At 42.6% G+C, this 576,716-nt stretch overlaps 11 protein-coding genes, 5 long non-coding RNA genes, 1 other non-coding gene and 3 pseudogenes across 40 annotated transcripts; 13 read left to right on the forward strand and 7 right to left on the reverse strand.

Annotated features, from left to right (window-relative positions):
• The first annotated feature begins 21,917 nt into the window (after window positions 1-21,917).
• Window positions 21,918-25,469, forward strand: LOC133505291 (uncharacterized). Its single transcript, XR_009796204.1, has 3 exons — window positions 21,918-23,601; window positions 23,696-23,892; window positions 25,237-25,469. It is a non-coding gene; the product is annotated as an uncharacterized LOC133505291 (long non-coding RNA).
• A 1,079-nt stretch (window positions 25,470-26,548) lies between these two features.
• On the forward strand, window positions 26,549-29,743 carry LOC133505290 (uncharacterized). The gene is made up of 2 exons (XR_009796203.1): window positions 26,549-27,480; window positions 27,662-29,743. It is a non-coding gene; the product is annotated as an uncharacterized LOC133505290 (long non-coding RNA).
• Window positions 29,744-34,069: 4,326 nt separating this feature from the next.
• Window positions 34,070-57,915, forward strand: tiparp (TCDD-inducible poly(ADP-ribose) polymerase). 2 transcript variants are annotated; one of them, XM_061827942.1, is made up of 7 exons: window positions 34,070-34,619; window positions 35,539-36,531; window positions 49,007-49,196; window positions 49,494-49,681; window positions 52,608-52,904; window positions 54,361-54,618; window positions 56,522-57,914. In XM_061827942.1, the coding sequence occupies exons 2-7, from the start codon at window positions 35,564-35,566 to the stop codon at window positions 56,709-56,711; spliced, it is 2,091 nt and encodes a 696-aa protein (XP_061683926.1). In that variant the 5' UTR covers window positions 34,070-34,619; window positions 35,539-35,563; the 3' UTR covers window positions 56,712-57,914. The 2 variants fall into 2 exon arrangements, with proteins under 2 accessions (XP_061683926.1, XP_061683928.1); XM_061827944.1 differs by lacking the exon at window positions 34,070-34,619 and adding an exon at window positions 34,726-35,223 and having other exon boundaries at window positions 56,522-57,915.
• On the forward strand, window positions 55,763-55,881 carry LOC133505448 (5S ribosomal RNA; annotated as a pseudogene).
• Window positions 57,916-62,287: 4,372 nt separating the features above from the next.
• LOC133505145 (uncharacterized) lies at window positions 62,288-168,296 on the forward strand. Its single transcript, XR_009796158.1, has 15 exons — window positions 62,288-62,766; window positions 84,271-84,350; window positions 94,904-95,007; window positions 114,979-115,465; window positions 141,676-141,752; window positions 151,629-151,731; window positions 152,742-152,808; window positions 153,051-153,236; window positions 154,695-154,892; window positions 156,005-156,195; window positions 158,744-158,819; window positions 159,134-159,243; window positions 165,044-165,186; window positions 166,737-166,951; window positions 167,340-168,296. It is a non-coding gene; the product is annotated as an uncharacterized LOC133505145 (long non-coding RNA).
• A 9,062-nt stretch (window positions 168,297-177,358) lies between these two features.
• Window positions 177,359-187,670, forward strand: ccnl1a (cyclin L1a). Of its 4 annotated transcripts, XM_061828111.1 has the most exons (10): window positions 177,371-177,725; window positions 177,928-178,002; window positions 178,306-178,415; window positions 181,031-181,151; window positions 181,260-181,324; window positions 184,180-184,279; window positions 184,360-184,464; window positions 184,580-184,833; window positions 186,337-186,435; window positions 186,523-187,670. In XM_061828111.1, exons 1-10 carry the CDS (start codon window positions 177,486-177,488, stop codon window positions 186,968-186,970), a joined length of 1,617 nt encoding a protein of 538 aa, XP_061684095.1. In that variant the 5' UTR covers window positions 177,371-177,485; the 3' UTR covers window positions 186,971-187,670. The 4 variants fall into 4 exon arrangements, 3 of the variants coding, with proteins under 3 accessions (XP_061684096.1, XP_061684097.1, XP_061684095.1); XR_009796157.1 differs by lacking the exons at window positions 184,580-184,833; window positions 186,337-186,435; window positions 186,523-187,670 and adding an exon at window positions 181,731-181,744 and having other exon boundaries at window positions 177,361-177,725; window positions 184,360-184,376; XM_061828113.1 differs by lacking the exons at window positions 184,180-184,279; window positions 184,360-184,464; window positions 184,580-184,833; window positions 186,337-186,435; window positions 186,523-187,670 and adding exons at window positions 181,731-181,744; window positions 182,840-184,109 and having other exon boundaries at window positions 177,360-177,725.
• Window positions 187,671-192,890: 5,220 nt separating this feature from the next.
• On the reverse strand, window positions 192,891-277,304 carry veph1 (ventricular zone expressed PH domain-containing 1). 4 transcript variants are annotated; one of them, XM_061828109.1, is made up of 16 exons: window positions 277,168-277,304; window positions 252,917-253,092; window positions 252,511-252,678; window positions 251,787-252,005; window positions 246,890-247,064; window positions 229,616-229,779; window positions 227,897-228,106; window positions 224,365-224,585; window positions 221,035-221,223; window positions 219,105-219,421; window positions 213,467-213,606; window positions 213,215-213,349; window positions 207,363-207,480; window positions 198,697-198,833; window positions 195,134-195,187; window positions 192,891-194,997 (listed from the first exon to the last, which is right to left on the reverse strand). In XM_061828109.1, the coding sequence occupies exons 3-16, from the start codon at window positions 252,646-252,648 to the stop codon at window positions 194,815-194,817; spliced, it is 2,400 nt and encodes a 799-aa protein (XP_061684093.1). In that variant the 5' UTR covers window positions 252,649-252,678; window positions 252,917-253,092; window positions 277,168-277,304; the 3' UTR covers window positions 192,891-194,814. The 4 variants fall into 4 exon arrangements, with proteins under 4 accessions (XP_061684093.1, XP_061684092.1, XP_061684094.1 ...); XM_061828108.1 differs by lacking the exon at window positions 277,168-277,304 and adding an exon at window positions 264,826-264,921; XM_061828110.1 differs by lacking the exon at window positions 277,168-277,304 and adding an exon at window positions 264,344-264,657.
• Window positions 237,246-245,902, forward strand: ptx3a (pentraxin 3, long a). The gene is made up of 4 exons (XM_061828114.1): window positions 237,246-237,527; window positions 240,733-240,892; window positions 241,099-241,511; window positions 243,890-245,902. Exons 1-4 carry the CDS (start codon window positions 237,389-237,391, stop codon window positions 244,555-244,557), a joined length of 1,380 nt encoding a protein of 459 aa, XP_061684098.1. The 5' UTR covers window positions 237,246-237,388; the 3' UTR covers window positions 244,558-245,902.
• On the forward strand, window positions 265,522-274,300 carry slc66a1 (solute carrier family 66 member 1). Of its 5 annotated transcripts, none has more exons than XM_061827318.1 (9): window positions 265,522-265,613; window positions 266,443-266,481; window positions 267,088-267,336; window positions 268,975-269,104; window positions 269,324-269,411; window positions 270,084-270,193; window positions 270,884-270,985; window positions 271,754-271,939; window positions 273,285-274,300. In XM_061827318.1, exons 3-9 carry the CDS (start codon window positions 267,143-267,145, stop codon window positions 273,402-273,404), a joined length of 930 nt encoding a protein of 309 aa, XP_061683302.1. In that variant the 5' UTR covers window positions 265,522-265,613; window positions 266,443-266,481; window positions 267,088-267,142; the 3' UTR covers window positions 273,405-274,300. The 5 variants fall into 5 exon arrangements, with proteins under 5 accessions (XP_061683302.1, XP_061683300.1, XP_061683299.1 ...); XM_061827316.1 differs by having other exon boundaries at window positions 265,529-265,613; window positions 266,443-266,523; window positions 273,285-274,299; XM_061827315.1 differs by having other exon boundaries at window positions 265,529-265,613; window positions 266,443-266,523; window positions 267,091-267,336; window positions 273,285-274,299.
• Window positions 277,305-277,470: 166 nt separating the features above from the next.
• golim4a (golgi integral membrane protein 4a) lies at window positions 277,471-292,942 on the forward strand. Of its 3 annotated transcripts, none has more exons than XM_061828006.1 (16): window positions 277,471-278,092; window positions 284,573-284,647; window positions 284,821-284,870; window positions 285,058-285,111; window positions 285,202-285,352; window positions 285,826-285,908; window positions 286,918-287,001; window positions 287,690-287,854; window positions 287,921-288,193; window positions 288,427-288,692; window positions 288,860-288,936; window positions 289,019-289,065; window positions 289,480-289,683; window positions 290,578-290,646; window positions 290,951-291,043; window positions 292,081-292,942. In XM_061828006.1, exons 1-16 carry the CDS (start codon window positions 277,906-277,908, stop codon window positions 292,198-292,200), a joined length of 1,998 nt encoding a protein of 665 aa, XP_061683990.1. In that variant the 5' UTR covers window positions 277,471-277,905; the 3' UTR covers window positions 292,201-292,942. The 3 variants fall into 3 exon arrangements, with proteins under 3 accessions (XP_061683990.1, XP_061683992.1, XP_061683991.1); XM_061828008.1 differs by having other exon boundaries at window positions 290,957-291,043; XM_061828007.1 differs by having other exon boundaries at window positions 288,430-288,692.
• A 532-nt stretch (window positions 292,943-293,474) lies between these two features.
• Window positions 293,475-330,472, forward strand: pdcd10a (programmed cell death 10a). Of its 4 annotated transcripts, none has more exons than XM_061827156.1 (10): window positions 293,475-294,201; window positions 300,200-300,327; window positions 321,911-322,032; window positions 323,492-323,647; window positions 325,641-325,694; window positions 325,792-325,909; window positions 326,328-326,454; window positions 329,061-329,139; window positions 329,246-329,328; window positions 329,720-330,472. In XM_061827156.1, exons 4-10 carry the CDS (start codon window positions 323,570-323,572, stop codon window positions 329,799-329,801), a joined length of 621 nt encoding a protein of 206 aa, XP_061683140.1. In that variant the 5' UTR covers window positions 293,475-294,201; window positions 300,200-300,327; window positions 321,911-322,032; window positions 323,492-323,569; the 3' UTR covers window positions 329,802-330,472. The 4 variants fall into 4 exon arrangements, with proteins under 4 accessions (XP_061683140.1, XP_061683138.1, XP_061683139.1 ...); XM_061827154.1 differs by having other exon boundaries at window positions 293,477-294,201; window positions 323,486-323,647; XM_061827155.1 differs by lacking the exons at window positions 293,475-294,201; window positions 300,200-300,327 and adding an exon at window positions 320,933-321,093 and having other exon boundaries at window positions 323,486-323,647.
• On the reverse strand, window positions 295,077-297,210 carry LOC133504986 (leucine-rich repeat-containing protein 9). The gene is made up of 4 exons (XM_061827762.1): window positions 296,704-297,210; window positions 296,484-296,626; window positions 296,221-296,418; window positions 295,077-296,090 (listed from the first exon to the last, which is right to left on the reverse strand). The coding sequence occupies exons 1-4, from the start codon at window positions 296,854-296,856 to the stop codon at window positions 295,973-295,975; spliced, it is 612 nt and encodes a 203-aa protein (XP_061683746.1). The 5' UTR covers window positions 296,857-297,210; the 3' UTR covers window positions 295,077-295,972.
• serpini1 (serpin peptidase inhibitor, clade I (neuroserpin), member 1) lies at window positions 301,551-319,748 on the reverse strand. Of its 2 annotated transcripts, none has more exons than XM_061827152.1 (9): window positions 319,552-319,748; window positions 308,573-308,778; window positions 307,622-307,852; window positions 307,355-307,549; window positions 304,563-304,767; window positions 303,943-304,040; window positions 303,490-303,576; window positions 302,366-302,455; window positions 301,551-302,262 (listed from the first exon to the last, which is right to left on the reverse strand). In XM_061827152.1, the coding sequence occupies exons 1-9, from the start codon at window positions 319,731-319,733 to the stop codon at window positions 302,186-302,188; spliced, it is 1,371 nt and encodes a 456-aa protein (XP_061683136.1). In that variant the 5' UTR covers window positions 319,734-319,748; the 3' UTR covers window positions 301,551-302,185. The 2 variants fall into 2 exon arrangements, with proteins under 2 accessions (XP_061683136.1, XP_061683137.1); XM_061827153.1 differs by having other exon boundaries at window positions 308,573-308,860; window positions 319,552-319,661.
• Window positions 316,438-316,556, reverse strand: LOC133505468 (5S ribosomal RNA; annotated as a pseudogene).
• A 2,880-nt stretch (window positions 330,473-333,352) lies between the features above and the next one.
• On the forward strand, window positions 333,353-381,320 carry LOC133505299 (WD repeat-containing protein on Y chromosome-like). The gene is made up of 19 exons (XM_061828406.1): window positions 333,353-333,429; window positions 334,391-334,526; window positions 336,194-336,502; window positions 338,030-338,203; window positions 338,318-338,401; window positions 339,498-339,590; window positions 339,705-339,873; window positions 345,862-346,029; window positions 347,426-347,574; window positions 348,214-348,447; window positions 350,516-350,680; window positions 351,045-351,160; window positions 352,486-352,616; window positions 358,378-358,467; window positions 358,736-358,813; window positions 359,643-359,833; window positions 363,443-363,640; window positions 365,611-365,758; window positions 380,889-381,320. Exons 2-19 carry the CDS (start codon window positions 334,446-334,448, stop codon window positions 381,272-381,274), a joined length of 2,964 nt encoding a protein of 987 aa, XP_061684390.1. The 5' UTR covers window positions 333,353-333,429; window positions 334,391-334,445; the 3' UTR covers window positions 381,275-381,320.
• Window positions 341,341-376,920, reverse strand: LOC133505300 (uncharacterized). The gene is made up of 5 exons (XR_009796207.1): window positions 376,829-376,920; window positions 363,533-363,607; window positions 347,662-347,833; window positions 347,392-347,532; window positions 341,341-343,220 (listed from the first exon to the last, which is right to left on the reverse strand). It is a non-coding gene; the product is annotated as an uncharacterized LOC133505300 (long non-coding RNA).
• LOC133505402 (5S ribosomal RNA) lies at window positions 377,958-378,076 on the forward strand. Its single transcript, XR_009796247.1, has one exon. It is a non-coding gene; the product is annotated as a 5S ribosomal RNA (ribosomal RNA).
• A 4,824-nt stretch (window positions 381,321-386,144) lies between the features above and the next one.
• Window positions 386,145-420,440, forward strand: zbbx (zinc finger, B-box domain containing). Of its 7 annotated transcripts, none has more exons than XM_061827339.1 (9): window positions 386,145-386,277; window positions 389,964-390,081; window positions 390,523-390,636; window positions 399,745-399,832; window positions 400,310-400,364; window positions 402,548-402,639; window positions 414,194-414,404; window positions 415,524-415,683; window positions 418,931-420,440. In XM_061827339.1, the coding sequence occupies exons 1-9, from the start codon at window positions 386,250-386,252 to the stop codon at window positions 419,100-419,102; spliced, it is 1,038 nt and encodes a 345-aa protein (XP_061683323.1). In that variant the 5' UTR covers window positions 386,145-386,249; the 3' UTR covers window positions 419,103-420,440. The 7 variants fall into 7 exon arrangements, with proteins under 7 accessions (XP_061683323.1, XP_061683322.1, XP_061683329.1 ...); XM_061827338.1 differs by having other exon boundaries at window positions 402,548-402,657; window positions 418,931-420,435; XM_061827345.1 differs by lacking the exon at window positions 418,931-420,440 and adding an exon at window positions 417,087-418,277 and having other exon boundaries at window positions 402,548-402,657.
• Window positions 420,441-562,201: 141,761 nt separating this feature from the next.
• Window positions 562,202-564,199, reverse strand: LOC133504776 (uncharacterized). The gene is made up of 3 exons (XR_009796076.1): window positions 564,058-564,199; window positions 563,744-563,976; window positions 562,202-562,253 (listed from the first exon to the last, which is right to left on the reverse strand). It is a non-coding gene; the product is annotated as an uncharacterized LOC133504776 (long non-coding RNA).
• A 10,422-nt stretch (window positions 564,200-574,621) lies between these two features.
• LOC133505444 (5S ribosomal RNA) lies at window positions 574,622-574,740 on the reverse strand (annotated as a pseudogene).
• Window positions 574,741-576,716: the final 1,976 nt, after the last annotated feature.

Below are 576,716 nucleotides of genomic sequence, written 5' to 3' on the forward strand. Positions count from 1 at the left end.
GTGACGCGTGCTTATTTTCCTGCTACATCAACTGGTATTACTGTAACATCAGCATTTTTGGAGAGGCACTGCCTCCCTTATGATTTTTCCTGACACAGAATACTTGCGTTTAGAGCGGAAAATAAACCTGATGCTTGCATGACACGGTTCATTTCGACAGCCACTCAGCTTCTTCTTCAATCTTCCCTACACACTGTACATTGTACTTCTCTTTTTTTTAAATATAGTCATTGAAGAAATGCGCCTGTTGACCTCTTGCTACTCACATTCCACCAACTTAAAGTTGTTGACAGCACAAAACAACATTGAAGGCAGCACGGTCAACAGCTGGTCAGAGCGTCTGTCTCACAGTTCTGAGGACCAGGGTTCCAAGGGCGGTTCCTCCAGATCTCGCCCTTCCAGATCGCACTGTCATTGCCCACGTGAGCATTGAAGTAACCCAGGAGGGAGTCCCCAGCAGGAGGGCTGTCAAGGACCCCCTCCAAGGACTCCAAAAAGGCTGAGTGCTCTGAACTGCTGTTTGGTCCACAGAAATAAACAAAAGTCGGGAACCGTAACCCCCACCCAAAGGAGAAGGGAAGCCTCATGTCCAACGAGGTGAACCCCAACGTATGGAGCCGAGGGGGCAATAAGTATACCCACATCTGCCTCTCACCGTGGGAAACTCCACAGTGGAAAAGTGTCCAACCCCTCTGAAGAGGATTGGAACCAGAGCCCGAGCCGTGTGTGAAGGCGTGCCTGACTATGTCTATCCGGGACTTCTTGACCTCATACACCAATTTGGGCTCCTTCCCTTACAGAGAGGTGACACTCCACGTCCCTAGAGTCAGCTTTCTGGAGCCGGTGATCAGATCGCCTTCGACCACCACCCTGCTCACAGAGCACCTGATCGCCATGGCCCCTCCCACAGGTGGTGAACCTGTGGAAAGTGGTACCCACGTTACACTTTCGGGCTGTGCCCGGCCGAGCCCGATGGGTGTAACCCCAGCCACCAGGTGCTCGCATTCGAGCCTCACCTCCAGAGGGTGGGCCCTGGTGACCCGTGTCCGACCGAGCAAGGGAAACCTAGATCCATTATTTCTACTAGTTATTTGAGTTTATGGAGTCATACTTTGTCTGGTCCTTCACGTAGGACCTTTTTACCTTGGGTAACCCTTCCAGGAGCATGAAATCTGAGACAATATAGCCTGCCGGTCCCTGGCCTGGCCGTACCTGTCCCTGATGCGGCACGCACCTGCCATAATCAGCGGAGGTGCACACCTGCGCCTCGTCTCTAGTAATCGCGTCCCAGTTACATAGAACCACACGTACGGTCTGGCCTTTGCCAGATCGTCGCTTCATGCCTCGTTCCCGCACTCTCGTAATCCCGTTCCTGCTGGTCCCGTCGACTGCCTGCCTCATCCCAGACACCGGACTGAATAAACACGTTTCCCGAACCGCCTCTACGTCTCCCGAGTCCTGCATTTGGGTCCAACCCCATGTTCGGAGAATCGATTGGGACAACAAACTCCTCCACCCATGATATGGTGACAGCTTATTGTGGCCGTCAGCCATTTTTCAAATGGGATATTTTAAGGACGAAATGGGATGTATTCTACTTTTCAAATCTCTTAAATATAAGCGTGCCTGATCCATTACAATGGAGTTACTCTGGGCTTCGTGCAGAAGAATATGAAAAGCAGATTAAATGCTCATATATGCATGACTTCTCCCGCGGTTGGAGCTAAAGTCGCATCTTGAGTGTAAAAATAACTCGACATTCCAGCTATGATTTGCACACGGCGATCATGCAGCTGCACGAGTCGTCCCTCTGACCCCCATCTCGTCATCCGGAGCTCGGCCGCAGACTTGTTGTTTGCCGCCGGAGACCAATCGAAATGAAGCAGACAGATAACTGACCTGCCGCTGCCCCCGCATCATGGCTTAGCCCCCCCGACCGCTGCGCCGCTCCCTTCCTTAACCGTGTTTTTGCGGCAAGCAGCAGGCAGCCCGGGTGCGTGTGAGCGAGCGTGATGCATCGAGGCAGGTTTGCGTGACGTCCCTGTCTTTAAACGGGGGAAGAGCTTAAGGATTAAATGTGCACTTCGGGGGTGCAAGGAGGAGGAAACGAGGAGGAGCAGGAAGAGATCCCAAATGGCCTGCCAACACAATGCCAGCTTCGTTCACTCTCCCTCATGTTGATTACTTTGGCTTCGGCGGTACGGCAGGCACGCCGACCGACACGAGCGTGCGCGGGGCGCACGAGACCTCCTCCGAGTCGGGATGGTGTGCCTGGCGGTGCTCCGACTGTAGCCCGCAGTGTGTGCATGACAAATCACCTCAAGTAGAGCCCTTGTCTTCCTTTTCAATGACTTTGTGACACTTGCCTAAAGCTAAGCTGAGGGAGGCCTACTTTACATCTGCATGCCACGACGCTGCGGACTGATTGCGTGTTTCCGTGTGGTGGCGTGACATGAGCTTTCTCGGGCAGTCGTGATGTCAAATTACAGTGGAACACGGAGGCTGGTCGACCTCTTGTTTTTTTTTTTTTTTTTTTGTTGGGCTTTGGATTTTTTGCTTCCCCGTATGGACAATAGGGGGAGAAAAAAAATCCTTTTCAGTTGTGGCAATTAGAAAATGTTCATTAACAAATATATAATCATGATAATAAGGACTGCATTTTTTTTTTTTTTTTACATTTTCTGGAGGAGCCATAATTTCAACAAAACTCCCAAAGTTAACAAATCGGCACACTCTGGATGTGCCCCCGCGAGTGCAAAGGATTGACACCTCATTTGTGACACAGATTGATTCTCTGATTGGTTGATTTCCCTTGGTTGCGGATTTTTCCTGATTCCTGATTTTTGTACAGATCATCCTAATGTAGGCCAACTATCATTTTATATACGTATATATACACGTTGGATCACCTGGTTAAGCGTTGGCCTTACAGTTCTGAGGACCCTGGTTCGATCCCAGCCCCGCCTGTATGGAGTTTGCATGTTCTCCCCGTGCCTGCGTGGGTTTTCTCCGGGCACTCCGGTTTCCTCCCACATCCCAAAAAACATGCAACATTAATTGGACACTCTAAATTGCCCCTAGGTGTGATTGTGAGTGTGGCTGTTTGTCTCCATGTGCCCTGCGACTGGCTGGCAACCAGTTCAGGGTGTACCCCGCCTCCTGCCCATTGACAGCTGGGATAGACTCAAGCACTCCCGCGACCCTGCTGAGGATAAGCGGCTAGGAAAATGGATGGGTGGATATATATCATCATACATCATCAGTTCATACTGATAGTGTTACTAAATGTAATTAAAAAGTAACCCTAATGTCAAATGTTTTGCTCACTAACGATGTACATTTGAACTCCCCTTCTCCTCTTTCGGAACAAGTGATGATTAAAAACGAATGCGTGATCGCTGAGCATGACATCACCGCCTCAACTGTTGTTTCCCCCTCTGGAACTCCAAATTGTATGATCTCATGTCACCACATATGACCACATAATATTTTGGCCCACTGCTCAGCAGCAACAAGTAGTAAATTGTTAACCTGCTATCACAATTGTCTCAAGAATCTTTAACTTCCTGTCACAATATCATACAAATACCAACTTACTCACCCAAAAATATAATTTCTTGTTAACTATTCTCAGTCATTTACGGAAGCGTATTGCTGTCACACCCAAAAAAAATAAAATAAAAGGTCACTATCACGTTATAACGTGATATGCTTCACGTTATAATGTGGATGTTTCATGTTATGTTTCACGCATAAAGTGGTTAATTACATGTTATAATATGAATCATTTCATGTTATAACGTGAAAAGTTTCATGTTATAATTTTAAAGTTTCACGTTATAGTGTGAAATTTTCATGTTATAATGTCGATTCCGTTCACATTATAACGTAGAAAATAATAAATAAATTTCACCCCTCTTCACCCCGCCACCCAAAAGGCAATTACTTCCGGTTCTACTACATTACTATATGTCCTTGTTCCATGTGTAAGGGCAATCTTCGGGTACACAAAGACTCCATAAAAAACTCACCAAATCCCCGTTTTGGAAGGATGTGAGTGACCACAAGTTGACGTCAACTTTTCAGGTTATAACGTAGAACTTATTAGGCTTTACCGTGTCATGTTTCATGTTATAATGTGATACATTACAAGTTCTAACGTGGTTCATTTCATGTTATAACATGAAACGTTTCACGTTATAATGGGAAATGATTCACGTTATAACATGTAATTAACATTATAACGTGAAACATGTCATAACGTGAAACATGTTATAACATGAAACATCCACAGTATAACATGAAACATATCACGTTATAACGTGATAGCGACCTGTTTTTTTTTTTTTTTTTTTTTTTTTTTTTTTTTTGGTGTGGGATCGGAAATCCACAAAAGTTGAATCGAGACAAGTAGACTCTCCTGTTGAATTTGTTTTTCTTGTTTTCCAAAAACATTCACAAACAACTTGGGTATTTATGCAATCAGGCTAACGAAATATGTTTCACGTTTTGAGAGTTAGGCACGGCTAAGCGGCTCAGAAAAGGGATGCACGGACGTTTTTGAGTGTTGTCCCCCGGGTGTGTGGAGTGGCCCAGAACGTGATCGCTCACAAGCAGAAGCAATGAACTTATGAGTGACATGCCAGCTCTCATTTAAAATGTCGTTTGTCTCAACTGCGAGCCAAACCTTTTTTGCACATTTGGTTTGAAGTCTGAGGGAGCAGTCGTGGGGTCACATGCGCGCTTTGATACTTTGAAGCAGAATGGCAGTTTATTAATGGTTTATCGCTAACATGTGGCCTGTGTTCCAAAGTGAAAGGGGTCAGCGAGAGGGAGCTTGTGGGCATGTCTCGTTTTTCTTCATTTCCTCTCCGAGCTGCGTCCGCAAGAATGAGAGCATTCCACGGCGCGCAGACGAGAACAGGACTAGATCAGAACAAGCGACATTTGTGTCTATGTCACGTCCCATCGGAACGAGAGTAGGACCCAAATGCAGGACTGGGAAGATGCCAGGTAGTTCAAGGAGAAACGTTTATTATTTGCAGAGCTAGGGGATCGAGCAGGCAGTCCGGTGCAGCAGCGGTAGTTGGGACGTCGGGCAAAGAGAGCAGGTGAGCGGGCAGGCAGGAGTCGGTACACAGGAGACGAGTCAAAGCAGGCAGAAGTAACGAAGGAGTCGTGCTTACAAGGTTGGTCGGAGAACGGACGAAGGTCGGTACACGCAGGTTCAATCAGGGATACCGGAGCACACGAACGGGACATGAAGATCATACGAACTGGCGCCGGCCAGTTGTCATCGCGGTCATATAAATCCACAGCATAATCAGGCTGCTTGAGGCGCAGGTGTGCACCTCCCAATCAGCGCACCCGCGCAGGCACCCGCACAGCTCGTGCTGGAGCTGCAGGATCATGACAGTCTCACCCAAACAGCAACAAAAAAATCACTTTATAGTGCACTATAACGTGACATTTGCAGAGCTTTGTTGAGTAGAACGGCGCATGGAGTGATTTCCACTAAATGTTTCACAGGGGTGGCCGCAGACAGAAAAGAAGGGAAAGGCGCGTCGTTCAAATACTTTATACTGTATTTTGCATGTTTGCGTGAAGAGTGGAATGCGTTGTTGAACTCGAACACAGCAATGTTACTGGCTCTTTGAAATCTCCTGCATGATTATTGGGGACTGGTGACTTAAAGAAAAGGCGACACGATCTGGGTCTCAAGTGTAAACATAACATAATTGACCTTAAAAAAAAATGGATGACCTTGTGGTGGGCGACATGGTGGCTCAGTTAGTAAAGTGTTGGCCTCACAGTTCTGAGGTCCTGGCCCTGCTTGTGTGGAGTTTGCATGATCTCCCTGTGCCTACATGGGTTTTCTCCAGGCACTCTGGTTTCCTCCCACACCCAAAAAACATGCAACATTAATTGGACGCTCTAAATTGCCCATAGATGTGATTGTGAGTGCGACTGTTTTTCTCTATGTGCCCTGCGATTGGCTGGCATGCAGTTCAGGGTGTACCCTGCCTCCTGCCCGTTGACAGCTGGGATAGGCTCCAGCACTCCCCGCGACCCTCGTGAGGATAAGTGGCAATGAAAATGGATGGATGGATGGATAGATGACCTTATGGTCAATTTTAGAGATTTCATTCTATCAAAATTTTGGTGCCGATTAAAGTGAGTGGTCGCACTGTGTCCTTGTACTTAGCATTTCTGCCTCACGCTTATGAGGATAAGGGATCAAATCTCAGCTACAGGACTCCTGTATCAAAGCTTGGATTTTTATTTTTCAAATCATTTTCTCTTTCGACAGCTGACGCTTATCAGTGGCTGTCTTTTGTCATGTGCCATTCAGCCCAAGTCTCAAACATGACGTATCTTTCCAAATATGACCTTGAACAATCACCTTCTGGTGCAATCTTAGTTTGTCTGAGATTTTGAAAAACGTAGACTCATAGTTATACCTTTGGACACATGGCATGTCATTATCCAAGCCGCTTATCCTCACAAGGGTTGCGGCCAGAAAGCTGAAGCTTATCCCAGCTAGCTACGGGCGAAAGGCGGACTACACCCTGAAGTGGTCGCCAGTCAGTCGCAGGGCAGATTTCGACACCATCACTGAGCGGGATCCCACGCTGCTCGCACCGGGCATGTGTACCACTCAGTGACTCCCCTTTGAATACATATACAAAAATGTCTTTCTCTTCTTTTTTTTAACATTGTTTCTTCCTGTGTACTGTATATTTTATATACATCCATCCATCCATCCATTTTCTTTTGCCGCTGATCCCCATGAGGGTCCCGGGAAGTGCTGGAGCCTATCCCAGCTGTCAATGGACAGGAGGCGGCGTGCATCCTGAACTGTTTACCAGCCAATCGCAGGGCACGTAGAGACAAACACCCACAATCACACCTAGGGGCAATTTAGAGTGTCCAATTAATGTTGCATGTTTTTGGAATGTGGGAGTAAACCGGAGTGCCCGGAGAAAACCCGAGCGGGCACGGGGAGAACATGCAAACTCCACACAGGCGGGGGCGGATTTGAACCAGAGTCCTCAGAACTGTGTGGCCAACACTTTCCAGCTGTGCACCGTGCCGCTTCGCTGTACACATATTATGGCAAAAAAACACATTTTGACATTATGTTTTAGTACATCTCATTATGTTTTGTGATCAGTTTATTTTGGCAGAGAAAAGATATGTGGTTAATTTTCCTCCAATGATCTGTGGTTTTAATCCCCCCCTTTTTTTTTGCCAAAACATGACTAAATGTAATGAAATGAGATTAATTATATTAATTTGAGAACACAATTGAAGTAGGTATTACATTTTCAACAGAGCATCTTGTAATTGTAACCAAAGCAACAGTGAAAACTAAAAGAAGAAAAGAAATGTTTGTCCTATCAAATGAAGATTCTTAAACAGTGCCGCTAATGTCCAACGTGCCAGATCATTTTAAAATGCTCCCAAGTATCCCCCCCGCCCAGTCCGGTTTGGCCTAAACGATCACATGTTGCAAATTCACAGTTGTACCGCGGCCCGTTTGTGTCCTGTGATTAACGACCTCCTCTCTTTTTGGCTCAAAGCGACGAGTACGTGATCTGCTGCAGTTTTCGGTGTCGGTGCCGGTGGGGGGGGTTCCATTTTGTGAACTCAAGGGGGAGGAAAAGGAGCGCAGTACGCGTCTTTTTAAAAGACACGTGTTTACACTTTGGGCCCGCTTTTTCGCCATAAAACGTTTCCTCGGCACCCGAGCTGTGCGGGTGTGCAACCGGCACGGCGCACACGCATGTGCTGCCGCACGTGCGACCGCAGAGAACAAAAGTCGACTTTTGTCTGCGGCCCTGCCTTTTCTCTCACACGCACACACGCAATATTGCTTATCAATCTTAAAACATTTGGGGAGCAGTCTTTGAAGATCCATTGTACTCCAGAGGGCATTTTGAACAAAGCAAAAACGGGTGTAATTTTTTTTTTTTTTTTTTTTATGACTTTGGTGCTGTGTTTCGGAGATGTGACTCATACTGTACGCGCGGAGGTGTAGAGATTATTTATTGGGTCAGCCAGACCTGGGCACTGAGATACATAACTACCCGGACTGCGATGACACAGACTCAGCTTTCCACAAAGTTATGGTGACCCTGCAGGCGGAGCTCGGTCCCAAAACAAACTCTCACATGGTTCCATTCCTTCGCTCCGATAAAGGCCGGATTTCGCTGTGTGCTCGCACAACTTGTAGATAAGGACGGGCTGCTCTGTTTTTGTTGACACGTACGGACGAGTGAATGCGGACCGGTCAGTTTTCACAGGCCTTTGCTCTTGAATTAAAGATGCGTGATGAAAAATAGCCTTGAACAAATCAGAGCGCGGGCGTCCGTCCCATTCTGTTTCACGTCATCTCCCTTTTAATATAATTTGTAATTTCTGCACATGATGGTTGTTTCACGTTCCTTTTGTGTGTAAATGGGTCAGTTGAAATGCACATGAAACAATTTTTAAAAATATATTCTCTATTACATTTGTTGAGTACACTTCAGCTATATTCAACATTTAAGTAGAGTACATTCTCATTTAATCTTTTAGAACAGTTTTATTTTTTCATTATTAATTTATGTACAATTTTATTAAACGTGAACTTCATACATTCGAATTGAATCGTTATTAAAGTACAGTTTCTATACTCTTATGTTTAAGCACAATGTGTTGGCAACAGTGATAATTAATATACTTGGGAATAAAGTTTGTGGCATGTTTATGATAAACACTTGGCCTATACGCGACTATATTTTAATGGTGGTCACTGTGTAGCGCTCGTGCACCTGCGTCACGTGACTGGCCGTATTGTCGGTCTAACAGAGCATTCTTCGATGCTAATCCGGTTGGAATATTGAAAATACGTTTTATAGCATGACGCTCAGAGTTTTGTCCAATACCGTTAAACATTTAGAAGGTGATAGTAAACGAAGGTACATGGAAAAATGAGACACTTGGCAGAGAGGACCCATATTTAATGCCGAAGTTGAATTTTTTGCCGATAAGAAATTGGACTGTTAACCCGCTTCCGCTCGTCTTGGACAACTGGATCTACACATGGATCTGGTGAGTAAGTCGTCGAGATTTACACGGAAGAGTTTGAAAGCGTAGAAAAGTCTGGAGGCGTACAAATACTTCGTTGCTGGATCTGTTCTCAAAAAGAATAAATCCCAAATAGTGATGGAGCCACCCGGATTTTTTCCAATACAAATACAAATATTTAAATAAATGAGCCCTGGTTTTACACAAACTCTCATTCATTAACTGTGATTGGAAAAAAAAAAAGGGCACCGAGTCAGCTCCTGGTACACGGAAGCGTATTGCGGCCACATGTTAAACTTCAGTAAACTTATCCATGACAGACTTTTTTTTTAAAATATGCATTGTTCTCAAATGAGTCCAATGCGTATTTAAAAAAAAGAAAATAAACCGCTGGGATAGGCTTCAGCCCCCGTACACGGAAGCGTGTTGGGACCACTACTGACGGTGTAGTTTGTTTTTTTAAATACGCATTGTGTCATGGTCCTACCGGTCCAGCGCTGGCTGCACTGATTAGGAGGTGCACACCTGTGCCTCATCGGTAGTAATTAACCCCTGTATATATCGGACCCAGTGGACAGTCTGGCTTTGCCAGATCGTCGCCACCCATGCCCCGTTCCTGCACTCCTGTATTCTTGATCGTGAACCCTGGTGTACCGACCCCTTTTTGCCCGCAGACCTGCTCTCTATGTCCGACGTCTTAACTACCACTGCTCCACTTGACTGTCTGCCTGATCCCCGACTCTGGAGCGAGTAAACACTTTTCCCAAACTGCCTCTGCGTCTCCGGAGTCCTTCATTTGGGTCCTCCTCTGTACCGATGGGTCGTGACACATTGGACTCATTTGAGAACAATGCATTATAGAAAAAAAAAAACTTTCGGGGAGAAGTTTACCAAAAATTAACATGTGGTCGCAACACGCTTCCGTGTACGTTGGTGACGACTCCCTGTCGTTTCGTTTTTTTTTTTTTTACGGATTGTTCTCAAATGAGCCAACTGGGTATTATAAATACTTATTGGGAGTTTCAGATTGAGAAGAATAATTCCTACCTGAAGTGAAGTGATCGCTACACGGTCGTGTGTATTTGGTTGGGCACCATCCATCACGTTTAATTGCCAAAATCCATCGATCTTTTCTGGTCTTGTCAGCTGGTATTCCGTAGAATGATCTCTTTGAATATCTGTCTCTCGTCTGTTGTGACAACCAACAGCTCAGCAGGTCTCGGGCAGCTCTGTATGACTGGCAATATGGCGCCGTGAAAATGGTGACGTCACATATTTGTAAATAGCAAGCTGAGTACTTTTTTGAGGTGGTTCCTGTTGTAAAATGTTTGAGAATCATTGAACTAAATAATACAAATTGTAGGCATTACATTGGAACTGTTGTTTTGGACTGTAATCCAGCCATAGATTAGAGGCCATGATTTGAGGAAATCCTTCCACTTTAATGCTTATCCTCACCAAAATACAAAATAATTTTACTCAATACATGTTCGACCTTTTCAAAACGTTTCACTGGTAACAAACGGCCATTAAAAGCAATTCCCGTGGTCCTAGCCCTCGCACGCTTGGAGATGCTGCGCGTGGAACGTGTTGTGTGTATGTAGACAATGAGTAGCGACATGAGGGCTAACCTGCTGCCAGCTCGGTTTGCACGAGAAGCCGAGCGGCAGCAAAAGATGTTGACATTTTGGCAGCGGAGCATTTGGCATCCGAAAGGTCACCGCAGTGGATTTAGGAGCATTGTGTAAAGTGTATTTGTCTGCGTTTGGAGCCGCTTGCCTGCCAAAAGCGCTTAAAATGTGAGTCTTTCTTATCAATAGTGTGTGAAAAGAGCAGCAGAGGGTCATAAACAAAGATGCAGGAAGTGCTGGACTCAGCCCAAACAAAATACTGTACAAGGGGGGGATCCCTGCCAAACACACGTGAACGCGCAAAGCCCACTCAGTGCACACTTAGCCGGGCCTGTAACATTCATAAACAGTTGTTCCACGTGTTTTGAGTGGAACATAGAATTTAAGACAAGCTGTGAGGAAGCAAGACGGTTGAGTGGTTACTTCATCTGTCTGACAGTTCTGAGGTTGGGCCTCCAAGCCTCCGGCTCCGGCGTTCCCTCGTGGAGTTCGCATGTTTTCCCACTCGCTTGCGTAGCTTTTTTCCAAGTATTGCGAGTTACCCCCCCCCCCCCCCCAACCCCCCCCCCCCCCAAAAAAAAAAGGATGTTTCCTAGGCTAAGTGAAGACTCAAAATAGTCTTTGTTGGAATCTTTTGTTTCAGGTTTTTCCATGCCTCTCACCCAGTCAGCTGGGGGGCAGGCTTCACTTCAACTCTGAACCTGATGAGGATGAGCAATAGCCGCCTTGACTTCCTGTGTGAAAATGCAAAAGTATTTTCAGCTACACGTTAATCATACAGATTTTTACACTTGTTTTAACGACTGTTACCATGAACGCCTCCAGTTAGAGACAAATTTAACGAGATTCTTTATGAGAGCGATATTTTAAAAAAAATGCCTCTACAACGATAATTATGCCTTCTTTTTAATTTTATTGTCAGAGAGGCAGTAATTGAACAACACTGCGGTGGTGGGCATTTAGCGTCATATAAAGGGACAACTGATAGAATTCACATTGTGGAGCCTTGAGGTTCCACACCGCTACAAAATCCAATTAAAACATATTGTTAAATGATTACAAAAAGAAAATTATCGCACACATCATTTCATCAAACATCACACTTTTAACAGCATGCACTGTTTCAGTGGTGTTATCTTTCAGTTGCAGCCCTTTTCTCTTCATTATCGCTGAGAAAAATAAAGAACAACCCATCTCATTCTGCAACGGGGAAAATTAGTGGACTTTTTCAAATTATTCACTCTGCTCGCGAATACGCAAAACACAACCGCAAGGGCAGTCATGAGAATTTTTCCTGGGGATATTCTGGATGTCATCAGTTGAGACATAATTCCACTTTTATGGGTGTTGAAATCACATGGCAGGTTGTAAGTATTTGCAAAAAAAAAACCCCAAAACAAATAAATGCTTTATTACAGAAATTTTCAGTTCTCTACTTGAGTACAGTAATGACATTTCTAATGACTCTGCTTTTTGTTAGCTTGATAACATATTATCCTAAATAACTTTAATATTTTTATCAAATGAGAGTAAAATAGCTCCAATAAAAGCAAAACTTGGAACTTTTGCAGATTACTCTCTACACTCTGTTCTTCTTCATCCCACAGATGTTTGTTGGGTTCTGGTCGGTGCTCTTAAGGTCCTTTTGCACCAAAATAATCCAACCACAAATTTATGCTCCATTTTGCCGGTTCAGAAAAGATCCACCTCGAATCGTAACAGGTTTGCCCGCCAGGCTTTTCTCCATTTTGTCAAATGCAAACAGATTATAGGCTGTTAACGGCGTGTGTTTGTTCGCAGCTGCGTTGTTGTCTATAATTTCTGGCGCATCTCCCGACATGCCTGTGATGTGTTGAGCTCTGATGTGTGCAGCTCGCCATATGGGAAGCTTCTTCGTTTCATGGCGCAGTTGCGGAACATGTGGGAGATAACAGAATTCTTCTTGAGTTATTACTACTTAAGAGCAGTCTGCATTTTTGTGTGCTATGCAAAGTACTTCAATGTGGATCGTTTGCTTTGCCAAGTGAGTCGAGCATCAGATGCGCAGCCACAAAAACATCAGACTCTAGAAAGGCCTCTCTTTGTACAAAAACATGATGCCAAATTTACCAAGGGGAGCAGCATTTTCAAAGTCATTCAGAATTGAATTAGCTGCAAACAAAACTTCACGCCTACAAGATATTTGAAGTATTCAATTAACTTAACACACTTGTTTTTACACGTGAGTACATAAGGATATGCAAATATGCAAATTGGTGGCACTGTGTCCCGGACTCGCCTGTGTGGAGTTTGCATGTTCTCCCCGTGCCTGCGTGGGTTTTCTCCGGGCACTCTGGTTTCCTCCCACATCCCAAAAACATGCAACATTAATTGACACTCTAAATTGCCCCTAGCTGTGATTGTGAGTGCGACTGTTGTCTGTCTCCATGTGCCCTGCGATTGGCTGGCAACCAGATCAGGGTGTACAACACCTCCTGCCCGTTGACAGCTGGTATAGGCTCCAGCACTCCCCGCGACCCTCGTGAGGATAAGCGGCAAAGGAAATGGATGGATGGATAATAATTTTGCACTAGGTGCAAATATCCACCTCATCTGAGTCTGAGTCAGAGGTTTGGGGGTGCTGAGGCACTGGCCAGCCAAAATAAATTCATCTCCTCTGTAATTTGTATAGCCATCCATCCATCCATCCATCCATTTTCTTAGCCGTTTATCCTCACAAGGGTCGTAAGGAGTGCTGGAGCCTATCCCAGCTGTCAATGGGCAGGAGGGGTTGTACACCCTGATCTGGTTGCCAGCCAATCGCAGGGCACATAGAGACTAACAGTCGCACTCACAATCACACCTAAGGGCAAGTTAGAGTGTCCAATTAATGTTGCGTGTTTTTGGGATTTGGGAGGAAACCGGCGTGCCCGGAGAAAACCCACGCAGGCACGGGGAGAACATGCAAACTCCAGACATGCGTGTCCGGGATTGAACCCGGGACCTCAGAACTGTGAGGCCAACGCTTTAACAGCGGCTCCACTGTGCTGCCCACTTTGTATATTTTATTGCAATTTAGATGCAGGAGAAGCATAACACTTTTTTATGAAAGTCTGCGACTAAACCATCAAATCGAATACAGGTTATTATTATTCAAAAACTGTTATTATCTAACTTTAGTGTGACAGAAAAAGAGAAAAGAATTGGATATATTAAACAAACATATTGTAAACACATGTATTTTTTCTGATGCAAATCAGTCCCTTAAATAATAAATAAATAAATTTGGGGGGGGAAGGGTGAGGGTGAGGTTCGGTGAAATAAAATGCACAACATTCAAAACAGATTAAAGAAAAGTGACTTTGTCTGATTACATAAACTCCTGTCCTGGCACCTCCTTCTTTCTGGTTCCCATGAGGAGTTCTACTGTTGTGTAATTTTGTTTTTGAAATATTACATTTCAACCATATGGTTAGGCACTTTTCTATCTTTCTTCTAAATGACATATAGTAAAAAATAATCATAATAAATTCTGAACTTTTAGGGTTCCATGTGTCTCATCATTGTGGCAAAATGTGTACCAATCATCCATCCATCCATCCATCATGTACCGCTTTTCCGGGTCGGGTCGCGGGGAAAGTAGCTTCAGCAGAGATACCCAGACTTCCCTTTCCCCAGCCACTTCTTCCAGCTCTTCCGGGGGGATCCCGAGGCGTTCCCAAGCCAGCCGAGAGAAATAGTCTCTCTAGCGTGTCCTGGGTCGTCCTCGTGGTCTCTTTCCTGTGGGACATCTTCTCACCCTATCTCTAAGTGAGAGCCCGGACACCCTGCGGGGGAAACTCCTTTCGACCGCTAGTATCCGGGATCTTGTTCTTTTGGTCACGACCGCGTCACTGTAACTTTAGGGAATACACAGCGACGAATGACAAAAATAAACTAGCTTACACTGATAGACTCTCGTAACTCCGGATGTTGTCGTATTATACTCCAGCCGGCACTTTGCTGCAGTGGCCTGTTTTCTTGCTGATCTCAGTCCCCTCTTGAATACAATTTGTCTCCTCACTGCAACGAGCAGCCACTTGCAGAGAACAGAAAAGCCTTCTTTCAAGAGGGAAAAACCACTGGCCCCAAAGTGGAGTCGTGCCAATTTTTTGTGGCATTATTTGACTTTTGACTAATAATCCCCGTAGAGTCCAGCTCGTAGGGTGTGCAACTATAGTTTTGCATGTCAAACAACACCTAGAGTTGATGTGTGCACATTAGAATAAGGGGGCACTGTAAAAAAAAAAAAAAAACCCACAAATCTCTTCGTGCACGTTCATCAAAGACCTTGAATCGACTTTATATGCTGCTGTGCATGCGTGCCACTCGGGCTGGATGATGTGTTCAAGGCGCATGCGAGACTCGAGAGTTCATGTCCAACTCTACCACGAGAGGTTGCCATGTTTGCACGAGAGAGTGGGAATATGTGTGCGTGCAGCCGTCTTCCTGATTGAGACTGAGTTTACGCTCTCACGAGAGGAGCAAGTTTGCATGTGACCGCGCGGGAGCGAATAGGCTGCAAAATGAGGAGTGGGTCGAGTGTGCAAGCGCTTGTGTGCATTTACATGTGTGAACGGTGGTCCTAATGAAATGTGAAAGCCCTCCAAGTCACCTCTGTCAGCCCCCTACCACCGCTAACGCTGTCTGCGGGTCTCTTATCTCACACACACAAAGGCACATGCACGCAGGGCTTTTGTTAGCGTGGAAGTGTTAGCGTGGAAAGAGGTGGGTCGCGGCCTCGCTCTGTCTGTCCCGTGAGGCGACGCGCTCCCCGGGCATGTTGCTCGTACAGCTGGCAGCCTCCAGACAGACACGAATACATGCATGCAGACAGAAGCACGCGAGGCAGTAGGTCATGAAGCTGCTGGCGCAAAGAACAGGCGGGTCTGACACCAGAATAGCGGACAGCGTTTCGGACATCCACGGCAGAGCGTTCAGACCAAGAAGAAGTTTCGTTGAGATTGTGTGTGTGTGCAGACAAGTTAACGTGGGAGAAAAACAACAAGTTTGAGGGAGGAAGACAGAACAGTAAACCATTTTATTTATTTAAAAAAGGGGATTTCCTTTATTGCTACTAGATGCATATACAGTACACACAGACAGACACGCACATGAAGTGCGCCCAAAAGTCAGCTAGGAGGGACTTCAGCACACCAGCAGGCCGTGACCCACATAAGGAAAAGTGATTAGGAGAGGCCAACAGTAAACGGCACATTGTCGAGCCAGTGATCCCAGCTGCAGTTCTCGTAATGCCAGCTGGTAGTGCCGAATAAACATTGTGTGTATTTCCCTAAAGTGTCAATCAATGTAGAACCAGAGACTGATGATCAGGACAAATGTGAGCTTTCTTTCCTCAAAGGTCCCATTTTCAAGTTACTCACCACAACCAAATATCAGAAAAAGACCACATAAGGGAGGAGTTCAAGTATCTCGGGCTCTTGTTCACGAGTGAGGGAAGAATGGAGCGGGAGCTCGACAGACGGATCGGTGCAAGATCTGAAGTGATGCGGACTTTGTATCGGTACGTTGTGGTAAAGAGGGAGCTAAGTTGAAAGGCGAAGCTCTCAATTTACCAGTCAATCTACGTTCCTACCCTCACCTACGGTCATGAGCTGTGGGTTGTGACCGAAAGAACAAGATCCCAGATACAAGGGGTCGAAATGAGTTTCCACGTCGCCCTTAGAGAACGGGTGAGAAGCTCGGTCATCCGCGAGGGGCTCAGTGTCGAGCCGCCGCTCCTCCGCATCGAGAGGAGCCAGATGAGGTGGCTGGGGTATCTGATTCGGATGCCTCCCGGACGCCTCCCTGCTGAGGTTTTCCGGGCTTGTGCCACCGGAAAGGGACTCCGAGGACGACCCAGGACACCCCGAAGAGACTATGTCGCTCGGCTAGCTTGGAAACGCCTCGGGATCCCTCTGCTGGAAGAAGTGGCTGGGGAAAGGGAAATCTGGGTATCCCTGCTGAAGCTACTTCTCCCACGACCCGACCCGGATAAGCGGTAGAAAATGGATACATAAACGAACATGTTACCTGTCACATGCCACTTCGGTAACACGACAGACATGCTGAGCTGGTCACCTTGCGGACACCACACGCAGGACTAAGAACAGTCATGTCTTTTTATTTCCTCATCTTGTGAGGGGTCCCTTACATTTAAAAATGTCCGTTGTTCAAAGCGCTTATCCTCACAAGGGTCACCTATCCCAGCTAACATTTGGCAAAAGGCAGACTACACCCTGAACTGGTCGCCAGTCAGTCACAGGGCACATATCGACACTATCACTGAGCGAAAATCAGTGACCCGTTAAGATGTTAAAAATCACTTCGGGTTAAGAAATTTGTGCTGTGCATTATAATTCAGACCAATGTAAAAGAGGTAATGACAGTTTCGTTGTTTTTAATCTTAATGTCCTGAGTAGTTATCATTAAGATGATAAGATGAGATAAGTTTCTTTTTCTTTGTCATTACTCATCTGACTTTGGAGAATATGATGCAAGAATATTATTTTGGGAGTTTTTTTATTTATTTATTTTTTAATAAAGACAGACAGACACAGCCTACACGAAAAAGCTGTAGAATTTGAAACGTGGCAAATCAGGTTCTGGTCTTTGTTCTTGCGAATTTGCATAGTTCCCCTGGAATGAAGATGTGGTGACTCTTGCGCTTTGAGTGAACACATGTCCTGATTCAAAAAGGATGTTGCGTACCGTAAGTGGTTATTGACGGCAAGACAATGCCACCAAAGTCTTTGACAAATCGGTGGACAAACTCGTTGGGACGCTTACATAAATGCCTTTGTTGTTGTCCAAGAATTATTAAATGACGTGATGATGTCGGGTTGTGGAGTCATCGCCAGACGCCGCTGAGATGAGCTGGACTTGCGAGTCTGCACACGGGAGCAAAGAACATACAGGTGTGTACTTTTGTGATGATTATTTTTAATTATCACAAAAGTACACACCTATATATATTTACAATCACCTGTATCATCACACATCCAAATACTCCAGTACAAATGCGAGCATAATTTTAGCACATCTTGGATCCGACTTCATCTTTTTCAGGCTTAGTGAGACATTTTTATGGGAGGCGGACATGATGAAAAAGGTCTTCTCTGGAATTAATTACGCAGAGAAACATTTTCGCTGAAACCTGCAGAAATATATACGGCAGTAGATTTTTCAAAGGGGTCACTGACTACCCCGCGAGTGAATCGTGAGGTTCTTTGACGGCACAAAGTCGGTAGCAGGCAAGACATTTTCCACATTACCACCTCCTTCCTCTCTATTGCTGCGTTTACTCCCACTCGTGTCTCTATTTTGGTATCCTCCTCTCACATTTACTGGTCTCTTTAGAGAGATAATTTCCACTCTCCGTCTATTATTTCAGGGCCCGTTGAGGTTTTTTATCTCACGTAATTTAACTCCTTCTTAGTTGTTTCATATGTAAAAATGACGGAATGAACACGTTCAATCAATCTTGAGTGTGTGGGGGGGGGGGGGGATGTTCGAAAATAATGATGCAGATACCCATGATATGATTTAACTCGGTCACTGCTGGATTTCTTTTGGGACATTATGGAAGAAACATCTGTTGAAATCCTGACAGGAAATTTCCCATTTGTTACAGTCGTTATTGAATTGTATTGAATAACAGTTGTTCTATTCCAGGATACAGTCCAGTGTTGACTGCAAAACCTTCTGTTGCCATGCGAGGACAGAGCGTTTGATGATTGCTTCCTCCCTCTGTCTCTTAGCAAGAGCCGCAGTGTACACACACACACACATACACAAGCATTGTTCTCCGCATTGTTCTGCGTGTGTCGGTGCTCGCATGACAACCGGTGTTAGATATTAACTGAGAGCGGTAGAGCAAAAGGTGAACGGGTCACCCGCGTTTGAACGTGTTTTTGTGGAGCGCGGGGATGACCGCGGGTGCATCCGCGCGCCGCCCGGGTCGGCGAACAGCTGAGCAGATAAATGCGGCGCACGTGATCTTCTGTATACGTTTGCGGAACATACTGCGTGCGAAAGACATTTACCTGTTGTGTCACAGCAGTCAATCACCCCTTTTTCCCAGCAGTAGAGTGCTTTGTTTGTACATGTGTGTTTACGAGGCGAGTACACACTTTTTCCAGTTACAAACTTCGAGTGGCGTCCCCCACTGCCTCACCAGGTCTTCTATTTTCGCATAATTTTACCCACTTTAATTCGATCAAATATGCATTTCAAACAAGATCAAGTGAATGTATTTTGAAATGGTGATTTAATTTATCTAGAGAGAACAAACAATCCAAAGCAAACTTGGCCCTGTCTGAAAAAAATAATGGCCCACCTTGTTAAAATCTGAAATCTGTTCCTACGGTAGCGACTTAACTCGAATTTTGACTTAAGTCGGATTCCACCATTAAAGTCAGAATTCACATCAAAATACGTTGCATAAAAAACGAATACATTGAAATAAACAAGATGATGGACTTAGCATGAGTGCTGAGAGGTGGATGGAGAAGAAGAAGGGGAGGCTGTGCTTAGCTATTGCCAACGAACCTGGTCCTCATTCCTCTCCATGTCGACAAGTATCAAAGAAACTTGTTTTGTGGTCATTGTGTCCGACGTAGGAACGGAACCCTTCACATGCGCTAAAATACGGGGTTTGTCTTTAATAATTGTCACCACGGTTGACTGACCGAAGCCTTGGTGGTGTTGGTGTCTCTCCTTTCTCCAATCTTTTTATGATCTTGAGCTTTGTTTCCATGGTAATGGATTTTCTTCTGGTTCCAGAAGCATTGCTAAAACACACGGCGTTCTTCTTTGGGGCCATAATGTCTAAAAAGGAGCGTGAAAAATGCGACGATATTCCCGGCGCACAAACATGGACAAGCATTAGCCAGACAAAATGGCGGACGGGGGACGGGCGTTGTAAAGTCGAAACGTCTTAGGTTGAGACCGTCCTAACTCGAGGACTCCCTGTATATGAAATAGGTCATTCTCGCCAAATGTATCAGTTTGTACCGATCGCTACGGAATTGTTTTGCTCATCCAAATTGGTTGTAACAAGTTTTGCTCTGACTGCACGATCGAAGGATAAAAAAACGCTATCATCCGGCACCAGCTCACTGGCACCGGGAGGATAAAAGATTAACTTCACAAAGGGGTTCTGTATTTTATTTGGTTGGTTTTCTTTTTCTGATTTCTGACCATTAAAAACCAGCAATGTGCGCAAAAAAGAAAAAAATGGATCTTATTTGTAATGTAGTGCAGGTGCGTCAATGAAAAGTGGTCCCATTGTCTCTACCCTGGCTACTCAGTACGAATAAGAAATTACAAAAGAAAAACAAGAACGGAACGTACTCACCTCCCAGGCACGAGCAGGCATCTCCTTCTTCACAATCACATGTCACATTAATGGCGAGAACATGAGGTCCTTGTTTTATGGCGGTCCCGACGTATGACGTTTCGTGCTTACAGACACCACGCAATCAACTACTGTACATTTCTTAACAGCGTAAGAATAAATCCTATCTGGCATTTGAAGGCGTACTCGGGTATTTGCTATTTTTCATTTGATTTACTGTCTATTTATTGCTAAGAAGATGTGTTCATTCAAATATTTACTGTAATTATGACTTTACCTAGAAGAGTCACTGTTGCCTGCCTTTGGTGCGGGCAGCGTGGGATCGATTCCTGCTCAGTAAAGGTGTCGATATCGACCCGGAGACTGAATGGCGACCAGTTCAGGGTGTATTCCGCCTTTTGCCCAAAGCTACCTGGGGTAGCCTCCGGCTCTCCCGTGACCCTTGTGAGGATAAGTGGCTTGGATAATGACATGACATGACTTTACTTAGCAGCATGATGAATGAGTGGTTAGCTCATCACAGTTCTGAGGTTGGGTGTTCGAATCCAGTTTGCATTTTCCACGAGTGCTTCCATGGGTTTCCTCCAGGTACTCTAGCATCCTCCCACACTCCAAAAACATGCATGAATGGTTGTTTGTCAATATGTTTCTTGCATTTGGGTGAGGCGAGCACCCCAAAGTGCAACCCTACCGTTTCCTTGAACTCAGCTGGGATAGGCTTTAGCACACCTGCAACCCAAATGTGGATAAGCAGTATAGAAAATGGATGCATGAATATCTTTACTGTTGCATTAGTGAGCTTAGTGATAGATAATGATGTGTTTGACTTAAAAAAAAAAAAAGAAGAAGACCCATACGAAAGTAATACATAGTCACCACAGGTATGGAATGCAAAATATCACATAAAAACCTGCCTGTAGACTTCATTCAAATTTTATTATTACAAAGGTTTGACTCTTTTTCTCATTCCATTATTTCCTATGGTCAACGGGTCTGTAAATAGTTTGCCGAGTATTGCAAACAAACAAACACAATCAAAGGTTTATAATAAGGTGAAATTCATCAGCACTCATTACATTCTCTTTTGGCTCATTGTTGTGTTTTAAACCTCAAATAAAAATGATGTATGAAATTAGTTTGAAAGGAAAAATGAGAGGCCAGTGATAATATCTTGTTATACTGTATATTCTTTTAGGAAAATCCTCGTTTTATACTTGGAATGGGGCACGGTGGAGCAGGTGGAAAGCGTTGGCCTCACAGTTTTGATGACCCGGGTTCAATCCCGGCCCTCCCTGTGTGGACTTTGCATGTTCTCCCCGTGCCTGCGTGGGTTTCCTCCGGGTACTCCGGTTTCCTCCCACATCCAAAAAAAACCATGCAACATTCAATGGACCCTCTAAATTGCCCCTAGGTGTGACTGTGAGTGTGACTGTTTGTCTCCATGTGCTCTGTGATTATCTGGCAAACAGTAACGGGTGTACCACGCCTCCTGCCCGTTGACAGCTGGGATAGGCTCCAGCACTCCCTGCGACTCTTGTGAGGATAAGCAACTAAGAAAAGGGATGGATGGATATACTTGGAATGACTCAGTAGTCCAGGTGAGCTAATACAATAAACTTCGGTTTCGGGGAGTGTAGTGCTAGACAACTTAGCACACAAACCCCTCGACTACAATAAAGTGAGACGAGAGGAATAATAATAATAATAATACATAATTAATTACTATTAGTATTATTATAGTGCAATACATAATTATTATTATTGTTATTACTATTACATAACAATCACTATGATACACACTACCGAACTCTAATGAGGCTATATGGGGTAGAAAATGGGTGGATCTAAAACACAGACTTCTGGATCCTGAGTTTCGAATTCCTTTAACTAAACAGACCGCTGTGCACCAGGATTCAGGAACGTTTAACCAAACTCACACACAAGCACTGCGGAGTCACATGACCCCAGGAACTTTGAACACGCTGCTAGCCAAATGACAAGAGTCAAAGTCAGTTGCTAGCAGAACGAAACTGAGCGAGTGAGGCTTGCCAAGGTCTGACTGGGAAAGGAAAGCAGCAGATCATAGTGCGTGACACACACACACTTGGAACAGAGTTAAGCTCGTGGAATCAGCTGATGTGGGAAAGGGAAAAACTAAACAGGAACCGTTGGCTGCAACAACAGAAACGTGATTATGAGGGTCTGCTAAGGCCATTAAAAACAAGGCGGTGGGCAATGACGTCACTGTCCTGTTAACGTGGCTTTCAAATGACACGTTTTCAGTCACCCAACAACAGGTGGAGTCCACGTAAAGTAGAAGATGTATAGAGGAGGAGAACTTACAAGGTATCTGAGGCATTCCAGTCATACAGACCTGCTGGGCTGGTTTGCGGGTCATTAAAATTCCTTTCCTTCTCTCAGTGCCTGGCTTATCGGAAGCCTCTGTTTGTTCCCCAAGCGACGTGTTGGCTCATGTCCACCCACCTGCCCAGCCTCGCCTTCCACCTTCGACGTGTTATCTCCCTGTGCCAGAGCACACTGCGTTCTGCGTCTCGGGAAGTTTATACGCCAGTTCCCCATGTTGTACTTAGCGACAAATACAAGAGTTCCCCTTTTGGATTCCACACCCAAAGTTGATCACCGACTACCATATTTTCAGCGTCTTTCATTCTGTCTTGTTTTTATTTTTTCTTTGCCACTTTGATTTGTGTTTTGTCTTGTCGCCACTGGAGCATGGAAGTGGTATCATCTTTTGTGTCACTTTCTGTGATAAGCAAGTGAGCAGGCAAAGTTTTGTGCCGGTGGTCCTCGTCACAAAACAACAACAACGGCATCAATGGGATGAAGAATAGAGCTGACAGTTGTTCTTGCCAATTTATTATCTAGCCATCCATTTTCTGAACCGCCTACCCACACCAGGGTTGCAGGCTAGCTCCCACGTATGTCACATCCCAGCGTTACGTAGGCGGACCCAAATGCAGGACTCCCAGGCAAAGGCATAATGTTCAGTGGGTTTTATGGTTTATTTTCACTGACGTCGCATTTTTTACTGCACCACTGCGCACCGCCATTTAACCTTTCTACCTAACGCGTACCCAGTGTGGAAGTCTACGGAATACTCTCGGTTACTGTTTGTGTTTTTGTGTTTCACGGGCATCTCGGGACTCAAGTACACAAGAGAGGACTTGCTAACCATCAGAAAGCCTTCTTCTGACTTTTCTTCTGACTTTTTGTTCAACAAGTCTCGCTAATTCGCTGAAGCTTTTTCCAGAGTTACTATTCAGTGCACTCTTCAAAGCCTCCAGTATGCAAGTCCAGCTGCGTAAGCGGGGACATCGTCTAACGCTTCCGATGAAAGTCTTTGGACATTCTGCGGCTCTGTGCTTCACGGAGACTTGGCTTTGTGGACGATTTCCCGACGCTATTATCCCGCTGCCCGGTCTCAACCTCCACCGTGCTGATGTGTCACCGAGCTAAGCTAACAAGCTTAATGGATACTCTTTTCAGAAGGCCAACATTACAGTTAAGATTGTTTTTTGTTAGTCATTTGAAAGATTCGAGAATTTTGTGAAATACTGGATTTGTTTATTCTTTTGTCTTTCTGCCATTGTCATAGGGTTAGGCTACCTGTCATTTGGAACCCACCAAGCTCTTGTCCTTTGCACCTGTGCAATCCATTTTTCACAACGAACCGGGTATTTTGGAAAAGTATGAAGAGCGAATCCATCCTCCCGAGTGTTCGAGCAATATCCAGCAATACAACGAGCCGGCATTGTGGCTAACACGAAGGAACAAAAAGCTACTTTCCAGGAGGTAAAGCTAGTACAAACAGACGAGACTGCTTGAGTGCGCTACTGCCCTGTACGTCACTTCCATTCCTCCTCGAAAACAAATCCCTCGAGAGGATTTTCATGGTGGGAGTTACCATAAGCCATATACGTCAAAATCATATTTTGTGCTGAAAAAACGGATGGGTCCATACCGGCTGCCGTTTTTTTCATTAATAACGTACTAAAAAATCATGCATTTCATGACAGTGGACCTTTAATCCCCACAGCTAAACAATCAAAAGATACATCATCTTCGCAATTCCCGGGGGACGGGACTGAACTTTATTATGGGAGGCAGCGGTATCGACCTCTGTGGGAGTGGGTAGGGGCAGGATTTATTTGAAACCCCTCTTCTGGGATTAGGAGAGGCATTGGATCACTCAATCTGGGAGTAGGAGGGGCGGGAATCAAAACCCTTTCCCGTGTCAGCCTCTGCGCTACCTAAGGTTGCAGAGGCCGAACCAATACATGTTAACTGCGATTTTGCAGAATAGTGTGGACATATTATTTATATGCGCATGTATAGGTATGTACCGATTTATGAACAACAGGCTTTGGTGAAATAAAATGGGTTGACCTACGCTGCACCACAGGCACACACACACAGGCGCACACACACACCATCCAGGGCTAATCTTTAACATCCCACCCCCACCTCGGCGGAAAAGTCAGACCATGCCTTTGATCAGCATTGTGAAGGCACACTGGGTGACCTGTGTGTGAGAGGGGCCCAAGAAGCGAGTGGTGGGAGGTCCCGACCTGAAGCGCCGGATATTGTTTTGCAACTTCCTACCCTCTAAGCTATGACCCGCAGAACCTCAGCCAAGGAGCCCTGTGTTTAGATGACCCCCCAACCTCTACTGTGCCCCTCCCTTTTTCCCTTTTACCTGGTTCTTTCTTTCTTTTTCTTTCACTCTTTCCACTCCCACTTGAAACCTTAACTATATCATATTATTATTCCTATTGGGGTTGATTATCTAAATACTACCAAAGTGAATGCACACACACACACACACATTCCTGCACCGTCTCCATAGCAGCAGGAATCCTTGAGAGTGTGCTTTGAACCTGAGTAGGGTAGGTGAGTCGCTGGGTTCCTCCATAAAGCGAGAACAAGATGGCCCCACTGTCCTGTTCAGTGCACATTTGGAGGTCTTGTGGTGGGCAATAAAGCTCATGTGCTCACTCAACATGAGACTCGGCAGAGATCAGTACTAAAAGTGACCCTTGCTTTTTGAACTGTAAATAACCTCCGTATGCGTGCTTTTCCATGTGACTTCTCCGTTGACACGCTCACAGACAATACCTTGAAAAATTGTTGTTGCAGGATTCCGCACACACCTCCTGGACTCGTGCATTGTTACTTTAAGTCATAGGAGAGCAGCGTTTCCAAGAAGACCAGCTGGTTTGATCCCAGTAAAGATTTTGTGACGTGTTAATCAACAGTGGAACCTCCAAACAACCAAACACTGGTGAAAGACAGATTTATTCCGATTTTCCTCATAGGTGTGACTACAAGTGCGAGTGGTTTGTTAGTTTATACAGAAAATAAGTACTTGAACACCCTGCTATATTGTAAGCAATCCCACTTACAAACCATTGAGGGGTCTGAAATTTTCTCGTAGGTGCATGTCCACTGTGAGAGAGATAATCTAAAAAGAACAATCCAGAATTTGGTCAATGACCTGAAAAGAACTGGGACCACCGTTTCCAAGGTGACTGTTGGTAATACACTAAGACGTCATGGTTTGAAATCATGCATGGCACGGAAGGTTCACCTGCTTAAACCTGCACATGTCAAGACCCAATGACAATTTGGATGGTACAGAGGAGTCATGGGAGAAAGTTTTTTGGTCAGATGAGACCAAAATTGAACTTTTTGGTCATAATTCCGCGAACCGTGTTTGGATGAAGACGAATGATGAGTTCCATCCCAAGACCACCATCCCTACTGTGAAGCATGGGGGTGGTAGCATCATGCTTTGGGGGTGTTTTTCTGCACATGGGACAGGACGACTGCACTGTATTAAGGAGAGGATGACCGCAGCCATGTATTGTGAGATTTTGGGGAACAACCTCTTTCCCTCAGTCAGAGCATTGAAGATAGGTTGTGGCTGGATCTTTCAACATGACCCGAAGCACACAGCCAGGAAAACCAAGACGTGGCTTTGTAAGAAGCAGATCAAGGTTCTGGCATGGCCGAGCCAGATATAAACCCAATAGAAAATCTTTGGAGGAAACTCTGTGTTTCTCAGAGGCAGCCCAGGAACCTGTCTGATCTAGAGAAGATCGGCGTAGAGGAGTGGGCCAAAATCCCTCCTGCAGTGTTTGCAAACCTGGTGAACAACTACAGGAAACGTTTGACCTCTGTAATTGCAAACAAAGGCTACTGTACCAAATATTAACATTGGTTTTCTCAGGTGGCGAAATACTTACTTGCAGCTGTATCACACAGATGAATCATTAAAAATCATATATTGTGATTTCTGGATTTTTCTCTCTCGATGATCTCTTTCATATTGGACATGCACCTACGATGAAAATTCCAGACCCCTCCATGATTTCTATGTGGGATTACTTGCAATATAGCAGGGTGTTCAAATACTTATTTTCGTCACTGGATGTGTCCTGTGATTGGTTTGAAACCAATTCAGGTTGCATCCCACCTCTCACCTAGACTCAGCTGGTATAGGCTCCAGACCACCCATAACCCTTTTGGGGATAAGCGGTACAGAACCTGAATGTATGACTAAAATATGACAGCAGATTTTGGACCTCTTCTGTTGCGTATTCATGCTTGAGAATATGTATACCTCTCCGAGTGTCAACCGTGATATTCAGTGCTGCTGAATATCTGCATTGGTGTCCACAAGCCTGCCTTCACACAACACATTTCGCTACAGTTCTCATCGGTTCTGGAGGTTTGCAGGCTGCAATCAAAATGATGCGAGGGAACATAGTTTGCGAGCGACCTTATGCTCCCTGTCTGCATCAGCGTGTTTGACAAAAGGACGTCAGTTGTGCCAGCGACAACCCCGTCCATGTCAGCATTGTTGTGAACAATACGAGTTTATGCGCTGCAATTAGGTTCAAAGCGGCAATACCCACGAATGTGACACGGTCTCGGTATGTGGGAAAAGTAAGCATTATTTTCACTTTGATGTCAACTTTAATACATTTCTTTAGATAATATGCATCCATAGCAATTATAGCATGCTGTAGAGTAGCCACTAGTTAAAATCCATTCATCCATTTTCTGGAGCACTTATCCTCACTTTGGTCATAGGCGTGATGGATCCTCTCCCAGCTGACTCTGGGTGAGAGACGGGTTACATGCTGTAAACCCTGAACTGGTCGCCAGCAAATCGCGTGATGGATATTAACAAATGAACCATTCACACTCACATTTACACCTACGGGTAGTTTAGAGACTTCAATTAGCCCAACATGCGTGTTTTAGTATGTTGTAGGAAACCGGAGCACCTGAAGAAAACCTGGACAGGCACGAGGAGAACATGCAAAGTACACACAGGCGACGCAAAACCAGATTTGAACACTAGTCCTCAAAACGGTGAGGGAGATGCACTAGTTGTCCACTGTGCCACCACAAGCTAACATCTTTTTAATTGACAACTTTTAGAAATGTATTCATTTGAAAAATGCTTTTTGTGTATCATACTGAGTGGCCTTTCTAGCGTTTGACCAGATAAGAGGGGCAAAATCCATCCATCCATTATCTACCGCTTTTCCAGGTTGGGTCATGGGGGAAGTAGCTTCGGGACGGATACCCAGACTTCCCTTTCCCCAGCCACTTCTTCCAGCTCTTCCGGAGGGATCCTGATGCGTTCCCTAGCCAACCGAGAGACAGTCTATCCAGCGTGTCCTGGGTCGTTCTCGGGGTCTCTTTCGGGTGGAACATGCCCGGAACACCTCATCAGGGAGGCGTCCGGGAGGCATCCGAATCAGATGCCCCAGCCACCTCATCTGTGTCCGCTCAATGCGGAGGACCAACGGCTTAACACCGAGCCCCTCCCGGATGACCGAGCTTCTCAACCTATCTCTAAGGGCGATGTGGAAACTCATTTCGGCCCCTTGTATCTGGAATCTTGTCCTTTCAGTCACGACCCACAGCTCGTGCCCCTAGGTGAAGATAGGAACATAATCGACTGGTAAATTGATATCTCTGCCTTTCGACTTAGCTCCTTCTTTACCACAACGAGCCGATACAAAGTCCGCATCACTGCAGACGCTGCACCGATCCGTCTGTCGATCTCCCGCTCCATTCTTCCATCACTCGTGAACAAGACCCCAAGATACTTGAACTCCTCCAACTTGAGACAGGATCTCATCCCCGACCTAGAGAGGGTACGCCACCCTTTTCCGACTGAGGACCATCGTCTCAGATTTGGAGGTTCTGATTCTCATCCTATCCGCTTCACACTTGGCGTAGAGGGTGTCCGGTTTGGTGGCCTCAGCGTCGCGTCTCTGCTATTTGCAGAGGATGTGGTTCTGTTGGCTTCATCAAGCCATTATCTCCAGCTCTTCCTGGAGCGATTCGCACCCTGCCGGCAAAATATTAAACACATACGATGTAGTGACGTATGTTCTGAGCCTTGAGGGTATTTCCTAGACACTGCGGCCTTTAAATTTGTTTCCATTTGGACTTAATTTTGATTAATGAATTAATTACAGAAAAATTGTAATTACATTGCAATATCAATGTCCTAATTCCTGGCATGCCAATAACATTGATACAAAAGATGCACCGAGTGACATGAGCGCACAAGAACGTACAATACAAAACATTGCAGCAAGCACTTAGCACCAGAGCTGACATTAGTGTCAAGAGTTCTAGCGCGGCCAAGGCTAATTTGTCCTGATGATTTAAAGAAAAAGATTTATTGTGAGCGTAATGGTTCCGTTATGAAATAAGAGTTTAGCAAACAGGTCTGGCCTTCATTACGGTTTTGGGCAATTAAAGGGATTTAGGACAGTAAAGGGTTTCTTTTCTTTATATATTTTTTTTACCTTTTTAGATTATAGAGGGAACAGTTTACTTTGGTCGAGGATTTTTTTTATGGTTTTATATCGCTGCGAAAACAAAATCAAATGTGTTTCCAAGAAAGTGTTTGGGTTTATGAGTCAGTTCAAAGTTTGAATAGCTAGCTCAAATTTATGAGTTACCGCCTTGTGAATATATTTCGATCAATCCACTTCCTGTATTTCACCGATAAAAAGCACGCACCAATCTATTTGTGTGAGCAATGTTCTACAGATAAATTCATATTTTTTTAAATTTATATGTCTACATATGCATCTATTTGCCGTTTGTATTGAAAAACATTGCCGGTGGCGTCAACATGTTTCTATTCAATCAAAATGGAAAGAAGTGTGATAAATAATTGCAATGCCTCATCGAGCCCATCACTATTTTCAATAGCACCGAACTGTGTCAAGCATAAAAGATGTGTCAAGGCTGAAGGCCCGTCACATCCATAATAATATTTACAGCCTATGAACAGATAAGATCCGAATAGCTAAAGATGTAGAACTTTAAAAAAAAAACATGTTTTTTATCATTTCTATTTGCAGAGTGGAACCAGTTGACTAGTCTTTTGTATTCTGGTGTGCAGCCACTGCGGGTTTGACATCTGACCTAATTTTCCTTCACTCTTTGACCCCCTTCAATGACAGTGATGCAGCAGATAAAAAAAAAAAGTCTGTGTATGTTGTTTTTTTATTTTTTTTGTTCGCCCAGCAGTGATCTTACTGTTCTATCACTACTATGACGCCAATACTGCACCTAAGTATTAAAGGATTATCGCGGTGTTTGATTTTGTTTTGATTTCATGTGCCCAAACTGCAAATTGCCATTAGGAGGTTACCCTACAAGTTGAGGCCTGAACGACGGCTTGTCTTTTAAGGCACGTCAGCCTAGGAGGACTCCTCCAGATTTGTCAGTACGCATCCAGACAATTACTTTTATACGTAAGCTGCTCCCTCTTTACAATGGACAAGGCTGTACTTTCCCAATGACCAAGTTTCATTTCCACTGTTTTGAAAATAGCTGTACGCCATTGGTCTTATTTCTGTCATCTCAGGCTGCGGTTTGTGCAGATACCTTCATGTTCACAGCAGGGAGGTTTGCTCTAAAAGCACTGCAACACAAGCAGAAAGTTTTCCCTTACCTTGAATCTTTCATCTCGAGATGTTAAAACACGTGTCTTATGATGTGTCACATCCATGCCATGGACACGGGATTACAGTAATACCTCATAACTAACTACAGTGAAGAAAATAAGTATTTGAACACCCTGCTATGTTGCAAGTTCTCCCACATAGAAAACATGGAGGGGTCTGAAATTTTCATCGTAGGTGCATGTCCACTGTGAGAGAGATCTAAAAAGAAAAATTCTGAAATCACAATGTATGATTTTTGTAATGATTTATTTGTGTGATACAGCTGCAAATAAGTATTTGAACACCTGTCCATCAGCGAGAATTCTGACCCTCAAAACGTCTTAGTCCGCCTTTAAAAGTCCACCTCCACTCCATGTATCAGATGCACCTGTGTGAGGTCGTAGCTGCATAAAGGCACCTGTCCACCCCATACAATCAGTAAGACTCAAACTTGTAACATGGCCAAAACCAGAGAGCTGTCCAAAGACACCAGAGACAAAATTGTACAACTCCACACGGCTGGAAAGGGCTACGGAGAAATTACCAAGCAGCTTGGTGAAAAAAGGTCCACTGTAGGAGCAATCAGTAGAAAATGGAAGAAGCTAAACGTGACGGTCTATCTCAATCGGAGTGGAGCCCCCTCCAAGATATCGCCTCGTGGGGTCTCAATGATACTTAGAGAGGTGAGGAATCAGCCCAGAACGACACGACAGGACTTGGTCAATGACCTGAAAAGAGCTGGGACCACCGTTCCCAAGGTGACTGTTGGTAATACACTCAGACGTCATGGTTTGAAATCATGCATGGCACATATGGTTCACCTGCTTAAACCAGCACATGTCAAGGCATGTCTTAAGTTTGCAATCACCATTTGGATGATACAGAGGAGTCGTGGGAGAAGGTTTTGTGGTCAGATGAGATCAAAACTGAACTTTTTGGTCATTATTCCACTAACCGTGTTTGGAGGAAGACGAATGATGAGTTCCATCCCAAGAACACCATTCCTACTGTGAAGCATGGGGGTGGTAGCATCATGCTTTGGGGGTGTTTTCCTGCACATGGGACAGGACGACTGCACTGTATCAAGGAGAGGATGACCGCGGCCATGTTTTGTGAGATTTTGGTGAACAGGCTCTTTCCCTCAGTCAGAGCATTGAAGGTGGGTCGTGGCTGGGTCTTTCAACATGACAATGACCCGAAGCACACAGTCAGGAAAACCAAGGAGTGGCTCCCTAAGAAGCATATCAAGGTTCTTGCATGGCCTAGCCAGTCTCCCGATATAAACCCAATAGAAAATCTTTGGAGGAAACTCTGTGTTTCTCAGCGGCAGACCAGAAACCTGTCTGATCTAGAGAAGATCGGTGTGGACGAGTGGGCCAAAATCCCTCCTGGAGTGTGTGCAAACCTGGTGAAAAACTACAGGAAACCTCTGTAATTGCAAACAAAGGCTACTGTGACAAATATTAACATGGGTTTTCTCGGGTGTTCAAATACTTATTTACAGCTGTATCACAAATCATTAAAAAAAAACATAGATTGATATTTCTGGATTTTTCTTTTTAGATTATCTCTCTCACAGTGAACATGCACCCACAATGAAAATTTCAGACCCCTTAGTGATATCTAAGTGGGAAAACTTGCATTATAGCAGGGTGTTCAAATACTTATTTTCTTCACTGTAACTAGGTAGCCATCATTGAACTCACTCTTAAAACTGGTTCACCTTTTTCCTCTTCAGAATATCATCATCAAATTAAGTTGTGTAATTGTTGGGACAGTGAGAAGTTCTACTGTATTTAGTGTGAAGTGGTATTTATATCTTGGAACATATTTGATCTTGCTCGAGAAATACACATCATTGCGGCGTTTGGCTTCCCAGAATCTTCTCTGTGCTTTCTGACTTACGGCGACACGGGAATTAGTTCAGCATTTACGTAGTACTCATCAAACACCCTCGTGAGAAATTTGCACGTAAGACGCCGCAACTGTTTGGTGGAGCTGGCTTGTCGGTAAACAAAGAAACTGCGGCGGCGAGGCCGTGCAGCACAGCAGGTTCCTGAAAAAGAAAAAACGACTTCTTGTTTAACATGGAGTAAATGGAAGCTGACTCGACACATAATTCGTAAACATTGCGACGCCGCTGAATGTTAAATACACCGTCGGTCTCTCACACAACAGTTTGAAGTGGTGAAACTTAACTGTACTGCGTTTTGGGTATGTGTGTTTTGGCAAAAGACGCTAACATTTTAAAAATACGTGAAAATATAATATTTGACTGTTTGATATTTGTTGTCCCAGAAATGGATCCAATATTTGAGAAAGAAAAGAACTGCAGGCACCTTTTTTTCAGTTGCTACACAAGAACAACATAGTTACACCATGCAACGCGTTTTCTATCTGAACCCGTTTTGATTTAGAAGCAGAACTTCCTCAAAATTACTGAGGTTTTCCTTCAGACTTGTTCGACTGGTGTTTCATGTACAACATAATAACCCAGTAAATGCTGCTGTTTTTATTATTATTTTTTTTTTAGATACTTAGGTCACATGGTTACATGACCTTTGTGTTAAGAATGTCCGCAACAGTCTCGGAGGGTCAACCACGTGTGCATCGCAGTTAGAAGGTTCACCGTTCGGACCTCAGTTGGTTATGGTTATGTTTTTCTGTGTGCTGATATGGAAGCATATTGCTGCCACACACACCCAAAAAAAATCATGTTTTTGGGCTATTTTTTTCCGTTTTTAGGTCTAATATTTTTCCCCCTGTTTTTCGGGCTATATTTCTGTTTTTCGGACTAAGTTTTCCCCCTGTTTTTCAGGCTATTTTTTTCTGTTTTTTGAGCTATTTTTTCCATTTTCAGGACTAATATTTTCCCCCCGTTTTTCTGACTATTTTTTCCGTTTTTTGGACTATTTTTTTCTGTTTTTCTGACTATTTTTTTCTCCTTGTTTTTCAGGGTATTTTTTTCTGTTTTTCGGGCTAATTTTTACCCCCTCTGTTTTTCAAGCTATTTTTTCCCCCTGAGATATTGGGACACATCAAACTCACACGAGAATCTGTGAACAACAAGTGACTCTTGGTGGACTTCCTAATAAGGAAAATGACCATCTTATTTATTTTGATCAAATTTAATTTTGATATGGATTAAGACACTCGGAGATACGCTTGTCTTTGAGTCACGTCAGTGGTATCGTTAACTCAGGAAAAAAATAGCTCGAAAAAAGAGGGGGGAAAAATTGAAAAACAGGGGGGGGGATTTGTCTGAAAAACAGAAAAAATAGCCCGTAGAACGGGGGGGGGGGTATTGGTCTGAAAAACTGAAAAAAATTGCCCGGAAAACAGAAAAAGTTAGCATACAGAAGTGTATTGCTGTCACAAACACCCCAAAAAAAATCCTGGTTTTTGGGCGTTTTTTTCCGTTTTTTTGGGCTATTTTTCAGTTTTTCAGACTATTTTTTTTTCAGTTTTTCGGACTAATTTTCTCTCCCTGTTTTTCAGGCAAATTTTTTCCCCCTCTGTTTTTCGAGCTATTTTTTTTCCTGAGTTAACGATACCATCTACGTGACTCAAAGACAAGCGTTTCTCCCAGTGTCTTAATCCCATATCAAAATAAAATTTGATCAAAGTAAATAAGATGGTCATTTTCCTTATTACAGAGTCCACCAAGAGTCACTTGTTGTTCACAGGTTCTCACGTGAGTTCGATGTGTCCCGATAACTCGGGGGAAATAGCTTGAAAAACAGAGGGGGGGGGGGATTAGCTTGAAAAACAGGGAGTAAAAAATTAGTCCTAAAAACGGGGGGAAATATTAGTCCTAAAAACGGGAAAAAAATGGCCCAAAAAACCAGAAAAAAAATAGCCCAAAAAACGGGATTTTTTTTTTGTGTGTGTGTGACAGCAATACGCTTCCATTTGCTGATTACTGCATTTATGGATTTAGAATTGTCAGATGACATATTCAGGTCATCAACACCATCCAAAAAAGTATTTTTACATATTTATTTTTACTCAAATTCAGCGTCAGCAGTATCAGACAGTTATTTGGCCGTTGTGAATGGAGGAACTGCAACAAAGGCACCCGCTGCTCCCCCCACTCACGTGCAACTTCTTCCGGCCACCGCTAGACGACTCTTGCCCCAGCTCCCGGTTCTCAAGTCCCACCCTCCAGCAGGTTCGGAGGCGGGACCTGTCCCGGCAGAGGAGAGGCACGGGCAGAGCAAAGCAGAGGAGAACAGAGCCGAGCGATTCCCCCTCTCGGCTCAACTCGGCTCGTCGCGCAACGCCGATCGCTTCGCCTTGCCAAAAAAAAAAACGGCTTAAGGATACAAAGAGACGGGCGGACATGCGGTAAGAAGGCAGAGCATGAGAGCGGCGGAGGGTCACGACGACGCTTCCCCGGACTACCGTCTTCTCTTAGCGGCGTGCGGATATCACTGTGGAGCTCTCTGACCGGTGGCTCCGCCGATGTGCTCGCCGGTTTTTACGTTCCAAAGACCGCTGAAACCTGATAAGGGGGACTCTATCGCACAGGTAGGGGGCTATTATTCTTTCTCTCTCCCTCTATTTCTTTCTTTCCGTCTTTTTTTTCTCATTCTTTTTCTCCCGGCCGACCCTCGACGTTGTCGGAACTCTCGTTGTTGTTGCGCTGTTATTGTTTTGCGTGGTGCGGACTAGCTGCGTTAGGCCGAAAACAAGCCCAAAGGAACGCATCTTCTAATTTGATGTGGGGAAAAGCTAAGCTAGCAAAGTGGGTAGAAGAGGAAAGGCATAGACGCCTGGTGTTCCTTTTTTTTTTTGTAGCTGTTCCGCCGCATTGGACGTGTGTGTGTGTGGACTGGTGGTAGGCTACGTGCAAAGTTGCGTGGGGGCAGCGACGTGTGCGCTGCACGTAGACGACCCCGGGGCTGCGTATCAGGCTCTCGTGATCAAAATACAACGTCCCGAGAGAGAGAGAGAGGGAAAGAAGGAAAGACGGGAGGGTAGTTCCGTGTGACAGCCTTGACTGTATCTCTCTTTCTTCATGCAGGCACAACACCGGTTATTATTTCAACGACACCCACAGCGTTCGTATGAAAGCGGCGGTACACAATTATCGCAAGATAAACGAAGCTCCGGATTGCGACCCTCGGATTGGGTAAAATAGTTTCCGCTTCGTTGCGATTTTGCTCATTTTACGGATTGTACGCACTCGATATTGACGTTATTATTCAAGTGGAATCCCCTTTGGTTGTTTCTCCGTCGTGCCCTCAGTACAGGTTTCGTTTCAGCACATAGACGGAGCCGCCTCTCTTTCCAGGAAAGGAGAGGCGAGTTTTGAGTTAACAGAAGCCGCCTATTAATTGTCGCATGATGCGCCAGGATGACTTCACCTTGGGAAACGATTAAGAGATTATAGGCATTAACCTATGATGACCACTACTTTATCTTATCTTTCACCCCCCCCCCCCAGGACCGCTGAGAGTTAGGTGTGCAACATGGATAAAACTTTGCACATTCTCCAGAAATCCGCAGACGGCGTACCGACCGGGATCTCGCTGGATCTGAGTTTGAACGTGGATGAAAGGGAGGACTTCGCGGAACAATCCATAGTGGGACTCTCGGACAAAATACCTCTGGTGAAACCTTATTTCAAAAAGAAACAGAGGAAATTGGACGCCAAATGCCTTCACCGCGCCTTGGAGGAGCCCATCCTGACCACGCTGCTCAGGGGCGACATGCCGGGGGACGGCGTCTTCGTGCCGCGGAGTCAGGCCGGACGCACGCCGGGGAACCTGTGCGCGGCGGTCGCCGCTAAACAGAACTGCATCGTGCCGGTGTGCGCCCTCAAAGACTCGCCGGCCGCTGACGCCGGCGCAGCGGGTGGCGGAGGCGGCGATGTGGAGATGGCTGATACTACTGCGGAGCTGGAGGAGACGGAGCGGCGAGGGGAGCGACCCAAGGCGGGCCTCAGGGCGGCGGGGAGCGCGGGCACGGTCACGTCAGCCAGCAGGGACGTACCTCCCGTAGTCGCACCCCAGGCTTCTCACCAGGAGGGAGCCATCAAAAGCAATGACCTCTCAACTCACCCCAACCCACCCCCTGCTCAAGACGGCACTTCCCTCCAGGACTCCCACCCCCTACTCCTGCAAGCCCCGCAGCCAGACAAAAGAGTGCTTTTTCAGAACAAAAGTGAAGAGGCCTCCCTGGACTTAGTGTTTGAGCTGCTCACCCAGCTTCAGTATCACACGCACCAGTCAGACTCCGTGGACATTTGTGTGGATTTCCTCCAAGGACAATGCGTGTATGGCAGCGACTGCGCCCACCACCACACGGTCCTGCCCTACCACTGGCAGATCCGCAGGAGCGACACGCAGACGTGGCAAAGCATCGCCGATGAGTCCCAGGAGCAGCTGGAGAGACTCTACTGCAATCCTGACAATGACCAAGTTCGGCTCAAGTATCAGTAAGTTTCAAATGTTTGCTTGTTATATGACTTTACATTACCCAGTGCAAACAGCTCGTGTTGTCACTGCCACCAGAAATTTAATATGGTTGATATTCACCCAAGAATTTGCCCCGTTAAGCTTTGTTTACAACCACAAAATTGCTAACAGAATTGTGAAGAACAGGAAAAAACTACTCTGAAATCTTATTTGATCTTCATTTTGTATGCAGGGTCAAAAGCTGTAATGTCAAAACGAGTTTCCACCAGATCTCATCGTCATCCACAATTTATGACAGTCTGGCTTTAGCATAAATGACAGTTTAAATGAACGGCGATATCATGTTTTCAGCCATGTCAAAGCTTGGCAGATCTGATAATGTATTATGTAGTATGCACGTGTGGAGTCTTGTGCTAAAGGGCGGTAATGTTTCTTCCATATCCCCAGTCTTCCAGACCTTAGGCAGTTTCCCAAACTTAGGTGGTTGTTGTTCAATCGTAAGAGTCAAAGTTTTATTGATCATCAAGCAGGGCACTAATAGATACCTTCTTCTGTTTGGATGAATTGACAACAATAGAGTTTGATAAATCCGATACATGTGCGGTTGGTTGGCTGCGTTTCGAGATACTGTACAGTCTTAAGTATATCTGAAGTATACTGTTGGGTAATTGGATAGGTGCCAATGTCATGACAACATAGGTACAGTAATCCGATATGGCGTTTGTACCCGATAAGATACTTCATTCATTCATTGTGTTTGAAATGTCACATGCTTACCTCTTAGGTTTCATCAGCCGGGGATTGGCATGTAACACATGGAGCGCAAGTGTCCGTTATGTATAAATATGGGGTTTATTTCATGCCTGAAAAGTGACTTGATCGCTTATTTATCCGTCGTCGTGTGCAAAGGTAATCTATCGGCTTCTCACCATATGACTTCCCATCGCCCCGCTCTGATATTTGTGATTCATTTCCTGTAAGTCAGCTCTCTGCTTGGCTGCGGCCTCCGTCCCTAAGCAGACTTTAGAGCACTCATGGCAGAGCGCGGTGAACTTCTGTGACCCCCCTGTGCGGTCACTGACACAGCCGCACTTGGCAGCTTCCATCCCTCCCTCTGTCATAGACGTGCACACAATAGAGCTCTCTCTCTTTCTCTCTCTCTCTCTCTCTCTCTCTCTCCTCTCTCTCTCTCTCTCTCTCTCTGGTCAGCACGCAGATGCTCACACGAATGAGAAGAGAGAAGCTCAGTGGCTCGCAGTGCTCACACGCACACAGTTTAGCAGACAGAGATAAACCTCTCTTTCACTCTCCTTTCACATGCCCACAGAGTTACACACACACATGCAAGAACTTGGCAAACCGTCCCGGGGTGACATAAAGGAGCATGCCGTTTCCTGCGGAACTGTACTGTATGCATGCATAGTCAAACACAATGAGAATGTGCACGGTGACCTTGTTCTAAATGGGAAAAGTACCTCTAAGAAGCTGTTTACACGTGTCGTGCCTTGTTGGTTAATATTACTTTGTGTGCCAGATGCATCAGGAACAGCACATCTTTGGTTAGTTATGCTACACCTCCGCAGTTTTGAGCACAAGAGGTACCAGAAGTCTCTACATGAGGGCACTGTAATTCTTCCCCACTATAACACATGAGACTGTCAAACAAAATTATTCGAATATTCTAATCTAAATTTATTTTGGAACATCACCATTAAGTTGTGGAGCTACATCTTACCCTTAGATTTGAGCATGGTTTTGATCAAAACCGCTGTCAATGGCTGTTTGCCTTTCCTTCTGGGTTCCATTCTCGGCACCTTGAGCAAGAAACTATCACCCTAGTAGCTCCTGGCACTGCGTCACCAGTGAGCGAATGAGCTGTAACTTTCCTGTTGTGATTAAAACTTCCAGGAATTGTTGTGTGGCTGCCTGAATGATATGATGTAAAAACACTTTTGAGTACCTCGATTGTATAAAAGCACTCCACAAGTGAAGCCCACTTGTAAATGTAAAACTTTAAGCCATTTCTTCAATGTAAAACCCACATTGCTAAGGCTTGTTGTCCTGTTACCATTCTACTCTCAGTTTGTCAAAGTCTTCCAGACCCCTAACCAACCTCACCTGGGACCAGTTTCACCAAGACAGATTTAAGGATTAGGGGAGGAACGAAAAGTTCAACCCGGCGTTTGCAGTATTAGGTTGAACACGCACTCAAGGCAACTTATAGACTTGTAAACAGGTAACTGTACCCTGTATTGTCAATTATACAGATAAATCAATCCCAATTTTTTGAAGACTATTTCCCTCAGCGACTTTTAAGAATCTCAGATCCTTGGGCTTCCTTAAAGCAACTGAACTGAACTGGACTGTGGCAAACCTTTGGCCCTTATGAGGCGACTGACACTCGCACGTATAAAGCAACTAGCTGCAACAGAAACAGTGGACAAATGTGTTCTCACCAGCAAACGGGATTTTGAGGTGCCACATATCATTTATTTTGCCATTCACCCTCAATTAAATAAATGGCCGACCGTCGACAAGTTGCCAAACTGGACACTGTGCGACTGTTCAGTTGGTTTTCGCCCCCTCGCTCAGTGGAGGAGCTTCTTTTATTCAAGAGGGTAGTGCTTCGTGATATGAACCCCAGGGCCAAATCGGTGAGCCACCGTGCGCCTTTATCTTAATAAACCTCGGGCAGTTTCAGCTTTGCGTGTATGCACAAAGATTTATGTCAGCGTTGTTGACTTCAACCGAAGCTCTATGCAAAGCGCTCTTCAAACAGGATACGCACCTGGTGATGTCAAACCGAATTCGGCTGTGAGTGTCTTCCACTCTTATACAAGCAGACAGGCTCATCTGGGTCCCGTGACAGAAAGTGCAGATGCTACAAAGATTAGAGCAACGCCATGAAAATACACGCATTTGTCATTCATTGCACATTTTATGAGCTGTACATTTGCCGTTTGATTTGGGTTTTTGTTCATACCGGAAGTTTAAAAAAAATACAAATGAATAGCCACAGTCCAAAAGCTAAGTTTTAACACTCGGTAGAGAGAAAATTTAACGCTCAGGTGAAGCACACTCATTCCACAAGCACATGACCTCCCAGGAAAAACATGACAAATACCACTCCCAAGCCTAACGACTTAGCAAGTTTGTCTTGTTTAGGGAGTCTTATGCAGATAATTAAGTTGTGATTTTAAAAATTAAGATGAGGGCAGGGCTGGGCAATGTGTACATATAATAAAGTCTGTTTAAAAAAAGGGGGGGGGGGAGTTGCCAAATATTGGGACAACACTGAGCGTGTCTTTGTAAACTAGCTCCACTCGTGTTTTTCATAGAAGCAGCGCACGTCAGCAGGGATGCTCTTTCAACTACACTAAAAATGTAGATGTTATTTTTCACCGTCAACTCACAAGTCGGCATCAAAACGTTGTGTAGCCTAGCAAGCTAGTGCTAGCGGTTGTGTGTAAACATGCTGTTGAACCATGTTCTAAAATTTTGATGTGGATGGTAAAAAAATGACAAAGTAATTTAAATTTTTATTATTACTACTTAGTTAATACCCATTATTTCAGTCATGTTGTAGTGTTGGTTTGACCTGACTGATTGGAATACATGATTAGATTAGAGCAGTGATTTCCAACCTTTTATGGAGGCAAGGCACATATTTTAAAATTTGGAAAAATCTCACAACACACCAACAAACAAAAATGTCACAAAAAAGTAGGTACATGATTTGCAGTATATTAATTGTGTATCATCATGTGTATTTGTATCACTATGCCTCACTGGCATAAATAGAAGAACAAAGATGCATTACTTATTTCAAATATCTATTTTTTTTAGCAATTTAGTAGACAAGTATATACACTAAATGAACAGGTCATTAAAATAGACTCGTTGTGCAACCTTGTGATCGGATCGGTGATCTTGTCCAGAACAACATTACCAAAGTACTGTCACTTTACACTCAATTCTGACATTTTGGATCCCTCTTTATACATGTATGTATCGCAGTGGTTTTTATTAGGGCTGTCACTATTAAATTTCTTTAGAATCGATTATCCTTTAGATCAGGGGCTTTTCTCACAGGCCACATTGTGGTTCTGGTTTCCCTCAGAGGGCAGTTACGACTGTGAAACAAAAATATTGAATCGTCTCATCATATTTACATCATCAATTTATGAACTAGTTTTGGAATCAGAAATTAAGGGTAATTTTATTTTTTCATATTTGGTAACACACAAATACTTGTAATATCTCGACTTTACCATTTATGATACGTGACAATTTGAGTTGCTGGTCCCAATTTTTACAAGAATCATGGAAATTGACACTGTAGATTTGGCTTCGCGGGCCACATAAAATCATGTGGCGGGCTGGATCTGGCCCCCGTGACACCTGTGCTATAGATATTTCCTCAGGCTCCCAAGTACAGTTTTTTTTAATTTTTTTTTTTACCACTAACATGCATTTTATCCTCGTTTACCTGACTAGGGCTGGACTTCTATCCTTAAACTGCTTATATTTGGTACTGACTGTATGGTATAAATTTTGGACAGAATTTGAGACAGCAAAATCAGCTTTTACTAAAGGTTTATCATTTTAGGTTTAAAAGAAATCGCAACTACCATTCAGATCACTCATGCTTCTTGTTATATGTACATTACAGATGTAATAGTGTCTTAAAAATGACTTACAGATGCGCCTCTGTAGCTTTTGCTATTGTTTTTCATTGGCCCAACACTGCACCCTTCTGCAATAAATGTCGATATGGTAAACTAAGACTGTTGTCAAATGGTTCCAGGCGGCATAAATTGGTTGCAGGTGGGGCAAGTATGCTTTCATTGATATTTTATTTTGCCTAGCTGCAGAAATGTTTGCGTCGACCTATTTTTTTCAGCAACTTAGCCGAGTTGCCATTTATTTATTGACTTACTTACCCACCCACAGACTCACTTGACACGTTCGTATTGTCCACTGACCTGGTGTCATAAAACCAGGAATTTTTTGTTCACTATAATGTAATGTGGTTGTAGTGAGAATGAACATTTATGTAAATACTCTATATGACCAAAAACTTATTATTCGTTCCTGGGGCTGACAGTGTGTTACGGTGGTGCGCTCATTGTGGCTTTGCGACTTCAAGAGTTGATCCTGAGAGTTCATCACAGTTCTGGTCCATTCAGCGCTTGGTTCTGTCAAAGCATTTTGCTGTGCTAGCCGGCCGCCGCATCTCTTTGATGAGGTTCTATTGAGACTCAATCCAGCCGGTCTATTCATGAGGGCGTGCGCACGCCGGGTGAACACTGGTTAGCTCGGTCAAATGATAAGATCGATAGCGAGCGCAAGAGCAGGAGATGACCGAAGAAGCCTTGACTGTCTTTGTCGTCCTGCCACGTCGATCTCTTTGTGATTCTCTTTATGTACGCCAAAGTTCAGTTTTAAGTGTGCGTTACGTGCTACAATATTCCCATGTGTGAATTATCCACAACATAGGTTAATCCCAACCATATGATAAACAGGAATGGAGGGTTTTCTTCATCCACTTGAGCAGTGAGTTGGGATGTTGCGTTCATGAACTCTAGTTAGACAAGTTACACTGTAATAATACTCGGGAGTCCAGTTATTGGTTAACAGCGCTACACTGTATGGTTTTTATATGCAAGTGAGGGTCTCTGTACTTTCCGTAATTCCTCCCATGAATAGAACACACCATGTGACGGCAGATTTAGAAAACAGAACGTCTCAAGCCTGTAATTCCTGTAATATGTGTGTGTAATCAGACCGTATTTTGGGACTTGAAAGACTGCTTGCTAATTTTTGCATGACCTCGTGACAAAGCATGTGTGTGTGTATCAGTGTGCATTTGCGGGCGAATGACAGCTCGAGATAGGGGTCTTTTGTTCGTCGAGTGATAGAAGGCTGGGTTGTCATTAACTGACATTAAGAGTCGCGGAAGACGAAGGGCAAAGTGACCTGACACCACACGTGTGTGTGTGTGTGTGTGTGTGTGTGTGTGTGTGTGTGTGTGTGTGTGTGTGTGTGTGTGTGTGTGTGGTGTGTGTGTGTGTCTGCGCGCATGAACTCAGATTGATATCTCGTCCGATTCTGTGTCATGAAGTAGATACAAAAATGAAGACGCTTTTGTCTTATGCGTGTATGCTGTTTGGTATGCTTGAGTTGTGTGCAAACATAAAATGTACATGTGTGTACTTGCATATACAGTTGAGAGAGTCAAGATAGTTAAGTTATCAGTCAAGAATAATGATCTTTTATTATGCTTTATTATTATCATCCGTCTATTCGCTGAACCGCTTATCTTCACTATGGTCTTGAGTATGCTGGATGCTATCCCAGGTGACTTTGGGCGAGAGGCGGGGTACTCGCAGGGCCGGAGAGAGAAACATTAACACTCACATTTAAACCTGCGGACAACTTGGAGTTTTCAATTAACCTCCCACGGATGTTTTGTTGTGTGGGAGGAAACGGGGGCACTTGAAGAAAACCTGGACAGGCACAAGGAGAACATGCAAAGTCCGCAAAGGCAAGACCAGATTTGAACACAAGTCCTCAGAAACTGATAACAGAAGTAATTGGTAGAAAAGTACTAACTCACCAAGCGCTTCATCGGTTTGTACATGTACGCTGTTTGATTGACATCTGATATCATATTTTTTTCCCTAAGATGCTCTTTTCAAACTTAGCTGTTTTTTTTTTCCCCTTTTTCACTGTAGCCAAATTTCAATGACGGCTTCTTTTGCTCAAGTCCTATTTTGCCCACTTCTCTTTACACCAAATCTTCTTCCTTTTTTCTCTTTTGCAACCAATAACGCAAGAGATTGGTTTGACACATTTTCTCCCACTGTTTTGTTTGAAAAGAGGGGGATGAGATTAAGATTATAAGATGATCAATTTATTTTGCTCCAGAGAAAATGATTGTCTGAAAGGAATCAAATTATATAAAGAGAACGTCAAAATCAATCAAATTGGACGTATTAACAAAATTGCTTGTGATCAAAACTCTGTAAATTGATTTTTACGGAGATCGCTATTCAGCAGTTTTCCTTGATCTTGGTGTTAAACTCCAGCCACACATCTTTCATGCCTCCTTCAACTGTGTTCTTGAAAGGGACGCCTGACATTTGAATCTGTTTTCATTATCAGCGTGCATTGAAGTTGTGGGTCGCCCTCATTTCTGTCAGTGACTGAAGCTGACTAATTTCTCTCTCTGCACCCCGCATCTCTCACATTGTGCACTTTGGGCAGGATTTTAGACTCTTAGAGCCCTGAGAACAGAGGGAGGGGACAGCCTGAACCATGAGCTTAATGTTATGGTGTAGAGCAGAACCGGGACACGCTCTCACAGGAACAATCCAACACAGGCCCAAGACGTGCAATGCTTTCCCTTTTCTCAGTGTGTTTTCTCAACCCGAAATGCTTGGAAATTAGAATGCAGTATGACCATGTAAGGTGCAGACACACCAAGGCCAAACAACACAATGCATCTGCCCTCTAATTGTGCTTTTACCAACTCACTTCATAAGCATATATCGGCACTGTCCAGCTAGGACCTGCCATGTCAGCTGAAAAACAACTCGCTTTCGTAGTTTTCAATTCACTTTTTACAGTGAAACAAACTGCGGCAACTGCGCTCTCACAAACAAGGCGTCGGTACCTCTTTGGAGACTTCTGGCTGCCAATGAAAATAGTCACTAAAGACATTGTATTAAGCATGCTTTTATTGGTGGTTCAGGTCAGCAGTGTGTGAAAATGTAAAATCTATTCAAGTGTGAACTATCATAAAGTGGACATTTCCATTTATAAGAAAATTGAGCTGTATGGTGGGATGGGATATACTGTATTACAATTGTCTACAGAACATGCAAATAAAACAGTTTTGTTGTTTAACTGCACGTCTTGAATAAACATTCACATTGTTAAAAGGTCAACATGGTCAAATAGCAACTATATTGATTTATAATTCAAAAGTGAGTATATTAGATTTTACCAAATTTACTGTGACATATCCATCCATCCATCCATTTTCTTAGCCGCTTATCCTCACAAGGGTTAAAGGGAGTGCCTGAGCCTACTTCAGCTGTCAATGGGCAGGAGGAAGGGGACACCCTGGACTGGTTGCCAGCCAATCGCAGTGCACATAGAGACAAACAGTCGCACTCACAATCACACCTAGGGGTAATTTTGAGTGTCCAATTAATCTTGCAATGTTTTTTGGGATGTGGGAGGAAACCAGAGTGCCCGGAGAAAACCCGCGCAGGCATGAGGAGAACATGTAAAACTCCACAAAGGCGGGGCTGGGATTCGAACACCAGTCCTCAGAACTGTGAGGCCAATGTTCTCCAGCTGCCCCACCGTGTCGCCTACTGTAAAATAGTGTTGATAAAAACACCCTCTGTACGTTAACATGTTCCATGTTATCGTTACCAACCCCTCTGGAAAGTTTTGTGGACATAGAGTTTTACAACCTGCTCCCAAAGAACCAATGATTAAAACAACCTCTTTGGCAAACACTATAAAAACGTGACCTTTTCAAAACCCATAGCTCGAATAACACAACATCAGTCTGTGTGTTTGTGTACGTATTTGTGTGTGAAAGAAGCATTCGTCATCAGATCTTATCGCCCGTTTTTATCCAGGCATGACTGGATGAAGCTAGCGTGTGTGTACATGAATCTCGTCTAAAGAATGTATGTGAGTGAGCGCTTCATTTTCTTTGTTTGTCTGTGACGTTCCCACTAGCATGACTGATGCTGGTATGCAGGTCCTTGTGTGTTTGTGATTGTGTAGCCATGAGAAAATTGCAAGGCATATGTGTACGTGTAGGAGCGGGGTGGGAAGAGAGACTAGCAGCCCTTTTGACAATGTTGTGAATTTGCTGAACTTTTTTTTTTTTTTTTTTTCCATGAGCGGGAAAGGTTTGTTCTTTTTCCAGCAGCAATCCTGCCTCGCCCTTCGCATGATGACCGTTCACCTGCTCGGTACAGAGCAGGTTTGGCAGTGTTTTTTTTTTTTCTTCATGGCCTGGCTTCGAGTCCACACCTTTAGAACACCTCTTTCGAGTCAGCAAATATTTTACTTTGTTGATTTTAAACACGTAACGCGTCAGGCTGACCTCGCCAAGGTGGATGCCAAACACGTCCCTTTCCAGCTTTTGATGAGCCTCCGTGTCCAAAGCACCCCGTTTGAGTGCACTTAATTTAACTGACGGAATTTTATTTTTAGAACATTACAAAGGAGTCGGGAGCGAGGGAGGGCAGAGCTCGGTGGAAAAACGCTATGAAAATCACAGAGTGTCCCGTCTGCTGTCCAAATATTTGTCTGTTAGGTGCCGCACTCTGGGGAATACAAAAGCGGACGGGGAGGCGAGGAGGCCGGCTTTACATGCCGCAAAGTGCGCTTCGCGTGCTCGTTAGAAAATGTGAAAAAGTGGTTATATGCCACATGAGTATACTGTATGTGTCAAATCAGTGGGTGTGTTGTATTTGTGTACAGGGGGGAGCATGCAGCTGCATCCGGTGGGCTTTCGTGTATAAAACAAAAGGAATGAAGCCGTCAGTCAAAACACATAAACATTCAAGAAAGTACTTTTATCTGAATCCACTTTTTTGCTATACATTTTTGCATATTTCTTTTCTTTTTCCCCACTGGATCCTTCCTCTCGCTCTCTTTCTCAGTGCGCAATTCATTTTCGATGCTGTCATCAAAAACTTTGAAATTACAGGAACGTCGCTAGAGGTTTTGCATGAACGCGGCAATTCATTCTTTGCCTTTGACTATTTTGACTCTGCACGTGTTTCGTGTGTTAATTCTAGTTTTACTTCCTCCTACGAACATTCAGTCGGACTATGACTAAGTAGAAACAGACTTGCAATTACATATGTACAGTTGATTTAGAATTGTGTGCAGGGATGACTCTGCACCTTGGTTTGTCTCGTGCAGTGTCCAGTAAACAGTGGGTGCATTTTAATAATTTGGAATTCTGGATTGAATCCTGGATTTGAGGGTTGAAGTGGATCCATGGCTTTGCCGGCTTTCGACCTAGTAACAGGGGCGAAACACCCGGATCTCCGGACACGGTGTGAAGTTTAATATCAGAAACTCCCTACATACGGTCCTTTTGTGTTGAAATTAATTTCACACATTTGATTATCCTTTTAGAACTTCAGACAGTATTGCAGTAGTTCAGTTTGTCTCAAATGGACAGTCAAATATATCCAAGTTGTTTTTGTTCCACCTCTGACGGACCAATTTGCCCGAAATGCAGTGTGAAAACAGCTTTTAAGTCCACCCCCCCTGGGCGGTGGTGATGCAGTAATTTTTCACATTCATTGAGAAGCTGTGCTGCGCCATTGTTCTCAAATGTTTGCAAAACCCCACTTTTTCTGTGTTTTTAGTTAGAAAGCGGCCTTGCACAAATGGCCCCCCGTTTTTTGGTTTTTTTTTTCCACTTTCTCAACTTTCCCACGATTCGATAGGATTTCAATCTTTTACATGCTTTCGGACAACACAATTTTTGCTTTTAACACACTTCCCGACAGACACACATCACATCACTTTTAATTGGGCTATGTTCGCACTGCAGGGAATGATGACTGTTTCAGATTTATTCATTCAAGCCGATGTTTCTGTGCAGTCATTCACATTACAAATACAAACGCGGCTTCTGGTGTGGATGGAACACGCCTGTGATGTCACGCACATGCGCACAACTGCGGGGCGGGATGTTTACAGAAGTAAACGCAGCCCCTTGCGGGTATCTCGGCTGCTTTGTCTGCCGTTGCTGTTTTTTTGAACAATTGGGATGTTTGTTGCCTTTTGGTGGCATATGTATTAGACGGGCGCCCCGTGAGCGTGCATTCCGCACTCGCATCGGATAGATATCAGATTTATATCCACATACTGTATGAAAGAGGCCACGGTCAGATATGAAGAAAATCGTAATAATGGTGTTCACATTTACATGAAGAAAATCCTAAAATCGGGTTTCACATTGTGCAAAAAAAATCTGAAATACCTTGAGTGCAACCATAGCCTCGGTTTCCCAGGAAACTAAATCAAGGGACCAATGATTTACCCTTTAGTGTGCGTGTTTGGTTTATTTGACCTGTTTGAGTATTTGGAAATGTTATGAGTCCATGTTTGTTCCACGTGTGTGTGCCTGCATGTATGCGTGTTTGTCTCACCACTGTCTGTGTTGTAGCGTGCCAATATATGATGCTTATATTTATGCAAGTGTTATGTCTGACCCAGAAACACTGTTTGCCACAGGCCATATGGAAGACCAATGTTGATAGACCGTCACCTCCCCCACAACACATGCACACACACATACGCACTATGAGGCGATGACCCATACTGTTTGAGAAAGAGCAGGCTTAAGAGAGGTCATGTACTAGCTACAGTATTTTCCTCACTAGGCGCTAAATGCTACTGCATATGTACTGTATTTTTGCAAAACAACCAAATTCAAATCACTTTAGGTGTTTTTTTTTTTTTTTTTTTGGATTTCACCTCAAAAACTGTTGGATCCAATTAATTATAACACCATTAACCTCCAAGGTCTTGTTCACATTTTCATTGTTGTTACTGTGCTTGCGAGCTTCTCAAAACAAAGTTGGACAGTTACCGTAATTTCTGGCCTCCAAGCTGCGACTTTTTTCACACGCTTTCAACCCTGCGGTTTATGCGGTGATGCGGCGCTAGCGTTAGCGCAGCACACTTGTTGGCGCACCTGATTATAAGCCTTGGTACACAGAAAGAGTTAAACTCTTAACTTAAACTTAACTTGAAATGTAGGCGTGTTAACTTCTTTCTGAGTTAAACTCTGTGTACCGAGGCTTATAACCAGGTGCGCTAACGCTAGCGCCGCACTAACGCTAGCCGCGCTAGCGTTAAACTCTTTCTGTGTACCTTGCCTTATAACCAGGTGCGCTCTGTAGGCCGGGAATTACGTGAGTCATTTTTACATTCCCTTGCAATATGAAGACCTCTTTCCCAAAACAAAGTGAAACTTCAATCTAAAATGATCAATGCCGTTGTACAAAAGGCACAGTTGTATGAATTTTTGTTCCACATAAGACAAAGCAAGTTAATCTTTTATGAGGATACAATCAGTGTTTGTAAAGGCTGTAGGTTTATCTGGTAGAATCCTCAGAATAATCTAAGAGGATCTATAGTGCTTTGGAAAAGAGATCATTAGCATCATTCCAGTACGTGTACGTTTGACTTTTCCATCAAGGCATTCATGGTTTTGTCACTTGTTTGCTCCCAAGTGATGTCTCAAGTCATGTTTGTCCAAACTGAGTCACTGACTTAGTAATTATAGGTCTGGTCATGTTGCTCGGGGACACCAGGGTTAATATGGCTGCTTCCTAAACCGTGACCAATTTACAACGGAGCCGCACATCCTGTGAACGCGCATTACTGAGATTTGTTTTCAATAACGTCTTTATTTTCCACTCTGCGTTTCAGGGGGTCAGTGTTTTCCCTGGACTTCGGGGCCATGCGGGTTTGTGACCTGAAGTTTGACCGCGTCCGCCGACTGACCACTCCCCCCAATCCCCTTGCCATGCCTGCGACGAACCCAAACCCCACCCCTAGCTGTCACACAGTGTGGAAGTACTACTGCAGAGACAACTTTGGCTGGAGGGAATACTCAGAGGTGAGGCCAGACACATTAACTCTGCCTCGATCAATCAGTTAGCCTGTAATTTGGTTCGGATCAATGCAGGCTCTTCTGAATACACTAAAATGTGACTTGTAAGACAGCTGTCATCATCCATTTGCATTTTTTCCAACCAAATTATCAACCCCCTCAACGTCTTGTGTGAGGTCATTATACATTCCCTCTTTCCTCTATTGATTGAAAAAAATAATACTAATTCAGCCACACAATGAATCTTAATGGTCTCCTTTTCCATGTCCATTTTGTCTCCTTCAACTCTTCCCTCTCCAATAGCCTGTGGTGAAACTTATAGAGAAGGCAACTCTCAGGGGTCTCAAGGAGGTGCGATTCATTACGCTCCAGAACCAGTACATCCTAAACATCAGGGAGGGCTTCCAGCAGAACGCCATGTTTGGGTTCAGACGTCAGATCAAGAAGCGGCCCATGTTCATGTCCTCAGTGATGCTTGCACCCCACCTCGAGTGAGTCAAAAGAAAAGACTTGATATGAACTATCTCTGTGCTGTTTATGATCCAAACTACACCTTGTCACAGGTCAGGAAGAACTGTGTTGATCCAGAAAATTTGCTTGACTTGTGCTTTTAAACCATCTCAATTCAGGGTTATATTTTTTTCTAATTAATTATTAAACATGGAATTGTAAAAGTGAAACTTGGAAGTGTGGACCTGGAACAGCGAACAGTCTTATGTGGCACATAACAGAGCTGCAGTCCAAGTAAAAGTACACGTGCATACATACGAACATGCGTTCTTGTATGTGCACCACAAGCATTCAGACGAGAGCAGTGGCATGTCAGCCTCTGTTGATGATTATTTTGCGCTGGAAAGGTTGGGATATGATGTGGTTGTGGACCACCGCGTATTTCTACTTCTAACAGCCTTTCTGCTTTACAACCATTTTGCTTTTAACCTTGATAAGTTTGAATGACACAAGTAGATAATAATTTTAATGTGTGTGTGTTCCCCGGGGATATTATATGTAAGTGACCGGACAGAATACTGTGTGAATATCAGCGGACAGCAAATATGATTGGATCTATAAACTCCATTACGACTCCATTCTTATCAGGGCATTTTAATGGTCTGGAGTAAAGTGTCCTGAGAGTGCACAGTTGGAAAATAGCGCAATGAGACTGAAACAGACAAGAACCGAAAACTACTTTCTATGTGGGGGAAAAAATCGGAAATGAAGAATGGAAATACTGGTGGCTTTCAGGAATCGCCCGTGTCTCTCTGCAGCCATTTTCTCAAGCAGTGGGATAATTCCCGCCCCTCGCCGTAGTGATACTCCGGAAGAATGTGATACCAGATTCAACACAAGTGTCATCTCACCTCATTTGCAGAGTTTTTCACGTCCTCGGCAGCGCGCCAGTCATCTGCTCTCGACCCACACTGAGAGAACGAGAACGAGCTGTTCGTACAGGACCTGGCAACTATGAAAAGGGAAAATGTAGGCGTGTCAGAGATGGAGGAAAGAAGATGAGATGGTGGTTACAGAGTACAGAGAGAAACAGTCAGTGAGAACGAGAGACGGAGGCGGACAGCCAAGAAAGTGAAAGATGCAGGGTGCTAAATAGTTTCCAGACCGTTGAATGGAGTGTGAAACGTGACTGTGAGTTGGAATATGGAACGAGGGAGTTTGTTCCCAGGAATTTCCAGTGACTGCAACATCCCAAGTTTTTAGTGTTCAAAACCAGTATTTGTTGTGTGTTAAGAACAGTGTGTGTGAGGCTTAAATGTTGAGGTCATTGGTTTGCTTGACACGCTCCCTTTTGTCCACTCTGCCAGTCTCTTGTTATTGTTTTATTTCTCAATTACTTAGTGGTCGATTCTTTAAAGTCCAATGGGGATCAAGACGTCGATCGCAAGATCAAGACCAGACAGACCGGACAAGGAAAACTGTCAGTGTGACGCAGAGTCAACACTGATCAAAATTTCCTGACAGCACACACCAGAACACGGAAGATGCCACGGGTTGCATTTACAGCTGTACAGCAAGAAATAGACCCACAACGAAAAACCAAATGTTTTTTTTCCTGACACTGACACTATGACCGCTCTGCAATCTGCTATTTATTTTTCTCTTTTGTCTGGCGCTTGGCTTGCTCGTCTCTGTTACACATTGGCGCCGTCGTTGACAGCTGGAGGGATATATTGTGGAAGGCGAGGCATGAGAGTTCATCGGAAGAACCCGATAACTATGGTTTTGGCAACAATGAACTTCAGATTGGGAAGATAACGAGCAGAGGGTAGACGAGCATCCTGGCGTCTTGGCGCTGATGAGATCTGTGACACAGCTCAGAAAATATGATCCCGTTCAATTTTGACTGTAAAAACACACATTTGATCCATTTCATGTTTATGTTGTTGTTAGCGTTTATATGCTAATAATCATTAACAGGCCCCATAGCTCAGTGGTTAGAGCATTGGTTTGGTAAACCAGGGGTTGTGAGTTTGTATCTCACTGAGGCCTCTACTCCCCAAAAGAGGGGTTGCGTCAGGAAGAGCATCCGGCGTAAAACCTGTGCCAAACAAATATGAGTGTTCATCTGAGATGTTAACGCTGTGGCAACCCCTAACAGAACAAACCAAAAGAAAGTTACTATTTGACAATTTCGTAACCGTGGGTTTGCACATCTGCTTCAAATTTCTATCCCTGCGTGGGTTTTCTCTTGTTTCCTCCCACATTGCAAAAACATTTATGCTAGGTTAATTGAAGACCCTGAAGTGTCCATAGTTGTGAATTTGAGACCTAGAGAACCGATGCATGTAAAGGGAGAACATGCAAACGCCATACTGGAAGGCCAGAGCTAAGATTCGTAGGTTTCAACCTCCGAATTGTTATGCGGGCGTGCTAACCACTAGTCTATTGCGCTGCTGTAAAATTAGCTACCGTATTTTCCGCACTATAAGGCGCACCGGATTATAAGGCGCACCTTTCAATGAATGGCCTATTTTAAAACTTTTTTCATATAGAAGGCACACCCCATTATAAGGCACGTAAAATAGACGCTACAGTAGAGGTTGGGGTTACGTTATGCTTCCATTAGATGGGTTGCGCTAAAGGCTCAATATTGATCCATATATTAGGCACACCTGATTAAAGGGCTCACTGTCGGCTTTATAGAAAATTAAAGGCTCTTAGGTGCGCCTTATAGTGCGTCAAATACGGTACACATAAAATACTTTATGGTGGATTTTGTATTCATTTGTGCAATATTTAAATCTCTGTCAATGCATATATATTAGGTCATGAAATATCCTTGGTTTTTAATCCATATGAAATCAATTTGAGCTTACATTAATTGACATGAGTGAGTTGAGTCTGAGCGGTAACGTAGTGTGGGATGGGACGTTAAAGCACTTTCCTCTCTTTTATTCTATTCAGGACTTTGGGTGGCATTTCTTCATCTCCACTGCCCAGTTCTTCTTCCTCTTCCTCCTCCATGGATCTCACATCATCGCATCCGCTCTCCCCGACGACCACCAACCCTCCGAGCCTTTTCCCCGAGACGTGGTTGCCCATGGCGGTGAACCAGGACTTCCTGCAGGTGCCCGTGTCCCGAGACGACCGCAGCTACAGGACCGTGTACAGTTTGTTCCACAAAACGGTGGCCGAGACCAAGTTCAGGATCATTAAAATACTCCGGGTACAAAACCCCTTCCTCTGGGAGAAGTACAAAAGGTGAGTCGTGCATATTTATATTAATGCTTTTTGCACAGGCTTTCCAGTCGTTATTAGCAAGAAATTATGTTGCAGAGTTAAGGACTTACTGTTGAACTCGACAAGGTATCTCAAAAGTTGGGCTTGGGATGGATTGGATAGCCAAAATACCGTTTTGTTGATCCTCAAGCGCTTTTTATGTTTAGTTACTGTACAGTTTCAGTTAGTTTTCTGTGCATGGTGCAAGATATTTTTATGTGAGCTTGGTTTTGAGGAGACTTAAGGAGAAAAGAGTTTCGGAAAAGCTGCAACAAGATACAAGTACAAAAAGGTTACTTGTCATTGGCATGTGTAACATGGTGAGGCCTGCAGTGTTTGAAGTAAGGCCACATTTTGCTTCAATGTGCTAACTCTCTTGTTCCCATTTTCACTGTTGTTACTGCACTTGCGAGCGTTTCACACTCAGCTCGATTTTCACATCGACGCGATTACATAGCGAGGGATGTGAAACGCTGCGAGGGGGAAGAGGAAGAAAGAGCAAACGAAACTAGCTCTGGCGGGGCTTCGTGAGAACGAGCCGGAGTTTGTGTGCGAACGGAGCGGATGGAGTGATGTTTGGGTGGCGGCGTTGTTCCCATTTTGAGCACAGTGGGCAAACCGCTGCGGTCGCAGCAGAGTGAGTCCCGTCAGCTGCGACACACGAACAAACACACGTACACACACAGGCCGGCACCACAAGGGTTTCACAATGACTGACAATGTGTCATTCTGAAAGCGATGCCCCTTTCTGAGTGTGTGTGTGTGTGTGTGGGGGGGGGTGCAAGCGTGCATGCGTGCACTTTGGCAGGCGTAAAGGCGCATGCTGGAATGCGTACTGTGCCATAAAATTTGATGGGAGCCAACTGAAGTGTCTGCATGTGTTTTGTTTGGGCGCGGTTGCCTGGATGCATTCTGTGGCCCTCTGTGTCAGGTCGCAAGCCGTGGCACCATGGGGGGGGTCACGCCCAGGTCACAGTCGAGCTGGCTTTCGCCTGCGCACGCCTGATTGATCCGCTCACATCAAACGAGTGTTGCGTGCTTGTTGCTCAAGAAACGGATAAGGTCAAATGTTCTTTCTAGTATTACCGCGGACAAGGTCGTGATCAGAACTTTTGGCTTCAAGCTTTTTACTAATTTATCACCTGCCTTTGTGCATCAGCAGAATTTTTTACATTTTTATTTTTCTTAACTTTTAGTGAGGTTGCATTTGTGTGTCACGTGGTTAGCATGTTTGCACTACAATCAAAGGATTAGATTGCTTCAGTTTCCTCCCAGGTTCCCAAATCATTTATCTTGAAGACTAAATTTTTCCCCTAAGTCCAAATATGAGTGTAAATGTTTGTCTCTGCCTCGCGACTGAGCTGCGACCATTCCGCCGCGTATTGTGAACATAGCTGATGCAAGCGTGTGACCGATCCTCGTTGTCCGCACCAAACAGGAAGAAGGAGTACATGTCCAGACGTATGACGGAGGTGGACCGGCTTCTGAGTGAGCGTCACCTCTTCCACGGCACCTCGGCGGAGGTGGTGGAGGGGATCTGCAAGCACAACTTTGACCCGCGGGTCTGCGGCAAACACGCCACCATGTTCGGCCAGGGCTCCTACTTTGCCCGGAAGGCCGTGTACTCGCACAACTTCTCCAAACGCTCGCCCAAAGGAGTCCACTGCATGTTCCTGGCCAAAGTTCTCACTGGCAGGTGTGTGTTTGATCATTCATCTCAAAATGTGTGATTCACCATGAAAACCTTTTTTCACACTGCACTTGGTTTTCCTCACGTTAGCAGTTGGGTAGTGCGCAAGGACAAGAATATTCTAGTGCAAGCTTGCCCATATTTGGAAGCGCATGAGTATAAACTAACCATGAAGTTGAAGGGATGTTTTTCTTGCTGATTAGTCTATTATTGTTAGCATTCTGAAATCACTCCACCAGTAACATAAATTGAACATTTTTCTGTTCAAGGGCATATCGCAACTCACACAAATGCCCACCTTGCAAAATGCGACACGGAATTCTGTCCTTGCGCCCTTGAAGCGGATAAAAAATGAATGAGTTCGTCAACACTGGGCTTTGTGTTGCTGAGTGCAGTTTGAAAAGGCCTCAGCACCTATAACATAATGCATATATGTATATGGGTGTTTTTTTTTTTTTCTTTGTGGGCCACATGGTAGTTTTAGTTACCTTCAGAGCGGTTATAACAGCAAGACCACAGGAATGTATAATTGCTAGTGGTGTAAAGGTAGGCTCCAAGTCTCATTTTGGTACATTCCTTGGTTTTAAGGTCATGGGCATTTGGCCCAGTAAAGGTAAAGATTCTGGCTCTGTTTGATAGAGGCTGTTAAAAAAAAAAAAAAAAAACATCATTATCAATTGTCATGTATGCTTGGCAGAACCTTAGTTGCATTGTCCTTTTAAATTGTTCTGGTTTGCGACCCGTAGTTAGGGAGTTCCACCTCTTTACTTCTGGTTCTGTGGGGAAACCCTTATAACAGGGGTCAGGAACATTTTCAACTGTATATATTGTTCATGATAGATTTGGCTACTTCTGAACAGAGATCCAGAAAGAATTTTGGCGAGCGTTTGCAGGCCACGTAAAATGACTTGGAAGATCCGTCCCACTGGCCTTGAGTTTAACATCTGTGATTCTCGGGTAGGAGCACAGGAGGGTAGATTCCAGACTGAGGTGGTTCCACAGACCATGTTGCACCCCGTTAGTCTTTGGGTGGAAACATGAAGCAGTTTTTCCCCACAGAGAAATTGTAAAGCGCGCACGCAGTCAAGAGGATCTGTGCCCTGTTGTAGCTCGAGAACCTTTTTTTGGTCTGTATAGTCTTGATACAGCGGCTTACGGCCATGCTACCCTGAGAATGCCCGATCTCATCAGATCTCGGAAGCTGAGCGGGTTTGGCCCCGGTTAGTACTTCGACGGGAGACCGCCTGGAAATACCAGGTGCTGTAAGGTTCTCTCCCCGGCTAAAATGAAGAGGGGATGCGTCAGGAAGGGTTAGTATAAACTGTGTCAAAACAAATGTGCGTGTCATCTGAGATGACACGCTGTGGCGACCCCTAACGGGACAAGCCGAAAGGAAAAGAAGAAGAAGTCTTGATACAGCAGTTAGCACATCAGGGCAATACGAAAAGCCTTCTGTTTCCTCATCAGCCGCCTTTCAAAGCAAGTAAACAGAACCACCACCAGAAAGTCACATGATCCAAGACAAGTCACCTGTACACTGAGGTTCACTCTAATTCCTTTAAAGTGAGTTATGGTAAATGTATTTTATTTATAACCCTGGAGAGTGGCACAAAGGTTTATGGTTTACAGCTCTTTAGGCTTGCACAAACAAAGTGGCACGGACTCATTTTATATACATTCACCACAGGAGTTTCATGTTCTTACATGAACCCACATGCTCTGCTGCGTGTATTATTCAAGCTTCCTTAAGCACACAAAAGAGCGGCAGCCTTGTCGTCATTAAATTTAGACGAGTCTTCTTCTCGATGCTGAATTATTCCGCAACCCTCCAGACAGAAGTTTGTCTGAAAAGCAAGTATTGCTCTCGATTGTCTACGCGGACTGAACATATGCCCTCGTCTCCGTGCAGGTTTACGGTAGGAAACCCTTCCATGCGGCGACCGCCACCCATCAACCCCCGCGATGCCTCCAGTGACCTGTATGACTCCTGCGTGGACAACTGGGTGGACCCTCAGATCTACGTCATCTTCAACGACGACCAGAGCTACCCGTACTTCATCATCCATTACGAGGAGGTGCCCAACACGGTAGCCCTCTGAGCACACTTTGTTTTAGGTTGCTCGGGCGGTTGGTCTCAGCTAACTCCTCCCAGCGGCTTAAAACGCGTCGTAAAAGACTCTCGCATACGAAGCTGTCAACTGGACTGGACTCTGCAGTCAAGAACCACAGTCCATGTCCAGAGAAGACTCAACTGGATACAACTGGACAAGAATCTCTGTCACTCCCTCAGTACGTTCACATGCGCTGGAGAATACCCAATGAGTGACAGTATGACTGGATAATTGGATTGAAATCCCGATTTGCTCCTTTGACACTTCAAATCTACCCAAAAACTGGATCACATTCAATTCACGAGAGACTGGGAGAAGGGTACATCCAGTACACGGAGAGTAGGAACTGCTACTTAATGAAAGTGTGCATGTAAACATACTGAGCATTTAGCGGTGGACGGCAGCTGGCAAGATTTGCGCTTGGCTGTAGTCTTAAATCATGTTTACTGAACTAAAACATTTTAGGAAATCAAACGTTATCACCCTTATCTTCTTGACTTAGTCGTTTGGCTGTAAATGAAACACGGCTCCGTTTGCGGGTCACACCGTAATAGGCGGTTGGCATGTTTAACTTTAGTATTTCAAGTAAGCAGCGATCAAACCAACGTAGGCTTCCAATAACTCAGACCGCGCCATTAATTAAAAACAATAATGAGATATAAACAACAACAACAACAAAAAAAGACAACCCCTTGTGTTTTCCCAGCTGCTGGCCTGTAATGTTTTTCAAGTTTCAAGTCGTGTTGCGTGCTTCTATATAGTGGAAATCAATACAATCTCGGGGCTTCTTCAACCAGTCAATGGATGGGAGTTTTGAGCGAGACTTTTTCCCAAACGGACATCTACGTACTGTAAGTCTTCGGGCGGAGGACTCTTACGAACTTGCGACTATTCCTGCTTGGCGTCGTGGCCTTGGCGCCCCACCGCTTTACTTCCCAAAAGGGGGAATCGAAGTGTGTAATTTTAATGCTGAGGCTGCACCATCTTTTGCTTTCTCTCTCTCTTTCTCTCGCTCTCTATCTTCTCTCTTATTTCCTCTCTCCTGACTGCTCATGTTCATTGACAGTAGAAAGGTATGATTGAGACATAACTGTACAAATGTTCTTTGTTTATATTTGAACTTGTGTGCCTTTTGTTCATAAAAAATGTTTATTTATGTTAGTTTAATGTTACATTGATTGAATAAAAAAAATTCAAAAATTCAAATTTGTCATGCGTTTTGTTCCAATATGTGACATTAACCGTTGAGAATTTCACCACTTATACAGTGTGTGTGTGTACATTTTTCCACTGCTATTTACAGTGCTTGAAACATTTGTTAGGCCTCCTCTCATAAGAACATCATCCAGCATGAAGTTGGAGTTAAAGTTCTTAAATTCAGCTGGTAAAATGCTGGCCTCACAGTTCTGCGGACCCGGGTTCAATCCAGGCCCCACCTGTGTGGAGTTTGCATCTTCTCCCCGGGCCTGCGTGGGTTTTCCCCAGGCACTCCGGTTTTCTCCCACATCCCAAAAACATGCAACATTAATCGGACACTGTAAATTGCCCCTAGGTGTGATTGGGAGTGTGGCTGTTTGTCTCTTTGTACTCCCCACGACCCCCGTTCAGGGTGTGCCCCGCCTCCTGCCCGTTGACAGCCGGGATAGGCTCCAGCACTCCCCCGTGACCCTCGTGAGAAGAAAATGGATGGATACCTATTACTGTCCCTAAATTTCAGGCTTTCTGAGGTGTGAGAAATCTTTCACACCTAGCCCCAAAATGAACAATTCTTTCTGTGAAGTAATGTAAGTGAACAACTATGATTTCAAAATGAAAAAAAAAAAAAAACCCCAAACAAAGCTACAGCACTGCACATGATTAATCACCAATGAATTCCCTTGTACTTATGCACGTCGGCTATTTGGATATTTTTGGGAGACAAACACACTATCTTGGCAACCCACTCCTCCTTCTACTCCTCCATTATTTATGGGAAGCGACGCAGCTGTCATGTTAACAATTTAATAACTTTTAAAATGTCCTCCCTGTGACACCGTACGCTTTCTGGGAGATTTCTTGGTCTGATGACTGTGTCGTTTCTGTCAGTGGAGAACTCTCCTCCACCCCAACGCACCCTTTTAGGCTCCACACTCACAGCTGAACCCAGCGGGGTATGACGTGAGTGCCGTGTCTAATGCGGTCCGGGGGTGGGGATCCCTCTGTCCCGGCACAACTGTACATGCTGTTGACGAACTACAACATTTTTCGGGTGGACGGAAAGAAATATACTCAAAACGCACATTCCTGTCTGTTTTATGACCGTGTCAAAATTGAACTTAATCACACTGAACTAGCATTAAACAACTATTTTACACCCCAAAATATAAAAGTTGACTTTTTAATATTTGAGTGTGACAATGGATTTTGTAGTTGGATATGGTTTGCAGCTGGTAAAGCGGTGGCATCACAGTTCTGAGGACCGGGGTTCGATCCTGTCCCCGCTTGTGTGTAGTTTGCATGTTCCCCCTGTGCCTGCGTGGGTTTTCTCCGGGCACTGTCGATGGTGGGGGGGGGGGGGTTGAGTTTCCTCCTGGATATTTTTTGCTCCTATCGGAACACAGAGTGCACAGCACTTTGCCGGGAATGTCCACTTTTTGTATGTGTTCGGTGAGACATGTTGATACCGTTTTCAGTCCTATCTTCACGGTTACACTTTTTTCAAGCCATGCCCGTCTGAAACCGTTTTTGATTCCAGAATCCTTGTCGATTGCCCTCGCTCGATCTTCATCCTTTTTTTTTTCTAACACTTTCGCCATCGTAAAACTTTGACGCACCGTCGCTCAGTTCGCGCTATCTAAGTCCCACGCGCCATTACTTGGCTAACTAACAAGTTACACTGCGATTTCTGAGAACCGAGAACACATGTACATGGCAATGCTGAAACTCGATTAACCACTAACCCGATTGGATCGTTATACTGTATAACTCTGTTGTCCAATCGAGTAATCTGCCGCAAACAAGTTTTAATGTTTATGTCGCAAAATGGAAATATTTACTGACCGAACAAGTTAGAACGGCATATGATAGTCGTGCTTGTGCTAGCGCTAAACTGAACTTGCAGCTCGGAGCCCACCACTGAGAGACAGGCGGACGATACCCCCCCCCCCGAAATTTTCTCAACGGATTTGCGCTTATCTCGAGAATGGTCATTTTGGTCTGAAAAAGTCGTAAATCCGCCAATGGGCGGAAAATTCTCATCTCTGCCTCCCACATCCCAAAAACATGCGACATTAATTGGACACTAAATTGCCCCTGGGTGTGATTGTGGCTGTTTGTCTCGATGTGCCCTGCGATTGGCTGGCAACCAGTTCAGGGTGTACCCCGCCTCCTGGCCGTCGACAGCTGGGATAGGCTTCAGCACTTACCCTCGTGAGGATAAGCGGCAAAGAAAATGGATGGGTGGATGGATATGGTTTGCTAAAATATAACGTGGGCTGTAACCATAACAATAAAGATTTTATTACCATATGTGTTATACATACATGACATATACCTGAAATAGCGCTCCTTTCAGACCTGTGGTGCTGTAATAAACAGTTAAAAAAAACAAGATATTATTTTACTGTTCTTAACTGAGAGAATGCAATTATGTGGAAACAATGGCAAAAAAAAAATAAAATAGTTGACAAAATTCAGTCAATTTCTGTCACAGTGCAGGTTTTTGTTAACACTTTGTTTTGTTCTTGTAATATGTTGTTTTGATGAATAATAATGATAATAGAGATTGCGGTTTGTTTTGATATCTCTGTGTGATTTGAGCTAAAACGACATCCCTTATCCTCGCGTGTCAGCACAACCTTCCATTTAATCTTACTTTGCGGCTGCGTGTTTTTTTTTTTTTTTTTTATCTTTTTTTTTGGTCCCTCAGCTTCCCTCGGCCGCTACTTGGCCTACGGTCACTGTCATGTGAGACTGTCGTGCTGAGCTGCACTTTTTTTTTTTTTTTTTTGTGATGGAGAGAAGGGAATGGAAGGGTGGGGGGCTTCGAGGGAGCGGGAGTTATTTTGCTCTCTTCGTGCCTCGTCGCTGGGCTGCGTGCCTGTCTGCTCCTCTCGTGTGCATGCAAGCCTGCGCAGGTTGCCCTCTGTTTGCCCCCATCTCTCCCTCCCCCCCCCTCTCCTCAGCCCTCCCTCCGTTAATCTCACACCCTGGCCTTTTCTCTTTCCTCTTTCCGCCACCCTCCAGTCTCAACCCAACCTGTCCAACTCTTATCAATTCTTAACTCCTTTTTTTTTTTTTTTGGGCCCTGTTATTTGAACTCCCCACCCCCACTTTCGTCTTTTCCTATCCCTTCGCTCCTCGTGGCCGCCCTTCTCCATGAGTCACGCAGCGGGCACTGGCTGGGTTTGTTTGCCTGAATGCCCTCCAGGAATTGCTGGCGGCACACAGAAAGCGCCGCAGTACTTTGTAGACCTGCTGGCCGAGGTTAGCGGAGCAGAGCAGGAAAAGATGTGCAAGGAGGGAAGGCGAGATAATGGATGGGGACTGAGTTCCATGCCTTCGCTTCGCCTTCTTGAAACCGAGTTGCATGTGAGGCACAGCTCATGCCCCAGCGCCCGACAAAAATGTCGCACATACTATTTCTCGTCGTTCCGCAATTTGAGGACATTTTCTCTCGGCCAATGACATTTCTCAAATTATATGCATCTGTCTTACTATTTTATTTTCATTTTATTTTTAGCCATCTATAGGGCTGGCTTCCCCAACCACCACGACCCGGAGCGGTACCGTAGATCAGTGGTACGCATTGTGCGTGTTTAGTTTCTGGTTTAGTTGAAGAACGTATTGGCTCATCCAGTTATTTATCTGTTTTAAACAGTCCCACAATACCTCATTTGAACTGGAGTCATCTGAAGACACTGCTAAATATAACTGTATCATTTGAACAGGAGGGGTCTAAGAACTGACCCTTGAGGGACCCCCATTAGTCATTGCCATTGGTTGAGATTGAGCACCGCCAATGGTTACAAACCAACCAGTGTGCCGGTGGCACATGAATGTGCCATGAGAGGTCAAATGGTGTGCTGTGGGAAATGATCGAATTTCCCTTAAATTGGTCAAAATATTATTTATTTACAATAACAATTTTTTTTTATCTTTCTTCATCTATCTATGGCAGCAGCATATAAAGATGGACAGAACAAATAAATGCTTTTCTATGAGATGGAAGAATGTGTACGATTAACTTTTGTATCTGCATTTTGTGATTATTTTTGTTTGTTGGTGTGCTGTGACATTTTTCAAAAGAAAGTTATGCGCCATAGCTCAATAAAGTTTGGGAATCACTGCCGGAGATTAGTGATTCCCAATCAGTGTGCCGTGGGAAGTTCTCCAATTTTATGTCATTGCTGAAAAAAAACCATTTGTTTTCAAGAAATAATGAATCTTTATTCATCTATTTATGCCAGTGAGGCACAATGACAGACAGAACAAAAAAAATCATCTTCTTTGAGATGGCAGGAAGTACATACAGGAATTAATCGATCCATTTTTCGTGACGTTTACTTTTGTTGGTGTCCGTAGGATTTTTCAATTGTAAAATTTGTGCTAACCTGAATGAATAATAAATAGTTTTTTTTTTTCTTCCGAGTGTCTTATTTTGAAAGACAACCTTTTCCGCCCAGGCCCAATATCCGCACTTGACTCGTCTTTTTTTTTTTTTTTTTTGCATTAGCAAATCTAAAATAGCCCTCGTAAAATGAACCACAAACAATTATGAACACATTCACTGATGAGTTTCTTTGGAATGGGTAAGCGAGACAACGATGTGGCAACAGAGGTGTCACAGGTTGCCTGCAAAAAGAAAGGCGAATTTAAAGGAAAGCACCAAAACTTCGCAACGAGTGATTGACAAGCACCAAACCCACTCTGTGTATGATGACAGACTTTCTAACGAAGCCATGGAAGCGTCAAAACTGAACAATTCAACTCACCATTGCGCATAAAGCCATGCGTAACTCGGCAGAAATGCCAGTGAATTCCTCTGACCGTAGGGAAACCTCATGTAAGTCCGCTCTTCTGTTTTTTTCCCCAGACTGTTTGGAATATTTTTAGCCTTAATGGAGTTGTGTCTCTCAAACCAATGTAACCCCGTTTAAAAAAAAACAAAAACACTGATCCAAATGGTTTCTTTTTTTGAAATCCTAACAATTTCTTGAACAGTTCGTATAGCAGCTAACACAGCTAACTTGTACCCATGAGCATTATCCATTCATCCATCCATTTTCTGAGCCGCTTATCCTCATAAGGGTCGCGGGAGTGCTGGAGGCTATTCCGACTATCACCAGGCAGGAGGCAGGGTACACCCCGAACTGGCCAATCGCTGGACACATGGAGACAGACAGCAGTCGCACTCACAACCACACCTAGGTGCAATTTAGAATGCCCAATTAATGTTGCATGTTTTTGGGATGTGGGAGGAAACCGGAGTGCCTGGAGAAAACCCACGCAGGCACGGGGAGAACGTGCAAGCTAGGCTCAAGCGGGGCCGGGATTTCAACCCAGGTCCTCAGAACTTTGAGGCCAACGCTCTACAGCTGCGTCACAGTGCTGCACTCGTGAGCATTAGCATTTGTTATTATGACCAACCCTGTTAGTCTTATTAGTGCTAATGCTAGGATTGAATTAATATTCAAATAAAATGTGGCTTTTTTGAAATTGTTTGAGTTCTTTATAACAGCAAATTTTTGGATGGACCACAAAGTTTTCATTCCGTTTTATCAATTGCAGCATGTGGATCCAGAGGCTAACTAGCAGAAGAAAATGATTATTTTCTACCCGTTACTATACGTGGTCGGCATAGATAGATATCTAGTTTTGGTTCTGATTTGAGCTTGCTTCAACTTGAAATTTCTGAGAAGTGTTGGTCCTGGTGCATAAAGTGAGGTAAAGGATGAGGTTATTGTAAAAGAAATGGAATTGAGCGGAGACCTCAACCCCATCCATAAACTTTGGGATACACTGGAACAGACATTGTACGCCAGGCACTCAGAAACATCAGTGAGCTCTAAATTGTTTTCCATGTTCAGTTGCTGCCGTCCAGATGTCTGAATATTTCTACCCAAAGTGTGATTCCGACATCTGCCGTTGTGTCATTCTCCTCTTAAGCGAGTGGACGCTCCTTATCCAAATAATTCCACGTGGATTCAGAATTCATTTTGATCTCACTCAGCGCCTCCACTTGTCACAGTCTCCAATCTACTAAATGATTCCATGATTCCTGTTTTCCTAGAAATGAGAATGAAAAACACTTCTAGTGATTACAGACTGGAGAAAAGACTCCCACCGACCCAATTGGAATACCGATGTTGGCAGTTACTACCTTGTGACTTCACAGATTGACCATCTGCTTCACACCTGAGAGGAAATTCACTGCTGTGTCATACAAACTATGCAACTGAGCAAAAGTGATATGCTCTGACCTATTTGTTCTGGTCAGAACCGGCTCTGCAGCATTCTCAATGAGCTGTTTAATACTCTTTTGGGGGAATCCAGTCAGAAGACCATTACAATAGTCAAGTCTTCTTGAGATAAAAACATGGATGAGCTTCTCCTGGTTTGCTCGACACATGCACCCTTCACTCTAGTTCTTCAGATAGTAAAAGGAAGGTTTAGTATTTGATTTAATATGACTCTGAAAATCAGGTCCATCAGAACGTGAAGGTTTTGGACTTAGTCTTTGTTTTTTTTAAAGCCCAGGTATTTCGTGACAGAAATCATCTTTTCTTTATTGCCAAAAACAATTATCTCAGTTTTGTTCTGGTTTAGTTGAAGAACGTTTTGGCTCATCCAGTTATTTTTTCTGCTTGAGACACTCTGCTACATATAACTGTCATTGGCATAGATAGTCAAAATTAAAGTTTTAGAAATTTTGACCCAAGGGTAACATACAGGCTGAACAGGAGGGGTCCAAGAACTGACCCTTGAGGGACCCCCATTAGTCATTGCCATTGGTTGAGATTGAGCACCTCCAATGGTTACAAAGTAACCCCTTTCCTCTAGGTAGGACTTGAACCGTTTAAAGACCGTTCCATTTAGTCCTACCCATGTTTCCAACCTGTTCAGCAATTTTTTAAGATCTACATTATCATAAGCCGCATTAGATGCAAAAAAATAAAAAATTGACACCTTTCCCGAGTCAGTATTCATACTTATATCATTTAGCAATTTTCTAAGAGCACATTCTGGACTGTGATGCGTTCTGAAACCTGTTTGAAATTTGTCAAAAAGTCCATTTAAATTCAAGACATTGTTGAGTTTATTAAAAATAACTTTCTCAACAAACTTGGCTATGAAAGGGGAAATTTGCGGTGGGGCTACAGTTTGCTAACATGGAAGCATCTAGCGCTCTGTAGTACTTTGTTCAGGGTTAGCCCAAAAGTGGAAAATTTGATCTTTTCATTAATTTTCTATTCCTTATTTTGTCATGGGTGGGTTGGTATCTAGCTAGCTGACCCAAGACTGAACTAGTTTTCAATTGCAGGGCACATGAATGCAAACAATGACTCACATTCACACCTCTGAAGAGTTTCGGGTCTTACTCTTTAATGAACTTAACATGCACGTTTTTGGAATGTGGGAGGAAACTCGAATACCCCGCGGAAAGTCGTGCGAGCGCAAAGAGAATATGCAAACTCAAAACAGGAGGGCCTTTGGTCCAATTCAAACCCAGAATCTCTGAACGGTCAGGTCCTGTAGAGGTTCCCGAGTTGCCCCTTTAGAGGTACTCGTTCCCTGAACTGGACTCTGTGCATGCAGTTACAAAATTAGGGACATTCCACCGTACAGTATTCCTAGAATATCAGTGACACAAGTGCCCACACATTATTAGGCTGTCCCAAATGCAATGAAATGGTCCCAATGTCTATTTCCTCTTTGCGCACACAAATCCATAATTCACACACACACACACACACACACACACCAGCCGAGCCCAGGTCCACATTGCTTCAACAATGCCCAGCTGCATCCAATGAACATTCCAGATGCTGTTTTTTTTCCCCTTTCTTTCTCTTCCCCCTTCCCTCTCTATAATTTCAATTTTCAGCTTCTAAGCCTTTAAGAGAAGCACCAGCCAAGTACGGTCAGGCTTGTGCCGTGAACTTTGAGGGACCTCCTCGAGCGACATAGAGATCGTGACCTTCGAGACCCACCCTGGGGCTCAGCTTTCGGCACCATTATGCACGAGCACGGAGAGGAGTCTCACGGGGCAAAGCGTGAGCCTCATTTTGCGCGAGTACAAGAGCCGGCCGGGAAGCTCTCCGCTCTGCCCATCGAACGCTTTTTACTGTTTGGACATCCTCAATTTAGAACGTCCCTAATTATCTCCAACACATCTTTTTTTTTTTTAATGTTCTCATTTTGCCCCGTGCTCTCTTAATACATCCTTTAAGTGCGATAAAGGAAACCATCGGAAATTGAGCACTTGGGCATCCAGTTGTTCCCTCCAGTCAGCTGTTTTTTAATTTCCAAACAGGTGCAACTTGACACCTTGCAACGAACAGACAAGCGCATTGCGGACAAAGTATCGGAACGTCGGGTTATTAAACAAAAGTACACAGAATCTCCAAGGCCGTATATACTCTGTTCAGGGTGGATTGGATTTGGAAACAATTCATCCCGCAGGAAATAATCTCAGTTAAATGAATCAGTTTCATCAAAAAACTAACACTGCAAGCTGGTACAATTTTTTTCAGAAGACATTGTGCCATTTTAGCACTAATGAAAACGGTTCCTAGGAGTCGCGTGTAAGGAGATTTACTGAAAACACCACAAGGACGAGAAGATCCCTGGAAAAAATTCTTCACTCTAACGGGTCCTCGGACCAAAAAAGTTTGAAAATCCTTGCCAAATTGTGTTCGTTTAAAAAAAAGCTTGTCTTCCTTTTGTCCCCAGCTACATCTAAATGGAAGCTAAGCTGAACCGGATTGACACTTCCTTCCGGTTCATCCACTGTGCCGCACTTGAGAACTCCAACCGGTCGCTAGTTCCGTCTCAGTCTTGTTTATCTGAGCAGATACAAGTGCGAGCCCGTCTAATTCGTCCGCAGTGTACATGCCTCCTCTCACCGTCACCTCTCTGCTCCACCGGGCCCTGCTGTCATCTCCTGTTTCGATAATTGGGGTTCACGGGACGTGGGTCTGGCAGGAGCCTTAGATGTGGAGGATGGGGTGGGGGGAGCAGCATGAGTGACAAAGAGACTTGAGGAGCAGACCTACTAGGAGCCCAACAGGCGGAAAGATTCTAATCAAATTGAAGTAATGTGTTTAGAGGACTGCTCTGCACTGCGGAGTTAGTCAAATAAACCCACGACGAGATTGTTTGTGGGATAATGTCCCGGTGATGTTATTCTGGAACGTAAGACCACTGGAACACTAAATATGGTGTAACATGTAGGATAGTCATTTAAAAACAAACAAGCTGAGAGTCGGGATCAGCTTTAATGTCTTTTAAGCTACAGTAGGTGGGTGGAGCATGATAATTATATAGTCAGCAGAGCACTAATAGATTTCTTGAAGTTATTCGGGAGGTTTGCACACAGCTCAGGAGGAATTTTGACCCAGTTGTATTTAAAGAAACTCTCTAAATCCTTTCTTGGGTGGGACTTGGAAACTTCAACTTCGGCTGCATCCACAGGTTTGCTCTTGGGTTGAGGTCTGGAGTTTGACTGAGCAACTCTAACTTATTGTGCTTCTTCACAGGCAGAGCCATGGCCCGGACGCAGTGCTTTTATGGAGGAAAGGTCGTCATCCAAGAGTTAACAGTACATACCCTGCCAGGGCATTTGGACCCTCAATGCAGTGAGGTCCTCCTGTACTTTGTTGCGGAAAACCAGCCCCAAAATATCATGCATCCGCTTCCATACTTAACTACGTGCGATGTTCTCTGGGTCATCCTCCAATCACGGGGAGACGAATTAATGCCAAATACCTCAACTTTGGTTTCATCTCATGACACCACTTTTCCCCAAACCTTCTCTTAGACATTTAGATGTTCACCGGCAAACTCAAGGTAGGCTTGAACGTGCCTTCCTAAACTTGGGGGGAGCTTGGGGGCACTATAATACTTCATTCAGTCCATTACAGCGAAATGCGTCACCAAGTGTTTTTCGTTTCTGATGACTGAGGTCCTAGTTGCTTTCAGACGATCATGAAGAAGTTCCTGCCATGTGGTTTGAGGCAGCTCCCTTACCTTTCTGGAATCATTGTCACTCCACAAGGCACGATATTGCATGGCCACACCCAGACTGTGAGGAATTGATGGTCATTTTCTGTATCTTGGAATCTACTCAGATCTGATTACCATAATTCCCGGCCTACAGAGCGCACCTGGTTATAAGCCTCACCCAGTACATTTGTGAAAGGAAATACCATTTGGTACATACATACGCCGCACAGCTGTGCAAAAGACACAAGTGCCCATATTGAAAGCCACATTGAAACACGAGATATTTACAAAGAAAAACAGTACACAGAGAGTTTAACGCTAGCGCTGCCACGCTAACGCTAACGCCGCCACACTAACAGTAACGCCGCACTAACACTAGCGCCGCGCTAACTCTAGTGCAATGCGTTAACAGGGAAGGTTAAAAAGAAAAAGATACTGGTAAAAATCACTGAAACACGGCAGTAACACGCTAGCGCAGCGCTAACAGGGCCGGGCCGGGAAAAGTCACTTCCTCGGCACATGCATTCCACCGGTCTCTTACCTTTTCTGCTAGAGTGCCCCCTTGCGGCCGTTAGAATAAAATAGCCGCATCACCGCATAATCCGCAGGGTGTCAAAAAATTTGCGGCTCATAGGCCGGAAATTACGGTATTTGTTTTTTCCAGATGGTTTTGTAAGCCATTTTGTTATTTTTGTAAGATAACCCTTTTGCAGGTCTACTATGTTGTCCCTGACACCTTTGGACGTGTGCATGGTAATTATACATTAGCGATGAGAAGATGAGAGATTGATTTTTAGAACAGTTGTGCCATGTTCACATGACCATTTGAGATCAGGAGTATTAGAAATCAGTTTGGTTGTGCACAGCTGTGTGGCACATGGGCACCAGCCAATGTGTGGGAGCCAGAATTTTGGCTGAGGTGTCGAGGATCAAAGGCTTTAATCACTCAGTAAAATCCACAAGATGGTTTTATCTGCATTTCTTCAATTACCATAATCAAATAACTGCCATAAAAATTGGACAAGATTTTAATGTCTTTGTCGTTCAGCTAATCTGCAACATAATGAGTTGGAGTCCCACTGTCTAATTTGACAACGTGTCCTCTTTGTTGATGATGAAATGCTATTCATCTTTGAAATATCCACCTCCAGAGGCAATTAATTTTTTTTTTATTTTTTTTTTATTTTTTGGCCCTCCCATGGTTGCAGCTGTTCTTTTTTTTTTTAAACGAGAATCCCATCGTTTCCGCTCTCACCCATCAAAGCGTGTGTGTCGTGGCGTTTTAAGGATGCTTTCAATCCAGGATTTATTTGGGAGTCTTTAGCGTAAGCGCACAGCGTTGCAGGTTTAAATCCAAGCATGTGCGTGTGTGTATGTTCATGTGTGCGCCCCTCAGACTGTGTGTCTGCGTGAAGTTCAAAAGGTTAATTGTGCCATATGGAGCGTGCGTGCACGCAAGCGCATGTATGCCAGTGTGCATGCAAACCCAGCTTGTCTGTGCCGAGTTGAAAAGGTCAGTCGTGCTGCAGCGCTGTGGATCCTGACTCAATAATTGAGGCTTAACAAGCACATGTTAAAACATCATGATCCTCTCCCTCGCTGCTCAACTCAGTCAGGAGAGCAGGAGAAACGGGTAAACTGACGCTTTTTTCTTGGCTATGTAGAAGATACCTTTATATTCAAGTCTAAATATACCCCCCAACCACAACATTAGGTTCACTTGCGCAATTTAATACAAAACCTGAAGCCAAACTATGCATTTACAAAGACAAAAACACTCTATTTTGATTGACAGTAAGAGGTATTTATTTAGCTTCTTTTCCTTTCGGCTTGTCCTGTGAGGGGTCGCCACGGCGTGTCATCTTTATCCATCTAAGTCTATCTCATGCATCTTCCTCTCTAACACCCACAGTCTTTATGTCCTCCCTCACCACATCCATCAACCTTTTCTTTGGTCTTCCTCTCGCTCTTTTGCCTGCCACCTCCACCCTCAGCACCCTTCTACCAATATACTCACTCTCTCGCCTCTGGACACGTCCAAACCATCAAAGTCTGCTTACTATAACCTTGTCTCTAAAGCATCCAACTTTGGCTGTGCCTCTAATGAGCTCGTTTCTAATCCTATCCAACCTGCTCACTCCGAGCGAGAACCTTAACATCTTCATTTCTGCCACCTCCAGTTCTGCTTCCTGTTGTCTCTTCATTGCCTCCGTCTCTAATCCGTACATCTTGGCCGGCCTCGCCACTGTTTTATAAACTTTGCCCTTCGTCCTAGCGGAGACTCTTCTGTCACATAGAACACCAGACACCTTCCGCCAGCTGTTCCGCCCCGCTTGGACCAGTTTCTTCCCTTCCTTACCACATTCACCATTGCTCTGGATTGTTGACCCCAAGTATTTGAAGTCGTCCACCCTCGCCATCTCTTCTCCCTGGACCTTCACTCTTCTTCCTCCGCCCCTCTCATTCACACACATATATTCTGTTTTACTTCGGCTAATCTTCATTCCTCTCCTTTCCAGTGCATGTCTCCATCTTTCCAATTGTTCCTCCGCCTGCTCCCTGCTTTCACTGCGGATCACAATATCATCTGCGAACATCATGGTCCAAGGGGATTCCAGTCTAACCTCATCTGTCAGCCTATCCATTACCACTGCAAACAGGAAGGGGCTCAGACCGGATCCCTGATGCAGTTCCGCCTCCACCTTAAATTCTTCTGACACACCTACTTTATTTCGCAATGTGTATTATTGCAGTTTTAGTATGTTTACTCCATCGTACAGAAATGTTTTTGTAATGTTTTTACACTACAAAAGTGCAAGTATTGATGAATAATAAGAGGTTGGACATTATTTCAGAATATTAATTTGAGGGATTTGAACCAAAGTTGAGTCCCTTCCCGTAAGATATGATGGCTGTTGTGATAAGGTCATTCTGTGGGAAGCAGAAGGAAAATATGTGGGCATTGGTGTATCACACTCACTTGTGGTTGTGTTTCACTCTCAAGAAATCTTTGTGTGCTGGATACTTCAATCTTCCCCTGTGTAGCCAGAACAGTTTCCACGCTTCTGGGAAGACATGGCTGGTAATATGTAATGTGTGAAAATTTTTTGACAGAATGTAGTAGGTTTTTGTCTGTCTTAGTGTGTTAAAATTTGCCATGAAATTGGACTTTAGAAGAAATCCTCTAACCTTCTTTCTACCTCACTGTCACTTCATTACTCAATTTCTCAACCTGTTTGCCACAGTCGGCCATGTGTGCCCTGGAAAGAATGCAGCTAACTCGGCAGAAAGCAGAAGCCATTACAGTTAAAAGTGATGCACAAGACTACAGTAGTTAAAAGCTACAGTGAAGTCCACGACTAGCTTCGTCGTTTGATATTGGAGGTTGCGAGTCGGTGGGGAGAAAGCTTCGAAGCCATCCTCAGAATTTTCAGATGGTGTGGATCTGTTGGCGTGATCATCAACTCTCACTGGAAAGTTTAATGGAGGAGTGTAAAGCGGTTGGGATGGAAAATCACCTACAAATCTGAGACCATGGTCCTCAGTTGGAAAAGGGCGGACTGCCCTAACCAGCTCGGGGATGAAATCCTGCCCCGAGTGGAGGAGTTCAAGTATCTTGGGATCTTGTTCAGGAGCGAGGGAAGAATGGAACAGGAGATCAACAGGCAGATCGGAGCAGGACTTGGAGTAATGTAGACTTTGTATCAGTCTGTTGTGGTGAAGAAGGAGCTAATCCGAAGGGTGAAGCTCTCAATTTACCCGTCAATCTATATCCTACCATATCGTACCCTAGAACAAGATCCTAGATACAAGCAGTTAAATGAGTTCCCTCTGCAGGGTGCACTCCCTTAGAAGTAGGGTGAGACGGTCGGTCACCCGAGAGGGTCTCAGAGTAGAGCTGGTACTCTTCGACATAGAGAGGACCCAAATGAGGTGGCTCAGGTATCTGATTAGGATCCCTCTTGGATGCTTCCCAGGTGAGGTGTCATCCACCGGGTGGACCAAGGATATACTAGAGAGACTGTCTCCCAGGTGGCCTGGAAACACCTCGGGATCCCCTTGGAAGAGCTCGATGAAGTGGCTAGGAAGTGGAAAGTCAGGGCTTCCCTGCTAAAGTTATTGCTACTGCCTCGGATAAGCGGAACAAATTGGATAGATGGAATGTGGGCTTCTTCTCGTAACAGTAGAACTTTATTCTGAAAACTACGACTCTAATCCCCGTGACCTTATTCTTAAAAAAAAATTACAAACTTTCTCCCTAATATTACCATATAATGATCGCGAAATTACGAGATTTTCACGTATTATGACTATTCTCAGAAATCCACATTTTTTTGCAATCGTTTTCAGAGAATTACAACTTTTGTTTTTCAAATGTGCTGATGTAGCTCATTGGAAAGAATGAGTTCAGCATGGCCAAAATGAAAAGCACCCTAGCACTGGACAGAGAGGAAAGGAGAAAAAAAGTCGGTCAAAGGAAGTATGCCAAAGGAAGATTGGGTACAGATTTGGGCGGAGGGTTTGATACGTGCGTACGTGCGGTGTGATGTGTAAGCCTTGGAGGTTGGAAGGGGTTGAGCGAACAGGATGTACAGCCCCTGAGGAATGTGTAGAGCTGTGTTTGCATGGATGCGAAACTCATCCCTCCCTCCCTCCCTCCCTCTTTCTTTCTTGCTTGCATTTCTTTCTTTCCCTTCAGTCGCCTCCTTCCCTGCTACCTCAAAGCCCCAAACCGCTCCTGTGGTACGAGACAGTGGTCACATAGGCAGGCACGAGGCTGATCTCTAAACCGAGATAGTGCGGGAAATAGAATGAAAGCGATTGGGGGGGGGGGGGGGGGGGGGAGGTAGCCTGTGGGATTTGGAGTATTATATAAAAAGGTCAGATTACCTTTGAAGGGAGAATAGGCGATCCCATTATCACCGAGTGCCATCAAAACCCTCTGTGACAACTCGAGCAGTGACTCCACACTCGAACGCAATACGTCATGTTACTGCTGCTGTAGCGTGATCTGTGCAGCGTCCACAGAGGCGTCTCAGGAGAACCGAATGACTAAAGCTTGCCCCTACAGATGCAGACCAGGATTTCTTTTTACACCTGCGTTTTCTACAATACGCCAGTGATGCAGCTCCCATGTAGCAAGCGTCCCCCCCCCCCCCCCCCTCTCTTTTGTACATGGCCTTGGGCATGTTCCTCGCCCATTAATTTCAACCACATTCTTTTCTAAAGTCGGCTTCGTACGCTTCACTCTACACCCCAAACAGCTGCTCCCCATTCATCCTTATTATCGCAGAGAACAGAGCCTCTCCGAGACCGGCCCAGTTAGTACTTAGCAGCGCGCAGCTTAGGCCAGCGCGGCTAACTAGCCACAGCAGGCCTGCATACCAGCCCTGTGCAGTCAGCCTGTAAAATTTGTAGCATACTTTGCAATTTGTGACTCAGCTTTCATGCACTCCATCTTTTGGGCAACAGGGCAAAGGGAATGATTTCCTTTCCATCTCCATGCATTCACCGCAAACGAATATTGTAAACTGAAATGAATGCCGTTATGAAGTATTAGATTGTTTCCAATAATGCAAACGTGTGAAAGGTAAAGGTAAACAATACTTGAAAAACATAGATCTGACCAAGATTAAATATCTCAAATCAAGGTCATATATGCTCGCTCTGATTCTGAAATATTGAATTTCTTCGTAACAGGCAGTTTTTGCATAAAAACTGTTCACTTGCTTGAAGCATATTTTTCACTGAATTCTCAACACTGTATCATAATTTATTGTTAAAATGTTATAAGCGGTTATAACATTAGCCCAAAATAAGAAATACCACAATGCTGTATGTAGGTAATATATGATACTAGTTTTTGAGGCTACTTATGTCTACTGATTATAATAACTGTGGCCGAGTCCAATTTTTCTGTTCTATTGAGAAATTATTTGACTTACCGTATTTTCCGCACTATAAGGCATTATCGGGAGCACCTTCAATGAATGGCCTATTTTAAAACTTTTTTTTAACATATATGGCGCAACACATTATAAGGTGCATAGAATAGACGCGACAGTAGAGGCTGGGGTTACGTTATGCATCGTAGCTGCACTAAAGGCTCAATATTGATCCATATATAAGGCGCACCAGATTATAAGGCGCACCAGAAAATGAAAGGCTTTTTAGGTGCGCCTTATAGTGCAGAAAATTCAATAAATTATATATAATATAGTCACAATACAGTTTTTACCGCAAAGTGCAGCTAAATTGATCCTCGCATCATAAGTTGATTACACGTGTACCAACGATCAGGCCAAATTTAATTTTTTTTTCCCCCGTGACGTGCGATTACATTCAGTGAAGACCTAATTGTTGAATATCGCTAATCATCCAGAGGTGTGACATTTTTCCTCCATGATCTGGAGCGACAGTCAGAGCCAATACAGCAATCATAAATCAAAAATAATTCTGAAAAAAGTTCAATATTTCAAATTGCTAATCCTTATAAGTCACAGACTGTGAAAAGGAACAACTTTTCTTAGTATTTCCTGGTCGTTTGGATGCCCTGTTGCACGGTGCTGCACGTCAGAGCTCGGTCTTGGCACTGCAGCATAAATTTGGTTTGGGGCGGAGACTCGTAATTGTTGGCGGAGAGAACATTGTGTGTCGTGTGTTGTGTATCTTGAGTACAGCAAACACTATAGCGCTAAGTATACAGTACGTACACGTATTCGTGAGGTCTCACATTTTGAAAAATCTGTTAAAATGAGTCATACTGTACTCTATGAATCAGAAAGTACGCTGTTAACAAAGACACACAAACAAAAACAGATATGACAATTGACAATTCACACAAAGTTGTGATGGGTTAATTTAGTGCCAAGATCCAAGACTGTTTTTGTGACTCCGTCAATTGCGAAACAAGAATGATGGCAGATACAACAATGGCACCTCTAACGTCGAAGTCAACCCATTCCAGAATGTTAGTAAACCTCAGTTTTGTTTGTATTGTACTCCCCGAGTACAAATAATAATAATAGAAAGATGCTGTTACTTTGTCCGATTGTTCTCTTTTCAGCAACCAATTGTTACATTTTGTTCCCTTTTCAGAAACCAATTGTTCCCTTTTAGTTTGTCATTTTAACCAGTCATACAAGAAAAAAATGTAATTATTACATATTTATAACTGGCATACTCTTCTTGAGAACATATTGAGCAAAGACGTCGTTTTTTTCTTGAATTGACCCATTGTCTAAAAGTGCAAAGGTTTATTTGTTCAATACTTTATCATCTCTGTTGGAGAGGAACATCCCATTTCATGCACTCATGCTGACTTTTGTCAGGTATATCATATTTGTTGCGACTCATTGGTTGACAACTTTTTTAGTCAAAGACAATACCAGCGTTACAAAACATTAGTCAGGGGCTGATTTGGAGGGGATTACTCTGAGGGTCGGGTGCAATGTATGTCACCTCTCCCTCTTCAATCCAGCGGCAGTTAACTCTAAAAAGTTCACTGTCATGAAATCCACGATTTTTACTGTTATTAATGAAAAAAGGCAGCCGGTATGGACCCGTCCGTTTTTTCACCACAAAATATGATTTTGACTAGCTTTTTTGTAACTCCCGCCATGAAAATCCTCTTGAGGGATTTGTTTTCGAGAAGAACCAGGAAGTGACGTACAGAGCAGTAGCGCACTCAAGCGGACTCGTTTTTTTACCATTAGTTTTACCTGCTGGAAGGTAGCTTGTTGTTCCTTCGTTTTAGCCAAAATGCTGGCTCGTTTTATTGCTTGATATTGCTCGAACATTTCGAATGATGGATTAATTCTTCATACTTTTCAAAAAGACCCGGTTCGTCATGAAAAATGGATTGCACAGGTGCAAAGGACGAGAGCTTCGTGGGTTCCAAATGACAGGTAGGTGTGTATACAGCTACGAGGAAAAAAAAAAAAACAATAGTTGGGGGGGGGGCGTAATCCGTAAATCAGGGGTGCTAAATGTGTCGATGTGCCATCCCGGCCGAAGCCGTGATCGGAAGACGCGGTGCCAGCGGGGTGGCTCATCGCGGCGCCGGGCACTGCGGCGGTGGATCGGACGGGGAGGCGGTTTGGCTGCGGTGTTGTCGTTGCTCGCGGGCAGCGTTGTTTTTATCACCGTCGCGCGGAGCTGGATCGGGCAGGGAGGTGGTTTGGCTGCATGCGGTTTGCCCGTGGTCCGCATATCATCTAAATAAGGCTCGAAACGATAGGGTAATATTGCCCCGGTCTCGGTTGTGAGATGTTCTCTTCTTTGAAAAGAGCTTCCGTGTCAGAAGGGGCGTGTTCATTCGTTCCCATAGTAGGGGCCGCAGCGTGTTTTCATTGGCGAATGTCCGGGTGACGTCATGGACAGGGGATGCAGCCGATATGGCGACCACTTGGATGTCGAATGTCAACTTTGCGCATGGATGACGCTCTCCGTTCATATTTATTTTTTCGTATAGACATTGAAGTGAATCATGTTACATGTATTTTTCATTATCTATTTTTTAATGTTTATAGGGATTACATTCTGGATCTTCTACTTGGCTGCAGTCAGTGTTTGTTGACGTTATTGTTTCTCTCATATCCTTGGCAACTGGCCTTGGCGGCACACTGCTCCGTAATCATCAGATATCGTTTTAGCAGTCAGCGTGTTCCGCCTGATTCATCCGAAGACAGCCACGCACAAGCTGTTGTTTGACACGATGAAAAAGGTGGTGGGAGTGAGAGGTGGATACAGAATAATGGTAGGCTCACCGCTGTGATGCCTGCTAAATATCCTACACACACCCTTAACATCGGGTGGGAGGAGGGGGTAAGAAAGAGAGAGAGAGAGAGAGAGTAGAGCTGAAGCAACAGATCCTCAAATTCAAGGGGGAGGGATTACCGGCTCAGCTTGAAGCTGTTTGTATTGCAAACTGCGGTGGAGGTCATTTTTCCTGACTCAGTTTTAAGATTTCTGTACTTATTCGCCAACTGATGTTTACTCCCAAACACAGCTGCTCACTAAGTCTTTGGGTTTTTTTCTTCTTCCTTTTTTTTTGTTCTTTGTTTGCCAGGTCAGGGCAGCTTTAAACCGCGATAAACCATTTTGTGTGTTTTTTATAAGCAGACCTCTTCCACTTTTTAGATTTTAAGATGAACATTTTTCGAGGCTTCGTCAATTAAATAAGCGGTTAAGCGAAGTGTGTACTGCGCTATCCGTGTGTTTCATTGACAGTTTCTCCAGTTTTTGGGAGGCAGACTGTTAGTTAGAAGGAACAAGCGATAAGGACTGACTCATTAGGTACAACCAAACAATCGGAGGAGCAAATGAATATCATACTGTGTTGTACTGTTTCTCTAGTATCTGGGATGTGATATTGTCTCTATGGTCCCTATGAATTAAAATCTCCCACGCATTTCTGAGTTCCAGAAGTTTTCCCGCCGAGGGGCCTGAAATTTCACGTAATTTGAATTTCCAAGGCTTATCTGCATCTCTAACAAAGTTCTCTTCCTTCCCTTTTCCGGTCCCAAGCCAGCACTGTCACCTTAACAAACACACGTGCTCTCACGAGTGACTCTTCTACATGGAAGCAACCAATTAGAGGAAAGAAGGCAGTCATAGCCAAATATGGAGAAAGCGGATACAAAATCGGGTCAAACAGAAGTAGCTTTCGGAAAGGCCTTTTCCGGACACTCGTATGACAAAACCAAGACGTCAAGGACACTTTTATACTAAATAACTCATTTAGAGAGTCATTACTTGGAGGTCTATATGTCCAAAATACAGGACCTTTTAATGAATCCTGATGGATGACAGATAAAGCAAAGACATGAGTGAGTGGCAAAGGACATAATACACTCCTGTGGTGCACTCGTTTTTCCTTCAGCAGGGGTGGTCCACTGGCGAGATAACCTTAGCCAGACAGCCGTGGGTGATAGACATCAGATTGAGATGACAGACTGAAGTGCTGCTTGCCTCCACATGCACTCACGCATACACACACACACACACACACACATGCACACACCTGGCTTGAAAATTCTATAATTGTGAAATTATTTTGTACCCTATATGGCTACATTTTAAAGGTTACTTTTTAAAGTCTTTATCTCACTGGCTTGCTTACAAGTTGGTCACCTGATGGCGAGGTGAGGTACATGTTTAAATTTGACAGCACACGTCTCAGTTTAAGGCAGTCCGTAACACGAGACAAGGTTCTTGGCTAGTATGGGACTGATATTGGTCAGTTTCACAAAGTTTTAAGTCGAGTTATGTATTTGCCATTAAATTAGCAGGGAGTGTGCCCTTAGAGTTGGCCTATTGTCTGCTTTTAATAGTGCTTTTTTTTTTTTACTTGAGGTTTTATGCAATCAGCTGAGCGAAATATGTGATGCACAAATATTAAATGCAATAGTCTTTTTGGGGAACTTTGGAATGCATGAAAACAGAGTGTCTAAAATCATTATATTGGACACATAAAGAGCGATGGAAACCGGCACCTTGCCAATTGCGGGCCTCCTTAAACCCATTTAATGAGGGAATGTAAAATCTGACGTGAGGTGAGGTGAAATGAGGCTGATGTAGCCTTGACAGAATCCACCTCCCACCAGAAATTAATCCGACTTACTGCCGACAATGCAGACCAAACTTTGAGGCCGGTCATATAGGAACCGAACAGGGCATATTAGGTGTTTTGGTACTCCATACTCCTCTCATTTTATCGTGGTGGAGGGGTTTGTGTCTACCAATGATCTTAGGAACTAAGTGGTCCGGGGATTCCTGCCCCTGGCAGGATCACCCATGGCAAACAGCTCCTAAGTGAAGGACTAGACAAATCATGCCTCCATAAACGCCTATAATGGTTAAAAAAAAACGTGGTTTTAGGTTTTCTTTTGCCTGGACAAGGGTCACCAGGGCCCCTCTCTGGAGGCAGGTCTAGAGTTGAGGCTTGAAGAGGAGCATCTGGTGGCGGAGCCTGGACCCAAGGTGCTCAGCTGGGCATAGCCCAAAAGGTCGAGGGTTTAGAGCTAGTCCACTATTCCAAAGCCAGGACGAAAACCACATTGCTATTCTTGAATCTGAGATTCGACTTCCCAACGGACACTTCTTTACAGCACCCCTGAATAGATCTTACCAGGGAGACTGAGGAAGGGGACCAGACCAGAGGGGTGTCAACCAGGACAGCCCCACAACATCCAGAGCCTTTGGGAACGTTGGGTAAATCTCATCCACCCCCGGGGCCTTGCTACCATGCAGCTTTCTGGTGACTGCAATCCTAGAGATAGGAAAGCCCGCCTTAGAGAACCCAGACTTTGTTTCCTCATAGGAAGGTGTGTCAGTGGAATTGAGAATGTCTTTGAAGTATTCTTCCCACTGACTCAGAATGTCCTGAGTCGATGTCAGCAGCCCCCATCCTCACAGAAAGAGTGTTGACTGTGCACATCTTCCCCCTCCTAAGAATTTGTGTGTGGACACGAGACTGACTATATGTCAACCTCACACACCAGCTCAGGATCCTCTCTGCCAGAGAGGTGACATTCCACATCCCCGGAGCCAGCTTCTCTAGCGGGGGATGGGATCGCTAAGGTTCCTTCCTTTGTTCGCCGCCCAGCTCACACTCTACCCAACCCCCTGGCCCCTCCCACAGGTGGTGAGACCATGGAAAGCGGGGACTCACGTTACCATTTCGGGCTGTGCCCTGCTGAGCCCCATAGGTGTAGGCCCGGCCACCAGGCGCTTGCCTTCCACCCCCCCTTCCAGGGCGGTCTCCAAACGGTTGCCCCGGTGATCCGCGTCCGAGCAAGGGAAAACCTAATCGAATTTTTGTAATTAGGGGTTTATGGAGCTGTGCTTTGTCTGGTCCCCCACTTAGGACCTTTTTGCCATGGGTTGACCCTACCTGGGGCTTCAAGCCCCAGAAAACTTAGCTCCGTGGATTATTGGGACACGCAAGCCCTGCCACCACAATAAGGTGACGGCACAAGGAAGTAACTGAGTTAAGTCAATATTTAATATATCGAGTGATGATACAAGATTTTCATTTGACAAACTTTGACAAACTTGATGTTTTTGTGTTTTCCCCTTTGTGAGTTGGAAGGCACCTTCATGGGGCATACTAATCAGGAACGTGGTGCTATATTGGGCAGGGTCATTGTTGCCATAGTGACAAATAAACACATGGAAATACAGTATAGTGTACAGTATATGACTGGTGACTTTCATGCAGATTCCTAGCAAAAAAAAAAAAAAGGTTTTTTTTTAGTCCTCCTACTGTAACCGAATCTGTCCTACAATTAATTTTTTAAAATGTCAAAATGTATGGTGTGAAAAAGCTAATTGAAACAGCTTGTATTTTAACAAGTAGATGGATGCATTTCTTTCAATAAATCTGGAGATCGTGGAAGTCACAGGTTTAGCATCATTTCAGAGGTGACAATTATTTGTGAATTATCTGCAACTGGGTGAAATTATTGCATTGGCATTCTTTAGTGAAACACATTGCGGATGTTGAGATTTGGTGACAGTTCGGCCGACTTGATGTTGAGTTGACGCAAAATGTCAGGCTGATTTTTGTTTTAAGATTCTCTCAGACAGCAGATTTACCCCCCATTCTTTGTGGTGGAATGTGACTGTCTCCGACAGGTGCCATTTTCCATGATTATCGCGGCGACACACACTGACAGACTGAAAACAGGCAGCTCAGATTGGAAATTACGAGCTAAGGGTAAACGCCTAGTCACCAGATATGTATTTTTTTTTCCCCACTTGACCGTTTGTATGCGCGTGTGCATGTGAGAGTGAGATCTCAGAGCTCATGTCTGCGGGTCCAGACGGCACTGACTCAGGTTTTCAGTGTGGCTTCACTAATCTGCTGTAATTATGGTCATATGGTCTCATTCTCTCTCTCTTTCTCGCTCAACCAAAGTTTGGCTACCTCTGCACAGCGAGCTTTGCGTGTCTGCCATTGTATCACCACTGAAGTTACCCTGCCAAAAGGATGCCCCCCCCCCCGCGCCTCCCCTACACCTAGAGCGTGGAAGAAAGACAGTTAAAGTTAAAAATACATTGCGTGAGTCAGTGTACAGTAAAACATGTCCAGTGTATGATTCATGCACGCGCCCATCGCGCGGCACTTCCCTTGTGCCGCCTCTGTGACACATAATTTTCTCCTTGTTTATCAGCTGTTGTGCCTTTGACTGCCTGGTGACTCACGAGGCAGCGTGGACTTCCCAATTCAGACTACCTGACCTGACCGAGTTCACAGGACCACCACTTATAGAGAACACAACAACATCAATGCTGCATTTTTTCAATAAAATAAAAATCTTCCAGTTGTGCTTTGTTTCAGTTACGGATTCAATTTCCAAAAGGGAATTTCCACCAGTGTGGGATCTTTTCATTATAAAGTTTTCTTTGTAGTATCGTCACCATAAGGTGGAGCTTATCATGCTGTCTGGCCAACACTCTTTTTCCATCTTCTTTAGTGTCCAACCTTGCATTATATTCATAATATGCCTCTTTTTTGGCATTTGCCTCCTGTACTTTTGCGCCGTGTCGCATCGCCATGCATTCCTTTCTCTCCTCGATCCTCTCAGTGTCCCACTTCTTGGTATCCAAATTCTTTCCTTGTATGATTTCCTGTACTGTGAGGTTCCACCATCAAGTAGACTTCTCCCATGTCCTACCGGAAGATACACCGTGTACTCTGCTCCCTGTCTCTGTCCCAATTTTTTTTAATCCAAATTTCTGTACCGCTTTTCATCACTCGGGTCCCAAGCGTGGTAGAACCTATCCCAGCTATCTTTGGGCAAGAGGTTGGGTACTCCCTGAAATGGGAACCAACTAAGGGGAAATTTAGAGTCTTCAATTATATTTTCAGCATAGCGTCTTTAATCTCGGCTTTTACATTACATGCGTTGCTGTTTTCTGAAATCCCCGATTGAGCAAATAAAACCCTCCAACAATCCCACAAATACAGAGGCACCTACGAACATATCTAGTAACGAAAAATTCAGGTTTCGAAACACCTTCTCGGAAAAATATCGTCTCTAGTTACTAAGGAAATACAGGATACGAAAGGGGGGGGGGGGGGGAAAGACGGTGGATTCCCCAAATTCCACCGAATATAAACATCCTGTATCTTGGTTTGTGATAGAGCTCCTCTCCCATTGGCTATTGTGGGAGTATCTTCCTGGCATCCCATTGGCTAAGAGGGATGTCAATCTTTATCCATCATGCATATCCTGTATCTTAGTTTGTGTGGAGCAATAGAGCTGCTCTCCCATTGCCTATTACCCTAGCATCTTCCTGGAATCCCATTGGCTAGAAAGGACGTCAGTCGTTACCCACAATGCATTTTGATTCCCTTGGACACTCGACTGTCACCGAATTATGCTAGCGTTGTCGCATGCTGTCACAAGATAATGCACACTGGAAAAGTACATCTTTTTCACATGTATTTTTTCCAAGTATATTCATCGTTCTTTTCCATGAGCCCCAAGAAACGTTAGTGGAATTATGTTGTCTCTGCTTACGTTTGTACGTATGTTTTAGTTTGCCTCCTCCTGCCTTCCGCCACGATACCTTTTGCTTGTCACTCACCCTTCTCTTCACATAGTCGCCGAACGCCGAAGGTAAATGAACATCATTTTTTAAAATAGTTTTTTTACATTATGCACTTTGGCTACCGTAATTCCCAGCCTACAGAGTGCTCCTAGTTATAAGCCTCACCCAGTACATTTGTAAAGGAAATACCATTTGGTACATACATAGGCCGCAGCCGTGTAAAAGCTGCAATTGCCCACGTTGAAATTGAAACACGAGATATTTACAAAAAAAGACGGTACACAGAGAGTTTAACGCTAGCGCCGCCGTGCTAATGCTAGTGCTGCCACGCTAATGCTGTGCTAACAGGGCTGATTTAAAAAAAACATACTGGTAAAAATCACTGAGACACGTCAGTAACACGCTCGCGCAGCGCTAACAGGGCCCGACCGGTAAAAGTCACTTCCTCGGCACATATATTCGGTCTCACTCTTACCATTTCTGGTCGAGTGCCCCCTTGCGGCTGTTAGAAAAAAGCGTGTGAAAAAAAGTCACGGCTTATAGGCCGAAAATTACGGTATTTTTGTGTTCCGGGGAGGGCTTGGAACGGATGACGCTATTTACATGTAAAATGTGCTCCTACTGGGGAAAAATTCACGTTACGAAACGACCTCCAAAACGGATTAATTTCCTAAGTAGCGCTACCACTGTACTTCCAATGCTACTTGTACTGTATTCGGTATGAACACATACCGGGTATATCCTATTTGGCAACATTTTTAGTTTTAGAGCCTTAAAATCCCAAACTCATTTAGATCCCCAGAAGCTAATTACCTATCTCCAAGTCCACCCCGATACGTGACTGAGAGACTTCCCAGGCAACATAACCAGGATGAAGTGTCGTACATTGTTGTGCTCTGTGCTCATTCATATTGCAGTGATGTGCAAGTGAACTCTGTTTAACCCCATGACAGCATTCATTTATTCAGGAGGCTGCTTGGTCGAACAGAGCAAACCTGTTCCTTCCACTCTTTGGATGGTTTAACTTGACTAATGGCGTGTGCGTTGCGTGTCTGTGCGTGTGGAGAAATGAGAGTGGAGGTGTGTGTGTGTGTGTGTGTGTGTGTGTGTGCGCGTGTGTCACTGCCATTGAGCTCATTAAACTGTTACTAGTGCTCTCTTCCTCTCTACCAAACCTCCAAAATATATTGCATGCTTACTGGTTGAACACACACACACACACACACACGGAGGCACACTCCCTCTCACACAAAGCCTCATAAAGCTTTTTTGACTAAGTGCGTGACTGGCTGCTTGCTTTATAGCACACACGGAAACACGCACACACACATGGCTGCAGCACGGCACTCTTATTTAAACTGATGTGAGTGCTGTCACGACATCCGACTAGTCCTATTTGTTCCTCAGAAGCCTTGGCGTGAGAGAGCAGGGTCACCCCACTGGCTCTCATGCAAATCCATTCAGTGCACACGCACACACACATTCGCACACACACACACTTAATAGTCCTGCAGATAAGCAAAAAGACAGGCAGGCAGGCAGGCAGGAGGGCAGCACTGTAAAGTGCTCCAAACCTGTCAGCAGTCAGGCAAATCAAACCAACGAGCAAAGTCAGACATGAAAATGCGTTTTCGTAAAGTGTGTAATAAAACAAATCAGCCCGCAAGTCCCGATCCCCCTCACGCGGCAGCATGAGCCAGCCAGAGCTATAATATCACCGCGATCATTACGCGCCTTTTCATGCACGCCATAACCATAATTGTCCTGTGCTTTTTGGCAGGGTGTGTAAATGTTCAGCCAGTGATAACGGGCCAAAGTCCGGCTTGCTCTAACAAGATGACCAGATCAGCATGTCGGAAGGTAAGTTACTTATTTGTATACTTTTTGTACTCTCCATTTGCACGTGTTTTAAAATAGTTTGGACCTCAAATGGCAGAGGCAACATTTGATTAATCCATTTGCGTTCCTCTGATTTGTCACTTTGGCTTCCATTTGCTTATATGGAAGTGCAGTTCTGATGCAGGATGATTTGTGATTTATTCATATTTGGAAGTCCTTTTCATAAAAAATTTGGCAGGCGTTTCATTTGAGTGAATTTTCCGCAGCGTCGCGGAATTCCGAGTTTTTTTCAGCTTAAAATGTCATTGTTGTGAAATTCCGCTAGAAAATGTTTGGGGGCGGGGGAGGGTACAGCTTGACGCAGGGCGAAGCTGTGATCGAGACCGGCCGCCGGCATCTATCGGCAACAGATGTGATGGCGGAAAACGGCATTGCTATCTGTTTGCATTGCATTTGGTGTTTATAATAACGACAACGTTCCGATTTCCGGCGGTATTTTGTCGGAATTTTCACTTTGATGTTAACATTTCATAGAGAAGCGTTCTGTTTACTACGGCATAGATATAACTTATAGACCAGTGATTCCCAAACATTGTGCCGGGGTACATTAGTGTGGCGTGAGCGCTCTTCAGGTGTGCCGTGGGAAGTTATCCAATTTTATGTAATCGCGAAAAAAAAAGAAACATTTATTCCAAGAAATAATGTATCTTTATTCATCTATTTATACCAGTGAGGCACAATGACAGAGAGAACAAAAAAAAAATCTTCTTCTATTAGATGGCAGGAAGTACATGCAGTCATTAATCGATCCATTTTTGGTGACATTTACTTTTGTTGGTGTGCTGTGGGATTTTTCAATTGTAAAATATGTACCTCTATAAAGGTTGGAGATCACTGTTATAGACATACGTACGCATATGTTATCGAGCGGTCTGCACGTTTTCCAGTGTGGCGAAAGGCTCGGAGCGAAAAGATGAAGATCGTGCCAGGGAAATTGATAAAAACCACGGGGTGAAAAAAAAAACTGTTTCAGATAGGCATGGCTTGAAAAAAGTGGAACTGTGCAGATAGGAACGAAAACTGTGTCAACATGTCTAACCAAACGCAAAGAAAAAGTGGACGTTCCCGGCAAAGTGCTGTAAGTTGGTTGTAAATTTCTCAAATATTATATCATTGACAACTGTTAATACAATTAGACCCGTCTGTAGCACTGGGCCTGTAGATCCCACATTTTCTCTCTCTCTCTCTCTTTCTCTCATGTACTTATTTCTCTTTGATATAAATTTCACTGCACATTTTTATGTCTGAACTTTGCCAAAATTATTTTGGTTATTTGGACTCATATTTTAAGTTTTCAAAATATTATGATTGCCCAGTATTTACACTGTTAGAAGTAACCAGAGGTCACCATTTAACAGTGTGTTTTATAAAAAAAAAAATTCATGCACCCCCCTTTGGAAACCCCCCCCCCCCATCCCAAGGCAGACATTTTCCAAATTGGTCATTCTCATCCCTGAAAAGGTCACAACAACCCATCCCCGCCATACGGGAAATGTGTTTATTTTAAGATCATTTTCGCTAGTTTCACAAACCCTTCCAAAAGCCAAATGTCTAAAATTAAAGCTGTCCAAAAATAAAAAAATATATAACTACTTGTATTAGAGAGTTGGATGATGTTATGTTGCCCCAAAATAGTTTTCATCCATGCATCTGTGCAGAGCCAGAGCTGCCAATTTCGGAACTGTTTATTTTCTGTGGGGGGAAAAAAATGCTTCAAGATTAACAAAAAAATTCCACCACAGCTCGTTGAAGTGGAAAACACAGAGATGGAGCTGCGAGCGGCTGGCAGAACAAAATCAAGTACTTAATCTTAATGTCATATGTATCAAAAAAAAAGAAAAAGAAAAGAAACAAGAATACATTTTCAGTTGAATTATAGCTCCTTAGGGGCATTCAAAATATGAATTTCCATTGTCTTCTGAGGTATCTTTTAATGAAATGCATGACAGGATTTGGGCTCCAGACCGTCATGTGACACAAGCTTGTTTGTTTGTGTGTGTGTTTGAATTGAAGTTGAATTGCGAGTTGTTTGACGTACGAGCCGGTCAACGTTTGAGTTTCTACCGTATATGGGAAGTACGTTTAATAAGTAGCGAACATCAATCACCACCGTTTTAATGAAATGCTGGGAATTTTTGTGGAGGAGAAAGGAACGAAATGTATTTGGGGATGTTTTTGTTGTTGTGACAAAACGCCATGAAGCTTACCCCTAAGAAGATTGCTGATTATGGTCATAGTGACATATTGGTTCACATTTAATACAAAACACATCTGTTGTTCAATAGAATATCACAGATGGGTTGAGCCATTTTCGGTGATGATGATTAAATGTTTTTGGATGACTTTTTTGGGAGATTACTTTGGCTTTTACTTCACTTATGACACGTTCTGTGTAATGCTTCACTATTTTGGGGTTTTACAGTGATGTGGAAAAAAAAAACACTGCACGTATGTGAGCGTTTTCTGTGTCACTTATCGTCTAACATCTGAGTTCATTCAGGGTGAAAGGCAGACGACACACTTGAAGGTTCTCGCCGCTCCCAGGTCAATATTAAACTTATATGATTGGCTACACGGAGTACCCAGGAAAAAATGAGTACAGTGCCCCCTAAAATGGCCTAATCTGGAATTTCCAGCAAAATTTGATGAAGTTTATTTTAGTTTGACATAGTCAGTCATGGTCAGCCATCCATTTTCTGTACTGCTTATTCTCACGAAGGTCGTGGGAATTTGCTGGAGCCCATCCAAGCTGTTTATCGGCGACAGGCAGGGCACACCTTGAAATAGTCTCCAGCATAAACAAACAATCGTTTGCACTCACATTCACACCGACGGGCAATTTAGAGTTTTCAGTCAACATACCGTGCATGTTTTTGGGATGTGGGAGCTAAATTAGAGGACCTGGAGAAAAGCCACAAACATACAAACGCCACATAGGCGGCGCTGGGATTTGAACCCTGGTCCTCAGAACTGTGAAGCAGATGAGCTAACCAGTCACCACACCGTGCTGCCCCATTCATTTGTGTGAGAGGAATAAAAATGGATGACAAACAAGCCCCAGAACAGCTTATGTTTATCCTCACCGGAGCAAAAACTAAACATGAAAGCAGAGTGGGAGAGATTCGCCGAGTGGCTGGCTTAACAATCGAGCACCTCGACAAAATGAGACAATATACCGTAATTCGTGGCCTACAGAGCGCACCTAGTTATAAACCTCAACGAGTTCATTTGTAAAGGTAATACCATTTGGTACATACATACGCCGCAGCTGTGTAAAAGCCGCAGGTGCCCACATTGAAACCCACATTGAAACACGAGATATTTACAAAAAAAGATGGTACACAGAAAGAGTTTAATGCTAGCGCCGCGCTAAAGCTAGTGCTAATGATAGCGCTAATGCTAACAGGGCCGGTTAAAATAAAACTAACTAGTAAATATCATTGAGCCACGCCAGTAACACAGCAGCACAGCGCTAATGCTAATGCAGCGCTAACAGGGCAGTAAAAGTCACTTCCTCGGCACATATATTCCACTGGTCTCATTCTTACCTTTTCCACTCAAGTGCCCCCTTCCGGCCGTTAGAAAAAAATGCACAAATTAGCCGCGTCACCGCATAAACCGCAGGGCTGAAAGCGTGTAAAAAGTCACGGCTTGTAGGCCGGAAATTATGGTAATATGAAAATCACACCGTGTCACAGACTGCGGGAAAGTTGCATTTGGATCTGAGACAATGAAGCAGTTTTCTTAACTAAATGTTTAGGAAAGTCAGTCAAAAAAACAAACAAACAAACAAAAGAAAAAAAAAACAAGTAGATTTGCAGTTGATTTTGAATTGTGGAGAAGCATTGTTAAGTTCAGTCTTTCAAGTTCCTGCCACGTATTCCAGTTTGTTGGGATCGACTGGCGTGGTTGGCCGTCTGATTTGTCCCACTTAGCCTCGCCCCAGTCCAAATATGTCAAGCGTGATAATATTAGTCATTTCATGCTGCGGCTCCCCAAAAAAAGAATTGTGGGTCATTTCCAAGCACCCCACCCCCTCATCAAAAATCCATGCATGCATACATAGACAGACACTTTTCCCCATTGCTCCCCCCCCCCCCCCCACCACAACCCACCCCACCCTCACCACTCCTCCTTTTAACCCCCAACCAAACACACACGCAAGCATGCTTCATTATACACTTGTCCACATAGCGTGCCGGAAACAGACTCAATAGATGCCAAGCTCCCATCCCTGCAGGCTCAGTGCCCCTAAAACACTGGATGCACCTTCCCAAATTAGGTTAATTTGTTTTAGAGACTGCAAAACACAATACAGTCAAATATTTATTGGCTTAACCTTTAAATAATCCAATCAAATTCGAGAATCGGGAAACAAAAATGAGCTACTTTGTAATAATAACAACAATGGAGGATATACTGTACGTCTGGGCATCTGAGACAACACACAACAAACTTACTACTACTTCATAACTGAAAGTTGTACTACAATATAGTTGTAAATTCAATGGGGTTTTTTTTTTTCATTTTTTAACTGCTTTTAAAGTGCCACTGTCTTGAAATGTATGATTTTTAGAATGTTATTAATGGAAAAAAAAATGGCAGCCGGCATGGACCCATCCGTTTTTTTTAACCACAAAACATGATTACGATGCATACGGCTTTTTGTAACTCCCGCCATGAAAATCCTCTCGAGGGATTTGTTTTCGACAAGAAGCAGGAAGTGACGTTGGAGACAGTAGCGCACTCAAGTGTTCTAGTATGTTTCTACTAGTTTTACCTGCTGGAAGGTAGCTCATTGTTCCTTCGTGTTAGCCAAAATGCCGGCTCGTCGCATTGCTGAATATTGCTCGAACACTTGGGAGGGTGGATTTACCCTTCATAGTTTCCAAGAGACCCGGTTTGTTGTGAAAAATGGTTTGCACGGGTGCAAAGGACGAGAGCTTCCAAATGTTCCAAATGACAGGTAGGTGTGTATACAGCGACTAAAAAAAATTATAGTTTGGGGGCGGGGAAGATGTAATCCTCTCAGAGTGTAACAAAAGATCCGTGCACATACGTCAAGGGTACTAAATGTGTCGATGTACCCGTTGGTGCCGAGCACGGCTTCGGACGAGGGGCAAGGCTTCAGCCGGGCTGGCTCATACATACTGTCTGGGAGTCTGTTGTTAGTTAGAAGCGATCCGCATATCATCTCGATATGGCTCGAAACGATAGGGTCGTATTGCCCCGGACGCTTCACTTGATTGTAAGATGTTCTCTTCTTTGAAAAGAGCTTCCGTGTCCCATAGTAGGCGGCACAGCGCGTTTTCAAATGCGAATGTCCGGGATGACGTCACGGACAGTCGATGCAGTCAATATGGCGACCACTCGGATGTCAAATGACACTTTTGCAACTTTGCGCATGGATGACGCGCTCTCTGCTCATATTTATTTTTTTGTATGGACACTGAAGTGAATAATGTTATGTGTATTTTTCATTTCAAGATCTATTTTCGAATGTTTATGACACTTGACCTTTACATTTCAATTATGAACCCTTTGTGTCCCCTTGCCACATTGATTTTAATGCAATTACACAGTTTCCAAAGGGCTAAGCGAGATAAAGAAGAGGAGAGTTCAAAATTGTTCACTTTATCCTCTTCGCCACGGCAGGGTGTGAGGTCTGATTGTTGTCTGCCTGACTGTTGCATTCCGCCCCCTCTGTCACGTTCGGCAGTCTCTACCTCCTGCGGGGAAAGATAAACAAGCACGGAAGGTAGGTTAGACTCGAGTGGGTGTGTGTGCAACGTGCATCCCAGTCTGCACGATTCATTGACGGCTCCGTAAATAGCACCACACGCAACCCAAATGAAATCATTTCAGATCTCTCGCTCCCTTCTCTTTCTGTTTTGTTACCAAAGGTGACATTAACCCAGATTTGGACACAGGTTGGGTTTGGTCAGCCACAAAGAATTGAGGCCATTGATATCACAGAAAAAGGCAAAAAATGAATCTGTCTCAGGATATTTGTACTTGGTCTAATACCAGATGATTGGTATGCTAAAAGCCCCTGCAGGAATGTCTGGCCGTAATTACACATTACTTCTGAGACAATACTTTAAATGCATGCGACCCAAACAAAGCACGCAGTGAGCGATACATAAGTTGGCAGCGCTCAAAAAATCATTTGGAGCTGTGTCTAAACAAAAATGTACATTACCTACGCCTAAAGGGGAAATCCACTGGTTTGCATTAACAATGTATCCAATAGGTCATGTAATGTGTACTCTATTTTTACAATACAATGTTAAATCCTTTCTCATTTAATAGTATTTTGAGAAGATTTTTATCGACAATTACAAATTTTCAGGGGCGTTGCCATTTTCGCGAGTCACATGACCTACGTGCGCGCATGTGACGTCTTACGTGCCGCAACAAAGGCTCGATTAAATGGGACGCCATTTAAGCCCAGCGCCGATTTCTCTGATTTATCTTCATCTGATGAAGAAATAGCAGTATTGGTTGATCAGGAAGACGGAGGAATACTTCCATACACAGCCGTGAGCGGCACAGCTCCTGGGCTCGGGGTAGCCGTGAGCTCCCTCCCCGAGCCGTGTGAGTCAGGTCCGGGGCTCGGGGAACGAGCTCACGGCTCGGTTGATTGTGAAGACGGAGGAATACTTCCATACACAGCCGTGAGTAGCTCAGGCGTTTGGTTGATCAGAAATATGGAGGAATACTTCCATACACAGCCGTGAGCGGCACAGCTCTGGGGCTCGGGGGAGCCGTGAGCTCGCTCCCCGAGCCGTGTGAGTCAGGTCCGGGGCTCGGGGAACGAGCTCACGGCTCGGTTGATTGTGAAGACGGAGGAATACTTCCCCACACAGCCGTGAGTGGCTCAGGCGTTTGGTTGATCAGAAATATGGAGGAATACTTCCATACACAGCCATGAGCGGCACAGCTCTGGGGCTCGGGGGAGCCGTGAACTCGCTCCCCGAGCTGTGCCAGCAAACTCCGGGCCTCGGGGAGCGAGCTCACGACTGTGTATGAAAGTATTCCTCCGTCTTCCCGATCAACCGAGCGGTCAAGCCGCTCACGGCTGTGTATGGAAGTATTGCTCCGACTTCCCGGTCAACCAATACTGCTATTTCTTCATCAGATGAGGATAAATCTGAGAAATCAGCGCTGGGCATAATTGGTGTCCCATGTAATCGAGCTTTTGTTCCGGCACGTAACACGTCACATCCGCGCACGTAGGTCATGTGACTCGCGAAAATGGCAGCGCCCCTGAAAATTTGTAATTGTTGATTTAAAAAAAAAAAAAAAAAAAAATCTTCTCAAAACACTGTTAAATGAGAAAGGGTTTAACATCACATTGTCAAAATAGGGTACATATTACATGACCTTTTGGATACATTGTTAATGCAAACCAGTGGATTTCCCCTTTAAGGTTGTTTGATAGTTACAAGGATTCTCCATAAATATGTAACCCATAAAGAGAAACTACAACATTTTGTCGAATGTCATCCAAATGTCGTTTGCCTCACACAGGTTTGACTTTGTTGTCAAACACTCAACGGTGGGCCTTTGTGTGCTTCCTCTCACGACTCTCGGCAAGCGCATGAATTCATAAACAGCTTGCCATCGCTCACATTAGACTGATTAATAGTTCAATCAGGGCTAAAACGGACAAAATGTCACGGAGGACAGTTGTCATGCAAAATCAGGCTTTTTATATCAGCGCTCATCTAAAGGGATAGGCCTGCTTAACGCTGTCACAGAGCGTTACTAATTTATCTGTGCTGTGTGAGCTCCTGATTGTGGATCTCTGCTCTACTGTATAAATGCAGAGCCTGGAGACGTGCTAGGGGGGGATTCGTGGTATTAGCGTGCGTGAGCTCCAAGCTTGCTCTTCGATTCGGCAGAAAAAGCACACGTAGCTCGCTTGACAAACACTTTAATAACAAGTAATTCCTTGCTGTCTGCAAGACTTCTTATTGTCGTTATTAACATTGTGTTTTTTTGTCTCCTGCGTGTCCTCTCACTCTATTTCCCTCCGATGGCCCGAGAGGTCATTTCATGTCTGGCATGCAGCCATCCACGGAGCACCATCTGATAGAAGGGACCGCTGGCACCAAGCTAGCTCGCCAGAGGTATTTCACGCGGGGGTCAAGTGTTGGCTTGACGTGATGCTTTCCTTTCCCTAATGGTGAGCTGAGAGAGAAATGCCCTGAAAGTGTCCACAGCCACATTCCAGAGAGGAACTGGGTTGGCCTCGTGTTACTGCTCTCCTCACACAACTTCCTGCGCCCACTTTCACGTTTTTAACCGATGGATTGTAATACCGCACCATCAGTTAATACATAGCAGGGTATGGACGGGCCACACCGACAAGCGTAAAACATTTGGTTATTACATGATGGCAGCTCCTCAATGAAAAAGCAAAAACAAAACAACAATTTTGTGGTCTATGGGCTTAACGTCCTAAGCTTGCCTGATTAATCTATTGAACTTTAATTTGGTGCACATCACGCTAAGGGTTTCGCCCTTCTCAGGCTAAGAGCTATTAATCAGTTGACCAACCTTAAATCTTGAAAAGTTAATATTTTGGGCTAATAGGGTGGAGGACGGGGTTTCAAAACACTCGTTTCCTAAAGTTTGCATGTGACGTAGAACCTCTGAGGTCAAACATATTCTCTTTTTTTTTTTTTTTTTCTTGTTTCACAAAAATGATCGCCCAATATGAAATGACGGAATGTCCAGTGTATTCCTACTCTTTTCCTTTGACACGAGTCTTCTCCTAACAAACATGACTGGGCTTTCTTTTTGAAAAGACACAAAATGTGAAAGTGAAACAAAACTTCCCGTGACTTCTGGCAGGTTGGGGAATTCTGGATTTGAAGGCAGTTTTAAGCGGCTTCCAACCTAAAAATTTCCACTGCACGTCATATTTCTTGTGCCGATTTTATACATGATTGAGAGGAAGTTTGAGACTATCAAAAGCAATGATCATCAAACTTTTTTCCCTCCACGGACTGGTTCATGCTCTTACATGTTTCCGCGGCAACTATTTAACTTTGGTTGAGGGGTGTCGACTGTTGGAAGCTAATCGTATATGAGGGGGGGCAGTGAAGGTTACACAGATTGTCCCCATCAAATGTAATTTCCAATCTATAAGCCTCGACTTTTTCCACATGCTTTCAACCCTGCGGTTTATGCGGTGATGCGGCTAATTTGTGCATTTTTTCCAAACAGCCGCAAGGGGTCACTCGAGCGGAAAAGGTAAGAGTGCGACCGAAAATATATGCCGAGGAAGTGACTTTTACCGGTACAGCCCTGTTAGCTCAGTGCTCGCGTGTTACAGCCATGTCCCAGTAATTTTTACCAGTATGTTTTTTTTTTTTTTTAACCGGCCCTGTTAGCGCGGCACTAGCGTTAGTGCACGTGACGGCGCTAGCGTTAAATGCGTTTAAGGCTGTGCTAGCATGTCGCTGCTGTGTTACTGGCGTGTCTCTGATATTTACCGGTAAGGTTTATTTTAACAGGGCCTGTTAGCATTAGCGCAGCGTTAGCATTAGTGTTAGCGCCGCACTGGCGCTGCGCTAGCTTTAAACCCCGGTATGTGTTCGTACTGAATATAGTACAAGTAGTTGTGGTTGAAATGGCATTTTATATTGTAAGCACAATGGTAGCTCTACTTGGGAAATTAATACGTTCCAGAAGTCATTTCGTAGCATGAATTTTTCCTAAATTGGAGCACAATTTACATGTAAATAGCGTAGTCCATTCCAAGCCCCCCCGTCACCAAAAATACCGTAATTTCCGGCCTATAAGCCGAGACTTTTTTTCACACGCTTTCAACCCTGCGGTTTACGCGGCTAATTTGTGCATTTTTTCTAACGGCCGCAGGGGGGCATTCGAGCGGAAAAGGTAAGACTGAATATATGTGCCGAGGAAGTGACTTTTACCGGTCCGCCCCTGTTAGCGCTGCGCTAGCCAGTTACTGCCATGTCTCAGTGATTTTTACCAGTATGTTTTTATTTTAACTGGCCTTGTTAGCACGGCGTTAGCGCGGTTGTGCTAGCATTAGCACAGCGGCGCCAGCGTTAAACTCTCTGTGTACCATCTTTCTTTGTAAATATCCCGTGTTTCAATGTCGGTTTCAATGTGGGCACTTGCGGCTTTTACACGGCTGCGGCCAATGTATGTACCAAATGGTATTTCCTTTACAAATGTACTGGGTGAGGCTTGTAAGCAGGAGCGCTCTGTAGGCCGGGAATTACGTTAATCGACGGGCTGGGCAAAAAAACCCCCAAGAGTTTAAAAAAAAAAAAAAAAAGGTTCCATATGGCCTGTCCCCCACTCCTGATCTGCGGGCCAATGACAATGGAGCACTCACTGATCGACAAACAGCTTGTAGGGATGGGATGAAGACTTGTTTGCCCTCGCCACGATCACACCTCCGTGTCAAGTCATCCCCCGTGTGGACCTGAATGCTTGTCATTGTATCTATTTCTGCTTCTTGTTTCCAGGAGACAACGAGAGCTGTGTGGAGGCGCAGCAGAGATGACGCTGACGCTTCCTCGCTGTTCTTCCGTCCACCCACTACTTGATGAGAGAAAAGAAAAAAAAAGAGGTAGGCAGTCATTCCAAAATCATGGTTGGAAATCTATTTTTGTTTGAGGTTTTCTATGTATGTATACATAAAGACAAAGTACTTTTGCACTGGAAGAAGTTACATTCCGTTCACCACATATGCATCGATCGCATCTACCTTCTCAAGCAACATGTTGATATGAAAAACATCTCAACGCACCATATGATACTTAACACATGCAGTATAATTACATATTGAATGTGTTACTCATGATTTCCTTCCTTATGCCACACGGACGCACGGGACAATAAGTCAAGGCTGCTAGGTTTAAGCGCCCATCTGTTTTAGGATGAAGCAGACGAAGTAAAATGGCAACGGTGGCGTGTTGCTTTATATCCTCGTCAATGTCAGGTGGCGCTCCCGTGCCCCCCCATATGATGCCCCATATGCTTTGAGCACGAATTAGTCCTGCTTTTTCTGTTACATATCTCTCGGAAGAACAAGAGCCATATTGTGTGTTCACTCCTATTGACAACTATTAAATGTACTCACATGCATAAATGTACTGAGCGCAGAGACCCAAGTAAAAAAAAAAAAAGCATAGAATTAGTAATTTTACATGCATTCAGAATGGCACAAAAAGGAGGATGTCACGAGGAGGAGAGGAAATGCTCTAGCAGCAGAGTTTGGTTTTCTCTCCTATTTTGATTAAATTCATTTGCCAAATGAATGAGCAATATTTGCATGTTATGAAATATCTCGAGGTGCACCGTAGCGGCGACAGTATCTCATGTCATCATGACTTTCGAATGTTCTTTTTAGGAATTATAATGAACATAATGACGTGAAAGTAAAAATTAATTCGGCACGTAGTGATTGTACTGCGATGTTCTCCCTAAAAAAAAAAAAAAAAAAAAAACCAGAAACCAAAGCAAGATTTAATGATCATATGACTCGAAGATGCGTGCTAGGGAAGAAGTGACGTGCACTTAAATTGGTGACATTGATTGGTGGGCTGGCTTGGATAGGTTGTGAAATTGTGATTAATGGATCTTGCTCATAGTTCATAAATGTGAGTTGCTTATAGCGCTCTGTACTTCTGCCTTTCCATCCAACTCCTGCTATTACTTTTATGCTTTGTAATTTCTGCGACTCTGCATTGTGTCCTCTTGATGGATGGCGAACAATGCACCCCGACGTTCTCCGTTCTGCGCCCGCACTCTTTTGACAACCTCTCCCTCCCCCACGCTACTTCTTAAGTCATCCTTTTGTACCTTTCGCTGTGTGCTTACTCAAATGGTACGAGATGTTATTTATTGATTTTTGAGATGGAAATGATCCTCTCTGCAGTGGTCTGTTTGTGGTGTGTCACAAGGGACACGCCATCATTGCATAAAGAGCAGAAGAGAAGTAAGTTTGCCCCCCCCCAAGTCTCCTTTGGCATTTCTCTTCTCCACTTGGATTCCTATAGGGCTGCAAAATAAAGGGTGTTCTGGGATTGACCCCCGTCTCCTGAGGATACTTCAGCGTCATTTATCGGTGGAGGGTGGGGGTTTAGGGTGACGTGGGGTGGGGGTTATGGACAAAGAACAAAAAAAAAAAAAACAACGGAGCCAGTGTACGATGGGAGTGTAACGCTGTGGGCAGCGCTGCATGCGCTCGTTTGCGTGGGAGGCAAAGAGGAGGCAGCATACTAACAGGCCCATTTAAGTGCTGTTAATCCCGGTGTGCTGGGAGAGCACTGGCACCGGGGTTTAATGGTCGGCTGCTGAGATGCATTCCCTCTCATATACAAACACACAAAGCCAGTCTCCTGTGTAGAGTTTACATGTTCTGCCCGTGCCCGGTCGGGTACAGTGAACAGTCGGTTCTCGAACGTCTCCGTTCTCGAACAAATTTCGAGATTTATTTATTTTTTTGCTTCTGTTTTCGGACAAAAATCGGTATTCAAACGCCTGCGACAAAACCCGGAAATAACGCAATGTCCGCGGTCTGACCAGCTGACCCATGACGCGTGTTGTTGTTGTGGATTCGAACGCACCGCGAAAAAACCCAGAAATAACAAAACGCGCGCGTGTGTATAACGCAGCCTCTGTACGCAGACGTGGGAAATATCGATACGGGTTTCAAACAAATCGCCTCTCGAACCATCTTCTGGAACGGATTGTGGTCGAGAACCGAGGTTGTACTGTACTTTGGGTTCCTCCCACATCCCCAAAACACATGTGTGTTACGTTGGCTGAAAGCTCAACATTTCTTGCAGGTGTGAATGTGAGTGCGAACGGTTGTTTGTTTATATGTACCCTTCGATTCACCGGCGACCAGTTCAGGTTGTACCCTACTTCTTGCCTGAAGATAGCTGGGATAGGCTCGCGACCCCTGTGAGGATAAGCATGAATGAATGTATACCCAACCCTCCATGCGCCTTCAAGTTGAGTATAGCTGTCCCCGGTATTTCCAAATTGGGGCAATACTACGCCGGTGTGGTAGTGTGGATTTGCCAGATGGCTGAATTAAATTTTTTTTGAAGCTGTCATGAGTAGAGATGTCCACGAATATCTTGATGATAATTGGTGACAATTTTGGGACATTAAGATGATTGCTTGGTTGATGCGTCCCATGTACTATTGGAATCGATACTGTACCCTCGAAATTGGTACTAAAGGTACTATAGGCGGCGGCACGGTGGAGCAGCTGGTAAAGCGTTGGCCTCACAGTTCTGAGGTCCCGGGTTCGATCCCGGCCCCGCCTGTGTGGAGTTTGCATGTTCTCCCCATGGCTATGTGGGTTTTTTCCAGGCACTCCGGTTTCCTCCCAGATCCCCAAAAATATGCAAGTAATTAACACTAAATTGTCCCTAGGTGTGATTGTGAGTGCAACTGTTGTCTTTCTCCATGTGCCCTGTGATTGGCTGGCAACCAGTTCAGGGTGTCCCCCGCCTCCTGCCCATTGACAGCTGGGATAGGCTCCAGCACTCGCGAGACCCTTGTGAGGATAAACAGCAAACAAAATGGATGGATGGGGCACTATAGGTGTGTAACTTTTTCCAAAAAAAGGAGATCTTTGAAAGCCCAATAATTATTTACCAATTGTTCCAAAATGGATTGTTATTAGTGGTAATGATAGCCATTTCCAATTTCTTGAGTAAAATAAAGAAAATGGAAAAAAATCACATCAACTTGTTTGTGAAATATTTTTAATGTAGCTTACAACAGAAATGGTATTCAATGATATTTTGTGATTCCTTTTCTAAGGGCTAATGTCAGCATGAAGCACTGCACCGTGTCACGTTGCTCTTCATTGAATTTATTGGCTGGGTCACGCTGCTGTGATGTCACGCTGACGCAATGATTGTCATTTCTTCTCACTGCGTTAATGAAGCCCAGATTACAGTTTAGCATTCCGAATCGTACTCTGGCGAACTAAATGCGGTGATGTATGTATGACGAATATACAGTAATCTTTCGGTCACGTGAGACCGTAAGCTGCTAAGTGCATCCTGTTTAAGTGTTCTCATTGGGTTGGTGAGTGAGCTGGAGCCATCTGATTTTGGGCAAGTGGTGGAGACACCCAGGGCTTGTTGCCACAAGACATAAATAATAAACAAAAGGCTATTGACAATTCATGTCTCGAATTAGCCCATAATGTATGTTGTTGGAAGTAGGAGGACAAAAACCAACAGAAACATATACTGGAAAAAGTTGATCGGGCAAAATATGTCTCCTTTAAAGGTCAAGTCTCATCCCTATAAACATATTAAAATAGATAGTGAAATGAAAAATACATATAACATTATTCGCTTCAATATCTACACGAAAAAATAAAGGTGAGCGGAGAGCGCGTCATCCATGCGCAAAGTTGAGGAAGTGTCGTTCGACGACATCCAAGTGGTCGCCATATTGGCTGCATCTACTGTCCGTGACGTCACCCTGGTCATTTGCCATTGAAAACACGCTGTGGCCTCTACTGTGGGACACAAACATGCCCCTCCCGACACGGAAATATTCCCCTATTGTTTCGAGCCATATTTAGATGATCACGGCCAAAGTGCCTCCCTGTCCGATCCACTTCCGCGACGGAGATGAGCCATCGCGGCCTGGTGCTGCGACAAGCCACCCCAGCCGACAAGGCCGGTGGGTGGGGTGACTCATTTTCGCCGCCAAGGTAGCTTATCACGGCGCCAAACCGGGCCGTTTCACGGCGTTGTCGTAGCACGCAGCAGCCTTCGCGGGCGAGCCGACGTGGAAGCCATCCGATGTGCACATCGACACGTTCCGCACCCCTGTCATACGTACGCGGATTTTTTGAGAGACGGATTACTGAACTATCATTTTTTTTTTTAATAGCTGTATACACACCTACCTGTCATTTGGAACCCACAGAGCTCTCGTCCTTTGCACCCGTGCAATCCATTTTTCACGACGAACCGGGTCTCTTGCAAACTTATGAAGGGTAAATCCATCCTCCCGAGTGTTCAAAAAATGTCTGGCAATGCAACGAGCCGGCATTTTGGCTAACACGAAGGAACAACGAGCTACCTTCCCGCAGGTAAAACTAATAGAAACAAACAAGTCCGCTTGAGGGGGGTCCCGCCGTGTACGCTCACTTCCTGCTTCTTCTTGGCAGGAGTTACAAAAAGCCGTATACATCAAAATCATGTTTTGTGGTGGGGAAAAAAACGCATGGGTCCATGTCGGCTGCCATTTTTTCATTAATGACATACTAAAAAAATCATGCATTTCATAACAGTGGCACTTTAAGATAATAATAGTATTGAGCAACACGTCCAAATGCCATACCATTTATGTGATTCGCCTACACAGCTTTGTACTAGATGAACTTAAGCAAAGTGTACACAAGTTGTTCATTTGCTCTCGCTATTGTCGCTCTCCTCACTTCTCCCTCCAGCCGCCTGCTTCAAAATGAAAAACAAAGCGAGCCTGTTCTTCTATTCCGAGTGAATATTCAACTTTGACATGTTCCCCGCTCGCCGGCACAGTGTTCCAGTCCAATTGTAGCTGGAGAATTAGTTGTTGTCGGCGCCACAGCCCCGACGCCTGAGCACCTCTTGTGGCGCGCCGGGCGCTGTTACTGCCCCATTCTCCCGTCGAGTGCCACAGCCGCGGAGGAGCTGAAACACAAAGTGTAACAGAACAAGACGTTCACCTCCAGCTGAGAGGGAAGCACGGGAGGGGTAGATGGGCGAGAAACAACAGAAAAGGAGAGACAAGAGGGGCATTACACTTGCCTGTATATTGTTGGTGAGTGCGTGCATGTGTGTGTGTGTGTGTGTTCAAGGAGACGCAATATAACAGGACAAGACGTTCACTTTAGGGGTGATTAGAGAGCATGTGGCGAGCCAAGAGAGCGAATAAAGCGCATCCTACTGTGCGCATAAATGGAGGGTTTTTGCACAGACATGCTTTGCCCCGGCGTTCCGCATAAACAGACACACGTGCACGGTCGCTGTATTATTGCACTTAGGTGGGTTTCCTTTTTCACAGTTGTTGCTCCTGTTTGCTCACATTGCGACACGGCAAATACAAGAGGACAATTGAGACGAGGCCTTCATATTGTCTGTGTTTGCGTGCGCCGTTGTGTACACGGTCACATACAGCACACGGCGGCATTCGCGTCCTTTACCTTCATTCATTGGTTTTGTTTGCCAGCGCATTTAGTACAACATATTCAAATACTCTCTATTTATACAGTAGAATTTTCAACCTATAAATACTGAATTTCCCACCTAAACAACAAATTGGACTTCAGAAACAACACAGACACTCGTTACGGGAAATGTCAGAATCGACTCGGGCTTTCGATGTTCAGGGGACACTCCTTAAAAACTTTCCTGACTCAGTGTGCTCGCATAGCTCATCTTCTAAAGAAGTATCTGCTAGGCAACTGAACTCACAACAAACCTCCAGGACACAATAACGGCAAATTAAAGCATTTTTAGTGACAGACTTTTCTTTACACCCCCGCTTCTTCCCCCCAGCAGCCGTTGCAGTATACAACCACACCATTGCATTGTTTACGGATGGATCATGGTTTGGTTTGTTTTTATTTTGCGCATTGTGCTTCACGTCTTGTCATTCTATTCTCTGTCTTCTGGAAATTCAATCCCAATCCCCACCTTTTTTTTTTTTAAATAAGTCAATACTGTGCAGTGAAGGGCACTCAGAGCCTTCTCTGGTGCCCTAAACAGTGTCAAAAACACTGAAGTACAACTTCATTTCATTATTATTTATTGTTAATATTTATCCCAATATATATGTATAATAAAAATATAAATAAATAAAAATAAAATAAAATTAATAATTTCTCATTTTACATATATATATATATATATATATATATATATATGTATATTCTTCCATCCATTACTACCGCAAACAGGAAGGGGTTCAGCACGGATCCCTGATGGAGTCCCATCTCCACCTTAAATTTTTCTGACACATATATACACACACACACATATATATATATATATATATATATATATATATATATATATATACATTTTCATTATTTTTTTCCACCTGCCATCTGTTTTGATTTTATACCGTTTGTCTTTCTTGCCCAGTTTCCATTCATGTGCGGATTAATTCTTTGAGCGGGACCAATCAGATTTTAGCTTGTGTGTGTTCTGCTCAGGGCCTTCAGTGTCATCAACGCCGGCCCGTGCCACACACAAATTGGCGAGGGCTATTAATTGTTTCATTAGACTTCCTTTTCAAGGGAGACCATGTCTCTCGCTCCTTCACTTCTCACCTCCTTCAATAATGGATGGTTTCAAGCCAGACGCTCTCCTCCCTTTTTTATGATCCTCATCCTCAATAAAACCTCAGCAGGCCACTTGATGGGGGCACCACATGTGTTGTCTCTTTTTACTCCAGGCAGTATGGATGGCCGTTGCTTCCTTCTTCCTTGTTTCACATTGATTTTAATTTTTTTTTTTTTTTTTTTTTGAATGAGGAGGAGAGGGCAGATTAAGTTAGGCGGACAGGGGCTGGGCTCGTCTCATCAGGTGAAAATTGATCTACAGGGATTATTGCTCAATATTGGCACACGCGTTGTCTAGGGACTCCTAAAGTGACAATATTACATGGTAATCCACAGGTCATCTCAAGGTCACCGGTGGCTTTGTGTAGCAGTTGCTTCACCACATGCTGCGATCTGAAGCGGTTTTTTCCCCCCCATGAGAGAAATACTGCAAAAAGATTACCAGACAGATCCCTAAAAATGTGGCGGACTCCACATTGTCGAAGCTCATCTTTTGCTTGTCTCTGATTTTGATTATCTGGATTTATTGCTTCATCACCAGTGGAGTACAAAGAGAAGTGCGGTTGAACGTTCGTCTGGGGACCTTTAAATCAGGACCTGATATAAAACTGAATAAGTGTTGAAGACAGAAAAGGCACCCTCCCAGCACATCATCATTTTGACCACTACATCTTCCATTCCTGGGTCTGTAAGGTTGATCCTGTGCAGGGTGACGGGAAAGCTGCAGCCTACCCCAGCATGGGGGGGTTGGTAGAGTTCACCCGGGCCAGTTCACCAAGAATGGCACATAAGCCTTGTTTGAACCAATCAGTATCGATGTCTTTGGTTCATGATCTAACCTTTACACCTTTCAGCTGCATTTATAATGCACTTTGATAAATACACACAGCTCGAGCCGATCCCGAGGGAGGAGGGATGCACCCTGAACTGGTCGACACTCAGTCATAGATGGTGTTTCTTCAGATTCTCTATCACTATCGAGTCTTCCTTTGTCCTAGTAGACATTTGTGGACTGTGGGAAGACGCTGTAGTACTCAGAGAGAACAAGAACAGGGACAGTTTGCCTTTACCACACAGAAAGAAAACAGTCTTACCCTTGAGAGACCTTTTAATAAGCTTTGTTTCCTTCCACTGTGATTGGCTCGTGATCAGTTCAGGGCGTACCCGACCTCATGTCCAGAGTCGGCTGGAAACTGCTCCAGCGCGGCCGTGACCCCGGTGAGGATGAGCGGTGTGGTAAATGTTTGGACGGATGGGTGTTTTCTCGCATAGCTGATCCATCCCGAAGTTGCAGACTGCTCGTGAGAGCGTTTGTTCCCCGCTCGTTCAAGAGCTCAAGTGGAGTGAGGGCTGCCGTCGGCTATGCTTCGCTGGCTGCCCTCTCGTCAGATGTAATGATGTCTAATTCCACCTGGATGCGGCTGCAAATGAAGGTCACCAATGCAGGATCACTTTTAAGGAGCGTATGAGTCCATGCACAAATTGGACAGCAGCAGAGAAGGAGAACGTGCGGAGGCAGGCAGGCACGCACAGTCGAAGCCAGCGTTACCTCCTCTGGCCTCTCTTGGCTAGCTGCGCCATGCCATGTCGTGCCGATCCGTGTGTTGTGATGCGTGCCCGAGTGGGGCTAACGGAAGCACATGTGTTGTCTGTTAACTCTGATTAATGTAACAGACGCCCCCACCCCCCACCCCCTTCGCTCTCTGCCTGTTCTTTTGGGGTTTTTTTTTTTTAAACGGGCTGTCATGGTGTCCTGCCCTCACCCCTCCTGTCTAAAGACAAGTTGTGGTGCAACGCTGAAGCCAAGCAGTGTCCTCATTATGTTTTTTTTTTTTTTTTATGGTATTGTTCGTGTGGTAGAGAATTTTATTCCATGAAATAACAGCCAAATCCAGTGTAAATCCCTAAGATTGGAGGATCCATCTACCTATTTTTCTACCGCTTTTCTGGGTTAGGTTGCGGGGGAAGTAGCTTCAGCAGGGATACCCAGACTTTCCTTTCCCCAGCCACTTCTTCCTGCTCTTCCTGGATGGATCCCGAGGTGTTCCCAAGCCAGCCAAGAGACATAGTCTCTCCAGCGTGTCTTCGGTCGTCCCCGGGGTCTCTTTCTGGTGGGACTTGCCCGTAACACCTCACCAGGGAGGCGTCCAGGAGGCCTTCGAATCAGATGCCCCAGCCACCTCATCTGGCTCCTCTCAATGCGGAGGAGCAGCGGCTCGACAATGAGCCCCTCCCGGTTGACCGAGATTCTCACCCTATCTCTAAGGGAGAGTCCGGACACCCTGCGGAGGAAACTTATTTCAGCCGTTTGTATCCGGGATCTTGTACTTTCCGTTACGACCCACAGCTCGTACCCATTGGTGAGGGTATTGAAGTATCTAGATATTTATTTTTTTCATTAATATTTGTCCATGTTTTCCAGAAGTGTGGGACCAAATGTCATTTCAGATGACATATAACATGAGTTGAAATGAGAATCGAAAATCGGTTTAATTCCTACGACTGGGTTGTTTGCGTGCTTGATGATTACGCTAATTGATTTCTCTAAGAAAAAAATAACAAGCAGCACTGTGACTAGATCTCGTACGCTGGGGAAACTGCTTAATCCGCCTCGTTCTCAGCCATAATTGGGCTTACGACATAGTGAGAATGATGAAAGAGCAAAGAGGAGAAAAAAAAATGTTCAAGTTTTGAACGTGCGTGTCTCTACTCACCAGTGGCAAAAGCAAGTACTATCAGGTACTATTTGTACTCAATTGAGGTTTCAGACTTGCGATGCAATACCCATGCATCCATCCATTTTCAATACTGCCGGTACCGATCTCAGCTGACTTCAGATCTGAGGCCGAGTACATCCTGGACTGCTCTCCAGTCATTTGCAGACCAGCTACCAGTTGGGTGACAATCAATGTTGATTTAGTTGATTTTAAAGTGTGTTTGGGTCTCATTGTAACCATTGCATTCAGTAAACTTTTGCTGATTCTTGGCTTACTTGTTGAAGTGGAAATGCAACTGCCCCAAAGTGGTGTGTGTTTGTGTGTATATATTAATCAATAGAAATAAGAAATAAAAATGGGCACGTAGTTTCACTCCAGTCTCATTTCAAACCAGCTAATAAATAACAGCTAATATAGCAGCACAGCCAGTCAGTCCGCTGGCTGCTCGACCGGATCCTTGTTTGTTGTTGTGTGTGCCGCGTTGTGCCACGCTGTGCCGTGCCCTTTGTTGGGATGTGATGTGACGCGCGGCCAAGTGCTGGTCGAGGAAGCAAAAGGTGATTCTTTGCCGGCCTCTGCAGAGTTGTTCACTCACTCCGTTAGAACGACTGCATGTTAATAACGTCTGCCACTGGCGCCGCATATAGACGTTACACAAGTGTACTGTCGACACCTGATACTTTTTCTCTCCTCTCTGTTACTTGCATGCCATTAGTTCCACTTCTGCACTTTTCACCCAATTATAGCAAGTACATCTTCTTTGCTGGTTGTCAAATAAAAAAATGTACCAGCATGGCCACATTGCTGGTAGCCTTATATTGTTCAGTGAATGTGTTTTTTTTGTCTTTGTTTCAAAAGAATTCTCCGTCAATTTACTGTTGTTGTGCTAAAACCGCTCCATTCATCCATCTATTTCTTTGCCGCTTATCCTCACGAGGGGAGTGCTGGAGCCTATCGCAGCTGTCAACGGGCAGGAGCAGGGGGGTGGGGAGCACAGCCTGAACTGGTTGCCAGCCAATTGCAAGGCACATACAGACAAACGGTCGCCCTCACAATCACACCCAGGGGCAATTTAGCATGTCCAATTTAATGTTGCAAACCGGAGTGCCCAGAGGAAGAACCCGCGCTGGAAGTCCACACAGGTGGGGCCTGGATCGAACCCGGGACCTCAGAACTGTGAGGCCAATGCTGAACCTCCGTGCCGCCCCGCTCGAACTACCCGAGACAAATTCCTTATGTGTTTTTGACATACTTGTCAAATAAAGATGATTCTGATTCTGTGCTGCAGTCAGGAATAATATATCATTATAATATACTGTATTATACTGTACTATACTGTACTATCGACTTCCATATAGAGACACTCACACTTATTGTGATGTGTTTTGTGATGTGGGGTCCAGATGAGTGGAATCTCAGCGGTGGCTCTCGCTACGCTGAGCACCGCAGGGGGTCTTTATCGTTGCAAAAAAATCAACAAAGCCGCTGTCACGAAGTGCCATCTCGATCACAAGCACGGCCACGCATACATGCGCATCCAAGACTGCACATGCGCCCGGGCATCCGAGCACACACCCGCCTCTGCACGCGGATAGGCGAAAAGGACAAAGAAAAGAAAAAAAAAAAAAAAAACCAAAAAAACTAAAGTGCTGCACTGGCGTGCACGCAAAGTGACAAAAATGTTCTGGTTTTGACACGCAAAGACGAGCGCACAGCTGGGCGGCAAAGAGGAGACACTTGATAAATTCGCTCACGCATCAACATTCCGAAAAGGAAAATTATTTAAGAATATTGGGGGAAGGGGGGGGGGGCAAGGATAAATCCCTTAACGACTTAATCCCATTTTAAATGCTTGCGTGATCTATCGTGTCTGTGATTTCGCCGACAGGGAGGAGAGGGATGAAGCGGATAGAGAGAATAAGCATTTGAGAGATTGAATGAGAGAGAGCGAGTTTAAAAGGATCCAGGTATAATTTGAGTCTGTTTCGCTTGCTCTTTGTTTTTGTTTTTTCTCTACCCCTTCCTCTCTAAATCCACCACCAGTCATTATATCACTTGATTAAACCTAATCCTAATGCCTCTAATTCCCCGGGCACATTAGGAAAAAAAAAAAAAAAAAAAAAAAAAGCACCTTGTTCTCTTCTGTCACATCTCCAAACAGATTTCATTGTGCACTCAGTTTTGCTTCACTGGCTCGGTGACTCACTGCTGCTGCCGTGCGCACGCCTCGCCTTTATTAAAAGCCTTGACCTTCTACTCGTCTGATGAGTGCAACAAATAGATAAACGCGAATGCCGTTTACTTATCGAACAGTTTATGGGAAACTGTGTGGTCCGTAACTTCCTCCTAGGAAAATAGATCGTAACGCTGTTTGTTAAAACTTAAATTTTAACTGATAACTTTGTGAGTTGAGTCTCTTCACGTTATAGTTACATTAATGTAGGAATATGTGTGCATTTTTATACGTATGTGACCCTTGATAAAAAAATTGTACTTGTCAGATTTGAGTGCGTGGGCTGTGCATGATTGTGTGCGAGCGGTCGCACGCACGTTTGGTCAGTTTTTGGTCAGACGTTTTGGTCACGGAATGCATGTTTGGGTGTTCTGGGGGGGGGGGTCGTGTGTATTCATGTGTGTGTCTGGTGTCTGAGCATATATGTGCTCATGACAGTGACCCACTTTTGGTGTTTTGATGAGCCAGATGGATCACGGCATCAGTAGACAAGGAGGCGGAGGTGGACAACGGAGAGGCGTAAAGAGCGAGAGGAAAAGGGGAATAGACAAATAAGCAAGGAGGGAGAAGAGGACAAAGGGGAGATGAACGATTATCTGTGGAGACCACGTGGCAGAGTTAAAAAAAAAAAAGAAAAGAAATAAAGAGATTTTCTTTCGTGTCTACCCTCTACCTTCAGTACATGAGACAATGAGTGCAGCCTTTACAGACACAAGCACACAGACTGTCACGGCGTTAAAAAAGGCGGCGTGTAAATTAATTATGTTTTTCCATCCTGGCAACGTACGAGCCACTGGCAGAAAGCCCCCATTTTCCGTGTCCCCCACCCACCTGCACCCCATGCGCACCACTCTAACCCAGCCTAAATGTCTCACATCAGGCGAGAGGTAATATCAGCATGTTTAATTGATGGAGCACGGAGGCATTGTGGTGATAACTTGGATTCTGGAGGGGGTCCAAGTGCATGAGCAGGCACGCTTACACACACACGCATGCATAAAATACACAAACATATATAAGTGCTGTACATGTACGTACGTACTTACATACATACTTTGTCCCTATATATATGCTTTGACTGGTAGACTGTTGATGATGAGCTTCTTTGTCGTTTGGCTCAGTTACAAAACAAAAAAGTGCCTTTCAGCGCACATTTAAGAAAACGTGATCAGCTCTCTTTGGTCAGTTAGAGAATTTTGTAAAACAGGGATCTTCAGTTTCTGAGTGCAGGACAACGTCGCTCATTCTCTGCGGGTCTCAGTTTTCCGAAGATCACTTGTGAAAGTGAGTTCAATCGCCTGTGACGGCGTGAGACGTCATCGCTCGTCATCAGTCATTTCACCGATATCCGGTCCTTTAGTCACCGGTACGCATTTGCTCGTGATTGTGAACTCGGGTTAACGAAGCTCATTTTGTCTTGTGAAGCTTGAACGATACGCACGTTCCTCTGTCACAGGGATGACAGTACTTGGGAAATAGTGTCTTCTTCTTTTCCTTTCGGCTTGTCCCGTTCGTGGTCGCCACAGCGTGTCATCTTTTTCCATCTAAGCCCGTCTCGTGTATCTTCCTCTCTAACACCCACAGTCCTCATGTCCTCCCTCACCGCATCCATAAACCTTTTCTTTGGCCTTCCTCTCGCTCTTTTGCCTGGCAGCTCCATCCTCCGCAGCCTTCTACCAATATACTCACTCTCTCGCCTCTCAACATGTCCAAACCATCGGACTCTGCCCTCTCTAACCTTGTCGCCAAAACATCCAACTTTGGCCGTCCCTCTAATGAGCTCATTTCTAATCCTATCCAACCTGCTCACTCCAAGAGAGAACCTCAACATCTTCATTTCTGCCACCTCCAGTTCAGCTTCCTGTTGTTTCTTCAGTGCCACCGTCTCTAATCCGTCCATCACGGCCGGCCTCACCACTGTTTAATAGACTTTTCCCTTCATCCTGATGGAGGCTCTTCTCTCACCTAACACACCAGACACCTTCCGCCAAATGTTCCACCCCGCTTGGACCCGTTTCTTCACTTCCTTACCACACTTACCATTTCTTCGTATTGTTGACCCCAAGTATTTGAAGTCGTGCACCCTTGCTATCTCTTCTCCCTTGCGCTTCACTCTTCACCTGGAAAATAGTGTATTCTGTATTATGTTTTTTTTTCATTTTCTGTTTGGCAGATTTTATCTTGACCAATAACAAGAAAAGTGTTTTGTGTCTGTAAAAGAACATTTTTCAGATAGAAAGTTTAGCATTTCCACCATCGAATATATACTGGACTGGACTGGTAAACCAAACGACATGAAAGCATGTCCATCACTCCAGGTGAAGCGGGCCATTATGCACATTTAAATAATGTGTGTGTGTGTGTGTGTTCTTCAACTTCAATGTTTTAGAGCGCTTTATGGCAACTCTCCAGTTGTCTAATGGAGTCTGTGAAAAGAGAGAATGACTGAGTCGGGTAAAGAACGCAGCGGGAGCCTCTGACGTGACACGTGCACCAGAGGACAAAGAGATATGGGCTGCAGACGTCAAGCATCAATCAGCTGCTGGCGTGAGTCAATGAACAACACGACCTTTTCCCTCACGTCTCCGGAATACTAATTTCATCTCCTCTCACTTCTTTGATTACCTCCGAGATGTCTCTGTGCGCGCACGTGCTTGCTGGAACCGCATGCGTGCGGAATGGTTAGGTGTGTAGCTTCAGTGCTAAGCGACCGTGTCAGTAGATCGGGCAGGGGGTCTTCTCGCGGGGCCAAAGTCAGTCACGGGAGCCACACGACCTCCTGGTGGCGCAGACATTTGGCCCTCGGGGTTGGTGCACGAGTGTGTCGGTGTCGCATGTGAGTGATTGTGTGGATCTCGGCTTTCGTCGGCAGATGCTAACGCGACAATGTAATCTTTAGTTTGCCCGTGTTTCTTGTTTGTGTCTTGTGCCTTTGGGTGTGTGTTTCTGTCTACTGTGTAAAATGTCCTTCTGGCGCATTGCCGGTTACATGAGTGTGTTAAAGCGTGTCTGCTTCATGCTTTTTTTTTTTGTGAGCGTGTTTGTGTGTATGTGTGTGTGTGTGTGTGTGTGTGTGTGTGTGTGTATGGAACGGGCACAAATCAGCCCTCAGGTCACTTGAATGTTGTGCGTTGTCCCCTTCTTGTCTGTCTTCATAACCACATCACTTGCATGAAGAAGCGTCCCACCACACAGATTTACATGCATAAGCATTTTTAGAGGGCTTCATTCGCCGCTAATAAACACTGTTACACTCACACAAATAGACACAGTTTTTTGCTGTATCTCTGCCTGCAGGAACCATGAGGACATCTGCACAATAAACACTAAAACCCCCCTGTGCCCAAAAATTTTGCTCACAATTGCATGCTTTTTTGCTGTTTTTTTCTCTCTCTCTCTCTCTCTCCCTCTCTCTCTCACTCCCTTTCTCTCTCTCTCTCTCTCTCTCTCGCTCTCTCTCGCTCTCTATAACATACAGTACTCACGCTCTCTTGAGCCTATCCCGACTGACTTGGGACAAGAGGCAGCACAGACCCTGGACCGGTATAATACATCACCACCGTCGGTCGTCCACATCAGTGTGCGCTTGTGCTATTTTTTTTTCAACATTTTAAAATGGTGAATAATCCAGGAAAATAACAGGACGCGGGGTCAGGCCGCTAGTGTAGCGCCTGCAAAAATCCATCGCTCTCAGTCAGCTGACATAGCTCAATGGAGCTTTGTTTTCGTAGACAATGTCTACTCTTGCCTCATCGCCATTTCAGCTAATCATGATTTCACCCAACATGGCGTCCATCCTTCATCGATTCAGTATTCTGTTCAATTTTTATCTCTCAAATGCAATAATAATCAGAGCACCATTTTTTTTTTTTTTTTTTTGGCTAGTGCTAGGCCAGGGCTCAGCAACCTTTTTGAGTCTGAGGGCGACTTCGTGATCACCGATCGTATGAAGGACTGACGCGACCGGTTTGCGGCAAATTTCAGACGCAGTTCATTACACGTACATGAAATATTTTTGGTTTTAATTTATTGTAGTAAGTGACATTTACAGGTATTTAAACATTTTAATTCACGTAAGCAAGTCACATTCAGAATTTAAAGCACAAATAACAGTAACAATTTTTGGCCGACGGTATTTTTAGAACATACCTGGCAGGGACCTATATGTTCCTCGCGAGCTACCATTTGCCCGCGGGGACCACGTCGGTGACCCCTGTGCTAGACGGACAACGTGTTCTCTATTTTGCATGTAGTTCCTCTTTTTTTCATTGAGACAATTATAAACTATAGAAACGATAAAACTCTGCGGGGGGCACGGTGGATCAGCTGGTAAAGTGTTGGCCTCACAGTTCTGAGGACACGGGTTTAATCCCGGCCTCGCCCGTGTGGAGTTTGCATGTTCTCCCCGTGCCTCTGTGGGTTTTCTCCAGGCACTCCGGTTTCCTCCCACATCCCAAAAACATGCAACATTAATTGGACACTCTAAATTGCCCCTAGGTGTGATTGTGAGTGTGGTTTGTCTCTATGTGCCCTGCGATTGGCTGGCAACCAGTTCAGGGTGTACCACGCATCCTACCCGTTGACAGCTGGGATAGGCTCCAGCATTTCCCGCCACCCTCGTGAGGATAAGCGGCAAAGAAAAAAATGACAAAGCAGTAATTGCTTTGCTATAAAACATTCTGCTCGACAAAAGTACTGGAACAGCACCGGAGCCTTTCTCTGATTGCAGTTACTAAATAATTACTGTATTTTACATCGCTGCTGGTTTCTTCTTCTCATATTGTTTCTTTCAATACTACTTGTTCAGGCTACATAAGCGCTGCAAGGGGTCAAAATCAAAACGCATGACATGTATCCTTTGATGCTGATTTACCGTAGTAACTGCATGCATTTTGTGAGATTGTGCATAGCATCAGTTGGAACTCCAAATTCGTGTGACTTGTCAGACCTCATGATCAGTCATCCTTTGCGATTCTACTGTATGCGGGTTGCAGCAAACCTTTACGACACCACCCCCTCACTCCAGTCCTACGTTTACACTATGTTTCTGGTGACTTTGGCTACCTTGTTTTTTTTTTCCCGAAACATAGTGTGCCTTGGGATTTCAGAGCATTTACTTTTTATAAATGTTCTCACCGTGTCATCACAGTATCTGTGAGAAGCCTTGGGCGTAACTGGCTGGTGATTCTCAGAGGCGCAGAGGCACACTCCGGTTTTGGCCGACTATCTAACGACGGATGCCACTACGTTCCTTTCCTGGCCCGTCTCATTCTGATGGGGTAACTCACAAATCCGGTATTTGATCAAGGTCTGACACGTTCTGTCAAGGCTTTCTGCGAACGGAACATGGGCACCGGGCATCTTGGGAGCCCGTTAGTGGCCACAACAGACTCGGATTAAGCTTCTTTGCCGGGCCCGGCTTTACACACAACCAGAATTGGCGTCGAAGCACGGCTAACCGGGGGCATTAGTTCAGCTCATATACTGTACCACTCAATACATGTTGAAATAATAACTTTTTTTCGTCAACAACAGATTCAGTAATCCTTCTCTTGTTCCAAAACAGCTTGTTTTTTTTTTACATGCACATTGCAGAGTGAGTTGACATTGACAGTAAATCTACTCTCACGCTTTCAGTGTTAAACACTATCGTCAGTTAGGTCACGGCGAGCATTCTACAATAAGGTCAGTTAAACGCATGTGGGGAAATTGAAGTTGCCCTTGTGGACAGTGAAGGGATTTCATTTTTTAAATGGAATTATTTAGCTGAAGCAGGTATGGGAATCACGGTGGAAACACCAGCCAGATAAGGGTTGGCCATTTCAAAACCGCCCAATCACCACCTCGCCAAAGGCTAAATGAAGCTGAATGTGTGCCTAAGGGAATGTTGCCCACATTTGCCATGCTGGCAAATCAAAATCCCTCGTCAAAAGCACTTCCTGATTAAAGTTAAGTTGAGCATTCTCACTCTGTTTGTTAAGCGTGTTAGCGGTGTAGTCCTCTCCGCATCATAAAATCTTTCAATTTGTCATTGAGTGTGAACTCGGGAGATCCGCCGTCACGTCGCTGCTCACTGAACTGACAAGCTCGCAAAGTTTCCTAGTTACTGGGAGCGCCACATCAGAGAAGATAAGACCTGATGCCACTTGGCGCGTAATTGAAGCATACTGTAGTGCCGCTATGTGCATTTGAAATGCTAATGGTCAGTGTGCCCTGCAATTCATTCACATTAGTTGTCACAGTTGTCATAGCTAGCAGTAGCCAATGTCCTGTTGGTCATATTGTCTTCTTCTTTTCCTTTTGGCTTGTCCCGTTAGGGGTCGCCGCAGCGTGTCATCTTCGATGAACACATAATGTTTGGCACACTTTTTAAGTCGTATGGCCTTCCTGATGCAACCCTTCAGCATTTAGCCGGGGAGACAATCTTACAGCACCTAGTATTCCCAAGCGGTCTCTCGTCCAAGTACGAACCAGGGCCAAACCTGCTTAGCTTCCGAGGTCTGGCGTTCTCGGGGTAGCCCTGTTGGTCATATTGTACTTTATAATAATTTATTTCTTGTTTAATGTATCATTCTGAAGACCAATACACCCACACCATTGAATGGTAAATCAAAATCACAGTATTTGTTTAAAAAAATTATGAAACCAACCTCGCAAAGAGGGCATTTTCCCAAATCGTTCAGCCTTAGTCTCATTGATGACTAGGCAGTTTTGATTGGACCCACTTCCTGACAAGCTTCCTATTGATGAGGACTGGCTAAGTGTGGCTAAAGGCTTAGCCACATTAACACACGTGATGCTGTGGCGAAGTACACACAAGACAATTTTTTTTTTTTTTTTTTTTACAATTTAGCCACATTGGCCCTGAGGTTTCATGACCCAGTGTCAACCTCAAAAACACATCACTCTAGTGCAAAATAGAACCACAAATGAAAAAGGATGCTCAATGGATGGAACTACTGCTATTGTCACAAAAATATATTTGCTGTTTCAGGTGCACAACATTGTCTCCTACTTTATATAGATTCATCTTTTTTTTTTTTTTTTCCACACAAGGCAGTCCCCCCACTGTCCCAAAATACATGAGGAAGATGTACTTTGCCACTCCACCTGACATGAGCGGACAAGATGCTAACACAGACTGAGAGATGCATCACCTGTCAATCATTTGTCTGGTTAACAGGATTTTCCAATGATCCTTGTGCGTTTCATCTGTCTTCACAGTTCATTCTCCTGTCATTCATTTCAATCTCTCCGCTTTTAACAATGAGTGATTTGAGCTGGGCAAATGGGCGGAAGTGAAGTGGGATAACAATAGAAAAATGATGGCTTTCTGTCTTTCGGGGAACGCGTCTCAAATTTGGTCAATGGCCAATTTGATCCAAGTCTTAAGATTAGGGATAGGCAGAAAAACTGCTTGTTCGAGATTCTGAACATTGAAAGGATGACCCCCATCCTTAAAGGGAATGGAAAGACCGCAATGCACCTTTTTGCGAATATTATACAGTTTTTACGCCGAGTACAAATCTTGAATCCGTTATGAAGGAAACATTTTTACTTCTCAATTATTTGCAACAAATGATCGCACATCGCCGGATTCACCGGAAAAAGACGGAAACGAAGCGGAAACAGACGATCAGGGGCCTGACATAGGACGTTGTGACGACACCGTGGATCCCGTAGGCATACACTGTAAGAACGCCGACGAATTTTCCGAAAATTCGAGCGATGAATATTATTCTGAAGGGCCCCACGAAGACGATGAAGAATACGAGCGTTATAAAGGCGTTAAAGGTTATCAATTTGAGCCAGTGAGACAGCACACGCGTTCGAATCTAGACGAGGTCGCTGGCCACGAAGAAGCCGACACAGCAGTCGGACCCATCGTGGAGGTTATGCCTCGTCTTGGAAATATCGTAATATAGTAAACATCGAACAGGAGATGCATTTTATGGAACAGTTGAACATATATTTTCTAGATAAGATAATTTGCGTTAGAAATTGCACATTCCATACACTTTAAAATATTTGAAAAAAAATGGATTCTTCTATTCCTCTTGATTTGTCCAATAAATACCTATGCCTAAAATCTTATTCTTGTGATGTCCTCCCTAACCTATCCCGTTGTCTGTTCTCCAGATATGCTGACATTTATTAACTAGACTTATCGTCCTTACTCCATGTCCTGGCACGGCAACACACGGTGACCTATTTCTGAGGGAATTATACTTTCTACTTTGCATTCCCAACAAATAGAGTGTCTTCCCTCCTCAGATGGCGCACGGCGAGACAGTCTGTCATTACCCTGGCGTGAGCTGCCTCATTTTTCCACGAGTTTCATCAGCTCCATAAAACAGTAGAAATGGCCTGGAGAGAAAAAAAGGTCCAGCGAGAGGCACCGAAAGTGGGCAGATTGGAGTGGGAGTGGGCCCGTGGAATTGAGGTCCAGAGACGGGCAGCCGGAGAAGAGAAACGCATCAAGGCGAACCCACAAGAAAAGACCGAAGCGAAGGAGAAAAGTCTCGTCGAGGACTTTGAACAGAAAACTGAGAGGGTGAAGAGGGAGATGGAAGTATGATATCAAGAAACGTGTCAAGGGAAAGGGAGACGACTGAGAATCGAGCTTGGAAACTTGCAGACTGAGAGTTTCAGGAAGCAGCGTGCTGAAGAAAAAAAAAAAAAAACTTCTACGTGACGCACTTCAAAAGGCCGACAGCAACTTAGACAAGCTGAGAAAATACCTCAGACAGCAGGAAGACAGGTGAGGTTTATGTGTTTGTCTGTATTTTCCGTTCCTGGTGCGAAATAATCTCCAACACCAGGCTGTTTTTTTTTTTTTTGTTTGTTTTTTGTTTTGTGGGCAATTATCTCGTGAGTCATGTTGTTATCATGAAAACACGCGAACACCATCTCAAGCAAATGACACCACTATCACGCAAAACAATTTCATCTTCGGGGTGAAGACTTTTACTCTCCTAATTTCTCCATGCAGGTGATTTAAAGAATATCAATAAACATTTTGCCACGGTGATTCCAAGTCGCTTATTTTGTAATGTGGAATGTTAGATCATGTGACGAGTCTTGATCATGTGATATGACAGAGAACAATATTAGAAAAACGAACTTGTTTATGATTAACCAATGGGTTGCATAAAGTAACTGCTGTGCACACGGTGACCTCTGAGGGGCAGTATCATACACGCTGCTTGATACACACTTGCAGAAACAAAAAGTAGAAGTCACGAGTTTAAATGTAACTAATTTTTTGGTGTATTTGAGCATCCAATAGGTTTAATTCTCGTGATATGTGAGTTTAGTTTTCGAGTAAACTTCAACTGGAGTGTCAGTAAACTAAACAAGTTACCGTAATTCCCGGCCTACACAGCGCACCTGGTTATAAGCCTCACCCATACATTTGTAAAGGAAATACCATTTGGTACATACATAGGCCGCAGCTGTGTAAAACTGCATATGCCCACATTGAAACCCACATTGAAACACGAGATATTTACAAAGAAGGTACACAGAGTTTAATACTAGCGCCGCTGTGCTAATGCTAATGCTAACGCTAGTGTCGCTGCACTAATGTTAACGCTAGCGCTAATGCTAGCACCGCGCTAATGCTAACGCTATCACCACGCTAAGAGAGCCGGTTAAAAAAAAAAACATACCGCTAAAAATCACTGAGACACGGCAGTCACACGTTAGCGCAGCGCTAACAGAGCCGGACCAGTAAAGTCACTTCTTCGGCACGTATATTCCACCGGTCTCACTCTTACCTTTTCCGCTCGAGTGCCCCCTTGCAGCCGTTAGGAAGAAAATGCAGAAGTTCGCCACATCACTGCATAAACCGCATTATAGGCCAGAAATTACGGCACTTTTACTCTTACTCCCTATGTTACCACCTTAGCAAGCTGTTGTTGTAATTATGCGATAGTGGTGATTGATGTGAATATCAATAATATCAATACCAAACCAGGATTAGTATCGATTGACAGCACCTCCTCCGCATTTTTGTGTTTGCATGTTATGCTGCCACAAGGCAGCACAAAATAAACAAGCAAGCTGGTGCTGAGGGTCCACCAGCCAACCAGCAATTAATTTTCAAACTGTTACTTTAGCCGATTAAAAACTTTAAATGACTTTACGACTTTGATATTATACATTCATCCCATTAAAAAGGTTATTTAAAAATAAAATAAAAATACTGGTAATGTTTCAGAGAAAAATCCAGCTATGATAATGAAGGGGGGGAAATTGCTTTGTTAAAAATAAATGAATAAATGCAGTAAACTTTGTCCTAATTCTGTCCTGGATTTCCACTATTTAATGACAATATAAGGGTAAACATCACAAAACAGAATAGTCATAAAAATGAATTTAGATTAAGCAATTTGATAATGAAGCCACCTTAATTATTCAAAGTAGTTCTAGTATCGGCCCTCCTATTCCTGTATTTAATTATTATCGGCTTGATAGCAAAACACGTAGAAGTTCTGTAGCGGAACTTGGAATGTACTGCTTTTATCAGAGGGATGACATCAGACATATCAGATTCGGTCTCATCTGATTTGATACTCGCTCCTTTGTTGACAAGAATTTATGAAACCTTCATTTATTTTTTTTTTAATGTTAATTACAAATGTAGTAGATCACGAGCTATGTGGTCAGCCAAAGATTTCGTGTGCTTTCTCTGGATTGCGCTTCTTGGCCTCAGTCGTTTGCTCTCTGAACTTTAGTACAAATCTTTCGAGCTCTTTTATAACGTCAACACAAAGTACAGAACGTAAGGTTACGACGGCTTTACAAATAGAATGTTTTCCGAGGGTTCAGGGTTCTTGAGCAGCTTTGTATACACCGCTTGCTTGATAACAGACTCCCTGAACTTTTAACTTCGCTGAAGGTCTTAGCTGGAGCTCTTTAGTGGCATCTGTGATGTTGGAATAGGCGGGGAAATCATGTATTTTTTTGACAGTGGAAAATGTTACAATTTCAGCGATTTAGAGATCATTTTTATTGGAAACGGCAGTCTTATTAGTCGAGAATGCATGCCGCTTGTTAGACGCTTCCTTCTGTTGTTTTTGGGAGCAAAACTGTCACCAATTTGCTTTTTTGCTCTCCACCTACACTTGAATCTTGCCTTACTGTAACAGATTGAGACACGTTTTCTGTGGGCTGCAGAAAGTTTTTAAATGTGTATCATCATTAATGTACTATTTGTTTTCACAGTACATGATAGTTACTTTGTCACGGGTGAATACTTCTAAAGATACACTATGTATATGTCACAGGTGTCAAACTCGAGGCCCGGGGCCAGATCCAGCCTGCCGCATGATTTTATGTGGCCCGCAAAGCCAAATCTACAGTGTCAATTTCCACGATTCTTGTAAAAATCGGGACCAAAATTTCAAATTGTCGTGTATCATGAATGGTAAAGTTGAGATATTGCACCATGTTTAATAGGATTGCAATGAATCATCATGGGAATTCGTGCTTTGGTAAAACCAGTGAAACAGCGGTCATGCTACAAAGTGCTCCTGTATAAACGTATGTGCAGCAAAATTACATTATGATACATTAACAAATACATTTAGGTGATCATATTGCCCGTGTTGTGTGGGAGTTGACCTTTGGTAATGCTGCTCATTATCAAGATAAACATGGACAGAAATGTTGGCAGTCTTCTGTCAAATAACGAAAAAACACAATGGTCACTGATATGGCCTGAAAGTGACAAGAGGGGAAATTGCAAAGGAAAAAAACAAAAACAAAATAAAGACATGACACAACTGGAGCTTTTTGGCAAGTCACGTCAGCTCTATGGTTACGGAACAAATATGAAGCACGGAAAAGAACATTGTATCTTCTGGGGAACGCGGAGGAGCTAAAACTATTTTCTGGGGCTGCCTTAATGACTTTGACACAGGGTGTTTGGAATTTTGCGCGGGGTGCAATGAGTTCTCGAGACGAACGGGGGAATCCGGAGCGGCACCGTCGCAAAGCTCGGGCTCAGCTGCGAGTCACGACTCCTCGAACAGGATAATGACCCGAAACATACAACTTAAAACGCAGCAGAATGGCAAAGAACTAAACATCGGGCTATTCTAAAGTGGCCTTCCATAAACGTGAATAGAAATCCTGTTCGCCGGCTGTGGGGGGAGCTGAAACTTCACGTTTCTTAAATCAAACGCGCCATCTGGAGAAGGCACCCGTCCAACTTCAGATAGGTGGAGCAGTTTATTTTCAAGGATTGGGTCAAAATACTTGCGGACAGGTTCAGTTGTCTCATTAAAAGCTACATAAAAGAAATGCAAGGTCATCTATAAATAAGCGCATCATCATGTCTACCCAAAACAGTTCCGTCAGTTTATTTGCTTTTCATAAACCGCAATTCACGGCCTACAGAGCGCACCTGGTTACAAGCATGTAAAGGAAATACCATTTGGTACGTAAGCACACCGCCGCTGTGTAAAAGTTCCAAGTGCCCACAATGAAACAGGAGATATTTACAAGGAAAGACGGTACACAGAAAGTTTAACGCTAGTGCTAACGCTAGCGCCGTGCTAAAGCTAGCACTAACGCTAGCCCCGCGCTAGCACTAATGCTAACAGGGTTTGTTAATGTTAACAGCGTAACAGTTTAAACTAAAACTTAGCGGTAAATATCACTGAGACACGGCAGTAACGCATCAGCAACACGCTAAAACAGCCGGTAAAATATATACATATATATTCCACCGGTCTCATTCTTACCTTTTCCAGTCGAGTGCCCCCTCGCGCCCGTTAGGAAAAAATGCACAAACTAGCTGCATCACTGCATAAATTGCAGGATTGAAAGCGTGTGGAAAAAAGTCACGGCTTGTATATTGGAAATTACGGTAATTATTTTCCACCAACATTCAAAACTATTGCCTGGTTTTCATTTATTTACTTTTGTAATAGTTTGCGCAGTATTTCTTTTGTCACTTTCAAGGTAAGCGACCTGTGCACGTTTTTTTCTTTTCTTTTACAGAATGGTACCGACTGTGCAAGAAAAATGTCAAGATATTTTTCATACATACATTCCCCATTTTTAGCACTGCATTGTACAGATTTTTCCCTTTACTCACTTTTTTAAAAGTTTGCTATTTTTCTGAACTCTACCGGTTATAAAGTGGATTTGGTGGGGAAAACAAATGGATACTTATGGCCCCCGTGCCTTCACGGTTGTTGTGTTGTTGTCCCTGTAGTTGGAAGGTTTGTGTGCATGTGTGTGTTAGGCTGTTGTCGTGTGTACGGTAGTCTTGCTGTGCCAATCCACTATTTGCGCCAATGTAAGCTGATTACTCCTCCTGTACGCTGCGTCTTCATTGAGCCTAATGCACATGCAAATGCGCAAACAAACACATGGTGTGCACAGTTGTGCCACGGGGCCAGGTAAAGGTCAGCATGTCAAAGTTCAGCCGGTGATAATGATGCACGTTACAGGGATGTGTGAAAGGGCAGCGAGGGCCGAGTAGTGGAATGTCTCTCGCATGCTTAATTTGTATTTTTTTTTCATGCTATTGACATAGAATATTGAACAAAGCACACTTTCATCCATACAATTTCACACTGCCACAGTGAGAGTCCGGAGAAAGTAAGAAGTGAGATAAATTTCTGATGTATCAATATCCAGGTAAATACTTTTATTATCCTACAGCAGAGATCTCAAATTCATTTTTGGTACGGGCCACGTTGTAGTTCCAGTTTCCCTCACGGGGGCCGTTATGACTGTGAAACCATAAAGATCTGTAATCGCCTCGAACTTACACACAAAATTTCTGAAATAGTTTTGGAATCAGAACACAATGCTTATGTGTTTTTCAACCGTTGTTCACGTTTGGTTACACAAAAATGTTCGTAACATCTAAATGTAATCATTTATGATACGGTGAATAAAATAAGTATTTGAACACCCTGCTATATTGCAAGTTCTCCAACTTGGAAATCATGGCGAGCGAGGTATGAAATTTTCATTATAGGTGCATGTCCACTGTGAGAGAGATCATCTGAAAAGAAAAATCCACAAATCACAATGTATGATTTTTTTTTAAATCATTTATTTGTGTGATACATCTGCAAATAAATATTTGAACAGGGGAACTTTCCATGCCATGCATGGTTTCAAACCATGACGTCTTCGTGTATTACCAACAGTCACCTGGAAACGGTGGTCCCAGCTCTTTTCAGGTCATTGACCAAGTCCTATCGTGAGGTCCTGAGCTGATTCCTCACCTTTCTAAAGATCATTGAGACCCCACGAGGTGATATCTTGCATGGGGCTCCACTCCGATTGACCGTCATGTTTAGCTTCTAGCAGGGTGTTCAAATACTTATTTTATTACTGTATATGACTAAGACATTTAAAACAGATTGTCACAAAAATCATGGAAGTCGATTTGCCACCACGGTCCACATAAAATCTTGTGGCGGGCCAGATCTGGCCCCCGGGCCTTGAGTTTGACACCAGTGTCCTACAGGAATAAATAATATAATCAATGTCACTAATATCAATTGAGCAACCGTATACGAACATTTTTACTGTCTTATGTTCAAGTATGTATCTGTTATATGAGGTCAAGTGTATCTCGCGCCCCCTCGCAGCCGAGATGGGCCGACAACCCAAATGAGGACAAACGATAAATTGAATGGTCTTATTGCTTGATATAGGAAATTTTACACCCCATAATGAAATATATCCCATTAAGGTTTTTGTTTTTTTTTTTATTAGATAAATGGCAATTTCTCATTTTATACAATGCTATGTTGTGAATCTGTTTTTGGTCACACCGAATAATCGTGAACTGGACTCTAGCTTTTATTAGACTATCTTTGTATGGTAATATCGTGACAGAAAAGTGTATTTTTGTAATGAGTTATGTCAGTTTTTTATGATTACTGCGCACAAGTTCTTTGGTTAGCAGTGTAATGACGCAACATAAACAGTTAATTGGTTCTCATTGTGTATGACTACTTTGCAGTGGCCACAGCAAGCGAAAAGATGCTGTCCGCTTTTGTGTCGGGTGACAGTGATTAATAGCGCCTCCTGGGGGGTAACAGCAGGAGTGCAGAGTGACAATGTGCTTGATGCTGGGCGCCTGACACACATGAGTGTCAGTTTATTGCTGTGATGGACACTGCATATGAATATGCCGCGGACTGACTGAGGGTGCACCTGCATCGGTCATGTCGGTCGAAATAGAGATTGAAGAAAGTGAATAAATAGCAGCCAGAAGGGGGAGGGAAGGAGGGATGGAGAACGCGGGCGAGTGTGTACGTCGGTGACAACGTGAGCATGACTCTTGTTGCGGGTGATGGGTTCATCATTAGTGGCAATCCATTTCCCCTTTGAGATTGCATTTTGAGAGAAAATGAAGCGACCAAGGGAAACCCGGAAACTATACATTGATTCATAGTCGACTGTCCGTCTTCTCTGCCACCATCTTGGATTTTGTGCATAGAACACAGGTCACACTTGTTGTTCTTTTGGGTCCATGTTCAATTTTGTCTTTAGTAACAACACTTGAATTGTCAACATGAGCCAAAATTATCTTATCATTGACCCTCTTTTCTACATGAGGGTCAACAAACGATGCAGTACAGTTCTTTAGCACATAAAAAAATCTATTCATATTTGTCATGTCATTATCCAAGCCGCTTATCCTCACAAGGGTTGCGGGAAAGCTGGAGCCTATCCCTGCGAGCTTTGGGCGAAAGGCGGACTACACCCTGAACTGGTCGCCAGTCAGTCGCAGGACAGATATCGACATCATCACTGAGTGGGAATTGATCCCACGCGTGGCTACCACTACACCATGAGTGACTCCTATTCATATTTATGTAGAAAATATAGACATTTTATGTTGTTAAAATGACTCAAAAAGACATCATAGACTTGTGACTTGACTCAGGACTTCAAAGCAGAGACTTAAGATTGTAGTTGTGGTTTGCAAAGCCATATGACTTGGTCCCACGTCTGGTATTTATGCAATAGATATTAACAGGGGATAGGCGTTTAAAAAAATTAATGAGAGAATACGGTCAAAATTATTGGTCACTTATTTGGTTATTGTGTCCATCCAAAATCAATAGCAAAATATGTCAACCAACCATATGGCAGTGAACACTTTCAGGTTCTGGTTATGGTCTCTGGTGCGAGGTGACACGTGACGAGATGCACGTACAACTGAATGAGAGAGTCAAAATTTGGAACTTCAAATACCGTAATTCCCAGTCTACAGAGCGCACCAGGTTATCAGCCTCACCCAGTACATTTGTAATGGAAATACCATTTGGTACGCTGCGGCTGTGTAAAAGCCACAAGTGGCCACATTGAAACACGAGATATTTACATAAACGGTACACTGAGAGTTTAATACTCGCGACGCGCTAACACTAATGCTAACACTGTGCTAACACTAATGCTAGCGCCGCACGAACAGGGCCGGTTAAATAAAAGAAAAAAAACATAGTGGTAAAAATCACTGAGACATGGCAGTAACATGCAAGCGCAGCGCTAACGGGGCCAGGCCGGTAAAAGTCACTTCCTTGGTACATATATTCCACCGGTGTCACTCTTACCTTTTCCGCTCGAGTGCCCCCTTGCGGCTGTTAGAGAAAAATGCACAAATTAGCTGAATCACCGCATACACCGCAGGGTTGAAAGCATGTGGAAAAAAGTCGCGGCTTATAGGCCGTAAGTTACGGTTTAAATAATGTCTGCTTTTGACTATTATCTCGATAAATCCATTAACAAATAGCCACACGGAGCTTAGCTAATAGGGGACGTGTTGAAACGTACGATGTAGTTTATGGACATAGTTGTCCTGCTGAGACTGTAATTCCCTCTTCTCGCCCCCCTTTTGACGGTTGGTTGCTGCCTTTATCCAAACTGTTTGTCAGAGTGTGTTTCTGTTTGGATTCGACTTCAATTGTCAGTGTGTTTGGCAAGGGTGTGTGTGTGTGTGTGTGTGTGTGTGTGTATCTGCGCACACACTCACACCTGCCACAGATAGATTAATCACTCTCACACACAACAAATATCAGACTTGGCAGTTATGAAGGATGAATCACAAAAAAAAATGTGTGCGAGCATGTACATACGCAAACACACACATGCACGCACAAACACGAGCGCACACCTTGGGGTGGATTGATGAGACGTTTGGAGGTGGGAGAGGGAGACTAAATCTACAACAAGTGATGGATGACAAATTGAAAAGTGCTCACCGGTAACCAGTAAGTACAGCAAGTAACAAACGCATTCACAGTTTGATTTAATTTTCTGGTTTCCAATAGCAACAGCAGAAACAGCTCACGACGGTCTGCGCCGTCTCCCCCTCTGCTCGAGTGCAGGGTTAGGTAGTGTGTGCGTCTTAGATCATCGACGTTCAAAAAGGAAAACGAAGTGCTTTAATGCGGTCGGATCTCCTATATTTTCCACGCAGGTGGCGGACAGCAGGGCAGCGGCTCGAGTACCCACTTTTTTTTTGGAGGGACGGTGTCGTTTTCAGGGCTCCTTTCCGCTGCCTTCGCGAATGGTTGCTCAACGTTGCCGCGGGTCTCATGACAACAAGATAAACACAACAGTTTAATCTGTGCGTGCTGCTGACATACACGCTATTGACAATATCACGTTGAAACGTAGCAACGGATCCATACAAACGCAACACAGAGACCGATCGGTGTCTTTGAATTTCAATCCGCGTTGACCTTCTGAAGGTTAAACAGGTTACAAAATAGCACGCGCCCAAAACATCTGACCTACTTTTCATCTTTCGTGGCGCGACTGGTTGGAGCGTTGGCCTCACAGTTCTGAAGACCTGGGTTGAAATCCTGGCCCCCGCCGGTGTGGAGTTAGCGTGTTCTCCCCGTGCCTGTGTGGGGTTTTTTCCGGGCACTCTGATTTCCTCCCACATCCCCAAAACATGCAACATTTATTGGACACTCTGAATTGCCCCTAGGTGTGATTGCGAGTAATATTGTTGTCTGTCTCCATGTGCCCCTGCGATTGGCTGGCAACCAGTTTAGGGTGCACCCTGCCTCCTACACGTTAATAGCTGAGGTAGGCTCCAGCATTCCCACGACCCTCATGAGGATAAGCGGTTCAGAAAATGAATGAATGAATGAATGAAAATGTTTGACTTAGTCATATGATCTTTTTAGGCGGCACGGTAGCTCAGCTGGTAAAGGGTTGGCCTCACAGTTCTGAGGACCAGGGGTTCGATCCCGGCCTCACCTGTGTGGAGTTAGGATGTTCTCCCCGTGCCTGCGTGGTTTTTCTCGGGGCACTCCGGATTCCTCCCACATCCCCAAAACATGGAACATTAATTGGACACTCTAAATTGCTCCAAGGTGTGATTGTGAGTGTGGCTGTTTGTCTCGATATGCCCTGCGATTGGCTGGCAATCAGTTCAGGGTGTGCCCCACCTCCTCCCCGTTGCCAGCTGGGACAGGCTCCAGCACTCCCCGCGACCCTTGCGAGGATATGCGGCAAAGAAAATGGCTGGATGGATGGATGTAATGTGCAAGTGTGGGTGTTAATCTGCCTGCGTTCGATTGGGGTTTGGCAAGTAGATAGTGCAGATCAAAACATAAAATTAAATAGCGCGCGCACACACACACACACACACTCACAAGACTGCAGCAGGAGACACTTTGATATGTGGAGGTGAGGAAGCTTTTATGTCTCTTTTTAACGGCGCTGCAAAATGCCAGCAGACGCACACTTTATCACCACTAAAGCAATTTCTGGGGGATTTATAAGAACCACAGTCACATTTTGCCAATCCCCAACCATGCCCTATACCTGGCCCTCAACTTCAAATCTGATCCCCAATGATTTCTCACTCCATAATGCGCCTCGACTGCTGTTCAGTAGCTTTTCCTTGAGTATTGCTGAAACTTCTTTGGGAGGATTTAAGGACTTTTGTCCAAACCTTTGGTACAATTGCCAGTTGTAAGACCAAGTGGTGTTCAAATTTATCCCATGTGATGTTGTAAAATGTTAAGCTCTTACAAAATTGTTTCCCAAACAAAGGAACTTTGAATAGACAAATGATGACGAAAACGTTTATGGCTCAACAAGATAAATTCGACAATTTCTTCTTCTTTTCCTTTCGGCTTGTCCCGATTAGGGGTCGCCACAGCGTGTCATCTTTTTCCATCCAAGCCTATCTCGTGCATCTTCCTCTCTAACACCCACAGTCTTCATGTCCCCCCTCACAACATCCATCAACTTTTTCTTTGGTCTTCCTCTCGCTCTTTTGCCTGGCATCTCCATCCTCAGCACCCTTCTACCAACATACTCACTCTCTCGCCTCTGAACATGTCCAAACCATCAAAGTCTGCTCTCTCTAACCTTGTCTCCAAAACCTCCAACGTTGGCTGTCCCTCTAACGCGCTCATTTCTAATCCAATCCAACCTGTTCACACCAAGCGAGAACCTCAACATCTTCATTTCTGCAACCGCCAGTTCTGCTTCCTGTTTCTTCTTCAGTGTCACCATCTCTAATCCATACATCATGGCCGGCCTCATCACTGTTTTATAGATTTTGCCCTTCATCCTACCGGGACTCTTCTGTCACATAGAACACCAGACACCTTCCGCCAACTGTTCCACCCCGCTTGGACCCGTTTCTTCTTGTTGACCCCAAATATTTGAAGTTGTCCACCCTCGCTATCTCTTCTCCCTGTAGCCTCACTCTTCCCCCTCCGCCCTTCTCAGTCACACACATATACCCCATTTTACTTCGGCTAATCTTCATTCCTCTTCTTTCCATTGCGTGCCTCCATCTTTCTAATTGTTCCTCCGCCTGCTCCCTACTTTCACTGCAGATCACAATATCATCTACGAACATCATGGTCCAAGGGGATTCCAGTCTGACCTCATCTGTCAGCCTATCCTTTACTACCTCAATCAGGAAGGGGCTCAGAGCAGATCCCTGATGCAGTCCCACCTCCACCTTAAATTCTTCTGACACACCTATATAAATTCTACAGATAAAACAAAACAAAACATATAATGTGAAACTCAACTGGCATTAATAGCTTTAAACTTTTCCTTTAGTTGTTGACGCATGAGGCTAATCGGACAAGCAGCAGATGGGTGTGCCAAAATTCCAGGGTCAACCGAATTTCAACGATGTTAAGGGTTATCGTAATTTAGCACAGCTGTAAAAGTATAATAACCAGATGTCCTGACACGCATTTTGTACTCAGCTTTGTGCTGAAGATAAGCCGTCCAAAGGAGTTAATCTTTCCAGTTCAACACGCGGTGCAAAACTTAAAACATGCACACGTACAAAACTTTTTTTTAAAAAAAAGTCTCCGGGAAGAGAAAACAATTTCACGCGATTGGCCTCCTTAACTGTGAGGCTTGTCATGCCAGCGTTGTTGACGTGTGAGCACGACTTGCCGCGTGCACAAAACAATTCTTGTGTGACTCCGTGCGTGTGTACAGTATGCTTGACATGTTCCGATGAGGCAGTTGATTTGGGCCGCTGGTAGGGGGTACTCTAATCCGGCACGCACTCACTGGCACTGCGCTACCTAGTTATTCCACGGACTGCCACTGCCTTGGGAACAGGAGCTCAAACTCACAAAGCAGACACAGATTTTCAGACAAATACACACACGTGCATTCATGCAAATACACACACACACACACGCACCCTTCTCGAGGCAGCGCTCTTTCTGATCTCGCGTTTGGACTGGTGGGGACAGATGGGTGAACAGTGGGAGTCTGGGCTGCCATCACTTGAAAAGCGAAGGCATGCATGCACAAATACACACATTTTATACTCTCTTTCTCTCTCACACACACACACACACACACATGATCACAGGCCAGACTCGGTCAGAAAGTGGCAAACATACAAACAGACAGGCCGCGATGCTCACGCAGGGTACAAACTTGCTCGGTCTCCCATCTTTTCCACGCCGACATTCACTCTCATAGGGTCGACAGCATCAGTTAAGCCTTTGTTGCGCGCATACTTATTTTTTTGCAAACATGCGCTCAAACTCCAACATGGCCTCTAATTCACACGGCTTCACACACGCACACCAACACGGGATTACTCGAAACATGCACAAATGCTCAAGCTGTTCTCACGCCTTACTGTACTCGGCCCGGCTCCATGGACTTCCCTCTATAATATGTAGTACATTTTTCCACAGAAGCTTCTCAAAATTTAGAACGATGGGTTTATTTGCAAAAAAAAAAAAAAAAAAAAAGAATACTTTACACGACTCTTTTGGAATCTATATTCTACTATACTGATTTTATGTATTGTATGACTATGATGTAGGTTTAGCATATTGATGTGTATTTTTTTTTTTTTTGGTTTGCTGATGATGATTATCCTTTTTTGGGGAGTCACTGATGGTGTAGCGCACAGGTGTCGAACTCAAGGCCCAGGGGGCCAGATCTGGCCCGCTACATGATTTTATGTGGCTCGCGAAGCCAAATCTAAAATGTCAATTTTCGTGATTTTTTGTAAAAATTGGGACGAAAAATTCAAATTGTCATCTATCATAAATTGTAAAGTTGAGATATTACAAGCATTTTTGTGTTGCCAATCATGAATAGTTGGAAAAAAAAACATTTACTCTTGATTTCTGATTCCAAAAGTAGTTCATAAATTGATGACGTAAATATGATGAGACTATTCAATATTTTTGTTGCACAGTCGTAACGGCCCTCTGAGGGGAAACCAGAACTACAGTGTAGCCCGCGAGAAAAATGAGTTTGACACCCCCTGGTGTGGTGGTACACACACCTAACTTTGGTGCGGGCAGCGCAGGATCGATTCCCGCTCAGCGATGGTGTTAATATCTGCCCTGCGACCGACTGGCGACCACTTCAAGGTGTAGTCCGCCTTTTGCCCGGATAATGACATGAGTATCCTTTTTTGTTTCAAGCCCAAGTAGAGACAGAGGTTGAGAATTAGCAAGTTATGAACCCTCAGTATAGCGCATCAGTTGCATATTTTGCTTAAAGACGACGATAAACTGAATCATCCCTATTCAAATAAAGACTCTTCATTCATTTATTCATTCATTCAAATATAAATGAATCACGATGTATTATGAGAAATACAAATCAACTCAAGAGGGAAGCACCCAATCACTTTACATAAATTGCTTTTGATCTTGCATGAACAATGCATATATTTACCATCGTCCTCTTTTAATAATTCACGTCAGCCATAATCACGGTTTACCTTATGGGAGTAAAGTGTCTTGACAAATAGATTGAAGTTGTTCTCATGACCAAATTTTACACATGCCGCATGTCGTCCGCATTTTTCCGCATTCTTCTTCCTCGACAGCCTGGCAATAATCAAGATTGCCAAGGAGGAGGTGCAAAGAGTACGCAGAAATATGAATCTCTCAGAATAGGATATCGTGAAAATAATAATACAATGGAGAAAATGGGATGCAGGAAGAGAAATCATGGGATGGACATATAGGATGTATGCTTAACCTATAAAGAGATCGGACCTTAAAGGGTTAAATGTTAAATAAAATAGCCTTACTAAATTTGATACATTAAAAAATCTTGCCAAAGAAAATGTACCGGGTTGTACTTTAAAAAAGCATAGTAAATTGCCATGAAATGTATTAGTATGCGTTAGAAAATACAAATACAGTATTTAAGGCAAATAAATACTCTCATGTGTAGAGTGTATTTGTTTTTTTGTATGCGTGCTGTGATTACGTTGAATATTTAAGTCTACAATATCTGCAATGTTATATTTGTGTAATGTTTACAAGTCGGCGGCTCGAAGTCCAGACAAATGGGAGGTTTGTGCCGAGAAGAACATTGGGTACAGAAATTGTGTAATAGTGCCACCCTAGGATCCAATATTTCCCAATATTGTTTTTTTTTTAACCCCAAATGCAACATCTATAAATGTCACCTCATAGATTTTGTTTGGTCTTTGAGGTTCCACGGTAATACCTGGAACGTCACTCAGCAGAACACAGAAGCAATCCAAGGCCAACCTGGATTTTTTTTTTCCAGTGTGTGACAACCTTAACAAAAATGAAGTCCAGGACTGCAAACGTCTTGAGTGTTCCTCGACCACGTCCATGATAGGAAGGTCATGAAGAAATGAGACGTCACTGTGCTCAATGACAATAAAAGATACGTTGGAATAAAAAAAAAAAAAAAAAAAAAACTGGGAGAAAAATAGAATTCTGTTGACTTGACAGTGATATGACGATGCCGACAAATGCAAAGTGGAAAGAAAGGACAGTCGAAGAGAGGTGGAGGCAATTTGTTAGCGTGGGGATCAGCTTGTCGGGACTGACAGCTTCTAAGTAGTTCTCAAACATCATTTTTTGGAAACACTTGACTCTTGAACATCTTGACAGATCCGGCCCATATTTGGTCCTGCATTCGGTGCTGTCAAGCCTCATGATTTATGTTGTCTGACACGGTAAAACTGGCTCTCCTGACGAGATGCGCCCGTGTTCTCCTCCGCTTCACACGCGTGCCCACAAACCCGCGCCCGCTTGCGTCTCGTCTCGACCGGCCTTCATTTTTGATCAGCTTAAACCGCAAACTCTGAATAAGGAAGAAGCACTCAACCTTTGCTGAGGTCTCCGAAACTGTCGCCTCACCTTGCACGCGAGACACAGCCATGTTCAGAATATTCCCGAGTACACAGCCCTCTGGATATTTGCGCAAGTGTGTACACCTCTACCAGTATGCGCTTCGACACATTAATTCCTGCGTGTACGTGCGCACATGCATGAAGGAAACTGCGCAATACGTTCTTGGCCGTGTGTTCCTTCAAATGAGGCCTCCGAAAAACAGAATGTTCTCTTCCAGTCCTGACTTTTGCAACCTCAATGTGTGTGCGCGTGTCCGTCTAAACTAACTGAGTGATCTTTCCTGTCTCACGGGAGCCATTTTATCACAAGCAAGACGTAAATAACACGAATGTCAACCCAAAGTATGTTAATTTTCCAAATACTGTCAAGACTATTACCCTTTTAAAAAATAAATATATATATACCGTAATTCCCGGCCTACAGACCGCACCTGGTTATAACCCAGTACACTTGTAAAGGAAATACCATTTGGTACAAACATAGTCCGCACCCGTGTAAAAGCCGCAAGTGCCCATGTTGAAACCGACATTGAAACATGAGATATTTAAAAAGAAAGACAGTTAACAGAGTGTTAAACGGTAGCGCCGCCGCGCTAATGCTAACTCTAGCGCTGCCGTGCTAACAAGGCCGGTTAAAAAAAAACATACTAGTAAAAATCACTGAGACACGGCAGTAACAGCCTAGCGCAGCGCTAACAGGGCTGGACCGGTAAAAGTCACTTCTTCGGCACATATATTCGGTCTCACTCTTACCTTTTCCGCTCAAGTGCCCCCTTGCGGCCGCGAGAAAAAAATGCACAAATTAGCCGCATCAATGCATAAACCGCAGGGTTGAAAGCGTGTGAAAAACGTCTTGGCTTATAGGTCGGAAATTACGGTAATAAGAATGTAAACCAAAAGTATGTTAATTTTCCAAATACAGTCCAGTACATTACCCTTTAAAAAAAACGTGTATATATATATATATATATATGTATATATATATATATATATATATATATATATATATATATATATATATATATCATGAGGCGAGTGAGACGGTGGTTCAGCTGGTAAAGCGTTGGCCTCACAGTTCTGAGGACCAGGGTTTGATCCTGGCCCCGCTGGTGTGGAATTAGCATGCTTCCCCCGTGCCTGCGCGGGTTTTCTTCGGGCATTCCGGTTTCCTCCCACATCACCCCCAAAATACATGCAACATTAATTGGATACTCTAAATTGCCCCTAGGTGTGATTGTGAGTGCGGCTGTTTTTCTCGATGTGCTTGTGATTGCCTGGCAACCAGTTCGGGTGTACCGCGGTGCCTGCCCGTTGACAGCTGGGACAGGCTCCAGCACTCCCCGTGACCCTCGTGAGGATAAGCCACAAAGAAAATGGATGGATGGATATATAATGATATACTGTATATAACTTATAATTGTCGGTCCAGACAGCTTGTGAATCAAAAATCGGGTCATGGTTTAACTCGTCCAGACATTTTTCAGCAAATCGCAAACGACAATCTGGATCATCTTCCATTAATCCATGAATTCAATGAGGGACGGGATGATATTCTTGCATATCATGGTACAAACATCTTAAGAAACTCCCGACTTGTTTAGAAACTGATAGACACGTAAACGTTGAGGACTGGGGAATTATCTACCTCAGTTTTTAAGTGTTCAAGTATTGAACAGATCTCAGTCGTCCTGATCTTTTGGGGCTTAGGCTTTTAAATTATAATTATATAATAATTTGAAGAAACGGGCATTCATTGCGGGTGTTGGTGGCCCAGACGTTACACCCATTACTCAGAAAACTTCAGTAACGTTGTCTGTTTTGACCAACATTCTCCCAAATAGAACATTTCTCCGAGGTTGAATGTGCAAGAGCTACAAGCTAAAAGCTAGTGACGTACCCTCTTAAGCATATTAAGACAAACAATAAAATGTGCCAAGCAACTGAGCCAGAAATTCTGGTCCACCCTGTATAATATATGAGCAATGTGTGAGTTTTAATTATTTACCTTCATTAAATGAGACTGTTGGCATGAACAACAGAAGTTCATATTGTCTGTTTTGTTGTTGACAGCTTGAAAAAAAAAAAAAAGAGCCAACCTCTAGCTGACCTCATGGGTGTGTTTCTTCTCGGCTGCATGTTCTGAACAGCTGCCAAGTGTGTGTGTGTGTGTGTGTGTGTGTGCGGGTTTGGCAGAAAGAAAGAAAAGTTTGGTAGGGCAGGATCATGTGTTTCTGTGGTGTATCCATTATGTAATTTAACATTCTTGCTGCAGCTTCCCACAGAGCCAGCATAATTATGGCCGGTAAAGGCAATGTCGGGCGAGTTTAGTGCGGAAGAATTCAACTACAAGGTACACAGACGCGACCTCACACCCGTCGAAGACATTTGGGATGAGCTCAAACACAGATTGCGAGCCAGGCCGCTCACCCAACACCAGCGAACTCACAAATATTTTTCTCGTCAATTACAAAATGTTGTGGGAATTTTTCCTCTGACGAGGGGAAGCCCTTAGGAATCCATAGTTGGCACTATCCACTTTTCTTGATTATTATTTTTTATTTCCTATGTGTGATGTCCAGATGTCCTAATAATTTTGGTGAACTTGTACTCATTTTTAGCTGTAACTCATTGCACTACTTGTGGATCTAACGTAAAGAAGTTGTGTAAATCTTTTATTTTTCTCCACTCAGAGGAATATCATATTATCACGATATAACTCTTTTCCGACTGAAGACCATGGTCTCAGATTTGGAGGTGCTGGGGATGAGATCCTGCCCCAAGTGGAGGAGTTCAAGTATCTCGGGGTCTTGTTCACGAGTGAGGGAAGAATGGAGCGGGAGATCGACAGACAGATGGGTGCAGCGTCTGCAGTGATGCGGACTTTGTATCGATCCGCTGTGGTGAAGAGGGAGCTAAGTCGAAAAGCGGAGTTCTCAATTTACCAGTTGATCTACGTTATTACCCTCACCTATGGGCATGAGCTGTGGTTCGTGACTGAAAGAACAAGATCCCAGATACAAGCGGACGAAATTAGTTTCCTCCACTTGGGGCAACATCTCATCCCCAACCCAAAGAGGGCCTGGCACACTTTTCCGACTGAGGCCCATGGTCTCAAATTTGGAGGTGCTGGGGATGACATCCTGCCCCAAGTGGAGGACTTCAAGTATCTTGGGGTCTTGTTCATGGAGCGGGAGATCGACAGACGGATCAGCGAAGCGTCTGCAGTGATACGGACTTTGTATCGATCCGTTGTGGTGAAGAGGGTGCTAAGTCGAAAGGCGGAGTTCTCAATTTACCAGTCGATCTACGTTCCTACCCTCACCTATGGCCACAAGCTGTTGGTCGTGACGGATAGAACAAGATCCGGGCTGAAATGAGTTCCCTCCGCAGGGTGTCCAGGTTCTCCCTGAGAGATGGGGTGAGAAGCTCGGTCATCCGGGAGGGGCTCAGTGTCGAGCCGCTGCTCCTCCGCATTGAGAGGAGCCAGATGAGGTGGCTGGGGCATCTGATTCGGATGCCTCCCGGACGCCTCCCTGGTGAGGTGTTCCGGGCACGTCCCACCGGAAAGAGACACCGGGGACGACCCAGGACACACTGGAGGGACTTTGTCTCTCGGTTGGCCTGGGAACGCCTTGGGATCCCTCTGGAAGAGCTGGAAGAAGTGGCCAGGAAAAGGGAAGTCTGGGTATCCCTGCTAAAGCTACTTCCCCGCGACCCGACCCGGATAAGCGGTAGAAAATGGATGGATGGATGGATGGATTGATAACTAGGTTGCTTGAAAAAAAAAAAAAAAACTATCACGCAGTGTGTTTTTCATGTGCGTCAACCGTTGGCTCACATGCCCTGATATTGATCAAGCACACGTACAGCGTATGAGCCTAAGCTGGTATGGGCGATATGGGTGTTGTCAAACGGTAATACCCGTAATATCAGTGTCGTGTGCCATCGGAAGAAAGCCGAGGACTCCAGCAAAAATGTTCTGGGAACTTGGCTTGTGTGAACAGACGCTGTTGTCCGTAATCAGGTGGAGTATAAGAGGGAAGATGCAGCTTGTAAAACAATGAAAAACCTATTGTAATTCTATTTTGCAAAATACAACAGCGGGCGACTCGCGCATCCCAAATTAAAAGTGATGAACAGCGTGTTAATACTGTTATTTTGGCAGATTTTTGGAGTGAGGACAGATGGATGACGTTGAAAGCCCATGGCAGTAGCGTGACTAACGCCGTATGAATCCACGGTGGTGTGTATGTGTGCGTGACCCATCCCTGAACCGCTGCCATCTGCCAACACTTTGGCCTATCCTTAAACTATACGGTATCTACGTCCTTAAAAGCAATTTTTTGTGTCTGTTTGTGTGCGTGTGTCTTTATAGTGGCAACAGTATCTCATAACTTTTTATGATGCCAGCAAACTTAAAGCAGCAAATCATTTACTTTGACCACAAGTCTATATCCGTCTGCTCATATTTTGCTGTCCATCTGGCCCCAAAATCAACCCTTGTGAGAGGAACATTATTTTCGACTGTCCAACAGTGGTCCGAGCTCCTCCAGGTGTGCAAAATCTGTTTCTGGCGGGACTTTCCGAAAGACTCTGCGGTTCAAGCACTTGCCGCACAGTTAAACAGTAGACGCCCAAAAGTGCTGACAGTTGCTGGGTACGGTTTGTTTGTCCTTTACAGTAACAGTGACGCTTAAGGTCATGCAAGCAGATTATATTGCTGCGGCAAAACTACACTTCTTTTAAACTATTAATTTAGTATGCGAATACAAATACTTGTGTCGCTTTCTTTATAGTGCTTACAGCAAATATTCCTCAGTTTTTAACTCCATTGTAAAATTTGTGCTATTTCTGGTACTTGGTTGGGTGGAGTTTCAAGCTTGACAAGCGAATACCTTAGCGTCGCTAAAGCAGATTTGTCATCATCATACCTTTCGTGTGTGCTAACCTTAGCTTACCCTATTGGAGTTCTCTGAATGATGCAATGTTGTACGTCCACTATGCTGTAGCAATCTGCAATCCTCTTGTCTGAATTTGATTAAAATTATTTTTCCCCCCCTATCCCTATGACAAAAACATGCCATGAAATATATAGGACACTCGTTTGTTAGTATCTTTGGTCCAAATGGGGAAAAAATAGAAATTACTGAGACTGAGGTAAATCAAGTGAATGTTTTACCCCTATTAATGTGACATTTAACCTCCACAATGCAAGTGAATTATTATTTTTTTTTTGTAGATGGAAGTAAAAATAATCAACTAAGGTCATGTGGTTTCATCCTCTTGTTGATTGTCTTGAAGATGTGGTTTTTGGTAGAATTTCACACATCACATTTAAACCCAAAACTGGCGCCATATACATTTGTTGTGATTAATCCCAGGTTAAGGTCATACTGATGGAGGGGTTTTTTTTTTTTAATAGGATTTAGCCCGATCCCTTCTTTTTATAACACAAAAACCTCACATTTGAACATTGCTGTGTCGGCTGTGTTTGTCCACTATGGAGCTCGTGCACGTGACGTCACCACTTTCACGGCGCCATATTGCCGGTCAAACAGAGCCGCTCGACATGGTGGGAGACATTGAACCGGAGGGGAATATTTACAATACCCGAGACCCGTTGTGCTGTTGGTTGTCAACAGGCGAGACAGTTATTCAAAGAGACCATTCTATGGAATATCAGCTGAAAAGGCCAAAAAAGATCGATGGATTTCGGAAATTAAACGTGATTGATGGTGCCCGACCAAATCACCCACACGCCTGTGTAGCGATCACTTCATTTCAGGTAGGAATTATTCTTCTCAATCTCAATTTAACAAAAAGTACTTGTAATGGCAAGTTGGCTCATTTGAGAACAATACGTGTTCACAAAAAACTGTGTCGCAGAGGTTTACGGAGGTTAAGTTTGCCCGCAATCGCTTCCCGTGTACCTTCCGTGGAGATGACTCCGTCCTCTTTTTGTTTTTTTCACTCATATTTAATGAATGAGAGTTTGTGTAAAACCTGGGGTCATTTATTTAAATATTGGTATTTGTATTGAATACTAGCTGACAAGATCGATGTTTTCGGTGGAATCCAATTTTCCGTTCACGAGCCGTCAAAACCGTCACTATGTGGGATTTATTCCAAATGAGAACAGATCCAGCAAAAAAGTATTCGTATGCATCTAGGCTTTTTTACGCTTTCAAACTTTTCCGTGTAAACTTCGACGACTTACTCACCAGATCTGTGTATATCCAGTTGTCCAAGACAAGCGCAAGCGAATTAACAGTCCAATTTCTTATCGGCGAAAACATCGACTTCGGCATTAAATAGGGTTCCTCTATGCCGAGTTTATATAATTTTTCCACGTACCATCGATTATTTTCACCTTCTAAATGTCTGATGGGATCGGACAAAACTCTGGGCGTCGTGCTACAAGACGTATTACCGTGTCGTCTCCAACCGACTTAGCATTGAGCAATGCTTAGCTTGACCGGCAGTATGGCAACGTAAACAAAAGTCACATGATTTTATGATGTAGGTGCACGAGCTCTACACATAGCATACTCTGACACATCAAAGAAACATTGATGAGGAAGCCAGACTGGCTATTATTGCACCGTCAAGTATTTAGAGACTGAATTGTGTGAGGACTTGTCTGTTTTTGTTGGTATTAATGAGTATTAGCGAGGGTGCATTGTCCCGCTTTTTGTGTCTGTGTGTGTATTTTGCTTCACCCCGAAGAAGCCTGTCATGTCATGGTGACCAGAAAGCAATTACCATCGCTGCTGTGAGGAGGGCCTTGTTGGCGCTCCCCCCCCCCCCCCCCTTGCCTGCGGGGAAGGTGAACAAGCCACATTGAAAGAAATGAGAGAGATTAAAGGGAAACAAAGCTATGGTTACGTGTTCGAGGCAAGAGGGAAATAAATGCAGACATGGTGAACTTAGGAACCATAGGGAGGAAAGTACCGAGAGATGGCGAATAAAGACATGGGAAGAGAGCATGTCAGTTTGACATTGAGGACTGTAAAAAGCCAGTGTGCCCTTACCCCGCTGAAGAACCCTCACACAAACAATCCTCACAGTAGACACACACACACCCACTCACACTGGCTCAGAAAAACAAATACTTAGCCGCAGTTCAACGCTTACCACCGGCTGTCTTTCATGAAAGAAATATAAATCAATAACCGAAACGACCGTCCGTTTGGATTTTTTTTGCTAAAACATTAAGTGCTTTGGACCAAGTCAGTTGAAAGTTTGACCGAGAGTAAAACATAACCGCAGTCCACTGGCAAGTCACATCTAAACTGCTCCCGTGTTGTTATGTTCCGACCTCACGAGGTAACAAAACACAAGTGAAAGCCAACTGCTAGGCTGTGGCTATCGCCCCGCAGCAAAGCTCACTCCGATCCGAGTGAGAAATAACAGGATGTCTTTGCAATGTGACCGGACCGTGGACTGAATGTTCTGGTCCGACTGGCTGATCACGCACTGCGTATGCAGAGAAGAGTTTTTCCATCATGTTGACAGTGTTTGGCAAGTTTCTCCCAAAAGTGTTGCTTTGACTGACTGGAGGTTTTGTGAGAAGCTTTTCTTACATGTTGCAATATTGCGATTCCTGGTGGGATTCTAGAGTTATTCATCACGTACCATGTCGGAAAATAGTTTTTTTTTTGTTGATACCGTAGACAGAGAGTTGCTTTCATATTTATCGAAATCAATGTTTTTCTTCATTCTAGTGCTGGTACGTCACACGAGGAAAATGGGAGCTCTTTTTACTTGCCAAAGTGAGGACAGTAATCACAAGGAAGCTCACCTCACACTGGTATATACAGTAAAGCCTCGGTTCTCGAATGTCTCCACAAATCGGTTTTGGATACATTTTTTGTGCTTCGGTTTTCAAGCAAACATGGGTATTGGAGCGTCCCCCAAAACCTGGAAATAACATATTGCGCGTGGCCAGACCAGATGACCCACGACGCGCTTTGTTGTGAATTCCCAAGCCGCCAAAAAAAAAAAACGGGAATTAACATAATGCGCATGGCCCAAGCATCTGACCCACCCACGACACACTTTGAACGCCCCACGAAAAAAACCCGGAGAAAACATAATGTGTGCGGCGCAAGCAGCTGACCCACCGACGACGCGTTTTGTTATTGTCAATTCGAACGCCCCCAGACCAAAAAAAAAAAAAAAATGGAAATGACATTACGGGCGCGGCGCAACCAGTGCACTTTTGTTATTCTTATTCTTCTATACGCAGCCTCTGTACACAGACATGTCCCGGAAGTGACTGTTGTTTTTCTTCTTCTCGAGGACAACCCTATTAAACCCCAATCATGGCTCCAAAGAAGGCAAGTTGCTTGTTTAAAGTTATTCTGCACTTTTGTTAATAAGAAAAGTTTACAAAGGCTGGGGGCTGAGTCGCTACAGATACGGCAATGCACTCCCAGCCTGGCGGACTCTATACATTTTCAGCAAAAATAAATATATTTCTTAAATTATTTTATCATATAAAGTATTTAAACTATACAAGTATTTCTACTATGTAATTTAATATCAGGAAAAGCTAAAAAGAAACTTTTGAAAAAGCCTCATTTTTTAGGCTTGGAACACATTATTTCTTTTTCCATTCATTGTAATGGGGAAACATCGATTCGGTTTTCGAACAAATCACTTCTCGAACCGTTTTCTGGAGCGGATTGTGAGAACCAAGGCGTCACGGTAATTCATTTACTAAGTCACCAGGTAATGCTTAGCTTAGGTTCACTCCACATGGCCGAACTAATGTCACTCCGTCACAGTTGGGGTTTCATGAAAACAAACGGCAACATTAATGAAACCCGAGTTAAATAAAACACACATTCAACAACCTACGAGTAAAACATAAGCACACGTTCAGCAGTTTAATAGTTCATGGTGCAATACATGCTGGGAGCCACACGGCCTGTGCCGCGAAGTCCAGTAATTCTCTGTGGGGTGTCGACCAAAATCCTTCAGCCCCCCCCGGCCAGCCATCAATATACACTACGTGTCCATTCATGAACGCAAATGTCTGTTAGTAATTTTCTCCCAGTAATGAAATCGATTACAATTACTGTGTACATACAATCAGAAATTACATTTCATCATCTTATTACATATTACACATACTAACCTGCCTAGACTGATTTGTTTGTATTATATTGCCCTATATGCACACAGCTAGGGAAAAAAAGCTGCAAAAAAATGTTTGATTCTTCACTATCTTTCTAATTATGCTTATGTTTTTTAAAATACAATACGATCGAGTGTAAAATATTTGCTTGATGCAAATATGTTTGTTTTGCCCTGAAAATATTGGCGTGACTGACTTACTGACTGTTCAGGCTTGGAACTTGAGTGCTTTTCGCTTGCGTGATGTGCACTTCTGCCTCGAGCTGCAGTAAATCCAGTGTAGGCTGACAAGTTGTTGGCCTCACACAAGGCCTGAATTTTGCCGTAAAGCATTTCTCCCGGGTCTGTTTTTTTTTTTTTTTTTTATCAATTTATTTAGTGGCCTGGAAACCAGTTGTGAAAAGTACAATGTCAAGGAGGATGAAAAGTATTTTACACCAGATTATGAATTAGCTTTTAAAGTGCCACTGTCATGAAATGCATGATTTTTTAGTATGTTATTAATGAAAAAATGGCAGCTGGTATGGACCCATCCGTTTTTTCACCACAAAATGATTTTGCCGTATATGGCTTTTTGTAACTCTCGCCATGAAAATCCTCTCGAGGGATTTTCTTTCGAGAAGAAGCAGGAAGTGACGTACATGGCAGGACCACCCTCAAGCGGACTCGTTTGTTTCTATTAGTTTTACATCCGGGAAGGTAGATCATTGTTCCTTCGTGTTAGCCAAAATGCCGGCTCGTTGCATTGCTGAACATTGCTTGAACACTCGGGAGGATGGATTTAACCTTCATATGTTTGAAAAAATAATAGTTTGGGGCGGACCACGTAATTGGTCTCTCATCATGTAACAAAAGATCCAGGTACGTATGACAGGGGTGCTAAATGTGTCGATGTGCGTGTTGGACTGCTTCCGCGTCGGGCTCGCTCACGAAGGCTGCCGTGTCAGCTCGCCCGCGAAGGCTGTTGCATCGTGCCTGGCGGACGAGCATGGGTTCGGCCAGGCTCTCTGGGAGTCTGTCGCCGCCACGCCAGTATGTATGAGCCAACCTGGCTGAAGCTGTGCTCGTCCGCGAGGCAAGATGCGGCAGCCTTTGCGGGGTTCGGCGCCGCCTCCGCCGGTCACAGCTTCGGCTGGGGTGGCTCATCTTTGGCGCTGTTGGTGTTGTCATTACTCACGGCTCAGTACCCTACATACTTTCATACTGCCGGGGAGTCTGTTAGTTATTTAGTTAGAAGTGATCCGCATATCATCTAAATATGTCTCGAAACGATAGGATAATATTGCCCCGGACACTTGACTCGATTGTGAGACGTTCTCTTCTTCGAAAAGAGCTTCCGTGTCTGAAGGGGCGTGTCCCACAGTAGATGCAGCCAATATGGCGACCGCTTGGATGTCGAATGAGACTCTCGCAACTATGTGCGTGGATGTCGTGCTCTCTGCTCATCATCCTTTTTTCTTGTAGACATTGAAGTGAATAATGTTATACGTATTTTTCATTTCACTGTCTATTTTAGAATGCTTATAGGGATGACCCTTGACGTTTAAAGTGCTACTCACGAGCCCTGTCCGAGTATACCGTTAATTTACTCGGCATCGTATTCCGACTGAATGTTTTTTTGCAATAGTTCTGCCCCTGAGTGACAAATTGGGAAGTCGGCATCGGGGAAAAACAGTAGCAGCACAGCAGCTACACAACAACAAAGGCTGCCAGACTGTGTTGTGTTTTGCGGTTTCCGCTCAGACTCCCCTCGTCCCCGCGCGCTCCTTCCTCCCCCCTACCAGCCTCTCTTCTTCCTTTCAGCGAGCTCTCGTCAGCCTCTTCCGCCCTGCTGCTCGTCTTCGCTCCCCTTCCTCACCTTTTGTTTGGTTTGCTTTCATGTTCCCATCTGAAACCTTCCGTCTATCTATTTTGTGCCTCCCCCCCCCCGTGCTCCGTGTTTGATTTCGTCCGCCTTGCGCCTCTCTCGCAAACAGCTTCTTTCGGCGTCGGCTTTCTCCCTTTCGCTCAAGTGTGAAGTAACAATGCCACTGAAAAGTCTGCTTGCTGTACCTGTCGCTTGTCTTTCTTCTCTGTCCCTTGTCACTCTGTAAATAATGTGGCATAACAATCTCTGCTGACAAGTTTGGCTCGGAGCCCGTGTAACTTATGCGTGTGGATCTGTGCTTGTGTGTGTTTGAAAGCAGTGCTGAGAGATGAGTCGAAGCATTCCGGCATGGAGTTTCAGAAGATAAGAGAAGGAGCATCTAACCTCGCCGCTGACGTAAGTGTGTGCAGAATGTGGCAACACGCACACTCTCATTTGCATGGGGAAAAAAAAAAAAAAAAAAAAAAACATGCACACGTCCACAGGTGGATCGCAGTATGTGGAATGTTCCGGGTGCAGACCAGGTCAGCCCTCTGCGTACTTTTCGTCAAACAAGCAAATGTTTCATCTTGCCTCAGTTGCCCCGCATGAACCGGGAAATACTCCTATTCCCAGAAGCGCACCTTGAAACCCTCATAACAAAAAAATCTAGCTGAGGGTTTTAAGTTTGATGGGGGAAATATACCCCAGTGGCTTTAGAAAATGTGATTTTTGCTGGTTTATTACTATGACCTGATACGCAGATTGAAATACGTAGACAAACTTAAAGTAGAAATTCTGGACTGCTTCATAATCAGAGCCATGTCTATGATTTTAGTTGCTGTGATTATTACTGAAACAACACATTGTTATCCCACCTCATATTCCTTATTAATGGTTAAACCATTTCACACTTTATGTATTCTGCTTCACAATTCCCGCAAGAGGTGAGGAATGATTTCTTGTAGCTTGACAATGTGGTGTGGCAGGATTAAGCACCACTAGATACTGCAACCACAATCCATCCATCCATCCATCCATTTTCTTCACCGCTTATCCTCACGAGGGTCGTGGGGAATGCTGGAGCCTATCCCAGCTGTCAACGGGCAGGAGGCGGGGTACACCCTGAACTGGTTGCAGTTGCAGCCAATCGCAGGGCACATTGAGACAAAGAGTTGCACTCACATTCACACCTAGGGGCAATTTAGAGTGTCCAGTTAATGGTGCATGTTTTTGGGATGTGGGAGGAAACCCGAGTGCCTGGAGAAAACCCACGCAGGCACGGGGAGAACATGCAAACTCCACACAGGCGGGTCCGGGATTGAACCCGGGACCTCAGAACTGTGAGGCCAACGCTTTACCAGCTGATCCACCGTGCTGCCCCACAATAAAGACAATATTTTTATGAATTCTTCTCTGACAGTGTCTCTACAAACCTAACATTACCATCTTTGTAAAGAAAGATTAGATTTTCCAGCTCTTGTATTGTTCCCCAAAAGTTAGGTGGCATAGTCTTTAGGACGCCTGTGACACTTGTAGGGTTAAGCATCTTGGAAAATGGATGAATAGGCTCCTGTATTGGATATATTTTTGTTGAGGTTGCTCTGTGTGGTTCATATTCACAAAATTCTCGATGGGCTTAATTGAGGAGCAATGGAGTCATAAATGTTCTCCTGGACCTTATCCTAAACTGGATAATAAAATTAATAGTATGCGGTATGCTCTCAACTGCTCTTTGAAATATTTTTTTCGTCCATGTTATTGTTTTCTTCAACACTTTTTTTTTGTGAATTTCCAGTAGAAAAGTATTTGACAACTCTCTGGAGATGTCCTGAACTATAACAAACAAACAAATCAATAAATAGATCAAGACGTTCATATGTATCCCGCATTACGACTCATCATATTTTAAGTTGCCCAAGACTGTTTTCAGTCTTGATTTTATCGCTCGCAATAAATTGAAATGTCAGTCCCTTCAAAAGTGCGCTCACTGACAGCTGGCGAAGAGCCACGGTGGGAGATGCTCACTCACTCACACAAACATCCTCCTACATGGTCGGGGAGGAGATGTAAAATGTTACCTCTATCTGGTTATCAAAGCATTAAAGGACTACTTGACCTGACCGACTACGGATGAAGCGCTCATTTGGTCACTAATGTTTCCTCCCTCTCCCACTTTAAGTTCACCATCACCTCCTTCTCTCCTGTGATTTGTGAACTATAAGAAAGGCTTTCTGTCTTTCTTATCATATTTGTTTTCATTCAGGAAGAGGATGTTATACAAGATTTATTTATAGTTCACATGCATGCCAACTTATCAGAATATTTTTTTCCCGTTTCTTTTGCCAACCACTTATTACCGTAATTCCCGGTCGACAGAGCACAACTGGTTGTAAAGCATTTCTCCTAGTACATTTTGGAAAGAAAATACCATTTGGTACATACATACGCTGCAGCTGTGTAAAAGCTGCAAAGTGCCCACATTGAAACCACATTTAGATATTTACAAAGACGGTACACAGAGAGTCACCGCGCGAAAGCTAACGCCATGCTAACAGGGCCGTTTAAAAAAAAAAAAAAACATACGGGTAAAAATCACTGAGACATGGCAGTAACATAACAGTAACCGGAAGTACCCACATTGAAACATGAGATATTTACAAAGAAAGATGGTACACAGAGAGTTTAATGCTAGTGCCGCCGTGCTAACACTAGCGCCATGCTAACACTAGCGCCGTGCTAACAGAGCCGTTAAAAAAAAAAACATACTGGTAAAAGTCACTGAGACACGGTAGTAACACGCTAGCGCAGCGTTAAGAGGGCCGGACCGGTAAAAGTCACTTCCTCGGCACATGTATTCCACCGGCCTCACAGTTACCTTTTCCACTCGAGTGCCCCCTTGCAGCCGTTAGAAAGAAATGCACAAATTAGCATAAACCACAGGGTTGAGAGTGTGTGAAAAAAGTCGCATCTTATAGGCCAGAAATTACGATATTTTGTAAAAATGATTTGGTTTGGGGCTTTTTTTCTGTCTTGGATTTGATCACGTCGGACAGTGTATCTTTGTTTCTTGAATGGAATACACACGTAATCAAAGTACTGTAGAACTGCCTGTGTGCGTGTCTGTTTGGGGAATGTGCACGCATGTAGTACATCCGAGGGAGGGATCAGAATCTCAAACTGAGAGGACGGTGGGGAGGTTTGCAGCCGCACGCGGCCCACCTAGACATGCGGACATATGTTATCGGGAGAATGAACCTTATGGCCATGTTAGATCTTGTGGCGTATGTAGAGGAGTATAACGAGTGGGTGTACTCAAGTCTGACACGTACATGGAATTGCATGATGAGTGTGTGGATAGCGCCTGGTCCAACTAAATCGCTACGTAACAGCACCGTGTACAATATTGAATTTGTGGATTTGTTGTAGTCCTACGGACCGAGTAGATTTCGAACGACAGTGCAGTATTCTGAGGCCGAACATGTTTTGGGACATTGTTCTGGCTTGTCCTCACGTCTCTAGAGTAGGTGTCGCATAAAATAAAGAAAATGTTGATGAATACTGGGTGAGGTTACGCATAAGCATCTGGAGCAAAAATGTATTTAATGGTTCTTTCTTGGGCCCAAGCAGTGCAGATACGACCTCCTTGAAGGAGATCATTATTCCTTGATCTGACCCACGTGTGGCAGCCAGTCATGCGAAGTCTAGACTGAAGTCCAGATGGGATGTCTGAGTTGATCGGCTCACCCCGTTTTCACTGTCAGGTTAATACTGATCGGATGCCTGCTAACCAGCCTTCGGTGTACGAGACTTACATCCAAACTATTCCTCATATCTATCCCGCACACTCCAAAAAAAAAAAAAAAAAACCTTTGAATCGCTGTCAAGATCCCAAAAACAAAAGGAGCCACATTGTTTGTGTGCAAGAGGTGTTGCCACGACAACTAACCCACCCTTTGACTTCCACCTATTCCCCCCCCCCCACCTGTTGCGTTTCTGCGGCGCCAGCCCATTGCCTTGGAAACGCATGCATACATATTTGAGGGGCAGTCTAAGGACGGGCGAGCAGCAGCTGTGGAATCTCTCTGATCCCGCATGCAATCTGATCAGCGTGCCAGCGAGCCACTCGAGGGCAATTTGTTTTGTCGTGACCAAATATACCGCGTTCGCTCCCCCTTCGCTCAAGACACGCAATCATCCTTTTCCTTAATTTGCTTTGTCCGCTCACCTGAATCTCGTGTTGCGTGAGCGTCGCGCATAATTTGATGTTTTGAACGTAACTAATGCTGCTCATCACACAACAGCTTTTCGGGGGTAGTACATGGCTGCAAATCTCACCGATAAAGAGGATTTTTGTCACGAGCGAACCTCTCCAAAGGCCCCGGGTGACATTTTTTTGCCAGGCGTATTTTCCTGGCGTATCCGCGCACCTGTATCTGATTGGTAGAAGACCGTAAGCTCATTGTTTCATCAGAAGATGAAGAAAGACGTTGGATCATTCACCGCAGGGGAAGACCAGATTGAACTGATGGATTAGTGGGGGAAGAGGGATGGATCCGCTCGGAATGAGACGAGATGAAAGAGGAGATGATGAATAAGTGAAGGTCAAAGGGAGCAAGAGCAAAAGGATTGAAGTGATTGATGCGATACAGCTTGTTTTCGTGAGGATGATGAACGGTGACTCTCGGCTCGGCCGTGTGCGCTCGCTCGTGTGCCTTTCAGTGTGCCGCGTCGCCCCCCCCCCCGGACGGACTGTTGCATGAAACACCCTACGTAAAATCTATTTGTGTGATCTACCGCACAAAGGCCCGAGCCACGATTCTTGGATCGAGCCGGACACGCTACCCGCATGCTACGGCGGATCACCCCTCACCTCACCCCAAAAAAAATATTTGTAGTGGAAACTCTGAGGTCAAACATAATCTGTTTTGGAAAGCTGGTTGATCAGAAACATTTTTTTTTCCCAAAGGAAATAAAGTAATGGAATTACAAATAATCCATTCCATGGCCAAACTGCCCCGATATAAAATGATGAAATCCTTTAGATTATTACTTATGTGATACAAATTAAAGTTAAAGGGGAAATCCACTGGTTTGCATCAACAATGTATCCAATAGGTCATGTAATACGTACTCTATTTTGACAAAGTGATGTTAAATCCTCTCTCATTTAATAGTGTTTTGAGACGATTTTTATTGACAATTACAAATTTTCAGGGGCGCTGCCATTTTCGTGAGTCACATGAGGTACGTACACGGATGTGACGCGTTACATGCCGCAACAAAGGCTCCATTACCGAACCAGTTCAATGAATCAGTTCATATTTTGTGTGGATGTGACTTGAACGTAGTTTACTACTGCCTGATTACACCATTTATGCCCAGCGCGGATTTCTCAGTTTTATCCTCATCTGATGACGAAATAGCAGTATCGGTTGACCGGGAAGACGGAGGAATACTCCCAAACAGAGTCGTGAGCGGGACAGCTGCGGGACTCGGGGGAGTCGTGAGCTCGATCCCCGGCGAGCGAGCTCCAGGGCTCAGGGAACAAGCTCACGACTCGGCCGCTCGGTCGATCGGGAAGACGGAGGAATACTTCCGTACACAACTGTGAGGGGCTCGGTTGATCGGGAAGACGGATGAATATTTCCATACACAGTTGTGAGTGGCACAGCCATGAGTGGCTCGGCCGCTCGGTTGATCGGGAAGACAGAGGAATACTTACATACACAACCATGAGCGGCACAGCTCCAGGGCTCGGGGGAGCCGTGAGCTCGCTCCCCGGCGAGCGAGCTCCAGGGCTCGGGGAGCGACCTCATGGCTCGGCTGCTCGGGCGATCGGGAAAACGGAGGAATAATTCCGTACACAGCCGTGAACGGCATAGCCGTGAGTGGCTCGGCTGCTTGGTTCATCGGGAAGACGGAGGAATACTTCCATACACATGAGGGGCGCAGCTCCGGGGCTCAGGGGAGCCGTCGAGCGAGCTCCAGGGCTCGGGGAGCGAACTCACGGCTGTGTATGGAAGTATTCCTCCGTCTTCACTATCAACCAAGTGGCGGGGCCGCTCACGGCTGTGCCTCTCACGGCTGTGTATGGACGTATTCCTCCGTCTTCCCGAGAAATTAGCGCTGGGCATAAATGGTGTCCCATGTAATTGAGCCTTTTTTGCGGCACATAACATGTCGCATCCGCGCACGTAGGTCATGTGACTCGCGAAAATGGCAACGCCCCTGAAGATTTGTAATTGTCAATAAAAATCTTCTCAAAACACAATTAAATGAAAGAGGATTTAACATCACATTATCAAGATAGAGTACATATTACATGACCTATTGGATGCATTGTTATTGCAAAGCAGTGGATTTCCCCTTTAACCACTGTTAATATTAAGCCTGAAACACAGAATTTTAAATCTTTGTAATATTGATCAACTTACCCAGAAGTCCATTCTGTTATATTAGCGCTAGCAGCATCTTATTGTTCAAATTTGTGTACAAACAAGCAAAATCCTTTGCTCCGTTTGCTTACGTCTTTGTCGCTTAACGCATGCTTCCTGCTCCTTTAAGCTTAACCATATCCATTCGTCAACAACAATCTGCACACCTGTGCGTCTCACGTTTACGAGAAATTCCTCAACTGGATCTAATTACACACATATTTTTCTCCCCCTTCTCTGATTACGACAGAGAAGGCGGTGCGAAGATGAATGCTTGATTCCCGTGTGCGTACGTCATCCACAACAGCTGATTAACCGTTTTTACAACAAGCTGACAGTTGCAGGTATGCATCCTTCTGCAAACTATAATTTAGGCAACGCTCGCTGTCACGCTGCGATCAGGCATGCTAGATTTATTGTGGCCCTAAATTAAATGTGGCACAACCATCAGGTGTCTTCACGGAGGCTGGCGCTCTGATTCATTTTTTGGCACATTCATACTATTTGTGCAAGTCATCATGTGTACTCGAGAATATAATATCCTTAGCAAAGCTGGGTAGTTGTAACAGGCTACATTTTGGGGACAAATAAATGATGCTCATCAGTGTAGCTTTTTTGCTTTTATGTGAGTATTTTGTTAATAAGAAATGCAACTTTTACTTACTTAAATAGAGCTACTCTACATTTTGCCTGCTACTTTTGTTATGATTTGGTTTTTCTTGCGCAATCTATCTATGTTAGTCTGAGAGACTCCGAACCAATCAAATTGAGCCAGGCAGAAAAACAACTGCAAACAAAACCACTGCCCAAATAAAAAGAATACATTTTGAATTGACTCTTTCACCTCAAGCACAGCAAGGCGGATCTACGATTATCGGTGTCATAACCGAACCAGTTCAACGGATCAGTTCATATTTTGAGTGGATGTGACTTGAACTTGGTTTGTTAATGCCTGATAAACGTTATTAAGAACTGGCTCTTTCTAGTGTCTGTGAACAGTTTTCGAACAACATCATTATTGTTTCGGGTGTTTGTCAGGAACTTCCAGGAGAAAACACACTATATCATACAGTATGTCAGGTGGGGAACGCCATATTTGGCAACCCTTTCAGCATGGCTTCAATTGACATTCATGTTTACAGCACAGATGGACAAGTGCGCGAGGTGTATTTATTGCTAGGGAAATCCATCCATCCTTCCATCCATCCTTGCATCCATCCAACCATCCATCCATCCATCCATTTTCTTAGCCGCTTATCCTCACAAGGGTCGCGGGAGTGCTGGAGCCTATCCCAGGTGTCTCCGGGCAGGAGGCAGGGTACACCCTGAACTGGTTGCCAGCCAATCGCAGGGCACATTGAGACAAACAGCCGCACTCACAATTTAGAATGTCCAATTAATGTTGCATGTTTTTGGAATGTGGGAGGAAACCGGAGTGCCCGGAGAAAAACCACAGATTCCACACAGGCGGGTCCGGGATTGAACCCGGGACCTCAGAACTGTGAGGCCAACACTTTTCCAGCTGATCCACGGTGCCGCCTACTAGGGAAATGCCTTTATTAAAATATTTTACCATAACATAATGGGATTTATGTTTTATATTATACAAGAAGATGGTAAATATTTGGGTTAATATCGTCAGGCCGAGCTGCTATAAATGCAGTTATTAATTTTCTTTCACCATCATTCCTCTCATACTGTTGTTGTTGTTTTGCACATAAAGGACAGAAGGCCTGTTGCTGTTTTTTTAATTTAGTTCCTCATTTATAAAAAAAAAAAAAACACAAAAAACAATACCATTTCCCCATGATTTTGAGATTATAGGGTGAAAGTTGCAGCTGGCTACTACAGTGGACTTGAATGGATCGCATTGTCTCATAGCATCAAATGCATTGTCTCATAATTGGATCTTCCCTTTTCGAGGATCTCTCGGGACATTTGCTTTTTCCTCATCAAAACTAAAAAAGCCGAGCGTTGGGAAGGGGCCCGGACGTATCTTGTAGTTTTTAAGTCACTACCAGCGCGTGTCCTGCTTGCTGAGGGTGAGACCATGGAACAGGAAACTCGTGTTTGTTCTCCTTTGTTACTGCGGCAACCAAGCCTTTTTCCCCTTTCCTCAATCAAAATGCATAAGGAGCCGTGACGTACGGTATTGATCACATGGGATACACATTAGCTCCAGGTATGCACTCAGTTGGTAAAGCGTTGGCCTCACATTTCTGAGGTCCCTGGTTCAATCCTGGACCCGCCTGTGTGGAGTTTGCATGTTCTCCCCGTGCCTGCGTGGGTTCCCTCCGGGCACTGCGGTTTCCCTCCACATTCCAGAAACATGCAACATTAATTGGACACTCTAAATTGCCTCTCAGTGTGATTGTAAGTGCGGCTGTTTGCCTGCGATTGGCTGCCAACCAGTTCAGGGTGTACCCCGCCTCCTGCCCGTTGACAGCCGGGGTAGGCTCCGGCACTCCCCGCGACCCTCGTGAGGATAAGCTGTGAAGAAAATGGATGGATTTACTCATTTGCAGTTGTGCCGGCTTCACTCCTAGATAAGCAGAACATTTGGCTTATCTATAGCAACAGTAGCTGTGATATGACAGGTGGGAAAATAAAATAAAAAAGAGATGCAAATCGATTCGAGATGACACACGAGGAACAAAGCAGGGAAGAGGAAGGCCGATGACTGGTGCCAGGCAGCTGCGAGTGTATCTCCGTGATTGCCGATTGTCAGACAATACAACACGGGGACCGCAACCGAAACTTCCACCATCATCCGCAATACGGAAAGAACAACGTGACGCATTTGGTCCAGCTCAGCGGAGTCAAATGTACAAATAGCGCGTGTCTGGAGAGGACGGGCTGCGAAAACACGCCGCGCGTTTGTGACCTCAGACATGCAAGCGCGTCTCATTGCGTGTGGATGCGAGGTCATAGGGCACACACACACACACACATTAACTGATCATGTCGCCCGAGAGGAGATTAGAGCGGGGGAAGCCAACATTGTTCGAGGGTAAGGGTGAAGTCTCTCGAGTCCACATATTGTCATGGCACGCAGAGTTTGGAGTTAAAACTCATTTCCAATTTACTTTCTCGAGAGCGAGGCAGCAGCTGCACATGAAAGAGAAACACGGGCGCGCACGTGCATGCGCCGCATTCACTTTGCGTTTTTCACTGCTAAGAGGATCTTAAAAATCGCTCACGGAAATTGCTTTGCACGGAACTCATCCATCATAGATGCTCGTCGCGAAAAAAAACAGAACCTCTATTGTCATGTACAGAATGCTTTATTGAACTTTTTTTGTTGTTCCCGGTGGGGAAATTCAAAACGAAGTTTGATGTATCCCACATTGAGATGTAGTTGTTGGGGGGGGGGGATCGCTGAAGTTCTGGCTCAAGTCTTTTTCAACGACCCTTATAAATTCTGAACGTGGTTCGCATGCCAAAGAGAGTCTGCAAGTCAGATCCTCGCTTCCTCGGGCCGAGTTCCGACATCATTCAGAGGAGCTCGAGCACGCTGCTAAACTTTTGTTTTTGCCTTTAAACGTGACACAAAAAAATGGAAATAAAACCTAATTTTTATATCATATGTATTATTTACCTGCAAAGGTTCTAACGTTCTTAACTGTTGTGCAATTGCCACTTTTAATATTTCAACTTAAACAATAAAACGGACGCTCTTGAATGACAAATGACGAAGGTGTAACTCTTCCTCAATTATGATAATAATACACGATGCGGATGTTGATGTGGGAGTTTTATTGCTGTTTTGAATGCAAGCATGCTTGCTTAGTTGTGTGACTTGCGGCGTGTATTCTCTTCACACTTTATGTTAAGCGGGTTTCTTCTTTTAGAGCAGGGGTGCCCAGACTTTTTTACCCCAAGATCTACTTTTCAAGCAGCCAGCCTCTCGCCAGCTACCGAAGGGGGGGATGATAATGATGCTCCCAAACCGTTTTAAGGTAAATGTTATGTTGCCCCCTATATTCAAAATACACAATTAGCTTTTTGTGAACTGTACTGTCTGCGCTTTCACCCTGGATCAGGCTGTGCCAAGGTGGAATTTTAAAATGACACACCATCTCATCCTGCACTTTCTACTTTGGCTTCAGACCAGACCTTTCCCACTCGGAAAAAGAGAAAATCTCGTCCACTTTAACAGTATTTCATTTTGAACTTTCTCCATTCATATCAAAAGTAAACATAAGCAGCACGTCTAGCTCGTCTTTGTTCTATGTTGCCCAGACTGTGTTGCTAACTAAAGCAGCAGTGGTGGACGCTGTCATTATAAAACACATTGATGGGCTGCGTAAGTACTGTAACATTTGTAATTATGAGTGTACGTTTTTAAGAGCAGGGATGGGAGGCGTGTGTAAGGTAGACTAGGAAAAAGGGTGTGGCGGAGCACCGGTCGTTGTTAGAGAAAGTTCCGAGTGCTGCCTAAAAGAAACCAGTGGCTTCCTCTTTTCATTTTTTGCAGTACGTATGTGAATTGTGCCGTTGGATATAACAACCAGTCATCCCTCACTCATTGAATCAGATTGCAAAATGCCACGAACTCGAATAGCTGTATGTTATACTTTCAATTTGCAATGGATTATTGTTTTTTTTTTTGCACACAACGCAGAATATCTACAAAGAGACTGCTTCAGCGGTGCACAATAGCGCACGCGTTTGCGATCGATGCATTGAGCACCCCTGTTTTAGAGTAAATGGGGAAAACTGCCAACCATAACCAGAATAATTCTTTGATGCTTTATTAAATGAACACTCACAAGATATACTGACCATTTCTTTGGGCGTTTTGTGAGACTTAGGAGGCCTGACTGTAGGAAATATTGAAATTCTCGTTTGACTTTGGGAGTATTTATGTTGATGCATATGTTGACTTTACCGAGCAAACGGAGGGATCGAGTGAAAACTGAGAGGCGCCAGCTGAGCGATACTCACGTTATTCACTTTCTTTCTCCAGGGACAAGAAAAAAGCGCTGCTGCAGAAAAAAAGAGTCCGAGAGGGAGTACGGAGAAGAGCTGATCAGGTATATAGCTGCCCTCTCTCGTGTCACGTGTCAAACGACTTTATTTCCCTTGGTCTCTTTTCTCCTAATTTCCTACAAACTAATTAGATCGCTGTCATTTCCCCTACAAATCATCTGCTTCCTCTACTTCATCTCGTCTCTTCCTTTTCATTCACACGGAGGGTGGAAAAGGAGGTGCGCTGGGGGTGGGGTGGGGGGGGGTCCTTTAAAGTCAGCTGAGATCAACTCTTGGATGACTGCAGGAGATCGTGGCCTCTACGAAGTGCCAGTGAGAAGCGAGTCCGCTATGAGGAGCGCGCAACAGATGGAAGCACTTCTTTCGTTGGCGTGGAGTCACGTTTCTCACACTCGGCTGTGCACAGATGCGCGGACGTCGATAAGCGGAGAGCGACGCGCCGCGATGCAGGGAGACACACTTCGACCCGCATGTGCGCACCCATGCGGAGGCTCTCGTATTTCCGCAGGGGTTGAACGGACGCCGTATTTGTTCACATTGTATCTGCAGCTATTCTTTTTTTTTTTTTTTTTCTAAGCCACTAGGAGCCTGGTGTGTTCAATTAAGCTGATTTATTTCTCCACTCAGCCGTCCATGATGGCTCCACAGCCTCATCTGGCATCCTATACCGAGTAACATGTGATGATACTCCACACGGAAGGCGCAAAGGCTTAGGAACAGAGGACGAAGTCCCCCTATATTGCGCCAGTTTTAAGTCGTACAGCACCATTCGTCAAAATCCAAGATTTCTGTTTTCAAACCTGGTAGCGACAAATGCAAGTCAATGAAAGCAGATTAATTGCATCGTAAATGTCAAAATAAAACTCAGCACTCCATTTTTCACACAAACAACAATGCTGAGCAACTGAATTGGATACTTTATGTATGGATGACAGAGTTTCTATTTTGTGCAATGCACATCTTGTAGGTGTCTCTTGCATGCTATATTATGTATTTAAATAAAATTGCTGCTGAAATGATGCAAATTTCCCCACAATGGGACTAATGAACGCTATCCTATCTTATGTTTGCAAATATTTATTACAAATATGATTTTTTTTAACCTTCCCACATTCTGAAGGGACGTGGCATGCTGTGTGGGTGTGCGTTTTATCTATGTTTACATATCTTTATCATATTGATAGACATTCATACAATCATCCATTTTCTTTGCCGCTTATCCCCACAAGGGTCATGGAGAGTGCTGTCTATTTTTGAGCACGTATCAGTTACACAGTTACACAGTTCCAGTTTTCGATTTTTGAATATTTGACGTTCATACTGTGATTTACAAAAAACATCTAAAGAGACTCACCAGTTACTCAGTATTTGACAATTTTTTTTTTAAATGTCGTATTTATCCATCCATCAATCCATTTTCATTGCCGCTTATCCGCACAAGGGTCACGGGGAGTGCTGGAGCCTATCCCAGCTGTCTATGCATATTATGTATTTAAATTTCTTTTAACCACAATTGCTGCTGAAACGATGTAAATTTCCCCATTGTGGGACTAATCAATGTTATCCTATCTATTATTCGAAATACGAATATTTTTTTTGAACTTTCCCACATTCTGAAGGGACGTGTGCATTGAAGAACTAATTTCTTGTTCAAACCTGGCATCCTGCGTGGGTGTGCATTTTATTTATGTTTCCATATCGATGGACATTCGGATATTTATTTTTTATTTATGATATATTGGCTTTGTGATGCTGATGTTCAAAGTTGGTTAGTCTCTGCGAAAATGGCCATCCCGTCGTAACAAGTATAATGATCCACCAAATCACTTCTTTCAATGTTTAGCGTCTGTTCGTAATGATATCTTAGCAATTTGCATGCCTTTGAGCTTCGCCTATCCACTCCTCATCCTCTCTTTTGTTTGCCACGAAGGTGCTCATCAGTGACTTAGAACGTGTTGACGTCGGATGCAAAAAGAACTTCCGCCTTTGCAGCTGGGCAGTCGGATGCTGTAATAAAATAGCGTGCACCAAGCACCTGTTCAATGCGGATGCCTTCGCAATGCCGGATGCTGGATTTGTTTTTCGGAACATCCAGAGAAATCCCTTTTACGGCCGCAACGAGTCAACGGTCAGTGATTTCCGTGGTAAAATATGGAATTTCGCTGCGCGTGTGTGCGCGCATCATTCATTGATACAGTGCAAGTGGAACAAAGTCGAAAACACACTTTGACAAATAGAAGACATATAAGGAGTATTTTAAGATAAAACGATAAACATGCGTGAATAAATGGTCAGGAGCCCTTTTCCGTCTCTGCTGCTGCATGTGACGTTAAATGATGGATAATATAATAATCAATTGTAGATTGCCATTCAAGTCGTATGTTTATGGAGTCGTGCAGCTTCTTCAGATTTTTATTTTATTTATTTGCTTCTCTTGTCAGAAGAAGAACTCTCGATTTTGAATGGAAATGATGAATGTTTGGGATTTGGGGTCAGATTAGTAGGTGCATGTTTTTGTTCTTGGGCAAGCTGTTTTATTTTTTTATTGATTTCTTTTTGCTTGCTGCCAAAACAAGCATCTATTCATTTGAAATACTATCTGGCGAAAGAAATGTGTTGTAAATCACATAATAACATAAAAATTCCTGCTCCGAATGGCTGGCAGACAGTGAGAGAATTTTTGCACTGCAGTTTTAATTACCTTCCTCGTCCGCATCGTTTCTCAATTACACGCTTGTGAAATGAGTCACAGAGTGTGAGATGATGTCACTGGCGATTTCTTTTTAATTGGTGATTCATAACAAATTAAGACGGCGCAGCGCTGCCCTTTCGAGTTTCGCGGTTGAAACGTGGACATCGTTTGCGGTGCGGTCATCCCTCTTTGTCTGGGGCTCACACAAAGATTGAATCATCATAAAGCGGGAAAAATAGAATGTTGCACTTGATGAGGTGGCAGCCCCCACCACCATCGCAACACACACACACACACACACACACACTTGCCTGCCCTTAAAAGCAGCCTGCCGTGTGAGCAAATGAGAGAGTGCTCCCAGATTTTCCCATCATTCCTCCCTATAATCCCCCCAGACCTCCTTCTGAGGGCTGAATTTGCACGATTGCACTCCTCGGAGGGTCAAACACACGCACAGAAACACATGCGAGCGCAAACGCATGCAGGCTTGACAGTTTTGTATATTGCTCTTCCTGACATCTGCTTTTTTTTTCTTTCTCTCTCAACAGAATGATGTGTTGTAACGGTTCATGTTATGGAGCGAGCAAACGCACACAAACACAGTCTTGCAGCAGTTTGCTTCATGAACAAAAGCAGTCCAATCCTCAGTCGCGAGGATTTTTTTGAACTGCAAAACCCCTCCGGTCTCAGGATTCATCACACGGAAACAAGAGTGTGATTATCTCAGTTATGACCAGAGGTGGGTAGTAACACGCTACATTTACTCCATTATTGAAGTAACAATTGTATTAAATTATGCAAGTCTGAGTAGTTTTCATGCGACACACTTTAATTTTTCTATCAAATTGGCCAAGGGTGAGTCTTGTGGTGACACAAAAATCTGCATTCGCTGGCATTTTCCGCTGCCGCTGATGCTTTTACTACGAAGATAGAGCCCAAAGTCTCTGCGTCCCCCCCAGAGATGCAAAGTTTTCAAAGTGACAATTTTACAGTACAGGAACAACAGCGTGAGACTCGCTGGTTGTACACAGCTAGGCTCACATTACATCAATGTTTATCTTTCATACAAAGTAAATGAATGGGTATCTCGTGCATCTGTTTCTGCCTAAAAATGTCCACATTTCAGCCTACAAGTACTCCACCTCAAACTTGAGAAAATGCGTTATGGTTTTCTATTTTAGCTCTGGTTGGTAAGCCTTGTGCTGTTTCTCAAGTGTAAATAAACAGATTTAATGTAAGACCACTTCTCTAGGTTGAAGGTTCCTTAGTTTGTGTTACTTTGTCCATTTTCTTAGCCGCTTATCCTCATAAGGGTCGCAGTAGTGCTGGAGCCTATCCCAACTGTCACTGGACATGTGGCAGGATAGATGCTGAACTAGTTGCCAAGCCAATCGCAGGGGAGATAGGGACACACAACAGTCTCTGATTTTATTTATTTTTGTTTTTGTTAATGATTCTTTTTTTGAGCATGTATCACAAGTTGCACAGTTCTAATTTTAGATTTCTCAATATTTGACGTTCATACTGTGATTTACAAAAAACATCTAAATACACTCACCAATTACTCAGTATTTGACTTTTTTCTTTTTTAAATGTATTTATCCATCCATTTTCTTTGCCGCTTATCCTCATGAGGATCGCGGGGAGTGCTGGGGCCTATCCCACCTGTCAACAGGGCAGGAGGCGGGGTACACCCTGAACTGGTTACCGGCCAATCGCAGGGCACATAGAGACAAACAGCTGCACTGACAATCACACCTAGGGGCAATTTCGAGTGTCCATTTAATGTCGCATGTTTTTGGGATGCGCGAGGAAACCAAAGTGCCTGGAGAAAACCCACGCAGGCACGGGGAGAACATGTAAACTCCACACAGGTGGGTTTGGGATTGAACCCGGGACCTCAGAACAGTGAGGCCAACGCTTTACGAGCTGCTCCACTGTGCCGCCCAGTTACTCAGTATTTGAGTGTATTTAAATGTCATATTGGCCCAATTAATATTTGGAGGACTAAGTTTTAGTCGGGTCATATTCTAAATCAAACGTATTATTGCTTGATTTCTTTGATTTATCTTGGGCTGCTCTCTCTAACGCTGGTCTGCACGGCAAATCGTTAGCATTCTGACACATCTACAACACAATTTGGCGCATCTTCTGTTTCGCTTCATAGGCTGGCATCTTTTGATGGAATCTTTTAATGGCTCTTTTTCAGCCAATCTCCCCATCCCTCAAAAAGTCTGTAACATATTTAAATGAGCTTTAGGACTCACAACTGCAACTCTCGTGAGTGCATATTGTATATATAATATATAAGTATGCCTCGTTGTGTGCGGGGTGAGTCGGCTGATGTGATTAACTGGAGCCAGTGGCGTGGATAACATTTCTGCCTCGACTTCGATGCAATGGAATGTAGATGCTGCTCTTTGTCATAGTTAAGGTTTTGCCGTCCCCCGAGAGAGCCACGCTTGTGCACACAAACACAAATAGGAAGACACTAACCCTTTCCTGTGCGTGCGCTCATAGTCTCAAGTGCGTATCAAGCTGTTGATTCACACTGGAGTAGAATTGGAACATCCAGTTCCAAATTGAACCTCATCCAAGATGTGATGCTGACATGCATTTGCAGCATTTTCTGCTTTTACTCATCTCAAATGAACTCATTTGCTTCCATGAAAGCTTTTTCTTAATTGATAAGATTTAACATCTCTTCTCCATCTTTCACTTGATTTCATTTTTTATTTTTATTGTTTTATTATTTCTTTATTTGTTTATTATATTTAATGTATTTATTATTATTATTATTATTATTTATTATTACATATGTATTTATTATTTATTTGTTTATTTTTTATTCCGTGTTTTATTTTAAGCTGCCACCTCTCCATTGTTCCCCAAACCGGATTTGGCTTTTGGATCATCAAAAATAGGAGCGTGCATGAATGTTATCGAGCACATGAAGTGACTTACGAAGAAGGATGTACATGTGGTTTGGTCTCATGTGGGTATCTTAAGGCATTTCGTGCAGATCAGTAATGGTTTTTAAAAACAGATGGAAGTGGTATCAAGCGAGGGAATTGGTTATTTACTCCTGCGGCAGTTGCTATTTGAGGCGGGTTTCAAATGTTGCCATTGACCTGATGGCACATTCTTTCTCCGCCACAGCACATTTAAGCGATTCTTATTTGATCTCCCAAGTGTATTTTGTTCACTTGTTATCTATGGTACCATGTAAGTAATTTGCACTGCATAATCGTTTAAGCATAAGAATGAGTAAATGTATTTATTTTCAGGGACGTGTTGACAGAGTCTTGTGGAAGAGCCGAGACCAGGCCTGAGCAGGACCACAGACAGCAGCTGTCATATTGGGTACAGTAGTGCGAACACACAGTAGCAAAATTGGGAAAGAAAGGGCAGCTCCCAGGCTTCAACATAATGGACTGTTCCGACCTGTCAATCATTCGTACAATAATAGCCAATCAGATAGCCCCATTGTCTTAACCCCTGGCATGACACGCCGTTGCCGCCGTGTTGTCCCACAAGCAATGCTGGTTGTCAGTAGCGTCCGCTTGGAAAAGTTAATGTTACGAAGAAAACGGTCCTCAAATGCGCTTGGGGAACGTGCAATTCTGATGAAAGCTATCCTGTTAGGTTACAAGGGGCCCGCTTGATTCATTTTCCAGAGCCTAGAACACAGTTGACGAAGTGTCTACGATGGATTAAGGCTTGCGGAAGAGCGCACGTACAACTAAGTGTGGACAAGATCAACAAACACAAGGCTGTATGTTCGAAGGTAAGTGAGGGAGAAGTATCTTCTCTGAGTTTGATTGAATTATTATCAGTGCAGGAGAACAACTTTCACTTTGTTAGCATATCACTGACCTGCTGAATGAAGTGTGTCATGTTTTATGCGAGAGAGAGAGAGAGAGAGAGTCGAGTTAGGGATATGTAAATGCGCCACGTCATGCGAGAGAAATGTCTATTTGCCCGTTTGTGTCACATCAGACTTTTCTGGGTTCAATTACGAGCCAAGTCAAATGAATACACACACTCACTTATAAAGACTACAATGATATTACTCATGATCTTTCCAAGTAAAAAGCTTTACATACGCAGTATGATTCCACAATTTTATCCTGTTGGATTTCAATATGAAGTTTGTGAGGCGTCAAACTTTTTTGCATCGATCGCCAACGTTTCGCCGTAACTCTGACGTTGCGTCCTGCTCCGTCCAAACTCTTAATCCCGTGTACATATTCTCGCGTGAAATAGTTGAGACCTCTCTGTAGAACTCTCTTGGACAAGTCCGACGCATTTGGCAAAAAACATACCCCAATATTATCTGGATTACGCAATAGAGAATCCAGTTCAAACCTGTTCTGTTCAGTCGCCATTTTAGAAGCTTGTGGGACATGGCAACTGTAGCTCAGGGGGCGGAGCTTAAGATTGCCAGTTGAAAATTTCCATTCACCGGAGTGCTTGTTAAAAAAAAGTAGATAGATAGATAGATGATTAGATAGATAGATAGAGATAGATAGATAGATAGATAGATAGATAGATAGATAGATAGATAGATAGATAGATAGATAGATAGATAGATAGATAGATAGATAGATAGACACATTTAAAACTGATCTGCCTTGCATTCATCAAACAGTGTAGATGCCTTTTCTTTCTCTGCCAAGAATGATTGATGTGGTTTCATATCCCAATTAAGAGTTGAAATTGAACTTACAAATGTTAGAAAGGGGCGGCACAGTGGGTCAACTGGTAAAGCGTTGGCCTCACAGTTCTGAGGAGCCAGGTTCGATTCCGGCCCCGCACGTGTGGCGTTTGCATGTTCTCCCCGTGCCTGCGTGGGTTTCTTCCGGGCACTCCGTTTTCCTCCCACATCCCAAAAACATGCAACATTAATTGGACACTCTAAATTGCCCCTAGGTGTGATTGCGAGTGCGACTGTTTGTCTCTACGTGGCCAGCGATTGGCTGGCGACCACTTCAGGCTGTACTCCACCTCCTGCCCGTTGACAGCTGGGATAGGCTCCGGCACTCCCTTTGACCCTCGTGAGGATAAGCGGCAAAGAAAATGGATGGATGGATGGATGGATGGATGTTAGAAAGGGAGACACTGCGAGTTGGTACCATTTGTTTTGATGTGGAACCATAATTACGGTGCTTTTGCATTAAAAAAAAAAAAACAAAGTGTGTATAATTCAGCGCTCCCTTGGCTTCCCAATGACCTTGATTCAGCTGCGCAAACACGTTTCGTCCCACAGACAAACCCGCTTTGTCTTGAAATATGTGCCGGGGGATCAAAGGGAAACTGAACAATTGTCAGATTGGTTAAAAAAAGAAGGAAAGAAAAAAAAAAACATTGGCAGACCTATTTCATCATCATCCCTGACACAAATAACATAAAGTTTATGCCGGGGGCCATTTATTGTGTCACGTTATTGTTCAATCTGGGTTTCCTGGCCTACACCCATGGAAAAGGAAGTGGTCACTTGGGTACCGTTTTTAAACACACCCAGCAGCTGTATACACACATACACGCACACACCTATTATACATACACGCACACACAAGAGAGAAAGAGAGAGTTAGGATATAAGAACGCACAAACCAATTATGCCCCTCACACGCAAATTCTCCCCATAAAGAGGAAGTGTTGTTTTCTCTTTTGATGCGACTCACGCAACCAAACCCTTTTTAAACGGTGTCACAAAACCTCAAGCGTAACACTCTCGCTTGGGCGTGCAAAAACGCACGCGTACTTATTAGTCTTTGCCATTTTGCCTTGACACCCACTCCCGCTGTTCTTTTTTGTCACACTCGCACGAACGTACAGTAAATTTGCAATCGGAGATGAGGGACCGCTACAAAGCCTCCCAGGCCAATTTGACAGCTCGACTGATTTTGACTTATTTTTAAGATGAGAGCTGTATCTTAACAATTGCCATTGCCAATATTATATTTTGGTTCAGTTTTGATTAATACCATCAAATGTTATGTCAAACTAATGATTGTTCCGAAGCATTTTAACAAGTTCAGTCACACGTTATTTATATAATAGGCTATAGAAATAAGGCCACCCGTCTGCCTTGTTTGTTTGTTGTTTTTGCTTTTGTGACATCCTGTTAGAACTTCCTGTTGATGTGTCCACAAAGGCGAGAGCCACAGTAATAACTGTGTGAAAGCTGGAAGTTGCGAAACTCAACAAAAACACGTGCGACGTGAATGACTACAATCAATTACCGTACATGCGGCCGGCCTGCCGTTCGTCTGCGTGGACACGGTCGTGTTGGGGAACAAAGCCAGACCCGACAATATCTGAGACCGGGATGTTTCCAGAATGTTATCTCGGGGGCCGATGTCAGCCAAGGCTTGCGTATGAAAGCTTGACAACCAAAGAGAAGAAGAATACTTGCCAGTACCAGTGATCTAAAAAAAAATTGGCCACCAAAACGGAAGTCGCCAGCCGCCATCTTGATACTCCCAAAACAACCGTGCCGACCTGTGCGTTAATCGCCAGTTTCGTGGCTGTGAGAAAACATTCCAGAGGTAAGTTAGAAAGATTTACTTTGACACTGTTAAACTTTGTTTGTAAAGGTTTTTATTATTTTCTGATGAGTTAATTCACTTGAACAAAGTTTTGTTTACGGTTGTTGTTGTTCACGGTTCACTCTTTGCTTCACCTTTACAGGCCGACAGTTTTTCGTGAAAAATTTCATCAGTGGATAAGCAAGAAAATACATATCCTCTGAATTTTTTGATGAATTTCATAAAACAGACCCCTGCAAATTGAATTTGATTTTCAAATGCGAGGAAACAAGTTTAAATTTTCTGTCTGAAGTAGGACGTCGCAGAGACAACAAATGAACAATGCGTTTCCAATGTATTTTCCCATTGCAATTCCTTTTTTCCAAAAATATATCTCACTGATTGACTTAAAATTGAATGTTTTTATGACAAAAGATGCTTAGATTTTTGCTGTGTTATGATGATAGTGCTTTTTGGGAAACGTTAACATGTCACGGAAATCGGGCCTTAGGTGATATGCAAGGTTTCTTCGTAGTCACGGTGTTCTATGTCTTTCCTTTGCACTTGGCCTTTTTTGGCTTACCAAGTCGAATTAAAAATCTTTCATGTTACCAGAACTGAAAAAATGTCAAGCTCACGCGACCATTTTTAATCCTACATGCCAAATTTTGAGAAAAACCCTGCCATAATCCAATCTGTAAACTGTGTCTTCCACACGTTTTGGGACTACCAAGATGGCGGCCACCTGGCTCCAACCAATCGACACACCTCTTTTTTTTTTTTTTTTTTAGGTCAGTGGTTAGTACTTGTGTTAAAAGTGGAAACTTGACCGATTGAAAAGCTGTGATTTGCATTAATAAATTGCTCAATGTGGAAATCAAAGCCTTTCTATCAGTCACACACACAAGGACACACTTTCTTTTACTACAAACACACAACTATAAAAAAAATATACATCAGGAATAGTTTTTGTCTTTTAATGGCTATAAATAAAGTAGTAAATGACTATAGATGATGTATTGAAATAACTAAATATTAGCGGTGATTGATTACTCTTTAATGGCTACACATTAAAGATTTTATCTGTAAATAGCCATATAACTATGTATATATACTTAGTGTGCTCGTTCTTACTATTTTGTACACATAAATTAGTAGTATGTGCATACGAAGTAGTAGTTTGTGTATGCATATTAGTAGGTCGTGCGCACAACCCACTTCTTTGTGTGCACAAACTAATAATAGGAAGGTGAAAATAAACAACTGCACCAAATTTGAATATGATTGACTTGGACTTGACATTTAACGTGCTGCCTGCCTTTTCAGCCGGGTCACCGTTGGAAAAGAGATGTTATGTTTTAAGTATTATTTTAGTTGGTAACAGATCATATTCAAACTCATGTTAAATTGGACTCTGCACACACTTCTTTCATTGGGAAAGAAAAAACAACAACAACAAATGCATCGGGCCTTACAGGAATATTATTTGCTCTACCCACTACAATGACTGAATGAAGAAGCTGTTTCCTGACCAGACTTATTGATAGTGTGTGTACGTGTGCGTGTGTGTGGGTGTGTGTGAGAGAGAGAGAACTGAACATACCCAAAAAGATTCATGTGACCATAAAATAGTGTTAATGTTGCCATATGCACAGCCACAACAACAACAAAAACATCTGCAACTTAGTGCAGTACTTTTAACTTTTTCAAATTAGACGTGGGCTGAAATATCCATAATTTTGCAGTGGCAAAATGATGCTGAATTTTAAAGCTGTAGTTTTCGGTATTATGTACTCTATTGTAAACATGAGTCACAAAGCGGCTGTCACGACTCACTTTGATCGACCTGTGAAGCTCGATAGATGCTTTTCATTGACGTCACGCCGACCGACCACGTCTTTTTGTTTACGACGCCATTTTGGACGGCGAGATTGTGTCTCCATATCATGGCTAGGAGGCGATAAGTGTATACTGTAATGTTTTAGCTACGGTTATCATTTGAGCTTTTATCGTGAAAGTCCTTTGACAAACGAAAACTGTAACCAGAAGCGATTGAGGCGCTCGTGCTGGAGTGAGGACTAAAGAAAGAAGCCACATGGGAAACTTGAGAGCAAGTATCGTCTCGTTATTAGATTCCGCTGTAGTATTTCTCGTATATAGCAAGTGTGGTAATTGCGATTGCGTACGTACGTACGTACTGACCGGAGACGACGATAAGTTGCTGAAAACTTATTTGAAATAAATTCTCTTGATCACCTCACTCCCAAACCAAACTCTGTATTTGCTAGATATTAAGTTTCACGAGAAGGCACAAGGTACCTGTGAGTCATGTGAGTACTTTGGGACAGAACTCAAGCTGTTGCTTAAAGACTGTAACTACACAAACGGCGATGAGCTGGTCAGAGACCGCATACTTTTCGCTGCCAACTCACCGAGTGTGCGTGAAAAGCTACTCAGCCAGGGGCCGGTGCTCACGCCGGCATAGCCTGCTCCCACGAGTTAGCAAAAGCGCAGCTAAAGGCTATGGCTAGCGACAGCCACGAGGTTCAAGTTATCCACCGTAAACCTGGAAAGCAAAGTTTCACTGCTTGTGCTAGTAGGCATATTGACAGCCCAAAGACCTCCATAAAGATATGTAACAAGTTGGGAGAATACCACGGTAAATTAGCTGAATGCCCAGAAAAAGATAAACAATGCTTGAAGTGTCAGACCTATTTTTCTGACTGTTCTTACAACCATAAGTCACGCCGTAAAACGCTTATTAGCAAGAAAATATTTACAAAAAGATCACTAAAAGACACGAGTTGTATTGTATTTTTGCCGTCCAGTAGGCGTCGTAAATAAAAGTCATGTGACTCATGACGTTACGTGAAAAGTATCTATAGAAGACTTTGTGTGTTCTTGCGTCGTCCGATTGGTGAACTTGAGTCAAACATCGCTGCGCTGATCCCGGTAGATTGGAGAAGCAGCGCCCTGACACAGAAGTCGACAACAAAAGTAGCACGTTTTTACACAACTGCGGTTATTGCGGTTGAACTTTTTGTCATTGTACAGTTAACTGTGGCCCTGGAAAAGGAGAAAGCCCGGAATGCGCTGCAGGAGGGGAGAGAGTCGCTTCACAAAGAGTCAGAACTCGAGGTGACGATCCACAGGAAGAAGAGCCAGCTGCTGCTGACAACAAACCACCTCAGCACAAGGTGTAAAATCCATTATCTTGTTCTTGTAAATTGAATTACCACAATCTATTATTGTGCTCACTTACATCTTTATTTTGAGAAAGACGCCTGTTTTTTTTTCCTCCCCCACAGCATATTTTGTAATTTAATTACTTTAGATCAGATACTTCCCACGTTGTGTTTCTGCTCTATGCCTGGCCGATCACGAATGTCCTTGCGCGATGCGTATTTGTGCAATAAATGTTCCGCCGTGTCAATGAAACGCCCTTCGTAAAGGCACGCCGCCATTGTGTTTGTACCGAGGGAATAATACGGGTGGTAGAAAAAAAAAAGATGCAGGAAAAGCGAGAAGGTTGAGCCACAAAAGACCCTGGACGCAAAACAAAATAAAACCTTGAAAAGTGCAATAGAGAACAATGAAGCACAACGCGTACACAAGACATATGCTTGGAAATGTGTTGTTTAAGACACTCTTCTGGCATTTATTTGAAGTGCATGGGAAATAAATATAGTAAAATGTATCTTTTTTTTCCGTCAAACTTCACACACACGCCAAAACTTTAGGGCATGAGCCAACAGAATGTCAGCATGTCTACTTACAGCCATTAGTGCTAGCGCTAAGATACAGAAGATTTTGTTGCCTGTAGCATCTTAAAAGTATGTGAACATAGTTAAAGCAATCCTTGAATGTATCTCCTTTCCCGAGCACCAGTTACAACCACCACACGCTTTTACCCACTTTATTGTCACAATGTACATAGGGTGATCCATTGTCGTTGGCGTTGCCATGGTAATGAGTGTATCTGGTAGCATTTGAGTTGATAGCATAATCCGGCGTAAAACTGTGCCAAACAAATATGCGTTCATCTGAGATGACACGCTGTGGCGACCCCTAACGGGACAAGCCGAAAGGAAAAGAAGAAGAAGAAGAAACTATTGAGAATGACATTACAAAGCCACACATATAGATACATAATACAAGCCAAGGGCGGCACGGTGGATCAGCTGGTAAAGCGTTGGCCTCACAGTTCTGAGGTCCCGGGTTCAATCCTGGATCCGCCTGTGTGGAGTTTGCATGTTCTCCCCGTGCCTGCGTGGGTTCCCTCTGGGCACTGCGGTTTCCCTCCACATTCCAAAAACATGCAACATTAATTGGACACTAAATTGCCTCTAGGTGCGATTGTGAGTGCGGCTGTTTGTCTCCATGTGCCCTGCGATTGGCCGGCAACCAGTTCAGAGTGTACCCCGCCTCCTGCCTGTTGACAGGTGGTATAGGCTCTAGCACTCCCCGCGATCCTCGTGAGGATAAGCGGCAAAGAAAATGGATGGATAAATACAACATTTAAAAAAGAAAAAAGTCAAATACTGAGTAATTGGTGAGTGTATTTAGATGTTTTTTGTAAATCACAGTATGAACGTGTACCCCACCTGCTGCCCATTGACAGCTAGGCACCAGCACTCACTCCCCGCAACCCTCGTGAGGATAAGCTGAAAAGAAAATGGATGGATGATTGGAATACGAGGCAAGGCTGTCAAATGTAAAATAATCTAAACATTATTTTTACGCTCAGCTCGACGGGAAAGAAAGGGAGCTGCCAGAACTGCGGGAGGAGAAAAAGACAAGTGAGGAAAAAGAGAAGGACAACCGGCGGAGGACAGGAGGAGGCTGGAGGAGGCGACTCCTCAAGAGCTGCAGATTTCCAAACAGCAGGTGGCACTGCAGCTGAGTCGGGCTCATAAAGACTTGCAGCAGATGGCGGGGAGAAATACTGAACTACTTAAAGAGGTCTGTGTTTAAAAAAAAAAAAAAAAAAAAAGTCAAAACGGAAACCTTGACGCCGGTTGTGAAAAGTGGAATGTGAGCGTATGTGAATTGTCAACAACTCCCCCCCTATTGCCATCTTTCTCAGTCTGGCTGCCCCGAAAGGTCAGTCTGTCTGGGGATTAGATCCCTGACCTTTAACCTCACTCTACAGTCACATGACATGCGAGACGAGGCAAACATCAGAACTCGTCTCCGGCTGCGCGTTTCGTGCATGTGAGCTGATGAGTCTGTGCGTCCGGTGCTTGCCACGTATTTATGTGTTGCCACCGGAATGCGTTTTACGCTGTCGGATAAAAAGCAGCCTGCGTGTGACTTGGATCTAATAGCCCTGTAATCCCGCTCTCGCTAGGAGCCCTTAATGATGGCTGTCTCTCCGTGCACAAGATCACACACACACAAAACACACGGCCGGATGTTTCGGCACACGGGGCAGGAAGGAACTTCGCGCCCCGGAGCCAAATGCAAGTGCGCGACACGACGCAAGTGCATCGGTGCAAAAGCTCCACACGATGGCGGTAAGCGTGACGGGTTGCGCGCGGCTTTTTTAGCGCACGAAGTGCACACGGTGACGCGTGCACATATGCGGAGAATTACTGGCCGATTAAATAAAACCACGCGGAAAGAGTGCACGCTCATGCGCTGTGTAGTGTTGCACTGCATCATTGGGATCCCCCTCAAAGCGAGGAGCAGATGTTGACTTATGGACAAGGTTGTATGCTCTCTGCAGACTAACACACACAAACGAGTACGCCGTTGCCACACTGTATCATGTGTGATCTGTGAATTCTCATGATGACAAATTTTGCACAAACACGGCATACAAATGATCTAAAATGGTAATCCGCAGTTCACGGGGAACTCAAAATCAATCAATAAAGTTCATACAGCGCTGCATGCAACAAAGTACATTACTCAAGCACCAAAGCAAAGCAAATTTATTTGTATAGCTCATTTCATACACGAGGTAACTCAATGTGTTTTACCAGATTAAAGGCACCTGAAATCAAAGAGACAAAACCTTTAAAATGGCATAAAAACAATAAAATTGACCAACAAAATATTTCAAAAAAGACAATTAAAACCGCATACAGTGCAAGTAATATGATCAAAAAGTGGATATATACTAAAAAGCATGAGAGAAAAGAAGAGTTTTCAACCTGGATTTAAAAACATTCACATACCTCTGTTGGCAACTTATCCCATTTGTGTGCTGCATGAACCGACGATATTGACTAAATCAGGGGTGTCTGGACTTTTTTTTACCCCAAGATCTACTTCTCAGGCGTCCAGCCTCTCGGGATTGACAGGTGATGTTTTTTTTTTTTTTTTTTTTTTTTAGAATGACCAATGATGAAATAGAATGACCAAGTCACAACGATCTACCCACTACAAAAATCCATCCATTTTTTTTTACGCTTATCCTCACGAGGGTCGCGGGGAGTGCTGGAGCCTATCCTCACAAGGGTCCCAGCTGTCAACGGGCAGTAGGCGAGTACACCCTGAACTGGTTGCCGGCCAATTGCAGGGCAAATGGAGACAGACAGCAGTCGCACTCACAACCACACCTAGGTGCAATTTAGAATGTCCAATTAATGTTGCATGTTTTTGGAATGTGGGAGGAAACCCGAGTGCCCGGAGAAAACCCACTCAGGCACGGGGAGAACATGCAAATGAAACACAAGGGGGGCTGGCATCAAACCCGGAACGATGCTTCGGTGGCGGCTTTCGCTGTTGATCTATATTGTGTGAAAAGTGACTGCTGTGCGGCCAGTTGGGATTTTAGCCCGTTCACGTTTCTCATTCTCAGCTCGCTTTTCGGCAGAATGTCGGCGTCGTATTTTCCATAAACAGTTCGAAAATGCCGCTCCATATTTCACTCCACTGGCAGATGAGCCAAACGCGCTTCGAAAAGGACATTGTTAAAAAGTTGTCCGCCTCCCATTCCGTATGAAAGTGATTTTGTCTTCTTTACTGCCGCATCCATACTTGTGTTTGTTATGATTTCCTAAGCGAGGGCTTAAAATACGGGGGAACTCACTGACGGCGTGTTTTGCTGTACTGTCGTTCTTTGCACATGGTCGGTGAGCTACAGTTAAAAAAAAAAAAAAATACGGCTGATGTCTTTTTTTTTTTTTTTCTCGGCACTCCGTCGACTGGTCGATCGCGATCATGTCACTGCTGTGTTTCATTGATTTTTATCGGTATGTTTTTTTTTTTAACCGGCCCTGTTAGTGCGGCGCTAGCTTTAGCACGGCGGTGCTAGCATTAGCGTGGCAGCGCTAGGGTTAAACTATGTGTACCATCTTTCGTTTTAAATATCTCGTGTTTCAATGTGGGTTACAGTGTGGGAAGTTGGGGCTTTTACACGGCTGCGGCGTATGTATGTACCAAATGGTATTTCCTTAACAAATGTATGTATGTGAGGCTTATAACCAGGTGCGCTCTGCAGGCCGGGAATTATGGTTTACCTTTTGGCCCCTTCCACCCAAAAGGAATTTGGGATATGAGTGAAATTGATGGAATGACACAATCAAACTTTTCACTCTTGCAAGTGACAAAAGTTGTTTCTTTTATTCTGCCACCACCCAAAATGTGACGCTGCTCTCAGGAAAAGCAAAACGCGAATGTCGGGCGAGAGAGAGGAGCTAACTGCTTCCTCGTTTCATCCTTGGCTGGATTTTGCTCAGCTTGATGAGCAGACATTTGCATCTCAACCCCAAACCCCACCTGGGAACGAGCATTTCTCTCTTTTTTTATTTAACGTTTCTCACGCCTCAACCTATCTGAACAAACTGCGGCCGCCTCCCATTCGCGTAGCCAAAAAAAAAAAAATTAGGTGACGCACATCAACATGGGAGCGTGGCTGAAACCGGACAGCGCAGCATCGAGCACGCGATGCGTTTGGCGGAGGGCAGGTCGCGGTGGAGTTAGTCACAGTGGACATTTGCAGCGTGTGACACATCCACAGAAAGCATCATGAGGCCTGGAGTGGAGGAGCAGGATGGCGCTCATTGTTATTAATATCATTCCCGCTAAATGGTGACTAATGATATTCCTCTCTTCTTCCACTACATTTGGGAGGCATTGGAAGACGGGTGTAAAGGAAGTGTGTGTGCATGTGTGTCTCAAGGAACTCATTTCCCTTCTCGCTGGCACACATGGAAGCCTTTTGGTTTTCACTCCCTGCGATCTCACTTTTCCCACTCCAGCTGGAGGACGGCGCGTGGACGTCCTGTCCCCGAAGAGAGGGGAGACGGGAACAACTTTGTCCACTCGCTCCCTCCTCTTCGGTGCGGCAGAGGGGTCGATCAGCCCGGACCGCATCGATTACAGGATAGGGGGGGGGAGATTTTGTTCCATTAAAAGAGGTTCAATAAAAGAGGCAACACGCTGGTTGGTAAGATAATGAATCTGGGGTGATCTTTACTGGTGGTTGGACCACCCTGTAAGTTGCTTTTAAAGTAATTTCAAACACATTTTACTTCCTCACAGTTTTGAGGTTGCGGGTTCTGATCCACGCTTTCCTGTGTGGAATTTAGGACTTTTTTTTTTCTTCTTCTGGGTATTCCAGATTTCTTCTACAACCCCAAAATATGCACGTCATCTTATACATATGTATTAAAAAAAACTCCACAAAGTAACATGTACACTCGTGTGAGTGAGTCCGAACGGTTTTGTTTATATGTGCTCAACGATGATTTATTGGCATTTGTGCCATGTCATCAAAATCAAAAGTGCAAAACATATTATTGATTGTCATGCACAAAATGCCGATTAAGGCCCATCAAGGTTACAAAGTTGCCTAACCTGATGCAAACGTGAAAGCAAAGCAAATTGCTGACAAAGTTGTACTCAAGGCCCACACAATTACTTCATTCATTTTTTTCTTTTTTCCAAAATGGGATTTACGTACTGTAATTCCCGGCCTGTAGAGCACATCTGGTTAAAAGCCTCATGCAGTACATTTGTAAAGGAAATACCATTTGGTACATACGTAGTGCCACAGCCGTGTAACAGCCGCAAGTGCCCACATTGAAACAAGAGTTAGGACACAGACAGTTTAACGCTTGCGCCGCCGTGCTCACGCTAACGCCGCCACACTACCCAGCTAAAAAAATTCTATAGAAATTCGATAGAAATCTATAGAATTTGCACAGAATTACAGAACTTTGGCTGTATTTTCTATAGAATTTCAACAGAACAAAATGTTTCTCTAGAAATTCTATAGGACTTGGGTCCTAAAGTTCTGTAATTCTTTAGAAATTCTTGAAAACTACCATAGAAAATTTTTAGCAGGGTAACGCTAGCACCGCCATGCTAACGCTAGCACCGCTGCGCTAACACTAGAGCAGTGATTCTCAAACAGTGTGGCGGGCTACATTAGGGTGCCATGAGCGCTCTTCGGTGTGCAGTGGGAAGTTAACCAATTTTATTTAATTGCTAAAAAAAAAAACCACATTATTTCCAAGAAATAATGTATCTTTATTCATCTATTTATGCCAGTAAGGCACAATGACAGACAGAACAAAAACATCCTCTTCTATTAGATGGCAGGAAGTACACAGTAATTAATTGATCCATTTTTGTGTAATCAAACATGATTTGTTGGGAAAAAAAAACCTACCTTTGATTACCTTTGATTTCTGATTCCGAAATTAGTTCATAAAATGATGATGTAGATATGATGAGACAATTCAAGACAATATTTTTGTTTCACAGTCGTAACGGCCCCCTGAGGGAAAATGGAACTACTATGTGCCCCGTGAAAAAAAGAGTTTGACACCCTTGCACTAGAGCCACCATGCTAACAGAGCCGGTTAAAAAACAAAAAAAACATACTGGTAAAAAAATCAGTGAGACACGGCAGTAACACGCGAGCGCAGCGCTAACACAGCCAAACCGGTAAAAGTCACTTCCTCAACACATATATTCAGTCTCACTCTTAACTTTTCAGCTCGAGTGCCCCCTTGCAGTCGTTAGAAAAAAAAAATGCACAAATGAGCCGCATCACCGCATAAACTGCATTGTTGAAAGCGTGTGAAAAAAAGTTTCAGCTTATAGGCCGGAAATTACGGTACATTAGTAGTATATTTACTTTGTCCGTGGGGAAGTTGTAAATGAGCAACTTTCAGTAATGTTTGAACGTGATTCTGCTCAGGCAACAGAAATGTACCCCTCCGAAACGGCAACAGGAGAGAACGGAGGCTTCCATTAACACAGCACTTTAGTCTCGCCAAGCGCACGGACACTCACTGGAAATGTGTCAATATGCTTTTCATCTATTTGGTTCACCATCCCTCCGGTGGTGCTGTTAAAAGCCAGTTGTTTCAGTTTCACCTCAAACGCGTGTACTTTTGAGCCAATCTCTCTTAGCACTGACTGACTGATTTTAAGTTACATTAATTATTTCTCCTAGTAGAAATGTTTCTTGACACTAAACCAGGGAAACTATTCAACCAACCTTCAACCTTTCACAAATTGTTGCTCTTATGTGTCATGTCTATAAACATTCGAAAATAGACATTGTAATGAAAAATACATATAACATTATTCGCTTCAATGTCCACACGAAAATAATAAATATGAGCGGAGAGCAGGTCATTCATGCGCAAAGTTGCGGAAGTCTCATTCGAGATTCAAGTGGTAGCCATATTGGCTGCATCTTCTGTCTGTGACGTCACACCGGGACATTCGCCATTGAAAAGACGCTGTGTCACCTGTTATTGGAGACGAACAATATTCAGATTTTTCCGACGCCCCTTCTGACACAGAAGCTCTTTTCGAAGAAGAGAACATCTCACAACTGAGTGAAGTGACCGGGGCAAATAATACCCTATCGTTTCGAGCCATATTTAGATGATATGCGGATCACTGCCAAACCACCTTCCCGCCCGAGCCACCTCCGCGGCAGAGATGAGCCACCCCGGCGGTGCCACTTCCCCCGATCACGGCTTCGGCCGGGGTGGCACATCGACACATTTAGCACCCCTGATTTACGGATTACGGCCCCCCCCCCAACTATTGTTTTTTTTTTTTTTCCTCGTAGCTGTATACACACCTACCTGTTATTTGGAACCCACGAAGCTCTCGTCCTTTTTCGCCTGTGCAACCCATTTTTCATGATGAACCGGGTCTCTTGGAAACTTATGAAGGGTAAATCCATCCTTCCAAGTGTTCGAACAATATCCAGCAATACAACGAGCCGGCATTTTGGCTAACATGAAGGAACAAAGAGCTACCTTCCAGCAGGTAAAACTAGTAGAAACATACGAGACCACTTGACTGAGCGTCTGCTACTAACGTCACTTCCTGCTTCTTCTCGAAAACAAATCGCTCGAGAGGATTTTCATGGTGCGAGTTACATAAAGCCATATACGTGAAAATCATGTTTTGTGGTGAAAAGACGGATGGGTCTATACCGGCTGCCATTTTTTCCATTAATAACATACTAAAAATCCTGCATTTCATGACGTTGGACCTTTAATCTTTTACGGCCTTTTCCTTTTGGCACGGCTCATTTGTGTAGCCCTTGAACTGGTGTCCTTCCTGATGTGTGCGTGTGTGTTTGAGCCCCATGGCGGGTTTGTGACCGATGCATTATGAGCTCCTCAGAACACATTTTTTTTTTCTATGTGAACACGCCACATGCAATATGTCTGAATCGCCCCTTAGCAAGAATCTTTTTCGACTTGAAGAAATCACACGTTGAAAATGTGATCTGCTTGGGGTAATTACCATAGCAGGCCAAGCACACGCGCGTGTCCCGAGAGAATTTGTGCAAGTTGCTCGTAAACACACACACGACAGGGAGTGGCGCGCATGTGCGTGTACGTATAACTAAGCCCTTGTTCGTCAGCGGGTGTCCCCGAACGCTTTCCTCCTGCGTCGTTATGGTCATACCGGAATTCTGCCATCCCTTAAGCCCTCCCACACCCTATAATTAAAGTCACCCGGGCAGCGGGGGAAAGAATGCTCAGTATTCTTGTTGTCGTGGCAACTGCGTGAGTGCGGGAGCGGGAGGTGCCGGTCGTAGGTGTTGGTCAATGATGGGGACAATGAGGCCTTGGTCTGTCACCTCATGTGGCGTCCTAATGAAACAGATCAAACGTGCGTGGGTGCGTGCGTGTCTTATTCCATGTACGCCCTTTTTGGAGTGATTAGGACGAGCACGAAAATACCCTCAAACATACACAATAAAGGCCCATCAAGGTAACTATCACAGAAAAAAATGTATATATCGAAGTAACCACAATGTGGTCTTCATGATCATACGCACTTTAAAAACAAAAAATAAAAAGCTGCTGAGAAACATTTAAAAACAAAGAGAACAAATACAATTGGAAACAATGCAGAGAGCGGGATTAACTGTTAAAAAGTAAGGTTGGAGTTGATCGATACAGCAAGGTTGCAAACGTGGTCTGTGGTCTTTCAAGAAAGTAATTCCAGGTATTTGCTCAAAGCAATTCTGTTTTCTTTACTGCTTAAAACTATTATCACCTTTTTTTTTTAAATTTATATATTACAGTTGACATGCAGAGTAGGCAAGTGAGGGAGAGTCGCACTGCCCCCTAGTGGTCTTTTCTTTTTACTGCTTGTAACTAGTAAAAACAACCTTATGATTCCATTAAATTTTTCCATTATAGTTCTATGCTTCGTGCTTTACATTGATTTTCTGTTTCGATCCAATAATTTCATCATTAAAATAGCTGAATTTTCACAATTCCTGTTCAAATGCATTGGATGCAAATGCGGCTACGAGTCATGTGGAGTCATTGCTCCCATGATGCTTCAGGAAAGCACGTTAACATTGAGCTGTCACGTGACTGATCCCCATCCATTTGACCAAAAGACATTGGTGAAAAAAACCTAGGAATTTGATATATATACATACATATATATGGTTTTTCTTCGGGCACTCCAATTTCCTCCCACATCCCAAAAACATGCAACATTAATTGGACACTCTAAATTGCCCCTAGGTGCGATTGTGACTAGTGCGGCTGTTTGTCTCGATGTGGCCTGCGATTGGCTGGCAACCAGTTCAGGGTGTACCCCGCCTCCTGCCCATTGACAGCTTGGATAGGCTCCAGCACTCTTTGCGACCCTCGTGAGGATAAGCAGCAAAAGAAAATGGATGGATGGATCCCAAAAACATGCATTCATTGGACACTCTAAATTGCCCCTGCGACTGGCTGGCAACCAGTTGTTTACCCTGCCTACTGCCCAATGACAGGTCGGATTGCCTCCGGCACTCATGCGATCCTTGTGAGGATAAGCAGCGAAGAAAATGGATGGATGTGTGTGTATTTATATATATCAAATCATAATCTAAAAACAATGAATTATTTTCTATTAAAGTTAAAATTGAAATGGAAACTTATTTTCTATTTTGGGTTCATGCTTTTTTTTTTTTTTTCAAACATCTGATTTCCTCTGCAGTCAATGCCTTACTATTCATCAACCTCACTGCACATCATTGTGTATTTGGTTTTATTGAAGAAAGCTTTGGCTCATCCAGTTATTTATCTCTTGACAAGACACCGCAACTGAACTGAACCAAATGTTGAGAGCTGAAATGTATCCAGTGGAAGTTCCTCAGATTCCCCCCCCCCCCCATGGTATTGTCAACATGAATGTTAGTCTCCTGTTATGACAAAATAGTTGAAGTCAATGCTGAATACAAAACAGAATATATGTGCATGAATGCGAGGGGCTGAGGGGGAAGAGTGAAGCTCCAGGGAGAAGTGATACTTGCGAGGGTGGACGACTTCAAATACTTGGGGTCAACAATACAGAGCATTGGAGAGTGTGGTAAGGAAGCGAAGAAACGGGTCCATGCAGGGTGGAACATTTGGAGGAAGATGTCTGGTGTTCTATGTGAGTCTCTACGAGGATGGAGGGAAAAGTTTATAAAACAATGGTGAGGCTGGACGTGATGTACAGATTAGAAACTGTGGCACTGAAGTGACAAAGAGGAAGCAGAACTGGAGTAAGAGAGAGCAGACTTGGATGGTTTGGACATGTTCAGAGGCGAGAGAGTGCGTATGTTGGTAGAAGGGTGCTGAGGATGAACCTTCCAGAGAAAAGAGCGAGAGGAGGTTGATGGATGTTGTGAGGGAGGACATGAGGACAGTGGGTGTTAAGAGTGGAGGATGCACGAGATAGGCTTAGATGGAAAAAGATGGCACGCTGTGGCGATCCCTAATCGGGACAAGCCGAAAGGAAAATAAGAAGTTGAAGTCAATACTGACAGAAGATCTGAAAATTCCTCTATACATTTTCCATTGTACCTCGGAAGTCTACAAATGATTAAAACACTCACCTTTAGCTCATTCAAAAGAGCTAAAATCACCCAGTATAATTTCTTTTATGGAACCTTCAACCATCCTAATGTATCGGATTACCCGGAAGATCACAGACTGAACCAGTACAGTATTGTGGCATACTGAAGCGAGAATAGTGTGAAGATCCAACGAGTCACGAGTGCCCTCTCTTGTCCGTCCAGGACTGCAACGCCTTGGGAGAAACAACGTACACAAGATCGTATCGAATACAGTATTGATCAATCTCAGCAGCTACAGTGAACGAACGTTTCATAACATAATTTGTAGACAAGATCGTAGTGGTAATCGACCCGAATGAAAAATAAACAGTGAAAATGTTACAAAATTCCCAAGTAGAAAATTATAAAAGGATTGCTCACGTGTGCATGAGTGTGTCAGCGAGAGAGAGAGAGAGAGAGAGAGAGAGAGAGAAAACGCGTCGGCGGCGGATGGATATGTTCCAGAAATAAAGAGTGAAAAGTCGGGAACTTCCCGTAATTTACGTCACTTGAGCGGTTTGAAACTTTTGCCTTCCGCAGGTTAAACTTTGGACAGTGCAAAGTCTAAATTCATTTCCGTCCCACAGGGTCCAATGTCCTGAAGACAAAACGATGGTTTGGCTTATTCCGTAATATCCTGTGATGCTGTTTGGATATCAAGTTTCAGACAAGACGCATCATAAATGGCGGACTGAGAGAGAAACAGGACGTACGTATCACCTGTTGGCAATTCAAAAATATTAATGAAAGAAAATGATCCAACCCAATAAAAAGACAAAAAAAAAATACATTTTACACACACTGCGAATCTCTCCCACCCATCCCCAAAAATCACACAAAACCCAACAACTTTCGCAGAAGAGTGTTAAGTTATTGTCTCAACAAAAATAATAAAACATGTAACAAAACACACCGGGAAATGTAAGAGTTAAATTGTATTTTTTAGCCTTTCCTGCATATGAAGTTATTCCGAATAGTTTCGCGAAACACCTTTAACTGTACCTGAGGTGACGGAACTACTTTTTGCCTCGGATTTGCACCAACGTCTGCACCCCCCCCAAGCTTTGTGACGTCACATTCCAGTTGGACCGGCGCTGTGTTCCGTTGTCGAGCTTGCCGGACTGTCGTAGCCGCGGTCGGGTATATTTTTTTTTTCTGTTCCCCCGAAGGAAGATGGCCGCAGGTCCCCTTTCGGTGTCTTCAACCGCGTCAACAAACAACGATGGCATCCTCATCGGTGACAAACTTTACTCCGAAGTGTACCTTACGATCGACAACTCTCTCATCCCAGAGGAAAGGCTCTCTCCGACGCCGTCGATGCTCGACGGCCTCGACCTCCACACGGAGACCGACCTACGCATACTGGGGTGTGAGCTCATTCAGTCGGCGGGGATTCTTCTCCGTTTACCACAGGTTAGCAGCCTTACATTTTGTTCTCGAGTCCAAATGGCGAAAGTTTGTTATGTTGTCAAGAAAACACGGCACGGCCTACTAGCTTTTACCTCGCGTGTTCCGTCGCTGGCGTGGGTGACTCAAAATGGCGACCGTCCATTGTGCTCTTTCGCAGCAAAACCCGTTTGAAACAATAATAATAACGGGTTTTTGTTTTCAACAGGTGGCGATGGCGACCGGGCAGGTGCTTTTTCAGCGTTTCTTTTACTCCAAGTCCTTCGTCAAGCATAGTTTTGAGGTAAGTTGTGGTCCGTCTGATAAAGGCCTTCCGTGCCGTATCATGCTAGCGGAACGTTGGCCTGACGTTAGCGGGCGCCATGTTAGGAACCTGATAACGTAGTCTCCCCTTTTTGAATTGTGGATAATTAAAAATGACATTAACTTTATGTTTACGTGTATTAAAAAATACTGTTATCGTGTGCATTTGTTTAAAATTGATTTTATCGTGTCGTTTTCAAATGTGACCAATTTTCAGGTCTTGTGTCGTCTTATTTTTCTACGACCCCTTTCTTGCAAACGTTTGCTTCATTTTTGTATTTAGATTGTTGCAATGGCTTGTATTACCTTGGCCTCCAAGATTGAAGAAGCACCCAGGCGATTACGAGATGTCATCAACGTTTTCCATCACCTGAAGCAGATAAGAGTCAAAAAGTAAGTATTTTAACTGGACGCAGTCCTCTTGTACTTTTAATTTCATGTTTTGTTTCATATAAGCACTTGTTTCCTGTTGACGTTTGTTCATTTTCATAAGCAATTATCGGTGAATGTTTTTTTTTTCCCACCTGTCAAAGTGCTCTTCTGTTTAACAATGTACCCGTACACTACTTTTAAACTTTTCAGTTTCCCTTTTGCTGGCATTTCACTAGTACATAGAAGAAACCTCACGACTCGTAGCAACGTGACAAATAACGATCATCTATGTGTAATTTATAAACATGGCATCGTTTTAATTAATCTTAAAGTCCTCAATAGCAAATACATTCTTGAATTTTAAGCGCATGACCTATTCTACTGCCCACACTGCTCATCTGACCAATAATGTTCCATTTGTGCTATTTAAATCCAGTTTTAGGGCAAGTGATCCTCTTTTGTAATAAGAGTCCAGGGCTACTACCCAAGTAGTCAAGGAGACGGATAATCGACATTTGCAGTAAATAATCATTTTGCCGTATAAAGGATAATGTTTTCTGGTTTTGAAACGATACTAAATTTAGCTTTTGCGCGAAATGACTTCATGCTTGAGTTTAGTCAACAGCTTTTCATCTTTGCAACATGTTTGGATTTTATATAAAAATTTGGGACTTGCGTATTTGTTTTAATATTCTGACAGAATATCCATGGGGCTCCCAGTTTTTGCACCATGTCTGCAACAAGTTAAATGAAAGCTTAAGTGGCACCCTAACATCATTTGGAGTTTAAAAAAAATGTCCAAAATGTAATTATTTGAATCTTAAGTATTTCATTAGTGTAAACAAAGTTGTGGCACTCACACAGTTAGCTTTCATATATTATGAGGTGATAAGAAAATCTGAACAGTTGCTTCAATTCTACCACCTGTGTGTTTATATACAGTATAGAATTTATTTTAGCGCTAATTCGCTGGTCCTTTGCTTAGATTTTTTTCTTTTCTTTTGGGTCATTCTGACTGTCTTGGAATTTCGGCTCATACGAGCACATTGGTCTATATTTCCAAATGAATGAAATAATACGAGACACGAGTAGCAGACAAAGTGAAGGGTTGAGAAAATTAGTTGAGAAATGGTTTACTGCTACATGGATTTTTTTTTTTTTTTTTGGGGGTGGGGGTTTGCCTGGCGATATCACACCAAGATGTTTCCCAAATAGGCCATAATTAAAAAAGAAAAAATCTTGTCACGTTGTTATTTTTAGTTCTGGCTACCAACCTGAATGTGTTTTAGTTTTTTTTTTTTTTTTTTTTTTTTTAAATTGGAGAACTGCTTTGGCAGTGTGAGCATTTTAAATTTGAATAGAAGTCTGTTCATGGCGACACTATAAGACCTTGGCATTAACTTGGCTTCTTTTTTCCCTTGCAACCAACTAACAGCGACCAGCTACATTTACCGCAGCCTGGGTGATGTGGAATGGTACGTAAGATGAAGCAGTCGGCATGACAACCATGATCCGAGGGGGCCTATCTCCTCGCCCAGGCCCCTTCCTGTGGGAGACGCCCGTGGTCTGCGCCACCTCGGGGCACTGGGATCGGGGATGACAGGTTGGCCGGAGGTCCTTGGCCCCCTGGGCACCTTGAAGACTTCTGTGGTTCACTCTTAAGCTTTGGGTATCTGTCCATCAATCTGCCGACAGTTGGGTAATGTAGTTCTCTTTTGACTACTGCTCACCATAACGTTTTGATTGTGCGTTTAGCGCAAAAGCTTGTTCACCAGCTGTCTATAGCTCATTTTGAAATATCACCGTGTTCGTTGCAAAACTGAGCCAAATTCTTGTGGTTTAGGTTCTAACATAGCTCTGATTACGTTGTTGCTTTTTTTTTTCATGTTTTTTTTTTTTTTATGGCTGCATCCTGATGTTCTTGGTCAATTTTTTAAAAAAAAAATCCAGTATTGTATTGAGCTTTAGTCTGAAAGAGTCCTTTGTGTGAGTTATTTGCAGTATAGCTCCTTCTGTGCTAAATTAGCTATATTTTAGGGAGCATACGTATTTTTCACTTACTATATATGAGCGTTCATCTGAGATGACACGCTGTGGCGACCCCTAATGGGACAAACCGAAAAAAAAAATAACGTATGCTATTATGGTTAGCACACTGTAGGAATACAATTAGAAACAAGCATATAGACTAACACCTTACCGATGTATTCTTCTCACTGTCTGCTTTTGAACTAACCATTTGAGATTTTCAATGACACTATTGTCATATCGTGTCTGTTATGTTAGCATTACCCATTTGAAATTGGCGCTATCTTACTTGTGAGAAATGATTAAGATTATTACTATATCCAAAGGAATGTGTGTTTTGGGGTGTGTGCAACGACCATGGATGATATTTCAATTCTATGACGTGCTGTGAATGAAGTTGAAAGCTAAAGATCCTGTAAGCTTTTATAGAACCACAGGAGTCCTCAAGCCCCAGCAGTCTGTCAGGCATGCAGTTAAGAAATCTGCTGAGTTGGTTGGAATTGGAAAAAAGAATATAGTACATTGAAACAGAAGGGCTCTTTTTTTGGGTGGCTTTGAGGTTCTCTTGGGAAGGGAGCCAGTCTTATTTTGATCCCATTTTAAACCAGGACTCCAAGTTCATTGATTCTTGATCAGAACTACTTAAACACCAAAAATCAAGTCATCAAAGCTGAGCGCCGTGTTCTGAAGGAACTGGGCTTCTGTGTGCATGTCAAGCATCCGCACAAGGTAAGTTTAAACCCTACACACATTCACCACTTAACACAATTTACCAGTGTAGATTTACAGCAATTCCTTCATGGTGACCATTTTCAAACCTTTATTTTTTCTGTCTAGATAATTGTCATGTACTTGCAAGTATTGGAGTGTGAAAAGAACCAAACGCTGGTCCAGACTGCCTGGTAAGTTTTATTTTTATTTTTTCCCTCCCCACATCACCTTCTGCTATTCCCTTTCTCGTATCAGTGACACTTTTTCAGCAGACATACAGACTTGGGCTAAAGATGAAAGTTTGAAACCCTTAAACGCCGGCATAACTTCATAGGACATCATTAAGGCTTATTTTGGTGGAAAGTTCAATCCTTCACATCAATGCTTTTTAAGCACCCTTGTTTTCTTAAACGTGTTATAAAACAGTTTGTCCAGGTTTACTCGCATTTGATGCAGTCGATTTATTGCAGCAATTTGTGTCGTTGCACCCCTGTGATGTCTCACACGTGTGCACTTAATGTGGCGTTGCTGTAAATTGTTGCTGGTGTCAGAGAGTGTGATTTGACTTTGTCCTTTCTCTCTACTCTTTGATTAAAGGGTAGTCCGTGCTGGTAAGTCACATAAAGAACCTCTGAACTCTGCCTCCTCCAACCACATGACCTCAGGAAGCCAGCCTCTCCCCTTTGGCTGGCAGCCCCTCTCCACACAGCCAGTCGTTGAAGGGGGCGCTCGCTCGGGCCTTTCCAATCAGCCTACATCATCTTATTTTCTCTTGGCTCACCACAAGGATTTGTATTTTTCTTTGTGCCAAGGATTTTAAGATCACTGTTACATTTTTTTTCCTAGTTTACTTTTAATTACCATTAACTAGAATGACTTTTGGATCAGATAAAAAGTTAGTAGTATAGTGTGTCATGTCCCCAACTGACGTGTTGTCCAGACATGTCTGTTTTGCAGGCGGATCCAGTTCTCAGGTTTTGCCTTCCAGGAGCTCGTCTTGCTCTGCAGCAGTCACAATTCAACAGAGTTGGCATGTTGTCTTGTTGGCATAGTTTTGAATGCTAAGACAGAACCGTATCTTGTGGCTCATGAAATGATGGCTGCTTAGCCTGGACGTAATCCCAGAGCCTGCTGAATAACAGCATCGTTCTTTAAATGAGTCAAAACACAAGTTGTATGTATGTTGGAGAAAGATTGCAAAGAGATTTTTGAATTTTCCCCTGGCCCAGCATTCTAATTTTGTGGGGTGGGTAAAAATCGTTTGTTCAGTTAATTTTACCATCTTGCTCCTATTAGACAACCTCTTTTCCTTTTTTTTTTTTTTTTTTGTGTTAATCCTTTTTGTCTGTCTCCAAGTGACATTGATACTCATGTTCTTGCCCAATATACGTCCCCATTTTTGAATGTCTTCACATTTTGTTTATCCTTGGAAAGATTAAATGTGCAATTTAGCACACTAATTTCACTCAACCAAGGTAGCAATCCTCGGACCATAGTCTTGTGGCTAAGTGTCTTTGCCGTAAAGCGAGTTAAGGTGACAGTTTGGTCTCGCAAGCTTGTGCACCGCTGACTTTCCCAATACTAGCTTCTGTGCATGTCAACCTCAAAACGCTTTTGCTTCCTTGTCCCTTCAGATCTAACAATCTGAATGTGGCAACTGGTGTAGATACATTTTCCTACATCTACGTGTGTGCATGTTCCCAAAGGCATGTCATCATCAACCTCGCCTGCTCACAGCGGGCCTTCAGAGGGAAGTTAAAGTGACAAACAGTACTGCCATGGATAAAAGTGGAGAGAAATGGGCAAAGTTAAATGTTACACTGCTGATGTTTCACTTCAGCCCCATCTAATGGGGAATCCTAAGCAGCTCAACATGCAATTCAACAACTGCTATACAGTGGTGCCTCAAATTTGACTTACGGAACTAGTGGTTCTCAAATGTTTTACTTGAAAGTGTCTAAAAAAAAATCTAAAATACACTAAAGCAGCTAGCCCGAGTGTTCATCAAGAAACAAGGCAGGGGCTTTCTTCCCATTAGTGTAAGCAATTGTTACACACAAAATTCAAACATTGCTCAAATTTAAAAAAAACTAGAATGGTAGATTTCTAATGTCTTGCGTCTAAAGGCTAAAAAAACCCCCAAACTATATTGCGCTTGGATGTGCAAAGTAAAAAATGAACTGTTGATTTTCTTGTTTTCATTGAACATTTTATTTTATTCAATGGTTCTTTTTACGTTCTGGTAAAGGGGGCCTGTGTGTCACTGATGGTACTCAAATCACATTGAGAAGCCATTCATTTTAATTTACACACTGCTTATCCTCACTAAAGTTGCGGACATACTGAAGCCTATCCCAGTTGTCTGCAAGAGAGTTTCTAAACTATTTTGGTCACCAACATAAAACTTGGGATTCTTTGTAAAATTTTAACCATAATTTGTGATGCAAGTAAAAACAAAGTGTGCCCAGTTGGCATTATTTGGCGCAGCAATAAATGGCAAGTAAAAAATGTCATTACTTTTACTGACAAGTATATATTTGTAGTATAATTCAAGATGCAGCATTTTACAAGCATGTGGCAGCTGGCGTGAGAAACTACTTTTAAGTCTCATCATTAGCCTCAATATTCAGTCCTCTTTTGAGGGTGAAAAGTAGAATTTTTGAGGCATTGGGAACAAAAGTATGTAAAACTCAACCAAACAATTCACAAAATACTGAAATACATGCTGTTAACAATGTGAGATTACTTAATTCACACTGTCGAGTATTTCAGTGTTGTCCTTTGAAGAAACTAGGGACAAATCAGGAGTTGATCCTTGTTTTGCTGACCAAATCAAATGCCCAGAATTGACATTTTAAGATGATTTTTATTTTAAAAATAGAAATACTGTCTACATTCATAGCACTGGCCCTTTGAGGTACCACTGTATTCTGCAATCGTTGTTTGGTCAATGTTGAGTCAATGTCCATCTTTGAAGAAGGGTTGAAACAATGGGTTTGTCTAGAAAAGATGCTATGTTTTTGTTTGCTCTTCTTTGTCTTTGTAGGAATTACATGAACGATACCTTGAGGACGAACGTGTTTGTGAGGTTCCAAGCAGAGACCATCGCCTGTGCTTGCATCTTCCTTGCAGCCCGGGCTCTGCAGGTGAGAGGATTTCACAAACGGAAAAAGTAACATACCGCTTTGAAATTTGAAGTAAGTTTCCTCTTTTTTTTCTCTCCTAGATTCCCCTTCCCTCCAGACCTCAGTGGTACATGCTGTTTGGACCAAGTGATGAGGACATTAAAGAAGTCTGCATCACCACCCTTAAACTCTACACAAGGAAGAAGGTGAATGTTAAATAAGAATATTGACTGCATTGAAACACAACACACTGTCCCAAAATATGTAATATGTCGATATCCCCTTCCTACTGTTGACTGACAGCTTGACCTTTCCCCGCAGCCCAACTACGAGCACTTGGAGAAGGAGGTGGACCGGCGGAAAGTGTTCTTGGCCGAAGCAAAGTTGAAGGCAAAAGGGCTCAATCCGGACGGTACCCCAGCATTAACCAATCTCGGGGGCTTCTCCCCTGCGTCAAAACCTTCTTCTCCTAACGTGGCCAAAGTTGAAGAGAAGTCCCCCAACAGCCAGACGCTCAAAGCAGTTAAGAAGGAGCCAGACAGCCGCACTCAGATTACAAAGAGTCCGCACAATGGGTAAGAGAGGTTTTGGGGTCTTGATTTGATGAAACAAAGATAATTGGTTAGCTTTATTACCATCCATTTGAACCCAAGTCCTCAAAACTGTGGTACAGATGTGCTAACCATTCAGCAGCGTTGACAGAATTATTCTCCCAATGAATCACATTTATGAGGTCACAAACATTAATTTTTGTTCGGTATAAATATTTACTGAGACAGAAATTATAAAGATTTTGAACAATTTTAAATCAAGTTCTATAACTGATTATTAAGTTATTATAAATAAATTTACTCGTCGGGTACTCATTGCCCCTGTTTAAAAAAAAAAAAACCTAAACCATCACTGAATGGTACAGTTTTCGGGGTGAAGTGGTCTGGTACCTGAGCAAAAACAGGACCTGTGGCAATGTTTTCAGATGTCCCTGGCATATAGACCTTGTGCACTTACGTCATTCAATATCTTGACTTTTGTTTACCTCGCCATATTGCTGGTCAAGCTAAGCATTGCTCAATGCTAAGTTGTTGGAGACCCAGTCTTGTCCGATACCATTAGATGTTTAGAAGGTGAAAATAAACGACGGTACGTGGGAAAATTAGATAAACTCGGCATAGGGGACCCGCGTTTGATGTGTTCGCCGATAAGAAATTGGACCGTTAATTCGCTTCTGCTTCTTTTGGACAACTGGATATACACATGGATCTAGTAAGTCGTCGAGATTTACACAGAAAAGTTCGCAAGCATGTAAAAGTGGACGCATACGAATACTTTGTTGCTGGATCTGTTCCCATCAGGAATAAATCCCACATAGTGACGGTTTTGATGGCGCGTGAAGGCAGAAGCGTGTTGGACGACGTTTTACCCTTTGTCCATTGATCTTTTCAGCTAGTATTCAATACAAATACCAATATTTAAATAAATGACCCCTACTTTTACACAAACTCGCATTCATTAACTATGATTGGGGGAAAAAAGAAGGGGTGGAGTCATCTCCACGGAATGTACACAGAAGCGATTGCAGCTACATTTAACCTCTGCGACAGATTTTTTTTTTTTTTTTTAAACACGTATTGTTTTTAAATGAGCCAACTTGGCATTATAAATACTTCTTGGTTATTTGCGATTGAGAAGAATAATTCCTGCCTGAAAAGAAGGGATCGCTACACACAGGTGTGGGTGTATTTTGATTGGGCGCCATCCATTATGTTTAATTGCCGAAATACATCGATCTTTTCTGGTCTTTTCAGCTGGTATTCCATAGAATGAACTCTTTGAATATCTATCTCGTCTGTTGTGTTAACCAACAGTACAACAAGTCTCTGGTATTGTAAATATTCTACTCCGGTTCAATGTCGAGAAGGTCTGTTTGACCAGCAATATGGCGCTGTGAAAATGGTGACGTCACGTGCACGACCTCTATAGATGAGCAACAGCAGCATTGTCAACTTTTTGACCCAATTATAAATTGCCTGATGTCAGCTGACCCAGTTGTGTATCCCCCCCCCCCCCCTTCCGATCAGGATGAGGAAGGAGGCGAAGATGGGACGGACCAGCAGGAGCGGCAGCCGTTCACGATCCAGAACGCGTTCCCGGTCCAGATCTCGCTCCCCTCGCAGACAGTGAGCAAACCTGTTGTCATTAGACGCGAGCTTGTCGGCGCCTGCGACGCTCACTTTCCTTTCCCTTTCTTCCGTTTCCTCTTGCAGTTACAACAGCAGGCGCAGTCGCTCAGGGACTTACAGTTCTCGGTCGCGATCGCACAGCCGAAGTCCCTCGCCTCGCAGGCACCCCCCCTCGCCGCTCCTCCCCCACCTCAAATCAAAGTCCGGCCACCACGGCAACAGCGACTCCAAGAGCGGCGGGCGCCACAACAACAGCGGCAGCGGCCACAAGCGGAAACGCTCGCGATCTCGCTCCCGCACGCCCCTCAAAACGGACAGGGAGCGGGAGCGAGAGAGGGAAAGGGACCGAGATCGCGGAGCCTTCGACACGTCTTCAAAGAAACACAAACACGAGCGTGGCGCCGGACATCGAGGGGACAGAAGGGAGAGGGAGCGGTCGCGCTCGTACGACAGAGACAGAGAGCGAGGCCACAAAGGCAAGCATCACGGCGCCGGTGCCGGACATTCAGGACACGGGAGACACAGACGCTGACCCGCAAGGCATGTCAAGACTTTTCCAAATTGTAAATATTTTCAACCAGCGACGACCTTTGGCATTTATGCTTTGCTTTCCTAAAATGCGTTCATCATTTGACGCAAATGATGTCATCATGGAACCAATGTTCATTTTCATTAATACACTCGTGATCACAAACAGAAAATGGTTCTCATGTGGTGTCGAGTTTTTCTCACCAGGAGCCATCGCGGGGGCGCATCATGTCTTGTTCGTCTCATGACTTTTATTCTCGGTGAGAATGATGCGTGAGGGCCCCCCCCCCCAATCCGTGGCCAGGGGTGGTGTCATGTGATGTGCCCCCACTTCCTGTTAGCCTGCTGTATCCGGTTCAATTCAGTTGCAGTTTTGAGGGCAAGCCATCTATTTATGGTGTAAAGTTGGATTGACATCCACCGGTATTAAGTCAATGCTTTATTTTTTTTAAAGCAAGCTAGGATGAAAATGTCAAAGCGTTCAGGAATGTTGCAAGCGGGTATTTTTCTTCCCCAAGGTTTACATTTTAGTTTTTGTTCACTTTCCAAAGAGCTGTTTATTCCCCCACACTCTTTACTTAATATTCTATCAGAATGCAGACTTTATTTGAGAATTTGCGACTGTCAAATGGTTACAGTGGTTTTTAGTCTACACGAAAAAATAATGGGCAAATTTTTACTCAATAAATGCGTTATAGCACTCATTTGAGTTTTTTTAATTTTTTTTTTTTTTTTTTAACCCCACATCTGCCGCTACCACATTTTGAACCTGTGAGGACGGGCTGATTGTTCCATTAACTATAAAGTGTGAGGCTAAACCTTTATTAATTATGCAAGAATAGAGAAGTATGCTTTCAATTGGAAAGGTGCTACAATAAAATTTTCTCCAGGGGGCGCTATTGATACTCATATTTTACAATTAAGTGGGTGTTGATCTTGGGGAAATTAAAGGAACTGTAATGCAATGAGTTACCTCGACCGCTTGGGTTGATCGTGACATATTAATGACAGAAATTTGGTATCTGGCTCAACATCAGATGACCTGTGATACATGTTTTTTTAAACCAGTCTTCCATTTGGCATTGTGGCAGTCTCACCTTTTTCTCTGTAGAAAATCATTTATTTCCCTCACGACAAGCAATTTGAAGCCGCTTTTCATAGTAAAGCCTTGGTGTGTTGTTGTACTGAGAAAGTGATTTAATGTCATCTTTCCACTTTTCAATTTATGATTTATGAAGTTTGTTACTAACTGATGCAGGGGACCTAGACCACATCCTTGGACACTGAGCACATTTATCGCTGCGCTCACCACCTAAAAACAAAAATGTTGCAAGTACAATATTGATTTTGCCATGAAACATTTATTGAATTCTTTTGAAAAAGGCAATGTTAGACATGCAGCTGGTAAAAATATAATCAAGAACAGTTCAGTCATCAAAACTGAAATCAAAGTACAGGAAGATAATTTTTGCTCATTCAGTCATTACAAAGGAGTCGTGGACAAAATATATGTATATGCATCTTGGACACACCGGTCCAAATTCTGTTACTGGTTTTAGTTTGAAAGGAAATGAGTTGGCAGGTCAGAGGTGCATGAAAGCAGCAGGGTCGAGCTGGCAGTTCTGAAGTTCTGGGTTGAAATCTCAGCTCTGGCCTTTTTGTGTACTCTAGTTTGATGACATTTTTTGGGGCTCCTTTTCGGTTCTTCGGTCAAGCAGATCGGAGGCCCTGTATCCATTTTATGCTGGAAGAATTTTACCGTCACTGGAGTTTCTAAGATGCTGCTGTGGATTCCAAGTATTGTAATTCCTGGCCTATAGAGCGTAACTGGTTGCTAGCCTCACTCCGTACATTTGTAAAGGAAATACCATTTGGTACATAGATATGCCGCAGCCGTGTAAAAGTCGCAAGTGCCCACATTGAAACATGAGGTATATACAAAGAAAGACGGAACACAGAGAGTTTAACGCTAGCGCAGCGCTAACCGGGCCAGACAGGTAAAAGTCACTTCCTCGGCACACCTATTCCACTCTTACCTTTTCCGATTATAATGTATATAAAGAAAAATTACAAAATAGATATGTGTTGTATGGGCCTGTGAGGGAAGGACAGGAGAAGAAGCGTGCCGTTCAAGGGTCACGAACCCAGCTGTGCAACAGCTGTAAAAATGTGCGGGGGGTTCGGGATGTAAATCACGAATGTGCCCCCACACCCAAGTGTTGCGGAGAGGCCAGTGAGGTGGGTGTGGAATTTTGGGACTGCCAGGTACTGCTGCCCAATAGCCGAAATCCCACAGCCCCCCGAGAGAGGAATCTTCGCGGAACTGAGTACTGAATTATGAGTGTGTGTGTGATTTACTTGTGACCAGTCGGGGGTGTAAGCCCACCCCCCGATGAAGACTGAAAACAGACCCTGTCCAGCATCCGCCCCAATACTCCCCCTAAGCGTAGTGACCTCGCCCCCCACGCGCACCCCAATGAACCACGATCGCATAAAAAATGTTGTCATGTTTCGAGCAGAAAGATGGCCGACACTGACTTTGATTTGGGGGGGGGGGGGGTCAAAGGGAATGGGAAAACAGAGTGCAACATGGGTAATTTGAGCCAATGTTATGTCTGCAGCTTGCAGGGTTGCAGATGTGCAGCGAAACTGCCAGCGTTGAATGCCTCAAGACTAAAGTGCTCGTGTTACTTTTTCTTTAGCTTTTTTTTTTTTTTAATGTGTGCGTGTGTGATGGGTACCTGCAGAATACCTACAAAAGGCAAATCCCAGGCCGGAGATGAGAATTGAACCCAGAACCTCTGAAGTGTGAGCCACTCATGCTCACACTTTCTACCCACCGTGCTGTATTTTGTGTGTACCTCGGTTGACTTTTCTTTCACATAAATATTAAAAGTTTCTTACCAATATTTTATGATGGTGACCATTTGAGATGGGCCAAAGCGGTTTTGGAGTTAGAAGGACTTGGAAGTCAACCAGGACCATAGAACAGATTCTGTTGCATTTCAGAGGAATGTCAACTGTCCAAATATTACTGTATATTAAAATAGCTGACAGTTCTCCCCATGCCTGTGTGGGTTTTATTTGGGCACTCCGGTTTCCTCCCACACCCCCGAAAACACGCAACATTAATTGGATGCTCTAAATTGCCCATAGGTGCGATTGTGAGTGAGGGTGTTTGTCTCCATGTGCCCTGCGATTGGTTGGCAACCAGTTCAGGGTGTACCCCGCCTCCTGCCTGTTTCACAGCTGGGATAGGCTCCAGCTCTCCCACGACCCTCGTGAGGATAAGCAGCTAAGAAAATGTATGGATGTATGTTTTTTGTGTGTTCAAAAATGTTAACATCGTGTTTAACACTCAGGGCTTGTTTCATTTTTCTTCACATTTCATCTGGAGCCTTTTTTGGTGGGGGCCATGTACAAAAATGGCAATTTGAAAGATAAGATTTTTTTTTTTTTGGCTTCACTTATTAGAATGTTGTTTTTTTTTTTACATCGTTTTATGACATTTCAATTAACAATTCCTTTACACAGTACATACAGGTTGTAAAACAACCTTAAAAATAAATTGTCATTGGCCCCCCCCCCCACGGCCCCATCCGGTGTGATGGTCTGATCTCTGCTTCAACGTGTGCCATTCGACGACCTGTCGCCGAGTGTTCATGTTCGCTCTGTTCGTCTCAGAAAGACGAACACAGCGAATGTACAGATATGTGTATATCTTTTTTTATCAGCTTTTGTTTTAAGGTTAGGTTATTACGTATGTTAGCTCCCTCTATGTAGAAGAAGGGGAACTATGAGACCGGGGGACTTCCCGGTATGCGTCTGCTGCGTACCCAGAGTTCCCCTGTTAGTAACGCATGCGCATTCATCACAAGGGGACTTTTCAGCACGGGGGAGCGCTCAGACCGTCACACCGGCCCCCATCGACACCGACACTCACAAACTACATCCTATCTACAGCCAGCAAAGGGAGTTTCATCCATCCATTTTCTTCGCTGCTTATCCTCACAAGGGTCGCGGGGAGTGCTGGAGCCTATCCCGGCAGTCAACGGGCAGGAGGCGGGGGGACACCTTGAAGTGGTTGCCAGCCAATCGCAGGGCACATGGAGACAAACAGCTGCACTCGCAATCACGCCTATGGGCAATTTAGAGTGTGTGGACATGTTTTTTTGGGAATGTGGGAGGAAACCGGAATGCCCGGAAAAAAAAACCCACGCAGGCGCGGGGAGAACATGTAAACACCACACGGGCGGGGCTGGGATCGAACCCGGGTCCTCAGAACTGTGAGGCCAACGCTTAACCGGCTGCGTCACTGTGCCATAAAGCATCTCAAGTTTCTCTTTGAAATTTAAGATTCCACTTTTATTATTTAGTGCGTACGGAATTAATCACGCAGTTTTGCCGAGTTTGAACCGGCCACTTTTGGAATTCCTCGAAATATCCCACCGCAGACGGCGATTGCGAAACAAAAGCAACTTGACCGCCGTACTGACCCTCACGGGAGCTCCCAAAATAGACTACTACAATATTTGTCTGAAAGTAATATGAGTTGCTCTGAAAAAAATAACACAAATATGTCTGAACAATTGTTCCTACAGCTCATACTACGGTCATATTTTATGATATTTTGACGTTTGCGCTATGCTTTCCTTCCAAGAATGTGACGAGATCTGGAAATGGAATAAGATGGGGGGGGGGGTCTTGGCTACATGAGGGGGGTGGGCAACGTATGGCTCACGGGCCGCATACTCGCTATGTTCTATTTTAACTCGACTTGTCCAATATTTACGTAATGAAAAATCTTGTAATATTTGGTGCAATAATTTGGCTTTTTCCATTAATCCATCAGTGAATTTATTGAGTTAAATAATTGGTGAATTATTCACTCCAAATAAACAAAATGAACAAAACGACAAATTTTATGTATGAATTTAAAATAGATTCATTCTGATTTAATTGGTTAACTGAGTATAATTCACTTCATTATAAATAATCATTCATGATACATAATACATTCATTTGCTAAAAAAAAATTCTGGCCTTTGGGCACGAAAGTTAGCACACGGCTGGTATACACACACGCGCACACACACACGTTATTTGTATATATTTTTGTCTTGATTATTGCTACATATTTGTGGTTATTGCAGGATTTGTTCTATACAATCAGGATCTTCGTTTTATTTGAAATGTAAATAAGTAAAGTTGTGTCAAATCACATCAATGGTCTACTGCTGCAATAATCAAAATATAATTTCTAGAAAATAAAACTGCATACCGAACGAACGTGTCAGCGCTGAAATCAGCACTTCACAAATATTACGTTTTCACATATGGAGTGGAGCAAAATATGGTTTTCATCAATATTCGCATCGGAACCTCCAAAGTTAAACGTCCTGTGCTGTACATCCATAACGTTCTTTTCCAAAACGCTACAACACGCTTTGAAAAAAAAATGGAATTTATGAATCCAGACATTATAAACATGTATTTTATCCAGTGAAAACAATACTCTGCTTCAGACGGAAGAAAATGTAATCTAGAGTGTGTAAACAATGACTAGCATTGGCAAGATGGATCAAATTTGGCTTTCGTCACATTTTGGAAAAAAAATATTTTTAGTTTTGTGTGAATTTAACTGAAATGTTCTGGACTGATGTGCTTCTAAAGTCAACCCGTGATGCTAGAAGTGGTCCGGTTTGATCTTACGTTTGCTACTTTTGATCAAACTAAGATTTCACTGTGCTATGGACAAGGATTTCCATGCATCCATTTTCTATGCCGCTTATCCTCACAAGGGTCACGGGGAGTGCTGGAGCCTATCCCGGCTGTCAACGGGCAGTAGGCGGGCTACACCCTGAACTGGTTGCCAGCCAATCGCAGAGACAAACAGTCGCACTCGCAATCACACATGGGGGGCAATTTAGAGTGTCCAACTAATGTTGCATGTTTTTGGGATGTGAGATGAAACCGGAGTGCCCGGAGAAAATCCACGCAGGCATAGGGAGAACATGCAAACTGCACACAGACGGGTCTGGGATCAAACCCGGAACCTCAGAACTGTGAGTTTACCATCTGACTCACCTGGACCTGCCTGGACAAGGGTTTGTTATTTGAAAATGCTTTGTCATTCTTACATGTTTGATTCATAATAGTTTGCCGCACGTCATTGTAGAGCATCTGAAGTGCACTTGAGGAGGAAAACTGACCCGGTGCATTGAATTCAGTTTAGAGTCCATGAAGTACTTATATGTATTCATTTTTTGCATGTTTTACAAATTGTAGCTACTTTCCTTCATTTGTGTGGCTTTACGAACACACTCTCAGTCTCATTTCCCAGATGAGAAATCAGCCTTGTGCATTTAATGAATGAGTAGAGTCATATTTTTGTTTTGGCGTGGGTTCAATTCCCAGTGAGTGGTCCCATACCTCAAGGCAAAAAAAAGAGAAAAAAAAAATAGCCAGGTGAGTGAATGTGGCAACTGTTGACTCGGATTTGCAACTCGTGCTGGGGTCAGCTACCTATAATTGTTTACATTTTTAAATGATCACTTCCACATCATCCCGATCAGTGGATGCGTTATGGCCCACGGGCACCATGTTAGTGACCTCTGACCTATAGAATTGTGCTGATTAGCTTGCATCCACTAATAATCATACCGTGATTCCCGGCCTACAGAGGGCATCTGGAGATAAGCCTCGGTACACAGAAAGAGTTTAATGCTAGCGCGGCGGTGCTAACGCTAGTGCAGTGGTGCTAACGCTAACGCGGCGGCACTAATGTTAACTAGCGCGGCGCCTGTGAAAAAAGCCCAGGCTCGTAGGTTGGGAATTACGGTCATGACAAACAAAATTGAGTGTTCTTGAACCAAATGAACATATTCTTGGGGTGGGGGGCTGGGCTCTCACAAAAAAAGACTGGATGGCCCATCGGGCACCAAAACTGGCGCCATCCGCCATATTGATAGTCTCAAAACAAACATGCCAACCTGTGAAGCAAAGCGTTAATCGCCAGTTTCGTGGCTGTGACAAAACATTCCACAGGTGAGTTAGAAAACTTTACTTTGACACCGTCAAAGTTTGTTTTTAAATCTTTTTTTTTTAATTTTCTGATGAGCTTAATTCACTTGATCCATGTTTTGTTTACGGTTGTTGTTCACTGTTCACTCTCTGCTTTACGACGTTTTTTTTTTGCAAAAAAGCGATGTCAATATGTTCCCAAACTTCATCAGTGGATAAGCAAGAAAACACATTTTCTCAGAAATTTTCGATGAATTTCATAATACAGAACTCTGCAAATTGAATTTGATTTTCAAATGCGGGGAAACAAGTTTCAATTTTCTGTCTGAAATAGGACGTCGCAGAGGCGTCAAATGAACAATGCGTTTAGCATATATTTGCCCATTGCGAGTCCTTATTTCCAAAAATATATCGAACTGATTGAATTAAAATGCTTAGTTTTTTTTTCCTATGTTATGATGATAGTGCTTCACAGCGTATTTTGGGAAAAGTTAACATGTCACGGAAATCGAGCCCTAGGTAATAGGGTTAGGGTTATATATATATATATACATATATATCGACATATAATCGATGTGTATGCGCTATCCAGTCTTTTTTTTTTTTTTCACAAAATCAGTGACGCTAACACAGCAGCGCTAACACTAACGCGGCGGCGCTAACGCAAACTAGCACGGCGGCTGTGAAAAAAGTCGCGGGTTGTCGCCCGGGAATTACGGTAATAACAAAAAATGTTGATGAGTGTTCATGAACCAATTGAACACGTTGACAGGCTTTTTTTTTGGGGTGTGTGTGTGTGGGGGGGGGGGATGTGGTGCATTCACGTCACAGGTAGGTGGTCGCCTCTCTGTTCTCGCGCTCTCTGGCCTGAGCCACGGCCACGTTGAGGCACTGCAGCCACTCCTCGGCGTGCTTCTCGTCCTGCGCTTTCAGCACGTACGACTTATTGTCCGTGAAGATCTCGAAGGCTCGCGGGAGGCCTCGATCCCGACGCTTCTTGGCCACCACCTGGAGGTGGGGGGGGTGAGGGGGGGGGGTGCAAACTCGTCAGCCCTCTCCCCCGGATGTTAAATAAGGCTAGTTTGGTTTCTGGGGGCGGAGCGATGAAACGGAAAAGGGATTGATGGGTAATGCTGCGGCTCACCTTGACGCTTTGCACTTTGTTCATCTCAATAGGAATCTCTTCCAGCTCGTCCTTCTGCAAGGGGGGTTGGACAGGAAAAATATCTTTGTGCATCACTCACAACGGCATCTTCGTCATTTCTTCATCAAACTGAACCCCTTCCAGTATGTGTAACCACAAATCTTATTTTCATCAACTATAAATGTTGAAATTGTTTGTTGTGCACAGCATCTGGGATTGTACACATTCTTGTGTCTGTAATTGCACTGGGGGGGAAATTGCGCATTGACTTTTCTCGGGAAGCCCCCAAGTTATGTGATGAGTACCACATAACCAGACACAATGCATTTGTGGACTATTACTGTTGTGACCACACTCGCGCTCTTGATACTGTTTACCATCACGGACGGGTTTATAACGGCACACTCGTGTGTATCCGTTCATTATTGACTTCCTGGAACATGAAGTGCACCGACTCATCAACAATTACTCACTGGCTACAACACGAGTACGAGTCGAAGGTGGTCCACCGCCATTGACTGGCATCGCAGAGGTCAAAGGTGAGTTGCTGCGGCTTAAAAAAAATTGGACAGAATTTTTCAGACTACCATCTACGAGAAGGACTTATTGTCGAGAGAAGAAGCTGCAACACACGTTCGAATCTGAATGGAAGTATTCCTCCGTCTTCCCGATCAACCGATACTGCTATTTCTTCATCAGATGAGGATAAATACGAGAAATCAGCGCTGGGCGTAAATGCTGTCCCACGTAATCGAGCATTTGGAACGGCACCTAACATGTCACATACGTAGGTCATGTGACTCGTGAAAATTCGTAAACGTCGATAAAAATCTCCTCAAAACACTATTAAATGAAAGGATTTAACACGACATTGTCAAGAAAGAGTACATATTACATGACCTATTGGATACATTGTTAATGCAAACCAGTGGATTTCCCCTTTAGGCTTTTAAATGGATTTTTCCACTATATTTTCAAAAACACGTACAGTAGCTTGTTCAGCTATATTAGGCAAAATGGATTGATATATAGCAGCTTGGGAAGAATATTAAATGGAGCATTTGTGAAATCTCTTTGTGCATTTGAGCTGAGGCGTGCATATTTCGACATACTTTTGGACATAAAAGAGACATATGAACGGCAATTCCCAAATCAGATGGCATCCACTACCAATATGGTTCGGAAACCGTGAATTAAAAATGAAATCTTCCGAGAAGTGCAACCGACGAGATCCTCCAGAGCCACCGAGGACGTTCTCGTGGATTGATGGAGATGGAAATGGAGCAATATGAAATAACATTTTTTGGAATCTCAGTCCCCGGGTGGGAATAGCTCTTTCTCAACACACCAGCGCGAGCTGACAAAGATGAAGTGAGAGCTAAGAAGAAAAAAAAAGAGAAAAAAAAAACATTTGTGGTTGCCGAAAAAGTTTACAACGCAGTTTTGGAATCAAAACGACAAAGCTTGGTTCTCAGATATTATTAGAGAATTCCTTCGTAGGAACAAAAACACAACACTGAGTAGTGCGAGGAACGCGGAGGAGAAGAATAATTGGAATCGGAATGCCAAATTCAACCCGACATGACAGGAAATGGCACGATGGGTTCCAGATAAATAGATTTTTTTTTTTTGTGTATCTAAAGAAAATTGGGGAAAAAACTCCTTCATGTTGGAGTAAAACAGTATAAGTTCAATTTTCCTCAACATATATCTTCCTGACCCTTTTGTTTTGTCTATAAGTCGGAGAACCTCTTATCCGATTGGCTGACCGGTTTCTGTCCAAACTCTCCACCAATAAGCTTGCACTAAATTCCAATGGGTTCTCCAAGTCGACATGGCAACAACTACTGTCATGTTTCAATGCTTGGGTTGCAATCACGTGACACTGGCCGCCATTTCTACAGACAATCTCGGTGTTGCAGACGACATCATCATGGCAACATCCACAGAACGGCGAGCGGCGGATATTTTCTGCCTACTTTAATTCGCTCAATGATGTCACCGAAGTGAGATATGTAGAGACGATCAAACTCTGTGAAGATATCGATCCACTTTCTCTCCACGACGACATACTTTCAAAGGATCTGAAAGACTTCCCTGAAGTAGAATATCCGGACACTAGAAATACGCATGCTGTCATGATCCTGCCGCTCCAGCACGAGCTGTGCGGGTGCCTGCGCGGTGCGCTGATTGGGGCGCACACCTCCGTCTCATGCGGGCTGATTATCCTGTGGATTTATATCACCCCGATGACGATTGGTCCCCGCCAGTTCGTTGAGCTTCATGTCCCGTTCCAGCACACCCGTATCCCTGATAGACAACCTGTGTGTACCGACCTTCGTCCGTTCTCCGACCAACCTTGTAAGCACGACTCCTTCGTTACTTCTGCCTGCTTTGATTGTTCTCCTGTGTACCGACTCCAGCCTGCCCGCTCACCTGCTCTCTTCGGCCGACGTCCCAACTACATCTGCTGCACCGGACTGCCTGCTCGATCCCCTACCTCTGCATATAATAAACGTTTCTCATTGAACTATCTTGCATCTTCCGAGTCCTGCATTTGGGTCCTACTCTCGTTCCGATGGGACGTGACACATGCTTACCGCTTACAACATGATCAGAACAGACTTTCAAATTACCATTTACCTTGTGTACTCGAGCTTTGTTCAGATCTGCACGTCGTATATTTGCAAGCCACTTTTGTTGCCGTTTTTTCGATAACTCCATTGTATCTTCTCCTTCATGCAATCTAACCTTTGGAACACGGAAAAATCGGTTCCCAATGTCTCTGTTTCCGCAATTTCCACATCCGTAGGCGCAACAAAAATCTGGCATGATGACGATGGACAAGCGTGGCATTATGTGCAACCCAGTCATTAATGAACACGTAGACAAAAGGAACATTACTTGTAAGAAGAGAAGCATGGGAAATGATAATAGTACTTGTACTTTGGTAATCAATTATTTCTTCACGAACTGATTTGTTACATTTTAAGGCGTTTGAAGTTCTCCGTCCATGGTTTTCAGGTGATGGCGAGAACCTGTCGCGTTGGTATTGACCGGTTTGGCGGTCAAAACAACTGAAAGATGAATTTCCAAGGATGGAAGTCAAAGCCAAGAAGCCAAGAAGTCAGTTTGAAACAAGTTGGTATCAGGTGAAAAGATCCAAGTCGCTTTCTATGCTAAAATTTCAGACCAAAACTGATGAAATCCATCGTTAAAACTTTATAGCTGACGATCCAGTGGGAGCTTTAGCGGAAAATGTCTTTCTCAGATGGCTTTTTCCCTTCGCTGAACACTGTCCTCGCTATTTGTTACTAGGTCATGGCGATATCTGCTTCCAGTTACATCGGGTGAGTGACTCATGTTGTTGCATCATCTCACCTTGGCCTCAGAACTTCCCCCAAGACCGTGTCTAAAGGCCAAGATGCGCTACAGCTGACTTCAGCAGCTTCCTCGCGGAGACATCCGAGCTGATCACGAGTTCAAATTTCCACTCTTGCGTACGGTTTGGTCGCAAATCACACGGCTTAAGAAGAAGGGAAGTTTTTACATCACGAGCGTACCGATTTGCCTCTCCGGAAGAGCAGCTGGTTTCCCGCCAAGGTGAAGTAGCGAGTCTTCCAGCGCTTGATAAACCTCCAGCGGACTTGCTTCTCCTTCAATTTTCCTTCGATGAGAGGCTGACCCTCCTGATTCACACCTGCACAGAGACACCAAACAGGGTTGAGAACATCTCAGCTCTTTGCACATGATTCACACGTCAACCAAAGGTTTTCGGGAAACAATTTGCATCTAATATCAGATGATGCCCTGAGCCCCTTCCTGTTTGCGGTAGTAATGGATAGGCTGACAGATGAGGTTAGACTGGATTCCCCTTGGACCATGATGTTCGCAGATGATATTGTGATCTACAGTGAAAGCAGGGAGCAGGTGGAGGAACAGTTAGAAAGATGGAGGTACACTGAAAAGGAGAGGAATGAAGATTAGTCGAAGTAAAACAGAGTATATGTGTGTGAATGAGAGGGGTGGAGGGGGAAGAGCGAAGCTCCAGAGAGAAGAGATAGCGAGGGTGGGCGACTTCTAATACTTGGGGTCACGAGTGTGGTAAGGAAGTGAAGAAACGGGTCCAAGTGGGGTGGAACAGTTGGCGGAACGTGTCTGGAGTTCTATGTGACAGAAGAGTCCCTGCTAGGATGAAGGGCAAAGTCCATAAAACAGTGGCGAGGCCGGCCATGATGTACGGTTTAGAGATGGTGGCGATGAAGAAACAACAGGAAGCAGAACTGGAGGGAGCAGAAATGAAGATGTTGAGGTTCTCGCTCGGAGTGAGAAGGTTGGATAGGATTAGAAAGGAGCTCATTAGAGGGACAGCCAAAGTTGGATGTTTTGGAGACAAGGTGAGAGACAGCAGACTTCGATGGTTTGGACAGGTCCAGAGGCGAGAGAAGGACGATATTGGTAGAAGGGTGCTGAGGATGGAGCTGCCAGGCAAAGAGCGAGAGGAAGACCAAAGAAAAGGTTGATGGATATGGTGAGGGAGGAACTGAAGACTGTGGGCGAGATAGGCTTAGATGGAAAAAGATGGCACGCTGTGGCGATTCCTAATCGGGACAAGCCGAAAGGAAAAGAAGAAGAAGATGATGCATAATCAGTCGAGAAGGTGGTGGCATATGTGGTGTGTGGACCCAGGAGGAACCGTGATTATGTCATCACAGCATGTGAATAAACGGACCAATTCCCCGCTCAGCAACGTGACGTGTGCGCCGCAAGCTACGCGGAGATGCTGCGCGGGGCAATGCAGAGGTCACGTGATGCGTTGCCGGCGTGTCGACTGCGCCACCGTGGGAGCATAAAGGGGCCTTTATCCATTGTCAGTTTTTTTTTTTTTTTTAAATCAAAGAAAGTCAGCGGGAGAGTACTTTGTCTTTTGTTTGGAACAGTTTTTCCACGCATCCATCAATTGTCCAAAGCACAATAATTAGGGTTGCATGTGAACTGGAGCCTAAGCCAGCCTTTGGGCAAGAGGTGGGGTGGACTCACACTCACACACTTGGTGCTTATTTTAGTCTTCTCTTTGTTTGTAATGTTTTCAATGTTGTTTGTGTTTTAGTGTTTTAATTTATTTAAAATTATTTGGGATTTATGTGCATCACTTTGTTTAGCTGCAGTTGTTTTTAAAAGTGCTCTATAAATACATTTGAGTTGGATTAGTCATCAGGCAATTTCAGGGCGCATAAGGACGAGCAACCACTCACACTATAGGCGGATTTACAGTCTTTAATTATCCTAACGAGCTTGTTGTGAGGATGCGGGAGGAAGCCGGCGTCCTCGGAGAAGATTCACACCCAAGGCGGAAGAAGAAAGGCGAACTCCACAGAAGGAAGCCCAGAGTGAGGATTAGAACTGCGAGCCTCAGAACTGTTAAAGACTTGAGCAAAAACTGGACAAAGAAATCCCAATGTAATGATTTTTGGGTGCACGGACAGAGGATGTGAGAGAAATGTGCTTTGTTCTCCTGGACGTGACAAACATTGGACAACACATCAATTCTGAGCATTCGTACAAAAACACGGTGGACACGGTGGAACTCAGTGCGCCACCGCCTGGTCTGCATCATCCGAAAAATATTCCAAGTTCGTTAACGGGCTTGACGCATTCATCTTCGCTTTGATGGAGACACCAAGAAAATTGTTCTTGCGCAATGACTGCGGCTCACAATCTCTCGCACATGACAAACTGACGTCTCATCAAAAAATCTTTGAGTCACAAATGATGTGTTCAGGTCATCGGTGTGAAAAAAATTGCCATTTTTGCATAACTCCACAAATCCCCTGTACATGACCTCAAGTACAGCACTAAATTTGGCAATATTTTGGATTTATCACGAAGAGCGATTCAGGGAAGACTCACGTTGGAGTATTGCTACATCTGCACAACTTTGATATCTTATTCACACTGAAGAAAATGTACATATACCGCTAACGACCTCACGCAGGCACATCTGATTCAGGATAATACATGCAATGGAGGTGGGCTTTTAAAGGCGGACTAACAGGTCTTTGAGGGTCAGAATTGTAGCTGATAGACAGGTGTTCAAATACTTATTTGCAGCTGTATCACACAAAAAAATAGTGATAAAAATAATACATTGTGATTTCTGGATGTTTCTTTTAAGATTATCTCTCTCACAGTGGACACGCACCTGCGATGAAAATTTCAGACCCCTCCGTGATTTGTAAGTGGGAGAACTTCCAATGTAGCAGGGTGTTCAAATACTACTACTAATATTTTCTTCACTGTATGTTCATTGTGTACTGTCACATGAGTATAAACAGAAGTTAAATCATAAAACATGAACGTAAATTCATGCCACTGTTTACTACACATAACGTCCTGTATTCTTTGTCCCTTCTCACGTTATTTTCTCAACACCTTTTCACAAAATGTGTTCCAAATCAAGAAAAAGAAAAAAAGCAAAAGGAGTTCATCTGTTGGTGACTTTTATGCGCCACCCCGCCCATTCCCTCTAAGTTCCAAAACATTCCGGCGGTTAAACTTGACCGTTTATCATAAAGCATCACCACGTCTTCGTCGCCTCTGGCTCTAATTTGGCCCCACCAAAGTTTCCCCTCGTCTTAATTGAAGATGATTCACGTGCTGTGTCGTGAGTCACCGACGTCGAGTCTGACAGGCAGCAAAAATATCGATAAAAATATGTACAGTATAGCCTCGGACTTCACCTCTCACTCTGAAGGCCAAAGAGTGACCACAACATCAATAAAGAGAAACTCCAATTTTTCCAAATTGCCTCAAAGCACTGCTTTTAGCTGATGACGGACATTTTCACTAAACCAAGACGGGCTTCTGTACGGAGGCCAAGAGCGAGTTGCGCAACTACTTTAGCCCCAGCCTACCAATGATCACGATTGCAATACAATATGAATTTAATACATTATGAGCTCTGTGCAAAGGACTCGGACTACCTCTCTCTTTTGTTACAAGCTGAAAGTCCTAACTACCTGTTCTTCCTTCGGAGCTTTAATTAAAAATAAAATCCACTGAAAGCATAACGTACCTGATAACTGAAAGATGGATTCGCATTCCTGTTGCTGATTCTGTCAAATAACAGTCTTGAATGTTGGGTTTTACAACTAAACCGTGGAAGAATTTGTACTTGTTTCAACTCGGCCGGCAGCGGTAAAACACTGAACCATTCTGTCCGCTCAGATCCGATGGTGGCCGCACGTGGCTGTTACAATTCAGCCGCGTGCAAAGTGAAGTAACTTCAATCGAAATCCCACGATGCAGTGGAAAGTGTAGTTAAGTCCGGTAAAATAACTTTATTTTACTGTAAATAAGTAACAGAACGAGTGAAGAAGAAGAATGCAAAAGTGTTCCGTTAATGCGAAGACTCCCAGGGACATCCATCCATCCATTTTCTTTGCCGCTTATCCTCACGAGGAGTGCTGGAGCCTATCCCAGCTGTCAACGGGCAGGAGGCGGGGTACACCCTCAACTGGTTGCCGGCCGATCGCGGGGCGCGTAGAAACAAACGACCATTCGCACTCACAGTCAGTCTCGTCTTCGTCCGGTTGAGAATCTTCATTGATACCGTCCACCTTACAACTTAATTCTTTGCAGCTTTTGTCTTTATTGTCATAACTTTCCAACTTTATTCATGTGACGCTCCAACTTATATTCTTGCAGTACTATGACAGTTTTTGGTAATATTGGGACCTTTTCCTCATCGTATCACGTGACGTTGAGAGGGTTTTTTTTTTGGTTGTTGTAACTTTTCAACGTTTGCTCATATTTTTAACAACCATCCATCCACCCTTTAACTTATCTGCTTATCCTCACGAGGGTCGCGAGGAGTGCTGGAGCCTATCCCAGCTGTCAACGGGCAGTAGGCGGGGTACACCCTGAACTGGTTACCGGCCAATCGCAGGGCACATCGAGACAAACAGCCGGACTCACAATCTCACCTAGGGGCAATTTAGAGTGTCCAATTCATGTTGCATGTTTTTGAGATGCGGGAGGAAACGGGAGTGCCCGGAGGAAACCCACGCAGGCACGGGGAGAACATGGACACTCCACACAGGTGGGGCTGGGATTGAACCCGGGTCATCAGAACTGTGAACCATGCCACCTCCCAGACACATAATCTGCATAATCTGTTTCTGCATATTGTCCGCTATTGAAACGTTTTATTCCAGTGTATTTTTTTTTCCACGTCTATTACAAATAAGTACATTACAACAGTTTACGGCGGAATTGATCATTTCAATCAAAATTCCCCAAACGATTCGAAATACAAATAAATGGTAGGACATTTTTCGAAAAGTGGTTGCGTTCGACTTCAGAGCACTTTGTCGTTCCGTTTCTATTTTTATCTTGGCTATTAAAATCATATGTCTGGGAATTCCTGATCCGACCAGCCCGCAGAAACAGAAACACATAAGCAACCCCCCACCCCACTCATTAAAACAAGTGCTTATATTTTTCTTATGCTCCAGATGGATTCGTGGGCAACAGAAACAGAAAATGTTTTTTTTTTTTTTTTTTTTAATGGAGATGTTGCTTGCGTCATTGAGATTTGACATCAGTCAGGCCTGTCACTAGCAATAATATGAATACATCACCGTCACATAGTAAGTCATTTTGATGACTGATCATGTTTCCACATTGGCAGTTTTGCACAATGACACCACCGATCGTGGGCCCATTTTATGGACGTGTTGACGTTTTACATATTTATAATTTGTCGGACTCTGAGGACTTCCAGTTATTGTGAAATTGGGAGTTGAGCCCAACGTTGTCTGGCGCGAAAAAGTAGTGCTGCAAATTCATTATAAACCTGATGAACACGTTGGAGGCACAGCTGGTTAGAGCGTAGGCCTCACAGTTCTGAGGTTTGGGGTTCAAATCCCGGCCTCGCCTGTGCGGAGCTTGCATGTTCTCACCTGTGCCTGTGTGGGTTTTCTCCAGGCACTTTGATTTCCTCCCTTATCCCAAAAACATGCATTGATTAGAGACGCTAAATTGCTCCTAGGTGTGATTGTGAGTGCGACTGACGGAATACGACGAGTGCCGCTCAACGTGCTAACGAGACTGACTGCACAGTCCCCTGCCAAGATCACGTGAAGTGAGTGAAAAACCACAAAGTTTGAGCATGTTTGACGTAAATACCCTTTGTATGCTAAAAACGATTTTGGGTTTGACAGAGCTTGTTCGTGTAGCATCTGTGATCACTTTTCACATAAAAGTATTTTGGTAAAACTGTTAGTCACCCAAGGAAACTTGTGGACCTGTAGCCTGTTGCGCAGGCTTAAAATGGGAGGAAACCGCAACACAGCGGCTTCAAAGGGTCTTTGTCACTCGCTTCTGTCGATCCATTTGGGTCGGAGCATATTTTAGACAAGTCTTTGGTCATTATCACATTTAAAAAAAAAGGAATCCATGTTTTCCTCGCCATGACACTTCATGGGCACAAGGGTTGGGAGTCATTTGTAAAAAGACTTTCTGGACATCCTGTATATCGCTGGCGTCGGGCAGAATCCTCGGCACCTCCATAACCATTTTTCAGGAGACCCAAGAACTTACTTTGGGCTGACCTGGGCACCGCCCCAGACTCCCCACCAGCCAATCGCAGGGCCTATATCGACTAAATCATTCCGAAATTTTAATTAATTTAATTTTTCACCAAATTTTAAGCAGGAGTCAACAACATTTTTGACTCCAAGAGGTACTTTTTGGCTCGTGATTAATGCGAAGGGCGTCCGTTTCGAAGTATTATCCACCAACGTGTCCACCGTGTTGCCCAAATTGAACACGGGCAAGACTCTCAAACCCTCTCCAATCCCATCATGCACTACTTGAATTAAATTCACTGGTTTTAAACCATCATCCCACATTTCTTCTTCGCATTTACATACATATCCACATACTTACATAACATCTGTTATGTTTTGACGTGATCGTTACGTGTCACCTAGATGTTTTCCCCAGCGCACCTGCTGCCAACTTGCTGTATTTCCAGTCTGCGGCTGCCATTTTCATACCGTCCCAATCAAAGGTCAAGATATGAAAAACAGCTCGTAAAGGATGCCGCTTGAAAGCTACTCGGTAACGATCACCTCTTGCTACTTCCTTCCATTACCCCCGCTCGTCATGTGAGAGTACTGTAAACTGCCCTCTTACATAACAAATAATGGTTTCCATGTCTAACTTGAGATAGTTATGGAGGGACCTCTAATGTTGGCTGCGATCCATTCCAGCACACTCTTTGACTTTCCATTCCTTGGGATTTTGGGGGGAAATCCAAGAAGAAATATTGCGCATTTTATTAATCTATTCCAAGGTCGAACTCTCTCTTTATCATAAAACCTTTAACTCCACTGGGAAATGTTTAGGTACCATTTTACCATTCATAACTATTTTTACAAATGGATACAGTGTCATGAGCAAGACTTGGCCACGACATTGGGACTGTCATTAGACAGGCATTTAAGTTGGAGTTTTTGTCACTGACATTTGCCAGTTCGTTGCCTTGCGTTAGTGAGTTGTATTCACTGCCTGTGGGACTCTACGCGGAAGTTAAAGTAACCCGAGTCACAGCGATTCTGTGTCCTTTTGTTTGATCCTGTCCTATTGAGTTGTTAGTTTGCCCCATAGTCGTCGGACCTTGCTGCATGTCTTTTGGATCCCGCCTAGCCTAGCGTTTCTGTACCTCCGCCTTGTCGGACTGCTCCACCGCGTATGACCCAGTTTCTGGAATAAACTACATTGAACATTATGCCTCTGCCTCAAAGTCCTGCATTTGGGTCCGTCCCTGTACAGTTTTGTACAGTAAAACATGAACAGACGTAGAGACAAAAGTGAAGAAATATTACTGCTCGGGAGAGGCGTCACTCCACAACGAAGAACTGAACCAATTTACTTTTTCTTTACTCAGCCGCTAAGCAGCCTGGACTGGAAAGCATGCACCATTTTCCTTCGCCTCACTAAATTTCATTTCCCACCTGAAAAAATACAAATGAATAAATGAAAGATTTACTGCGCTTCAGATGTGTGGTACGGTGAAGGAGATCAATGTCGGATGGGAAACAAAGTCATAATGAAGTAAAACCCCAAACGTGATAATTTGGATACTTTCCATCATCAATACTTGTCATCACCAGATGATCACTCCAAGTACATGAATGATATGAATCATAAAGGTTCGTCAACACCCAGCTCAAAAATAAGTTTAGCTCAAATGGACCTTTTCGACCTGTCAATAACTTGTACAATAATAGCCAATCAGGCTTGACACGCCCCTGTCGCCATATTGTTCCACAAGCAATGCTGGTTGTCAGTAGCGTGCGCTTGGAAAAGTTAATGTTACGAAGAAAATGGTCCTCAGATGCGTTTGGGGAACGTGCAATTAGAACTCTTGGACATGTCTGACCCGTTTGGCAAAAAACATACCCCAACGTGATCTGGAATACGCGATAGAGAATAGACGTCAAACATGTCCTGTTCAATCGCCATTTTGGAAGCTAGTGGGACTTGGCTAAGAGGGCGGAGCTTAAGGTTGCCATCGGAAAGGCCCATTGTTCTTGTGATGTTTGAATAATATTCAATCGACGAGACAAAACGTCATAACTTGAGAAAATTAAAGTGATGCAGTACTGTACACGCCTCAGGTTGAGCTCTTACATGCTAACATGCAAATTTTGAACATGTTACAAATTCAATCTCGTTTCATATGCAGCTGATGGAAGCCATTGTGATACAAAATGTAAATCATGATAGGCATGATATGACAATGGCAAATAAGAAGTCAGTCTGCTTTGCTCTCTGTCTTGCTCACACCCACACACACATTCATATATACACAAACCTTAATGTGATTCAGGGAAGGAGACCCTCGTACAAACACGACATCATCGGGGCTAAGTGGTCTTCGAAAACGGGTCACCGGTGCAAAGTCAACTCATCAGAGATGATTGACTGATTACGTCGAGCCTTCACAATGAAGACAGCGAGCATTTTCATTACCTGGAATATGCTGGGAATATATTTCTGTCCCTCAAGGGATTCGGGGGTCACCAAAACACGGATCATTGGAAAAGTTTCACCAGTGCATTCCGAAGAAACTGACTAAAACTGAGATGGTGAGTAAAGATTCCTGTAAGAAATTAGCGTGTGTGTGTTGAGGGGGGGGGGGGGGGGGGGTTGCACGCACCTGTGGCTTTCTCAGGGTTGTTGCACATGAAGCATAACCACCCACCCTCTTCTTCACTGTAGCCAAACAGGTCAAAGAACCGAACCTCGTCCAGCTGCGTTTGGAGACTGTCCAGATCCTGACGAAGCACAAAAGCAAAAACACAAAATGGCACTTGAACTGAAACCAACTTGATTTCGTTTCCTCCACGCTACTCGGTAAAAGACATCATTCGCACCAGACAGGCAATCAGATTAAAGAATACGATACTGCTGCAAGACTGACTTCTAAACACAAACGTTTGGCTCGACGTAATGATGACTTTTGAATGTCGTGCAACCACGGACTCGTGTGTTGCTGCGATGGGAGAAAAATGGAAACCAGGACACTGCCCATTCCGAATCAGTGCAAACATGCGTATGTTTCTGTCACGAGCCAACGATGCGGGGCAGACCCAAATGCAGGACATAAAGGCAAAGGCATAACGTTCAATGTAGTTTATTCCAGAAACTGTGTCATACACCGTAGAGCAGTCCGACAAGGCAGAGGTACAGAAAAGCTAGGCTAGGCGGGATCCAAAAGACATGCAGCAAGGTCTGATGACTCTGGGGCAAGCTAACAACTCAATAGGACAGGATCAAACAAAAGGGCACAGAATCGCTAGGGTTACTCTAACTTACGCATAGAGCGGACAGTCCCACAGGCAGTAAATGCAACTCACCAATGCAAGGCAACGAACTGGCAAATGCCAGTGATAAAAACTCCAACTTAAATACCCGTCTAATTACAGTCCCAGTGTGAAACAGCTGTGAGTGTGGACAGGTGAATACCCAACTAGTCCACTCTACAAATATGGATGAAGCGTTCTGAAAAAACCTGAATGGGTGAGAGAATTCACTTTTAAGTTTATGGAAAAGTATACTTTTAATTTTGCAAGAAATCTTAAGAGTTTTTATGACGTCAAATGACCTCCATATACCTCCCCAGCCTGAAGGTCAAAGAATTAACTGTGGAAGCTTTTCATCTTTCTTTGGCTTTTTTTGGGGGGCATTGGTGGCAAATTTGACGCCTTGACCAAATAAATGACGACCCCCCCTAATGGGGCATTAAGTAAAGAAGAAAGCGAGAAGAGACAAAGAATCCATCCATCCATTATCTTCCGCTTTTCTGGGTCGGGTCGCGGGGGAAGTAGCTTCAGCACGAATACCCAGATTTCCCTTTCCCCAGGCACTTCTTCCAGCTCTTGCGGAGGGATCCCGAGGCGTTCCCGCACCAGCCGAGAGACATAGTCTCTCCAGTGTGTCCTGGGTCGTCCTCTGGGTCTCTTTCCGGTGGGACACACCTGGAACACCTTACCAGGGAGGCGTCCGGGAGGCATCCGAATCAGATGCCCCAGCCACCTCATCTGGCTCCTCTCAATGCGGAGGAGCAGCGGCTCGCCACTGAGCCCCTCCCGGATGACCGAGGTTCTCACCCTATCTCTAAGGGAGAGTCCAGACACCCTGCAGAGGAAACTCATTTCGGCCGCTTGTATCCAGGATCTTGTTCTTTCGGTCAAGACCCACAGCTCATGCCTATAGGTGAGGGGAGGAACGTAGATTGACTGGTAAATTGAGAACTTAGCCTTTTGACTTAACTCCCTCTTTACCACAACGGACCGATACAAAGTCCGCATCACTGCCGACGTTGTACCGATTCGTCTGTCGAGACAAATAATATCCATTAAAAGTTAAGAGTTTGCATTGCTTACTAAAAAGTGACAGGCAGAACTCCAAAGGAAATAAAAGTTCCAAAAAGCAAACATCTGAACCTAAACCATCCATGTACGCTATAAGGCAGGGGTGTCGAACTCACTTTTGTCGCGGGCCACATTATAGTTACGATTTCCCTCAGAGGGAACCTGAATCGCCTCATCATATTTACACATGAAATTTATGAACTAGTTTTAGAATCAGAAAAAAGTGTAATGGGTTTTTCAACCATTTTTCATCATTGGTATGGTAACACAAAAATGCTGATAACATCTCAACATGATCATTTATATGACAATTTGAAATGTTGGGACGTATTTTCACAAGAATCACGGCTTTTGGCACTGTTGATTTGCCTTTGCAGACCACACGAAATCATGTGGCAGGCCGGATCTGGCCCACGGGCCTTGAGTTTGACACCAGTGTTATCAGGAGACTCACGAACCAAGCGTGAGCGTGGGTGTGCACGAGCGTACAGCTGGATGACGATTTAAGATGAGAGGAACATTTTTAGTGAGACAACAGGATGTGGCCAAGAAGGGCTGCTGGATATCCTCACGTAACCCCCATTTGGCATTTCAAGACCACCCTCGGTTCTCGTTGCACCTCCTCCCCGCTTGAATGGATTTTGATCAGGGTGATGATTGGATAAATATGTTTGGTGTGATACAGACGGCACATGCGGACCGAGACGCTACTGACGGTACCTTTTGGTCGCTTTGGTGCTATTCTATGATCAGAATTGCACATTTAAAAAAAACGTTTCTCATTTCTTTGAGTGGGGGCACTTTCACCATGGAGCCATACATATAAAAACCTCATGTAACCGGGCAGCTCTTGTCTTCTTCTTGGGCTATCCTGCCAGAAGACACACATCTCCTGTGCGGCAGATACCTAGATAAGACCCGAACGTCTGTATTGCACATTCCTTTGTAATAAATCCATTTGCTGTTAACTTTGTTTAATCATTGGTCATCGCTTCCGCGATCCGTGAACACGCGTAGGGTCCAAACTCGCAAATCCCTCCACCAACAATGCGCTAATAAGTAGCACCTACGTGATGGTTGTCACGCACCAGCATTGCGGAGGCGGACCCAAATGCAGGACTCCATGACGAGGACATGATGTTAAACGTGGTTTTATTTTGGAAGCGGGGTGATGCCAAAAATCAGTCCAAAATAAGGCTGAGGCACAAAAACCCTAGGCCAGGCAGGATCCAAAAAGACATTCGTCGGTGTCTGATGACTATGGGGCAAACTAACAATCTTAACAGGACGGGATTAACCAAGGGGCACAGAACTGCTGTGACGAGGATAATCCGACACTACACTTACTCTCAGTGGTGGCGAATCCAACTGGCGGTGAACGCAACACACTGAGACGAGGCAATGAACTGGCAACCGCCAGTGGCAAAACTCCAAACTTAAATACGTGGTCGAACTCAAGTCCAAATGGAAAACAGCTGTGCCAGGTGTCAGAGGTGACACCGCCCACAGCGGTGGCCTGGCCACGCCTCTCTTCGCAGTGGCCAAGCCTTGCTCAGAAATACGCAGACAATACAACAATACTCGCAGGTATAAATTCTTCATGTTTTCTCTTTTTTTTTTATTAGAGGGAGGCTGTCACTGATCAATGTAATTTCCGTTAATTTAAACGGATACAGATTTAGTAATTTGAACCTGATGTTTTGAGTTAGGAGCGTGATTACGGCATGAATTAAACTCATATTTCAAAGCAACACGTATTTATTATGCATAATTCAAACATTTTAGCGATTTTAAATGTGTAATAGATTGGTAATGACACACACAGAAGTACAGAGAGAACACGCATAGTTCACGCAGAAAGTTCAGAACCACGACTCGGACCCAGGACCTTAAGAAGGCATGGAAGCCCCCCCTTCTCCCTTTTGACAAAACATTCTTATCTCGAGTGGGGCTCCACTCTTCCTGATTTCATTCCATCCTGTCTCCTGTCTTCAGCCTTCCTCGCACCTCCTCCTTTGCTGCCAAAGTTTATCAACAGAGCAGCTATACCAACAAAAAGGTTTCCACTCGGGACGCACGGGGGGGTTCGGGAGGTGTGTGTGTGTGTGGGGGGGGGGGGGTGTGGGTAAAACAATAATCATCAATTATCTGCTCCGCTCCATCTCAGACCTCCCTTCGGTTCTGACACCATTCCTCTTCCTCTCCTGTCCTTTTGAAATGACTTGGCTGAAAATAACTCCATCAGTTTCCTACCGTTATCACACTTGAACAAACATCTGTCCCCCTTTTCAGATTTAAAAACTCCATCTATTGCCTCTCCCCAGAATCCTTCATGATTGTCATAAAACTGCTGAGCTGAGTCATAAAAACCAGAACTTCCATTTCAAAGGCCTTTAACATCCCAACAGTCTCCCTGTAAGGAATAATATTATTCCTGTCTCACAGGGTACCATTCCTCCTTTTTCTCCCTCTCTCTCATATCTTTTACATTTTGTTAAAACATTTGAAGATTTATTCTTCGCACCCCACACACAAATCGGAACACTTCACACTCGGCTTGCAACACGCGCACGTTCTTTATAGCTTTCGTGGACTCACAGTCCTTTCCTTGAGTACATGAGCAGGAGCAATGTGCTGTGTCGTGAACATTTGGGAGGAAATCGAACAAAAAGTTCAGCAGCATGAGCATCGCAGATCGCATGTGACCAAACCGCTGCAAGCACACACCAAAATGGACTCAAGTCCTGGTGAAAAAAAATAAAGCGCACGCAATGACAAGGGGGGAAAAAATAATGCTTCATTTTGTCATAAATTTATCAGATTTTGAGCAGGCATACAAGCCATACAAATCTTTAAAACCTTCATCATATTTACGCACGAAAATTACAAAACTATTGTAATTTCCGTCCGATGAACCCCGACTTTTTTCACACGCTTTCAACCCTGCGGTTGGCTCATTTGTGCATTTTTTTCTAACGGCCGCAAGGGGGCACTGGAGCGGAAAAGGTAAGAGTGAGACCGGTGGAATATATGTGCCGAGGATGTGACGTTTACCAGTCCAACCCTGGTGGCGCTGCTACTACTCCCGTGTCTCAGTTATTTTTACCGATATGTTTTTTTTTTTTTCAACCGGCCCCGTTAGCATTAGCGCAGCCGTGCTAACGCTACCGCTGCGCTAGTGTTAGCGTGGAGGCGCTAGCGATAAACTCTCTGTGTACCGTCTTTCCTTGTAAATATCTCGTGTTTCAATGTGGGCACTTGCGGCTTTTATACAGCTGTGGCCTACGTATGTACCAAATAGTATTTCCTTTACAAATGTACTGGGTGAGCCTTGTCCCTCTCTGGACTAAATAAAAATTTGCAGAGAGAAAAATTCGATACTTTCAGAAAATGATGCTCTGGACTTAAAATCTTCGATTGTATTAAACCTGTTGCAAATTTGCAACCCCTGCCTAGAAAGTGTGAAAGGTGAGCTCTGTAGGCCGGTAATTACGGTAGTTTTGGTTTCAAAAATCAAGTGTAATGGATTTTTTCAACTATAGTTCATGTTTGGTAACACGAAAATGCTTATAATATCTCAAGGTGATCCTTTATTATACACGACAACTTGAAATTTTTGTACAGATTTTCACAAGAATCACAGAAGTTGACACATATGATTTGCCTTTGTTGGCCGGATCTGGCCCTCGGGCCTTGAGTTTAACACCTGTGACTTAAATGGGAGATCTTCTTTAGTGCTAGACTCGGCGACCACGACCACGAAGACTTGGATTTTTTTTGTTGTTAGCGTGCGAGCGTATTCAGGCTCCATCCCATAACCACAGCAGCCACAGCTCACACTAAGAAAACGACTACTGCAATCTTTTGTTATTTCGGAGGGCCCAACTCGCTTCCACACTTGAAACAAACATGTTTGAAAGTGTCGAATGAAAAATGGAGATCATTTGGAGATCATTAGTAGAATTCACCCCCCCCCCCCCGACAAGTAATAATAAAAAAAAACCTAGAATATGGATAAAATGGCACAAATGTGTTTTTATTGACCAAGACTTTTCCCGGTACAGCATTTGTGCAGTATCGGCGCTATTTGTGGTGTGCGTTGCAGCAAGAATTCCCATAAATCGTCGCGAAATACCTTCCTGTGGGGGGTGGCGTGTTGCGTCATTGCCATGTGGAAGCTGTGAGCTCCTTTGAGTTGCGTCTTGGCCCAAAGAGAAGCCAATCGCTGAACGCATTCGTCTCCGGAACACAGCGGAGCGTTGGACTTACTCTACAAAAAAGCGACAACAACGAATAAAGTGAATGTTTGGATTGACGGCAACGAGAGCACTGTCGGGACTTGTGCTGTAAGTCGAAGAATTTTGATAGCAAAAGGTGTTTGGTGCACCTGGAGGTGGAGCAGCATGATGTGTATCCAAAGATGAGGCCGGCGGCTGCTCAGGTTAAAGCTGGACTTGGCATACAGGCAGTAGTGACCCTTCAGTGGACACGAGAACGACAGCTTGGCCACGCAGCCTCTGTTTGATTCTGGAACGGGACGCAACACAACACAATGACATCGTGCCTTGGCGAGCACGTCATACGCACAAGAGCACTTCCAACAACCGTCCAATTCTACTGCATATACACAATTTGTTGAAAAATCCAAACGTATTTCATTGTTCCAAAAAGTGCACGATCCAAGGAATTATGGTACTAGCAGGGGTGGCACGGTGGTGCAGCTGGTAACCTTGGCCTCACAGTTCTGAGGTCCTGGGTTCAATCCTTGGCCCCGCCGGTTTGGAGTTTCCATCTTTCCCCCGTGCCTGTGTGGGTTCCTTCCGGGCACTCCGGTTTCCTCCAACATCCCAAAAACAAGCAACATTAATCGGAACTCTCTAAGATTGCCCCTAGGTGTGATTGTGACTGCGGCTGTTTGTCTCTATGTACCCTGCGATTGGGTGGCAACCAGTCCTTGGTGTACGCTGCCTCCTGCACGTTGACAGCTGGGATACGCTCCAGCACTCCCCGTGACCCTTGTGAGGATAAGCAGCTAAGAAATGGATGGATGGTACTAGCAGGGACATTTGTTTGAATATTTTTTTTAATCCCTTCAAGGTTACAATTCTCAACTGAGGGCCCTCAAAGCAGCCTAACCGCCTTTCAACAGCGTGTTTGTCCATAAGTTCTCGACATCCATCCATTTTCTTTGCCACTTATCCTCACAAGGGTCGCAGGGAGTGCTGGAGCGAATCTCACACATGTCCACACATTTGTTTTTTTTTACCCCATTTTCTTTTTATAATACAGTCCTTGCGATCCACCCGCGTTGGCATTCCCACGGTAACGAGTGTATTCAGTCACATTTGAGTCTACCGGATGAAGCCCAACGATCGTAAAAAAATGGGATGCGGTGGTATCGGAATACAAAATTTTACTGTTGTAGTCTGACATACTGCAATCATCCATCCATCCATCCATCCATCCATCCATTTTCTTTGACGCTTGTCCTCATGAGGGTCGTGGGGAGGAGGCCGGGTACACCCTGAACTGCTTGCCAGCCAATCACAGGGCACAAAGAGACAAACAGCCGCACTCACAATCACACTGAGGAGCAATTTAGAGCGTCCAATTAATGTTGCATGTTTTTTGGGATGTGGGAGGAAACCGGAGTGCCCGGAGAAAAATCAGGCAGGAACGGGGAGAAACATGGAAACTCCACACCTTGGACCTCAGAACTGTGAGGCCAACGCTTTACCATCTGATCCACCGTGCCGCCAAGTTCCCAAAATCTAATATTATTTTTATGCTACACTGCTGTTGGCGAAGTCGAATTTATTAAAACATCACTTTTCAATATCGTGCCATTCGTGTGTCTGTCATTCTAAAACGTCGTTTTGGCGTTCTTCCCGCGTGTGTATCAGTGATTGGACTCTGGGGTGAGCGAGTGCGTGCAATATTTTGTATCATTTTCCCCCAAGAAGAAGCGCAAAGGCTTTGTTTTGCTAGGTCAGCCAGCAAAATGATGACATCATCTCACTGAGACAAGCGTTGTCATCACAGTTGGAGTTGATGGACACGAGAACTAAGAATATGGAAGTTAATAGAAATGTTACGTTGATAATGTGTTGATTTCCGTACATTCATGTTCAGATGTATTCAATGACAAAGAATGAAAAGGGTTAGTTTGTTTGTGTAGTTTGTTTCCTGTTTTAAACGTGTGCATATGTTGCGTGTTAGGTAACTCCTGGGCGGCTCTGAGTTCTCACGACATTAAAGGTCAAAGGCGTAGCGAGAACTCCTGTTCTCTTAACTTTTACGTTGTGCGTCTGCTCTTCATCTCCGCGTTGGCCGGGGATGAAGGGACGGACATCCTTTAAATTCAGTGTTGCGGTTGTGCTGTAATGTACGATTACGGCGTGTCGATTTCATGGCAGCTGCTTGGTGAGTCTCTTTCTCAATGTTCTGAAGTCTTAAGAACTTGTCAGGAAACAAGGACAGCGGTGACACGGAGGAACGTGAACTAAGCAGCATTAGCAATGACAATTACAGATTCAAAGACGCACGAAAACCGTAGGTGCGTGTCCACTGTGAGAGGGATAATCTAAAAAGAAAAACCCAGACATCACAATGTATGATTTTTTAATGATTTATTTGTGTGATACAGCTGCAAATAAGTATTTCATCACCTGAGAAAACCAATGTGAATATTTGGTGCAGTAGCCTTTGTTTGCAATGACAGAGGTCAAACGTTTCCTGTAGTCGTTCACCAGGTTTGTACACACTGCAGGAGGGATTTTGTCCCACTCCTCCACACAGATCTTCTCGAGACCAGACAAGTTTCTGGGCTGTCACTGAGAAACAGAGTTTCAGGTCCCTCCAAAGATTTTCTATTGGGTTTGGGTCAGGAGACTGGCTAGGCCACACCAGAACCTTGCTACTACCCCCATGCCTCACAGTAGGGATGGTGTTCTTGGGATGGAACTCATCATTCGTCTTCCTCCAAACACGGTTAGTGGAATTATGACCAAAAAGGTCCATTTTGGTCTCATCTGACCACAAAACCTTCTCCCATGACTCCTCTGTATCATCTAAATGGTCATTGGCAAACTTAAGAGAGGCCTTCACATGTGCTGGATTAAGCAGGGGAACCTTCCGTGCCATGCATGATTTCAAACCATGACGTCTTGGAAACGGTGGTCCCAGCTCTTTTCAGGTCATTGACCAAGTCCTGTCGTGTAGTCCTGGGCTGATTCCTCACCTTTCTAAGGATCATTGAGACCCCATGAGGTGAAATCTTGCATGGGGCTCCACTTTGACTGAGATTGACCGTCATGTTTAGCTTCTTCCATTTTCTAATGATTGCTCCAACAGTGGACCTTTTATCACCAAGCTGCTTGGCAATTTCTCCGTAGACCTTTTCAGCCGTGTGGAGTTGTACACTTTTTGTCTCTGGTGTCTTTGGACACCTCGTTGGTCTTGGTCATGTTACAAGTTTGAGTCTTGCTGATTGTATGGGGTGGACAGGTGTCTTTATGCAGCTAACAGCCTCACACAAGGGCATCAGATTCAGGATAATACATGGAGTGGAGGTGGACTTTTAAAGGTGGACTAACAGGTCTTTGAGGGTCAGAATTCTATCTGATACACAGGTGTTCAAATATGTATTTGCAACTGTATCACACACAAAAATTGTTAAAAAAATCATACATTGTGATTTCTGGATTTTTCTTTTTAGATTATCTCTCTCACAGTGGACATACACCTGCGATGAAAATTTCAGACCCCTCCATGATTTCTAAGTGGGAGAACTTGCAATATAGCAGGGTGTTCAAATACTTATTTTCTTGACTGTAAGTATATATATATTTTCAATATTAGATACAACACGCGCTTTATTGCTTATTTCCACTACTTAAAGAAAAATCCCCACTTTAACTGTGACTGCTGGAACATCTAAGAGAGCATAAACACCGATATGATGTCATATGGAACAAGGCTGCCAAACAGGCTGGGTAGCAAATACCGTTGAAAATGGGAAATTGCACTAAATCCCTTGTACCAAAATAAAACAACAGACATCTAAATCACAGCCAGAGAGAAGAAGTTAAGTCCGACCTAAGTGGAAGACAGCAAAAGTGAACTAGCAGTCACAGGAACTGTTGACCTTCTGCTTCTATTCACGGTGACCTGCTCGGGCTGGCGTTTAAAAGTGTGCATACACTCACACATGCAGATACACACGAACACAAATCATCACACACCAACTATACTATATGTATAGTTTTAGTGTATGCTTAAATTAAAACGTGGTCCTCACATGGGAGCTTGTCATAAAAGCACAGCCATTAAGCGGGCAGACAAGCAAGCAGCACCACGACACGCTAGCCCAAAACTCACATCGGAGGCAAGTAATTTAATATTTGCTGAGCTTTGCTGTCGCAGACCCCTTCTTAAAAACACGCACACATGTTGAAATTCAATTTAATTTAAAATGGGACGAAGTAGCACATTTATGCCCTCTGGATGGGATTAACGTCACTACGAAATTTACTTTACCCCTTGGAGTCATGAATCCATGTCTGGATGGAGCTTGAAATTCATTGATGGAATCCCGAGTCTTAAATACTGCTGCATTTTTATATGTAAATCAACTGGATATGAATATATTTAGATGCGTATTCCTTTTGGAGACAAACACATTGGATTCAAATGGTAAAATAAGAGTAGAGGCCCTTGCCAAACCGGAGAAAGTTTTCCCTCTTCTTAGCACAAAAGTTATTTTGACATGTCGATGTAAGAAAAAAAAAAACATCTTAGAAATATCAATGTTTGGTGATATCATCCCCACTCTTAAAGACGTACACTGATGATTACAAATGTTACAGTACTTACGCAGCCCATCAATGTGTTTTACAATGATAGCGTCCACCCACCGCTGCTTTAGTTAGCAACACAGTCTGGGCAACGTAGAGAAAAGACAACCTAGACACGCTGCTCATGTTTACTTTCAATATTAATGGAGAACGTTAAAAAAGAAATGCTGTTGTTTTAAGATGCAATGACTGTCGGAGTCTGTGAATAGTTGAAGAAAAAGTGGTGAAACTGGATGAGATTTTCTCTTTTCCGAGTGGGAAAGGTCTGGTCCTGAGCCAAAGTAGGAAGTGCAGGATGAGATGGTGTGTCATTTTAAAATTCCACCTTGGCACAGCCTGATCCAGGATGAAAGCGCAGACAATACAGTGCACTAAAAGCTAATTTTGTATTTTAAATATAGGACGCAACATAATATTAACCTTAAAACGGTTTGGGAGCATCATCATCTCACCCCCGAGAAAAACTGAGAAATCAGCGCAGCCATAATCGCGTCACAACGTAAGCGAGCCTGTGTTGGGGCACGTAATACGTCACATCTGCGCATGTAGGTCATGTGACTCGCCAAAACGGCGGCGTCCATGAAAATTTGTAATTGCCGATAAAAATCTTCTCAAAACACTATTCAATGACATCAGATTAACCTCAAATTTTCAAGGTACAGTAGATATGACATGACCTATCGGATGCATTGTTAATCCAAATGACCGGACTTCCCCTTTAATATATTTAGTTGGCCCGTCTATCTGCTGTTCAGTGCTTTTCTTTTGTTACAAAGCATTTAATGTGTGTTAAAACAATTACTGAAAAATAAGACATCTATGTATGTATGTATGAGGAATAATGCACTTGACTCACTATTTTAGTGTATAGTATTTCTAGTTTTTAAAATGAGGACACTGTCATCAGGCAAGTCATACAAGGACCCTACTAAGCCCCAAAAGTATTTATATATAAAAAAATAACCAATTAACTGATAACTTTGTTACACACATTTAATCGGGAAATCTAGATGAATGCTAATCCCTATTACAAATTAATCATGTGAAAGGATCAGGTCCAGCTCTCCCACGATCCCTTGTGAGGATAAGCGGCTTGGAAAATGGAGTGGAATGAAACAAAGTGATGCATGTGCCCGCTCACGTTCATGCAGACGAGACTGGTGATCTTACCTTCTATGACACATTGCTTCGGTATGGGGATCTGTTGGACCATGTCCTTACAAAATTCTTGGATCTTCTCCAGATTGTCTCTTAAGTGGATGAAGAGTCTGTCAGCTGCCTCTTTGACCCCGCTGTCTGGCGCAGGGGCGGCGGTGGATGTGGGCGCATTGTCTGCCAGTTTCTTGCCGGGAGGCGTCACTTCCCGGTCTTCTGAATGCTGGCAGGTTAAAGTGCAGGTGATGTTGTCTGGACTCAGGTCCGCTCCTTCTACGTCGTCTGAGTTGATGGACCGCAAGCGTACGGCGTGAAGAGCCAGGCTCTTTGACCTAGGAGAGACCAAAGTGCCACCATGGTTGACAGCCGCAAATTATTCCTCATGAGCCTCGCTGCATGGAAATCAGACAACAGAATGGTTTGGATTTGCTTCTGACACCTTTGAAAAAACAGCTATACACTTCATTTATACCATAACGTCATGCCTGCTAAACTTAAAAGAAGACTCTCAGACATTCCAATGAGCCCGGCTGGAAAACTGTCAGCCAATCAGGGTTTGCCACGCCTGCAGTGCTTCCTGTTCTGACCCCCCTATTGCTCGTGAATACGTTTCACCGAACAGAGAACGTCCACTCTCGGGCATTTTGTGGCCGATTTTTGTGAAAAATAATTAAAAACAAAACAAAAATAACAATATACAATGGCGGAACTTGACGTGTTGGAGAGGGGGGTGGCGCTGACGACGAACAGTAACAGTCCCATTATATGGACTGCGGAGATTTGATGCTTTTTTGAGGAGTTGGTTTCCATGTAGAGAATATACAGCAGGCGTGGTCGGACTTTTTTACCCCAGGTTGTACTTTTCAAGCAGCCAGCTTCTCGCGGGGATGGCGGAAGTGGGGCAGGCCGTAAATAGTAACCGGGAAGTGTTGTGTGCTTACACATACATATCCATCCGTCCATTTTCTTAGCTGCGCGATGGTCACAGGAGTTCTGGAACCTATCCCAGCTGTCAACGGGCAGGAGGCAGGTTACATACACGCAGACACAGGTAGAACGTGCAAACTCCACACACGGCGGTCCGGGATTGAACAGCAGCTCCACCGTGCTGTCTCATAAAGTATGTTGTTGCTTATACAGTACCAGCACGAGAGGCTATAACTAAGCGGCTAACAACCAGTAACGATTAGATGCGTGCAAAGTTCCCCGGCTGATGAAAGAGCCTCAACTGTGACAGCTTTATCCCGTCAGGTTGACCCCACGGGAGGTTAAGGAAGGAGAAATTTGGGTGCATTTCCTCAGTTTTGTTGCAGTTTGGTGCAGAACACGTCGGCATCTTGGCTTAGCTAGAACAAATGGTCTCTAATGCTAAGCACTGGTGACGTCGGGGGCAGGGTCAAGGATCTTTTTTCCGGGTCTGGCTGTCAAAGCTGGCACATATACAGATTTTGCTTGGATTTAAAAAATGTTCTTTATTTTCAATTTTTCTTTTCAATTAATGTCAAAAATATATGCAATAATAATATTATTTGACATGGGAGGATTTATTGTACATATGAATTTTGGGGAGAGTCTTCCTTTAAGTGCATTGTTTTGCTCCTCTATACAACAATTGGGTTTGTGAGTCTGTGCGTCAGTGTGCTTTTGTCTTTGTGCGTTTTACTGTACTAAACAGTTGACAATACACAGCTGGATTCAACGCCGGGTACGCCCGGGACATGTCGATCACAGGGAAGATGTAGACAACATGTACTTGTAGTCAGCAATTGAACATGTATGCTCGCTGTCTGAATGTGGGAGGGGAAAATAACACGTGCTACCACAGATACAACCCCACACGGGAAGGCCCGATCACGGATCCTTTTTGTAACTGTGAGGCAAGCAAAACAACAAAAAAACCTTCAACTGGATTCAGCGTGTGTTGTTCATGATATTCTCCCCTCACCTGTTGAATCTCATGTCTCGTTGCTCCTCCCTCCTGGCTTGATTCAGGCTGTATCGTCGCTGGGGGGGGGGAGAGTCCTCCTGCGCTGGCTCCTCACCCCCTGCCTTCGCCTCGGACCCCCCTCCTCCGACACCCCCTTCCTCTCCTCGAAGCGATGCGCTGGGAGATGGCAAGCAACGGCCATTCTCGCTGGAACAAACACACAAAAGGTTCGATGCATTTAGGGGGTGAGATGAAATTGACATTCATTTTCGTCACCTTCCTTCACGGTCTGGCTCACCTTTCAGTATTTCTCACATTTTCACACTGGCTGGCTGCAGTTCTCCGTTTGTCACCTTGTACTCCCCCTTTTTTTTTCAGTAGCCCCATTCTCCCCCAGGCTTTTAGACTCCTTTTTATGCACTGCCAAGTACCGTATTCCCACAATCATGCCCTTTGTTCATGTCTCAGTTTCCTCTGCCAAAGTAGTTAATAACAATAATTGCTATGGCACTCGGAAGAGCGCATACTTCATTGAAGGTTGAACTGCTAACAAAAGAGGGGGGAAAAAAATCTAATTTGCAATAGTTTGCTCATAATTGCGTTTGTTTGTTTGTTTTTCTCCATGCTAGCTAGCAGGCTCCTCTCTAGTTAATATGAGAATTAATTTACAATGACTGAAGTAGAATGAAATGGACAGGAGGCTACCATTTGCATTTTAGAACGACATGTCCAGTTAGGCCAGATTTGCCCCCAAATATAATTGCCGGCATCATGGTGGTGAGTCGTGAGGTTGCAGGTTTGAATCTCAGCTCGTGTATGAAATTTGAATGTTTTCCTCATGCTTGCGTGGGTTTTCTGAGTACCACATTTTCCGCACTCTAAGGCGCACCTTAAATGAAAGGGCTGTTTCAAAACTTTTTTCATATACAAGGCGCACTGCATTATAAGGCGCATAGAATGGGCGCTACAGTAGAGGCTGGGTTTACGATTATGCATACATCAGATGGTGCTGCGCTACAGGGAAAGTCAAGAAAACAGTCAGATAGGTCAGTCAAACAGTATTAATTGATTACAAAACAGCGTTCCAACAACTCCGTTCACTCCCAAAATGAATAAACAGCTGTTTCATTATTTTCACCGAGCTAAGGCCAGTGACGTAGTATTGCAGTAGTATAGGAGCCATTTTGGGTATTTGATTGCTTGTTTTGACTATCTGCAGCCCGAAGGGGAGCACAATTCCTGTGCGCCCTGTAGGAAGGTCCCAAGCCCGCATAAAAGCAGAGGGTTGCGGCAGGAAGGGCATCTGGCGTAAAACTGTGCCAAACATATATGAACATTCAACAAACGGTTTCCATAATGGATAGGTCGTGGCCTGGGCTAACTACGCCCGCCACCGGCAATGTTAATCTGCAAGGCGTAGGTAGAAATTCAGATAATGTGGGTTGAAGAAGATGCACGAGATAGGCTTAGATGGAAAAAGATGATGGGACAAGACGAGAGGAAAGAAGAAGACACACACACACATGGAAATGAAACGGCACGCTTCCGTAGTTGCAAGACCTGTTGCGGCTCAAGATTGATCCATATATAAGGCGCACTGGATTATAAGGCGCACTGTCGGCTTTTGGGAAAATGAAAGGGTTACAGTGCGGAAAATACTGTACTTTGGCATCCTCCCAAATCCCCAAAACAAGCATGTTAAATTGATTGAAGACGAAATTATTTAAAATTTTAAAATAAAAATAAATTATTCAAATTATTTCCTGCAATTGGCCAAGGAGCAGTGCAAGGTACAGACCTTCTCCGGCCCAAAGTTAGCTGCCGTAGGCCCAAGATCATGACCTTATTATATATATTTATAAATGTAATTGCTACTTTCTCAGTACAGGGTAAGCCCCCCTACTAGATTAATGGGAATTATGAGTCAGTAGTTCTTGTCATCATGAAAAACAAAACAATACATCCTGCATTCACAAGCTCTTTCACCACCCCATCTCAGTATCGTGAGAGGAGAGGACCCCAAGCAAAGCCCTCAATCCTGCACATAATGCGTTTCATCCTCCCACATCCACACAAACACATGGCGGCTTGACGTGCATTCGTGCTCTTATTATGTAACGCCATGGGTGGGGGGGGCAGCGGGGGGGTCTGATTGTGTTCAATCATTCACAAATTTTCCCTTGATACAAATAAACAATTCGCAAACAAAAACGAGATTGTCCTCGGTGTTATTAGAGAGGCGGCCTTAACTTTTGTGTGTGTGTGTGTGTGTGTGTGTGTGTGTAAACTGCAAACAGATGACAGAATGTAGTCACTGAAAATGCATCCAGGACAAATAATGAGCAAAATTAGTTGTAGGAGAAACTATGATAACTAACGCAAAAAGGTGCTAGCCTAGCAAAAGTCTCACGGAACAGATATTATCCAATAATAGTTGGGTTCTTGCGACAATAAAGAATATTGGTAGACACTTGACAAAGATATAGTACCAATTGAACCAATTGATTTACCGTAATTTCCGGCCTATAAGCCGTGACTTTTTTCGCACGCTTTCAACTCTGCGGCTTATGCGGTGATGCAGCTAATTTGTGCATTTTTTTCTAAAGGCCGCAAGGGGGCACTCGACCGGAATAGGTAAGAGTCAGAGCGGTGGAATATGTGTGTTGAAGAAGTGACTTTTACCAGTATGTTTTTTTCTTTAAACAGCCATGCTGTCGCTGCACTAGCGTTAGCACTGTGCTAGTGTGTTGCTGCTGTGTTACTGCCGCGTCTCTGTGATTTAGGGCTGATTTTTTTTTTTTTTTTTTAAACGGCCCTGTTAGTGTTGTGCTACCGTGTCGCTACTGTGTAGCTGCCACGGCTGTTTTTTTTTTTTTTTTACTGGTATGTTTTTTTTTTTTTTATTACTAGCCCTGTTCGTGCTACCATGTTGTTGCTATGTTAAGCTAAGCTAAAGTATTAAAACTTTGAAAACTCTTTCTGTGTACCGTCTTTCTTTGAAAATCTCCTGTGTTTCAAGGTGGGTTTTAATGTGGGCACTTGCGGCTTTTACACGAGTGCGGCTTATGTATGTATCAAATGGTATTTCCTTTACAAATGTACTGGGTGAGGCTTAAAATCAGGTGCGCTCTGTAGGCCGGAAAATACGGTAATACTTTGTCAGGTGATTCTTTGATTGTTTGACTTCACAAATTTCAATGAAAAAAAATTATTAGGAATTAAAGTATTTTAAACAATTATAAAACTGCACTTTTAACACTCTCCACATCAGAGGATAATCCTTCAGCAAAACATTTGAAAGACATGGTTCCTTTGCACACGAAGAAAGAAAGATGAGCCTTCTCTGACCTACGACTTGCGGTGGCACTCTCCTCCAGCCGCCTCCCCAGCAGTCCGGCGATGGCCGTGAACGAGTTACTCAGCCTGTACAGGTCTTTCCCGTAGCCTCCGAGCACAGACGGGTAACGGTCCGTCAGAGCCCGGATCTCCAGTAGCAGTGTGTGGTGGAACGTGTGCTCCATGTTGCCCAGAAGAGACACCAGGTACACCAAAGAACTGTGTGCATGCGCCTGAAGAAATGAAATGAAAAAAATGATTCTTTTCATACTAATCCCGCTATTAAACTTTTGAAACCTGGGTCAGCAGTTTCTCTACGACGTCTAACTACATGGGTCCATGATCTTGGTTACAAAGTAAAGGGGATACTTTAACGGTCACAGTAGATGTGAACGTTTACATTTACGGTTAAGCACTACCGGTACTGCCAATTACGGGTTGGTGCTTCTGTTCTGCCAGAAGGAAAACCTCATAAGCATTGTCAGTCATGCCGCATGCTGAGCCCCCATCTTCTTCGCTTTTCTTTGCCACAGCGAGTCATCTTTTTCCATCTAAGCCTATCTCATGCATCCTCCTCTCTGACGCCCACTGTCCTCATGTCCTCCCTCATAACATCCATCACCCTTCTCTTTGGTCTTCCTCTCGCTCTTTTGCCTGGCAGCTCAATCCTCAGCACCCCTTCTACCAATCTACTCACTCTCTCGCCTTTGTACATGTCCAAACAATCTAAGTCTGCTCTCTCTCACCTTGTCTCCAAAACATCCAACTTTAGCTGTCCCCCTTATGAGCTCATTTCTAATCCTATCCAACCTTTTCACTCCAAGCGAGAACATCAGCATCTTCATTTCTGCCACCTCCAGTTCATCTTCCTCTTGTCTCTTCCGTGCCACCGTCTCTAATCCGTACATCGTGACCCCTCACCATGGTTTTATAAACTTTGCACGTCATCCTACCAAAGACTCTTCTGTTACATAGAGCATCAGACACCTTCCGCCAACTGTTCCACCCCGTTTGGACCCGTTTCTTCTTGTTGACCCCAAGTATTTGAAGTCGTCCACCCTCACTATCTGTTCTCCCTGGAGCCTCACTCTTCCTCCTCCGACTCTCACATTCACGCACATATATTCTGTTTTACTTCGGCTAATCTAATCGGACCTCCATCTTTGTAATTGTTCCTCCCCCTACTCCCTACTTTCACTGCAGATCACAACATCATCTGCGAACGTCATGGTCCAAGGGGATTCCAGTCTAACCTCATCTGTCAGTCTATCCATTACTAATGCAAACAGGAAGGGGCTCAGTGCGGATCCCTGATGCAGTCCCACATCCACCTTAAATTCTTCTGTCACACCTTCGGTACACCTCACCGCTGGTCTGCTGCCCTCATACAAGTCCTGTACTGTTCTAACATATTTCTCCGCCACACCAGACTTGTACATGCAGTACCACAGTTCCTCTCTTGGTACTCTGTAAAAAAATTCTTTAGGTCTACAAAGACACAATATCGACTGAATATTAACTATCCATATTGCAACAAAAACATCAAGTATAGAATATGCGCAACTAAACTGCTTGGCACAAAAAAATACCCAAAAGAATAAAAATCAAGAGTTTCTTTATTTTTTTATGAGTGAACGAATAAATGCTTTATTTAACCATTAGTTTTATTCATCCGTTTGCTATACCGCCTGTCCTCATTAGGCTCACGGCTGAGCTGGAGCTTATCCCAGAAGACTTTGGCAAGCGCCAATGGTACACTCCAGACTGGTCACTCGCCAATCGCCCGCATTAGTTTTATGCTCTCCCAAAAAAATTATCCTGGAATCATAGGAGGAGATAAGGATCCATTTTTCATGGAGGAATTTGGACAGTAAATAATAACTAACACACCTGCATGCATGTGTTTATTTCTTTCAATGTTTCCGTTAATAATTTGCTTCTGATGTTCAGTGCATTAAAGCTTTTTATGGCGTTCCAAACGAACATAGAGAAGTTGTTGTTTGGATGTTTTTGACGTTTTGATTTTGATGTTTTGGTGTATCAAGACAAACACCGAAAACATCTGCATGGCTTTGCGTCCTTTTGGTATCATATCACATTTTCAATTTATTTTTGGGGAGATTTTAATGACAAGATAGCTGAATTGATTTGACGTGTTCGGCCCAAACAAACAACCAACTCAGTGCAGATGAAGTCCTTCAGGAGCGAAAGGAAGCCAGAGAAAGTTGTGCAATCAGTCAGGGGGAGAGGTGTGCATGTGTGTGTGGTCGTTGGAGGGAGGGGGACAAAAGGGGCGGGGGGAGGGGGGGTCCACACTAACTTACAGGAGGCAGTGCCATCACTAGGAGGTCCCCGCAGGGTAATTTCCCAGAAAAATAGGCCTTGTTTTCCAAATGACTACAATGTGAAGAAATACAGGACTGTAAGGTCCAAATTATCTGTTTGTGCATACTAAAGTTGAACTTGCAACTTGTTTGTTCTCACAGAAAACATACTAAAGCTGGTTATGCACTGTCACTTTAAAACATTTGTGCCTTTGTGTGCACGTGTTTGTTTATTTTCACTTTGTGATAATTTGAACAAATTTAAATGAGGCCCGAAAGAGAAAAGAGACGCTGTAATATGCTCATTATTCTCTCTCTCTCTCTCTCTCTCTCTCTCACACACACACACACACACACACACACACACACACACACATGCACACACACACCATATGTCTTGTTGCATGAGGAATAGCATTCTGCCAAGCAGCGATACCAACACCCCAGTGAGAAAAGGAGCCATTGGGCTCCCTAAAACTCACTAGATGACATCATTGCCACATTTTCTACACTGATTTCAATGGACGTTGTAGGACACAGAAATAAAGTTGAAGGGCAGACGAAAAGTGAATTAAAATGCTAGGTATGACTAAAACTGCAAACGTCGAGTCCGTTGAGGGTTAGTTTTTTTTTTTTATATGGTTTGAGCTCATAAACATGAACAACCACAGCCATCTCTCCAAATTGGTTCCATACCTCCACTGGTTTGTCATCAGGACCAACTGTCTTTCCATTTTTCATTCTGTTCAGTGCCTTTCTAACTCCCCCTTTACTAATCAAAAATCAAAAATGCATAGAAACTGGACAAATATTACGGACAACCACGGATGGGGTATTGGTACATTCGACTGACTTCGATGGAGACAGAGTGGCTTCAACCTCCACACGGTCAGTGGTTGTCTGTATCTAGTATACGGTATGATGTGAGTAATCGGCCAACAGCCTTTTGCATTCAATTGGGATACACTCCTGCTCCCTGTGACACTGAACAGGTTAAGCGCGATAGAAAAATGGATTTTGCGGGATTCTTTGTTTCCTGGTTGAGTCTATTCACATTATTTAATTGGAGTTGGTGGAATGGAATCATTCCAAATCAGTATGCAGTATCGAGCAGCCAGGCCATCAATTCAGTTCACTGGTTTGTACTTCCAAACACTTTTGCTTTGAATCAGTTGTCCATTGTGTGTAGTGTAAGTGTGTGTGCGTATGTCTGTGTGTACCTCACTGATGATGCCCACAGCACCATGGATTTTGGCCACATGACCCAAGAGAGCAGGCCATTGTTGTCCCACAGTCCTGAGCTTTGGCAGAAAGCTGACCAGCGAGGAGGGGCTGGCTTGAGACACATTCACCAGAGTGCCCAATATGGCCTCAATTAGAGACTGGTTGCCCAGGTAACTGACGAGGGCAGGCACCTGGGGGCTGAATATCTGAAAAGAGAGTTGTATTCATACTTTTACAATGACCCCAACAACATTTAGAGGTTTTGGTAGCATGCATAAGGACCGAGGAGAAGGATCAAAGTCACTTTAAGAGGTGGAAAGCCGAGTGTGATGAACAGTGTGGTGACTGATGAGAAACAAAGACATGACTGTAGGACCGTCTGGCAACACTCTGGAAATGAAAACTTCCTCATTATCCACAGCTAGACTGGATTGGATCACACGATTGCAGAACACTCCCGTTGCTTCAGTTTCATATGTAGCTCAACTGCACATTTCTCTTCTACGTATTTTATGTCATACAAAGCAGCAGTTGTTTGTAAAATTAATATCGCAATAATCTTGTGTCATAACACGAATGGCCTGATTTATCAAAGGTTTGCGGATGCAAAAAACAGGCGCAAACTTGTACGGTCATGCAAACGTATGTGGAAGCTGATCTGGGATAAACTGCAATGACGGATTTTTACATACGCCACATGAAAGACGCAAGCAAACTACCAGGCACGGTGATCCTAGCATCGATCAGAAAAAATGACAGTCAGTGGAGAGAAGTTTTCCAAAAACGAACACTTTTGTGTCTCTATTCAGCAATACAACGTAGTCAAGAGCTGACTTGGAGTCAGTCACAAGAAGGGCTCATGCCATTTCACCTGACAAACTCCTTTCAACGCTCATTTCTTTACATCTGGGTCATTAGATTTAAAATGCTAATATACTTGCTGGCTTCCACAAACCTATCAGCGCGATAGATTTCTTTTATCCAACATTTTGTTTGTCTTCCACTAACACTTCCATTTCCATCATTCCAAACGTCACACATAACATACACCAACAGCGAACGCGGTCTATGAGGGTGAACACGCAATCCGGCGCTCGTTATTTACGACCTTAGAAAATCAGGCCTTTTTACGAGTTGTGTCAGAGAAGTTCCAGGACTGGTGTCACGAATTAAATATCGCAAACTTGGTCTAGATGCTGTGACATCTGCTTTGTTCAGTGCACAAGAAAAGATGAGATTTGTGGCAAGATAACTTGTTGCTGAGCACCGACAGCACAGCACCGTACTGAAGCAAACTCCCTACTCGCACGACGTGAATTTTTGTGTGAACTTTGAAAGAGAAAACTTCTTGTTTGTAGTTTGGATTTGAAATACACTTTTTGGCACACTAGTCCTGGAACTTTCCTCAAACACCTCGAAGTGCTGTAGTGGTTTTATTTTCTCTGGGGACACGTCATTCAATCAACCATGTGGACATGAGTGGCATAGTGTTTTGTTTTTGGGCAGATGAGGTAATAATGATTAAATCCTGTGAACAAATAGCCACGTAAAACATGGCACGACCCACTATTTTATATTGCAGTCTGCTCGATAGTAAATATTTTAGAGCAATGTGTGTTGTTGATGTCTTAGATACAAAGTACCGTTGTATAGTACATCTGCTTTAAACTTGACAATCAGTCCTCAGACACACACTAAAATGAATCAAATCTTACCAGCGGATGTTGCTCAGCCACCAGTTGAAGCAGTCTGATCAGGTGTTGCTGTTCCGTGGACTCCAGCTGTGACATCACAGCCGTGAGCTTGCCGAGGTGACGGTGGATGACATCAGGTTGTCTCGGGTAGACTGAAGGGAGCACACGGAGGAGCATGTAGTTGCCTGTGGCCAAACACAGTATTTGTTTGTTTGTTTCTTTGGAGCGTGCAAAAAACGTGTCACCTTTTCGACTGGATCATGTTCAAATGGTCAACATCTGTAACAGAATTTAATATCCCAGCAATGTAAATCTATACCAGATACCCATGCATAGGCTGTAGTGATGAATCAGAGGAATTTTTTAACAGTGACGGGTAATTGTTGGCTGTTTTGCTCATGTGGATGAGGTATAAATCGTACAAGTAGGGATATGAAGTGTCTTGTCAAAAGCACTGACTCATATTCTCTTTATTGATGGACAATTGTACAAACAACCATGTGGCACAACAGCATGCGTTATACGCCACAAACATCTTCAAACTATTTAAATCCGTGACTCAACAAAGACACAGTTGTTGTTGGGGATTCAAACGTTTTGGGCTTTTCACCCCATGCTTCAACAATTCTCTTGCCGCCTGACATTCCGATTCATTCAACATCCACAGAAGCACAACGATTCATGAAAGTTTGAAGAAGGGCCTGTAGAGCATTGATAGGGAACATCCACCCATCCATCCATTAATCCATCCATCTTAAAAACATTGTGATGCACAGACGTAACTCATTTTAATGAATTGCTGCTTTCGTCAGATGTGAAAAAGCCGTGCAAATGCTACCCCATAAATATTAAAACAATTCGTCATCCTCTTGATGTCAACGTCCCCTCCCAGTACACTTAAGACCCAGCTCTTCATAAAACCAGACCCTTCGTGTGGTAGAGGACATGATGCGGAGACAAAGCTTTTTACAGTCATCAGGCTGAAGCTGAAGCATTTATGGGATTCTTGGGAGGAATGTTTAAGGTCCACGCAGGAACACGCTGTGGGGGATTTATAGAATTTCTACGATTGGACGCTCGGGATTGCAAATGTTTAGACACATGGAGAGCATGTGGGAGAAGACTATGTACAGTGTCAAAACGGTTACCATTCCTCTTGTGTTTGTAAATTTACAATGCAAAAGTAAAGTGGAAAGCTTTAAGTGCTCACAATGTATGTTGGCGTTAGAGCTACTACTCTACTGTCCCGTAGATGGCACTGAGGTGCGTCTAAACTGTAAAAATGTCTGGAGTTGCATTCAAGACTGGTAGGATCTTGGGCCGACCTCAAAGTGCAGTCAAATCTAAATTAAAAAAACATGTCTGAAGACTGCAATGAGCAAAAACTGTATCGACTGCAACCATGCGGCTAACCACAGATGTGAACGATGGCGCTCAGGTTCTTCGATGGTGGGGTGAAAGCAGCTCCCCCCGGCCTCCAAAGTGTATCACTTGACGCCGTTTTTGCCATTCTCTGGTAAATTTTAATTCACTTAAAAATATTTGACTACATCTGTGTGGGTCCACCAGCTACCGTGTGATGCCAGATGACTGCATCATCGTGAAGTTGCACCACAGTGATGAGACTTCTCAGCTTTCAAGAATGCATCATCTGTTCTCGGAATCCTTGTTCTACAATGCTAAAAAGTACCGTCATATAAACCCTCTTTTCATTTGTACTTAAAACTTAAAAACACATGTTCATCCTTCGTCCCTGTTCATTTACTTTGCATGGGTGCACTGAAGGAAATTGTGTCATCAAGCTAAAACTGTAAAATCATTGTCAGGACCGACAATTCATCTAACTGCTGTACAGCCAGTTGCTTATTGGCAATCCCTTCTGGTTCCCCCTGTACACTGATGACTACCTTTCAGTGACTCACTGCAGCTGAATATCTTCTTCTTCTTTTCCTTTCGGCTTGTCCCGTCAGAGGTCGCCACAGTGTGTCATCTTTTTCCATCTAAGCCTATCTCGTGGATCCTCCTCTCTGACACCCGCTGTCCTCATGTCCTCCCTGACAACATCCATCCACCCTTGTTTTTGGTCTTCCTCTCGCTCTTTTGCCTGGCAGCTCCATCCTCAGCACCTTTCTACCAGTATACTCACTCTCTTGCCTCTGAACATCTCCAAAGTCTGCTCTCTCGAACCTTGTCTCCAAAACATCCAACTTTGGCTGTCCCGCTAAAGAGTTCATTTCTAATCCTATCCAACCTGCTCACTCCAAGCGAGAACCTCAACATCTTCCTTTCTGCCACCTCCAGTTCTGCTCCCTGTCGTTTCTTCAGTGCCATCGTCTCTAATCTGTACATCATGGCCGGCCTCACCACTGTTTTATAAAAAAATGCCCTTCATCCTAGCGCAGACTCTTCTGTCACACACAACACCAGACACCTTCCGCCAACTGTTCCACCCCATTGGACCCGTTTCTTCCCTTCCTTACCACATTCACCATTGCTCTGGATTGTTGACCCCAAGTATTTGAAGTCCTCCACCCTTGCTATCTCTTCTCCCTGGAGCTTCACTCCCCCCCCCCCCCCACTCAATCACGCACATATATTCTGTTTTACTTCGGCTAATCTTCATTCCTCTCCTTTCCAGTGCATGTCTCCATCTTTCCAATTGTTCCTCTGCATGCTCCCTGCTTTCACTGCATATGACAATATCATCTGCGAACATCATGGTCCAAAGGGATTCCAGTCTAACCTCATCTGTCAGCCTATCCATTACTACCGCAAACAGGAAGGGGCTCAGAGCAGATTCATGATGCAGTCCCACAGAACCTGAATATCAATATTGATAAAATGTCAATCAACTTAAAAATCAGGCAGGAAATTGCCTAAACACGGAATCACATGTGCCCTACATTACTTGGGTGTGGAATATGATGTTGCAACCACGAATGACACGAGCCAAACTATCATCCAGACAGACCAAAACAGTCACATAGTGTATAGCATTTAATACCGCTTGTGGTCCCCCAGGTGAGCCAGGGTCTATCCCAGATGACTTTGGGGGTGATGTGGACACTACCCGGTCGCCAAGCAAAACTCACACAAAGGTGACATGGTGTATTTATATATTATAATTACATAATGGGAAAGAAAACTTTTCAAATTACTGCGGTTAAAAAAAACCCACTAAATTACAAAATCATGAAGGTATAATTGGGTGTGCAAACCATTGCACAAGTCTAAAAAATGGATTTATGAAGACACGCACCGTAGGTGTCCACCGAATGCGTTCTGCTGTCAGACCGCAGCTGCGTGCTTGGGGTTCTCTGTTTATTTTGGAAATATTAAAAAAGAAACACTGTCTCAGATTTAATATATAATACCTTCTCAAGCTTGTTTCCAAGCCACTTGACATGGATAATTAATTGGGATTGTTTGCTCTTTTTCTGTTGTTTTGGAGAAATGTCTCGAATGACGTGCTGCATTAAGTTTAAACTTCACCCACGCTCTTTGGGTGGTTTGTTGTGCAAGAAAAAGTGTGAAGTTGTAGTAACACGTTGGATGTTTGTAAACATCCAGTAAGAGACAAGTGGCAACATAATGCACAAAATTAACTTAAAAATGGAATTAAAGTTTAGTAGTTTATAGTTGTACAATGTGGAATTTGAACAAAATTGTTAGGGAGAAAACAATTCTAAATCTCAGCAGGCGCAATGTCAATTATTATTATTGTCATCGTGACAGGCCTCAGTTCACTGAGCATCAAAACATTTACGCTCGGTTATTGTTGTTGTTTTGTGACTTTTCACTAGAATGACTCAACTGGGCTGTTAAGGACATGGCAGAGAAGAAAAATGTCCGGGAAGTTATGCAATTTACTAACTGCCCCTGTGACATGACCCAGAAAAGAGGTGGAAGATGGATGGATGGATGGATGGATGGATGGATGGATGGAAGACTCCGGTCTTAGCATTATGATTTTCAATTGAACATGCACTTAATATAACCTTGTTCTTCCCAAGGAAATTATGATTAACTTTCTTTTGCTGGTTGTTTCTTTCTTTTCCCACTGCTACTGATAATAAATTCCACGGCATTATTATTTGAGACCAGGTCAGCAATGCCTCAATTCTTTCGTTTTCTTTTGAGCAAGTTTTTGTTAGCTCGTACCACATGTGCGTATACTTTGCTCGTGAGTCCCAAAAGTCATATATCACGTTACTTAAACACCTCGGGCATGTTAAGGTGGGAGTAACTGTCACGTGAAGGCAGAGGGAAGAAAATTATTTCAGAAAGCCCATAATTATTAAGATACTGCGCATTTTTGTTGTATGGTGAAACTCCTGTCGCAGTCTTACAGTATCTAAAAACTGAGTACAACCGTCACATTTTTTGCGAACACTGGACTTTTCATGGGAGAAAACTGAAGAAAAAACATTTTGTTACAATGCAGCCAAGCGCACAGCTTCCATAACAGTCTAAATTTACTGTCCCCTCAAAATAAGTCAACACGTAGTCCTTAATAAAAATTATTTTCAAAGTACAGTATCAATATTTTGTGCGACCAAGATTATTTTCCAGCACTGCCTTAACCTTCTATGAGGGTTTAGGTTATTACAGTTTAGGTATGGACGGAGCAACTCGTAATAGTAATGTCATAATTCAACAACACAGAAAAAAATATTACAAATTTCTGATGATCATTTGTTTTGTATTCCTTTTTCGCAGTACTGTGAGAGGATTAATGAAAAGCGGCAGAGGTCACCAGTTTCCCAGGTTGACACTTGAATCCTATTCCACTCAGTCATCAAAACATTCCAGAGCTGGTGGATGTCGGAGACCTTTTGCTACCCCACATTCTATTCGAGGAGCCCCCAAAGATACTCAGTAGGGTTGAGGTCTGGGGTAGTTGTTTGCTATGTGTGTGTGTGTTTTTTTATTAACCGTTTGAGTCAAAGTCACCATTAAAACTGTATTAAACAGAAATGCATTTTTAAGTAAGATTGACAGTAATTAATGTAATGTAGGTTTAAAATTTTAATAATCTATTTGTACAGCGGCGGCACGGTGGCTCAGCTGCTAAAGTGTTGGCCTCACATTTTCGAGGACCTGGGTTCGATCCCGGGCATGCCTGTGTGGACTTTTCATGTTCTCCCCGTGCCTGCGTGGGTTTTCTCCGGGCACTCTGATTTCCTCCCACATCCCAAAAACATGCAACATATTAATGGACACTCTAAATTGCCCCTAGTTGTGATTGTGAGCATGGCTGTTTGTCTCTATGTGCCCTGCCATTGGCTGGCAACCAGTTCTAGGTGTACCCCGCCTCCAGCCCGTTGACAGCTGGGATAGGCTCCAGCACTCCCTGCGACCCTCGTGAGGATAAGCGGCAAAGAAAGTGGATGGATGGATATTTGTGCAGCCATATGAATGAAACCACCATTCCACAATGCACAAACAGACACAATGAAAAAGAAACACAGGAATTCGACAGAGAGCAACCAAATCCTTAAATCCCACGAGGAAGTCATTAGGTCAATCCAGTGGACCAAACACACAAAACCACCCGGTCACACAAAAAGCATGTATGCAGACGCACATCCAAGTCCCTACATGTGTGATCTACACATGTAACCAAAAACATAAACACACTCGTTGAGGCACAGAAGTGAGGGGCCAGGAAAATAGTGAAGCCATTTAGAAATCCATTTAGAAAACTGCCTTTTTTCCACACACACACACACACACACACACACACACACACACACACACAGAAACTGCATGGGGTAAAAATCAACCCCTCTCTCGTCTTCCATTACCTGTTCCCCCCCCCTTCTCCTCGCATTTGACTCCCAGCAGCCGCGGTAATACAGTATCTGATTACGACATAGAGGCCACCTCCAACGACGCATTACACTGCCTTTCCGTGATCCCTCACAGGCTGGGGCGCTGCTCCCATTTCAAGGGTACAAAAGAGCCTTTTAAGAACGTTTTGACGTTAGATTCGCGCTCTGGTTTTATTCTCATGTGAACATTTCAAAACGCAGCATCACAGGTTAAATAAAGTGAGCAACAAAGATGTGGTCGCAGAGGACTTGTTCCCAAGCGTGCCAAACAAAGAGGGGGTGGAAATCAAGGCTAAAGGTGCAATTATCGTCATTTACTCTTGACGGATATTAATTTTGCAATATTGCTTTAAAAAATACTCCACTTTTGAAAACACCACAGAAAATGCCAAAAAGAGAGCATGAGTCATCCCACCATGCAAAAACCTGCAGAACTGTTATAAAAGTCCCAAAACATCCATCCATCCATTTTCTTAGTCGCTTATCCTCACAAGGGTCAGGGTAGTGCTGGAGCCTATCCTAGTTGTGCACCCTGAACTGGTTTCCACCCAATTATAGGCCACATCAAGACAGACAGCCGCACTCACAATCACACCTAAGGGCAATTTAGAGTCTCCAATGAATGCACGTTTTTGGGATGTGGGAGGAAACCGGAGTGCCGGGAGGAAAGCCACACTGGCACGGGGGGCAGATGCAAACTCCGCATAGGCGGGGCCGGGATTGAACCCGGGTCCTCAGAATTGTGAGGCCAATGCTTTCCAGCTGCGGCATCATGTCGCCCCCCCCAAAACATCCATCCATTTTCTTAGCTGCTTATCCTCACAAGGGTTGCGGAGGAAACCGGAGTGCCTGGAGAAAACCCACGCAGGCACAGGCAGAACACGCAAACTCCACACAGGGAGGGCCGGGATTGAACCCGGGTCCTCAGAACTGTCAGGTCAACGCTTTCAAGCTGATCCACTGTGCTGCCCCCCCACATTTAACCCACAAATTTTGATATTTAATAAAATACATTTATTCAAATGGGTGCCTCGTATTTTTTAATACATTTATTACAGCCCTTGGATTTCTTTTGGTAAAGTGGTCCTTACCCGGGCAGGGTGGGTCGGATGGTAAAAGCGCTGGCCTCACAGTTCTGAGGACCCGGGTTCAATCCCGGCCCCACCTTTGTGGAGTTTTCATGTTCTCCCTGTGCCTGCGTGGGATTCCTCCGGGCACTCCGGTTTCCTCCCTCATCCCCAAAACACGCAACATTAATTGGACACTCTAAATTGCTCCTAGGTGTGATTGTGAGTGCGACTCTTTATCTCCATGCGCCCTGCGATTGGCTGGCAACCAGTTCAGGGTGTACGCCGCTTCCTGCACATTGACAGCTGGGATAGGCTCCAGCACACTCCACGACCCTCCTGAGGATAAGCAGTGAAAGAAAATGTATGGATGGATAGATACTTACGATGAAGAACTAGGCCATAAACTGATGCACGATCTGTAACTATGCCTGGGATTCACATCCATGTCAAGAGTTTATAGTAAGTGAATTGGTAGCGGTCCTAAAAAAGTGCACTTGACTGATTGTTAACAGTGAGCTGTGTGTGGGTTGAAACCGCCCCCCCCCTTTTTTTAACTCCGTATCTGGCTGGAGTAGACGACACTGCTCGGCTTCCTGCCAAGGATTGCTCAGCATTTAACCAGGAAAAATGGGAGCGCTGGAGGGCAGGAAAAGGGGGAGCGTGGATGGGGAGGTAGGGGGAGGGACGAACCTTGCATGAAGCATCAGGGAGGGAGCGCTTAAAAAAGAGAGTGGCGGACCGGAGAAAGTGAGAGACCAGAGGGAACCGCGGTGAACGAGAGAGAGCACTTCCTCACGTGCACAAAAACAGACAGAAGCACAAGGAGGCAAGCCATTTTCCTCACACATCTACTTCACTCTTCCACCTGCGCACACTCATAGCAGAGCAGAATGTTGCACTGGAGGCTCCCCCTGGCACTGTGTGTGTGGTCCATGTGTGCGTCTCCGACCCTGACCTACGAGGACGACATCGAAGTCAACTACGCCGACACCTACTACAATGAGATCACAGAGGACGAGACGCCAGAACGTGAGTGTTAACCACTGTGACAAATGCATGAGAGATATTCGTGTTTTCCCAATTGGGACTCAATTTGATTTTGGTTATTAGTAATAACTTCATGTACGGATTTTTGGGGTTTCTTTCTGTTTTTGTGATGTCACCATGGAAAGGTGTAACACTAACCATCAATCAGGGAACTCAACTTAAAGCTCATATCTAGTGATGAAGCAGTTACAAAGCTGAAGATGTGTCCTAATCATGCATTTCGACCGGACAGACACACATACAACACTTCATAATTTCTAGCAATACTTATGATATGCCACCCAGTGACGGGGTGGCCTCTGCGTTACCTTTCTGTCAACCATCTTCAAAGGGTGAGTAGTTTTACCTTACTAGGTTACATTACGTAGAGCAGTGGTCACCAACGCGGTGCCCGCGGGTGAATGGTAGCCCGCGATGACCATATAAGGTGCCGGCGAGGTATGGCCACAAATTGGTACTATTATTTGTCCTTTAAATTCTGAATCTGACTTGCTTACGTGGAATTACAATTTTAAAATACCTGTAATGTCATTTACTACAATAAATTAAAACGAAAATATTTTATGTATGTGTAATGAACTGAGTCAGAAATCTGCCGCAAAACAGGTCACGTAGCCCTTCATGCGATTGGTGCTCACGAAGTGGCCCTCAGCCTCAAAAAGGTTGCTGAGCCCTGACGTAGAGACTTCTATTTAACCCTGTGTTAATTGAGCCTGAAATAAATTAACAAAATAAAAGAGGGGAAAATGTTGAAATACAAACAATTTGAAAGTCAAACAGATTACGCTCAACTTTTAGGGTTAGACTGTTGCGTAGAAGCTGCGAGAAAGCCTGCTGGTTGCTTAGTAATTCATTGCATAGGTATTAGTAGGTATTAGTGGACTTGGAATTAAAACTTACAGCTTGAATCAAAATATCAAATAGTTCAACCCCCCCCCCAGGAAACACGACTCTCAAATGTCAGAAAGTAATGCTGTGGCATGTGTGTGTGTGTGTGTGTGTGTGTATGGAGTCACCCAGGTCACATTCTGCACGTTTGTTGATTTAAACCTAGCGGGAGGTCTCGTTGCACGGCAAACAGTTAAACAGAGGCAAACGTCGCTCCGGGATCCACCAAGTTTATTATAGTGTACTATGAGATGACCAGTAGTGAGCGTAATGATAACAAAAAAATAGTCATAGTATAAAGGTAGGTTGCCTAAAGCAAGAAGTATGTGAGAAGGGTTGTGGGGGATAAAATGGAAAAAAAAGGGGGAAAAAAGAGGTGACTCTGCAAGCGCCCAACAGCGAACATTCTGGAGTCCACTTTAATCCTTTCCACTGTCAACCATCATAGACATCACAGAAGAGGTCTTTTTCTTGACGTCTCACATGGGGTCAATCCTGTTGGTGGTTTGAACTTCTCTACCGGCCACATACAGAGGAGGCGATGTAATATAATTCTCAAACAGTATTTATCTGATTGGTTGGGGTAAGTCCCGCTGCCCCTTCAGGTGGCCCTTGTGGTACATTTCTAATAAAAGGGATGAAAAAAAACTCCCAAGGTTCAACTTTTGTTTTTTTTTCTGATCATTTAAATCTAAGGCTCCAGAATTTGCTATTGAGTAAGAATTGTGTTTAAAGCCTCACTGGTAAGCATATAAAGGTTTACTGTCTCATCATGTAATGTGTGATGAAGATTAAAATGATGTAATATCATTCACATACCCACTGAAATCCTCTAGAAATATTTAAGTGACCTACTTTTATAACTCGCTGGGAGCAGCAAGGGCAGAATGCCTCAATCTCATTCTCTATGTAGGAATTCACCACCCTGAAACTTTCTTTGTCCTATAACGACTGAAACCAGATTCTCTCGAGGTCGATTTGGGGTTACAAATGAATGGTGACTCGAGTGGGAACTCCTAAAGAGGCATGGAAAAAAAAAAAAGAAAAAGTTGGGTGTAGTAATAACAGTAATTGCTAATCAAAACCGTTCCCAGGTGTCTTAGTAACATCTGTGACGTGCTTTCTTCAAAAGACCCAAAGGATTAAGAATGAAAGTGCACTTTTCACCCTCAGGTTTACGCCACTTATCAAAAGTTAATGCTGGTTATTATCTGTGCATAGCTGCATTTCTGCTTTGCGATTGGATTTGGCATAATAATGTTCCTCCATAATCATTGAAAATGGCGTATTCGTGCCTATTCCAAAGGTATTATGTCATCAATAGCTGCAACTTCCAAGTACCAAGGGTGTGTAGTTTTACACTCGATGGGTGGGCAGGCACCTTTTTAACTGTCCCAGCTTTGTGTGAAGAACCAACGGTGCGGGGGGAGGACCCAAATGCAGGACTTCAAGGCAGAGGACCCAAATGCAGGACTTCAAGGCAGAGGCATAATGTTCAATGTGGTTTATTCCGGAAACTGTGTCATACACGGTGTAGCAGTGCAACTAGGCAGAGGTACAGAAACTCTAGGCTAGGCATGATCCAAAAGGCATACAGCAATGACTCTGCGTCAAACGCACAAACTCAACAGTACAGATCAAACGAAAGGGCACAGAATCGCTGTGACGAGGGTTACTCTAACTTATGCGTAGAACCGGAGAATCCCACAGGCAGTGAATGCAACTCACTAAAGCAATGAGCTGGCAAATGCCAGTGACAAAAACTCCAACTTAAATGCCTGTCTAACTACAGTCCGAATGTGAAACAGCTGTGACCGGTGACGGGTATCACCGCCCAGAGCCCTCTTGGCAGTGGCCGAGCCTTGCTCATGACACTTTGTGAGTTCCAAACCCTTTCCGTAGTCATGTTGACCTTGGTGCATGTAGCACTCATACTTGTGCTCAACAGGTCTGAAACACACCAGGGTTTGTTTGCAAGACCACCTCTTAAAGCTGCCTGGGTCCATTCATTTGGTGCGCCCCAGGGTTTGGACGATGACCAGAATTAGTTGTAACCAAACAAAACTTGTCAACTGTGGACACAGCCTCGATGTCAGACCCTGCACTGAGGTCATTCTCAACATCCGAGTGGTTGGGTACCCAACAGGAGAAAAAAAATTATTTATTGTACTAACGGGCCATTTTCATGCTTCAGTTTTGTTTTTGCTGATAATAAACAAAAGACATTTCACTAGAATATTAGCAGCAAGAGTTTGTCATGTTCACTATGTTGTTGTTTCTCCTTCCACTATGTCTTTAGCCACACCGAGTGCTACCCCCTGTAGTTCGCCAGACCTCACCAAGTGGGACAAAATCTTCTCAATGCTGGAGAACAGCCAGATGAGGGAGAACATGCTTCTCCAGTATGCTGATGACATTGTCAAAGTGGAGATGGGCTCTCTGCGTGGGGAAATACTCAGGTCAGTTGGATGGCTGAATGAAATGTTTATGCGACGATGCTAACAACCATCCAGGTCCTGTTGAGTGATATCTCTTACAGTTTCCAAAGGTCTTAGCAGAAACTGTTGACCACTTGAGTCATCCAGAAGTTATGACGACATTATATTTAGCCAAAATGGATGGTTGGTAACTTTATTAGATCCTTGACGATGGTTCCCTTGGCTAGGTTTGTGGCCCAGTACGGGGGTTCTTGTGGGGTTGCTGTGGAGACAGCAGGAAGGAGGATGGCCATGCAGCTGGAAGGACGCCTAAGGGAATCCCTTGAAAGACTAAAATTTGGAGATTACGTTCCCACTGCCGGTGGGAATTCAAATAATTTGGAGGCAATGCTACAACAGCTTCTCTCCACCGCGCGAATCCAAGCGACCCGCCTCGGCAAACTGGAAAGCAGCTGCTTCAGCAACCCGGGGAGCGCCAAGGCAACATCGGAACTTCCACAGGGCGGAAGCAATGGCCATAGAGAGCAGGAGGTCACAACACAAGAGGTAGTTTTGGAGGGAGTCTTGGCCTTGCTGCAGCAGACAAGAATGGAGCTCCAGGAGGTGCTGAGTTTATCACGGCACAGGCACTTACCTGCAGGTAAACCACTGTCTCATCTTACTCACATAGAACCCTTGAATCTGTCTTTTTTCTCTCTCTCTTTGGTTATTGTCTGTTTTCTTTTTTAGCTTGTTACCCAAATTTATATCAACTGTCTAGTCCAGGAATGAGACCACCCCTGTTTCTCTCCAGTCAATGACTAATCTCACATCCTGTTTGTCCTAAATAACTTGTTGCTTTTCTCAAGGCAAGATAATCCCTTTGGTTTCTGTTTCAGTTGATATACAGTAGTATAAAAAAAAAAAATTACAAGGTACTCTACGTCTTTATATCACTTCACTTATTTCTGGTATCAAAACATAAACTGTACAACGCATATAAACGCTGCACACTCGAAAGTTACATAATTCAAACCAAAACCCTGATCCATCAATTGGAAATTGGACAATGACGCTATTGAACAGACACTGAACACAAACAGCTCTCATATGGTTTCAGTCCCAACTCTTGTTTCTCTGTCATCGCCGAGATAAACACAGGAAAAAAAAACCTCTCTCAGCTTGACACCATTATTTCCTCAAATTATTCAATTTGAATTAATGAAAAGACTGAGCGACCACACACACACACACACACACACCACACACACACACACATCCACTTCCACGCAGAGGGAGATGCGATCACACGACAATCGTCATAAACTCACACCGCAAACCCTCGGGATGAACAGAAACAGATGGGAAACCTACCATGAGAACACCCAGTGTGTCCAAAATGTCTACGATGACCGATATTTAATGAGTGGCAGAAACCTAGGATAGAAGAACGATCTAAATTTGGATTTTAGTTATCTAACATAAGACTGGTAATTGATAAAAGGAGATCGGGATTGTATATTTCCCAAACAATGTGTAACTCTTCAGGTGTCAAATGGTTCTATCTTTGAAAATCTCTGTCAAAGTACATTGCGTCCCCCTCTTTTGGTGCCCTTGCCCATCCTTGATCATGGCGGGCACTGAGCATTGCCTCACATTGGCGGGCTATGGATGTTAGCTTCTCCATTGGGATCTTTTGGTGGGTGCTGCCGTAAAGCTCTCTGGGGATCGTGGGAGCAATTTAGGCAGGTTGGCTCCCCAGGATGGGTGGGGGTTGGGCATGGGGGACGGTGGTCCGGATCCCGTCCTCATCCTTTTGAGAATGGGCGCTTCGGTCAGGCTCAGGAACTCCCTGGATCCTGGAGGATTGGCGTCCATGGCTCAGCAACTTCGTTCACCAATTCACTAATATGCATGTGATATGGTGTTCATTCACTCAAAAAATTAATGGATGCATATCAACTCAGGGCGGCACGGTGGATCAGCTGGTAAAGCGTTGGCCTCACAGTTCTGAGGTCCGGGTTCAATCCCGGACCCACCTGTGCGGGGTTTGCATGTTCTCCACCGTGCCTGCGTGGGTTTCCTCCAGGCACTCCAGTTTCCTCCCACATTCCAAAAACATGCAACATTAATTGGACACTCCAAATTGCCCCTAGGTGTGATTGCGAGTGTGGCTGTTTGTCTCAATGTGCCCTGCGATTGGCTGGCAACCAGTTCAGGGTGTACCCCGCCTCCTGCCCGTTGACAGCTGGGATAGGCTCCAGCACTCCCTGTGACCCTCGTGAGGATAAGCGGCGAAGAAAATGAATGGATGGATATCAACTCACAGGTTCTCACAGGTGTTGACCTTAAAAGAGCAATCCCACTGCACGACTCTTCAGTAGCGCTGCCTCATTTGTCCTTCCCTTTTCTGTCCTCTCTTATCTTGTTCTCGTGGTTTGTTATTACATGTCGTCACCCCCCCCCCCCCCCACACACACACACACACATACACACATCTCGAAATGATTTTGTAATGTTACTTGCGTTCCAATATCTGGGCTACAATTCTTCTGCCGTGGTTCTCACGCATAGTCCAGTTTTGCGGTCTATCCCTGTCTGGCTACCTGTCCCCTAAAGACCTGTCCAGCTGCATTTACAATCATCATCAACATTATGAAAGGAATATCCCTAATGGCAGAGAGCAGAAATGTAATTTTAATTTTGTTTAACATACAAGATAGGCATACGCCATTTTACAACCCACCATTTTCCCTTTTGTCTGGCATACGCTCCAACTCACATTGCTTTTCCATGCATCTGCTAATCTTTTAATTCATACAAAAAAGCTACCATTCCATTGTTTTTTTTCAATACAGTACTTAATTGCACCTAAAGACTACCCATAGGAGGGTGTGACAAAGAATTCTACTTCCTTGATCTTCACGAAATTGTACTTTATTCCCCTCTGTCAAAAACTACTCTGTGAAAATGACCTCGCGTCATAAGATGAATGATTCATTCTTGTCATGATCTCCATTCCACCTTCTCGTCACCCAGGTAACAACATGGCAATCCTCTTCCCCATGCGCTCCCGTCGCATCTACGCTGCAGTGATACCGGATGTCCCACTTTCACTGTCCTCCTTCACCGTGTGCCTGTGGGCGAAGCCGGTCACGGTCTCCAATAAAACGGTTCTCTTCTCTTATGGCAACCGTCGTAACCCCTATGAGATCCAGCTCTTGCTCAGCCACACGTCAGCCCTGTTCACCATTGGAGGAGAGACTCACCTGGTGGAGGCAAGGGGTGTGGTGAAGCCCAAAGGCCCACCGGAATGGCTCCACCTCTGCGGGTCTTGGTCCTCCGTGCAGGGCCTGGCCTCGTTGTGGGCAGGCGGGAAAAAGGTTGCTTCCACCCCCGGAGTGGCCGAAGGACACGTCCTACCAGATGGAGGCTCACTCCAGCTGGGACAGGAAAGGAACGGCTGCTGCCCTCTGACCCCGAGCGGCAGCGGCAACGGGGTGCCGGGGTTTGAAGCAGGGTTCGACCCCAAGCTGGCATTTGCGGGAACGATGACGGGGGTGAATATGTGGGACAAAGTGCTGCCGGAGGAGAAGATCGTCCAGCTGGCTTCGAAAGAGGGCCTTGGCTCCGAGCAGAGGGGGAACATCGTAGCGTGGGGGGTGACGGAGATGGTGCCACATGGAGGTGCTCAGTTTATCAACTAAAATCCACTCTCTGACATTCATCAGCGTTGTCCTTCAAGATCCCAAACATCATAATCTGCTTTCATGCTAAAACTGAGAAAACGTCACCTTTCTGCAAATACTTTTTCTACGACAACAGTTTCAACAGAGGCCGTCGCTCGCACATGTTGCTTGCTGTGACGCACAGACATTGTCAAGCATTCGTCTTGGAAAGCGTGTGTTTCGTAGCAGGAAATGTGCTGCAAGCGATGTTTACCAAAGACCGAATGAGGGTGAAAAAAGGAGACCGTTGTTAAAGTCAGCAAGTTCTGAGCCAATAAATAAAATCCACTCAGCAGATACAGGAGAGGGAAACCGGTGGTCAAAAAGAAATGAAATGTTTTAATTGCAGACCAGTGAATTTCCTTTTAAAGTTACTCATTCATTCATCCTTTCATTTTCCGCACCGCTTATGCTCACTAGAGTGCCTATCCCGGCTGACTTCGGGTGAGACGTGGGCTGCATCTCGAACTGGTCGCCAGCCAATCGCAGGGCATGTAGAATAATTCACACCAAGCGCAATTTAGAGTCTTCAATTAAACTAGTATGCATCTTTTTCGGATGAGGGAGGAAACGGGAGTACCCAGAGAAAATGCATAAAGGCGAGGCCGTATTTGAACTCGCAACCTCTGAACTGTGATGCCGATAGGCTAACCAGTTTTTCCAATGTATCACATCGAGTTGAATCACACACAGCAAATGTTGTTAATTGCATCATTGTCATCTTTTGACATTTGAAACCTGGTGTTAGCTTTACCAAACTAAGCATAATACCGAGCAAGCGCTTTGCGATGTCGTTTAGCCACGTGTTCCGGCCAATACTTGCGACTGAAAACTGCTGTGTATGCTTACCGTCAGCTGACGCTAGACATAACTTCAAATTGGAGAAGCTGTATTAGCAATATTGTGTTTTCTTTCCTTTTTCACCTCACTAAGATTAAATTGTCAATCCCCTACAATGCTTTGTGTTCATCAACATGTTTACATTCCCATTAGTCATTCTATGTCTGCTTTGTCAGCGTTTCACTACTTTTTACACATATTGTAATATGCTTTAGCATTTTTTTTTTGCATTGCAATGTTACATTGTTATACAGTATTTGTCATTTGAGGTGGAAATGTTGTTTTTATAAAAATGAGGGCAATGTTTACGTTTGGCCTTTTGTGAATTCAGTTGTCTTGTATATAGAAAATACTGTACATTGAATTTGGTGTCCCTGGCAATGTTAACAGGTGAAAATGAATGTATTTTGTACATAAATGTATTTTTTCATAAGATAGTTGGTTGAACACAGAGTGTGGTATGAATAAACCTATAATAGCATAATTGCTTGGCAAAGTGTTTTATTTCTGAGACTGAGATGAAGTCATAAATTAAATAAGAACATTCATCTATCAATTTTCTTAGCCGTTTATCCTCACAGGGGTCACGGGGTAAATAAGAACATGAAAACCTAAAATTATAAAAAAAAATGTGTTCATCTGTTCATTCATTTTATATACCACTAATCCTCATTAGGGTCACTAGAATATATATGATGCAAAATTTTGAAAACTTGAATGAAGATGGGGGCGACACTGTGGGGCACCTGGTAAAGCGTTGACCTCACAGTTCTGAGGACCCGGGTTCCATTCTGGCCCTGTGTGGCGTTTGCATGTTCTCCTTGTGCCTGCGTGGGTTTTCTCCGGGTACTCCGGTTTCCTCCCACATCCCAAAAAACATGCAACATTAATTGGACACTCTAAATTGCCCCTAGGAGTGTCCAATTCATCCACGCAGGCACAGGTAGAACATGAAAACCCTACAGAGGTAGGGCCGGGATTGAACCCAGGTCCTCAGAACTGTGAGGCCAAGGCTTGACCAGCTGATTCCCTGTGCCGCCCGTCATATACTTACTGGCTTTAAAAAGGAACACCATGAGGTTGTCATCCCACTCCCTCCCCCCAAAAAAACAAGTCACCTGGCAAAGGCTTTGTGTGCAATCGTGTGGCTGTCATGTGCAGTCCGATCGGTGAATAGGAGTCAAATGACACTAGCGATCATGTTGGATTGGCGCAACGGCGCCCTTTGCGGAAGTCAGAGTAAAGGTATTGATCAATACTCGGGGGAAAAAGTGAAAATTGTGGTACATGTAAACTACTCTAACAAGTACAATTCATACAAAATGTTACTTGAGTAAATGTAGCGCATTACGATGCAGCTCTGATTGTCACGTCATTTGTTTGTTTTCTACACGATCATCTATTTTGCCGTCAATTTGCCAGTGTACCATTTGCGTTCGGATCTGTATAATAATCTTGAGTATTGTCCAACCTGCAAGCACGCTGAGCGTTATGGCCTCCGTGTGTTCAGCCAGCAGATCGACCCCGACAATAGCAGCCAGTGAGAGATAACTGGACATGTTCCTGCTCAACTCTCTGTTCCCTCGGTGCAGGAAGCGCACCGCAACCGGGACAGCCAACACCATGACTGATGGACACGTGTAATTCTGCAAAGAAAAAAAAAAGATGGGCAGAGGAGCATTAGGGAACAAGTAATATTTCCAATTTATTTTGAATTTGGCAAACACATTGTATACAAGAGAGTTCAGACCTCCATCAAGGCTTAAACATTTGACACCTGTGTTTGGAGTGCTGGCCTCACAGTTCTGAGGACTGAGGTTCAAGGTTCTCCCTGTGCCTGCATGAGTTTTCTCCGGGCACTCCGGTTTCCTCCCACATCCCAAAAACGTGCATTAATTGGAGACTCTAAATTGCCCTTAAGTGTGATTGTGAATGTTTTCTGTCTTTGGGTGCCCTGCGATTCGCTGGCAACCAGTCCAGGGTGTATCCCGCCTCCTGCACGATGATAGCTGGGATAGGCACCAGCACCACCGCGACACTTGTGAGGATAAGCACCTGAAAAAATGGAAGGATGGATGGATAACAGATAGAGGAAGAGTTGTAGCGTGACCCCCTAACTCCCACAAAAGCAAGCAGCAGGTGGGGAGAAATGTACTAGCGCCCTCAACTGGTGATGCGGATGAACCTATGTTGTCATAAACAGCATTACTGTAAATTATGTGACCATTATTCTTGCAGTAAGTGACATTTGAACAAGGTTTTGCAGTGCGAGGGAATTTTTGTCCATTTATCTAGACCTGAGGGAGGGCCCGATTTAACATCTCTGCACTTGTTCATCCCAGAGATGCGTGATGGTCTCGAGTTGTTGAATAAGTTCTGCAACCCAAACTCACCCAAATATGGATTCACCTCGCTTTGTACACTGGGACAAAGTCATGCTGGAACGGTCAAGGGCGATTCCCCACAACATCGGAAGTACAAAAAAAATATTGCTATTGTTGTAATGTACATTTTAAATTGAATTATATTAGTGATTCCTAAACACTTTGCCATGGCACACTTGAGTTCATCAAGTGCATTGCATGAAATTACACATTTTCAGTTAATTGATCCAGAAATGATTATTGAAGACCCGATGTGTGACTTTCTTCAAATCCTTCAAAGCCACAATTAGCTGTGACCCTAATAAAGGCGAGTGGTACAAGAAAATGGGAATAAGTTCCCTATATTTTCAAGTACTGTACCGCATGGGACTCATATTGCTACCACTTTCATTCTTTCCTCTAGTCACCACAAGATGACACTGTAGTCACTTTTAATAACCGTTTCATAATACAGTACCACCGGCATGGTAGAACATCAGGAAGACAGTTCTCTTTATAGTAATTGAATACTCTAAATTGCACGTAACTGTGCATGTCAGTGCCAATGGTTGTTTGTTTACATCTGCCGTGCAATTGGCTGGAGACTAGTTCAGGGTGTACCCTGCCTCTCGCCCCGCCCATTGTCAGCTGGGATGGACTCCAGCAGATGCCTGCGACCCTACTGAAAATAAACGGGATGGAAAATGGATGGATGAGTAATTCAGTAGCACCTACAGTATATTGGCAAATATGTTCCCCTTAGCATACTGTTATGCTCTGTATGTACATTACTCTTATATACTCTGCCACTCAAACGTTTGACGTTTTTATTTTTTAATGAATATCTATTCATTCTCTGAGCTGCTTATCCTCACGAGGGTCACAGGAGTGCTGGAGCCTATCCCAGCTGTCATCAGGCAGGAGGCAAGATACACCCTGAACTGGTTGCCAGCCAATCACAGGGCACATAGAGAGGAAACCGGGGTGCCTGGAGAAAACCCGCGGAGGTACGGTGGAGAACATGCAAAGTGCACATAGGCGGGACTGGGATTTGAACCCCAGTCCTCAGAACTGTGGGGCCAACCCTCTAACCAGTTACTCCACCGAGCCACATTTTAAACAATTACTTTTATTTGATTTTACTTATCATCCATCCATCCATCTGTCCATCCGTCTGGGAGGAATCCGAATCCAATGGCCCAGCAACCTCATCTCGCTCATCTATTTTCTTAGCCGCTTATCCTCACAAGGGTCACAGGTTTGCTGGAGCATATCCCAGCTGTCAATGGGCAGGAGGCAGGGTACACCCTGAACTGGTTGCCAGCCAATCACAGGGCACATTGAGACAAACAACCGCACTTACAATCACACCTCGGGGCAATTTAACGCGTCCAATTAATGTTGCATGTTTTGTGGATGGGGGAGGAAACTGGAGTGCCCGGAGAAAAGACATTAGGCAGGCACTTTAAATAAATACAAATATTGGTTCACACAAAAATCTACATTCCTTACAGTTCTAACTAGTATGTATTTCTATTAAGAGTGATGCGACATCCACAGAAACATTTGACTCATGGTGTGTTTTAAATTAACCTTCACCCCCAGTACTAACTTCATACAGGAGGTCGGATGCTGCTGACACTGACGCAGTAGATCACAAACCACTTTAGTGCGAGTACAGTATATGGACGCTCAAATTTATTTCCATAATGTGAGTGTGTGCGTGTGTTGTGTGCGCGCGTGTCTGTTACATCTGCTGTGCTATCAATGGCCGACTGAATGTTCGGCGTTTAGTCGTGTCTGCCCCCCCCCCCAGCGGGGTAAGAAGGCCGCTCAAGCATCTGCGGATCAAACGACAGGAAGTCAAGGTAAGAGCAGAAGGACAAAAGAGAAGAGACAGATGGTCAGAGGGGAAAGAAAATGAAAGAGCGGGACAAAGCGAGAGAAGAAAAGATGCTGCAATCGCTGTTGGGATTTTGGACAGCAGAGCCAGAAGCGGGCTGTCAACTTTTATGCGTGTGTGTGTGTGTGACCGTGGCTATTCCGAAGATGCCGCCTCATTACAAGGGTATTAAGCACATTCCTTTTTCCACAGGGAAGATTGGGGGGGGGGGGGGAAATAGAGGAGAGCAAATTCAACCAATGTTACATCATAAACTGTAGTTATGATCTAGCCAACCATCCATCCGTTTTCTACACCCCTCGCCTGCTCAAGGTCACAGGGAGGTGGAGCAGATCCCACCTTGAGGGGAAAGGCAGGCTACACCCTGAAATGGTCAATCACAGAGGCAGAAAACCATTCACACCGTCACTGAATGGGGAATTAAACCCATTCGCTCTGCTCAGAATTTAGACTTCAGGTTCATTCAAGGCTCTAAATTGTCTGAATTGACAAGCAGTAAAGATAATGGATGGACGGATACATGAAAAAATTATAGTATAAAGGAAATAGTTTTGTTAAATCGTGTTAATTTTGTTGTGTAGTGGGTGTGGCTGACATCTACAGGATATAATGGATTTTATTCTGAAAATTCTGAGGAGCAGGAAGCTGATGATTAACCAGGAAACATATCAAATGTAACACTTGTGAGAATTTATAATGAATAAACAAATACATTTTTATATGGTTGTATGATTTAAAGGTCAAGTGTCATGCCTATAAACATTCTAAAATAGATATTGTCATGAAAAATATATACAACATTATTCACTTCAATGTCTATACGAAAAAATAAATATGAGCGGAGAGCGCGTCATCCGTGCGCAAAGTTGCGGAAGTCTCATTCGAGGTTCAAGTGGTCGCCATATTGGCTGCATCTTCTGCCCGTGACGTCACACCGGGACATTCACCATTGAAAAGACGCTGTACCTCCTGTTATGGGAGACGAACAATATCCGGATTTTTCCGATGCCCCTTCTGACACAGAAGCTCTTTTTGAAGAAGAGAAGATCTCACAACTGAGTGAAGTGACCGGCGCAATGTTACCCTAACGTTTCAAGCCATATTTAGATGATATGCGGATCACAGCCAAACCATACGCGGCCAAACCACCTACCCGCCCGATCCACTCCCGCGGCGGTGATGAACAACGCCGCCCGCAAGCCACGACAACACCGTGGCCAAACCACCTCCCCGTCTAATCCATCTCCATGGCGGAGATGAGCCACTGCGGCCCAGTGCCACGACAAGCCACCCTGGCAGCGCTGCGTCCGCCGATAATGGCTTTGGCTGGGGTGGCACATTGACACATTTAGCACCCCTGATTTACGGATTACGTTTCCCGCCCCCCAACTATTATTCTTTTTACACAGCTGTTTACACACATACCTGTATTTGGAACCCACGAAGCTCTCGTCCTTTGGACCTGTGCAATCCCGTTTTCACGATGAACCGGGTCTTTTGGAAAAGTATCTAGAGCGAATCCATCCTCCCGAGTGCTCGAGCAATATCCAGCAATACAACAAGCTGGGATTTTGGCTGACACGAAGGAACAAAGAGCTACCTTCCCGCAGGTAAAACTAAGAGAAACATACGAGACCACCTAGGTGGGCGACTGCTGCTAACGTCACTTCCTGCTTCTTCTCGAAAACAAATCCCTCGAGAGGATTTTCATGGCGGGAGTTACAAAAAGCCATATACGTCAAAATCACGTTTTTTGTGGGTCCATACCAGCTGGCGTTTTTTTTCATTAATAACATACTAAAAATCATACATTTCATCACAGTGGACCTTTAAAGAAATCCAGTTGAAAGACATCTCAAATGGACTACAGCATATAAAACAATTTCCATACTGCGGTTTTCCTGGTAAGTAACCTACCTACAGAGAAATGTATGATGTATGATTATTTTCGGCTCATTACTGACGAAAGCATAGCATTTCATAAAATCAGCACAAATATGCCAAACCTACCTCGACAAATTTTGTTGAGAGAGCAAGTGGGAACACGCTGCATAGTCGAATGTGAATGTCTAGCTAATGTGCCTTTGTGCGTGTGTGTGTACCTGCAAGATGCAGCTGGTAATGTCGGAGGCTATCTTGGTGTGCGGCGTGTCCTCGGCGCTGTCACCTTGAGGCGTGAGGTTGTGCTCCAGACACGACTCCCACAGCCCGACCAGGGCCGTGCTGTGCTTCTCGATGGAGCTCGTCTCCCTGATGGCGGTGGTGATCCGTGTGATACAAATCTCTACGACAGCCTGGTCGTTGTCATTGGTCAAATAATCCTGTTTGACACACATGCCGTTACTGTATTTATACAGTATCAAGGTGACGAATTGAAAAGATGAATTCGAGAAGAGGTTAAAACGACAATGTGGATTTAATTTATGCACCAGAACTTTGTGATAAAAAGCGTATTTTCTGCACTATAAGGCGCACCTAAAAGCCTTATAATCCGGTGCGCCTTATATATGGATCAATATTGAGCCTTTAGTGCAACTCCATCTAATGGATGCATAACGTAACTCCAGCCTCTACTGTAGTGTCTGTTCTACGCGCCTTATAATACAGTGCGCCTTATATATGAAAAAAAGTCTTAAAATAGGCCATTCATTGAAGGTGCGCCTTATAGTGGGGGAAAATACAGTATGTACCCAGATATTCCAAAAGATTTTGCTCATACTGTAATCGGAATTTTAGAATCCCTGGGAAATTCAACGCTAAAGTTGACACTCTATCAACATATGTAAATTGTAGTGGTCTGTTCTGGTATGTGGCATGTCTACTAACCGGTGAGCAGGAGATGGACTTGATCTGATCCAGAGCCTGTGACAAGCAGTCTTCAATGGCAGCATCCTCCAGAGAAAACAGATCACCCGCTCTGGACAAATCCCTCTGGCCTAGCACCTGACTGAAGAGGTGGTGCATCCTGGTCCTTGTGGAGAATGCCTTTATGTCCTGTTGGTTGGCAAAATTTTAAATCTCTGAACATAGAACGAGTATATCCCCAACATAATAGATGAGGGATCACTCAGTTGTGATGAAATTCCAATTTTCAGCTTTTTGTTGACTGTTGGTTTTTGGAGATTGTACAAATCATTCCGGCATGCTCCCAACAGCAAAGACAATAAAGTACATTTACTTTGAAAAAAAAAAAACACATTTGGGGTTTTGCCATCATAAGGAGTAGAGGTACCTCAGGGGTCTTTAGTTGTTTCTAAATAAATCTTCATCCCTGGTGACCAGGATCAGGTAAGTTGAGCAAAAAAAAGGAGGATCAACTTGGCCCGATGTTTTTCTGGGGATCCATGAGGCCTGTTACCATGGAGACAAAGCATATTCCAGGGAACGTTGTGGTTTCACAACAGAGTCCTGATAGAGAAAGGGAGGAAACAATCATTATCTGCAAATGCTGGGACATTAAATATGAATGTTTTCTCCAGTGCATTCATTTGCATTAAAATACAGCAAGCTATAAAAAGACATACTGGGTCAATCACTTCACTTTTAAGAAGGAGAATGCTGCCTATTAAATAGCAACAAAATCAAAGCCCACCCGTAAAAGTAAACAATTTCTCCAGTAGACATAATGTGATTTTGCCAAATGTCGAAGTACTCTTGCAGTCCAAAGACCAAATGCAAGAAATGACACAGTCACCTTTTGCAATTCTTTTTGACTTCATCAATGCAAGTTATTAGAACATGTAAGTGCATTTCTCCAGTATGCTGCAGCACGACAACTAATAGACCTTTCCGACCTGTCAATCACTCGTACAATAATAGCCAATCAGATAGCCGCATTCTCTTAACCCCTGGCTTGACATGCTCCTCTCGCCGTGTTGTCCCACAAGCAATGCCGGTTGTCAGTAGCGTGCGCTTGGAAAAGTTAATGTTACGAAGAAAATGGTCCTCAGATGCACTTGGGAAACGTGCAATTCTGATGAAAGATATCCTGCTAGGTTAAAAGGGCCTGCTTGATTCATTTTCCAAAACCTAAAACACAGGTGACGAAGTGTCTACGGCGGATTAAGGCTCGCGGAAGATCGCACGTACAACTAAATGTGAACAATATCAACAAACACAGGGCTGTATGTTTGAAGGTAAGTGAGGGAGAAGTTTGATTGAATTATTATCAGTGCTTTATACATTGCAGGAGAACAACTTTCACTTTGTTAGTTTGTCACTGAGCTGGTGAATGAAGTACGATTCCACTATTTTACCTGTTGGATTTCAATATGAAGTTTGTGAGGTGTCAAACGTTTTTGCATCGATCGCCAACGTTTCACTCTAACTCTGACATTGCGTCCTGCTCCGTCCAAAATCTTAATTCTGTGTACATATCCTTGCGTGAAATAGTTGAGACGTCTCTGTAGAACTCTCGTGGAAAAATCTGACGCATTTGTCAAAAAATATACCGCATTATTATCTGGAATAAACGATAGAGAATCCACTTCAAACCTGTTTTGCTCAGTGGCCATTGTGGAAGCTTGTGGGACTTGGCAAATGTAGCTAAGGGGAGCGGAGCTTAAGATCGCCAGTCGGAAAGGTCCATTGCAAACTGCAAACATCCCCAAAGTCTATGAAATTTCATTTGTATAAGAAACAAAAAGCACACCTCCATAAATAGCCATGTTGTAGGTCTACAATTGTCAAGATTTAACGTTAAATTAAATGAGAGTGGAGACAGATCCTGGTTAAGCAACACCATGTAAAAAGTTCTATCAAGGAAATATGAGAGTTTTTGCATAATTTACTAGTAAACAATGACAGGTCAATGGAAACCCTATTTCCATAGTGGGAGTAATAAATAGATTGCTTTTTTTGTTTTTTTGCTCTTGCGATTGTGCACGCACACACACACACACACACACAAAGACCCACTTTGGCAGATTTGAGCTTTTCTTAAAAGAAACCACACAGCGTGTCTGTTGTTTTTGATCATGAATTAGTTTGCTCAGAGCACTAACTCCAGCCCGATAAGCAGATGTATCTGTGTCACAGCCAACAATCTGCACTCGGTTCCCTCTACAGGCAAACACCATCTCGTACTTTTCATCTCATCGTACTGGCGCAAGACCAAACTACACCAAAGAAAGGCACAAAGAAGAGCACTTTGGAGAGCGAGCTGCCGGGGTTGGCTATGGAAATGTTGCCTGGGTAACGACGTCAGGAATTCTTTGCTGGTCCGTCAGGCCTGCGATACCGAAACAGTCGAGAAAATAGAGGCAAGGAACCGTCACTCACAGAAACATGTTTTATCGGTACTGCAATAAAATCTGTGTATTTGATTCTGTGTATTCTTTTGTTCTGCAGAATAACCCCCAAAACCAATTTCTGTGTGAATAAATGTGAATATAGCTAATGAGAGCTTGACTCTGTCAGATTTGCGACCTTATATGAGTGATAGTTTCGAAAGGAATTCAAGTAAGAAAATTGCATTATCCAACACAACATTGCTCCATCTTGTGATCAGATCGGTGATTCGTTGTTTTTTTCAAACTCACTCATTAGTTCCTTAAAATTCTGATAGTGTAAAGCCCAAGATATCAATTCACAGGTTCTTACAAGTGTTTAGACACGATAAAATCATCCCAACGTACTGCTCATCAGTAACTCTGCCTTGCACATTTCCCCCATCCTGTCCTGTCCTGCCCTTTTCCATCATCTCTCCTCTTGTCCTATTGGTTACGTGTTGCACATCCTCACCAGTTGTCCACCCCCTGCTCCACATACAAGAACACAATTTGACTTTGTAACATTCTTCTTCTTCTTTTCTTTTCGGCTTGTCCCGTTAGGGGTCACCACAGCGTGTCATCTTTTTCCATGTAAGCCTATCTCGTGCATCCTCCTCTCTCACACCCTCTATCCTCATGTCCTCCCTCACAATATCAATCAACCTGTTCTTTGGTCTTCCTCTCGCTCTTTTGCCTGGCAGCTCCATCCTCAGCACCCTTCTACCAATATACTCACTCTCTCGCCTCTGGACACGTCCAAACCAGCGAAGTCTGCTCTCTCGAACCTTGTCTCCAAAACATCCAACTTTGGCTGTCCCTCTAATGAGCTCATTTCTAATCCTATCCAACCTGATCACTCCAAGCGAGAACCTCAACATCTTCATTTCTGCTACCTCCAGTTCTGCTTCCTGTTGTTTCTTCAGTGCCACCATCTCTAATCCGTTCATCATGACCGGCCTCACCATTGTTTTATAAACTTTGCCCTTCATCCTCGCGGAGACTCTTCGGTCACATAGAACACCAGACACCTTCCGCCAACTGTTCCACCCCGCTTGGACCCATTTCTTCACTTCCTTACCACACTCTTGACCCCAAGTATTTGAAGTCGTCCACCCTCACTATCTCCTCTCCCTGTAGCGTCACTCTTCCTCCTCTACCCCTAATCCTAACCGGCTAATCTTCATTCCTCTCCTTTCCAGTGTGTCCCTCAATCTTTCCAATTGTTCCTCCACCTGCTCCAGATCACAACATCATCTGCAAACATCATGGTCCAAGGGGATTCCAGTCTAACCTCATCTGTCACCCTATCCATTACTACCGCAAACAGGAAGGGGCTCAGAGCGGATCCCTGATGAAGTCCCACCTCCACCTTAAATTCTTCTGACACACCTACGGCACATCTACCGCTGTTCTGCTACCCTCATACATGTGCTGTACTATTCTAACATATTTCTCCACCACACCAGACTTGCGCATGCAGTACCACAGTTCCTCTCTTGGTACTCTGTCATCGGCTTTCTTTTCTACATTACTTGTAGTCAAACATTTACACTGTATGTCTATAGTTCTGCTGTGGTTCGGATCGCTATCCCCCTTGTCCATCCTGTCCCTCTGTCTGCCCCCAAAGACCGTTTTTCTGTGCAGCTGCATTTTCAATCAGCATCTGAAAGTGACTGATTCCATAATGCGATATGTATTGCTATTTGACATGCTTGAGCTTAATTGTGTTCCCAGTAATTTTAGTGAGTAACAAAAAATGGCCAGTTATCAGCTCTTTAGCTCATTTTTGTTGTCATCATTATATTTCTTCAACCAAAAGTATCTTTAACTGCAACTGAAAAAGAAACAAGTCCATGTCTAATAGTCTAATATTTTTTGACTGTGTGTAGCACTAGAAGAGGATCTTTTAAGTGTTCCTTATGAAGAGGCCAGTGAGTGTGCGTTGAACTACCACTTAAACGACTGTGTGAGACGTAGAAGAATGTCAGTTTTAAAACTATTTAAACTATCTGCTTGTTACAATTAATCACCAGGCTCCAGCTGAGCGAGCGCAGGAATGCAACCTTTAAACAGAAGCAAATTCCACTCCGACACTCACATTCTCATGCCTGAGAATAATAATAATTAAAGAAAAATACTTACAGTAAGTTGATCATCTCAGTTTTTAATTGTTTTTAATGTGGAGTTACACCCAGTCATGTTTCAGCATCATGGCTACCCAAAATAAATCCTCAGTCAAGGAGTAAAAGGGGTGAGCCACGAGGTGAGGTGTGAGTGGAAGGGGGTGAGCGCTTGGGGGCCACGTGAGCGTGAGGGGGTATGTGAGAACAATTCGACTTAAGGGTCTCTGCTCTCTTTCTGTTCATGTGGCCCGCGGGCTTTACTAGACTATCTTCACTCAGCGCACTGCCCAGAAGGGAGAACACTGGCTCTTTTGTACCACCTATAAGACCGGACCCCTCCCTCCCTACAGCGCCCCATGTCTGCACATCTCTATTCATTCGGCACAGTCCAACAGTGCGATGTGCACCTACATACACTATGTGACATCGCCTACACATGCAAAATCCTTTAAGGATGATGGCGGGTGTACACATATCTGTGAACATGATGTCATGTTCTAAAGCGTTGGTGTCAAAGTCAAGGCCCGGGGGCTAGATTGCCGCATGATTCTATGTGGCCCGTGAAGGCAAATCAGATTCATCAACTTTCATGATTTTTGTTCAAATCTGCACCGACATTTGTAATTGTCATATCATAATTGACAACATTGAGATATCCAACCATCCATTTTCTTAGCCGCTTATCCTCACGAGGGTCGCGGGGAGTGCTGGAGCCTATCCCAGCTGTCAACGGGCAGGAGGCGGGCTACACCCTGAACTGATTGCCAGCCAATCACGTTCCATTCACATGTTTAATAAAGTTGTTTTTGGTAGTTTTTTTTTTGTATAGATCAGAAATAGCTTTACATATGCAGGCCAGCTCTGTGCTACTAGAAACTATCTAAATATCAACAAACTGAACTGAAATCCCTAATAAAACATTTTCTGAGGTCAGGATAGAGGAAGAATCGGAATCTTCAGCTAAAACCATCCATCCAGTTTCTTGACAGCTTACCGTGTTCTGGGTCCCAACTGCAGGGCACATGTAAAGAGAGACAACCATGAACACTCACTTCCACAAATCTGACTGAGTGGGAGTTCAACCAGACAGGCAACTTAATCATTACACCATGAGTGTTTTCATCCAAAATGATTCCATTTTTCAGGCAATTATCCCTTGCGTGTGGGACGAATATGGCCCATTGTTGTTTTACACTGGGGCTCTGCCAAATGTACTTGTTGTAATATGGTCACCTCAAGTCAAACATTACGCCGCACGTTGCTGATTATTGGAAGATTACAGGGCAACCTGGGAAATATGCAGACCCTGGTTAATAAAAAAGTGAATCTGTTAACGAACCACATCCTCTGCTCCACATGCAATTTCCCACAAAAGGATGTTATTCGAATATAATTCACAATGGGAAATAAGCAGTTACGCTTTAGAATAGTACAATGCTGTAGATACAAATAAATATAATCCAGCATGCTGACATTTGTATTTATTCACGAAGAAAGCACAACTGAGTTGAAGGGAAGCAAATTAAGTACATAAATATATATATACACATATATATGCATATATATATATATATATATACATATATATATATACACACACACATATATATATATATACACATATATATATATATATATATATATATATATATATACACATATGTATATATACACACATACACACACACACACATACATATATATATATATAAGTGGGGGTGTACACCTTGGATTAGTTGCCAGCTAATTGCAGTTATCAGTGTAGAATCATACGACTGATCCAAGATGCTCCGATATTCGAACTTTCATGGAACTCAATAGGTCACAAACCCGCACCGAGGCAAAACAGTACCAGAATTTTGGATCTAGTCTATGCTCCAAAAGCTAACATCACTTGTGTCTACTCCATCCATCCATTTTCCAAGATGCTTATCCTCAAAAGGGTCACGGGAGTGCTGTTGCCTAACCCAGCTAAATTCGGATGAAAGGCAGACTATACCCTGAACTGGTCGTCAGTCATTAGCACTTGTTTCTCTCTTATTTTAGCCTTTCCACCTGCAGAAATTACTTTATCTATCCATCCATCCATCCATCCATCCATCTTCTTCCACTTTTCCACATCAGGTTGTGGGGGCAGTAGCTTTAGCAGGGATCCCCAGACTTCCCTTTCTCTATCTAGCTCTTCCAGGGGGGATCCCGAGGCGATCCCAAGCCAGCCGAGAGATGTAGTCTCTCCAGCGTGTCCTGGGTCGTCACCGGGGTCTTTTTCCGGTGGGACGTGCCCAGAACACCTCACCAGGGAAAAGTCCGGGAGGCATCTGGATCAGATGCCTCAGCCACCTCATCTGCCTCCTTTCAATGTGGAAGAGCAGCGACTCGACACTGAGCCTCACCCGGATGATCGAGCTTCTCACCCTATCTCTCAGGGCGATGAGGAAACTCATTTCGTCCGCTTGTATCTGGGATCTTGTTCTTTCAGTCACGACCCACAGCTCGTCCCCATAGTTAAGGGTAGGAACGTAGATCGACCGGTAAATTGAGAGCTTCGCCTTTCGACTTAGCTCCCTCTTTACCACAACAGATCGATAGATAGTCCGCATCACTGCAGATGCTGCACCGATCTGGCTGTCGATCTCCCGCTCCATTCTTCCCTCAGTCGTGAACGAGACCTCAAGATACTTAAACTCCTCCACTTGGGGAGGGATCTTATCCCCGACCTGGAGAGGGCGCGCCACCATTTTCCGACTGAGGATCATGGTCTCAAATTTGAAGGTACTGATTCTCACCACAGCCGCTACATTAATACTGTTAAAATGGGATGTCACATGTCTCATCCCAAAATCTAATTAGACCTCTATAAACAAAACACATGCATAAATAGTTATCTAGAAATCGTGAAAACAATCAATCAGCGACTAATAAAATTTTTCGGGCCTGCCACTAAAACTTTCCAAAACTGAGCTGCGATTGAGGCAATGGATTACAAGAACTGAAGAAAGAAAAAGTCATAAAAAGTCAACCTTTAAAAGCACACAATTTGGCTGGATGTGATGTCAGACAAAATTGAAAGTTCTACATTATTCATCTTTTTAGCTTGGTGCTGCAAACATTTGTGACTTATATCTCTATAAAAGAGCGATGGAAAAGACTTCCAATAAAACTAGACAGAGGATAAGTCAAATAAATTGGGAAATAGTTCACATGCATATTCCTGACAAACTTTATTTACAACACTACGTTTGCTTTTCCCCATACATTTATGAAAACTGTGACACGCTTTAATAATGGGGAACAACTTCCTCATTTAATTCGGCTATCAGAAAATATTTACCAACATAATCTGAGATCGATATCGCTGACCTACAGAGGCAGGACAAAAAAAAAAAAAAATGCTAAAAGAAATTGAAACAATGTGGAGAAGGCGCGACTGAATAATGTCTCCTTGGTCCTCTGGTTGCATGGAGAGCATTTTCTATCATTTCCTTGATATTTAATGAATGTTATTAATCCAAAAAAAGGCCCGTTTCATTACTTGCACTTTTATTTTTAATTGCTTACATGACTGCTATAACAGAGAGCCTAATTTTCCCTAATGGAATCACATCACTTAACTTGTTCTTTACACTATAAACAGTATATTGTCATCATATATTGTTTGATATCTCGCCTTTAATGGTCCACTGGGATCCATTCAATTACCCAACTACATTTAAAATGCGCACGCTTATTTCAGAACGTTAAGCGTGTGAAGGACGTTTCTCATTGCGCTTTTCGTGTTGAGAGAATTTCCACGGTTGCGAGTGAAAGCTCTGGTGGGACGGCGTCTCACATTCACATGCATTTTCAAAAGCGTTCATTATTTATGAGCTCGCTGCTTACTTTTGCAGCCAAAACTCGTAGTCTCGCACTTTGGAGCGCGACAAAAGCGCGTTCATATTTCGTCAAACTGTAGCGGAAAGAATCACTGCTCCTTTCAAAGTACTGATAATACATTTTTTATGGTTCTAAGATCACCGGGAGTTACATAATACATGTACATACTTTCTTTTTCTGAATTAAAAAGCTCTGTGATGCTTTAGAGCTCACAATTGGTAGGTGCATATTATATTTCCGGGATCAGAATTATGTCAATAAAATGGCTGAAAATAGTCAGAAGAGGCTGAGTGTCTTGTAGATTGGTCAAAATATGGCTGAACAAAATATCGTTTCAGCATCATCATCACAATGTACAAAACAATCACTAATGTTGGTGTATTAATATCCCATCATTCAACTGTGAGCAGCACAGGGACCTGGTTGGACATACTAATGAGATTATTACCAAAATTACAGTAAATTAAAACACATCATCGTACACACACAAAGCTATTATTATTAATATTATTTACTTTTTTTTGGGGGGGGGGGTGATCCCTATTAATGAGGATACCAAACTTGCATTTACTCTATCTCTCTTCAGAATATTACAAATGTGTGTCACACCTGATAACACTCGTGGGGATGAGGTGTTGTTAAAGGGACAAACGTCAGGAGTACACAACGTAGTTTGTTTAAACCAGGGGTGCTCGAGGCAGTCTTGGTCGATCGCGGGATGACGTGCCAAAAAAAAAAAAAAAAAAAAAAGACGTCAGCCAATGTTCCATCTAAAGTGCGCACATGCGCAATTGTGCACGGAACTTTCTCTAACAACGACCGCTGCTCGGCCACACTCTCTTTTTCTTAGCTTACTTTACACCCCCCACCCCCCGCTCTTAAAGACGTACAGTCAATTACAAACGTTACAGTACTTACGCAGCCCATCAATGTGTTTTATAATGACAGCGTCCACCACAGCTGCTTTCGTGAGCAACACAGTCTGGGCAACGTAGAGCAAAGATGAGCTAGACGTGCTGCTTATGTTTACTTTGAATATTAATGGAGAGAAAGTTAAAAAAGAAATGCTGTTGTTTTAAGATGCAATGACTGTCAGAGTCTGTGAATAATCGAAGAAAAAATGGTTAAACTGGACGAGATTTTCTCTTTTCATCACAGCCTGATCCGGGATGAAAACACAGACAATACAGTGCACAAAAAGTAAAATTCTGTATTTTAAATATAGGAGGCAACATTACATTAACCTTAAAATGGTCTGGGAGCATCCTCATTCAACCCCCCACCACCCCCGCCCCCATCGTCGGTAGCTCGCGAGAGGCTGGCTGCTTGAAAAGTAGATCTTGGGGTAAAAAAGTCTGGGCACTCCTAGTTTAAACTAATGCACTCAACATAGAAACACTAATGCATATGTTAGGTGTAAATTAACAGATTCATAGGAATATGATGATGACTCTCCAGTATACTGAGTAGTTTTCTCGAGAGGGGGAAAAAAACGTGCTGGTTTTAATGTAACATATTGTTTATCTTGTATTTTTTTAACATCACAATATTACAGTGTTAAAGAAAGATGCAACGTCATTTCAACATCGTGCAACACTGCTCAAAACTTAATTAGGTATAAAAATATGCACAACTGTGCAAAAGTCAAAGCATTCAGGGAGTAGTAAGGATGTACACACGCTGCCAACATTGGGGAGATTTACTAATTCCAATGAGAGCTAATCCAAGGATTTCATCAAACAAAATGAATGAATGAATGAATGAATGATGGGCAACTGTCTCGATGTGCCCTGCGATTGGCTGGCAACCAGTTCAGGGTGTACCCTGCCTCCTGCCCGCTGATACCTGCGATAGGCTCCAGCATTCCCACGACTCATGTGAGGATGAGCGGCTCAGAAAATGGAATTTAATGGAGCCATGAAGGGCACCGGTGGGTGTTTCCATCAACCCTCTGTTTATACCAGGTTATGGATTACATTTTGTTCTAACCAGTGGGTAGAGGAGATGTTCAATTAGCTAATGGTGCTTACTTTACCGTAGATGTTCAGTTGCGTAGTTCTTTTGTGTTGTACTCTGCTGTACAAGAACAACAACAACAAAAATCTGTGATGCACTAACCCTGCGATAAGTGAACCACTAAATAGCAAAGGATGAGTACACATCTACTTTCTCACTGCCCAACGTTGATGGAGTTCCATTCATTCCATTTGGGGATCTTCAGTTGGTTCAGTGAATGTAAACACAGCCATATCAGATCATCCATCTATCCATTATCTGAACCGCTTATCCTCACAAGGGTCGTGGGAGTGCTGGAACCTATCCTAATTATCTTTGGGCCGGATAGCACATCATGTCGACAGTTAAAAAAAAAAGAAAGAAAGGAAATCATATACGTATGGGCATTATATCAGAATGGCTTATAAATGCAAAATGAAAATGGCAATTGGCAAATCATAGTCAGACCGATGATCAATCTTGCTAAAAGTGAGAAATACTTCTTGGGTACTGTAAAGGTCCACAAGTTCAGTAGACACTTCTGAAATAAGATCCATCCATTTTCTTTCCCGCTTATCCACACAAGGGTCGCGGGGAGTGCTGGAGCTAATCCCAGCTGTCAACGGGCAGGAGGCGGGATACCCCCTGAACTGGTCGCCAGCCAATCGCAGGGCACATAGAGATAAACAGCCGCACTCACAATCACACCTAGGGGCAATTTAGAGCATCCAATTAATGTTGCATGTTTTTGGGACGTGGGAGGAAACCGGAGTGCCCGGAGAAAACCCGAGCGGGCACGGGGAGAACATGCAAACTCCACACAGGCGGGGGCGGAATCGAACCGGGGTCCTTAGAACTGTGAGGACAACGCTTTAACAGCTGATCCCACCGTGCCGCCTCTGAAATAAATTATTTGCATTATGTGTTCAATAATAATTACGGTCATTATGCCAAGACACTGATCATGTCAACGAGTTCTCAAAACAACTGTCAAAAATGATTTGACAATGTAGGGAAAGACATGAATATCGTATTAACATGAAGACATTAATTTCTATAAATCGTTGTGTTTTGTAATGATTAATTCTACAACATTGCGAAGAAATCACAATGTTCCATCACCGGTTGGCTACTCACGTGGTTTTTTTGAGGTAACAAGGAGCCCGTCGGGAGCCCCCCCAGCTCTCCTGACTATCATGCTTTTACAATATCGTGCTGGTTTATCTAATAATCTGAATGGCATGTGCGTACGAACAAGTTGAATGAAGGAATTTGCTCCAAGCTGCATGTGAGGCTCAAGGGGGGATTTACTGTAGGAGTGCAGTGGTCATTCAATAGAGGAGACACAAGAGGAACAAAACCGGGAAAGGGTAAAGGTCAAGTCTTGCACGCTATTACCTCCACTATCTCAGAATTCTTTGACCTTGAAGACTGTCACCCTCGATCCCTTTCTGCCTTCATTCAGAAGGACCTCAACGTGACCACAAAAAAAAAAAAAAAAAACGAAAAAATGTGAGCAATGCGACTGAACTCGCCTCCGAAGTCAAAACACATTCCCCTGGAATTAGGCGCCAAGAGGGCGACGACTGGATGGAGGCAAAGCAGGTGTAATGCCACTCAACGCACTCATATTGTCGTTTTGATATCGCCACAAAATAATAAAAAAAAAATAATCACAAGTTGCTCTTGGCTCCGTTAATGCTTTAGATTATAATTCTTGTGCGGTGAACTTTCCCGAAATCAAGGCGGAGGCGGCATTCACGCATTTGTTTCCGTACCGCCGCCTTGTCGAATGACAGCAAGGCGAGCAACAAGACAACCCGATTCCCCCTTGCCAACCCCCCCCCCCCCCCCCACCCCCGCAGCGTCGTGCCGCTTACCTGTGGGACAACACGCAGATCGCGGATGAACGAGCAGGTTAGCCGTGCTCAGCGGCTCCCGGGCAAAAAACAAGGCGACGCAAAACACATTTTCTTTTTTTTTTTTTTTTTTTATCCCGACCGGTCTTCGTACGGGCTTCAAGTTACCCCCACTGAGAAGCCCATTCCGTCTACGTCGGCGACTGTTGGAAAGGGCGCCATCGTGTGGTGAAAAAGAGAGCAGCCAGCAACAGGTGGACGGGTGTCTGGGTGCGTGTGACGCTTTCAAGGACGTCTGAATGACTCCGACATGAATGGAAAAAAAGAAAAAAAAAACAACTGGCAATTTGCCTCATGAGAAAGAGGTGGCGGGAGTACTGATATTCTGTACTTGAGTCAACGAACAGATATTTAATATAATAATAATAAGGACTTACACTAATGAAACAACCACATTTCAAATCATCAACAAAACAGTTTAACTTTTCACAATCGAGGGCCAAACTGAAAAGTGGAGAACAATTTCACAGTACAGACACAAGGTTTCCAGTGAGAGGTCTACAAAACACCAGGTCTTTTCCCAGTATAAACGACCAAATTTGAAAAAAATATATACACATTTTTTGTGTGAAACATTTATGCACAGGACCACTGATGTAAAAAAAAAAAAAAAAAAAGACTGGATGGCTCATTGGCTACCAAAACTGAAGTCGCCGCCCGCCATCTTGATACTCCCAGAACAACCATGCCAACCTGTGCAGCGACTGCGTTAATCTCCAGTTTCGTGGCTGTGAGAAAATATTCCACAGGTAAATTAGGAAGATTTACTTTGACACTGTTAAAGTTTTTTTTTTTTTTTTTAATTTTCTGATTATCTTAATTCACTTGAACAACGTTTTGTTTACAGTTGTTGTTGTTCACTGTTCACGCTCTGCTTCACTTTAACCAGGCTGACGTTTTTTTTTTTTTTTTTTCGCAAAAAAGGAACATGAATATTTCCCCAAACTTCATCAGCGGATAAACAAGAAAACACATTTTTTTGTGAAATTGTTGATGATGAATTTCATAAGACAGAACTCTGGAAATTTAATTTGAGTTTCAAATGTGAAGAAACAAGTTTAAATCTTCTGTCTGAAATAGGACATCGCAGAGACAACAAATGAACAATGCGTTTAGCTTGTATTTTCCCATTGCAAGTCCATATTTCTAAAAATATACCAAACTGATTGACTTAAAATTGATTGTTTTTATGACAAGAAAAAAGCTTAGTTTTTTGCTCTGTTTAGTGCTTCACAGCGCATTTTGGGAAAAGTTAACATGTCACTGAAATCGGGCCCTAGGTAATATCCAAGGTTTCTTGGTAGTCACGGTGTAAACTTCGCCTTTTTTGGCTTACCAAGTCGAATTAAAAATCCTTCGTGTTACCAGAACTGAACAAATGTCAAGCTCACACGACCAGCTTTAATTCTACATGCCAAACTTTGAGAAAAACCCCGCCATAATCCAACCCGTAAACCATGTCCTCCATACATTTTGGGAGTACCAAGATGGCGGCCAACTAGCTTCAACCGATCGACATACCACCAGATGTGTAAACACTTTACAGTCTTTTTTTTTTGTTTGTTTTTTTTTTTTTAGATCAGTGCGCATGACCAGTGGATGGCAGTACTTCCCCGGGTATCCTTTATGCCAGTGTACACACCATCCGATTAGTAACAGGTCCTGCCTTCAAATTAATACAAAAATGCTACCTCTTAAAACTGTCGCTTTTAGCCGGTTATACGATATAAATACATATTACATATGTGAGATAAACTACTTTTACATATGCCGGTCATTGTTGCATCTTTTCACGAAAGCAAATCCATTTGTTTTTCATTTTTATTCAATCCATTTGTTTTTCATAACGACAATATAATAATAATACACATCCCTATAAAACCTATGTGCACGTTATAGAATTTATTCTGAAAATCTAACCGGATGTTTTGCTGCCATGTTAAATGCCTTGACACATGATGGTGCCTACCAAATGGGCCCAACCGGCTTTTTTTTTTTTTTTAAATTAACTAGAAAAATAGACGCTCACTGCTCGTTCGCATTAGTTAGAAAACCGTGCGAGGAAATTAAAAGAAACAACTGGATTTTGTAAAACACCTTTAACCGCTTTAGGGTTCGTAAAGTGACAATAGTGTTGGCGAAGTAGCTGGCAGACCTGCGCGAATAAAAGTGAAGTTGCTTCCAAGTTGCACCTTTTTCAACAAATCACCTTTTTGCAATTAGCAGAGAAGGTTGCCGTTTTCGGGGAAGGGACTGCAACTGAGTTAAACGTCATCCCATGGCCATCGCACGTTTTCCCGGGAAGAGCGTGGACACAAACTGGAGCTCCCCGAAACTGGAGCGACTCGTGTGCGTAAACGGGACGCCCTGGATCCTTTACCTGCTGGAGGAGTGTGCGGATAACGCGTGGCAGTACAGCAGCGTTGTGTTCGGCCTCGTTTCTATGCTTTGCATCCTGCTATCTACTTTCCCGTGAGTAAATTTTTGTGGGTTTTTTACCTACCCAATATATATATCGATCTATTTATTGTAAGATACTGTAACATACACAGTTTTGACAGTATGCCCTAAAACATGGAGTGTGTGTGTGTGTGTTTTTCTGTTTTTTGTGTTTGTTTTTTTTTTTTTTGGGGGGGGGGGGTGAACTGTACCTCTGTACTTAAAGACCCTGTAAAGTGAATTCAGTTTGTTGTAAACATAAACTTTGGAGATGATTGCTGAAAAAATATGAAAGACAGGGAACTCTACTAGTGATTTGCGGAAATGTAAAACAGGTTTTTGCCAGGTCAATTTTGTTGGGGGGGGGGGGGGCATGGCTATAAAGGTGCCCACTGACACATTTTGGGACCCAGCCTGAGTCACTCCTCACCCATTATTTACAGTAAGAACTTCAGCTGCTCAGCCGCATAATTTCAAGTGTCATAGTTGTTTTTCTTTTCTTTTTTTTTTGAGGAGCAATCGGCCCTAGTGAGGATAAGCAGATTGGAAGAGAAATGACTTTTGCTAAACATTTCTTAATTGGAGCAACGTCTGGGGAGAAACGTTTGCAGGTCACTGGCAATTGCACAATTACCCAAAACCAGGGGTTTTATTTAAGGTGACATATTTTACCAAACCAAAAAATTTCCTAGTATTTAGAATGTAATATTAGCTCTATGGTGCCACGGTAAATATGTGAAACATTAAACTCGTCCATGCATTCATCAGTTCCAGATATTTTTCTGCCGAGAGGCCCGAAATGAGGTCATTTTAATGGAATATGGCTCATAAGCAGGCAACAAAATGTTATGTAGCCTAGCAAGCTAGTGCTAGCGCTCGTGCTAACATTTGTAAGCAAACATGCTGCCGTTCTCTCAAATCCAGTTCTAAAGTTTTGGTGTGGTAGAACTACTTTTAATTACACAACTATATACAGTAAATGAAAATAAATTTGAATAGACATTCTCCTCCATGTTCTGATCCATTATCGTTTTTTTTTTTAACTCTATGATCAGTGATCGGCCCCAAAAATCCTGATCCTGTAAAGTCTTGTGTATAACTAAGGAAGCATCTGCTCAAAATGAAATATAATTTCACGTAACGTGAGCCACAGGCTCAGTGATGTGTGTTAAACGATTGACTTTCTGTCTACGGAGTCAGCTCACAACTAGCTAATGGCTAGCACATTTTGTCAGTGCATGGAAAGCCCTGGATCGGCCTGGGATATATTCCAGCCACTGGAGGATTTCAAGTAGATTTTGACGGCTCAAACACAAAAAGATGTCTCGGAATACAAATCATTTTACACATATTGATATGTGTTGGACATCTGACAGTTGAGCAGAGACAAATTTTGAAGCCTCGTTTTATATACTTGGCAATGGTTTTAATCATTCACATTTGGTAGGATGGTTAACAACACTGTTGTGTGTCATATTTACACATTTTCACTTTATAGGGACTTTAAAAACTGATTATTTTGGATTAACTAAATGGAGACTGCAAACCACTAGTGGTGATAATGCACCATGACAATCGGTGAGCAATATTATAGCACCTAGCTCCTGTAAATCTGTAATGTATCGGGCTGTCTTATCTTGGTTTTTGCATCTGCCTGTCTTTCCTCTCTAGCCAGGTCCATGAATCCTATCAGAACGGTAAAGCGGATGAGGCCATGTCTTTCGGCTTCCTCCTCTTCCTTTTCAGTGGTGACATTGCCAATTTGGTAGGCTGCTACCTCACCAGACAGTTGCCAATTCAGGTTTGTACCACCCACGCCACCCAAACAAACACAGACTTTAAATAGTTTTTTTTTCTCGCTATTTTTCTCCTGGCTAATCCATATCCAATGTCCATACCAATTTCCCAAGCCGCTTATCCTCACAAATGACTGGATTTATGTTTAAATCAACGCATGAGCTGTTTTTCCCTTTCCATCGCCGTACTTGACTGAAGATGGTTTCTTGTGTTTCCTTCACAGGTGGTCACAGTGATTTTCTACATCTTTACAGACCTGATTCTCATCTCACAGTTTATTTACTATAAGATAAAGAACAACTCAAACAGAGGTAAATGGGCTGATATTTCGGGACAGACATTGGCTCTGTGTTGGGCCACACGCAGGGAATTGAACCTTCAGGAAAGACTACATTAACGGTGATGAAAGAATTTACAGTACAGTATTTAAGGTTTGTTGCATACTGTATTACTATTGGCATCACGGTGGATCAGCTGGAAAGCGTTGGCCTCACAGTTCTGAGGTCCCATCTTCAATCCTGGACCCGCCTGTATGGAGTTTGCATGTTCTCCCCGTGCCTGCGTGGGTTTCCTCCCACATCCCAAAAAACATGCAACATTAATTGGACACTCTAAATTGCCCCTAGGTATGATTGTGAGTGCGGCTGTTTGTCTACATGTGCCCTGCGATTGCCTGACAACCAGTTCAGGGTGTACCCCGGCTCCTGCCGTTGACAGCTGGGATAGGCTCCAGCATTCCCCACGACCCATGTGAGGATAAGCGCCGAAGAAAATGGGTGGACGGATATATTACTACTGCTAATATGATGCACATATTGTGCCTGTACTTCAAATTCAAGTGTTTACCTATTTTTGATGTAATGGTAAAGTACTTTGCTCACTTAAAACTCTCATCTAATGTAAAAAGTGTTGTTTGTCATTTAATTTTTAATTTTGTGTTTTTCCACTGACTAATCTTTGCATTGTATTTTTGTGTGTTCTAGAGAATCCTGTGTTGAAATGGCTGTGCTGTCTGTGGTGTGGTGCTGGAATACTACTGCTGCTGTTTTTACCCAAACTCATCATAGATGATATTAAAACCTCCAAATCTCTTGTAGGTTAACATTTATTAAATGGTTTAACATCCATATTGTTTGATAATAATCTTGCATGTGACTTTTTATGAAAAAACGGTCATCTTTTTATATTGATAATCAGATGAGAATATGAATTTCTTAATACAAGATTGTTGGCACTTTATTAAAATAAATTGATGACCTTTGTTTTTAATGTTGCAAATTGTATTAATTTTTGCTAGACTTTAAAACACAATAAATAGGGATCGTGAGCTCTAGCAAAAGTGTATGTTAAACTGACGTGCGTAGCAACCAAATTAACATCAATCCATCCATCCATCCATCCATCCATTTTCTTTTCCGCTTATCCTCACAAGGGTCGCGCAGCGTGCTGGAGTCTATCCCAGCTGTCAACGGGCAGGAGGCGGGATACACCCTGAACTGGTTTCCAGCCAATCGCAGGGCACCCAAATTAATATACTTGTTAAAAACATAATTGAAACTATGGAAGTTGGTTGTTTGGTTTCAGAAATTTGACAATACATGGAGTATACTACAAATCATTACTTAGTACTAAGTTAAACATTGCCATAGTTGTAATAGTGGACTTCCAAATTACCTTTTTCGTTGAACAACAATGTTGTGCTCTTTTTGTCAGCTAAATGACATTAAATGTTCGACTGTGAAATTACTGTAAAATGAAAGCCCACTTTTCTGTTTTTCCTCAGTCACCAACTTTATCTAAATCATTGGAAGTTTCTGGCTTTGTATGTGGATACCTCAGCACCGTCTTTTATATTTCATCCCGCTTCCCACAGCTGTATAAAAATGTAAGTGACGCTTTCTTGCTGTTCGCAATATCAGAATAAGTATTATGTGTAGCATTTAGAGCTGTTTGAATTCCTTATGGAGCAATAGTCCAGTGCAATGAATATTGTGCAAAAGGGGCGTCAAGATTTCAAGGAAGTCTTGTGTGTAGACTCTGTGGAGTTTTCCCCATGAGAGACCTTGGGCTGGCCAACTCTCCCCAGCAGAAATTTCCAGGACTACCCAGTAATACACTGGGCCTCTGAGTAAGATTTCGTGTCACAATGAGAACCAGACATTGGAGGACAATAGTCACGTTGTTCTGAAGAGTCATCGTGGCTCTCGTGTGGCTGTTAATAATTCAAGATTCATCTTCATTCACTTAAAGAAAGCAAGAGGCCTGCACTCCAGACTATCCAATCAGCAAATACAAACACTATGCTCTTTCCTGTCGTAGTGCTAATTCAAAATACATTCATCTTGGCGAAACGTTTTCAGCAACTTGGGCTCAAAATTGTTGCTAAACCACTGATTTGAATTATCACTTCAACTGAAAATGCAACCTTTGGGAATTTGCATCTGTTTCCCATCAACATTTTAGCACACCGCATTGTTTTTCTCCTTAGTTTTGGGAAAAAAAAATGTTGTGTTCTCTTTACTGAGATGTGATTTACGGTCACAGTTTGCCAGTGAGGCCCCCGCAAGTTGGTATTATATGGATAAAAGTTTGGATCGCCAGTGTTATACACACAAGCTCAGTGTGCTCTCTGCATAATCGACTTCTTTACTAGTTCCAAAGGCAGTCTACCGAAGGCACCTCCTACCTGCTATTTGCACTGGTTATGATTGGCAATTTGTCCTACTGCTTGAGCATCATAATGGCCTTACCGGCAACAAAGGAGTCCAAACAGAATCTCATCATCAAGCATCTGGCCTGGCTCATCGGCAGTCTGGGAGTCCTAATTCTAGACGTCTTTGTATCCTTAACATCACAACTTGAAGTGCATCTCGTTTGTCTATTTTCTAGTCTTGTCAACCTCATCTTCCATCTGTCAGGCACTCACTGGCACAGCATGACAGTGGAAAATTTTAGCGTAATTCCCGGCCTACAGAGCGCACCGGGTTATAAGCCTCACCAAGTACATTTGTAAAGGAAATACCATTTGGTACATGCGTATGCCACAGCTGTGTAAAAGCCGCAAGTACCCATGTTGAAACCCACATTGAAAGACGAGATATTTACAAAGAAAGATGGTACACAGAGTTTAACGCTAACGCTAGCGCCATGCTAACAGGACCGGTTAAAAAAAACATACCGGTAAAAATCATTGAGACACAGCAGTAACACACTAGTGCAGCGCTAACTGGGCCGGACCGGTAAAAGTCACTTCCTCTGCACATATATTCCACCGGTCTCACCCTTACCTTTTCCGCTCGAGTGCCCCCATGCGGCCGTTAGAAAAAATGCACAAATTAGCTGCATCACTGCAGCGTGTGGAAAAAAAAGTGACGGCTTATTGGCCGGTGCTGAAAAGTCTCCTTGTGATTAATGCGCATGCGCATATATTTTGTAAACTTCAGGCCAGTCTGAAACGTCCCCATCCATGCTTCAACATGTGCCATTCGACGACTTGTCGCCGAGTGTTTATGTTCGCTAGGGATGCCTCAGAAAGACAAACACAGCGAACGTACATATTTGTGTATATCTTTTTATCAACCTTTGTTTTGGTTATGGTGTATGTCAGCTCCCTCTATGTAGAAGAAGGGGAACTATGAGACCGGGGGATTTCCCAGTAAGCGTCTGCTACGTACCCACAGTTCCCCTGTTCGTAACGGATGCGCATTAATTACATGGAGACTTTTCAGCACGGGGGAGCGCTCTGACTGTCACACCAGAAATTGTGGTACTCTGAGCGAGTGTATTGTGGCGGCACGGTGGTTGACTGGTTTGATCTTCTGCCTCATAGTTCTGAGGATCAGAGTTCCAATCCTGCCTCGCCTCTGTGGAGTATGCATGTTGTCCCTGTGCCTTCGTAGGTTTTCTACAGCCACTGCGCCTTCCTCCTACATCCCAAAATCATGCATTAATTGGAGACTCTAAATTGCCGTAGGTGTGATTGTGGATGCGACTGGTTGTTTATTTCTACCAGTTCACGGTGTACCCCACCTCCTGCCCGAAAATAGATGGGCGAGGTTCTAGCACTCCTGCCACCCTTGTGAGGATAAGCTGCTTGGATAATGCGTGAATGTATTTTCAGTCCATGAAGTGACCGTTAAATCATCTCGATGAATTACGGAAAGAATCCTGACCTTGTTCACCAGGTAACGATCCAGTTCGTTCTGTACAGGAAGAATAAGTCCGCCAGAAGACATGCAGCAGTCGCCGGACTGGAAGTTCAACCTCTGATGTGCGGGGAAGTGGAGCTATCAGTCTTGGACTAAACCTGAGCGTCCAAATCGCCATTTGGCTGTACTTTGTTTGAAATCACCGTGTGGCCTTTCATATTTGGGTTTTTGCCTAAGTGTATATGACTTGATGGTATTGACTTGGAAAACAGCACAATCCAGTCATGTGTTACACTGTGATAGAAAGAAGGAAGACCTTACGCTTCAACACTTAATTTATTATTGACTCAATAGTTAGGGTTGATATTTATTACATGCTGTGGGGCCAATGGAAACATTTAGTTTGTTTATCTTTATCGTGGAGTTGACTGCACTTACAACCCCAAATCTACAAATGTGATTGGGAAGAGTCAAGCACAATCAATCCCTTACAAAAGCAGAATGGCTTCTATTTCCCCCCGTGGGGGCAGATCGACATCACCTAGCCGAAGTTCACTTGTCCACTAGTGTGCAGTTATGTGGCGCAGCGGACAAGTTGGGAAACACAAATATTCTTCCGCCACTCTAACCCTAACCCACGGCAGACGTACTGTACTTTGTGCTTATTTGAACTAACACTTCTGTCACTAGGTGTGGCTCTGGATTTTCATGTAGTGCGGAAAGACGGTCCCAGAGAAACTCTATTGAGGCAATTATGTAAAGTTCTGAAGTTGTGTTGACAAGATTTTTAAAATTCAGAATGGCTCGCTCACAGACACCTCTTCAAAAAGAGGCCAACTACACCTACTTAGTTGATTGTATCCAAACTTAAAGGTCAAGTGTCATGCCTACAAACATTCTAACATAGATATTGTAAGGAAAAATACATATAACATTATTCACTTCAACGTCCATACGAAAAAATAAATATGAGCGGAGAGCACGTCATCCAATGCGTAAAGTTGTGGAAGTCTGATTCGACATCCAAGTGGGAGCCATATTGCCTGCATACTCTGGTCAACACGTCACACCGCAACATTCGCCATTGAAAACCCCCTGTGGCACCTACGATGGGACACGGAAGCTCCTTTCAAAGAAGAGAACATCTCTCAATCAAGTGAAGTGGTCGAGAGATATTTTGATGATATGCGGATCACTTCCAAGTAATAACAGACTCCTAGACAGTATGTATGAGCCAGTCCAGCTGAAGCCAACTGCCGCGGATGAGGCGTCACCGAAGCCATCCGCCGCGGACACAATAGAGTGAAGCGATTTGGCAATATTACCCTATTGTTTCGAGCCATATTTAGATGATATGCGGATCTCTTCTAACTAACAACAGACTCCCAGACAGTATGTATAAGCAAGCCCGTGCTCCTCGGCGCTGACGGGTACATTGATACATTTAGCACCCCTGACTTACGTGCACGGATCTTTTGTTACATTGTGAGAGGATTACGCCCCCCCCCCCCCCAAAAAAAAAAACTTATTTTTTTTATTTTTTTTTATTTAGTAGCTGTATACACACCTACCTATCATTTGGAACCCACGAAGCTCTCGTCCTTTGCGCACGTATAATCAATTTTTTGCGACAAACCGGGTCTTTTTGAGAAGTATGAAGAATGAATCCATCCTCCCGAATGTTCGAGCAATATCCAGCAATACAACGAGCCGGCATTTTGGCTAACACGAAGGAACAACGAGCTCCCTTCCAGCAGGTAAAAGTAATATAAACATACGAGGCCGCTTAAGTGGGCGTCTGATACTAATGTCACATCCTGCTACTTCTTGAAAACAAATCCCTCGCGAGAATTTTCATGGCGGGAGTGACAAAAAGCCATATACGTCAAAATTATGTTGTGTGGTGAAAAAACAGATGGGTCCATTCCGGCTGCCTTTTTTTTTCATTAGTAGCATAGTAAAAATCATGTAGTTCATGACAGTGGCACTTTAATGTGTGTGACATAAAATGTCCCCTCTAATTGTCCAATTCATAGCCCCACAGGAACGCTGTTGTGTAAAAGCTGCAGATTTCTATTACAATTTATGATGCCATATATTGTTGTTCTCAGTTTATTTATTTTACAATTATGCTTGACAGCAGTCTATTTCAGCATTAACTTCGAGGCACATTTTATCATTTATTTTTGTATTATTTCAATTGGAATTGGCAGCAAACATCTTCACATGGGGTGTTTGGAATATAATGAAAAGTTGGTTTTAAGTAATAATTAGATACTTTGCTTGAAGAGTGAATGAGAGAACATTTTTAACTGTTTTGAATAGCTATTACCATATTTATTCTACTCTAGGCCATTTTTGTACACTTATGATGCTTTTGACTTGCCTCAGCGTCTGACTGATGTTGACTGAATAAGCAATTAAGTCAGCTGATAAAATATTTGCCCAGCATTTTCCTGTGAATTAAGCATAGCAAACAAAAGAAAAATCACATGTAGTTTTACTAAGAAACACCCCACATAATGATCAAGTGATCCTCTACATCACTGCGAGCCAAAAAAATAATACGCATATTGTTAAATTAATGCCTCTCTGACAGTGTCAGTAAAAAAAAGAGAGCATTTTTTAAATATATATAGTTTTTTATGTCAGATATTACAGGTGGCCAATGGTCATTCAGCTTTGGTCAGTCAGAAGAAAGCTTTTTTTTTTAATGATACATATTTTTCCTATCCAGTCAATCTACGTTCCTACCCTCACCTATGGACATGAGCCGTGGGTCGCGACCGAAAGAACAAGATCCCGGATACAAGCGGCCGGAATGAGTTTCCTCTGCAGGGTGTCTGGGCTCTCCCTTCGAGATTGGGTGAGAAGCTCGGTCATCGGTAGGGGCTCAGTGTTGAGCCGCTACTTCTCCGCATGGAGAGGAGCCAGATGAGGTGGCTGGGGCATCTGATTCGGGTGCCTCCCAGACGCCTCGTTGGTTGAGGTGTTCCGGGCACGTCCCACCGGAAAGAGACCCCAAGGACGACCCAGGACACGCTGGAGAGACTACGTCTGGCCTGGGAATGCCTCGGGATCCCCCCTGGAAGAGCTAGATGAAGTGGCTGGGGAAAGGGAAGTCTGGGGATCCCTGCTAAAGCTACTTTCCCCGTGACGCGACCCGGAAAAGCGGTAGATAATGGATGGATGGATATTTTTCCCACAATATGATAGACAATTGAAGCATGCCAATGGGCTTGGACATGACGTGGGGCCTCTTCACCGCACAATGCTTGTCTTTACAATCACAGGTGAGTTGGATCCCATCCCATCTGACTTGGGGCGACAGGCTATACCCTGCTAAAACTTTTTCTACAGAGATCTATAGAATTCTATAGAACAACTTGTTCTATAGAACTTTGGCTGCGATTTTCTTTCGAATTTCTCCAAAATATTTTAAGTCCTATAGAAATTCTAAAGGACTTGGGTCCTAAAGTTCTATAGTTCTTTAGAAATTCTTTAGAAATGTTCTACAGAATTTTTTTTTTTTTTTTTTAATCAGGGATAGGTGCACACTGGACTGGTCGCCAGCCTATCATAGGACACCCAGACGATCATTTACACCACACTCATTTTCCCACCGGTATCTACAATGAACTTAACAGGAAGCCATATGCACAAACATTTTGGGAGGTGGGGAGTGTTCAAGCCAACAAAAAAAAAAAATGACCAATACTATTTATAAATTAAAAAAAAATCACAGTGGTATATATGTTGCTTACATAAACAGTCTTATCAAACAGGGTAAGGATAAGCAGCTATCCTAAATAATATAAATAAATAATAATATATATAAAAAAATATATATCCTAAAATATCAATAAATATCCTAAGCAATGGATGGATAAATCATATATTAACTACTTGAGCTACTTACAGTAGTTGTGGCATCCTGAGGAAGATTTTTATGAGTTTTGTAGAACATAATTTTGGCCGTAAATGTGGCCCACTAACTAATGTGAGTTTGACACGCCTGCTCCAACAATTCGCTTATCATTCAACATGATGCAGTCAGCAGATTGCTTGACAAGCCTTTGAAATCATTGATTGAATTAGCACAAAACCTGCAAGCGCGGAATGAAAAGGCAATTTTCGTTATAATCGACATCTCTTGCAACCAATAGGTGACAGGTATTTCTTGAGGGGTGGGGCGAGCAAAATAAAGGTTCCTCGTGGGGCGGGACTTCCTGTTTAGTTGCGGTTGGATGGCAGGCATCTACTGGGTTGACACGTAACTGAAGTTAAAGGTGCCATGCAGGCCTCGGTGGCGATTTCGGACTTGACTTTTTTTTTTTTTCCCCGTGAAACTTCTATAGTTTGCGTCGTAGAAAAAAAACGTAAGGTTGGGCGATTTTAGTTTGTCGTGCTACTTCTCGGCAAATTGGCCCACAGTGGTCAAAGTGGAAAGCTGAGCGTCCACAAATTTGAAAGAACGCCGCGAGTGTTACCGTCCCGAAAGGGAATGTTTGCATCAACTCGCTTCGTCCGCGTGAAAATGTCTCTGGAGTGACCAGGGGTGGGGGTGGGAGCGACGTTTGCGAGTTGACTCGGTAAGTTTCCAGCGGCAGAGACGGAGCTTACTCGCAGGAGCGGCGGGGAGGGGCGCGGGTCCAACATGGGAAACGGGGTGTGCTCGCGGAGGCAACGGAGAATTTTCCAGTGCCTCTTGGTCGTCACCGTGGTCTGCGGGATGATGTACGGCGGCATGGTGTCGTACGAGATGCACAAGGACCTGAAGAGGACACAAGCCATGGCGCTGAAATACCAGCAGCACCAAGAGTCTCTGTCGGCTCAACTCCAAGGTAAACACAGTGACGGTGTTGTGATTGACTTCCCTTGCGCATGACATGCTGTTGCATCAAACTCCGCTCAGCAGAGCGCCTTTAACATTAGTGCCTGTCCACGGTCATCACTTAAAACACAATTTGGAACTTAAGATTGATGACAAACCCGCGGGGAATACGGCGTAAAGCCGACAGAACACGCAAACTGCAAACCAGAAAAAGTCGGCGCATTTCATCGCGTCTGACGTCACGTACTACTCGACAGCCACAAACCACATAGCGGACCACGAATATACATACTTAAACTACATTACTATGGGTCCAAATAGTAGACTTAAAAGAAGTCATTTGAGTATCGCGTCAGCTTTAATCATCCACTTTTTGTTTTTCTAGTTCTTTGTGCCCATCGCCATCGATCTGCTGGAACACAATTTGGACCAAACGAATAATGACAAACTTGAGTTCAGCTGGGTGTGATCGAAGCATTACAGCACGCTAAAACTGGAAATCAGGAAAAAGTTAGCCCACTTTCTCTTACCTCACATCACCACTACAATAGTAGACCGACACGACCCTGCTAACAAAATTTCTATAGAATTTGTATCGAACAACTTGTTCTACAGAACTTTGGCTGCGACTTTCTACAGAATTTATATAGAACAAAATGTTTTTGTAGAAATTCTATGGAAAGGTTTGAAGAACAGAAAGTGGTGCAGTGCTTGATGCCAAATTTCTATAGAATTTTTACAGTTCTGTAGAACAATTTTCAAGCAATATCAGAGTTAATACACATGCTGAAGTCTCATAATGCATCAAGTATTTGTTACAATATATAAATACTGTCATGACTATGGAGATTTCAAAATGGGGCACGTCCATCATGTAAGACAAGCCATTATTATCAAGCCTACATCTTGAAAAATCTGAATCCAGCTGTCAGGGTGTTGAAGAGGGCACAACATTCACAAACCTTCAATCGCTATCAACCAAATGGCCAAACAGACCAAGGAGACATTATTCTAGATGTAAATATTAATCACAGGGAAGTTGTAGCAATTCAGCTGTAAGTATACTGCAGCCTGATGGTGTTTAACTCAAAGACGGTCAGTCCGTGACCTTTGTTACAGGGTGCTGTTTAATCTCGTGACTGACCAGGTTAGGTTTTAGCAAAGCGCTCAACTGCCAAGCTAAGTGGATTGTCTTTTTTTTTTTTTTTTTTTTTTTTTCCCCCCCTGCCGTCAGTGGTCTTTACAGGACACCACACACAAACACACACACACACCTTTTTTTGTGCTCTCTAACTGCACAAATTTGCTATAGCTTGAAGTCATAAAATCAACCAAAACGTCTGCTAGTGTCTGCCTTCAAGCAAGGGGACAATTATTTATATTCCCCCCCCCCCTCAGATGTATTCAGAAAATGTCTGCGATATGCTTACGTCAAAATCCCCAAAGGATAATTCCGGATAATTATACACCACGTTTTTTGTCTTGCTGTAATCAGCTGGTTGTAGAGGCTGGCTCCGTCTCATGCAAATGAGCTCGTCCTCATACTGCCCCATTTACTGGCAGGTCGATGCTGAGTCCTGCTTTTTTGAGTGTGGAAAAGATGTGAGGACCTGCAAAGAGAAGGAAATCATTTTAACTGGTGGAGGAGGCATTTCATACACAATACTGTACATATGTGGCGGATGGGAACGTCACCAAACACAAATACCCTCCTGGGCACCACCACTACATTCACAACTTTGCTAACAAATGCATCACAACAATTGCTGATGATCAGAATGTAGCATCTTTAATATCGTAACACGGAACTGTGCGTCCAGTCTTGTGCTAATTTTACTATAACCTCCCCCAACTCGCATATACAATTGTTTAACAGTGGGGTGGAAATTCCGAACGGCTCACTCGTAGAAAACCTTTTCAGAAATGGCAGCTAAAGAAAGATATGCTTGGTGTTCAGACTTAACTGATGGGGACCGGGCAGGCAATCACAAAATTCTGAATTCCATGATATGCATCATTTAAAGCCAAGGAGTACGGTGGAAAGTTCAAGGGTCTTCGATTAAACGGGCTTGCTTCTCTATGAATTGACCTTTTCACAATGTGTGTAAAAGACGGTCATCAGGGTACCTCTGGGTGTAGAAAAGTTGACTACTGCTGACTTGAACCGGGAAGAAGAAAAAAAAAAAGACAAAAATGTTTGTTTTGAATCACACTCTATATTATAATGTAAATTGCAGCCAGCATTCTAACACCCCTGGAATGGAACTACCTGACATCTTCTTTTCGGCTGACACTTCAAATTAGGGCTGGATATTGTGAAGAGCATTACGGTGCAAATTGATTCTTTGTTGCAATTGGATTTGGATTCTTTAGGGTGTGATTTGATTTCATGCATGATCGATTCAGTAAGAGATGTATTTTAATGCCCATCTGAGAACGTTTTATGCTTCCTCAAATTTTCAAGGAATAAAACATCTGAAGACAAAAATGTACACAACTGCAAAAAAAAAAAAAAATCCATAGGAAGTATAAAAGTGAAAACTATCAAGTTCTGTATAAACACTGAAGTGCATGTAATATATTTGTTCTTGAAATTCTGACTGCTTTTCTCATCATTTTGTTGTATTTAGTTTGGGTGTCGGCTTCGTCCACACAATGCGAGCTGCAATGCAATAGAATACAATCCATGTCAAGAATTTAGCTTTCAGTATAATCCCATCCAGTATTAGTTTAAAATTAACAGTTAGTAAACAGACTTTCCTGACCTGTATTCATCAATACTAATTTGTTTTGGACTATGTACTCTTGAAACTGAATCTATGTTGTGTTTGGGATTAATTATTCACAAGCATTTTCTTCACCTCACACACAGCTTTGAACCAAAATGTAGTAATTTAGTTTCATGTACTCGCATTGCAGAATGTCTCTGAGAGGACGGCCATGTTTGTTTTAGTTTCCATTTCGAGACAAAGCACCATTTTACAGACTCTTTATGGCCTGGCACTGTGCCATAGGGTCTCTGAGACTGGAGGGCTTAATAGAATGCTGGGCCCATTAGGGCAACTCCAGTGGTAGTGGAGTCACTCCATTGATGGTGTATAAATGGGGCAGCTCATTCACTGGTATTATTGACAAATTTCTGTTCCATTACAGAATACTGAATTGCTGTAAAAAAAAAAAAAAAAAAAACTTCAAAGTGCAAATGATGGCATGATGATGAACTTTCAAATATGTTTAGAATTGATGAGGTGTGAGGTAGACTTTATTTATCGTAACATATACCAAGAGAGAGGGGAGAAAAAAAGTGTTTCATACCAATTTTTCTCATTTCCTTTTAACAGTCTTTTTTTGAAAACACACCAGTGCAATCCGACGCTTTAACTGGAATACGTAGGTCCTTATCTTGTATAGCATGTTTGTATTGTGGAATTGATCATTCCGAATTGATACTGATTGTGCGGCATGATGTCCATGAAAGCTGGTTGATTCATATTTACTGTGTTCTCAATGTTGAGGAGAACCAGTGTAGACTATGACTGGATGGCATCTCACAGCATTAGGGGAAAAAAAAAACAAACAAAAAAAAAAACACCGTAGCGTCCTTGCTTTCCAACGTTGCACATTGTTTGTTTATGAACATGGTCAACAGAAATTTGGACTCAAACATTCAGGCAACCGGTGCTGATATCGTCCTGCTGTGCTTGGCAAGATTCACTCAACAGATCCAATCATTCCCTATCTAAACCGGTAGAGCGGCATAGTAAAGGTCAGCTCCAAAGAGTGCTGCAAAAGCACTTTTCATCAGGCTGTGTTGGAAATATGTGAAAGCAAGACAGTGATTGCTAATTCTTCCACAGCGGGGACAATGACTCTGTGTACATGCACATTTTGGAAGACACTTTGTATACGTAATTACACTTTGTGCTAGTAACTAAATGCATCCACAGGGACTGGTGATGTATGAGGTGTCAAAAAATTTAGAGGACTGGCTCCCCCCCTCCCGTCCCTTGGGGGTTGAGGGGCCCGGACCTCCCTTTCTCGGTGTGCTGGCAAAGCAACTCCATAAACGAGTTAACTGACATGCATGGGATTTGGTCTTTACCCACTAATACATGCCATAGACACGGTATGGGCTTGAAATGCTTGTGGTGGGACCATTAACAATAATAATAATAATAACCCTCATGGACTGTTTTTTTTTTCTTTTTTGCCCTTTCGGCTTATCCCGTTAGGGGTCGCCACAGCGTGTCTTCTTTTTCCATCTTAGCCTATCTCGTGCAGCTTCCTCTGGAACACCAACTGTCCTCATGTCCTCCCTCACAGCATCCATCAACCTTTTCTCTGGTCTTCCTCTCGCTCTTTTGCCTGGCAGCTCCACCCTCAGAACCCTTCTTCGAATGTACTTAGTCACTCTCTCACCTCCGGACCTGTTTGAGTTATTTTTTCTTTATCACACGCTCAGGAGGATCTTCAAGTGGAACCATTTTGAAGAAAAAGTCGAGATTGAGATGCCCGTGATGACAAAACTGTGGTAGATTCCTGAAGAGTGCATGAAGGTGTGGGAGAAAAGGGTTGGGAAAAAATGCGTAGGAACTCGGGGGAATTACTTCAAAAGGGAAAACTTGGGATTTGAAATATCTTTTCTGACACGTGTTCTCGAACCACTCTTTTCAGGCACATCATGTGGACAGTGCAGCAGTTCAGTTTTTGTGCCATGAGCCGGTTTCACGTCAAGCAATTTTTGGAAAGATCAGCCTCGAAGTAAATATAAACATGAGATTTAAAAACTACGACTCTCCACAAACATGAATGTAGTCGTCACTTGTGGGAGAATTGCACTTGTTTCTCTTCAACAAGACGGAGACAATGATAGTCAAGCATGCCACTTATGTCCACTCTACTCCCTAATTTTGTTTTTGTTGCCATCATTGCATAAAATCATTCTTGACAAGGATGTGATGCTGGAAATAGAAGCAAAGGTTTTCAGTGCGTTCCTGATTTGGAGGCCTAATTTGCGAGCTTATTAAAAATGTAGCGCTGACGTGGTGTATGAAAATCACACTGGTGCGATAAACTCATACAAGTTGTCATATCTCATCATTTTTCATTTCCCTGTTCAAAGAAGCTCTCATTTTTTAATTTTTTTGCTAGCTTGTGGGCTTACGTTCGTGAAATAGTGATTCTCTCTGTGGCCCAGTACCAAATGCCGCACACATAGAACTGCTAGTGTATGTGTGTAATAATTTCAGTTTTAATGTTGGGTTGCTGTTTCTCTCTGCTGTGTGATTAGTGCTCTTCTTGCTTACCAACCTATCAGATTTTGACAAACATTTCTGCTTGAGAGTTTTGTCAAGCACTACAAAGTATAAGATTAATCTCAAAAGTCTTAAGCATGACAAATGTTTCTAAATTCTAATTCTAAACTCCCAACTTGAAAGCATGCTTGACCTGCTTTCCCAAATTTTAGAGGTTCATTGTACATTGTCTTGCATATCACGGTATTGTGATGCTTTTGTTGTCAGTGTCAAAGTATTGTGATTACTGTAATTCCGGCCTACAGAGCGCACCTGATTATAAGCCTCACCCAGTACATTTGTAAAGGAAATACCATTTGGTACATACATAAGCTGCACCTGTGTAAAAGCCTCAAGTGCCCACATTGAAACACGAGATATTCACAAAGAAACTCTGTACGCAGAAAGACTTTTCAAAGTTTTAATACCTTATCTTATCTTAACATAGCAACAACACTGTAGCATGAACAGGGCTGGTTAAAAATCAAACAAACATACTGGTAAAAAAAAATAAAAATAACACAGCCGCGGCAGCTACACAGTAGCAACACGGTAGCACAGCAATAACAGGGCTGGTTAAATAAAATATACCTCAATCACTGAGATGCGGCAGCAACATGCTAGCGCAGCGCTAACAGGGCCAGTAAAAAAAAGAAAAGAGAGAAAACATACCGGTAAAATTCACTTCCTCGGCACATATATTCCACCGGTCTCACTCTTACCTCTTCCGCTGAAGTGCCCTCTTGCGGCCGTTAAAATGCTCAAATTAGCCGCAACACCACATAAGCTGCAGGGTTGAAAGTGTGTGAAAAAGTCGCGGCTTGTAGGCTGGACATTACGGTGTATTGTATTGTGAGTGACTGATTCTGACACCTCCAAGGAATAGGGATCAATGCAAGTTGCAATTAGAGTTAGCGTCTTTTCATTTCTCGTATGTGTGGTGTGCTAAATGTCCATGTATTTGCATCTATAAAAATGCTTTGGCTATAAGAAGCATCGTGCTAACTGTGGAAAGTTAACCTGCTGCGCTCAGAGGAATCTGGGAAGCACTGTCCCACAGTTGGAGTGTGTTAATGTAACTTAACTTGGTCTTGTATTACATCAAGTATGTTTGTACTTGGATGAAATGCCTCAATTGAGCACCTCTGCTTCGTCACTAATTGGTTATACTTCTCTTGCCGTCTTCCCGTTTGTAGTGGTGTACGAGCATCGCTCAAGACTGGAGAAGTCTCTTCAGAAGGAGAGGTTAGAGCACAAAAAGGCCAAAGAAGGTGAGGCTTTCTCATTCTGATCTCACACAGAAACTTCATACCTCATGCGGAATTACAAATATTTATTTTGACATGCGGCTGTTTTTAAAATTCACTGCATTCACTTTTTAAACAAGGCTAATGTGTGTTTTTTTTTTTTTTTTTTTTTAAATAAATACTTTTCTCTGTTCCAGATTACATGGTGTATAAACTTGAGTCACAGCAGTCACTGAACAAGGAGAAGGTACTTCAATTCTTATGGACCATCTCAATCATATGATTAAATTTCATCTTTTATCAAAAAAAACCCTGAACATTTGTATTCCACTGCTTCTATTTTTGCATTGTGTGTATCCCATAAGTAGTGTCCCTAGTAACCCTGGACAATAAAGAAGTGTTTTTACAGTATTTTTGTTTGTGTGCTCACGCAGCAAGACTCCAGCAGCAAACTGAGCTCACTGCACGTGCAACATCAAATGCTGAAGGTTCCGATTCGCTTTTTCCTCAACAAACACAGACACGTCATGTCGACTAAAATAATGGCCACGTTTACACTGCTCTTTGCCGTCTCTCAGAACCAGCACGAGGACCTGAAGAAGCAGTATTACGATCTGCAGGAGCAGCATCAAATGCAGGGAAACGATCACAATCGCCTGCTAGATGAGCACAGAGAGCGCTATGAAAAAATGCAGCAGATCAAAGACAAAGAGGTGGCCCAGCTGAAAGGTGCCCATTTTGGTCACTTACGCTTTCAATATCCCTACTTTGTCTCCACCTTGTGCTATAATCACAAACTACATGTGATCAGGATCGCAACTGATTGGTTTTACGTAATGCAGACGAGCAGTTGGCACTTCTCCCTCATAGACACGAGATATGGGTCAGAACATAATTGTGATGAATTTGCATTTTCACCCTGTTCTTGCAGGGGCTTACTTCAGGTACTTCAGTTTCCTCCCACATTCCCAAAACATGCACGCAGAAATTAATCATAAGTGTTTGTTGTGTATGTGACTTCTGATTGACTTCTGAATCAACAACCCGGAGATTGATGTGAGGTCAGGATTGATTGTGTGGTCAGCCACCGAGCCGCCTGTCAGAAATCCGAATATTATTTGAAAATACAAATATTGTGCTGGGGCATTCCGTTTGTTTTTAGTCATGCTCTTTGTGTTAATACTTACTGTTTCTCCCTGCAGATAATGTATATAACCTCCGTGAGGAAAATAAGCAGTTAAGGAAAGCCCATCATGACATTCACATGCAACTGCAGGATGCTCAGGTGAAACTTCATATCTACTTTTTGGATTTAATGCTTCTTTCTTCTTAGTAAGTTGTTGGGCTGTTAAATTAAAAAAAAAAAAAATATATATATATATATATATATTTGTTATGTAATTCGTGCGGTATGGTGGTGCGACTGGTTACAGCGTTCTTCCTCTCACTTCTGAGAACTGGGGTTCAAATCCTGGCCCCGGCTAGGTGGAGTTTGCACGGTCTCCCGTACCTGCGTGGGTTTTCTTGGGGTTCTCCAGTTTCCTCCCACACTTAGCTGTGATTGTGGGTGAAAATGGTTGTTTCTATGTGTCCGAGGATTGACTGGCAACCAGTTCAGGGTGTACCCAGCCTCCTGCCCGAAGGTTGCTGGGATAAGCTCCAGCACTCCTGTGATCCTTGTGAGGATAAGCAACCCAGATAATGGACGTAATTGTTTTTAGGTTAAGATTTTTTTGGCTTGTAAAAGAAGTTGGTGTGGTTTCACTCAAAATTTACGTGACAATAGACTTTTTAAGTCAAGTAAAATATTTGCCTGCCTTTGAATGTTCATTGTTGAATTTAGACTTCACACTGATATGATCAGATCTTTCAGTATCAGCCGATTAGGAACTTTTTTTGGTAATCGACTCACCGGCTTTAATGTCATAATTCACAGATCCAATCAATAACGCATCTAATAGAAGACCGTTAATATGTTCTGTCTGTCACCATATCTCACTGCCATAAGTTGATGAATGAATATACATTTATTGTAAAATATATATTTCAGCAATTAAGCACACAAATATATACAGTAAATGAGCAGGTCATTTAAATAGACTTAGTGATCTTTTTTTTTTTTTTTTAACTTGCTGATCAATGATCAGCCCCAATAATCCTGACTGTGTTAAGCCTAGTTGAAATGCTCAACATTCTTGCTAATTTTATAAATCAGTGTTTCTTCTCTTGTTTTTTGTGGCGAGTCTGTAACAGCCAAGTGTTAATGGCATCCATTGTGTTGCGCATGTGTTCAGGTGAGGCATCAGGACCTGAAGACGGCACACGATCAGATCGCACTGACACTAGAAGACCACAAGAATGCGCTAGCGGCTGCTCAGGTAGGGAAACAGTTGAATTTTTTTTTTTTTTTTTTGCAACATAGCATGTAAATAGGATTTGTGATTGCTGCTGTTCATAAAAAATATGATTATATATCAGGAATTAGTGTTAGGAGTTCATACCGCCAAACTGTACAAATGTAGTTCTCTCAAAAAAGTATTTTTGTAAAAGTATTTTTTTTTCCATAATAATGTTGTAAAAATTATTTTTGTGAATTTCTCAATGTGTACTTTTTATTTATAATTTGAAAAGCTTTAACAGCAACACGGTGGCATATGTCATCATCATCCAGCACAAGTGATTGAAAAATGCTCTTAGTTTCTGACGCTAACACTGAACTTCACAAATTAAAACTGTGTGCAATTGTAACAGTTGTTGTGGACAAATCAAATCCATGACTGCATAAGATACTGTTCTGTTTTTGAATGCCCCTTTTTTTTTTTTTTTTTTTACCATTTCACAACAATTGGAGTTGTTTAAGTGGTTAATCTCAGCATTGTTGGTTGAGCCCATTTTTTTTTTTTTTTTTTTTTGCCGTTATAGTAAGACTTTATATTTGGGAAATTAAATTTGGCATTTTTTTATTCCTTTATTGAGTGACTATTACTTATTTGGACTAAGGAACGTAGCTATTCTCTCGATCTACTCTATAATTTACCTCCTGTGGTCTTGTGACTGCTATTCTAGATACAAGTAAATGAATACAAAGAGCTGAAAGAATCCCTGAACAAGGCACCAGACTTCAGACTGCCCGATCAAAACGCTTTGCTCCAGCAACCAGATCCGAAGTCTCAGCAGGCAAACAAGGAGATTCCTGTCCCGAAAGGAGATAGCCATGATACTGAGTCCAGGGTATTTTTATTTTTCATTTGACTTACCCAAACAAAAATCAGTGTTCACACCAATATGTTGTCTCAGTTGGACCAGCAAGTGGAGGAGGCGGCCCACGCCCAGTCCAAGGCCCAGTCACACCCGACGGTGTCACAGCACACTTTGTCAGAGGAAGGAGACGCAGAAAGAAAGAGAGAGCTGGCCGAGGAGGGGATGGCCCAAGCAGGACAGCCTCAAAAGCTTGAGGAGGAGGACCTGGATCAGCAGCTGGAGGACCAACGGGAAGAAGAGGAAGGCGAGTCAGAACTGGAGCAGCCAGATGAGAACGCCTTGGACAGCCGAATGCATCAGCTGCAACAAGTCAGAATTAGTTTACTTTTCTAAATGTTTTGCAGTCCTAAAATTACATCGCATTTAAAATAAAGCCACCACACAAAATAATCAATTAACTTTTATACCAGAGAGAAAGTTGCCTATAAAAGTCATTTGTTTAGAATGTTCCACTTGTTTGTTCATATTTTCATCTTTCCCTGAAGAGGAATTATACACCTGTGTATTTTAATATCAGATTGAAATAAATATTTGTTGTTCAGAAGAATGTTCAGGCACAGCGAGAGGCGCACAATCAGTTGGAGAACGCCAAGTCTGCTTACGAGGAGCAGAAGGAGCAGCAGCGCCGGGAGGCTCAGAAGTCCGAAGAGCGCCGCCTAATCCAGATGCGACAGGAGAGCCTGCAGTCCCAGAGAGCGAGGGTGCTGAGGGAGAGGGAGGCCAAGTTGAAGGAGGATCAGGAGAGGGAGGAGCAGCAGCATCGGGAGGCAGACCGACGGGAGCAGCTGCTAAGAGAGGAGCATCAAAGGTCAGATCAAATCACACTGAGATGCATACAGTGAGTGAAGTACTGTAAAGACATGTAGCTACTAAGTTTGGGGCAGAAATCTATTTTCCAGCAAATTAACTTTATTTACACACCTTCTTTAAACATGGACTTCTGAGATGAACTCACTGTTCTTTTTTTTTTCTCAGGAAAAAGGCTGAGTATGAAAGGATGGACCATAACGTAGATCAACATAAACAAGAGCACCACTCCGACCACGAAAGAGGTAAAGTGGCACCTTCTTGCTGTCCATCCATATTTCTGTCACCAATGTGGAGGAGCTTATTTGCTTCATTTTCTGTCCATAGAGGAACACTCACTCTTGTTACACGATGACATGAAGGTGCCACATCAGGTGACTGCTTTATATTTCTTGTATATGCTCACTTGTCTGGCCTCTCTTTAGCGTAATAGCTCACCCCGGTCGACCGTTCATGTGAGCATCTGCCTCACAGTTCTGAGGACCAAGGTTCAAATCCTGGTCTGTGATGAGTTTACATGTTTTTGTCCACACCTGCAGTGCGTGTGTGTGTGTGTGTGTGTATGTGTCTATTTTATGCCTATTAAGAGTATATCCAGATTCCTGAAGTGTCATCCTCGGCCATACGATGACAAAGTTTCATGTAAATTGTAGTTTTCTGGTATTCCTGCTATGTAACAAACAGCTTTCACCTTTTTACTTCACAAATTCCAGATGTAACATCCATTATTCTAAATCTAGTGAGTATAGCTGTCTGCCTTTATAAAAAAAAAAAAAAAAATTCCGTAGGGTGCAATCGGTGGTGGTGAGCTGGACCCTGAGGATGACCCCAATAACCAAGGAGAGGATGAGTTCGAAGAAGCAGAGGAAGATAAGTCACATCACCGGGTTGCTGAGGAAGAAGAGGAAGAGGAGGAAGAGCCGGCAGCACACGCTCAGCACATAGACTCACACCAAGGCCCTGAGCATCCTGCAGTGGAAGATGAGTTGGTGGTGAGTGCGTGCACTGGGAAGAAGGGATGCAATACTTCTGTTGGGCACTGATGTGACGTTTACAGTACAGTAAAGCCAAACGTCCCCGTTTTTGAACAAAAATTGGTACTTGAACGGCCCAAACAACACAACCCGGAAATAACATACTGCGCGCGGCCAGACCAGCTGACCCACGACGCGCTTTGTTGTGAATTCCCGCGCCGCCGAAAAGGCCCGGAAGTAACATAATGCGCACGGCAAGGAGTTGACCCACCCACGACGCATTTTGTTAACCCGGAAATGACATAACGCGCACGGCCCAATCAGCGCACTTTTGTTATTCTCTAGAACGCAGCCTCTGTAGACAGACGTGTCCCAGCAGTGACTGTTGTTTTTGTTCTTATTGAGGACTACCGTATTAACCCCCAATCATGGCTCCAAAGATGGCAAGTTGCTTGTTTGAAGTTATTCTGCACTTTTGTGAATAAAAAAAAGTTGACAAGGCTGGGGTCCGAGTCGCGACAGATACGGCAATGCACTCCCAGCCTAGCTTACTCTACTACTAAAGCATACATTTTAAGCAAAAAATCAATATATTTCTTAAACTATTTTATTATATAAAGTATTTACACTATACATGTATTTCTGTTGTGCAGTTTATTATCAGGAAAAGCTAAAAAAAACCAATTTTTTTAGGCTTGGAACACATTATTTCTTTTTCCATTCATTGTAATGGGAAGAATCAATTCGGTTTTCGAACAATTCACTTTTCGAACCGTTTTCTGTAATGCATTGTGGTCGAGAACCGAGGCATCACTATATAGTAATGTCTTAGAATAGATGGTGCTGACAATGATCTTGGTGGCCATTTGACATCATCTACGTGCCCATGTGTGTGTCTGTGTGTGTGTCCAGATCGCTGGAAACCCGGATCAGCAGGAAGACAATCTAGACGACCAGTACAGAGAAGAAGCTGAAGAGGAGGTGTGAGACACCACCATTTGTTCTATTATGTGAAAATAACTCTGACAAACTAGGATAATAACAGTGATTTTAAGGGGACTCTAGTTTGTGCTCTCTAGAAGAAGATTGTCATGTTAGTTGAGCTACAGCCATGCAGACCTCCTTAGTTTTATGTTTAGCTAAATGCCCATCCATAACAATGTCAAGGAAGCCATCCCTCAATCTCTTATTTTCACTGTTGTCCTTGTGAAATGGTTTATCTTAGCTACTTGACTGAAGCAACTTCTTCGTGAGTCAATGATGTTGTCTCTTTCTGACCTCGGAGGCTCAGGAAGACGTTGCTGGTGGGGAGAAGAAGGCAGAGGACCAAGTTGAAGAGGATGGAGAGGACACATACAATGAGGAAAACATGGAACAGGTGGGTTTCTTGATATACTGTATGATGTTTTGCAGGTTTGTCGGGTGAGGGAGTTGATGAATAGCTAGCTACATGTAGTAACATCACAGCCAGCGAAAGTTCCATGTAGCGTTTGCCACATTAATTAAATACACTACTTCTGACTGCTTGTTAAAATTCAACTCAAAGAACAGCTTCCTCACAATATGCTTTTACTGAGAGGCATTTCTAATGTTGGTGGCCTGATTTTGCTTCGTGTCAGCATGTACAGTATGTACCATATTTTCCGCACAATAGGGCGCACCTGAGAGCCTTTAATTTTCCCAAAAGCTGACAGTGCGCCTTATATATGGATCAATATTGAGCCTTTAGCACAGCCCATCTAATGGATGCATAACGTAACCCCAGTCTGTACTGTGCGCCTTATATGTGGGGAAAAAAAGTTTTAAATGGGCCAGTCATTGAAGATGCGCCTTATAATGGTGGTGCGGAAAATCTGCTAATATTGAAACATGGAAACCACTGCAAAATACAAACAGTCTACCATAGAGCAAAAAGGACAAAAAAAGAGAAGAGAAGAAAAAGCTGAGAAGAGATTCGGAAGAAAAGATAAAGTTGCCAAAAAGATGGAGAAGATGTTTATAGAGTAGATTTATTCTATGCGGGATAAAGACAACTGAGGAATGGGGTGCGGTGGGGGGAGGGGGTAGCATTACCCGCTGAGTAAGTAAAAGACAACAAAGTATCGTGCATATTTTTATATGTTATTTAAATTAAGTGTTACAGGTGTCTTGCCCCTGCGGCTGGTAGTGTGCGTTAAATTAAATGCACATCCACGGCGCCACTGTAGAGGAAATGGGCTCTTTCTCTGCCTTATTATCTTAAGGGCAGATTTTTGAATTTCACGTTCAATTTTGCCCGTGCTCCTGATTTGTGATTGGTCAGGGTATACTTTAATGATCTGTTTCAAATACAGTGAGTGTGGAAATTGTCAGCCTGTGGGTACTGTTGCAATATGTCAGCTGTTGTCGGTGACAGTGAAGTCCTGTTGTGTGCAGGGAGCACACAAAGAGGAGTCTCACGGCAAAGACATTGAGGAAGACAACTACGAGGAAGACGAAGCTGAGGATGAGGGGCCCGGTCGAGAGAAGGGAACCATTCGACGGGCAGAGATGTAAGACGGAAATAAAACGCAGAGATTCTTCTTCCTCGTCCCTAAAAAGGAAGCCAACAGCCATCCAGTCATTACTCCAAGAAGGACAATTGGGATAAGACGTCTGGAGATGCAGTAAAAGGCTCGCGCCAGGACTGATACGCTTTCACTGTGCAATTGGACACAATGTAATGGGTGGGAATGTTTTTTTTTTTTTTTTTTTTCCCCTATGCTGTACAATGTCGTCGTTGTTTTCATATTCACAGCTTCTCGGTTTTAAATGCACACATGCAAAGAATGTACTTTCACCACGGTGACTGCGTAAAGTAAGAAAAGGTAAGTTAGTGTTCTTTGCATTAAAAAAAAAAAGGCAACTTAAATGTACATCTGGGATTCTAATCAATCAAGTGCTTTTTTTTTTATTTATTGTTGATTGATTGTGACACCTTTTGACAATCAAACAAGGTGCAACTTATAACGAAGTTTCTCACGCCAACGTGTGCCTTTGTATTCCTACGACTGACTTAGTCATTTTGCATTTCTGAACCCACAATATGGAGAAGGTCAAAGTTAGCATCTGAACTAGCAAATTCTGCCTTACACAATGTTCCCTAGGCAGTTATTTCAACAAATCCATGCAATTTTTTTATTACAATCTACATTAAATATGTGCTATTTATATTTTTCAAGTATTTGAAACAAATGTGGAATTTAATGAATGTTTTGTCAACTGAATCTTGTATGTGGAATAAAGAAGATTTCAGTGACATGTTTTATTTGCCCTGTTAATTTTGTGAATTAGTATTCTTTGTTTCCTTCCGGCTTGTCTCATCACTGCGCATATTTTCTGTCTCGTTTTGGCTAATCTTCATTCCTCTCCTTTCCAGTGCATGCCTCCACCTTTCTAACACTTCATATCTTAAACCGCTTCAACTGAATACATTTTAAAAGTACTCCCTGCTAATGATATGCCCTTCTTCCTGACTATAAACCTTGCTTTCGGTATTAACTGATCCATTCATCCATTTTCTTTGCCGCTTATCCTATCGGGGATCACGGGGAGTGCTGGAGCCTATCCCAGCTGTCAACTGGCAGGAGGCGGGCTACACCCTGAACTGGTTGCCAGCCAATCACAGGGCACATTGAAACAGGCAACATTTACACTCACACCTTGGGGTGATTTAGTCTCCAATTAATGCATGTTTTTGGGATGTGGGAGGAAACTGGAGAGACTGGAGAAAAACCCCCGCAGGCACGGGGAGAACACGCAAACACCACACAGGCGGGGCCGGCATTTGAACACCGGTCGTCAGAGCTGTGAGGCCAACGCTCTACAGCTGTTCCACCCTTAACTGATCCAGTACAGCAGGGGTTGGGAACCTGTGGGTCGCGAGCCATATCTGGCTCTTTTGATGTTGCATATGGCTCGCAGAGCCCTCATCACTAAATGCTGCAGTGATTTCCAACCTTTTGTAGAGCCAAGGCACATATTTTACAATTGAGAAATCCCACGGCACACCTCAAGAGGACTCATGGCACACTAATGTACCCTGGCACACTTTTTGGGAATCACTGACATACTCTCCAATGTCTTTTCTGTCATGTGGTCAACGCAAATTAACAGAGATAGTTTGTTCTAGTGGTGTTGCCGTAGCTCACAGTAGCAGTCTATGTGCGCAGTCGCAGAAGCGTCCAACGCAAACGATCGGCTTCAAAAAAAAAAAAAAAAAAAAGATGGTGAGTTTTAGTTTTCACCAAGCTTGGACAGCTATTCAAAGATGGCAAAGCATCCGTTGTTGATGTTGACAGCTTTTCGCATAAAGACAAGATAATCAAACAAATAAAAGACATGCTATTGTTAGCAAGAACTGTTCACCATCTTACCATCATGATGGCAAAACAAATTGAATTACGATCACGATTACCGGATGGAGGTCTCAACGCCTGCATGAAGCTTCATCTAACGACGTATGACAGACTATAAAGCCATCAGCAAAACCATGCAGCACCAGAAGTCACATTAATGGTAAGAATTTCTTTTGTCATCATTGGTTAGCAACGCCATCACAATGTTATTTAAAATAATTCAGAGACTTATTGCACTCTTGTACATAATTGCTCAAATACACCTGTATTTAGTTTTTAAACTTCTATGGCTGTTTTGAAATTACATTTTGGGTCTCTTCCCCACCAACATGGATACTTATTTTCTTTGCTCAGACAGATAACACATACACATTTGAATCCATGCCAATGAGGCATGTAAGCAATTGTTTGCTTTATTGCTCTCAAGTAAGATAGACAATATGCTACTTCAGTTTGAGCAAGTAAGTTGGCTGTACGTATTGGATGTCCTCATATGGGTTTGGTGAATTAACATAAGTGTTATGTTCTAAATCTTACGATACTCCAGATGTGGATATACAGTATTCATTCTTGCGGTGTGAATGAGTTTGTCTTCCTCTGTGCAAAGTGCACCAACCTATCACCCTAAGTCATCTCAAAAAGTTTCCACTTACCCACAACCACAATGAGAACAAGCACCATGAGTTGTTTTCATCACATTTTTTGGTTGAATTACCCACACGCCACTGCACACCGCCATTTAAGCTCTCCACCGAACGCGTACCCAGTGTGGAAGTCTACGGAATACTCTCGGTTAGTGTATGTGTTTTTGTGTTCACGGGTGTCTCGGGACTCAAGTACACAAGAGAGGACTTGCGAACCATCAGAGAGCCTTCTTCTGACTTTTTTTTAGACAACTCTTGCCAATTCGTTGAAGTTTTTTCCAGAGTTACTAGTCGGCGCGCTCTTCAAAGCCTCGCAATCCGGTACACAAGTCCGGTTGCGTAAGCGGGGACGTCGGCTAACGGCTTCTGACGAAAGACTTTGGACGTTCTGCGGCTCTGTGCTTCACAAAGACTTGGCTTTGTGGACAATTGTCCGACGCTGCTATCCCGCTGCCCGGTCTCAAACTCCATTGCGCAGATGTGTCGCCGAGCTAAGATAAGAAGCTTAATTGATACTCTTTTCAGAAGGCCAACATTACAGTTTTAGTCACTTGAAAGATTCATGAATTTTGTGGAATACTTTATTCTTTTGTCTTTCTGCCATTGCCATCAAATTTTAAACAAATAATAAACATTTTGCTTTGCTTGTGGTGAACTAATATACAGGTTTTACTTTTTGAAAAAAAAAAAAAAAAAAAAAAAAGAAATAAATGGAGTTTGCCTCTATTAACAAAATAATATTCCACCGCTTTTAGTTTTCCGTGTTAGCATACAGGTGAGTGCTCCTCCTCCGTGATTTCTGTCACATAGAGTAAAAGATCAAGGGCACAATACTGCGCCTTTGTTACGCAGTCCAGAGTCCCATGATGTGTGTATGTCAGGTAGTTCTGTAGTCATTCTGGGCTTGATGTGCTGTCGATCGCGTCTTCCAATAAATGCGGTTAGAAACATAATGTCGTCCACCTTGCCTATGTATGGGTAACGGAGGCTCAGGGATCGAAAATGGCCATCGTTCGAGGCAGCCCAACGGATGACGTCACGTGAAAACAACCCATAGAAATTGCATGGATGAATCAAATATTCCTGTGCAGAGTGGACACAACAGCATATGTACATATATCTAAAACAATGACTATAAATACTTAAATCTCCAGGAAACTGTATTTTGTGTAGTGATTTTGGCAATAGTTATGGCACATTTAAGGTAAAATTTTTGTTTTGTTTTTCTTCTGTGAATCAGTAGCTGTGAGGCAGCACAGTCCTGTACATATTCATCCCTAGAAAATGTCACAAAATGTTGCACATCCTTGTAATTTGTGGGAAGTGTAGTCCAGAGTGGAGATGGTCTTCTGGCAGCATCGGGACTCCGTCCAGGGTCTCCAGATTTGGCAAACAGGAGAACACACTGCGTGAAAGCAAGACAACAGAGGAGTTGGAGATGATGACGCCATGATTGCCATGATGGCTACTCTACTGTATGACGACACATGGTAACAGATTCCCTTATTGTGTATTGTTTGAGGTCTGGTCTCTACCATGGACGGTAGTCCTGAGTGAAGGTGACTGGATTGAGGGTCAAGTTTAGGGATCGCAGAGGACTGTTGCTCAATACGTCCAATCCTCCCAGGGAGCTGATGGCATTCTCCGACAAGCAAAGTTGCTCCACGGCTGGAAGTTTTGGCAACTGGCGTAAAGACACCAGATGGTTCTGGTGCAGATTTAATACTCGGCACCTGAAAAAACACCAGAAAGGAAAATGGTATTTGCTTTATTTTGCGTGATTAATGCTCTTTTTCACCTTGGCAGACAGACAGAATTGAGGTTGCTGAGAGAGTTGTTGACCAGCTGTAGTTTCTGCACGCGTATCAACCTCCGGAGGATGCGGAGGAAGTTTTCTTGCTGGAAAGCGTCTCCTAAATCCTGATAGGAAAGATTCAGCTCCTGTTAGGAAGCATAAGATAGAAAGGAAGAGCTATTTTTAGTTCTCTGACATAAAAGACAAACATGTCAAAACTCACCAGACAGTTTTCCCAATTCTCTTGTCTTCGCTCTTCCCAACTCTGCCCCTCCTCCTCTTTCCTCCTCCTCCTCCTCTTCCATCTCTCCACACAGACTGAATCTGCCTCTCTTTGAAAGAGCTCTTCATCGGATGGCCCTTTGTGTGACACCATATATTTGTTTTAATCCACCGACCTCAATGAAAGAACAGTTCATCCAATGTCAGCCTATTCTAACTATGGCCAAAAGGTAGTGTACACTCGTTGCCATTGAATATTTTATTTTATTGAATGAAGAAAGGGGTGGAGCAATCAACCAGTCATCACCTGGTAGTGTGTGGGCACTGATGGTGGGGAACCCAAACATGTCGTAAGGGTCTGCAGGGAACATCAAGCAGTGTCCTCTGTCAGAAAGAGTTTCAAATCCCACCTCCTTCAGAACTGTACCAATGTCTCGAGGAAGAGTGGGGACATTGGGTCCAAGTGGACCATGTCCCATGCCATCACTGGTGAGACGGCAGACTGGAATTGTGGCCGTGAAAGGGTTGTTGGCTTTCTTGGAAGTAGTCCCTAAAACCGTTGATTGATACCAGCGGTAAGGGGTGCCGTCAAGCTAAAGAAAGAGTCCCATCAGGCCTTTTTGGCCATTGGGACTTTTGTTGGGAGTAAAAGAAAAGGACTCCAGGTGCAGATGGTCTAAAATGAGTTTCCTCCATAGAATGTCCAGACTATCCCTCAGAGATACAGTAGGGTTAAAAGCTTGGTCATCTGAATGGAGCTCTGCTTCTCCTTCCCATCTAGAGGAGCCAGATGAAGTAGTTAGGGCATCTATTCATAATTCCCACTAAATGGGTACCTGGTGAGGTGTTTGTGGTACAACCCACCAGAAGGAGAGCCCAGGGGTGAGACAGAACACACTGGAGAAACTGTCTCCCTCAGCTGGTTTGCCAGTGCCACAGGGTCAACTTGGAGAAGCTAAACGAATTGACTGGGGAGAGGAAAATCTCAGTTTCCCTGCTTTAATTGGCGCCTCTGTGACCCAACCCCAGATAAGTGGACAGAAATTAATGGATTAATGTTCAAAAGGGAACGGTGACCTTAAATATTCACGAGCCCCGATATGAGCGACACCAAAATCGCAGTATGATGCAGTGCAGGTTGGTATACACCGCCACAGTTCTGTCATACTGAGGCACACCTTCTCGGACCCTTGGGCAAGTCAGCTGATCTCCGGTAAGGTCACACTGCGGCAGGTGATGCCAGGAGGCAAACCGGAATCGGCTGGATGGAAGCTGTGGGCAAAGGAGAAGTGGAAATTATAATAAATTATAAAATATATTGAATCATTTTAGATACACCAATGCTGCAGACATGTCAGATTAAAAACATCATCATTAAAGCACTGCTCATCCCTGTGTGAGTATCCATATTACTTTGTAAGGTATAACAAAATCATATATCATATTAGTGATATTTTGTTCCGTCCTTATTTTGCAGTTACCTGTAACTTGGGAGATTTCACTAAGCTGCACGATAGACACAAACTAACATCGCTATTAGAATTATGAGGCATTATAAACATTCATGATAGCAATTGATTCACTTTGGATTCAATATTAAATATCATGTTATTGATGTGTACAACAAGACTTTATCCATTTTTGGTTTTGATTAAGAAAAAGATACACAGTAAAGAATGAACTTGGTGTCAAATACTGGTAATTAGCCCTGTGGTGTACAATACTGTATATTATACTGTGCTTCGAATAGTTTTATCGGTAAGGATGCAGTAGGGAGGTAGAGTAGCGAAAAAGAAAACTATAAAGACGGAAGAAAATTAAATGGGAAGGGAGTACGTCCGACTGAATGAATAATTGCGATTTGTGCGTTCGTTTGCATGCGCGCATTGTGTGTCAGTCACTTACAGGCGTCGGTCCAAGTCCAGAATCAGGACTCCTTTGCACGGAGGCAGGTAAATGTGCCACACCGACCTCCGATTCGTGTGACAAATGGGATTTGGGGAGGCTGTCGCTGAGAGTGTTCACACCTGAAGAACTGAAGGGACGAGGAGGAAAAGGGCCGCATGATGGTTGTCTGTAACAAAAACTCCGGTGTGCGCTGAGAACCTGACCACAAGCCAAGTGGTTGAGTTACAACCTGGGACACCCGAGCAGGTCTGCGACTGCTTTATAATAGTCCGTGCGCCGCTCTATAATTGATTGAATTTGATACAAAGCTCAAACTGGTTGAAAACTAGTTTGAGGTTTAGTCATCCACTGACCTTACCCCTGGCTAGAGGTGATGAGGTATAATTTTCAGATGACATCTCATTTGTTCAGTTTTTAGAATGAAGACTCATCTTTGTACTCCAAGAACCCCCGGAACCCTTGAATGAATCATATAAATCCCTTCAGCCATCCAATTTCCATAAGGCTTGCGGTGCTGACGCCTATCTCGGACTAACTCCGGGCAGGTGGCGGGCACACCCTGAACTGGTCGTCAGCCAATCGCATGGCACATATAAACAAATCACTATTAGCACTGACATTCACATTCATTAACCTTGGCCTCACAGTTCTGAGGACCCGGGTTCGATCCCGGGCCCGCCTGGGTGGAGTTTGCATGTTCTCCCCGTGCCTGCGTGGGTTTTCTCCGGGTGCTCTGGTTTCCTCCCACATCCCAAAAACATGCAACATTAATTGGACACTCTAAATTGCCCCTCGGTGTGATTGTGAGTGCGGCTGTTTGTCTCAGTGTGCCCTGCGATTGGCTGGCAACCAATTCAGGGTCTACCCCGCCTCCTCCCCGTTGACAGCTGGGATAGGCTCCAGCACTCCCAGCAACCCTTGTGAGGATAAGCAGCAAAGAAAATGGATGGATGGAAATTCTTTTATACTATAAGAAAATTTCTATCGCCTTGTCCTGTTAGGGGTCCCCACATATTTTACATTTATCAAATTCTATTCATCCCATCAAGTTACACTTTCACAATTTGACAAATTATAATATGGTAACTCAATCATGTAGTCAAATAATGAGATCAAAAGACGGTACAGTATGCTGATACATTCCTGTTATACACCTCTGCGAATTACAAAAACAAAAAAAGATAAACCAATTGATACATTTTCTCAATTTGTCAATCAGAACTGAATATTTTTGGAAAATATTGTACTCTGAAATGAACTGTTCGATTGTACTTAATGACCCAAAGTTTTCCCATTGCCTTATATTGAAAAAAGGAAAATTGGATATTGTCGATGGAGAAGCAACAAAATTAAAGGTACTTCTTCCTTTTACACAAATAAATAAAACTGGCATTGGAATAATGCAGTATTCCTACATTGCATACATTTCATTTGTGGCATAACTGGGTTACTTTAAGATTGTAAGGTCCCTAATATTCTAATTTCAAAATACAGCGTAATGACTTCGCTGCTAGTGCAGACTTTAAACAAATGTTATGAGATTATTTGGTTGTCTCACCTTTCTGACATGTCCCACTCGTGTGTGCTAGAGACCTCTGCCTGCCTTCAATCACACATAGCGAGCGCTTCCATCGGGCTGTGCGAAGCCGCGGCCGCGAGCCATGCGGACCAAGTCTGGTGCCGGCGTTTCTTGGGGACCAAATGTTCCGCCTGACAGGTGAGACGCTCCCGGTGCTACAGGACTTGTGAGTGTTGCCTAGCAACCGTGTTGAAGTGAGAAAGGCAGTCGACATTACAAGGTTCGAGGAGCACACTTAGTCGTGGTTAAAAATGATGTAATTTGACACTTTAATTACTTTAACTGGGGACAGATAAGAGAGACTTAAAGGAAGTAAATGGATTTTTGTTTGTCCCAAGTTGTCTTGTTATATAATGGCCTGCTGCTGCCTCATGTCTCATGTTACTGCAGCCCTCCTGTGCTGTCAATTTTTTTCCGCTACACTACATGAACAATTTTGTGGTTTAAGATGCTCATGTATAAGGAATTCACAAAAATAATCATTCAAGTGTACAACGAGGATTCATCCGTCCATTTTGTAATTTGTTTGTTCTCATTGTGGGAGAAATGGAACCTGTCCAAGATGACAACCAATGGCTGGACAATGAATACGTTCGCAATGAAGGGAAATATGGACATAAATTGGTACATATGGACAGTGTTTTGGGAAAAAAAAAAAACTTGCTTATTAATTCCTATACGTTTGCAACACAAGTCAACATTTGTGTTGTTCCTCAGGGATTTATCCCGCTTCCATTGTTGTTTTTAATAAAAATGATTCCCATGGGATTAACCAGAACAGTAAAGATGGCCACGTGGTAGAATGGCAGTTAGCAGCCTACCTATGCCGACCTACCATTTAACCAGCCTTCCTACTCTATGTAGTTTTTCTTGTTTTCTTTCCATGCTTGTGCGTGTGTTTTTCCCCGATAATACGAGTTTCTCACAGAAATATAAAAAAAAAGTATATGGTATTTGAAGACTAAATTGTCAAAAGGCAGTGTTGTACCTGAACGAGTTCAATGAACGAGAGTTCATGAACTTGTTCTCGTTTCCTCCAGACATGAACTGAACCTAGTTCATTCTCGCCTAATGAACAAAATTTAAAATGCACTGATTATGGCATCAAAGAAGTTAATAAGTGATTCATGACTGCCAGTTTTTTTGTTTTGTGCTTTCAAGAAAACCTGTCAGAACACATGATATAATTTTGGTGTCCATTTCCACTCAACGTTTAATTAGAATATTAAAATTAGCACTTGAGCAATAAAAAGATCAAGCAAAGTACAAAAGATAATAATCCCAAAAGTAGTCAGGAAATCATAAAAACATAAAAAGTAGTCAGGCTGTCGTATGAAATCTGTAAAAAAAAATAATACAAGTTTAAGATTACGATAATTTGTCTTTTTATTGAGTTATAAGAGTGTATACAGCTGTTTTTATTGTTACTCCTTAAGTATGTACAACCAAAAATGGGCGTAGTGGACTTTTGTGAGTGTGCCAGCAACCCTCGGTTGGTCTCTTTGGCAACTTTTCACTCACCCCATCTTGGCAAGGTGTAGAAAAAAACACAACAACAAGATTATGGTCTGCCGGATGTTCATTACTAAGACGTGCGAGAGCATGTTTTAGCCACAGTACATACTGACCATATATAGAATACTGTGTTAAATATATTTAAAGGGAAACACAAGCTACAAATATGTCAGGATGTTTAAAAAAAAAAAAGAAGGAAATCAACTGTTCGTGTGGATTTTTGTGATAAACTATAATGTGGTTCTGTATGAATATCATGTGTACTCGCATAGAATACTCCCCATTACATAACTAGAGAATATTTAACACTTAATCCTCAGTGAGTTAGTGTGTCTATATCCATAGAGCTTTCTGTATCAAAACACGTTTGTCTTTTCTCAATATACAGTACAGCAAGTAGATAGGATAATCAATATTTCATGTCTTGATGATAAATGGGATTAATCTGATTGGCTGAGAATGAGTGACATCACGCCGGGGTTTATATGGAGTCACCGTCATGGTCATTAGGCTCGATGACTTCAGGGGTCAGGACCCTGCCCATGAAGAGGATGGACCCTAAAGGGACACACACACATATGTGCATTATTGTTTACAGTCTACAGAAAGCAACGTGATGTGTTACCAAGACATACATGCACGCAGACATGCACACAAGTACCTGTTCTCCGATTTCTGATGATGAAGAAGAACGGGTGATCAGCCATGACTTGTGGGTATAGCACCAGAGTCCTGGTCTGGGTGATCAATCCTGTGAAACCAGCAAGGAGAACACAATGTCAATGCGCAAAATGCTGCATTCCCACTAGGAACTCAAGTTCAGAATGCTGTTTCATCTGAAATGGTTTGGAGTCCAAATCTCAGCTCTTATGTTTCTGTGTGGTGGTTGCACGTTTCTTCCCGTTTTACTAGAATCCCCCAAAAATCACGTGCTAAATTCTTCGGTCACTCAAACAGAGTGTTGAGCTCTGTTGGCAACAACTATAGAACGGACCCACCCACGACACGTTTTGTTAACCCGGAAATGACATAACCCGCAAGGCGCAATCAGCGCACTTTTGTTATTCTTTATAACGAAGACTCTGTAAACAGATGTGTTCCGGTAGTGACTGTTGTTTTTCTTCTTATCGGGGACTAGCGTATTAAACCCAAATCATGGCTCCAAAGAAGGCAAGTTGTTTGTTTAAAGTTATTCTGCACTTTTGTTCATAAAAAAAAAAGTTTACAAGGCTGGGGGCCGAGTCGCTACAGATACATCAATGTGCTCCTAGCCTAGCGTACTCTATTAATAATGCAGACATTTTAAGTGAAAAATAAATACATTTTATAAATTGTTTTATTATATAAAGTATTTAAACTATACAAGTACTACTATGCAGTTTATTAACAGGAAAAGCTAAAAAAAATGCTTTAAAAAGCCAAATTTTTTAGGCTTAGAACGCATTATTTCTTTTTCCATTCATTGTAATGGGGAATATCGATTCGGTTTTCGAACAAATCACTTCTCGAACCGTTTTCTGGAACGGATTGTGGTCGAGAACCAAGGCATCACTGTACATTAAAATAAGGCCACCATTGGTGAGACACTGATGTCTGGTATCCGTACTCACCTAGCTTATCTCTCCTACAAAGAGTCAATAAGGCTCAATACTGGAGTTATGGACCCAAGGACCCACTGGTTACACTATTTACCTGTCTGACGGCGATTATCTTTCTCCTTAAGCACAAGCGTTCAACCATTCTTAATCGTACCAGAGCGGGCTTAGCTGCAACAATAAAGTCTACCTGATCCGACAGCTCCCTCTGCTCCCTCCTCAGTCACCTCCAGGTAGGCTTTTTGCACTGCCCTGCCAATGAAAACCTCCTTCTCATCTGCAACAATCGAGCAAAGACAAAACAAAGATGGCTACATGCATTAGAAAGCCGCGTCCGTTAAGTTGTGAAGACAATGCTTCTGACACGAGAGTCGGACTGATGATTATTTCCCCGTGCCTACGTTTTTCTTTCTCACGGAATCTATTTTTACAAGGGGATGCGACAGTTTCAACCTGCCCACTCAGTGGCAGTTACCTTGGTTACCTCGGCAAGTACCGGAGGCTACTTCTGTGCCGCAAATCAACGCAAATAATGAGCTAACTTTGAATACACATTTATTTTGCAGCGCTAATAACCGCACTGTTTAGCTTGATGGATCATTACATGAAGCAGATGTTCCATAAACCCGTGTGTCGTACATACCTGTCATGGCAGAGAGATCAGCATCCTTCGTGAAGATGCTCTTTATTCCGAGCGCCTGCAGAGTATTTTTAAGGTCCATTTTCTGCTCCACTTTGAACCTAAACGATGCCGTCACAACATTAGGAAAAAGGAAACCCTCGCAGTTTTATGGAGTGCATTTCTACCTCGCTGCAAACTAGTACTAGCACAGTAATAAACATATTGTCTGGGGCAGCTGGTGCATTTGGCTCCTGGGCCTTAAGTAGGGATTTGTCTGACTTTATGCACCTCTTAATACCACCACTATTACATCGCCATGATACAAACAATCAGTACCGTATAAAAACAAAACACAACAGCATGCAAGTGTGTTACGTAAAGTAAATCATCTGGAGTACTTAAAAATTAATACTTACGACCAAAACTTTTTTAACGTTTAAATAAAACACAGTACATCATATTCACTGGAAATCCCAATTATTGAACGTATTAATGTGTGCAGTTTGCAGCACGTGCATTTTGCTAGTCGACCTCGGCTGGAAAAATTTTGCTCTTGACAATGAAGCGCGGGGTGGTAAAAATGCCGACATCATCAATCAATTAATCCACTGGACACACTGGACCGATGAGTGAGGTCTTACCGGGGCAGATAGACTTCCACCTTCTGCCGTTTGACGTTATTGGCCCACTCTTCCAGCAACGGCGCCTTGATGATTGGCTCCAGAGAAGCCAGCGGCACTTCCTGCCGAGGCAGAACGATCATCATGGACGTGTCGTCCCTGTCGTACGGCATCTCTAAGACCTGATAAACACCGCCAGCTTCCTGGGAGCCATCACTGAACTCACCTAGGCGAGCGTGTGTGTGTGTGTGTGTGTGTGTGTGGGGGGGGGGGAGGCATAGAGGGGAAAATAGGAGTGAAATTAGCAAATTTAGACACACACACAAATATATGCACTGATGCTCACAGTGTGTCCTGCTTTACTCGGCTTGTGGGTTCCCTCAGGAAAGACTTGCCCAGATGAAGACCTCTTTGGGCACATTGAATGACGTGATTGATTACAGCTCGTGAGACCGTTGAAATTTTAATTAAAAACCATTCACGCTCCTCTTTGAGAACTCAAAAGTGAATTTGCTTTAAAAGACTACTTCTATTCAGCACAAGTTAGAGTAAACCGATGCATCCATGTGTAATTAAATATGGAGATCTGACAACGATATCCATCCATCCATGCATTTTCTTTGCCGCTTATCCTCAAAAGGGTCACAGAGAGTGCTGGAGGCTATCCTAGCTCTCAACGGGCAGGAGGCGGGGTACATCTTCAACTGGTTGCCAGCCAATCGCAGGGCACATGGTGACAAGAGACGCACTCACAATGACACCTAGGGGCAGTTTAGAGTGTCCAATTAATGTTGCGTGTTTTTGGGATGTGGGAGGAAACCGGAGTGCCCGGAGGAAACCCACGCAGGCACGGGGAGGACATGCAAACTCTACACAGGCGGGTCCGGGATTGAACCCGGGACCTCAGAACTGTGAGGCCAACGCCTTACCAGCTGATCCGCCGTGCCGCAAATTTCAAGTTATGACAATGCATTTTTAAAAGTTCTGGATTAAGGACACCTCCCAATAAAAGAAAGATGTCTTTCCGATTAACACGCTGATGTCACTTTGATGGCATCTAAGAACTTTTCAGCTTAATCATCACATCACAGCAAAAGATAAAAATGTATCCATCCAAAATTAATGATACTTACCACTGTCTCATTAAAAGACATTTAATTATGGGATGAGGCTTACTGACAAGATAGTGTTGATTATAGAGAAGGAATAAGAGATAAGAAGTTAAAATAAAGCTTTATGGTTGACACCCACCCACCATCCGTTTTGACTTGAGGCACCATTACTGCAATGTTTATTATAATTGAATGTTAATGCAATACACACTTCCTACAAATGTGAAAATTAAAACACAGAGCCTTTGCTCTTTGGACCTGTCCCTATTCCTCAAACGTCACACATTCAGTCAACTCCCCAGAAACCAAACCGGCACGCATTACAGTATGTGAGCGGCCTGCCGATGTTGCAGTTTGCAAGTGTATGCAATCTCGGTGCACCAAAATAGCTCGGATGCACCAAGTTTAGAAGCCACCCAGTGATAGGTTGATGTAATTTCCTTTGGCAGCACATCAGATTACATAAAAAAAAAAAAGAAAAAGAAGGATAGAGGCAGTTAACTGCTGCTTCACTCCAATAGATTCACCCACTATTGAAACTAAAGGTAGAAACATAATGTGATTAACCTGCTGAAAATACTTGTTACTGTATGACAGTGGAGTGGCACGGTGGGGCAACTGGTTAGAGCATGAGCCTCACAGTTCTGAGGATGGGGGTTGGAAACCAGGCCCCGCCCGTGTGGGGTTTGCATGTTCTCCTGTGCCTGCGCGGGTTTTCTCCGGGCACTCCAGTTTCCTCCCAAAATTAAATGAAATTAACTGGAGACTCTAAATCAGGCCTCAGCAACGTTTTTGAGGCTAAGGGCTACTTCGTGAGCACCGATCGTATGAAGGGCTACGTGACCTGTTTGCGGCAAATTTCAGACTCAGTTCTTTACACGTACATAAAATATTTTTGTTTTAATTTATTGTAGTAAATGACATTACAGATATTTTAAAATTTTCATTCACGTAAGCAAGTCAGATTCAGAATTTAAAGCACAAATAATAGTAACAATTTGTGGCCTACGGTATTTTTAGAACATACTTTGCGGGCGCCTTATATGGTCCTCGCGGGCTACCATTCGCCCGCGGGCACCGTGTTGGTGACCCCTGCTCTAAATCGTCCATCGGTGTGATTGTGAGTGTGAATGGTTGTTTTTTTCTTTATGTGCCCTGTGATTGGCTGGCAACCAATTTCGGGTGTACCCCGCCTACTGCCCGAAGATAGCTGGGATAGGCTTCAGCACTCCCACGACCCTTGTGAGGATAACTGGCTCAGAAAATGAATGGACGGGCTTTTCATTTCTGGCGCCTATTCAACCTGACTCTGGGCGAGAGGTGGGGTAATGGATTGATGGATGATAGTGTGACTGATGCAGGAACTAGAAGAATAATATACATTTTGCAACATTGGACGTGGAAAAACTGAACTTAATAAAATGTTCAAATGAAGTGAGAAATGTATCCAAATTTTTGCCCAGATTTTTTTTTTTTACAAGAAATTAATTACCAGTAGTTGTTTGTCCTCAAAGTCTGAAAATTGGTGCAAAATAAACAACAAAAAAACAACAATAATACAAGACAAATGCAGGCCAAAACAGTTCCTCTTGTACTGTACTGGAAGATATGAGTACATCATTCAACAAGGAGATTTTCCTTCAGGAAATGTAAAAGCACCCGCGTATTATTACATGAGTGACGATCGGCAAACGTTCCTACCATAGTAGAAGTCTCCCTGTTGGTACATCATGAGCGTCTGGACTTCCGACCCATCGTCTCTGCTGAAGGAGAAGGTTCTGGTGTTTTCCGGCCTGAACTGATTTTTCCAGGAGCCTCTGAAGTAGATGGCGTTGACCATGGCCAGACGAGTCGCGCTGCTGAAGTCCTCGGCGGATAGAAGGTCGCGGATCTTACCTAAGTCGGTAGTAGAGGTAGAACGTGATCAGTCAAGTGAAATAAGTGTAAAAATCTCCTTTTCCTACTCACTCTCTGTATGATTCTCAACCCAGCTGTTGATCTGCTCGGCCACAGCCGCCGATTCGCTGAAGTCAACGGTGTCTACGTTGGCTCCGAAAAACTTCTTCATCAGATGGAGGAACTCAGGGTTGAAAACGATGCCCTCTTGAAGGTAGAGACGGTTGGCCAAGTGGACCGTGTACTGGGTGTCATCTTCAGAGAGCGCTGCCGTCAGGTTCTGGAGCAAAGAGAATTCCGCCCCTGATGGGCACAAGCGTGGCCATTTAGCAAAGGAACGGGTATGTGGGAGGAAAACATCGGATTAGGCTTTTTACATGTAAAATCTGTTTCTACTTACAAAAATTTCATGTTCAGAAATGATTTCTGGAATGGATTAATTTTTTAAGTAGAGGTACCGCTCTACTTTGTCTACGATTTCTTTTATTATTACTATTATTTTTAATTTGTGGCGGCACAGCGGCGCAGCTGTAGAGCATTGGCTTCACAGTTCTGAGGACCTAGATTCAAATCCCGGGCCTGCCTGTGTGGACTTTGCATGTTTCCGCCATGCATGGGTTGGTACTCCGGTTTCGTACCTCATCCAGAAAACATGGATTCACTAAATTGCCCATAGGTGTGAATGTGAGTGTTTAGTTGTTTCTATGTTCCCTGCGATAGACTGGAAACCAGTTCAGGGTGTACCAACCATTTGAACTCACATTTACACCTGCGGGCATTTTCATCTTCAATTAACTGAATGTGTGTTTGGGGATGCGGGAGGAAACCGGAGTACTCGGATAACATGCAAATTCCACACAGGCAGGGCCGGATTTGAACCCAGGTGCTCAAAACTGTGAGGGCAATCTGTCTGACCTGTTGTCCACTGTGCTCTCTACTCAAAATCTCTCCAATTAAAATTGGAATCAAAGATGCTTTGTCTCGTTAGATAAAATTGTCAAGTTGTATTATTGTGTCGGGCACCTGGCAGCAGGTTGTCAAATCCTATGGCGCGTCGAATCTCCTCAAGTGACGCCGCCCTGGCCCCCAGCTCCACCATGCCCAGGGCCAGGGCCACACTCAGGGGGGAGAAAATTATATTGTCTTGACCACCCGTCGCCTGCAGCTGATGGTACAGTCTGACAGAGAATTCTGATGTCATGTCCTCTGGAATGTCCGCCGCTCGGCAACTGTAGCGCAGCAACAGGAGTGAGAGGAGGAGGAGGAGGAGAGGGGATGAAGTGTCCAGGATCCACATTGATGCAATGACAGCTGAACAGAAAAAGGGGGATGCCGTGTGAAATGAAGATGCAGAAGAGAAGAAGGGATTGGGAAAGGAAGGGCAAATGGGAAAAATGGGGAGTGAAAAAGGATGAAAGAAGGGATGGAAAGATAAGGGCACATGACGGATCGATTGGGTAAAGATAAGGAGATTGGGGGGCCAAAGAGGTGTGGCCAGAAGGATGGAGTGATGACAAGATTGTGAGATGGTGAGAGATAAATGTATTGTACACAATCATGAAAAGAAATGAAGGCCAGGAGAAGGATGGATGAGAGGAGGCAGCAATTAAAGGAGAGAGTCAGCAAAAGAGGTTACACGAGACATTTTTATGGCCAATTTGGCAGTTAATCTCGCAGCATGCAAGCCGTGTAGGACAACTACCGGCAATTTGTCATGAATGGCAGTAAACTGGCCCAAATTAAAAGCAGGAATAAAACACAAACAGTTTATTGGAGCAGATGCATTTTATCTGCAAAAGTCTTCGAGGGTCTTTTGAATATACTGCAGCGGAACCATAAAACAAATTGCTCAATAGTCACGAGTCGTTAGCCCGCATTAGCCACGTCTCTGCCTGTCACATTTTACCTCCGTAAAACTCAATGCACGTTAAAAAAACAAAACAACTGCCAAAGTGCTTGGTCTTAAACAGTTTTGAATCATAAGTCAGAGTATTTGGCAAACCCTTCGACTCCAATGTAATCCAAGCATGCCTTGACAGATATCATGCTGGGACAGAAAAGCGCCTTCCCCAAACTGTATCCACAAATTTGGAAGCTCACCAGTTGTCAGACTGGAATCTGCTGGCTGCTGCTACTTTACGTGCAGGTGACAAACAAAAGCATCAGTGTTCACAGCAACAATATCAACAGGCTGCAACTACCAAACTCGCACCCCGCCATCCCTCCACAGCAGTTTTTTGTTTGCTGTACTTTCCTCTCATGCCATCAGACAGTCAGACTCCTTCCAGCCATTTTGTACAAAGTAGCAACTGGAAAGGAGGTCTTTCCCAAGGCCAAACAAATTGAATACAGAGCGCAACGTGCCCCTTCTAACATCCAAAGTGATGATTGAACTATTGCACTAACAAGTCTGCCTCAGTGTGGCTGTTACTCATGGAAATATTCGGTGGACCAACAATACTGCCGTGTAAACATGCACGTTATCACATATGCAACTATTTGTTCGGCCTTAGTTAAAATGTTAATTAACGTTTGTTTTAATCAATATGGTAAGCGGCAGAAGCAGGCTTCCCCAAGATTTCCAGGGCCCCCTCGAAACAAAACTTATAAAGTTTTTCTCTAATTGAAAGTAACGTTTATTGTTTCAATCTTATTTCAAAATCTTATGCAGGGAGTCTTCGGGTTAAGACGGTCTCAACCTAAGACGTTTCCACATTACAACGCCCGCCCCCCATCCGCCATTTAGTCTGGCTAATGCTTGTCTGTGTTTGTGCGCTGGGAATATCTTCGCATTTTTCGCCATTTTTAGACATTATGGCCCAAAGAAGAAAGCTGTGTCTTTTAGCAATGCTTCTGGAGCCAGAAGAAAATCCATGATCATGGAAACGAAGCTCAAGATCATAAAAAGATTGGAGAAAGGAGAGACACCACCACCACCAAGGCTTCAATTGGTCGACCGTGGTGACAATTATTAAAGACAAAGCCCGTATTTTAGCGAATTTGAAGGTTTCCGTTCCTCCGTCGGACATAATGATCACAAAGCAAGGTTCTTTGAAACTTGTCGAGATGGACAGGATTGAGGACCAGGTTTCTTCACAATAGCTAAGCACAGCTTCCCCTTCTTCTTCTTCTCCATCCACCTCTCAGCAGTAACGCTAAAGTACATTATCTTGTTTATTTCAATGTATTTGTTTTTTTTATACAAAGTATTTTGGTGTAAATTCTGACTTTAATGGTGGAATCCGACTTAAGTCGAAATTCGAATGAAGTTGCTACTGCAGGAACGGATCTCATTCGTAGACCGAGGACTCCCTGTAATCACGTTAAAATAATTGTTTTCTAGTCCCCCTTTCTCTTCCCATGCAATGGACTGTTCCATCATATTGTGTACACACTTGATTTAGGGGTACAAAATAAAAAAATAGTTGGCATGGTTTGGGAGTATGAAGGGGAGTCATGTGGAGCACAAAAGGTTTTTTTTTTTTTTTCGGTCAAAACTACAAAAGGTTCCAACATTTTTCAACGTGATGAATGTGGGTAACTGACAACATCAGGAAAAGCAGGACGTTGCTGGGTGGGGGGAGGGAACGTGAAGAAGAAGTGGAGAGTGACACGAGTCGTCGTTGTCTTCTTTTCCTTTCGGCTTGTCCCGTTATGGGTCGCCACAGCGTGTCATCTTTTTCCATCCAATCATATCCTCGTGCATCTTCCTTTCTAACACCCAATGTCCTCATGTCCTCCCTCATGACATCCATCAACCTTTTCTTTGGTCTTCCTCTCGCTCTTTTGCCTGGGAGCTCCATCCTCAGCATCCTTCTACCAATATACTCACTCTCTCGCCTCTGGACATGTCCAAACCATCAAAGTCTGCTCTCTCTCTAACCTTGTCTCCAAAACATCCAACTTTGGCTGTCCCTCTAAGGAGCTCATTCCTGATCCTATCCAACCTGATCACTCCGAGCGAGAACCTCAACATCTTAATTTCTGCCACCTCTAGTTCTGCTTCCTGTCGTCTCTTCAGCGCCACCGTATCTAATCCGTAGATCACGGCCGGCCTCACCACTTTTTTATAAACTTTGCCCTTCACCCTAGCAGAGACTCTTCTGTCGCATAGAACACCAGACACCTTCCGCCAAGTGTTCCGCCCCGCTTGGACCCGTTTCTTCACTTTGGAGAGAGACACGAGTGGCTTTTTAAAATTACAAACGTGCATATTAAAGTAACTGTAATGGTAAAGTACATTAAATGTTGATGGACGCAATTATGGTAAAAGCGTTGAGCTGATTTTGTTGGATAATACTCCTCAAGAAGGATGTTAAGAATATTTTCTCAAATCTGTACTTTTAAATTGATGACGGGCATTAATATCCACAGTCTTTGGTGATTAATATTATCCACTGCACAGGGAAAGGAGACCATAAAATGGTTATGTAACTGGTCCGTTTTAAACAGAAAACAAAACATTTGTCACTGCAGTTCATGGGGAGGACCGGCATTTGACCAAACCAGAGATAAAAAAAAAAGGGTGCAGGAAAAGGATTACAGAAAAAAAAAAGCAATTAAAAGTCCTTGATTTTACAGGAGGAGATATGATTTGTGTGGTTCCGTAAGCACATTCCGACCTTTTCACTTGTGGCACGCCGTCTATAAGCAAATCTTTCACAGCAGCCGCTTGAGCATCGCTTTAAGGGAGTCACTCATGAAAGGTTGCAGATAAGCAGGGAAACAAAACACCCATCTGTTGCACATCATGCTCCCTCTCGTGACTAACGCCATCAAATCATCTGGAAAATCCTCTAAATCTTGACCAGTTGATTCTTTCCGTGTAATTAAACGGACCCGCATTTAAAGGTAGTCCCTAATCTCGCCTGTGTAATCCGGCAGTTGACATTTTACACAATTAAAAGTGGATATCAGCAAGCAGTCTAATCCTTACTGCCATATAAAACTCTACACCTGAAGGGTGCATTCTTGAGAGGCCACAGGACTTTTAGTGATGAACGTGGACGTCTCATCCGCAGAAGCACACGCATTCACTTCGACCAACGCGTTGCTGGAGAAACTGAGGTTACCTAGGCAACAGCAAGCAATGGCTGGAGATGTTCTGAACTTCAGTTATCGTCTCATTTCCGACATGCAGCATCTCTGCTTGATAAAATCTTCACCAAATGCACTACAAACGCGTAGCTCCAAGTTCACAACGGTGCCAGGATTTAAGAGCAGTGTGAAGTTTTCTACTCAAGACTCAATGCCAGCAGCGCTTTGCGTCGAAAGCAATTGTCAATATGGTAGTGATCTCACCCCACTTTTAACTGTTGTGGTGCATGTTGAGTGCTTTGGTGAGTTTGCTGTTATGCATCTGATGTGCCAGTTTACTGGGAAGTCACGATGAAAGCGGCTTACGTGGCTTTGAATGATTTGCGGTATGTTCTGGGTGATGCCAACTAACTTTAAAGTCGAATACTGTCTGACCACATTTTTCAGGAACATGATCTACAATATTATATTTCGAGGTTTGAACTGCAGTCCTGGATGACTAAACAGACAGTGTGGATGAATTATACAATACTTAAGCATATCCAACACGATTTTGTTTCAGCGAGAATCAAAGGATCAATTTTCCGTGGCCTTTTATGTGTCAAATTCATGCTGTGTCAGGTATTATCAAAGGTAAGCCGCAGTAGGATATGGAATTGTTTTATTTAATATTTCACTATTTAAAGTTGCTGACAAAATTTTAAACATCTGCGGTAGTTCAGGCGGCACGGTTGATCAGCTGCTAAAGCATTGGCCTCACAGTTCTGAGGACCTGGGTTCGATCCCAGCCCCGTCTGTGTGGAGTTTCCATGTTCTCCCCGTGCCTGCGTGGGTTTTCTCCGCGCACTCCGGTTTCGTCCCACATCCCAAAAACATGCAACATTAATTGGACACGCTAAATTGCCCCTAGGTATGATTGTGAGTGCGACTCTTTATCTCCATGTGCCCTGCGATTGGCTGGCAACCAGTTCAGGGTGTACCCCGCCTCCTGCCCATTGACAGCTGGGGTAGGCATCAGCACTCCCCGCGACCCTCGTGAGGATAAGAAAATTGATGGATGGATTAATTGGGACCCCCATCCCCATGTTTATGACTTAAAATGTTACCCTAAATGTATATTAAAAGACATGGTTTATAATAGCAAATGGTAAACTTGAGAGTAGATTATTTCTACTTCCATTATTTCCAATGCAAAAATTCTGGGAAAACGGAACATTAAATTAATAAATACACAACGGAATGCTTGATTTTAGTAAATGTTCATTGGATCAAAATTCTTCTCTGTTTATTCCCATTCTTTTAGTCAACATTCAGGACCAACTGCATAATGTAACTAATCCTTCCCCAAGATAAACATGAACGCTTGGAATAATTTACACTTTAACTGATTGCCCTCTTTAACTATTAAAGCGTACAATCAGTTGAAAGAAGATGATTATTTTTCCTCTGACCCAGTTCTTCAATAACCAACAGATGTATGCAGTAAATTGCTTTTGCCGCTTCATCTGCAAATACCCCTGAAGATCAAAACAACCATAAACTAGGCCATCTAAAATGTTTCTGTGGAGCCAAGCGCAAACCCCCGTACTGAAAAACATGCAAAGTGATTCTCACCTGAAGTCAGTTGGGAACAGCTTCAGCCCAACAGTGACCCAAATGATGACAAGCGGTACAAAAATGGAAGGCTTGTTGCAAGGCACACTGCGCAGGGAAATTGCCAGCTCGTCGCAGCTACAGTGAAGAAAATAAGTATTTGAACACCCTGCTATATTGCAAGTTCTCCCACATAGAAATCATGGAGGGGTCTGAAATTTTCATCGTAGGTGCATGTCCACTGTCAGAGAGATAATCGGAAAAGAAAAATCCAGAAATCGCAATGTATGATTTTTTTTTTTTAACGATTTATTTGTGTGATACAGCTGCAAAAAAGTATTTGAACACCTGACAAAACCAATATTAATGATTTTTGCAGTAGCCTTTGTTTGCAATTACAGAGGTCAAACATTTCCTGTAGTTGTTCACCAGGTTTGCACACACTGGAGGAGGGATTTTGGCCCACTCCTCCACACAGATCTTCTCTAGATTTCAGGTTTCTGGGCTGTCACTGAGAAACACGGAGTTTCAGCTCCCTCCAAAGATTTTCTATTGGGTTTAGGTCTGGAGACTAATTGGGCCACGCCAGAACCTTGATATGCTTCTTACGGGGCCACTCCTTGGTTTTTCTGGCTGTGTGCTTCGGGTTATTGTCATATTGAAAGACCTTGCCACGACCCATCTTCAATGCTCTGAATCATACATTGTGATTTCTGGATTTTTCTTTTTAGATGATCTCTCTCACAGTGGACATGCACCTACAATGAAAATTTCAGACCCTTCCATGATTTCTAAGTGGGAGAACTTGCAATATAGCAGGGTGTTCAAACATTTATTTTCTTCACTGTACAACCGTAGCAGAAGCAACTTACAAAAAAAAAAGAGCATACCGTCCTTATGCAGTTAACACAGTTTCATTAAAAAGAAAAAAAAAACAGGCAGTAAGATCATCTCCTTCAATTATCTCCATACGTGGAGCAGGTGATTGCTGCTGCAACATCAGAATGATTTCCCCATCTGCATCCCATCCTCATTGCAGCGACTTGGCCGATTGCCTTCCCTTGTTAGAAAATGACATAATGGCCGGCAGAACCAGCCTAAAGTCCCAGCTCACTCACTGTACGCTTAACAGAGGGTGAAAAGAGAGGTTAACAACCCTTTATTAATCCCCCACTGCAGGAGCCGGCAGCAAGAGGCAGAGGTGCGGTGTGAAGAAATTATAAATAGCTAAATTGACTGATAAGATGGGGAGGAAATGGGCAAATGCAGGCGTGTAAATCAAGAGCCACAAACCGTTTGACCCAATGAAAAATGCAAACAAAGGCACGTTGATAAAAGTGAGTGTTGGGCTCAAAATCACACCTTCTGAGGCCAAGACTTGCCCGAGACCAGAACTCACCTAGACTAAAACAAGACTTTGGGAGTTAAGACCAATACCAGAACAAGCTAAGACAAGCCTATCTCACGTGTCGTCGGGCGAGAGGCGGGGCACACCCTGTACTAGTCGCTAGCCAATCACTGGGCACATAAAAGCAAACAAATATTTGCATTCACATTCACCCCTACAGGCAATTTCTAGTCTTCAATCAATATACCAAACGTTTTTGGGATGTGGGAGGAAACCAGAGTACCTGAAGAAAAATCCACATAGGCACAGGGAGAATATGCTAACTCCACACAGGCGGTGCAGGGTTTTGAAGCCTGGTCCTCTGAAATGAGAGGCAGACGCTCTAACCAGTCATCTACCATACCTGCCTGACTGGCTGTATACAAACCAAATCATGAAAATGATTAAAGGAAGAAGGTTTTGGTCTTTACAAGTGGTGGCGGTTAGGAATTGAAGATATTTGTTCTTTTACCACGGTAGATCAGTGCTGGTCTCTACTGGTCTCCACAGAAAATCCTGAATCCGCCATGTGAGATCAAGACAAAACCAAAACTTTTCGATGTCGGTGAGACAACCGTGACCTTTAAAATGTGGTCTTGAGTTCCAGACCAGTCTGGAGTGATAGAACATTAATACTTAAGCTAAAGGAACGGTAGGGGAACATATCAGTCAGCCATATCTAAGTACTTGCATGGCATTGCACATATGCCGTCAACAGTGTCTTTCTGTTTCTTTTTCTTCTTTTCCTTTCGGCTTGTCCCGTAAGGGGTCGCCACAGCGTGTCATCTTAGATGAACGCATATTTGTTTGAGACAGTTCTACGCCAGATGCCGTTCCTGACGCAACCCCTCTGCATCTAGCCGAGGAGAGAAGCTCATAGCACCTGGTATTCCCAGGCGGTCTCCCATTCAAGTCCTAACCAGGGCCAAACCCGCTTAGCTTCCGAGATCTGACGAGATCGGGCTTTCTCAGGGTAGCATGACCGTCAGTCACAGTGTCTTTCTGTTTCTACTTCAATAAAACACACACGTATGCACCTGCTCACTATGACACCGCAGTTTGGAGGTTAAATATGTATTAGGGTCAGCAGTGAAAGTGAAAAGACGCTTTCTTCAATTTGACCAAGGGAAGGAGACTGGAGCACAGGGGAGGTCACACAGAAAAGTGTGCGTTTTTTTTTTAGGTGTATAGGATATGTGGTAAGAAATATGAATGTGGTCCCATACCAAGCGGCGATGTTGAACTGTTTTTATGACCTAGGATTGCCAAATGTACTGGAGGATCATTATGCACAGAGGGTCTTTGGTTCATGTTCTATAGCCATGAAACACGAAATGTTATGAAAGTCAGAACTAACCTACGCTAACACAGTAGTAAAATTACAATTACATTAAATATTTCTGTTAAAAAAAACATCTCATGAAATCCAGTAAGTACTGCAGTGACTGTTCCGTGGGTCCATATTTTTTTTCGCTTCTAAATTGCGCACTCTTTGTTAATTCGCAATGGTATGAGGCGCCTCCTCCTAAGGGTCTTGTTCACGAGTGAGGGAAGAATGGAGCGGGAGATCGACAGACGGATCGGTGCACCGTCTGCAGTGATGCGGACCTTGTATTGGTCTGTTGTGGTAAAGAGGAAGCTAAGTCGAAAGTCGAAGCTCTCAATTTACCAGCCGATCCACGTTCCTACCCTCACCTATGGGCAAGAGCTGTGGCTCGAACAAGATTCCGGCCGAAATGAGTTTCCTCCGCAGGGTGTCCAGGCTCTACCTTAGAGATAGGGTGAGGAGCTCGGTCATCCGGTAGAGGCTCAGTGCCGAGTTGCTGCTCCTCCGCATTGAGAGGAGCCAGATGAGGTGGCTGGGGCATCTGATTCAGATGCCTCCCGGACGCCTCCCTGGTGAGGTGTTCCGGGCATGTGCCACCGGAAAGAGACCACAAGGACGACCCAGGACACGCTAGAGAGACTATTTCTCTCGTCTGGCTTGGGAACGTCATTGGATCCCTCAGGAAGAGCTGAAAGAAGTGGCTGGGGAAAGGGAAGTCTGGGTATCCCCGCTGAAGCTACTTCCCCTGCGACCCGACCCGTAGAAGCGGTAGAAAATGGATGGATACATATATCTGTATATAATGGCAGCATGATTGAACACAATCCGTCCTAGCATGCTGACGGACTATGCACGCGCCTCACCACCCCATCCAGAATGTGTATGAAGTGGTGGTAGATGATGAGCATGATGATGATGTACAAGAACGCATCAAGAGGGGAGGACTGCATGATGCATGTTAAAAGAAGAAGGATCAACTTATGAAGAAGAATCTGAGGAAGAGGACCCAGGTAAAATATATTTCCATTCAAAAGATGCAGTCTTCCATAAATAAGGAGCCTTCGTAAAAAAAAAAAAAAAACAAGTTAGTACTGAAAAAGCACTTTCTCTGTTCAGTCGGTTTCAGTTTCCTTTGCGATATGATTTAAAGTGACATAAAAGTAAATGTACACCAATGTGTTTTGGATACCATTATGTTTTTTATGCAAATTCTGAAACGCCCAAGCGCCACATTTGTAGCGAAATGCTAATTCAGCAACCGCCAGCGTAAAGGTATTTGAGGACAAACCTAGATTAACTTTTTTTTTTTTAATGCATTGGGGCCCATCAGATTTTATTATAACATGACAATCTAAATTGTATGTGTGTGACAATGTGGCATTGATTGTTAAAGCGAAGTGTGTATCAGACTGGCGCACACACAACACTACACACAAATACACGTACACACTCGTAAATCAGATATGAATCTGCCAACCATTTTTTGTTTTCCAAATTAGCCATTTAATTACATCAATTAAGTTTACAATTATTATTATTATCCGAGCCGCTTATCCTCACAAGAGTCGCGGGAGTGCTTGAGAGCTACGGTTGGGCAGAATCTGCAGTATATGATCCTGAAATGTGTAAATTTGTACAAATGAATCAGTAAGGAATTAAACCAACAATAATTTAAATGTAATCCATTTGAAACGGTTGTCAAAAGTATAGATTTAAAAATTGTAATCTTATGTTTGAAATCGACCATGTCATATTTAGATATTTTGTGCAATGTCCTCCGAACTCTCATTCTCAAAATTCAAACGCAAACCATGTCTTTCAGTCATAATCTGTTTATATAACGTGTACACCGGATTATGATATTTATCACCGCAATGTAGCAATCCCAGATGCATTGCAACCTGCACACAATGTTAATTAATCTCTTCTGCAACGTTTGTTGCCCGCCCCAACCCCTCCCAGCCTTATGTTTTGGTGTCATATCCAACGTGTATGTGTGTGCCCCCTCCGCGCGTGTGCCCTGCCTATTTCTTCCAAGCACTGCACTAATTGCATTTCAATAATTAAAATGTCTTTCAAATCTGCCTTCCAAGACCAAAACAGACAAGCGATGCGGAGTTGCTCTGGTCGCTTAAGTGCAAGCAGCAACTATGAGTGTTGAAGCGTGTGTGTGTGTGTGTGTGTGTGTGTGAGAGGGGTGGGGACGGATAGGACCAGGATACTACAATGTGCTTTGTAAATTCACACTTATTGCATCTTTGACATCCCTTTCCATGACAGAACCAACACATTGCAAAGGCAAAATAAAAGAAAGAAATCAGTAATAAAAAGAGGAAACAAATTATTGCATAATAAACATGTAATAAAAGGCTTGGTGCTTCCCAGCTTTGTAAAATGATCAACAAATGTGATTCTGTTCCTCTCCACTTGCTCCTTTAGTAAACTTCCACATATGCTAATATAGACAAATCATATAATTCCATAATGCCACTGGCAGTACGTCCGCATCCTTCCATATTTAGATCGGCATCGCAGAACCTACATCTTCCAAAATATTAGACAAGTTCATTTTTTTTTTTTTTTTTTAAATTCTAACAATTTGCACAGGTTAATCCTAACTGAGATCGTGTGTTAATCGGTGACCAAAACAGCACTTACCGATCGATGTTCAGCGTTGAGAGGGGGCGGCTGTGTGCTCTGTGCAAGCGTCTGTCTGGCTGCTGCTCCTGTGCTTTCTCCTCTCCTCTTTTCTCCCCTCCTCTCCTCTCCTCCTCTCTCCTCCAACACCGCATATCACTGCATGCTGCTTCGTCGCAGGCCCCGCCTTCCTGCACGCCCATTGGTGCAGAGGGCAACAACGAAGAGTATCATCCATCTTCCTTAATTGTGCTAGGAAAAAAAAAAAAAAAACATTCAAGGCAAGTTGCCCCAAAAAAAGTGATGCACACAGTATTGTATGTGGAATAATGATAATCTAGGTATTATTATTTTATTAATTTGGCAGTAAAATCCATTTATTTGCACCCAAATGGCCAACAGGCGGATATGTAGGTTACTTTTTCTCATCAAGTGGAAAAACATTTTATAGTTCTGCTTGTCACTACACCTCACCGGCGTCGACAGATTTAAAAAAAAAAAGACATTTACATCCATCCATTCATTTTCTTTTGCCGCTTATGCTCACGAGGGTCGCAAGGAGTGTTGGAGCCTATCCCAGCTGTCAATGGGCAGGAGGCGGGGTACACCCTGAACTCGTTGCCAGCCAATCGCAGGGCACATGGAGACACGCAGCCACACTCACAATCACACCGTGCCGCAACATTATTTACAGTAAATATATATTTTTTAAGATGGCAGCATGGTGGGTAAGCTTGTAAAGCATTGGCCTCACAGTTCTGAGGACCCGGGTTGAATCCCGGCCCCACCTGTGCGGAGTTTGTATGTTCTCCCCGTGCCTGTGTGGGGTTTCTCCGGGCACTCCGGTTTCCTCCCACATCCCAAAAACATTCAAAATGAATTGGACACTCTAAATTGCCCCTCGGTGTGATTGCGACTGCGGCTGTTTGTCTCTATGTGATTGGCTGGCAACCAGTTCAGGGTGTACCCCGCCTCCTGCCCTTAGACAGCTGGGATAGGCTCCAGCACTCCCTGCGACCCTCGTGAGGATAAGTGGGGCAAAAAAAATGGATGGATGGATACATTTTTCCTCTTCCACTCCCCTGTGAGGACATCATGGAGCTTGTAGATGTGAGAGAGCATCTGCTCCTCCACCTTCAATTTGAGGATCCACCCCCAAATGCTCAATAGGGTTTAGGTCTGGAGATACACTTGTTGCTGCTGCTTTAGTATGCCACATGGCATGTTAAGAATCATGGTTTCTGGCTCTACAGTGTCAGCACCTACGCAGTCCCAGATGATGAATGTTCTGCCAATACGGTGAGCTCTAGGCAAGCAAGACTTGTCTTTGTGCTCACTTGGTTATTATCACACATACTTGACATCATCTAAGCTATATAATTTTATCTTGGTCTCACATCAGATCACAAGACATGAGTCCAATAATCCTGATCCCGAGTAAGGATAAAATATTGAAATGATCTCACCATGTAATGATTGAATCCACAAGACTGCAAAAACAGCGGCATGTATGATCCTGATTGTTTGACCAGTCCTGTCAAGGTTTTCCAGTTTGAATGACAGGTGAGCATTGAACTCTTCCCATCTGACATCTATTTGTTTTCCACTGCTTTCTAAGTCCTTTACCTTTCAGAAATGTACATATGATAAAAGATAGGCAAGCAATTAACGACAATTAAGTAGTTAGAGAAACAGTAGCTAAATACAAAAAGTTTGGATGCTGGTTTTCACTCCGGGAATTCAATATTATAGGTGGGGCTTTAGATTGTAAGCCATAAAGTAACAAATTACGTTTGCAAAGTTATGTTATAATGGCCAAAGACAATCAAAAGTAACTTCACTCGGACCTGTGAGAGGGAATATAATGAAACCAGGCTTTCACTGTAAAACACTTCCAACATCTCCATTCTAAACGAATCCGCCATCTTCCGAACTTTGCCACATCTAATATGGCCGTCTCCTGACCTGCAATTCAAAACCCAAGGCGTCAATTTCATTTAACTGTGATCTACGGTTGTCCTTAAATTCCACATCCATGTCATACGATATTTAGTTTATAGATGTCAAAGAAAATATTTGGAAACGTTGTACGTATATATGTATTTAAAAAAAACGCACAGTCTGACAACACGGACAAAAGTTAGTCACTACATGTTGGAAGGGGGGGAACCGTCTTGACAGAGTAGTACGACCTGCAATTCATTTGACTGCTCATAAATAGTTTAATCCAAATGAATTTATTATCCCCTGATTTTATCTTTTGTTGGTGTTTTTGTGCTGCTGCGAATGCGTGATGATCACTCATTTATGCCTGTGTTGCTTCCGCCTTTAGTCGGTGCCAGGGATTTGTAGTCCCATTGACAGTCAAATACCTTTACAGGGTATTGAAGAGACGGAACTGGAGAACTACAACCAAGTCGCACTTTCGCCAAGCGCGGTCAACATCGCCCAGATTTACGAAGCAACAAACTTCTTGAATGAGACGCAGAAGTCGGCAAGGAGGTGAGATACAGTTGCTTCAACGTTTACATTTTGTGTTCGCTTCACGTTTCTTGTCAAATTGACTTATAACATGTTTTAACCGTCCGAATGCTAACTTTGAATCACCTGCTAAACTGCTAATCTCTTGATAGCAGATCAAATGTTATCCAAAGTGTTTTCGAATCGGTTCATTCGGCATTTTTACCGAGGTAAACATGTAGAAACGCGTGATTACATTATTTACAACTGTAAATAATGTCCATTTCAGATTGGACAAAACGCTAGGAAGATGCGAGTAAGAAAAAAAACATATGGAAAAACAAGCCACTTATAGAAACAGGTTTATGTGGTTATATGACAATAACATTAAGTCACACTTATTTTTGTCCAACGCACCTTCTCTAATATTTATTGCTCGGTACAAATGACCTATTTGCTCTTTTCCCAAATCACGTGTCGCTTCAGGTGTGTCATTTATCCTCAACCACACCCAAGAGAAATGAAGAAAGAATGAATTGTACCGTACTTTGGTGACCATGACAAAAAACGCCCAGAACGTGTTCGATTTGCTTTACAGTAGGACCCAGTTCCGATTGTGGTCCCTTTTGAATAAGGAGTAATACGCATGCAAATGCAGTTAATTTAAACCAATGGGAGGGGGCTAACTCCATTTCCCCCCTCGTCATGTTACATGATCTGTGAGATATACAGATTGGGTTATTATAAGGTAATGATTACTCCTTCTGGATATTCGTTTTTTCAGAAACAATTACTTTTCCTCAGATGGTAGTTAATTCCAAAAAATCTGTCAAATTCAAAGACTGCATTCACTTATGCAAATGTGCACCTGTACATGGCCCCAAGCTAGAGCGCTAAAATAGTTGTGGAGATTATTATCACGTTCACATTCCCACTGAATGGGAACTGAACTCACACTTTTTGAAAAGAAGTCATAGCAAACCAAAAAACAATTAGAATTAGAACATATTTTACGAAAGGAATAATTCATACAAATGATCTTCAACATGTAAAACGTGTGAGGAGAGACTACGGTATATTTGGTGTGTCTGGTAAGTTAGCAACAATATGTCAAAAGCATATAACCTGCCAGAAATATATTTTCACCTTTCTTAAAATTGAGTGCAGCAGTGATCTAGCAGATTGAGCTGCATTGGACGGCCCAAAACAACAACAACAATTTGTATTGTTATGCGCAGGACTGGAGAGGCTGAGTATTGCAAACCATTAAATAATTTTTCCAAACAAAGTCGTCAAGGTGTGTTTTTGGGTTGTTGGGCGTTGGCCGAGGTCTGCCTTTGACTCAGTACTAGTAAACAAAGTCATTTCTTATCTTCATTTGTCAATATAAGGCTACTACTTGCAAACATGGAAGCAAATATTTTCCTTCTTGTTCACTCTTTTCCTCTTAATTTTCCGTTTTTTTTGTTTTTTTTTTTGCTGCCTTGCTTGTCAGTCTTAGGGAGGGATTGAACGCAAGGAAGCTGGCATTGGGGGGCGAGCACGTACCCGAAGGGCCATCAATCGGTCAACGGTGACCATGGAGCACTTCCGGAAAGAAGCCAGCCCCACTTCCGTCATGGCTCTGTACACCGTGATGTACCCTGTCTTTGACCAGGTATGGAGGCACAGTCCCCTTTTCATATTTGATGCAACCGAATAAATCTAAATGTAAATAGGCAGTTTCCTCTCAAATCACTGAAGAAGTGAAGGAATAGCAGGTAATAACAAAACCAAATTACAAAGGCAGAGCGATAACCCTCCACTTGAGTCAGATAAAATTATACAACAACAGAAGTGTCCAGTTGCTTTATTACAAAACTCTTATAAATTAGAGTTTCAAGAACTGCTTCAGAAGGCTCCCAAGATGTCTCCTCATCTGATGTTTTTAATGAGGCTCAAAGAGCTCAGAGTCATTATTCTTGACATTCTTGATATGATTTGGACATTATATTAAGTTATGCCTGCAACATTTTCTGAGATCATGATTTACAAAGATGATGTTGTTGGTAGTGTTTGTTGAGTTATTAAACAAGCATTAAAAAGATACGTTTATTATTGTGGTCATAGCAGAACTGTAACGATAGATTTCTTCTATTAGAGCTTGTTAGAAAGTGCAGGTGTTACTATTTTGGCTGTCGCTTGTGTGGGATTTTTTCTTCAAGGTTAGGCGATCCCAGCGCTGGGGCATCACGGTGTCTTAGTGTTTAGCATGCCTGCCTCAGTTCTGAGGTTTTGTGTCCGACTCATCTCTGGGTAATCCTGTATCCTCCCACGTTCCAAAAACATGCATTTACTTGAATTGAAGCCTTTAAATTATTTATAGGTGGGATTGAAGTTGTACAGTGGTGCCTCTACTTATGAAATTAATCTGTTCCAGGTGTTGTGATTTTTTTTTCGTAAGTCGAAGCACATTTTTACATGTAAATGGCATAATCCGTTCTGTACCTTGCCTCTTGCCAAATATTAGCTGGGATATGCCCCACCTCACCTCTTGACTTTAATGTGACCATGTGCATTACAAAATTCATGTACGTTCATCATGTCCATCCATCCATTTTCTTAGCCGCTTATCCTCACGAGGGTCGCGGGGAGTGCTGGAGCCTACCCTTGCTGTCAACGGGCAGGAGGCGGGGTACAGCCTGAACTGGTTGCCAGTCAATCGCAGGGCACATAGAGACAAACAGTCACACTCACAATCACACCTCGGGGCAATTTAGAGTCTCCAATTAATGTTGCATGTTTTTGGGTTGTGGGGGGAAACCGGAGTGCCCGGTGAGAAACCCACGCAGGCACTGGGGAGAACATGCAAGCTCCACACAGGCGGGGCCGGGATCGAACCCTGGTCCTCAGAACTGTGAGGCCAACGCTTTACCAGGTTAGCATCGTGGGAAAGACAATTTATTTCAATAATTTGTTTCAAAAAATGAAACTAATAAACTAATAAAATATTTTAGGCCTTTATTTTTTTCAATTTTGATGATTATGAAACAATAATTTGAAAAACAATAAACAAATATAGTATTTCACAAAATTAGAATAATTATGTAAAGTACTGGACTGGATTTTTTTTTTTTTTGTCCTTCTCCTATTATCATGAAAATTGAAACGGTCTTGAAATATTGCAGTTTGTGTGTGGTGAATTATGTTTCACTTTTTAAAACAAATAACTGTTCTTTCAAAATTTAAATTTTTTGTCACATACCTGCATCGAAAGGTAACATCTGACTTTTTTTTTTTCCAATTATTTTTCTGGTGAATTCGAGGGGAACAATTGTGTTTGAAAATAACATGTGGACTCGAATAAGTCCCTGAGGGGCACCACAATTAAATGTCTTTCTTTGGAGTTCAATAGGCAGTGTTAAATGTATTTTTCACAAGTCTCATAAGTGTTTTTTTTTTTTTAAGCACTAACCACACATTACACCATACATCTATTTTTGTAATTGACAGTATTTATTGTCCACTCTTATTTAAAGGGGTTATCGGCAGAAGATGTTTATGAATAAGCCAGTAATATCACAGGACCATTGCCCCCCGCCACGCTTGCATATCAACCAAATGTTGGACTGACAATAAATAATAGCTAAGCCAAATATGTTTTTTTGCAGTTGGAGAAAGTTAACCTGTCAGCAACACAGACATTGCGTGCAGCCTTTATGAAGGTAATATTTAAAAATGTTGTCGCATTTATATTTTAGGGAATACAGTGACATATTTTTTGGGGGACAAAACACTGTTCTTCACTATCATTGTTTGAAGGCAGAGGAGGAGAACCCTGGCATGACTGAGGATTTTGTGCTCGAACTACTTGAAAAGAAGGACCTGAAAATAAATTATAATGAGTGTCTACTTCGCATGGCTGCGGCCGTTGTGAAAGGTGGGCTCATGTCCGCGCATCAACACGAACAAATAAACGTGCTTGCTACCTGCCGGGGTGTGCGCTGACCAATACTCGTGACTGTCCACTGAAGGGAGCTGTTTCTCCACAAATCAACTCGCTTGGCAAAAAAATTCTGTCCCTCCTTGCCTGTAATCGAAGCACTATATGCACTGTGCAGAGATTAATTGAAGCAATGAATACACTCACATACACAAACCTATTAGTTGTAATCATTCCGACAAGCTTCTCTTATTATTTCTTCTACGTCATGTGTCTTTTCAGGATATAGTTTATCTTGGATCCACTATTATATTTTTTCTCCATATCCTTAATCAGAGCTTAAACGCGTGATATTGTGCCCATCTTATCCAGTTCAGGGAACTTCTGTGCTTTTTGTCCCAATCTGTGTCGTCAGAGTTCCGAATTGAGAGGCAAGAACCGGGCTTCCAGGAGCTGAACGAGAGGGCCCATGCTCTGAAACACATCCTCAGCACCATACCCGACGAGATCAATGACAGAGTGGCCTTCCTGCAGACCATCAAGTGAGACGGATAATCGCTTTGTGTGAATGACTAGGGTGCTTTTTTTTACCAGCAAGTCCAAATGGCTTTTGAAATGTTTTATTTTTTTGTTTTCAATTAGAAATGGACAGGGCAGTAATCCCAGCTATTCGTGGGGGATAGGGATCGAGTTCTGGCACAAATGGTTAAAAAAACCCCAAAACAAAACCCCACAGCAGTAATAGACTCACCTGAAAGGTTTATAACGACCTGTATTGATAGTTGAAACTATACATCTACCACAAAGTGTGATCCTAAAACATTTGAAAACATCCATCCATCCATCCATTTTCTTAGCCGCCTATCCTCAAGAGTGTCGCAGGGAGTGCTGGAACCTATCCCAGCTGTTAACGGGCAGGAGGCCGGGCACACCCTGAACTGGTTGCCAGCCAATTGCAGGGCACATCGAGACAAACAGGCACACTCACAATCACACCTTGGGGCAATTTAGAGTCTCCAATTCATGTCACATATTTTTGAGATTTTGGGGTTACCCTGTTCAAATCCGGCCTTTGTCTGGTTTCAAAGTGTCCTCGGGCAAGACACTTAACCGTGAATTGCTCTCAGTGTGGCTGGCGGCGCTTTGCATGACAGCCCCCCGCAAACCCCCCCATTGGTGCATGAATGTGTGGGTGAATGTAATGCTTTGTAAAGTGGTTTGGGCACCCTATAATGTAGCTGAAGAGAGATATAAGTGCACTCCATTTATCATTAATGTGAAAAAGCATACAGATTTGATATTGAAAAGAAATGCAGCAGAAGTGCGCATGTACGCGGATATACAGGCTATAGAGGACTCTCATAACTTCTTTCCTGAACAATTTAGGCTAAACTTAGCTCCTTCCATACATACAAAAGCATGTGTCTATGTGCAGATGTCTCACTTCAGCATACTTCTCCTGCGCCAATATACTACTTTTCTATTAAACAGAACTTTGGTTCCATTTTGTGACATCATTGGGCATTTGAAAAAGAGCACAAACATTTTTAATTTTTATCCAGGCATGGAATTTAGTTTGCAAATTTAATCCGCCTTCACAAGCCGAAATTGTTTCTTGTTGAAATAAATAGAAATTCAAATTCAATTCAAATTCCAGCTTCAAAACAAAATCATATTTCCCTTGCTTTTCCAGTGAAAACTGTACAATGTAGAAATAAGTGAAAATTCACTTAAATGTGAAGAAATAACACTGTTGGCTAGCAAATCATTGTGCGACATCTTTGCCATATGGCATGCAGTACTGTTTTACATTAAACACTGATACAAGCCGAAAGAAACACACACACACACACACACTGATACTGCTGGCTCTATATTGTCAAAACATCCCACAGTCTAATGTGACCATTGTCATGTTTAGCAATTATTTATTTATTTTCCAACATTTTCATATATGTATGTGTGTGTGTGTGTGTGTGTGTGTGTGTGTGTGTGTGTGTGTGTGTGTGTGTGTGTGTACAGTCCCCTCCAAAAGCATTGGAACGGTAAGGTAAATTCCTCCGTTTATGTTGTATACTGAATACATTTCATTTTGGTTTAGTTGAATATGAGACAGAAGTTCAGAATTCCAACTTTAATTTCATCAATCCTTTTTCTGAGCCACTTATCCTCACAAGGGTGACAGGGACTGCTGGAGCCTATCCCAGCTGTCAACGGGCAGGAGGCGGGGTACACCCTGGTCGCCAGCCAATCGCAGGGCACATCGAGACAAACAGCCACGCTCACAATCACACCTAGGGGCCATTTAGTGTGTCCAATTATTTTTTCGGGATGTGGGAGGAAACCGGCGTGCCCGGAGCAAACCAACGCAGGCTCGGGGAGCACATGTAAATTCTACACAGGCGGGTCTGGAATCGAACTCAGGATCTCAGAACTGTGAGGCTAACGCTTTACCTGCTGACCCACCTTGCCACCGAGTGTCCAGTTAATGTTGCATATTTTTGGGATGTGGGAGGATACCAGAGTGCCAGTAGAAAACCCACGCAGGCGCGGGGAGAACATGAAAATTCCACACAGGCTGGTCCGGGATTGAATCCGGGACCTCAGAACTTTGAGACCAACACTTTCCAGCTGAGACACCGTTCTGCCAGCTTTTATTTCATAGTATTTAAATCCAAACATGTTAAACAACTCATGACGGGAAACCTTTTTTTTTTTTTTTTTTTTGAAGCCAGCCACTTTTCAAGTGAGCAAAAGAATTGGTACATTATTAAAATAAAGTGGGTATTGAGTAAAATTAATAATTATTTAAAAAGTTTGACACTTAATACAGACATTTCTCTCAATATAGTCTCCACATTCAGTCTTTCTTGGCCCGATTGACTTGATGAATTTAACACTCTTAGTGACTCACTTCTTAAGTTGCTTACCCAGTGAGGGGCTTATGAATAAAATCAATTCAAAGCAAATGCTTCTGAAAAAAGGAATATTTGTAGAAGGGGAAAAATTCCGATTTGCGGCGAGTGAAAGACAAGAAAGCCAAACAGTGATCTGGATGAAAGAAGAGTCATTTTTGGCTGGAGAACAAAGAGATTTTCAAATGTATTGTTATCTCTCCTTTACATGCGGGTGTTTGTGTGTTCTCCAGAGACATTGCCAGTGCCATAAAAGAGTTGCTCGACATTGTTAATACAATCTTCAGGAGGTACCAGTATCAAAACAGACAGGTAAGTATAGATAAAATGATAGTGAAAATGTTGTCTCCCCCCCCCCCCCCAAATGTCTCCTTTGAAACAAGCCGAGCTGAAAAGGTTGTGCGTGTGTGCGTGTCAGACGCTGGAACAGCAGAAGAAAGACTTTGTGAAATACTCCAAGAGTTTCAGCGACGCTCTCAAAACCTTCTTCAAAGACGGAAAGTAAGACACTGCTCATGTTGGGACTTTCAGCAATTCTTCTTTCTCTTTTTCCTCTTCCCCGATCTTTCACCTGCGCGTTGTGTCCGGAACGTCCTTTTTTTGTTCCTGGCGCATTTCGCGTTGTGAGAAATGCGCTTGTTAGGACGTACACACAAGCTGTCGTCGCCACGTAAATTCCTCGTCGTATGATCACAGGCTCACGCACCCCCAATCCCCAAAATAATTCCTTTGACCCCTTTCCATCGGATTCTCGCTGGCTTGTTTTCTCTGAAGCCTGACATTCTCCCCTCCAGGCAGATCAAAGTGTTTCCCGGATCAATATTGTTGGCACGGTTTTGTTGCACGATGACCGACACGCGTGTCCTTGTCTATGTGACGTGGTCGCTCCCAGGGTGCTGAACGTGTTTGTCAGCGCCAACCGGCTCACGCACCAAACCAACATGATACTGGAGGCCTTCAAGACGGCGACATAGAAAACCGCGGTGGAGCGGCCACGAAGTGGCGGCGGGCCGGCAGTCGATCAGGTAGTTGATGACGAGACTTTTTTTTTTTTTTTTTTTTTTTTTAACTAGCTGTTTTATTGTTATTGTATTTCATTGCTTAGCATTTTTACCTCCTGCAAGCTTGATATAACATCTATTTTTGTGGGATTCTAATAAAGGACAATGCAAAAAAAAAAAAAAAAAAAAATGAGTGTTTGCCAACGAAGCAAAGTGCAGTTCCCTCACACCTATGTAAGAAAGTGCTGGACACTGCTGGGTCTTGTTTTTCATCTATAATTTATAGCGCCGTGGTAACTGCCTTTGACCACAGAAACATTTCCCATTATTTACGGACAAGATGTCAAAGTTTGGCTTTCATTGTCTGAAACAAAACAAAACAAAAAAAGAAATCTCTTCAGTTGCCTTTTTGTCAGACGTTCTGCACACTGGATTGATTTGTGTCTCCTCCCAGAGATGGCAAATGATTTGTATACTTCCTGACCGGGTTGTCTGTGATCCACTTGTAAAAAGCTCAATGTTATTTTCATGTTTCATTCACTGTCTTATTGTAATCATGCTTTCATTCCTCTGTGATTTAATCTCCCTCAAAAGCACTTTGGTCAACTTTTTTTTTCTTCAGTAAATAAACTGACTTTACCTTGGTTTTTGTTGGACATTCCGCTTTTGTTGCTTCCCATTTTGATGCCTTTTATGTGATCAGTAGTACTGTACAGTAGGGTTTGGCCACTGTTGGGTTAGATATTTCTCGAGTGTTATAATGTCTAAATTGTTGATATCTTAACAAAAAGTAAATTCCAATCCATTTTCCTTTTTTTTTTTTTTTTACAGCAAAAACAAACCTTTATTTCCAGTGATTTATTTTATCCAAGTACAATGCAACAGCGGCTTCTACTGCAATAAGTAGCAAAGATAAACTTGAATCAACCTCTCTTCACTGCGCATATGTACTTTGTCAGCCATCTGGTCAAAATACTATTAAGAAGTACTGAGCAATCTTCCCTCAAATTTTTGACGTGTCTGAGCAAGCACACGAAGGCCGTGAGCGCCCCCTTTTGACCACTGTCAGCAACATCAGCGTACGCACTCTGGTCAATCAGTGTCATCTATTGAAGTTACATGGCTCATTATAAAGTTCAGATTACATTCCCATCAGAACATTTTTCAGAACAATTTTGTGTTTTTGCAAACTTACACTGAAAATGTCAACAAATAAAAAAAAAAATACATCGCTAACCAAGCTAACTATGAACTATAAATTTGAAAAGTCGCTTCCAACTTTGTTTCTTTTCTTTTTTTTTTTTTTAACCCACAATGATATCCCTGTTTGTTTTTCTTGGTTTAAAACTGAATTATTGCTTGTAGAATATCTTTAGCAATGCATGTTGAAAGATGAGTGGGTTAATGTTATATTGCCACCTATATTTAAAAAACAGAATTCGCTTTTTGGACACTATATCATTTGTGCTTTTGTCCTCGATCAGGCTGTGCCAAGGTGGAATTTTAACATTACGCACCAATAGTGATTACCCCTTTGAGAGCGTTGGGGGCGGAATCAGGTAAACCAGGAAGTAGAGCATGTGTCCCGGTGTGGCCCACTCATCTAAAAAAAAAAAAGACTGGTTAGCGCATAAACATCGGGCGATATGTCGATTGGTTGAAGCCAATTGGGTGCCATCTTTGTTCTCCCAAAACTCAGGGAGGACATGGTTTACATTTTTCGGATTATGGCGGGGTTTTTCCTCAAAGTTTGGCATGTACAATTAAAACTGGTTGTGTGAGCGCGACATTTTTTTAAGTTCTGGTAACATTTTTAATTCGACTTGGTAAGCCAAAAAAGGCTAAGTGCAAAGGAAGTACATGGAACACCTTGCATATTACCTAGGGCCTGATTTCCGTGACATGTTATCTTTTCCCAAAATACGCTGTGAAGCACTATCATCATAACATCATAAAAACATAAAATTCCAAGTCAATGAGTTAGATATATTTTTGGAAATAAGGACTCGCAATGGGAAAATACATGCTAAACGCATTGTTCATTTGTTGTCTCTGCAACGTCCTATTTCAGACAGAAAATTTAAACTACTACGAAAAAATACACAAGACTGTCATTCACTGCGCTGGATCGCTTTTCATCTGCGCGACAAGTGCGCAAATGCGCAGTTGCGCAGCTTAGATGGAACACTGGTAGTGGGGTAGTACTACCAAATAACCTGACAGTAGTGTTACGATGAATAGATGGAATATCACTCAGTAAAGCCCAGACTGACGCATGGTCCCTCTCCCACCGCTACCAAAAGTTAAACTATTGTGGAAAGACTGCTTATTTCACGTTTGATAATTAATTAGTCAGTCAGAATATCTTGTTGCCAGCTATCGAGAAAAGTCCGGCAAAACGACTTATTTGGGTCTCTTAGTGATAGTCGTGAATCAAGCACGGCTCCCCAGACATAACCTTAAAAGCGCAACACTTCTTCAAACTGTCGTCTTTGGAGTTCAAAGAGTCGAGGAAAGATTTTCCAAAAGTTGTTTGCGATGAAAGTACTTGACTTCCTTTCTGTTGCCCTTCCCTTCTCCTCCTTCCACCCAGTACCAGGATCCGGATGCATGTTTCCCCACTGCGGCAACTTCATTCTTCTCCCTGTATAATAGTGGATTTTCCACGGTGGATTTGCGCGAGGCTATTTTGAGCCGTGCGCAGGCTCCTACATGCACCGCTGTAATCCAATTGTGATAGCGTTAATTTTGAAAGCTTTATTATTGAAATTGCTGAGACCTAATTTTCTGATCCTGTCACCGTTGACGACCGCCGTAATCGGCTAATTCAAGTTATTCCAGGCCATTAAGTCGCACACAGGAGCTGATTGTGGTCACTGAGGCAGAAGGGAAGGAGAGAAGAGATCATATCTTTTATTCAAGGCGTCGTTATTGGTGTTCTGGAAATATTTGCTTTTTCCTTTAACAAACCCCAAGAAATAGTCCAGCTCTGGACCACAGAAGACCTTTCAAAGGCATTTGAATGTCACCAATAAAACTCCAAGCGTGCGAGAGAGTGTGGGAGTCTCACTGAAGTTCTTGCTGTTATTGTCGTCGTGCTAAAAAAATTTGGGACTCTGTTTTTGTGTTGCTGCCGGTTGCGACCGCTGTGTAGTGTTTTTGCTGTTACCCGGATCATTCTCTAATCCGTGAATGAACGCTCATTGTCTCGAAACCAAACGACGAGGCCAGGACTAACAAAATGCAATTCATTTTGACTACGTGGTTGCCAGGAAACTTGCACGGGTCTTTGGCAAGTAGGCCCAATAAAAGAACAGAATTGTGTGCGGGTATGTGTGTCCAATGTCTGGCCTGTTAACTCTTTGTGTGAGTGTGTATTTGTTGCCACATCCTGGGTTGTTGGTGTCGATTGTCGCTTGGTTAAAAGCTTGTACTTGCGTGAATCGGACAAATCCACTCGCGGACGGGATGCGAGGACTCTGCGAATGCCCACTGGTGAATAATATTTTGTCATAGGGTTGAAAAATGTCAGCAGGTCTTGCCAGATAACCTTGGCGACGCCTCATCATAGGAATTCAACGCTCAGACATTGGAAGTCTTGGTAAGTCTCAATTTGACTTTACGGTTCTTCTTTTGAGATGTAATGATTAAAAACTTGACGGAAGGGCTGTTCAACATGTAAGACGCTATTTGGATTCATTCATTGGACAATATGTTTACTCGTGTGTCTTGTGGAGCTGCATTGCATCATCCAGAAAGATGTATCTAATATTTTTGTACCTTCAGAAATGTAGAAACAGCTTTCAGTATGAGTGCAATTTTACTCTCCACACTACAGCAACACACACACACACACACACATACACCTTGTGTTTTACTCCTACAGCAGCAAAGTTTTATTGCACCAATAGCCAAAATACTAGCAACTGTGCCTTTCTAATCTCTTATTGATGGATGTGCGTCGCTTGGCACAAAACAGTACAATATCACGCCGTACTTTATGCACGCTTCAGCAAGGGACCGCTTTAGCTTTCATTACGAGGCCCGTCATCTAAATCTCCGCACAGTTTGATGCCACTTGCGCTGAATTTGCATCGTAAAATGTTCCCGTCAACCTGTTTTTTATCACCCTTTGAAGAGCATATTAGATAAAGGGATATTTCCATCATGCCTCATACGCTTCAGACTCCAGCGGCGCTTTTAAATCATTACACGGCGTCGTATGGCAACCCTTTATGTGTTCTATAATTCCCGCTGCTTATCTCGTCCGCACCAGTATTCTATTTGGCGTTACCTGCCGCGCGGGCAACGTGAACAGCGAGTCGCCGCCTCTTCGAAAACATAAATTTTGGGGACCCGAGCGGATACAATGCCACCGAGCGGCTATTCAACGTAGACCGCGAGAGCAACTGACAAATCCACTCCTCTGTGGAGGTTCCCTTTCCTGTGATTATGTTGACATGACAACTCGCTGTGGAACATGTGGATAGTTATGACAGTCTGCAACGGTCTCATTTTCTCCATCAAGTCCACAAAGCGTGCCGGCTACTATTTGTTTCCAGTGTCATCGCCCGTGTTGCTATGCTGTTGATTGATTGACAAGGCTGGGGTGTAGCCATGGCAACGAGGATGGAGGTGACACTGCTCAAGAGCGGGATGAGAATGGAAGACTACGGGAAGCTGCAGAGCCTGTTCTTTGTGAGTCCCTTTCACTTTGCTAATAGTCCCAGATGACTGCGCCAAAGGAGGCGGAATGTAATTGATGCCCTACGGTGGCATCCCATAGTAACGCCTTTCAGCGCTTCCGAGAAATGCTTCACAATCCAAAGCAAAGTGAACAGCACCTGGACTTCTAATGAGTGTGCAGGCATCCCTCAATATACTCCGTTTGTAAAAAAAAAAGTTTTTGCAGTTTTTTTTCCCCTGTTAATTAATTGATCACTGCCCTTTATTAGACAGCAACAACACAAATAGATATTTGTCTGGTTAATATCAAGGTTAAACCAATATATATGTAAAAAAATATATATTTAGGGACATTTTTGCGTGTGTAATGAATCTGTATGAGTCCCACTTCTAGATCTGAGCAAAGTATGTATAGTATATATAAAGTATAAATAAATAAATAAATTATATATAGTAGATTATAGGCTGATTTATTGAGATGAAATGAAGAAACAAAAAACTTGATCAGGTGACCTTGATCCTATGGTAAGGAAGGCAAATTAGTTCCATGATTTTTGGAATTGTCATATCATAAATGAAAACGATGAGATATTGCAAGGATTTTTGTGTGCCCAAACATCAATAATTTATTTCTGATTCCAAAACTACCTCATTAAATGATGATGAGAGGCGGTACGATGGAGCAGCTGGTGAAGCGTTGACCTCACAGTTTGGAGGTCCTGGGTTCGATCCTGGCCCCCCCCGTGTGGAGTTTGCATGTTCTTCCCCTGCCTGCGTGGGTTTCCTCGGGGCACTCCGGTTTCCTCCCACATCCCAAAAACATGGCAACATTAATTGGACACTCCAAATTGCCCCAAGGTGTGATTGTGAGTGCGCCTGTTGTCTGTCTCCATGTGCCCTACGATTGGCTGGCAACCAGTTCAAGGTGTCCCCCGCCTCCTGCCTGTCGACAGCTGGGATAGGCTCCAGCATTCCCCGCGACCCTTGTGAGGATAAGCAGCTAAGAAAATGGATGGATGGATGGATGGATGGATGGAAATGTGATGAAGTGAAAGTGTTTCAAGGTCTCAGTGATAACGACACTCTGAAGGAAACCGTAACTACAATGTGGCCCATGACAAAAATGAGTTTGACACCCCTGATGTAGATAAACAAAAAGACCTCGCCGGCCATCCTAATCACAAGATGACAAGGCCAGAAGCGTGCCCCAGACCCTTACGCAAAACCGTCCGAGATATTTAGCCATCGATCAAGCAGTACCTTGTCTTTCGGGATCGCCGAATCCAAAAGACAACTCCCGCGGCCCGTGAGATCGACGCTATCGCAACTCTGTTCAGGCTGGTGTCACAAGCTCATCAACTATCAGCATCGAGTCGAGAGCAACATCGTCGATAAATGCTCATTGTGTGACGTCCCCCCCCCCTACGATACGTGTCATCTCTTCAATTGTGCTCAAAAACCGACCACGTTGTCATGGAGGAACACCTGTGGAGCTCCCCGGCCGACGTGGCTCACTTTCTAGACCATACGGAATAATGACCATCGTACTTGGCTACAACATAAACAAAAAGAAATAACTTTTATTTTCAGACCAATTGAGGGCAATTGATGACTGATCCACAAGTGTGAAGTGTTGAATATAGTATATATATATATATCGTGAATATATTTTGGCCTAGATCTCCCCAGGGGTGTCTGGCTCTTTGTCCAGAAGCGAATTCATCCGCCTGGCCCGCTCAACGCTCGGACACGGCTCCAAAGAGGACTACGGCCTGCTGTTTGACAGCGTCGTCGTCAGTCAGGGACACCGCGGCCTCTTCCCTGACAGCCACGCTGTGAAGGAAGAGGGTCGAGTGGACTGGGGCGGGCTGTGCTCTTTTCTCCGCCAGGAGCTGTCTGAAAAGCTGAAGCACGGCAGTGTGAAACGGGCGCCTTGTTGGGAGCCTCCGCGCACTCTGACCTGCCCCCACCGAGACCCGGTCCAAAAGGTAAACGCCGGCTGTTCTCCTAAAAACGCGGACGAGAGTTTAGTGCGTGTCAGTCAACTGTTTGCAGCTGGTAGGTTCAACGCCTTGAGATTGACTGCATGCAGAATCCCATCTGCTGACCGTATAACATTTTTAAGATGTAGGGTCACTCATCGAAATGTCCCTCTTCATTTAAGATAAGTGGCTTTGGACTCTCCAAAGTTTAACATCTATCAATTAGTATGCAAATGAAGCGGCCGCTGCAAAGCGCCGACATCTGTGAAAAAAGCCCCGCTTCGCCGCTTCAATCTTTTTGGTCCTGAGAATGTCAAAATGGGAGTTGTTATTCCTCAAACGGCTGACGACCGCGCCGGCGGGTCATTCGAAAAGGGTCAGACGCGCAATCACTTTGCAAGTATAATACGTTTCGGTGATTTTCAACCGGTGAGTCGGGACCCAAAAGTGGGTCGTGGAGAGCTGGTAAAATATTACAGGGGTCATCGGTTTACAACAGTATGTCATATATTTCTAGGTTATGATGGGAACAGAAATGATCTCATTTGTGGAACGTGCGTAAGATTATGCCGTCACACAGGAAAAATGAAAACCCGCTTGGGTTTGGCCTACGAGTAGTTTTCACACAAATATTGAATGTATTTCCAATTTTACAAATGTGTTAGTGTAATACATGGATAGACTGGGATGTGTTATGGGCAAGATTGGGTCACAAACTTAATTTACAGGAATGGAATCTACACAGCGGCACGGTGGGTCAGCTGGAAAGCTTTGGCCTCACAGTTCTGAGGTCCCGGGTTCGATCCCGGACCCGCCTGTGTTGAGTTTGCATGTTCTCCCCGTGTGCCTGCGTGGGTTTTCTCAGGACACTCCGGTTTACCTCCCACATCCCAAAAACATGCAACATTAATTGGACACTCTGAATTGTCCCTAGGTGTGATTGTGAGTGCGGCTGTTTGTCTCGATGTGGCCTGCGATTGGCTGGCAACCAGTTCAAGCTGGACCCCGCCTCCTGCCCGTTGGCAGCTGGGATAGGCTCCAGCACTCCCTGTGACCCTCGTGAGGATAAGGGGTGAAGAAAATGGATGGAAGCATGGATGGATGGATGGGCTTCCTGCATCGAGAAATGAAATGTGCAGACTCACTCTTCTTTTTTTTGGAAAATAACATTAGTTTGACGGATACGCATCAGAAATGAAGTCTGAAGTTCAACAAATAATGTTGTGCCTTCCTCAATAAATGGGATCGGTGCCAAGATATCCCTTTTCAAATGCGATATTTGGACAGTTCATTTCCTTTATTGTACATATCTTGTAAAATTTGGTTGCAGGATAGGAAACTTTATCAACAGTTACTAGTTAGTGTTAGTTCTCACTTGGGCCTGCTACCGTGCTTGCGCAAAACAAAGGAAACCCACGTTTTTTTTTTTTTTTTTTTCGCACAGCACACTTTCTGATTTTTCCTCTGCTGTTGTGTTCAAGGCCCCGAAATACAATTAAAAAGAACAGAAATGGCACCATCTGCTCTGCTCAGGTGTTGTACCTGCCGAGCTGGGGTCAGTACATGACGGTGAGTAAAGGAGGATCCGTGGGACTGCGGGACCGAATCGACATGTCGCTTTTGAGCACCCAACGGCTACAAAACAGCACGGTCCGACCCAAAGACCTGTGGGTGACGGATGCGGTGCTCCTGCAAAATTTACATAAGGTGATTTCGTAACAACAGCTTGATCTTATCTGGAAATGTAAAATACAATCTAAATTGATACATTGCCTCTTTGTAAATTTTATTTACCGGTTATTACTTGTCTTTGCTCCACAGATAGCCGTGTCGTTTACAAGTAAGGAAGTGTGTTTTTATGACATACTTTCCGAAAAGGACTTCAGCTGCAAATATAAAGTCCAGGTAAAAGGCTATAAAACTGCATTTGAAAATATTTTCATTTGTTGAATAATGCATTGTCATCACAAATTACCGTAATTACCGGACTATAAGCCGCAACTTTTTTCACACGCTTTCAACCCTGCGGTTTATGCGGTGATGCGGCTAATTTGTGCATTTTTTCCAACGGCTGCAAGGGGGCACTCGAGCAGAACAAGTAAGAGTGAGACCGGTGGAATTTATGTGTCGAGGAAGTGACTTTTACCGGCAGTTTTTTTTTTTTTTTAAACTGGCCCTGTTAGCGCTGCGCTAGCATGTTGCTGCTGTGTTACTGCCGCGTCTCAATGATTTAAGTAAGTTTTTTTTTTAACTGGCTCTGTTAGTGCTGTGCTACCGTTTTGCTCCTGTGTAGCTGCCGCGGCTGTTTTTTTTTTTTTTTTTTTTATCTGTATGTTTTTTTTTTTAAACCAGCCCTGTTCATGTTACCGTGTTGTTCCTATGTTAAGATAAGCCAAGGTAAAAAAAACTTTGAAAACTCTTTCTGTATACCATCTTTCTTTGTAAATATCTCAATGTGGTTTCAATGTGGGCACTTGCGGCTTTTACACAGGTGCGGCTTAGGTATGAACCTAATGGTATTTCCTTTACAAATGTACTGGGTGAGGCTTATAATCCGGTGCACTTTGTAGGCCCGGAATTATGGTAGCCTTTATATAGTCAGAAACATCCATCCATTTCATGACCGCTCATCCTCACAAGGAGGCAATTGCAGCTATCATTGGGCAGGAGGCAGGGTACACCCTGAACCGGCTGCCAGCCAATCGCAGGGCAGATGGAGACAGACAACAGTTCCACTCACAATCACACCAATTTAGAGTTTCCAAATAATGTCATGCATGTTTTTGGGATGTGGAAGGAAATCAGAGTGCCCGGAGAACATGCAAACTCCACACTGGCGGGGCCGGGATTTGAGCCCTGGTCCCAAGAACTGTGAGGCCAACCAGCTGATCCACCATGCTGCCACAAACAGAAACAGTTCACGAAAAAAAGTGCTGTGCTGTACACCTCAGATGTAAAAATTCTCAAGACAGATAATTTTCTTTTAATGTCTTTTTTCCAGGGTTTAAGTTTCACTCCATGGTGTCTGGACTACTGGCCAGATGCCTCCAACCCAGATCAGGCCATCCTCACTATAGGCGACATTGGTGGACAGGTGAAACTCAGTTGGAAATATTGAATAAAACTTGAAGAAAGCGGGAAATGGCAAAGCAACGCCAAATTTGTCACTGCACGCTGAATGTGCATATGTATGTGTGTGTTTTCTTAGGTCAGCGCCTTATACTTCATGTCAGCGCAAATCATATTGTTTGAGCGACGTAGCCGGTGGACAGACTCTGATTCAGTCCTCGTCCAATGGGATGATGTGGTCAAAGGAAAACATCATTGCTGTTACGTTGTTCAACATCAAGCACACCAGCCAGCCTGGGTGAGGAAAGGTAGAACAAGCGTCAAACCTTTTAACAGCGCTCGGTCACATTCCGTGAGCACACACTTGCATTTTCTGAAATATTATTCATGCAAAGAGCTTGAAACGTTCTTTACGATTTTGATCTATAAACGAAATGTCATCGCTAATTTGCTACAAGTGGCGTGTGAAGTATTCCAAAGAAAATGAACTCATTTGACTGATATGTAGGTATACAGAATAAAATATACTCAAGGATATGAACAAATTTAGGTATATGTACTCTATACATTGCCTTTTTTAAAATTTTCTACACGGGTAGTTTGGTCAATACTCATGTTTCCAGTGACAATAACTTCTTAATAACACAATGTTATCAAAAGTGCAGTCGTGTTAAAATTCTATTTCTCATCATCACGGTGCGGCCTAAATAAGATGATGAATGATTGCAACTGCTTCCCTCGAAACACGTCTATAACAAACGGGTGGAGGTTTTGATATTGCAATATGAGTAGCGATAGCTGTATTGGAAACCGCGGTATCGATATTTAGAAGTCAATCCGCACACTAATTTGATCCAGCCAGTAATTAAACCGGCATCCTGTGTGGTCATCTGTTCTTATAGTCAGGCCGCATCTTCGAGTATTGTTGTCTTGTGTATTCATAGATATTCTACCGCATTAAGTAAACGTGAAAGTTAAGTTTGCATCCACGTGGCAACGTTGGCCACAACTTCTCTAAAATATTTTTTTTTTTCGATGACCGCGAATGACTTTCAGCTCCATCATTAGCGGATGATGACAAGATGAAGAAATCTGTGATTCTGTATGCAAATCAATATTGCCCCGAAATGACAAAATGACTTTGACAAAAACCCGTGATACACAGCAGTCTCACTGTTGTAGTAGTCACTTAAATATATTTTTGTTGTTGTGATTATAGTTGGCGTAGTTGTATAGCTGTGGTGCATTATATTGTAATGTGTTTCTCATATTATCATACGCTATAGCTCGATAAAGGAACCAAAATATTAGAAAACACAACAGGGCAATTGCTTTTGAGACAAGACCTGCACCGTAAACCTATAAATAGTTTACTGGACATGCCACGCATGTAATTGGCAATTCTAAGTCGTCAAATAAACATAGACACACACACAAAAAAAATGGAAATAATTTGTCCAGGAGGATGATAAATAAACATTTCACAACACTAAATGCTGCCCATTGCTATATTGCTGAGGGGTGGCGAAGCAGCATACAGTAATGCTGCGAATCATGAACGTTCTCATTTCTCCCCTAAGTAATACATATTTTGTACCCCATGCTGTTTTCTACATTCCAACGCAATTTCATTCCCACATTTATGAAAAAGAAGCATGAGACCTATAGGGAATGGCTATGACTAAATTTTAATGTTAAGTTGAATTTTGATACAGCAGCATCCCCAGAGATGAAACGTACAGTGAGTATTAAAATACCAAATAGGGACATTGGAATTCTTTTTTTAATTTTTTAAAATTTTACATGAAATGCAAAGCACATCATGGAAAGCACATGAAGAGAAGTGGACTTTTGCGATTACTTTGAATACCAGTGATAATATTTCAAATCATCTGTGCTCCTCCCTCCCTGTCTGTCCTATTAGGAGTTACCGTATACAGGGAGTCCTCAAGTTAAGACGTTTCAACTTTACAACGCTCGTCCCCCGTCCGCCATTTTGTCCGGCTAATGCTTGTCCGTGTTTGTGCGCCGGGAGTAGCTTTGCATTTTGACATTATCGCCCCAAAGAAGAAAGCTGTGTCTTCTGGAGCAAAAAGAAAATCCATTACCATGGAAAACGAAGCTCAAGATCATAAAAAGATTGGAGAAAGGAGAGACACCAACACCACCGAGGCTTCAGTCGGTCGACCGTGGTGACGATTATTAAAGACAAAGCCCGTATTTTAGCACATGTGAAGGGTTCCGTTCTCATGTCAGAAACAATGATCACAAAACGAGGTTCTTTGATATTTGTCGAGATGGAGAGGATTGAGGACCAATTTCACAGCGTTGTTCATAGCCGCCGCCATATGGAACGAACAACACCGCCTAGACGGGGCGCTTTACGGCGTTGTCGTCGCACGCACTGTTCATAGCCGAAGCCATCTTGACCAACAGACACGGCGCCTCAGCCGGGGTGGCTCATTTTCGGCGCCAAGGTGGCTTATCACGGAGGCGAGCCGGGCGCTTTTATGGCGTTGTCGTCGCACGGGGCTGAGTGCGCTATTGTCGGGAGCGTTGTTCATAGCCGCTGCCGTCCGCGAGCCGACGTGGCAGCCTTCGCCGGCAGCCTGACACGGAAGCCGTCCGACGCGCACATCGACACATTTAGCATGCCTGACATATTTATGCAGATCTCTTGTTACGTTATGAGAGACCGATTACGTGGTCCGCCTCAAACTATTATTTTTTTTAGTAGCTGTATACACACCTACCTGACCTTTGCACCCGTGCAATACATTTTTCACGACTTGGAAACTTATGAAGAGTAAATCTATCCTCCCAAGTGTTCAACCAATACCCAGCAATGCAACAAGCCGGCATTTTGGCTAAAACGAAAGAACAACGAGCTAGCCTCCCGCAGGTAAAACTAATAGAAACAAACGAGTACGCTGGAGGGCGGTCCCGCCGTGTACGCTCACTTCCTGCTTCTTCTCAAAAACAAATCCCTCGAGAGGATTTTCATGCTGGGAGTAACAAAAAGCCATACACGTCAAAATCATGTTTTCTGGTGAAAAAACAGATGGGTCCATACCGGCTGCCGTTTTTTCATTAATAACGTAGTAAAAATCATGTTTTTCATGACACTTGACCTTTAAGTCGCTACTGTAGCAAGGATCTTAGTCGTAAACCGAGGACTAAGTGTACAGTATATTTCTAAGATATCCATGGTATATTGTACATTCTTGAAAACACATTCGGGGAAATGAGGAAAAAAGCAACTTAAAAATCACACGGACAGTATTCAGGCTCTGTTGCAATGTTTTCACCTTGCCACCTGCACTCTAGTGCCAAAATATGTGATATTGCTCATTCAGCATAACTCCAATAACAGCAAATGCAGCAGAGGTGGACGGGGGTGAGTCCCGAGCCCCCCACTCCCTGTGCCAGAGTTTTGAATGCTGGCATGAAGTTTGAGGTGAAGGCTTGTCCCACTTTCCCCTGAGACTCTCCCACATCATCCTGGGTTGACAAAGAGGTCGCTTTATCGTGTCATTGATCCCTTTCGTCATTCAGCTCCGTCTCTTTAGAGTCATTGGACCGTTCAATAATGACTCAGCAGTCGCATCATTCCGAGACCAACTTGTCCGAGAGCGAGGGATCCTGATGAGAGTGCCTAAGAAGAATAAAACTCATAAATAAGCACAACCGATGGGAAAACAAAGGCAAGACTAGGAAAGAGCAAACAAAGGCGAATTGCCGACACATTGAAAGTGGCGGCTAATTGCTTTTTTTTTTCTTTTTCAGGCAGCGCGTGGATTGTGAACGTGTAAGACCAAGGGGAAGTTGCGTTTGTGTGTGCATCAGCGCCGTATGTGTGTTTGCATACCTCTGGGGTTCTGGTGCCGTTCTTTTTGAAGTCGCCCACCCCGCGGTACCAGTGGGAGTCTTACCATTAGCCATGGCTGGGCCCACCAGAGTGAGCTGGGTGGGGTACGGAAGGGCTCACTTGTGAGGGGAATTAGGAAGAAATTGGGATTGCCACGCACCCACGAGGCGCTTGGAAGCGGTCTCAGAGGAAGTGCAGAGTTTGGAGCCGAGAAATACCCGAATGCGCGCCGACGAATGCTGAGACCAAGCGTTCGTTATAATTTGCCCTCGGAACAAGCGGGCTGATTTAATCTCTTGCTCTTCCTCTTTTGATTCCAAACTCCAAGAAATGAAAGTAAAATGACACGAGCTTAATCAGGCAGCTGTTGTGGGGTCACAAAGACCTTAAGATTTGTATCTGTCAGTCAGAGAGAGAAGAAGTCATTAATCAGTGATGAGTCACATGGCTCTCCGAAATCCACACAGCTTTTAATTCTCGGAGTGGAAAGGAATCTTACGATGAATGGAAAATAATCAGACGGAAATATCTTTGGGGGTAACCTTTGACCCGCGACTGACACACGCCATCTTGGCGCTCACGTGTCATTTGTCTGCCGAGCCGCCGCTGATGAAAATGTCCGGATTCCGATTCGGATGTCCACAATCAACATATTCATTGAGATGGGCGATGATGCAATTTCCGTGACTTTTTCGGTAATACCAGCAAGCAAACGAAAGCGGGCAAATACTCCATTGTGGATGCCTTGTTATCCAACATTGCGTAATTGCACATATGAAGCAGTGTAAGGATTGGGGCTGAAGTATCCAATCTGAATAAAAGCAGTGATGTTTTATCGTGCGTCCAATTTGCTGTCGTTTAAAATGTTACACAGATCCTCACTTGAAGCAACTTCCATCTGATGGATGTAAAATTAGTATTCTAACTAGTATTCTGGCCACTACAAAAATATTAAATGCATTTTAATGTGCAGTAGTAATTTGAGATTAGGTGTATGGGGATTAAGGGGAAAGTTTTTCTTTCCTTCGAATGTCCATTTTGTATTTAATACAGAGCACTATTTCGACTTATTCTTGATATGTTATCTTATCTCTCGATCTCTGAGTCCTGCTCAGTCAGTCCCTACTTGGCCATTCAACAGCCGAGTGGGCGTGCCTGGCATACACTTTGGCATTTTGCCCCTCTGTGTACGTAGCACTTCTAATGAGGCGCGCTCAGCACTGCCCAGCAAAAAAAACGAGTGCAAGAATAGGAGTGGATGACAGCTACATGATTAACATTTAGTTAGGGTTAGGTTAGGCCGTTCCATTTTCACATAAAAATCACATATCACAGTCAGCAAATATTAAGTACAGTCGGGCACTTAAACTACAGTACTGTAAGATTTTAAACAGTATTCATGAGTTAGTAATAAAAGTGCAAAGCAAACTGTAAATTCAATACAATTACTGTAATTTCCGGCCTATAAGCTGCGACTTTTTTCACACGCTTTCAACCCTGCGGTTTATGCGGTGATGCGGCTAATTTGAGCATTTTTTTTCTCTTGGCCGCAGGGGGGTACTCGAGCGGAAAAAAAGGTAAGAACGAGACCGGTGGAATATATGTGCCGTGGAAGTGACTTTTACCGGCCATGTTAGCGTTGCGCAAGTGTTAGCGGTGTGCTGGCAAGTTGCTGCTGTGTTTCTGGCGTGTCTCAGTGATATTTACCGGTAAGTTATTTTAACCGGCCCTGTTAGCATTAGCACTAGCATTAGCGCTAGCGCCGTGCTAGCTTTAAACTCTTTCTGTGTACCGTCTTTCTTTGTGAATATCTCATGTTTCAATGTGGGGACTTGCAGCTTTTACACAGCTGCGGCGTATATATGTAACAAATGTATTTCCCTTACAAATGTGCTCGGTGAGGCTTATAACCAGGTGCACTCTGTAGGCCGGGAATTACAGTACGTTTAAATTTCATTTTTCATTTTAGCAAATCCTAAAATGTTTTTATTCCATTTGAGTGGGCATGTTCTATATTATTTACTGATGATTTGTGTTGTTTATATACGTACATAATCTATACCAGAAGTCAATTTTACTCAATATATTACACACAGGGATTGTTGCTTTAAAAATTTGTTTTTAACAAATGAAAAAAATGATAATAATGCATTACAGATACATAGCACTTTTCTTGATACTCAAAGACAGTTTAGAATTGTACCACAGTCACACCCTGGTGGTAGCAAGGTACTAGTGTAGCCACACCTGCCCTGGGGCAGTCTGATGGAAGTCTGGCTGCCATTCTGCCCCTACGACCCTTGCGACCACCACCGAACATCCAACCACATTCATGTCCGGGGAATATGGGTTAAATATCTTTCCTGTGGCACAACTATGACACGTGTGACATCATACTTCATTCATTATACTTTCTTACACTCTGCAGTACTTTACCTGGACTCAGTGGGGGCCTTTGTGTCATGTAGCACCAGACCACAAAGCAGCATGGTGTTAGGCTGGAGGGAGAAGAACAGCAAGTGCCTACGAGTGACCTCTTTCTTTACAAAGAGAGGCGTATGGGATATAGACCATCACCATGAACTGAAGCTGATTGGTAAGATAATTAATAAAGTCATAACGGGCTGTAGCCACGAGCCCATCTGGGACTTCGCTGTTGTTTACTATTTCGATTTAAACTCCAAAACGTAACGATATCATTTTGTTCTCATCAGGCCATACGTACAGCCTATCACCATCTGTTCCACCGCAAAAACTTCAACGTGGAAAAAAATGTTGAACTTATTGCACATGATCTTTGTGTACTAGCGTGCCATCTGGTTTCTTTCATAAATCTGCCTCTCGAAGGAATGATGTAAAAAGTGACTGGATGCCTGCCTTGCTGTTAAATCCGTTATGGGCCAGCTAGCGCGACAAGTTGAAGGCCAGTGCTAATTGACAAAGAAGACAAATGTATTTTCTGTTCAGTTCTGATAAAAATGCTGCTATGAGTGCATTCCTGTCTATCGTCCTTTTTTGGTTTTTCTTCTGGGGGATTTAAACAATGCTTGAAACTTCACTTCCACCACCTCAAATATGTTGACTGGAATTCCCAGCTTTTGCCCATTTAGATGATGAGCCACAGAATGAAGTTCAAAGAGTAGCGGAGGCTAGACTCAGGACATAAGTAAGTATCTGCAAGGAACAGTATGGTTTCATGCCTAGAAAGAGGACCACAGATGCATTATTTGCCTTGAGGATGCACGTGGAAAAATACAGAAAAGGCCTGAAGGAGCTACATTGTGTTTTTGTAGACCTAGAGAAAGCCTATGACAGAGTACCAAGAGAGGAAATGTGATACTGCATGCGCAAGTCCGGCGTGGCGGAGAAATATGTTAGAATAGTACAGGACACGTTTGAGGGCAGCAGAACAGCGATGAAATGTGCCGTAGGTGTGTCAGAAGAATTTGAGGTGGAGGTGGGACTGCATCAGGGATCTGCGCTGAGCCCTTCCTGTTTACGGTAGTAATGGATAGGCTGACAGGCGAGGTTAGAGGTGGAACTGGAGGTGGCAGAAATGAAGATGTTGAGGTTTTCGGTCAGAGTGAGCAGGTTGGATAGGATTAGAAATGAGCTCATTAGAGGGACAGCCTAAGTTGGATGTTTTGGAGATAAGGTTAGAGAGAGCAGACTTTGATGGTTTGGACATGTCCAGAGGCGAGAGAGTGAGTATATTGGTAGAAGGAGGAAGGAGCTGCCAGGCAAAAGAGCGAGAGGAAGACCAAAGAAAAGGTTGATGGATGTTGTGAGGGAGGACACGAGGACAGTGGGTGTTCGAGACGAGGATACACGAGAAAAAGATGGCACACTGTGGCGACCCCTAACGGGACAAGCCAAAAGAAAAAGAAGAAGAAGCCAATTTGATAATTGACATTTGACAAGGAAAGAGTATTTCTGTTGTCACATGACAATTCCTTACCTTGTGTAATTTGATACTATGGGATTGTTTATAGCCACTGCAGGTGTAGATCATCGGGTTGTGTTGTGGAACTACTACATGACCTCCCATCCTGCGCACGTATTCACCGGCCACGTTGCTCCAGTTACGGCAGTTCGCTTCCTGCAAAAGAAAAAGCAACTGCTAAGCTACTCCAGAGATAAGGTATAAGAATGTGTGTGTGTGTGTGTGTGTGTGTGGACAGTGAAGAAACATGACTACTGAGAATCTTTGTATTATTAATTTTGATACCTTACTGCAGAGGAATAGGAAGATTTGTTTCACACCGCTGCCTCCATTTATTAAAATTACGAGTAGCTTTTCTTCCATGTCTGCTTTCTTTCTGTTGCACAAATGATGATGTTGGTGCTCTCCCTCCCTCCTGTTGCGGCGGCGTGCATGTTTGCCTTCTCCTTTGGATTTTCTGAAGGGAATAAATATTTTAGAGGTGATTTATGTTCCATCTGCCTTCTTCTTAAACACCATCTGCCACTGCACGGAGCTTTGAAAGCTTTACCACGGTTTCCTCTGGAAGTGTTCCTGCACCAGAGACATTCATCTTGTTTGGTGCCGTAAACCAATATGGCAGACTTCTCATTAGGAGGCACTCTGAGGCATGCAGTGCAAAAACTGGGGTAGAGCGGTCATCCATTTTTGGTCTTTTTTTTTTTCATTTTTTTTGTTACGCTGACTATTTTAATGTTACTGTGTTGTCAAAATAATATTGCAGTTTATTTGTATAAATGTAGTCAACCTCGCACTTCAACGTAAAGTCTCAGAATGGGTTTTTTTGTGTGTGTCTAGGTTCTGTGTTTATGGGACATTTCAAGTCAGCTCTGTATTCACCGTCTGGGTGGAGTTTTCCCAGCGACGCCAGAAGACGCGCGCACACTCCTCCTCCTGATCGAAGAACGCCAACTCCTGCTGCTCACCTTCAATAGCCTGCTGGTTTTGCTGGAGAGCACGAAGGAGGAGACGAGGACCGGCAGTCACGAGCGCCCTGTCACCTGCGTGCTTTACAACGGTCTTTTCAGACATGTGAGGGGAAAATGCCTCATCGTGGGTTCTATGTGTCGTGAAAAGTAGTGCCCGGAGGCACTTCATGTGCAGCCAAGATGTCGAATCAAACATAGTCTTCTTCTTTCCTTTCGGGTTTTCCCGTTAGGGGTCGCCACAGCGTGTTATCTTTTTCCATCTTAGCCTATCTCGCGCATCTTCCTCTCTAACACCCTCTGTCCTCATGTCCTCCATCACAACATCTATCAACCTTTTCTTTGGTCTTCCTCTCGCTCTTTTTCCTGGCAGCTCCATCCTCAGCACCCTTCTACCAACATACTCACCCTCTCGCCTCTGGACTTGTCCAAACCATCGAAGTCTGCTCTCTCGAACCTTGTCTCGAAAAACATCCAACTTTGGCTGTCCCTCTAATGAGCTCATTTCTTTTCATTCCTTCCCAAAAATCATCAGAAGATGTTGATTAATGTATGGCAAAGCCAGCGGTTGAAACACGATTCTCATGCGTGTATGTGGAGCGAATGAAACGGAAAGACAGTTGGTCCTGATCACATACCAGTGGGGGTATGGAAGCAATTTGGAGAGGTGGGTGTGGAGATTTGTGACCAACTTATTCAATAGAATACTAGCGGGAGAGAAGATGCCAGAAGAATGGAGGAAAAGTGTGCTAGTCCCCATTTTTAAGAACAAAGGTGATGTTCAGAACTGTGGAACCTTGAGAGGAATAAAGATGATGAGCCACACAATGGAAAGAGTATTGGAGACTAGACTCAGGATAGAAGTACCTGCTCACTCTGAGCGAGAACCTCAACATCTTCATTTCTGCTACCTCCATTTCTGCTTCCTGTTGTTTCTTCAATGCCATCGTCTCTAATCCATACATCACGGCCGGCCTCACCACAGATTTATAAACTTTGCCCTTCATCCTAGCGGAAACTCTTCTGTTACATTGAACATAAAGTCGTCAACTATGAACAGGAGTACACTGCAGGAGAGGTGTTGGATCATTTCAATTAGGATTACATTCAGTAGTTGAATTGAAAGACAGACCAATGGACAGTTGGTTGAGTGACTAATCCATGATGGATGGACGAACTGACTTACAGACGGACTGAATAACTTAACTTACTGTCAGACCGATTGGCTGACTAACTGACAGACTCACTAACTGATTGACAAGTTGACTTATGGATTCGCTGATGGATGTATGAACAGATGGCTTGTTCAGATGCCTGACTGACTGACTCGCTGAAGGAAAGACAGTTGAATAGGCTGGCAGATTACGCAGTTAATCAAATGTAATATTAAGGATAAACTGGGTAATTGTGCATCATATACGCTGTACCTCGGGAGAGCTTTAACAATCTAAAGTAAAAGGAGATTCAGTGGCGCTGACTGACAGATGTACTGAATCACTATTGGACAGACTGACGTAAGGAAGTACTGTTCAGTAAACTCTCAGACTGACTGATAGACTGACTAACAAATTGATGTATTGATGGACTGACTGATTGGCAACCGACAGTTGAACAGACTGAAGGACTGACAAACTATCTGACGGATTGATCGTCTGACCAAAATTCTGATGGATGGATTACGCGATTTACTGACTGACGTGTTGATGAACGGACTGACAGACTGAACAACTTAGTGACCGACCGACGGTGGCTGGACAGACGAACTGATGGACTGCCTGACTGCAATCAGAGAAAGATGATTTTTGTGCTTGGCCGAGGTGTAACTCGACAGTCGGGGGTTACGTTCAGTTCAAATTGGGTAGAATACATTTTGTGACGTTATTTTCAAATCCCTTCATCCAAGTGGTTGTGCCTGAAATGCAAAGAAGATCAAAAAAGAGAAAATACAGAGCATTCCCTTTTGTAAAACTCACCCGTTTTGATACATTTGTTTTGATAACTTACCCTGGTTTAGCACGGCAGTAAATCCGGTGCATGCATGACACGTCAGAATCGTTAAAAATCTTCATTTCTCAGCACGTAACACAATCATTAAAAGTCCTTTCTCACCACAGAGCACAGCGCAAACTGCTTTCAATGATTGATATCCTCTGACTTTCTCTCTCTTGCTGCAGGTAATAAGCAGCGACACCGGCTCCTCTGTGATCTGCTGGCTGGCTGACACGGGCCAAAAGGTTAAGCAAATCCACCGTTGCCATGGCAATGTGGAGATCTCGACCATGGCTTTGGATGCCACGCAAACCCGCCTGTTCACCGCAGGCGCTGACGGAGAAGTTAAAGTGAGCGAACGTGCACAAACAACTCACACAGTCTCAAAATTACCGGTAGTTATGTATTGGCTGTGCTAACCTGCATTAAAAAAAAATGACACACATTTTCAATATTTTTAGCTCTATTATGCAGATGGGAAGCATAATTAACCCAACCCAGCAGTGGAGGAGCACAAACAATTCCTGGTTGGGAAGGATAATTATGCATGTAGTAATTAATAACAATCAACCACATCAGCTCTACCCTTTAGAATATCCAAATTTCATCAACAACGATGCAGCAGCTAAGCAGTCGCACAATTATCAAAACAACGACAAGGAACACCAAACTATTTCTTTTTCACATTCCTCATCGTCCTCGTGTCTCCTGCAGGTGTGGGACTTCAACGGCCGGTGTCTCCACCGAATGAGCGTCGCCCTTGGCAGGGCTGCGGCCATCTCGCAAGTTCTGCTGCTGAGGATGAGCCTTCTGGTCATGGGTTGGGAGCGGTATCGTTGTCATTTTCAATACTTGTTTACGCGGGAGTGGTGTTTTGGAGCTTGAAAATGCAAATGTTTGAAAGTGGTCTGAAGTATTTGTGGTAATGGTAGCCTGTAAATCTGTAGGACATTTTGCCCGTTATGCTTTGGCTTTTGCCAGTACATAAAAATAAAACAACAGACCGCAGAACTACTATAGTGTAGTGTAGTGCTGCTGCTGATGAGTTTGTGCTACTTCGACAACGTGTACTAATGTTACTACACTAATACCGTACAAATGTGTGCACACTAGGACAGTCACTAATGAAACAAAACCAAATGTTTAATGTATTATCAAAAGGGTTACCAAAACGGTGCCTGCAGGCATGTTGTGGAAGTTTTGGACACACTGGCAAGTGCTATTGGAGAAGGTTCGGTTTCCAAACTTTTGGTGTAGATGAATATAATGAACTATTAATAATGACACAATTAAATGTTATTTTATCAAAGGTGTTACTTCAGAAGTGTTTATCACGCTCGTAGCTTCTTCTTCTTCTTTTCCTTTCGGCTTGTCCCGTTAGTGGTCGCCACAGCGTGTCATCTTTTTCCATCTCGTGCATTATCCTCTCTAACACCCACTTGTCCTCATGTCATCCCTCACAGAATCCATCAACCTTTTCTTTGGCCTTCCTCTCCCTCGTTTGCCTGGCAGCTCCATCCTCAGCACACTTCTACCAATATACTCACTCTCTCGCCTCCGCACCATGTCCAAACCATCGAAGTCTGCTCTCTCTAACCTTGTCTCCAAAACCTCCAACGTTGGCTGTCCCTCTAATGAGCTCATTTGTCATCCTATCCAACCCGCTCACTCCGAGCGAGAGCCTCAACATCTTCATTTCTGCCACCTCCAGTTCTGCTTCCTGCCGTCTCTTCAGTGCCACCGTCTCTAATCCGTAAATCATAGCCGGCCTCACCACTGTTTTATAAACTTTGGCCTTCGTCCTAGCGGAGACTCTTTGGTCACATAACACATCAGACACCTTCCGCCAGCTATTTATTCCACCCTGCTTAGACCCGTTTCTTCACTTCCTTAAGATACTCTCCATTGCTCTGGATTCTTGAGCCCAAGTATCTGAAGTCGTCTACTCTCGCTATCTTTATCACGCTCGTAGCCCTTCACATTAATTAGTAGCCAAAAAGTAGCTGTCACTTTAAAAAATAAAACAGACCAGAAGAATGCACTTTCTATGAGTTGAGCCTCTGTTGCCCCCGTTAGTCTCTGAGCGTGTTGTTTTTGAAGTACATTCGTCACGGTTTCCGCGCCTCACCAGTCCGCTGCCTATCTCCCGCTGTAGGAGGTTGACAGTATTCCGACGCCATTCCTTTGCCAAGTTTCACGTTGACCCATCAGAGTGGAAGGGCGATGTTCATCATCGTGCTGACGTGCTCTGTGCTGCCTTCCAACCACCACACACTCTAGTCACAGGTACGAGTGCGTGTATGTGTGTGGTGTTTTTTTTTTAGATAATCGTTTGTGTCAATCAGAAACTAACTAGCTGCTTTATACTGTAACATACTGTAAAATGGCCATCCCAAAATAGGGCTGGATTCGCCACTATGATACACAAAGTTCCAATCAAGGCTCCCCGTGCTTAGATTTGTATTCTCTGGGTCGTCCCCTCCTCCGCTCTTTTTCTAAAAACATACGTTGAGTTTATTAAAGATTCTCAGTCGTCCTTAGGTGTCAATCTGATTGCCTGGTGACCAGTGCAGGGTGTACGGGATACGTGACTGGGATAGGCTTCAACTGACCCACAACCTTTGTGTCATTTTTTTCCCCGATTGAACGAGGAAAAGAAGTAGAAAAAATATGGACGGGTGGATGTACCTAATGGACCTTTCCGACTGGTGATCTTAAGCTCCGCGTGCTTAGCTACAGTTGCCGTGTCCCACAAGCTTTACTGCTCACATGCACATGCACAAGAACAGGTTTGAAGTTGATTCTCTATCGCGTAACCAAGGTAATATTGCGGTATGTTTTTTTCCAAATGCCTCAGACTTGTCCAAGAGAGTTCGACAGAGAGGTCTCAACCATTTCACGCAAGGATGTGTACACGGAATTAAGATTTTGGTCAGAGCAAGATGCAATGTCAGAGTCAGCGATGTCAGCAAAACATTGGCGATCGATGCAAAAAAAAAAAAGTTCGACGCCTCAGAAACTTCATATTGAAATCCAACAGGATAAAATAGGGGAATCGTACTGCGCATGTAAAGCAGGGTGAGTACTTTTTACTAGGAAAGATCATGAGTAGTATCGTTGTAATCTATAAGTGAGTGGGTGTATTCATTTGACTTGGCTCGTAATCGAACCCAGTGCTGTCTTCAAAGTCCGATGTGATACAAATAGGCTAATCGACATTTCCCTAGCATGACATGGCACATTTACTCTTCGGCATAAAACATTACACACTTCATTCAGCTGGTCAGCGATACACTAACAAAGTGAAAGTTGTTCTCCTGCAATGTATAAAGCACTGATAATAATTCAATCAAACTCAGAGAAGATACTTCAACCTCACTTACCCTCCAACATACAGCCTTGTGCTTGTTAATATTGTTCGCATTTACCAGTAGTTGTACGTGCGGTTTTCCGCAAGCCTTAATCCATCGTAGACACTTCGTCAACTGTGTTTTAGGCTTTGGAAAAAGAATCAAGCGGGCCCCTTGTCACCTAGCAGGATATCTTTCATCAGAATTGCACGTTTCCCAAGCGCATCTGAGGACTATTTTCTTCATAACATTAACTTTTCCAAGCGCACGCTACTGACAACCAGTATTGCTTGTGGGACAACATGCCGGCAGGGGCGTGTCAAGCCATGGGTTAAGACAATGCGGCTATCTGATTGGCTAATATTGTACGAGTGATTGACAGGTCAGAAAGCTCCATCGAAGCGAGGTTTGCTGTGGTGGCACAGATTGAATAGGATACATTTACAAGTAGCAAAGCTGTATTCCTTTGTTAATTACATCGTGTGGTTTTAGTAAAATCAACCAAATATATTTATTGAATGAAGGATTGTTGCTTTATTAATCTATCAAACAACACTTAAGATACTCCATTCTTGACACTCTAATTGGGATTCTAAAGGTGAGACAAAAGAATTGTCACGGTCTGTGGTTTATGATGAACGTGTGTGTCGCAATCTATTGGCACTAAAGTACTTTCAAAACTTCCTCACAAGTTTCTTGACCCAAGTAGACTTTCATTTAAATGTGCGCGCATGCATTGTCATACAAGTGATTGTCTAACTATGTATCATCATTTCTCTTTTCTTTGTGAGTTAAACTTTAATGACTTGAATGAATAATGGGTGTGCGCGGGGGTGGGCATTATGGAGGAGAACGTGGATATGAAAAGAGCGAAAGAAGATTTGGAAATGAAAATAATCCCGCGAAAAGCACAAGTGAACTAACAAGGAGCAATTATGCGCTGATGAAATGAAGTGCGGTTGTTATGAAAGGAGTCATTCTCTACATATAGTTGCTTTCGTGAGTGTCTGCATGCATGATTAAACAATTTTAGGTGCCTGATGGGCCCGTACTGTCACACAATAGCTTGCATTCAAGAATAAGATGAGCACGAGAAGTGAACATTCTCACCAGTTGCTTTAAATGAAATCAAAATACGATGAATATGACCCTGTAGAGACAGTGGACATTTGCTTCAGTTCCAAACACTAATTCCTTTTTTTTTTTTTTTTTTTTTCCCCATTTACACTTCACACAAAGATTCAGAAATGGATAATATATCCCCTCTTTGCGGAACCCAATGATGATTATACATATGCTGCACAAGGTAATAAATCTGCCCTTTCAGTGAGGAATTAATTTAACTATATGTTTATTAACGTGGTGGCACAGTGGCAAGGCGCTGGCTTCACATTTCTGAGGTCCCGGGTTCGATTACTTCACTTAAAGTAGGAATTATTGATCTCAATCTCAAATTCCCACGAAGTATTTATAATAAATTGGTTGCGGCCACACATTAATGTTCGGCAAATCTCTTTCGTTTTTTATGATATGCATTGTTCTCATATGAGTCCAATGCATATTTAAAAAAAGAAAATAAACCGTCGGTCACAGGGATGTTTACGTAGGTTAACGTGTGGCTGCGACGCGCTTCCGTGTACGGGGGCTGAAGCCTATCCCAGCGGTTTATTTTCATTTTTTAAATACGCATTGGACTCATTTGACAACAATGCATATTTAAAAAACATCTGTAACGGACACATTTCCCGAATTTTAACGTGTGGCCGCAACACGCTTCTGTGTACGGAGGAGCCGACTCGCTTTCTTTTTTTTTTTTTTTTTCAATCATAGTTAATGAATGCGAGTTTGTGTAAAATCTGAGGTCATTTATTTAAATATTGGTATTTGTATTGAAAAAATCTGAGTGGCTCCATCACTATGTGGGATTTATTCTTGATGGAGAACAGGTTCAGCAACAAAGTATTTGTATGCGTCCAGACTTTTCTACGCTTTCAAACTCTTCCGTGTAAATCTCGACGACTTACTCACCAGATCCATGTGTAGATCCAGTTGTCCAAGACAAGTGGAAGCGGGGTAATAGTCCAATTTCTTATTGGCGAAAACATCGACTTTGGCATTAAATATTGGTCCTCTATGCCAAGTGTTTCTCATTTTTCCACGTACCATCATTTATTATCGCCTTCTAAATGTAATGGTATCGGACAAAACTCTGGGCGTCATGCTATAAGATGTATTTGATTATTTGACTGACACTTCTGGCTAGTGATGTGATTTGATGACGTAGGTGCATGAGCTCTATACCCTGCCTCCTGCCCGTTGACAGCTGGGATAAGCTCCAGCACTCCTGTGACCCTTGTGAGGATAAGTGGCTAAGAAAATGAATGGATGGATGGATGGGTGTTTATTAATGTGGATTTAGGTTGGAGTGGTGGACTCCATTACGCTGAAAGGTGTTTTTGTATTTTGGTTACCCCAGCCAGGGAGCATAGCCCTGAACCAGCTCAGATCAGGATAAAGGACACTATTTGTAGCTTTTGGCTCAAAATGACAATGACCAAGTTCTGCATTTTCAGTTCTGCCACTGCCCAAAGTCAGTTAGGATAGGCTCCGGCACATCTTTGACACTAGTGAGGATAAGTGGTAAAGAAAATGGATAAAAGTGACTGGGCATGGCTGCCCGTAGTACTCCTGATCAGGTAGTGTTTCATATAAACTTGCAGTATACATGCAAAATGAACCAAATCCCTTTTGAGATGGTTTAAAAAGAAGTTGTTTAAAAAAAATGAATGCGTAGGAACACCTTGAGTTGGATCACTTCAGGCCTTAGTTCTCATGTAGCTGAGTATGTGAGGAGAGTGCAGGCATACGTTAAACACCTGCTCTGCCCTTCGAAGACACACCAGCTCCCGAGATAAGTAAGGAGAGAGATAAATTTAGGGCTGTGGGGGGAAAAAAGGGAAGATAAGAGTGGGTGTTCTCAGCGCTGCAGGGGAAAAGGCTTTGGAAGTAATTAATGGTTTGTGCTGGAACAAAAGCTCGATTCAAGAGATTCTTAAGTAACTTGGAAACTTTGCCCCCAAATTCCTCCAGGTTTTCCACCCATGTTTTCTCGTTATCATCTTCATGTCTTGGTAGATAACTGTGATTACATCTATGGATTACCGTTGATTTTTTTGTTTTTTTTTTTTTGGGGGGGGGGGGCACTGATGAATGCAAATAATTAATGGCGTGAATACTATTTTCTTAAGTATACACTCAATTTCCTCACCCCACTTGATCATTTCATTGTTGTGGCAACTTTGGAAACTTTTCACTTTTGTGTCATATTTAGCCTGAAGTCCACTGGGCATAAAGATAATCTTTAAAAATGTGGTGAGGCCCGTCTTTTTGCCTGGCTATATTAGTGACAAGATGGTGTCAAAGGGCTTCTTTTGTCTAAATCACAGGTGTCAAACTCAAGGCCCAGGGGCTAGATATGACCCTCTATGTGATATTATGTGCCTCACAAAGGCAAATCATGTGTCAACTTCCATGATTCTTGTTCAAATCTGAACCAAAGATTAAAATTGTCATATCATAAATGATAACAATGAGATATTGCAAGGGGCGGCATAGTGGAGCACCTGGTAAAGCGTTGGCCTCACAGTTCTGAAGACGCGGGTTTGATCCCGGCCCAGCCTGCGTGGCGCTTGCGCTTCTCCCCATGTTTGCGTGGGTTTTCTCCAGGCACTCCGATTTCCTCCCACATCCCAAAAACATGCAACGTTTATTGGAGACTCTAAATTGCCCCTAGGTGTGATTGTGAGTGCGGCTGTTTGTCTCCATGTGTCCTGCGATTGGCTGGCAACCAGTTCAGGGTGTACCCTGCCGCCTGCCCGTTGACAGCTGGGATAGGCTCCGGCACTCCCTGTGACCCCCATGAGGATAAGCGGCAAAGAAAATGGCTGGCTGGATGGATGGGTGTTGCAAGCATTTTTTTGTGTTTTTAAACATCAATAATATTTGAAAAGTTTACCTTTGAGTTTTGATTCCAAAACTAGTTCATAAATTTCACGTGTAAATATGATGAGGCGACTAAAGATTTTTATGGGTTCACAATCATAATGGCCCTCTGAGGGAAATCATAACTACGATGTGGCCCCCGACAAAAATGACTAACTGTCACTAAATGACAAAAATGAATAACCTTGGTCTAAATGAAGGTCATCCACTAACCTCAACATGGTTCCTTGGTGGTGAGGTGGGCAGGGAAGCAAAAATTGGACTCAAGTAAGAGTACTGTTACTATGGAATAATATAACTTAATTAAAAGTAAAAGGTAATCCTTTTAATAATTACCAGTACAAAGTGAAAAAAATGCTCAAGAAAAAAAATCAAAAACAAAGATTAACTAAAATACTTAAAAAAAACCTTCCTACATCTCCTGAAACAAAAGTAATGTTAATACAGAAAATGGATCTAGGCTGTATGAATTATGCAGGCAAACTGCTGTGCACACCTCCATTAAGCTGAAGATTAAGTTATTTGTCAAGCACAAAAATAATGTAGAGGTAGTCGCTGGAGACAGATGCTGACTTTTATCTTAAAAGTTGTGTCCCTCGGTTCAATTAAGAAACAAAAAAATGACCCTGTCTGATGATGATTGGAGAAATGTTTAATTGCCGGTGTATTTTTGCCTCCCAAATAAAAATGTGCAGGAAGTCGCGATGGAGAGATTATAGTGTGGGACAACAACACGGAAAAGGCTCTGAGGAAACTGCAGCTGCCAGCCAAACACGATGAATTCAGTAAGCAGCCAGGTCTCGTGTGCGCACACGCATGAACACACACACACACACACACACACACACACAAACACACACACGCGTTCAGGTGTTGAAACAAAAGAGCTTCAGATAAATCCGAGATGTTCTTGATATGTTGAGAGACGGCAAGATGGCCCAGAAAATTGATGGATGCATATCTGGAGACATTTTATCATTTGTTTTAAGAGCCACCTTTGCCGCATGTGTTCCCTAAAATAGTTTTGCATCCACTGTCATGCTTGTCTCCCAGGGAAATCGACGGATTACTTAGACGCCGTTGCCAAATTGTCATTTTTACACGGCCGCACAGCTGCGCAGATAACAACAGGTAAAGTACAGTGAACGGAATTGATTCTGCTTTCATCATTATTATTTTGCATGACTATCTTGTTGATGTGCATTTCTTCAATGTGCATATGTGCTACAGCTATGTCACTGAAATCCATGTAGCCTTGCCATGTTTAATAATGATAATAATAAGTGATCGAATCACAGTTTTGGAATTCAAGTGGATATTGGAGCCGCAGTTGATTTCTCGTATTAAATTGAGAAATTAAGGCAAAAATATTTCATGTGTGCATGCATTGAGCCTCATTTCTTGCTGTTTTTGTAGCTGTCATTAACTAGTAATGTTTTAACAAATATTTAATGAGAGTGGCAGCTGAATTTATGGCCTATCTCCAAAGATGGAGGGTGGCTGCTGGGCATAATCCACTATTACATTTTTATTCATGTAGTTACAACTTTTCATAAATTCTATGAGCTTATTTTTGTGATGAAACGTTTTGTTACAATTAAAATAAGGTATCGTATTTTCCGGCTTGTAAGGCTCACCTAAAAGCCTTTAATTTTCTCAAAAGCCGACGGTGCGCCTTATAATCAGGTGCGCCTTATATATGGATCAATATTGAGCCTTTAGTGCAGCTCCATTTAATGGATGCATGACGCAACCCCGGCCTCTTCTGTAGTGTCTATTCTATGTGCCTTATAATGCGGTGTGCCTAAAATATGAATTTTTTTTTAAAATGGGCCATTCATTGAAGGTGCGCCTTATAATGCGGTGCACCTTATAGTGCAGAAAATACGGTACCCCTTCATTGTAAGACCTCAAGACGAAGGTTAGTAGAAGTTATCTCTGATGTTTTGATTTCTCTTAGGCGGCGCCGACTTGGTGTCATGCACCAGTTCCGGGGTGGTCAGGCTCTGGAACACAGTCCACAGCCATCTTGTGGGGCAGTTCGAGGCTCACAAGCCACAACTAGCCTCTATTGTCATGGCTGTCAGCACGTGTGGAAAGTTTCTCGTCACAGCAGATTTGGAGGGCGCGATCAAGACGTGGGACGTGGAGGTACTAAATGGAAAACGTGCTGCTTATTCTTTCATCAAAACCACCGAGACGTACTAGCTTCAGGTCATCCACGAGCAGAACAAATCACAAATGGATCTGATGTCGTTTGACATTTCGCCAAGCAATTGAACACGAGAAATAGTTTTTTTTGGGGGGGGATTGCATTTAAATTGCTCCTAAATGCACAATTTATAATAGACCTTCAACATGGTTTACAATTATGGTCTTACGCAGGTTGTACACTTTGTCCTAATGCTCACAAAAAAACTAATCAGCAAGTGTAGATGGGAAGTTAGTTGCACACAACAGCAAACAAACCGTGGCAAGGAAATTGGTCAGAATAAACATTGCAGAGTATTTTGGATAAATTCAAAGGGATTGTGGTGACGTAAATACACTGAGGCAATATCACTCAGATTAGATTTTGTTGGTTCCCACAAAAATAGGTGCAGTAGAGCTAATCACACCAGAATGGACGGAGAAGAGAAAGAAATAATTCCATCAAAGATGTCAACTAAAAGAACTGCCCAACACACAGAAACATTTGTTTCAGTAACAGGGTCAAAGGTTGACTTTTGGTTCCTGAAGAACAAGTTGTCTGATATTTCAGACAATATTACAGCGAAATGACAGCCTTTCAAGTATTACAGACAAAATTTGCAGACGTCAAATCTTTGCGGCTTGGATTCAGATGTCTGAGGCTCGTTTTGCTCCCAGTTTAATTTATGGAAATGTATGTGCGGTGCAGGGCTGCAGAAGTTGGGCAAGCTCAGCGCTCTGGTTCAAATTCTGTCCCACGGCAAATGGGCTTTGGGATCAGCTGCGTGACTTGAACATTTGCACCGCGTTGTGCACTCAAAACGCAGCGCAGTGCAGTTCACTGTTCCATCTCATTAAAACACCATGCCGTAGTTTGTGCTCATCACAATAGGTGCACTTGTGTTGTGTGTACGCTTCTTTGGCTGAAGTATGACAGTTTAAGTAAAACATATTAATGCCTATAAGAGAGGCCCCGTAGCTCAGTGGTTAGAGCACTGGTTTGGTAAACCAGGGGTTGTGGGTTTGTATCCCACTGGGGCCTCCACTCCCTGAGAAGGCTTGCGTCAGGAAGGGCATCCGGCGTAAAAATTGTGCCAAATATATATATGCGTTCATCTGAGATGACACACTGTGGTGACCCCCAAAGGGACAAGCCGAAAAAAACACACATATTAATGCCTATAACAAGACAATAAGGACCAAAACAACCCATTACAAATGAAATCCACATACTTTTCTTAAAGGGGAAATCCAATGGTTTGCATGAACAATGTATCCAATAGGTCATGTAATATGTACCCTATTTTGACAATGTGATGTTAAATCCTCTCTCGTTTAATAGTGTTTTGAGAAGATTTTTATCCGGGGCAGTAGCCGCGGATGGTTCTTCGGACGGGAATGACGCGGAGTCTGACGAGGGAGCCGAGCTTTGGCGTCCGGCAGAGGCCATTAGCCGAGCTTCGCCTTGCAGCCGGACGCCAGAGCTCGCACATCAGACTCTGCGTCATTCCCGTCCGAAGAACCAACCGTGGCTGCCGGCCCGGAGCTCCGGGGGTCTTTGTTTATGCACTTACGTCCCGTGCAAAGGCCTCCGAGTGGTCAGACTCTGTTGTCATGCTGCCCGAAGAACCATCCGAATATTCAACATTAATTACAGCTACAGGTTCAAATCTGTATGGAAGTATTCCTCCATCTTCCTGATCAACCGATACTGCTATTTCTTCATCAGGTGAGGAGAAATCCGAGAAATCAGTGTAATCCAGCCTTTGGTGAGGCATTTTCCACGTCACATCCGCACACTTAAGTCATGTGATTCGTGAAAATGGCAGCGCCCCTGAAAATTTGCAATTGTCAATAAAAATCTTCTCAAAACAGTATTAAATGAGACAGGATTTAACATCACATTGTCAAAATAGAGTACCTATTACATGACCCATTGGATACGTTGATCATGCAAAGCACTGGATTTCAAGCAATTTGCATTGTTGATCACAGCAGATGAACAATAATGATAAATTCATTGCGAAGAACATTTTATTTCAATCCTCCTGATGTGGTCAAGCAATTTGCCTTAACACAAATTTATACTGACGATGATTGTCTAATACAGCTTCGTGGAGCTTACAATGTACAGATTAAGTGACGTTATGCCAAATCGGTAGCGCTGCATTCAATGTCCGAGGGGTAGACTGCGTACAATCTGCAACGGTTACCGACACTCCCATCAGACCTTAAACGGACACGCGTGTAACAGCAGAGGAGAAGAGGACATGCAGACTTACTCGTTGAGAATCTCACACAAACATTTTTTGTAACCCGCCTACCACAAAATTTACATGCAGGCATGACACATCTTTTTCATTTTCCGCAGAAATGAATAATCCTCTTGAGAAGAATCCTAGTGCCTCATTCTACCGGCAAAATTGTATTTGGGGGGGAACCTCTTGAAAATGAGGTGCTACGTCTCAAGGGGTCTGTCCTTTCACCAACTTCTTCCACTATTAAACCAGCCGTACAACGATCGACTGGACCAAGCTGACACGGTTTATGTTTTCATGGGTCATACATGTAGTATTTGCCCACCTCCATTGATTTGCATATGAACTGAAGTGACATCCCATTCTTAATCCATCGGGTTTTAATGATGTTGGCTGCCTTAGCAGCAATAACTCTTCTGGGAAAGCTTTCCGCAAGGTTTAGAAATGTGTTCATGTGAATTTCTTTTTTTTTTTTTTTTTTTTTTTACAGTTCTTCCAGAAGCCTATTCGTGCCCACTGATGTTTGACGACAGGGCCTCCGAATTGCAAGCTTGGGGATGACCGCTTATTGCTTCACCATGTCTGTGTCCCACCATACCAAATTCTCCCATCCATTTTATTATGGACCTTGCTTTGTGCACTGGTGCACAGACGTGCATGTTGGTCATCCCCGACCTGACTGTCCAAAATCTCTTATTATGCTGAACCAATCAAATTTCATTTCACCTGAGCTCAGGGGGGAATATTTGTGACATTTCCAACTTTGTGGGAATAGTTTGGAGATGGCCCCTTCCTATTCCAACATCACTGTGTGTCAGTGCATAAATCAAGGTTCATAAAAATATGGATAAAGTTTGGTGTGGGTAGACTTGCACAATGCTGACCTCAAGCCAACAGGACACTTTTGGATGATTAGAGCAGAGATTGATGGCCAGGTCTTCTCGTGAAACCTCACAAATGCGCTACTGCATAAAAATGTCCATAATGTCCCAGGAACACACACCTAAACCTTGTGGAAAGCTTTTGCAGAACAATTTAAGATGTTCTAATTCCAGAGGGTGGACAGATGTCATATTAAACCCTCAGGATTAAGAAATAGATATCAATTGAATTCATAACTGGATGAAGACAGATCAGTGAATACTTCTGGCAATATATTGTAGATTGAAATGAACAATACAGAATATCATGTTGTCCCTCAAGTTGTAGCTTTTAACGGAATAGCAGGAAAATTCCAACATGGTACATCACCTATGCACGCACTTCCGAGTTGCATTTTCAAAATTGACGTTGAACTAACTGACTTCCTCAGCAATACTGCCTGGAGTCAAACGAGGAAATGGTGACTGAACCTCCGGAAATGGTGTGCAGTTTCCGCCCACACCAATATGGGGTCACTCACCTGGATACGTGTATCCATGACGATCAGTTGCTTATTCTATCAGCATCTTCAGACTGCAGTGTGGCCCTCAGCTATCTGTCAGGGGAAATCATCGGCTTGTTTGGACAGGTAAACACACGCTCGTACGTAGAAAGTAAAGAAGTATGCATCCACAATTTTTTAGATAGGTGGCAAAGGCATTGTTCAGTCTATTGAACCCGGTAGGATTCTGTTGACTGAAATTACTTGAAAGGTGACAGTAAGGGTACGTATTAAGGTAGCCGGGGGTGATGTTTGCTTGGTAGCGTTTGGATATTTGTTTTTTCTTAGGCTGCAATACACACGCAGTACAATTCCTCTGTAAGAATATGCATACGAGAAAATGAACATGTACTCTATGACAGAAGAAAAATAGCTAAACAAGAAAAAATATGCATAACCAAGTCTGTGTACAAAAAAAAGAAAAGCTGTCAGCCTCAATTACGGTCAAGTTGATGTCATGTTTATGTCCTATTTACTATATCAAAATGTGGTCAAGGTTTGCACAGTTTTGAATACCACACACACAATTCTCGGCTAAAGCACGAAATGCACTTGATCTGCATCATTCTGAGAGCTTTTTCTTCTTGGCTCCTCTCATGTGACTACATAAAGTAAAGTAAGCGCAAGAAATATAAAGGCATTTGTACATTACTCTGGAAAATAATTTAGATGTACAGAGAAGAAAATAAGTATTTGAACACCCTCCTATATTGCAAGTTCTCCCACTTAGAAATCACGGAGTGGACTGAAAGTTTCATTGTAGGTGCATGTCCACTGTGAGAAAGATCATCTAAAAGATTATCTTCAATGCTCTGACTCAGGGAAAGAGGTTCCCCAAAATCTCACAATACATGGCCGAAGTCATCCACTCCTTAATACAGTGCAGTCGTCCCGTCTCATGTGCAGTTAAACACCCCCAAAGCATGATGCTACCACCCCCATGCTTCACAGTAGGAATGGCGTTCTTGGGATGGAACTCATCATTCGTCTTCCCCCAAACACGGTCTGTGGAATTATGACCAAAAAGTTCCAGATTGGTCTCATCTGACCACACAACCTTCTCCCATGACTCCTCTGTATCATCCAAACGGTCATTGGCAAACTTGAGACGGGCCTTGACATGTGCTGGTTTAAGCAGGGGAGCCTTCCGTGCCATGCATGATTTCAAACCATGACGTCTTAGTCTAATATCTTGGAAACGGTGGTCCCAGCTCTTTTCAGGTCAATGACCAAGTCCTGTCGTGAGGTCCTGAGCTGATTCCTCACCTTTCTCAGGATCATTGAGACCCCACGAGGTGATATCTTGCATGGGGCTCCACTCCGGTTGAGATTGACTGTCATGTTTCGCTTCTTCCATTTTCTACTGATTGCTCCAACAGTTGACCTTTTGTCACCAAGCTGCATGGCAATTTCTCCATAGCCCTTTCGAGCTGTGTGGAGTTTTACAATTTTGTCTCTGGTGTCTTTGGACAGCTCTTTGGTCTTGGCCATGTTACAAGTTTGAGTCCTATTGATCGTATGGGGTGAACAGGTGTATTTATGCAGCTAACGATCTCACACACGTGCATCTGATTCAGGATAATACATGAAGTGGAGGTGGACTTTTAAAGGCAGACTAACAGACCTGTTGAGGGTCAGAATTCAAGCTGATAAACAGCTGTTCAAATATGTATTTGCAGCTGTATCACACAAATAAATCGTTAAAAAAAATCATACATTGTGAGTTCTGGATTTTTCTTTTTTGATTATCCCTCTCACAGGGGACATGCACCTATGATGAAAATTTCAGACTCCTCCATGATTTCTAAGTAGGAGAACTTGCAATATAGCAGGGTGTTCAAATACTTACTTTCTTCACTGTACCTTTCCTTAGTTGTTAGAACCCAGTCACCTTCAATCTAGACTTTTTTTTTTTCAAGAAAAAATACCTACAAAGTCAAAGAGGGTGAAAGGTATGTGACAAGAGAAGCTTAACTAGCTTACAATTGCTGTTTGAATGATGGTATGTTATTGAGAAAAAAAAATGACAGTCTTATTCTCCACTGACGTACTATTAGGAAGAGCAGTGGAGCATCGTGAAGCCCGGATGTGTTCCCTCACAGTGGGAGACCTTTGATGATAGACACCCCGGCAACACTGCCAAACGCGAAGAGCTGGAAACTGACAGAAAACGGGATTGTGGAGAACGGCAAAGCCTTTGTCTGGGTGAATAGACACATCTGACTAACTGCAATTGTCTTTGCTCTGTTGTTTTTAAAGTATATTTGAAACTATGATCTTACTGTAATTTTTAAGTCTTGGAATAGTTTATTTCATCACACAACCGAGGTTGTTGAGGTTCATCACTTCTCTTTGGGCGAGTTTAGAAATGGACACATTGGACATAAACACTTTATTTGGATTAATTTGTAATTGTTGGCAACTAAAAGTAGACTATACAATTTTTAGTCACTTTTTTTTGAGATACAAATTGAATTTGTTTTGTGTTCATGCTCCCACTCAAACTACTCTTATCACTCCATTCAAATGACTGAAAATGGGATTAATCTGTTCCACCCTGTTCTCCCCACCCCACCCTCCTATTCTTTTTAATAAGGAAAATAACACTCTGTAATATTGAACTTAAGAACACAGACAAACAAAATTATCAAATTAAAGGGTTTGTGAATCAACCATAATCAAATGGGAGAGACAATTTCATAGTGCAGTCTTATAAACAAAGACAAAAAAAGAATAAACTATTTCTTCTTCTGTTCTACTACTCAGTGAGTCGATGTAATATGTAAAATTAATTTGTCATTTGTGTGTGTGTTAAAACAAAAACAACAAAAAGAAGGAAGCAGTTCAAAAAAATCCAAGTGGGCTCAGAGTCCAATTGGAACTAGGATTTGTTACATATAAATCAGGAAGGTCAATTTTGACATTAATTTAGCACTTAATATGAATGATGGCATCTTAAAATCAAGTGGAGTGATGTACTCCACTTATGTCAGCAATAGCAGTCTGGACGCAAGATAAATCTTGGCACGGGTCAAAGTTATCATACCATTTATCAGCTGAATGTTTGATATTCGATTCCAAAGTGATGTAAAATCCAAAAGTGTGTGATGGATTTGGTGGGGTCCTGATTTACTGTGATAAACATACTTCGTCCTTGATGTTATAAACTCATCCCCTAAACTAGCGGTTTTCAAACAAAATGTTCATCGCCTCTCTGCATCTATAAAATTTTTCCGCCGGGCTAGATTCCAGCTCCCCTGTGATTAAAAAAAAAAAAAAAAAAAAAAAAATGAGGAAAAGCACTAAAGAAAATGGATGGCTAATCAATCCTTAGTTGATTGGTTGGGAGAAATCATAAAGTTCTACTCCCTTGCAGAAGCAAGTCTGGAATTATCAACTATATTTTTGTACCATATACAGTCAAAGCTACCTGTGTTCTTCGGTTTTTCGGTCTTTTTTTTTTGGGTTTGGATCGTGGTAATCAGTGAGCCATTCATCATGGAATTTATTGTGAGTTCAACAAAGGTTAATTCCGTTCAAATATATAATTTAGTTTGTAGCGGAGTTGACAGTTTTATTACTTGGGATGCTGCGGAGTCGGTAGAGTGTCTGAAAGTAGCAGTTAATGAATAGATGTACCAACCACACAATAAACTCGTGTGTCTGCATTTAATTGAATGATGTTATTAAATTGTTGCAATGCTTCAAACTGGTCTGCTGCATGCAGCCGTAGTTATGGCAGCAATATCTCTGTTATTGATACCTTTTTATATGTAACTTTTCTTACGGTCATAGAAAAGGAAAAAGAGGATTAATTACTTAAATCGAGGTCACTGCTTTCACATTCCTTCCATACGGTCACAATTTAATTTTCTGGCACTTAAAAAAAAATGTGCTAATGCAAAGACTAGACTTTCGTTAAGTGAAATGTCTTAGTCACTGTCATAGTTTTCAACCCTACATCCTCTTAAGGATTCCCAACCACTGTTTCATGGGACATTAGTGTGCCATGACAAATGTTCCACTGTGAAATATTTCATTTCACTTAATTCATCTGAAATTTAGTCTTTATTATACATGTATTGATGAAAGATAATGCATCGTTGTTCTTGTAGATATGCCAGCGACCTTTAGCAACAGGCAGAACAATGGACCATTCCGACCTGTCAATCACTCGTACAATAATACCCAATCAGTCGCATTGCCTTAACCCCTGGCTTGACGCGATCCTGCCGCCATGTTGTCCCACAAGCAATAGTGGTCGTCAGTAGCGTGCGCTTGGAAAAGTTAATTTTACGAACAAAATGGTCCTCAGATGTGCTTGGGGAACGTGCAATTTGGATGAAAGATATCTTGCAAGGGGCCCGGTTGATTCATTTCACAAAGCCTAAAACACAGTTGACGAAGTGTCTACGATGGATTAAGGCTTGCGGAAGAGCGCATGTACAACTAAATGTGGACAATATCAACAAACACAAGGCGGTATGTTCGAAGGTAAGCGAGGGAGAAGAATCTTCTCTCAGTGTGATTGAATTATTATCAGTGCAGGAGAACAACTTTCACTTTGTTAGCGTTTCACTGACCTGCTGCATGAAGTGTGTCATGTTTTATGTCATAAATGCGCGATGTCATGCAAGAGAAATGTCTATTTGCCTATTTGTATCACATTGGACTTTTAAGACAGAGCACTGGGTTCCATTACGAGCCAAGTCAAATGAATACGCCCACTCACTTCTAAAGACTACAACGATATTACTCGTGATCTTTCCAAGTAAAAAGTATTCACCCTGCTTTACATGCGCACTACGATTCCAATATTTTATCCTGTTGGATTTCAATATGAAGTTTGTGAGGCGTCAAACTTTTTTGCATCGATTGCCAACGTTTCGCTGTAACTCTGACATTGCGTCCTGCTGCGTCCAAAATCTTAATTCCGTGTACATATCCTTCTGTGAAATAGTTGAGACCTCCCTGTAGAACTCTCTTGGACAAGTCTGACGCATTTGGCAAAAAACATAGCGCAATATTATGTGGAGTACGCAATAGAGAATCGACTTCAAACCTGTTCTGTTCAGTCGCCATTTTGGAAGCTTGTGGGACATGGCAACTGCAGCTAAGGGGGCGGAGCTTAAGATTGCCAGTTGGAATGGTCCATGAAATGCTCTTCCACTATGGCAGAAGATACAAGCAATCTCTATCCACCTGTTGCTATACATACATCTTGGTACAGTAAGACAGACGCAGCATCGTACCAATATTCAAACATGGTGGTGGTAGTGTGATAGTCTGGGGTTGCTTCTAGTTCAGGACCTGGATGACTTGCTATGATAGTCTTAGCCATGAATTCTGCACTTTTCCAGAAATTCATGAAGGAGAATGTTCGGCCATTTGTTTGTGTCCTCAAGGTGAAGCGCACTTGGATTCTGCAGCATGACAATAATCCAAAACACACCAGCAAGTCAACTACTGAATGGTTTGAAAAAAAAAAAAAAAAAAAAAAAGTTTTAGACAGGTACGCTGCTCAAAAACTCTCAGTGGGCTGAAGTGACTGTACATATGTGAAAAAAACTGATTGCCAGTGATTGAATACGCTTGATTTCAGTTGCTGCCGCTCAGGGTGGCCCAACTAGTTGCTAAGTTTCACAGCCCATTACTTTTTCACACAGGACCAGAACCCAAACTTGGAAGAATATTGTTCAACCCATCATGTACCGTATTTTCCGCATTATAAGGCGCACTGCATTATAAGGAGCATAGAATAGATGTGACAGTAGAGGTTGGGGTTATGTTATGCATCCATTAGATGGAGCTGCACTAAAGGCTCAATATTGATCCATATATAAGGCGCACCAGATTATCAGGCGCACCGTCAGCTTCTGAGAAAATTAAAGTCTTTTAGGTGCGCCTTATAGTGCGGAAAATACCGAAACCAACTTGTAATTCTTCTAATTACCGCAGTATCCAGATGGGGCCCGCTATTCTGATTTCCCGCTGAAAACGTGTAGCATTTTATCAAGCCCAAAATCGGACAAAAGAGACCCAGGACTGATAAGAAATACAAAAAAAAAACAAAGAAAAAAAGCTCTTGTTTTAACATTAAATATCTTCTCTTCTGTCATGTATTCACTTGAATATGGCTTGAAAAGAATCGAAAATATTGTATCCTTTTTTTGTAATGAGAGAGAGGGGCGGGGGATAGAAAAGTTCGCCTGGATGTTTTAGAGGTAGGATCGGAATTGGAAAGTCTACATTGGGCTGCCAGCAAGTGGTCCTCAGGTGAGTCGTGCCAAAGCCTCACTTTATCACCAGCTTTGACAGTGTGTGTCTGTGCGTGTGTGTGTATTTGTGTAGGCCCACACAAGTTCTAAAAGACCTCAGTTCATCACAGCAACCAGAGAGAAACGGAGGGGAGCCCAATCTGCACCCTTTATCACCGTCTGTGTGTTTGTGTGTCTCCATGTTAACGTATCAGTGTTTGTGTAAGTGTGCGTGTTTGTGGCCACTGCAGGAGTGATATTGATGTGCCTTGGACATCAGTGTCAGTGTGATGTGAACAACTGCAAGTGCTCTCTTATGACCGAGAGGGATGAAACTCAAGAGGTCACCTTTTTTTATGTTGCTTTAAAGACAACTTCTAAATCTTGAAAATAAAAAAACAGAAGGAAAGTCGGACAATTGGCCTCATGAGACATCAGCATATCAAAAATCTCCGTATACCTCACAAGGTAGTGCTTAAATAGCAATCTTTATTAGCTTCCTAGGGAATTTATTTGATTTTCACCGCTCTTTACATCCTTCTGCGGACATGCGAGTGCAGTAGTGCTTGGCAAAATACACAACCTCATTGGTGTATTAGCGATATCTCATCCTGATGCTGCTCTCATCGCTGCTGGTGACTTTATTCAATCCGATCTATTGACTGTACTCCATAAATATTATCAATATGTGGACATGCAATAATACCGTGAGGGATTAGGTGTGCAGTAACAGGCAGTCAAAACAAGCAAACCCTGTTACTAAACAGGTGAGTGAGCATCCTGACTGTTTTGCTTTGACAGACTGGGGTGTTTTCAAAGATGTCTGCGGACAGGATCACGCTGAGTATGTACCCGAATATGTATGAACATGTCTTGATAACAACATGCCCGTGATAAGTAGGAGGAAGAAGTTCCCCAAGTACAAGCCCGAGCTAAAAAGTCATGTATATAGCCAGTAGCACACAAATTAGCAGTGGTGTTGGCCCACGACCAGACCAGACCAGACCAGACCAGACCATTCTTACTGGATTCTCCAACAAAGACCTTTTTCTGCAAACTGATTTAACAAGTTTGGTAATTTGACCAAGATCTTCTGCAACTTCTCCAGTTGCATTGTGGAGCCCGCCCTGAGCAGTTCCATCACATGGACTGCAGACCCCTGCAAAGAGAGGTAAAAACTTCTGAGAAGAAAACCAAGACACCACTGTATTTTGCGGAGAGCATCGACCACCACAGAACCCAGAGGAGGGCTGCCTCCATCGTCAAAGACCCCACCCAGCCCCAGCATGGACTGTTTACACGTCCACCCTCAGGCTGCAAGTACAGAATGTTCAACAGGATGGCACCTGCTAAAATCCACCACCAGATCTTTGTTTTTTGAAATGTTGATGTTTTTTTTTCCTGGCACCATTCCACAATTAGAGCTGTATTTTCCATTAAAGTCCAATCAATTGCATTCACTTGTAGGTAAAATATTTGGGTAGCCCACCGTTCCATGCCTCTGAGCCTCTGGAGTAGCTTTAGCATTTCAAATGGAGTCATACACTAAACAAGCAACGCATTGCTGTATCGCGATCTCATCAATTTTAATAGCAGAGAGACTCCTTTGATGCCTTTTCAAGAATTTGTATATTTGAGTTTTCCTCTCCCCAGCAGTTTATCGATGAGACTGAGAAAACGATCACGTAAATGCTATTAGTAGGTGGCTAATCTTTCTCATCTGCCTTCTTATGAAGACAAATAAGTAGGAGACCTCAGATGAATGAAGAGGAAGTGAAATGAGCTCTGATTAAAGTTTAATGTAATCCAGAGTTTTTGGCAGGGGTGGGGGTGGGGGTGCTGTATTATCTATCATAGTGGGACACAGTTTACACTAAAAACCGGTTACTTTTAGATGGAATATATATGTAAAGTATGTGGCGGTAAACTACACGGCTGGTTAGCATCTCACCCTTGCTGTTCTGTGTTGCCGCGTTCATATCTGGCCTATCTGGTGATTGGGTGACAACCAGTTCAGCGTATCCCCTGCCTCTCGCCCAAAGAAAAGTGGGATAGACTCCAGCAAGTTCGTGATCTTAGTAGGGGTAAGTGGTAACGAAAATGGATGGATGGATGGTACAAATATGCGCGCATACAGTATTGTGCAAATCTCTGTGATTGTCCGTCCGTCCATCCATCCATCCATCCATCCATTTTCTACCACTTTCCCAGGTTGGGTCGCGAAGGAAGTAGCTTCAGCAGGGATACCCAGACTTCCCTTTCCTCAGCCACTTTTTCCAGATTTTCCAGAGGAACCCCGAGGTGTTCTCAAGCCAGCCGAGAGACATAGTCTCTCCAGCGTGTCCTGGGTCATCCCCGGGGTGTCTTTCCGGTGGGACATGCCTGGAACACCTCACTAGGGAGGCGTCCATCAGGCATCGGAATCAGATGCCCCAGCCACCTCATCCGGCTCCTCTTAATGCTCGACACTGAGCCCCTCCCGGATGACCGAGCTTCTCACCCTATCTCTAAGGGAGAGTCCGGACACCCTGCGGAGGAAACTAATTTCGGCCGCTTGTATCCAGGATCTTGTTCTTTCGGTCACGACCCACAGCTCGTGCCCATAGGTGAGGGTAGGAACGTAGATCGACTGGTAAATTGAGAACTCCGCTTTTCGACTTAGCTCCCTCTTCACCACAGCGGATCGATACAAAGTCCGCATCACTGCAGGCGCTGCACCGATCCGTCTGTCGATCTCCCGCTCCATTCTTCCCTCACTCGTGAACAAGACCCCGAGATACTTGAACTCCTCCACTTGGGGCAGGATCTCATCCCCGACCTGGACAGGGCACGTCACCCTTTTCCGACTGAGGACCGTAGTCTCGGATTTGGAGGTGCTGATTCTCATCCCAGCCGCTTCACACTCGGCTGCGGACTGCTCCAGTGAGAGCTGGAGAATCACGCCTTGATGAAGCCAACAGAACCACATCATCTGCAAAGAGCAGAGATGCTATGCTGAGGACACCAAACCGGGCACTATGTGTGTCTGTCTTCTATACAATTTTGTCTAATTTGAGACGTGGGAAAAATTGCTCATCGATAATTAAGTTCTCTTAATGCTGATTTGAACTCATAATGTAAGTGGGGGTTATTTTGTGGCGTACAGTATAAGACAATAAGTGCAAACAGGGAGTTGCACCTTCCACACATTCATGAATTTAGCTTTGTAATATTGGCTCATCTGTTGAAAGGACACGTGTCTCTTTTCTTAAAGGTCATATTAAAAACAGCTTCATTTATATTTATGAATTTTCCTGCAAATGATTTACTCTGAGTGTGAATGCACATTGCCGCTCAGACTGCCTTATAATTTCCATAAATCAAATTTACATCTGTCACGTAAGTTACTCCTCAGCTCTGTGTTGGTGCCTGGTTAATTTGAGCATTTCCAGAAAATGAGATTTAATGCTGTGCAAATGTATGAATACATGCATGGTGGTACCTCACATGCTTGTTTTACACCACTGTGGCAAAAAGAAAATCGATATGAAACAGAGAAGTGAAATGGAAAAAAAAAGTGTAGGCCTGCAAAGGGTTTGTTTACTTATGGTGGCGGCGAGGAATGGACCAGAACATGTTTTCGTCATGATGACTTGACCTAATATAACATTCTCAACGTTGTTTTATTTACATTACCATATCCGAGTTTTGCAAAAGATTTTGGAAACATTTTTTAATGTCTAAATTCTATTCCAAGCTTATACTCAATTTAAGTCCAGAGTGTGGCAGAACCTTTTCTAATATCTTGCCTACCCTATTAACCCTCTCTGGACCAAATACAATTTTGCAGAGAGAAAAATCTGATACTTTCAGAAAATGATACTCTGGACTTAAAATTTTCGATTACAGTATATTACACCTGTTGCAAATTTGCAACCTCTGCCCGGAAAAGGTTAAGCAACAGATGAAGCACAATACATTAGACACATCTTCCATTATGATGCATTGCAACACTGTAAACACAATAATAAACATAATTTTGTGAACTCCAGCAAGGTCTTATGAGTTTTGTTGTCAAAGTCATTATTGTGCTCCATCTGGATATCCTGTTTGTGCAACAATTACTGTTATACCATGCATCCATTTTCTTTGCCGCTTATCCTCACGACAGTCACGGGGAGTGCTGGAGCCTATTCTAGCTGTCAACGGGCAGGAGGCAGGGTACACCCTGGACTGGTTGCCTGTCAATCGCAGGGCACATTGAGACAAACGGCTGCACTCACAATCGGACCTAGGGGTAATTTAGAGTCCTCGATTAATTCATATTTTTTGGGGATGTGGGAGGAAACCGGAGCGCCCGGAGGAAACCCACACAGGTACAGGGAGAACATGAAACTCCACACAGGTGGGGCCGGGATTGAACCTGGGTCCTCAGAACTGTGAGGCCAACGCTTTTCCAGCTGACTACTATTATATCAAAAATATTAATTTACACATACAAAAAAACAAACAAAAGAGCATGAGGATGACATAAAGTGAGGCGCGCTATACCTTGCATTTACTTATATAATGTTTGGCACCCGGACTGGCACACAATCGCGCTTTCTCCGCTCCATTGAGCATCTCAGTAAAGCTCTCGCTTCTCCTGCCAATCTGCACATTCATTACCAAGATGGCGCATGATGGAGAACGTCGCTTCGAGGGACGTTTGAGTCGGAGACGCTTTGCCAACTGAATAATGTGCCTTCACATCAAAGAGGTTTGAAGACATCCCGCAAATTATTAAGTCGTCATTAATATGCAAAAGAGGAAGTTTAGCGAAAGCTCGAGGTTTATTGGCACTAAGTTACAGATATTCTCTTAGTCAATGCCTTGGTACGTTTTTAATGAGGTTATTTTTTTTGTGTGTTCCAAAGCATGACAGCAAGCGTTTTATAAACTGGAAAGAAAATCTATTTTTGCATGCTCATGTCTATTAGAAACAGATTCTTTTACATTGCATATAAATGCAACTGGCGGCACGGTGGATCAGCAGGAAAAGTGTTGGCCTTACAGTTCTGAGGTCCCAGGTCCAATCCCGGACCCACCTGTATGGAGTTTGCGTGTTCTCCCCGTGCCTACGTGGGTTTCCTCCGGGCGCTCCGGTTTCCTCTCACGTCCCAAAAAAAAAGCAAGATTGATTGGACACGCTAAATTGCCCCTAGGTCCGATTGTGGGAAAAAAAAAAGAAAAATAGCATAGTTTCCAATGAAACATTCATAATCCGTCATACAATTTACATTTGTTTCTGTTTAACCAATGTGTTTGTCTCAATGTGCCGTGTGATTCGCTGGCAACCAGGGTGTACCCCTCCTCCTGCCCATTGACAGCTGGGATAGGCTTCAGCATTCCCCACGACCCTTGTGAGGATAAGTGGCAAAGAAAATGGATGGATGGATAACTGCAACTTTCAAGGTTGAATGTAATCCATTTCAGGATAATTAGAAGGGTTACCTGCTAATTTCCCTAAATTATGAAAACAAAATAAATAAATACAGGATTAAACGTAACATTTTAACACATTATTTTTATTATTATTAAGACACATTATTATTTTTAGACAAATGCACTCTTATCAATGAAGGTTCAGATTAATTTTGTGCACAAAGACTTTCTAGTGTACTTTTTTTTTTTTTACTGTTAACCTTGAGACATTAGACACACACACACGCACACAGACACACATGCAAAGGCCAAAGGGAAAGTGAAATCCATCCATTATTGTGTCGCTTATCCTCACAAGGGTCGCAGGGAGTGCTGGGCAGGAGGCGGGGTAGACGCTGAACTGTTTACCAGCAAATCACAGGGCACATAAAGACAGAAAAGTTGCACTTACAATAACACCTCGGGGCAATTCAGAGTGTCCAATTAATGTTACATGTATTTCGTATGTGGGAGGAAACCCGAGTGCCTGGAGAAAACCCACACAATCATGGGGAGAACATGCAAACTCCACACAGGCGGGTCCGGGATTTAACCCGGGACCTCAGAACTATGAGGCCGACACTTTACCAGCTGAGTCACCGTGCCGCCCGGAAAGTAAAATATATCCGTGAAGTACCTTAAGTACCACGAAATATGCTGAGATTTCATGCAATGTCGTGCTTGATGAGAGTTTTAGGATTTTGTGTAACTTTAGAGAAGTATTCTCCTTGATGATGATACTTGAAATCGAAATTTTTGAAGTCTGCGTATTGTAGGCCAAAAAAAACTAGGACTAAATTGTACAACTTCAATTCACAACTGCGACAAACCACACTCACCGGGGTTTTTGAATCCTAAATGCCAAATGCCTATGACACTTTACTTTTGAAATCGCCTCCCTGTTCTGTACAAAATATAAAATTACATACGCGGAGGCCCTCCACGCGCTGTGTTCTGTCGGGCCGACGGCTTTGTGAGTTTACGTTCCGCGCAGAAACACTTTCACCCCATTGCAGCATACCTTGAAATCCAATGCAAATGAGCCCAAATGATTACTGGCGCCGATGGCATTTGACGTGGATTAAAGGCACCTTGATCTATCGCTCTTCACATCACAAACATGACTTTTGAGTAAGATGAAAATCTGCTCAATCTTTAAAAAAAAAAAAAAAAAAGGTGAGACGTAGCACACGTGTACAGAGGCGATAATATTCTTAGCCAGGTCATACTTAAACATTCAAGATTATAGGTCCTATCTCTTAAGAGGCTGTGGCATTAAAATTCATGTATTGTTATTATCATTCTGGGACCATAGCGAGCTAGTTCGCAGTTCTCCCTAAGGCCACGAGGTGCTCTTTAAAGCAAACGAATGGCCGGGTACTTTAACATGTACTGTAAAGCCCGGCGTTAAAAAAAAAAAAAAAAAAAGATGGTTATAAAAGAATCTCTGTGTGCCTGTTTAGTCTCTTTTTACTCTGCAATGTCTTTTCTGTATGCTAAAAAGACCTTCTGACTGAGCCACTTTAGTAGCGAAATATATCATATATATGCATGGCAGACACGCGCGCGCACTTACATTTCTCCAGTTAGGCGGCTTAACTCCTTTTTATATTTGCAGTCGATGCACACACAGTCTCACTGGCGTGCCGGCTCGGAACGCATTGTGACACTTTGCCCCCCCCCCTCCCCGTCACATCGGCCTGGTTGATATCTTTGATAATCTCCCCTTTCCATTTCAGCGCAAACTAAAACCCCGTGTGTGTGTGTGTGTGTGTGTGTGTGTGTGTGTGTGTGTGTGCAGGGATGAGAAGAGTGTATTCGAACACAAGACAAATTACAAATACAGCATTCACAGATTTTTTTTGCTCGGATTTAAATGTTTTATGTGAAATGCTGAAGGCCTCGGCCGCCTGGCAAGCAAATCTTCTTTTTTTTCCCCCACCTCCACGACTCTCCTCACTGCGTCAAGGTTTTCTAAATTCCTCACTAGCCTTAAAAGTCTCTTTGGCCTTCACCTTTATCTCACCGCCTTCTTCCTCTGTCCCAACCTCCGCAAAATCCTTGTCTATCATCACCTTACGGCATAATTAAAGTCCCTCCATTCTGTTTCATACACTTGTTTTTTTTTTTATTATCAAGTTTTTCCGCCCTCCTTGCTGTATGTCTCTCCTCCTGTCCATGCATCCATTGCTCCCCCCACCCTGCCTCACCTCCCAGTTTTTCTCTGGGCCCCCATAACTCGCTGTCTGTTCTTCCATGAAATTAAAAGCACTCTAAGCTGCTGTTTAATCAGAGTCAGTTTGGGGAAAGTGCTGTGGCGACAGAAATTGTCCATCTCAAGTGTGTTTACGTAGTTGTACAGTATGCATGTACGTGTGCGCTCGGGAGTTTTTGGGCCGTGCCGATTAGCGAACGCTGCAGAATGCACGAGCTATCGGGGCTGTTTCTTAAAAGTCCGCATTTGCATTTCTTTGTTTCGAGATGCTTTACGTTTACGTGCAAGTAACTGCAATTTTTCCACATGTGCAGCTGTGGTGTTATCACCTACAACGAGTGACAGCTGCTTTCCTTTCCAAAAACTTTTATGCACCATGAGTAGCTTCAAAGCTTTAAATAGTATTTAAAAAAAACAGCTACCTCTGGTTTACTTGTCATAGAAAAAAAAAACATAACTACAGATAATTGTTTGTTACTTCCTCGTTCAAACTTACGGCCATGCTAACCCGAGAACGCCCGATCTCGTCAGATCTCGGAAGCTAAGCGGGTTTAGCCCTGGTTAGTACTTGGATGGGAGACCGCCTGGGAAAATCAGGTGCTGTAAGCTTCTCTCCCCAGCTAAAATGCAGAGGGATTGCGTCAGGAAGGGCATCCGGCGTAAAAACAAATATGCGTTCATCCGAGATGACACTCCGTGGAGACCCCCAAAGGGACAAGCCGAAAGGAAAAAAAGAAGAAGACTTCCTCATTCAAACTAAGGATAAGAATAATATGGGAAACACCGAATTGGTGTGCGGAACGTGGACTTCAGAGGTCTGGTGAATGGATTTGTGAGGTGATTATGCAGGTTAGATGGTTGTCATAACAGAGTTGTGTTCATGCTTTGTCCACACTTGATACATACCGGCAATATCTCCACATCGAACTCTTGACACAAAAGCAAATGAGCTTATACGCTGATAAAATTGCCCATTTTAAAGAATAACGGTGCGGTATTATCTTTCATCTTGCCAGAATGTGTTTTGTGTGGAGTGTTGAAGAGGCTTTCCATTTCTTTTTTTCGTGTGTGTCTGTAATCATAAATATCACCCATTGTGTGATTTGCACTGAGGCACTGTAGCAAAATGATGTATTTTTTTAAAATAAAAGCCAGAGGTTTGCCGGGTCTCTTTCTAGCAATGAGGCAAACAGCATAGTTTTAGCAATACACACACACACACAAAAAAGATGACTTTAAGATATAGACGGGACAGATTAGACACGCGTTAACACGTTGTCGTTGCTGGCACGTGGCAGAATTAAGAGCTCATAGATCAGCACATAGAAAAGTTATAGCAACATAAACATGAAATCACAAAAAAATAACATGCTTATCTTGGCCACATATGTTGTATTTCAAAATGCCAACACACGACCACTTTCCCCGTGTCACTTTATATTTGTTGATGCGGAAATATGGCGGTGATAAACCGGCAGGTGACAAATTACGCGCCGTTTGTGATTTATGGTGGGTGGCACATCCCCAGAATTTTCTGACCGTGGAGAACACCGCACGCCCCCGGTGTCCTTCCAACCTGCCTGGAAAGCATTAATCCCCTGTTTTTTTTTAATGCACTAAATACTCTGATCTATGTGGGAGGTGGGATTTGGCACTGTGGCTTCGCGGCGGCCAGTTTTGGGGCACCTTAGTGGGGTAGATGTGGGTGTGTCCCATTGACGCACCTGTTCTCAGGTGGGCTCCTGGGTTCACCTCTTGGATAGGTGGGGTGCAGGTGCAGCAATTACAGGACACTTCCGAAGGTTATTGTGCATGCGAGACAATGTTGAGTCACTTGCATATGTCCGAAGATACACACCTCTGAGACCATTTCCCTTGGTCTTGGGTCAGTAATTCTTCTTCTTCTTCTTCTTTTCCTTTTGGCTTGTCCCATTAGGGGTCGCCACAGCGTGTCATCTTTTTCCATCTAAGCCTATTTCGTGCATCTTCCTCACTAACACCCACAGTCTTCATGTCCTCCCTCACCACATCCATCAACCTTTTCTTTGGTCTTCCTCTCGCTCTTTTGCCTGGCAGCGCCATCCTCGGTACCCTTCTACCAATATACTCACTTTCTCGCCTCTGGACATGTCCGATCCATTGAAATCTTCCTGAGTGTCCCCTCACATGCAATCTGTTTCTATAAATGTTTCGAATTTACACGGTCACTATCACCTCATTTCAGCTGTACCGACAGGTCGATTTGTGCTGTCCTGCATACGTCCCCTGCTGTCCTTGTCCTGTCCAGCCCTGTCAAATACTCTCCTCTCCTTCCTTCACAGGTTGTACCGCCACAACCTCAGACAACACTCAAATCAAATTTGTCATTGTGTTGGCTGACATGACGACCGATTTGCTTTCTCATGTTCCTTACACCTAGTGTTCCGCATTTTGTCTCTTTCTATATTATTTTTTTTCACTGTTTCTTTCCCTCTCACTCTCTCTCTCTCTCTCTCTCTCTCTCTCTCTCTCTCTCTCTCACTCTCACAAACGGGTACAAGCGTGATGGAACAGTTGGCGGAAGGTGTCTGGTGTTCTATGTGACAAAAGAGTCTCCGCTAGGAGGTAGGACAAAGTTTATAAAACAGTGGTGAGGCTGGTCATGATGTACAGATTAGAGACAGTGGCACTGAAGGTAGCAGAAATGAAGATTTTGAGGTTCTCGCTTGGAGTGAATAGCTTGGATAGGATTAGAAATGAGGTCATTAGAGGGACAGCCAAATTTGGATGTTTTGGGACAAGGTTATAGAGAGCAGACTTCGATGGTTTGGACATGTCCAGAGGCGAGAGAGTGAGTACAGTATATCGGTAGAAGGGTGCTGAGGGTGGAGCTACCAGGCAAAAGAGCGAGAGGAAGACCAAAGAAAAGGTTGATGGAGGTTGTGAGGTTGGACATGAAGACTGTGGGTGTTAGAGAGGAGGATGCACGAGATAGGCTTAGATGGAAAAGGATGACACGCTGTGGCGACCCCTCACGGGAAAAGCCGAAAGAAAAAGAAGAAGACTGTCTCTCACTTATTTTTTTCTGTCACTCCCCTCAAAAACTTTCTTCTGTCCGACTGACATTTTCCAATAAAAAACCATCAGAATACAAAGTAGCACAGTGGCATCTTAAAAACTTCACTGTGGCACAGTAAAACTGTTCCAGCATAGAAGGGATACAAATCATCCGTTTTGTTTGACTTCAGAGCGGAGCAGGACAAAGAAAAATTTAATTAAAAAAAACTACATGTGAGGAGGGCACGTGTCCTCACAATCACAAGCCTTACAATATGCAGAATCTCATTATGCTTTGTGATGACATCGTTAACTTTCTTCTTTCTTTTGCTTTAATTCTACCTCTCTGGTGTCCTTCATCTCTCCCTTGCTCTTGTTTTTGCAGGTGATTGTCTGTCATCAGTGCAATCACAGTACACGGCGCTCGTCATCAGCCACGGTAACAATCCTCACAGCTTTGACGGATGGGCATCTTCACGCCGAGTGTCTGCGCGGGTCACGCGGGGCCACCAGCCGGTACTACACCGCATGAAGAGCGGCTCCGGTGTCTCTTCTGCAGCTCCTTCCTCGCCTTTCACTCCTTGCACTCATCCATTCTGCTCTGCTGAACCCACTTCACCCACATTCAGGCCCTTCATTTTTCACTTGGCCTTTTTCATCTCACCCGTTGGTCCCCACTCCCTTCACCAATCCCCTGACCAGAGCTCTTATTACATGTCGGTCTCCTTTTCTCAGTGGCGACTGAGTCACCGTCTTGCCCTGAGATCATGACACCTTCATATCATCCGTCACCGTTTAATTGCCCCTTACTTTTTCAGTCTACTTGCATCTCACACATTTCCTCTTATTGGACTTTATCTGTTCTGGTGTGATTTCAGTGTCTGTGTCAGTCTCTATTGCTGAAGAAAACACGTGTTCTGTATTTTAACGCTCTCACCTCTGTGTGCAATTGCAGAATCTAGCACTCATTCTGGACATCTGTTTTTTGTTTGTTTATGTGTAAATTGATTATTGAATATTACCATCATAAATGCAATCATAATCAGATTTTTTTTGCTGACTGAGATATTTTTATGGAACACAATTTCCTTTAGCTAAAGGAGTATTTTTGGCAGATTTTGAAAATGCTATGCAACCTGAAAGTTAATAACGGATGTCATAAAATGAAACTGGGGGAAATGATGTTTATGACAGCCATTTTACGAGCTTGTCTTTTCATTCCTTCCCAAAAATCATTCAGACATGTGAGGGGAAAATGCCTCATCGTGGGTTCTATGTGTCGTGAAAAGTAGTGCCCGGAGGCACTTCATGTGCATCCAAGATGTCGAATCAAACATAGTCTTCTTCTTTCCTTTTGGCTTGTCCCTTTAGGGGTCGCCACAGCGTGTCATCTTTTTCCATCTTAGCCTATCTCGCGCATCTTCCTCTCTAACACCCTCTGTCCTCATGTCCTCCATCACAACATCTATCAACCTTTTCTTTGGTCTTCCTCTCGCTCTTTTGCCTGGCAACTCCATCCTCAGCACCCTTCTACCAACATACTCACTCTCTCGCCTCTGGACTTGTCCAAACCATCGAAGTCTGCTCTCTCGAACCTTGTCTCGAAAAACATCTAATGAGCTCATTTCTTTTCATTCCTTCCCAAAAATCATCAGAAGATGTTGATTAATGTATGGCAAAGCCAGCGGTTGAAACACGATTCTCATGCGTGTATGTGGAGCAAATGAAATGGAGAGACAGTTGGTCCTGATGACATACCGGTGGAGGTATGGAATCAATTTGGATAGGTGGGTGTGGAGATTTGTGACCAACTTATTCAATAGAATACTAGCGGGAGAGAAGATGCCAGAAGAATGGAGGAAAAGTGTACTAGTTCCCATTTTTAAGAACAAAGGCAATGGTCAGAACTTTGGAAACTACAGCGAAATAAAGATGATGAGCCACACAATTAAGTTATGCGAAAGAGTAGTGGAGGCTAGACTCAGGGAAGAGGTAAGTATATGTGAGCAACAGTATGGTTTCATGCCTAGAAAGAGTACCACAGATGCATTATTTGCCTTGAGGTTGTTTGTGGAAAACTACAGAGAAGGTCAGAAGGAGCTATATTGTATCTTTGTAGACCTACAGAAAGCCTTTGACAGAGTACCAAGAGAGGAACTGTGGTACTGGCGGAGAAATATGTTCGAATAGTACAGGACATGTACGAGGACAGCAGAACAGCGGTGAGATGTGCCATAGGTGTGTCAGAAGAATTTAAGGTGGAGGTGGGACTGCATCAGGGATCCGTGCCGAGCCCCTTCCTGTTTGCTGTAGTAATGGATAAGCTGACAGATGAGGCTAGACTGGATTCCCCTTGGACCATGATGTTCGCAGATGATGTCGTGATCTGCAGTGAAAGCAGGGAGTGGGCGGAGGAACAATTAGAAAGATGGAGGCAGGCACTGGAAAGGAGAGGAATGAAGATTAGCTGAAGTAAAACTGAATATATGTGTGTGAATGAGAGGGGCGGAGGAAGAAGAGTGAAGGTCCAGGGAGAAGAGATGGCGAGGGTGGACGACTTCAAATACTTGGGGTCAACAATACAGAGCAATGGAGAGTGTGGTAAGGAAGTGAAGAAACGGGTCCAAGCAGGGTGGAAAAGCTGGCGGAAAGTATCTGGTCTTCTATCCTATCTGCGAGGATGAATGGCCAAGTTTAAAAAACGGTGGTTAGGCCGGACATGATGTACGGATTAGAGACGGTGGCAAAGAACGGGAACAGGAACTGGAGGTAGCAGAAATGAAGATGCTGAGGTTCTCGCTCGGAGTGATCAGGTTGGATAGGATCAGGAATGAGCTCCTTAGAGGGACAGCCAAAGTTGGATGTTTTGGAGATAAGGTTCAAGAGAGCAGACTTCGGTGGTTTGGACATGTCCAGAGACGAGAGAGTGATTATATTGGTAGAAGGGTGCCGAGGAAGGAGCTGCCGGGCAAAAGAGCGAGAGGAAGACCAAAGAAAAGGTTGATGGATGTTGTGAGGGAGGAAATGAAGGCTGTGGGTCTTCGAGAGGAAGATGCACCAGATAGGCTTAGATGGAAAAAGATGACACACCGTGGTGACCCCAAATCAGGACAAGCCGGAAGGAAAAGAAGAAGAAGACGAGTATGTGGCGCAAATGGTTTGCTGTTGTTTTTCATTTGCTTGCCTGAATTTAGTAAGTAAAATTAACAAATTCCGTGTGTTACTGTCATTGTTTTACAGTGGGATTACCTTCTCATGGTGTTCCATAACAAAGCCATGCAGATAATTCCAGCCTATAAACACACACACACGAATCACAAACTTGCAGGGACTTTGGAAAGTAAAACCAAAGGAAAACATTTTAGTAGAATTAGTTAAACTCACTTTGTGACCAAGTCTGATGTGTTCTTGCCTTTGGTTAAGAAAGCGAAGTCATTGATCCGCTTTTGAACTTCTCCTCTACAGTGTCTTCCATCTTTTTAGATGTCTATATCCAGCAAAAACATTTTCATGACCTTTTTTTTTTTTTTTTTGCAGTATTTCCGAGAAATTGAATGTCTTTTTTTCTTCAAAAGAAAGGTGCTGCTGTTTGATGAGCCGCAACGCAGTGGGGGTTAATTTGGAGACATCTTTGAGCATTTTTTAAAAATGATTTAACAAAGAAACACTTCATTGAGCCCAGGCATTCAGCTCAGTGCAACAATAAGAAATATTTCACTGCAAAAACAGGCTGTACCTTAAAATTTATCAAGAAGTTGATATGCAATCAAAACTCATGGGAGCTTAATCCCCCCCCCCAAAAAAAAAAAAAAATCTCCATTTACAAATATATTAAGGCTCATTGTTTTTTGATTGGCAATTAGCTTGTGCTGGTACAACTGTTGTGGCACGCAAGCCTACCTTTCTTTGTCATAAAATGTTCATGAAGGAAAATACATTATTCTTCATCCTATGCGGAAATGTATTGCTGTCACACACACACACACACACACACACACACACGCACACACACACACTCACACAAAAGTCTGTTTTTCAGGCTAAATTTTTCAGTTTTTTGGGCTAATATTTTTCCCTCTGTTTTTTGGACTTGTTTTTTCCTCCTTGTTTTTTGGGCTAATTTTGACCGTTTTATGACTATTTTTTTCTGTTTTTTGGGCTAATTTTTTCCGTAGTCTTACTACAACTACTTAATAATAATAATTGTAATCATGCATCCATCCATTTTTTTAGCCACTTATCCTCACGCATGTTTTTGGGATGTGTGAGGAAAGCGGAGTGCCTGGAGAAAACCCACGCAGGCACGGGTAGAACATGCAAAGTCCACACAGGCGGGGCCGGGATTGAACCCGGGACCTCAGAACTATGAAGCCAAGGCTTTTTGTTGTTAAAAGATTACATTTTTGACCAAGTACTGTATGGTTATACACAGACTTTAAAAAGAGCACACCAAAAAGAAATAAATCTCCCAATTTTTAGTTTGTATGCCCCAAATATGCACCTGTCGTCCCGTTTGCCGTCATAATCTTTTTTCCCCCCCCAGAGATACCAGTCCAGAACTATACAGGCCAGATCGGATTAAGGATTACTAGAATGTCCATTTCAATATGTTTTCTTTTTATTAATCCAGTGATTGATTGCAACATAGCAGATGCGAGCGGATTCGTCCGTCAAAAGCTGTGATTCCTTTTTTCCCCCCTTTTTCTTTTTAATCCTTAATGTTATAGTCGAAAACTCTAATGCCAGAGCACCAAAAGAAAATGTTTCAAAAAAGTAGCTCCAATGGAAATCATGACAACGGAGAATATTAAAAATTCATTTGTACGAACGGTAACAGGGTGGACGCACAGGTTAATTGTATCTTCGGGCATCTCGCGGAAGAGCATTTATTTCTGTCCAATTAAACACATTCGCAGCCGTTGAGTGCTTTTCGTGTCAAATATCCACATTAAGTGGGAAGGCCGGCAGTGATTGAATGAAATTGGACAATTTGGTGATCATAGGTTAGAAGGGATCTGATTAAAGCTGATCCATCCATCAGTTTTCTGTCTCGCGGTTGAGCTGTCGCCGTTGCCAGCTGACTTTGGCCAAGAAGTCAACGCTTTGGAGAAGTCGCCACCTGTTCACTCACATTCACGCGCCGACTCAACCACCGGCGGCCTCCTTCAAGCGTTCCGGGGAGTGAGGTTTGACTAAACGTATACTTCCGCAGCTGAGCTGGTTTCCATTACACAGACATTTACACACTCAATACGCGAGACCTAAGTACTAGTCGTTGGCCAAGTACGATTTGACCAGCAGTGCGAGTTGGCATGTGGCATAAAACAGCCAAATAAGGTTAAACTCAGCAGGTGAGATTCATTCCCGCACCATCGCCATGGCCACCTAATAACATAACTAGCCTTGACATTTCACACCGGGTTGCGTGTCTTTTTATGCTAACTGCTGTGCTATTATAGCCTTGTTGTGCATTCTATTCCACTCTCGTAGCACTTTTTCCACACCCATTGTTTTTCTTTTTCCCTTCTCGTCCCTCCTTTCTTTTATTCTCAACCATGCACCCTTCTTCCTTCCTCCTTTCTCCATATTCTCTTTCCTCTCCCCAATCACTCATCAGTATGCCCGTGCATGCGCATCGGCCTTTACTCGACCGCTCTCGGGGAGAGAGGGAGCGAAAACGAGCGGGGGAGAGAGCCACCGCTTAGCAGTCGAAAACAGAATCCGGCAGAGGGGTCACGACCCCGAAATGACCGTCCACCCCGCGGCTACGCTCGGTAAGTCGCACGTGCACTCTTCCGTGATGGCAGGTGCAAGGGTTCTTACTCCGGCGTGTACCGCAGCGCCAAATAGAAAGGTAGAAATGCGGAAGGCTGACACAAGGTGGGAAAGAGCGGGGTCTCGCGCGGAAGTGAAAGCTTGCGGATAATCCATTGCTTTTACTGGAGCGACGGCGTGGGCCAAGGCATCAATTTTGGGATCATTTAGCGCTGTAAAAATAACGCAACTCAAGCTTTATTTGTGACGGCACTTTAACAACAACCACAGCTGTAACGGTGCTGTAACATGAATCATAAAAAGACAGTAATTGAAATAATAATATAATCATAAATAAGTAAAGCAAATATTAGGTCTTAATTTAAATATGCAAGCGCAATATAAAGTTTTATATTGTCTTCTTGCATGTGTGTGTCTATCTATCTATCTATCTATCTATCTATCTATCTATCATCTATCTATCTATCTATCTATCTATCTATCTATCTATCTATCTATCTATCTATCTATCTATCTATCTATCTATCTATCTATCTATCTATCTATCTATCTATCTATCTATCTATCTATCTATCTATCTATCTATCTATCTATCTATCTAGGCGGCATGGCGGGTCAGCTGGAAAGCGTTGCCCTCACAGTTCTGAGGTTCGATCCCGGACCCGCCTGTGTGGAGTTTGCACCCGCTCCCCGTGCCTGCATGGGTTTTCTCCGGGCACTCTGGTTACGTCCCATATCCCAAAAACATGAAACATGAATTGGAAACTCTAAATTGCTGCGATGTGTGATTGTGAGTGCGGCTGTTTGTCTCGATGTGTCCTGCGATTGGCTGGCAACCAGTTCAGGGTGTACCCCGCCTCTTGTCTGTAGACAGCCGGGATAGGCTCCAGCACTCCAGTGACCCTTGTGAGGATAGGCGGCAAAGAAAATGTATGGATGATCACTATTATTATAAGTAGTAGTAGTGGAATTAGTGTATCTCTCTCTCTCTCTCTCTTTATATATATATATAAATACACGGGGTTTCAGCAATCTTAAAAAAACATGTTTTCTATGCCAATAAGGCAAATAAAACGAGCAAAAGCTTAATTAATCGAGAGGCAGAAGGACTCTTGTCCACATTTTCAAAGTGATTAATGGAACATTTTTCATTCTTCGACAATTATTTAACGTATGAATACGTTCCACTGTATTACAAAAATGAAAGAATCAAAAGTATCATACAACTCGATTTAAAAGCGTTATGAAACCTTTTATTCCCAGACAAATTCTTGGTTTAATAAATATTTATCAAGAGACGATTAGAAAAGTTTTATTTCTAAAAACTACGACGATTCTGGAGCCCGTCAAGTGCGCAGCTCTCGCGAGGAGAGCTGCGGTCACGTGCTTCGGTTGTCGTGGAAACCCAAAGGAACGCCGCCGCCTTCGCGTGCATCCGGCAAAAGAAAAACTGCGACCAACGACTTGATGACAACGTAAAGAAAACGTTTTAATCTTGACGTACAACTGCTTCGCTACTCTAATGTTCGACCTCACACGTGCTGTGTTAAAAATAACACGTCAGGTAAATCCAACATCATCAGCAATCTCATGCCCCCCCCCCCATTTTAACCTATATCCATATTTTAAATCCTTACTCGTGTTTACCATGATGTAACTTTGACTTAATACATATTCGCATGTCCGTGACGTAACATGCACTCGACATTTTCATTTCAACATACTCGTTCCATGTATGTTGATCCAATTGCTTGTGCTAGCTTATTTACCGTGAGTACTCCGTTTTCATTGTTCTACAAGTCTACGTATCGCCCCCCACCCTTTCTTTTTTGGTACTTACCATTAAAATGTTTCAGTTTAGTCAGAGTTATTATTGGACTTTCAGCAACGTGCATATCCTTGGAACCCCACCATCACGATTCCGTTTCCAAAAATAGTCACAGATCTAAGTATCATTTGAATTGAGCTTTTCTCCCTTGCCCAATAAGTGATTTTTGATATGTAGGATATTAGTGGGACTTTTTTAAAATTCCCAATTTATTAAATTTAAGACCTGCAAAGAAAGATTTAATGCACAGACTGGGATTTGCTGAATTTATGTATTACTGATCCACATTTGTTTGCACGAGAATCACCGTGGAACAAGTGGTTGGGACATCTGCCTGCCCTAAAGTCTGGGTTCTTGGTCTGGTTTTCTCCCTCATTCCAAAAATGTGGCTTGATTGATTCATCCATCCATCCATTTTCTTTGCCGCTTATCCTCACGAGGGTCGCGGGGAGTGCTGTAGCCTATCCCAGGTGTCAACAGGCAGGAGGCGGGGGACACCCTGAACTGGTTGCCAGCCAATCGCAGGGCACATCGAGAGAGACAACAGTCACACTCACAATCACACCTAGGGGCAATTTAGAGTGTCCAATTAATGTTGGAAACCCACGCAGGCACGGGGAGAACATGCACACGCAACACAGGCGGGTCCGGGATTGAACCTCAGAACTGTGAGGCCAATGCTTTCCAGCTGAGCCGCCATGCCGCCTATATCAATAGATAGATAGACAGATAGATAGATAGATAGATAGATAGATAGATAGATAGATAGATAGATAGATAGATAGATAGATAGATAGATAGATAGATAGATAGATAGATAGATAGATAGATAGATAGATAGATAGATAGATAGATAGATAGAGATGGACATGCACACACATGTAAGAAGACAGAATAAAACTTTATATTGCTTGTATGTTAAATGCAAATTCAATGAGCTCTAAATTGTCTAAAGTCCCTCTCAAAGTCAGCTTTGATTCGAATGAGACACACAATGAAAGGATTGTCTGTTGCTTTTGTTTTTGCTTTAAAATCACAGGTGAAATGGAAATATTTGCTTCGTCCTTTCTTTGAGTTTTTTGCCCCATTATGTTATCAGCTGTGTTACTGGCAGTTTCTCTGCTCTCGCCGTAACAATATGGCTAATATGCCGCACTTAAAGGGGAAATCCAGTGGTTTGCAATGTATCCAATAGGTCATGTAATGTGTAGCCTATTTTGACAATGTGATGTTAAATCCTCTCATTTAATAGTGTTTTGAGAAGATTTTTATTGACAATTAAGAATTTTCAGGGGCGCTGCCGTTTTCGCGAGTCACATGACCTACGTGCGCGGATGTGACGTGTTACGTGCCACAACAAAAAGGCTTGATTACACGGGACACCATTTATGCCCAGCGCTGTTTTCTCTGATTTATCCTCATCTGATGAAGAAATAGCAGTATCGGTAGATTGGGAAGACAGAGGAATACTACCTTACAGATTTGAACCTGTGGCTGTAATTAATGTTGAATATTCGGATGGTTCGTCTGGCGGAATGACGCGGAGTAAAAATCTTCTCAGAACAATGAGAGAGGATTTAACATCACGTTGTCAAAATAGGGTACATATCACATGACCTATTGGATACTGTTCATGCGAAGGACTAGATTTCCCCTTTAACTAATTTCTCAATTGCCCTTTTAAACAGTTACTGCCGGTCGCTGTAACAACTCCGCGCTGCTTTTTGCCAAATTGGTTTCCCAGCGTCGCCATGATCCCTTTAGAAGACAGTAACGACAGCGTTGTACTGTGTGATTGAGCTCCATGAGAGCGTGATCATGCACTGAATGGCATTGCTGTTGTTTCTTATTGCACAGGAATTGTCTTTGAATTAACCCGCCAAAAAAGACGCGGGCCTCCCAGCTCACGAGGAGACATGAATTTAAACGACTTCGAAGCGCTTCGCAAATCTAAATCTTCACGATTCGGCGCCAGGTGAGTCACTGTTGTGACTTAAAAAAAAAAATTGCTACAAGTTAATTTTTTGTCATTTGTCTGCCATTTTTTTTAATACCCATTCTGAGTTACAGCTAGGATTGAGTTTGTGACCGAGATTCTCACAATTTGCAGTTTCAAGCTGTTGGGTGTCTCCGACTGTGAAATGTAGTCCAACCTCCGTGTGTAGTTTTTCATTTGCCGTCCAGTAATTGACTGAATTGATGCTCGGCCTCGGTGCTACTCTCATCCTGCGACTAATTGATGAAAATATTGATTAGCCTCGGCAACGGGGATCTGCGCAGTGGATGAATTGAACGTATTGATGAGAGCCGGTCTTGCTGGTCTGATGGAGGGGGTCGTTTGTATGATTGACTGTCATCGACTGCCTTCATAGAAGTGTGTGTCTGTGTGTGTTTGCGTGCGGTTATGTTACCATAGGAACCCGCACGGCCTGCAGATGGAGACCATGACTCTGGCCCAGCAGGGCAATGAGCTGGAAGAGAAACTGCAAAAGCTGAAAGAGAGTATGAGAAGAGAGAAAGGCGAGAGGGGGTGAGTATCGGTTGCTCAGCTCGTGCCGCGGAGATACACGAGCGCCGGAAAAGTCCGAAGTGGAAAGGAACCACTGGGAGTGTGACGGGAAACAAAAACAGTTTTGTTCCGATGCTCAGGGATGCTGATTTACTCAACTGGTGTCGAAGAGTTATGATCAAAGTCTGTATTCATAACTATATGTTAATTTATTGAACCAGTTCCAGGTAAAACCACAATCTTCATGAGGATAAGCAGTATCGAACATGAATGGTTGGATTCATACAGCCGCTCTAAAAAAAAAAAGTGTACCGTTTTTGTGATGTAAAAAGTGTGACCAAGATATAACTTTTGAAAGATTTTTCTACCATTAGTGCATCTCTTGACTGATTCTTTGAACATAAAAATCTGATGCTGCGGAAGCTCCCCGGAGACCATGGATGTACTGTAATATCTGAAGAGAAAAATGATAGAAACTCAAATATTTGAACTTATCAGATACGCTTCAAATTGTGGCAGGTGTAACCCTCTGCTACAAGGTAAAATAGTCAGTGTACAACTTGTTTAGTGGTATACATTTCCTCTCCACGCAAAATAACTCAAATCCCAGCCATTATCAAAACTGCTCTCAACAAAAGCGAGTACGCACCTAAGGGAAAATATATTGTAGTCTAATCAGCCAGCTTCTTTACCTGCTGGTATGTGTCTTGTTATTGTTAGAAGGTCTGGGATGAGAATGGGGATCATCGCTGTTACACTTTGTCATACATGTCACCGTAACCTCATGGCAAAGAATTTAGAAGGAGCTGAGAAATAAAATTGTTGCTCTTGCTAAAGATGGCTTCGGGCCTAGGCCAGGGGTGCGCAATGCGTCGATTGCGATCGAACGCGAGGCAGTCCTGGTCGAAAAAAAAAGACATCAGCCAATGTTCCCTCTAAACATGCGCAATTGAACACCGCTGATGCAGTCTGTTTGCAGGCATTCTGGGTTGCGCACAAAAAAAAAACCATAATCCAATGCAAATAGAAAGTATAACTTACAGCTATTCAGTTTGTGGAATTTTGCAATTTGATTCAATTAGTCAGGGATGACTGGTTGTTACATCCAATGGCACAATAAACATACGTACTATAAAAAATGAAAAGAAGAAGCCACTGGTTTCTTTTAGGCAGCGCACGGAACTTTCTCTAACAACAACCGCTGCTCCGCCACACTCTTTTTCCTAGTTTACCTGACACCCCTCACCCTGCTCTTGAAGACATACTCTCATAATTACAAATGTTACAGTACTTACGCAGCCCATCAATGTGTTTCATAACGATAGCATCCACCACCGCTGCTTTAGTTAGCAACACAGTCTGGGCAACGTAGAGCAAAGACGAGCAAGACATGCTGCTTATATTTACGTTCAATATTAATGTAGAAAGTTAAAACAGAAATGTTGTTGTTTTAAGATGCAATGACTGTCGTCGTATGTGAAAAATTGACGAAAAAGTGGTTTAACTCGATGAGATTTTCTCTTTTCCTGTGGCAAAGGTCTGGTCTGAAGCCAAAGTAGAAAGTGCAGGATGAGATGGTGTGTCATTTTAAAATTCCACCTTGGCAAAGCCTGATCTAGGATGAAAGCACTGACAATACAGTGCACAAAAAGCTAATTCTGTATTTTAAATATAGAAGGTAATGTAACATTAACCTTAAAACGATTTGGGAGCATCATCATTTCTCAGTGGTAGAACTTCTGATATAGCAGGGTGTTCAAATACTTATTTTCTTCTCTGTAACTCTATGCCCAAGAGTGTGAAGGCAGATCTGGATGTAATGGTGGCTACAGAAACAATGGCTACTAAAAACTACAATTTTGAGATTTGCACTTTGGCGTGTGATCCCTTTTGTTGCCAACATTTGACATTAATGGCTGTGTGAGTCATTTTGAGGGACAGGACATTTACACTGTTAAACAAGCTCCATTCTGACTATATTGTTGTAAAGTCTCATTTTTTTTGTGTGTTTTAATGCATGGATATTTAAGACATTCAATATTAACACAAATTTGAGGGGTGTGCTCACGTTTGTCCGATACGCTGCGTAAAACAAATTGAATCATTGTAACCACGCGTTGAGACAACATCAGTTTTTCCATGCAATTGGAAAATAACATTATTAGGACTGAATCTTACATGCTGGTGGGCTGTAATTAGAGGGGCTTAAAAGAGGGATCAGGGACTTTAAGAAGCTTATCATAAAGTGCAAAGAAATTGCTTCTTTGGCCACTTGTAACAAGAAACACTTGAGTGATGGTTGGAGAGAGGGAAGCAGGCGGAGGAAGAGAAAGCTGCAGAAGAGCCAGTAATCAAACAATATGAGACGCTGATATATTATTACCCTTTATACATATAACAGTTACAAGCTATAATTGGGGTCACATTTATACAAATGCCGCATTATCTCCGTATGAGTGGCCAAATCCTGTAAATGTTTGAATGGAAAAGTTAGTCGTGCACCCCCCCTCCGACCCACACAAAAAAAAAATAATGCCTTGCCATTTTCTCCAACCAGACTGCTTTTAAATCTTAGTCAGGTGGAATAGGCTGCACAACGATGGAAGCGCAACATCCAATCCTAATAAATGGGCTATAAATCAACATGGAAGAGGGCCGTGTTATTACAGCTACGTACATGTCAGGCATGAGAGTTGAAATTCTGCAAAATTTGCAGCTTCACTGGCCTCGTCATGCATGTTGTGGGCACAACTGTCCCTGTGATTTTGATACGGCACTCCGTAAATAATGTTGAGCATTGTCTTTTCTTGTGCTTTTGTGCTATGGTACCTGGTAGAACTTTCCCACCTGATACTGAAATTTCTTCTAATGTAATAGTTGCATTACGTTAGCTACTCTGTCAACTACACGGTGCTAAAAAGTACCCAACATTTTTTGATCTCGAGCTTCAATCTCATAAAATGACATGAGAATATATTATATAGGAGTTAACCACAATTTACTGGTATTTGAACTGTTTTGTGCAAAACATGCGATTCAAAATTGTGACCATAAAGTTCAGAAGTCACCCTGATCTCATCAGACCATACAGTGAAGTAAATAAGTATTTGAACACCCTGCTATTTTGCAAGTTCTCCCACTTAGAAATCATGGAGGGGTCTGAAATTTTCATCGTATGTGCATGTCCACTGTGAGAGAGATCATCTAAAAAGAAAAATCCAGAAATCTCATTGTATGTTTTTTTTAACGATTTATTTGTGTGATATAGCTGCAAATAAGTATTTGAACACCTGAGAAAACCAATGTTAATATTTGGTACAGTAGCCTTTCTTTGCAATTACAGAGGTCAAACGTTTCCTGTAGTTGTTCACCAGGTTTGCACATACTGCAGGAGGGATTTTGGCCCACTCCTCCACACAGATCTTCTCCATATCAGGCAGGTTTCTGAGCTGTCGCTGAGAAACACGGAGTTTCAGCTCCCTCCACAGATTTTCTATTGACTTTTGGTCACGCTAGAATCTTGTTATGCGTCTTACGGAGCCAGTCCTTGGTTTTCCTGGCTGGGTGCTTCGGGTCATTGTCATGTTGAAAGACCCAGCCACGACCCATCTCCAATGCTCTGACTGAGGGAAAGAGGTTGTTCCCCAAAATATTACAATATGTGGCCACAGTCATCCTCTCCTGAATACAGTGGAGTCGTCCTGTCCCATGTGCAGAAAAACACCCCCAAAGCATGATGCTACCACCCCCATGCTTCACAGTAGGGATGGTGTTCTTGGGATGGAACTCATCATTCGTCTTCCTCCAAACACAGTTAGTGGAATTATGACCAAAAAGTTCCACCACCACCTACCTACGATGAAAATTTCAGACCCCTCCATGATTTCTAAGTGGGAGAACTTACAATATAGCAGCTTGTTCAAATACTTATTTTCTTCACTGTAACACATTTTGCACACATGCGTTTGTTAGATCATATGGATTTTTTCCCCCATATTTTGACAGCAATTTTATGTTCACATTTCAATCACTGTTTTTCCCCAATCATCTCATTAGTTCTTTACTGGTTGGCAATGTTCAACTCTTGTGATGTTCTGCTTTGTGAAGCGCAAGCTTACTTGGAATGGAATCCTTAACGTACAACCGGGATGCATCTTTGAGAAGCGTTCCCTGCAACTCTTCAAGCTGTGATTTATACTTGTGTATGCGTTCTTGTGTATCTGTGTTATGCACGTCTTTGTTTTCCTCTTTGCTCATCTTCAAGATCACACGGCACCCCGAGTAAATGGATTGATTATCCTCGTATTAGAGGCGGATTCAGTTATTTGCTCCAAAGAATAGATGTACAAATGTAGTTTACTGAGAGCAGGTATGGTGTAATCACTTTGGGATGACTTCACAATTGCAATAATAAAGTCAGTCCGATGTCCAGAGGCAAATGTAGTACACCGTTCTATGTTCGGGCCTGCTTAACTCCTCTTCTTTTTCTTTAGGCTTTTCTGCTGCCCTCATACATTTCCTTTTCTCGGTCTATAAAAACACAATGTAGCTCCTTCTTACCTTTTCTGTACTTTTCCACGAGCATCCTCAAGGCAAATAATGCATCTGTGGTACTCTTTCTAGGCATGAAATCATACTGTTGCTCGTAGGTTCTTACTTCCGTCCTGAGTCGAGCCTCCACTACTCTTTCCCATAACTTCACCGTGTGACACATCAACTTTATTTCTCTGTAGTTTTCGCACTTCTGAATATCGCCTTTGTTCTTAAAAATGGGTAATTGCACACTTTTCCTCCATTCTTCTGGCATCTTCTCTCCCGCTAGTATTCTCTTAAATTAAGTTGGTCAAAAACTCCACAGCCAAATCACCAAATTACTTCCATACCTCCACTGGTATGTCGTCAGGACCAACTGTCTTTCCATTTTTCATTCTGTTCAGGGCCTTTCTAACGTCTCCCATACTGATCAATGCCACTTCCCGGTCAGTCACCCCTGCCTCTTCTACTTTACCTTCTCTCCCATTTTCTTCATTCATTAGCTTCTCAAAGTGCTCTTTCCATCTACTTAGCACACTACTGGCACTAGTCAACATATTTCCATCCCTATCCTTAATCACCTTTACTTGCTGCACATCCTTCCCATCTTTATTACTCTCTCTGTGTTGACGGTTTATTGACGCTACCAGCACTCTTGTACTTTGTCTTAAAGGAGGACTTTGTCCAAAATTTCCTTGTACAATAAACACTCCAATCTGAAGTAATATTATTGTTACCCATATTTTGGATATTAATTTAAAAAAAAAGAAAAAGAAAATAAAGGACATGTTTTTTTAAATCCACGCGATATCTGGATCTGGGCCGAGCTTTCACAGCCAGACCCGGGAAGGAACGCCCTTGACCCCCCCCCCCCCGTGACATCACCAGGGCTTAGCATTCCAGAACATTCTTACTAGCTAGACCAAGATGCCGACGTGTTGTGCCCCAAACTGTAACAACAATGAGAACCCCCCCTCCCCCCCAAATTTGTCCTCCTTTAACCTCCCGTGGGGTAATTTAATTATTATTATTATTAATTAATATGGCGGCACAGTGGCTCAGCTGGTAGAGCATTGCCCTCACAGTTCCAAGGTCCCGGGCTCAATCCCTGACCCGCCTGTGTGGAGTTTTCATGTTCTTCCCATTCCTGCGTGGGTTTCCTCCGGGCACTCCGGCTTCCGGACACATTCCAAAAAATATGCAACATTAATTGGACACTCTAAATTGCCCCAAGGTGTGTTTGTGAGTGCGGCTGTTTGTCTCGATGTGCCCTGCGATTGGCTGGCAACCACTTCAGGGTGTACAACGCCTCCTGCCCGTTGACAGCTGGGATGGGCTCCAGAACTCCCCGTCACCCTCGTGAGGATGAATGTTGAAAGGAAATGGGTGGATGGATAGATTAAGTTATATAGTTATCTTTGTTTGTTTGTAATTATTTTTCACAAAAATTGGCCACAAAATTCCAGATAGTAAACGTTCTCTTAATTATTTTTTGTTTCTGTTTGTTTGTAATTATTTTTCACAAAAATCAGCCACAGAATGCCAGATAGTAAATGTTCTCTGTCCGGTGAAACAGGAGCCACAAGCAATGAGGTCAGAGCAGGAAGCACTGGAGACGTGGCAAACGCTGATTGGCTGTCAGTTTTTCAGCGGGTTTCCTTGGAATATCTGAGCGAGAGAAGAATTTCGATAATAGTTTCTAATTTAGAGATGTTTCTCGGTGAAATTTGTGGATAATGTTGGCATTAAAAGAAAGACTGAACCCTCATCTACTAACCTTTAATGGGCGCTCTCATTTGTATTTTTTTCGACAAACTCCTCCTTTAAAGAACAACTCTCCTTGTTTGTGGTGCCGTTTATCTTTATTGATTCTTGGTATTGGTGTACATAGGCATAAGAGCCAAGAACTCACGCTTGCATTATAAGTAGAGGCTTCAAATGTGCTGTTGACATCTTTGAAAAGAGAACCGTGGCATTGCTGATCTGAAATCATGCAGAGAATTCTGTCAGAAGCCCTCACAGTCACACCAATATTTTGAGTCTGAACTTTGCATGTATAATTATGTGTTCGTAAGGCGGGTAAACAGTATGTGAATGTGTCACTTTCGTTCAATCTCGAAGAGCAATTTTATCCGTTTCATGTGCTGGAAGCGTGCGCGGATGTAAGTGAATCAGTCTGGATTAGATAACGAGGTGTTTGCTCATGCAAAGTCCACAAAGATTCCCAACACACCTTATTTCTCAGGAGGGGCATGTCCTGGAGGGACAACTTGTCATCCTGCAACAGGAGAGGTGCGCCTGAGCTGTCTCCCTTGGCGACAGTCGGTTGCCAGGGCAATAGCGCACGGGAGTGATTACCTGACGCCTACCCTCAGTGTCAGCGCAACATACCGACAGAGTTCAGGCGGTTGGCAACTCTGTCGTCACATTAAAACACGGATATTGTTTGACTTTCCGTGACAGGTTGCCAGCTCAGCCGAAAATAAACAGCCTTCACAGTAGCATAAATAATTCAACGACATGAGCATGAATAACTCACGTATAAATGATGATTCCTTTTTTCATCTTCTCTGAACTCCTTATTTAAGAATTTACTAGTTGTGCTGCGATATATTTTCCCCACAGTAGCATACTTCTCTGTGGTTTTAAGCAGATAGTGTCAGTAGGTTATGACAAGTTTCTGAAATGTAATTAATAAAAAAATCACAATCATGACGTGATGGATAAATGAGAAATACTGTAGTGTACTGTAAATATATTGATCCGATGATCACTGATGTAATTATTGTGACATGAGAGGTGTTTGTAAAATTCTTTTTGATTTGTCACAGGTAATTCTTTTAAACACACGTATTGATTTAATGTTGTTTCTGCAGTTTTAGTGTCGCATTGTTGTAGAAGGTTTTATAGAGCAGCTCTTAGATTCAAATTTGGTGTTCAGGTGTAGCTAGCAGCATGATTTTGCAGTCGTGAAAATCTGGAGTATGTTCCCTGTGTTTTTGTGGGGTGGTTAACTGAAAATTCTCAATGTAGTACAAATGTCAATGCTTGTCTAGATTTGTCCTGTGATTGGCCGATGACTTATCAGGATGTAATCGGTAAACAAACTCCTGTAGCGCTTTTGTCTCAAAGGATCACATTGCTCAAAGTGCTTTGCAGAGGCTCACATTCACCCATTCAAACACCGCCATGCGCGGCACCGCCAGGCCCACTTGGAGGAATGAAAGGTTCTGTGTCTCGCCCAAGGACATTTGAACAACAAACAGTCTGAGCCAGGATTAGAACGGCCGACCCGTTGATCATTGGACGACCCGCTCTACTGTCTCATCCGCAGCCGCCTCACCTCTTGCCCGAAGTCAACTGTGATAGTTTGGAGCTTCCCGTGAGCGCAACGCGGGCAAGCGGTATTCAAATTGGAAAGATGAATGTCGTGTACCTAAACAAGATGATGCTAAAATAAAATGATAATGTTACCGAAACCTTCAGTTAAACATAACGGGATATAAATTCATCTGAGTTGTAAACTCAAACATTAAAAAAATATCTTTTGCCTTGAATTGTCTACTTTTTAAAATGTACAATCTGCTACAAAGTACTTCAAGACGTTTCTTATGGGAGTAAATATGTGCCACCAGGATTTGAATTTGAAATGCCACATTAAACAGGATTTGAGTTTGAAATGTTAAGTGATCACATTTACAATAGTTGCTACAATTCGCTGTCTAAAATTCACCGTCTGTGCCACCAGGCGGGGTTACTTCAGGTCAGAACCGCACACCCAGCCAATCGCAGTTCCGCTTTCTTAGTCACGTGACGTCACATACTAAGAAAGCATAGCTGGATTGGCTGGCTGTTTGGTTCTGGACTGAAGTAATCCGAAATTTTAGACAGCGAGTTGTGGCCCGTTGAATTGTTAACATTGAAAAGTTACACTGAAATAAAACTATTGAAAATGTGATCACTTTACATTTCAAGTTCAAATCTTGTTTTCTGTGGCATTTCAAATTCAAATCCTGGTGGCAAAAATTTACTTCCATAGTTTCTTTGATGCAAGAATGTGTGTCTTTTGTGTCCAATACAGTGAGAAAAATGGCTTGGTACTGAAATGAGCTGCTCAAGTTGGTCCCTGCTTTCATTAGCTTTCTTAAGGGTTGTCTGTGCCTGAAATGAAATCAATGACTGGTTAGTTGACTTGTGGCAAGTGGATCCAACCCCAGCATAAAGTCAAAAATCAAAAGAATTAAGATTCAACCGGCAAATAATACGCTTCCGTGGTACGTCCAGCCTCAGTAACTTTAACCCTGACAAAAGCAGGATGAGATGAACAAGTCTATTTGTGAGGAAATTGAGCTAGAAGGCTGGATGTGAGACACAAATTACATAAAAACAACAACGACAGAGACATAGGTGGGGGAACACAGGTTGCAACTAAGCGACTGAACAGGTCTGGGTTTACAGAGCCTGATTTTAACTGATGCCTAAAGATGTTTGGGAGTGTTTGTATACATTTGTATATAGAGGTGATGAAATGCTATCAAATTCATTAATGCTTGTATGATGATGATCTAACCCTATTCTTTTCCTCTCATTATTTAGGCATTCAGGACTTTCTTACTGGAAGGCGGAACAATTCGGATCAATAAACAGCAGCGTTTTGACACCAGACTCCAAGAAAACCCAAAAGGTAACAGTTTTCTGTACTTGGTGAATCTATTCACACAAGAACTTAATAGTATTCCAAGAAAAAAAAAAAAAAAAGACCTTGAAATTCACACTTCTCTATGATTTTGTCCAAAAAGAAAACAACCTAAAAGGATGTTGTCTCAAATATGGATGCATGAAAGTAATGCCATCTTTTATTCCTGTGGGGATTTTCCATTGGGTAATATTTTAATGTCACATATTTATGATGCACATTCCAGATTCTCACTTTGAATCTCCCAAGTAACACATTAATACACATTCATAACTGACCTTACGAACAATTAACACATTTTAACATGTGCCTGAGGATTAGAAATGGACAATGGAACCAACCCTTCATTTTTTTTTTCAAAACAGACATGAATGCAAATTTGCCATTCCGGCATCCCTGCATATCAATTCGTAATGCCTTTGCAGGAGAGCCGTCTGTTCAAGTTCTTAAACTCTTTGTTTCCAGGATTCGGCAATCGGCAAGGTGAAAATCAGAGTGCTGAAGGATGAACCTTTGACAGGCACGTCATCAGTTACAGTATGAAGTTAATTTCTGGTACCTTGGTAATGCCAGATTCTTACATTTCCAGTTAGAAAATGCCTACATTGTCCACACGAAGTTGAATAATTAAAGAGGTAACTTCAAAGCAGCACAGTGTGCTTTAGATGCTATTGTCCTTCCTCTCACATTCCTTGCCGCAGCACTTTTAAGATATGTTTCATTCCATGTGTTTTCAATAGGACGACTAATTTCGGATGTATACCCATTTTGCATTCCATGGTTTAATAAATTGTTCAATTTTACAAATATTCACAAGTATAATGATCAAATTTGTATACTTTGCTGTGGTGCCTGTCTGTTTCCCAAAGACAGTAGAACTTCGATTAAACAGACCCCAATGTAAAAGATGTAGAATAAACGGACCATCAAGACTGAACAATGTGTTCCATTCATGCCTTAAAATCCCATTGACCAAGTCTCTTAGTTACAGAATTGTCCATTTTTTTTTTTTTTTTACTGGTGCTGTGGCAAAATTCAGGCAGAAAATGGGACTGACGTATTTCCAGGTCATAGATATACAGTAGGCGGCATGGTGGAGCAGTTGTAAAGTGTTGGCCTCACAGTTCTGAGGACCGGGGTTCAAATCCTGGCCCCACCTGTGTAGCGTGTGCATGTTCTCCCCGTGCCTGCGTGGGTTTTCTCCGGGCACTCAGGTTTCCTCCCACATTCCAAAAACAAACACATTCTAAATCGCCCCTGGTGTGAACGTAAGTGCTACTGTTGTCTGTCTCCATGTGCCCTGCGATTGGCTGGCAACCAGTTTAGGGTGTAACCCGGCTCCTGGCCGTTGACAGCTGGGATAGGCTCTCGAACTCCCGCGACCCTTGTGAGGATAAGCAGCTCAGAAAATGGATGGATGGATGGATGGATGGATGGATAGCACAACAACATTTGTAAATAAATAAAAATAAAGACTAAAAAAGGGTGGTATTAAAATGTATGGCCTCATGTTTTAAAACATTGACAAAGACCACTTTTACTGTAAGAACAAACATTTGTGGGGTTTTTTTTCTATTCCAAAAATTTTTTTTGGGCTCGCTTTAGTGGGTTACTGACCTTATACCTACCTACCTGTATGTGGCAAATGTTTGATATATCAGTGCAGTTTTAGTAAACAGCGTGTATCTGATTTACTTATTTTTATCCAAGATATTTTATTGACTGTCCATTACAACACCAATGTTCTTTAGAAGTGAAATGTAATTCTTCTTAATACAGATGCACGTTTATTATTATAGTCGTTTATCATCGATATTCGGGAAAATATATCGTCCTGGAAATTGTTTCTACTGTGCCAGAGTGAAACATAACATATTAAAAGAGAGCAAGAGCAATGGGAAAGACAATAATACTGGACAAATGTACAAATAAAAACTCTGTGATGGTAAATTGCACAGACTCGTTTTAAGACAGGTGCATCCTGGGACTCACATAGTCTCAAGTGATCTATGACTATAAGTTTATACTATACTATACTATACTATATACTATACTATACTATACTATACTACTATACTATACTATATACTATACGATAACTACGACTACTGCTACTCCCACTAACAATAAAATATCTATTTTTTTAAGCTTTAGGGCTTCATATGATGTTTGTACCACCCGCTCGAGAACAGTTTGGGGATGGGAATTCCTTTTTCGACAAGAATATACAATAAAATTATACAGTCCTAAAAACAAGGTTCATAAAAATGCTAACCTGGCCAGCGCAGAGTCCTGACCTGAACCCATGATAAAACCTTTGGGAGAAACTAGAGTGGCTATTCAGAACCCGGCCTTCTTGCCCAACATAAGAATGCGACTTCCCAAATGTGCTTCTGAGCGAATGGTCCAAAATTGTCATAAAGACGCTCCTTAACCTTGTGGAAAGACACCCCTGCAGAGAGGAAACTGTTACTGTTTATCTGGATGTCATATAAACCCCAAATGATTCAGAAAAGGGGATGCAAGGCACTTTGCGCACTTGGTAGAAAGGCACCTTTCTGCCTTATTGAAGTTCAGTCATTATTTTACAGAAATGACATATCCAATATGATGGACAGACTTGCTGTATTCCTGCAATGGCTAAAAGAGCAAGTGTATATTTGGTTTCTATGGTTCCATCAAGCTCTGTCTCTGTCTCTGTAGTTCCACCTCATCTCCCTCTATGCGAAACCTGTTGTTGTCCCCAGACGACAAAGCAAAGTAGGATGAGGGGACCAAACTGCGGACAAGGCGACGTAAGGGCAGATCAACAGGTTTGCACAACATTCACATTTGTGATGGGAATTCCGTTTTTTTCTATATTAATACACATTAATATCTTATTGTTATTATATATACAGGGAGTCCTCGAGTTAAGACGGTCTCGACCAAAGACGTTTCGACTTTACAACGCCCGTCCCCCGTCCGCCATTTTGCCTGGCTATTGCTTGTCTTTGTTTGTGCGCCGGGAGTATTTTTGCATTTTTCGCCCACTTTTTTAGACATCATGACCCCAAAAAAGAAAGCTGTGTCTTTTAGCAATGCTTCTGCAGGCATAAGAAATTCAGTTACCATGGAAATGAAGCTCAAGATTATAAAAAGATTGTAGAAAAGAGAGACACCAACACCACCAAGGCTTCAGTCGGTCGACCGTGGTGACATTTATTAAAGACAAAGCCCCTATTTTAGCACATGTGAAGGGTTCCGTTCCCATGTCGGATACAATGATCGTAAAACTAGGTTCTTTGATACTTGTCGAGATGGAGAGGATTGAGGACCGGGTTCCTTTGCAATAGCTAAGCACAGCCTCCCCTTCTTCTGCATGCACCTCTCAGCAGTAATGATAAGTACATCATCTTGTTTATTTCATTGTATTTATTTTTTATAGAAAGTATTTTGATGTAAATTCTGACTTTAATGGTGGAATCCGACTTAAGTCGAAATTCGAGATAAGTCGCTAGTGTAGGAACGGATCTCAGTCGTAGAACGAGGACTCCCTGTATTACGAACCTTGAGAGAACAGAGTAAGATAAAGGCACGGGGTGTCTGATGTTTACTTACCGCATACATTATCATCAGAAACATACATTACATATGTTGCTTGTGATGCCTGATCTGTTTTCCGAATATGCGTGTATGTTAACTAGTGTGTGTGTACAGTGGAACCTTGATAGAGTGGACTAATAGAAGTGGGCAGTCGTCCAATATAGCTGAATGCCAATATAGCTGAATGTTTGCTGCATCGAATGGTCTTTTTTTTTTTTTAAAGACTTAAAATTCTCTGTACAGTTCAAAATGTTTAGTATTTTAATATAAGAAAAAGCTTGAAAATGTTTGAAAGTGTCACATTTTATCCAAACTTACCTTGTCAGTGTGCGTAGTCATGGTTGCATTGCAAAGTCGGTTTCACGAGCCGCCAAGCATTAGTTTGCTCAATAGCAGGTTCTAGAATCCAGAATCTTGTGTTTCTGGACATAAAAAGACTTGGTCGACAGCATTTTGAATCTAAACCATTTTTGGACGCATTGTTAGGTTCTGACTGTCCGTTTTATCCGATATCCGTTATATGAGGGTCCATTTTATTGACATTTCACTGTGTTTACCAACGACACAAAGTCAATGAAATGCTTATAAAACATCTCACAGGTATCTGAAAATCATCTACAGTCACCTTTTCTTTCTCATATTATAGTATAGTTTGTAGTTTGTTGTGCAGCTTCCGTGGAGTATATCCAATATGGTTCCCGAGACCATAGTCCCCCGTCCCCCCACTCAAAAATCAGTTCAAGACCTTTTCATAAACACCATACATTATTCCATTCATTTGTTACAATAAATACGCATCAAAACCTATTTAGTCAGAAAAATGTCTGCCTCAACGATGATCAATAAAAATAGCTTCCATCTTTTTACTGTAACAAAAGGTGAAAATAATCCACGAGTCCACATGAGTGAAACACTGGCAGCGACAAAATATCCCCACTTTTGAAATAGATTTCTATGCTGTAATTGGTCTTTCCATACATTCTATAGATACAAATACAACTGGCTGACATGCCTGCCTCCTATTTTCTTTTTGTATTTTTGAACATTACACGTACAATGTTCCAAATCCAACTTTATGACCTCCCCTCTTTCATTTCACTTGTATGTTCTCTCCTGTTCCTCTATCAGATGTCCCTCCTGTCAAATAAATGTCCCCCCTCTCACATCTTTGGATATACTTCACTCTGTGCAAGATATTAACACTTTTTTTCCCCCACTTCTTGTGCCCCCCCCCCATGCGAAATTGGATTCCATTCCTCCCTCACGTCCCTTGATGTTTGTCTTTCTCCTTTGTTTCACTCTTATGATGATTTCCCTGCTCAAACTTACTGGGTCCCCTCATAAATAATCGACTGACCTTTACTTTTCATTTCATTTAAGTATATGCATATTTGTGAACATTACATTAATCAATATCAAAGACGTGAGGCGGTGGTTGCCCCTGATAAAACAGAAAGCAAATGTTTTTCATGAATTATGTGTGACCCTGTGTGATGGGCATAATGGCAAGCTTTTTAGTCACATGAAAGAACATTCTTCAAGGAATATCATATAAATGACTTGTATGAGACGCTTTTTATTATACCCTGTAATTTTACTGTATGTATAATGGCAAAGAGGCGCCACGGTGGCTCAGCTGGGAAGCGTTGGCCTCACAGTCATGAGGACCTGGGTTCAATCCTGGCCTTCCCTGTATGGAGTTTCCATGCTCTCCCCGTGGCTGCGTGGGTTTTCTCCGGCCACTCCGGTTTCCTCCCACATCCCAAAAACGCGCAACATCAATTGGACACTAAATTGCCTGCATGTCTCGATGTGCAACCAGTTCATGGTGTACCCCGCCTCCTGCCCGTTGACACCTGGGATAGGCTCCAGCACTCCCCGGGACCCTTGTGAGGATAAGCAGGTAAGAAAATGGATGGATAATTGTAAAGAGCTACCTATTTGCTTTCATATTTGCCAACTTAACTTTGGAACTAGGAAAGCACCAGTTTTTCAAAAGGCCTACCAATATCGTGACATATTACAGTCAAATAACGATAGATTTATTGCATGATCGTTGCAATTTTAACAATAGAAAACTAAAATCACCCGTGTAGCGGAGTTGGAAGTGAGTCATCCTACAATATCAACCTGCTTGTCGCGACGCAGCAAAATCATGATCTAATAATGAAAAAATTGTAGAATATATGAATACCACCTTGCGCCATACGGAATTCTGCGCCTGGGCTCATTGTCGTCGCTACCCCCAGCAGCCCACTCCTCATTACTTGTGGTACACATACACGGCATGCTTAACGTTGCAGTATTCCAGACCCATTCAGGATAAAAAAAAAAAAAGGAACTAATTTCCTCCAGCATAGCACAGAAGAGTGTAGTGATATGCTGCTTGTTGCCTGATAGCATGCTCATTCCCAGGAGAGTGGCTGTAATTTATCCCAAAGGCGTAAGAGGGTAAATAAGGGCCCACTTTATGGCACCATTACAAGGCAATGTTGCACTTGTTTAGGACTAGTTTTTGACTTGTTTTTGCAAAAACACACGCTCACTACTGTATGGCAGTAAATACCAAGTATTCAGTGGTCAATATGTGTACATTCTTTGAAAGGTAAGATTTTAATTCATTTCTCAGCGGATAAAAGAATTTTCTGGATTTTGATTGTTACTGCCCTCGTTAATTACATTTTGTAAATATAGACTTTTATATTGCTGAACTTCACTGTTGCTAAATTGATATTGTATTTAAACGACATTGTACACAATGACAAATGTCATTTGCAATCACTGACCCACATTTATGGGAGTGTTTTGCAATACAGAATGCAATGAAAAAAAAAAGACTCAGAAAAATCTGTTTCGATGATGTTTGTTGAGCGCTGTATTATGGAAGTAAATTTGGGCCACCAGGATTTGAATTTGAAATGCAACAGAAAACAGGATTTGAATTTGAAATGTAAAATGATCACATTTTCAATAGTTGCTACAATTCGCTGTCTGAAATTCAACTGGCTACAATAAAGTTCACCGTCTGTGCCACCAGGCAGGGTTACTTCAGGTCAGAACCGAACAGCCAATCCAGTTACGCCTCCTTAGTATGTGATGTCACGTGACTAAGAGAGCGTAACAGCGAACGTAACACAATTTCTTTATAATTAGTTATAAAAATAATGACTTCTTAAAAAGGACCTCTTTGCAATTGGTGAAGGCAGTAAATGTTCCAAATTAGTAATCAGGTGGAAGGGCCCCACCACATCCTGTGGTCTGCACTACTCAGATCATCTAGTTAGTATAAAAAAAAAAACCACACAGCTGGGATGCAATTAAATGTGAATGTGTATAAATAATCGTCTCGAAATCCTTGTAGTACTGTTCTTGTTCACTGCGATATTTTTAGGGTCTTGTTTCGGGGTCATATGTTGCAACAGAATATCTGAATCATTTTTAAGATCAATGTCGCTGTCCGTGCATGTTCGCAAAAAAATGTATTTCAGTATTTCAAAATAAAGCTGATTTGAACGTCAGGTTGAATGTCAGGGAAAAGAGACGGAGCCCCTCCATTCATCCTCCTTGTCCTTGTCCTTGGATGTTTTCTTTACTTTTGACTTTACCTCTGGGCTCTGTCCCCGTGGCTCCTGTCAGAAAACCTTTGACTGCTTAATAGAAGTGGATTTTAAACAGAAATGATGGTGTCAAGATTCACACACACACTTGACAATTAACCCCCCCTCCCCAACCCCCGTCTCACACACACCCTGCTTGACTCATTTACACCTTGGAATCTTCTGTCAGTTTGTTTGAGTTTGAGTCACTGTAGATATTTTAAACCTTGCACCTACACAGCTACTCTTCCCTGAAAATGAAAGCAGCCCCCCCCCCTGCGCCCCCCCATATGTGTGCGGTCTTTTTTTCTATGTATTTTGGTGAGAACGCTTCAACCAAGCCAATTTTACATTGTCATCTTCTAATATTGAGCTCTGGTTTGAAATAGGTTTCAAGTTCCATTCTATAGTTTGGCTGTGCTTTTTTTCTTTGCTGAATATGTTTTTCTTCTTGTGGCACTCCTGTGGTTATTACAGCTAAAAATAATTTTTGGCACCCCTCCGGTTCCAGTCGACATGATGATTCTGTCTGATATGCGAGGGTGAGCTGCCGGGCTTATCCTTCGTGATGGGTTTAACTGATTGACAACTTAATCCTTCCTTCAGAACATTGCCATTTCCTGCACGTTATTTCACATCATAAATGATTGTGTCTCTTCAAATGAATGTTGTGAATTGCACAACAATCAAGTCCGGCAAGTCAGGTCTTTTAGTTTTTTAGTTTTTAGTTTTTTTTTTTTTTTCATAGGTCAACAAAACGGTGACTTACAGTCAAGAAAATAAGTATTTCAACACCCTGCTATATTGCAAGTTCTCCACCTTTGGAAATCATGGAGGGGTCATATTTTTTGGTCATAATTCCACCAACCGTGTTTGAAGGAAAACGAATGATGAGTTCCATCCCACGAACACCATCCCTACTGTGAAGCATGGGGGTGGTAGCATCATGCTTTTTCTGCACATGGGACTCCACTGTATTAAGGAGAGGATGACCGCGGCCGTGTATTGTGAGATTTTGGGGAACAACAATCTTTCCCTCAGTCAGAGCATTGAAGATGGGTCGTGACTGGATCTTTAAACATGACAATGAGTCGAAGCACACAGCCAGGAAAACTGAGGAGTGGCTCCGTAAAAGTATATCAAGGTTCTGGCGTGGCCTAGCCTGTCTCCAGACTTAAACCCAATAGAAAATCTTTGGAGGGAGCTGAAACTCTGTGTTTTTCAGCGACAGCCCAGAAACCTGCCTGAAATAGTGAAGATCTGTGTGGAGGAGTGGGTCAAAATCCCTCCTGCAGTGTGTGCAAACCTGGTGAACGACTACAGGAAACGTTTGACATCTGTAATTGCAAACAAAGTCTACTGTACCAAATATTAACATTGGTTTTCTCAGGTGTTCCAATACTTATTTGCAGCTGTATCACACAAACAAATTGTTAAAAAAAGCAGACATTGTGATTTCTGGATTTTTCCTTTTCGATTATCTCTCTCCCAGTGGACATGCACCTATGATAAAAATTTCAGACCGCTTCATGATTTCTAAGTGGGACAACTTGCAATAAAGCAGGGTGTTTCAATACTTAATTTCTTCACTGTAAGTCACATTAAGTCCCAATGACTCTTTAGTTTCCAATTCGGGCAACCCGGAATGGAAAGAAGAAAAAACTTTTTGCTGTGAGACAACGGTGCTCATCATCCATACAAAGATGCAACTTTTGCTTCCCAACTACTGCCGAGGTATGCTGGAGCAAGGCTTTGAACCCTTTGGTGATTTAGGAATCTTGTTTGTGTGCAGCCTCCTCACCCTGACCTCTTTTCCTTTGTGCATGGCCATAAATCCTGATTGTGCACGCGTCTCTCTTTCTGGACTGTGCGCACGTAGCATCGGAAAGCTAACAGAATGATAAAGGATTGTTCTTCTTCACGCATTTACAGTCACAGCAGCTTGCTAACCACACATCCCTGTGAACACAAGAAAGCATCAGCCTGCAGTTCAAACGTGGTTTTCGAGAGTTCACCTAAAGGGGGCACTAATGCTCCACATCATTGTTCAAGTTCAGGTGCCGTCCAATCTCTGCTCTGATGAGACAAAATAAGTATAGCCAATCATGCTCAGGCCAACTGTTAAAAGATGGATTGTGTTTATAGAAATGACATCCAAACGATATTTGCATGAGAAACATTTTAGTAGTCACACTCTTTGTTCAAACTCATAACAAAACGCATTAACCCAAATTATATTTTTAATGCTTGAATATAATGTTCATCCATGAGTTGTTAGATTTAGTGCTACTCAAAATAAATGTATTTTGCTTCAGTGTTTCTTGATTGTGATGTCACATATTATTAAATTCATATTATTATACTGCTGCTTATATTGCTTCGTTCATTTCTGACTTCACAGAGGAGTTCATTGAGTCAACTTAAATTTTGGGTATTCTGTATTACTGATCAAACTGCTAAATAATAAATTAAAGGAACATTTTTGAGATGATGGACTTTCTTCTCATGTTCGGTTCCAACACATTTGTTTAATACTGTGTATTTTGTCCCTGTAAAGTGAAAATAGAATGTCCTATAAAATTTAGAGTTACCAAAAAACAAAAACAAGAGTGTTGTCAACAAGCCTCGCCAAATTTGAATGTCGATAATAATCGACGAGTGTATAAAATCAGGCTCAAAAACAATAAAAAAATTCGTACTCTCTGTCCAGCTGTGGGCGTGTCTGCAGAATGTACTGAAAATATGCCCAGCTGAACTTCAGCTGCTGAACTTCAGCTGTCACTCAAATATGAGTCGAAGATTATATGCTCAAAAGTTTTAATGTCATGTGGTGTAAATGATCCCCTGGCTAAAATGATTGACAGTCCCTTAATGATAAAACAGAACCTTGAAACTTGGGCCCTAAACAACGGCGATGACTCATTGTTAGATTTAATACAGCCTCATAATGTGACATAACAGTAGTCCCTAGATATTGTGGTTCTGCTTAATACATCCATCCGTTATCCAAGCCGCTTATCCTCACCAGGGTCACGAGAGAGCCAGAGCCTATGACGGCGAGCTACAGCCGAAAGGCGCACGACACTGAACTGGTCACCAGTCAGTCGCAGGGTAGATATCAACACTATCACTTAGCGGGAATCGATCCCAAGCTGGTAGCGTGTGTACCACTGCACAATCAGTGACTCCGGTTCTATTTCATTTCTTAATGTACTCAATTTTAAGACTCGTGATAGAAATGTTAAATTAAATGCAACAGGGTTTATTTATATTGAAGTCCATCTTCTCAGTTTGGGTCGAACCTTTCTTTGGATACTTTGGTTGGTTTCTTCTTTGATTTAAAAAAACATGAACATTAGGTCAATTCAACACACATTCTCTCACATGTTCGAATCCACCAGAAAGTCTGCACGTGCCCTCTGGCTGACTGAAAAGCAGAAAGTCCAACTTTCTTCTTACCAAAAACCAGGATTGACTTCACCTCACCCACGAGTCTGAACAGAATCATCAGTAGAACATTGATAAATAGATTTGTAATGTTAATGGGAAGTTTATTTTCTCGAGCGTTTTGTTTGTCACTGTGCACGGATGCAGTTCTGGAGCCTTTTTATTATGAATTTTCAACCTACATTGGATTTGTTTTGTTTGGCTGTCTGCATGACCAATCATTTCTCGTGTGTTTATATATTATAAATGATTTCCTGCAATGTAGGAAGGGAAGCTTATATAACAAAACAAAAGGACTGTTGAAGCCAAGCATGAAACCGCTCACAAAAGCTCTAGTAAGAGATCAGAGTCAAGCTTAAAGCGTTAAAATAAAATGTCCTTACGCAGCGTGACAATGTATACAGTCGTTACGTTTTTTTTTAAAGATGCATGTTGACTGTGTGGCACGGTGGATCAGCTAGTAAAGCGTTGGCCTTACAGTTCGGAGGTCCTGGGTTCAATCCCTGACCCGCCTGTGTAGAGTTTGCATCTTTTCCCCGTGCCTGCGTGGCTTTCCTCCAGGCACTCCTGCTTCCTCTCACATCCCAAAAACATACAACATTAATTGGACACTAAATTGCCCGTAGGGGTGATTGTGAATGCGGCTGTTTGTCTCTACGTGCCCTGCGATCGGCTGGCAAACAGTTCAGGGTGTACTTTGCATCCTGCCCGTTGACAGGTGGGATAGGTTCCAGTACGCCCTGTGCCCCTTGTGAGGATAAGTGGCAAAAGACAATGGATGGATGTTGACTGGGCGGCACGGTGGATCAGCTGGTAAAGCGTTGGCCTCACAGTTCTGAGGTCCTGGGTTCGATCTTGGCCCCGCCTGTGTGGAGTTTGCAAGTTCTCCCCGTGCCTGCGTGGGTTTCCTCCGGGCACTCCGGTTTCCTCCCACATCCCAAAAACATGCAACATTAATTGGAGACTCTAAATTGCCCATAGGTGTGATTGTGAGTGTGGCTGTTTGTCTCTATGTGCCCTGCGATTGGCTGGCAACCAGTTCAGGGTGTACCTTGCATCCTGCCCGTTGACAGGTGGGATAGGCTCCAGCACGCCCTGTGACCCTTGTGAGGATAAGCGGCAAAGAAAATGGATGGCTGGATGGATGTTGACTACTGTCTGGGTCACAGAAGCTGGTCACATCTTGTAATATCATTGCTGTCAGGCGTAACATAATCACTTTTCAGTCATTTTCAACATTTTATAACGGTCAGTAATTTGCACAAAGGACATACCCGCATGGGGACTGGCCAACTGCATTGAGTTGTGAAAAAAAAAACACAAAAGTTGACCAAATCTGGACATCGGAGGTTTCGGCTGCTCACTTGATTCGCCTTATTATGGCGGGGCGCTTGCCCACTTGAGTTTGAAATGCATACATCCATCCCGTTATTCAATCACGTTCAGCTGTGTACTTTGGCAGGATGCGAAGGCTGGGGGATTATACACATGCAGCTGATGCTTGCATCTCTCGCTCCTCCGTTAATCCTCTGTCGTTTGCTTTGGAAAGAATGCGAGGGAAGAGGGAAGAGAATAAGAGTCGGGGTGACAAATAGAATATTAATTTAATTAGAATGCCATACTGGGCCTCGCTCTACTTTCCCATCAACTTTGCGTTGTAAGACTCACACATACACATATAAAACATTATTGATTTAGTTCCACGTGGCATCTGATGGCAATTGCGATTATAGGTGAAGTGCTGTTATAGGTGCATTGTGTAGGGTTAAAACTGCGGATGTGGTGCCACTTGTAGGCGTTACATATTTAAATTCAAGTGTCCATGGTTTGCGGGGTTCTTTTCGACACCGAAAACTTTCTTCATATTGGTTAACCTCAGCATTGCGAGTGGTCAGTTGTTATTAAAGGAACTGAAAAATGAGTTTAGCCTGTGGTACAGAGAAGCGCAATCAACATTTGTGCCGTGTGCGCCCCCGTTTCTTGTCCATTATGGACATACCTGAGCGTCTGGTGGATGAACAAATTATTGAGTGAGTTTTATTTGACGTTCATGCACTGTTCAATTATTTTTTATTTTCAGTACTTTCTTACTTTACATGACTTATAGTTAGATGACTATTTCACATTATTCAAAGTACAGTATTAGTTTTGAAGAAAAGCAAAGATTCAAGAAGAAATTACTGATCCCCCCCCCCAAAAAAAAACAAAGAAAAAAATCAAGTTCATGATTTCTTACGGAAGCATATTGCTGCCACACCCAGAAAAAAGCCCCATTGCTATCATGTTATAACATGATATGTTTCACTTTATAATGTGGTTAATTACACGTTATAATGTGAATCATTTCATGTTATAACGTGAAAAGTATCACATTATAATGTCATTTCATGTTATAGTGTGAAACATTCATGTTATAACATTATATGCTCTACGCTATAGCATAGATTCGTTTCACGTTATAACGTAGAAAATCATAAATAAATAAATTTCACACCTCTTCACCCCCCCCCCCCCAAAAAAAAAGCTATTATTTCCGGTTCTACTTCATGTTCTTGCTCCATGTGTAAGAGACAATCTTCGGGTACACCGCAAGTTTGTAAAAAGCTCACCAACTCCATATTTTGTGCAACACTCAATGAGTCCACTTCTAGCTGTGTCTTCCTGTATGCTGCCCTGGAAGGATGTGCGTGACCAAAGTAGAAGCACAAAGTAGAACGTATTAGGTTTTACAGTGATATGTTTCATGCTATAATGTGATAAATTACATGTTATGACGTGGTTGATTTCATGTTACAACATGAAACGTTTCATCTAATAATGTGAGAATGAATTATGTTATAACATGAAATGATTCACGTTATAATGTGAAATTAACCACATTATGACGTAAAAGATATCATGTTATAACATAAAACATCCACATTACAACATGAAACATATCACGTTATAACTTGATAGTGACCTTTTGTTTTCTTTTGGGTGTGGCAGCGATACGCTTCCGTAATTTCTGGCAGAAGATTAAGATAATTTCCCAGGTGAAAATGGGGCACAAAAATTCACCATTACACCATGAATTAATTTCCCACCAATGGAACAATAACCAAATAATAGCCAATATTAAAACGACCGTAATTCACACAGGTAAATATTGTTGAGACTTTTCGTACTCTGACTGTACATTCCATTTTCCAAATGGACAGCGGTACGTTGTCAGTCAACTCCATAACAGATTGAGTGATTTTAAGCAGAAAGAAAGAAATTGAAGGCATAATACAGCGTGTAATGGGCTTTATATTTGGAAAAGTACACACAGTTGGCGTCTGTATGGCACCCTGCACTTACGTCTACTTCAACGTGGAGTCGCCTAATTAATTTTTGATCACGTTATTCTCACCAAGCTTCTAGTTTATTGAGCTCTCACATCAACATGCTGAGACAATTAAGTTTTTACTTCTTTATGCATGGACAAATTGGCAATTACATAGTGAAGAATGTCATTACCTGCCCCTTCAATGTATATTATTAAGCCACCCAATGGCAGCACTCAGTACACATATTGGAATTGGACTGCGATTCTACATCAGGAAACATTATTTTTGCGACTAATTCAATTTCTGCTCGTGTTTTACAGTACTGTTGTAGTAGTAGATTAGAGAAGATTAGCGTGAATCATATTTTGGCATGCTTTCTAATTCAGCGATTCTCCCTTTTTCTATTGCAGATGTTTATTGGGAATTACGGAGAAAAGACGAGAGTGGAGAAGACTAAAGAGGAAGACAATAAGGATGTGAAAAAGGCTTTTGCCAATTCTCTGCTCGGTGGAGAGTATGATGAGGAGGAGTCTGCGAAGTCTTTCCAGGAGGCCCTCAAGGAGTGGAGAAGCGGAAGGTGCGATGCCACCGCAGAACCCGTGACGATATGGACTCAAACGGGTGAGAAATCATTGCGATCGTCTGCAAAGTATATGAATGTTGACTGTAAAAAGACAAGTGATACATCCCCTTTTTAATTGTATCATTTTTATTTCGTTCTTTTGTTACTCTGACAGGATGATCATCAAACGCCAAGCTGTTTTGTCTCATTATTTATCCTGCCTTTTTAGCACATTTTCCTTGTTGTTACTTTTATTTACGAGTTCTGTGAGGATCCCATCACACATTCCAGGTTTTTAGAAAATCCAATATTAATGAATGATAACAGAATGTGTTTTTCACGAGATAAAACGTCGCCATAACGGGATACCTGGAACCCTTTTCAGCTTTACTAGCCTCCCCACGTTCAAGGGACGACCCCACTTTCCTCGCCCTGCGCCGTTTCCATAAAGTCCCGAATGTTCCTTGACGTGTTAAGACCTTCCAGAAAGCGCTTAGCACTGCAGTAAGAAAAATAATCCGTGGCGGTTGCATATTGAGATAATGAGAGCGATGCTATGGGTGGCTGTACTCCACGCCACAGCGCTCATTCCCTCAGCCACGTGCCCGCGCGGACGTGGATTTGTCCAGGCCGCCTTCCATCGCATATTGGGTCTGCATGTGCAGCAGAGTGTACTGTATATCTGCGTGTTTATGGATGGTGCTATTAGCGGTGTCTAGGTGTTGGAGCTTTTTATTTTGCCTCCTATTTTCTCTGCCTCACCACTTGGACAGACATTTTCCCTCTCCCCCCTCTGCTCCAGTCTGCAAATTACTGCCAGCCCCTTCAGCCCTAATTATTTCTGTCAAGCCACTGGCACACAGGTCCACTTTAAAGCCGCCACTGTGGACTTCTAAAGTGTTGAGAGCAATCATAATGTTTTTCTTTCTTTCCTCGATCTGTGTTGTTTTTTTTTCTTCATCGTGTGCTTGTAATATTCCTGTTATGTTGCGTATATCTCTTTGTTATTCTGTATGGACCTTGCTGCTTTCTGCCACTTAGTGTTGGGTGCAATGAAAAAGTATATTCTCAGTTCTCAAAAACTTGTTGTTTCTCATCCTACAACTGTCTGACACATTCTGGGCTTTCTTTTCCTGTTACCAAACTTTGTTTATTTATTTTTTAATCTTATCCCTAAGTACCAACGTCAGGTGTAGCAGCCCAAGTTGGCTTCCTTCCACTGAGAGGCCACGAAGGAGGAAGAGAAGGATGGGGAGGCGGCAAGGTACCGGTCAAGGTGGCGTTCCCTAAAAGCAGACTTAGCTACTTGGACAGGTTGCTGCTCAAGAAACACTGCAGGTACACATTCCTTACATGTTTGAAATGTATTATTTGATTTCTGTATTTGTGTTTTATTACATTTCATATTGGTTAATTAATTAAATTGTACCGTGATTATAAGGGAGGGGTGCTCAATGCGTAGGCCGCGAGACAGTCTTGGTCGATCGTGGGACGACGTGCCAAAAAAAAAAAGATGTCAGCCAATGTTCCCTCACTAAGTGAGGGATGACTGGTTGTTACATCCAATGGCACAATTCACATACGTACCGTAAATAATGAAAGAAGAAGCCACTCGTTTCTTTTAGGCAGCACACGGGACTTTCTCTAAAAACGACCACTGCTCCGCCACACTCTTTTTCCTAGCTTACCTTACACCCCCCCCCCTCCACCTACTCTTAAAGACGTACACTCATAATTACAAACATTACAGTAGTTATCCAGCCCATCAATGTGTTTTATAATGACAGTGTCCACCACCGCTGCTTTAGTTGGCAACACAGTCTGGCAACGTAGAGCAAAGACAAGGTAGACATGCTGCTTATGTTTACTTTTTATATTAATGGAGAAAATTAAAAAAGAAATGCTGTCGTTTTAAGATACAATGACTGTCGGAGTATGTGAATAATTGAAGAAAAAGTGGTTAAACTGGATGAGATTTTCTCTTTTCTGAGTGGGAAAGGTCTGGTCTGAAGCCAAAGTAGAAAGTGCAGGATGAGATGGTGTGTCATTTTAAAATTCCACATTGGCACAACTTGATCCAAGATGAAATCACAGACAATGACAGTGCACAAAAAGCCAATTCTGTATTTTAAATCTAGGAGGGAACATAACATTAACCTTAAAACAGTTTGGCAGCGTCATCATCATCATGATCATCATCATCCCCCCTCCCCCTTCTTCCCGTCGATAGCTCGCGAAAGGCTGGCTCCTTGAAAAGTAGATCATGGGGTAAAAAAGTCCGAGCACCCCTGATATAAGGTATAGCGACCGCACACAGGGTCTATGGGCATCGCACATTGTCCCATTTGGTCCCAGTCCGCCACTGACCGCACCAAAACACAAGTGGCCCTCATGTGCACATGAGAACACAAAGATATTCCCAACCAAGTATTGAAGACTAACGTATCGTTTTGTGTTAATGAGACCCACATTTTTTTTCTTTTATTTTCCTACAAAAACTGAGAAGCAAATGGTGATTTCTTCACGGTATTTTTGAATTCCTGATTTTGTGGGTTTTATCAGCTAGAAGCCCAAATCATAAATACTTGAAATTGTTTAAATTGTGGGCCTTGAATTTATTATCAATGAAAGTTGAATTTTTTGAATGGAAATATGGAAATAAATGAACTTTTCCATAATATTCAATACTATTGGGAAAGGGTTTGTACACAGAGTATATTTCTATTTGCTACTGTAAACAGGTAAACTGTGTCAACAGTGAGGAGATCCAAAGACTTGGTAGAATTTCGGAATTCAGAGAACAATAAAGCGGAGTCACTGCGCCGAATACGGAATTGAATCCCGGACGAACTTCAAATCCCAGCTGAGTGCTTGTTCTTGATCCCAAAGCGCTCATGGAAAAGAGGACCCCCAACGAGCCAGCATTACCAACTCGGTCTGATTTATAATGTATAAAAAAATGTCAGCGTGTTTGTTACACCACGTGTTATTTAAAATAAAACTTGATCAACGGTTCAATTCTTGAATATCTCGGCCTGTTCATTAATGTGTGGCTTAAAATCAGTGCGAAATTCACTTTTATGTCATCGCCGTGAAAATCACTTCATACCAGAATCGTCTTAACGCATGAGTAATTTTGAGTTATGTTACTGCCTTTTCTAGGATGCTGATTTTGGCATTTCACTATTATTACTCTTCTACTCATGTATGCACCTTTATTTTATTTTATTTTTTTTCCATCATTGCTCTCTTGCCGCCGCCTCTGCCTTTCCTGCCTCTCGGTCTAAACACGGCGTCGACGTAGAAAAACATTCTCTCTGCGGCACACGTCCCGTCGGCTGGCCGAGTGCTCGGCTTCGGCAGGTCCCATAATTACGGCGCTTTATTTAAGCGGCACCTCTCGGACCGAGTGGCCCACCGGAGACCGGGCCAGAGGGGATGAGAGGTAGAGTGCACTTTAAAGCACACTGACCGCCTGAGCAGGACAGCTTTAAGTCCCTCGCCGTGGCCGCCTTTAAGTGAAGAACAGAGCAGGGAGCCAATCTAAGTGCAATAAGCCTGCAGCCATGATGGCGGCAGAGCTTAATGAAGAGACAGAGGGACTGGCTGGCTGGTCAGGAGAAAGAGTGAGAGGCTGAATTTTAACAAGTTTCTGATGGTGAAGGGAGGATGGAGTGGGAGATGTTTTATAGAACTCACTAAGGGGAGAGGTGTATTAGAGTCGTAAACATCACCATCACATTGTGTGACTCTGGGGGTTGTCAGGCTGATTACCTGAATTCTCTGGGTGGGGTGAGTGAGCCTCCTTCCATCAATGCCACAGTCAAAGGGATCTGTGATTAAGGCACTGAACCCTTGAAGACGATCTGTACGGCTACAGGTCTGAAACTTTACACCCACTTTATACTGTATTACCTTTTTCAAAACCTATATTCAGCCGACTTTATTGCCTGTGGCAATGACTGTGGGTCATCACCTTGTCGCAGTTTAAAAGAAAAAAAATCTGACAGTTGAGTTGCTAGAATTGTTCTGCAAAAAAATAAATAAATAAATAAATATTATGGGGAAAAAAAATATCTGGCAGCTTGGTTGCCAGAATTTTCCCCCCTATATATACATTTTGCACCATAAAATGTTAAACTTTACAGTTTCAAGTAGTAAATTCACAGCCCTTTTCGACCGAATTTACATGAATATGCTCTTTACTAGAACAAAGAATTCAGTCAAATTTACATGCAATTGTTGCTTATTGTACACTTTCAATCAGTTTTATTCAGCGATCATCTGTGATTTTAAAAATATTTTTAAACTTCCAATGATGTTGCTACAATGTGTTCATTTTTGTGTCCAGTAGCATCTCAAAATGTTTCACTTTAACAATGGTGTCCTGTTTTTCGTGTCACTGTTTTTCAATTTTTTTCTACAGCTATCTTATTTGAGAAATGTGGTTATTTTAACATTTTTACTGTAAAATGTAAATTTGGGAATGGTTGTACGTTACAAAATATTAATGTACATTTAATGTTTGTTTAATGTTTTAATGTTTTGTTCTATTCACAGTTTTTTCCCTAATATGACATTACAGCATCCATTATCTCAGCTGCTTATCCTCACAAGGGTTGGAGGCCTGCTTGGAGCCTAACCCAGCTTTTAATGGGCAGGAGGCGGGGTACACCCCGAACTGGTCGGCAGCCAATCCCAGGGCACATAGAGACAAGCAACAGTCGCAATCACAATCACATCGAGGGGCAATTTAGAGTGTCCAATTAATGGTGCATGTTTTTGGGATGTGGGAGGAAACTGGAGTCCCTGGAGAAAACACTCTACAGCTTTCGATCATGGGCAAGAAAACAAAGTATAGATGTTTCCGTTTATCTTGATTGTTGAGTGCATAATGAATTTGACACAACTCTCTTCCGTTCTTCCAAAGGTCTGTTTTGATACAAACCATTTGTTGGAGCCTCCAAAAGCTGCAGTTTTGTAAAACTTGTTTCAATCCACTGATCGTCAGAGATCCTTGTAGCCTGGAGACCTGACGAAGAAATGAATCAGACGGTCTCATGTATAATTCTGCAACTTAACTGGATCATAAATCAGAGGTGACCTTGAAAGGGTCTATTTTTCACAGTCCTTTTCCTCTGCTGCTTCTCGACACTCAGCACGAGCAAAGTTAAGAGTCAGAACTTCAAACAGGGCTGATAGCGGGGCACCAGTGGCATCCGAAGCTGTTCACTCAAATTTTTGTCTGATGTGTTGCAAACTTTGGATTGTGACATTGTTTTAATCCTAATGCAATTGATGGATAATGTCAATTAATTTCAGTCAAAAACAGCAGAAGAAACAATAGAAAAGCTCGAAAGTCTCTTAAGAAAAGGACGTATTATATTATACGCATTGTAAATTATTGTAAGTACACTTTTTGGCTCCTCTCATGTCAATTAAAGACGCAGCTCCATAGTATTCCAACAACTGTAATTCCCGCCCTACAGGGCACACCTGGTTATAAGCCTCACCAAGTACATTTGTAAAGGAAATACTATTTGGTACATACACACGCCACAGCTGTATAAAAGCTGCAAGTGCCCACATTGAAACATGAAATATTTATAAAAAAAGAGGGTACACAGAAAGGTGCTAACACAAGCATGGCGCGAATGCAAGCGTGTCACTAACGCTAACGCTGCGCTAGCATTAGCTAACAGGGGCGGTTAAAAAAAAAAAAAACATACCGGTAAAAATCACTGAGACACGCCAGTAACACAGCAGCAATACGCTAGCACAGCGCTAACGCTAGCGCAGCACTAACATGGCCAGTAAACGTCACTTCCTCGGCACATAGATTCCGGTCTCACTCTTACCTTTTTTTCCGCTTGAGGGCCCCTTGCGGCCGTTGGAAAAAATGCACAAATTAACCGCATCACCGCATAAACCGTGGGGTTGAATGCGTGTGTAATGTATGCGGCTTGTCGGCTGGAAATTACGGTATTTTCAATCTTGCTATTTATGATTTTCAAACTGAAATGGAAGAATATCAAACTGGTTTGATTTGAACACTTTGAATTATTGCATGATATGCCTCTGTTACCTGTTATGACATTTTACTCAATTGTGTGTTTTACATGTTTTCTCACAAGTATGTTCCTAAAAAGCAAATGAAAATATTTTTTTCAAATTAGAATAACAATTTGCTGTCAGAACTTTGGCTGTCATGTGCCTTCATCCCAGGACTCCTATTTTCCTGTTGCTAAATTGCTCCTCACTTTTATAGAAGTTAAGAACAATAAAAATATGTTCATAAATAGCATTTGACATCATATATACTGTAAATCATAGTTTTTTTTATAGGATAACTACAGATTAAATATTCAAGATGCCTTTCAGAGTACTTTATCAAAAATGACAGATCAACGTACTGAATTGAAGTTTGACAGTTACACTCCGAGAGCAGCATTGTAAATATCATTTGTAAGAATATCAAAACACGCTGTAGTCTCACAAATGTATGCTAACGCAGTAGTAAATGTAAATATTTGAATGAAAACCACATCCAGCCCAATGATATCAAAAAACTCAATGAAAAAGTCACTATGGTACTGCATGAGCAAGCATTCTTGTGCCATTAATTTGTCTCAATTGCTTCCATAGACACAATTAATGGAAACGTGGTGAAGTGATGACAAGAGGGACCACTATGAAATGTAACTTTCTGAAAAGGTATCGCTTATTCTTATTCCACAGGTAAATGCTAGATAAAGTAAGTTGACATTTTGCTGCAGTGTGTAAGCGCTTAAGAAGTAGAGACAATAAGCAAGATTTCCAGCTGGAGTCAGATGGTCCACGTTTCTCTCTCAGCGGCTTTGCACTTTGCCCTGCTTGGAGAAATGAAGTTACCCGGGAACGTAAAAACAGGCAGTGTAAAGGACAAGGTTCCGCGCAGTGAAGGTGAGCCTTAGATCCGAAGAGATTACTTTTTATGTCTTCGTGCTTGCGTCTGCTTCAGAACGAGGCCGCGGAATAGCTCAAAGAGTGAAATAATGGAATGGGTGACATGGCACGTTTAAACACAATTCCATGAATATGACCAATTTTCTCATTTTACTTATCCAATTGAGGCTCGTCACCCACTTTTGGCCTGAAGGTGAGCAGTAGATCTGAATAGATAACTTTTTTTTTTTAAATGCGTTCGTGCTTGCATCTGCTTCAGGACGAGGCCACAGAATAAATCAGCTAAAAGAGTGAAATAATGGAACGAGTGCCATAACTTTCATACACATTTGCATTACCATAACCGATTTTTCTTGTTTTACTTAACCCAATTGAAGCTCGCCACCCACTTTTGGCCTCTAGTACAGATTTAATAACTGAACGGACGCGAGCATTGAGGAGGAGCAGGAAAATGGTCCAGCAGGTAATGAGCTCCCATGTTTTTACTGCATTAAAGTACAGTAATGACAGTTTTGTGCTCCTGTTATTGTTTAGGTAAAAAATGTAGGTGTGCGAACTACACATTTGTGTGCATGAACATCAGCGTTAACTTACAAAAAAAAAAAAGGTTCTCTCTTGTACAGTTTGGATGCATTTTGCCTGCCTGTCCACATCGAGCACACTAATGGGGTAATCACAGGCTGCGATTGTGTGGGCAGACGCACGTCGGAGGCGCCTCACGCTTGACAGGTCGCACTCTGCCGAGGTGAGGAGATGGACAAGGGTGAGAGGGCGGAAGGGCTTCCTGGCAGCCTTCCTGACTGAATCTTATGACTTGTCAGTCATCAGTCAGGTCGGGGGTAGCGTCCTAAGTGTTTAGCCCCCAGCGGTGATGGGAGACAAGCAGACATTTAGACCAGGGTTATCGCACGCGCTTCCAAACCGAAGAACCCTAAATCTGTCAACTCGTACCTCATCCATCAAGATTTGCTGTAATGTTAAACTCAACAAATCCTCCTACGCTTTTAGCATCCAACTCCAAGAGTTGTAAAGTCAACTCATTTGCAAAGGGTGTAATAGTTTGTAATTGGGGATTTGTCGAGGTGCTTTCAGACATTTTTCAGACAGTGCTTGACAAAAATGAGCACATAATGCCTGTCTGAGAGGGGGAAAAAGACCTCATACACTATGTGAGGTATGAAACCCAGACCTTTGGGACCTCCTGTTCGTATGTTGTAATTCTGTCACATTATACTCACATGGCAAGGCAACCGGATGACTTTGATTCAATAAATCTAGAGGACTTTTATTTCCAGGCATCAGTGTATGTATATTTCCATCCATGTTGCCCCCAGAGTTAAGGTATATGGAATTAATAAAATGCTAATAAGATAAAAGTACCTAATTCTGCATAGTTTAAGCCAACTTTAAACCTTTGATAACACCACATCCCAAATGGAAAGAACCTACCGAGCTTCCTACCTGTCACCTCCAGTAAAGCAATTTTTAAGGCCAGTGGTCACTAATTGTGGACCAGAGTCCACACTAAAGGTCTGCTATTGGGCTGACGTAATGTCCAGTTTTTTTCTGCACCTGACCTATTCATCCATCCATCTATTATTTGAGCCGCTTATCCTCACAAGGGTCACAGGAGTGCTGGAATCTATCCCAGCTATCAGGCAGGATGCAGGATACAACCTGAACTGGTTGCCGGCCAATCGCAGGGCACATAGAGATAGACTACAGTCAGACTCACAATCACACCAAGGGGGCGATTTAGAGTCTCCAATTAATGTTGCATGTTTTTGGGATGTGGGAGGAAACCGGAGTGCCCGGAGAAAACGCACGCAGGCCTGGGTAGAACAGGCAAATGCCACTTAGAAGGGGCCGGGATTTGAACCCCGGTCCTCAGAACTGTAAAGGCTGATGCTTTAGCCAGTCGTCCATCATCCATGTATTCAAGTATATCTTTATGTATATATCAAAATATTCGAAATGAATATAGTCATACACAGTTGGAAGTATAAAATATTTTAAAGTTAACATATCACCTTATATTCGTTTGTGTATTATTCGAAACTGCAGTGTTGTTGGGGTCAATGTCAATTTTTTGGGATCCCAATAGTTAATCAGTGCTTGTGTTTTGAAGAAAATTGGACCCACAGTCAATAAGCACACACTAGATGAAGAATTCCATTACCTCGGAGGCATTAAATGTTACCCTATTACTGTTTATTACGTCTGGAACGAGCTACAGTCAATGAGCAGAAGTTATTATAAATACTCCCCGGGGAAGTTTTGCTGTAAACAAACAGCACATGCAATGAAACACATTTGGAATGTCAAATGAGCATTAGCCAGTATGAAAAACTGAACAAAATGGTGTCACTCCGACTTCCGAGCCATTGACCATGTTGTCGTGGATTAAAGCCAAAATTAGTTCTCTTTTGTCTCGCTGTGAAATTTGAAAAGTAGCATATGGAAATTGTTCATTCCAAAAGTGCAGAATCATTTTTATCAAACATATTTCAAACAATGGGTCTGATTTGTATGGTGACAGAATTGATCTAGCATTGTTTGGTTGATTTTACGACTTTGGGGACATACTGGGAAGCTGTTCCTTCCAACAGTTGAAACTTTTATAACGCATAATAATTACAGCGTGTTCACCGGTGTCCCATCCCCTGTCTTTGATTTTGAAAGTTTGTGGTCATGAATAATTGAATGCTGTGGCATGAAATTCTGTGGGGAACACTTATTTTTCACTGTCATTTTCCTGAGTTGTCAGGTGGTCCCACACGCTGGCGTGATGGAGAAATTGGTGGCGGCAGTCTTTAGTCAATGTCAGCATATGAGGGGTGTGGGACAGATGGGAAACCAGCAGTGGCTGAAAAGTGTTATCTCTTAAATAATGCTACAGTTTTACTTCCAGTACACAGTTTATGTGCAACAGCGAATAATGTTCTGTATATTCTCAAATAGGGGCCTTATGCTGTGTAATAGACACTTATAGAGCTCGTGCACGTGACGTCACCATTTTCACGGCGCCAAACTGCCGGTCAAAAAGAGCTGTCAGACAGTGTGGAAAGAAAGAAAGAAAATAGAAAGAAAATAAACCGTCGGTCACAGTGATGTTTACGTAGGTTAACGTGTGGCTGCGACACGCTTCCATGTACGGGGGCTGAAGCCTATCCCAGTGGTTTATTTTCTTTTTTTAAATACGCATTGGACTCATTTGAGAACAATACATATTTAAAAAAAAAACATCGTCCACGTAGAGGTTTACTGAAGTTTAACGTGTGGCTGCAACACGCTTCGTGTATGGAGGACCTGACTCGCTGTCTTTTGTATTTTCCCAGTCATAGTTAATAAATGTGAGTTTGTGTAAAGCCGGGAGTCATTTATTTAAATATTGGTATTTGTATTGAAAAAAATCTGAATGCCTACATCATTATGTGGGATTTATTCTTGATTGAGAACAGATCCAGCAACAAAATATTTGTATGCGTCCAGACTTTTCTACAATTTCAAACTCTTCCATGTAAATCTCGACGACTTACTCACCAGATACGTGTAGATCCAGTTGTCCAAGACAAGCGAAAGCGGGTTGAAAAACATCAATTTCTGCATTAAATATGGGTCCTCTATGCCTAAGTATCTTTCATTTTTCCATGTACCTTCGTTTATTATCACCTTATAATGTTTATGGGTATTGGACAAAACTCTGGGCATCGTGTTATAAGACATATTCTCGTGCTGTCTCCAACCGACTTAGCAGTGATGAATGCTTTGCTAGACCATCAATATGGCCAGTCACGTGACTTCAGTGACGTAGGTGCATGAGCTCTATACATGGATACTTGGATTATTATTTGTTTATTTTATAGAGTACATCTGAAGGGCACTCAAAGATGCTTCATCAAAATAAATAAACAAATAAATGCTTACTGCAATACCTTCTACCACCCACTCCACAAAGCAGAAATGGCAAGTTTTCACTCCAGAAAAATAAAGTGCTGCTGCATGAAAGTATTCTGGTGCAAAAGCTGCTAAACATCTCAAGTTTGAAAGGGGGAAAAAAAAACAACCAAACAAAAAAAACAATCACATGTCCACTGAAGTGAGCATGCCACGCTGGAAGCGGGGACAGAAAGTTAGTGAGGAGTTATATTAGAAGAGTGAATTTATGCCATGTGGAATGAGACCAAAAACAAAGTAGTGCTCAAATACAGAAGAGAAGGGGGGGAAAAGCAATTATCCAGATATTTTTTTCCATCAGGAAAAGGCATGAACAGATAATTATCGGTGGTTATAAGGGGAATTTGCATCCCTTTGTGGAGGTGCCATAGGTACAGTTAGAGTATCGATGGACAGTGCATGTACACGGTAAGGGTGAATGCAAATCCTAAAGGGCAAGAAAAACTGTAGGTCAACTTCATGTACTCATTTTTAATCCATACTAAGCCTATAATGATCCAGAACACTCCCAAGTACTGAGACCTGCATGCCTGGCCAAATGTGAAAACCAATAGGTGATAACTAAACAGAATATTAATCTTGCACTCAAGACATAATAACAAAATATACAGTACTACAATTAAGAGAGAGTTTTTATGAATAGTACAGTGAAAAAATATACCTTATTTGTACATTGAACCTCCCTACAACCTGAGCAAGACGTACTGTGGTGTCAGCTTTGTGATCGAAAACCTTACTGTTACATTTTTTGCACTGATTTCCCCTAACAGCGTCCGGCCTCCAGCAAAACAAGAGAATTGTTTCCCCAAACACTCTTAAACAGAAACGAGTCTCAAGGAGTCCGCCAAGCCTTTCCCAGTCGAACACAACCTTTGGTACAATTGCAGACAACGCTTCAAACCAAAGTATCCCAAGATATTCGTCCCTTAAAGCTTCATACTTCACTTGGTCACTCAATTACAAGTATGCTGTGTGTATGATATTTAAAAATGTTTAAATTGCCATTGCATTTTTGAAACAGTTTCAAGAAAGAGTTTCTTTGTGGATGTTGTGGATCCAATAGTGGCGTTCATACAGGTAAAAGATTTTCTTTGCTCCGCACACAGCGCTGGCCACTCAGAGTAAGTCATTACACTTCCGCTCCTGAGAGTCCAAACATTTCAACATCAGCCTCAAAGCCACAGCGGTCCTCTTCCTCTCCCACACTCCATAAATCAAAACCGCAACTCGGTTCCCGACACGTTTCACACTTGCCGTCGTTTTCCACATCGTCAAACTGAGCTGCCAAAACACCTCCCAAAGTCCTCGCTCATCTTCTCCTGGTCTTTCTATTTATGCTGGTGTCAGATCACCAATCTCAGATGTGCATCCCTCTCCCTTCCCACCGTCCTTCTCTTTCAGGTCGACATTTCCAGTTTCATCATGTTCAGCCTCGCGGCCAGAAGACTGCCGATTGAACCCACAACGGTCACTGTCATCCCAGTTGCTCCGTGAACCAATCTCGTCATCGAAGTTTTCAATTCCCCAATCATCTAACAAAGTAGAATCCCCAAACCAATTTCCTTTACTTAATCTCTATTTCTGCTGTGTATGTGTCCGTTGTTTCCGTGAGCTCGTACTACGTGACCTTAAAAGACCTCAATTATTCACAATTTGTGTGAAGAAAAAAAGATGGGCATAAACAAACAGTCCAGAAAAAAAAAGTATGCTTGTTTTTTTTCTCCATAAAGACAGTTACGATGAAATGTCAAGAGATTGCTTGGATTTGACTTTATATGAAGAGGAATACTTAGACCAATAGTCTAAAGATGGTTGGTATGGAAGAAGTATCCAATTAGGTACCAAAACAAGTTTTTATGTTTTAATTCTCGGAATGAATAAAATTATAGCAATAGCTAAATGCAGTACACCTGTCAAATTACGCACAATTTGGTAGATTCCACCATGGCATGGCACCATTGGCAGGCACAGTGGACAGCTGGACACCACATCTGCCTCACAGCTCAGCTTCAAAATTGTCCGTAGATGGATGTGAGCGCAAATTGTTGTTTGTTTATATGCGCCTTTACCTAAAGGTAGATGGGATAGACACACCCACGACCTGAGTGAGGATAAGCGGTCCGGAAAATGGAAAGATGGAAGTTTGGGGTAGAACACCCAAAGGACCTTTCCGATCTGTCAATCACTCGTACAATAATAGCCAATCAGATAGCCACATTGTCTTAACCCCTGGCTTGACATGTTGTCCCACAAGCAATACTGGTTGTCAGTAGCGTGCGCTTGGAAAAGTTAACGTTACGAAGAAAATGGTCCTCAGATGCGCTTGGGGAACGTGCAATTCTGGTGAAAGATATAGTGCTAGGTCACAAGTGGCCCGGTTGATTCATTTTCCAAAGCCTAAAACACAGTTGACAAAGTGCCCATGATAGATTAAGGCTTGCGAAAGAGCGCACGTACAACTAAACAATAATCAATATCAATAAACACAAGGCTGTATGTTCGAAGGTTAGTGAGGGAGAAGTAACTTCGCTGAATTAGAGTTCATTATGATCAGTGCGTCATACATTGCAGGAAAACTTTCACTTTGTTAGTGTATCACTGACCTGCTGAATGAAGTGTGTAATGTTTTATGCCGAAGAGTTGGGTTAGTGATATGTAAATGCGCCATGTCATGCAAGAGAAATGGCTATTTGCCTACTGTATTTGTATCACATTGGACTTTTAAGACAGACCATTGGGTTGGATTACGAGCAAAGCCAAACTTTTTGATTTGGTGACTACGGTACTGACTGAGTTAATCAGCATTGTTTGTGAGGCGTCTAGCTTTTTTGCGTCGATCGCCAACGTTTCGCTATAACTCATTGCGTCCTGCTCCGTCCAAAATCTTAATTCCGTGTACATATCCTTGCGTGAAATAGTTGAGACCTCTCGGTAGAACTCTCTTGGACAAGTCTGACGCATTTGGCAAAAAACGTAACGCGTTATTAACTGGAATACGCGATAGAGAATCGACTTCAAACCTGATCTGTTCAGTCGCCATTTTGGAAGCTTGTGGGACATGACAACTGTAGCTCAGGGGGTGGAGCTTAAGATCACCAGTCAGAAAGGTTCATTGACCTGATTTTTCTAAGCCCTGAAAAAGACTATTACTTCTGCTGAACTGAATCGTTTCTTAACAGTAATTTCTGGCGTTATTCACCAAAAGCTTTATTTCCCAAGGGAGAAGTGTTAAAGGTGCAAGTGGAGTAAGTGAAAACAAACAAAGTACTTCTAGAAAAAAATGCTTTCATGCATCCTCAATAACTTATCGTATAATGCTCCCTTCATACTTAAAGTTATTTATAGAGTAAATGATAACAAGAATACTAAACAAGTAAATGAAGCTAGCGCTATAGGATGGTGAAATGCTAACCGCGCCGCCAGAGTATTTTTGATGTCACACACATTGGCTGCTGGAGCTCAAATATGAAAACCACTGCAGTTTTCTAACAGACGTTAGTTTGTCCATTGGCGAGGCACAGACACCAAAGTAACGCTCCTAATCCATTTTATTTTGTCCCTCTCTTCCTTCGCTTTACTTCATTGCCAGCTCTCGTCCTTCTTCAGATCTCCTCTGGGATGTGTTCTTCGCCGAGTGGCCCCAAGCCGGTTCCACGTTTTGGCGATGCTCCTCGCGGTTGTCGTGGTTGTAGCGTCGTGGACAAATGGCGAAAGCCCAATAGTGCTGCTCTAGCAAAATGCTAAAAGGACAAATAAAGGGGGAAAAAAAACGCGCTGTTGCATACGGGCTGCCGATTCACAGGTGCAAACAACAAACTCCGATGTTCTCTGCCAAAGGATGTCACGGCTAAAACGTAAGAAGTGCAAAAAAGAAAAACGAAAACTCAACAGGAAAAAAAAAATCATAATAAAGGAGGAAAAGTACAAATAAAGGACAAAGTTAGTAGAGATTTTGTAACAGGCCGCCAACTGACAGGTGCCTCTTTGAAGTGAAATGCCATCATAGGCTTCTTTAAAAAGGTGGAGGAAAATGTCTGGGGTTGTGAGGATAGTGGTTATGCATGACTGTCAGGGCTGGCCCAAAACAAATGGTAAAAGAATGACTTCCCTCTTTCTAATAATCTCCTAGAAACACATGTTCTCACACTGACAGATGCAAAGTAGCTAAAGATAAAAGAAAAACCACAATGCTCTATCTAGTTGTCTGTAACGTTTATTTTTTTTTTACCTTATTTTATGTATTTATTTTTAGTTGAACTTTTTCTTTTTGTAGTAGAGTTTTTGTTGTTTTGACTTTTGGCTCATCCCGTTTGGGGTGACCTCAGTGAGTCACTTGCATGATTTGCTTGGCAGAGTTTTTATGCCAGATGCCCTTCCTGACACAAATCACACATTTTTTTTTTCTGGCAGTCGCAAAGTATTGGGGCACTGACCAGAAATCCAAACGGTCACCTTCTGTATTCTACTAGAACCGGTGCTCAAAACAGACTAAAGTGATGATTTTTTTTTTTTCCGAGGAAATGGGGCAGTTATAATTGCGCCCAAGACAGATGCCACAGGGCTTGCTTCCTTTTTTGCTGTTGCAAGGCAAAAGTTATTTGCTTTTGGAACATTTGGCCGTGCGAAGGTGTCATCTACCCAAGCAACTGAACTTAAGTGATTCTGCCGATCTATGTTTTTCCATTTGTTTCTATAAGCTAATTCATTGGTCTCTGTTTTGATACAAATCAGTTTTCCAATGAAAATTTCAAGATTTTTTTGCTTTGGTTTTCAAACGAAAATCGGTATTCGAACGCCCTGACCATCTGACCCACGAGTTGTTATTGTGGTTTCGAACGCACCCCTGAAAAAAATCCGGTAACGACATAATGCGACTCAACCACTTGACCCACACACTCCTCTGCAAGCGGACGTGTCCGGTAGTGACTTTTTTTTCTTAACCCCCGATCATAGCTTCAAAGAAAGCAAGTGGAACTGCTGGTGCTGAAAAAAAGGAAAGTGGTGCGTAAAACTGTCGACTTCAAGAAGGATTTTATAGCCGAGCACGAATCTGGTGTGCGTGTTTCTGAGCTATCGAAGAAGTATGGCATGGCGAAATCGACGATCAGCACCATTCTGAAACACAAGGAGGCCCTCAAAGCAAGTGATGTTGCTAAAGGAGCAACCGTGTTGACCAAGCAGAGGCCACGGATCTTGGAGGAAGTCAAAAAGTTGCTTCATATTTTCGTGAACGAGCAGCAGTTAGCTGGGGATAGTGTTGGCGAGGAAGGGAGGAGATGTCGTCTGATGAGGCTGAAGGCAGGAAGGATGTCTCAAGTGCCGATATAAAAGCTATCTGCGCCAAATGGAATGACCTCCATAATTTTGTCAAACTCCATCACCCTAACAAAGCAGAAAATGACGTTGTTATGCGCCACTTCAGGAAGGTGCTCAAAAGATGGCATAAAGTCGACATTAGATTCTTTGTTAAAAAGGGGCAGGTCACCCCCACCAAAGACATTTGAAACAGTTGTTTTGCATTGCTTTTTTCTTTTGTTCCATTCACCCTCCCTCTTTTTGCAAGTTCAATTTTTTTATGTTACGTACTGTGCAAATAAAAAACAATTTGTCTGTGTGGCTCGAGGGAGTTTATCGGTTGACATATGGTAGAGGGCTGACAAGAACAGACGGAGACAATAAATAAATGCTCAAATGAGATGTGGACATGTGACACATGGAAACTTGACAAAACCTTCAAATAAACTATTCCGAATCAGAACCAAGTCAACAATCACAAAAATCATGACAATTTTCACCTTTTCTCACGGGAGGGCACCTTTCAGGGAAAATGAGGAATACCATTCCTTCCATTTTTGAAATACTCACACACGCTCCAGGGGTTAATTAAAACAAAAACAAAATAAACCCAGTTTATTTCAAGGAACCAGGGGAGTAGAGGGAAAAGACAAATTCCCCATATTATATATTTCGAGAATGAAAATATCAAATGCAAAAACATTCCTAAATTGAAGTTTTCTTTTTGTGTGTTTGGTCGAAAGGCCACTTGCAGGGATTAACTTTAATCCATTTGTTGTTGACAAACAAAGTGAAATATTTCCTGCCTTCATTGTTTTAAATTTGATGATTATGCCAGAAACACACACAAACACAGGGAAAAAAAGTGTTTAAATTGTTTCAGAATCTTTGGGAAGACTGCTGACTTGGGGGTTGTGAAGAAAACCATCATTGACACCCTCCGCAGTCTCAAAAAGAAATTCCAAAAGGAGCTGGATACCCACAAAACTCTGTATCAAAGTACATTAATAGAGCGTTAAGAGGAAGGGAAAAAATGCAGCAGGAAAAGTTGCAAAAGTGACAGGGATGATTGCGGCCTTGAGAGGATTCTCAAGCACCGGCGATTCGGAAATCTGGAAATCTTCAGAAAGCTTCATAAGGAGTGGACTCAGGCTGGTGTCAGTGCATCAAGAACCATTACATACAGATGTCTGCATGACTTGGGCTACAGTTGGAGAATTTGTAGAATTCCAAGTGTCAAGGCACTCCTAAACCAAAATGTCAGAAGCGTCTGTGCTGGGCTAAGGTGAAAAAAAATAAGTAGTAATCGCTCACTCTGTGGTCCCAAGTCCTCTTTTCAGATGAACGTAATTTTGGCATTTCCTTTGGTACTCAAGGTCCCAGAGTCTGAAGCAAAACGAGAGAGGCACAAAAGTCAAGCTGCTTGAAGTCCAGTGTGAGGTTTGCACAGTCGGTAGTGGTTTGGGGAGCCATGTCTTTTGCTTTTAGGGGTCCGTTTTCTTTAGCAAGTCCACAGCCAGTGAAAAGTGTTTTCCTGGAAATTTATGCTTTATGCCGACGAGCTTTGTGGGTACAATGATTTTATTTTTCATCAGGATTTGGCATGATTTACTAGTCATGGAAAAGCAGTACTTGAGTGGCTAGCAAACTCACCTGACTTGAACCCCATTGAACATTTAAAGGGTATTGTTAAGTTGTAACATAAGACCTGAAATGCAGATGATGTCTGAAGCCAAATATCAAAGAAACTTGAGATATAATAACATCTAAACTGTGGCAAAGGCTGATGACCTCCATGCTACGCCACCCTGATGCTCCAAATAATACAAAAGGAGGACCAACAAAGAACTCATGGCACATTGCTTTAATACACTTTTCAGAAGGCAACCATTTATGTGTTTAGCAGGGAGCAGGTGGAGGAACAATTAGAGAATTAGAATTATTATTAGAAAGATGGAGGCATGCACTGGAAAGGAGAGGAATGAAGATTAGTCGAAGTAAAATTGAATATATGTGCGTGAATGAGAGGGGCGGAGGAGGAAGAGTGAAGCTCCAGAGAGAAGCAATAGCGATAGTGAGTGTGGTAAGGAAGTGAAGAAACGGGTACAAGCGGGGTGGAACTGTTGGCGAAAGGTGTCTGGTGTTATATGTGACAGAAGAGTCTCCGCTAGGATGAAGGGCAAAGTTTATAAAACAGTGGTGAGGGTGGCCATGATGTACGGATTAGAGACTGCAGGAAGCAGAACTGGAGGTAGCAGAAATGAAGATGTTGAGGTTCTCGCTCGGAGTGAGCAGGTTGGATAGGATAATAAATGAGCTCATTAGAGGGACAGCAAAAGTTGGATGTTTTGGAGACAAAGTGAGAGAGAGCAGACTTTGATGGTTTGGACATGTCCAGAGGCGAGGGAGTGAGTATATGTGGTAGAAGGGTGCTGAGGATGGAGCTGCCAGGCAAAAGAGCGAGAGGAAGACCAAAGAAAAGGTTGATGGATGTTGTGAGGGAGGACATCAAGACTGTGGGTGAGATAGGCTTAGATGGAAAAAGATGAGACGCTGTGGCGACTCCTAACGGGACAAGCCGAAAGGAAAAGAAGAAAGATTTAAAACATTTATGTGTTTAAGATAGCTTTTTGTTGTTGGTCACAGTAACATTCTAGTTTTGTGCAATGCTGGATTTGATTAGGCTTTTTTTCATGTCTCTGCTGTAATCATCAAAATTGAAACAAATGAAGGCTTGAAATATTTCACTTTGTTTGTGGTGAACTAGTATAGCATACAAGTTTTACTTTTTGAAACAAATGTTCTCATTTTTTTGGCACATACTTGTATACCTCACCGTATCATGTGTTTGTTTACCAAAAGTGGTGTAAGCCCAGTCTCGTAGATTTGGATCAGACCAGTTTTCTCATCTGGCTAAGTGTCCCAACTGAATTTGTCCCAATTAGACGGTGAAAAGTATATGATGACCACGTAAACACACCTCAAACTTCACAAATCTGATCAGACAGGTATGCTTGTATTTGTATGATGTCATATTTTCATTTTGTTTTGTTTTTCCACTTCATTTTTCATCCATTTTTCTCACTTATGTGTTGTTATTAACCACATCCAAAATGTGCTGTTGGTGTTTTTGTGCTTCGAGAAATTAGATTTTGAAGATTGCCTCCTGTGTCCAACTTTTGCCTGAAGATGGTTTCCAATTTGCAAGCGTTTCTCATATCACAAAGGCCTCTTAATAGGATTTAGAACAAATATGTAAGAACGCGGAGCTTACAAGAGAGATGAAAATGAGTTTTAAACCCAGAGGAGGGATGCTTGTGTGCTAGAGAATGAGAGAAGAGGGACAAAGCTTCTGGATCCAAGGGGAGATTTCTCGAGATGCCTCTTTTTATTTGGAGGATATTTGTGCTTTTCTTGAATGCTGGATTTGAACCTTTTCAAATTGGGGTTTGCTGCAAACACACGTACACGGACTTTTGACCGCAAAGCAATCTTGTTTAGTTTAGTGAATGCATGTTTCGGCATTTCCAATAATAGATAGATCTCATGCGTTATCTCTCACTCTCTTTCTTTCTTTCTCTTTCTCTCTCACACACACATATACACGCACATGCTCAACATGATATGGTATTTTAATGTTATTTAAACACATGGCTTTGCTTCAGAGAAGTTGCAGGTTTCAAGACTGGAAAAAAAGAAGCAATTTTAAAAATATACAGTAACTGCACAATTTGTGTCGCTCACACAAAATCGGAATCATCGATAGTGCTTGTTCACGTGGTTGCTATTTGTTGGTCAAGACCAGAAGGCTAAGCGAGGCTTGAAATGGAAAGCTTCGACATGCACATGTTCATTTTCATTGTTTTGTTCCCCCGTATACCCGAAATCAGTTTCTATCAGCTATGTTATAAATTGTCTTGTCTCCGTAGATGTGGGAAGATCAGGGAAAAAATGTTTGCAGAGTAGAGAGAAATTTTGGCTATCGTGCTAATAGCACAACAAGATGACAAAACTATCACTTCACAATTCCAACATCTGCATGGACAGGTGGAAAGAAAACCAAGAATCTTTCACTTCATGACCTGGAGTCGTTGACATCTTGGATTACTTCAACTTAATCACCATAAGCTTTGTGTAACATTAGTCTCCAGGCTAATTAGCAGTTAGCATGGTGGGAATCAGCTGCCATTCCAGTCAAACAGTACCCAATGAGCATCCTTTCTCATTTATTCCATAGCTGAACAAGTAACAATGACTTGAAAACATTTAGTCTCATTAGTTTGTGCATGTTTTTGTCTTCATTTATTACTACTGCTGATATTTGGGTACAACTGCTGATATTTCGCCTCACAATATTCAGATTACATCAGGCCAGCATCAACATTTATTGAGCCACATGATGCTCATTATGGTTTATTCGCCCGCTCGAGGCAGTGATATTACCGGCATTTCTTAAATGTGCATACTGTTGTAATACAACCTCCCCATTGCCTCCATACCAAATGTCCTTGGATTAAAATGTTCCCATCAAAATTCTACCCCATCGAGGTTTTAAGTGTGTAGGTGTCAAGCCTGCGTGGTTGACACCGAGTTGCTCCACAACCTCCATCGTCACAGCGGGCAGTCTGCACCTCGTCAAATGCAGCACTGTCTATGCCACAATCGTTAAAGCTCCGACTTTAATGAGAGGGAATCGGCTCGAGACGGGAGGGAGTGGGGTTTGTGCGGGGGCCAGGAGGTTGGACAGGGAATCACCTTGACAACACTCCACACTCGTTTAAGCCCCTCTATCCCGCCATCTGCCCCTCGCTCTTATTTATTTTTTTCCACAGCAAGGCTGAGATCCAACAGGTTTTATACGTTCCGTGCTCTTGAGTCGGTCGGAAAATGAAGTTGTTCGTGTGCACTTATGTGAGAAATATATTCACACAAGCAGAAACAAAAAATATCCCTCGAAATATTAATTTGTTTACCGTGACGACTGAATTTGAGCGGCAATTGATTTGAACAAATTATTTCATCGATAAACCCAAACAGAAGGACTAAGAGAAAACCAGCATGTGTCTGCAAAACATGGGTGAAAACCTTGTGGTAAAGATATTCTGTCATGACCGATACAAACAATTAATTATAATAAATGTACTGCCTAATCGATACTTAAAGCCCCACTGACATCCCTATATACAATGTAAAATAAATATTGTGATGAAAAATACTATATAACTATTCACTTCAATGTCTATATGAAAAAATAAATATGAGCGGAGAGCGTGTCATCCATGCGCAAAGTTGCAGAAGTCTAATTCGACATCCAAGTGGGAGCCATGTTGCTTGCAACGTCATCAGAAGATGTTCCACCGGGACATTCACCATTGAAATCACGTAGTGGCATCTGCTACGGGATACGGAAGCTCTTTTCGAAGAAGGGAACATCTCACAATCGAGTGAAGTGACCAGGCAATATTACCCTATTAGTTTGAGCCATATTTAAATGATATGCGGATCACTTCTAACTAACAACAGACTCCCCGACAGTATTTATGAGCCACCGCGGCTGAAGCCGTCGGCGGTGCCTTGTCGCATTGACACATTTAGCACCCCTGACTTACGTACGCGGCTTTTTTGTTACGTTCTGAGAGGATTCCGTCCACCTGCCCAACTATTGTTTTTTTTAGTAGCTTTATCCACATCTACCAACCATTTGAAACTCACGAAGCTCTCGTTCTTTGGACCTGTGCAATCCATTTTTCACGACAAACTGGGTCTTTTGGAAACATATGAAGAGTGAATCCATCCTCTCGAGTGTTCGAACAATATCCAGCAATACAACGAGCCGGTATTTTGGCTAACACGAAGGAACAAAGAGCTACTTTCCAGCAGGTAAAACTAGTATAAACACGTGAGACCGCCTGAGTGTGCTACTGCCCTGTATGATACTTCCTGCTTCTTCTCGAAAAACAAATCCCTAGAGAGGATTTTCATGGCGGGAGTTACAAAAAAACATATATGTCAAAATCATGTGGTGTGGTGAAAAAAACAGATGGGTCCATTCCGGCTGAAACATACTAAAAATCATGATTTTTGTGTCAGTGAGGCTTTAAGGCCTGTCTTAAATTGAATGAAAACATTTCTCTTTTGGAACCGCCCATGATTAAAAAAAACAAACAAACACAAGAAGGAACAAGTTCATTTTGAAATGTGAAAACAGCGCTTTTGGTCAAAAGGCAGTCAATCGCAGGGGACATACTGTATCGAGAGCCATTAAGACTTGCATTTACACCTATGGGGAGTTTTAGTCCTCATTTAATCTAACGGGGATTTGGAGTATGTGGATAAAACCCTTGCAAGTAGGCTGAAAACATGCAAACCCAGCAAAGCAGCTCCTAAACCAAGACTCAAACCCAAAACCTCTTGACTACGAGGCAAACACGCTCTGCACTCTCTTTTACATTATGATCATTCCATCCATCCATCCATCCATTTTCTTTGCCGCTTATCCTCATGAGGGTGGCGGGGAGTGCTGGAGCCTATCCCAGCTGTCAACGGGCAGGAGGCGGGGTACACCCTGAACTGGTCGCCGGCCAATCGCAGGGCACATAGAGACAAACAATCGCACTCGCAATCACGTATAGGGGCAATTTAGAGTGTCCAATTAATGTTGCGTGTTTTTGGGATGCGGGAGAAAACCCACGCACGCACGAGGAGAACATGCAAAGTCCACACAGGCGAGGCCGGGATCGAACCCGGGTCCTCAGAACTGGGAGGCCGACGCTTTACCAGCTGATCTACCATGCCGCCTTATAATCATTCCATTTATGTCAAGTACAAATCAGACATTGTGGTTTTGCTGTATCCTAAAAATGTCCATTTAACTCCAACTTGTGTTAAAGTGTGATAAGTGTTTAGCATATTAAAAAAAAAAACATTTGCGTGGATCTATCAAAATAATATACAACTTTGTTCTCAACCATCAGGATTATGTTTTTTTTTTTTCTCTCGCCACTCAATTCAGACAGCTGAACCATTTTTTCCAGTGTACTTTCCCTTTTGAACTCACAATTATTCCTTCTTTGGAAAATTATGTTCATGTTCCAAAACACAGAAACGCGTCTGAGTGCATAATGACGGCGTTCAGCGCCACTCAATTAGATTCTGCCAACAGGGGGGAGCAGAGAGCATTTTTTTTTTGCCACCGCTGTTGGCTTTTCATGAGCCTTTGGCAGGCTGTCAAATAACTGAGACTTATTTAACAAGCAAGGGGGACCAATAACACTTGGCAAGACAAATGAAAACACGGAGCACGCAAGTGGTTTTAACTTTTCACTCGCGTTGGGAAAAAGAACTTTTAATGGAGGCCTTTTGGTAAGATAAGATTTGTATCTGGTATTACTCTCGAAATGTGTCACTGAGCTAAATTAGTGGCCAATATCTCGTTCGCTGCATCTGCTTTGCAACTGATTGAATCTATCTGTATGTGCCAGCGCATTTCCCCATCCCCCCGCGTCGCTTAGTTTAACTCGCAGGTGGTACTGAAGCGCGGCGTGGATGTTCCGTGCCAATTGACAAGCAGAAGCGGGCACTGGAGGGGGGTAAGAAGCTGGAAGAATGAACGCTGAGCTGAATCATCGCGCATACACAACTCCCGTCGTTTCTTCGAAGGAACCGTTTAGAATAGATTCAGAATGCGCAATTGTAATGTCTGTAAATATGTATTTCGACACACCACGCGGCACCTGCTTTGCCACTGTTAATCATTTTCCATGAGCAAAATGTTAGCTTGCCCTGTTGCTGTGTCTTTGGTATTAAAGGTCAACTGTCATGAAATGGATGATTTTTAGTATGTTATTAATGAAAAAAACGGCAGCCGATATGATCTGTTTTTCAACACAAAACATGATTTTGATGTATATGGATTTTTGTCACTCCCGCCATGAAAATCCGCTCAAGGGATTTGTTTTCGACAAGAAGCAGGAAGCGATGTTGGAGGCAGTAGCGCTCTCAAGCGGACTCGTTTCTGTCCATCTGCTGGAAGGTCGCTCGTTGTTGCTTCGTGTTAGCCAAAATGCCGGCTCGTTGCATTGCTGGATATTGCTCGTAAAAACTCGGGAGGATGATTCGTTCTTCACACTTTTCCAAAAGATCCGTTTCGTCGTGAAAAATGGATTCCACAGGTGCAAAGGACGAGAGCTTTGTGGGCTCCAAATGACAGGTAGTATACAGCTACTAAAAAACAATAGTTGGGGGGGGCGTAATCCCTAAGTTATGGGTGCTAAATGTGTCGATGTGCACATCGGAAGGCTTCCGTGCAGGAGCTGCTGAAGGACGGCCTCCACAGGCCTTGTGAATCGCCACCGGCTTTTTGGCTCGTCACGGCGCCGGGCCATGGTAGCTCATCTCTGCCGCAGAAGTGGATCGGACGGGGAGGCGGTTTGGCCGCAGCGTTGTCGTAGCTCGGGGGTGACGTTTTTTTTTATCACCACCGGGCCGCGTGGAGGTGGATCAGGCAGGGAGGTGGTTTGGCTGTGATCCGCATATCATCTGAATATGGCTCAAAACAGTAGGGTAATATTGCCCCGGTAACTTCACTTGGTTGTGAGATGTTCTCTTCCTCGAAAAGAGCTTCCTTGTCAGAAGGGGCGTGCTCGTCTCCCACAGTCGGGGCAACAGCGTGTTTTCAATGGCGAATGTCCGGGGTGACGTCACGGGCAAGAGATGCAGCCAATATGGCGACCGTTTAGATGTCGGATGACACTTCCGCAAATTTGTGCATGGATGACGCGCTCTCCGCTCACATTTATTTTTCCGTATGGACATTGAAGTGAATAATGTTATATGTATTTTTACATTTCAATATCTATTTTAGAATGTTTATAGGGATGACACTTGACCTTTCGTCCATCTTCGCTTCCATTTACTTGCTACAGTCTGCTCTTCTCTAACAAAATATTTATTTTTGTTGTAGTCAAAAGGCACATGCTCACATGAAATTGCATTCCATTGTCGGTAATATTCAGCCAAAAATCTCCCTCATTTAGAGACAACTGCCGATTTCCTGACCAGATATCCACGACAAAAGCGTCTGCTTTGCTGTGACATTTTTTTTCCTGCACCTTTGTCTGTTTTTCCCACCATGATTAGCGTGTAATCCATTATGTCGTCACCCTCAGCCATCTCCACACTTCTTTGCCGTTCAAGGAGTCAGGTTTGCGAGGGAGGGGGGAGGAGGGGTTGGTAACCCCGCTTTGTTGTGCTTCATCAATCTCGGTCTTGGTCTGCGCTGTTGATTGTGTAATGGATCATTAGCCAGTTGAAGGACTTTTGCTTTGACAGCTTGCTGTTGGCAAAGAGGCCTTAATGTGCCGCTTAATATGTGTTGAAAAAACCGCGCGTGTGTGCTGCAGTTGTTGCTGTTTAGTGTGCACGCATGTTGCAGGCATAATCGGCGCTGGAGGCCTTAAGCTGAGCAGAGCACTGTGAATATCACACTGAGACTTGTAATACCAGATTAACACATACCACACTGAGGGCTTCCTAAATAGCTCCTGACATCTTTCAAACACCCACACACGGACGCGAACACCCACACACGTACACACAGTAACACACACACACACATACACTCAAAATGATAAGACTTCACTCTCACTGTACAGATCATATCTGTGTTCTTTCTGTTTTTTTGTTTTTTTTTAGCAATTTTTGTCGGTGGGTTTATAACAGCAGCTAAACCTTGAATTTTTGGTAACTTGTATCCAATTGATGCTCTTTAAAGTACATTATTTTCCGCACTATAAGGTGCACAACATTATAAGGCGCACCTTCAATGAATATTTTTTTTCATATATACATACATATATAAGGCGCACAGAATAGACGCTACAGGAGAGGCTGGGGTCATGTCATGCATCCATTAGATGGAGCTGCACTAAAGGCTCCATATTGATCCATATATAAGGCGCACTGGATTATAAGGCACACCATCGGCTTTTGAGAAAATTAAAGGCTTTTAGGTGTGCCTTAGATTGCGGAAAATATGGTAATTTATTTTAATAGTAACAAAACGTTTCATCACAAAAATAAGCTCATAGAATTTATGAAAAGTTGTAACAACACTAATAAAAATGTAATAGCAGATTATGCCCAGCAGCCGCCCTTCGTCTTTGGAGATAGGCCAGAAATTCAGCTGCCGCTGTCATTAAATATTTGTTAAAACATTACTAGATTTTGCGGCACTCTTTCAAGGAACGCGTGATGTCACGTACAACTACCAAACATATTTTTCCAGAAAATTTGGATGAATCTCAACGTTGTATGACCTCAATTTGAAAGCGTCTGCTGACAAGCTCACTCACCCATCCTCTGCTTATCCTTCAGGTGCGCACCGCTCCTCCACTGCCCAAGCAGCTGTCTCTATGTGCCGTGCGATTGGCTGGCAACCAGTTCACGGTTTACCCCGCCTCCTCCCCGTTGACATCTGGGATCAGCTCGTGAGGATAAGCGGCTAAAAAAATGGAAGGATGCATTTGTGATGAGTGTTCTTACCTCATAATATCAACAGTGGTTTAAGTACTTCTTTCACGTGTTAGACATTGACGAACGCCCGCTGATGTGTGGTTAAAAGGTTTTATAATGATGATAGTTCGACCAAGGAGCAAAGTCTTGTATTGTTATGAAAAATATAACTAATCATACGTATATTAATACTTCTTCTTCTACTTCTTAAAGCATGTTTTTTTCCATCCATTTTTTAATGCTGCTGCTCACTACGCCATACACGAGTGCAGCTGACAGAAAGACAAACGATGATCAAGATTTAACATTGCGAGAGTGTGTTTGCGTGTGCGCGCGTGTGTCTACGCGCACTTCATTTAAAGTGTGAGGGACACAGCGTGTAGACTTTTGGCTTTGAAGCCAATGTCGTGAGACAGACAGCACTTTTGTCATCAGTTTCTTCTTAATAAGGTGAAGGTGGCCATGGATCAGGTCATGTTGCTCATACACACAAACTTTCTCCGTCAGTCTCAAAAACACACACACTTGCCAGCACTGAGGTTACCTTCCCAGGTGATAAAGAAGTTTACAGGATAGAAAAAAAAGGTGCCAATGGCAGCCGCTGCCCCGTCTGTGTAGGTTCTTGCAAGAGTGCAGAAAGATAAATACCAGGCACTGAAAGTAGTTTGTCATCTCTGTAACAAATTATTCATGTCCTCTCTTTTTTAGATCTTGCTGCATGTGTGTGTTTGTGTGTGAGTGTTTGACGCTATTTAGCATTAGTCCTACAAGCTCGTGCTTGTAGGATCTTTGTTCGCCGTGTCCTCAGCCGAGTTCACCGGCGCCACCTCATCTTTCGCCGATGTGCATTTGGGAATCGCACAGCAACAGACCAATTGCCGGGGGTTGATACGTCATGTTTGCGTTTACTACATTCATTAACTCACTCCCGCAACCAAAAGTGGATCGATTTTGAAGATATGATGAAGTTCCTGCCTTGTGTGTATGAAAGAAATGTGGGTGTTATTGGCGGTTTTCATCACCTATGGTGACTAAAGTATTATAAATGAGCTGCAGTCACCACCAATGCGACTGTGACAAGGTGGCTTCAGGCAGCCAACCAGGAAGAAACAGACGAGGAAGATCTTTGTCAGTGTCCACATAGTTTATCACTTACAAAGAAGAGCGAAGACAGACTTTATTGAAGTTAAAACACTACTTTGGATGTGTGCATATGCTTTCTCCACTGTTTTCACACTCACTCAAACATTTACGTGTAATTTCATTCAATATGCACTGCTGAAGAAAAGTTTGGACACACATTATCCTGTTATTGATTTTGCTCAAACATTGACCAAAACTCTGGATGCATGTACTTAAATAATCAAGGGTGTAAAGTAAACGTTTCCTTGTGGGACGACGAAAGGGATTTCTTCTTGGTGAAAATGCCTTTTCTCATTCAACGGTTGTCATTTTGTTGTGACAAATAGCCTAATGCTGCGTCACTGGTTCACTTTTCAGCAGAATGTAATTCCCAACAGCTTTTGGTGGAGTGAGGATTCCCACAACTGGCTTTGAGACATTTCAACTCGGTTTGGTCCTCAGGCAATGTCGTGTTTGACTGATAATGTGTCCAGGGTGAAGTCTGCCTCTCACCCAAAGTCAGCTGGTACAGACTTCTTCTCCAAAGCTTGTCCTTATTTTGACTGTAACTTTTGGAGTAGGTTTTATGGACAGATGCCCTTCATTACCCCAACCCTTCCCATTTATCTGACATTGTCTTTGCCGCTTATCCTCACGAGGGTCGCGGGGAGTTCTGGAGCCTATCCCAGCTGTCAACGAGCATGAGGCATGGTACACCCTGAACTGGTTGCCAGCCAATCGCAGGGCACATCGAGACAAACATCCGCACTCACAATCACACCGATGGGCAGTTTTTGGGATGTGGGAGGAAACCGGAATGCCCGGAGAAAACCCACGCAGGCACGGGGAGAACATGCAAACTCCACACAGGCGGGGCTGGGATCGAATGCGGGTCCTCAGAACTGTGAGGCCAACGCTTTACTTGCTGCTCCACCTCACCGCCCATCCACTAACAACTCAACAAAAAAAAAATATTATAACAGTAAACACAAGATTGTCGAGAAAACCTGTTGCGGTGTACTCATTGAGCATTGTAGAAATGTATAATGCGTCTGTCGGTCCTTACATTTTTTTGTTTTTGTTTTGTAGGTCTACTGCTTTTTCTGGTCCAGGTCATACACGAGAGTAAAACTATTCCCATTTGACAAAATCAGAGAAAGCAGATGATTGGACTGGTTGCCAATCAGTGACAAGGTGATAATGATGTCGAAGAGGGCTTTGAGTGGAAATGGGACGCACACCTGCTGCTCACCATCATCTGTATAAATCAGTACACTCCACTCGCTCTATATCTATAATCTCAAGGAAGCCAAGCAAACGTCATAAGATACTGTACATAAGGTCCATGCTTGTAAAAAAATGTGGTTTCCAGGCCGTTTGGGCACTGACCATCTCTTTATGGTCCACAGTCTAGAGTCGGAGGGCCAATGCCTGTCATGAGCAAGGCTGGACCACGGCCAAGAGGGGCGTGGCCTCGCCACCACTCCGAGCGGTTTCATATCTGACACCTGTCGCTGGTCACACTTGTGTCACCTGAGGCACTGTGATTAGACCACGTATTTAAGTTGGAGTTTTGTCACTTGGCATTTGCCAATTCATTGCGTTGCATTTTGTACATGTCGGATTCTCCGCTACTGTGGATAAGCTGCAAGTTTAGTGTTGAGCTTTCCATGTCACAGCGAGTCCGTGCCCTTTTGTTTATCCACATCTTGTCAAGTCTTAGTTTGTGTCATAGTCATCGGACCTCGTTTCATGTTTCTGGATCCTGCCTTTAGTCACTGATTTTGCGCCTCAGCCTTGTCGGACTGCCACACCGTGTATGAACCAGTTTCTGGAATAAAACCACTCCGAACACTATGCCGTTGTCTGGACGTCCTGCATTTAGGTCCGCCCCCGTACCATTGGTACCTGACAGTGCCTTGCTACGAGAGACAGATAATTTGTGTTGTCTGCATCAACTTCAAATGAATATCACCGAGAAATTCGTAATAAGATAATTGAGTTATGTTGGCTGCCTGCCACATTCTTGAATACAGCACAGCACTCAAACAGAAACATTGGAGTCAAATTTGATGTCAATATGCCCATGACAGAAGGTTGGACACTGCTGTAGCAATGGTGGGAGGGCAATTCCTGAAAAGTTGACAAGAAGATGTCAATTCCGTTTTCATTTCCAGTAGCAACAAACGGGTGAGAATGTAATCCAGTTCCATCGTGTTCTCCTCTCTGCCTTCCCTCAACATGTACAGATTTCTGGCCAGACACGGCGATCCATTTCCTCAGCATTTCCCGGACCGATTAGCAACTACCTGATTACATTTCTTTTCTTAGTCCCGCAATTTATTTTTCATTCTTATTTAATCCTTCCATGTCACAGCAGTTTGCCGGCTTGTCGCGGCGCCCTGGGTAAGCAACCCAGGAACGACTGACAAATCAATAAGTCACTGTAATCGATTCTGTCGGGTCTTCGATGTGTTTAATGAAAGCCCCTCCTCCTCTTTCTTCTCTTTGCACATGGGCTTTAGCAAAGTCAAGTTCAATGCTTATGGAGCGAAGGCATCCATGTGCAACAAAGTGCTACCTCTGGATGGGGGACAGGGCGGGTAGCTAGCTGGCTGGCTGGCTTGTGAGTTAGGTGTGATGGGTGAGAAGCCTTTTGGGGGGGTCCAGGTTGAGGTGTTTAAGGTTAATCAGCATAGTTCCCTGGGTGATGGATCGCTCCAGCTGGTTAATTTGAAACGGTAAACCTTCGGTGCAAAGATATGTAACCTTGGGAGAAAAGCGCATCGTGCCAGGTGCAAGTTAAAAGTGTGTTTGCGTACACAGCGTCTCTCTGACAACATCAGTCTCGTCCTGCTGCTTGCAATTTGATCAATTGCAACATGTTCCGGCTTTGACCGATTCCCGCTGTGGATAAGGGAGACAGATGGCAGGAAGGACATCAGCGGAACGTGAACCATGAGTGAAAGATGAAAGTTTAAAAGAAACAATGATGAAACAAACAAAAAAAAAAAACATCTGCAACCTGAACAAAAATGTTTCAACAGAATGAACCTGCAGTCACCGCTGGTCACATGGGAAGCAGTCTTTTACAGGTCAGCTGTGAGAAATTGTTCTGTTTTAACCTCGGTGTGCCTCAAGGCATCCTCCCAGTTGGACATGCTCTTTAGATAGACCAAATCGTGGTCTCAAGCTGCGTACAAGGTCAGATCTTCTGATACCACATTATTCGGACCGAGTGCAACTACTTTCACGTGAGTATTTGCCAATACTAAGTACCAATACAGTTCATGGTGTGCCATTCCTCTCGCCCAAAGCCAGCTGGGATCGGGTCCAGCACACCTGCAACCCTCATGAAGATGGATGAACTCCATTTGCCCACAAGGTATAGGTGCTGCTTCTGCTGAGCATGGATTGAGCTCCACAGTTCCAGTGTAGCGCACCCATCCAGATGCAAATGTTGATTTAATGAAAAGACACGAGTCGCTGCAAAGTTTTGGTGGCACACATTATACCTGGGTGCGGACGACACAGAATAAATGATGGCATTTGTTAGCCGGTCTATGGCATTTTGCCTCGCGTTTATTCATTAGCCGTGTGTTTCCTTGAATACAGAACGCGTTATTCTTGCTTCTGTGTTAGCATCACTATAATCTTCAGCTGGGAGTGTCGAACAGCTTGAAGAAAGCATGTGACGCTTCAGAGAACTGTTTGCAATCTGCTAAACTTCACACCAAACATTCAAGGAAGACAAAATAGTATAATATACTGTATGACAGGCTCCTAAAGCCCATCAGGCGCTGTACTGTCAGAACAGTTAATTTTTTTCATGAGTCAGGGTGCAACTACAGATGTACACTATTGTTACTAAAGCTACTGATGGTGGTGTCTAATTTCATCGCTAAACATACAACAAGTTATGGTCCTAAAACACTTTAATACCGTGTCAAACTTATATTATACCATACACCAACCCTTGAAAAAAATAAATGGCTTACAGATAAAGTGATTTTGAAGTTAGGCGAGAAATTTAGCACATACATACTGTATCAGCATAAAGGGAATGCAAAATGTTATGAATGGCGAATCATTATTAGCTTAGGAGCAGCCTGTAAAACACTAATGAATAACACGGGAATATTTGAGCTCATCCCTTTCCTCCTCTTCACTCTTCACACTGCGCTCTTTTCACGAGATTCGCTTTGTCCACTTTAATGAGAAACACCTGTTAGAAGTGCTCATTAGACCTCCCTTGTAGAGGCCCCTTTAGATTTGTGGTGCCTCTCCCCTGCATTGAGCGTGTTTGCATCTTGGCCGCGGTAATGAACATCTTAGGAAAGCATTTTGCAAATTTAGGTGAAAGTGGATACTGCAAAATGTTTCCGACACGATGGCCTTAATCGTTGTTTCCATCTATCCATCTACTCTATTATCTGTTCTGCTTAACCTCTTTGCAGGATTGTGGGGGAACACAAGACTTTGAAGCGGAGTCCAGTCTCCATACGTCACCAGTAATTTGGAGTACTATAGTATTTAAACTAGAGCTATTGTGTCTCATGGGGCCCCTTTCAACAACTGAAATACAGTTTTATCCATCCATTATCTCTCTGTAGCATCCATCCTCATTAGGGTCATGGGTGTCCTGGAATTTATCCCAACTGACTTTAGGCAAGCAGGTTGAGTACACCCTGAACTGTTTGAGCAATTTAGATTCTTCAATTAATCTAACATGCATGTTTATGAAATATGGAAGGAAACCAGAGAATCGTAGAAACCCCACACAAGCAACATACATGCAAGTTTGAACCCACGACCTCAGAACTGTGAGGGGGATGTGGTAGCTAACGAGTTGGTCACTGTGCCACCATTACAGTGCATGTACTGTAAAAGTTAGACAAATTCTAATAAGATCACATAAAAGAGCTTGACAGACTTAACTGTCTTCTAAATGGGATTGAATCTATGTCACGAGTTCCTAAAAATGGAACCAAAAATGATCATTTTACCAAACAACATGCACCATCAGTACAATCTCAAGAGTGCAATACTGACCACTAAGAATCATTCGCAGTTATGTTATGTTAGAATAATACAGGATATGTATGAGAGAAGCAGAACAGCGGTGAGGTGTGCCGTTGGTGTGCCAGAAGAATTTAAGGTGGAGGGATCTGCGCTGAGCCCTTTCCTGTTTGCGGTAGTAATTTACAGGCTGTCAAATGAGGTTAGACTGGAATCCCTTTGGACTATGATGTTCGCAGATGATATTGTGATCTGGAGTGAAAGCAGGGAGCAGGCAACAATTAGAAAGATGGAGGGACGCACTGGAAAGGAGAGGAATGAAGATTAGCCGAAGTAAAAAAGAATATATGTGCATAAATGTGAGGGGCGGAGGAGGAAGAGTGAAGCTAAAAGGGAGAAGAGATAGCGAGGGTGGATGACTTCAAATACTTGGGATCAACAATACAGAGCAATGGAGAGTGTGGTAAAGAAGTGAAGAAAAGGGTCCAAGTTGGTGGAACAGTTGGTGGAAGGTGTGTGGTGTGCTATATGACAGAAGAGTCTCCGCTAAGATGAAGCGCAAAGTTTATAAAACAGTGGTGAGGCCGGCCATGTTGTATGGATTAGAGCCGGTGGCACTGAAGAAAGAACAGGAAGAAGAACTGGAGGTAGCAGAAATGAAGATGCTGAGGTTCTCACTTGGAGTGAGCAGATTGGATAGCATTAGAAATTAGCTCAATAGAGGGACAGCCAAAGTTGGATATTTTGGAGACAAGGTTAGAGAGAGCAAACTTTGATGGTTTGAACATGTCCAGAGGCGAGGTAGTGAGTATATTGGTAGAAGAGTGCTGAGGATGGATCTACCAGGCAAAATAATGAGAGGAAGACCAAAGAAAAGGTTGATGGATCTTGTGAGGGAGGACACCAGTGGGTGTTAGAGAGGAAGATGCACGAGATGGCTTAGATGGAAAAAGATGAAATGTGGCCCCCCCCTATCGGGACAAGCCGAAAGGAAAAGAAGAAGACAGTGAGTTCTTGCGCTAGCAAGTCATTGTGAAGCCTCGTGAATCTGCATGCAGAGAAACGGGACGTTTCGAATAGTTTATGTATTGGTGCTAGGTTTTACTTTTGGAGAACAATTTATATTTAATAACTGAATTTGTGAAGTTGTATGACTGCGACACAACAGTTTTTGTTCTCTGACCTCACAAGGACACTCAACTAGTCACCAGTCATGACATTCAACACGCCGACAAAGATCCAATACAAGAGTGAAAGAATATTAACATATTAACGTATTGGAACTGAAAGATTTACCAATGTGGCCTTGGTCCACCTGTGTGGGAGTATTTACGGTATCATAGATGAATGTCCTTGGTGAGGGTTCCCACGCCAATAAACTGCAGCAGTTTAACCGATGTCTTTAAATCCCCCCTTTGATGATAGTTTTGTATAAATGTAAAAGTGAAGCAAACAAACACTCCTGTGAATGAGTGATAAAGTTTTTTTCATTTTTTTTTCCTGGCTGCTGTTTGTGTTTGAACTGCCTGTTGTCCTAATTATCTTCCTGTAATATGTTTTATCTTTTTTGTTGTTGTTGCGTAATCGTTTTCTCTGTAGATTTATTTTGGTGATTTTTATCCGCACTGTTTAGAAACATTATTCATGCTTCTCTCCCTGCTTGAAATCCGCATACACCAATTTCGCTTCTTCTCCCCGACCTGTCCAATTTCCCTCAGTTTTTCCCGCTTCAGAGGCCTCCTCGAGCCGGAGGCTTAGTGGACTTATTACTGTTATTTAACTTTATGATGTTGTAGTAAAAATGTTCTGCTCTTCTCCTACAGTACATACTCCCATGGCTGTACTGTAACTGGAACACATCTTGCAAAGCTTCGAGTATGGGCCTATTTGGACCTATTTCCTTATAAAGTAGGAGAGAAAGCAGCACTGAATTTTTTTTTTTTTTTAATTAAAGGGAAATTCCGTTGGTTTGGATTAACAATGTATCCAATAGGTCATGTCATATGTACTGTACCTTGACAATGTGATGTTAATCCTCCCTCATTTAATGTTTTTTTGAGAAGATTTTTATCAGCAATTACGAATTTTCATGGGCGCTGCCATTTTGGCGAGTCACGTGACCTACGTGCGGGGATCTGACGTAATAGGTGCGGGACCAAAGGCTCGCTTATACGTTGAGAAACAATTGGGGCTAGCGCTGATTTCTCGGATTTATCCTCATCTGATGAAGAAATAGCAGTGTCGGTCGATCTGGAAGACGGAGGAATACTTCCATACAGATTTGAACCTGTGGCTGTAAACAATGTAGAATTTTGGGATGGTTCTTCGGACAGGAATGACTCGGGCCGTAAACACACAATCACGTTTTGTCCGTGTGTGTCTGTAGAATTGTGGAGTTAGCATGTTCTCCCCATGCCTGCTTAGGTTTTCTCCTATCGTTTCAGTTTCTGGTCCTTAAATTATTCTTTTTCTTACTGGGCAGAATATGCCACCGAACATTTCGCGGATTATTTCTATCTGAATTCTGGCAAAATTTAGCGATATAGTAAGGAATTTTACCGTGTCCGATCGTGACGGTAACGCATGTGAAGACGCTAGAAACCGGCGGGAATTTCTTTGTTTGCGCGCCTATTACGTCACATCTGCGCACGTAGGTCATGTGACTTTCCAAAATGGCGGCGTCCATGAAAATTCGTAGTTGTCAATAAAAATCTTCTCAAAACGCCATTAAATGGGAGAGGATTAACATCACATTGTCAAATGACATGACCTATTGGATACATTGTTAATCCAAACCACCGGAATTTCCCTTTAAATGATTTCCAAAGCGTTTATTTTTACCTGACAACCCATTTGTAATATCACAGAAGAATGGCGATGCGGCTACGTAAGTCACTTACCACCATCAGGGTGTGACCGATTGGTTGATTGATGGCGGTTTGAACTGAACATTCGTGTAACTTTAGGCACACGTCTTTTCTGAATATTTTAGATGAAGTGCGAATGGTATGACCTCAAGGTTGTCTGAGTCTCCGACTCCGGTCCGTTATAGTGCGTGTGAGTGTATTTTTACTGCACTGATGTTCAGGCTGAACACACAGCTAGGCAATTGGCGGGTAAAGTTTTATTAAAGCGCCATATAAAAGCTTAAGCTACTTTTATCCTTCTGAGGAAAAAAGGGAGAATGTCAGCACATAATTAAATTAGATGAAAGGCGAGGAATGAGCGACTTCCTCTCCTTTAAACACAAACGACTTAATCAGAACCTTGGGCTAAATACGAGACAGACGGCTACAAGATCACGGGGAGGATAAACATTATTTTTCGGCGCATTTCTCCTTTTTGTCGGCTGTCTCCTCACGTCTTCATTAAGAGTCTGAACTGGCTCAATGTGCCTTATCATATTTTGTATATCTTCACATGCTTGAACAACTTATGAAGACTATTACACTTTGGCCTTCTGGACCCTTATTTCACCTAGCCCGGTCTCCGTGGGCCTCAAATGCACCTCCGGCAGCACACGTCAGTGTCAGATTCTGTCGGCCTCAAATGCATCTTTCTTGAATATTAATTCTGTCACAGATGTCACCGATCTGTCACATTATGTATGCCTGAAGAGACAAGATGGACAGCTTATTTTGAAATGCTGCCTTTAAACGATTGTTTTGATGTCTTTGACAGTTTTCATCCTTGAAATAAATATCTGGCGACATCAATCAAGTCATGGAAAAGCCTTATTAAGATTTTAGCTGTTGTGGAATAAAATAATAATGTAGTTAGATTTTTTTTTTTACCCCCTCTTTATTTCACACTCTAAATTGCCCCTATGTGTGATTGTGAGGGCGACTGTTGTCTGTTGTCTGTCTCTGTGCCTTGCGATTGGCTGGCAAACAGTTCAGTGCCCGATGACAGCTGGGATTGGCTCCAGCACTCCCGCGACCCTCGTGAGTATAAGCGGCTCAGAAAATGGATGGCTATTTATTCCAAGCACAAAAAAGCAAGCTGCAGCTGGATCATACAAGGCTCATCCAAGTCATCAATATCAAAATTATGGTAACGAGCAGTTACTGATTCTGAAATATCCACCCATCCGTCCATTTTCTTTGCTGCTTATCCTCACAAGGGTCGCACGAGTGCTGGAGCCTATGCCAGCTGTCATCTGGGTACACTCTGAACTGGTTGCCAGCCAATCGCAGGGCACATGGAGACATACAACGGTCCCACAGCACAATCATACCTCTGGGCAATTTAGTGTCCAATCGATGTTGCATGTTTTTGGGATGTGGGAGGAAACCGGAGTTCCCGCAGGCACGAGGAGAATATGGAAATTCCACACAGGCGGGGCCGGGATCGAACCCGGGTCCTCAGAACTGTGAGGCTAGCGCTTTACCAGCTGAGGGACCGTGCCGCCTCTGAAATATCATACAGGGGAAAATCAATTCCAAATAAGTAAACGTACTAAATAATAAATTTCCTTTTGCATTAGCTCCCAGATGTCCTCTGACTGGGATGTGCATTTAAAACAATCAACAATGAGCCAAAAATAAAATCTAAATATGGCATCATGACAAAAATAATGCTCATCTTCACGTGAAACTGTAAGCGATATTTGATTTTACAGTATGTTTTTGTAAATATGGTTTTACTTTGCACTTTACTGTGTTGTTTGTAATCTCTTGCCCCTTTGATGTTACTACAAAGATACAAAAGCGCCGACTAAAATCAGCTTTCATTGCTCAGCTCTTGTATTGGCATTCTGACTTTGCACAACATTTTTAATAATTAAAATACTGTATAATATTTGCTCAGAGCAGGACCTATATTATCATATCAGGATCGAGATAACTGCTAACATTTTTGTTCTGCTAACTGTCATTACAGTGGGAGTTCTGTTTGTATTTATTGTTGTTCTGATTATGTTCCCATGTGAGGCGGATCAAAAGCACAGAAGTTGATTCTGCGCTCACTCGCAGCAACACACAATAGTGTGCGCAGGTCACAGTGGGCGATGTATTTTGTACGGAGGTGTCGCTATGCGCATGCTTGTTCCTGTGTGTGCATGCCGGCGTGGAAACCTGTTGTGCCACCAACTCCGCTACAGACCTGAGGGAAGCCACGAGACTGCTAATTAGCGGCACAGAGGGAAGTAACCCCAGCGGCCAATCAAATCCGCTTTTGAAACTGTTCTCCCCTGAGACGCCATGGAAACGGGGCAGCCGAACAACCGAGGCAATGAGGTATGATGTTCGAGCCGATCACCAAATTAGCTGAAAAAAGCTACGGGAAAGCGTCCGACTGCGTCACTCAACGAAATTCTTTTCTTTGTTCTTGTTCCTCTTTGTGGAACTGCAGTGGTCTCCTTTGACCAAGTCTTCTTTTCCAAGGGAAAGGATGAAGCTGTTCGGGGACAGATGAGTTCATCCAGAGTGCGCGCACAAGAGGCTTTGTTTATGTCACACTGCGATGAATTCTATATGGGACTGCAGCAGTGCTGCACGTGTAAATGTAAATGAGCGCACATATTGTACAGTACTGTACGATTTGTATCACGGGCTAAAGTTACTTTCAATCGCGACGCTCCGAGGTGAAGGACTGGACACGGCTTTATCAGGAAATAAAGCCATAGATAGCCATAGGTGGACACAATACAATAACAGAAATGATAATGATGCATGACTGATATGATATGCAATGATAAAGGGGGTCGTAAAAAAGGAATATAACGACGCAATGAAACGGATCGATGCGGTCTATTACCGAAGGAGATCTATTCATGTCCAAACTGAATGAATAGACCCATAGGCCGCGTGCACTGTTGTGCGCGTGTTAGAGCGAACTGACATTTACTCGGAAAGATCCAATAGAGGACTTTGAAACCGACCATTTGTCGGACCACTTCAATCCGCACTCGAATGTATAATTCATCCGTGGGTTCATTTGTCTCACCGTAATTACAAAGGTCAAACTGTCCTTTGAGCTGTATGATGTGCCCACGCTGACATCTTTACAGTCGGATCAATAAGCATTTTATGTGCTCCACCCTTTGTTTGTCACCGCTATCCCTGCCCCTATCTTATGTATGAACCCTAACGAGCTTGTTTTGATGTTGGAAAGGCTAAACCCGCTACAGCCAATGGTAATTTGGGGAGCGCTGTTCAACCTCTTATCCATTTTTGGGTCAAGCAGTTGCCTTCATTGCAGCCAGATCTTAACATTCTTCTTTTTCTTCTTTCGCCTGGTCCCGTTAGGGGTCGCCACAGTGTGTAATCTTTTTTTTTTTTTTTTTTTTTTTAAGCCTACTCGTGCATCATCCTCTCTAACCCCAACTGTCCTCATGTCCTCCCTCACAACATCCATCAACCTTTCCTTTGGTCTTCCTCTCGCTCTTTTGCCTGGCCGCTCCATCCTCAGCGACCTTCTACCAACATACTCACTCTCTCACCTCTGAACATGTCCAAAACATCAAAGTCTCGTATCTCAAACCTTGTCTCCAAAACCTCCAACTTTTGCTGTCCCTCTAATGAGCTCATTTCTTATCTTACCCAAGCGGTTCACTCCAAGCGAGAACCTCAGCTTCTTCATTTCTGCTACCTCCAGTTCTGCTTCTTGTTGTTTCTTCAGTGCCACCGACTCTAATACGTACATCATCACCAGTTTTATAAACTTTGCCCTTCATCCTAGCGGAGACTCTTTGGTCACATAGAACACCAGACACCTTCCGCCAACTTTTCCACCCGGCTTGGACACGTTTCTTCACTTCCTTACCACACTCATCATTGCTCTGGATTGTTGACTCCAAGTATTTGAAGTCATCCACCCTCGCTATCTCTTCTCCCTGTATCCTCACTCTTCCCCCTCCACTTTTCTCATTCACGCACATATATTCTTTTTTACTTCGGCTAATCTTCATTCCTCTCCTTTCCAGTGCGTGCCTCTATCTTTCTAATTGTTCCTCCCTACTTTCACTGCACATCACAATATCATCTGCCAACATCACAGTCCAAGGGGATTTCAGTCTAGCCTCATCTGTTAGCCTATCCATTACAACTGCAAACAGGAAGGGGCTCAGCGGATCCCTGATGCAGTCCTTACCTGCACCATAAATTCTTCTACAGCATATCTCACCGCTGTCCTGCTGCCCTCTTAACATTCTTAATTGCCATAAAGTTAACTGCTGTTAATGTAAAAACAAAAAGTCTCCCTTCACTTTGACAGCTTCCATAATGTTTGCTGAGTATTGTCGCAAAAAGTCAACGGAAAAAAGCAATGCGAGCACTCTATTGTAGTCAAGGTGAGTGCTACGAGGAATATTGTCCCCCTTCAACTTTGGTGGATTTGTTCGGTCAAAGTGCGGTTGCAGTGTCTATGAAGACGAATGAGGTGGAGGCAAGTAAAACTCATTGCAAGTACAGCAATGGCTCACCGCAGGGATAATTGGATTTGCTGGAGCAAGAACTAAGCAGGAAGAACTATGAATTTCACTTCTAATAACAATGGTACATAAGCTCGGTAATGTAACACATTTAGGCTAATCGTGAAGGTGAGACACGGTGGGGTAGAACACAAGCTAATTGGTTGACCTGAAGTAAAGTTTATTGGCTGACACAGACGGAAGGCGGGCTTACGCTACCAATGAAACCAACGATCGATCGACAGCCCAAGATGTTAACGTTCACAGTATGGTAAAAGTTTAGCACGCTGTAAGCTCAAGTTGGAACAATTGAAAACGTCTTCCGTATCTTGAGTAATTTATAAACCTTATCATAGAATACTTTCTAATTAGTTGCAATGTCCTTGCAGTTACTGCAGCCAGTGCCGGCTCATAATATCGCCCATTCAGTAATAAATTATTTTTAAGTTGATTTCAACCTCTGAAATAAGTACATCACTTTAAGTTACCTTCTGTTTTATTGGTTTCAATGACTGAAGAAATCAGATGACACCGTTTAGTGTCACTTCAGGTCCTCTGTCATCTTAATTCTCATGCAAATCATATGTGAGCGGTTAATGCCAGATCTAACGAGGTCATCTGGATTCATTTTCTCCTTGTCGGGTTTCGCAAAATAAGATCTGTCATTACCAACCCGTGTTATTACTTTTTGGGCAACTGATTAATGAAAAAAAAAAAAAAAAAAAAAAAACTAATGTCAGCATGCGGAATAACTGGGGAGCACATCTGCCTCACGGTGCGGAGGACCGAGTTCAAACCCGGCCTCGCCTGTGTGGAGTGTGCCGGTTCTCCCTGTATCTGTCGGGGTTTTCTCCAGGTTCTCCAGTTTCCTCCCCCACCCCCAAAACGAGCACGCGTGGTAGGTTAACTGAAGCTGGAGATAAGTGGTTCGATAAATAAATGACTGAATAAAAAATAATGACCACCAAATGAAGTTTCAATCGGTGTCATATATTTTTATTTTCTTTATGGGACAAGAGTATAATATAAATCTGATGAATGTGGGGGTTCGTCGTGAATTTGATAACGGTATAATTTGGCAAGACAAGCTTTAATAAGAAATTAGTATTGGGAATATTTGTCAATTTTTGAGTCGAAGTTATGGGACATGATGTTTGTAGTCACTATCATCACTGCTGCTGGATGTAATATATTATGGTGGCAACGTTTCATTTTTTAATTACATTTTGTGTGTGTGTGTGTCCTGTTCGGCTGTTGGATCAAGCAGAATGGAGAATCTGCCTCCCCTTTATGCCGAAACAGTTTGACTGTGTCACAGGGGAGTTATGGCGGCAACATTTCTAATGCGCGGTGTGCCACGTCAACATTCAAATTATGTTAGTTTTAAATGAAATTTAAAATGCAATTACCAAGTGCATTGTCATTTTGTCACAGGATGAAGCGCATGCAAACGGAAAATGCCGCTGCTGAGGACGTTTCGTCTTGATTTCTTTTCTTTCTACATAAAAAACGGCGGCCTTTTTCAATCATTTAAGGAGAAACAGAGCCTCTTTTAGTACTTCATATATATTCATACAGGCGCAAAGGGTACAGACTTAACTTGTATACTAATCATCATTACATGAAGGGAGACGCCTTCCATGAAGACTGGCTGCTTCTGACAGACGATAGTCCTATTCATCACCGAGCCATTTATAGATACGTGAGGCTCGACAGTTTGCCTTTTTAGCACATTAAATACATAAATTATAGTGGGAGGGATGTCATTTAGGGCAACATCAAATGAGAAGGGAAGAAATCAAAGTGGTTGAGGAAATCTCATTACAATGGATCCACTTAGGACATAAGAAGGGGGGGGGGGAGAATATGCGCAATTTGGATGAGGCAACGCATTGCATTTTGGGAAGAGGACGAGGCACTGCTACGACGGAGAGGAATCAAAGCAATGATGTGTAGATTTTACAGAGCACGAGCAGCCATATGGAGGGAGAGCGCGATGTGCTCCTCATTTGAGGAAGGGTGAAAGGCATCTTGTCTCTAATGAATGTATGTCACATCAAAGTACTACAGTATATGCAAAAAAATAACACTTAATGGGCTGGTTTTCTTTAGGGTACACCCACACGTTCTAATGAAATATGCGATATATATTGCACATGAAGCGGCACGGTGGATCAGCCGGTAAAGCGTTGGCCTCACAGTTCTGAGGTCCCAGGTTCAATTCCTGCCCTGGTTGTGTGGAGTTTGCATGTTCTCCCCGTGCCTGCGTTGGTTTTCTCTGGGCACTCCGGTTTCCTCCCACATCCCAAAAACATGCAACATGCCCCGCGATTGGCTGGCAACCAGCCTCCTGCCCGTTGACGGCTGGGATAGGCTCCAGTGCTCCCCGCAACCCTTGTGAGGATAAGCGACAAGGAAAATGGATGGATGGACAGTTCAAGGGTAGGAAAAGGATGTTAAAATGATGGTAGAAAGACAACTAGATTCCAATAGACAACATGGTTAATTGCAATTATTCTTTGTTTCTCCAGAGTTTTTCTAAGGTCCCCAAACTGCTCATCTTCATTATGCATAGGACATTGGAAATTGTTGAAATTATGCATTGAACATTTATTCTCTGGAGGAGTTGAAGTGCCGCCACATATATAATATAATATATTGCACATGATGTCTTGTCAAAGATAACGATTCTCAATTTTGGGTGATGCTGCCACAGAGGTATTATTTTCATAATGCTTATAAACCCAATCCATATGTATCCATCTCAATAATTTGGAATATCTACCTAGTAGTGACATTAGTTCAATTAAAAAAAGTCTTTTTGTGGATTAATTAAACATTTAAACTATCCAAGTCTTAATTTGTTTTAATTGAGATGTAAAATTATTTTCAAAAAGTACTATTATCTAAACTACTGTTCTCACAATGTAATCACCTGAAACATCTGCAAGGCATGTTTAGTAAGCAAAGCAAATTTAATTTTTATTCATTTTCACGCACATATTTCATACTCAATGTGCTTTCATACTCAATGCGCTTTTCATGATTACAACCGTCGAAATACAAATGAATAAAACATTTAAACAGGTGTAAAAATGAATAAAAATTATTATAATATGGTTAAAAAAATTAAATTTGGGTACAACTAAAAAAAGCATACAGTGCAAGAAATTATCTTTGAAAAGTGGAAATATTCTAAAACCCATGAGGGGAAAAAAAAAAAAAAAAAAAAAAAGAGTAGTTTTAGTGACCGCCACAATCTCGGCAAGAATGCTGACTTGATAGATGTCCAGAAGGCTTTTATTGGCACCCTCCACAAGGATGGCAAAAGCCACAAAAGCTTATTGCTCATGAAGCTGGCCATCCTCGAGAGTTCTGCATCCAAGCACTTTAATAGAAAAGGCGGGAGAAAAAGATGCACAAGCAACGGGGGATAAATAACCGCAGCCGGGCCGCAGTCAGTGCATCAATAACGCTGTGCATGGACGTATCAAGGAAGTTTCAGGTTCAGGGTGTCGAGCCACCCGTGGCCCAGGGTCAAAGTAAGAAATGTCTTACAGAGATTAAGGTGAAAAGGAACTGGACATTTACGGTGCGGAAGAATGAAGGCGCAAACAACCCAGATTGCTTTCAGTCAAGTGTAAATTTCCCACAGTCATTGATGGTGCCATTATTGGTGCCGTGGAATCTGCAGGTACTGGTCCGTTGTGCTGCCTAAAGTCCACTGCAGCTGTTTCGAAGTCAATTCAAGCATTTTAGGCTTTCTTCTGCTGACAATCCTCATGGAATGGTTGATTTAATTCCACAGAAAGACTTGGGTATTTGCCCCTCGTGGCAAAATGACCAAAAGCGGGTCACAGAAACATGATCTTGCTGTGCTTGGTTGGCCTGCAAACTTACGTGATCTGAACCCTACGGAAAATGTAAACATGGGGCATCGCCAAGAGAACACTAAAGGAAACTGGACCAGATCATGCAAACAAGACGGAGGTGGCTATTATTGCAACTTGGGCTTCCATATCACAGATTGATTGCTTCCCAATACAACACATTGATGTAGTAATTCATTTAAAATTGGCTATAAAGATATTCAGTATGAGTTTCACGTTATTAATGGAACCAGTAAAACATTGTAATGTTCTAATTTATTCAGACTCAGCTGCATATGCTATATGTATTACGACAGTTGTAGTTTGCAATGATGTCAACCTGGATTGCCGATGGCCTCTTGCAGCAATGTGACGAGATTGCCCCAAAATGACAGCTTATCGGAAGGTGTATGATTAAGTACGGTTGAAATTGACAAGTGAAAGGGGAACAAAAACAAAAAGTGAAATTCATATGTGTCATAAATAATTGCCTCATAATAAAAAAAAAAACAGAAAGCTGTGTTTAACTTTTATTTTTAAATGCAAAACAGGGTATAATTTAGTGGCACAACAGTGTATCCAAGTTTTATATGTCAAGAGGAAGTATATAGACAGGCGATTATCTATATATTTTATCTCCTGGGAGCCGTCAAAGTTATCGTGATATTTCAAATGGTGCCTCTTTGCCTAAAAACTTGACTTAAATAGTGCAAAGGGAACATTATTCATTATTATTATTCAGTGTGAGCAGTATCTGTCATCTACATTTGTCATCCATTGTTTTTCAAGAATTTGTGTGTACTTGTCGCCGTGCAACTGAGAGCTCATTTTTGTACTTAACATGTAATTACATATCCATAAGTCCGTATCCAAAGCACAACATAATACAATAAAAAAAACTTGAAAAAATAAATAAATAAATACCTTAATGGAATGTCAGTCAAGCAACAAATCTCTATATAAAATTCCCTTTTGGATTGTGTGACATCATAGGAAGGCTGGAAAATGTGTCTTATTCCTTAAAATCGAAATGCTGATGATTCTTCCGGGAATGACTGAGGAACGAGAGTGTTGCGAAGCGTGCATCAATATTTTGGTCTGTTTGTATTTGGAAGAGAGTCAGCTTTTTGTGACAACTTTCTGAGGCTGCCCAGTTGTACAAGTGTGTGCAGTGAGAGCTTCTAAATGCTCACTAAATGTCCCAACGGGTCGCTTTAATCCTGCGCTTAATTTTAAGAGGCATTTCCCTGTTACTGACGGCCGCACAATCCACGCATTTGTCGCCCTAATTCTTATTTATCCTCTCGTCTTTAATTTACACCGCGGCACCTGAAAGCCAAAGCAAGTCACTTGGGTTCAGCTAGTCGCTCTGTTCTTCATAAATAAATAAATACGTCGACAAACTCTGTTCTTCACAAATAAATAAATAAGTACACAAACATCCAATAACGATTTGGCGCAGACAGCGTGAAACGGTAATGGAATAGCCAATTGCAATACTGAGACATCCTGTTTCCTCCATGGGAATGAGAATGATGGAGTGTTTGAACATTGGAGAACAAAAGTAGCCACTTTAAATCTCATTTGAAAGAAGTCAGCCTTTGCCTGAGCCACACTGATTTTACGCAATACATCCCGGTGTTTTCAAATAGAGCTTTCCTGCTCCAGCGAGTGGCGTCGTACACACTATGTTCATTATTTCGACGCAAAACACGCATTATATTTCGAGCGACGCTCACTGCTCGGCCTCTTGCATTAGTTAACGTCATTCTAGTGAAGTTTCAGTTGGACTTTCGGCTTCAAAGGCTAAAATTGAATAGTGTGGAAACATAAAGCAGCTGATGTGTATCGCTGCCTGTAAAATTTTATTAATACTACAATTTGTGTAACCAATCTTCTTCTGATTGACCTCATTAAACATTCACTTTCTATAACGGAATTTCCCAAGTAGTTAAATGTATAGGTGGTAATATGAGCTGACGATCAGCTTTCCGGGCGTTAGATCCCCTACATGCAAAAGGAGTGTTTGACAATATGGCACAACATTATGACAATAATTAGCTACTGTGCGATACTTTATCTCTCTAATGAAGAATATGCAATCCATAATAGGATGATCAATTCAAATTTAGAGATAACTAAGGTCTTTAAGCAGACGACACAGAGTTAAATGCAGGGAACATTATTACAAAAACAGACAATCTTTCATACTCATATACATCCTATCACTGAGTTAAAATTGAACCAATGCTGCCTACATGAAAATCATACAAGTTATACATACATATACATTATTAGTTACTGCAATATCCACACAGTGAATGTCATTTATTTTACATTTTTTTCCTTTATCAGCGATCCCTTTGTTTACATGGAGCCTGATATCCTGATTAGAATCGCAGTAGAAGCCCAAACCGAATGAAAATGCTCCATACAAGTGCTTCAATCAGCATAAATTCATTTTCACGGGTAAAATATTCCTTTCCCCAAATCGATTGAAAGAATTAAAAAAAAAAAAAAAGATGAATTCCTTTACAATGCTTAACCGTCTACAGTATAACATTGGCATAACTGGTCCAACTCATCCCAGGAACACAGGGTGTCCCTCAAGGCTCTGTGCTTGATGCTCTCCTATTCACTATCTCCGTGCAGCCCCGTGGATGCATCAGTCATCATCTTGCCAACAACACACAACTCTATTCAGCAACAAAAACACTCCGAAGTCTCTGTCCCCATGAGCTGCCTCTCAGGAATAACATCATGAGCGACAAACCAACTTCCCGAACGCCAATAAATCTGAATGTCTCATCATCAGTCCCTAAACCCTCCTGTCCTCCACTCGGGACCTCAAGACTCCACACTCTCCCTTGATGAAAAATCACACCATTTCCTCACAAACCATGCCTTCATTTTTGACCCGACAGTCACCTTCCAACCCCACATCCGTCAAATCTCCAAAACAGCCTCCTTTGATGCCGCTTGCCTTCATCATACCCTCTCAAAATCTGCTGCTGAAACCTTAATGCAAGCCTTCATTTGCTCCAGACATGATTACTACAATAGAGACCTTTTGGGTCTTCCCCAACTCAACCACAAAAATTTCAATATGTACAGAAAGCGGCTGCCCAATTACGAACCCACACCCGCTCCAATGACCTTATCACCTTTCTCCTCCAACAGCTCCACCGGCTACGCAGACAACGGTGAATCCTCTTGAACATCCTGCTCATTACCTACTAAAAATCCTACATTGGGGAACAGGTCCTTTGCCATTGCCGCCCCCACTCTCTGGGACATTTTTCCCCCACGTATCACTGCATATGACTCACCACAGTCATTCAAAAAACAGATAAAAATGTACCTCTTTCAATTAGCAGTTAACATGGATTAAACCATCAATCACTTTACCAGTTTTTTTGGGTCTATTTTTCCTTGTTTAATGTGTAAAGGCGACATGGTGGCGCAGCTTTTAGAGCATTGGCGTCACAGTTCTGAGGACCGGCGTTCAAATCCTGGCCCAGCCTGTGTGGGGTTTGTGTTTATTTTCCCCGTGCCTGTGTGGGTTTTCTCCGGGCACTCTGGTTTCCTTCTACATCCCCAAAACATGCATTGATTGGACACTCTAAATTGTCCCTAGGTGTGGTTCTAAGTGTAGTGTTAAGGTTAGGTTAGGGTTAGGGTTAAGTTGTAACTTGTCTGTTTCCATGTGCCCTGCGATTGGCTGGCAACCAGTTCAGGGTGTACCCCACTTCCTGTCCAATGAAAGCTGGGATGGACTCCTGCTCTCCCGCTACGCTCATGAGGATTAGTGTCTCAGAGAATGGGTGGATGGATGTGTTAATGTGTTTATGAAAAGCGCAACTCAGAGCTGATTTTTTAAAAAAAATGTAATGTTGTCAGGCTGCGTTCTGTCTGTGCATGCTCTGTCCGTATGAATGTGCAGTGATATCGTCGTTTACCCACTCAGCACAACCCTCAGAGTCCCTGCTCACATGGGAGCATGAAAGAGCCGCCCCACACCCCCTCCCAAAAAAAACAAAAAACATAAATAAGAGAAAGGACCGGTACATCATGTTCGCCCGGCCACCTCAGAGTGCACTTCCTCCCACCGAGACTGCGCCGGATGATGATGCAGCTCTGTACATGTGACATCATTATTAAACGTAACAGCACATGTAAACACAAGATCGGAACAGGTCATATCATCTAAAAAGTTAACGTGTATTTTAATTACAATAATTTAAATCCAAACTCGACAAAATGCGCTTATGTTCTCAATGAAGATTTTCACTTCACAAACTTGTCCCTAAATAAATAACAACGCCGTATGACTCCAAGCACAGCAATGCTGCACAGTTTTTAAAACCTTGAATAAATTTGAATGGTATCACGCTGAAGTGACATCAGTATTACTGCATCCGTTCGTGTAGAATTGGCACTATCCCATAATCTTTCACACTTGTCTTGTTGATCAGCATTATTGTACGGTATTATTGTCAACAACCAGCGACACATTCCTTGTTTTAAAATGCTTGTTGATGATCCTGACTACAAGTATTAGTTCTGTGCATCAAAAGAAAACCAATATTATGAAAATGATCCAAACAAAAATAATGAAATGTCACAAGCGCAATTTGAACCACAGATTCAGATTTCTCTACCGTATCACTAATGATCCGTAATTACGCTTTTATTACCCTCTTGTGCGTACTGTGTAGACTAGAATTGCACCAACTGGATCTCGGTTAAAATTCATGACTGCCATCCTGACTGCATGGGTTTCCGGGTAAAAAAAGAACAAGATGTGGAAAGCTAGAAATATAACTTGAAGCTAAACAAGTATTTGTGCTGTCAAGTGCTGAACTCCTCCATTGGACCACAGGAGGTTACGAGTGTTTCAAGCTCAACTAACAGTGGGCTACATCATGCAGACTGGTGGTCTGTGCCTTCCTTCAAGATGCTTTCAAAGATATTTTTCATCAGTAGAATTCCCACATTAAATGTGTCGGTGTCTGTGCATTTCAATCTTCATATCGTCGGTGTTGGTTGTCGGTATTCTGCAAGTGACACAACTGCATGGCGGTGATTTGAAAGACTCAAGCATATGTTCATCAGTAGATACAATATCTGTCGAAGATTTTTGCAGTCCTCATACCATGAAATCATGCTGGTTGTGGCGAACGTCAAATTTGGGGTCTACCATATGTTTTTTATCGTGGGGGGCGACGTCACACAATGGGCATTTATCGACGGCCTTGTTGCCGAGTCGATGCCGATAGTTGTCGAACTTGTGACACCAGCGGGAAAGGACTGGCGGTAGCGTCGATCTCACGGGCCGTGGGAGTTGTCTTTCGGATTTGGCTACTGGAGGCGGGTAGACGCCCAACACGATGTTGCGTTTGTAGCCGGCGATCCTGTCGGCAATGGTGGTTCGATGGATCGCCCAGAGGCCACGCCGTACTCCTCTGCATCGACGGATGGGCGATGAATGTACGCTCAACGCTCTGGGGCACGCTTCTTGCATTGTCATCTCATGATTAGGATGTCAGGCGAGGTAGCACTGAAGCTCGTATTGTCTCGTGAGCATCACATTGTGCTCGCGTACCGGAAGGAGTTTCGAGTCGGCGTGTAGGTGATTGATGGAAGCCATTTTGTGGCAGCCCGTGGCGGTTCGAAGGGCAGATCCCCGTGACCCACAACACTGGAAGGACTTGGTGTGGAGAACGGTAAACAGAGAATTCCTCGCTGACACATGACTACTTGAAGTCATTATTCTTCCTTTGTGCAGAAAATTTCCAGTGTGCAAAATGTCTGTGCTATTTGTGTTTATTCTCTTACTGAAACACGACTGTCCCTTGACATTAAAATGCTCTTTTATGTTCTGCCGCATTCTTCCATTCCCTTTGAGCAAATTTTTCCCAATCTGTTTTTATTTTATGCATCCAGCCACTGTGGTAAACGCTCGATTGCTTTTTCAAAGTGCTGAGGAATGGCACCCCTCCTACTTAATGAATAAACCTTTATGTCCGCGTGCTTGCCGTAGGTCGCTTCGATAGTCACATGCATGACCCAGCGACTCTGTGGCATATATATGGACACACATGCAAAGTTGGTATCCCTTTAGAAGAAACATCCTAAATAATGAAGGGCCACTCTTTTAATGGCAGTTCAATGAGCCATCCAAGCTGAAGTCAAAGAGATTCATGAGCGTGAAGTTTGGGTGTGTATGTTGCAGATGGCAACAGGCAGGTCCAAGCCCCCGAATGGAAGCAATACAAACAAAATGGCCACATTGATTACAAAAAAGGGTACTGTACGATAATTACGCAGCCCATCTGTTTCACTAACCAAGCATCTCATGTCTTGTATTAAAAACCATAGAGTGACAGGTTATCATGCGCTTTACTAGTGGAACAAAATAGCAATCATGAGCAATGAAAAAGCACAGAATGCTGCCAAAGAGCAACATTTGGCACAACTGTACATGCTAAAGTGATCCAATATGAGAGTTTGAGTATCAAAAAAGATGCTACTGCTCATCTTGCCAGAGATGTACTAAGGTCAATATGTCACAGTATATGTATCTCATTGTATCACCCTCTTTATTATTATTATTATTTTAAAAAATTAATTGTTTCAACATGCTACAAAGCTCATCAGTTTCGGTGAGCACGTACAGTAAAAAAGTGAAATTGCATTGGCAGAACTTTAGAAGTCATTAACTCTTCAAAATTCCCTCATACCACCTGGAAAATAAATCAAAAAATAGCCCTGACAGCTGTTTGACTGATGAAATTAATGCTAACCATTCTGGTGCATCACAATTGAATAGCAGTCACTGTGATTTGACAGGCGCGCAGGCGCCCGTGCGCCATCGCACTCCTAAATCTGCACAGTCGAGCACGAAAAATCACATGCTTAAAATTTCTTACGAGTAGAAATACATAAATATTGAGAGTCTTATTTTGTGTAGTCTTGACCACTGTTCCCTCTAAGCTGCGCCACTGAGCAATTGCGCACTTGTCGCACACTCAGCACACATGGAAACCGATCCACCACAGTGAACCACAGCCTTTTTTTTTTTTTTAAACACGGAAGCACAAGGTCTCTAACGAGCTGCTGCTCAGCCCACTTCTATTTCCAAGTTTACCTGACACCACCCCCCTCCGCTCTTAAAGGGGTACACTTACTGTATAATTATAAACAGAACACCCCAAAACTTTATATCTGTGGGCATGACTGGTGGACCACACCCGTGACTTTATATCTGCGGTCATGACTGACCACACCCGTACATTTCTCAAATATGAGTGACGAGTGGAATACAGTAAAGGCAGAATTGTTTATACAGTGGTAGTACTGCATTGATGGGACATAGCAATGCAGGTTTCACATTTTCCTAGCTTCATTATTAAAATGTTGTTTTGAACTTACTTATACGGCATGTCTGACTTTCTCCTCATCGCTACTCTTTGCCATGTTGGTATGGTTGGCACAGGGCTAGTTTTAAATTTTTTTTTTTAATTGGGCTTAGTGACATGTACTGCACAAATTCTGCCGACTTACACAATGCCAAACTGAAAGCAAGCCATTGTGTAAACACCAGCAGCCTCATACATCACAACAGTACTGTATGTGCATACTGCATGCCTCGTTGGCATCCAATGAACAAAAAAAGCGGACAAAGCTGCATGCGTGTAACTCAGAGTACAGCACTGGTGTTACTGTGACAGTAGTTTTATCAGAACTAGACTGCGTTTTCATGCTTGTCATGATTGACTTTAGAAACCGACACCAGTTGTTAAGTCTTCTACTAATTGGTCCCACGGCTTGCGAGTTAATGTTGGGATGCGTTCATCCGGTCACCCGTCAAAACAGTTGTTTTTCAAATACAGGATTGCCTTTTCTGAAACTTTTTTCCAAACTGCTCGTGTTTTGTTCACTCTGGACATTGAAACGACCACGTTGCTCAGTTACAGAAATTGTCCTTCCATCCATCCATTTTCTTAGATGCTTATCCTTACAAGGGCCGCGGGGAGTGGTGGAGCCGATCCCAGCTGTCACAATATTCGTTTATATAATATGTAGTGGCGGCACAGTGCATCAACTGGAAAGCGTTGGCCTCACAGTTCTGAGGTCCCAAGTTCAATCCTGGACCCGCCTTTGTGGAGTTTGCATGTTCGCCTGTGTGGGTTTTCTCCGGGCACTCCGGTTTCCTCCCACATCCTAAAATCATGCAACATTAATTGGACACTAAATTGCCCCGAGGTGTGATTGTGAGTGCGGCTGTTTGTCTCGATGTGCCCTGCGATTGACTCCTGCGACCCTTGTGAGGATAAGCGGCTAAGAAAATAGATGGATGGATAATATGTAGTATGTATTTGTCCTGTGGAGGAGGTCCACACCCTCTTCAAACAGATCACAGTAGGAGAAAAGGAAGAGCTGTGAGAGCCCTTTGTGATTTAGTGCTGTTGTTCAAGCTGTGTCTTCGCTGTCCTGCTTGTAAAGTAGCGTCCCGCGAATCCCGATAATTCTCGATATAAACAACAGCCATTTCTCTCGAATTAACCGCCACCTGTCAGCCTTAATGTGCTCTCTAACTTACTGTGCTGTAATCAGTCTGGATCGCAGCTCACAACCTTTTCTTCCACTGTGACACACAGTTAAAACCCGTTCAATCTACGCTGCGAGTATAGAAAAAGACATAGGGCATACGAATGACATTCCTGGACACTAACTGTCTCTTTTTTACAGTAATGAAATTAAAATCACTGACTTGAGGAGAGCTGCGTGTGACTTTCAACGAAAGCTTTACTCAATAGGTCTTTTGGCCTCAAATAAACAAAGCTCTCATTTTGATTTGGACTAAGTTAACATTGTCAAAATAAATATGTATTTATAGCCCTAAATCAATACTCAATACCAGGAGTGTCAATGTCATTTTTGTCACGGCCCACATTGTACTTTTGGTTTCCCTCAGAGGGCCGTTATGACTGTGAAACCATAAAAATCTTTAACCGCCTCATCATATTTACACATTAAATTTATGAACTAGTTTTGGAATCAGAACTCAAGGGGAATGGGTTTTTCAAATACTGATGTTTGGCGACACAATACCACTTGTGATATCTCAACGTTATCACTTATGATATGACAATTTGACATTTTGGCTACAGATTTGAACAAAAATCACAGAAGTTGATACACGTGATTTGCCTCTGCGGGCCACATAAATTCATGTGGCTTGCCGGATCCGGCCCCCGGGCCTTGAGTTTGACACCTGTGCTCTATACTGTATACATAAATATCTACATACATAGTTTTGGTTTTACAACTTTTGTCAAAGACAACAAACTCAGCGCAGTTGGAAAAGCACAATATTTGATAATTGTATTAGATTTTATGATATCGCGCAAGTGGTTGTGATACTAAAAAGCATGTCGCTGGTGTCTACCTCCTTTTCAGGAAACATCAACATGAGGAGTAGTATAAATCTGTGAAAATAAATTTAAAAAAAAAAAAAATATATATATATATATATATATATATAATATTGACCAAATTTGGACATTCATAGTTTCAGCCCAATGCCAGCAAAAATGAAATGAGTCATAATTCCATTTTTCTCATCGCAGTCCTGGTTCTTTTATTCAGACAACCGAAGCAACTCAACAAGCAACTCCGATGCAGGGAGTCTTCTCCGGCGTATGCGTGCATGCGTGTGCGTATATGTGTGATGAATATTTGATGTTCGGAATCTCACTACATCCTCATTTCTCAGATCACAGTATTATGTTGGGAACAGAGATACTTTCTACATAATACATGAGGTCACTTGTTTGTCACATCAAACAAATGGTAATTTTTTTCTCTCATTGTTTTGCTTTTTTTTTTTGGTCTGCTTTTAACTATCATTTTTTATTTTTTTTGGCTTGGACCTTCAAGTCAATTATTGATAACCATAAATACCACTTTATTGTAATTGTTTTAACAAAGTTATGGATGAGATCGGTCACTGATGGTGTTGCGGTTTACTCTGCTGAAGAAAGCGACTGTGAACGGGTTTGTCGGCGCACGAGTCCGGTGAGTGACTGAGTACCGATCCAGGTTGCGGTCTGGCTTTCATCCAAAGTCAGCTGGGATCGACTCCAGCTCCCTGTGACCCTGAATGGGATAAGCGCTTTAGAAAATGGATGGATGGATTATACTTCGTGACTAATTCAATGGGGGAGGGGGAGGGGGAATGTGTAATTTTCGATTGTGAAACCATCACGATTGCAGTGATTGCCCAACGTGGCGCCGCGTCAACTCCTCCTGAGAATAAATGTTCAATGTATAATTCCAACAATTTCCAATGTCCTGTGTATAATGAAGATGAGCAGTTCGGGGACCTTAGGAAAACTCTGGAGAAACAAAGAATAATTGCAATTAACCGTGTTGTCCATTGGAATCTAGTTGTATTTCTACCATCTTTTTAACATCCTTTTCCTACCCTTGAACTGTCCCATTCATCCATTATCTTTGCCGCTTATCCTCACAAGGGTCGCGGGGAATGCTGCAGCCTATCCCAACTGTCAACAGGCAGGAGGCGGGGTACACCCTGAACTGGTTGCCAGCCATTCGCAAGGCACATTGTGACAAACAATCACACCTTGGGGCAATTTAGAGTGTCCAATTAATGTCAGATGTTTTTGGGATGTGGGAGGAAACTGGAGTGCCCGAAGAAAGGTCACGCAGGCACGGGGAGAACATGCAAACTCCACACAGGCGGGGCCAGGATCGAACCTGGCACCTCAGAACTGTGAGGCTGACGCTTTACCAGCTGATACACCGTGCCCCTGATCCAAATTATTATGTGAATGATATTTTTTTCCTCTTATTTTCCTAAATGGTCAATGCAAATCCTACTCTTGAACTGTATGTCATTATCCAAGCTGCATAGCCTCACAAGGGTCACGGGAAATCCGGAGCCTATCCCAGCTAGCTTCAGGTGAAAGGCGAACTTCACCCTCAACTGGTCGCCAGTCAGTCGCAGGGCAGATATCAACACCAACACTGAGCGGGAATCGATCCCACGCTGCCCGCACCAAAGGTAAAAAAAAAAAAAAAAGATAAACGGCAATGCTTTGACCTATCAGCAAAACAAAAAGAAACTTAGAAGTGGCCGTCCATATTTCATATACACTCTCAACAATGTGGTGACAAAGAACAACAGTGTGCCAAGGCCAAAGAAATAGTGATGGGGGAGTGATCCAGAGAGAGAGAGCAAGAAGGGGGGAGGTGAAAGAGGTCGGGTGGGGGGCTGGGGGGTGAGCATCAAACAGTCAGTAGTAAGTAGCCCTAATTAAGACCGGAGGGAGAAAAGCAGTTATTAGCTGTCATAAGCAAAAGTTTATCAGACCCAAAGACCAAAGAGAGGATATAGAAATGTGTGTCTGCATGTATGTGAGAGGTACTGGATGCATCGCCATTGAGTTGCAAGTGAAAGAGATCTGCGAAGACATGAGCAATAAAATAGAAATTTCTCAGTGCCTACGTTTATGTTGGTGCGTCCAGCCGGGCGTGATATCGGAGTTTTTACGGTGGCCGATAAAAACATACGCGCTGAAAATGGCCACATGAAGCAAATGCAATGACACACAAAAAAACGTGGGACAACCTGTTGTCTTGATGCATCACTGGTGTGTTGTATCTAATGAAAATCTTAGATTTAAGAAGATCATTACATTTAGGTGGAATATTGCAACAAAATTTAAAGGGAATAATGGTAGCCTTTATTATTCCTAATAATAATTGTGAGCATTAAGGGTCACAATTGCACATTACTCCTGTCAGCTACATTATCACACACACACATAGCGACATTACGAAATTTTATCTCCTGTTTATGCAAACTAAACCCAAGGTTGCATTAGGCCCATAAGCCGTGCTGGTTTTTTTTTTTTTTTTTTTTTTTTTTTTTTGTGTGTCTGTGTGATTTCATGTCATTATTGCTCATTTTCATCTCTCCATTGCTTTCTTTTAGCCTCACGGGGGGGTTAAACAAGCTCTGTAAGACAACACAATTATGGAGAAATTTGCCTACCCTGACAACTGCCTCGCTGTTTTCTCAGCACATCCCTCCCACATTGATTCCTTCCTCCACAAATCATTCTATTTTTCTGTTATGTGCGCTCTCGCTCACCTCTTTAATTGAGTTCATATTTTGTCTTTTCTCACATTCAGCCTCGTCTTTTTTTTTTTTTTTTTTTGCATCCGTGCATCTCATACGTTGTCTTCGCATCTCAGCGTCTCCTCCACGCCATCGCAGCGCGGCCCGTATCGAGCTCCTCTCTGGCTCAAGCGTTATTGATTACAATACATGCTCAAGCATTAACGCTGCACAAAACTAAATGTCGTACATGCAAATCGGCACTTTGATTTCGTTTATCTTTATACTTTTTTTTTTCTCCGTGTACTTTCACTTTGCAGTATTCCTTTTCGTCAACTTCATTGATATTGCGGTATTTTTCAGCATATTGGATTGACTCAGCGTTTTTTTTATGCTATTTTTCAACCCTTGTGTAAGCACACTTCCTATGAGGAGAAAGTCAATCGAAAGCAAGCTGCGAATTAAAGCAATTTATGTATTTATGCTGACTGCTGGGTACAACACTTGTTATTGTTGTTTGATTGTTTTTTTAATGACACAGAGGATGATGCATCTGAGGTAGGTCTGAGCTTTGAGTGGCTAGAAATGTGTTAATGTAATGGCAGAGGAAATTTGCTAATATGGAAAAGGTGTTTCATGTCACATGGACAGTGTGATTGTTTTTTCTTGACAGCCTTTCGCTCTTATTTTCACATCTATCAGAAAAGCCCATGTCCCTGTGGACATGACTTGACAGAAAGTTTTGTTGTTGTTCGTGCCAATTTACCCACTGATCCTCTACATCCAGCAGATGGAACTGCAGTAAAAAAAAACAAAAACTTGCTGCGTGTTGCAGTTAGGGCCACATTGTAAGGTGCAATACTGCCAACCTAATGCCCCCGTCACACCATGACAATCTGGTCAGCGTTCTATAGCGTTTGAGGAAACGTTGGTAGTCGCCCATGGTCGCCGGGATAGCCCCAGAAGAGTGTTGTTTGAACGCTAGTAAACGTCAATGATCGCTGGGAATTGGCGGAGAACGCCGGTCCGGAAAAAAAAGTTTTGAACAAGCACAAAAGTTCTCACTGAGACCAGCGTTGATCAACGTCATTAATTATGAGTCCTCTATGCCAAGTGTCTCTCATTTTTCCACGTACCTTCGTTTATCATCACCTTCTAAATGTTTATCGGTAAGGGACAAAACTCTGGGCGTCATGCTCTAAGACGTATTTTCGCGTCGTCTCCAACCGACTTAGCATTGACGAATGGTTTGTTTGACCGACACTTCCGGCCAGTGATGTGATTTGATGACGTAGGTGCACGAGCTCTATTCCCAGGGACAGTAATGATTATTGAAATTGGCACACAAATTTGAGCCCAATTTCCCTTTAAGTCAGCAACAGGCCGTAATTAGGATGCTGAGCAATTATCTCACATTGTTTCGGATGTGATAGGAGTGTTTCTTTGTTCCTTCCTGGTTTGCTTGGAAAGGTCAACGACTGTAAAGGTTAAACCCGTTTAATATTTACAATGACAAATCCTAATATGCGTGGTCAACAAACAATTTAGGACGAGCCACGGACTGTCCAAATGATTTTGTTGAATGTTTGCAATAATGGGTCTGACAAGCTGTTCACTAGAGTGAAAATTACAAGGATAGCAGTTCTTCTTGTACGACTACTACTGTTTTTTTCTATGGTGTCCTGTGGGATAATACTGCTTCTCACAGGTTAAACTTGGTACTACATCAGACATCTGGTTTGGATAAGAAGACTTGCCTGTTCCGATATGGTGCACGTTGTGCTGTGTTGGTCATTTCAAGGACACCAAACAATGACAGCAGTAAGAACACACATGCCAATCTTTTCCTTAGCATTCGTGGTGTTTCTAATACTTCAGTAATCAGTTAAAGGTCAAGTGCCTTGCCTATAAACGTTCAAAAGTAGATATTGTAATGAAAAATACATATTACATTATTCACTTCAATGTCCATACGAAAAAATGTGAGCGGAGAGAGCGTCATGCATGCACAAATTTGCGGAAGTCTCATTCGACATCCAGGTGGTAGCCTTATTGCCTGCGTCTTCTGTTCAGTACATCACGCCAGGACGTTTGGCATTGAAAACACGCTGTGCCACCTACTATGGGACACGGAAGCTCTTTTGAAAGAAGAGGACATCTCACAATCAAGTGAAATAACCGGGGCTATATTACCCTATTGCTTTGAGCTATATTTAGATGATATGCGGATCACTTCTAACTAACAACAGACAGTATGTATAAGCCAGTCTGGCCGAAGCCGTGCCTCGTCCACGGCGCCGCTGGCGTGTACACAGATACATTTAGCACACTTGACTACGTACACAGATCTTTTGTTACATTCTGAGAGGATTATTGCCCCCCCCAGTCTATTATTATTTTTTTTTTTTAGTAGCTGTATACACACCTACCTGTCATTTGGAACCCACAAAGCGCTCGTCCTTTGCACCTGTGCAATCCATTTTTCACAATAAACCGGGTTTTTTGGTAAAGTATGAAGAATGAATCCATCCTCCCGAGTGTTCGAACAATATCCAGCAATACAACGAGCTGGCTAACACGAAGAAACAACGAGATCCCTTCCAACAGGTAAAACTAGTATAAATATACGAGACCGCCTGCGTGAGCATCTGCTAATAACGTACCTTCCTGCTTCTTCTCGAAAACAAATCCCTCGAGAGGATTTTCATTGCGGGAGTGACAAAAAGCCATATAAGGCAAAATCATGTTTTGTGGTGAAATAACAGATGGGCCCATTCCGGCAACGTTTTTTTTTTAAATTAATAACGTACTGAAAATCATGCATTTCATGACAGTGAACTTATAAAAAGGTAATGATATTGACATGCATGCTGTTGTACCTGTCTAGACCAGAAGTGTTTTACAATAGTTACTCCATGTAGGATCTACTTGGCAATTGTTGTAACACTTAAGACCACTCTTCTTCTCAAGACTATATTTTGAAGCTCTTGACTTGACTCCCTCAAGTCTTGGTCTTGTCTCGGTCTTGGACGGTCTCCTCTCGCTGTTTCTTTTGCCAAGGCTCTTTGAGACTGGCAGTGATCTGCTATTTTTCAACCTCATTAATGTAATAAAATGGAGAAGCACTTACACATGAGGATTTAGCCATCCATCCGTCCATTTTCTGAGTAGCTAATCCTCACAAGGTTCACGGGGGTGTTGGAGCCTATCCCGGCTTTCATCAGGCAGGAGGCGGGGCACACCCTGAACTGGTTGCCAGCCAATCGCAGGGCACATGGAGACAGACAAGAGTCACAATTAACGCATGTTTTTGGGATGTGGGAGGAAACCGGAGTGCCCGGAGAAAACCAACGCAGGTACGGGGAGAACATGCAAACTCCACACAGGTGGGGCCGGGATTGAACCATGGACCTAGGAACTGTGAGGCCAATGATCTAACTAGATGCGACACCGTACCACTTGAGGATTTATGTTTGGAAAAAGAAAAAAAATAACTTTGTGAAGGTGCAGACACGGTTTATGGCTGTCAAACATTGAAACAAACAAAATTAAAGACAGAAGAGTCTTTTACTGTTCAGCTTTGTCATCATCCATCCTTTTCTGTCCTGCTTATCCTCTTGAGGGTTGCAGGCATGCTGGAGTCTATCCTAGTTATCTTCAGGTGAACATGATCATGTCTTATAACATCTTCGGTCTTTGTCTTGATTCACGAAAATCTTCATCCTGTCGTGGTGTCGGTGAGTTCTGGTGTCAGGAAAGTCTTTGTCTGTAATCTTGTGGTCTTGAGAGTACAACGTGCTGGCTTGAATGAATTCCACCCGGTGCGACGGCGCCAGATGAGGCTCCTGCAGGTCTGTCATCAATGTCAGGGACTTGGCTTGACTTTGTTGCACATGAATCAATGTCTGAAGTACATCACAAGATGTGAATTCCACATTCTCAATTAGTGAAAAGTACCGTCAATCGGTTTTGGCTGCTTCTGACTAATTGTAAATCGAAAATATCGGTCACATCCACCCACACACCCGCATAAGTATACACACACAGGACACCAGACCATCAACACACACCCTGAAGGCAGCACAATCAATACCTGCGGTGATGAATGCCGCATACTGATGTGTGTGCCGCCCTCTGACCTGTAATTGAACGTGCAGGTATCACACACTTTATCATGATAGGGCCATTTTCTCCACAGGTCATCGGCTGCTAAATGGCTGATAAGTCGCCGCACTTCACACCCGCTGCTCATATGGCTGCTGTCAGAATGACGCACATTGCTGAATGATGCGTGAGAGGCTAAGAGCAACTTTGGGTGTGATTGTGTGTGTGTGTGGGTTTATGAGTGTGAATGAGGAATGCCTGTGTGAAAACAAGCCCTCGTGTCAATTTGTAATGACAACGTTGCGCCGTCATGTTTCACCAGAGAGCAATCTGATGGCTTTGGGAACAAATGAGTCGGAATGTTGCATCAGCGCCAGTCTAATGCGTCCTGCCCGGTCCGTGAACCTCTTCAGTTCCCTCCAAGATCCAGAAAAGACGCCATCTCGCAAATGTAATTCTTTGCAAAGACAAGTGCCACTTGAACGTCCAATTAAAAAGCCGCTTTCAACTTCCTTTTTGTTTATTAGTTTTGCAACCGCCAAAAGGCACAGATACTCTGAAAACTTCACATAAATTCACACAATGTATTCACTGTGGGATACAAATCATAAACATAAAGCACACGGGGATTGAACTCATTAAAGTCCAATTTCATATTTTCACTCAAATTTCCTGCTTCAGTCGTGGGCTCCTATTGGGGAGCCTCGCAAAGCTGTAATAACTTTGGAAACGGGTAATGAGTCCCTATATTAGAAGTACTTCAAACAATAACATCACTCAGCAGGAAGATATGATAATGCAAACAGTAGGTGTGACAAAAAATGAAAAAAAAAAAAAAAAACACAATACCCGACAAAAAAAAAAAAGCAGGAAATTAGGAGCTAAGGACAAACAGAACATGTACACTGACTTTCTGTTGCTACAGTAATTGAATGTTATGCTTTGGATTATGGGAGTCAGCTTTATTGTCACTTCTTTTCCTCGAGGCATCCAACGTTCATTCTGATGTGGTGTAATAGTCATAAGGAAAATAGTCCATTTCTTCTGTGTAATTGGTTAGTAATAATAGTCACAATCATTTTCTAAAATGCGTGGGGGAAGACAGCGCTTTGCAAGATGTCATGGCTGCGAACATTCGGTTGTCACTTGTCTGTCAGGGAAAAAAAAGACAGCTGAATCCCTTCACTGCTCAGTGCTTTATGGGCAAAACGCAACATTGAGTGACGACAACTTTATGACCATTTGCTCAATTAAATGAGATCCATTATTAGTGGTGTACCATCTTTATAAAGGTAGATTTTTTAGTACAGTTCTTGTATTTGATTTAATGTGATTCTGCAAGTGGTCCTCATGTTGTGTGTGGCCTGTTGCTGAACTATAACTGTATTAAGAGAACACTCTTTTCTATTGCTTCTTCAGCGTATTCAGTACAGGGGTGCCCATTTTTTTTTTTTTTTTTTACCGCAAGATCTACTTTTCGAGCAGCCAGCCTCTCGCGAGCTACCGATGATGGTGGTGGGGGGGTGGGCGGTGGGTTGCGTTGATATTGCTCCCATTGCTTGGGAGCCAAGGTGGAATTTTAACATGACACACCATCTCATCCTGCACTTTCTACTTTGGCTTCAGAGCAGACCTTTCCCACTCAGAAAAGAGAAAATCTCGTCCAGTCCAACCACTTTTTCTTCGATTATTCACATGCTCCGACAGTCATTGCATCTTAAAACAACAGCATTTGTTTTAACTTTCTCCATTAATATCGAAAGTAAACATAAGCAGCATGTCTAGCTCATCTTTGCTCTATGTTGCAGACTGTGTTGCTAACTAAAGCAGCGGTGGTGGACACTGTCATTATAAAACATTGATAAGCTGCATAAGTACTGTAACGTTTGTAATTGAGTGTACGTCTTTAAGAACGGGGTGAGGAAGAGGGGTGTAAGGTAAACTAGGAAAACGAGTAAACTAGGAAAAAGAGTGTGTCAGAGCAGTGGTCATTGTTAGAGAAAGTTCCTTGTGCTGCCTAAAAGAAACCACTGGCTTCTTCTTTTCAATTTTTACAGTACGTCTGTGAATTGTACCACTGGATGGAACAACCAGTCATCCCTCACTCATTGAATCACATTGCAAAATGTCACAAACTGAATAGCCGTATGTTATAGTTTCAATTTGCATTGGATTATTATTTTTTTTCAGGCAACGCAGAATATCTGCGAAGAGACTGCATCAGCAGTGCACAATTGTGCATGCGCGCAGTTTAGAGGGAACATTGTCTTTTTTTTTTTTTTTTTTTTTTTGGCCACGCCATCCCGCCACCGACCAAGACTGCCTCGCGGCCGACGGATTGAGCACCCCTGGTGTAGTATGCCCACAATAGACCACTTATTAAACAAAGTATTTTACCTTTTGTATAATTTCTCTGAACACTTGAGTGGGTCTGACACCTTAGCCCCTTCTAGCAAACTACTTTGTGTAAATACACTTTAAATGTTCAATTAATAATGTATATGTAGTTGATTGAATTTGTGCATCTTAGCACTGCGGTTTATGATAAATAAATACTACAGCAAGGGAGTGGCACCACTAGCTGACAAAGTGTTCACCGGTGATGATTTTAATGGCTAATTAACAAATATGAGCGGACTAAGTGCACTTAACATTTCAAATGTCAGATGCTAGCAGGATGACGACAGACATTATCTGCGTGTCACAACACTGAGCTTTTTTTTTTTTTTTTCGTTTCACTCACGTTGCTGTCACTCTTAAGACTCCTTCAGTAATTTGGCAAATCCTCACCATTGAGTAGGGCAAAAAAAAAAAAAAAAATCAGTTCATCTTAGTCTATCAAAAGTGCCAACATCGTTTCGTTAAATGGGGCTGTGGCTTCTGGCCATTCTTCTTATTGACTTGGCTCTAACTGTGCAACATCATTAACTACAACATCTCTGCAATCATTGACGACGAGAGTTAAAATGTGTTTGCTAACCAGAGATGTTCATTTGTAGTGTGAATGAGGCAGTCTTTTCCATTGGAAAAATAAAAATAAGTGGAACTAAAAGGTCGGGTAACATTGAGGTAACCTTAACCACTCATTAAAATAGAACTGCAATGTAGTTTTGGATTTCCTGAAAATATTGTAGTGTACATATTATACCTTTTTCAGTTTTTTTTTGTGTTCTATGACACAGTTTTGTAAAATAATTTTGAAAATGATAATAAAATGAAGGATTTGCATGACACGCTTGGCAAGAATACATAGTATGGTGTCCCCGGTGTACTGTATTATTCTGGAATCTGAAATATCCGTCAGCTCTGGCGACTCCACGAAGGAACGTGTCCTTGGGTCTGTATTTATGGGAAAAACAGCCGATAGCGCGGACGATCATATTAGCCACGGTGTCCTCTCTGTGTGCTTGTTTGATTATGTACTCGTTGAAATTGTGTTCTGCTGCCTTCGCCGTGGTGTGCTATTTGAGGACACACACTTCATGCACATAACCCCACATGCAAGAATTAGCGGGACATTTGGAGGAGGGTAAACACTGACTATTTCATCAGCTGTGTGAGCTGGCAATATTTGTTCCCGTGGTCACAGCATTGTATTCTATTTGATTCGGTCCGCGTGTGTATTTGTATTCCGTTCACCTGAGTCTGTCTGTGGTGATATGCGATCGGGGCTAATCTGGGTTGGTTTGTTTGGAATAATAAATCTACATCCAGCATCTTGGATGTGGATAAATACGTGGTATGTGCAGGAAAAAACGATGGAGGAAGATCAGCTCACTATTGTTATGAAGTATAACAAAAACCATTCCTAGTATAGCTATACACAGTGTTGTAAAAAGAGGTAGAGTTTTGAGATTTTTCATGACATGCTAAATAAAAGAGGCATGAAATGCTGGCTTTATCATGGAGGCCTGCACGGGTCTTTACTTGGACCGATAGGTTTTGTCTTTCCATACTTCCCTTTGGTAGTCCATCCATCCATGCATCCATCCATTTTCTTTGCCACTTATCCTCACGAGGGTTACGGGGAGTGCTGGAGCCTATCCCAGCTGTCAATGGGCAGGAGTCGGGGTACACCCTGAACTGGTTGCCAGCCAATTTCAGGGCACATGGAGACAAACAGCCGCACTCACAATCACACCTAGGGGCAATTTAGAGTGTCAAATTGATGTTGCATGTTTTTGGGATGTGGGAGGAAACCGGAGTGCCCGGAGAAAACCCACGCAGGCACGGGGAGAACATGCAAATTCTACACAGGCGGGGCCGGGATTGAACCTGGGTCCTCAGAACTGTGAGGCCAACACTTTACCAGCTGAGCCACCCACCGTTCTCCCCCCTTTGGTAGAATTTTTCAAAAAATACTCTAAGTTCACTGTTATGCACTTATTCAATCTTCAGGCGTGCCTTAAAGAAATCAAGAGTTGGATGACGGATGGCGCTCTATGAATAACATTGAATTTAATAGAGTAGAATTATGAAGAAGAGAGCGGCACGGTGGCTCAGTTGCTAAAACGTTGGCCTCACAGTTTTGAGGTCCCGAGTTCAATCCTGGACCCGCCTATCTGGAGTTTGCATGTTCTCCCCGTGCCTACGTGGGTTTCCTCTGGGCACTGTAAATTGCCCCTAGGTGTGATTGTGAGTGCGACTGTTGTCTGTCTCCATGTGCCCTGCGATTTCCTGGCGACCAGTTCAGGGATAACCCCGCCTCTTGCCCGTTGACAGCTGGGATTGGCTCCAGCACTCCCCGCGACTCTTGTGAGGATAAGCAGCAAAGGAAATGGATTGATGGATGGATGGATAGCATTACAAAGAACTGGACATCCTGTATTCACAAAATGCTTGGGACATGTTGCTATTAAAACTAAAGAATGTGAAAATGGGTCGAAGAGGACTCTTGAGGCGCAGGAGTGGGGCCAGGATGTGCCCTGTGTTGGCCACTATCCCGATGGCCACCCCCCACCAACCCCGCTCCCCGGTGAGTGTTTTTCTCTAGAATAGTGTTTCTTTAAGGAGCGGAACTTATGTAATGCACTACATGAAACCCACTCAACCTGCCTACATCAAAGGAATCAAGCCCCCTGGTCAAATAACCTTTCGTGAGTCGACTATCTGAATACATATGAATCCTAAAACTTGAAGTATGGTTCATAAAATGGCAATAAATCTTAAACAGGGTAATTATGTGTATTACATAAAAGCAATACAAAGTTTCAAATCAAACGACTCTCATTCGGCAGTTAAATATGTACTGTGACATTTCATCCAAGGTCCCTACAGCAATTCTTGCACAGAACCACAATGCGATGACACATTTAGTGGGGTGGGGGTGGGGGGAATAAAATACATTCTCCAAAAATCCATTATGACAACCCATAAAGCAGAAGCGCTTGTTTGTTCCACTCCCTAACAAAGGCGTGCATAGGAATGACCACGCATGGCGCATTTCCCGCCGGTCAATTATTAAGCCAGTACCGTATGATGGGGGTGCTAAAAAAATGCATTTACTAAATGAGGTGCCTTTGCCATGCCAAGAAAGTCAAAAGTATTTGTGAATGAGAGGGGGACGCTGGAAATGCATCAAAACATTACCCCGGGATGTTTGTTGATTGAAACATGAGCCAACGAATGTGAACGCGTACCCTTGGCCAGCGTGTGCCTGACGTCTTTCATAGGTGACCATCAAAATACTCAGTGACTTTCTATTCATTCTTCATCAGCATCTCTCTCGCTCCCACCCCCCCCTCGTTACACCCCACACTCCCTTACTTGGGTGCATAATTAGGTCCCCTGACACATCTCTCATTGTCCGGCTGTGTGTGTGTGTGTGTGTTTATTATTCTCGCACTGGCGATGGCCAAGAGCCCCGTTCACTCCATTTATCACATCTGAGCAATCTCTACAGAATTGAGTTTAAGCATTCGTTTGGTGCGAAGCGTATTCTTGGGCGTACCTGCGTGTGTTGCCCTCTGCGTGAACGTGTGTGTGTGTGCGTGCGTGCGGCGTTGCATGTGCATGAGACAAAATAAGAAAGGAGTTCAAGGACAGTGCATGTTCTTGGAACACAAATAAATAAATAAATCACGCATGAGGCTTAAGGAGTAGATTGCTCTCCTTCACTTGTGGCACCGACGGTGGGGGGCAGTGTGAGCCTAATAATTTACTGTAGACGTCATTGAGTGAGTGCACACCAGGCCCGTATCTAGAATACTCTGTTTGGGGCCGGGGGGATTTGGGATGAGCATGACATAGGTCTGTGGTGGCTGAATTATTGCATCACTGTGGTCTGTCTGTTTGGTTTTTTTTTTTGTTTTTGTTTTTGTTTTTTTTTTTTTTTTACATCACAGGTGAAAAACATTGGTGCTTGCTCCCATCCCACTGCCTACAATTCTCCTGGCAAGTACAAATCAGATTTCTTTCAAATAATTGTGAGAGTATGAATTATAGTCAGCAGTCACTCACATTTGAAATATGTATGGGTGTGGTCAGTCATGCCCGCAGATATAAAGTTACGGGTGTGCTAAACCGGTCATGCTTGCAGATATAAAGTTGCAGGTGTGTGTTCCGTTTGTAATTATGAGTGTACCCCTTTAAGAGCGGAGGGGGGGGGCGGCGTCAGGTAAACCAGGAAGTGGAAGTAGGCTGAGCAGCAGCTCTTGTTAGAGATCATGTGGTTCCATGTTAAAAAAAAAAAAGATGTCAGGCTGTGGTTCACTGCGCTGGATTGTTTTTCATGTGCGCGACGAGTGCGCAATTGCGCAGTGGTGCAGCTTAGAGGGAACAGTGGTCAAGACTACACAAAATAAGCGATGTCTTTCAATATCGATGTATTTCTACTTATAAAAAAATTTAAGCGTGTGATCATTCATGATCGATCGATGGCGCGCGGGCAAATATGTGCCTGTCAAATCGCAGTGACTGAGTCAGTAATCTTAAACATTGCATATGTCCACAGTGGGATAATAAACAAGCAAGAATACTAAAAAGATTTTAATAGGACAATCTTTTCTTCGGTAAAGATTACATTAACTGGACTAATTTTCTTCACAATTTCAAAGAAATTTCCCTACTGGGTCCTCAACATTATCTTGGATTCTTGGTAGGCTCATTTTGTTTCAGTATCATTCAAACAGAACAGTGGCATTAGTAAAAAAATAAAAATAAAATAACATTTTGGGCTGTTAAAAAGGGGCTAATGATATGCCAGATGTCCAGAAATCCAAATTGGTTAAGCGATGCTAGATTGTAAACATGAACTGAATACATTTGCAGGTGATCCGTGTTCAAGCAATGTTGGTTGCATGTGCTTTTGAGTGTTTTGGTTTGCGTTGTAACACTGCTGACTTTTGCCACTACAGCTTATATGAAACTGTCCTGGATGTGTCAAACTGGATCCATAGCACAGACCCCTTATTTACCCCTCAGGTTAGAATCTGTTGTTTTTCTCTTAATCTGCAGCTATCCGGCCAATCAAGACCTGAGGCTAAAAAAAACAAACAAAAAAAAAAAACTGTACCAACTCTAAGCTTACATGTGACCCGCAGCTACAGAGATAAATTTGCTCATCGTAATCAAGCATCCATGAAAAGTACTGCTCTTTCCCATCACCTGACGGAGTTGCTACCGAGCGGCTAGTGTCAACAAAAATTGCTTTGTGGACATCAGAGAAACACCGGGGAAGGAAAAGCAATGACTGGGCAAAATCATTTGATTCTTTTTTTTTTTTTTTTTAATTTATATATCTATATAAATTCCCCGGTATTATCAGTTGTTGTCCACAGGGCAGAGCCACGCGATTGCGCGGTTGCTCTTTTTAAATCCCTCTCCATTAGCGCCTCTGCATTCCAAACGCCAGTCAACAAAGTAGACCACTCCTGCAAGCCCTCAAGCCTCGGGGCGAGAAGTATTGCACACTAACTGGGGATTTGTGGCTTGTAGTTGTCATTTCCACCTTGTTACGGGCCCTCAGTGAATATCTCCATCGCGACGTATGAGAGCTTACTGACTGTGCAGGACTGAGCCAAAGTAACCCTATGAACGGTGATTTTGTTGGGCCGCGTGCTGAATTATTGATTGGATCCCATGGAAGATGATGACGATGATTAGACTTTGTAGTGTGCCGGGTTAGCTCAGGGGCAGGAGCTTTGATTAAGAAGAGTGGCCCTCTTCGAGCGAAAGGGAAGTGAGGAGCGTGAGATTTGGAAACACGAATTATGTATTTATCAGTGCACAACATTCAAAAGTAATTTGGATACAAAGGGAAATATTTATTTTTTTTAATTTACAAGGGAAGGATGCACAAGTTTGTGATGCTTTGAGACTTAAAAAAATGGCACTGGAGGAGGAAAAATGAAGCATACAAACCGGATAACCCGACTGTCAGAGCAGTGAATGTTTTACACTCCATGGGTAACTGCTCTGGGCATAGAGCCCAGACTTTGCTGATTTTTCTTCTCTTTTACTGAAGTAACTACACTAGGTAGATTTCATGCAGAATGATGTCCAATTTTCATGCCACGCTTCCTTCTAGCTCTAAAACTTGAAATTAAAAGTTTGTGTCTGAAAGAAGAGTAAACTTCCCAAATCCTGGGTGCATATTTTGTCTCGCTCGAGTTAGATTTCAGCGTTCATACAAATGCAGAAATGACAAATACTGTGCTTTTCTTTGAACTTTATTTATACAGCTTTTTGCAGGTGAGGCACAGCTCCTGCATAATGTTATTTTCCTGTGTTGCCAGTGTTTGTGCTTTAAGAAGATGGCACAATAAGTGAAATACAAAGAACATTTTGCTCTAACTTGCTCTTTTCTGGTGAGGGGTCAGGTGGTTTTTTTTCTTCTTCTTTTGCTCTCGTGTCCTCTGTCGCTTTACATGCGCTTGTTGTCTCACTCTGTTTGCGACTCTTTTATACCTTACATTGTTTTGAAGACACTGGGGGGTTCCGTCTAAATAGAAGCCCATCAATGGCGGGAATGTGCCTTGAGGCAATAAAAGCTGTTGCTGCGTGAACATATATCAGCACAGATTATAAATGAAATATCCTTTTGCTTTTGCGCATGTCTGCCTTTGTGGCAACATGCTCCTTTGTTAAATGCGCACTCAAATTAATTGTGGTTGTTAACCGAAACCACGGGTGTGCGCTTAATGAGGAAAAACTGGACCTTTTTGTTGAACACATTCGATGACAAACGGCGCCATCTCATTTGATACAACTCGAAAAGAGACCAAAAGGAGCTTAAAACTGTATATCTAACAGTATTGTCGAGCAGAAGGAGTCGGTGTCCACCTCGATAATAGAGTTACATCAGCTCAACTATAAACGCTGCCGACACTCTAATGGAGCAGAGTTACAAAAATGAAATGTGAACATAAAGCATCCAAATGTGCTCCCAAAGGCAAGTCATTTTCAACACTGCGTGGGACCACATGTAGTGCTGCGGAAAGGCTTTCACTTCATTATATCCAACGTGACGGGCGCCATTCATGCAAACCCCCAGTACTGAGAAATATTCTAAAATGTAAGAACTTTCTTAAAATAAATATTGGCAAGTCTGGATTGTATGTGTCTATAGCTGCGCGGTTTTCCATAGTGTAAAGACGTCTGACTGCTGGATGAACAGGGGCTTTTATAGGACCTTGATGAATCGCCCCCAGATTGCAGAGGTCAGCAAACTGGATCAAGCGTTGAGACAGCTTTCTGACAGATGATGAGAGGAATATCAACAGCCGGTCAGAGACTTTACAACATGCTGAATTTTCAGATTTTTTTAAGGCTGAAACTTATGCAGCTCAATTTTTTATTTTCCTCTGAAATAAAAACGTTGAACAAATTGACTATTCATGTTTTAAAAAAATGGAATTAACCAACAGAAAAATATCCTTCAACTTTGACTCCTTAAAGTAGGCCTCTATAACAGCCGCACACACTTATCTCTAAAATCCAAATGAAATATTGAAGTTTTTTTCAAAATGTTGAAGTTGACACAACTCTGTGGTCATTTTAGGTGGTGTTGCTTCCACTCTTTTCTTCCATTAAAAGTTGAAGTATGCAGACTTTGCTTCTTTGTATAATTCTGAGATGTGCAATAACTTTTAGTTTTGGGTCACCTCCCCTATTTTTTTTTCAACCTTTGGAAATTCACCCCTTAGTTTGTACCATTTTAAGTTTTTCATTGGCCTTAAACTACATTGAATTAAAAAAAAATTCAAAAAATGTCATGTTCTAAAACTTTGAGAAGGTCAAAAGGTGCAATCTCCAGACTTTTATGTCCTTACACAGGATAATGAAGTAGTTACACGCCTCACAATTGTGAATATTTTAACATTAATATCTTTTAATTGGACAATACAGAAGAAACGAGACTTGGTTTCAATGTGAGGAGGTCAATGTAGAGCTTGTATAACTTCAAATTTCCTGACTCCTTAAAATAAATCAACACACAGCTGTGAATAACTAAACAGCTGGGTGCACTCCGAGGTAAAAATTTCCAAATTTGGACCAACTGTCAATATTTTCTGTGACCACAAATATCATTCGGGACTGCCTTAATGTTCTTGGGCATGTAATTTATCAGAGCTTCACAAGCTGCCACTTTAATCCCCTTTCGCTCCCCCATCACCGTACAAGTTGCCATTCATGGTTGCCTTGAATGAACTGTTGTACGATTTTCATTTTCAAAATGCACAAAGTTGGAGGAGGAAAACATCTGCTGTCATGACCTCAGTCCCACATCGACAGCACAGGTGTCAAAACCTCAAATGTCCTGCAGTCCAGATGGTCATTTTGTGCCTGCAAAAGCCTGGATATGAGTACTTCCGCGCCAAATGGACGCACTGCGTATTTAAAAAGTGGCAGCATGGTGTGACTGGTCAGTCTTTGCCTCACACTTTGAGGACTAGGGTTCAAATCCTTGCATCGCCTGTGTGGGGTTTGCATGTTCTCCCCGTGCCTGTATGGTTTTCTCCAGGTACACTGGTTTCCTCCCTCAGTTCACATTATTTTAAGGTTTGACATCTTTTTGTTAGGTCAATTTGATTCATGGAGTTCTCCACAAATTTTGAGGGGATAAATGAAGCTCATCAACCCGTGGTGTGTCTGCACAGCAGGGTAGCTGACCGACTGCTGTCATGGCAGCTCTCAGTCCTTGTACACAAGCATCTTCACAAATGCAACTTGGTGATAAAGGGCACATAAACTGTACACTGTAGACAAACAACCATTAACACCTATGGACCATTGAGTCTCAAACTAGCCAAAAAATTTTTTTGTAGGGGGTGATTGGGAGGTAAAGACAGTGTACCAGAGGGAAAGCCCAAATGAACCCAGGGAGCTAATGCAAGCTCTAAACAGATTTTCGATGATGCCACGACTGCAAGGGATACATAGTTAAAAACTCTGCCATTATGACTACACACAAGTACACACAAGTCACAAAGCATGATATCACAAGATGTGCATCTTTTATTTTTGAGTTAGGAATTTAAAAATTCCAACTTTAAGGTTTCACTATATTTTCCCTCCACGTTTACTAAAATCAATTATTGTGCTAGGAGGCGGCATTGTGGTTCAGCTGGTAAAGCATTGGCCTCACAGTTCTGAGGTACCAGGTTTAATCCCGGACCCACCTGTGTGGAGTTTACATGTTCTCCCCGTGCCTGTGTGGGTTTTCTCCGGGCACTCCGGTTTCCTCCCACATCCCAAAAACATGCAACATTACTTGGACACTCTAAATTACCCCTAGGTGTGATTGTGAGTGCAGCTGTTTGTCTCTATGTGCCCTGCGATTGGCTGTCAACCAGTTCAGGGTCCGTTGACAGCTGGGATAGGCTCCAGCACTCCCCTCGACCCTTGTGAGGATAAGCGGCTAAGAAAATGGAGGGATGGAATTATTGTGCTAGTTCTTTGTTTGATTTACAGAGAGTAGTTTGAGTAAAGTTGTACGCTGTACACTGAAAATCCATTCTGGAAATTCTAAACTCTTCTAAATATTGAACATCCAATAGAATAGATGGACAAAAATGTTCCCCACAAAAAAATCAAACGAGACATTATACGACAAAATGTCATTTTAATAGCTTGTGTACAAATAGTTGCGACTCCAGAGGGCCTGGCCACGATTAAGTATAGAATTAAACAACCAAGTTGTGAACTAAATTTTGATAACCTTTACGCAATAAAACCCAAGACCGAGTTTTTCTGCCTATGACTTTGCCACCATATTTGTCTTCGCCGAGGATTACTTGGACTTTGCAGTTGGCACTTGATTTAATAGACTTATAGCCGGTCATAGTAAAAAAAAAAAAAAAACCCTAAGTGCTGTTGGCCCAGCAGTTTATAGGGTGGGTTGAGCAGTGGCTCACAAGAAAAGACAGCGACCTTAAAAAAAAGCACATTTTAGCAGGAAAAATATAAAGAGTGTAAAGAAAGACTTTCACTGGAAAATTTGGATGAAACCAGTAAAAAACTGGAAGTTGTTTTAAGGCATGAAAAATGCATAAAGAAGACTACTTCTTTACTACTTCTACTTCTCCTTGACAGAAACTCAACGCAAAAACTCGCGCAGGAAGGGGTGAAGACAGTACATTCAACTGACTTAAGATCACAGTCAGGCGACCCTCTGTTCAGTACACATCTGGCTTGTGTCCAGTTTAATGGTGACCAAGCATGTTACTTTACCTTGCATTCCTGCCAGAAGATTTCAAGTGGCTGGCGTGGAGGATGTAGACCGGTGGATATATCCTCAAGGTTGACCGAGCATAGGGCTGATGAATGGAGGTGCGATGGAGAACAATGCTGATGCAGACAAAAAAAATAAAAAAAAAAAAAATAAGAGGATCTGCCCTCTTGTGAGTTTCAAGCGCGAACGGCCTTGGAGGCCAGCAACAATGTCAGCGACAAAGCACAGGCACCTGTGTAGGACAAGGCCAGTATAAGTTCTTGCGTTGAAGGTGAAAGAATTCTGGATGGCAGCCCACTGGATGGCAAATGAACTCCAGGAAGCAAGGCAAGGTGGTCAGTACACAACAGCTGCCTCTAGGTCAAGTTCATGGGATTGACTTGGCCACGATGGGGGATGCGTATCTGTGCATTAGGACTAGTGCCATTTTCTTGGAGCACACTCATGATAAATCCATGTAAGACGACAAGACTGTCCATCTGATCTAACCCCATTTAAAAGTTGTTTGACTGAAAATGGGTACTCTACTTACAAATGCAAATCTGCTGAGCAGAAGATTGTTCCGTCATGGAGCACTAGTGGAAGGACACTAATTCAATGGCAGAAAAGGGTCAAAAGCACGTTGCTAAATGTGGTGAGATTTTGAAAATATCGGCGGAAACAGTGGTAGTAAGAATTTAGTTTTTCTGGATATACTTTGGGGGAAGGGTTGGAATTACTTGTACTAAGTCTGAAAGGCTTGGTCTCGCAGGTTCCTGAAAGCCAAACTGGAACTTGGGACTGGTTGGAGGAACTGGACAGAGGTCAGTTTCCTTCCACCAAAATACGAGCTCCTATAAAATAAAACTGATTTAGGATTGTAATAAAGCCAAACCAGATTTAGATGAGACATCATCGTGAAATGAGAAAGATAATATTTAAAAGTATCATCTCTATCTCTGCTCTAATCTCGGTCCATTTCATTCTGAATTTAAAAGTCACCTCTGAAGACTCGGGCCTTGGGTCTCGCTGCTTGTTTGGATGTGATGGAAATAAGGAGTGAGAGATTCACTGAAGCATGCACATACCGTGTCTGTATCTTATATGGCTCGGTTGGTCATAATTTCAAAGTGTGTTTGCGGTCACAATTTTTTTTTTCATTTTTGTCTTGATGTAAAGCATAATGTCCGAAGAGAGCAAATGAACGTCTCTTATTACCCATCACTTTTTCATCTCTCGCTTGTCTTTTTGGCTGTCTGTCAAACTCCCGTCTCCTTCTTGCCTTCAATTTCCATCCCTTTTCATTCCCTCGTTTCTTTCTTACCAGACCTGTCACAGCTGTCTCCTGTGTCATTCACACTTTGCTGACAACACCGCCTTAAATGTGCCCCCCCCCTTTTATCTAAGCTAGTTTTTCCTCTCTTTCTCTCTCTTTCACGTGCATGCTCTCTTTCTATCCATCAGCTGAGCATGCCACCCTTGGGCCTGCAAATCGTATCCTGTAATATTTTGCTTTGCACTAGGTTTCAACATGGTTGTGTTGCTGTAAGGTATTGGCTTGATCCCAAACACAGTGAATCACAGTAGTAACAAAAGACTCTTGTCCGACCGCCGACACTGTAGGTACATTGCCTGTGCACAACAATGGCCTGGATTCAACAGAGCCGTTATCAGAAAAGGTTAGTTAATTCAAGCGGTAATTATTCTGTTTTAGGTGGAAGATATTTCACCTGAACTGAATCCAGACAGATAGCTTCTCATTTCTGAGGCTGGATTCACACAATAGCGTTTTATTGCTGTCAAGTGGCACAGTTCAGATATTTTGTCATGGGAACATGAAAGGGGAAAAAAATGGCATGGAATCTAATGTTCTATGAAAAGAATCAGGCCTCTTCCCAATGTAATTAAAATCTGATACATCATACATCAGATATCTCTTCGTGCGACAGCACTGTAAACAGACCTTATCAATGCAAGCATGAAGTCAATGAAATACACAAACTGTATCAGTAGTGTTTACGTGCCAGTTTCTGACAGAAAAATGCAAATAACTACACAAAATAACAAATACGGTAAATCCCAACTCTTGTGATCATGTAAATATTAACATTTACAAATTCAAATATGTTACATTCAAGATTTGGGGATCATTAAACAGGGAAATAGCATAACTCACAATTGCCTAATTAACATAATTGAAATTGATAGGGGGAGGCATCTGTCTACACCTGTTAATTAACATTTAATTCAGAGTATTCATTCATTCATTCATTCATTGTCTATCCATCCTTTCATCCTTCCATCCATTTTCTTTGGGTTATCCAGAATTAGGTCGCGCGGGGCAGCAACCTAACCACTGTATGACTTCAGGACAAAAATCATCTGAATGCGAGCTGAATGCGGTTGTTTTTTTAGATGTGCTCAGCAACAGGCTGGCAACCACTTCAGAATGTACTCCACCTGTCCCCTAGAGTCAACTGGAAGAGGCGCCAGAACACCCACGACCCTCATGAGGATAAGCGTTTTGGAGAACGGATGGACATTTTTTTTGCCACCCAATGTTGCCACTTGTGTTTTTCAACTGGTGTGTAGTTCTTTACCTGCTTTTGGGAATGTGAACTTGACTGACATTATATGTTCAGTAAATATAAGTAGAGTAAATTCAGATATGGTCACTTGACAGGAGATACTAATGATTCTGTCATAAAAATTTGTCATAGGCACTAAATTGAAATTGGACTTTACGACTTGCAGTATAAATCCAGCCATCAAGGTTTGGCCAAATAAAAATGGTAAAATAGCAGTATAGAGCTGAACTACAATATATTCACCTGTGGATGAAAGATTATTTCCATGGTTAATGCAAAGAGAACGCTAACGATGGTAATGAAACAGCTGCATAATCTGGAGAAACCCTTTTGTAAATAATGCTACAGGGGGAAAGCTTTACATTTGATGGGCAGGATAAAAACTAAAGTTCGGAGCAATGGGAAGAAGTCATGTGATCGGATGAGTCCCGACTGACCCTGATGGACACACACATAACATAAGAAAATAGGAGTTATAGATTGAGGGAAGCAGTTCTGATAACAGGCGGCAGTTTTGTAGGACTGTGTTATGTTTTACTCTTGTGGTCAGGTCATCAATCTGTCTTTATTGGCCCTAATTTGGAAAGGGGACTTTCAGGGAAGATGAGACATGATTTCATCTTGAACTGATGACCTGAACATAACCTTTTTTGTCTCTTGACTGAAACAAGTGATGACGACCTTGCAATGGAACTATTGCTCATCATTTATCTTAAGTTGAGTCAGGTTATTTCATTCAACACTGTCTGAATCACAACACCCTTCATATTTCAAAAGTTATTGTGCTTGTTTGGTATTATTTACATTATGCTGCTCAGTCATCATCTTTGACCAATTGAATATCTGTGCATCAAGGAACAGAACTTCATTCTGCTTAAAGTAATTGATTTTATCCATCCATCCATTTTCTACCACTTTTCCGGGTCGGGTCACGGGGGAAGTAGTTTCAGCAGTGATACCCAAACTTCCCTTTCCCCAGCCACTTCTTCCAGCTCTTCCGGAGGGATCCCGAGGGGTTCCCAAGCCATCCGAGAGACATAGTGTCTCCAGAGTGTCTTGGGTCGTCCCCGGGGTTTCTTTCCGGTGGGACATACCCGGAACACCTCACCAGGGAGGCGTCGGGAGGCATGCGAATCAGATGCTCCAGCCACCTCATCTGGCTCCTCTCAATGCGGAGGAGCAGCAGCTCAACACTGAGCCCCTACCGGATGACCGAGCTTCTCACCTTATCTCTAAGGGAGAGCCCAGACACCCTGCGGAGGAAACTCATTGTGGCTGCTTGTATCCGGGATCTTGTTCTTTCGCTCACGACCCATATCTCGTGCCCATTGGTGAGGGTAGTAACGTAGATCGACTAGTAACTTGAGAGTTTTGCCTGATTGATTTTATATCCATATATTTTAATTCTCAACAGCTCGTCTTCATCAGGGTAGTGTGTAAGATGGTTGATTTTGGGGCAGAGGTAGAGTACATGCTTGACTGGTTGTCAGCCAATCACAGGCCATAAATGAACAAACTTAAATAGGCACTCAGAATAACATTTATGGAGTGTTTAAATCTTCAATTAATCTGCCGTGAATGATTTGGAATTTGGGAGGAAGTCAAAGTCGACAGAGAAAAGCCATCAAAACACTTGGAGAACATTGTCAGTGCACTGAATCAATCACAACTAGGTTGGTTGTCTTAGAAGAAGTTTCACATTTGTCCGAGCAGGGTTTATTGGGTCATGCAACAAGGCTTAGTTAGGAGAGTCTAGCATGAGTTGGTGTGGAGTCTCCAAGTTGGAACTACACCCCAAAACCACAGATGACATCATTCTTTTGCAATGTTAGGATCCCAGGCAGAGAGGCCACTGTCCGTCCACAAGAGTGGTTAGGTGGAAACTCAATCTGTCCATCCTTTTTCCATTCCGCCTATCCAATTCGTGTTTGTGCTGGTGGCAATTTCAGCGAACTCTGGGCGCGAGGCTGGGTGCACCCTGAACTGGCTACCAGCTAATCACCAGGCAAATATACACAAACAAACCATTCATAATCAAATTCACACCTACTTGTGAGTTTTCAATTAACCTACCGTGGATGTTTGTAGGATGTGGGAGGAAACTAAATTAGCCGGAGGAAACCTAAGCAGCCACGGGGAGAACACGCAAACTCCACATGTCATTAAAACATCATAAGGCTTCTTCCATTTTCCTTGCATTGTCAATACTCAGGAGGAGAAACTTGAGAAAATCATATTAATTCAGATATTCCTGTTGGTGTCAATTAGGTTTCGGTTTATTTGTGAAAAGTCAGTAGACGAGAGCCAGAGAGGCGGTTGGACCAACAGCCACCAGAGACGTAACTTTGTCAAGGGGAGCTGCTCGTTACGTTCTTTTTCTGAGAGGCGAGACAAGACGTGCACTGAAATATTAAGAGGAAATGAGTGGAATATTAGAAACCCTGACAAAAAAATATTTTTTGGAGTGTGTGTAAGGAGTGTGAAGAGTGGCGAGCACACATGAATCACGAGTATTAGCTTCAACACAAAAACAAGAATAAATGAAAGAAAAAGTACAGGAAAAAAAAGAGCACCAAGACGGGTGTGTAGTGGTGAATGGATATAATTACATCTATTGCTCAGTTTGGAAAAGATCTAATTCACGTTTCAAACACGAGCCAGATTAATTAGAAGCAATATCTGAGCTATTGTGCCCTTCCTTGGTGTCGTTCAGCCTTCATTACAGCCACTTCGATACAGAAATGAAACCACTCTGAGTCAGATTGTTGCTATTATACCACCAAGGCATGCTGCTATTCAGACAGAATTACACAGTCAAGTTCCCTTTGGGTTTTGCTTGCCCTGTCTGGGAGGAAAATGTGTTATTTTCTGGTTATCTGTGTATGCGCGTGTGTTTTGCCACGCATGTGAGGGAATGTGTATGAGCTCTTTGTACGTGTTTGTGTGCTCAAATGTGCATATTTGTCCAAAGGGAGACAGAGCCAGGCATTTGCGGACTTAAAAGTGTGAAGAGAATGGAGCTCCAGGCAAAGGAAAATTAAAAAGCCTCAGTAGGGAAGCAATGACAAAAGCAGTAAAATACACAGTATGTAGATGGGCAATTTCTACTCATTGACAAATGTAAGAGGATAAACATGCACCATTACATTCTTTTCTAAAGAACAAATACACAGAGATTAAGGCTTGCCTCATTGCACCTGCAGTACTTGCATCTTACTCACATCCTAGTAGTCCTAAAATGGACAACTCTTTGCGGCAATGTCCACAGCATTTAAAATAATGCATAGGATTTACCAGACTGCCGTTGCTGTATGCATCATCAAATTCAGATAATGTATTTGCACGTTCTTCATTTCACTCACACGGGGAACTGGTACCTGGTGTATTAATTTCAACTCCGTGAAATAATCTTTCAGAATCAAATAAAGTTCTAATATGCAGACGGAGAAGCCCCACAGTTCAGGCTTCGATGTTGTTCTACAGCAAGGTTTGCCAACCTTATTGAAATGGAGAGCTACTTCTTGGACTTAATGCAAAGGCCAACCAAAATTGTCCACACTTCTAAAATTACACATTTACATAAATGACTTGAATTATATGATACAATTAATCATAATATTCTTCAATGTGAAGACACTGATGATTTCTCACAACAATTACAGACAATGATTTAACAACGTAGGAAACAAATTCACGAACCTCCGGCAAGGGGGCGGACCCAAATGCAGGACTTCAGGGCAGAGGCATAATGTTAAATGTGGTTTATTCTGGAAACTGGGTCATACACGGTGTGGCAGTCCGACAAGGTGGAGGCACAGAAACGTTAGGCTAGGCGGGATTCAAAAGACATACAGCAAGGTCCGATTACTCTGGGGCAAACTAACAAACTCCACAGGACAGGATCAAACTAAAGGGCATAGAATCACTGTGAGTGGGGTTACTCTAATGTACGCGTAGAAGCGGAGAATCCCACAGGCAGTGAATGCAAATCATTAACAAAAGCAAAGAACTGGCAAATGCAAGTGACAAAAACTCCAACTTAAATGCCTGTCTAATTACAGTCCGAATGTGAAACAGGTGTGACCGGTGACAGGTGTCACCGCCCAGAGCAGTGGCCTGGCCATGCCCCTCTTGGCAGTGGCCAAGCCTTGCTCATGAAAACATCAATATGTGACATGTTTAAATGATGACTTCTGCAAAACCTTTAAGAAATCACAATGTAGCTATGTTTTGGACAGGCCCGCAGGCTTCTCATGTGGTCCTTGGGGGCTCACGTGCACCATGCTGGTGACTCCTGTTGAATGGTTTGGTGCACAATTGTGGTCTGTCAAAAAAGACATTTGAGAAGTAAAGTGATGTCGACGGGCATGATTTTTATGTCGCCAATAACTATCAGCAACTAGCAGCTTGTTAATAATTGCAGCCCCGAAGTGGTCAATGTGCATTCTGAGAGCGGTCGTGAACAGGATTGGGCAAAACGTCTTAGGTCTAAAATAATGTCTTGTAATGCGCATCCTCCAGTGTCTAATAACAAGCTTTTCTTCAAGGCCACCTGCTGCCACTCAGCCCAATATGTCAGGTACTCTGCCAAAAGCCTGCAATCTCTTCGTTAATATGCTTACTGTTTTATTGATTGAGTTAGGTTGCGTTTACAAGCAGCATGTTAATTCGTTCAGGAGACGTGGCTCCGAATGGACGTGTTCGGTCTTTGGTTCTACCGCAGAACAACATTAAGGGAAGAAGGAAGGAAGATCGAGAAAGCAATTTAAACCATCTCCTGTTTTAAATTGCTTTCTCGATCTTAGGTTGGGTCTCTACATGCGATGGTAGCGGAAAGTAAAGTAAGAGAAAAGCAATTTGCGTGAATGATAATATGATTTGAGTTAAAGGATCATGTTATACATTTCCATTACATATCATAAAAAAAGTATCATGGAGAGCAGTGTGACTAATGCAGGGTATTTGAAGGCACACAAGAGCCTGGACTGCATAGTTCAGGACCATTTCTACATATGACAATTGTAATTTAATACAGCGGAAATACGCTCATATTTAGTCAAGTTTCCATTTGATATTTACTGCCAAAATCAGAGCTACATAATGAAATTATTTCTTTTGAAATCTCACAACTCACATTTAAGGTCGTGAAATCTTAAACCTCAAGTATTTTGAATAGAAACTGAAAAATCAGAATTATCTTTAAACTTTGAAGTCAGTGGTACTGTTTAGTGCAACTCCCTACAAAACTGATAGGAACCCTAAACGCAAAAAATAAAAATAGAACTACGTATGACATTACTATCTTGTGTAAGAATGAGTATAATTTCTATTCTTCCCATTCCAGTCCCACATGGCACAGAAAAACGCTGAACAGAGGATCACAAAATGGATTTCATAGTGTGGTATGCGCTATACAGTACCTAGATAAAAGAATTTTTCTATTCATTTTGTATTCAATGTATTTTACTTCCTTCTTCCAGAGTTTAGCTAGGCATAGAAGAAAAGTGCACATTATATTTTGAATAAAGATGCTATTTTCTGTGACCATTCTACGCATCAGCAATACAATGCGGATGAAGCCAGGCACCCTCGGGCTTTGCTTGCCACAGAACTGAACCAATCTTGCGAAGCTAGTTGTAAGAACAACAAAGCACGACCCGTTATGGGTCCGGTGAAATATGATATGATACAGTAAAATGCATCTTGAGAGACTGAAAAGAACATGAATTGGTTGCACTTTGTCCATCCTTTATTCACGCTAAACATGAAAAGAGTAGCATGGTTTCAATTTACAAGCCACATGCCTTTTAAGTTTAAATGACTCCGGCCTGAAAGGGCAGAGGGACATCAAATTCATTACAAAGCTCAAAATCATTCGGATCTGCCAGCTAAAAGCCTCACGTTGGTACAGTTCTGTGGAAAAACACAGCGGCCAAAAAAAAAAAAAAAAAAAAAAAAAGCTTTGTTGTTTTTCCTGAGTCTTTGCTTGGCATTTTCGTTTATGGGTCTGTGTGAAATATGAGCGCCATGTTAGGGCTGTTAGCACAGGTTTATTAATAATTTCAGGCAGCACCTTGAGAAATATAAGCTCTTTCTGCAAGCTCATTAAAGCATATTGCTTTTCTTTGCCTGTTGCGTATTTTGGGTCTTGACCTGAAGTAGCGGGCAGCTCCGATACTCACTGAATGTGTGATGAGAGGCAATTTGGGATTAGAGTCTCCTTCTATCTCTTGCGTTCTTTTGGTTTTAATGAGGACTCATACACAATGGTCAGTCAGAGACGAATCTCAATATATTAAACTCCCCACATCTTCTCCACCCAATCATTATAAGCATTCCTCTGACAACAAAACACACCCCGGAGTTTGTTGTACATTTTACATGACAACAGCATCTGCCATCTGCGATAACATTCTAAATACTCGGTAGCCATGCATGAATACTACAACAAAATAAAAATGGCTAAACCCAGTCCAGGTTGTGTTGGATAAAAATAAGTTTCTTAGCACGTCTCCTGCTGAGTGTACTTTTACTTTGAGCAACAGTGACATCGCTAACAGACATCAAATTCTTGTGGAACATCCCTGAAACTCTTAAAGATTGCAGCAAAGGGTTGAAAGATGAATGAAATATAATGTGATGATAATCAAGTTCTAGTCAATTAATCAACAAATTCATAGATGTTTTTTTCAGCACAGTACAGTGGTCCCTCATTTTTTAGAATGTTTTTTTTGTGGCTCGTACATATTGTGAAATGGATGAAGTTCTAATCACACAATTGTTGCTTCAGTATTTTTGACATAACATTTTGGTGATTAAGATGGAACTTCCTGTCGCGCCCTTGCCCTCGTTGCGAATCCCACGGTCCAATTGAGATGACTGAACGAAACAGTTGAAGCTTGCAAGGCTAACTGCCATTTTCATCAACAACCATCTTATTTTCAGGCCCACTGATGCAGGAAGACCGTGTCGCCTCGTTGACTAGACATTTTGTTGCTCCATGGAATGTTATAATCTGGCGCCGGTAACAGACGGGAACGTTGAAAATTCTCTGTAAAATAGCGGTCAGTTGACTTCCACACTGATGGAGAGTATTGCACTTTCAACTCATCGGCTCAATCCCTAATTGCAACAAAAGAGACGTCTTATTCATGGAAGTGCGGTGCAACAATGAGTCAACAAAAAGACTGACATTGTGCTCCAGAAGGGTTGTATGTTATTTATTTAACCTAATGTGCAGCTCCCAGTGATTGATTGACTGCAGGAACAAAAACGAGGTCAACCACTACCCTGTTTGTGATCAAAATTAGAGGTTCCACCGTATAGTAAATGAGCGATCCAGACATTCAAAAGATGCTCTTGAATAGGATAGAGGCATATGTGAGCAACGCTTATGTAAGGTTATTGCCTGTATGAGAAACTTTCGAAAAACACTAAAGAAAACTTTCCCGTTTTTAGTGGATCGATGTCATGTAAACGTACTATTAAGCCTCTATGCCCTCTCCTGCTGTGTAATCCCCATCTTTCTTTTCTCTCTCTGCTCTTCAATATGTTTGATTCTCACACCAAACAGTGCAGAATGGGATTATGGCTCCTGACAGTTTCACTGAAAAAAAAAAAAGAGAGATGCTCTTCCTTTGCCCTCTACTTTTCAGTCCTTTTCCCCCCCTTCAGGCCTTACTTTCCTCCTCTCTCCACTAACCCCTCTCTGTTTTTCCCCCACTCTCCCAAATCTCCCTCTATCCTCCCACTACAAAAGTGACAACAGTGAGAGATTGCATTTTTCTGCTCGGCTGTCAAGTGCTTGAAAGCGATGTCATATGTTCAAGTAGGGGACATTAAACGTCAAACCTGTGAGACAATTCAGTGGGTTTCCTGTTTCCCTACATCACGTCTTGTCAGACTTCATCTCGTTATAAACAGATTGTGGATCGGGCAGGTGGCGGAGGTTATCGGTACCTCCTGCTGTCTGCAGCGTGGAGTGCTATGGGACAAACGCTTGAGATGGCAATCAGATTGGCTTTGCTCTGATGATGTTGTGTAAATTGATGTCGGGCTGTTGTGGAGTGTGACAGGAAAAGAACTGCGCTACGTGCAGAAATATATGAAAACAGATTAATCGCAAAAACTGCTAAACTGACAGACCAACAAAAGTACCAACATTCATTCTGGACTGATCAAGACATTAATTAAATATATTACTAAAAGAACATTATGCATAAAGATTTCATCTTGGATTCACCGTCTAAATGCTTTTCACACAGTTCACCTACCTGCTAAAGGTACAACAATGACTGCATGACACAGTGTCTTTATAACATGTAATTTAGTTGAGTTCTACAGTCACCACACAATTGCTTGCAATTAAAATAAAATGGATGAACTCCTAATTTCCTTTAGCGTTCTGGGGAACTATTTATCCCATTTCACATCATCATACTGGATAAAAATGAAAGCTTGGGTGAGTTGAGTATGCTTTACCCTAAATTAAGTTTCTGCCTTGTGAAGAAGAATGTGAGTATTCTGCGCAAGTCACTGCTGGTCAAGTTGAGACTAGTCAGAAATCACACCACAAAATAATACTAATACACATCTTGATTTGCGGGAGCGGGAGATCGACAGACGGATCGGTGCAGCGTCTCCCTGAAGACTTTGTATCGGTCCGTTGTGGTGAAGATGAAGCTAAGTTGAAAGGCGAAGTTCTCTATTTACCAGTCGATCTATGTTCCTACACTCATCTATGGCCACGAGCTGTGGGTCGTGACCGAAAGAACAAGATCCCGGATACAAGCGGCCGAAATGAGTTTCCTCCGCAGGGTGTCCGGGCTCTCCCTTAGAGATAAGGTGAGAAATTTGGTCATACGAGAGGGGTTCAGTGTGAAGCCGCTGCTCCTCCGTATTGAGAGGAGGCAGATGAGGTGCCTGGGGCATCTGATCCGGATGCTTCCCGGATGCCTCTCTGGTGAGGTGTTCCGGGCATGTCCCACCAGAAAGAGACCCCCGGATGACCCAGGACATGCTGCAGAGACTATGTCACTCGGATGACCTGGGAACGCTTCTGGAAGAAGTGGCCAGGGAAAGGGAAGTCTCTGTATCCCTGCTGAAGATACTTGCCCTGCGACCCGACCCATAGAAGTGGTAGAAAATGGATGGATCTGTCATATGCTCAACATTTTCACTCACAGGAGAACATCTGTAGAATAAAAATAATTCTATTCAATGACTTTAGTTAGATTCTTGTCACAGTTTTCCATCAACACCGTTGCCAGGATCAAATGCCTGGGTATATTGTAATTAAATTAGTCTACATTGTCCAAGATCTGTGGATCAGAAACGGCGCACAAAGAGACTGACAACGTCACTAAGTAGAATAATGAGAAATGGTTCTTTATCTTTGTGGAATACCCACAGCGGCTATTGTCCTCTAAGTTTAAGTGAGGTCTGGGATGTTGGAAATTATTGCTAAGCTTCTTGAGAGGGGTCACGGGAATAATTCAACGAAATATCTGTGAGGAGAGAAGCTAACTTGATAACCCCATCAAGCTCGAGCTCCAGCGTGTGACTCACACACTCAACACTGTAGGTATTGAGGTAAAGTGCACTTGAATTGTGTTGCTTGTCTTATGACCCTGTGGAGTATCTTGTGTCTTGTGTGAGATCCTCAAGCAGCTCCCTTTTGGAGAATCTATTTATTTTCTTGTACACCTAAATTATTCTGGGATTGGTATGGAAGTGACAATCACAATACATGTTTTATATTAAGATGGATGACAAACTAAAGAAAAAGATCCAGTTTTATCAAAACTTTTAGGGTTGAAAAAAAATGATAGTCGACAAAATTATGTCAAAGCGATCACTGATTTGCAGTAAAAAAAAGTCTGAACTCAGCTCAGCTTTATGTCATATCTTAGAAATCATCAGTTGGACTGTAGTTCTAACGTAACCAAATAATCTCCATAGCTGCACTGAGATAAATAGAACATTTGATGAATATGACAGAGAGAAGACGCTTTTAAACCTCGCTTTCTCACACCCATTTTATTGGATATTAAAAAGCTGTAAGGCTCCAAATTAGAAACCTAAAAATTGGAAATCGGAAGTTAAATAGAAAGGACCATGTAATGATTTGACCTTTATCCTGAGATTGGGTTGGATATCACTTAAAACTGAAAACTGGAATGCTTCGAGAAATACTGTAGTTTGTGAATGCTGAGAGATGCTGGAAAAGCCCCCCAAAAGAAATTAATAAAAAATGAATACATCATAATGACAACAGGAGAGTCACTCTGAAATCTGTGGTCATGAATTCCTTTGAACGCCTCATGCTGGACCACCTCAAGAGCGTCACAGGACCCCAGGAGATTTATTTATTCATCTATATTTTAAAATGATTTAAATATTCATTTATTTATTTACCATGGACAGTTGGAGAAAAGAAAAAAAATAAAGACATTATTATTAATAAGACAAAATATATTTTGGTAAAGGTGATAGTGAATGACTGGATAGCACATCTGCCACACAGTTCTGAGGATCGGGTTTCAAATCCCAGCCCCGCATATGTGAAGTTTGCTTGTTTTCCCTGTGCATTGCTTGGGTTTTCTCTCGGCACTTCAGTTTCCTCGCACATCCCAAAACATGCAGGGTAGGTTAATTGAAGACTCTAAATTCCCATGAGTGTCAACAGGTGTTTCTTTATATGTGCCTTGCCATTGGCTGGCGACCAGAGGAGGGTGTACCCCGCGTCTCGCCTGAAGATAGCCGGGATAATCGGCTTTACCAATAAGCTGTTGTATAGGCTTGGCATGCGTGGAACCCCTGCTGACCAGACACTTGAGCAAGGCACCAAACCATTCGATAGCAACTCTGGGTAACAACAGGATTACGAAAACATCCCTCTTTGCATGGCTACATGTGTGTGCTCTCGTTCGCAGCGTGGTGTGTGACAGAAATATACAAAAGAAATATGTAGGATAAATTCAACTTCCCTTTTGGGATTAACGTTTGTTTAAGAAATACATGAAACAATTGAAATAGTCTCATATTCGGTATCATTTATTGTTTTACAGTGTTGGTTTTTCTGGCGCACTCATTGTGAATGTGTCCATAATAGTAACACATTAGAGTGAACAATCCATTGTCTGTCATCATAGACAAAAATGAATGGAAAGTACACAGAGTACGTTGTTGCCCCTGAAATAACCCTCTGCCCTACACTCAACCGAGCTGTTCCTTTATGCCAACTTCTTTGATTCCAGTGAAGGGTTTTCTTTCTTTTTTTTTTTTTTCATCCTCTGGGCCCAGCGCCTTACGCGGGGGTGGTAATATGAGTCACTGCGGGAATGCCTACGAGCGGTGTCAGAATCAGGGACAGATTAGAAAGAAAGCAGTTATGCAGGCGTCAAGGCCTGACCTGCAATTGGTTGGTTCAAAAATAACAGGATCATTGTACACGATGTGCACCGTGTGCGCCCTCCAATAACACACAAATGCCCAAACTCAGATTGTGAATTTGAATGTATTTTTTTAACACACACATGCACGCACGCATGCGTGTGCGCGTGTCTCAGTGTGTGTGCGCTTCAGGGCTGTCACCTTCAACATGTCTCATGCTAAGATCTGACAAAAGAACGTTATGACAGTAACAGCCATCAGGGGTTGAGTTCAAAAGTTCAAGGTTAAAACATTCATGTATTGGCCAAAGAGGATTCGGGCGGATTGGAATTGTGGGGGTTATGCTGTGAAATGTACAATCTATAATCTCTGCGTGTGTGTGTGTGTGCATATGCGAGTAATCTTTCGTCTTTGAATTTTCTTTTATGAGATATGTTGAGAGATTTTAATAGGCCACTCTTCATGAATTGAAATGAGCATCAATCACATTTCTGGGAGTGATTTACTTGACACTGTGATGATTTGCAAGTGAGTCCATTCGCGTGTGTGTTGGTGTGTGCAGGCAAGACTTTTAACTGCAAAAAAAAAAAAAAAAGTCAGGGGAGACTCCAGTCTCGCATTTCTTGTAAATCATAACCAAAGTGCTTTCTCACACACAAAAACCCAAGAAACAAGACACACACAGACACTGCTCACAGACCCCGATGGCAATAAGCCGTCTGCATGTGGTCCAAAATCGACAATCTTTCAATCGATATGTTCCCTGCGACTGACTGGCGACCAGTTCAGGGTGTAGGTCGCCTTTCACACAATGTTAGGGATAGGTTCCAGCACTCCTGTGACCTTTGTGGTGATAAGCGGATTGTAAATCCTTATCCTCACGAGGGTCACGGGGAGTGCTGAAGCCTATCCCACCTGTCAACAGGCAGGAGGCAGGGTACACCTTGAACTGGTTCCCAGCCAATCGCAGGGCACATCGAGACAAACAGCCACACTCACAATCACACCTAGGGGCAATTTAGAGTGTCCAATTAATGTTGCGTGTTTTTGGGATGTGGGAGGAAACCGGAGTGCCCGGAGAAAACCCACGTAGGCCCGGGGAGAACATGCAAACTCCACAAAGGCAGGTCCAGGATTGAACCCGGGACCTCAGAACTGTGAGGCCAACGCTTTACCAGCTGAACCACCGTGCCGCCTGGATGGTTTTTAAAATAATACATTTTTTGGGGGGTTGAAAGTAGTAGAATGGCTTGCTGGTAAGCCTTTTGATAGTAGACTTCCCAAAGACCCCCATGTACAAAGACTTGCATGGATTTCCTCCAGAAACATGTCGTACACTCAAATCCAGAAAACGTCGTGAGCACAAAACCATCCAAGTGAATCAATCTGTGCGTATACATAAATCTAAGCACATTTCTTTTGTATATCCCAATTGACCCCTCCGTACAGGGCACTTAACCACGCCTCCTGAAGTGACGTCACGCCACGTGCGCTCACGTAAGATAAACAGTAAAAATGGCAAATACAATTCAATACATTCTGAACTGAGACAGACTCTATGCTTCTGATTTCATTCAAATCAACAATATATTATAGATTCTAAATACAATACATTCTTAACTGAGAGAGACGCCATGCTTCTGATTTCATTCAATCATTCACACGTAGCAATGTTATGCTAGCGCAGAACGTCTCATTCATTTATACGAGACGTGTATTAAAAATCAAATTTAGGGCATATCTTCGTGCAAACACCGTCTGGTTAAGCTTCTGGCCGCGAGCCAGCAAGAAATCAATACGTTTGTGCAGTCCGATCATCGCTAAATATCGCTCAACAAAGAATAAGTGTGGCAATCGTTCGCACGTAGCAATGTTATGCTAGCGCAGAACGTCTCATTCATTTATACGAGACGTGTATTAAAAATCAAATTTAGGGCATATCTTCGTGCAAACAGTCTGGTTAAGCTTCAGCCGCGAGCCAGCAAGAAATCAATACGTTTGTGCAGTCCGATCATCGCTAAATATCGCTCAACAAAGAATAAGTGTGGCAATCGTTCACACGTAGCAGTGTTATGCCAGCGGAGAACGTCTCATTCATTTATACGAGACGTGTATTAAAAATCAAATTTAGGGCATATCTTCATGCAAACACCGTCTGGTTAAGCTTCTGGCCGCGAGCCAGCAAGAAATCAATACGTTTGTGCAGTCCGATCATCGCTAAATATCGGTCAACAAAGAATAAGTGTGGCAATCGTTCACACGCAGCAGTGTTATGCTAGCGAAGAACTTCGAATTCATTTATGCGAGACATGTATTGAAAATCAAATATAGGGCATACCTTCGTGCAAACATGTGTTCCGGTTGATATTAGATGGTTTAGTTGATGATGCGGTCTTCCACAAAGTTTGATCCATCGAAGGCATTTTTCGTACTGGGTCTTCGGTTTTGGAAAGGGTACGAATCGAACTCCACCAACTAGCCTTTCCGGATACCTGTCGTCACTATTACAAAGTCCGTGACTACACCTCTTAACCATATTTTTTGTTAAATAACCCAAATACGCGATAAAACGCTAACTAAACCTATACTGGACCATTCAATGTTGTCAGAGAAAATGGCGGGAGCAAAAACGGGCTTTGGTCTATGCAGATCTCTGGCCTCTGATTGGTCAGTGACGCGGATTGCGCAATATCCACGGAGGGGTCATTTGGGCGCACATGTAGGAGTAGTTGACCCTTCACTGTCCACGCCCACATTTAAATATGCAAATTGAATTCAAACAGACCCTGCCCCTGACACCCCAATCTCTGCACGCTCAGAAAAAAAGAAAACAAGCAAGGCAGTAAAGAAAAATAATTTTTCTGAATGTGAAGTCGAGACGCCGCTCAATGAAGTGGAGGCGGGCAAGAAAATCCTCTTTGGCCCGCTGTCCTCAGGCATTAAAAAACAAGCGAAAAAGGAGTAAATGGGGCTGCGTATATGCGGCTGTCAATGCTGTAGGGTCAGAACTGCACACACACATGCTGATTTGAAAAAGAAGTGGTCAGACAAAGGTGGATGTGAGGCAGAGGATAGCTGCACACTGCCAAAGTAGTCTTCGCCTGCGACCAGTTCTGGGTGGAGTCCGCCTTTCGCCTGATGTTAGCTGGGATAGGCTGTGAGATGGATATACATACGGATAATTCCGTCCCTCACGGCTAGCATGGCTCAGCTCAAGGTCGACTGACAGTCCAGATCGATCAGCCAGCTCCCTCTGGAATACCCTGGTCGCTAGGAACCCTAGCGTGGTCAGCAACTGTACGGGCACAGAAATCGCATTGGTCCTTGCCACGTCATGCTACAAAGTCGGGAGCAGCTCTGTGCTCAATTACAGGAGGACTGCCCTCGGGAAACTGAAGCGGCTGATGAGCCAGTTGTCATAGTTTGCTCATAAATCCACTCTGTCTCTGAACAGACCTTCTCCCCGCATTGCAAAGTCTGAAATGATTTCCAAATAGAGCTAAAGTATCCATTGTTGTTGTTGGTATTTTCTCTCCCTATGCACATGCTTTTATATTCACGTGTTTGATTGCAGACACGCTGGTGTGTTAATTGTTCATCAGTGCCAATTGCTCATCTGTCTCTGGTGTGGAGATTGGTTTATTAAAACAGGTTCACAGAATCACGTTTAAGTGTCGCAAAAGGACCAACAGCTGTAGAAACGTGGACGCACCAGCCATGAAGTTGATGTGATGCACGGCACATTTCAACGATCATTTCAGTCTTGATACATCTGAACTTTGCCATGAAAAAGAATGCACAGTACGCCACAATTTTGTCCGTATGCACCTTCTGTTTGTGCGGTCCACGGACGGCGCAGACTGCTACTGCTTCACACATTTCTCTTCTATTGGTTCACAAATCCCAAATCTTGTGAAGCCGAGGTTGATTTTATTCCCTCTCAGACTGACATTTACATTTGGGGTGTCTAGAAAATGGAGACACCTATTGCTAATTTTGTGTCATTATCCTGTGATCTTGCCAGATTGTTGTGTTTGTTTTTAAACCAGTTGTGCCCGTGGAGGGCGCAACCTCCTGCGGACACCAGTGCCCAACAGAAATAGGCTCGTCCTTTAAGCGTGGCTGTAACAGGGGACAGACCATGGACTATTGCATATCTCTAGTTGTATACTCCATTTTCCCATGACGTGAGAGTTATTTTCTGATTTTGGCCTCTGATTTGTCCATGATATTGTTGCAGAAGCTAAATGGACAAACAGTTCACTCCACCATCAAAACCATGTAGCAATAAACGGTGTCACCAGAGTTTTACAAGTTTATGGACGTGTGTGTGTGAAAAACATCAACTTCATTAGAATAATGCTGCAAACTACCAAATATTTGACCAGGATTTCATGCTTTCATTTCATGTTCAGCTGCTCTATCGCAGTGTAATGAAACAGTGCTCAAGAGAACTGGTCTTTAATCGTTTGTTGGAACTGTGCAATTGAGGTCTTCTCCAGGAAAAGAGGTAAATCATGTTTCTGTTTTTGTCAGTAATGTTGGAAAAGTCTCTCGATAACTGTCGTAACTGGCAGCGAAGTTTGATGAATACTTATTTAATGATGCCAGGGATGGACATATGTTGATTTTGGAATGATTTCTGTTGACCGCTCTGAGAATGATGTTGCTTTTCCATCACATCTGGAATCCCGACTCCTCAAGGCGACCACCAACCCCACTTTTAGAACTGTAGTAGGGCAAACTGAACCTGGGCTCCTTCTGGATTGCTGTCTCAAAGGATTACTCATGTCTAGCACTGAGGGCTTTGAAACAACTCCTCCCAGTCACAGCTATAGACCTCTGAGAATCAGGATTTTCCTTTGTGGCCAAGTTAGAACACAGACTGAAACAGACTCAGAGCAACACTGGAGGCTATTCTGATAGTGAGCTTTTCTCCCAGTCCACCCAGACTGGATCTGATTGTGTCTGAGTAGCAAGCCCAAGTGTCTCATTAAGAGGTTAAGATAAAATGAGAGTTGCAAATAGAAAAAATGGACTGCGGGGACTTTTGTTCATTTGTCCCATATTCAGAAAAACCTCTTGCTCTACAATGCAAAAATGAAGACTGCTAGCGATTGTCAAATTCATTCAGATCTTTTCATTTGTACTTTTATCGATTTAAATATTAGAAATTGATTTATTATTTTTAATCACCTCATCATTTCATGAGTCATTTAATTTTTTCCATTATTTTCCCGAGGTAAAATCTAATTATTAGTTATTTTTGTATTAATATGCTTGAAGTGAGACAAAACCCAAGCTAAATCGTATGTGGGAATTTTTTGCCTCTTTGGCGTAGGTTTACTGTACACTTATTCAATAAATGCATTTTTGAAGATTACATTGTATCATATTATTTAGCTTAATAAACACTAACTGCATTTGACACACCACCCATTTCCAAATGAGGACCATGGCGTCAGATTTAGAGGTGCTGATTCTCATCTCATTTTGTTCCACATCCCAAAAACATGCACGGTAGATTCATTGAAGTCTTCAAATTGTCAGTAGGTATGAATGTGAGTAGCAATGGTTCTTTGTTTATAGGTGCCCTGTGATTCCCTGGCAAACCACTTCAGGGTCTACGCCGCCTCTCACCTTAAGATAGCTGGGATAGGCTTCAGCACGCCTGCTACTAGTGTGAGGGTAAGCGGTATGAAAAATTAATGAATGAATACAGTATCATAAATGATAACATGTCTCAAGAATTCTGTTACTCCAAGCAACTTTCAAATGGGGATGGTTAATGCTTTTTGCTTCTCCCAAACTTCTCAAAAGGTAAATGTTAAAATGTCTGCCTGCCAAAATATTCCCAAGTTCAAGTCTCTGTGATTTCATAAGGTTGAACATGATTAGAATGGAAAATGAGCGGACATGGCTAACTGGAGGGTCGGAAGCCGGAAATACTAATAAAAAAAAATGCTCGGAATGGTCCGTCTTGCTTCTGTAATATACTGATAAACACTCGGATATAAAACTAAAACTAAATTTCCAATCAAAATGCATGCTGCTCCGAATGAAGTATGAAGTAAGTATTTGTTCACAAAATTACCCCGTTTTCTTTGCATCTGAAGAACTGTAGTTCCCAAGGCCACTTAAAATTGTAGAGTTCAACCCCCGTTTCAAAAGGTTTGCCGACTTTGCTAACAAAATCCACATCAAATAGAACCGAGAGTTTACTTCTGGGGATCAGACAGGAGTGGTGACATTTAAATCCCCTCCCTTTTCAGTTGTGTTTAAATTTGGGTCCTTTACTCTGAGATGCTTTGCCCTTATGAAGTCACCCAATTTTAAATCGGTGTATACAAACACGATTGGAATCCTTCCTGTTGACTGATTCTTCTGGTGTTTCATGACAGGATCTGATTGCAGTCAACTTAGCTCAGAGCAGCTTTAGTGATTGTCCTTAAACTGTTTTCTCGTTTCTCTGTTTGTCTTTAATCCACTTGCTCGGGTGGCTCTCATAACAACGCCTGCTTTGCACTAACACACTTGCTCCACTTGCAAGCTGCTTTGAAAAACAAAACAAAACATGATTAGCTAAGTTGTATAATGTGGGAGGAGTTACAATCCTTACGATGAGTCTGTGTGTTCGTGTCTGTACAGTTTTCCTCGGCTAAAAGTGAATATCTGCCACAAGATGTTTGCAAAGGTCTATTTTCCAATTTGACAAGGGGGCCTGGGCCAAAATGAAGCTCCTGACATCACTTCAATATACTTCCTTGGCAAGAAGAATGCTTTCATATTGGAAAGAGATTTGGGCTGAGCACAAAATTGTTTTTTTTCGTGATTAATGGAATACAGGAGTGGCACGGTGGCTCAGCTGGAAAAGCGCTGGGCTCACTGTTCTGAGGTCCTGGGTTCAATCCCAGACTCGCCTGTATGGAGTTTGCATGTTCTCCCCGTGCCTGCGTGGGTTTTCTATGGCCACTCCAGTTTCCTCTCAAATCCCAAAAAACACGCAACATTAATTGGCCACTCTAAATTGCCCATAAGTGTGATTGTGAGCGCCGCTGTTTGTCTCGATGTTCACTGCGATTGGCTGGCAACCAGTTCAGGGTGTATCCCGCCTCCTGCCCGTTGACAGCTGGGATAAGCTCCAGCACTCCCCGTGACGCTTGTGAGGATAAGCGGCAAACAAACTAGATGGATGGATGGATCGAATATAGATTTCTGTAAACAAATTGCATATAACCTGCTGTCTACCATGAATTCAACTCAATTACAAATATTTGGCAAAATACTGATGAATAGTTCTGGGGATGCATGGTAAGGCGTCTTGATCGTGAGCAGAGTCTGCCTGTCGAGGATGTTTGCCTGAGAGGTGCCACTAAAGATAATAGAATTTAAATATTAGTATTGAATTGCTCAGTATGGCTGAACAGCAGCACATTGCAGCTGCCAATCAAATGTATTTCATCCTGTGTAAAGTGGCGTGTAAGTGTTGTCAAGTATGTGCACAGCGGAATGTTAGAAACAGCGGCAACATGCCGTCACTTTATACTGCATGCTTTGAAAGATTCCACTCAGGGCTCTCCGTGGCGCACGGAATCGACTGTTGCAATGATGAATAGATGACGGCATTATATTCAAGAGGAACACTAGTGCCGTGAACCGTACGTGGGAGGAAAAACACAGAGAGAGGAGGCTAAAAGTCAGGAGTCATGAGAGACAATGACAGCATCCACTCAGGTAAAAAAAAAAAAAAAAAAAAAAATGAATAACTGTCAGATGTAAAATGGAAATGAAAGAATTGATATTCAGGTCAGGGTGTCTAGCAGGAAAAGTGACATAAAGGCCTCCTGTCATTTAAAATCACAGTACATAGAAAGCTTCCTGCACATATTTCTAATCTGAGATAACACAGAATGCATCATGTTGATCTGGAAACTATTTGATGGACTGGCTGAAAATGGTGGCCTACTAACCGAATTAATGCTCCAGTGGTGGACCTTTGAGATTTTAGGAATAAAGTGGATGACCACTTTTTACAAACGGACTAATTGAGTTAATTGACATAAGAGGGGCAAAATACATTAATTATGAACACTGGATAAAACTACCACCATAAGAAATAGTTAGAATAAGATGAGCTTCATGACAGTATGAACGCTAACTGCCAAATACATTTCTTAGGTTGAGTTTTGGATCAAACTAGTATCTGATCTCTGTAGATTCTCATTGTACCCTCTTTCATAGCGGTTATGTGCATCGATCCCAATTTTTTACCCTACAGGATACATACATAATACTATGTGTCACATTTGACTCCCTAAAGTCAACGCAAGTTCATTCTTTCATCATATGTTTTGATTTATTAGACCCTAAATGTTAGTATCCCCTCTTTTGCGGTCATTTGTTGGAACACTCCAACACATTAATTCAAATTAAAGTGATAGCATATTGCTATGGATAGCATAAAGTTTAGAATTTGGGATTGGAATTCCTCAGTGTGTGTGCTGTGTGCCTGTACAAATCGACTTAGCTAATAGGTTAGTTGGCAGGGTACTTATTCATACAAAGCCGTTATTTGGGATTTATAAATATTTGTGGCAGAATAAGGCAAGCCACTGAGTGTGTGTGTGTATGTGCGCATACTTGTGATGAGGCTGCCGCTCCTGGTTGCTGTTTATCCCCATTATGACTGCCAAGGAGCTTACCAACTAAATTGCGAAAATTCGGTTCCCCAAAACAAATTACCGACTTTATTTGATAAACAACTTAACTTAAAAAAAATAGGCAGAGCTAAAGTTTCACACAGATTTCATCGCGATTAGCAATTAGCTCATGTTTCATCATTATTCCTTCCAAATAAGTTTGACAAATTTGCTTGAATTGCGGCACACTCTTGTTTGGGAAAATGTGCATCATGAAAGATGGACAAAATTGACATTGAGCAACTTAAGCAATGACAATGGTCTGACTTTAAAACTGAAAAAAAGTACAAGTGCATTTCCAGAAAGTAGCTCCTCAATTAGAATTTAAGTTTTTTAAACTTTCAGAAAATGTGCCCTTCGTTTGGCTCCGAATTCGTGTGCAATATAGTGAATGTCAAGGTAGAGCAAAATGGAATGGTGATAGAGTTTCATGGATGATTTGGGAGTTCATTTCGCACTTAGCTTTGACAATTAGACAAAAACATCAATCAATCTGTTTTCCATACCGGGATATCTCAGTAGTGTCGGTTGCGTGTTAGCATCGATCTTAGTTGACTCCGGGCGTGAGGAGAGGTACACCCTGGACTGGCCAAAAGCCAATCACAGGGCACATATAAACAAATAACCAGTTACATTCACACCTACGGACAATTTAGAGTCTTCAATTACCCTAATTTAGTCTTCAATTAACTTAATTTTGACTGGTCCCATGGTGGTTTATTTAGCAGTCGCACCCAATAAACAAGAACGAAACAACTCAATTAGTAGAAATCAGTGTCAGAGTGACGTGGTTTTGTTTGGAAAACTGGGGTAGAATTTCGGCAACAAAAAAAAAAAGCACCTGGAAAGTGAATTGTACGTAAACTTGGGCATACGAAAACCACTGTGGAACTATTTGTGAAAGAATGGTTAGAGGACTTGAAAGTGGAAGCAGGACAGAAAAAGGGGCAGAATTGTTAGCCATTTCATGCACCCCTTTACATTCAAGCTACTATCGCCAGCCACATCTCTTCCCCCTGTCGTCTCCCATGTTTCCCCCCAATGCACTCTTACCTGAGCGAGATTAATCGTTCCAGTCTAATCACATTACCTCCCAGCCTCGCTTGGAGCTGCCTGTGTGGACATGGAGGGTGTAGAATAAGCCATTGGGGAGCTTCAAAGCAGAGATGTTCTGCTCATTAAACTCATCACGTTATTTTACCCCTGTCCTTTATTATCCTCATCCGTGACACTAGGCCCTCTACTAGACGTGGACAGACACTTATACTGTTGTGTTTTTCTGTGCTGAAATACTGGCTTTATTGTATATTTATTGTAATAATTTTACGACCAGTAATGTTACTCTACATATGACTTTTTTTTGGAGTAAAGGGTAATCTAACACAGAACTATGTCCTGATATAAAATTGGACTCAAGTTGTTCAATCAACCTGTTTTTCATTAGTGTTGTAGTTGTGGTGAGTTGCTCGGCTCTCATTTGGCTTTCAGGAGCTTAAATGACGAATAGCAACTTGACAACTGGCAAGTAGCTAACACGACCGAGATGCAATTTGTTTATCGTGCAACTCGCAGTCAGGGTTTCATGAAATAAAAGTAATGGAAAGTGCACAGCTTGATCGTCACTGTGCTATATTCTTTTATTTACATGAGTGAAAAGTGTTACTAAGGTTCTACATTTTTGAGTTCATGATTCTTGTTACTTGTTTATTTACGAAGTAAGAATTGGTTTATACTGCCATACAATGTATTCTGGGTCAATTATTTACAACTCACTAAGGAGCGAACAATACAGTAGGGATCACTCCATGGCCACATTGGGTTTCTACAGCAATGCAGGACCTAGTGCAGGTCTCTGAACAACAGAGGAAACTTTTCATTCACTTTGAAATTTACATTGAGCTCATTTGCTGCAGTGCGTTGTATTTTTCAGTTTATGTATGTTATTTTGGCTCAGTTGCCAATGAGATTATGTTTGTTTCTTTGATGTTTGTTTTGTACATATACAGAACAACGTGGACTATTAGTTGGTCATATTTCTGTCAGTTAAGAGTCTTTAAAGCAGTGGTTCCCAACGTGGGGTCCATAGACCCCAGGGGGTGAAAAAAGTCTTTCCAGGGGCTCCGTGATGTGAAGACGAAAAAACGAAATCGTCTGGAAGCTAATCATGATGTGAGAATTGGTCTTTCCAGTGTTGAACCACGTTTTGATTTATTGTGCAAAAATAAAAAGCAAGAGCATGTGAGCCACTAAAATTGAGTATTTCTTTGTATCAGAATGCCATAGCTGTGTCCAGCACTACATTATTGGCGAAAGTTGAGGTTGGGGGTCCGGGAGCTTTTTGAACGACTCACTAGGGTTTACTTTGGGAACCACTGCTTTAGAGACATTCATTTGAGAACAGTGTAGATATTTACTCACTTAAGTAAATGTGCATTTGGCATGTCAAGTCTGCACTAAGTAGCACACTTATGTAGCTTTAAGCTTTGGATTTATATATATATAGGTTATTGTTCACGTTGATATAATTCTTTAACTTGTATGGAATCTATTATCAAATAATACATATGGTTAAGCTAATGCACTTTTCGTACTGTGGAAAAGCGATATTGCTGCCACTCAGCAGGTGCTGCATGCAACTATCCATCCATCCGGCTACAAACGCAACATCATGTTGGGTGGCTACCCACCTCCAGTAGCCGAATCCGAAAGACAACTCCCGCGGCTCAACAACTATCAGCATCGAGTCTACAACAACAACAACATCGATAAATGCCCATTGTGTGACGTCGCCCCCCATGATCTGCACCATCTCTTCAACCGTGCTCAAAAACCTGTGGAGCTCCCTGGCCGACGTGGCTCACTTTCTCGACCTTGATACGGAATAACAACCGTCGTACTTGGCTACAACAACAACAACAACATCCATCTATCCGGCCATCCATTTTCAGAGCCGTTTATCCTCACAAGGGTCATGGGAATGCTGGTGTCTATCCCAGTTATAATCGGGAAGTTGGCAGGGTACACCGTGGACTGTTTGCCAGCCAATCGCAGGGCCCAACAGTCACACTCACAATCCTTCACACATAAGGACAGTTTCCAGTCTCCAATTAGTGAATGTTTTTCGGATGTGAGAGAAAACCGGAGTGCCCGAGAAAACCCACACATGCACGGGGAGAACATGCTAACTCGACACAGGCGGGGCCGGGATTTGAATCCCGGTCCTCAAAACTGTGAGGCCAATGCTCTCACCAGTTTCTCTACCATGCCACCTGGATGTAACTAACTAACTAAGTTAAAAACTTAGTCAACTTAAAATCAGTTATAGAACTAAGCTGATTTTAAAATCAATTAAAAAGTAAATTGATTAAGTTAATTTCTTTGAAGTAACCATGGCAACACCGCTTATGTAAAGGCACGTTTCATTTGAAGAAGCAGATGAGTCATGCCCCTGGTAACAATGCCTGAACATCCCCCAGGAGGTACTGCATAAAGAATGGATGCGCAGGGCATCAACACTCTTTTTCAATGTACACTAATTATCACCTAACAGTTTGTGTAAGTTTATGTCTGGCTGCACATTTATTTATCATTCAGAGTATGCAGATTCCCCCCACTCACCCCCGCCATCCATTGCATTGGTGCAGTGTCAATCCTTGTGTGTCCCGGGGAATGCGCATGTAGGGTGACTGTTATTTATATTTAACCAGCACAATGTGCTCCATCACCCTGATAATCATAATAAGGAAGAATGGGGGACTGAGCAGGTGCCCACCCCCACCTTCTGATTTATAAAACAAATGAACTGAAGTAAACACCTCAATAACTGCATGAGGGGGAATTGAGGCTTGGCAAATTAATTAAATTTACATGCTAAAAGGGCAAATCATTCTTTCTTTTTTATGCATGCAAACTCATCTTTTCCTATTTCCCTCTACTTAGGAATCAGGTAAGTTGCATTATGTAAATTTGGAACTTCTGGCGCACATCCTCACAAGCTGACAAGGTCAATAAAGCCGAAGTACAATTTGTACATTTCCCCGAGAGATTCGACACGACTCAGGTTCACATTACATCCTCATCATTGAAACTGACACTAGGTTTTTATATAATACAAATATTAACAAATAGCTAATTTTACAGGATTTATGAGTTAAAAATATTATATTTCAACTTAAAACAGTGCTTGTACCGATAAGAGCCTAATCATTGTGACAGCATCAGATTTATGCTGATTACTCTTCTTCCGAGGTTATCAAAATCTTCATGAAACTGGTGTTCTTAAATGTTTTTAAATTTATGATAAAAACAAGAGTAACAGCTTCAGAATATGGATGCTTCAGGTGAGCTGCTCGAACAATGGTTTCATAGGTATTACTTATTAATGTTACATTAAATCCAAAACTTATACAAAATCTGGACTGTTTCCTCATATGTCTGTAACTTAGTTTTTTTTTTCCTTTTTTCCTTGCTGCTAGTCTTGGCTAGATTGTCTTGGCTGGCTTGGTGATTCAATCTTGGTGAGACAACCTGGTGACAAAAATGTTAAATAAAATAAAACAAAATTAATAATCAGGATCATAATTTTAAGGACTTGCAGTTCTGCTTCGTCACAGTTTACTTCACCACCATGTGGCAATAGCCTGGAACTCAGTATCTGGCTGCACTATACCCTCTACTCTTTCCTATGGTGATGGAGGTGATTATGAGAGCCTCACAGCAGGTTGTAGGGAGAAAGCGACTGAAATCTGGAGTCCAATTAATAGCAATCAGCATACTCATGGATGACATAAGGACCTTGACCGCAACTGCACATTGCACCAGAAACCTGGTAGAAAAAAGAATATCGTGGGCCAAGATAAACATCAGACTGTCGGAATTAACAAGCTTCTTCATCACCATCGACAGGCAGCACGACCAAATAATTTTTTTTTAACAATGACTCAAGAACAAGGATATTTGAGAAGCGGTTCAAACAACTGAACTAAAATGTGGACAAGGACCTCAAAAAAGAAAAAAAAAAAATCCCTTTTCAAGGGTCCAGCCTCTCGCGAGCGACGGACGATGGGGGTAAGATGATGATGATGTTGCTCCCAAACAGTTTTAAGGTTGATGCTACGTTGCCTCCTATATTTAAAGTACAGAACTAGCTTTTTGTGCACTGTATTGTCTGTGCTTTCATCCTGGATCAGGCTGTGCCATGGTGGAATTTTAAAATGACACACCATCTCATCCTGCACTTTCTACTTTGGCTTCAGACGAGACATTTCCCACTTGGAAAAGAGAAAATTTCGTCCAGTTTAACCACTTTTTCTTTGATTATTCACATACTCCGACGGTCATTGCATCTTAAAACAACAGCATTTCTTTTTTAACTTTCTCCATTAATATTGAAAATAAACAAAAGCGGCATGTCTAGCTCGTCTTTGGTCTACGTTGCCCAGACTGTGTTGCGAACTCAAGCAGCGGTGGTGGGCGCTGTCATTACAAAACACATTGATGGGCTGCGTAACTACTGTAACATTTGGAACTATGAGTGTCTGTCTTTAAGAGTGGGGATGGAGGAGATCGGGGGTGGGTGTAAGGTAAACTAGGAAAAAGAAAGTGTGGCAGAGCAGCGGTCGTTGTTAGAGAAAGTTCCGTGTGCTGCCTAAATGAAACCAGTGGCTTCTTTTCATTTTTTACAGTACAGATCTGAATTTTGCGATCGGATGTAACAACCAGTCATCCCTCACTCATTGAATAACATTGCAAAATGGCACAAACTGAATAGCTGCATGTTATACTTTCAATTTGCATTGAATTTTTTTTTTGGCGCGCAACACAGAATATCTGCGAAGAGACTGCATCAACGGTGCATAATTGCGCAGTTTAGAGGGAACATTGGCTGACGTCTTTTTTTTTTTTTTTTGGCATGCCGTCCCGTGATCAACCAAGACTGCCTTGCAATCGACACATTGAGCATTCCTGCACTATATGGACGTAGAATTCCTAATCTATTCCTCTCAAGATCTAAAAAAAAAAACAAAAAAAAACTAGACATTCACACAACCATGAACCACTTCAACAAAAGGCCAGAAATGGACAGTAAAAGAAGCTCTGTACACAAAGCTGTATGTAAATAAAGTTAAATTGAGTGGATGTAATCTGTCACTTGGTGTGTAGTGTAATCTCTAGGAGTGTTTGCCGGTTAGAGTACTTGTTTTCAAAGTCGTGTACACAGCTGACACTTCAACAGTCACACAAAACACACAAAACAAAGCACTTAAGGGAGCAGTGAAGAGCCGCAGATTTCTTGTGCATAGCCATGTCGCCACATATTGTGCCTATATATGACACCTGCACATCACGGTGAGACTCTTGAGGATTTAAGTGGAAGGAGAAGTGAGAAGTCCCCCGTTTTACAAAAGTGTCGCTTGTTTCGTTCGTGAGTCCTACTACACTCCCTGACATGAGGCTTTGTGTGATGTGCGACTCTGGTTGGGTCTCCAGTGCACTCGTGTGCTTCGCCTATTTGAATAATTCATTTATTCCGAGCTGCGAATAACTTTACACTGTATGAACATTTACCACCTCCATCATGTCCATGCTGTTTTATCATTTCTCTTGCTCTATTACTCTGGAATTATCCCGCCACTCACCCCAAAAGCCCCACACATAGTTTCAGTAACAGTTTTTGCTCGAAATGTATTTTCAATACTTGTCTCAACTGCATGCATTTTCTGGAATTCTCCATCAAAAGTTATTGTGGCTACCAATCGGTGCATAGAAGCGGTGAGACCCGAATAATCAATCAGAAGAAATTTATTGGTAAAAGTATGGACGGCACAGTGGCACAATTGGTTAGATTGGTGGCTTCACACTTTTGAAGTCCGATTCAAATCCCGGCCCCGCCTGTGTGCTGTTTGCACTTCGGTTTCCTCCCACATCCCTAAAAACATGCATTGATTGGAGACTCTAAATTGCCCCTGGGAGTGATTGTGAGTGCGACTGTTGTCTGTCTCCATGTGCCCTGCGATTGGATGGCAACCAGTTCAAGGTGTACCTTCCCTCCTGCCCGTTGACAGTTGGGATAGGGCTCCAAGACTTCCACGACCCAAGTGATGATAAGCGTGTAAGAATTTTTTCTATTAATTTCAGACCATTCTACAGTATTTGTTTGTGTACAGTTTGCCATTCACATCTGCACACATAGCATTGATTGTTCTTGTGCAGCCTTATACAGGCTCAGATTTTTTTTAACCTTATGTGCTGCCACTTTACACAGTCCTGCTGTAAAACTAAAATGTCCCTTGTTTCTGGGAATAAAAAAACCCCAAAACGTATTTTATTAAATTGAAACAAAGCCTTCTGACCAGTGAATACCAGAAACATTCCTCAAAAATATTGGAAGACAAGCTGCAGGCCACCAATATATATTCACTCTTCTTGGTGAAAGACTGTACTGTGTTTACGAGAGAAATGATTTAAAGGACTGATTCACTGAAGGTTTGCATCTGCAAAAACGTGCATAAACCAGATCTACCAGATTGCTCCTAGTTTTGCCTCTGCCAAATGCGCTAAATTTTCCCAAAGTTAATTTCACACATTGTGTGAGGAGTTTATGCAAATGCGTGAATTTAGCATGTGCGATTTGATTCATGAACCCAGAGACAAATTGCAATGGCTGACTGTGCATATCTAAATACCACGTTTGAAAAGCAGGTGCAAATGGTGCCACATGTGTAACCATGATGAGGAAGGCAAACAAAAAGGAAGAAATAAGAAACGCATCGCAACATATCTTATATTCATCAATGCAAATTTGACATTTGTAATGATCAAAAGGCTGACTCGGAGAGATTTTAAACGGGTTACACAGGATATGCATTCAGGCGGATCTTGATCACAGAAAACATAACTTTCATGCAGCTGCTGGCATCAGAAAAATTAAAACACTACATTTCCTTTCTGTAACTCACTGATATATTTTTCTTCCACAAACACTTCCAATTCCATCATCTTAAACTTCATTTTGCACTTGGAGTGCTCTCCCAAATGTTCCAGGGTGAAAATCTACGAGAGCTATGTAAAACCCAGGACCTCTCCTAAGGATGGTCGCCTCCACCACTTAAACACCTGTTGCCGTTCCTGCACACAATCTGTTCGAGTAACCTCATGTGCAGTCTGTTACAGTGAATGCACTATTTATTCTGCACCCACTGTTTGTCTTAGTAGATCAAGAGTTTTATGACAAAACAGTCAGATGTGACTGATAAATCCCCCTTGAATGCTGATTCTTTCTTTTTGCCACCCACTGGTGTGAATCGTCATTTTCCTATTTTCATAGATGTCACTCTAGTTCTACAGTATGAACAGTGAGTAGTGTTCTTTTTGTTGCACTGTGACTGAGAGACAGAAATGTAAACTATGAGGGGGAGATGTCCCCTGGAATTTTACAAAGGGTGGTTTTGGTCCCAGTGGCTCGGTGCATGGCTGGTTAGCACATCTGCCTCACATTTGTGAGGACTTGCCGCACCCTCCTAGGAGGATTAAGTTTTCTGATCCCTGCAGAAGAATCACTGACATGTTTGTGAGACAGCCGCCACTACTTCGTGACGTTCCCTGCAGTCCCGAGTCAACTGTGACTGAGAAACAGCTGGAGGGGCAGCAAAGAGCCGAGGGGGAACAGGCAATGACGGGGAAAGTGTGAGGGAGGGTCTCCAATTGGAAACTGAAAAACTGAAACACAACAGGCACTCATCTCTGTTAAATATCTGAATATGACTTCTTTGTATTTAAAAGACTGTCCTTCTCAAACATTTTATCCCAATATCACCTAAAATAAATGCTTAGCCTTCCAAATATTGTAGGATGGAGGGCCCGATGTTCATAAAAAATAAAACGGGATACATTCCTTAAAAAAAGAATATTATGGTTGAAAAAAATAGTTTAGAAATGCAATTAAGAAGTATTGCCCATAAAATTGTATCAAAATAAATGTTTGAAAGCAAGCATTTTTTAATGATTAATGATTGTACTAAAAGGTTAAATACAACTGAACTGCACTTAACAAAAGTATCGTAATTAATCTTGCGCACTGCACAACTTTATGGAACCACTAAAGCAATTAAAGTGTGGCTACTTCTTGCCAAATACATTTATCTTCCCATGCAATTTTTCTTCACATGGAACTAATATTACCACCATTTGTTCTCACCAAATGCTTTGTTAATATAAAGTGAACAATAGTTTAAGACTTAATAATTGTGTGTCCCAATTTACCATATCTGATTTTAAATTCCATTTGTTGATTATATAAAAAAAAAACAACACTATTACACACTATTGCCAACGTATTTGCACTCTTGCCACGTTTGAAGTGATATCCCATTCTTAATCCGTAGGATTTATTATGATACGAGTTTATCCTTTGCAGCTATAATGTCTGTGGGGAATGTTTAGGTGTGGGTGTGAGTATGTATCTGCGAAATTTATGATTTATTTTTTTGATGTAGGATGAGAAGGCTTGGCTCTCAGTCTCCACTCTAATTAAACCAAAAGTGTTCTGTAGGGTTGAGGTCAGGAGTATGCAGACAAGTCACGTTCATCAACATCAGACTCTTATCTGTTTCTTGTTAACCTTGATTTGTGCATTGATGCGGAAATGCAAAGACATGTCGGAACCGGACAACGCCATCTACGAACTGGTGCCACTAAGTCAGAAATGTCCACAATCTCTTTGTAAAACGAAGAGTTCCTTTCACTGATAATATTTTGGTGTATAAACCCATCTTAAGGGATTTGGTAAATTGCCATGGACCGTCCACAAATTTCAGATAAACATGTCAAAGACAACACGAGAAACTGGATTCTAAACGGTGTTTGGATTTCAGTCAAACAACAGTCAAAGCAATCTACAAGCTATTAAATGCCCTATAGCTGCCGATTGAGGGTGAATGTCTTCTTCTGTTAATATTTCTGCTTGTCTACTGATATTTGACGTTACTGACTGTAACCTGGAGCTCTTGGCAGCTTTCTTTTGTTATGTGACTGAATGATGTGGTGCAGTAGGAGAATAGTGGTCGACAGTAAAGTGCAAATAGTAGCCAGGGTGAAGCACCACTAAAGCCAGAGAATCCAGAGGGCAGCAGTTCAGAACGTTGCCTCGGGTAAAGCACTGGAAGCTAGAAATGCTGCGGACTGAATGAAAGGCAACATTGTGAGAAAACCTGAACAGGAAAGGTTAACTCGACAGAGATAGACCCCATCCTGAAAAAAAAAAAAAAAAAAAAAAAAACTGAAATCATAATTGCTCCGAGATATATTGACTTTTTGCAATAACTAACCCAAAACTAATAATAACACGCTTCAGTGTAGTTCCTCTACTATCCATGTATCATGGCTGAAGAACGACTGAAGAATTCAATTTCAGGAGAAAGAGTGCCATATAAGTGTTATCCCGGTGTTAATGCAAATGCATATTTACATAATTTGGTGTGAAGGCATCCATTTTCCTGCGTGTAAGAACAGTGTGATTCACGACTATGTGTGTTTATACTTGGTCACAGTTAAGTAGCAGACAAGATAATTTGAAACAGAAATTTGGTGGAGTGGAGCATAAACATACTTCTCTAATCAGGGATTATACACTGTTTAAGAGAATAAGAGAAGAATATAACAACTGTGTCAAAAAGAATTTTGAATAATGATGAAATGAAATGAAAGAAATGATTGTTTTGTATTTTGATTGATGTGTTGCAATACAGCCTTAGGATTTCTGCCAAATACTCCAGTAGCATTGATTCTAAATTGGAAAGCAATATTAACTTTAAGGTCATTTAAAAAAAATGTAGCACTCAATAAAAGCCAAATGATGAGCTCATTAAACTTTTGACTATTGTATTGTTTACTCATTATTTGTGCGGTGTCGGAACACTAATGAGAGTCAATTGTCACTGAACGCAGTAACAGAAACTAGGTTGATCTAAAGCTAATTGTTGTGTTTTTGAATTCGTTGATTAAAGACAATGCAATCTCTACTGTCAGAGACATACATTGGCATCCCATCAATTCAAATAAAAAAGAACATCAGAGCTGAGATTTCAGCAAATAATTTAGTATGCATCATGAGTGACTTACTTCAGTGAGCATCAAAGGATGAACTCAGCAGATATTGTTTTTGTATGTATAATTTATTAAACTGTTTATGCAACACTGATTCCTCTCCCTCTCATGTTCCTATTGCCTGGTCCAACAGAAACTAAGACGATCATTAAAAATCATTCTAGTCCATTTGTTTTCTATGTACACCTATGTATACCACCAACCTCGAAAAATTATCTTCCAGATCAATTTGTCCAAATGTGTCCGAATATCCATTTTTTTTTCCAATGTATTTCTTGTATGTCTTCCGTTTCATAGTATTTCTATTACATATTATATAATATTAATAAATATGAAAAAAATACTTTACAAATCAATGTACTTTACAAATCAATTCAAATCCTGGTTATGACATGGTGGAGTTTGCATGTTCTCCCCGTACCTGTGTGGGTTTTCTTGGGGCATTTGAGTTTCTTCCCACATCCCAAAATCATGCATTCATTGGAGAATCTCAATTGCCCCTAGGTGTGATTGTGAGTGCGACTGTTGTCTGTCTCCATGCGTCCTGCGATTGGCTGGCATCAGTTCAGTTCAGGGGGTATTATTTTGTTGTTCAACATTGGTTACTCGCCGCAAAACATATTTTCATACAGACCTAGAGTATGTGGCGAGTGTACTGTTCTCACCAAATCACTTAATATTTTGGTAGTGCATGTCAAAATACTCTGGTATTTAACATCTAAGCCTACCCGCTCCTCACCCTGCCTTTGTGACACTTAAATGAAGCACGGTAAGAAGTGTATCTTTTTGTCACCATGGAGGTGATGATCAGTGACTTACAATGTGTTCACACTAGACACAAAGCCTCTGTGGCCTACCAGCCGATGCATAATAAAATAGCGTGCGCCAAGCAGATGTTCAATGTGGATGCAACAGTAATGTCAGACCCTTTTCTTTTCCTGATATTCCCCACAATCAATTTTATGGCCATAATGAGTCAGCGTTTAGTGACAAACTAACAAAATATGGACATTCCATAAAATTCGGCAGCTCTGTTATAGTACGCTGCTTTTAATAAGACTGAAGGGATGTGTTCCCAGATTTTTTTTTCATACCATTTGTACATCTATTACAGCAACTTAATTGCCCTCAATATTTGTATTAAAATTATTAGATTATAAATGGAAATGAAGATGAATGCTAGAAAGAAAATAGAGATGCAGACCTTGTGACAGGGGAAAATGCGATATAGTGTAAAAAAGCAGTCTTGGTGGGGATGTAGGCATGGTTAATGTGAAGCTGTCACGGGAGTGGAGGAGGAAAACACAGCTATAGGGGGAACATCCATGACCAAGAGTAAAGAAGGGAATCTGACAGGAGAAAAACTAGCATGAGAGGCTATGAAAATAACAACGGTTTCAGGATTTACAGTAACGTGCGATACGGATATGTGGAAGGAGATAATAAAAGTATGGAAAGGATTTACAAGAAATGGAGATGGTTATGGTGATGGGTGGGGAAAGAGATACACAAGAGGAGAACAAGACAGAAAAATGTGCAAAGACATTCACACAGAAACAGACCAAACACTACACAAGGAAAGAAAAGAGCTCAGAGAAGATGAGAAGCAATAATGACATATTTCATTTTTGGTGCCTTTTTCATTTGTGAATGTGTATTCAGGATATGTCCAAATTAAACTTTTGTCAAAGTGACAGCCATATTGGTTGACTTTACCAGTGCAGTTGCAAGACTATAAGAACTGTTTTTCCTGATTGGAAACCCCATGCAGTATGAAATGTGGTTGAACCATAAGCAGTTGATTTGCAAACGCTAAGTTTTAAACAGTCATTTTATATGCTTGGCCTATGAGTAAAGAGTACAAAGTTGGGAGTATTTTATATCAATATATGATGTTATACCAATGCAATAGGTCAAAATCATGGGTGTGGTCTTGTCTGGTCTTCAGTCCTCTTTGAACATGCCCCTTTGGTCTTTAACCCCTGACTCCTGCTGCCTGCCACTTTTTTTTGGTTCTTCACACTTGGTTCTGGCTCTTGCTATCAGCTCCCCAGTTACAGTGCAGCCTTCAGTCACCCCGCCACCTCCCCTTTTTTTTGTTTTGTTTGGGCAAATGACTTGGTGACCACAGGCCTTGGGGATGCAGATTTGGGTCCCTAGCCTCCGTGGACTGCAGCTGATAAGCCTCCAGATCAGTTGTTGGTGAAGTACGAGATGCGCTCCGGGCCAAACGTGAGTTCTCTGAACTCGCTAGCGGATCCCGGAAACAGACAGTGAGAGATAGTCGTATTCTCCCAATGAGGCGTGACAAACAAAATTTTTTTCATCGTAACTTTCTCGTCAAGAGTGATTTTCAGTCCAGAAGTCCCTTAGACATTTTCCATAACTTGTCTAGATAGGTCACAATAGTACTCCAACATGGTCATTTTTAAAAACTTGGTCACCCTGCCCAAGATCCAGAATTCTCACAGAGAGTGAAAACTAAAGACTCAAGTCTTGGTTTTATCACAGAATTGTGTTTCTCACAATTTGACCTCACAATCTCACATTCGTTTCTTCAGTTATCAATTACATTTTTTTTATGAGTCTCACACTCCAAAGATATTTTTGTTGCACTCTCCACCCGTAAAGGTTGCGTGAATTTAAGATGCTTAAAAAATGTCTCCCATTAAATTATGAAAACATATCAAAGGCGACTAAGAGGCTCACAAATAAATGAGTTTAATTTCCCTTTGTTTTTGTGTTTTCAACACCTGAATATATTTATAACGTAAATTCTGTTTTGATGATGTAGTGTAAATAGTATAATGTGTAATATTACACATGATAGTGTTCAAAGTTGGAAAGAGTAAAGAATAGGTACCAAGCTAATTAATCCAAGTGAATATAATGTCTTCTTATCTGGGACAAACACACAGTGAATGTGTGTCATCCAGCCACAAACACGCAGTGTGAGCCACCAGTCTACAATGGCATGTGGCGGCCATTATTGTCCAAGTACCCCTCTGACCTCAGTCACTCCATCAAAATGACTGTCTCCATTATACAGTATGTGTCACAGTATGTGTCTCGGTTAGGTTTTCCACCGCGATGGACATTAGTGTAGCTGTAATTTGTCGACAGGAATAAAATGGCATAGTCCGATGTTCCTCTTGAGTGCACAGCCCGGCAGATATCATTTGTTTAATCTGGAATCAACAGTTCATGAAGAATTCCGTGTGTACACATAAAGGGATGGGTTCTTAGTATTTTCTCATTACAAGACAGACTTGATTCTAAAGACATTAAATCCCACCTGTAAAGATAATTGCTGAAACGAGCATTTGGCTATCTTTCATTTGTATTTTGTTTTACTGTCACGTGGTATCTCTTGTTATATTGGTTAACGATACATAATCTATGTCCACATTCATTTTGTTTTTTAACTAAACTGATTTGAAAATGACTCAACACTGCCACATCATTTGATCTGATCAGATTATTACAATCATAAAGACATAATGTACTGCTAAGTCTGATTTCTTTCAAATGCATTCAGTGTAAAAGTTGACAGCTAGCTAATGTGCTTTTCACTTTCCCGCAAATCACACTTGCTTATTATTGGATGGTGATTACCGAAACATCCGTAGAACTTCCGTTGAAATGTAAATGTTTTCAAAATTAAAATAAAACTCTGAACTCCAATGAGAAACAGTGAGATTCAACGAGCTATTTAGCAGGAATAGTTGTCAGTCGACATCACAGGCATGAATTTTAATCAGCTGAAAATCTGAAATCATTTTTATGACATTTGCATTTTCCCGATTAATATTCTGAGCAGAGAGAGGAGAAATGTGCAAGATAAAGATACTTGATAAACTGAAACGCAACCTGTGACCTCCACGTGATGTTACAAGTTGGAATGCTGCAAAGAATTTTAAACTATTTGTTCATTTTCTATACAGCTTATCCTCATTATGGTCTGGAGTTTATAATAATTTCATTCGATTGACAGGCAGGTTTACACCTTGGATCTGCCAAACACAGCATTTTAAACTGAAGTACAAAATATAAAGAAATGTAGCAAAATGCAGGATTATGTATATTTTTCCATTGAGTTGTGGTGTGGGTTCCCGCAACTTACTTTATCATACAAAGTGTATGAAAAGGCAGACAAAAGTATATAACTACAAAGCACTAGCTGATCACCCAGAATTCTTCCTGCTTTCCATAACTTCCCGCTTCCCACACACTTACACACTACACCGCAGAGTGTGTAGGTGGTACAAAATACAAGATTGCTGATTAAATCGTACAAGCAGTCCATACCAGAGGCTTTGTTACTCATAAAAGACCAATTCACTAACAATTAACAACACCACCCAGGCAGTAAGCGCTTCACGTCTTCAGATGAAAGGGAAAGGCAGACAATTAGGGAAAGTAGGCGTAGTGGGTGGCTGGGTCACTGTGGGTAGGCTGAGGTGTTTGATGGTATGCTGCTGTTATATTTTTTCAAGTTTTGTATTTAGTACATTAAGAGAAAAAAAAAAAAAGCACGAGCGTTTAATAGGAGCACGACTCATATGTAAGGACAAGTTTTAGCCGAAGCATCAAGGTTTGTGTCCAGTTGTTGAGAAAAATAGAAGATAGCTGCTGGGGTGGAATATTGCTAGTCTGCACCTGATGACAGCCTTAACAAGGGGGTGTTGAGAAGACAACAGTCACTCACATTTGAAAAAATGTACTGGTGTGGTCAGTAATGCTCGTAGATAAAGTTGCGGGTGGGATTAGGGATGGAATCTCAAGACCTTAAAATAACTTACTGTATTAATATAACATAACTGTAAATTAAAAATAAAATAAACTAAACTAAAATAGAAAACAAAAATTTCAATTGATATTAGTAGAACATGATCTAAAATGGTTATTTCAAAATTTTCATCAATAAAATTTCTTGATCTGACAAACTATCTGAAGAAAAGTTAAATGCAGTGTGCTGCCAAGGAATAAACATGAACCCGAGCGATACATTGTAACAAACATTCCTGTCGGAAATCGTGATGTATTGTTGTGTGCGTGTGTGTGCACGCATCGCAGGACTGCTGTAAATAGGAGGCCGGCGTGCTAGGATGCGCCTTTATGTGCATGCGTTCGACGTATTGACCACACCTGAATCAAGGGATAAAGTGGATGATAGTCTAACGTCTTTTTTGTGGGGTGGGGGGCACGCCGTCGCACTGCCTCATGATCGACGTATTGAGCACCCCTGGTGTAACTGAATTTCCTCTGACATGGCTCATGATGTTGATGACTTTCGACGTAAACGCCCTCTCAGTACGTGAAGCAGCTCTGAGCATGCGCTTTCGGCCTCACTTCCGTACATGCTCAATACGGTTAACTTGTATTTCCTGTTTCTGGGTGAATACCGGTTGTTTTGGAGCAGGCTTGTTTAGTTAACAACGTTTATGACATAAACACGTACACGTACACGTTCCTAAAGTTGTTACATTGTTTTCATGATTTACGTTTAACAGCAGTTAACTTTTTAAACTGTGAAGGTAAAAGCTGATGAGAACTGCAAGGTTTATCTATGACGTAACTCACAAAGATACCAGTCAAGATAAATGGATCTTCACCATTTTGAATTGGCATGTTTTAACATGACAGTTTCATTGCCATAAACATTCAACATGATTATTACAAACCAGCTAAACGGCTTACTGCTGTGTCGGAGGGGAATTTCTCCACTGGGAAAAGAAGCCAGGTGATTTGGTGGTTAAAACATTTACTCAACCGAGACTGTTTTCATTTGTACATTTTTTTTAATTCAAGTTTCTCTGAGAGATAGCCTGGTCCTGTTTTCATCTGTTCTCATCGTACATCAGTGATTCTTGAAGTTATGCGCTACAGATTGTAATGTGAGAAATTTACACTCTCCCAGCACTACTCATTTCGCATGCGATGCCCGAGGAACACTTGCTTTCGATTAGACCTGCTTTTGGGGAAGAAGGAATGACATTGATTGGCCAAGGGAATGGGGATTGACATTGATTGGTCCCGGCTTGTTTGTGCGGCCAGGAAGTGATTTGCATAATGCAGACATTCGCAGTCTGCCGAGGCTCTGTTCATGGTAAAACCGGGCCTGAATATAAAACTCTGGATTTAACAATGAGAATGTGCATAAAAGATTGAATGTTTGCGCACTTTCTAATCTTCTGCCTTCTTTATTTTTGTTCAATTAGATCCCTAGTTTATGTCACTATTGGGCATCTCCTACACAATACTAAAATTTGAAAACAATGTCGGGCTGAGTGCGTGAGATAAGATGTGAACAGGAAAAGAGCACAAAGTTTTCACATTTACATGATTTGATGCACACGCTCGCACTATTCACTGTAAAGATTTTTATTTATTCAGGGTTTCTTGGGAGGCTGGTCAGGGGTCTTGAGATTTTAGGGTGTTGAACCGGGTCTCAGTACGTCAATGCTGTTTTGAGATGCCCTGCTCCTCTGTCCTGCCTGCCCCCCAAGATTTTAATGTATCACACACACATACACACACACACACACACACCACACACACACGCGTGCACACACACACACACACACACACACACACACACACACACACTCATCCCTTATCTTTTAATGCACTACTACACACATTTGTCTCTGGAGGGCTGTGGGTATATGGTGCAATGTTGTTGGGGGGGGGTGGTATGCTGTGGCACTGCAGTGCCCAGGAGCCCTGCCCTCATCCCCAACCTCATGGGCCACTCTAGATTTTAATGCACCACCCCACTTAGGGGCCACAAGGACTGCCAGTTGGGGAATTAACAGCCGTAGAAATAGATGGGTTTCACTAAGGTCACGGCGGTGCTCCTGGAGCCAGAACCCTTTGACAGAATAGCTACTTGGGGTGGGGGCTTCACTCTCATTACCTGTGGCTGCTCTCTGTGGTACCTTATAGTCGGGCACCCCTATCCACCTACATATGTGATATATTACCACTTACTGTCCACTGCAACACCTTATAACTGGCTACCTTTAAGACGTTTTACTCAGAACTCATTCCTTCTTAAATCACTATTCTTCATTGCTACTAAAGCTAGCCAGCGCCTGCTGTCTGTCAGTACATTCACACAAAGCAGAATATTTCCCAGTTATATTAGAATCAGGTTCGCTATCAGTGAAAATTTCAGTGGGGGGAAATAAAACAGAGACACGAGGAAACGGAAAGGTGCTCTGTCCGTCTGTCTGTGGTTATCTTTGTTTACTGTGACAGGGACAGCTGGAGCCTGACAGCAAGACCTTTACAGAGTGCCAGTTAAATAAAGAGGATACTGGGGGATGGAAATGAGCAGAAATAAGAACAAAAGAAAGAGCAAGACACCTAAGACTAAATACCAGTCCCCACATGGGAGAAAATACCTTCTGTTTCCTACCTGTTGTCTTTGTGCTGTGTGGTTGATCAAAAACAGCAATTCGCCCATCATTCATTTGAATGCTTCCTTTTCTTGTTACAGACGGCCTGGTAAAACTGTTGTTTTGCCACTGGCGGGCATGTCCTTACTTCCTCACATATTGACCACAACTTGGTCTAAATAAGGCAGGCACTGAGCAAATATGGAATCTGTCAACCCTTTTCAGTTGAACACTTTTATAAGACAAAAGAGAGAAATGAGTAAGGCAGACTGAGAGAATGCAAGATACCCCAGATCAAGTATCTATACCTCTTTTGCTCCAGACACAATCCCTTATTTCACTGTGCTACAGAACCTTTCATTTCAACCCACTGCCTGTGTAATCCATGCCGCTTATTCTCACAAGGGTCACGGGAGAGCCGGAGCCTATTCCGGTTAGCTTTGGATAAAAGGCGGACTACGCCCTGAACGGGTCGCCAGTCAGTCACAGAGCAGATATCGACACCATCGCTGAGCGGGAATCAGGCGTATGTACCACTACACCATTAGTGACTTAATTCGTAACATAACCTAATTTAAATTTTTGGGGGGTGTATTTCAAAATTCTCTGATGAACAATACTTCACCTTGCAATATGAATGGTTTAAGCCGAGCAACCCTACTTTGGCAAGCAACTTAAGGTCAGTTATTGAGAGATCCGGAACACTGTACTGGACACGCATAGCATAGGGTATCGTGGGATATTGTCATGATCAAGCTCACTCTGGTAAAGAGTGGCAAAGATGCATGCACAGATAGAAATAATGTTTGTATTCAAACAGACTCATACTTGTATAAACAGGAAGTCCAGCCTCTTTGTCAGTGATAATCCTCATGCACTGGGAGAGAGTAAAATTGGGAAGACACAATCCTAAACTCGGAAAAGCCGCTAAGAAGCTAAGGCAAGGAACCAAAGCAGCGGCAGAAACACAAGCAGAAACAAGTACTGCAGCACCAAAGCTAAGCCGACCCTGACACAAGTTGGTCATTATGCCTTATAGAGCAGGAAAACAGGAGGGTTGGGGCTTTAGAAACAAGCACTACGACAAGATTGCTGCAGGAAGAAGCACCAGAGAGACAGGTAGGCAGGAGATGTACAGAGAGGGACAAGCAAGAGCCTGGTGAATCGAAACGAAGGACTCTGAGGAAGAGAGAAAAGGAGAATGGGATCAAATAAACACAACAAGGGAAATGCAGGGACATGGAATTCCCCATGAAGAATCCAGGCAGGAGAAGATGAGGAGACTGACTCAGACATCACATAGTGTCATAAATTCGAGAGAGAGAGAGAAAAAAATAGAGGCCTTGTCACTTTAGGATTCCAGAGAAGTGCCTTATCAACATTTCTCCCCTTCTATGTTGCTGACTCACAAAGATGAGCAGAGAAACCATCATTATATCAGCTTTATAACTAAGGCTGTGGAGTGCTAGATAGCCATAGAGACACAAGAAATGCAAGGTAATGACGACGACACCATACATAGTGAAGTCTTTACACGCCCAAAGGACTGTGAGATACAAGTGACCCAACTTGCAAGTTTTTCGAGTTACAAGACTGAGTTTGGACGAGTGTTTGCTTTGAGTTGTGAGGACAAATTTGAGATACAAGTGCTGTATAGTGGCAGTGAACTCAATTCAACCCACTTCACAACAAGTACCAATTTTCGAGGTAGTAAAGACTTCTGCGAATAGGAGGCTTCAATCAATTTAATACCACAACAGATTGAAGTCTACTGTCAAATTAAAAATGAAATTTTGAGAATTATGGATCTATAAAGCATTTGTCAAAGAGCTAAATGCTAACACAATGGATAATGCCGTTTATGGGGCAACATATAGCATTTATTTGCCTGATTGATGTTATGGCAGGTTACGGAGTCACTTCCAATAGTTGTGGAAATGTTATTTTTATGTGTCTGCATGACTGTTTTACACTGCCCCCTGATTGGTAAGTCACACAAACCAGAAGGATCTATAAAGAATTTATCTAGATGTAATCAGCAAATAAGTCAGGAGTGTAAAGAACAGGAAACATTGCAGAGGCGCTGGTGCTGGTGAGGACTCACATTTCGAAAATCAACCCAAAACATCAAAAGGTTAGCACTCAGCTCTATCCCACCGGGCAGAAGGAATCAGGGTTCTCCAATAATTGCGTGGTGATGGAAACTACCGTTGAATGTCCAGATGTTGGGCTATACCTGGAAGGAAATGGACTGCACAGAACTGGTCTGGTTGGAGGAATTTTGTTGGTGGCATATTTCCAAAGAGTTATAAAAGTCCTCAGTAAGTTTACGTGATTGAAATAGAGGTTTTACTGCTTAAAAGGTTGGATACCTCTATCAAGATCAACAACCAACAGAATCTATCCATCAATTGGTCAAAACGTTCCTGGGTCTGGATTGCTGAGGCAGCAGTCCGAATTGGGAAGCACAGCCTTTCCTCTCTTTCGCCACTTCCACTTGTGTTCCCGGGCTACCCATGACAAATAGTCCCAACCGCATTTCTTTGGTCTGTCGTGGTTGGCTCTGCCCTACACACCTTGGAACAGGTGTCCAGGAGACTTCTTAACTGGTATTAATACTGAAATCACCAAGGTCCCCAAAATACAGTATGTCTAAGGGTGAGTATGGAGACCTGAAAGAAGAAATACATTCCCACTGATTGTATCTGTAACCTTTTCCTTTTGGCCACTAACAAAACTCTTGAGGGTGAAGGTGATGAGATACATAGATTGACTGATGAATTGAGAGTTTCACTTTTTTGCGCTCCTCTTTCTTCATGGTTACAGTCTGGTACTTCCCTCACATGTTGTGAACAAGGTACTTGACTTCTCCACCTCAGGTATTCCACCCTTTTCTGACTGAGAACCATTCCCTCAGAAGAGGGGCTGTTTCTTGTCTCAGGTGGTCTCCACTCAGCTGTCAGCTGGCATAATAAACGCCGGAGGCCATAGCTCAAAGAAGAGACAAGAACGCCTTCACATATCATCTTAACATGTACCAGATTATGTTGGTGTCACTTATTTGCAATGCTGTGACTTAGTTGTGCAAGAGCTCAATGGACACAGTCGTGTGACGCAACGCAGGTTATATGAGTAAAATCGCAGCCTTCCAGTGCAGCTGTGGCTTAGCGGTTCTTGTACTAACTGTGTAGTTGTCAGGGTGAATGTGTCAGTGCATACTCACCATGTCTTTTGCAAGACAAATGCAGCGGATACAAGCAATTTAATAATAAAACAGCAAGCCTCTGGGCCCCTTCTCCTAAAAATACTACTTTCATTTGTGTTTTCGAAAGCATAAGGGAGGTGTAAAGGTGTAAGGGCACCATTCCAAACCAATTTTAATTGCCTTTTCTGTTTGGCACATTGAGGCGGGATTATCTTTACAAACTGGGGAAATATAAATGTTAAGTTATTGTCTAATATTGTTAGCCTCTGAAAAGAACACATTTTTCAGACATTGAGTAGCTGATTCCATTTTATTTTGCTAAACAGCCAAAAAGTATTTCATTACATGATTTCATTTCACATAATTATACGATTTGTCTACAATATGATAGGAGTGTATTTAGGCAGGGCTGAGTGAGTGACAAGTCCCTCCTAATCCTGCTAAAAAAGAAAGGACAAAGGAAAAATAATTGTGATGGGACAGGCCACCAATTGCAACAACAATGTCGTATGCAGGGAAAACACAAACCCAGCTGGTGCAGAGCATGTTAATCTAATGGAAAAGGTTAGAGAGATTGACAGCAGCTGTTGGGATACAACCTCTCTCACTTATATGCCACCAGAACAAACTGGGGTCATAATAATGCCAACCAAAATTTAATGAAAACATATTTGTGTGTTTCTACCTTTGGGTTTTCAACTATTAATCTGTTACGTTGAGATAGGTGCCGGCACACCGGAGACCCTTGTGAGGTCAGGCGGTTCAGAAAATGGATGGATGTGTGTCCAAAATTAACGGGATGATATAAAAATGAAAGTACAATATATTGTTAGAAGGAACTTCCGGCAAAGAGGCCAATCATGCTCAAATGCATAGTACTCTTTTAATGTCAGTTTTTAAAGTTTTTTTTTTGCAATTTGGTGTTCCACCAAAAAGAAACAAAAATGGGTAAAAGAAATTTGGGTACCACACTTTGAACAACTAAACACCTGAGTGCCACAGTAAATAAAAACTAGTGGTACAAATAAGATGGAGACAGGCAAGCCAAACTATTTCTGATAAGAGCGCTCATTCTAATAAATCCAGAGCTGAAGTCACCGATCAATCAGAGGACAGACATTTTTACCAGATGTATGGATTGAGAACATACCCTCTCACCTACTGTGGTAGGAAAAGGGAGGGATAGAATGATGGAGGGAGGAGATTAGGAGAGGAGCTGACGCAGTGGGGTACAGGAAGAGGGCTGAGACTGAATCGTAATGTGTAAAATGTATTTTTCATGAGAGCAGAATCAATAGTGATTTGGAGTTTTGTCTTTGTAGCCGGAAAGAAAAGGAGAGTTATCGGAAAATGAGACAAGAGAAAGGGAATAGGGAATTAAGGGATAAATAGGCAGATGGATGGATAACTACAACGATGGATGACAAGTTATTGCAAGAATAGAGACAGATGAGAGACTATGATTAAAAAAAACAAACAAAAAAAATTAGTCTGAATAGGGAGTGAAAAGGACAAGCTTGTAAGCAAGGTATTTGGAAGTGAACTGTTCGTGTTTAAAGTGTCCCAACATAACTTTGTGTATTTGGCCAGTGTGAAATCACATTTCATGTAGTGTATGGGCCATACTGTGATGTTCAGTTTAGTGGTTCAACATGTCCTGAACCACACATCATGTTTTACATTCAGTCCATTCATTCCATCACAACTCCTGGCGGTGCTTGTACAATTCCAATCAGAGGTCACTTCTTCACAATGTTGGCTTTATTTCTCATTGGCAATCAAATGCAATGTTTTATTTTTATTTTCCCTGCCCCTTATCCTCACTCGGCTCGTGGGCGTGCTGGCGCCTACATTATCTCAGAAAATTCAGCCTGAGAGGTGTGGAAGACTCTGAACTGGTCGCCAGCCAATTGCAGGGCACATACAAATAACCATTTGCACTCACATTCACACCTACAGGCAATTTGGAGTCTTCAGTTAACCTTCGATTTATGTTATGATTTGTGGGAGCAAACCAAAGTACCCAAAAAAAAAACAACCAACTCAGGCAAGAGGATAGCATGCAAACTCCACCCGGGTCCTCAGAACTCTGAGGTTTATGTGCTAACCAGTCATTCAGCTATAGAACTAAATATCAAGTCATAATCGCAGTTATGAATACAATTATTAACAATTCTACCAATATACTTATAGAAATTTCGTTTCAAACAGATTTTGGTAATTATTAAGGGTGAATTTGACAAAATTCAATTAAAAAAACATCATTTCTCACCAGGCCACCACATATTATAATTTTTCACAAAGTGCTGGAAGGCGACTTTTTTTTTTAAGTTACATTTTGAGTTGAAAATATTTAGTATATTCAGGAAAATAATTCATTTGTGTTGGCTGTATTGAAACCTTTTGATTATGTTGTTTATTAATGCACTGTGTGGGAAAAAAAATAATTTGTTGGTGTGATGGTAATCTCAGAAAGGGCAAGAAAATATACTACCAGTTAAACTTGAAGTGTGATGTCTACCATCCAAAATTAACTTAATACATTTAATTCCACCTATATATAACTAATAACACAATGCACCCCAATAAAAGAAGCTCACAACTGTTCACAACAATAGAAGGATTGTTCAAACTAACAATCAATCCATCAATCAAACATTTGAAATGTGTGAAATAATGACAATCAGCTATTTCGATTTTGAGCCCGCCTGATATATTCTTGGTGAAGTTGTTTCGGTACAGTAAAAAAAATAAGGAACTAAATGTGAAAGAAATGCTTTCATTTAAAAAAATGTGATGCCATTAATTATAGATGGAATTAAATATGGATCCATGTTTCATCAAAGCTTAACAGGTCAGTTGTCAGGTTTTGTTTTTACCAAATAAGTAATAAGTTTCCATAACCAAGGCATTTCAGCACATGGTTGTTACTGTATGTACTCCACCGGCATAATCACAATACGTCACTCGCGTGTGCTGGCATAAAATTGTTGTATGCTCCTTCAAGCACCACATTAGCAATTTCTCCATTCTACTACACGGCAAAATGTGTGCGCAAAGCAGGCTGACACAACCAAAGCAGAGTTCCTTCTATTCTTTTTATGACAGCACCTGAGCTTGGCTTTCAGTTCATATTTCATGGCACATTAGTCCCCATGGCAAGCAGGAGGAGAAGAAAGTGGGGGTCGATGGAGGCCGAGAGATGTGAGGCCATAAAAAGCGCACTCCTTCCCGCCGACCGACTTGTCCGCCTCAACATCCCCCAAACTCTTCGGCCTCTTATCTCTATCCCCATGCTTCTACTCGCTTAATATTTTTAATGTTCGGGAATCAGAATAGGTCACAGACATGTTTCTGCTGGGTCCCCCCCATGACATGACTGGTGATATGTTTTAATGAGCCTGGGACTCCGAGCAAGAAATGAGATTTCTCATTTGGGTCTTAGGCGGGGAAAAAAAAAAAAAAAAAAAAAAAGGCTTCATCTATCTGTAGCCGACTTAGTCTCCACTCTGTTATTTAAGCACTACACTTAATTTCCTTCATTCCATTTACTCCATCTTAGCATTTTCTTCCTTTTTTTTAATTTTATTTTAGTTTTTCAGATGTAATTTTGGGCTTGCAGTATAGCGGAATCTTCTCAGACTAATTAAATGACTTTGCTTTCAGAGGCCTCTCACAAGGAAAGTACAGTACTTGTGCATTGTCATGGGCGAACAAATTTCTAACCATTAACACCAAGCCAGAAAAAAGCCTCATTTCAGTTTGCATAAAAGGATTACACTTTAATTCAGTTTTTTCTGTAACACTGGCTGCAAATTTCTGATCCAAAAATCCCCACTGTTGCTGGGAGGTCTATGTTAGGACAAATATTGCCATATTTATCTGTTTTTCTAGTTCCCTGCCCCTACAAGACCTTGATTTAAATATCCCTCCATCCATTTTCTTTGCCGCTTATCCTCTCGAGGGTCGCAGGAAATGCTGGAGCCTATCCCAGCTGTCAACGGGCAGGATGAGAAGTACACCCTGAACTTGTTGCCAGCCAATCGCAGGGCACATGGACACAAACAGCTACACTCACAATCACACCTAGGGGCAATTTAGTGTCTCCAATTAATGTTGCAAGTTTTTGGGATGTGGGAGGAAACCGGAGTACCCGGAGAAAAGCCACACAGGCACGGGGAGAACGTGCAAACGCTACACAGGCTGGTCCGGGATCAAACCCAGGACCTCAGAACTGTGAGGCCAACGCTTTACCAGCTGAACCACCGTGCCGCCATGATTTAAATATCCGCAAAATAAATAAAAATGATTAGGGAATTATATAAAAACTCTCTCTTCACGCATGCAAATCAGTTTCCAGGTTTACTGCATGTGTGAGAGGACAATAAGTGAATTGGACTCCCAAAAACTAACACAAATAAAAATAAATGTAATATAACACTGCACAAATGCATTTTTAAAATGCACAAATGTTTGTTACTTCCTACAGTAGAATAACACAACAGATGCAGCTGCGGTACAGTTATTATTCCAAATGACTAGCACACATTGAACTGCATTAATCATCGTGATTAAATAAGATTGAAGACACGTAGTTTGGCAATATTGTTTGATGATGCTTGATCTTGGAGTATCCAGGGAGTCTGGGCTCTAACTCTCTTTTCGCCAAATAGATGGCTCTGGTCTGCCTTATTGAAGGGATTGGGAAGATGATGTGCATGACTGCGCAACCTTTCTCATAAAACATTTAATGAGGCTGTAATCTCGAACCTCAGTAACCTTTGCAGTGACCTCCCCCTGTCTGATGAAGCTCATAAAAAAAAAGGACCATATGAATTCTGTGCCTTCAAGAGCAAGACAAGATGGAATGTACGCCGTAACTGTGTTTTTACCCTTAAAGGTCATTGCAATAATGCGTCACAATCCTAAAAAAATGCCAGAAGAAAGAGCCGTGACATATTTTACTCCTGCAACTAAATAACATTATGAATCTGAACGTAAAAAACACTAAATCCATGGCCATCAGTATTGATTAAGCCATTTTTCCAGATTGCTAAAAGTGTCTGGTCTGATGTCAGTTCATGCTAATGTCTTTCCACCGAACATAATAAATGCAGGTGCTTCTTAAATCATTTAATACGGAGGACATTCCCTATTAACATAAAACCTTCAAATGCTGTCATGAAATAATTGATAAAACCAAAATAAATATAGGATAAGTAATTTTGATGTGACTTATTATACTGCAATGTGCTGCTAGGCATATTTAAATTTGGTGTTTTATTTTGACTTTTGCACATCAGTTTCATGCGTATAACAGAATGGAACTTCCAAAATCCAAAAAGGATTTGGAGTTAAGTCACTTAAATATTCCAAAACGAGGAGAGTCAAACCATCTTCATGCGTGACAACTCAGGAAACATCATCTAATCTCCGAAGATGTCATCTCAGTAATGTTTCTGCGCTGTGCAATTTTAGCATCTTTTCTTTTTAACAATTCTGTCTGTGATCTCCCAAGAATTCCAGTGTGTTCCCCTTCTGGACTGCTGTGATGCGGTCTGGCATGTTCATATCAAGGTCTGGCACGCCTTTCAAGTTCTTTCAAGGTTTGGAGCTTGTTTGTCGCCACGGAGGACTCAAATGAAGCTACTCTACTGGGCCCAGCTTTATAACCGGACAGAACAGAAACAAAATAAAACACGGCGCCGTGCGCTCCTCCTGTAACTGTCACACAGAGGAACACGGCGTGATTGAATGCGATGAAACGACTACCGTGCCATACATCCTGCCGTGAGAAGTGTGATGAAATGGGACGCACATGGCAGAATTTGAAAAAAACATTTGAAAGGACCGTGACATGTCCAGGAAGCGAATAATGTTTCTGTCTTGTGGAATCCTCAGCTAGAGTTATAAACTATTGTACTTTTAAAGTTTATATTATATCTTATAACATGTTATCATATATTGCTTTGTATCAATAAATCATGTTTTTTCTGTGGACTTAATTGTATGTGGTCATTGAAAAAAATAAATGGTATTGTCACAAACACAGAGACGTCCCTGCTGCCGGCAGTGTTCGTTCAAGTATGCGGTTGCTTTGAATCTTTCGATGGGAGAAAATGCTTTAATTGTCAACCAAAGATACCCACTGCGGCTACATCATACCTCCTAAACCCAGTTTGAAAGGTTTAAGGCCTGCTGCACACCGAGCAACGTGTCCAAACCTGACTCAACTGTTACGCAGTCTGTGGGATTCAGCAACGACTGTAGTATTCATAATTGGCCAACTGTCAGGCTCTGATTTCACATTTGTTTAAATTCATTGCAACACTGCAGATGTAAGAGCCTTTAAAAAAACAAAAAAAAACAAAACATGAGCCTTCACAGAAATGCCTTACGTTCTGAGCGACCCATTTGGCCACCTCTGCGCCACCTTGGCTTCTACGTGGCAGATTGGCCTTTCACTCCTTGTACTCGTTTCATTGTGGATAATGACACACTTGCTAGCTTCAGCCAGCCTCTCTGAAAGGTCTTTTGGCTTTTGTTCTTGCGTTGATACGCATATATTAGTCCCCAATTCTCTTCCTGATATCTTGGCCGATTTCTTTTGACTTTCCCATGATGTTGCACAGAGAAGCAGTGGGTTTTAAGTGTGGCTAGTTCAAATTCATCCACGAATTTGTCCCTAATTAACTCGAATGTTGTCATTAAGCCTAACAGAAGCTTCCAAATAAATAACGTCATCTTGTGGGTTTTTGTCAAATTGTTTAATAGCACAGTAGTCTTACTGAAAATAAACTTGATTTTTCTACTACAGAGAGTCCTCGGGTTAAGACGGTCTCGACCTAAGACGTTTTGACTTTACAACGCTCGTCCCCCGTCCGCCATTTCATCTGTGTAATGCTTGTCCGTGTTTGTGCGCCGCGAGTATCTTTGCATTTTTCCCCATTTTTAGACATTATGGCCCCAAAGAAGAAAGTGGTGTCTTTTAGAAATGCTTCTTCAGCCAAAAGAAAATCCATTACCATGGAAACAAAGCTCAAGATCATAAAAAGATTGGAGAAAGGAGAGACACCAACACCACCAAATCTTCAGTCGAGCGTGGTGACAATTATTCAAGACGAAGTCCGTATTTCATGTGAAGGGTTCGGTTCCTATGTCGGATACAATGATCACAAAACAAAGTTCTTTGATACTTGTCGAGATGGAGAGGATTGAGGACCAGGTTCCTTCGCAATAGCTAAGCACACCCTCCCCTTCTTTTTCTCCACCCACCTCTCAGCAGTCATGCTAAGTACATCATCTTGTTTATTTCAATATATTTGTTTTTTTTAAACAAAGTATTTTGATGTAAATTCTGACTTTAATGCTGGAATCCGACTTAAGTTGAAATTCGAGTTAAGTCACTACTCTAGGAACAGATCTCAGTCCTAGACCGTTGACTTCCTGTATTCTGATATTTTTGTAATCTAGTCTTTTTGTTTAGTTTATGTAAATATCAGGATGCAGAGGGGTTGCGTCTGGAAGGGCATCTGGCGTAAAACTGTCCCAAACAAAATATGCGTTCATCTAAGATGACACGCTGTGGCAACTTCTAACGGGACAAGCCGAAAGGAAAAGAAGAAGAAGTATATATATTCATAAATTCCCATGTTGCCTGAACCTGTAACAGATTATTTGAATTCATTTTCCGAGTTGTACAGAAAACCATCCTTGAATGCATTGACACACAAAGTCTCCAATGTTATTCACAACTTACATTAGTTATTATTGTGGTTGTTATTTGTATTGTCGTTGGCTGGCATGGCTAATGAACACCTACCTTCAGCAGATAAGAAGTATCCACTTGCCTCGACTGAACCTCTCCGTATTCATAATGATATTACTGAAATGTGTGAAAAAATCCTTGCTGTAACTTGTTAAGAGAAATATCTAGTAAAAATGTCAAATATTCAAAATACTGTAGACAGCACTACCCCATCTACCATTAGCTCAAGTTTAGTAGATACCTTCGTGATCCCATAGGAAATTCCTACCTTAAAACATGACTGCTGGGTGTCTTTATAACATGATATTTTAATCTGCTGTCATCTCATGAAGGGACTGGGAACCCAGACAACTACAACGCTTCAGTACACTTCACCGCCCTTCACGTCTCATCACTTGAATAACCGCAAGATGCCAAGATGTACGGATGCTTGCGCTTGGCACACCATGCAGGTATGTTTGATTGAGGATGATTAGCTGCATGACAGACGTACTCCACAGAAAAGGATTTAATGGGCCATCATGGTAATTATTATACTTTATATATGATGTGTATATATATATATATATATATATATATATATATATATATATATATATATAAATGATTAAAATATCTTGTTAAACAATCGGAATTCAGCTCTTAAGATACTGTGCAAATACAATTTACATTTCGGGTTGCATAGTTTTGCAGTTCATCAATCATCGCTTTTAAATTGCCAATCATTTCGCTATTTTGTCACTCCTATCACCTTTAACCATTCCATAGCTCCTATGTGGAGGGATGTTTGAATCACTGACGTGACTTGAATTACATTTCACAGAGAACACGATTGGATGACTCATCAGAGAGGAGTAAAGAAGCAGAATGATGGCTAATCTCTGCTCATAATGATTTTCCTGCCTCGAGCGCTATTACTGTGGAGCAAATCTTTATGATTATCAGTTGAATTTTTTTCAAGTAGTTTAATATCCTCTATAAACTTATCCATCATGTGCTTTGTATTTGCATTGAAAGATTTATGTTTTACCTAAACACCAAATATTAGTTCACTTAGTTCCACATTCAACTTTAACAGGTTTTGTCCGGTTGTGGTTTCTAATTCTCCCGGCCAGGCTGTTCCTAGCGGCTCCGTGTGTAAAGAGCTGGACATAGATAACTGTCTTGTTTAGCCTCTCTCTCTGTCTCTCTCACTTTAATGTCGTAATTATATATAATTATTGTTCCATAACTCACTCCACTATGTCCACTTTCCTTTAGCTTTGGCGTGTAGAACAGCGAGGTCGTTGCTTGGTCTATCGCTGATAAGAATGCAGCTGGGGGATGTAATGTGTGAATTTTCTCTCATGGGAAATTTACTCGATCTGACCGGAGAAACTTATAATCTATATTTTTTGGATCTCAGTTTCAGAGTGTTGGAGCTTCTAAGAAGCATTAGGAGCTCCAGCTGTCTTTATCTCTTACCCCTCACTCTCCATTTTCTGACTTTCTCTTTGTGAAATAAATCCCATAAAGTTCAAGATTGCTTTCTTCATCTTTTTTTTTCCCGAAACAACATAGATGAAAGATGCGTTGATTTTTTTTTTCAAAAATATCTACATTTGTCTATTACAAGTACATTGGAACCTTGCGTTTTGAATTTAATTTTTTCTGTAATCCTGTTTGTAACCCAAAAATGCTTTCCATTGGAATGAATGAAAAGAAAATTAATCTGTTCCAATCCCAATATTAAATTATACTTAAAAACCTAAAAAAAAAAAAAAAATCATAGTGTTGTTAAAAAATATTGCAGAAGAGAAATTAGTGAAAACACACTATTATACTATACTGCCAAAAGTATGATGGTTGCCCCGGGCTCCCCAGTTTGAAAACCACTGCTACAGGATTGTGCAGGCATGTCCGTTGAAGGGCTTTGAGATGAGTCCTTCACTTGTCAATCAAATATATTCATTCATATGTTCTGTGCTCTTGTGTCTCTCGTCAACTACTAGCTGGACAACATGTGACGATATGGGAACCGACTCATAACAACACAAAGCAAGGTACCGATGGATTGGACACCCACCATGGTTGACCGGGGACCTTAGCTAACTTGGTAATTAGCACATGGGCTAGCGAACAGTTAACATTTACCTTTCCCTGAATTGTCTCTGTTGTGTGGATCTATGTATTGGGCCTGGAGCGAGGCTATGGAGTATACGGTAAGTATGCTAGGACCCACTGTTGGTCCATCACTTAGCAGTAGACTCATGCAATTTCTCCTCAACTTGTTGCATGCGGCTTGCCAAAAAAAAAAAAAAAATAACACATTAAAAGGAAGATTTTCCGGGTTTAAACATAACTGCATGTAGTGGTCGAAAAGGGCCAATATATTAAACCTAGTAACTTGCAATTGTGTAGAATAGCCACAGACTTTGCTCAGTACTTAAGGTACACAGTGGGGGAGGACCGACTCATGCTGTTCTCTGGTTGTGTCTGTGTGCCCTCGCTTGAGCCCTGCCCACAAATTTTATCGCTATACGCCAACAATTCAGCACAACATTGTTCTCAGTCTATGCACGTCTTCATGGCCTACCTTGAAATATATCTTGAAACAAAAATAAATGATTTTCCAAGCACTTAATCTATAATTTAAAAAAGAGGGAAAGGGAAGGAGGACTACATGCAGTATAATATTTTTCTGCCATAATAACATTGGGTAATTCTGATTCAGGTGCCCCCAACCAACCCTTGTCTGTCTCTTAACTAATTCATTGGTTTATTTTGGCACAACAAAGTGATCCAGGGAAACTTGTCTTTTTGTTCTCATAAATCATTTCAGAAAGTGGGACATCACATTGTGATTTAAAAGATTAATTGCACCGTTGGCAAGAGTTTCATTAGGGTGATGCTTTTCAATCAATGCCTGCACATCACTCAATTTAGTGTACTTTTCTTTTGATCATTTTTATCAGTTGTTCCAAAACAATCCCATTTCGTCACAATTAAAGCTTAATGTGTGAGGTAGCCTTCGCCTCTGCAGCCCATTTATTTTAACTCGCAGTCTCTCGGTGCCTAATAACGGTGGAAATTCCACGCCACTTGTAAAATTTCTTCAAACCAGCCTCGACTGGCTTTGAAATCACATTTGCCACCACTCGTGCGTGATGCACCGAGCCAGTAACGGTTCCACTGTGCGACAAGAAGCACTCCAAAGATCCTTCGGCTCATCCAGGCCAAGTCCGTCCTAACACTTCACTAACATTTAACATTTTCTTATGAGCCATTCCTTACTGTTTAGCCCTCGTTTAGCAAGTTTTGCAAGCCAACAGAGACACCAGCACTTCCCTACTCTCGCTTTTATTTGTAAATCCAAATCTGCTATTAGGTGAGAAAGTGTGCATAAGCAGAATTTACGCCAACAGACAGCATTTAACATGATTATGCCGACGTTAACCATTCGGCTTTTGAATTAAAGAGCAGATTATACAAAAAAATTGAAAGATATACAAACTGTAGATAGTATTTTGCCACGAAAATATATATATTTTTCCTACGTCAATCACAAATCAGTTCCAGATATGGAACACGATCCTGGGCCGCAAAGCAAGCAGCCAGTTTGTTGGTTTTTGGGTTCTAGGAGCGATTCTTAGGGCTGATTAAGAGCTAAGAAACATACTGTAGAAACAGTCCTCTTAACACTATATCAGCGTGAGGCAGTGATGGTTAAGCAATGCGAGGAGAAGCACAACATAGAGCCTTAATCGGCTCGTCGATGCCAAGACCGCTCTCAATTCAAAAATACTGTAGTACGTAAAAAGAGGTGTTTCTTTTCTTCGACATTTTGTGGATTACCCAAATTGTTTGTGAAAAGTATCATATATAACCTAATGTGTCCCTGAATTTCCTGTGGTAGTATAATGAAAACATGTTTCTGTTTGGTTGTATTGATTATTAATAATGCAAAATATGATATAAAATATCAAATGAAGTAAGTCGGCATCCACTTAGAACCTAGTGTTCCAAATGCTGGAAAAAAAAATGAACTATTGATTTGTTTGGGATGAGTAGAATGTGTTACATGTTGTTTGCACATGACCTAAGGAGCTTGTGAATCTACCCATCAGGACTTCACTAAATTGGCAGCCGCGTTTTTATCACATTAACACCTAAAGCCTGAATATTATATTAACTGAAGTCTTTTGCTGCAGTGATAATAACATACCTAACCACTATCTATGCCATCTCCTCCCTGCATTGCTGCTGTGCCTTTTTTCATCTGTATACATTTTTTAATAACCAATCTCAGGTTTGTAAGTTTTTTTTAAGCAGTGCATTACCTGGGGAAATGAATAGCCTTGATCGTGTGAATAGTCATTTTCTGTAGACGGTTTTGAGAAGCTATTACCATTTGTTTTTCTTTGTTTGTGGTTCATTCAGCAAGCAGTCACTCTTAACATTCTCATGAACGTATTTTACACTCTGAGTTGACGCGCTCCACTTGATTATCAACAGTCGACCTTCTCTGTTTCACTTCCTATTTGGATGACTTGTCCTACCCTGCATTCAATGAATCCTTGCGATTTTCTATTCAACTGGGTCTTAATTATGTTTGCTGTTGTGCAGATTTGCTATCTCGTTCAGAATCTCGGCTTCGAGGCATCGTAATGTGCTCTTCAAGTCCGTTCAGCTGAGACCGGAAGAGACAGACCCTTACTTCTTTTTCACCTATTTTTTCACCTCCACATCTTTAATTAGCACCGCTGAAGACGACACTGACTTTTTAAGTCTTGCCTCTGCGTAAGACTCAAACTGCAACTGCAGACTTTGGCTCACTTCGATTTCCACCATTAAAACATACTATTATCAGCATGAATCCCTGTTGTACATGTCCAATGCAAGTTATATAATGGAAATTAACTGACCAGTCCCATTGAGTCTCTTCTCCTTTACCCTTCCTTTCTTCCCCTTTGAAAGAGTGGAATTAGCTCTTCTCTGTAGAAGCAACGAGTCTGGCTCTTGTTCCCTTTCAGTCATTCTTCTTGCCGTCAAATCACCCACTTTGCTGCACAGCACTGTTATGATTATGCTCCTTTCAGAAGGATTTAATACTGAAGTCAGGGTATGTCCCTTTTAAGACCATGTAAGGAATTCTAGGAACACTGAATGTCCCACTTGCTCTTCAATCCAGACAAAAAAAGATGTAAAAAGACAATAGCGCCATGAACTTTGAGCTGAAACTGTTGGGCTGTATATGGCAAAAAGTATATTACAGTGGAGGATGAAATATATTTATAAGTGGGATTGTCTGTTTCCTTAACTCATGTTATTTAGTGTTCCATGCATCGGGCTCCTTAGTAGACAGTGAAGTGTTATCTTCAAATAAGGTCTGGTTTCATTTTTAATGTCTTTTACGTGAGTCAATCTCAGCACAGTTGATTCAGTCAGGAACTGAGCTCGATTCCTTCAGTTACACCTTACCAAACCAAGGACATTTTGGTTAAAACAGACTAAAGGATCCCAAAGGTATTGTGAAGGAAACCCAACTCGATAGTTCCTATAGAACAAGTCCAATAGTAGTAACATCTTTGGAGCTATAAGAAAATCACGTCCTCTGATTAGATTAGAGTTGAAGCCACCATAGCATCAGTTCTATTGGAACTTGTTACCATTTCCTTCTTAATGAGCTGAGAAGAAAGGCAGCAAAGGTTTTGGAAAATTATGATATCAAGATGACCCTGTAGAATTTGCTCATCTTCTTGGTAATCTGTTCAGCCCGCATGTAGCAATCCATATTTTCCACACCATGAAGTGCACTGGATTATAAAGCGCAGTCTCAATTAGTGTTCTATTTATATAGTTAATATTCTACCACTTCTGAACCATAGAGTCAAATTCCATTACGATTTACAACCGTGTGACTGACCGCTTGTAGTGTGAATTGTGCCTCATAAGCATGTCTCTTGGATTTCTTAGAAAGTCAATGTTGTCTTGCAGCACACCAATATACCTACCGGAGGTAGGGTGGACGGTAAGCATACGTACTGTACGTATTACGTAATGTTGTCTGATTGGTTTATCGCCACCATCGTCCACAGTGTGTCTGTTAGTGTGTCGATGTGTCAGGGGAAAACGGTCCGACAGTCAATCAAGCATGGCATCAGTCACAAAAACAAACTGCTTAATAAAGGCGTAAAAATCTATTACATTTAACTTGAAATAATGTGAAAACAGATTTTCGAGAGCTCAGCTGTTCTTCCTCCACTCATGTTGTAAATAGGTAGCCTGTTTAGAAGTTCATGTTTAGATGTTAGCGAGTATAAGCGTGCATTTATTTTCATGCCCGTGTTGCTTTGCCTTCACAGAATTCAATCTAATATCGAGGTTGGAGTCTGGTGCAGGCTGCTCTGGAGTCTCCTTAAGATAATCGTCCCCTGCCGAGCGTCCTGTCAGAAGCTCATTTCCTATTTAGCCGCTGCCATATATTTAAAAAAATGCACAAATCAGTGGGACAAATACAAATAAAAGCATAAACATACAAGTTAATACATTACTTCTATTTGTAGATTACACTCAAGTGTGCATGTGTTTATTGGTCCCTGTATACGTTGAGCCATTTTGAGTGATAACCTGCATATTGTTATCTTTTTAATATTCGTCTCATTTTTCTTTCCACCATGAATCACAATCCTTGTTCTTTTTGTGTAGAATGTTGAGTTAGTTATGTACCGAAATGAATCAACATTATAAAAGTGAGATTACTGGATATTCTGATTTTTTTTACCTTTTTATTGACTTAAAAAAAAAAAAAAAAAAAAAAAATCCATTCAGGGATGGTCCTTACAGGCTTCCCACCTGCTCTCCTGGACACACAATATAGATCAACCTTTCTCTTAATCATCATTTCAACGAATTTCTCAGGTTTTCCTGTCATATTCCAAACATTCAAAGTCCCTGCGTTCATTGCTGTTGGTTTGCGTTTTTCTCCTCTCTTTCTCACAAAAAATTCAATTTCCACCACTCCATCGTCTTCAACCCACAGTAGCTGAATTTCCACTGGCGCTCTGTAGGACAACACCCAATCTGCTCATTGACACGGGGGCTAGAGCATCATTCGGTCATTCAGATACATTGCAGGTGATGCTGCACACTTGAGGGCTGTCCACAAAAACAGTCCCAAGATCTCACCGCTGACAATTCATGCAAACACAGATACGGCGGTCTGATTTAACTCTTTCAGAGTGTGACAAACATTCAGTACAAACAAAGACATAGCAGTCTCATTAAAAGTCTTTCAGCGTGTGACAAACATTTAATCAGTTGGCAACTTCCACTTTGACGGAGCTTTTGATTCATATTTTCATTCCTCATCTGCAATTTTCTCATCTGCGGTTGCAATTTTGTTGCAAGCGTGGCTGTCATGGCAACGGCGTTGCAGCATACATGATGGTAGACGTTTTCACGCATTCTTTGAGAAACATATGGGAAGAAAAGAAAAAGCTGCCTTGTCATTTGAGTGAATTCCAGTAAAACCTGCCGGTAGACGACTCCATGCCTTTCAAATGAGGATATTGCGGTGCAAAAATAAAAAAAAAAATGACGTGTTGAAAATTGAACATGATGCAGCTGTTGGCCATGATTCAAATCCGGGGCAGAAAACCTTCGCATCATAATAATGTTTGTAATTAACATCAGGAGGTGTCACTCCCAGCACATTTTCTGTATTGTTGCAGTTATGCACGAGACAGAGTGTTAGATCATTTAGAGGAACTATAACATAAAATTATAGAATGCGATAATACAATAAATCAAAACGGGGGTTTCCCTGAAACTATGCCATCCTCTTAAAAACAGACTTAAGAACAAATGAGTTGGGGCCTTGTTTCCCTCCAAAGGAATGCAGTTCGTCATTGCTACGCTTCACCATTAGCGAGTGTTCAACAAAATAGCTCCTGTTAACAAGAAAACATTCCGGACAATAACGTTCTAAACAGGATGAAGCATATTTGTGTGAAAATCTGAAGTGCAGTTCATTAGTTATGCTAATTTGCGGTGCAAGCTTTTGCACTATAATGACTCAAATCCAATTACATCACGGCCAATTACATCCAATCCATCCCGTCCTTTTGTGTGTTACTTCAAATTACCACCACCAACCACCCACCCCTCATCAGGAATGCCAATAAAAAGCAAATGCCAAATATTTATTAAGGCTTTCACATAATGCAGCAGTTGACTGATGAAAGCATCTATTGTAGGCTGATGTGAAGATAAAATCCATTTTGGCTTGTTGAAGGGATGAAGAATGATTCATTAGATTTAAAAAAAAAAAAAAACAACAACATGATTTTCACCCATAATAGATCGGGAAATAATTCTTGCTTGACTACAGGAGATTGCTCATGGATTACCTCGATTGCTTTAAAGTGCGTAAAAGAAGGACGGAGATAAGAGTGACAGAGCAAGAAAGGTTATGGAGTGTAATGGCACGATAAGGATACCACTAGTATTCTTTATCACTTGCTCCATTATGTTGGATTGAAAAACTAATCGGCAACTCTATTAAAACAAGAGACCCTACAGTGCGGGGTTAAACAAAAGCAAATTGCATTACCTCATTTTGCACTCTTAAATATACTCACAGCTCTTCCTAGACCCCCTTTCCCATTCATCCTGATTTCCAGTGAGGTTTTCAGAGGAGTGGGCCAAGTGGGTTGATGTTTTTTTTTCTTTTTTTTTTCCTCCCTTTGGAGCATCCTGCTTTTATTAAAAGTTGACTAATGTTTGATGTGCAGGTCTGTATTTCATTGTGACTTTTTAATCACCAAGCTTTCACTGCCCTCATACAGTGGAGAACTTGTTCTGTCAGACGGATTCAAAAACGTATCGCTCACTTCGCCAGTGTCTGCCAAGAGAGCCCCCCCCCCCCCACAGAAGTCACGCACAACCACTATCACCAACTGCAGAGATTTGACCGAAGCAAATTGTCAATAAAATGTTTAATTGTTATCTTTCAACTTTGAACGTGAAGTTACCTAATTATGTCTATCTACACCACAGAACTTCAAGTGGTTTTCATATTTCAAAATTGAGCCATATATAAGGCACACTGGATTATAAGGCTTTTAAGTGCGCCTTATAGTGCAGAAAATACGATACCCTGATTGTGTATTCCATACTCAATTTCAGCACCCACTGTTTTTGTATTACTTTTATTATTGTTTTATTTGAATGTAAATACAATCTTGTAACAAACAGAAACTGGAGAGTATTTTTCTTGCATATGAAAGTGCACATGTGCAGTAATTGCTATGGCAAAACAAGACGCCCTTTTGGTTTATGATATTGCTGGAACACCTCAATTTTGTTTAGCAGGCTTAAAGATGCATCAAAAAATAAAAAAAGAGACATGTAATACAGAAAATGATGAAAATTTGCTTAAACTAGAGATATCATGTACACCGAGATATATATTGAAATATAAAGAGATTATTCATAACAGACGAGAAGTGTTGAAGTTGATCCGCAATTCTAATGAGGACATTATATCAAAAATGGAGGTTTGGATGAAAAACATCCAAAGCTTCTTTCCAATATTAGTTAATCGACAGGAAAATGAAATGTAAATAAATTAACATTAAATATTACATTCATGTATGCCTGTTTGACTTTTAGCAGGCCCCTGGGTCTGACAAGATCATTTAAGATGACAAAACTGTATCCTTATTTTATGTCAGGGCAGAAGTAACAGTTCAATTCTTGGAAGAGAGACAAAATCAAGGAGTTTATGCGTCCAGTTGTAAGTTAACAGACTATTGTACAACATATAATATTACGCTGGCTCGTGAAAAAACAGTGAGTATGGTGAAAACAAACCTGCTGATATTAGTCCTTTATTATCTTTCATTTTCACAAAGGGAGGATACAGAGAAATATATTCACACAATATGTTTGAACAAACAACAGGATGTTAGAGCTCCAGGAAAATCTAAATCATAAATACTGTAGAGTGTGCACATTACTGTTTTACAGTTATGATTCATGTTTATTGACCCCCCCCCCCACACACACACACATTCACACACTTCCAAGAGTATAATTTTGAATGCCTTCCTGCTATTTGGAGGTTGTAAAACTTGCAAACTCCCAGTTTTCCGGGATTCAGCATTTGATGAGCTCAAATTTACTATTTCTATTCTGATGTGGGGGGAACGTTTCTTTAAAAAAAGAGACAATAAAATATTTCATCTGGATTTATATCTGTATTTGCACCAACATGTCTGTGCCAGTGCAAGTTTAAAGGATATACAGTAGGTTATACATTTTGGCTTCATGTTATTCACTAACAAACCAACACACAGGTATCAACAAAACAAAATCCATCCCTTTTGTTGTTGGAGAAGATTATGAAGTATTTTTGGATTTTCTTTGTTCAAGTTACAGTCCATGTAAGTGATGAACCTTGCCGCTGCCACAAGAAGTCTTCCCTTTCAGAGGTCAACGTGGACACTGGGTTTACTCTCGATCTCATTTCCCCTCTCTTCAACTCTTCATCTGCCGTGACCTCAGATTTCTCTCTGAAACTGTCAGTTCTTCTGTCATCCAACCCCTCTCCGATATCACCTTGTGGAGTCTCAATGATCCTTAGAAAGGTGAGGAATCAGCCCAGAACTACACAACTGGACTTGGTCAATGACCTGGAAAGAGCTGTTTAAACCAGCACATGTCAAGGACCGTCTTAAATTTGCCAATAACCATTTGGATGATACAGAGGAGTCATGGGAGAAAGTTTTGTGGTCATATGAGACTAAATTGACGTTTTTGGTCATAATTCAACTAACCAAATTTGCAGGAAGACGAATGATGAGTTCCATGACAAGAACAGTGGTGGAACTTTTGGTCATAACTCCACTAACGGTGTTTGGAGGAAGACGAATGATGACTTCCAACCCAAGAACACCATCCCTACTGTGAAGCATGGGGGTGGTAGCATCATGCTCTGAGGGTGTTTTCTGCACATGGGACATGACGACTGCACTGTATTAAGGAGAGGATGACGGTGGCCTTGTATTCTGAGATTTTGGGGAACAACCTCTTTACCTCAGTCAGAGCATTGAAGATGGGTCATGCCTGGGTCTTTCAACATGACAATGACCCGAAGCACACAGCCAGGAAAACCAAGGAGTGCCTCTCTAAGAAGCATATCAAAGTTCTGGTGTGGCCTAGCCAGTCTCCAGACCTAAAACCAATAGAAAATCTTTGGAGGGAGCTGAAACTCAGTGTTTCTCAGCAACAGCCCAGAAATTTGTTTGATCTAGAGAAGATCTGTGTGGAGGAATGGGCCAAGATTCTCCTGGTGAACAACTACAGGAAATGTTTGACCTCTGTAATTACAACCAAAGGCGATTGTACCAAATAGTAACATTGGTTTTCTCAAGTGTTCAAATACTTATTTGCAGCTGTATCACACAAATAAATCGTTTAAAAAAAAAAAAAAAATCATACATTGTGATTTCTGGATTTTTCTTTTTAGATTATCTCAGAGTGGACATGCATTTATGAGAATTTCAGACCCCTCCATGATTTATTTCTAAGTGGGAGAACTTGCAATATAGCAGGATGTTCAAATATTTTTCTTCACTGTGTATATATATATATATATATATATATATATATATATATTGATTTTTTTTTTGAATCACTTTATGCCACCCTCTCTGGAAGTACGATCTTACTTGATGATGAATGAGGAGAAGGGTTGCAGCAACGATTGTGGGGGTGAAAAGAATTAAGTGGAATCTGGCTGCACCCAATCAGGACTTGAGTTTCGTTCACACTATCATAGTCTCATTTGTTGCTCCTGCGCAACAACCATCAGCAAGAGTCAAATTACCTCAAATAAACACCATTTCGCATTTTCTGAGGTATTTTTTAATTTGCAGTTGCATAACAATTAGGGCTGAAAGGGGGAAAAATGGTCAGAAAGTGAATATGAGAGAAAGCGGTGGACATGATGGACGTCTATTAAGGAGGCTGGCCTTTCAGTGATTGTGCTTGCCGTGGAGCAGAGGTCAAAGGTAAATGCCAAATGTAGATCTGGGTTGCTCTAATGAGGGGGAGGAGCTCAGACGTATTCACAAATACACTTTCCTGGATGCATTACTCCCCCCCCCCCACACACACAAACACACTTACACACTTTCCTCCATGACAGTATACTTATCACAAATGTCATCATTACTTTCCTCCAATATTGGTTATGTATCCGGATATATGTCAAATTACTTTTGGAAATTTGATGTTGAACAATGTAACCCCTATGTTACAGATATTTACCTTAGTAATAGGAGATCGATACATTTCACATTGCATCAGAGAATACAGAATATCTAGATAAATGTGTCATAGATTGATCTAATAAGTATATTTAAAGGAAAAATCCAATATACAGTACATACAAACACATTTTATACACGCTATCATATTATGCCTTTGGAAAATCTGTCTTTTTTTTTTTTTTTTTTAATAGGAAGTCCTGTCTCATGCAAATCCACTCCACACCGCACACCCTCGACTGTCGGGTAAGGCTTGTTACCAAGACAACTCTGGGCACAGCTACTTGTTAAGCACAGTATCTAATAAAGTGAGTGAAAATTGTGCTTTCACTTGTGGAGTCAGCATTTTATTACGAAGACGCTGAATTACGTACTCTGTACTTTGTGCACATGTAAACGGGTACCCAGAAGTGGGGAGTAACGAGTTATATTCATTCCATTACATCTACTCAAGTAAAATTTTTAATAATCTTCTGATAAACTGTGTTTGTGAGCATACCACCATACCTTTTACTTTCACTTGAGTTTTTACTGTAAATGACGCAGTACCGACATTTTTCCTCCATTGCAGTGATTGACATGCAGTTTGCTACTTACTACGACTACTAATACTACTTAGTATTATTTATTCATTCGTGCATGTGCGCATCTATTTTTATATTTATTTATATTTTTATATTTATTTTTATTTTCAACTTCGGTATATCTGCATGTGAGTGTCTGGGTGTGAGCTGCGGTTAACAGCAGCTGCTGTGCGAGTGTCTTGATTTTGGTAATGTGTTTAACCATTCTGTACAATGGCGACTCTGACTCTCCTTTTCCACATGTAAGAGGACATTGCAATAACTATGTTTACATTCTTGTGAAAACGTATGAATAAAAAAAAAATGATGTTTAACAAAATAGTGCAATGTCGTTGGAAAACGCTGGTTGAAAAAACATCAGATTTCAATTTCATAAGTTGATACATGACATTCAAATCAAACTCTTTTGTTATTCCAAAAACAGTTTGTATTTTTTGTTTGCTTATGACTTGAATAAATATTTTTGCTTTGCAGAGACTTCATTTCCTGAGATTTTTCTGACTATTTGTTGAAACATGGGATTTTAATAAACATTACAGCGCTTTTAGCATCTTAGACTCCAATAGGCAACATAAAAAAGGCAGGTCTGAGACAACTGCCTAGCTTGACTATGTACCGTACCCTTATACTCGTGCCAAGAGTCTTAAAGTGAAGCATACAATTCATAACAAAAAAAAATGATTATACAGTAAATTTGGAAAAAAAAAAAACTGAAAATAAAAGATCTGAACCAAAAAAACAAGACCCTGCAAACTAAAATTATTCAAACCAAACAGATGAAACAAAATTATTTCATCATGATCAAAAAAATAAAAGTTTAATCCAGATCCAAATCCAGATTAGTTATCAGAATTATATTATTTTATCGTGATCAAACAAATACGACTTTCAACATAAAACAATAACCAGAAGTTCAATGAAACTACTTATACAATTCTAATCTTAACATAATAATAATAGTAAAAATACAAGGAGGAGTCCTGTTAAGACAGTCTCAACCTGAGACATTTCGATTTTACAATGCTCATCCCATGTCCACCATTTTGTCTGGCTAATGCTTATCCCTGTTTGTGGGCCGGGACTATCTTTGCATTTTTCGCCCTCCTTTTTAGACATTATATCCCCAAGGAAGAAAGCTGTGTCTTTTAGCAATGCTTCTACAGCCAAAAGAAAATCCATGACGGTGGAAACGAAGCTCAAGATCATAAAAAGGTTGGAGAAAGGAGATACACCGACACCAGCGAGGCTTCAATCGGTCGACCGTTGTGACAATTATTAAAACAAAGCCCGTGTCTTAGCGCTTGTGAAGGGTTCCGCTCCTATGTCGGATACAATGATCACAAAACAAGGTTCTTTGATACTTGTTGAGATGGAGAGGATTGAGGACCAGGTTCCTTCGTAATAGCTAAGCACAGCCTCCCCTTCTTCTTCTCCATCTACCTCACAGCACTAACGCTCAGTACGTCATCTTGTTTATTTCACTGCATTTGTTTTTTTATACAAAGTATTTTGATGTAAATTCTGACTTTAATGGTGGAATCCGACTTGTCGAAATTCATGTTAAGTCACTACTGTAGGAACGGATCTGTCGTAGACCGAGGACTCCCTGTAATACATTTTACTTCAAGAAATCCCATTAACAGTGGACACTAAATAAAATTGTGGCTAAAATTACGCAGAGAAAATTAATAACATTATGTAACCATGTATACCGTACCAAGATACTGTACATACATGGATACATGCAATATAAACTACAGTAGAATTGCAACTTTCGGAAAGGCAGTCGTCAGTCTTAAACCAGGCCAGTTTTGAGTCCATGAGGAAATGATGTTAAGAAAGGCAGGTGGGGGGGTTCCAGTTTTGGGAGCAGAGTCGCTGAAAGCCTTGCTTCCCGTCATCCTAAGATCAACAAGATGGTGAAGACAAGAGGCGGATGGAAGGGCGCAAAAGAAAGCGGTGATATGGAGAAGATCGGACAGATAAGGAGGACCGAGATTCTGAATTGCCAAGAATGTGTGAAGAAAAGAATTTTTAATTCATTTCTGTTCTGTATGTAACTGCCATCGAACGGAGTGGCTGTAAGATGCGGGTGATATGGTGGTGCTGCGTTTCAGTAAACAACCTCGCTGCAGTTTTGAAACAGCTGGAGTTTATGAAGTGAGAGAATTGCAGTAGTTGTTACTGGAAGTGACAAGGTTGTGGACAAGAATAGCGATATTGTGGAGGGGGAGTTGGAGCCTGTTGTTATTGCGAAGGTGAAAGTGTGATGACTGGGTAATGTTATTTATATTCTATGGGAGTGAAACAAGAAAGAGCAGTCAAGGATTTATGAGGCGAGAACAGTCAAATTTGGAAAGCTTGGTTTTGTTCTGATGAGGAGAAATTGAATATTATCGCTCTTGTTTTTTGTGAGATCTGAACCGAAACATGATTGGATTTTTGAAAGACAATAAGTAAGAGAAAGCGTTACGAAGCTGAACCTAAAACAGCCTAAAAAGGATACATCAAATGACTTGAGTGAGTATGCAAGAAGTAGTTCTCAGTTTCAAAGATTACATCCTTCCTTCTCATGTGACATTGGTTAGTTGTTCCCTAGTTGGTTTTGTTAATCATTACGCAATACCCAATAAACAACACTAACTGGTTAATTAAGTTGTTGAAATAAACCTGAATACAACATAAATATGGATCCGATTAGTCAATTATTTGATGGAACAATCAGAAGAATTCCAAAAGAAATGCTCAATAGTCACGAGCCTAGATTGATTATGCTCCAGCCATTATCAGCTGATAGTTTTCTGTTTGATATAGTGGTACTGCTCTCACCTTTTAGTCCTTGTACTTAATGTTTTTATTTTGTCACCAAACCACAGTCAGCTCTTTTCAAGACCGCATCGAAGAATGAGGAAAGGGGAAAGTAGGACGACAAAGGAGGGGACCAAAACAGGATAAGGACATTTGGGGAATTAATATAGTTCTGGTGCCCGTCAGAATTTGGAGATTATAGAGTATAAGGTATCGTACATATGTACCATTTTGCATATTCTAAGGGAGAATAGATGTTAAGCTAGTGATACAAAATTGGTAAATCGGGATCCAAAAGTTATTTGCGGACCCATTCTGGGGTGGTCGTGGAGAATAAAGTAATAAAGCTGCCCTTTTTAAAATGCAATTGGCCTAAAACATATTGACTTACCGACAATAAAAGTCATAAAAGTCCAGAAACTATAACGTAATAACTTTTGACTAATAACGTAATAGCTTATTGGCTGGTTATTATTTATTGATTTAATAAAAGAAAGAAAGATAAAATCTATGTACATACCTTTTTTCATTTTTTTTTTTTTTTACATCACAACACGCTCTCTACACTAGACGAGCAAATAGAATAACACCTGAAAGGGGTGGGGCCACCATAGTCGTATATCCTGATTGGTTGAGTCTACTCTCATTATTGAAGATCGACTAATGGGTCGCCGTCTCTATATTTCCAGAAGGGTTGGGGTTTTTGTCCTAAATCCAGATGTACCGTCTTAATACAAAAAAACGAACCACGGGGCTACCCCTTTGAAATTGTGAGCTAGTCTCTTGAAAAAAAGAGGGAGAAAAAAATAAAAGAGGGTAACAATTAGCCCCAGAGGAATGCCTGCGCAAGGGACATTTGCCCAATGCGCCATGTTGGCCTACATATCTCCCAAGTTGTCACAACTAGCCACATGCAGACTGTACACCATGCCTCGTACTAACCACTTCACATTGCATCACAGTTTTGTCAAATGTCTTTCAAAGTTTTACTTTAATCACTGACAGTTTAGTCAGACAGATATAATAAAAACAGAGAGACCGGACGGCCGTGGTATTCCGAAACTAATGGAACAAAAGCTCAGAAGAGTATAAATTTAGTTCAGACATTTATTAGAATCAGATTCTCCCTTTATTAAGTAAGTGAACAACGCAACAAGGAATTTATTTCTGATAGGCACCCTAGTAGGAAATTTATTGAGTACGACAGCAGCAAGACAGTCAATTGACAGTGTTTTTTTTTGTTGTTGTGATCTTCTCTTTGTTCATATTCATAGTGATCCGTTGACTACCCAGCAACCCCAAATGGGACTAAGTTCACACTATGTTTTTATAATGTGTTGGCCACCACAACACACACAAAAAAAAGAAAACCAAAATCATTGTATATATATTGTTGCCCAAGGTGCCTCAGCCCTGTACAGTAGATATTAAATTTACATCAGCTGAAAGAAATCAAACTCTAAAAGCAATGTGACCAAACGGGCTGTGCCTCATATTGCTGTGCCAAAATGAATGAAACCAAGGAGGGAACAGAAACAGCAAAAAAGGGCAAAAAAAAGAGCTGATGTAAAGCCAGAGAACGAGGGCAAGAAATCTGGTCCCCTAATCAGGAGCAAATCTTGATGTGAAGTGCAAACTGGAGGAATAAATACTGAATGGAGACTTGGGGGAGAAGGGGAAGAGTTTGTCTTCCAAAGACAGGAGAGATTATCATTTGTTGGTAAATTACAAGGATCATTGTAAATAGTAGAACAAACATGGGCCAGACTTTAATAAGGATAACGTTTCATCTGAGGCAGCCATACTGCTGGCAATTCATGCCCGTTCACCTTTTGCCTTTACAAAGGGAAAAATGTCTTCTCGTATCATTGGACACTTCTGAGAAGTGAAAAAAACAACAACTAAATACTCATTTGCTTCATTATATTCTTTTGGACTGTGAGGGTTTTTTCTCGCAATATCATCAAACATTTCCTTATCTGCAATTGAACAAGCTAATGAACAATATCAAATATTATGTATAAAGGGGAAACCAAAAGACTAGAAAACACAAAGCCATCAATGCAATACAGTACAATTCTACTTCAACACAATTGCCTATTACACCTTCAGTAATATGGACAAGTATGTTAATACTGAGTACTCAAATGAATACATCACCAACAATGTCAGTTGAAAAGATCACAGGAAATGCATTTTTTTTTCACTGAAATGTTAATTTTACAGTAATAATCAGATTTTTCACGAACCTCCGGTGTGGGGCTGGATCCAAATGCAGGACTCCAAGACGAGGACATGATGTTAGGCGTAGTTTTATTAAAACCTGAGGTCATACATGGTCTAAGCAGTCCGAGAAGGCAGAGGTACAGAAATGCTAACCAAAGTCAGGATCCAAAAACAAATTATAAAGTAGGACTTGACTATGGAACATAAACTAGGACATGACTAAACTGAGGTGGCACAGGAACAATGTGACGAGGATAGCTTAACACTACACTATTTTCAGTTGTGGAGATTCCTACTGTCAGTGAATGCAACTCACTAACTCAGGGCACAACGAACTGGCAAATGAATACTTTTCCCTTATTGGATCATTCATATTCTCAATTTAAAAACGGCTAACAACTTCACATTGATTGGCTGTCGACAAATGGTAACATCGTAGGTGGCCGGCCAAGCGTTTATGGCCAATTTGTGTTCATTTCATCCAGGGGGAGTCTTCCTAACGTCATGAAGCAGAATTCGCCAAGCGTCAGATTGTTCGTCTACTCACACCCTAAAGGGAAGGGAACAACATTTTTGTTTTTGTTTGGACAGCAAATAAACACTAAAAAGAGTAGCAGGGAACATTCGAGCATGAAAACAATACTGATTGTGATATATATTATTGACTAATGAGAAAAAAACAACAACATTGCCCATATCACTAGCCTTCGGCTTCACCTCACCAAGTCAATGTGTGTGTCTGTGCATTTGTGTGTCGGTGTGTGTGAGTGTTTATTTGGTACTGGCCCCCTACTATTATAACAGCTGGCTCTTGCTCTTAATCCAGCATGTCTTTCCTTGTACTCGCTCCTCGTTCTGAACCTCACGCAGAGATGTGCGTCCTTGTGAGAGCTTACTGACGCCACTGCGGCTTAACTTATGCTTTTTTTTTTTTTTTATCATTTCACATTTTGAAATCTACTATTTCTCAGCATGAAAACTCAGATATTATACAAGTCTGGTTTATTTTGGAAATGTGGCATTTGTGTATGCATCACACTGCAAGATACAGCCGGAATAATTGTTTGGCTATTTAACATTTTAAAATCATATTGCATGCATCTGGTCATAAAGACCAGATGCTGTTTTTGGAACTATTTTTGGGAATAAAGCACAAGACGGAAACATTATTATTCATCGACACTACAATTGATAGTTTATTATCTAGTTGTTACTAGAGTAAAGAACTAGAACTTGTCACTTGTACAATTGAACTAAACTGTAACATGATGTGATTTTATCATGAGTTGAAATACAATTTATCGTTTCCCTTTGGCTGACGATTACAAGAAGGCTATTGTTTAGGACAAAAGAATAGTTGTATCTTGAAAGTCCAATCTTTTTGGCGAGATTGTTTGACCTCCACTTCTTTGTTGATTTAAGTAAGATTTTAGTATTCTTAACTGTCATATAACTGTAACAACTTGTTCACCACTGTAATATTGATTAAAAAGAACATTCCTGAATCTAAAGAAATGTAAGGTCGCAATGAATGTTGAACATATTAGAGAATAGTTGCTCACATTTGACGTACAGTGACGCCTCGGTTCTCGACCACAATCCGTTCCAAAAAACAGTTCGAAAAGGGAATTGTTCAAAAACTGAATCGATGTTTCCCATTACAATGAAGGGAAAGAAATAATGCGTTCCAAACCTAAAAAATTAGGATTTTTTTTAAAGCAATATAAGTATAGTTTAAATACTTTGTATAATAAAATACTTTAAGAAATATTTATTTTTTGCTTAAAATGTATGCTTTAATAGTAGAGTACGCTAGGCTGGGAGTGCATTGCCGTATCTGTAGAGACTCGGGCCCCAGCCTTGTAAACTGTTTTTTATTAACAAAATAACTTTAAACAAAGAATAATGAGGGGGAAAAACATTTCTTTGGAGCCATGATTCGGGGTTAATACGAGATGATGAGAATGAGATGAGAAGAAAAACAACAGTTAGTACCGGGAAATGTCTGTGTACAGAGGCTGCATTATACAGAATAACAAAAGTGCGCGTTATGTCATTTCTGGGTTGTTTTTTTTTCGGGGGGGCGTTCAAATACACAATAACAAAGCCTTTCATGGGTAGGTCAGCTGCTTGCACCGTGCGCATTATGTTATTTCCGTTTCTTTTTTCGGCGGTGTGGGAATTCACAACAAAGTGCGTCGTGTGTCAGCTGGTCTGGCCGCGTGCAATATGTTATTTCCGGGTTTTATTGGGAGCGTTTGAGTACCGATTTTCGTTTGAAAACAGAAGCAAAAAAAAAAAAAATCTCAAAATTTTTGTTCGAAAACTGATTTGTTCGAAAACGGGGACATTCGACCACCGAGGCTTTACTGTTTTCAGTGTGTCAGCTGGTCCAGTCAGAGTTGGTTTTTTAATTTTATTTTAGTCTTATCTTTTATGACCCCAATCCCACAAAAAGCTATAAAGCTTTATCTAAGTGGGGACATGTTGTTTATGGCATTGGGAAGATGTTGATGTACAAGAAGGCCATTTTGAGTCATGAAACTGTAACTTTGAAGGATCGCTACTTGTTTTACAGCTCCAGGAAATATTTAAAGCGACAATCTTTTTTTTTTTTCCCCTCAGACAACATGATTGACAGGGACTCATCACAGAGTGAATATGCATGGTTTTGCAACAGCACACTGAGCATTGCTTTTAGCAATTCACTTGTCAGTCAAAATAAAGCTGTTTTTGGGGCAGTTTGGTGGGGGTGGGGGGTGGTTGTGTTGGGGGGCTTGGACGTATGTCACATTCATCTCAATGGTGTATACAATCGGTAAATCTGAGTTGTTTTAAACCTAAATGAAACTGTCAGCAGTGATGGGATACCGGAGAGTCGATACCTAAATCAAGCGTTCCCTTTTGCAGGAACTCAATCACTAACTTGTCACACAAGTGCAAAAATAAGTTAATCACGGTAAAAGATGGAAACAACAAAGCACTGGTTTATCTTGGATCACACATTGAATGAATTGATATAAATTTAAACAACACCAAAGCACAAGGCACATATGAACTTTGGATCAGGAAAATGAACTTTGACTTGAGAAGACAAGTCAAGAAGGTTGAAGGAGGATCTTTCATGCATAACTCATCAAACCAGCTCCACTGTTCTCTCATCATTACCCTGCAACCTAATGTAATGCGATGTCATTCATAATGCACAAAGAGCAAAGACAGAGGAGAAGCCTTTCATTTATCGATACGTACGTGTGTTAGATCCTGGAAATATGCTCAGATATGCCTGACCGAAAGCATAATCCAAACATGAAATATGCATGCAAATATTTATGAAGGCTTTGTTGCAGCTGTTTGGAGCCAAACTATTTGGGAATGAATATGTTAGACAAACATAACTCGTGACTTAAACAAAGAGAAATGTTGTAAAGAGGTATTTTGAACAAAAAGGGTACCGTATTTTCTGAACTATAAGGGATACCCCATTATAAGGCGCACCTTTAATGAATGGCCTATTTTAAAACTTTTATTTCCACATATAAGGCATTATCAGGTGCATAGAATACACGCTGCAGTAAAGACTGGGGTTACATTATGCATCCATTAGGTGGAGGTGGACTAAAGGCTCAATATTGATCCATATATAAGGCGCACTGGATTATAATGCGAACCGTCATCTTTTGAGAAAACTAAAAGCTTTTAGGTGTGCCTTATAGTGCGGAAAATACGGTATTTTAATGCAGACTGCTATCTAATGTTGCTACTATTTGAATGGTTGCTGTTGTGGAATAAGAATATCGACATGCAACTCCAACTGCTTTTTATTGGATACTAATGATGAGAAAATTGGGGTTCTGTCCACTCTACGCGTACATAGGATACACGAACCTGCTTAAATATCTGTGGATTTGTTTTTGGTTTGTTTATTTAACTAAATGTGTGCATGTATTGAATACTTTCCTGTGAAAACTACAGCAAAAGCCTGCCAGTGGTAAAATAAAGGATGTGATGATGGACTAAAAGCACCATTACCCTTCTGGAACATGAAGAGAATAAGGTGAGGCGGGAACACTCTTTAGCATTCTTCCAGATACAGTATTACGAATTGGTCTGTTGAGCAAAAGATAAAAGGGTATTTTTGATTTCCTGTTCATAGCTTTTTGCATCTGAGTATATGTATATGGGTTATGAAAATATTTATATTTTTTAGGTCTGGAGATCATTGGGGAGCTCAAACAAATGCCACTAGAAAAAAAAGAGGCGTCTGGTCAGAGTCCCTCCTGTGTCCACAAATCAGTCTGATTATCTGTTATTTATCGAAAGTGGCACTTGTTAGGAGACAATATGTATTTTTTTTGTCTAGACAACATGCAAATAATAGTGTGTGCTCCTAGGGTTTCAAAGCCATCAGGAAGATTCAGGAGTAGGTAGACATGCTCGATGGCCGGGGGCGGGCGGATTGACGGAAATGACAGACAGCCACTAACCTTCTCACAACGTGACCCCGTGATTGACATATCTGAGGTGAAAACGTGGCCTGCAGAAGGAGCTGATATCACCGTGGAGGTCAGGGTTGAATGGAGCGAGCAATCACTGCAATCTGTGTGTGTGTGTTCGTGTGAGAGATAAGTGAGTGTTGGTAAGCAAATTTGGATGCCCGGATCTTACATTCCCACTGCAATTTCCCCCGTGTGATGATATCAATTTAGGTGAATGATTGGACTTGCCATTGAACTGGAGGATTATCATTTGATGCCATTTGATACCATTTTCCTTAGCCTGTCATTGAAAAAAAAGAAAAAAAAAAAGAAAAAGAGTTTTGTCACTAATTGGATTCTTACACAAAGCGAAAGTAAATAATGTGTTGAGAAACCGGAGGTGACAGTCTCAGTCGAAAATAGACTAAACCCCCAGCATTGATGTAATTAACCTATAATACTTTTAAATGTCTGCTCTAATTGTATTTTCATTTGAACCTACCAACCGTCTTTGCCCACGGACTCTCGTTTAGGTGTATTTGGACTATATTCCCGGCACCCACAGCTCCATTTTAAGGCCAAATCGTTTAAGGGGATTGATGTACTGTGATTTTTGTGGATGTCCAGGCATGTTTTGAAACTATCAAAAAGAAATAATGCCATGCAGTAAAATTTAGGTGACACGACAAGAGGAATAATCTTTTTTATTGTGATGAGCACACATATATTTAATTCCTCTGCAGTTGACCCATCAAAGTTGTGAACACAGCAAACACATGCTGAGTGGGCAGGCGGCTACTTAAAGGGAAAATCCACTGGTTTGCATTAACAATGTATCCAATAGGTCATGTAATATGTAATCTATTTTGACAATGTGATGTTAAATCCTCTCTCATTTAATAGTGTTTTGAGAAGATTTTTATCGACGATGAATTTTCAGGGGCGCTGCCATTTTCGCAAGTCACATGACCTACGTGCGCGGATGTGACGTGTTACGTGCCGCAACAAAGGCTCGATTACATGGGACACCATTTATGCCCAGCGCTGATTTCTCGGGTTTATCCCCATCTGATGACGAAATAGCAGTATCGGTTGAGCCGTGAGCTTGCTCCCCGAGCCCTGAAAATCGCTCGCCGGGAAGCGAGCTTACAGCTCCCTCGAGCTCGCTCCCACAGCTCGGGGAACAAGCTTACGGCTCCCCCGAGTCCCGGAGCTGTGACGCTCACGGCTGTGTATGGAAGTATTCCTCAGTCTTCCCGATCAAACGACACCGCTATTTCTTTATCAGATGATAAATCCGAGAAGTCAGCGCTGGGCATAAATGATGTCCCATGTAATCGAGCCACGTAGGTCATGTGAATCGCGAAAATGGGAGCGCCCCTAAAAATTGTCGTAATTGTCGATAAAAATGTTGTCATAACACTTAAATGAGAGAGGATTGAACATCCCATTGTTAAAATAGAGTACTGAATACATGACCTATTGGATACATTGTTCATGGAAACCAGTGGACTTCCCCTTTAAGCATCCAGGAAGCAGTTCAGGAATTCAATGTCTTGCTCAAAGACACAACATCGGTGGGATGTTGAAGATGAATGGTTTGTTGCAATGTCAAATCCTGACACTACGTAAGACCATAGAATCTTAAAATTGGATGGGGTCCATACTTGGTTGGGAAATATGTATTTGCCAAAATGTCACAGTCCTTTCAAATGTTGTCACGTTCTGCAATGTGTACGTAAATAATGTATGTAATAACATGTCACGTTTCAGTGAAAGATTTAACATCACCCCATTTGATGAGCTCTGACTCAAACTCTGGAAGAGCTTCTTCTTAATTAATGTGGTCACAGACATGTTCTGTTTGATCTGTAGAAAGCCTTGACAGAACGTTAAAAAGATGAAGGACCACATGTGAACATGACGGGCCAAAAGGGGCGGTACTGGCATCTGTGGTCGACCGCAAGGTGAACTGCGGTTTGCCTTTGAGCCTCTGGGAATCAGCAGCCCCCTCCCCTCACTGCCTGCCATTGACACATGATATAGACTGTCAGTAAAGTTAGTAAGACTTGAATATGCGGGGGGAGTCATCGACGGTGTAGTACCATTGCCTGACTTTGGTGCGTGGAGTGTAGATTCAGTTCCCACTGTGAATGTGAATGCAAATGCTTTTCCGTCTCGAAATGTGCCCTGTGGCTTGACTGGCGACCAGTTCAGGGTTTAGTCCGGGTCCAGAGCCCCGTGACCCCAACCAGGACAAGTCATAGGGGAAAAATGGATGGATGAACAGATTTAAATGGGTAAAGAAATTGCCAAAACCCTGTGGTGCATTACATTTTGGGTAAACAAGGCTGTTGTAGCTGCCGAGAACGTAGTGCATACGCAGCATTAGCAAATGTCCATAACATCCTGTATGCTTGCGTGAGTGTTTGTGTGTGTGTGTGTGTGTGTGGTTTGGAAATGCAAATGTTGTTTGGTGCGTTACGCAATTCACTTTGCTGTCAGCTCATTTGTCTTTATCAAGATGGCCCCACAAGGAGAGACACATTATGGTTCTTGCCAGGTTCACTTTCACAACCCCAAACATGCACACGCAATGCATACAGTGACTGTTTCTCGCAAAGATTCATTTTCCAAGTATATTCAGAGAAAAACAGACAGCAACCATACAAACACAGCGCTTGGTTAAAAAAAAAAAAAACTCATTATTCCAGAATTGTGTGCTGGAACCCAAGTGTAATTTATTTCCAGCAGGTACTAGACAGTCAGTTATAAAGCTGATTCATAATTTATCAGGACTAATAGCCACCTGCCTGTGCCACGAGCTGTTATCTGCCACAAATTATAGGCTCAGAAAAGCCTGTTTTGACAGTATGTGTAGCTGTAGAGAGATTGACTGAAATTTGAATTCAAAATTAGCGCTTCAGATATATATGCTTTCCAGAAAGATCCTTATTCTATATGAGCTGCATGTGACTTCATCTGACTCGTCTCCGTGTGTCCTATATGGTGTAGCGGACATGTTTCCCGGAGCCTGAGGTGACGCAACGACTCCCCACCGCTCGACAAATTTCTCTCTTGCGAGCCGCCCCGCTGTGAGACAGTCGCGAAGAGGACGTCAGGCGTAAAGTGATTAGCACGTGTCCTTGAAATCTTGGTTTACAGCAATGGTTCTCAAATAGTGGGGGTCACGTTGCGATGCCAGGGGTTGGGCTGAGACACTGAAGAAGATGATTAACAACATTAATACATTTATTCTTGATTGTAAATTGATCAATGTCCCTTTCTTTTGTACTTTCTTCAATGTTTATAAGGATTAGATTAGTTTATCCAATAATTTTATTAGATTATGCTTTATATGCTAACAGTACAATCCTATACAGTATACTGTACGGTCAGGGGCATGGCCAAGCCACTGCCCTGGGTGGTACCACGTCTGACAGCTGTCACAAAGCTGCTGTACATTGGACTCTAATCAGACCATGCATTTAAGTTTTTTAATGTGGCATCAGCACTTGCCAGTTCGTTGCGCCTGCATTACTGCATTTTGGGATACTCCGCTACTGTGCATAAGTTTGCAAGTTTTGTGTAGAACATCCACTTGTCACAGCGTACCTGTGCCTCCAGTCTTGTTATGTTTTTGTTCACGTGTCAAGTGTTGCCTCATAGTCGTCAGACCTTGCTTCAGGTTTTTGGAGCATTAGTTTGGTAAACCAGGGGTCATGAGTTCATATCTCACTGGGGTCTCCACTCCCCCTGAGGGGTTGTGTCAGGAAGGTAATCCGGCATAAAAACTTTGCTAAACAAATACAGTATGAGCATTTCATCTGACACGGTGTGGCGACCCCTAACACGATAAGCCGAAGGAAACTTACTACGTGTGTATGACCTTAGGCTTGGATAAAACAACCCTCAACACCATGCCTTTGCCTGAGATTCCTGCATTTGGGTCCAGCCCCGTGCCACAAGCCCATGACACTATACTATACAATCTCTCAGGGGCACTGGAGCGGCTCCAATCGCTGGAGACAAATTCCTTGTATCTAACATATTTAGCAAATAAAGATTATTCTTGAGATTATTCTGACATGGCTCAGTAACCGTCGGCCTTGTGGATGGAGACCCGTGCCAGTGTGATGGTCTGAGTGCTCCCGGTGCTGAAAAGTCTTCTTGTGATTAACACGCATGTGCGTATATTTTGTAAACTTCCAGCCAGTCTGAAACATCCACATCTATGCTTCAACGTGTGCCATTTGACAACTTGTGGACGAGTGTTCTTGTTCACTACGGACGTCTCAGAAAGACGAACACAGCGAACATACAGATATGTGAATACTTTTGTCTTAAGGTTAGGTTAGGGTTAGGTTATGTTGTTGAGTTAGCTCACTCTATGTAGAAGAAGGGGAACGATGAGAGCGGGGGACTTCCCAGTAGCAGTCTACTACATACCCAGAGTTCCCCTGTTAGTAACGCGTGCGCATTAATCACAAGGGGACTTTTCAGCACGGGAGAGCACTCAGACCGTCACACCGGGCTATCTAGCCTCTGTGGATCGTTGCTGCTAAGCCGCCTGAATAGTGGTTGCTGAGCTACCATATACGCTACTAGCCAAATGTGAGTTTCATGAATTTGAATTTTGTTTTATGAATTTTACTCCACTATTGTTAGTGTTATATTTTTTCTTTATTTAACCTTTGTTCCCCTATTTTCATAACAGTGATGAAACACACACTTTACTCAAAAGTATTGGCACAGCGAGGCCAATTAAAGAATGCTAATTTCAAACCTGTGCCTTGATCCAGTAATTATATATGATGACTTACGCGGTGCATCCATCCTACATCTATATACAGTATAGGCCGATAATCTCTGAAATGTTGGTCTCATATAGCTAATCTCATATGAATCATCAGATGTCAAATCTTTTAAGTATACATCTAAAATCAAGTATTTCCCCTGAGTGTTCCAGTACTTTTGGAGTGCAGGTGCACATCTACTTAAAGTATTTATTTATTTATTTTGTGTGTCAATTTTCCTTTCCCCCCTCAGTATCTTAATGCTAATCTTTGCAATCCTGTTGAGCGATACGAGGAAGCTGCTGCTCATTCTTCCAAATCATGCCTCGATATTGATTAAAGTATAGATCCCGCAAAGAATTTGCAGAATAGCTGCAGGACAGATGGTCGAGCCTGGCACTTCCTCATTTTCCTCAACAACAGGCATTACTGGAAAGTCCAAGAGTGTCAGCTCGCCATTGATCGTAAAAGCCTGTAATCGATGATGGTATCTGAACATTTATAATCATTAGTACACGGTATTCACATGGTCAGTTTCAACTTAAATACAACAATATTCTTTGGACTTTGTAAGAATTTGCACATGGTCCAAATAAATGTTCTCATTACACACAACTATTATATTGCACCAAAACTCTACAGATACAGTATATGAAGGCATGGAGAGTATATTAACAATCTGGACCGCCTTTGTGTTGTTTGCATGCTCTCCCTATTCCTTTGTTTTTTTTTTTTTTCTTTTTCTGGATATTCGGGTTTCCACCCACATCCATTAAACCTACATTAGTAGATTAATTGAGGACTCTAAATTCACGCCTCACACCCAGCGTCGGCACGACCCAAGTGAGGATAAGCAGTACGGAAAGTAGATGGATGGATATCCTCAAGCATGGAAATAAAAGATTAGATTCAGAGTGAGCACTAAGTGGGAAGTTTTTTTTTTTTTTATCTATAAATTAAGCTTGTGTGCGTGTGTGTGAGGGGGAGGGGAGGGTTATCATTGCTTTAAGCGCTTTACCTCCCAAAAGTTTTTACCCTTTTAGAACTACTCAATATCAACTTCCTTCTTCTTATCTATTCAGAGGCTGCAGATATCTGGAAACCTTGTATTTCAGATATACATATAGGGTTTTGAATCAAAAGAAAGAGTTTTCATTTAAAAAAAGGAATAACGGCTCTGTGACTTTTTATTTGCAGACTTGTTCTCGCCAACATGCATCGACTCTGTGGCTCTTTGTCTTGATATGAATTAGCTGGTATAGGCTCCAGCATTCCAGTGACCCTTGTGAGGATAAGCAGCTTGGAAAATCGATGAATGGATGGATGACTGCAAAAAATGTCTTACCAGCATGTTATTTCTAGCTATTGTTGTCTCAACACAATCCAAAGAGATATTAATTGTCAGTATTAACAAAAAAGGTAGCATGGTAGAGAATGATTAGCACATCTGCCTCACAGTCCTGGGGACCAGGCTTCAAATCCCGGACCACCGTGCCTCTATGGGTTTTCTCTGGGTACTCTGCCCCTCCCATAAACACCCACACACAAACTTTTTGTTTTGCTTGTTTTAATATTGTATCTTGGGTTTGTGAGTTTGACCGCAAAGCCAAATACCCGACATGGAAAAAGTAAATGTAAATCTTCAACTTTGTTTCCTTGCTCAAGGGTACTTCTGTTGGAGTCTTAATGTGAAATAGCATATCTCCAACATCTAGTCGTGCAGTGGCACCCAGTTTGCCGGTTAGCTACAATCACCCTAAATCCAAATCCGAAAAAAATTTGAATGCATTTCAACTTTCTTGTTTGCACAAGATAGCAAGTTTTAGACATAGACACTAAGACTGCCTAAATATTGTGGGCCAGTAGCAAAATAATGTCAAATTAAATGTGCTGAAATAAGATTAAAATCATTTATGGCATACAATGTATTGTACTAATCCCCTCGCCTGAGTTTGCTACTCGCTTCATATTGTATAACATTGCTATTGTGTGAGAAAGTTTGTTGACATGGAAAAAAATATGTAATTAAAAATATATGGACAGGTATGATAATATGTGCACAGTCACACAAATGAGTAAAAATCTAAATACAGATGTAGCTATCATTTGTATTGTAATTTAATATACACTACAGTAAAGCATTTAAAAAATTTTTTTTTTTAGCTTTATCAAAAATTTTGGTAAGACACTAGTCTATGTTCTGAGCACACGGAAAGTGCCTAGGAGACAGGTACCATTGTACACTTGTGGAGAGCGACTTTGTGTTTGGATATTACATGCAGTGCAGTGTAATGCATGTATCATTATTTTAATCAAAACACAAGCTCTGTTGTTGACTTAAAAGCATCTGACAACAAAAGATACATTAATTCCAAATTGTGTCTAGCGGTCTAGATGTACCAGATTCAATGCAATAATAATATTTTCTATTTTCTACTTAAGTGCATCTTAAAAAGTGCGTACATTACTCTACTAACACGGAAACAACCACGTTTGTTTTTATTTCTGAACATTTCTGGAATGCTTAACACCCAGTTGAGAAAATAATCTCCGTTACTACAAACATTAAAATTTTTAAGACCGACGCATTACAATAACTAGGACATTTTAAAATACGTCATCTTTTGTTTGCACTCTCACCTACCCTCCAATAGACAACACTCAGATTTGTATACAGGTGGGCAAGACAAGATTTTCAAGTTGATCCCATTTAAAATCGGAATAAGGGTCAGCATGATGTGATCTTAAAGTAGGAATACGCAAATTATGGCCCTGTGGTGTGTGGTCAAAATTATTACGCAGTTTCACAGCAGGAAGTGAAGAAGTTCATATCTGGGCCATTAATTTTGCTTGAATTTAAGAAAAAAAAAAGAGAGGAAGCTTTTGTACACAGCAAAATGTGTTTTCTTGGTTTAATTTGTGCTTTTTTTTTATCTGAGTCTTTAGTGGAGACTTCAGAGTTGAACCTTCAACTTCAGCGTAGCAGCTTCAATTGTCAAACCTGACGACAAGATCAGAATTAGAATCAATCCCGCAGACGTGGGTTGCTGATAAGGCAAGGATCAAAGGAAAAACAACATCTATAATTTTTTCCAAACTGAACTAGCGGGACAAGGTGGTGAGATTTTGTATGGTTTTCAATATCAACATTCACCTTCCTTCAGGACCGGCCCATGGGCGATGTCAGCGTCAACTTATTTTGCCAGTGTCCAAGCGTGTATTTGTGTTTGAGCTGTAAATCGAAGTGCAATTCCATTCACTGCTCCATGCGTTTATGCATAAAGCATCGCACATCTGATTCTCAAGCTCCAAAACGACTTTGTGGCTATCAGACCGGCATCAGCTATACGGTCGAATGTGCCAAGCCTGAGCTGAGTATGTAAATAACAATGGATGTGTCAAGACTAAATTCTCAGGTGGCCTCGCAGCCATGGCCTCAGCTTAAACATCTCCCCAGCATAATGAGTTTGAGTCCCTCAGGTATTGGGATGAATCTAAAAACTGAGTCTAACCTATCAGCACGTGTATTTTTGTGTGCATGTGTACGTGTTATTGAATGATGTCCCTCTCCCAAGAGCACTCTCAATCTAAACGCAGCTCAATTGGGGTAAGAGGATTTGACTTTTCCTTGTTGTGGTAATGAGCTGTGATAAGCGGCAGCGGATGAGTTTCGTGTTTCATACATACTCGCAATTGATGGAAAACACCGACTTTACATTGTCTTGTTGTCAAGGAGATTTCCCGTGAGTCTTGATGACTGTGACAAAAAAATGTGAAACCTTGTTAACACCGTCTCCCTTGGTAGTTGAAGAAAAATGTGGCTTAGGCCAACAGCTCAAACAGATGATGACCATCCATTACTTTAAGTTTTCTCATCAGTGTATTTTCCCGATTATATTTTATTCACTAGGAAGAGTATTCTTTGCCCCCCCCTAGCCACCGCTACAACCGTGTTTTTGGTGCTATTCATTTTTTACCAATTTGCTTTTGCTCACAGATTTTCTAGCCAGTGGTATGAGGTGCATTTTGAACTACAAGTGTGGTTTCATCTGTGGCTTGACAGGAATTGGATGTGTCGATTCTTTACAACAACACACCTACAATCACACCTGTACACAAAATCAAGAGGGGCTGCATCAGGAAGGGAATCCAGCGTAAGCAATGTGCCAAACAAATATGAGCGTTCATCTGAGATAACGCGCTGCATCGGCCCCTAATGGGACAAGCTGAAAGAAAGTATGTATAGCTGTATAGCCGTGGTTTTGGACTGGAGGAAGATACAAACTTCAGAAAATTTAATGCAACAGCGTTCTCCTTGAGGCAACCGGACAACGGCAGTACGTGCACTTGGCAACAGTTTTCATAAGTGGACGATCAGTCTACCACTGGTTTCGTTCACCGTCACAAGATTACAGCCAATCAAAATGGACATCATCATTCACTCAAAGTAAATTACTTATTCAGGTTTTAAGCGGGCGAAAAACAGAACAGCCACCGGATCGCCGTAATTTATATAAATACAGTACCCAAAGTATCAAATAATGCTTTACAACAGTGGTTAACTATATCTGTAATTTTATAATATGCCTGTGAATGAAAAAGAAGCTCTTACAGCCAAAATATACGCGCGCTGTATGTACTGAGTAAAATATTCACTCTCACTTTAATTTTCACCCCGTCGACTCTTTTTAGCAACCAGTTTCTTCTTTAACTATTACTTTTATTCACATGACAATTAGATAAATGTATAGAACCAATCGTTCAATATCTAGGGGGCCTGTCAAGCTTCGACCAGATTGCGCAATGTGCCTGACTAGGCCTTCGCTAACAGATTAGCAGCATGCGGAGCAGCACGGCCGGTGTGGGCCATTCCGGAGGCCAAAAAACGGTTGACCATTCATACTTGGAGGTTCGAGACTTTGGGTGACTCCAGGGGTGGAGAGGCGTGGCGGAGGCACATAGATCCATCTCGAATGAGCACCGGCCCGTGAGATTGACACTATTGCAACTGCGTTCGAGCTGGTGTCACAAGCTCAACAACTATCAGCATCGACTCGACAACATCATCCTCAATAAATCCCCATTGTGTGACGTCGCCCCCCACGATATGCGTCATCTCTTCAACTGTGCTAAAAAACCGACCACGCTGACAGTGGAACGCCTGTGGAGCGCCTCTGCTTATGTGGCTCACTTTCTGGACCTGGATACGGAATAACGACAGTCGTACTAGGCTACAAGAACAACAACAGGCCTTCGGTAACTGTGCTAACCACTGGACACCTATCCAAGGATGAACCTTTATATATAGTTTCAAAATGACAAAATAATGTGTAAAAAGACTAGATTTTTTGGATATCACAAATATCACAGTACCAATGCATATTCTATCCACCAATTATCTTCTTGTCAATTGTTTAATTCACTCAGTCACTTGACTTTTTTGCATTTAGTGCATGTTCAGTTCTCACTTCCTCAAAGTGTCAATGCGAATGTAAACATTTGCGTGTCTCTATATGTATATAAATATTTTCATCTGGGTCAGAAGACATAGCCTCTGTCTGTCTGTGCACCTGATAAGGATAAGCAGTGTAGAAAATTGATTGATGAATGAAGTTTTACTCTCACTTGGATATTTGGAGCCAAATTCCTATGCATGAAGTGCTTGCAGTAGGAAATGGAAACACTGTACATAGAAATGGAAAACTGAATTGTTTCCAAAGAATGTTGGGGATCGTGTGGGACTTTACCATCCACGTTAATAGTTTTATGTTGGGTCGGCCGTTCGTGAGATGGGAGTAAAAGGATCACTTGGGCGTCCGCTACTTGGAAATGTCCTTTAACGGGCACTGTTGATTCAGGCTAGAAAAGAAGTCTACACCAAGCAGGAGGTTTGCGTTAAAACTGTATTTTACCATGGTTTCAGACTTCCCCAGTTTCAGTGCGGTTTGTGTAATAGAAAGGCATTTTGTAGATATGAGTCTTGAATAAATTGATTTTCAGTTGCTTCATACACTGTATTACATTTTGTACCTATAAAATTCACATTCAATTAGCGTATGTTCAAAACTTGTATCTTAAAATGGTTCCTTTAACGAGCAAAACAATCGCCCTTGTACCACTCTTCATAACGTTTTCTCGCGAGGGAGCGTGTGTGCTTGTACATGTGTGTATGTGCGTGCGTGCTGGTGTACGAGTGTATTAATGATGTGCCTTTATCTCTTTTCTCCACAGTCCATTAATCCTGAGTGTGGGACAAGCAGTCATTACATATTTAACTCAGGTCACTTACTGTGGGTGGCAGATAGTGTTGTCACATCACAGTGTGCGCCTTTAAAAATGTCCGGGACCACGTGTGTTTGTGTGTGTGTGTGTGTGTGTGTTTAAGCGGAGAAACATGTACTGAAATGAAAATTAAGTAACTGTTCAATCAATAGTGGTATAACACCCAACAGTTCTGAACAACTGTGCATGTGTGTATAATATATATGCGGTTGTGATATGTAAATTCTGACCTTATGATAAAACCAGCAGCTCAGACATCCCCAATATCATCCCCGTCTACAGTCTCTGCTAGATAAATTTCAGCCCCAGAGAACAGGTGAGGCTCAGACGGCGATTTATACATTTGAGAGCTCACACACTCCCTCAACAGCCTCCAACTATTTATCTAAATTGGTCGACTGAGAATCGGGAGGAACTCCTTGCACTACATTTCTTTAATCCACCTGACACTCCTGCTGTCATGACATGTGCTGTCTTTCATGCACTTTGAGCTAATCGAGAGCTTCCATCAAAAGCTTTCTCCAAGCATGTAGAATTTCCAGATGGATTTTCTGATTCTCCTCCCGTATTCGTCACCCTTCACTTGCTATTTGTTCCAGACCGATGGCTTCAGCGGATCTGGGATTAAAATGCTGCATTTTCTGTGCTAAAATAATGTGCATTTGAATTTAAGTGATTGCATTTCTCTTGTTTCAATGTTCTTCCTTGTAATTTTCTTATTTTCCTTTTTCAGATGGGTTATCCTATAGTAAACTGCTAACTTTTAAGATAGAACTGGGATTTTTTTGTTTTTGTTTTTTTTGGATTCCATTGTGTATGTGAAACAGCTCAAAGGCAGGAGGGTTGTCTAATATGTTTAGCCACCAAGGGAAATAAAGAGTGAATACTGGTGGTCAGACTAATCGCCTGCAAACAGCCTCTCACCGCTCAGTGTATTTTAATTTAATCCATGGATGAATACACAAGCGCACACACGGACTTGTGTGCATGTGCGTATACATCCGCAATGGGCAGTGTCTCACTCCGCGGTCAGCAAGCCAGCTCTTGGAGCGTGTTCTCCCTCCCTGGCATCAGTCAAACTACAACAAATCACACACACAGCTATTTTTTCCTGCCAATAGGAAATTCAAAATATGTGACTTGAGATGAAAGAACCAAGTACTTGTGGTGGTTGCCACGTGCCGGTCGCAATACACGTTGGATGGTTCATCCATTCATTTTTGTTCTCGTTATCCTGGGGAGAGTTAGAGATGTTCAGAATCCTATCCCTAAAAGTGTGGTCAACCCAGGAATGATCAGTAAAATGTTTCATACGCACATATTGATACCAATTAGTCCCTTCAGTTAATATTACTGCACGTTTTGGAGCAGCTGTGATGTGATATGAACAATGCGACTGAACTAAACTGAATTGTCATTATACAGCAGCAGATCTGGCTTCAATCTCTTCTTCTTCTTCTTTTTTTTTTTTCGGCTTGTCCCGTTAGGGGTCGCCACAGCGTGTCATCTTAGATGAACGCATATTTGTTTGGCACAGTTTTACGCTGGATGCCCTTCCTGACCCAACCCCTCTTCATTTAGCCGGGAGAGAAGCTTATAGCACCTGGTATTCCCAGACGGTCTCCCATCCAAGTACTAACCAGGGCCAAAGCCGCTTAGCTTCCGAGATCTGACAAGATCGGGCGTTCTCAGGGTAACATGGCCGTAAGCATCTGGCTTCAATCTCAACACTGATATTTCTGTTTGAATAGGATGGATTTTTTCCAGCTACAGTGGCACCGCTCCTTACGAAATTCATTTGTTCTGGAAATGGTATCGTAACGTGAATTTTTCCCAAGTAAAAGCGCATTTTACATGTAAATAGCCTAATCAGTTCCAAGCCCCCCCCCCGATCCTTCCGCTCAACAGTTGTTGGGATACCTTGCAGAGACCCCACTGTCCTTCAAAAAGAGTCATTGATTGGAAACTTCCTCATATAATATTCCATTCAAGAACCTTTTGTATTTTCTTCACAAAAAATACCAGTGGAACATGCCTCTACTAACAGCATAAATACTTGAGCCCCCCCCCCCCCCACACACACACACACACACACCAACCCAGGCTACCCTGTCTTAACAGCCTGTTTGAATGAGCTGATGAAGTCAGCCCAGATGAGAGGCAAAAACTCTTCTAAGACCGCACACACATTTTTGAAATCTTAAAATATTTTTTTTTTTTTTAATCGGTGACAAACCACACACATGAAAATAAAAAAAAAATGTCTTAGTTAAAAGTTTTGGTTTTATTGTGGGTGATGTGTTCTGATAACATCAACTCAGAACACCACACATATAAACATTATTTTCCACCGCCAATCTCAAACTCTTGCGTGGTCACAATTGTCACTATTGGACCGAGTTGGGTGGGAGGCAGAATAACCTTGACTGGAATGGATAATTGACATAGGGTGCTAAAGAAAGTGAAAAGATAAAGACTATAAAATGTAATTCAACTTATTTACTTTGCTGCAGCCAAGACTTTTTTTAAATTATTATTAAGAAGCAATCAAGCACCTTGACTTTTAGAACCTTCCTGGGAAACTGAATTAGTTAGAGCTTAATTAGTTTATTGCACGTATGCGCATCTGTTTAAAAAAATAAATAAAAAGACATTCACTGGGTGGAAGTATGGTTTCTGTTCTCGAACTTGTAGGCCCTTTGGGAAGTGGGAACAGACCGAGTAAGGCAATGTTTCATTTAAGTTATCTGGACTTGTTGACGGTCACACACCACAAACTATTTTTTACTTCTCCTTCTCTCTCGGCTAATTGGTTTGTTTTTAAGGCAGAAGTGTCTGTTACATTGTTTTCAAGGAAACTTCTCATTTAAATGTTTGGCATTGCAGTTCACCTGCACCTCTCTTTTTGAAGTCAATAAGCTATGAAGGATGACTCATTTGAAGGAAGTGTTGTTGTAATGCATCCCATTTGAATCGAATGGGTTTCAAAGCATGTGTCCTTTGAAGTCAGTATTTACCCCCCTCAGTGGCCACACTTCTTAAAGACAGTCTTCTGAAGTCTAAGCATGTGCCAATTGGAAGGCAATGCTTATTACTAGAGAGCAAAGAAGCATTGACTGCACAGCTGAATAATAGTATTTTGGTCAGATGCCAATTTTTGAATGTCCTTAGCTTTGCTGGAATTAATGGTGAATTACCATAACAATTAGACTGTCAAACCTACCTGAAACTGTGTTTGGCCAAATATTTAACATTCTAAACTTAACCTTGTATTTACCCTGTTGTATTTTTTTTTACTCTAATTGGGTTTCCTTGCACGTGGAAAGTATATTATCAAGCTCATTTTACTCTATTTGACAAAGGAACTTACTTTTGTGGGCGCACTTGGGAAAACATAAAAAAAGCTAGGTCTGAGGACACTATTTGAGTTTCAAGACTCGCAGCCAAAAAGCAAAACACAGATCACCAGGATTCCTGGACCTTCAGCCTTGGCTGACGAACTGAACTGAACAGATTGCAAAAATATCTGCATGGGCTTCTAAACAAGTTTGAACTCATTTCACATTTGTACTCAAGAAGCTTCTTGTGAGTGATAAAATGGTAGGAAGATAATATTTTGCTTCAGGACGGATGATTTTTTTTTTTAGGGGATTTTTTTTTTCCCCATAAGACTGTCAATCAGTTTT

Source organism: Syngnathoides biaculeatus, chromosome 8 (assembly GCF_019802595.1).
Source record: "Syngnathoides biaculeatus isolate LvHL_M chromosome 8, ASM1980259v1, whole genome shotgun sequence".
NCBI classification, from domain to species: domain Eukaryota; kingdom Metazoa; phylum Chordata; class Actinopteri; order Syngnathiformes; family Syngnathidae; genus Syngnathoides; species Syngnathoides biaculeatus.

Coding starts and splice junctions, on each gene's coding strand:
- tiparp (XM_061827942.1), top strand. CDS start 35,564: ATGGATAAAACTTTGCACATTCTCCAGAAATCCGCAGACGGCGTACCG. Junction 36,532..49,006: donor CAAGTTCGGCTCAAGTATCA/GTAAGTTTCAAA, acceptor TCTGCGTTTCAG/GGGGTCAGTGTTTTCCCTGG. Junction 49,682..52,607: donor ATGCTTGCACCCCACCTCGA/GTGAGTCAAAAG, acceptor TATTCTATTCAG/GACTTTGGGTGGCATTTCTT.
- ccnl1a (XM_061828111.1), top strand. CDS start 177,486: ATGGCCGCAGGTCCCCTTTCGGTGTCTTCAACCGCGTCAACAAACAAC. Junction 178,003..178,305: donor TCGTCAAGCATAGTTTTGAG/GTAAGTTGTGGT, acceptor TTTTGTATTTAG/ATTGTTGCAATGGCTTGTAT. Junction 184,834..186,336: donor ACAAAGAGTCCGCACAATGG/GTAAGAGAGGTT, acceptor CCTTCCGATCAG/GATGAGGAAGGAGGCGAAGA.
- ptx3a (XM_061828114.1), top strand. CDS start 237,389: ATGTTGCACTGGAGGCTCCCCCTGGCACTGTGTGTGTGGTCCATGTGT. Junction 237,528..240,732: donor AGAGGACGAGACGCCAGAAC/GTGAGTGTTAAC, acceptor CTATGTCTTTAG/CCACACCGAGTGCTACCCCC. Junction 241,512..243,889: donor GCACAGGCACTTACCTGCAG/GTAAACCACTGT, acceptor CTCGTCACCCAG/GTAACAACATGGCAATCCTC.
- veph1 (XM_061828109.1), bottom strand. CDS start 252,648: ATGCACCACCTCTTCAGTCAGGTGCTAGGCCAGAGGGATTTGTCCAGA. Junction 247,065..251,786: donor TTACCAGCTGCATCTTGCAG/GTACACACACAC, acceptor TTTTCTTTGCAG/AATTACACGTGTCCATCAGT. Junction 228,107..229,615: donor TGGCTGAGCAACATCCGCTG/GTAAGATTTGAT, acceptor CTCTCTTTTCAG/ATATTCAGCCCCCAGGTGCC.
- slc66a1 (XM_061827318.1), top strand. CDS start 267,143: ATGGCCATCGCACGTTTTCCCGGGAAGAGCGTGGACACAAACTGGAGC. Junction 269,105..269,323: donor CCAGACAGTTGCCAATTCAG/GTTTGTACCACC, acceptor TTTCCTTCACAG/GTGGTCACAGTGATTTTCTA. Junction 269,412..270,083: donor AAAGAACAACTCAAACAGAG/GTAAATGGGCTG, acceptor TGTGTGTTCTAG/AGAATCCTGTGTTGAAATGG.
- golim4a (XM_061828006.1), top strand. CDS start 277,906: ATGGGAAACGGGGTGTGCTCGCGGAGGCAACGGAGAATTTTCCAGTGC. Junction 278,093..284,572: donor TCTGTCGGCTCAACTCCAAG/GTAAACACAGTG, acceptor TCCCGTTTGTAG/TGGTGTACGAGCATCGCTCA. Junction 289,684..290,577: donor CAGTGGAAGATGAGTTGGTG/GTGAGTGCGTGC, acceptor GTGTGTGTCCAG/ATCGCTGGAAACCCGGATCA.
- LOC133504986 (XM_061827762.1), bottom strand. CDS start 296,856: ATGGTGTCACACAAAGGGCCATCCGATGAAGAGCTCTTTCAAAGAGAG. Junction 296,627..296,703: donor AGAATTGGGAAAACTGTCTG/GTGAGTTTTGAC, acceptor GCTTCCTAACAG/GAGCTGAATCTTTCCTATCA. Junction 296,091..296,220: donor ACTCAGGACTACCGTCCATG/GTAGAGACCAGA, acceptor GCTTTCACGCAG/TGTGTTCTCCTGTTTGCCAA.
- serpini1 (XM_061827152.1), bottom strand. CDS start 319,733: ATGGGCGTGCAGGAAGGCGGGGCCTGCGACGAAGCAGCATGCAGTGAT. Junction 308,779..319,551: donor TCAACGCTGAACATCGATCG/GTAAGTGCTGTT, acceptor GCTGCGCTACAG/TTGCCGAGCGGCGGACATTC. Junction 307,853..308,572: donor ATTTGACAACCTGCTGCCAG/GTGCCCGACACA, acceptor TGTGCCCATCAG/GGGCGGAATTCTCTTTGCTC.
- pdcd10a (XM_061827156.1), top strand. CDS start 323,570: ATGGAGCACTTCCGGAAAGAAGCCAGCCCCACTTCCGTCATGGCTCTG. Junction 323,648..325,640: donor TGTACCCTGTCTTTGACCAG/GTATGGAGGCAC, acceptor GTTTTTTTGCAG/TTGGAGAAAGTTAACCTGTC. Junction 329,329..329,719: donor ACCTTCTTCAAAGACGGAAA/GTAAGACACTGC, acceptor GGTCGCTCCCAG/GGTGCTGAACGTGTTTGTCA.
- LOC133505299 (XM_061828406.1), top strand. CDS start 334,446: ATGGCAACGAGGATGGAGGTGACACTGCTCAAGAGCGGGATGAGAATG. Junction 358,468..358,735: donor AGCCAAACACGATGAATTCA/GTAAGCAGCCAG, acceptor CTTGTCTCCCAG/GGAAATCGACGGATTACTTA. Junction 365,759..380,888: donor ACGGCAAAGCCTTTGTCTGG/GTGAATAGACAC, acceptor TTGTTTTTGCAG/GTGATTGTCTGTCATCAGTG.
- zbbx (XM_061827338.1), top strand. CDS start 386,250: ATGACCGTCCACCCCGCGGCTACGCTCG. Junction 390,082..390,522: donor TCTTCACGATTCGGCGCCAG/GTGAGTCACTGT, acceptor ATGTTACCATAG/GAACCCGCACGGCCTGCAGA. Junction 390,637..399,744: donor AGAGAGAAAGGCGAGAGGGG/GTGAGTATCGGT, acceptor CTCATTATTTAG/GCATTCAGGACTTTCTTACT.